Below are 492,892 nucleotides of genomic sequence, written 5' to 3' on the forward strand. Positions count from 1 at the left end.
GGCAATTCCCCCACTTTAACTCCCCACCCCCATAGGTGTGGTTTTTGTACCCAGTACCTTTTATGTGGGATAAGAGAAATAGTCATCAGTGTTCCAGGTGGCCTGTTTTCTAGCTAAGAGACTCAGACTCCGTGTTTTTGCTAAGTGTGTACAGACTGCTTTTTTGTTAAGTGAAGGCCAAGGACTCTGTCTTTGTCCTCTTTTCCTGGAGTCTTGTTGGGATTCAACATTCTGCATTGGATAGGAGCTTCTCTGACATGGCCGAGAATTGTGGGAGCTGGACTAGAGATTTCTAAGGACCTCATGGCAAAACTTTGGCTGGTGGAGTAGAAGAATCTTAGTGGCCTCTTTCCTTTTAGTGGGATTTTGGAGGGGCTGGGAATGGGGTCTGTTGTATAGCAAAGAGTCCCTAGTCATAAATAAGGAAAAAACGATGGAAAGGAAGCTTGACTATAAAATTAATGTAGTAGAAATAAAACTATTAAGTGGGGCTAACATAAGAGAATAATAAAAATTTGTTAAAATGTCAGGAAAGAAAAAAGTCTCAAGTAGTAAAGAGCCAATTAGCAGATTAAACAAATAAAAAATATCAAATTTTTAAATAGAGCTGATTATCAGGTAGAGCTTAAAAGAGTAATATAATTGTCCTTTCTGATAGAAATAATGTAAGCTGCCGAAACCGGTTTGGCTCCGTGGATAGAGCGTCGGCCTGCGGACTCAGGGGTCCCAGGTTCGATTCCGGTCAAGGGCATGTAACTTGGTTGCGGGCACATCCCCGGTGGGAAATGTGCAGGAGGCAGCATATCGATGTTTCTCTCTCATCGATGTTTCTAACTCTCTATCTCTCTCCCTTCCTCTCTGTGAAAAATCAATAAAATATATTAAAAAAAAAAAGAAAAAAGAAATAATGTAAGCTAATAATTTCAGAGTAAATAATGGACATAGATATGGAGAAACTTTTGTTTTTAAAGCATGAAACCCGTACATTGACTGCCTGTGTGTGCAGCCATTCGTTTTGGTCTTGCCTTCTGGAATAACCTAGAACATGGCTGTTTGTTCTTCACATGAAAGTTCTTCATATGTCCCTCTTTCAGTATTAACCGGACCCCCCCCCCCCCCCCCCGCCCCAGTGACTTCTCATAGAAAGAACCTAGCTTCTGTTTACCTTGTGGCCTAGCTTCTTTTTATTTCAGTTCATCTGGTGTTATACATACAATTCACAGACAATAGAAGGAGTTGACTACTGATTCACACAGCAGCGTGGCTGAATCTCAAAAATATGCTGAGTGAAAGAAACCAGTAGAAGCAAAGAAAGTGCATGCTGTATGATTCCATTTACATGAAACTCTAAAGAAGACAAATCTCTAGTGACAAAAGGCAAATCAGTGGTTGCTTGGGGTTGTCTGTGGGTGAGGGTGATTGACTGAAATGAAGCACAAGGAAGTTTTAGGAATGATGTTCTTTATCTTGGTGGTGGTAGTTACATGGTGTATAAACTTGTCAGCTTTTATCAAACTGTACACTTAAGTAGGTACATTTTATTGTGAAAAATCTCAAAAAAGTTGATTAAAAATATAGAGTTCTCAGAAATGAATGTGATACTAGCTGCAGTTTCCCCAGTACAGAATATAATTGAACTATTACTTCTCTCTATCTGGATACCTTACATCCCTATTAATAATTTACTAGTTTTGCCCTGGCTAGTTTGGCTCAGTGGATACAGCATTGGCATGTGGACTGAAGGGTCCCGGGTTCAGTTCCGGTCAAGGGCATGTACCTTGGTTGCATGCTCGATCTCTGGCCCTGGTCAGGGCTTGTGTGGGAGGCAACCACTTGATGTTTCTCTCTCACATATATGTTTCACTCTCTCTTTCTCTCTCCCTCCCTTCCACTCTCTCTAAAAATCAATGGAAAAATATCTTCAGGTAAGGATTAACAAAAACAAAAATAATTTACCAGTTTTAAGGAACTCCTTCATATTGCTGATACACTGTAAATCATACTTCACTGAAACCTCTTTCATATGTATTATTATCAACCCAAGTATAACTCTTCTAACTTTTACAATTGATTCTTTTTCTTTAAGGTTTTATAAATTTAGTGATTTGAGAGAGAGAAGAGGCGGGGGGGGGGGGGGAGATTGATTGACCCACTAATTTATGCATTCATTGGCTGATTCTTGTATGTGCCCTGACCAGGGTTCGAGCCCAAAACCTTAACATATCGGGACAATTCTCTAACCAACTGAACTACCCAGCTAGGGTACTACCATTAATTCTTAAAATATATTCTCTGTGCTCCCAGACCATTTTGTTCAAACACAGCACTGTGATAATAGTATTTGCCTCATTGTGTTGAGGTTTTTCTATTTAAGTATCTGCCTCTCTGATTAGACACTAAGGCCCATGCAGAGCCTTAGTCCTTTTCTTTATCCCTGGATCCCAGTATAGTAATTGGGTATTAAAGGCACTTAATAAATGTTGTTTGGTTAAATACTAATGGATGCAGGAATAAACTCATTTTTCAGAACCTATATCACATATACCTCCTCTCGCAAATGTTTTCTGATCTTTTACTGCTCAAAGCTAGGTTTAGGTGTTTCTCCTGGCTGCATCACTAATACCTTTACTTATCCATCATAATATATATTATATGTCCTGTTTTCATATTTAAGGATACTCACTGTACTATTATTTATAGTAGTATAAAATGGGAAATGGTTAAATTCTGATTCATTGTAACATTGAAATCTGTTATTAAAATAGTATTTTAAAAGAATTTTTAAACATTGGAAAATATTTCTGAAACAATGACAAGAGAAAAGAAGATGCAAAAGACTATATATTTAAATTTCCTGGTTTTAAGTAAAATTATTTGTATACACATAGAACATGGAAAAAAGACCAGTAGATTATAGATGTTAGGAGTGTGGGAAGGGGTAGTATTAGAGATTTTATTCTTTCTTTTTCTTTTTTTATACTTTTCAGAAAACATGTGTTACTATAAACAGGAAAAAAGTTATTAAAAGTGTAATTCAGAGAAGACTGAGACATGACAACTAATGTAATGAGGGATTCTGGAACAGAAAAAGGACATTCATGTAAAAACGGGGGACATCAGATTAAAGTCTATAATTAATGTTTTGTAGCACTGTTAATTTCCTAGTTTCACTGATTGTACCATGGTTACATAAAGTATTAATGTTAGGGAAAGCTGGGTGAAGATGCTATGAGAACTCTCTATAATATCTTTACAACTCTTCCGTACTAAAAATATATCAAAATAAAATGTAAAAATAATACAATTGAGTGTTAATAGGATTATGCACTCATTGAAGATAGAGACTGAGTCTTACTCATCATGGCATACCTTGGTCTATATCAGGCATACTGTAGACGCTTATTAAATATTTACTAAATGAATGCATTGAGGTAAATTGTACATTTTCTCAGTTACTATGATCCTAATTATTTTGACTTGGGCTTCAACCTCTTAAGGTGATATTAAATCCTAGTGTGTCATCATCCATTCATACCCTAAGTTTTTGTTGAGTATTTACAGGTAGTATTTAATATGCTAAGCCTCACAAGCTCTCAAATACAATCCCCTGGCACTTGTGAGGTAATGAGGAGAGAAGATGTGAACAGATATTTATAACAAAGGACAACCGTGATAAGTACTACAAGAGAAGTACTTCCCCCCCCCCCAAAAAAAAAAAATATCTTATGGAGGTGGGAAGAAAACAGAGCATACTCATTTGGGAAATTAAAGAATGCTTATAGAAGGAATGCTTATTTGAATAGGAAGTGAAATTTTGAATTTATGGTCGTAAAATTTTACCATATTTCAGGAAGAAAGGTGAATACTTACATATTTAAAATGTAGCATTTGATTAAGATATTTGGAAAGAGATGTGTCTTTCACTGACTTGAGTCATACAGAGAACCAGTCCTTCACTTTCTGCTTATTTCTGATGGCAGGGATAAGGAGAGAAAAGGAGTGGAAAGGAGAGGTGGGAGAAGCCAAAAGGAATGGCACAATCTTTTCCCCAGGATTGTTACATCCTTCATGTGTGTTTTAGAAGTGTGAGGAGTTGTGGGTTATAGAATTTTAGACATGAATCTATATTGTATAGCTTTAGTGGGGATATTTTACAGTGTTCATTATATTTATAGATGTGTGAAACACTTACTGTGTATGGTATAGTCATTTACTCATTCCACAAATATTTATTGAGTGGTTTACAAAGGAAGATGATCTCATTCAATTCCCACTGCAGGCTCCCTGTGGGAGAGGAGTCTAGGATTATCATGGTTCTCAGTCTACAGATGATCAGGTTGCATTTTAGAGAAGTTAAGTAAGTAAATAGTTTAGTACCACATGGCTATGTGGTAATTTCTAGAACCTATGTCTTCCTTCTCAAATTAAGTGCTCTTCCCAGTCTGCCTATTAGTTACTCAGACATTTTGCTGAACATATGTTTTTGAGAGCTAAGTGAAATACTAAACAGTTTCCATTCCTGACCTTATTGAACCCAATCAGTAGACCAAGGAAATAATTCCTTTCCAGCAGAAAGCTAGATCATTCCTTTCATATCCACCAAAACACTAGAGACTTTCTACTTCCAGTCTGTTAAGAAAGTAACAGTCTGTTGACCTTTATCCTTTTCTTAAAATAACCATTAGAAATTTTCATTTGTGAATCACAAATAGTGTGATTCAGTATTTGGCATTTGCCGGGCTACAAGAGATCTTCATTGCTTTTACTTTGTGTGATTGGAATAGAATGCAGATAACTAAAAAAGAAGTTTTTATTACATGAGTAATAAATAGTTATTGTAGACAATTTTAGAAAACACACATTGCCCTTTATCACTGTAATCCCACTACACTGAGATAATCACTGTTAACATTTTGGTGATGATCATTCATATATATTATACATATACTAGAGGCCCGATGCGCGAAATTCGTGCACAGGGGGGTGGGTCCCCTCAGCCCAGCCTGCACCCTCTCCAATCCAGAACCCCTCGGGGGATGTCTGACTGCCGGTTTAGGCCTGATCCCACAGTCGGACGTCCTTCTCACAATTTGGGACCACTGGCTCCTAACTGCTCACCTGCCTGCCTGCCTGATCACCTCTAACTGCCCCCTGATGGCCTGGTCACCCCTAGCTGCCTGCCAGCCTGGTTGCTCCTCACTGCCCCCCTCTGCCAGCTTGGTTGCCCTTCACTGCCCCCCCCACCCCCCCGCTGGCCTGGTCACCCCTAGCTGCCCCCCCCCCCCCACTGGCCTGATCACCCCACACAGCCTGCTGTTCTGTCGTTCGGTCGCCCCTCACTAACCCCCCTGCCGGCCTGGTCACCCCACACAGCCCACTGCTCAGTCGTTTGATCGTCCCTCCCTAACCCCCCTGCTGGCCTGGTTGCCCCACGCAGCCTGTTTGGTCATCCGTTCGGTTGTTTTGGTTGCGATGGTCGCTTAGGCTTTTATATATATAGAGAGAATGAACTTGCTTAATTAGACCTGCTTTCTGATTTAGCTTTTCCAGCCCAGTGAAGCACCCCAACTTCTCTTTCAGGTAATTGTCAGCAGCACAGCAGTAAATATCAACATGAAGCAGATTATTATTGTAGATCACGCAGGGAGAACAAAGGGTAAAATATTTAACTGCAGCAGTGTTTGACTATATTCTGTGCAGTGAGAAAACCTGAAGTCATTTTCAAGTTCCACCATTTCTTCTTTTCAGTCAGGTCAAATTTCTAAACTTTCTAAATCTCTGTTTTCCGGCTAGTGAGAAGAAAATAGGATTCTACCAAGTCTCCTATCTACCTACCCCAGGACTTCTGTAAGGATCAAATGAGATGGAGCATGTGAAAATGTTTCACAGACATTTGGTTAAAGTGTAAAATGTTTGTACCTGGCTATAAAGCAACTCGTGTTCCTGGGCTGAAAAAACTCCAAGGAGGCTAGTCACTAGGAAGAGGAAGCAGGGCATTGCTATGTGACGTCATTACCTGGCACCCACAGTGACCATTTCTGGGCTGGGCTGGACTGTGGGCCACATTTTGTGCCATGGGGTCTTGGCAGCATTGGCTGCAATTTGGTGAGGGGTCACTCTGGGGTGGTGCAGGAGCCTGTGTCCCACTTGGGTGAAGCTGAGTGTTGGTTTGTGGGCACCAGGTTTGTGGTGCTGGCCAGTGCACGTCACGGCAGCTCCTGTGTTGAGCTCCTGCCCCCTGGTGGTCAGTGTACATCATAAGGACCGGTCGGACAGTCAGAGGGACACTTAGCACATTAGCCTTTTATATGTATACACACATACATACATACATACACACACACACACACACACATACATAACATGATATATATAACATATACTAGAGGCCCGGTGCACAAAAATTTGTGCACTCGGGGGTAGGGGGTCCCTCAGCCCAGCCTGTGCCCTCTCGCAGTCTGGGACCCCTCGGGGGTGACCACTTGCTGGCTTAGGCCTGCTCCCCGGGGGATTGGACATAAGATGGCAATCAGACATCCCTCTGGCAGCCTGGCAGCCCTCGGGGGATGTCCGCTTGCCAGCGGGGAGCAGACCTAAGCTGCAGTCAGACATCCTTAGTGCTGCTGAGGAGGCAGGAGAGGCTCCCACCACCACCGCTGTACTGGCAGCCATCAGCCTGGCTTGTGGCTGAGCAGAGCTCCCCCTGTGGGAGCAGACTGACCACCAGAGGGCAGCTCCTGCATTGATCGTCTGCCCCCTGGTGGTCAGTGTGTGTCATAGTGACCAGTCATTCCCAGTCTTTCTGCTGTTAGGGTCAGTTTGCATATTACCCTTTTACTATATAGGATAGAGGCCTGGTGCACGGGTGGGGGCTGGCTGGTTTGCCCTGAAGGGTGTCCCGGATCAGGGTGGGGGTCCCCACTGGGGTACCTGGCCAGCCTGGGTGAGGGGCTGAGGGCCGTTTTCAGGCTGGCGGGCGACTGAAAAGAGGTCCCAGCCTCTTTTTTTTTTTTTTTTTTTAATTCTGGGATTTATTTACCTTCTATAGCTGTCATTGGAGTTGAGAGCTGGCTTTAGCTCTGAGGCCCGGCTCTAGCTCTGAGACCGTGGCTGGCTGAAAGCAGGTATCTGGGTTTGTTTAGCTTCTATAATTGAAACATTGTTGCTTCCGGAGCTCAGAGCTGGGCCGCAGCAGGCAGGGAACCTTGGCCTCCTCCATCACTGGAGCAAGCAAGCCTCATTTCGCTTCAGCTGCATGGCTGCTGGCTGCCATCTTTGTTGGCAGTTAATTTGCATATCCTGCTGATTAGCCAATGGGAAGCATAGCAGAGGTATGGTTAAATACCATGTTTGTCTATTATTTGGATAAATTTTATGTATAGATTTTTTTCCACAAAAGTGAGCAGTACAATACATAATTGCATCAAGGTCTGCTTTATCTACTCAGTATATATTGTGAACATTTTTCCATATTAATAAATAGGCTTTATTTTTAATGGCTGCCATCTATTTCATTATATGGATATATAATAATTTCCCTTACTGATTCTAGCTTATTTCCAATTTATTATTGACATCAGTGTAATGAGTACATATATCTTTATAAACATCCATAGTTAATTAGCTATCTTTCTATAGGAAGAATTGCTGGGTCACAGGATATATGTGTGTTTTTTAACGCTCTAAAAGTACACATTGTCAAGCAAAAGTTTAGATATAGTAAGTGAAAATTTATCTCATGAAGTTTCCATACTACTTTCCTACATGAAGACTTTTTATTAAAGTACTTCTTCAGTCTCAGTAAAATTACTAATTAATCACTGATTAATGCTACTGAAAATCAATGTGCATTTTTTTAAATGAAGACTTTTATTTTAAAAAGGTCTCTCTTTTAAGCCTCTCCCTATTTCTAGGAGCTCTGGTATGCTTCTAGGGGGATTTACAGAGCTACCCAGGTAGTCCTGACTAGCAGAAAGGTGTTGGGAGTACTGCGTTGGACCTGTGCTTCCTGTTTTTTCAACAGGGTGGACTTGATAATCTTCATGTTGGTACGCAAGCCACATTAGTCTGCCACCAGAACAACATTTCTTTAAAGTCTCCTGTTTTAACTGAAAAATTCCTATAAAATTTATATTCTATTTCATAAAATGTTATTTTATAAATAATTTTATGGCCTTATTATTTATATTTAACTAGAGGCCCAATGCATGAAATTCATGCAAGGGGCTTGGCCCTGGCCACTGCAGTGGCTGCCTCGGCCCCCTCCACGGCTTCGTCCGGAAGATCGTCTGGTCTAATTAGCATATTATACTTTTATTATTATAGAATCCAAATCTTATATAATATGAAGGTGAGGATCTAACTTGATATTTTTTTTTCCAAATGGACAAACAGTTGTTTTTATTTGGCATTCATTAAATGATTTATCCTTTCTCCACTGATCTGAATGCCACTATTATTGTACACCAAATTCCAATGTACATATATAGGTCTGTTTCTAGGTATTGTTGAGTTATATATTCCTTTGTGAGAACCATGCTTTTTAAATAACTGTGGCTTTGAAGCATTTTTGTCAGGCAGTTAATTTTATAGTAAACAATGTTATTGAAGATCACATCTGTACACTTGCTGCCAGCCTCATCTCTTACCACTCACACAAAATAGACTTAGACTCCCTCAAAATCTGGCCATATCTAGCTCTTGTTCCCCAAGTGTTCTTTGCTTTATCAAACAGCCATGCCTTTATGCAAATCACTCCCTTTGCCTACTTTTTCCTTCTAATATGGTTAATTTGTCCTTCAAGATCCATCAAAGGTTCATCCCTTCTGTGAAGCTTTCCCAGATTCCCCTCAGGCTGCAAAAACAAAAATTAAAAACACACACAAATCTTCCTCCTTTATGTCTTCATAGTGCTTCATGTATAATTTTTTCATAGTGTTTCATCTCTTGTCTCATATCCAAAACTCCTAGCACAATGTTATTCATTGCACCCAGTTTTTAAAAATAAAACAGAGAAATTCCTCGAAGTATCCTGGGTATACCATGTTCCTTCAAGTGCCTACATATTTGTTTGCACATACTATTTCCTCAGACTGTATCTCCTAGCAATTTCCTGCTTAAACTTTCAGACTCTGCTCAGGGATCACCTCTAAGGAGACCTTTTACCTTTTTACTCTTCAGATTTCGCTGCTTACTTCCATCATGCCTTACGCATGCCTCTTGTAACGTTTTCCATAGTGCTCCGTTGGGTAGTGCACATCTGGAAGTACAGTGCTATTTAGTCGTTAGCTTTAGAATGAAATATTAAGTTCTATATCTGATTTTACCGCTTTCCAGCTTTGTAACCTGCTACCAAGTATTTAACCTTCATAAGCCTCAGTTTCCTTAGGTGCAAGATGGGTATTATAAATACTTTCTTATAGGGTTGCAGTTGGATTAAGTGAGACAATACCTCTGAAATGCTTAGCCCTATATCCAGAACATAAGTGGCCGTGAATAAATACTACTTCTTCTTATATCGTTCTCCACTCGACTTTGTATAAGACTTTCTCTTATTTATCATTGAAACCCAATGCTTAGCACAGAGCCTGGCAGCGAGTAGACTGATGAATAAATTACCAACTGAGTCCTCAAAACTCTTCCCTCCTTGTTTTGCTTTTCTCAGTTGTGCCATCATCTTTAGAGTAATCTTGAATTTTCCTTCTCATTGAAAACAAAAAATTTGTTGAGTGTTTATCATGAGTACAAGGTCCTGGATGAAGAAGAGAAAAAGATACAGTCTCTATCCATTGGAGCTTCCAGTATAGCAGGGAAAGTAGTTAAAATATAAAAGAAAAATGCTATAGTCTGTGGTCTCATTATACTGTTTGCTTTACTTTTGTTTATGTGCATAAATTTTCAAAATAAGTTTTAAAATAAATATATAAGTAATTATAAAATGTTATATACTATGAAAAAATGAATAAAGGCTGCCTTAGAAATTTTCAAGGAGGACCATCATAGATCAAGTGCTCTGGGGAGTTTAAATTTAAGCTGAGACATGAGATTGAGAAAGAGCCACTATGCCTCACTAAGAAAGAAAGAATGCTGCCAATTAGTTGTAAGATATAAGATGGAATTAACTATAAAACCTGTCTGGATTTCACAGATGTTAACATGTAAAGAAAAAAAATGTACATTTCAGAATTGGTGAAATACAGTATTTTGATAGTAAATACTCATGAATTGCAGGAAAAAATTATCTGAAAATAATAATAAAAACAAACAGTTTGAATGAGAACTTGATGAAATAAATATGCATTACCCATAGCTGGAGAGTTTGTGTATAAAATATTGAAGGTTAAGACAACTGTTTTACTTTTATTTCTTCAGAAGTGAATGTGAACTGCAAGTGAACTGCCCTTGAGAAGGATTAAAATTTTCCCAGTGGCTGTTACTTAAACAAAAAATGTTCTTTAACATCAAATTAGTAGGCACTAGCTGTGGAAAGGACAGTTGTTGAATGTACAACATATTTGATAAAGCAGTAGTTTAATGTGCAGCTAAAATAGTAGCATTCTTCTGCAGGTATTTTTTTTTAAATGTTTTCCATTTTCTTTTCACTCTGGGTTTTGATTACCACGTCCATGTAGTTGAGAGGAGACTATTGCTAATTTCATGTGAACTTGGAGTTGGTCTGTTTTAGTTGGTCTTGTTGCTGATGATACTGCAATCTGTATCAGTGCATATAAGCATCAGTACTCTTTCCAAACATTTTGATTTGGTGAGATCATCTCAAATCATTATGAAGCTTCTAGCTAGAGTGCTGTCATTTAATGATATACAGTCTAGAAATCTTTACAACTATGTTTCCACAAAGAAAAAGAAGACTATACTCAGTTATTAGGATAAATTTTTGTTCTTTGGATTACTACAGTAGCCCCATTCTTCCTCCTACCACTACATATTTTTATCAATTAGGAATAAATTAGACTATGTATAATGGAAAATCAAACTTTAACCAAATAGAGATTAATTTTCTCTTACACAATATAAAATTGAGAAGTGATCCAAAGCTCTGCAGTCACTCCACAGTGGTGTTAATGTCTCACCTTCCTTCTAACCATCCTTGGTCCAGGGGTTCCCAAAGGCGTAGACGGAGTAGGTGAAGAAGGAAGGACACGGAGACAGTGTTCAGTTGATCAGCAGCCTAGCCAGGATCTCCAGCCAGGATCTCCAGCCAAGTTCTGGTCTGGATCTCCAGAGAGGTTCTGCTCTGGATCTCCAGCCAGGTTCTGTGTCCATGTTCTCTTGCTAGGTTCTCCAGGTTCTCCAGCCAGGTTCTGTAGCCATGTTCCCTCGCTAGGTTCTCCAGCCAGGTTCTGTCCAGGTTCTCCAGCCAGGTTCAATCACCAGGTTCTAGTCAGGTTCTCTTGCCAATTTCTATAGTCAGGTTCAGTCCAGGATCTTTTGCCATGTTCTCTCCAGCGAAGTTCTTCTGTCTCTAGAGAATGTTCTGTGTAGGTTCTGTGCCTAGGTTCTGTCTCTCTTGGTTCTGTGTTCTAAGTTCTGTATTCTAAGTTCTGAGTCTTGCTGTCTTGTTACATCTGTATTTATACCAGTTGATTCAATCCTATCAATCTCTATTACAAAGGTTAGGGCGTTTCTTATCTCCATTCCAGGGAGTAAAGATTATGTAGCTTAAGCATGATTATTCATAGTTAAAGTGATTAATTACCCGCCTGGCACTTAGTTAAGAGGTTTTATTCCCTCCCTAACTTCAGGGGAAAATCCCTACCTGGGGAAACAACCTTTCTCAGAGACCTTGGTTAAAACACATAGTGCCAAGAAGGTGAGCAAACATATTAAGAACAGTATGCCATATATGCCAGGTCCCTTGAAACAGCAAGCATGGACCGGCTCCCGGCAGTGTTGATGTGTTTTTTTTGTTGTTGTTGTTAATCCTCACCCGAGGATATTTTTCCATTGATTTTTAGAGAGAGTGGAAAGGAGGAGGAGGAACAGAGAGAAAGAAACATCGATGTGAGAGAGACACATCGATTGATTGCCTTCTTCACACACCCTGACCAGGTTCGGGAATCGAGCCTGCAACTGAGGTACATGCCCTTGACCAGAATCGAACCTGGGACTCTTCATTCTGCAGATTGATACTCTATCCACTGAGCCAAACTGGCTAGGGCTGTCAATGTGTCTCTTGATAGTGACATGGTCATTTCTCTGTGACCCCCAAACCCTCCCTTACCCCGGAAGAAGTGGAAAGGGTGAGATACGAAAGGTGTGCCTCATTTAATGATGTGCATCTTGTTGACCAGAGCTGTGATGTTGGGCCACATCTGTTTATAAGAAATATTGGGGAATCTAGCTGAGCACAGGGTTACCCCCAACCAAATCTGGATTGCAAGAGGAAGTGTAGGCAACTACCAGCTTTTGCCATGAACCCCTTTATTGTGTGATATATAGTTTTCTAAAGCATATGCTTCATTGATTTAGCAAACATTTACCAGGTACCTGCTCTGTGCCAAGCACCATGAATACAAATGTGAGTAAGGTACCTCATTTCTGCTGTAGTTGATAGAGGAAGTGGATATCAAAACAAAAAATTTTAGTTACTATAACTTACAACCTCCATACTCAAGGCAGATGTGATTGAAAATTGCAGTAGTTCATCCATGTCATCAACATAACTGAGCTAAGGACCTACCCTTTCACCTTCCATTCACTCTGACTCCCTTGCACTCCCCTGATCCCCAAACCCAAGTATTTGTATTTTATTGAATTGATTATCTTAGAAACATATAAACATAACTCTACCATACCAACTTCAGAAAGCACTGTCTGTCGTATTGAAAACATTGATGCCCAGAATAGTCAGGGCACTAAGTGCTCTAATCGTGGCCAAAATTTTATGAGACTTTAGATTATAGATCTTTAGACACTGGGTACTGCCGGGACTCCTCACACAGGGCACCACTTTGCCAGGGCTGACCAGCAGCCCCTGAATGACAGATGAACGGATTACTCCCATACAGTTTCACTGTGAAAGAGAGGGCTAAGGTGTTGCCTGGCTCAAGGGACCAAGCAGCCTCGATTGCCTGCCTCACTAGCCTTTTATTGTAGCAGCAGCTTGAGATAAAGTTTATCTTTTAGACACAATCAGTGGGCTAAGTAATCTTGGGAGGACACATGTGTTTACACTGTCCTCTAGGCAAGGGCATCCAGGGATTAAGCATAAGGATTCCAGTAAACAACCGGGGATCTGTACATGCACAGACTTGTTTGGAAAGGTCAAGGAATAATTAGGGGCACCGCCTTCGATACTCCCCTAAGTCGGAATACCCATAAACAGGGCAGGCGGCCTTCCGCACACTTCCCTTTTCTCAGAATGTCCTCCTTACAAACTTTCCAACCAAGTCTCATGTAGTCCCCAACAGGGTACTACTGAAATGGTCAGTTCTTTCTCAGGAGGCCTGTTAGGACAATTATCAGCCACAAGGAGTGGTTTAAAAAAAGCTCAGATATTACCTAGTGAAGCCTAAGAAACTCTTGATGTTATGGATGATCAGAGAAGAGTTTTCTGTTACTCAGGCATAGCATTGTATTTTTTTTTTTTTGAAGCGTTCAGATTTCCTGCAGAGACATGATATTTCCATTAATTGAACACTGGGTCAAACTTGCACTGGCATATAGCTGGTGTGATATTGCTGTACCTTGGCAACTTGAGTGAATTTGGGCTTGTAAGACGAATAGTGCAGCTTGATCAGGATGTTGTATGAGTACTTAATGGAACCCCATTACACCCCCACCAAAACTGGCTCCACCTCTCATGTCTTCTAAGAAATGTTCTCCCAGTCTCCCCCTGCTATTGAACAGTTGTAAGTTTTGTATCCAGGGGTTTCATACGATGCTGGATATATGCCAACAAATGACTATGAAAAACAAGGAAAAAAATTTTTTAAAAATATTTATTATCAAAAAAAAAAAAAAGTTAGATTTTGGTTTTTAGTGGTGGGATTGTATTTGTTAGCCTGTACATTGGCATGTGAACTTATTTTCCCACAAAGCAGTTGAAGAAATCTGTTAATTTATTTGAGCAGCTCTGTTAACATTGTTGTGAAAATAACAAGTTAGAATGGTATTTCAATGTGCTCCATCATGATAAAAGCTTCACTAATGTCAGGAAAGGTTATCAGTGGTCACCAATAGAGACTGGGCTTTAGGAGGGATACAATGAAGAAGGGGAAGAGATATTCCTTCCTAACCGGCTCCATCAGAGACGTCCACCCTGCCGATGGGTGGGGTGTCAGGTGGCATAGCTGGGCCATGCTTCCATCTCACTGAGGAGTTTGGACTGTATTCTCTATGGGCTGGGAAGTTTTAGAACTTTTTGAACAGACATAATTAGATTTACTTTTTATTGTAAGAGTGATTCGTGTTCTTTGTAAAGAACTTGAAGTTTATGAAGGAGAAAATGGAAAATTCCCCCATCCCACTCCTTAGCAGTACCTGTTTGTTTGTTTGTTTGTTTGTTTGTTTTTTGTATCTTCACCCGGCTGCTTGTTCCCCTCCTCTCCTTCCTATAGGTTGCCCTGACTAGAGTCGAACCCCCCAGTGCAGGACCTGGAATCGAATCTGTGGTGCACAGGACAACGCTCCAAACAACTCAGCCACCCAGCTAGAGCAGCAGCACCTGTTTTTAAAGGTTGCTGTATATCTTCCCAGGCTTTCCCCAAAAAACTTTTATTCTAGCATATAGTGTATGTATGTGTGTGTGTGTGTGTGTGTGTGTGTATACACCAAAGTCATGGCCCCCTGATGCTGCTGTTAGGGGGCCCACGCTTTCATTTTAGATTATTCTAATGGTGTCTGGTTTGGCTTCTTTCCCCAGTTTTCCAGCCCTTTAACACCTCTTGACACAAATTAGGATTATATTGGTGAGAGTAGAAGTTGAGAAAAAGGAATAAACCTGAAAGACTTTTCAAAAGAAAGATTAATGGTCTTTGGAGACTGAGTAGATGTGAGGGACAAAGGAGCAGAAAGCAAAAGAGGCATTTTCTAAACATTGCCACCAGATTTACACTTTCGGAAACATTTCTTTCACCTTGTTGTTTCCCTGTTCAGAAATCTGCAGTAAGATAAATCTAAAATGAGTTTTATTTGAATAAAATACAACTGACAGTTGACACCCAACCAATGTGGTTTCTCCTGTTTTGTCTAAGTCAAATCTCATTATGACAAACGACTTTGCAAGTAGATCCCTGCATTACCAAATACTTTCCAAGCCCGAGCCAGTGACCTACTTTAAGCAATATCCAATTTAACAATTTCAGTTCAGCAAACTAATTTGGATAGCATTTTAGGACTTGTAGAATTTAATATGAAGTACATTTGTATAAAGAACTGTCAGTGTCTAAGGGTTAGTTTAAACCCTATTTAGAAATCCTATTTATTGTACATAGGTCATTATTCTTTTATCTCATTATATACTATGCTTTCTGTATTTACCTTTTTTTTATACTTGCTGTTTGCCCATAAAAAGGGAGGGCATCATGCCAAATATCCATGTTTGCAATTATAAATGCAGTTGAAGCCAGTGTATGTTTGTACAGGTGGGATGAAATAAATGACAGTGAAAGCCTGTTTATCAAGGTAATTGTTTGTTGCTCCTAGATTGAAAAATGAGTATAGAGATGGTGCTTTGGGTTTTTTAAGATATTCAGTATGTGCCATTTCTATTTTTTTTATTTTTAAAAGCTGATTTTTATTGCTTTCTTCTTGTATTATTTAATCCCATATGTTATTGAGATTTTAAAGATGTGGGAATTACAGCTGGCTGTAAAAGAGTGCCTAATATTTGTTTTTAAAAAAACAACTTTATTGAGGTATAATTTACATACCATAAAATTCACCCGTTTTAGGTAATAGAATTAAAACATTTTAGTAAATTTACACAGTTATGTAATCATCATCACAACCCAAATTGAGACCATTTCCACCAGCCCAGAGAGACCTTGTTTGCCCATTTGCTGCTGCCAATTCTTGTTCCCACTCCCATTCCTAGGTATTCACTGATTTACTTTCTGTATAGATTTGCCTTTTCTAAAATTTTATGTAAATGGAGTCATACACTATGTGATCTTTGGGGGATGGCTTCTTTCACTGAATGTAATGTTTTTGAGGTTCACCTTTGTTGTAATATGTATCAGTAGTTCATTCCTTTTTATTGCTGAGCAGTTTTCCACTAGGTAGGTGTACCGTACTTTATCAGTTCACTAGTTAATGGACATTTGGGTTGTTTCCACTTTGGGGCTATTATGAATAATGCTGCTGTGAACATTCACACACACAAATGTTTGTTCTGACATTACATAAATGATTAATAACCAAATGAGAAAATCGGGAAATTTCATTGCAAAATATTTTAATCTGAAAATAAAAATCTTATCTTAGACCATATCAGATTACATTTTTACATTATATTAATTTCTTATTATCCCTTAAAGTGCTTTCCAGACTAGCAATATCATAGTAATCCTGTTGTTTTAAGGTAATAAAATCTCATATAGTAGAGATTCACACTTCTAAAATTTTATTTTCATAGTCATTATCATTTGAGCCTCACAATAGCCTTACAAGAGTTAGATAGGACAAGTATTATTACTTGTCTCTCATTTGCTGCTACCAGAGGGTGTCTACGCTCATATTCTGAGGTAATTGCTGTAGGAATCTCATCAAGACTATGCTTCCAGTTTGTAGTGTGCACCAAGGATAGGGTAGCGCCAAAGGACTACTCTTATATGTGGCATAGATCCACGTTTGGAGTCTTTGTAGCTTATTTGTTCCACAGATACTTGTTGAACATCTAGTACCTGCCAAGCACTGTATTAGATAGGGATTGAGACCTGAAAGGTGTAACTCTTAAGAAATTAACTATGGAAACCCAGAGGAAGACTATATCTAATGTGAAGGGGCTTTGTGGATAGGGAGGAGGTTATCAGTGTATTATTGATAATAGTAATAGCTTATACCTAGTTAATAATAATAATAGCTAATGTCTAGTGTTTACTCTCTCCCAGGCATGTTCTAAGTACTTTGCTTATATTTACTCATGTCATCTTCACAGCAACCCAGTTAGGCAGGTCATATTTTTATCTTATTTTACAGATGAGAAAGCTACAACAACTAAGGTTAGTAAGTTGATCAAGGTCACACCACCAGTAAATGGCAGATCTGGAATTTGAACTAGGCAGTGTGCCTCTCTAGAATCTGTGTCTCCTGAAAAGGCCTCTCACAGTAGTTGGCATCCAGGCTGTATCTTGAATGACATTTTGTACTTTGGCAGAAGGATGATTGGGATATGTCTACATGGTTTTCTAGACAGAAATATCACAAGTAAAAGTAAAAAGGCACAGGGTTGAGAGCGAGTATGAGACTACTTTTGAAGAAAGGTGGATGGCAAGAGATGAGACTAGAAAGACAAGGCTGAGTAATGAAGGACTGGAATGCCATCTAAAGAATTTGGGTTCTACACTCCAAGTTTTAAAGTTATACCAAAGATACCGCTTTCCCCTTAGTATTCATTTTGTTCGTTTTTAGGCTTTCATTCTTTTTCTTGTAAAACATATCACACGACTAGAAAAGTGCCTAATATACAAATGTAAAACTTAATGAATTATTTTAAAATAACCACCACTGTGATCAAGAAATAGGATGTTCCTGGGAGCCAGCAGCCCCCCCCTTCTTAGTGATCTTTGCTAGTTATAGTCTGTCCCTTCCCTTTCTGCTTTTACCACCCATATACTTCTAAACATTATAGTTTGGCTGATTTTGAACACAGATTCACATGCTATTTATATAACCTGGTCATTAGGTTTGCAAAATCCATCCCATGTTGTTGTGTGTAGCTGTTGTTTCTTTTTTATTACTGTACTAGAGGCCCGGTGCACGAAATTCATGCACGGGTGGAGTCCCTAGGCCTGGCCGGCAATCAGGGCCTATCGAGGCCATCTTGCTCAGTCCCAATCAAGGCTGGGCCGGCCGCTGGCCACCAGACAGGGCCTGCCGGACGGGGGGAGGGACCATGGAAGGTTTGCCAGCTGGGGGGAGGGACTGGGGGAGGTTGGCTGGCCGTAGGAGTTTGGCTGTGGGAGCGCACTGAACACCAGGGGCAGCTCCTGCATTGAGCATCTGCCCCCTGGTGGTCAGTGCGCATCATAGCGACTGGTGGACCGGTAGTTCGGTCCTAACAGTCACTTAGGCTTTTATATATATAGATGGTATTCCATTTTGTGAATATGCCAGAATGTATTTATCTGTTCTATGAGAATATTTGGGTTATTCCCAGTTAGGGGCTATTTTGAATAATGCTGCTCTGAATATTTTTATATATGTCTTTTTGTGCACATGTGCATGAATTCTGTTGGGTAGATACCTGCTGGGGTCCAACCCCAGCAGGTCCAGGGGTCCCCAAAGGTGTGGAAGGAGTCAGCGAAGAAGGAATGACACGGAGACAGCGTTCAGTTGATCAGCAGCCTAGCCCGGATCTCTAGCCAAGTTCTGGTTAGGATCTCCAGCCAAGTTCTGGTTAGGATCTCCAGCCAGATTCTGTGTCCATGTTCTCTTGCTAGGTTCTCCAGCCAGGTTCTCCAGGTTCTCCAGCTAGGTTCTGTAGCCATGTTCCCTTGCTAGGTCCTCCAGCCAGGTTCTGTCTAGGTTCTCCAGCCAGGTTCAGTCGCCAGGTTCTAGTCAGGTTCTCTTGCCATGTTCTATCCAGATTCTGTCTCCAGTTTCTGTCCAGGTTCTCCTGCCGTGTTCTCTTGCTAGGTTCTGTCTCCAGGTTCTGTGTCCAGTTTCTGTCCAGGATCTTTTGCCATGTTCTCTCCAGAGAAGTTCTTCTGTCTCTAGGTTCTGTGTAGGTTCTGTGTCTAGGTTCTGTATCCTGTTGTCTTGTTACATCTGTATTTATACCAGTTGATTCCAATCCTATCAATCTCTATTCCAAAGGTTAGGGCGTTTCTTATCTCCATTCCAAGGAGTAAAGATTATGTAGCTTAAGCATGATTGTTCATAGTTAAAGTGATTAATTACCCGCCTGGCACTTAGTTAAGAGGTTTTATTCCCTCCCTAACTTCAGGGGAAAATCCCTACCTGGGGAAACAACCTTTCTCAGAGAGGTGACTTGGTTAAAACACATAGTGCCAAGAAGGTAAGCAAACATATTAAGAACAGTATGCCATATATGCCAGGTCCCTTGAAACAGCAAGGATGGACCGGCTCCCGGCAGATACCTGGGGGTGGAATTGCTGGATCATGAAGTATGTCTGTGTTTAACTTTAGAACAGTAAAGCCAGACCGCATTCCAAAATGGATGTAGCAGTTGACATTTTCACACAAGTAGTATATGAGAAGTCTGATTGTTCCATATCCTTGACAATACTTATTCTCAGATCTTAAAGTTTGTAGTCATTCTGGTATATAATGATATATATAATTATGATTGTTTTTTGGTATTTTCCATTATGATTTTCTTTTGTATTTTCCTCACTGTTGAGGCTAGACACCTTTTCATATGTTTATTGACCATTTAGATAATATAATTTTTTGTTTGATGATGATCCTCATTGAACCTCTTGCCCATTTTTCTATTGAGTTACCTGCCTTTTTTTAAAAAAAAAAACTTGTTAGAACTCTTTACTGTTTTGAATATGAGCCCTTGATTGTTTTTATGTGCCCTGCTTTTTTACTTTCTTGAGGATGTCTTTTGATGAACAAAAATTCTGAATTTTTGTGTAATATTTATTTCTTTTTTGATAATAGGTGCTTTTTGTATCCTGTGTAGGAGATCCTTCCCTACCCCTAGGTTATGGAAACATTATTCCATATTATCTTCTAAAAGCTTTATTATTTACTTTTCACATTTGGTGTATAGTTCACCTGGAATTGATTTTTTTGCATGGTAATTCTTAATTAACTTAGTACTCCTCCGCCTTCAAGATATTTTTTACATTTTGCCCAGATTTTCTGGCTGTCCTCAGTATTGATTGGTCTGAATTACATAGTTTACCATTCGCAGAGCAGAAATCTCTTCCAAAGTTTTAGTTTCACTTTGACTTCAAATTGATCTGTTCTCTGAAGAGGCCTTAATAAATGTTTACTACAAAAATAAAATTAAAAAGACTGAAAAATATATAGATTCATAGTTTTTTCTATTTTTTAAAAAAATTTGAGATCAAAAGAGAAGCTTGTTTCATCAGTGTTTCTCTTAACTATAAAATACTGTTCGACAACTTAAAACTTGCTACATAAAATAAACAATTGTACTACTTGCAGGATAATTTTAGAACTTTAATCATGGTAAATTTTCAAATTAAAAAGCATCCACTATTGAACATTGACTTTGTTGATAAAAAACAGTTTAACAATGGTAATAGCTGCCTCCCTTTCTCTGTCTTTCCATATATTTAAACCTCTTTTTTGGCTAGAGATGGACTGTGTGCAAATCACATCCAGAATGCTTTTAGTTTGTGCCACAAAATATGAAGAAAATGTTTTCAGTTTATGGCAACTAGATCCATGACATATGATGCTCCAGGAACTGTTTTTACAGTGCACAAGATGCATGCGAATGGAAGAGCAAACTCACATGATTATTGGCAAGGGAACACTGGCTACGTGGCTGATGTTAACTTTGCTTTTTTAAGACAGCCAGATCAAGAAACGTCTGAAGAATTTGAGACTGTAGCAAGAGATGATTTTCATTTATTAAAACACAGCCTCGGGAAGCCATGGGAAGGCAGTTTCTTGTGAACCATTTACAGCTTCGAGAAGGAGAGCACAGTGTAGGTGCCAGAGAGGAAAACCTGACGTGGCCTCCAGGGAATGTTGCCAGGGGAAGCGCACAACACATGGTGAGGGAGAGGCTCCTTGTCCCACTGTCACCGGAACCCCACCTTGCCCTGCCATTTCTGTTTCTGTGGTTCACAATGGAGGGGAGCTTGGTTATAGCCAAGATATTAGGAATAAGTGTGAGTACATGGAAGTTATGGCTCTCAAGCCACCCACTTCCTTCCTGCCCAGCCCTTGCTTATACCATTCTTTCTCTTTGAAAATTAATGAGCCAAAGTGTGGTCTGAGGACTCCTCCCCACCTGCCATCCAGACCCTTTCAGGGGGTCTATGAGGTCACAACTATTTTATTAATACTAGAGTGATATTTGCCTTTTAAACTCATTTTCTCATGATTGTCGAGTTTTCCAGATGCTACACGACATATGAGACTACAAAAGATTGAATGCAAAAGCAGAAATTAAGATCCAGCTGTTGTCTCTTCAGCTAGATATTTGCAAAAATGTAAAACAATGGCACTTTTCTCAAATTTTTATCTTTTAAAATATTTTTAATTTTAAAATGTTTATTTGTGTTTTTTTAAAATATGTTTTTATTGATTTCAGAGAGAAAGGGAGAGGGAGAGAGAGAGAGAAACATCAATGATGAGAGAGAATCATTGATTGGCTGCCTCCTGCACGCCCCCCACCGGGGATCTAGCCCGTAACCTGGACATGTGCCCTTGACTGGAATCGAACCTGGGACCCTTCAGTCTGCAAGCAGCGAGGCTCTATCCACTGAGCCAAACTGGCTAGGGCTGTATTTTTAAATGAATATTTAGGAATAAATCTTTTAATTTTTTCATAGTTTAATTTTTAATATGGTGAATATTGACAGTTATGAGCTAAATAAACTAAAGCTCTTTAGGGTCCTTAATAATTTTTAAGAATCTAAAGAGACCCTGAGGCCAAAAAGGGTTTGAGCATCACTGTTTAAATCCTGTCAATTCCAGATGAAATCCTGGTTTCCGTGAGGGCTGCATAGATCGTCTAGCCCAGTGGTGGCGAACCTATGACATCTGACACGCAAACTCATTTTTTTGGTTGATTTTTCTTTGTTAAATGGCATTTAAGTATATAAAATAAATAGCAAAAATATAAGTCTTTGTTTTACTATGGTTGCAAATATCAAAAAATTTCTGTATGTGACACAGCACCAGAGTTAAGTTAGGGTTTTTCAAAATGCTGACACGCCGAGCTCAAAAGGTTCGCCATCACTGGTAGCCCATTGTTTTTACTGCATTCCCGAAACTTCTGTGCCACACAATTTAGCGCATAGTTTTTGTGGAATTGCTTCCTGTGCTAGTTTTCTTCTTCTTATCAAGAGTATAAGACTTCTGAGGACAGGGATATCTTAAATGAGAGCTTTTGAGACATCCATGATTCATATTGCTATGCACAGCATAAACAGTTGGTAATGATGATTATTATTATCTTCAGTATCAATATTAAAATTTCCCAAACTCATTGGTTTATTGAAGAACCAATACGCATTTACAATTTTTTGAATAGCCTTAAGAGAAATAGCTACTTGATTAAAAACAACACTACATAAAATCAACATACAATATGGAAAAGGATTAAAAGCTTTTTAATCATAAATTGCCAATAAATTGGCTATAAAAGCTGAGTATGTTAATCTGTTTAATTTTTATGTGACCAGCAATTGCTGTAAAACTGGCCATAGGCCCTTGCTCTGAAAACACCGAGCATAGTGCTGGGCCCTTAGTAAGCATTCAGTAAAGTTGGTTGAGTTGAATCTGCTGTTTCAGTAGCCCGCCTCGCCGGCCGTCTCTGCTGTTCTTGTAGCAGGCAACTGTTATTCCCTGCCCCCACCTCCAGTTGTGTGTAGGTCTTCAGAAGTTAGCCTTATTTTCCAACGTCCTTTCTGTTAAGGAATTGACAAGTTGTCTTGGACTAAGCTAGAGGGCATTAGTTAACTGACCAAACTAGATTAGTAGCTTAGTAGCTGAAGGGGAGGCACATGCCTTTTCTTCATCCCTGCTGCAGATTATGTTTTTTTTAAGCAATGCTCTCTGATTTACAAGATATAAGAATGAATTTAACAGTTTTATGACAAGGTCCTGCTGTTAATCCCAAAATTTCCTTCACAGCTTCTCCCTGGAAGTCTGAGGGTCCCATACAAGTAACATACTGCCTTGAGACCCAAGCATTATTTCACCATGGTGTTCCTAGAATAGAGCATGATACCTAGCAGGTGGCTCATTCACTGAATGAATGAAATGAAGTTTGTACTGTGGTCCTGGATAAAATATTGTAATTTATAAGCAGCATCGTTATTTGAGTAAACTAAGAATATTATATTGAGTTGACTTTATTTTTCCCCTGCAAAGTAACTGTGTTTATTCCATAAAAATTTATTGGGATGTCCTTTGTATTAGTACTGTTTTAAATGATGGTCATGCATTGATAAATCAGACTTAGATCCTGTGTTCAGCAAACTTATAACCTAGTAGTATAAACAACATACACAAGCCTAGTGGAAATATATACCAAGTTCAGTTGCTAACTCAGAGGAAGGATCCATCCACATCACCTATAGGTAGGGGGAAGGGGTAGAGATCAACCAAAGGACTTGTATGCATGCATATAAGTATAACCAATGGGCATAGACACTAGGGGGTGGGGTGAGAGCATGAGCAGGGGGATGGGGGGCAATAGGGGGAGAAGGACACATATGTAATACCTTAATCAATAAAGGGGAAAAAAAGAGGAAAGGATGAACTCCTGAGGAATATACCAGTAATGAAAGGACAAGTAGAGAAAGACTATCCAGTAAAAGAAACTGGTAAGAAATGGTCTAAGAGGTGCAAAAGTAATGCATTTGGCTCCTTCTGTGTGGTAAAGGGGCTAAACATGTTCCATGTCAGTTTGGGCATCAGACCTAGGCTCAATCTTTGAAGCTAGGAATTGAGTTTGGTTCTCTCACCACAATCCCTGTCTCCCCAACTCCCACATACAGAAGCAGCAACTCCTCACCCAGCCCCAGCCTGTCCAAGATGGGAATCTGAAAATCAACAGTATTGACAAAGGCCTTGGGCTGGCTACAAATCCAGTGAGGCAGGAGAACCCAGGCACAGCCAAGAGACCAGGAACTAAAAGAAGGTGCCCCTGGCCCAGTGGCTGGATCTATCTGCATTATCCTTAATTGCCAGATAGGAAAGGAGCTTCCAAAGGACAGAGTTTCAGCTCTCTGATTTTTAAATGCCCAGGTTAAAGCAAAACCAATGAATAATATTCATTGTATTTGGCAACTGGGACTGACAGAGAAAGAAATCAAATTGCAATGATTAATAAGTGAATGAGAGAGAGAAGGACATTGAGACCACAAATAACATTTTCTTTTTATAAAAGCTTGACTGGGAGAGGAAAGGGGGGAGAGAGGACACAAAAGCTCGAGGAGATTACAGATTAAAGGGGCTGATTTTAGGAATGGACAGACTTGTACATTTTTATAGAATTTCCAAAGTGTCAAACTGAAGTAGAAGTGACTTGAAACTGCAAAGCGCATGGAACAATAGTCACTTGTGTATTGGTGGCCGAATAAACCCATTTACCTATAGCAATGCTCCCTCAAGCGTTTGTTATTATTATGTGTGTTACTTAATTAAATAGGCTGCTTCTTGCCCACTTGAGCAGGGTATGCCGTTTACAGAGCTGGACTTGTGGTATCCTCCTGGTCCACGCTCGCCTCCTGGGAACACATCCCCAGCCTCCTTGCTGGTGTTTTGTTCCTCCCGCACATCTGTTGCTTCACTTAACACATCTTTTCCTGACGTCATGCTTGAAGTTAGGCCAGTTGCCAATGACATAGGCAGCCTGGGTTTGCAGTGTTATTAGTGACTCAGTTAAAAGTTTATAGCATATTCTTAACAGTCTGCAACCCCAAGTATTATGCTAGATGTCAAACAGATAAATAGTGGTGAGTCTTGGGAACACTGAGGTTGGGGGAGAGAAGATAGCCTTATCTATGTTGTTTGAGTTTTTTGATATGAGAATCAAAATTAAATTTAAAAGAATTATGTTAAGTAATCAAGTTTGAAAATTAAATCCTACCATATCAGAAGCGATATTAATAAATATAGTTTTTTGAATATGTATTTTTAAACTTGCCATATTCCCTAGGAAAGATGCAGTTTTAATTACATTCTGTGAGTTTAGTTATGTGCTTGGCTGTGGAGGAACTCTTGAAATCTCCTTGCAGTTTAGTTGGTCCCGGGGGTTGATTTAGTCCAAGATCCACTGAGCCTTCCCTACCCCTGTGTAAATTCCAAGGCCAACCTGGTTATTCTGCAAGAGAAGAGAGAGAACTGGAGTGGTTCACATAGTTTACTGCTGCGGCTGTACATGGTCAGATAGTAGGATTACAGTATATAGTCCTGAACATTTCAAACTGATATTTTGAAGGAATTTGCTATTACTCATACCTTAGAAGGAAAGTAGTGCTTTAGATAACTTCAACTGGATCATTTCAAATGTTGATTTTAGAATTAAATTTTATGTTTATATTGAGTATGAGTCCATCTGATACACAGGTTCACAGCCCTGTGGAGAGTAATGAAGCTGGTTTCCAGAGTACTTGGAACACTGCCCAGTTTCCCTTGCCTGCCTCTCCACTGCTTTACCTCCTTTATTCTCACTGAATGTCAGTGTCTGGGACCAGCTGCCAAGCAGGCAAAGGACTGAGCTGGCCACTGTGTCCTAAGCTTGTCTGTTAACAAGATATGTAATTATGAGCTACTTTATGAAGTTGGTATGGAGTTTAGACTACTGATAAGTCTAGAGAAGCAGTCCTGGGCAGAAACTAATCAGAATAGAGAACTGAAAATTAGTCATTGTCATCTTGATGGTTTATAGTTGACAATAAATTAAAGAATCTAGTCTGTCTCTGAGGTACTGGAGGGTCGCACATAACTGCATAGCTCACATTCTCCGTGAGGGCCAAACCCATCTTGGAAGTTGCAGCTGGCTGCTTCCATTTTCCCCAGTGCCTTTTATTTAATGGGGAAGCATCTATGTTGAAGGACTGGGGTATAGGGATCATGTCAGGATTTAGTTCAGTTTATGTTTATTAAACTGCTACCTGATGCCAAATTCAAAGATGTGTAAGACATAGATCTTGTTGTCTTGAGTAAAGGAAATAGACCCATGGATATTACCAATATTATATGGTATACCTCAGAGGAGGAACACTTAGTGGAGCCAGGAAGGGTATAGAAAACTTCAAAACAACACCCGAGGCAGATCTCAAGAGAGCAGTTGAAGGGAATTAGGCAAAAGGTCCTCAGAGACATCAGTGCAAGGAAATCATGTGGGCAAGGAAACCAATAGCAGTCCATGTGAATAGAATGTGAAGTGATGATGCAGTTAAGAGAGATCTTGAATTTTACCCCAAAAGTAATGGGTAGCTCTTGAGTGAATTTTAGCAGTGATTTATTTAGAGATCAAATTTGCTTTTTAGAGATCGCTGGGACAGTGGTGTGTATAGTAGGAAGATAGGGATAATAGTAGTAATTAAAGTATTACTAATACTCATTACACAGCACAATTCCATCTAAGATTTGTTTATTCAAACACTTAAACAAGGTAACATAAGGTGATGGCAGATAAGGGGCAGCAGATGTTTTCAAGTTACACTGAAGTACCACCTCAAACATTGTGACATAATGTGGGACTAAAGCTGTAATTTACAGTCTGTAGCCATGGGGAATGGAATTCACTTTCTTGGACAGAAACATTGATTGTGAAACTAAGGGGCCGACTTCCAAACAGTGACAAGCTGGCACAGTGTGGATGCTCATCGCAGATATATTTCTGCCAGTCTTGTCTGGCATTGTTTTGCCCACCTATACACACACACAGAGGTCCAACCTTGAGCAGAATATCCTTCTGATGTTCGTTTTTGCCGTTGTAAAATGAAGTGACTGGCTTGAGGTCTGTAAATGTCTACTAATAAATGTCTGTCATTTCATATATTTTGATGTATTTGTATATGCGCAGGTATGTAAATATGTATTTCATATATATTAAGAGACATTTCATCTTGAAATGAAAAAACATTTCACAGCATTTGTTAGCATCTTGCTATGATCTGATTTGATTTTTAAGAGGCCATTCCAGCCATTTTTTGGGAATGGATTGGGGAGGAGCAAGAATAGGCTCCAGGAGGCCAGCTAGGAGGCCTTCACAAGTGAGAAATGATGATGGCAATGAAAATGAAGAATTGTGGGTAGATCAGAGATACATATTGTGAAAGCAGAAATGACAGGACTTGCTGGTGGCTATGAGAGGACTGGGGTAGAGTGGGAAATCCAAGATGAATCTGAGGTTCTGACCAGCAGCTGGGTGGAGGGAGGATGGCGTCTTGTTTGAGACAGTGGAGATATGGAGAATGCGGTCTGGGTAGGGAATGAAGAGGGCAATTTGGGATGCAGTATTAAATCCTAAGTGATTTTGAGACATCCTCACATGAAATGGAGAAGTTGAAAAGGTAATTTGCTATTTTTCTGGTAGGACGTAAGGGTAAAATAAATAATAAAAGTATAATACAGGTTTTAATGTTTCTTCAGCAAGTATTTCATATTTCAGTTCATATTCTTAATAACCACTTGCCTTTATTGAGCATGTGGTTGGTGCTGCCCTGTACTAAGTGTTTTACACATATTTTATTTGAACTTCCAAAGAACCCTCTGAGAAAGATGCTGTTACTGTTTCCAGTGTTGAATGAGGAAGCTGAGATTTCAGAGGTTAGGCTATGAGCTGGTAGATCAGTGGTTCCAAACCTCTTTTTGGCCATGCCCCACCTAAGCATCTCTTAAATCCTGATGCCCCCCCGTAACATTTAATTCTTATTATTCAAAAAGCGAACTCGCCCTAACCGGTTTGGCTCAGTGGATAGAGTGTCAGCCTGCGGACTGAAGGGTCCCAGGTTCGATTCCGGTCAAGGACATGTACCTGGGTTGCGGGCACATCCCCAGTAGGGAGTGTGCAGGAGGCAGCTGATCGATGTTTCTCTCTCATCGATGTTTCTGGCTCTCTATCCCTCTCCCTTCCTCTCTGTAAAAGATCAATAAAATATATTAAAAAAAAAAAAAAAAGCGTGAACTCTTATTAACATGGAGGAAGCCTCAAAGGCCATTAACTTGGTCTAAGCATGGCATCCATGAAAGAGAAAAATAAAAGAACAAAAGAACAATTGAAGTACTAAGAAAGAAATCACTAAGAAATTGTTTAGACTTTCTGCAGAGCCTGGGGCGGGGAACCCAGCCGCCCAAGCCCCGGTTCCGGCAGCACAGGGACCGGCCGTGGCCTTAACCCCAAGGCGGCCCCGCTCCCGTTCTCGGCAATAAACGTGGCCTCGTTTTGTAAAAAAAAAAAAAAAAAAAGAAATTGTTTAAAAAATAATATGAAGTGATATGAAAAAATAGCGAATAACATTTTAAAACATAATAGAGAACTGAAATGCTTAAATATGTCACAGTATATATTTACATACTGTATATGAGGCCCCAGAACCATAAGAAATGCAAAAAATTCACTGTTAATAACTCATTCTCGAATTGTCCCCCTTAAAAATCAAATTGTCCCCCTATGGGGCATGTGCCCCACATTGGGAAACCACTGTGGTAGATGGAGAAGCCTGGATTGGTACTAGGCTGCCTGAATTCTGAACTTAGTTCCGCCACTTGCCATGGCATCTTGCTATGAGTGTGTGGCTTATTGTGATTTTTTCTCTCTTTTCAGGGTTTTGGTTTTTGCACTGAATGTAGTCTAGATTCATCTTCACGGGCGTGTGTTGCCCCAGGATACTGTCAAAGGTAAGTTTTTAAAATTTCTTTTTACCCAGTATTACTAGTAGCATTGAATGGGAGAGTCTTCATCTTAATAAGAAGAAAAGTACATTTTGGCATCATTACTTGTTTCCAGAGTTCTTACAGAAGGGTATTTAAAGTGTTCATCACACCAGCCCTTTGCATTTCTCATTGGTAGAGCCCCTTAAAAAGCATTTGTAATTAGGTTGCTACTGATATTTTGTGCCTCGTCGTTTAATAAAGCTGGAATTTGTCACTAGGATTTAGCAATTCTACAGTTTTATGCAAGTGTATTCCTAGCTTCTCTGCCCCTACTCTGTCCCTGCTGCAGTCTGTAGTCCACATTACTACCCGAGTCAGCTTTCTAAATGATAGATTCACTCATGTCGGTCCTTTGCTTAAACAGCTCTCATGGCTCCCAGTTGCTACAGATGTCACCCTACAAACCCCTTTCAAAACTTAGTTGCAATCAACATTTCTGGCTTCTTTCTTACTGAACCCCTATCTATAAGCCTTTTTCTTTTTCCCAGATAGTTAGTTCTTTTTCACAACTTTGTGCCTTGGTTGATACTTTGCTCTTTGCTTAGAGTTTGGAAGAGGGGAGAATGCAACTTCTCTCTTCCTTCTTGTATCTTTTCTACTGTCCCCTCTGGACTCTCTTGGCAGGTTTTCTTTTTCATCCGTGTTCTAGGAGCACCTGTCATTATTGCAGTAACAAAGCATTCATTATTTTACATTAGAGTTGTTTATTTGTATTATGTCTCCTTTACTAGTCTATAAACCCTTTGAAACTTCTTGGAAAGGAACTGTTTTTTTAGTGCCTGTTGGCTGCTCCTAGACACCTTGTTCAGTGGTATGAATATATTATTTAATCCTTATAACACTACCTCCTGACCAGTTTTATAGGTAAAAATAATGAAGATTAAAAAGCTAAGTAACTTGCTCAAGATTACACAGCTAGTACGTGTCAAAGAATAATGATTTTGCCTGTTCAAAACCAGTGCTTATTGTACTACACCACATTAGCCTAGCACCATCTGGCATGTGGTTGGGACCCAGTAAATATTTATTGAATTGCCATCTATTGCAGTTTAAGTGAAAAGGACTTTAGTTGATTAATCCAGTCATTCCTACATGGAAATTTATTGAATTCCCATTAAATACAGGTACACAGTTTTAAGTAAACTGTGACTATAGAGTTTAATGAGATATAGTGTATGGTACTAAAAGGTTAACAGTCTAATAGGAAAGTCATTTATGCAAGCAAATAAATCCAATAAAGTTGCAGATCCTATAACAGGGTTCAAATAAGATCCACTGGGGACACTGAAGAAGAAATCATCAGCTCTACCTAGAGATGGACCAGGAAATCCTTTCTAAAAGCTGTGTCTTCGTGAGGAGTATCGGGAGGAAAGGGCATAGGGAGTAATATGAATAAAGCCGTGGACACCTGAAACAACCTGACATATTTGTGAAGCTATAAGTAGCTCAGTATGGTTGGAACAAAAGGAACAAAAAGGCCTGGTTAGTGACGCTGGAGAGACAGGTGAGGGCTGGATCCTGGAAGACTTTGAAAATATTAGCGTATCTGCCAGCTTTTAGAGGAGGCCTAGCACAGATGCTGTATGACATTACTCATATTTGGTCATTACCATTTGTTGAGTCCTGTCCTGTGTGTGCTGAAGCACTGTGCCAGGTCACAACTATCTGTCACTTACTGTGTATGGCAAATTGATGACAGCTCTGAGGTGAAATGATGTGCTGAAGCAGAAATGAAGTGCTTATGTTGGCACGTCATTTTTGACAGCTTTACCACCACTTGTTCACCCCTCCAGTTAATGTTCACATAAGTGGACTTTGTCATGGCTTTTTCATCACTCTGTTAGCACCGATACACTGGACCCTATGTCACTTCCCACGTGGAACCCCTAGCTTAACCATATACTTCTGCATTGCCTGATTCTCCTTCCATTTTGTCAAAAGGACAGTAAAACTGACCTAGAACCTTAGACACAACTATAAGCTATTCCTTCAAATAAGAATGTCATCAAGACTTTTTCAAGAAACACATTAAAAATATTAACGGTATTTCAAAACAACAAGAGAATGAGAGCAAGCAAATTAAATAAAGGACAAATTAAAAAGATAGGTATCGGTATGAAATATAGTAAGTAGGCAGATTATATGGTGTTAATCAGGAAGGATTTTTAGAAATACAAAATGACTGAATAGAAGGATGGAAATGTATGGAGAGAATGGAAAGACGGTTTGCCTGAGTGAAGGTTCAGCACCATCCCCACAGGCACCAACCATATTCAGCCACCAAGTTAGAATTGAAAGGAACCCACTAACTAATATTCTGCTTCCTGTCTACATTCTAAAACAATGGAAATAGACGACGAGGGAGTAAGACAGGCAGAGAACAAAATTTCACTTTTATTTTAAGTTGACATGAGAGAACTGGCTCATCTTTGAACTCCAGAACTTGGGTTTTCTCACCCAGCAGCACTACTCTGGGATAGACCACCTCCTAGAAGGAAGAAAGGAGCAGAGCACAGTAGGTACCCCCAAGGGAAAGGGGAGAGAAGCGGGGGACTCTGCAAGCTCGGTTTCCCCCTCTAGGCTTACAGCAGGAGTCAAGGATATGATAAGACCGGAAATAGCAAACAAACTGATACTGCCCTATGTGGAGGGAGCATCAAGAGTGAGGACGAAGTTTTTCTCCTCTAACACTCACCAGCTTTTGTCTCTTACACAGTGAATGTCGGTCAGCTGGGGTGTGCGGTCCCCTTTTGGTCAGGGATGGTCTCAGGACCATCCTACTCTCACTTTCATGAGGACACCACCCCACTACCAATCACTGTTCTCTTGGGACCATCAATAGATTCTGTCCCCAGAAGATTCTAAAATGGATCAGAATGGTATACAAATTATGTGAACTCCAAGGCTAAACAAAATCATTTCAGCACTGTCCCCACCACCAGCAAATTAAAAAAGTAAGCCTACCTCCAGCCCAAGAGCAGATAAAGTTACGTTCCCTGAATGCAATACTCAGTCTTGCCAAAGATTGTAGCAGAGACACATTGGTATCTGAGGGAGCGGGGAATGGGCGAGGTTCTCTTGGTTTGAGCCTCACCAAGTACCATTAGTCCATGCCAGCGTCCAGAATATATGACTTGGACACTGCCACCATTTGGAGGAACAATCTGCCAGCAAGAGGTTAAATGTGGAACTGTCTTTATCATATCTGGGGGAAAAAACAACCAATGCACATGTTTTCTCTTTTAAAGATTACTATTTGAAATATCACCTCCTCCTTGCAAAATGTAGATGGCGCCCCAGTTACCAGTTTTCCTCTATTAGTTCCCTCCCTCCCTGTCTGCCTCTGCTCTTCCTCCCTCCCTCTCTTCTTTCCTTCCCTCCTTCTGTGAAGTATTGTGAGAAACCTCTTTGAATTTCCCCCTTTGAATTGCCCATGTAAGCCTAGCACAAACAATTTAAACCTAGAAGTTCACTGGTTTTGTAACCCATGTACTATTTTAAATTTAGTTGCCTTGCAGCTTATATGCATCAAATAATTGTTCTACTCACTAATATATAAAAGGCCTGTATGAAGAAAGTCTTTTTTCCAAAAGTCTAATAATCTTTATCTCAGCCATGTCTACTTAGGAAAAGCTGTGTCTGCATAATTCAAGGTCAGCCTTCTGTGCTTTGAAGCTACCAGGCCTGCTAATGCCCTATTCCCTTTGCTGAGGCCAGCACAGCTGGCATTTGCTTGCTAGGCCAGAGTAGCCAGTGTATGCTGAGACCACTTGTGCATCTGACATTTAGGTGAGCTTTCAGTACTACTGCCATGGCAGAGAGTGGCTTGTTTCTTTGCTGAGGCCAGCAAAGCCCCCAAGCCTTCGCTAAGGCTTTATGTACCGCTACACACAGCCTGTCTCTATAGAAACTGCCACTACCTGAAGACAGAGTTGCCATAACTACAGTCACCACTAAAGTCAGAATACAGTGTGGCCTATGGTTTATAAACTTCTAATTTGGCCTCAGTAATTAAAAGCTAGTGTACAACTGTAAAAGCTCATGTGGCCTAATGTAAAACCTCTTCAGGGTCACAACACTTTGCCCCCCCCTCAGTAAAGACCAAGGCCCTAAGTCATGGCCCCAACAGAAGCCTCAGAAATTCCACATGTATATCACTCCCCAAATTTTACTTCATGTCTGTTTATCAAGACTAATCTCATGCGGTAGGTGTTAGGGTTTGAGAGATACCCAATAAACAGCACTCTCATTTTCCCTTGGCTGAGTTCTGTACCAGCTGAGAAATAAGATCAGAGAAAGGCTTTTGGGAGACCAAAATATCATCTCTATTCTGAATAAAGCTAAATTGGAGAATTCAGCTTAAATCTGCAGGCAAGTGAACTTCTTAACACTGAACCTCAGAATTCTTCAGACTTGCCTATTCGCAGGTAATTGTGAGGGGCCTGCATTGATAGGGACAGGAGAAGAGAATGCGTGCTCCCTGGGGACGCTGGCTTCCAAAAGGAAGAGAGAGATCACATATCTTGTTTCTCCCTCTGAACTCACCTTTCAGATGAGATCCTGTGCCTCCTCTGGGGTAGTGTGTGTGGAGGTGGAGAGGAGCCAGGAGTGAACCTTGGGAGAGGGAAGCAGCATTCCTTTTCCCAGCACATTCAGATGGAAATGGCACTGAGAGAGTCGGGTCCCTTTCTTGGTCAGCTCTGCCTATAATGCCTCATCTGGGAAACACAATCTCTATTTCAGTAAAGTAGCATTCAAACTTAAAGACATTTTGAAGTAATTTGCATACCAAATCTTTCTAGATATGTTAATTGAATTTTTCCAGTGCTATCCATTTAATTTTCATAGAAAGAGCAATTATGTTTTTTGCACAAGTGTCATAAACAGGTGAGGGTCGAAACCAACTAAAGAAATTCTGTTTCACTTGCTGTGAGCATCAGTCATGTTTTACAGAGGGAATGGGCAATGTCAGTTCATCTGGAAGGAATGAATAGGAGGTGACTGAGAGAGCTTCCACTGTACCAGTTTTACGTTTTACATCAGATAAATACGCATTAGTTCCCCAAAATCCTCATTAGGTGAGCATAGTAGATATTTTGATTCCCTTTTCCCACCCAGCTGATGAGGAAACAAGATTCCCAGAACTGTCTTTTTATTTTTTATTTTATTTTTTTATTTCATAGAAGGGAGGGAGAGGGAGAGAGAGATAGAAATATCAGTGATGAGCGAGAATCATTAATTGGCTGCCTCTTGCACACCCCCCACTGGGGATCAAGTTCCCGACCCAAGCATGTGTCCTGACTGGGAATCGTGACCTCCTGGTTCATAGGTCTTCGCTCAAACACGGAGTCATGCCAGCCGGGCAGAACTGTCTTTTTGGCCTCAGGTCTTGTGGCTGGTTAGTGAGAAGCCTGCACCAGAGCCAGATCGCCAGCCCCCCAAGCTGCTACACCCATAAAGAGATTTCTCTGCACACACAAAAAGTACACCATGAAGCATCTTTTTAGCTTTTATATTTTATCGCTATGAGCCTTTTAAAGCATTTGAAACATTTAAAAATATTTGTACCTGCATGTATAATAGAGATTTTTGTGTCAGTTTTGAGTAATGATTACTCAGTACTTACTTATTTAATGAACTAATTTGAATGTTGCATAAAATTATAGTTATTTTGGTATATTTTAATTTATGAAATTTTAATAAACTTTCACTTGACTCATTTTATTCTTGGAGGGGAATTACTTTTTATTGTCATGCCCTATGAATAGCCTGTTCTCTTATAAAAATAAATTAACTGACATTTAGTTTATTAAGCAAATTTCTTAAACTAAAACAAGTAGGATCAATCAGAGTACACCTTAATTTCAGTCATAAAATATCACAAGTGTTGAATGTAAGTTATAAACCCAAGAAACCCAGCCAATTTTAATAGTCTAGCTTAATATCCAGGCAGTACAACTGGCTACCGCATAACAGTTGGTTCAGTGCTTTACTTAGGTAGACATCCTTTCTGACAGGTCAGCATTTGTACTGTATGAGTTACTGAAGATTTTCACTATCACTTCTTCCAAAAGTCAAATAAAAAGAAAATTATCTAGTACTGTTCAATACTCCAATGTCTTAAACTTTTGCTAGCTATCCTCCCTCAAGGTGAGGAAAATTCCCTCTCTACTTCAGATATATGTGTATAGACATACAGATGTACACACACACACACACACACACACACACACACACACACACACGTTAAGGTTGTACTTCACAGTCCACAGTATCAGTAACAGAATTTCAGTCTGATCTTTGAAGAAACAAATGTCTGAACTGAATTCCTTGTGTGTTTTTCTCTTCCTATCTCTTTTAGGCAGTATTTGTGTGTTTCTGCAGAGTTTTGCACAGAGTCTGTTCCCATGCAAACCAATGAGGGAGAAGTATCGGAAGAAAGCGGTTCCAAGGTCAGTGAATTACTAAAGGTGCAAACAATTTGAGTAGAAATGAAAAGCAGAGGCAGTGGATGAGTGGAGTGGATGTTTTAGTTGAATTTAGAAATTAGATTGATTTAAGGTAGACAACCTTAGATTGAGATTTTTTCCCCCTCAATATCCATTTTTGTTATGCTACATGAGAAATTTAAAGGATTTTACTGAACTCCTGGAGAACTTAATGATTAATTTGTAGAATAATTTCCTTTTTTAATATTTTGTTATACAAGTTATATATACTTATTTGAAAAATTAAAACAAATTTCACTTTGCCTTTTAATGTTTTGTTATGCAAGTTATATATATATATATACTTATTTGAAAAATTAAAACAAATCAAAAGTGTGCACAGTAAAAAGTAAAAGCCTGTCTCTTATTCCTGTTGCACAGAGGCATCACTGATTACTTTTTAAACATTTTTTATTATAAAATCTTAAGTAGTAGCTTGTTTTATTAAATTTATTTATTTATTGCCAAAATAAATTATTTTGAAAGTCGTTTGAAAGACACTGAGACTCCACGGGTATAGATTCCAAATTCATATTCTGTCCAACCCTCATCACTGTCTCTGTCATGCCATTGGTTTGGTTTTTCAAGCTAAAGCTTAAGTGACTGTTATCACTGTCAAACCCTGTCTATAGATAGTTATCTGCGTATTTATGTATAACTGTATGATCTGCCTGTGCCCTGAATCTGCTTGGCTCTTTCTCTGTTTGGCCATATGGGACCCTCAGTAGCACCCTCACTTCACCTCCCTCCTCCTCCTTTCAGTGTTGTCTCTAGTCCCTCCTGGAAGTTCCAAGGGTGTCTCACACTGTGTCCAGGCCAGTGCCCAGCACGATAGCATTATCAGCTGCCCTGGGCCCTCCTAAGGGGATTCCTTTTTTTGCCTCCCCTGCTGCTGGTAGTCTCTGTGGAAAGGCTTATTCCTTCACCGGAGTAAAAGTGGAGAGGTGTCGAAATGTCACTGGGAATGGTCAAAACATCATGTTGTGTGGAAGATGCCAGGCACAAAAGGTCATTTTGTGTGGTTCCATTTATATGAAATATGCAGAATAGATAAATACATTGAGATAAAACACAGCCTGATGTTAGTTGGGTTGTTTTGGGGAGATGAGAAAATGAGAAATAAGTACTTACTAGGTACAGGGTTTCTAGTTGGGGTGATGGAAATGTTTTGGAACTTGATAGAGATGGTAGTTGTACAACATTGTGAATATACCAAATGCCACTGAATTGTTCAACTTATAATGGTTAATTTTATGTTATGTGAATTTCACATCAGTAAATTATTGTTTTTTTGTTAATCCTCACTCAAGGATAATTTTCCATTGAATTTTAGAGAGAGTAGAAGGGAGTGGGAGAGACAGGGAGAAACACCAATGTGAGAAAGACACATCGATTGGTTGCCTTCTGCATGCGAACGAGCCTGCAACCGAGGTAGATGCCCTTGACCAGAATCAAACCCGGGATCCTTCAGTCCCAGGCTGACACTCTATCCACTGAGCTAAACTGGTTGGGGCACATCAGTAAATTATTATTTTCGTAAAGACAGGAAAAAAATACAGTCAAACCTTGATTCTTGAATGTCTCCCATCTCAAACAATTCACTTCTCAACCTGACAACCCTTTCATGCTGATACCTGTATGATCAGTCACATGTCTCAGATGACAAACAAAGGAGAGAATGTGCAAGTATGAGTCAATTTATCAGTGTTAAAATCACAGTATATTGTGCTGTGAATATTTTCATGGTTTTTTGCTTTAGTTGCTGCTTATAATTATTAAATTTCCATTTTTTACTGTACATTTCCTTCCCTTTTTGTTAAATTTTCATTTATATTTCATGTCCTTTTTGTTTTTTTTGTTTTAAGTGTTCATTTATAGATTAAATATACATTAAACATGTACTATATAAAAGAAAGGTTAAAACAGGGAATCACTTGGAGGTCTGGAATGGATTAATTCAGTTTAATGGGGAAAAGTGATTCGGTTTCAAACAACCTTCCGGAGTGAATTAAGTTCAAGAAACGAGATTCCACCATATCTGTGAATTCCCATCAGACCAGTCCTGGCTGCCCATTGGCCTCATGCAGGGTTTCACTGAGTTTGGAGAGGCCACCCCCTTCTCTGCCCTGTTGTACTTTGTGGGCTGGGCTTCGCAGAAGTACTGTTTGAGCCCCAAGTTAGGGTCTCTCATGAAAACAGCTCTTTCAGCTTCTTTCTGAATCTCCCTTCTCTACAGTCCATAGGTTAGGGAGAGGAATAGATATCATCCTGTCCTCTTGTTTGTTTTATTCCCATCTCACCAGAAGGAAGATAATTAATTAATTAATTTTTTTAAAAGCAGAAGCCAATAGACTTTCATCAGATTCATCTAGATCCTGAATCTCATTCAGGGTTAGTCAGAATCTGGGATACACACATACTCTAAGGAATGTCCCCCAGACACACAGAGCCACGGACACTCAGGACACTCAAGATACACAGACCTCAGGATTTCTGAAGTTCCTAATTTATTAACTTATAATGAACTATAATGTTAAGAAAGACTGGACTCGTGGATCTTCTGGTTAATACATTCTCTCCCTGAAAAGCTAAGTTGTAATTGGAACTTGGTGAGCATGTAATTAGACCAACATAGAATGTTTTATTGTGTCATAAACTTAGTTTCCACCTTCTTTCTGAGAAAAAAGGAAAAGACTGGCTTTCTTGATTTTTAAATTATTGTAATAGTTTATCAGTTTAGAATCAATTAGACTAAATAATATTCATTCCACCTCATTGAGGGAGTAACCATAAAAGAAAGACAAAGGATCTGGGAAACAGCTGCTCCAATATAGGAAAGAGAGCAGGGAATTCCAGAGGTGAAGGGGAATAGACATCCCTGGCAAGGTGTCAGCTAATTAGCAAACAATCTAGATGGGAATAAGGGAAAACCCCTGAGGATGGTCTCCAGGCCTGGAATGAAATTGATAGATTATTTGAAGTGTTTGAACTGAGATAAAGGTGACTTACAGCTCTGTTGGAAAGTTTGAGGATGAATTGGTGAAAAATACATAATAAATACTAAGTCAGAAATATGGAGAGAAAGTAAAAAAAGAGGAAATAGTAATTGTTAGTTCCAGGGAAAACAAAAAAAATGCACAAAAAAAGAACTTTGATTATACTGTGTCTATCAAGTGAGGCTCTGAAAGGAATCTGAGGAAAAAGAACTATAGACTAGATCAGGGGTGGGCAAATTTTTGACTCGAGGGCCACAATGGGTTCTTAAACTGGAGGGGGGGGGGGTGGCGGAACAAAAGCATGGATGGAGTGTTTGAATGAACTAATATAAATTCAAAGTAAACATCATTACATAAAAGGGTACGGTCTTTTTTTTTTTTTAGTTTTATTCATTTCAAATGGGATCCAGCCCGCGGGCCGTAGTTTGCCCACGGCTGGACTGGATGTTACTATGAGGACTCCTTGCAGGTTCACACGGAGGGAGGGAGTGGAAGAGGCGCTTGTGGTCTGAGACGGATTTCAGAGTTCATAGACCTGGGTGTGCAGCAGTACAGACTGATGGTGAGGCTCAGCCTTGGGTCCTGCCCATTCCCAACTGAAGCAGGAAAGAGATGGTCACCTAAGACAGAGAGGATCAGATTTCTTTAGAGAGTTAAGTGTGCTTCCTGTTGTTTCATTGCTTTCTCACACTGTATTGTAAGTGACTGGCTTTGTTTGTCTTTACCACTAATCTGTAAGGTTTTTTTTTAATGGCAAAAACTGTCTTCTTCACTATTATCTCAGCACAGCACCTAGCATGTAATATGTTGGTGAATTAATAATAGTGGAAGAAAGGTGAGGATATGGTGTAAGTTTTATGAATAAATATACTGAAACTTCTGAAGATGTGGTCAATGGGGAGGAATGGTGGAGGTAATCAAATTAAGTCCAGAAATGTTCAAGAAATTTGTAGAAAGAATAAGTTAGGATGCAGAGAGACTGGGCATGGACTTGAGGAAAGCAGGAAGTGGCAATAAGGAGCAGTGATCTTTTTGAACTGTTTATTGCCTTATGAGATGATGGAGATGAAGAAAAGGTATGAATCCTGGTGAAGGAGATAGTGCCTTCTGGGAAAAATTTAAATTGGCACTTTAAGGAATGAGTGGGAATTTAAAGTATACATGTTGTGGAAGACCAGGGCTTCCAAGCAAGATGGAACATTATATGTAAAGGCAGAGAGGGTGAGGAGTTTGTGTGTGCTTCATGGGTGAATGAAGCAGGGCAGATAAAAAAAGATCACTTAGGCAAATGAATTGAACTATCCCTCAGGATAGGTGATAGAGTGCCATTGAATAATTTCAAGGAGAGTGATGTAATCAGATTTGCAATTTACCAAGTCCACTTCATGAAAGTGGTTTAGAAGATGGATTGAAATGAGATGGGACTCAGAAGCACAAAGACCAGTGAGATTTAGAGAAGCTGGCTTTAACTATGGCAGTGAAAAGGGATTAGAAGGGGTGATGGAGATGAGAGCTATTTAGGAGATAGAAGCCATGGTACTTGGTGATTAATAGGATGTGTGGGGTTAAGGAAGCTTGGAGAATCTTGTATGATTATACGTTTCCTGTTGGGGATCTTAGTGAATGCTGGCACTAGTCACAGAGAAAAGGGATATAAAAAGGAGAGGAAATTTGAGGCAAGATGGTGTTTTGTTATGGCCCTGTTAAACCATCCAAGTGGAGAAGACTTGTATGCAAAAGAAGGCTGGAGTTAAAAATTTGGAAGCCAGTATAGGGAGGTTATTGAAGCTGTAGGCTTTTAAAATTATTTCTTCTCATCATTATTATGCTAATTAGAAATTAAGTATAGATAAGCCTTTTGTTTGTTTGTTTAAACTAATAAGCAGAGGCTAAGGTTCACAATTTAGAGCTCTTTAATTGGAGAGGATTGTTAAAGATGAGGGAGCAAGAAAATTTTATAATACAGTATAATTTGAAAAGTCATTTTTGTCTTTGAGGAAATGATTTAGGTTTCAAGTAATTTAATACATTTAAACAATTTGTCACTTATTTTCTAACTAAAGTCTGACATTCATACAATTCAGTGCATAAAATGCATAGTTCAGTGATTTTTTTTCATGAATGTGTGCATTCTTATAACCAGAACTCAGATCAAGATCATCTCTAGCTTTTCATAAGGTTCTCTTGCAACATTTTAACTCTTTTTCCAGAAGTTTTAGATCACTAAGTAAACTTAGGATAGGAGCAGCCTCCCTCTCCTTGACAAAGCCCCGTAAGGTGCCCAATAAGAAGTTCTTAGAGAAGAATAAAAGTCGAAAGCTGGCTTTCCAACTGGGGTCCAGCATAAGAAGGGTGGTGAGAAGAAGGGCCATTCTATCATCAGCACAGTAGTGACAATGAGGGAGAATACACCATCAACACTCAAGCTCATCCATAGAGTGGGTTTCAAGAAGCGTGCCCCTGGGGCACTCAGAGAGATGCAGGCATTTGCCCTGAAGGAGATGGGGACTTCAGATGTGTGCACTGACATCAGGCTCAACAAAGCTGTCTGGTCCGATGTGGTCTGCAAGGGCAGCTCTGGCACTTCAGAGTGAGTTACACCATAGTGACTGGCTGCTGCTGACCTGTGGTGCTTGCCTTTGCAGGTGGAACAGGAGGATTTTGTAATGGAAGGGCATGGCAAGACTCCACCTCCTGGTGAAGAAAGCAAACAGTGAGTCACACTTTATTTAAAAAGGGTCTTATTACAGATCTTCAAAAGCACTTTGGTTAAACATGCTGAGAGCATGTTTGCAGGCATGTATATGTTGGGCACATTGTGGAACTCACCAGTTGCTTTGGCTGCTGTTAATGCATTGCTTCTATTTATAGACACACTAACTGGAGGGACAAGAAAGTTGGCTTTGTAGTTTTTCATACTTGAGTAATCGGAATTTATGTTACACTTTAGCAAAGGCTTTAAGAGGATGTTCCAAATGGAACTAATTCAGTCGGGTTGATTTCCAAAGAAAGCACAAAATTGTATATCCTTTTCTTAGCAGTGCCTTTATGAAGTGATGAAATTAATAGGCTGTTTTCTTGCATTCCAAGTGTGAATTTATTTGAATAGTACTTCCTGAAATTCTTTTCCATTGAGTTATTTATACTTCTGATCTTTGTTTAAATCACAAATTGTTTCCCTAGGAATAGGATTTATAAATAATGTAGCTTAGCCAAATAATTCTGAATAATTCAGGATCTCTTCCTTCCTGATTTAAAAGTGATTAAGTTTTAAATCTGAAATTGGGAGTCCTCTGGGTAGCTTTTGGTGGTAATGAGTGGGTTTTTTTGCCCTCTGTCACAGACCTTGAAAATTTGTGTTTCAGAGCATACTGGTGTTTCATATGTCCTGTTAAAGAAAAAGATAGTTAAGCCCTGCCGATTTGGCTCAGTGAATAGAGCATCGACCTGTGGACTGAGGGTCTCAGGTTTGATTCTGGTCAGGGGCACATGCCTGGGTTGCAGGCTTGATCCCCAGTTAGGGGCATGCAGGAGGCAGCCGATCAGTGATGCTCTCTCATCATTGATGTTTCTCTCTCTCTCTCCCTCTCCCTTCCTCTCTGAAATAAATAAAAATATATTTTTTAAAAAGATAGTTAATAGGACTGATATCACTACTATTATTTATTCAGACAGTAGTCTCCTAACTTGAATGGTTCAGTGATTCATGGAATTTACTGAAAATCTGTAGAGAAATTGCATTCCTTCGACTTTTTTAGTTTCTAGAAAATAGTTTTTAGTTTTGGTCTGTCTTAGGAAAATTATGTCTTGCAGCCCTTAGGAATGAATTATGCAGAATAGCTATGCTGCCACATGGCCAGGTTCATTAAAGGAGAATGTTCATCTCATATTTGTTGTGAATGGAAACCAGGATATTTTCACAGCTGGCTTAATTTGCTAAGCACGCAGTTTTAAAAATAGCTTACGGTATAAATCCTAACTTAGCTGTATTCTGTCAAATGCACTTATATTCTGCATGGGCTGTTGGAATCTATCTTTAACAAATTAGAATACCAAACATCTAGTCCCAGTGAAATTACAGGAACACTTCAGGTATTTCTTTCTGCCCCTCTGCCCCCTTCCCAAACCCTACACTCTACTCTTGTCAGAGGTCTTTATAAAAAGCATAGCTCTCGTTTGACCGGGGTTTTCTGTGCACAGAATACTTTGCTCATTACAGTGTCTCCATTGAATTCAGAGATCAAGGTAGCTAACTTGCTCATGGTAATGTAGCTTGAAATTGAAGTTAGGATTTGAACCCGGATCTTTCTGACTTTAAAGTGTTTTATAGTATCTCTTAAACACAAATCCTTTGTCCACCTTGGGAGCTATGTTCCTGAAAAATACTATAGTTAGCAAAATGCAGTTGTCAAGATCAAAGTCTCATGGATAAGAGGGAGTTGGGGGAAACAATGAAAATGGCATTAAGCCTATTTTTAAAACACAGATGAAAGTTCTATTCTCTGGAGGGTATCCATTTCTCAAACAAACCAGTCTTTATCTTTAAAAACCTACTGCAGTAACCCCTCTCCTGAATCGGCTTCTTTAGGTATTCAGGAAACATAGCTGGGGCAGATTCTCCCACAAGTTTTATGTTATACAAACTGCACTTCTTTTGGAGAGCGTTTCAAACAGCCACAGTGGACCCGAAACGTCATGTGTTGTAGTCTTACCATTCTCCCTTGTTTTGTATTAACAAGTCTTATACTGCCTTTTCACAGACGAATCCTGTTTTGTTTTTCTGGGCTTGGTCTGCAGTCATACATCGAAATGAGAAAGCAGAACTAAATCTTCTCACGAGGTGTTTTTCCCATAGACCTACTCACCTCTTCTGTGGAAGTAGGGAACAGAGGTGCTGTGTTCTTGTTTTAGGCAACAGAAATAATTTTTTTTTTTTGGTATCTCAGAACTGTAGTCAGCAAAGGATGATTGAATCATAGGATCTACGTTGTAGATCCTATGATTGAATCATAGGATCTACGTTGTAGATCCTGAAAGTGACACATTACTGAATAACTTAATGCAAATTCCCATTCATTCTTTTATTATTTTGTATTCCTCACCCAAGGATATTTTTCCATTGATTTTCAGAGAAAGTGGAAGAGAGAGGGAAAGACAGATAGAAACATCGATGTGAGAGAAACACATTGATTGGTTGCCTCTTGCTTACGTCCTGACCAAGGGTTGGGCTGGGGAGGAGCCTGCAACAGAGGTATGTGCCCTTGACCAGAATTGAACTGGGACTCTTCAGCCAAGGGCTAAAGATCTGTTCACTGAGCCAAACTGGCTAGGGCCATTCTTTTATTTTTTTAATTATAAAAGTAATACATGATTGTCATAAAACATTTAAACAGTAAACGTGGATTTAGAAATAAAAGTGAGATTCTTTTTTTATGCTGTTTCCCCTACTAATCTTCCTATTTTCTGTATATTTTAAAACAACTAGATTTTTTCTGACATAATTCTTCTGAAATGTGCTTTTTAAATTTGACACCTTTTGCAATCTATTTCAAACAAAAATCTTATTTAATAATGTGTTTTATAGACAGTATCCATATTTTAAGAATTGTTGATAAAATTAATTGTATCAGTTCCTATATTTCTACTCCCATGGAATGCCTCCCCTGCCCCTTTTTAAGGGGGAATCTGTTCAGAGCTTTCATAGGAGTCCTCTCGGGAGATCAAAGTGCTGAAGACAGTTTTATATTGATTCAGAGAAGAGAATGTAATTTGTGGAGTAAATACTGATCTTTATTCCCAGTTTGGTGTAATATGGCTTTGTGCTTGAGGTGTTATTTTTTTAAATATCTTAACTCACATATCTTGATTAAATTCTCTTCTTATTACATACATTCTTCCCAACTTAAAAGGTCTAGTTATAAAAAGCCCTTTTGATTTTTCTGAATTATTAATTATACAGATCTTTTGTAAATTCTAACAGTTTGTCCTTACCTTATCTTTATTTCTGTTCCTATTCTAACTCCTTAACTTACAGCTCTATTTTCCTTGAATTCATCTTATATTGGAGTTTATTCTCCCCAAATCTCTATAGTAAGAATTCCTTTTATTAGGATACTAGAGGCCCGCTGCATGAAATTCATGCACAGGTAGGGTCCCTAGGCTTTGCTGGCAATCAAGGCCGATTGGGGCCTTCCAGTTGCCTGCCGGGGCCTTCCTTTGTTCTGTGCCACCCCCTGGTGGTCAGCACACATCATAGCGAGCGAACTCCCGGTCAATCAAACTCCCGAGGCGACAATTTGCATATTAGCCTTTTATTATATAGGATTCTTTGTGTTATATTTGACTACCTAGTTTAACCATTCTTGTGGGTGCTTGTTTAAAAATTGTGTCTGGGTGGCTTAATTTGTTGGAGCGTTGTCCTGTACACCAAAAAGTTTGATTCCCAGTCAGGGCACTTACTGGTTTGCAGGTTTGATCCCAGGTCAGGGAGGCAACTGATCAATGTTTCTCACATTGATATTTCTCTCTCTCTCTCTCCCTCCCTTCCTCTACCCTCTCCCTGCCACTCTCTAGAATCAGTGAGAAAAATTTTCTCCATTGAGGATTAACATACGTACATACATACATACATAAATAAATAAATAAATAAAACATATCCTTGCCCAGCTGGAGTGGCTCAGTGGTTGAGCATTGACCCATGAATCAGGAAGTCATGGTTTGATTCCCAGTCAGGGCACATGCCGAGGTTCAGGCTCCATCACCAGTGGGCAGCCAATCAATGATTTTCTCTTATCATTGACTAGAGGCCTGGTTCACGAATTCGTGCACAGGTGGGGTCCAGCTGGGGAGAGGGGATGCAGGAGGTTGGCCGGCCAACCCCACCCCCGATCAGGGTAGGGGAGGCCAGTTGGGGGTGGGCCCAGCTGGGAGGAGGGGCCACAGGCATTTGGTGGGCCGGCCCCGCCCCACCCCAGTCGGGGTGGCAAGGGCCGATCGGGGGTGGGTCAGGCCAAGGGGAGGGGCTGAAGGGAGGTTGGCCGGCCAGCCCTGCCCCCTGGTCGACCTCCTGGTTGAACTCCCAGTCAAGGGGACAATTTGCATATTAGCCTTTTATTAGATAGACTAGAGGCCTGGTGCACAAAAATTTGTGCACTCGGGGGGTCCCTCAGCCTGGCCTGTGCCCTCTTGCAGTCTGGGACCCCTTGGGGGATGTCCTCCTGCTGGCTTAGGCCCACTCCCCGGGGGATCAGGCCTAAGCTGGCAGTCAGACATCCCTCTGGCAGCCCGGGAACCCTCGGAGGATGTCTACTTGCCAGCAGAGAGCAGGCCTAAGCTGCAGTCGGACATCCTTAGCGCTGCTGAGGAGGCAGGAGAGGCTCCCGCCACTACCACTGTGCTGGCAGCCATCAGCCTGGCTTGTGGCTGAGCAGAGCTCCCCCTGTGGGAGCGCATTGACCACCAGGGGCAGCTCCTGCATTGAGCGTCTGCCCCCTGGTGGTCAACGTGTGTCATAGTGACCAGTCATTCCCAGTCTTTCTGCTGTTAGGGTCAATTTGCATATTACCCTTTTATTATCTACACTAATAAAAGAGAAACATGGTAATTGGCGTACGACCGCTACCCTTTTCATTGGCTAATCAGCAAGATATGCAAATTAACTGCCAGCCAAGATGGCGGCCGGCAGCCAGGCAGCTTGAAACTAACATGAGGCTTGCTTGCCTCAGTGGCGGAGAATCGTTGGAGGAAACCAACGTTCCCCGCCTGCGGCTGCAGGCCTGTGAGCGGGCAGTTTAAGAAACATTGTAACAAATACCGCCGGACTTCAGCCAGCAGATTCGCAACATTGTAAGCAAGGCCAGAAACCTACTTTCAGCCGCGGAGGCCTAAGAGCTGGAGCCAAGCCTCAAGGTAAAGCTGGCCCAGAATAAAAAGAAAAAAAAGAAAAAAAGGAGTGGTTGGGAACTTCAGTCACTCCAAGCCTGAAAACAGCCCTCAGCCCCTCACCCAGACTGGCCAGGCACCCCAGTAGGGACCCCCACCCTGATCCAGGACACCCTTCAGGGCAAACCAGCCGGCCCCACCAATGCACCAGGCCTCTACCCTATATAGTAAAAGGGTAATATGCCTCCCGGCACCGGGATCAGCGTGACAGGGGGCAGCGCCCAAACCTCCTGATCGCCCTGCGGCTCTGTGTGTGACAGGGGGCAGGGCCCCAACCCCCTGAGCAGCCCTGCTCTGTGCCTGATAGGGGGGAGCTCCCCAACCCACCCCCCACGGGCCCTGCTCTGTGTGTGATGGGGTAGAGCCATAACCTCCCCATCAGCCCTGCCCTGAGTGTGAGAGTGGCGGCGCCCCAACCCCCTGATGGGCCCTGCTCTGTGTGTGACAGGGCAGCGCCCCAACCCCCTGATTGGCCCTGCTCTGTGCGTGACAGGGTGTGGCGCCGCAACCTCCCCATCGACCCTGCCTTGAGTGTGACAGGGGACGGTGCCCCAACCCCCCAATGGGCCCTACCCTGAGCGTGACTGAGGGTGGTATCACAACCTCCCAATCTGCCCTGCTCTGTGCATGACAGGGGGCGGCGCCCCAACTCCCCAGTCGGCCCTGCTCTGAGCCCGACCAGGGGCTGCACCTAGGGATTGGGCCTGCCCTCTGCCACCCGGGAGCAGGCCTAAGCCAGCAGGTCGTTATCTCCCGAGGGGTCCCAGACTGTGAGAGGGCACAGGCCGGGCTGAGGGACCCCCCCCCCCCCAATGCACAAATTTTTGTGCACCGGGCCTCTAGTTTATTATATAGATGTTTCTTTCTCTCCCTCTCTCATCTTCTCTGAAATCAATAAAAATATACTTTTTAGAAAACATATCCTCAGGTGAGGATTTAAAAAAAATCTAATATTTCCAAATCACTTATAGATAATTATCATCAAAACACAAGCCATAGGAAAGGTTGTTTTTAAAAAAAATCATTATATTTTCTGCATTCTACCATCAGTTTTCACCACTGTTTTTCCTTTGAACCATTAAAATTTGTACATGTTAAAATAAACTTATAAGAAGTACCTAAGTGAATGATTGAGTAAATTCATTGTTATTACACAGCAATAAGCTGAACCTCAGAAGAATAGTTGGATTTCTATATAATACCAGATTATTTTTGGGAGAAATGAAGTGAGTTTTATTTTCACGTTAATGGGTGTTTTGAAAATGTCGCAAATAGGTTCAATAGATGATAGTTATGCTCATGGAATTTTTGCTGCTGGGAATTTTAGAATAACCATAAACATTTGTACTAGGTCTTTGGGAAACTTTCAGTTGCTAATAAATTTTCTAATTTGCATTTGAAGTTACTTTAAAAAATTAATTCTTTGAAAATGTATTTTTCCCCAGGAGTCTCAGAATCATAATAAATGAGTCTAAATCTATTTTATGAGGTTTTCCTTGGATGTCTGAGATTAATTACAGTAAGAATAACTTCAGGAGATATGTGTCATAATTGAAAATGCTACAAACTGTGTGGGTTGCTACTACTTACAGGGTAAGGCAGTGGTCGGCAAACTGCGGCTCGAGAGCCACATGCGGCTCTTTGGTCCCTTGAGTGTGGCTCTTCCACAAAATACCGACTTCTGTGCATGGGCCACGAAGTTTCGATTGCACTGTACGTGCACGCCCACAGGTGGTATTTTGTGGAAGAGCCACACTCAAGGGGCCAAAGAGCCGCATGTGGCTCGCGAGCCGCAGTTTGCCAACCACTGGGTTAAGGTGATGACTTTAAACAACAATGACTAGGTTAGATCATGAACTCTCAGAAAACTGCAGTTAATTTAATAAAAGTCTTATTTATTTAGCTTATATTTTGCTTATGGACAAATAATATGCCTTTATGAAAAAAACATTACTTGAAAGGCAAGATGTATTTTTCCAGTTCCTTGAAATTGGTGTTTTAAGTCTTCTTTTTTGTTATTGTTATGTATTTGTAAAACGTTTTACGAAATGTATTTGTAACACGTTTTGAAATACATAGCATGTTGTAAATGTAAGTAAATAAATACACGTTCAGCTGCAGTAATCTCCAGTGGTGTAATGTAGAGAAGCTAGTGTTCATTTTCCCCAAAATTTATGACCACTGGAGGCTAAGGACACTTCTGCCCTGAGCATTCTGCCTGAGTTTGGGTTTCCCTTCCCAGGGCAATCTCTGTGAGCTAAAGCTTGGGCTGAAGTAGATTGGGAGAAGAGGTACAATATGATGGTGGGCAGTGAAAAGTCAGGTTAAGGCTTTATGCTAGATCTTCAGCTCTTCAAGGACAGAGACTTTTGTGGCTTGGTCACTACAGAAAGCATCAATAAATATACTGTATATTGGATGAATAAAGATGTCAGTAACTTCCCACTGACTATTAAGAATCCCTGTTCTACATACTCACTTTGAAAATCTGAGGTGGGTTTATTAAAAATCCAAACCCCAGAATATTTTATTTGTTATTGCAGAAGAAAAGTGAATTGAGCCCTAGCCGGTTTGGCTCAGTGGATAAAGCGTCCATCCGAGGACTGAAGGGTCAATTCTGGTCAAGGGCATGTACCTCGATTGCAGGCTCAATCCCCACGCAGGAGGCAACCAGTCGATGTGTCTCTCTCACATCAATGTTTCTCTCTCTTTCCCCCACTCCACTCTCTGAAAAAAAAAAAAAAAATCGCCCTAACCGGTTTGGCTCAGTGGATAGAGCGTCGGCCTGTGGACTGAATGGTCCCAAGTTCGATTCCGGCCAAAGGCATGTGCCTTGGTTGCAGACACATCCCCGGTGGGGGGTGTGCAGGAGACAGCTGATCGTTGTTTCTTTCTCATCGATGTTTCTAACTCTAACTCTCTCTCCCTTCCTCTCTGTTAAAAAATCAATAAAATATATTTTTAAAAAAATCAATGGAAAAATATTCTCAGGTGAGGATTAATAACAACAACAAAAGTGAATTGATAACATGTCACGTTTGACCTTACATTCAGTGCTTTCTAGAATATATTCCAACGGACCCGATTTATCACTGTTCTTCTTTTTAAGAGTTCCTACCTGTAAGCTAGTTGTTAATTATTGTTTATTTTGCAGAAAATACCTTTTTATCCAAGTCTGAACTCTTTCTTTGCTTCTGAGGGCCTCCATAAGATGCCTTTCACCTACCTTTGTGTATTTTCTCTGTTGTTTAAAGGATCTTCCTGCTCCTGCCCAGTGGCTCTCCTTAAGGTCGTCCATGCACATCTGGCTTTTTTCCCCCTGCATGCCTTCGTCAGACCAGGAGACCAGGAGCAAATCTGGGTTTTACATGAATGTTTTTAGGAAAAATAAAATTAATTTCAAATACAAATTAGGTACAAAAATGAATATTTATTTACAACTAGAGGTCTGATGCACGAAATTCGAGCAAGAGTAGGCCTTCCTTCCCCCAGCTGCTGGCACCAGCTTCCCTCTGACACCCAGGACCCGGGCTTCCCTCGCAGCCCTGGCTTTGTCCAGAAGGTCATCCAGCCTAATTAGCATATTACTCTTTTATTATTATAGATGAGGAAAGAAATCACAAAAATGATAACTTTAAAAAAGTTGACAAATACAAAATTCAGAAAAATATCATTATATTTGAATTAATTCACTGTCTAAACACATTGCTGTGAAACTTCTTTCCCTACATTGTTTTGACTGTAGGGAAAATATATTGCCCCTTCATATTATAAAAATGCTGTGATATTTTCTAAAAATAGAATAGAGAGATAATTCAGTATTATCTATAACGTGATTAACCAGAAAACGGTTTTTATTATTGACAAACTAGAAAAGTTCTTTTCAGCTTCACAACTTCTTATTAGTAACATCATATAAATTTGTAAGATTGTTATCACCTTTGGGAAAACTACTACCAAATATCTTTTATATATGAACTACAAGATTTTTATATAAGAGGTATAATTACAAGCCTTCATTTTTCTTGTACATTGACTGTACTCTTTGAATTGATATATTTATGATAATGATATATGATCTGGCCCTGCATATTTCTGTCATGGTACAGAGTGATTTGTTCCAGTAACATCTTTTGTACAAAATGATGGTTAACAATACCTTGACCATACATGGAAGTGGCTGAGAACCACATAAATATATTCTACTAAACCAATTTAGTAAATATATCACCAATTTAACTTTCCCTTTATAGGGATCCCCAAAATGCTTGTAGCTACTCTAACTCTACTGACTTGGGGACTCATCTTGGGAGTATAGTTAAGTGGGTAGAGGCTGCGGTTTTAATATCTGAATTAAGATTATGATGAAAATATCTTGCTTTCATACATTTTATAAAAATAATTGATAATTTGGAACAAAGTTGGAGAACTCACACTTTCTAATTTCAAAATATATTACAAGGCTACAGTTATCAATACAGTGAGGTATAGGCATAAAGACAGTACATAGACTGATGGAATAGAATAGAAAGCCCAGAAGTAAACCTTCACATATAAGGTCATGTGATCTTCAACAAGGGTGCTACAGAGAGTCTTTTGAACAAATGGTGGTGTTGGGAACACTGGATACTCACTTGCAAAAGAATGAAGTTGGACCCTTATCTTACACCATATGAAAAATTAACTCAAAGTGGGTTAAAGACCCAAAACTATAAAACGCCTAGAAGAAAATATAGGAGAAAAACTTCATAACATTGGACTTGGTTATAGTTTTTTGGATATGACACCAAAAGTATAGGCAAAAAGCAAAACTAGATAATGGGACTATTTTAAATTTTAAAAAGTTTTTGTACATCAAAGGACACAATCCATAGAGTGAAAAGGCAGCCTGCAGAATGGGAGAAAATATTTGCAAATCATACATCTGGTAAGAGATTAATATCCAGAATATATAAAGAATTACAGCTCAATAACAAAAAAATCAAGTAACTTAATTAAAAAATGGACAAAAAACTTGAATAGACATTTCTTCAAAGGTAATATATAAATGGCCAACAAGCATATGAAAATATACTCAGCCTCACTAATCATCTAAAGAAAGGCAAGTCAAAACCACATTGAGATAATTTCACACCCATAAGGATGGTTACTATAAAAAGTAACAAGTGTTGCCGAAACCGGTTTGGCTCAGTGGATAGAGCGTCGGCCTGCGGACTGAAGGGTCCCAGGTTCGATTCCGGTCAAGGGCATGTACCTGGGTTGCGGGCACATCCCCAGTGGGAGATGTGCAGGAGGCAGCTGATCGATGTTTCTCTCTCATCGATGTTTCTAACTTTCTATCTCTCTCCCTTCCTCTCTGTAAAAAAATCAATAAAACATATTTAAAAAAAAAAAAGTAACAAGTGTTGACAAGGATGTGAGGAAATTGGAACCTTTGTGCTCTGTTGGTGAGGTTATAAAATAGTGTAACTGCTATGGAAAACAGCATTGAGGTTCCTTAAAACATTAAGAATAGAACTACCTTCTGGGTTTATATCCAAAAGAATTGAAAGCAGGTTCTGGAAGAAATATTTGCATATCCATATTGATGGCAACACAATTCACAAGAGCCAAGAGATCGAAGTAATCCAGATGTCTATCAGCAGATGAATAGATAAACAAAATGTGGTGTATACATATAATGGAATTTTGTTCAGCCATAAAAGAAATCCTGTCACATGCTACAACATGTATGAACCTTGAAAATATTATGCTAAGTGAAGCAAGCCAGTCACAAAAAGACAAATAATGTATGATTTCACTTATATGAAGTATCTAAAGTAGTCAAATTTATATAAATAAAAAGTGGAGTGTTAGTTACTGGGGGCTGGCAGGAGGGGAATAAAAGCAAGTTTTTTAATGGGCATTGAATTGCAGATTTGCAAGATGAAGAAGTTTGGAGATCTGTTTCACAACAATGTGAATATGCTTAGCATTACTGAACTGTACACTTAAAAATGGCTAAGATGAGTCCTGGCCGATGTGGCTCAGTTAGTTGTCCTGTGCACCAAGGGGTTGCCAGTGGGAGGCCTGCACTTAGAGGAGATAGCAATCAATGTTTCTCTCTCGCCCTCTCCATTCCTCTCTCTAAAAAAGTTAATTAGAGATCTTTAAAAAAATGGTTAAGATGAGAAATTTTGTTATGTTTATTTTACCACAATAAAAATAGGGAGATCATTTGCGCTTTGGGAGAGCCCATGAAAGCGAAGAGTCCGACAGCTTACAGTAAGCTTCATTAGTTGCTTATTAAAGCATCTGTTTTGACCAGGCTGATTTTGTCCTTCCTTTGGAGCCCAGCTTAACTGAGCTGTACTGTCTCCATTTTCTAATTCCTGTCTCTCATAGGGTAGAACCAGACAGTTAACAATTTATCTTACACTGTCTTGTGACTGTCCTGTATATATGTTTTATCTTCCAATTACAGGATTTTAAGTGTTGTCTCTTTTTGTACCCTATAAATATCTAGGTTCATAGTATTCATCTTTTTACTTCTTTGCTTATTCATTTGGTTGTTCATTCAACAAACATTAATTTAATTCCTCCTTAATACTAGATCCAGAAATAAAGACTACATACCCTGCCCCACATAGTTCAGAGGGGGAGGCACCAAGTAAATAGGTAGCAATAGTACTAGTGTATGGATGTGCTACCATAAAGATATGTACTGGGTGACAGGAAGCACAGAGGAGGACACTGGAATCAAACTGGGGTGTCGAGGAAGGCTCATTCCAAATGCAAACTTGATTTTTGAGGCCTGGTTCTAATGAATTTAAGAATTTTTAAAATGTTTCCTAAAAAAGTCTGCTAGCATTCTAATTTCTAAATGTAACAAGAGTGTAAATGCTAACATTCTATTTTCCAACTACAGTCCAGAAATTTTGGGTTCTAGTTACATTGGAGATTCGATGTAGTTTTAGCTACTATTTCCACCTCCTGACTTTGTTGGCGGTAAGAACCCTGGAAAAACAGCTCTTATATTTATATTTTTTTCTTGTCAGCCTTCCTCCTCGCCATTGATAGTACTGAAGATGATAAGACTTAGAAAAGCCTTTGCCTTTCTTATATTCTCTACATGACAAACTCCTACTTACTCTTTACGACTTAGTTCAAAATCTCATCTCTCCTGTGGTATCTTTCTTGACTCTCCCAGCAGTTAATCCTTTGTATTCTTATAGTGTAACTGTCTCATATCTCTATTTATACTTTAATTATGGTACTTACCATGCTATATTTTAATTATGGATTTACATGCCTCTGTCCTTCAAGGCGTTAACATTCAGCTCTGTATCCCCCTGGGCCTGGTACTAGTATAGAATATTATTATATAGTTGATGTTCAAAAAATAGTTTTTGACTGCATGAATGAATGGTGAGTCAAGTTCGTAGTCTTTTTTGTATTTTAATTTATTAATTTTAGATAGAGGATGGGAGGGAGGGAGGGAGAAAGAGAGAAACATTGATTTGTTGTTCCCCTTATTTATGCATTCATTGGTTGCTTCTTGTATGTACTGTGACTGGAGATCTATCTGGCAACCTTGGTGTATCAGGACAACACTCTAACCAACTGAACTACCTGGCCAGGGCCTGGAGTCTTATTTTTGCAAGTGTTGATTGACCTTACTATATTTCATGGTCACAGATTGTATTCCTAACAACAACCAATTATCTGATGATAGAATCACTGCTAGCTTCAAAATATGTTATGTACTTCTCTCTATCTCTACCACCTCCACCTGGTTCAGGCTACCCTCCCTCACCCAGATGGTGGCAGTCACCTTTCAACTTGTCTCTCTGCTTCTCCTCTTGGTCCTCTATAATGTATTCTCCACATAGAAGCCATGATGAGCTTTTGAAAACATACAACTGATGTTTCTAAAGTGGTTGTTAGACCTCCATGGGTCTTTGGAATTCTTACTTTGGGAGGTTTTAGAAACTTTGTCCCACTTTATAGGAAATATATTAAAAGGTACCCACATCCCATATTAAATATGTGGTTTCATTTATTTATTTTTGCTATCACACATTAAAATAATTGTACTATTTTGCTTCTGAAATTATTTGGCTACAAATAACTTACTTAAATTATAATTACCTAACATTTCTTAACAGTTAACAAATCTCACTGCAAAGTGAGAATTGTTTTCAAATGTAATGAAGTTTTATAAATGCTAAATTTAATAGTGAATAAAATTGCTGGGTTATATTTTGAGGACATTTAAGCATTTGTTAATTTTTATAGTTATAATTTTCTTTTTGTATTTTGGACTTGCAAATGTATCCTTTCAGGTCCTAAACATTTTCCTAGTCCCTTGAAAAGCTTGTTGATCCTAGTGTTAGGTAGAGGGTGAATAACATAAAATGGCACTGTTCACTCTCCTGCTTTAAAATTCTTCCATGTCTTTCCACTGTCTTTAAAATAAAATCCTTACTGTGGCCTGCAAGATCCAGTATGATTTAGCTCCTCCTACCTTCTAGGGTTCATCTCATCCCTCTCTTCTCTGTTCACATGTCCTAGCCTCCTGATTATCCATCCTTCTTATTCTTTGAACACTCAAGCAGTTGCTTTTCTTTTTTTTTTTTTTTAATATATTTTTTTATTGGTTTTAGAGAAGAAGGGAGAGGGAGAGAGCAATAGAAACATCAATGATGAGAGAGAATCATTGATCAGCTGCCTCCTGCGTATCCCCCACTGGGGATTGAGCCCACAACCCAGGCATGTGCCCTTGACCAGAATCGAACCTGGGACCCTTCAGTCCACAGGCTGATGCTCAATCCACTGAGCCAAATCAGCCAGGGCCAAGCATTTGCTTTTCAACTTGGCTTAAGTGCCCCTCCTGAGAACCCTTCCCTAACCACCTTATCTAAAGGGAGCCTCCCTCAGTTATTCCATATCCCATCAAACTCTTTATTTTCTTCCCAGTGATTTCTTTTTCCCATGAGGATGTTGGCTACATGTGGGCAAGAACCTTTCCTATCTGGTTTATTACTGTGTCCCCAGCACCTACCAGAGTCAGACACATAGAAAGCACTTAGTACATACCTGTTGAACAGATGAAGAGTTACGTTAATAGATTTTGTAATTTAACCATCCTTGAATTTTTGGTAAAAACACTATGTGGTCATAATATGATCTTAAAACTGATAAATTCAATATGCAAATATTTTACTTAAGGTTTTTGTATCTGTCTTCACAAGTGAAGATTGGTCTATAGTTTTATTCTTTTGTACTTAGTCCAGATGTGTATCAGAAATATGTTAGCCTCATAGGAGAAATTAGGAAACTTTCCCTTTTATATCTATAAATTTGAGAACAGGAGGGATAGATAACATGGAAAATTATTTGTTTGATAGAAGTTTGGTAGACTTCATCCAGAAAACCATTTGTGCCTCATGTAGTTTTAATATTTTACAAATTTCTGATATAGGTTTTTGTTATTTTCACAGCTTTTTGTTTTTTAATCCTCATTCAAGGACATGCTTAGAGAGATGAAGGAGAGAGAGACAGAGGGAGAGGGAAAGGGGGAGAGACCAGAGATATGTATGAGAGAAATATCAATCAGTTGCCTTTCATATGCTTCCTGACTGGAGATTGAACCCGCAATCCAGCTATGTGCTGTGACTGGAAAACGAACAGGCAACCTGTCGGGGCACAATACAAAGCTTAACCAACTGAGCTACTCCGGCTGTGCTCATAACTTTTCTTGAGTTGATATGGCACTTTCTATTTTCCGTGACTGTCATCTATTTTATTTAATCTTCGAGTTTATTGACACAAAGTTATGTGTAATTCTCTCACAATTAAAAAAGAATCCTCTTCAAATCTGTAGTTATAAAGCTCCTTTTCTCAGTCCTACTTTTCATTTATGATTTCTCTTTTTTTAAATTGATCATATTTTCCAAAGGATTATTTACTTTTACTTATTTATTTTTAAACAAAAAAGTTTCTGGGATTTTTTTAGCCAGTCTACTCTTTTTTTAAAAAATGATTGTTTATGCTTTTATCATAAATTTCTGTTTTGGGTTTGTTACTTGTTTACTGGGCATTTGAGTTAAACGTTCAGTTTATATTTTTCAATCTGTTTCCTAATAAAAATATTTTAATAGTAGTATATCGTGATCAAAGATACCAAGTTTGAAAAAGGATACTTATGTGAGTGTATAACTTCTGGTCTTTTTGTTTAAAAAAAGTAAATTCATTTTTTTTAAATATATTTTATTGATTTCTTACAGAGAGGAAGGGAGAGAGAGAGAGAGCCAGAAACATCGATGAGAGAGCAACATCAATCAGCTGCCTCCTGCACATCTCCCACTGGGGATGTGCCCGAAACCCAGGCACATGCCCCTGACCGGAATCGAACCCGTGACCCTTCAGTCCGCAGGCCCACGCTCTATCCACTGAGCCAAACCAGTTTCGGCAAATTCATTTTTTATTATTTAGTATCCTCACTTTGTAATAATATAATTTAAAAACAGAATCTAATCAATATGAAAAAAATTACAATAAGTATATCACAGAGTCCAAAAATGTCTGAAAATATAGGGGAAATAGAATATTTACTGCAGTTGTTTCTTTTAGATCAGTGGTTCTCAACCTTCCTAATGCCATGACCCTTTAATACAGTTCTTTATGTTGTGGTGACCCCCAATTTCATTGTTACAAATTGAACATAATTAAAACATAGTGATTCATCACAAAAACAATATGTAATTATATATGTGTTTTCCGAAGGTCTTAGGCGACCCCTGTGTAAGGGTTGTTCGACCCCCAAAGAGGTCGCGACCCACAGGTTGAGAACCGCTGTTTTAGATGAACAATTGGAATAATTGCTTTAAGTTTAGAGGTATCTCACCAATAAATAAAGATGTTAGGATGTTCAAGAAAAAATATCGATCATATTATTTGAAAATAGAACTACTAATATTTTGTTTTAAAATGTGTCTATGTTTCCCAACTTTGTACAGTTTGTTATTTAACACTTACATGGTAAGACATATATGCATTCATACAGTAATATTCTGCACTGGGGAATGGAGACTTAGCAAAATTCAGTTTTATAAAGAGATCGTGTCCATCACAAATTGAAACAAGGCAGCTGTACAGTCTTCATGCATTTTAACATGTTAAGCATGCTCCACGTAAGTAATCTTTCCGTAACTCATCTGGAAGGTATTGGAGGGATAAAAATAGACTAAGTATTCAAAATTTCCATCCTAGGAGTTTCCTGCTTTTGCCTACATCTCAATTGTCAGTCCAACTCCTGGCTCTTACTCCACGCAGAGCTGTGCAAAGACAGTGGGAGAATTTATGCAATAAATATTCAAGCTGCCAGATCATCTAGGCATTGAACTCTGCCTTCCCTGAAACAGCTCCTTTTCTGTTCTATCGGAGTAAAAGGGAAGGTTGGAGACTGTATAAGGGCCCAGAAGCCAGGATGATGAATGTGGGATTTAGAAAGGGCTCATAGGTTCCTTTGTGAGGAATGTCAGGCTTACAGAATCCGTCAGTTCTCTGCTGGCTGGCATGGCAGATTACACTCTGTCAGTCTCAGTGGTCGGCAAACTGCAGCTCGCGAGTCACATGCGGCTCTTTAGCCCCTTGAGTGTGGCTCTTCCACAAAATACCGACTTCTGTGCATGGGCCACGAAGTTTCAATCGTACTGTACATGCACGCCCGCACGTGGTATTTTGTGGAAGAGCCACCCTCAAGGGGCCAGAGAGCAGCATGTGGCTCGCGAGCCACAGTTTGCCGACCACTGGTCTAGTTCATTTGGGAGAATCACACTGGAATCCCACCTGACCCACTCTATCGACGGAGTCTGATAGACACAGGGTACTTTGGCTCACTGGCTTTCATTTAGTTACTTTACTTCCTCAAGCAATCCTTAAATAAATGGAGGCAAGTTGCCCTAATCGGTTTGGCTCAGTGATAGAGCATCAGCCTGCGGACTGAAGGGCCCCAGGTTTGGTTCCAGTCAAGGGCATGTACCTTGGTTGCGGGCACATCCCCAGTAGTGGGTGTGCAGGAGGCAGCTGATCAATGTTTCTCACTCATCGATGTTTCTAACTCTCTATTCCTCTCCCTTCCTCTCTGTAGAAAATCAATAAAATATATTTAAAAAATAAATAAATGGAGGCAAGTTTCTGGAAACTATGTGATTTTCATTCCTTATATTTGGGTGGCACATATCTTCCTGTTCAACCCAGGACTTCCAAATGGAGGTCTAATTCATTTATTTACCTTTTTGGGGCTTGGTGTAGGGCTTCACACAGCCATGAAGTAAGATGTGGTGCTTATTTATCCTTATATATACTGGGGAAGACCAGCAGTAAGCACATTATTTCATAAATAATAAATTGTTGTTATGACCAATGCTATGAGATAGTAAAAGATATTATGGAAGTGTTGAACAGGAAGGCTGGTCTAGACTGGGAAGAACAAGGAAAGTTTTCCCAGGGCAATGACTTACTTTTGAGATGACTAGGATAAGATGAACTGGGGGTGGGTGTGGGGGGAGTCATGTTTTAGAGCTGAAAGGAACCTAAGATACCATCTAGTGATGGCTTATCCTTACATTCTACAAATGAGAAGATCAAGGCCCAGGGATAGAAGCACTTGCCTCACTGAAGTTACACAGCCGGTTAGCCCCAGGGCCAGAGACACAAACAGTGTGGGTTTCTTAGGTGATTAGAACTCTGGAAGCATATAGCAAGAAGGGACCTAGGATGGGGGAAAACAGGCAGGTTTTTAATTCAGTGCTTACTCCATGTCAGCTGCAGAGCTACTTCCTCAGGTGGGGGAGTAGATCAGTAATGACTCAGATCTGGCTTATCCTAGACCTAGAGGAACTCTGTTATGCTGTAGCATAGTTTTTATTTGGGGTGGTGGGAGGAGGGACCCAAAACGATTAATGTGTAGTTCAGTTGGGAAGCCAGTCCCTGCTCTGCAGCTGTCCAGCTGTGTGTGTGATTTGGGATAAGTTACTTAACCTCTCTGAATTGCCATTCTCAATTTTTACTCTGGTATATTTACTTCCCTTCTTTTCCTATTCATTTTAGGAGCTTGCTGGAGATCAGTCGTGTCCTATATTTCACCTTGATCTTTAAAAACTAAAGTCTCATGTTTGGGTAAAGCATTGTTTAAGCCCCCTTTTAAAGAGCAGTTTGCCAGCCTGTGCTTGCCCAGACATCTAGAGAATAACTGTAGCAAGCGAGCCAAGCTCCAGGATCTACAAGAATTGTTAGCAACTGAGCATATTTCTATAAACCAATAAAGGTTTTTATATTTTGTTCATCTGTTACCCCTGTGCTGTTGCCGCTTTCACATGCAGTGTGTGTAGGCGGAGAGTATGAGATAACAGCTTCACAAATGAGTGGAAAAGGGCCACTTTCCCTTTAAGGCAGTTTCATCCCCAGCTCCCTCCCCTTTCCTGATTGACAAATCTACCCGAAGTCACATGATCCGCCTCTATTTGAAGGTCACAAAAAGCTGCTTCCTTTAGAGACAGAGGGGGGAGAGAGAGAGCAAGCGGGAGAGTGAGTGAGAGTTAGTTCAAGCCAAAATGGCCGACAGAGTCTCTGCTGGTTTCTGAATATTTAAAATACAAATACAGATAGACAAAAAGAAATCCTTTTTTGGACCTTTTTTCATTTCCATTTCTACCTTGTATGCCTCAATTTGCTGGATTTAAGCACTGCTGCACTTTATGAGGTTGGTACATATTTTCAATTTTTTAAAACCAATTGATTTATATGGATTTTGTCTAACCGTTTTTCACTAGTGGTGTTGCAAATCGACATTTGTCTAGCATGGAGACTGGCTTCAGACATTTCGTGATTCTGTGTAAATCAGACCCGTGATGTACTTTTGGTTCGGCGTTTTAGAAATGGAAAAGCCTTGGTAAAATATTTAGATTTTGAATTGATTTAATTGCACTTTTAATGTCTGCGACTCTTGTCATCGTTTTTGTCTTGCCAATAAAAGAAGCTGTGAGTAATTGGAAATTTAATATTTGGAAATGGGTTTTTAAAAAACACAGACCTCTCCCTGTCCCCTTAAATCTGCTGCAAAAATTTGCATAAATATAAATGGGTTTGCATTCTTTCGGCTGCTAAGGCCGACAAAGGATCTGGGAGGGCAAGCACTACAACAGGGAAGCCTTTTTTTTTTTTTTTTTTTAAAGGTAGGCCATCCTTCCTAGAGAGATATAAAACCTAAAATAAGACCTGATACATTTTAGACATCAGGCGGGGGGCAAGTGAGCACCGGGAGGTTTGGGGTTTGTAGATTCCCCTGCTTGCAAACCTCCGGAGCAATGTGTGGATCGCCCCTCTGCTCTCTGCGCGCGCTCGTGTGCACTGGGTTTCTCTGTGTTCTCAAATGTGCAGCCAGATGCGCTGTTATTTTGATCGTGGTTTGAACCAAATGGTAAGACTATCTTGTAAACACAATGTTTAAAAGATATAAACAGCTATTCACCCCGATGAAGAATTATTTCTTTATCAGTTTCTCCCTGGGGATTAGCCTTCTCCATTTCTCACGGATTACATTTATTGTTTAATTTTATACAGATGAACTGGGCTTTTCAGCATACATTCAGCATCTGTTTGTGCGGTGGCCTGTTTTGGTCGTTTCCATTGTGAATTGGTCATTGAGGGTCATATAAATAATTAGCTGTGTACGTACATATGTTAGTTACTCCTGAAGCTGTGCAGTGCCCTGAAGTTAAATTCCTTTACTCTAATGCAGGATTCTAGAAAGCCTCGGAGCAGAGAGGGAAGAAAGCTGAAAACTTGCTTTCTCAGAGCCACCTCCCCCTGTCATTGTGAGAGTGTGATGTAATGCTTCTCGGTCTGGTGGGCTGAAAGGATGTAGTTTGTGCTGTGGCGGGTAAATTGCCCCCACCCCTGGGGTAAATTACCCCACTCCTTCAGCACATCCCAGGCTCTGAGAGGCCTTGTTTTCTTTTCTTTTTTTACCCCCCGGCCTAATTTGTATCCTGATTTATGCCTGGGAATATTGGCATGAGAAAGAGACTGTTCTTCTAAATCTGTTACAGAGTATAGTTTAGAAAGGCATTTAAAATATGCATATTGGTTGAGTTGTCATAATCCCCATCATTAAATATGTAGAGTTGGATTAAAGCTAATTAGGCATAAATGGAATAATTTTAATCAGAAGGGAGCATTGGTTATATTTTTTTTGTTGTTCCTTTTTAATTAATCTAATTACAAGATGCTTGCTGGGCCTGAAAGTGTTAAAAAATGGAAAAATTGCTGGACCATTTTGAAAATTTGACAGTCTAGAAGAGGGTGTGTAGTGCTTTCAAAAGCTTTATTCACTGTAAAAATGGATTGGACTCTTGTGCTGAAAATGGCCTGTTTCTTTGGGCAGTTGTGTGTAGATGAAGGGACTTTCACGCTAATTTAACAAAAAGACTTTCCATTTCAATACATAAAGATAATTAAAGCGCTCTGTCTCTAAAGAGCAAGTATTTTATTATTTTTCTAAAACTAATGTTATTAGTAGTAGAAATAAGTAGAGAAGTTAAGTGATGGTTTTAAATTCATTGTAAATTTTTTGGGTAATATAAGTTTAGCTTTTGTGTAAGAAGGGTTGGAAACATTACATTAGAGAGGTAGTCTGGAACGAATTTGTGTCTTTAAAATTTTTTTTTACAGTTTCAGTTTAAAGGAAAAACATAGACTTTACCATAGTGATAGAGTGTTGCTTTGTGGTGGACCTAAGGAAAATTAGAGCTCTGATTTTGCTTGTGTTTATCTGAAAATGAAAGTGCTTATTTGAGGCTTTACTTGTTAGGTGATTCATTTTACATCCATTTCCTAAGTTGTTCTTACAGAAGAGTAAGAAAAACCTAGGCTTTCCATGTTTTGCCATTAGCTTGGTTTTTGTTTTGTTTTTTTGTGGACTGTTAGCTTGTGAATAGCAGGTTAACTCAGTTTGCAGAGCGGAGGAACCAGAAGCAGAGTGCCTGCTCTCTAGGCAAAAAGAGAGTGATGAACATAAACAGATACCATCTAATTCTCTGAAATGTTTTTATAAATATTCTTTTCTCTGAGACATTGAAAAGTGAGATAAATAAGACCTGCTTTCACGTAAGTTAATAAGCATTATGTCTCTGGTGAGTTTCAGAAACTCAGCTGCCATTTTGGATCTAAGTTTCTGCAGAGCCAGTCCTTATGGCACAACAAAACTATGGTAATTCAGAAGCAAGTGAAAATGAGTAATAAATCAAGTGTGCAAATGGGTAGTATCTAATTTGTGCCTTTCATTGAAGTTGTCTTTCTGTCAGTAGTGTGAAATGAAGCTTTAAGAACTTTAGAGATGTGGCTGATGTTATGAAGAACAAAATCCAGGGATATTAGAACTGGCTCTGTTGTGGTTTTTAAAATGAGACGACATATGCAGAGGAAGTTTTTTACTGGAGAAAATGAACATAATCCTTACTAGTTTCCCCCTCCCCCATCCATCTTCTGCTGAGTCTACTTGTGATGTTGTAGTAATATCATTCACAACGCTGCTCTGTCTCACAAAAAAAGTGTCACAGATTCCTTATTAAAATTTTACTGAAACTTCACAAAAATTGGTAGCGCTTAAATCTATCAAAAGTTGTATCTTATTTTTAAACTGTTTTTTAGCCCTTCCATCTGGGTGCCAGAGAGGAAACACTGGCAACTTTGATATATGGTGCAAACTCAACTCTGTTGTTCAGCTTTGAATGGCCGTTTGTTATTCTCTATCACCACTAAGACAGTCCTTTAAAAATAAACCTCTTAAAATTGAAGCAGAAGCTTGTAAGGCTTTTCCAGCTCTTCAACTCTGCTGGAGACATTAAAAGAGTGATGTGATGATGAGACCTTCAGGTTCTGCAGAGCGGGCCTAGCAGATAACAGTAGTAAGGGGTGGATCTCACCCTATCCAACTGCTCCATGACTGAAAGGTTTTGAAGAAATTTAATTTTTATAATTCAGTATAATCATTGACCTTTTGCATTGTAAACTGGACAAGGCCTAAGACAACACAGATGCATGTTCTTTGTCCCTTCCCTTGAGGGGTACCAATCTAGCAAGGGAGATAAGCAGGTAAAGAGGTCAGCAAGGTGCTATGTGTGCAATAGTTAGAATAATACTTGGTACAGAAGTGTCCTCAGTGTCTGCATTAGGTGAATCCTTATTTAAAGAAGCCAAATAATTACCCCTTACTAATTTTTAGTCATCATTTGGATATTAGATTTTCTTTAAATGAAACTTGTGACTTAAAGATGTTTCAGACCGTTGGCAACATAAGCTAATTGTTTCCTAGTTCAGCCTTATTCCTGGATTTACACTAATCCGACTTCCCTCACCTGCTTCTTGTGATTAAGACTGGCGTTAGAGTGAAGTTGAGTGAATTGAAGCCACTTGGCCCGAAAAGGGATTTAACCCACGATAGTGACAGTTTAGCATGTCGTTTTTTCTTCCTTTATATGTTCATTCAGCAGTCATTTAATGATCCCTGGTGTGTGTCACGTGCTATTGTAGGTGCTGGGGAATCCAAGAATTAATTTGATTGTCTATATTGCCTTAAAGAGCCATTTGGTTTATGTGGAAATGTTTGCCATCTGGTAACCATCTAACCTACTGCTTTGGGTTAAGACTAGGATAAGGCTATCGTTCCTTTCACAGGATGGTCACTTTACTAATAATTGGGAAGTGAATGATAATTTTTGCTTTTAGTAGCTTCTAGAGACTTCCATTTAAGGTTTGGCCAGATAGTCACTTTATTTTCTTTAACTCTATATAAGTATCTCCTCAAAATTATCTTTTGAATTATCTCTGAGAACCTCAAAACCTAAGTCACCTCCCTAGTTACTCTATAACATTCCTCAGTTTTACATTTTAATACCCCTTAATTGTATCACCATCTGAAATTACATTATTTGTCTATGGTGCATCAGTCCCCACTAATCCATAAGCTTTCTCAAGAGCAGACTTTTTCTTATTGCTCAATCCCCAGCATATAGAATAGGGCTCAGCAGGAGTAAGTGCTCAGTAAAAATGTATGAGTTAGAACTGAGTTATAAGGTCACCAGGTCTAGCTACGTGACCATAAGCCCCTGTTTCTTTATCAGGAAAATGGGGCTAATACATTGTGAAGCAGAAAGGAAATGCTGAAAGGAAGGGCCAGCACCTAGTCTTATTGCTTAGTAAGTGTTTCCTTCCTCTTTGTTAAATAAACCAGAAAGGCTTTATGGCCCTACAGATACGTCCATTCTTTCTCACGACTCCCAGGATCATGAAGCTTGTGCACTGATTGCACTGAGCTTCAGCCTGGACAAGGACAGGAGCAGTGCTGAGCCTTTTCTTTTTATTATGGTCTGATGTTGTCTCTTCAGGCGCTGCTGCTGTGGTGTATCTGCTTTTGCTTGGCTGCTTTTCATACATTCTGTGTTTTGCATCAGAAGTTTCAAATGAATTGGTCTAAGAGTTTACAAGGCAAAGGAGAACATAAAATACAGTGTCTTTTTCCCCCCATTTTGATTATTCTAAGCCTACTCATGTAAATTCTATTTAACCAAACTATTAATAGTTTTTACTTAAAAGACAGATAAAATAAAAATGTAGATCAATTGCCCACTTTATACAATGCTGTTGAATTATAAATGATACAGAAATGAATTTCATTCATTGACCTTGGAATTTGTGGTGTGTGTTTTTAAACAGAAAATTATTATATATTTACTCATTGATTCAGTAAATAATTCTTGAGTATATTACCTGCCATATTGAGATGAGTGTCGGAGTAGCATGAAGCTTTTCTTTAGGCAATATTGCTGAAGTTAGAAAGAATATGAATGCAAGGTTAGCCAGCACCTGGGTTATTCGGTGGTTATAAAGGAGGGGCACCCAACCCTACCAGCTTGTGCAAGAGCCCTGAGGCAAGCGAGGACATTGGCATATTTGGAAGACTGCATATGGAGTACTTGGACATGGTTCAAGTGTGAGGTGTGTAAGGGCAGGGATGATCTGGGAAATAAGAAGTGAAGCTGAGAAGGTAAACACTGGCCAGATACAGAAGAGTCTACAAGCCATGTTTGGAAATCTTTAACTTGAGAATAATTGAAGGCTTTTCAGCATGAATTTCACCTGTTCAGAATGAATTTTTTTTATATATTTTTTATTGATTTTTCACAGAGAGGAAGGGAGAGAGATAGTCAGAAACATCGATGAGAGAGAAACATCAATCAGCTGCCTCCTGCACATTTCCCACTGGGGATGTGCCCGCAACCCAGGTACATGTCCTTGACCGGAATCGAACCCGGGACCCTTCAGTCCGCAGGCCGACGCTCCATCCACTGAGCCAAACCGGTTTCGGCCAGAATGAATTTTAAAAGATGACGCTAGTTGTACTATAGAAAGTGGTTAGAGGATTGAGTATAAGACCAGTATTGCAGTAATCCCAGGTAATAGTGGCCTGGATTGACAGCGAAGTTGGGAAGAAGAGGATAAGTGCAGAGATCTTTAGGTAGAAGATTTCACAGTACCTGATCATTGAGTTTGAGAAGGTGTGAGTTGGGGAAATTAAAGATTAATACCTCTGTTTCTGGCCTGGGCTATTCATGGTATGGTGGGTGGTACCATTTACTGAGATAAGAGACAGATGCCGGGTTGAGATGAGTTTAATTTTGGAGTTACTGAATCTTGGGACATCTAAATGAAGGTCTGGAGTAATTAGATAACTGGCTAGAGATAAAGATTTATCCATAATCCCACGTTTACCAGGATTTTCCTTTTTTAAGTTGATTTCTGCAATGTGCAGTGCAAGGTGCTATCGGATGCTGTTAAGGGGACACAATTTTATAGAGAAGATAAGGCCACATACTCATTACCACAGTGGTTGCCATGAGAAATACTAAAGGAGTTTTCGGGTAGAGAAACACTAATGTTAGCTGGGTTGATCAGAGAAGGCTACAGCGGTTCTCATCCTCTGGGTCGCGACCCCTGAAAATACATCCTGCATATTAGATATTTACATTACGATTCATAACAGTAGCAAAATTGCAGTTATGAAGTAGCAACAAAAATAATTTTATGGTTGGGGGTCACCACAACATGAGGAATTGTATTAAAGGGTCGCGGCATTAGGAAGGTTGAGAACCACTGCAGCCTTAATGAGGACCTTGTGTTTGAGCTGAGCCTTAAAGTTGGAGCAGAATTGTATAGAGTGGACTTGGAGGGCAGGACATCTGGCTAGAGGATTAGTTGTATTCTAGGAGGTTGAATGTGTGTAAGAGTGCTGGGGCGCCTGCTGAGTAGTTTGGATTGCCATGGCAGACGGTGGGGACCTGTTAAAAGCTTGAGAGCAGCATGATCAAAGTGGTCACTTTGAGATACTAATGTGGCAGTGGGTAAGAGGAGGACTGGGAGGTGAGAAGACAATGGGGAGAATTTAGGGTTAGGCCAGTTAGGAGGCAATGGCAAAAAGGACTCTTATGAAAGGACCTTGGAAGGAAACCTGACGTGTGGTGAGCACACAATATATAGATGATGTATTCATAGAATTGTACAACTGAAACACATATAATTTTATTAACCAGTGTCACCCCAATAAAGTCAATAAAAAGTTTTTAAAAATTAAAATAAAAAAAAATTTAAAAGAAAGAGCCTGCTATAAGACTATGGCAGTAGGCTAGAAAAGGGATCAGACTCCAGGCTTTCAAGGTGAATGATGGGAATCTTCAACAGAAATGAAGATGAGGAATTCCAGGTTAGATATTCCAGAAATGAAGATGAGTTTAAGAAGCTGGTGGGACTTCCAGATGAATCTGTTTAGTAAGCAGCTGGCAATGTGGAGCTGAAGCTTGAGAAAGAGGTCAGAAGTGGAGATAAAAGAATTGGAAGTCATCCACTTCCAAGTGATAGTTGGAGCTGAGAGTGGATGAGGTCACCATGGAAGTGTGGAGAATGAAAAAGAGAATTGAGAACTAGGCCTTGGGGACAGGAAGAGAAAGAGGACCTGGGAAAGGATGACAAGAAAGGTAGTTGTGTAGGACAATCAGTAATAGTCACTGAAAATGAGGAAAGGTCTTCTCAATCTCAGATGTGGTCAGCAGGTTTTCATGCTCCACAGGAAGAACAGTATTTGATTATGGCAACGTTTCTGAACCTGGTGTTAGGACATGTTCCAGTGGGAAAGGTTTGGGAATCATTATTAGGTTACACCAACGCCATCTAATAGAAATAGAATGTGAGCCACATGTGTTATTTTACATTTCCCAGGAATCATACTAAAAAGCTAAAAAGAGCCCGGCCAGTGTGGCTTAGTGACGACTTATGAACCAGGAGGTCACGGTTCGATTCCAGGTCAGAGCACAAGCCTGGGTTGAGGGTTCGATCCCTGTTGGGGAGTGTGCGGGAGGCAGCCAATCAATGATACTCTGTCATTGATGTTTCTATCTCTCTCTCCTCCCTTCCTCTCTGAAATCAACAAAAAAATATTTTTTAAAAAAGGTAAAAAGAAACAGTTGAACTTAATTTTAATACCTATTTTATTTAACCCAGTATGCACAATATTGTCAATTTAATATGTAATTGATTTTTAAATATTAATGAGCTATTTGACATTTTTCCATACCAAGCCTTTGAAATCAGGTGTGTATTTTATGCTTACAACACATTTCAGTTTGAACATGAAGTTTTTATTGGAAATGCTTGATCTATATTTAGAGCTCATAAAATTTACAATTGCAAAAGTGCATTCACATATCAAAGTTTTTCCAAACATACTAATGTTTTCCAGTAATGGAAATAAGTATCAACTTTAAATTTTAAGTTAATTAAACTAAAATAGAATTGAAAATTCAATTACTCAGTCATTCTAACCTCATTTCAAGTGCACATTAGCCATATGTGTCTACCAATTTGGATAGCACAGGATTATGCAAAGTAAAATAGGTTACCTTACAGCTGATGTGTACTTTGAAAATAGCCAAAGCATCACAAAGCATTTCACAGGATTGGTATTTCTTGGAACACCTATTTGCTTATGCTAATGGTATTTTTAGAATTGGAAGGGTCAAATCCTAATTTTGCATATGAGGAGATGAACTTTTTATGAAAGTGCACTGATTGCAGAATTTAAGGCAGGAATTAAAAAATGTTTGACTAAGATCAGCAGGGTGGTACATTGGTAGAAATTCTTAAAACATATCAGTTTGTGTCATAGTTCAGAAATATGCTAGATGCAAATGCTTAGATTTTAAAACAGATTCAGTTGGAGGGGTGGGAGCATTCCCACCCTTTTTTGAACTTGTAGAATCAGTAAGATGGTGCTCCAGGTGGGGAGATAGGAAATTAGAGTTCGAATGTTCAAGAAGCTTTCAGTCAGTGGTCCCAGCCTTTCCCCTTATATATCCACACCCACACTACAAGACCAAAGGGCTAGTTATTTTGTGCTTGAATCTCTCTTCTTTTTGGTGATAAGCAGGCTGCTTGGCCTTAGATTAGTAGACTCATTTTGTATTTCTTGCTATCCTGGGCCAGTACAATATTTACTAAATATGGGTGGTTTATAAAAAGCAGGTTCAGAGATTTTAATTTAATCATCTCATTAGTTTAAACTGCTTTGTAGTTACTAATTAGACCTTCCAAGAACAGGTATACCTTGTTTTATTGTGCTTAAGTTTATTGTGCTGCACAGATGTTTTGTCTTTTTACAAATTGGAGGCAAGACCCTCCACAAACTAAAGGATTACAACTTGCTTTATTGTAAGATTCCCTTTATTGTTGTGGTCTGGAATCGAAACCTGCTATGTCTCCAAGGGATGCCTGTAATAACCAGTAAATCGAGAAATGATCTTGAATTGTGCTTGGATCTAATCCTTGTTCACATTAGAGAGTAAGTGTTGGTTTTGGTTGCTGCATAATTTCATTTTAGCTCAGAGAGGAGCTTATTTTTCTATGAATTGCCCTCTAAGCGTTTGGGGTATCAGCTATTCTGTGAAGTGAAGTTTTGGCTGTTGCTTTTTAAATTCGTATGGAAATTTCTTACACTTTTGCTTTCCTTTAGAAGTACATTTTGATTTGCTCTTTATGCCATTGTTAAAACCAGACTGTATAGTGGTGGGTTTAATACCTTTAATGTTTTAATAAGGAGACCTAGCAGAAGATTCCTCGCCACCTCTCCCAAGAGCCCAGAGTGGCAAGTCTTTTAACTCTTAGTGCCATTGTTTCTTTTACCTCTTTGCTTACAGAAAATAATTGCTGTTCTTTTTATACCAAGAAGTTCCTGTTTATAAGCTGAAGTTAGAAAATAATTGGATAGAACAGTGGCTTTCAAACTTTTTTATTGGATCTACAATAAGATAATATGCATTGAGACCTTGTACATACATGAATACATGAATATACACTGAAGCAAACGTATCTACCTTCTGATATGTAATGTATTCTGATATATTCTGTTCAAGTCCATTTTGTAAAACAAACAAAACAAAAAGAACTGATTATCCTAACGAACTAAATTGATCAGTGATTCATTAATGGTTGTCTGACATGAGTGGTCATATTCCAGGATGCGATTCCCAGTTTTGCTGGTCTTGAAAATCAAATTTATCAGTCTATTCAGTTACCACACCAACCAAATTTATAAGTGATTTTTAAAAAATGTTAATTTATTCAACATGTTGGAGATGGATATATGCATATATTTTTTTAAAATATTTTTATTGATTTCAGAGGGTTAGGGAGAGAGACAGAGAAATATCAGTGATGAGGATCATTGATCAGCTGGGCACCTTCCCCCCACATGTCCCTTACTGGGGATCAAGCCTGCAACCCCAGGCATGTGCTCTGACCAGGAATCAACCGTGACCTCATGGTTCATAGGTCAACCCTCAACTACTAAGTCACACCAGCCCGGTGGAGATGGATATTCTTGATGATCAGAATGTTGTCTTCCCTGCCCAAAGCATCCATGTGGATCAAAAGTAGCTGGTTGTCCATATTGAGGAATGGATTTTCCCTCCTCAGATTTTAGAGAAACTTAGATAGGAAACACTCTTTTACCAGATTATGTATTCTTTCTTGGAATAGCCCAGTAGCAAATACTGCCATACTCTTTTTTAGGAGGGGGATGTGCTTCCCCACCTCTTTTCCAGGTTTCATGAAGATGCGTCTACAGTCTACACTATCAACACATTCTGTTTTCAGACACATCATTTTATTAGTTCCACTTGTTTGATGGGGTAGTAATGGGTTTACCTGCAAAGAGAAAAAAGGGTCTTTTCCTGATTAGGCTGGTCTTTGCTTGCTATAGGACTTACAGTATTTAAGATGCTAATGTGCATTGGAAATCTTAAGCGATGTGTAGATATAAAATCTTAATGTTCCAGGTGTTTGTTCTTTTAGGCACAATTTGGGGGAAATTCGTGGTTAGCTTTCTGTTTCAATTATTCCTTTGTAAAATACCTGCTAGTCAAGCAAGCTGGATTTGGCTATTTCCCAAGTCTCTTCAGACACTTTAACATGTTGCTTCCCAGACTTAGGTTTCAGGGAACGGTAACATTGCAAAAGCAATATTGGGATCCAATATGAGTCACCAGTTTTAAATTTGCCAAGTGAAGGCATTTTTTAAACCCACTGTTTATTATAATAAACAGAAAAATTATAATAAGAGATATTGCAGTAAATTGAATATAGCTTTATGAAAACCATTACATAGGGAATATAGATCAGCACAGGTACTAAAGTTCAGCATTTGGGAAGCACATCTTAATTATAGACTGCCTCTTAGCATGTAATACAGTTAACTATGTGCTTGCTGGTTTTTATTAGTCTCACTCGTAGGAATAAACCTTACTTCATTCATTATTTTCTGACTATAGTGATAGTGGTTTCAATGACTCACTTTTAAAAATATTACTTTGTTCTCTCTGAATATACTGTAAACACATAAATAGTTCTACTTTAGTGTAAGAGAAAAAGATAAAACAAGCCAACTCCCTTATGTGCTGAGTAGTTGTAGAATCTAGCAAAGTTTATCTGATTTAATGAGCTATAGTCAAGGTAATTATGTAAAAGTGGCAAATAGGTCACTAAATAATATTCCTTGCCTGGCCAGTGTGGCTCAGTGTTTAAGCATTGACCCATGAACCCAGTCAGAGCACATGCCCAGGTTGTGGACTCAATGCCCAATAGGGGGCATGCAGGAGACAGCTGATCAATTGATGCTTCTATCTTTCTCTCCCTCTCCCTTCCTCTCTGAAATCAATACAAAAACATTTTAAAATAATAATATTTCTTACGTTTTGCCAGCCTGTTGGCTCTCTATGAGTTATGAATAATGGCCATGGCAGATGTTCTGTTATATTATGTACATATTTATCTTTATGTCTACCATCCCACCCTCACATTTAAGTGACAGAGTCCTTAAATCTGGCAATCCACATCAAATGTCCACTCTGTCTTCATCAAGAGAAAATGCTTCTTAGATATACGCAGCTCACTTACCTGCCCCATCTTTGTTAATGCTGTCAGCAGTTTGTGGTTGTGGCAAGCCCTACAAGGGCTTTGACTCGTGTGAAAAGGCCCTGGGGCAGAGAGGAGGAGAGAGGTTGGCATTAGCAGTGTGTAGGGCGTTTGGAGGTAGTGACATGCTGGGTAGACTTGAGTGTGAGCAGAATATACTCAAAGTCCTGTGTACTTGGAAGTAGTTGTTTATTACATAGGTATTATGTAACAGACACTATATAGTGCTCAGAATACCAACATAAAAAAGACCCGCCTTTTATCTTTGGAACTAATGTAAATGGTCAGTGTGGTTGTCTGTAATAAAGATGGAAGTACGATGCCAAGGGATCCGAGAGGATGGAGAGAGAGGTCTAGGGCACTGGGGAAGTCTCCACCAAAGAGGAAGCCTTTGAGCTGGATCTTAGCAGGTAATTAGCAGTTGCTTGGTGAAGGGATGGTGAGTGAAATACGTAGTGTTAAAAACGGAGGATCTTAAGTCAAGGCAGCTATGTGATTAGGTCAGCCCAGTATTGGGCAAGAAATATCTGTGTGCCTCAGCTTCATCACTAGGAAAATGGGGAATATACAATGTATGGACCTCAAAGAATAGTTGAGAATTAAGTGAGAATTTGTTTAAATTTGTTTAAAGTGTTTAACATATTGTTAGGTGGCTTTCATTAGTTATATTGTTAGCATTTTAGACAGAGGAAATAACATAAAGGCAAGGAGTTAGGGTCTAGGACAGTGATGGCGAACCTTTTGAGCTCGGCGTGTCAGCATTTTGAAAAACCCTAACTTAACTCTGGTGCCGTGTCACATGTAGAAATTTTTTGAGATTTGCAACCATAGTAAAACAAAGACTTATATTTTTGATATTTATTTTATATATTTAAATGCCATTTAACAAAGAAAAATCAACCAAAAAAATGAGTTCGCGTGTCACCTCTGACACGCGTGTCATAGGTTCGCCATCACTGGTCTAGGAGATTCTGAGAAATGGTGAGATACTAGTGGAACACAAGTGTAGACTGTCTGGAGGAGAGTGGATAGGTTGGTTGAGTTTTGTATTTTAAGAAATTTGGAACTTATCAAGTAGGAAGCAGTTTTTAAAAAATCAGTTTGTTGAGGGTTCGATAGAGGGAGAGATATTATGGGCAGACAGTTAAATCAAGAGGAATGATTGGAGAACATCAACTAAGTCAGTGACAGTGAAGATAAAAAACCAGATTTTGGACTTCTGAAGTAAAATCCATTGGATATGATGAGAAAGAGGGAGGAATTGTGGATAAGCCTCAGGCTGCGTGAATGGATGATGCTAAGAGTTAGGGTAGGTATTCAGTGGGTGGAATAGGGGTTTGGAGTATGTAGTAGTGTGAGGATGGGGTCTCTATTTTGCTTGAGATATGTTATAGATGGTTGATGGACATTTACTACAACTTGGCAAGTGGAAATAAGCTTGAGAGAGAGAAATTTTGGAGACATTGATTTACATACAGAGATGGTCATCTAAGCCAGGGAAGTGACAGTGCATCCTGAGGGGAGTGGGATGAAACAGGAAAAGGGGTGGCGCAAGAGAAACCCAGACAGGAAGGAGTTTAGAGAAGTGTGAAGGATAGTCATCAGGGCCCTTGCCTCAGGGGGTTAGCTGAGATAAGCTCTAAATATGGGCAGTTAGGTTTGTCCATGGGTCTTCACTGGGGCCAGCAGCCCCAGCACATTGTTGTTCATCCTGCTTGTCACTGTCACATTGGGGAACCCCCCCATCCCCCCCCCCCCCTCTTGGGTCTGTTGTCACTACAGTGAGCAGCTCTAGAACAGGAACTAGTTGTTCTCACCTCTGTAATCTCAGCACCTGATACATAGAGTGAGTGCTCTGAGCATTTGTTGAATGAATAAATGAATCAAGGGTGACTTGAATTAACTCAAAATTTTTTGAGTACCTATGTGTTCCAGGAGCTATGCTAGTCTCTAGGAATAAAGCAGTGAGCAGGCCTGGCCAGGTGGCTCAGTTGGTTAGAGCATCATCCTGACACATCAAGGTTGCAGGTTCGATCCCCAGTCAGGGCACATACAAGAATTAACCGATGAATGCATAAATAAGTGGAACAACAAATCAATGTCTGTCTATTTCTCACAAATCAATAAATAATTTTTTAAAAGCAGTGAGAAAAATAGATAAAAATCCCTTTTCTTGTAGGACTTACATTCTAAAGCAAGAATCAGAAGGCCAAGGGAAAGGACCAAGTAGAGAGGTAACATTGGGAGTACAAGGATGAGCTCTATATCCTCAACATCCATGAACTGAGCCTAGCTCCCTGCTACAGTTAGTTGACTTGAACATGGGAGAGAGGGTGAAAAAAGAAAACTGAGGTATGGGAAGAGATTTGTTGCATAGATGACAGGTTAGCCTTGGAGAGGGGAAAGAAAATTTGGAAATGGAGAGGTTATTTGAGAGAGTTCCCCCAGGGAGACATTCACCTCTACCAGTAAATAGAAGGCATTCCTCTCTGTAAAACAGAAGATGAAGTCTGAATGAAAAGAGAAAATATTTCAAAAACTAAGCCCTCCCTCCCCCACCTTCAAAGAAGAAAACAACATCTATATAAAGAACTATCTACCAGGTCTAAGGGCTTAGCTGAGAGGGGAGATCCTTTATTTCCCAGCAAGTCAGGGTGAAGAACACAGTTAGTTGGGGTTCATCTAAGGCTGAGTGAGGATTGGCCTCGGTAGATAGTGTGGGATAACCAAAGGGTGAAGCCTTTGGTTCAGGATGCTGGTGAATGTTCAGAAAAGTTCAGGCTGGGCTGGAAATAAGATAAAACCAAGCTCAAGTAAATGACCTAAAAGAACAGGGAAAGGAAGAGTCTGGGTTGGAGGAGGTAAGAACTTACATATGAAAGGAGAAAGGTAATATTTTCTGTGTGCTTTCTATAATGAACACCAGGCACACTCTTCTAACTTAACTGCACTACATACAGTAACTCATTTAATCTTTATGATGAAGACTCTGTAAGCTAACTGCAGAGAGGTTAAGTATCTTGCCCAAGGTTACACAGGTGGGCAATGACCAGACAGACTTGGCTGCTGAGTTTGTGTGCTTGATTACTATACTCTTCTGCCTTAGGAAGAAACCAGACACAAAAGCTTCTCCCAGACCAACTAGGTTTGCTGCTAGGCCTCCCCTCCATTCAAGGAAAAATATTTGGGCTGGCATGGAAGGGAGCTATGGACTGTTTGGTGCCCCCCTTACAATAAGTATTTATATTTAGGCAACAGTGTACTTGGTGTAAACTCTCAGTTTTTCTCACCTCCCCGTGCTCATATCTGAATGACCTTTGATAGAAAAGAACATGGCAGAATTAGAGAAGACTTGAAATGCAAATCATTCTGCATTCTGTGAGCTGCGGCACCTTCTCTGTTCACCTGTTCTTCCACCATTAAACAGAGGAGCTAGAGTGGCGGTCTGATCTACCAGTTGGGGGTTGGAGAGACTGAAGAAAAGCATGGCTGATGTGTGGTACCTAAAAGGAGGGAATCTTTCCCCTTTGCCTGTTGCAGAAATACTGGTAATGTCTGCAGTGGTTGGGGGTTGGTGGTGGTTACAATTCCTAGTTTGACAAACAGGAATGTGTTCTCTTCCTGGGGAGAATCCCCTTGTGTCTTAGGTTACACAGGCTCTTCTGGGTAACTAGTTGACTTCTGTTGGGTGAGGAATTTAGTCCCTGGCTCTGTGCCCTCCACCTGTGTCTGAGGCTTCTGACATATTACTCAGGGTCTAGCCCAGTGATGGCAAACCTTTTGAGCTCGGCATGTCAGCGTTTTGAAAAACCCTAACTTAACTCTGGTGCCGTGTCACATATAGAAATTTTTTGATATTTGCAACCATAGTAAAACAAAGACTTATATTTTTGATATTTATTTTGTAAGTTTAAATGCCATTTAACAAAGAAAAATCAACCAAAAATATGAGTTCACGTGTCACCTCTGAACTTTTAAAATTGCTTATCTCTGATGGATTTCAATAGCATGATCTTCTTTTGTTAGGTATTAAATGCTAATATTTAGCTGCTTAGGCAAAAAAACAGATAACCCACCACTGAGATAGTGCCTTCAGTAGGACCAGTGCTCCCACGCCAGGCTTAATTGAGATCTCAGGACTAGTTGGAGCCTTTACTTTGAGGTCAAAAGTAGAAATTATAGTCTGTTTATTCCTAATTCCCTCCCTAACCCCAGTACTGATACTATTCTCCTGGGTAAGGGCAAAGTTGGTTGCTCAATTTTAGGTTATGGAACTCCTGCTGGTGTTTTTCATATTCCTCTTGTTTTGGTCAGTGGCAGTGATAAAGGCAGACACAGTTTAAGTTGGCATATTCTTCTGTGGGTTCCCTCTGAGGTTCTGCATGACCAAATTTTATATATTTATTTTTTTAATTCTCACCTGAGGACATGATTAGAGAGAAAGATGTGAGAAACATCCATTGTTGCCTTCTGTACCTGACTGGAGGCTGAACCCACAATCCAGACATGTGCCCTGATTGGGAATTGAACCAGCAACCCTTTGATGCACAGGATGATGCTCAACCAACTAAGCCACGCTGGCTGGATGTATGACCAAATTTTAAAATACTGCTCTTAATCACACTGTGTTTTCCCATGGGATGGGGCTAGGGGCAAAGGACAATGAGGCCAGGAGTGATAGAGTGCAGAGCAGGAGGTCTTTGGGGGCAGGCCTGCATGGCCATTGAAAGGCATTTTTCTTTTTGAGCTGCATGACAGATTAACTAAAAAAGAGAAATCACTGAATGATTAACTTTATTTTAGATGATTAATTGATAAGCCAAATTGATTAATACAGTGACATTTTTTAAAGGATCTTAACTACGTTGAGTTTAAGTAGTAATTCTACATTGAGTTTAAGTAGTAATTCTTACAGTATAATCAAATAGAGGGTTATCAAAGCTGTAATGGAAAAAAATAGAAATTATTTGTAATTAGGCAATAATTAAAGGCAAGTACATGCCCAGTGATTTTAAAGTGCTTGAAAACAATTAGTTTTCTTAAGTAGGTTAAACAACTGGGTTGCAAGCTTGTTTACATTATTAATTCACTTAGCAAACCTGTTCTTCATAGGTGATGCAAAAGTGAACTTTGGCTTGCCTGTCTGAGTTATCATCAGTTCTAATTTAATGGGTACTCTTTTTAAAAACTATTTTTTTACATTTAAATTTTAAAAGTATTCTTCTCTTCTTTCTGTGCAACATCCAGCATGGGCAGGTTCGGTGAGTCTGAGGAGGGGTGGTGAAGAATTAAAGAAGAGACAGACAAGAGAATGCAGCTGGGGTGCTACGTTGGATCTCTAGTGCCTTGATGAGAACACAGAGAGACCCAGCCTGCAAGCCAAGCTTTATTTTATAGTCAGAGCACACAAAGCAAAGCAAGGGTAGTAGTCAACATGTTTACAATGTTCTTGTGAGTTTCACCTTGTTTTGGCAGCACTTGTTGCACCTCCCACAGCTACCTGGGAAGGAACTAGGGAGGGCTATAAGGTTAAGCTTAATTATGCTAGGAGTGCTCTGCCCTCCAAGCTGTGACTTGTTTGTGGCCTTGCCACAGGTCAGTCCGAGGCCTGACCCTATAGCCGCTCCCTACACTTTCTGAACAGTTCTGTCCTAAAACCTATTAGGTAGACAGAGAAGGGGCTTAGTCAGGGATATCAGAGACAGAGAAGGCCTTTACATAAAGCAGTGGTTCTCAACCTTGGCTGCATTTTAGAATCACCTGGGAATCTTGTTAAAATTCTGATTTCTGGGCCTCATCATTAGTTACAAACAGAATTTCTGGAGGATGAGGCCCAGAAATCAGGATTTTAACAAGATTCCCAGGTGATTCTAATGTGCAGCCAAGGTTGAGAACCACTGACATAAAGGATGGATTTAATGTGGTTTATCAGAGCTGAAGAAAGGCAAGAAGGGCATCCACGTGGGGCTGAGGTGTCAGCAGCACTAAAAGATTGGTTAAATACAGGAGGATTGATCAAATAAGTACGTGAAGGAAAATGGGAGACAGCACTTCTCACTGTTGGAGCAGGGAGTTACAAATATTGAAAGGTATAAAACTAGAATGAATCCTGTGATGGCAGGTTAAAATCAGAAATATTGTGAACTCATGGATTTTAATAAGTATTGACAAATATAGATATAATATAGATGTAAAATGCACACATAAATGTGTATTTATGTACACACATACATACATGGATATCTTAGCTCTGTCCTCGGAGAGGGTGAGTACCTGGGAACAGCAATAGCAGCAATACCCCAGTGGCAATGAGCACATCTCATGCCTAGATCTTGACTTCTAAATACCATCTTTTTAACTGAAAGGGAACCCTAGCTTCTTGGAGAAATGGCTGATGACAGGATAGAGCAGAAAAGTTTAAGATGAACCTGGAATATCTTGTGCTAGAAAGGAAAGAAGTCTTCAAAGAATGATGGACACATGTCATATGGACATGGAGCCAATTTGAAGGTGTTCCCACTGGCCAGCTCTGGGACAATTTGATCATCAAAATTTAAGAAGTGATAGTCATCGATTAAGACCTGTTGAATAAAAGAAAAAATTGAAGGTTCCCACACAATGTCACCTACTTCGTAATAAAATACATGTGTGGAATCATGAGTAAATTCAGAGTTTGAGGAATGGGTTGTTTAAATTTAAAAGTACCTCCCTGAAAAATACCTATTGAATACAAAGGGAGGAAAAGAGTAGCTTTACGGTGGGGAAGCCTGGCAGACACCACTTAACCAAGTGATCTGAGTGATCACCAGCAGTGGGACAAGTTGAAGTTTTGTCACCTGATAGGATACAATGAGAACACAGCATCACTTCCATGATATACGTGCCAAGGTGCATGGCCTGAATCTAATCATGAGGAAACCACAGATAAATAAACCCAAGTGGAGGGACATTCTACAAATTAAATGGCCTGTGATCAACTTTAAAAGTTTCAAGATCATGGAAGTCAAAGCAAGACTGAGGAACTATTTCAAACTGAAGGAGACTGAAGAGACACATCAACTAAATGCCACAGGTGATTCTGACTTGTGGCCTTTTTTTAAAAATACATATTTTTATTGATTTCAGAGAGGAAGGGAAAGGGCTAGAGAGATAGAAACATAAATGATGAGAGAGAATCATCGATTGGCTGCCTCCTGCAAACCCCATACCTGGTATCGAGCCCATAATCCGGGCATGCGCCCTGACCGGAAATCGAACTGTGACCTCCTGGTTCATAGGTCAGCGTTCAACCACTGAGCCACGCCAGCTGGGCTGACTTGGGGCCTTTTGCTATCAAGACCATTGCTGGCACGTGTGGTGAAACTTGAATGGGGCCTGCGGATTAAAAGTAGTAATGTATCAGTGTTAATGTTTTGATTTTGATAGTTGTATTGTAGTTACATAGGAGATTTTTGTTTGAAGGAATATATACATTAAAGTATTTGAGGTGATGAAGCATCAGATTAACAACTTACTGTCAGTGGTTCTGGGAGGAAGAGTTCTTTGTACCATGCCGGCAACTTTTCTATAAGTTTGAGATTGTCTCAGAATTTAAAAGGAATTTAAAAAGTAATATTCTTGCCTAAAATTTAAATCATGAGAAGTACATAAAATTTAAAAAGCCCCCCATTTCTCATTTTAACTCACCCACATCTAGTTTTGTTTCCTGGAGACATGACTAATAACATCTAAGGCATATTCTTTCAGACATTTTATTTATGTACATCCTAGAGGTGTCCCTCAGCCCAGCCTGCACCCTCTCGCAATCTGGGACCCCTCAGGTAGGGTCCCTAGCCCTGGCCAGCGATCAGGGCCTATGGGGCTTTCCTTCCTCCGGCTGCCAGCAGCTGGCCCTGCCCCCTCCACTGCCACTGCTTGCCATCTTTGGGGAGCTGCCTCCCCCCCGCCACCCCAGGGCGATCGCTTGGCTGGCCTGGACCTCCCTCTGCAGGGTTGATCCATCACAAGGTGTGGGGGGGGGGCCCAGGTGGATTGCCCCGCAAAGGGAGGCCCCGCCCACGCGCTGCCAGCCAGGTAGCCTGGGCCTCCCTCTTTGGGGCGATCCATCGCCCAGCAGAGGGAGGCCCCACTCACCCAGCCAGAGCTCTGGGATTGATTGCGATGCAGAGGGTGGCCTGGGCCACCCCCTGCAGGGCAATCGTGGGGCAATGGCAGGGCCCCTGACCAATCGCATTGCACCTGCGTTGGCTGGCCTGGCACCAGTGCGTGTCATAGTGTGGTCGTCCGACAGTCGTTCTGCTGTTCAGTCATTCGGTCGATTTGCATATTATGCTTTTATTATTATAGATGAATTATATATATTGTAGATTGTATTGAGAATTTATAATGTGCTGGGCACACTGCATTCCTAGGAATCAGAATATTCAGCAATCAAAATGCACAGTGCTTGCCCCCTGTAGTAGCTGCATAGCATTGTGGGTTTTGTTTTTTTTTGAGGTACCATTGTTTCTTTAAGCCCCTTCTCATGAGAGTCAGTAGAATGTAGTGGTGGGAGCTTGAGTTATAAATTCGTATCCCAGCTCTGCCAGCAATATGAAATATTACTCAACTTCATTGTGTCTCAGTTTCCTTATCTGTATACTAGAGGCCCAGTGCACGTATTCGTGCACCGGTGGGCATCCCTCGAGGAGTCCCAGATTGCCAGAGGGCAGTCCTCAGGTGATGCACCCTGGAATCGCTCTCCCTCCTCTCTAGTTCCAGGTGCATCACCCGAGAACCGCAGCTGCCAAGTCACCGCAGCTCCTGCATTGAGTGTCTGCCCCCTGGTAGTTAGTGCGCATCATAGCTACGGATCAGTCCCTTAAGCTTTTATATATATAGATTGGAGATGTTACTAGTCCCCCTCTAACAGAAATATTTTGAAACATGTAGAGTGCTTACTAGTATTACATTTGCATGTAGCACATAGCAAGCACTCAGTAAATGTTAGCTGTTGCCAGTGGGCATTTAAGTTAGTGGTTTTTGCTTTTATAAATAATCTTAAAATTGCCTTGTACACATTTTTCATACTTATGCTGTAGAAACTTTAAAAGACATTTGGTTACCTTCCTATCATGAAGTTTTTCTTTTAGTGGATTTGTTAGCCTATTACATTTGTCTGAAATTCTTTGCCACATACAGCTAGAACTTGAGCGAAGTGGAATATGAAATATTGGCTTAATTCCAGGTTTATCTCTACTCAAGCGTTTATCTACTAACATTGGGGTTTTTATCTGGAAATTTGCCTGTGTTCAAATAATACAACTTTAGAATAGTTAGATGAGTTTTGCCCAAGTGGGAAAGGATCATTTACGTAATGCTGGTCACTAGGAAATGTCAAGTTTCTTTATTTGAAGTAGTTAGTATAAGCCAAGAAAATATTGTATAGAGGGCTTTGAAATCTTTGCCTGATGGATTTTGAAAGTTAGAGAATTCCTATATATTCTAGCTTAAAGTCATTTAATTTGGTGTTTATATTCTTGTATCTACCCTGCTTCAAATGCTGCTTTCAGAGGCTTTTAAACCTCTGAATGGCTTTTGTTTGCCTCTGGCAGATCTATTTTGCAGATGACCAACTTTCTATTATGAATTTTAACAAGAATTTTTCTACTTTTTTACCTTTCACATTTAAAAGAATCAAATGACTTATTTTTAGGGTATTGTGATTGCAAATAGATTGTGATTTTCCTCTACTCTTTGAAGGAATGTAAGTAAACCAGTGCTAGCTATGAGTGTATATTTAAATTCATGTAGGATGGGGGAGATGCTTAAAAACTGTGAAGCAAAAGGGAGGCTATCTTTCAAAAGGAAAGGATCTGTTTCTTAAAGATTAATCTGATTTATGCATTGCCTCAAGGTAGCAAATGACTTGTTTCCCAGTTAGAAGGTACATAGCCTCCAGTGCTGTATAATCATCCTCTAAGCTTTGTGAAGACCAAAATGTTTCCTCTGTCACTGGCCCAATGGATCTCAAGTTCTTGCAGATGTATTGGAGGAGCTTATGTGTAGAATGCCTGCTGGAATAGGAACAGGAGCGGGGGGGAGGAGGGGGGTCATTGCAGGTGGGGGGAAACTCTACTCTTCCAGTTATTGATGTTCGGTCTGAGCGTCTGTACTGCTGTGTATCTCAAAAGTTACAGCCCATCACCATTGTTTCCATCTGTCTTTCTGACCCATTCTTACTGTCTTTTCTTGCTAGCTGCTTCTTGCCCAGTTTTTCACTAACATTTTGATCTAACACTTTTTTTTAGATTCTTTATTGTTTAAAGTATTACATGTAGTATTACATATTTCTCCTTTTTCCTCCATTGACCTCTCCCTGGCCACCCCCACGCCCCAGCACATGCCCTCACTCACGCCCCTAGTGTCTGTGTCCTTTTATTATGCTTATATGCATGCATACAAGTCCTTTGGTTGATCTCTTACTCTTCCCCTCCACGCCCCCTCCCCTGCCTTCCCTCTGAAGTTTGATGGTCTGTTCGATGCTTCTCTTTCTCTGGATCTATTTTTTTTTGTTCATCAGTTTAGGTTCATTATATTCCACAAATGAGTGAAATCATGTGATATTTATCTGTCTCCTACTGGCTTATTTCGCTTAGCACAATGCTCTCCATGTCCATCCATGCTGTTGCGAATGGTAAGGTTTTTTTCTTTTTTTACAGCAGCGTAGTATTCCATTGTGTAGATGTACTGTTGTTTTGTTGTTGTTGTTGTTGTTTTAAATTCTTTATTAGTTAAGGTATTACAAATGTGTCCTTATCTCCCCCATTCTCCCCCCACCCCCCACTCATGCTCTCATCCCCCTGTTGTCCATGTCCATTGGTTTGGCTTATATGCATGCATACAAGTCCTTTGGTTGATCTCTTCCCCCTTACCCCCTTCCTCTCCTACTTTCCCTCTGGGGATTGATAGTCTGATCACTGTTTCTCTGTCTTTGGATCTGTCCCTGTTCATCAGTCTATGTTGTTCTCTATAATCCACAAATGAGTGAGATCATGTGGTATTTATCTTTCTCTGACTGGCTTATTTCACTTAGCATAATGCTCTCCAGTTCCATCCATGCTGTTGCAAAAGGCAAGAGTTTCCTTCTTTTTTACCGCAGCATAGTATTCCATTGTGTAGATTTACCACAGTTTTCTAATCCATTCATCTGCTGATGGGCACTTAGGCTATTTCCAAATCTTAGCTATGGTAAATTGTGCTGCTATGAACATAGGGGTGCATATATCCTTTCTGATTGGTGTTTCTAGTTTCTTGGGATATATTCCTAGAAGTGGGATCACTGGGTCAAATGGGAGTTCCATTTTTATTTTTTTGAGGAAACTCCATACTGTTTTCCATAGTGGCTGCACCAGTGTGCATTCCCACCAGCAGTGCACGAGTGTTCCCTTTTCTCCACATCCTCGTCAGCACTTGTGATTTGTTGATTTGTTGATGATAGCCATTCTGACAGATGTGAGATGGTATCATTGTCGTTTTGATTTGCATCTCTTGGATGATTAGTGACTTTGAGCATGTTTTCATGTCTCTTGACTTTCTGTATGTCCACTTTTGAAAAGTGTCTATTTAGGCCCTTTGCCTATTTTTTGATTGGATTGTTTATCTTCCTTTTGTTAAGATGTATGAGTTGCTTATAAATTTTGGAGATTAGGCCCTTATTGGATATAACATTGTCAAATATGCTCTTCCATGCAGTGGGCTCTCTTGTTGTTTTGTTGATGATTTCTTTTGCTGTGCAGAAGCTTTTTATTTTGATGTAGCTCCATTTGTCTATTTTCTTTTTAGTTTCTATTGCCCTAGGAGCTGTATCGATAAAGAAATTGCTACAACATATGTCTCATATTTTGCTGTCTATGGATTCTTCTAAGATTTTTGTGGTTTCCCATGTTACGTTTAAGTCCTTTATCCATTTTGAGTTTATTTTTTTATATGGTGTAAGTTTGTGGTCTAGTTTCATTTTTTTGCATGTTATCTGTCCAATTTTCCCAACACCATTTATTGAAGAGATTATCTTGACTCCATTGTATGCTTTTGCCTCCTTTGTCAAATATGGCTTGGGTCGACTTCTGGGTTCTCTGTTCTGTTCCATTGATCTATATGTCTGTTCTTATGCCAGTACCAGGCTGTTTTGAGGACAGTGGCTTTATAATATAGTTTGATATCTGGTTTTGTGATCCCTCCAATTTTGTTCTTTTTTCTCAAGATTGCTGTGGCTATTTTGGGGTCTTTTTTTTTTTATTCCAGATGAATTTTTGGAGAGTTTGTTGTAGGTCTGTGAAATATGCCATTGGTATTTTAATGGGGAATGCATTAAATCTATAGATTGCTTTGGGTAGTATGGACATTTTAATGATGTTGATCCTACCAATCCATGAACACAGTATGTTCTTCCATTTGTTTATGTCTTCCTCTATCTCTTTTTCAATGTCTTGTAGTTTTCCGAGTACAGGTCTTTACCTCCTTAGTTAAGTTTATTCTTAGGTATCTTAATTTTTTTTTGTGCAATGGTAAATGGGATTGTTTTGATCTAACGCTTTTGAATTAATTGAGAAAAACATCAGGTCTATTGCCTTAGCCTGTGATGAAGCCAAGGTCTGTGTTGAATGGGCTACAGCATTGCAGGTTGGCATTAGCTTACTAAGTTTCAAAAAATGCTCACCACTGATTACCAACTTATCTTGTTGAGTGCAGTAGAGAGAACAAATTTTTGGTGCTCACAATATTTAATAAACTTAACCAATAGCTCAAAACAAAACACATCTGGTCCTAAACTATTGGCGCTTCCCAACAAGGTGTCAGCACACTAATGCATCACAAAGACCTCACATGTCACAACATGACAGTTTTTCCCTGCTGCCCAGGGTCTGGCTTGCACCCTTAATAGATTCCCATCAGGCTTGCTTCCTCTTTCCATCAGCCCATGTCCCACCACATGCCCTTCCCTAACAGAAATCAGCTTCATGAGAGTACTCTTAGCTTCTACTTTAATCTCTTCCAGGTATGTCATAAAAATGTACAAGTGTGCTGTTAAGTAAACAGGATTGAGAAGATAGCCCAATAGACTCTTTGATAAAGGACACTTATGGAAAATCTTTACAGTAACAATAAGTTCTATATTTAAGATGAAATTTTGAAACCCGATACCTTCCTTTCTTTCTTTCTTTCTTTCTTTCTTTCTTTCTTTCTTTCTTTCTTTCTTTCTTTCTTAATTTCTTTCTTTCTTTCTTTCTTTCAAGATGAAATTTTGAAACCCGATATCTTCTTTCTTTCTTTCTTTCTTTCTTTCTTTCTTTCTTTCTTTCTTTCTTTCTTTCTTTCTTTCAAGATGAAATTTTGAAACCCGATATCTATCTATCTTTCTTTCTTTCTTTCTTTCTTTCTTTCTTTCTTTCTTTCTTTCTTTCTTTCTCTCTTTCTTTCTTTCAGATGAAATTTTGAAATCCAATATCTTCCTTCCTTCCTTCCTTCCTTCCTTCCTTCCTTCCTTCCTTCCTTCCTTCCTTCCTTCCTTCTCTTCTTTCTCTCTCTCTCTCTCTCTCTCTCTCTCTCTCTCTCTCTCTCTCTCTCTAGATTCAATCAGGAGAGCATTCTCACATGCTAAGGCTTTCTGTTTCTGCAATTTTGTTATGTTTTATTTTCATTTCCTGCCACATGGCAGGTGCAGCTGAGAAGTACCTTCAGAAACCACTGAAAATTCTGGCCTGCTCTTTCTTCAGGGTGCAAAAGGACTGTTAGCTGCAGGGTGGGAGGCTAGTGACCTCTATCAGGTCTCTTACTGCCTTTTATTAGGTGCCTCTTACTTTTCCTTCCCTTCCTCAGTTTTCCTTCTGCTTTCTTTCCATCCAAGTAGCCTTGCCTTCTTTAGGCCTCTACATCTTACCCCCACTAGACCCTCATTAATGAAAGGGACTCAGAAAGAAAGAGAAGGGAAAAGAGAAGAAGAAATATTTTATAATGAAAAGTTTTGAGCAAACTGCTTAACTCTGTGTCTTTATGTTGCCACATCTCTTAAATTTTTAGAAGATATGAACGTTGTCTTTTGTATTTCATTAAACTGTCTATACTGGGTTTAGACTCTGGGCTCTTTATTGTTTAATTATAAGAGAAAGGGTTATGGGGAGCAAATTTCTATGCTTGCAAATTTCTGTCAGTCCTGTGAAGCACAAGAGTCTAGTATTTGTTCACAGACCATTAGGATGAACTGGGCAGGCAGGCTCAATTCTCTTCCTCCTTGGGGGGATGCTCTGGCCAGGTCCAGGCCAGTCCTTCCAGATTCCCCTACTGCCACTTTGCTTCTCAGGGACTGTTGTCCTGCCCTTATACTTACTCTGTCCCACTGTATTCAGAAAATGCTAACAAGTGATTAGCTTGAGTAAATTTTACATGTTGCAAAGCAATTTGTGGAGCTTGGGTTTTAGGGCTTGCACCACTCTTTGTAATCAGCATGATGTGTCTGTGAATGGTAACGTGAACTGGGGCTGCCTGGCCTCACTGAGTCTCTTCTGTGAGAATAATGGACTGGTAACTGCAGAGCCGCCTGTGGCTATCAAGAAGCTGTGCTATATTTATGTCACCTGCTATTGTTCTCTCTCAGCCTCCACTGCAGCTGCTTTTTCTATTTTTAATAAGTTGCCAATTACTGGGTTTTTATAGGGTTCCCACAGTTCACACTGATATGGGCATAGAAGAAATGTAGTTGCTTTCTAATATTTATTTTCACTTACCCAGGGAAATTATTGATACTAAAAGACTCTTAACAGTTGTTATTTTGATGCGTTTTTTATCTTACTAAACAGCACTATTTAATTTTATCATTTAAGAACAATGTACAAGCATTTATTAGCAAAGGGTGCTGTGCTCAACATACACTAATTTTCATGATGGTGTTAATTTCAGGCATATTCCACAGATGAAGGCAATGTGGTATATAGATGCAGGGATAGTGATGGATCAGTGGATCATAGTGGAAGTCCTAGACCCAGACAATCAGGCATATGTAGAATCTGTGATAGAACTGGCCTTACCAATCAATCAGTGGGGAGAGATGACAAATGACACTGCAGGTTATTAGTAGGTTAAAGGATGGACTTTTCAACAAATGGTGCTGGGATGCTCCATCTGATTGTATTGGTCTCCTGGGGCTGCCATAACAAAATATCAGAAACTGAGTGACGTAAAACAGGATAAATTTATACTCTCACAGTTCTGGAGTCTAGAAGTCCAAAATCAAGGTGTTGGCAGGTTCGGGCTCCCTCTATAAGCCACTAGGGAGGCATCTTTCCTTGCCTCCTCTAGCTTCCTGTGTTGGCATTCCTTGATGTTCCTTGGCTTGTAGCCATAGCACGCCAATTTCTGCCTTGGACTTTACATGATCATTTTCCCTTTGTATAAGGATCAAGTCAAACACCATATATACCACATACAAAAGTAATACCAAATAGATTCAGATAAATATGAAAAGATTTAATACTTCTAGAAACAAACATATGAGGATATTTATGACCTTGGGAGAGGGGTGTTTTAAACATGATACAAAAAGCACAAATCATGAATAAAAGTTGATACATTCATGTTCATTATAATAAAGAATTTCCATTTATCAGATGACACTAATGAAAGTGAAAAAGAAACTAGGAGACAATATTTTCAGCACATATGATCAACAAAGGATTTGTACTCAAAATACATAAAGAACTACAAATCATGTAAGAAAAATACCTAGTTGAAAAAATAAAGAAATGGAATAAGAATTTCACAGTAGTCCAACTGGAGTGGCTTAGTTGGTTGAGTGTCATCCTGTGCACTGAAAGATTGCTGGTTCGATTCTCGGTCAGGGCACACATCTGGGTTTCTCGGGTTCAGTCCCCAGTTGGAACACGTACAGAAGGCAAATGATCCATGTTTCTCTCTCCATTCCTCTCTCTAAGCATGTCCTTGGGTGAGGATTTAAAAAATTAAAAAAAAATTTTAAAGGAATTTCACAGTAGAGAAAATCCAAATGGCCAATAATTAGAGTGAAAAGACATTCAGTTTAATTAATAATCAAGGAAATGCAAGTTACACCATAATGAGATACAATTTTGCACTTATCAAATTAACAAACATTAAAAGATTTGAAAATACCAAGGATCCGTTGAGGATATGAAAATTTTTTAAAAAAATATATTTTATCGATTTTTTACAGAGAGGAAGGGAGAAGGATAGAGAGCTAGAAACATTGATGAGAGAGAGACATCAATCAGCTGCCTCCTGCACACTTCCTACTGGAGATGTGCCCACAACCAAGGTACTTGCCCTTGACCGGAATTGAACCTGGGGCCTTTTCAGTCCGCAGGCCGACGCTCTATCCACTGAGTCAAACCAGTTAGGGCTGAAAATTTTATATTCAATGAGAATTTGTATACTCCTCTGGTGGGAGGGTGAATTGTAGTAACCACTTTGGGAAGAGAAGCATTATCCAGTACATTTGGAAAACATGTGACCCTGAGATCCAGGTTGAGTTATAGGCACAAACCTACCCCACTAAAGAACTCTGTGTACATGCTTGTATTAGAGACATGTAGTACGGTGTTTCTAATAACATTGCAATATTGTAGTACAAATTGGAAACCTAAATGACCATCAGAAGGCAAATGGAAACATACATTGTGGCATATTAACAATGGAACTTTACAGCATTTACATGAATGATAACACAACATAACAAAAATGAATTTTAGGAACAGTGTTGAGTGAGGAAAGTAAGCCATAGAAAAATAAAATGCAGTTGACCCTTGAACAATATGGTTTTGAATTGGGCAGATCTACTTACATGCACATTTTTTTTCCAATAAAAACTGTAAATGTATTTCCCATTACTTATGATTTTTTTTACATTTTCTTATTTTATTGTAAGAATACAGTATATAATACATATAACATATAATATATTTGTTAATCAACTGTTTATGTTTTCAGTAAGGCTTTCCAGTCAATAGTAGGCTATTAGTAGTTAAATTTTGGGAGAGTAAAAAGTTAAATGCAGATTTTCAACTGTGTATGACTTCAAGGGTCAAATGTAGTATGATTCCATTTATAAAATTCAAAATGTGTAAAATTAAAGATAAATTTACTTAGGTTACAAAGCATTATGTGTTACAAAACAAGAGGACAATAAATATTCATTTGAGGGGTAGTCAACTTGTAGGGTAGGGAAAAATAGGATTACAAAAGGGTACGAGGGGACTCTTGGTACTGGAAATGTTCTATTCTTTTTTCATTAACATATTTTTATTGATTTCAGAGGGGAAGGAAGAGTGAGAGAGATGGAAACCTCAATGATGAGAGAGTATCATTGAACATCTGTCTCCTGCACACCCTCTACTAGGGATAGAGCCTGCAACCAGGCATGTGCCCTGACCAACCGGGAATCAAAGCATAACCTCCTGGTTCATAGGTCAATATTCAACCATTGAGCTACACCGGCGGGGCATATTCTTAAACTGAGTAGTCAGTACATGGGTGTGGGTTTTTTGTATGTACTAAATATTTAATGATAAAAAACTTTTTAAAAAGTATCCCCAGAAGCTTTATTGTTTTTGAGAGTAGAAAAATAACAGAAACATCAAGTCACCATCCAAAAAGTAATTCAAGTGCTCAATACTTATTTTTACATGTGTTTTGAATTCTTTGTAGATGAGGGAGGCTTGAAAAAGGAAGTAGGGAAAGGCAGGCCTTTGTTAGTCCCATGACTTTGGCTTTGAGAAGGCTTCTGCCCCTGCAGACTTGATACTGTGTTTTAGCTGCTTGTGAAAGCATATTCACATTTTCTGTGAAGCAACAATATGCCCATCTCCTGTTCATTTTATTTTTTCTTGGCATCTAAGTAATTGAGCCAGATGGAAAGTATTTCCTACACTAGGTTCTCTTTCACCATGTCAGCCATTTAATTTTACTGTCCCTAATCTCCTGCTGATAAGACTTCAAAATGTGAGTAGTTGACTTAGAGTCCAATTTATTCTCGTCAAAGTCAATAGCAGCCTGTTCTCAGGGCAGCCTTCCTTTAGAACATTTACTTTTCTACTAAGTTCTTTAGTACAGAAGCTTTTCATGATAGCTTATACTTTCCCCCTTATATTTAAATCAGATACTTAATAGAGAGTAAAAACACAATAAATAAAACTGGCTTTCTTTCAGCCTTTCTGGATGGAGTCATCTTGTTAGCAATTAAAAAAGCCCAAACCTTTATCTCATCAAAACAACATGGAAAAGTCAATATTAAGCAAAAGAAAAAGAATAAATTAAGAACCTGGGCATTAGCATCAGACAAACCTAAGGTTCAAGCCTCAGCTCCATCCCTTATTATGTGCAAAAACTGTGTAACTTACTTAAAGTCTCTGAACTTCAGTTTTCTCACTTATAAAAAGGGGATGATAATAGTTTTAACTTCATAATTTAAGGATTAGAGGACTAATATATGTAAAGCACATATTGTAGCCATTGCTGTTATTCTTGGACCAGCCCTAATTTTCATATGGTAAGCAGGGGCAGGTTGGATCCTTTGGATATTCCTCCCACCGCCCCTACACCCCTCGGGTTTCACTAGGCACTTCATCTCTTCCTACTGTTTAACTAGTTGTGTGAGCATTAGCAATCATATAAAATCTTCAAAATAGTTTCTTCAACCATAGAACAGAGGTGGCAGTATAGGTGTCACAATTTTGCTACACAGATCAAATAGTCAAGTGAGATGAGACAGTGAACGTGAAAATGCTCTGTCCTCTGTAACACACTGTGGTAACATAGGCATTGTTGACTGTTCTAACACCCAGCAACCAGCCCCCCTCCCCAGCAGCTCTGTTAATGTTTGTTGAACATACAGAGTTTGATCTTTATAAAATACCTTTGAAGGTATGTGACTTGAATAGTCTTTTCTTAAAATTGGTAAGGGGGTTTATAAATCAACTTGTACTTCCAGATTCATTGAGAACTGTTACTACTTTGGTAAAAATTATTTTCTCTAATATATTTTTTTATGTATTGCTTTCAGTGGTTAAAATGGGTAGATGAGTCTAAAATCTTAACACTTCCTAAGTATCCTCTATTGGCAGTGGAGGCAGTCTTAATGGTGAGGATTGGAAACAGACTGTTGGTAACAAACATCTACACTAATAAAAGAGAAAGATGCAAATTGACTGTACCTTTGTGATGCCCACCAGCCAATCAGGAGTGAGTATGCAAATTAACCCAACAAAGATCGTGTTTAATTTGCATATGCAGCTGCTCCAGGCCTTTGGACAGCATGGGAAGGTGGAAAGGTGGCTCTGGGCCGGAGTGGAGGCAGTGCCGGCAGCCAGGGCAGTCTTCATGCATTGGGCCTCTAGTTCTTTGATGCCTATCTTTCCTAAAACTTAATTAATTAGACAGAAGATAGGATTGGTTTTTTCTGTTGTGGTTTGCTGAGATTTATATTATCCTAGATTTGCCACCCTCTCTTCATGCTACCTGGATAAAGTCATTACTCCCAGGTCTTGGGCTCCCATCTCTGCACTCTAAGACTCCTTCTTCTTGTTACCAGCTCAGCTGTTCTTCTGATAAGTTTCCAAGCCCTTACTCAACATCTTTATCTGAACGCCCAAGGGCAACAAGTTTTACCACATCTAAAACTGAGCTCATTATCTCCCTGGCCTTCTTCAGCCCCAGACCTATATTCTTGCTCCTGTGTGCTCTCTTTTAATTAATAGCACATTCTTTACCAGTCACCCTAGTCTCAGTACCTGGAAATTATCCTGGACCAGAGTTTCTCAGTCTCAGACTGACGTTTGAGGGTGGATAATTCTTTGTTTTGGGGGCTTGTCCTATGTATTTTAGGGCAACGGTTGCCAACCTTTCGGACCTCGTGGACCCCTAGTGGTCCGCGGACCACCAGTTGGCGACCGCTGTTTCAGGGTGTTTAGCAACATTTGTGGCCTCTATCCACGGTGTGCCAGTAGGACCCTGGTCCCCTCAGTAATGATAATTAGATGTCTTCACACATTATCAGATGTCTCCTGGGATGTAGAATCATTCCTGTTGAAAAGGACCGTGTCACGTTTTTTCTTTTTCTCTCACCAAGCCCTTTTGGATGCTGCTTCCTGAATATCTTTCTGATATTTCATCTTCTCTTTTTATTCTAATTGTTCGTATCTCACTTCAGCTTCTCTCCTCTTGCCTGAACTATTCTAGTAGTACTAAGAACACCACCTGTATTGGGTATTTGATGTGCTGAAGACACCATGCTTGTGTTTTACATGTATCATATGTAATCCTTACTTCGCATTTATTGTAGGTCTCTAAACCAAACCTAGCTCAAACCTTTAAACCAAAGAGGAAGTCTTGTTACTAAGAAGCCCAGGACTCCACTCTTCTCTATATTGCTAGGTGGTGCTTTGCTTAGTCTGGCAGGCTCTCCCTGCAGAGCCATCAAAGGAGGGCTGGCAGCTCTAGCCCAGCTTGTCCTTACAGCTCTTCATCTGAGAGCAGGTGGTGTCGTCAGAACTCTGGCAGCTGTCCTCAGAAGAGGCTAGTCTGTCACCTACAACAGAAATGTGCTGGAAAAGCCCTGGCTGGGTGGCTCAGTTGGTTGGAGCATCATCTTGTAAGCCAGAGGTGGCAGGCTCAATTCCCGGCATCTCCCTCCCTCTCGCTCTAAAAATCAGTAAAAGCATATCCTCGAGTGAGGATTAAAAAGAAAACTGCTTAATTAAAAAAACATTTGTGTAGGAAAAGGCCCCCATTTTACTTGTAAGGAAACAGGTTCTGAGGGCAACCTTATGCCCAAGATTATCTTTTGCGTGGAGCTGGGTGGGGTCTGACTCCAAAGCCTAACTCCTTCCCTTGCTGTGTGCTAAGGCCTAACTCATCTATCCTTTTATCTATCTCTCCTCTTGCCAAATAGCTTTCACTTCAAAGGTTCACTTTCTAGAAGGCAAATTTGGTTGCTAATTACTTTGCTTAGTAGATTTATTCAGTGATTCTTCCCCAAGATATTGGCTCTTGCTTATCTTAGACTTATCTTAGGCTTATCTCCTGTCATTTCCCTATCTGTACTTAAGGTTCCAGCCACCACTGCTTCAAATCATCACACTTTTGCAGTTTCATGGGTTTAGTAGAGTGGTTCAAGATCATTGAGAAACAGACAGACCTTGAGACTTGGCACTGCCATCTACCAGCTCTGTGACCTTGGACCCTGCCTGGAATGCCCCGCCCATTTTGTCCCCCTAACTAAAGTCCTTCTTTAAGAGTGTTAACCCTGCCCTTTTTTGTGGCCTCTTAATGCTTCTACCCTCTTAACCATTCCATTCTTAGCCTCTGTACAAACGGCAGTTAACCCTCTTATTAGTATCCTTATTTTCGGTATTTGTTATTTTTCAAAAGTATACCTTTGGGGACAGATAGCTTGGAGTTTTTTTGTGTGTGTTTTTTTTTTTAAATATATTTTATTGATTTTTTACAGAGAGGAAGGGAGAGGGATAGAGAGTTAGAAACATTGATGAGAGAGAAACATCCATCAGCTGCCTCCTGCACACCCCCTACAGGGATGTGCCTGCAACCAAGGTACATGCCCTTGACTGGAATCGAACCCGGGACCCTTCAGTCCACAGTCTGACGCTCTATCCACTGAGCCAAACCGGTCAGGGATGGCTTGGAGTTTTTATGGCCTTTGGGGATGGACCCAGGCCAAGGTTGTGGTTTCTGTGTGCTGGGTTTCTACATGTTTCCAGCATGCATCAGCTTCCCTTATAGCTTCAGCTTTGCTCCCTACCACCTTATGCCTTTCCTCTCACCAGCTGAGTATTTCTTCTTCTTTTTTAAATAGTCCTAAGCAGTGTTATCCGGTAGAACTTTCTGTGATTATAGAAATAGTCTATATCTGTGCTGTCCAATACGGTGGACAGTAGCCACATGTGGCTAATGAACATTTGAAATGTGACTGGTATAACTGAGGGACTAATTTTTAAATTTTACTTAAATTGCCACAGGTGACTAGTGGCCACCATATTGGACAGTCTGGGTCTTAACTGTTAATAATAACCCTTCCTAATAAATGAGACTTTACATCTTTAATTTGTAACATTCGATATTCTTCTTTCTCTCTTACGGAAAACTGTTCTGTACTTCAATACCTGCTGCATCTAGAGTAACAAATGTATTAAAGTTGAATAAAGTACTTAATGCCACTGAACCATATACTTAAAAACAGTTAAAATGGTGAATTTCGCCAAAACCGGTTTGGCTCAGTGGATAGAGCGTCAGCCTGCGGACTGAAAGGTCCCAGGTTCGATTCCGGTCAAGGGCATGTACCTGGGTTGCGGGCACATCCCCAGTGGGGAATGTGCAAGAGGCGGCTGATCGATGTTTCTCTCTCATCGATGTTTCTGACTTTCTATCTCTCTCCCTTCCTCTCTGTAAAAAATCAATAAAATATATTTTAAAAAAATAAAAATAAAATAAAATGGTGAATTTCATGCCATGTGTACTTTACCACAATAAAGAGAGAGAGAGAGAGAGAGGAAGAGAGAGAGAGAGAGGGCCATCAGGGAGGTTTTCTCTTAGGAGGCCGCACCCTGAGTCTGGAAGGTGTGAGCAGCAGCCCAGGAGAATGAGATGAGTGGCTTCCTGACCTGGACCTAGAGAGGCTGGAGAGCAAGTGGGAGGTGCTGTGCCTTGAAGAGCCCTGAATGTCAGGCTAAGAAGATGATGCTTGGTTTGGAAAGAATGGAGGGATTTTAAACAAGCAAATGACCTGTTTGGATTTTATTTTTATAAAGCTCACTCTGGCTGCTTTATGGGAAACATAGCAGAGGGTGACAAAACTGGATCATGGGAGATATAATCAGACTAATAACAATCACCAATAATAATGTCAGCTAACATGATTCAGGAGATGATGAGAAACTGAGAATGCAAGGATGAGGTTAGGAAAGATGCCGTCTCTTATTTGAAAAATAAGATTTCCTTATTTGGAGAGATCTTCACCCATTTTGCAGTACACTGCTGTATAGCAATAGCTAACACAAAGCTAACTGAGATATTTTCTTTAATTACTCTTTTAATGTGGAGAAAAGAACCCTCGTTCAAATAATAATAGAATAATATATAAGCTCTTTTCTTTACAAATAACATTGATAGGTATTGGTGGATGAGAGAGATGGCTGTGGCTAAAAGGGTAGCACAAGGGATCCTTGTAATGGAACTGTTCTGTATCTTGTACAAATTCACACATGACAAGTTGCATAGAACCAAATACACACACACGCACATTAATCAGTGCATTTAACAGATGAAATAGGAGAGTAAGGTTGGTGGATTGTATCACTGTCAATTTCCTGGGTGTGTTGTTATACTGTAGTTATGTAAGATTTACCATTGGAGGAAACTGAGTGAAGAGAATACAGGGCCTCTCTGTGTTATCCTATATAATAAAAGGGTAATATGCAAATTGACCCTAACAGCAGAACCACTGGGAATGACTGGTCACTATGACACACACTGACCACCAGGGGGCAGACGCTCAATGCAGGAGATGGCCCCTGGTGGTCAGTGTGCTCCCACAGGGGGAGCTCTGCTCAGTCACAGCACAGCGGTGATGGCAGGAGCCTCTCCTGCCTCTTCAGCAGCACTAAGGATGTCCGACTGCAGCTCAGGCCTGCTTCCCACTGGCAAGTGGACATCCCCCAAGGGCTCCTGTGATGCCAGAGGGATGTCTGACTGCCAGCTTAGGCCCAATCCCCCAGGGGAGCAGGCCTAAGCCAGCAGGTGGACATCCCCCGAGGGGTCCCAGACTGTGAGAGGTCACAGGCTGGGCTGAGAGACCCCCCCCCCCCTTGAGTGCACAAACTTTTGTGCACTGGGCCTCTAGTTTCTTATAACCACATGTACAGTAATCTCAAAAAGTTTTAAAAAGAAAAAATTGAATAAAGCAAGTCTCCCTTGGAATGCCTGGTTTTCATTATTTTCCTTTTAACTGGATGTTTCTTCAGTAATAATTTTCTACAGTAAATTACTTGTTTTGATTAAATTTGACACATTGCTAAAAAATATTTAGCTGTTTTGTCAATTCTGAGATACACACTTTTCTCTTCACCTTTAATTTAACATCTTTAAAATAAGTATGCATCACCTGGCCAATGTGGCTCAGTGGTTGAGCATCAACCTATGAACCAGGAGGTCACTGTTTGATTCCCAGTCAAGGCATATGCCCCAGTTTGCAGACTCGATCCCCAGTAGAGGGGGAGGAGGCAGCCAATCAATGACTCTCTTATCATTGATGTTTCTCTCTCCCCTCCCTCTCTCTGAAATCAATAAAAACATTTTTTTAAAAAGATGCATCTTAGAATTCATGGGGACTTGGCTATGAGTCAGTTTCATTGGCTGCCATTTTTCTTAATGGCACCTAAAAATATTAGGGTGTCCTACAATCACTGGTGCCCTAGATTTGATACATTTGATTTGTGAGTGGGTCATTCAGTCATGTTGGAAAAGAACAGTGGCTGGTGAAAGTGTGTGTGTGTGTGTGTGTGTGTGTGTGTGTGTGTGTGTGTGTGAGTGTGAGTGTGTGTGAGAGAGAGAGAGAGAGAGAGATTTATTGGTTATTATTTGTTTTTTAGCTCCAAGCCCACTATTCTATACTTTGCCTCCTGGCTGGTTGTTGGGCAGTGCCAACGGAGGTGTGAGACGGTGACTGCAGGTCCAGGGAAGGCAAAAGAACTTCTTCCTGTCTGCTTCCTCTTCCTATGAAAGTCACTTGAGCAATACTTCTTTGCCCCAGATGCAGCAGCAATTCCTTCCTATAGCAGCAGCTGAATCCATTTCCCAATTTTTCCAGTATTTGCAGGACCAGCTTCATTGCACCCCTGAAGCATTGGCACTTGACCAAGCCCCCTGCTCAGTGGCCCATGGCCCCTCCTTGGAGCCTCTTCCCTTTGTTCCCCAGCCCTAGGGCAGCTGCTATCTCTGCAATACATTAGATCGTTCTCTCTCTCTCTCTCTCTCTCCCCCTCTCCCTCCCTCTCTCCACTTTTCAGTGACTTTATGCCTAGTTAAGAATTCTTTATATTAAAATCTCTCTTAAAATAATGAGCGTGCCCTAACCGGTTTGGCTCAGTGGATAGAGCAGGGGTCCTCAAACTACGGCCCGCTGGCCACATGCAAATACAAATATTGTATTTGTTCCCATTTTGTTTTTTTACTTCAAAATAAGATATGTGCAGTGTGCATAGGAATTTGTTCATAGTTTTTTTTAAACTATAGTCCAGCTCTCCAACGGTCTGAGGGACAGTGAACTGGCCCCCTGTTTAAAAAGTTTGAGGACCCCTGGGATAGAGCATCGGCCTGCAGACTGAAAGGTCCCGGGTTCGATTCCTGTCAAGGTCATGTACCTTGGTTGCGGGCACATCCCCAGTGGGGGGTGTGCAGGAGGCAGCTGACTGATGTTTCTCTCTCATTGATGTTTCTGACTCTCTCTCTCCTTTCCTCTCTGTAAAAAATCAATAAAATATTTTTTTTAAAAAAAATGAGCGTGGTCTGTCTCCTGGGTGGACCTTGACTGATAACAGTGAAGTCCACAGAACCAGCAGTATGTGCCTGGACTGCATCTGAGCTTCTCTCACACGTACTCTGTTCTCTGCACTCAGTGACCTTTTTGAAATAGAAATCTGATATTCTTCCTACTTAACCTATGGATGGATGCCCATGTTCTGAGGGATAAAAGAAAATTCTTCATGGGTCCTGCAGGGTCATGGGTAGGCTGGCCCCATCTACTACCCCAGTCTCATCTCTTTACTTCACTTCCCCGTTCACTGTAATCCAGCCACACTGATCTTATTTCAGTTCCTCAACAGTCAGGTTTCTTCCTGCTGCACAGCCTTTGTCCATGGGGTTTCCTCCACTTGGACTGCTTCTGCCACCTCCACTCCTAGTTAGCTCTTTCTTCCTTTAGGCCCAATTTAATTGTGACCTTCTCTGGAACACCCTTCTGCACTCTGGAACATCCCACCGCATTCATTCTCAGTACCTTGTGCCCCTTAGCACTTATCACAGCCTTAGTGGGCATTTACATGAATTTTTCTCTAATGAATGTCTCTTTCCCCAACTATACAGTTACCTTCATAAGGACAGGACTAAGTCAGTGTTTGGGTTTTTCCTTGTTTCTTTTCTTTGTCCTCCGTGCCTGGTATGTGCTAAATAAATATCTGTTGATTGAACAGTAGGAAGGGACCAGTGAGTGATATCTTGATGATATCAATTCTTATTATAAGCTAAAAATTTTGAGAAAGTCTCTCTTGCTATGCATTAAATTACTTCAGTAAAAATACTGACAAAGAACCAAACCATGAGGGGGAAAATTCACTTATTAAAGTGGAAGTCAAAGTATGTTACATTAGCCTTCTGTAATATTTAGATGAAAAGACAGAATATGAAAACCTGTGTACCCTAATGAAGCCTGATTCTTATAGTAGTTTCTGTATAACCAACCCCTCCTTAAATAAAAGTCAAATAAGAAGTTATTCTAGTTTCTTTTCTTGTCTTTGAGTGGCCATTAGTCTCAAATTGGAGATTTTGCTACAACCTCAACCCACAATGTATGGATATTTTTCTTCTAGAACTTTTACTCTTACTCATTGCCTTGTGTTTGATGCAACTGTGCCTTTGCCTTCCTCTCCTCTAAGTCTTCTCAGATTCTTGGTCACATGGGCAAAGCCCAAGCTACGTGTATCCTACATACATGCTCCTGAAGCCCATTACCATACTCCAAAAATTCATTCCGACCTTGGAATCATTTCCTTCATAGCTTTTTGTCTTCCATCACTGTATTATTGGCATCTACTGTTTTGTAATTAACAATAAAAATGTAGAGACTTGGTACATGTCCCACATGGTAATTCCAAAATTAGTCTTTTGTTGAAACTGGATTTTACTAATTTATAAAGCCACCATTGAATGTTAGGGCTAAAAGGAACCTGACATCATCTAACCTAATTCCCGCTTATACATGTGTGAGCCAGGGCAGATGAGTGGCCTGCCCCAGGACTCCAGACACCCTGGCTCGTGTGTTCGGTGAAGTGAGGGCCGCAAACCTACTGTGTAAGGAGGTGTCAGGGAACGATGCACAGTGTGACTGTAAATTTCTTTCTAGGCTGGTTCTCTAGAACTGATATATCCTTTTAGTGTTGCTTTTAAAAAGCAGACTGTGCAGAAACTGAAAAAAGGCCCTCGTACTGGTACATTCTGAAAGAGGAGATTTCGGACTGTGAGCCAAGAAAATGTGACTGGAATAAACACATAACCCTTAAACATAACTGCTTTGAAAGGGACAGAACTTACTTGTCTCAATAAATCCTGGTTTGATTGTTAAAATCTAAGGCTTATTTCTTTATAATATAGTTTATAGTGTTATGGCTACTATTTCCAGCATGCTTATAATTGTCTTAGAGATGATGACCTAATTTTTTAAAAATGAATTTTTATTGATTACAGAGAGGAAGGGAGAGGGAGAGAGAGATGGAAACATCAATGATGAGAAAGAATCATTGATTGGCTGCCTCCTGCACTCCCCCTACTGGGGATTGAGTGCGCAAACTCGGCATGTGCCCTTGACCAGAATTGAACCCGGGACCCTTCTGCTTCAGGCTGATGCTCTATCCATTGAGTCAAACCAACTAGGGCAGATGATGACCTAATTTAATAGAACTAGAAATAAATTTTTTTTATCCTGTTACATAGCACCTTATTGATTATTAAGTGATAATGAGGACTAGGAATTCTGAGGAGGGAGGGGAAAGCTGCCAGGAAAGCTGGTATAATTGGACAGACGTCATCTTTATTTCTTTGTTTTAACAAGCATTTTTGAGTGCCTTTCTTGGACTAAGATTGGGTAGCACAGAGGGACCAGAGAAAAGGCACAAGGTGACAGTGGGTTCTGGTAACAGAAGGTGAAGGTTTGTATATGGAGGTATGGTAGAGGAGATGGGGATATAAGTTGATGCCACATGAATGGTGGACTTGAAGAGCCAGGTTCAGGAGTGGAGGCTTGCTCACGGTGGGTAATGTGAATTCTTTTTCCAAACCAGGACTGCCTTCTGAGCAACAGACTTCCTAGACATTCTGGGAAGAAGGTTCACCTGCCTCTTCAGTTGTTAGGCTAATCTGGGCAGATACCATCATGTACACATACAAAAGAGTTAAGTTGCTATTAGATGCAGTTATCTGATTAAAAGTCAAATGAGCCTTTATTGTTACAGTTACCCCATTGTACAGAGATTATTTACTATTTCCTCTCCCTGGGAGACTAAGCTCAGCCTTGGAGAAGTGGGGCCTATGTCTGTTCACCTCTCTATCCCCAGGACTAGGATAATAACCTCGCTTTAATTTGGTAGGTGGACAATAAACATTTACTTAGAAAAAATGAATACATGCTCTGGGCTTTCAGGAATCCTTCAGCTCTAACTGAACACTGGAGGAGGTGAGATTCCTGTGGGGAAACTTCAGCTGGATGGAAACAATATATATATAAGAAGGAGCAAGGGCCGAAACCGGTTTGGCTCAGTGGATAGAGCGTCGGCCTGCGGACTGAAAGGTCCCAGGTTCGATTCCGGTCAAGGGCATGTACCTGGGTTGTGGGCATATCCCCGGTGGGAGATGTGCAGGAGGCAGCTGATCGATGTTTCTCTCTCATCGATGTTTCTAACTCTCTATCTCTCTCCCTTCCTCTCTGTAAAAAATCAATAAAATATATTTAAAAAAAAAAAAAAAAAAAAAAAAGAAGGAGCAAGGGAGTAATTTCTGGGGCGGTGGGAGGGGGAGAGGGGGTGGAGGGCGATAATCTAAGCAAAGGTCCAGGCTTGGGAATGTGGACAGGAGGAGGTCCAATAGGAGTCAAGAGGTTCTTGGTTCTTTTATTGCTGCGGAAGGAAAGGAAGAGTCCTAGACACGATGGCAGGTGCTGTCCCCCTTTTGTATTGTTCAGGCTTTCTCCATGGACCCCCTTTCCCCACAGCCAGCACCCACTCTTCTGTCATCTACCCTGCACTTTGGCTTACACTCAACAACTTGGTTCCCGCCCTGTGCCTTTCAGATTGGGCCTTTCCTCTGCCTGAATGATTCTTCCCACACGTGGCTTTTTTTCAACATTCAGCACTCAGATGTTAGCTGCTCAGAAGCCTTCCCTACCTTATCCAAAGAAATCATTCTCTGCCCTTTTCACTCTCTGCCCCAATACCCCATCTAGCTTATTTTCTTCATAGTCTGATCACTACTAAAATCATACAGTGTGCTGGTTTAATGCCTGTTTTCCCTTACTAGAAAAATACCTTTTCTTTTTCTCCTCTATCCTGAGTACCAAGAACAAGGTAAGGCCTGTATGGGGCACTGAGTGAATGCATGCTGAGAAATAGATTTTATTACAGAGGGAGATCCCTTTGTTTTAAACAAATAAGTAAACTTAGGAACTTTATTAGGAACAAATGAGCCTTTATGATGCAGCTCATAACTGATCTCATGGAGAACTGTTGCTGTAGTAGATGAAAGGTGGAGCTTTTATCTGGGAGCATTAATTTTTGTATGTTCTAGCTTGAATGCTCTGCCTTTTGAACTCTAAATCTATGCTGGTTGCTTGTGGGTTATGGAATGTGTAGTAGGAAATCCCCTACTCAGTAGCCATGGACAGGCCACAGTGGTCCTGGAGCCAAAGCCAGGATCCTGAGTGTGACCAGGAGCTAGAGTTAGGGCATGGCAGTAGGTATACTCAGGTGCATTTTCCTCTCCCTTTGAGAGGAGTGGAGGTTGAGTCCTCTCTACTCCCCACCTACTGAGGAGCCTTTGTCATTGTCAGTCTTAAAGTGACGTAGAAGAGGGAGAGAGGGAGGCAGGGACTGTTTGACTCTACGTTGCTGGAGGCAGCAGATAGTTTTGTATGTATGTGTGCACACTATTGTTCAAGTGTTTGCTTAAATTATTTTATCTTCTTGGAATTCATTTTACTTTTCTACTAGCAACTTTACGGGTTAGTTTTTGGTGCTCGGTGTTTCATTTCCTGTCTCCTTTTATCTTTTTTTTTTTTTTTTTTTAAAGCAAAAGTTGCATGCATAACTGTGGTAAGCTTAACTGTGGAAACCCTAAGTTGGCCAGAAGAATTGGCAGGCATTATGAATGTGCTTTCTTCACTTTCCTTTCCCTTTTAAAGCCTTTGTTTTAGGGAAAAGGAAATTGGTGTGTTTGGAGAGCAGTTGTTAGCTTTTCAAGACTGGACTCGTTGGTCTAATTTGGTAAGGGCCCCGAGCATGTCAAATAAAATGAGTAAAAAGGTAAAGCTAAAGCAGGCATGTAGGGGAAAGCAAACAACGGTAAATTTTAACCCCAAAGCTGCACCAGATATGCTTAGTGAAAAGGCTTGGCCACTTCTGGGCAGCTAGGTTTCCTGAAGATGGTAGCATCCTTCTAAGGCAGTGGTTCTCAACCTTCCTAATGCCGCGACCCTTTAATACAGTTCCTCATGTTGTGTTACAAATTGAACATAATTAAAGCATAGTGATTAATCACAAAAACAATATGTAATTATATATGTGTTTTCCGATGGTCTTAGGCGACCCCTGTGAAAGGGTCATTCGACCCCCAAAGGGGTCGCGACCCACAGGTTGAGAACCGCTATTCTAAGGTATCCCATCTCCTGTCCTTTCCACCCCCAGACCCCAACCCCCAACCCCCAATTCTGTTAATACCAAAGCATTATTCTATATTGTGTCCAGATGCTCAGGCCAGACCAGCATGTGGAAGATTCCAGTTCTTGCACCGTTCCCGGTGATGCGGTGTAGCGCATAGTTTCCTTTTAATCAGGGCAGTTGTTTCCTTCTTTGAGGTGTATGAATTGTTTGACAGTAGTACTTACCTGTATTCCTAAGACAGGTCTCCAGTGTCTAAGCAATGTTTCAGGAGTCATGTTCCTATACCAATTGACTACTCAGGAAATAGATAAGTGCAAATTTACTTAGCTGTTTGCTTTCTCTTAGAGATAGTACAATTAGGTGAAGACTGTTGGCTACCTTCCGAGTCCCTTTATTGACTTCTGTCTACTTCCTGCTACCCCTTGCTCCAGGTTCCCACTGGACATTCTGCCCTCTCCTGTTCTTATTCTCAGTGCCCTTTGTATTTTAATTGGATGGTTGTTTGGTGAGCATGGAGTCCATATAAGGGGTGATTAAATGGAAAGATTTTAATGGCTAGTGTCCTGAAATTAATGTGTCCTGGCCTATCCATCTCTTTCCATTTTAAGATGTAGCCAGGAGGTAGGATGACTCATACCTAATAATGGGGGCACTTTCCACTCTGGGAGTAGTGGAGATAACATAAGTTCTTCTTACTCTTTGGAGTTTCCCCTGACCATCTCGCTCACGCGGTGTTCTGTCTTCACACCATCTCATAGCTCCCTCATGGAGGTAAAGTAGGGATTCCATGAAACCTTTAGTTGTCCCTTTGAGCTTCTTGCTGAGGAGTGATCCATTCTATCATGGATGATCGGGGCAGCCTGCATGTTCATGGTTGGGAGATGATGAGTTCTGTCTGTGTAACACTGTACAAAATGCTGAGGCTTAAAGGGGGTGGGGAGATGACCAAGGGGAAATTTTTTTTGCCATTTGACAGCCTTGAATGGAACCAAAAGGAGGGGAATTTGGATCTGGTTGTGAGGGATGCCTGGGGCAGAGAGGCAGAGAGAGGAATGGGGCTTGTCTGGGGAATGGAGGGTTCTCACAGAGGAATCGGGGCTCCTGTGGTGAGACCCAGTAGATTTCCTTCTGGATTCTGACCATGCTTTTGACCTCTAGATCCATTTTTATTTTAAAATAATTGTAGATTCATATGCAGCTATAAGAAATAACACACCATACAAGATAGATAGATAGATAGATAGATAGATAGATAGATAGATAGATAGATAGATGATAGATAGATAAAGTAGGCCTTGGCCAGTATGGCTCAGTTGGTTGGTGTGTTGTCCTGAAAACCAAAAGGTTGTGGGTTAGATTCCCTGCCAGGGCACATACTCAGTTTGCAAATTTGATCCCTTGTCAGGGTGCATATGGGAGGCAACCAATTGATGTTACTCACATTAACGTTTCTCCCTCTCCCTCTCCCTCTCCCTCTCCCTCTCCCTCTCCCTCTCCCTCTCCCTCTCCCTCCCCCTCCCCCTCCCCCTCCCCCTCCCCCTCCCCCTCCCCCTCTCCGTTTCTTTCTTCCCCCTTCCTCTCTCTCTCTCTAAAATAAAATAAATTAGGTAGTAAGAAATTATTTTGTATACCCTTTACTGTTTTCCCCAATGGTAACTCTTGCTGTATTATCTTCTTAAAAATTGAATTTGCCGAAACCGGTTTGGCTCAGTGGATAGAGCGTCGGCCTGCAGACTGAAAGGTCCTAGGTTCGATTCCGGTCAAGGGCATGTACCTGGGTTGCGGGCACATCCCCAGTGGGAGATGTGCAAGAGGCAGCTGATCGATGTTTCTCTCTCATCGATGTTTCTCTCTCATCGATGTTTCTAACTCTCTCTCTCCCTTCCTCTCTGTGAAAAATCAATAAAATATATTTTTAAAAAAAATTGAATTTATGTGGAAAAAGGGGTATACATTTTTCTTACAACCACCTAGCTTTTCCATCTCTGACACGGTAGTGTTACTAGTTTATGTTTCCTTCCAGGGAGTCTCTATTAATAAATAAGGAATTACATATAAGCCCCCTTTTTCTTATGGTACCATAAAGTAGACTTTTTGGATTTTACTTTCTAAATTTAACAATATATCTTGAAGATCTATCTTAATTAGTACATAAAGAGCTTCCTTTTATAATTGCATAGCATTCCCTTGTGTTGATAAGCTACAATTTATTTAACCAGTCCCCTAATTGATGTACTGTTTCCAATCTTTTGCCATTGCAAACATGTTGCAATGAATATATACTTTATATACATAATTTCCCACGTGTAATTGTTTTTCTGTGATTTATTCCTAAAAGTGAAATAGCTGGATCAAAGGATACATAACACTTCAATTTTGACAGTTAACTGTCAAATTATCCTCTATAGAAATTGTACCAGTTTATGTTCTCACCAGCAATATATGTGAATGCCTTTTCCCTGACACCTTTATTAGCACTGTTTTGTTTTGTTTTGTTTTACCAGATTTTGTCTTTAACAATTTGGTAAGTGAAAGGTGGTGTCTCAGTATAGTAATCCCTCAGAGGGAATGCAATAGCTCATCTTTTCATATGTTTTAGAACTTTGTTTCCTTCTCTGTGAACTGTCTGTTCATTTCTTTCCTATTGGATTGTTGGTCTTTTCCTTATTGATTTCTAGGCGCTCTTATATGTATTATGGAACCTAGCACTTTGTGATATAAATTGTTAAGATATTTTTCCCAGAAAATACTGATTTTTGTTCCTGGTGGGTTTTATCATAATAACCTTTTAAAGTTCTTATCTGTTTGTACTTTATACAGATACTAGAGGCCCTGTGCATGAAAATTCGTGCACTTGGGGGGGCTTCCTCAGCCCGGCCTGCGCCCTCTTGCAGTCTGGGACCCCTAAGGGGATGTCCATCTGCTGGCTTAGGCCTGCTTCCTGGGGGATCAGGCCTAAGCTGGCTTTCGGACATCCTTAGCACTGCTGAGGGGGCGGGAGAAGCTCCTGCCACCACCGCTGCGCTCACAGCCGTCAACCTGGCTTGTGGCTGAGCAGAGCTCCCCCTGTGGGAGTTCACTGACCACCAGGGGTTAGCTCCTGCATTGAGCATCTGCCCCCTGGTGGTCAGTGCGCATCATAATGACCAGTCATTCCTGGTTGTTCTACCGTTAGGGTCGGTTTGCATATTACCCTTTTATTATCTATACTAATAAAAGGGCAATATGCTAATTAGACCAGGTCAACCGCTATCTTCCGGATGTCCAACTTCCTTCCAGACAAAGCCATGGTGGTGGGGACTGAGGCAGAGGCAGTTAGGGACGATCAGGGTGGCAGGGGAGGGCCGTTAGGGGCGAGATCAGGCCACCAGGGGAGGGCAGTTGGGGGCGAGATCAGGCCGGCAGGGAGGGCCGTTGGGGGCGAGATCAAGTCGGCAAGGGAGGACAGTTAGGGGTGATCAGGCAGGCAGGCAGAGGCAGTTAGGGGCGGTTAGGCAGGCAGGCAGAGAGGTTAGGGGCGATCAGACAGGCAGACAGGCAGAGGCAGTTGGGGGCGACATGAGGCCGGCAGGGACGGCAATTGGGGGCAAGATCAGGCCAGCAGGGGAGGGCAGTTAGGGGCGATCAGGCAGGTAGGCAGAGGCAGTTGGGGTGATCAAGCAGGCAGGCAGAGAGGTTAGGGGCAATCAGGCAGGCAGGCAGAGGCATTTAGGGGTGATCAGGCAGGCAGGTAGATGAGCGGTTAGGAGCCAGCAGTCCCAGATTGCGAGAGGGATGTCCGACTGCCTGTGGGTTTGGGCCTAAGCCGGTGGTTGGACATCCCCCAAGGGGTCCCCGATTGGAGAGGGTTGCAGGCTGGGCTGAGGGAACTCCCTCCCTACCCCCCCCCGCCCCCGTGCACAAATTTCGTGCACCGGGCCACTAGTATAGGATATATAGGATAACAATCATTTGTTTATGGGTTCTGAGTTTCTGTCATAGAAAGTCTTTGCTCACTCTGCAATTATGGAAAGAAAAATTAGCCACAGTTTCTTCAAGTGCTCTAATGGTTTCCTTCCTTCCTTTACCTTTAAATATTTCCTCCATCTGGAGTTTATTTGCTTGTATGTTATATGGATTCAGTTTTTATATAGAGAGTCATGGAGTTTCTTAAGTGCCTTCTCAGGAATGGTGTGTGTCTCATACCTCTTTGTATTATCCATAGCACCTTCCCTGGTACTTTATGCAGCAGCAGTTGTCTTCAATTATCTCTATCTCTAATTATCTCCAGTCAGTTAATCCACACAGCCACTCTTTAAGATAAGTAGTATAACCCCCATTTTGTAGATACAGAAACTGACTTAGAGGCCAAATAATTTGCCCAAGTTCCTACCATTAGTGCAGCCGTGGGCAAACTACGGCCCGCGGGCCGGATCCGGCCCGTTTGGCTGTTCTATCCGGCCCGCGGAGCCGAAAGAGCGGAGGGTTCTCTTGCTCTCCCCTCCGCTCCTTCACCAGCAGCAGTGTTAACATGGCAACGTCGGGAAACACGGCCGCAGCTCCTTCTTCTGAGTCCAGTTTAAGAACCCATTGTGGCCCTCGAGTCAAAAAGTTTGCCCACCCCTGCATTAGTGTCTGGACCTGAGATAAATACAGTTTGATCTTAGAACAGTCAAATTTCAAAACCTGGTGTTTTCTCTTTATCTGGTGACCTGGGTATAGGGCTCTGCTTGTTGTAATTGACCATGTTTGAATATGGGATTGTGGGAGGTAAAACCAAAAGAATTTCGCAGATGTTGGAAACTGAGGGTCCTGTAACACAAAGAAATAACATAAATACAGCAGGCATTCACCCTGGCCTGTGTGGCTTAGTTGATTGAGTGTTGTCCTGTGCGCCAAAGGTTGCTGGTTTGATTCCCGGTCAGGGCCCATGCCCGGGTTGGGGGCTTGATCCCCAGTAGGGATGTGCAGGAGGCACTGATCTATGTTTCTTTCTCTCTCTGTCTCTCTGTCTCTCTCTCTGTCTCTCTCTCTCTCTGTCTCTCTCTCTCTCTCTCTCTCCCTCCCTCCGTCTCTCTTCCTCTCTCTCTAAAAATCAATGTAAAAATCTTTTAAAAAACATACTGCAAATAATATATAGAAAGCATAATTCTTACCAGAAGTGGGGAGAAAAAATCTTCTTGATACCTTGTTTAAGAGAAATTTAAGCCCTAACTGGTTTGGCTCAGTGGATAGAGCGTCGGCCTGCGGACTGAAGGGTCCCAGGTTCGATTCCGGTCAAGGGCATGTACCTTGGTTGCGGGCACATCCCCAGTAGGGAGTGTGCAGGAGGCAGCTGATCGATGTTTCTCACTCATCGATGTTTCTAACTCTCTATCCCTCTCCCTTCCTCTCTGTAAAGAATCAATAAAATACATTTAAAAAAAGAGAAATTTAAGTATTCTCAGAAAAATATATTTACACATAGCTCTTACTGGGATTATTTATTAAAAATTATAATGATAGAGCATTCTCTAAAAATTTTCTTCAGGATACTTAAGTAGAACTTAGGTACAAAACTGTATTATATACTGACTTGAATATCATCTTAAATGGAGGTAGGTACCTTATATCTGATCCTGAAGAGTTAAACACAGGTATGTGTTGGCTTAGCTGTTTACCAGAAGGCTGTATATAAATAATATTTAAAATTTTTAAGTCACATTCCCACTGGTGTATAATTTTAGTTGGAGAATTGAGTCATGTAAGTTCATGAGTTAGCTGTACTCTGTAGTTGGTTACTTATTAACATTAAACATGCTTATTTTTTAGAAATACACATTTTCCTCAAAGTAATTCAGTTATTATCATTGAGGTTACTAAATTTAAATGCTGGCTGCTGGCACACAAGAACACGACTTCCCACTTTTACTATTGTGAAAATAGAGCACAAATTAAATCCATTGAGAAGTAGGGTATGACTGTCACCTGTGGAACTCTGAATTCAGAGTTGATCTCCTTTTCTGCTAATTTTTTCAATACCAGGGTGTCACAAATAACACCCTTTCTCAGAGGGTTTCCAGAATTAAAATAACAGGCACAAACTTAATAAAATAGTAGTGGTGCAGTGAAATCAGGAAGCTTACACACTACCTGTCTTACTATCTGCAGTAGGTACTATGTGACCTCTGAAAGTCCAAATCTTTTCCATTTAATTTCTTACATGGAATGCTGGGTTTTTTTCTTAAGACACAGATGTAGAAAGGTGTGCAAAAATTACTTTTCCTTGATGGGCCACATTTTGACAATACCCTTCTGACCTTACCTGCCTCTTGGTCAACGTGGCATATGCTTCAGCTGCATGGGCAGATGAGAGCCAAATGGGCAGAGGTGATCTAATTACATAGCCCCATTTCTTGTGTGTACAAGTGTAGCCCTGAGAGAGAAAGTGGCTTAATCAGTGAGAGAAAGGATCCAGAGAGTGAGGGTAACAGCTCCCATTTGAGGGAACACACACTACCCAACTCCTTTCCCCTGTGTTGGTGGGCAGTAGACCTCCCAGAACCTTCCATACTTCTCATTGGGAGTGTGCACACAGGGATCTGAATCTCAGACCAAGGCTTCCGAATCAGCCTCTTCAATGATGAGGCCTTGGTGTGGCTTGACATGTTTAAAGCAATTCGAACATATTGATGTCCTAGCCACTGAGTCACTCCTCAGTGCACTTGGATATGTCATGCTTCAGTTGCTTTATTGCCTTTAATGGAGTTTCAGCTTACTGTAATTTTGGTTGAATTGCTAGCAATCTTAATAGATTTCAAATTATTATTTTGAAATCACGTATTATTACTTACTAGAAGTCTGGTGCATGAATTCATGCACCAGTGGGGTCCTTTGGCTTGGCCTGTGGGAACAGGCCGAAACTGGATCATTGACATCCCCTGAGGGATCCCAGATTGCAAGAGGGCGCAGGCCAGGCCAAGGGACCCCACCAGTGCGTGATTGGGGCCAGGGAGGGACTGCGGGAGGACTCCAGAGCATGTCTGGCCCGTCTCACTCAGTCCTGATCAATCAGACCCCAGTAGCAAGATAACCTACCGGTCAGAGTGTCTGCCCCCTGGTGGTCAGTGCACGTCATAGCGAGCAGTTGAGCGGCCTTAGCATATCATTAGCATATTACACATTGATTGGTTGAACAGTCGACTGGACACTTAGCATATTAGGCTTTTATTATATAGGATTCTTATAATATCAAATTTGTGTCATACCATGTGTGGAAGTGGGCAAAGAAGGGGGAGAAGCTACATAAAAATGAAAGCAGCCCCACTATCTACTGTTAATAAGTTGTCAATTCTTCTAAATAACACGTGCTTCACAACTGTGGATTTTGACTGATAAACATTTTCTTTTCTGCTGAGGAACCTTATTTTATCACTATTCTGTAGTGATTTCCAAAGCTCTGGCTTAGACTTCTATACCTTATTTCTTTTCACTTTCTTTGCTGTTGTATGCTAAGGGAAGAGTACTTTTGTGGGTTTGTCTGGCCCTTAAGGTTTAAAAATAGTTTTTAATGGTTCCAAGATAGAAGTATTAGAGTATGTGGTATAGCCCTCATCATGATGTTATTCCTTGGCCTGTTTGGATATTTATAAAACTACTAATTTCAGGCTGTCTTTAGGAGCCTGGCATATTAATTGTAGTGTATGAGAAAGTACTTTCAGAAGGAAGGTGGGAGATGGTGTTAACAAAGATTTATTCACCAAATTTTAGCACAGTAAGACCTAAGAGTTCCTTTGAGCTTACTGGAGCTTAGTGTAAGGTAAGCAAAACAACAAGAATGGTTGCAATACTAGCAGATTTGATTTAGAGTTACAACACACAAACGTCATGTAGGTGTTCCCAATTGAAAGAAACTTCATGAGAAAATCCAGTGAAGATGCCCATGGTTATGGAGATTCAGTGTGTTAGAGCAATGAAAGGGAAAAGGAAAGGTCTAAAAATTCAGATGTTTGACTTAGTAAGCTTTCTTTTACTGGAGGCTCCGTTGCATTTAAAAATGAAATGGTACACTGTAGGAACATTATACATGCAGAAGCTCCGATTTAAAGATTTGCCATCTCAGGGAACAGTGTGCACACCCAGGGTGAAATTTCAACTGATAAAGAGATCTCCCTTGTACTGGTGTATCAGTCAGGGCTCTGTCAGGAAAACAGAGGTCATTCTAGGTATTCCATGTAGGGAATCTTTTCTTCCTCTTTCTTTTCCTTTTTGTTTTTATTTTAGCTCCTTTTGAGGTGTAATAAACTGCTTATATTTAAAGTGTTCGGTAGACACTAAAATTTGAACTATATATACAAAAGTCAATGAGTGTATCCTTTATCCCCCAAAGTCTGTTTGTATCCTTTGGTCAGCCCTCCTTCCCACCTTTTCCTGTCTCTCCCCAACCCTCAGGTAACCACTGACTGGCTTTATGTCCCCATAGAATATTTTGCATTTCCTAGAATTTTATACAAATAGAATGTGCAGTACTTTTGTCTGGCTTCTTTCACTTAGCATAATTATTTTGAGGTTTGTCCATGTTGTGTGTATCAATAATTCATTCCCTGATTGCTGAGCAGCATTTCGTTGTGTTTTGTTTATCCATTCACCTACAGGTGCACATTTGAGTGGTTTCTAGTTTTCAGCTATCCTATCTAATAAAAGAGAAACATGGTAATTAGCGTACAACCGCTACCCTTCCCATTGGCTAATCAGGGTGATATGCAAATTAACTGCCAGCCAAGATGGCGGCCGGCAGCCAGGCAGCTTGAAACTAACATGAGGCTTGCTTGCTTCAGTGACGGAGGAAACCAATGTTCCCCGACTGCCTTGCCGGCCTCTGAACCTGCAGTTTGAAACATTGTAACAAATATAGAAGCGAAACAAAACCCCAGAAACCTGCTTTTAGCGAGCCAGGATCTCAGAGCTAGAGTTATACATTGTTTCGATTATAGAACCGAAACAAACCAGATACCTGCTTTTAGCAGCAGAGGCCTCAGAGCTGGAGCCAGAGCTAAAGCTGGCCCAGAATAAAAAAAGAAAAGAAAAAAAGGAGCAGTTGGGAGCTTCAGCCCTCAGCCTCTCACCAAGACTGGCCAGGCAACCCAGTGGGGACCCCCACCCTGAAGGGTGTGTGACCAGCTGCAAACGGCCATCATCCCCTCACCCAGGCTGGCCAGGCACCCCAGTGGGGACCCCCACCCTGATCCAGGACACCCTTCAGGGCAAACCAGCCAGCCCCACCCATGCACCAGGCCTCTATCCTATATAGTAAAAGGGTAATATGCCTCCCAGCACTGGGATCAGCGTGACGGGGGCAGCGCCCAAATCACCTGATCGCCCTGCGGCTCTGTGTGTGACAAGGGGCAGGGCCACAACCTCCCTATCCTCCTGCTCTGTTCGTGACAGGGGAAGGCGCCCCAACCTCCTGATCAGCCCTGCTCTGTGCCTGATACGGGGGAGCTCCCCAACCCCCTGATCGCCCTGCGGCTCTGTGTGTGACAGGGTGTGGCGCCCCAACCCCCTGATCGGCCCTGCTCTGTGTGTGAAAAGGTGCGGCGCCCCACCCCCACGGGCCCTACTCTGTATGTGACGGGGTAGAGCTATAACCTCCCCATCGGCCCTACCCTGAGTGTGACAGTGGCGGCGCCCCAACCTCCTGATCGGCCCTGCTCTGTGGGTGATAGAGGGCGGCGCCCCAACCCCTTCCCCCACGGGCCCTGCTCTGTGTGTGACGGGGTAGAGCCATAACCTCCCCATCGGCCCTGCCCTGAGTGTGACAGTGGCGGTGCCCCAACCCCCTGATTGGCCCTGCTCTGTGGGTGATAGAGGGCGGCGCCCCAACCCCCTGATCCGCCCTGCTCTGTGTGTGATGGGGCGGTGCCCCAATTCCCCTATCGGCCCTACTCTGTGAGTGACAGGGGGGAGCTCCTCAACCCCCTGATGGGCCTTGCTCTGTGCGTGACACGGGGGAGCTCCCCAACCCCCTGATCGACCCTGCTCTGTGCATGACAGGGCACGGAGCCCCAACCCCCTTGATGGGCCCTGCTCTGTGAGTGACGGGGCAGCGCCCCAACCCCCTCATTGGCCCTGCTCTGTGCGTGACGGGGTGGCGCCGCAACCTCCCTATCGACCCTGCTTTGAGTGTAACAGGGGGCGGTGCCCCAACCCCCCAGTCGGCCTTACCCTGAGCGTGACTAAGGGTGGCATCGCAACCTCCCGATCCGCCCTGCTCTGTGCATGACAGGGGGCGGCGCCCCAACTCCCCAATCGACCCTGCTCTGAGCCTGACAAGGGGCTGCACCTAGGGATTGGGCCTGCCCTCTGCCACCCGGGAGCAGGCCTAAGCCAGCAGGTCGTTATCTCCCGAGGGGTCCCAGACTGCGAGAGGGCACAGGCCAGGCTGAGGGATCCCCCCCCCCCCCCAGTGCACAAATTTTTTGTGCACCGGGCCTCTAGTCCTTTATAATAAAGAGGTAATATGCAAATTGACCCTCAGGCCATAACACCGTCACAAGATGGCAGCACGCACAGCAGGGGCAGGGCCGGCTGCCACTTCGCACAATTTCTGCCAGGGTTTCTGTGGCCCCACGTGCTTGCCACAGGGGCAGGGCCTCGCAGCCACTGCACACAGCCCAGAGGTAGGGCATCATGGCGGCACTCCAGGGCTCGCAGCCATCCTACAGTGTGCCAGCCACACGGGGTGGGACTCCGGGACTCAGGGAGGTCCCATGGCGCGGGGTGTGGAAGAATGGGGGGATAGGGGATAGAGGTCCCAGGTCTCGCATGATTTCGCGCTAATGAGTCACTAGTTATAAATAAGCTGCTTTAATGATCATGTAGAAGTCTTTGTATTGGACATATTCTTTTCTCTAGGGTAAGTACTTAGGCTTGGAATAGATGGGTCATATGGTAGGTGTATGTTTAACTTTATAAAACTGCCAAACATTTCCAAAGTGGTTGTACCATTTTACATTCTTAGCATGAGAGAGTTTCAGTTGCCAAAATTTGGTATGGTCAGTTTTTTTATATTTGGACATTTCAGTAAGTATGTGTATGGTAGCATCTCATACTGGCTGTAATCCGATTTCCTCCTTAACGACTGATATGTGCTTATTTTCTATCTGTATGTCTTCTTTGCTGAAGTGTCTGTTCAAATCTTTTGACCACTTAAAAAATTGGGTTGTTTTCTTACTGAATTTTGAGAGTTCTTTGTACAGTAATTCTTTGACACAAATTTTTATCAGATAATTTGCAAATATTTTCTCTCAGTCTACAGCACTTTTCATTCTCATAATATCTTTTGAAGAGCAGAATTTCTTAATTTTGATGAGTCAAATTTGTCATTTTTTTTTTCTTTTATGGATTACACTTTTTTGGTATCATATCTAAAATATAATTTGCCTGACCCAAGATCATAAAGATTTTCTCCTATAAGAAACATGTGTTATCTTTCCTGTTTTGTTTTGTGTTTTCCTTCTTCTAGTTTTAGAGTTTTTATTTAGGTCTGTGATTCATTTTGAATTAATTTTTGGATAAAGTACAAGATATAGATTGAGGTTTCTTTTCTTTTTTTTTTTTTTAACATATGCTGGCTGTCCAAGTGTTCCAACACTTGTCGAAAAGATTATCTTTTTGCCCTGGCTGGAATAGCTCAGTTGGTTGGAGCATCATCCCAATACAGAAGGCAACTGATCTATGTTTTTCTCTCTCTCTCTCTCTCTCTCTCTCCTGCTTTCATCCTTTACCCTCTCTCCCTAAAATCAATGAAAACAAAAGAAAAAGAAAAAAGACTATTTTTCTCCACTGAATTGCCTTGGCATCCTTTTTGAAAATCATTTGTCTATTCTGTTCAGTCTCTGGAATGTATTCTATCCCATTGAACTTTTTCTCTATCTTGGTGCCAATATCAGACTATCTTAATGATTGCATCATTATAATAAATCTGGGTGTCAGATTGTATGTCAAATTTGTTCTTTTAAAAAACTTATTGGCTATTCTGGATCCTTATGAATTTGAAAAGGCGCTTGTCAGATTCTACCGCAAAGTCATATCGGGATTTTGATAGGGAGTGTTTTGAATGTACAAATCAATTTTGGGAGAATTGACATCGTAACAATATTGAGTCTTCCAATCCATAAGTACAGTCTATCTCTCTACTTCAGCGGTTCTCAACTGTGGGTCGCTACCCCTTTGGGGGTCAAATGACCCTTTCACAGGGGTTGCCTAAATGCATCCTGCATATCAGATATTTACATTACGATTCATAACAGTAGCAACATTACAGTTATGAAGTAGCACCGAAAATGATTTTATGGTTGGGGGTCACCACAATATGAGGAACTGTATTAAAGGGTCACGGCATTAGGAAGGTTGAGAACCACTGCTCTACTTACTTAGGTTTTTAAATTTTTCTGTCAGCAACATTTTATAGTTTCCCATGTGTGGGGATTATACATTTTTTTGTCAGATTTATCGCTAAGTATTTCCTAATTTTGATGTTACTGTAAGATTTTTTAAGAATTTTCCATTTCTGATTGTTGCTAGTACATAGAATTGGTTTTATATATGATCTTGTATCCTACAACCTTGGTGATTCTGGTAGATTTTTTGGTAAAATCTATTGTATTTTTTCAAGAAAGGAAGATTTTTAATATATGGAATTAAAGGCTCACACAACTATTAGAAAGTCTGGGAGGGAGGGGATTCAAGGAAGCAACTGTCATTACTGATGAAATTAGAGTGCTAGGTTCCCAGGAAAGCATTGATCTCAGCTGCCTGCAGCGCCAGCTACTGTAAAAGTGGAAAGTCCTGTGTACTGATGCCCATGTTATCTGCTTACAACTATTTTCAGAGAATATTGGCTTCTTCTCTGCCTTCCAAATAGAAGGTGGGTCCCTCTCACTGGCAGCAGCTAACCTAGAACAAATGGAGAATGGAATTCTGGGAAATGCAGTTCCAGACCTTTCCCTGCAATGCAGGGAAAACCTTAGTAGGTGGTGATCACAGAGAACATTAATAAAGATATATGCAAGATCCTGCACTTGGTCATGAACTGACTTAGCAGTACTGTGAAAAACATTGGGATTGGGAGGTTTTGACTCAATAAGATATGACTTCCAGGAAGGCAAACTTGTTCTTTGACAGTATGGGCAGTGGTATATTACTATCTGGGACAAGGAAGTAGCAGGCCTGCTCTGTGTGGTACTGCTTTGTCAAATAACTGGATGAGTGTAGACAAACTGTTACATGTTTAGGGGATGTGGAATGTTTGACGGAACTGAGAATGCCTCAGAGATGCATGATGGATACCTACAAATATTTAGAAGACTTGTTCTTTGCTGACTGAAAGGGAAGGCTTAGGACCAGCGATTGGAAGCTATAAGGAGACAGTTTCTAAGGCAGCATAAAGAACTTCCTGCACAGCCACATTATGATTGAATAGGTCGGGAGTTTCCTTCGTTACAGATTGCTGGACTGCCAGGCCAGAGTATATAAGATATAAGAATTGTGGTTTCAAATGAGATGTTCCTCGGGCAACATTGTAACCTTGAATTCTTTGCAGGGAAAAATCCTCCAAATTATTGGTTACAACTTTTGCCACATGGGATTTCTGAAAGTGAAAACAAGTTCTTTTAAATATATTATCTTACTTTATTTGGTTTGAGTAATTCCAAATAAGGTTATTTCTTGCATGTGGCTCAAAATATGGAAAGTGGGAAAGAGTCACAAGCTGTGTGTGCAAAAGTCTTATTGCCATATTTCATTGATTCTGAAACTCGCTTCTTTTACATGCTTGATATCTCTGACATCTGCATGCAGTTGATGGCACTCTTCAACTACTGATGCTTTACATTTGCTATCAGTCAGATTTTATTTTACATGCACAGATTTGGTCCTAACTATTCTTAATGTTATTAATTCAATGGAATTCCATGCATATTTTGTACTACCTCAGTTAGTTGCCTTTTAATATACTGTCTTTATAAAGATTACACTAAAATTTGGCACTGAAGCACAGATGAGAATAACAAGGCATAAGCTTGATATTAATGAGGCTATTTGTCTTTGGAGAAATGACTACAATTCCATACTTTCTTGGAAAGAAACAATCCAAGTGCATTATACCTATGAAGTTCAAGGTACGGTCCAGGGATCAATAGCTTATTAGAAATGAAGAGTCCTAGGTCCTAGCCCACACCTACTTAATAAGAATCTGCATTTTAACAAGGTTCCCGTTAAAGTTTGAGAAGCATTGTTTTCTACAATGCTTTCCTTATAGGATGATAACCCATATGTAGAAGGAGATATGTTAAATTTTTCTTCCTGCAAGCCACTCAGTGTTAGAATGATTTTTTTAAAATAAGTTTTTATTGATTTCAGAGAGGAAGGGAGAGGGAGAGATAGAAACATCAATGATGAGAGAGAATCATTGATCGGCTGCCTCCTGCATGCCCCCTACTGGGGATTGAGCCCGCAACCCAGGCATTTGCTCTTGACCTGAATTGAACCCTGGACCCTTCAGTCCGCAGGCCAGCGCTCTATCCACTGAGCCAAACCAGCTAGGGCTTAGAGTGATTTTTATGTCTCAGTGCTGTTTGACCTTGTCCACTAATTTAATATCATGTGCAAATTACATTAGCATCCCATTAAATTCCCTCATTCAGATCCAGCAAATGAAAAAATGTTAAGGACAAAAACAACACATTTATTTGGAGTACCCTACTATGTAATTTCCTCTGCCTAAATGGATATATTCCAACATATTATCTTTTATTGTGTGTGCATTTTTAATTAAAAATACTCCAAATGGATACTTTGAACATTTTATTTAACTCTTTTCATTATATTCCTTTTGTAATTTTCCTCACCCCAAGTATGTGTGCGCTATCATTAATACTTACGATTGTTAATGATTTTGTGTCTTGGTTATTTTCTTATTTTATAAGTTGCAAGATTAACGATTGTCTTTTAAGAAAATAACTATCCATAAAAGTCACATATATCAGATGTGCTTTGGAAACCTTATATGAATCTGTGTTAGACAGAGTTCTTAGTATATAGAAAGTAAGAATTCATTGTCACTTATGCCACGGGTCTATTAAATGGTGATGCTATCTCATAGATCCTTGGGAACCAGACCATGGACAGGGGAAACCACTGTTACGGGTGTCGGCTTTAGGACCATGTCATCTCTACCATGCTCCCTGGGAGGATGGATGCCCTGTACCCTGTCAGTTCCCTGTTAAAGTCACACACAAGTACAACTTACTGGTAGAACATAAATCACATCTCAAGCTCTAGTTACAAAGGAGTCAGGAAACGGACCAGAAGGGACTTGGAATGGAGTTGACTGACCAGATGCACATGTCCTGCAAAAAGTAAATGATAGCTTCTATTACTATTACATCACCAATTAAAGAATTATATTGTGAATTGTGTGGTAGAGGGACATTTTAAATACCCCTGTGGTATCATATTTATCATCTAATGTACTTGAGACAAGGAGCCATGATTGATAAAACTGTAGCAATTTGAACATATTAGGGTAAAGTACATATATTTCCAAAATATTTCTAGAATATTTTTGGAAATGCATTTCTGTGAATGTCAGGAATAAATGATTTCTAAAATTCTTTTGGACTTTTATGTGGCTTTCACAAAGAGCTATTTAAAAATTGTTTAAAGTAGAAGTCCTTGACAAACATTTTAAAAAGTGAGTTAATGTTGGAGGATTTTTTAAAAATTAAAAATTGTATTGAGCCATAACCGGTTTGGCTCAGTGGATAGAGCGTCGGCCTGCAGACTGAAAGGTCCCAGGTTCGATTCCAGTCAAGGGCATGTACCTTGGTTGCGGGCACATCCCCAGTAGGAGGTGTACAGGAGGCAGCTGATTGATGCTTCTCTCTCATTGATGTTTCTAACTCTCTATCTCTCTCCCTTCCTCTCTGTAAAAAATCAATAAAAAAATATATTAAAAAAAATTGTATTGAGATAATTTTGTAGATCCACATGTACTTGTGAGAAATAGCAGAGATTCCATGTGCCTTTTACCCAGTTTCCACCAATGAGTTCTTGAAAAATTGCAGTATAACATCATAAGCTAGATACTAACGTCAAAATAACTCACTGATCTTATTTACGTTTCCTCAGTTTTACTTGTACTTATTTGTGTATGTGTGTTTAGTTCTGTACAATTTTATTACTTGTAGGTTCATATATCCACCACCACTATCAAGACACAATCATTCCACCACCTCAAGAATCAGTAGTGTTGACTTTTTTTTTTTTAATAGTCACACTGCCTCACTCCACCTCACCCCCTGATGACCCCACTTGTCATTTCAGAAATGTCATATAATTGGAATCATACAGTATGCAATCTTTGGGATTGGCTTTTCCACTTACCATAATTATCTTAAGATTCATCCAAGTTGTTGATGTATTAATAGTTTGTTCTTTCACAGTATTTGCTTCTGGCATGTTTCATGTGTTGGATGAGTCGGTTGTATATGTTCAGTTCTATCTACCTCAATTGTGTGGAGTTGGTTATAAACTGGAACCAAAGGTGCCACACTTACTGACCATAGAGCATGAGGGATGGGTTTTGATGCTATGATAACCAGTTACCCACACCTTAAAGAAAAGGAAGTTCTCTTTATAGCTGAAGATATTTTCCTGTCAAGATGAGTCCTGGTTGTTTAGCTGAATTTAGACTCTTATAATCTTTTCACTCTAGTCTGCATATTGGTGAGTACCACTTTCAAGTAATAATTGTCAGCCCTACCTCTACTTGATGTTTAAGGCATGATGGGCTTGGGCACATGAATTCAAGAACCATTGGTCATGGTTTTCTAGTTTGTGGAAAGAAGTTGATTTCTTACCTTGATTATCACAACCCATGAATTCATATATTCAAGATTTGGTACTTTGAAAACAGCAGAGGACAGCAAGCTGTCTTCAGAGCAAGAACAGAGGTCTCTGCTCAGAAGCTGTTGTCCAGGTTGTAAAGCAAGATACAGCCATTTAAGAAGTTAAACTAAGCCCTGGCCAGTGTGGCTCAGTTGGTTAAGTGTTGTCCCATGCACCAAGAGGTCATGGTTTGATTCCAGGTCAGGGCGTATTGGTTGTGGGCTCAGTCCCCAGTAGGGAGCCAGCTGATTGATGTTTCCCTCTTATCGATGTTTCTCTCTCTCTCCCTTCCTCTTTCTCTAAAATCAATAAAAACATTTTATAATCAATCAATTAATTAATTAAACTAAGAGTTTCAGGAAGGTCAGTAGCACTTCATCTTGTTTGCTGCTGAATTCTCAGCCTCCAGCAGAGTGCTTGACATCAAGTAGGCACTGAAATGAGGGAGAGAAGGAAGGAGGGAAGGAGGGAGAAGGGAACCTTTTAAGAAATATGAAGCCCAGTTCTTTGGTTATGAGTGAGGACTATTATTAAGTGCAGAAAACTCTGAAGGGTATGTGTGTCAGGGAGAGGGGGTGCTATTGCTATGGAGGGAGGTGAGAGAAAGAGGGAAAGAGGGAAAGATATTTTCCTGCCCCCCAGAAAAAAATAAAGTTCTGAATTCACACCAAGCACTTTACATTCCAGAGCCTTATACTTACTACTAGAGGCCCATTGCATGAAGAGATTCATGCAATAGGCCTTCCTTCCCCTGGCTGTAGGCACCGATTTTCCTCCGGCATCCAGGACCCAGGCCTTCGCTCTGGCCGCAGTCCAGAAGCCAAGCCTCTTCAGTCTTCAGTTGTCTTCAGTCTTCAGTCTTCAGTCTTCGCTTGGGCAGAGCCTTCAGTCTTCGCTCCACGCCTACATATGCAAATTAAAAGCCATCTTTGTTGGGTTAATTTGTATACTTATCCTGATTGGCTGGTGCGTGTAGCAGAGTGACACCAATTTGCATGTTTCTCTTTTATTAGTGTAGACTAGAGGCCTGTGCCCTCTTGCAGTATGGGCCCCTCGGGGGATGGCCACCTGCTTGCTTAGGCCTGCTCCCCAGCGAATTGGACCTAAGCTGGCAATCAGACATCCCTCTGGCAGCCCGGGAGCCCTTGGGGGATGTCCACTTGCCAGCGGGGAGCAGGCCTAAGCTGCAGTCGGACATCCTTAGCGCTGCTGAGGAGGCGGGAGAGGCTCCCACAACCACCGCTGTGCTGGCAGCCGTCAGCCTGGCTTGTGGCTGAGCAGAGCTCCCCCTGTGGGAGCGCACTGACCACCAGGGGGCAGCTCCTGCATTAAGCGTCTGCCCCCTGGTGGTCAGTGTGTGTCATAGTGACCAGTCATTCCCAGTGGTTCTGCTGTTAGGGTCAATTTGCATATTACCCTTTTATTAATATAGGACTAGAGGCCCGGTGCACAAAAATTTGTGCACTGGGGGGGGGGGGGAGGAGATGTCCCTCAGCCCGGCCTGTGCCCTCTCGCAGTCTGGGACCCCGCGGGAGATAACAACCTGCCGGCTTAGGCCTGCTCCCGGGTGGCATAGGGCAGGCCCAATCCCTAGGTGCAACTCCTGGTCGGGCTCAGAGCAGGGCTGATTGGGGAGTTGGGGCACCGCCCCCTGTCACACTCAAGGCAGGGTCGATGGGGAGGTTGCGGCGCCACCCCCTGTCACGCACAGAGCAGGGCCAATCGGGGTTGGGGTGCTGCCCCCTGTCACTCACAGAGCAGGGCCCATCAGGGGGTTTGGGGCTCCGTACCCTGTCACGCACAGAGCAGGGTCGATCAGGGGGTTGAGGAGCTCCGCCCTGTCACTCACAGAGTAGGGCCGATAGGGGAGTTGGGGCACTGGCCCCTGTCACACACAGAATAGGGCTGATCAGGGGGTTGGGGCACCGCACCCTGTCACACTCAGGGCAGGGCCGATGGGGAGGTTATGGCTCTACCCCGTCACACACAGAGCAGGGCCTGTGTGTGTGGGGGGGGGGGGGGGTTGGGGCGCGGCACCCTGTCACACACAGAGCCGCAGGGCGATCAGGGGATTGGGGAGCTCCCCCCTATCAGGCACAGAGCAGGGCTGATCAGGGGGTTGGGGCGCCTACCCCTGTCACGAACAGAGCAGGGCGGATAGGAAGTTTGTGGCCCTGCCCCCTGTCACACACAGAGCCACAGGGTGATCAGGGGGTTTGGGCGCTGCCCCCGTCACGCTGATCCCAGTGCCGGGAGGCCTCGCGGCTCCGCTGATCCCAGTGCTGGGAGGCATATTACCCTTTTACTATATAGGATAGAGGCCTGGTGCACGGGTGGGTGTCAGCTGGTTTGCCCTGAAGGGTGTCCTGGATCAGGGTGGGGGTCCTGCTTGGGTGCCTGGCCAGCCTGGGTGAGGGCCTGAGGGCTGTTTTCAGGCTGGTGGGTGACTGAAGCTCCCAACCGCTCCTTTTTTTCTTTTCTTTTTTTATTCTGGGCGAGCTTTAGCTCTGAGGCTTGGCTCCAGCTCTGAGGCCTCGGCTGCTGAAAGCAGGTATCTGGTTTGTTTGGGTTCTGTAATCGAAACACTGTTTCAACCCCAGCTCTGAGATCCCAGCTGGCAGAAAGCAGGTTTCTGGGGTTTTGTTTAGCTTCTATATTTGTAACAATGTTTCAAACTGCAAGCTCAGAGGCCGACAGCGGCAGGCGGGAAACGTTAGCTTCCATCGTCACTGAAGCAAGCAAGCCTCATGTTCGCTTCAAGCTGCCTGGCTGTCGGCCGCCATCTTGGCTGGCAGTTAATTTGCATTTCGCCCTGATTAGCCAATGGGAAGGGTAGCGGAGGTACGGCTAATTACCATGTTTCTCTTTTATTAGATAGGATAGAAGCCTGCTGCATGGGTGGGGGCCGGCTGGTTTGCCTTGAAGGGTGTCCCAGATCAGGGTGGGGGTCCCACTGCGGTGCCTGGCCAGCCTGGGTGAGAGGCTGATGGCTGTTTGCAGCTGATCACACCCCCTTCAGGGTGGGAGTCCCCACTGGGTTTCCTGGCCAGCCTGGGTGAGGGGCTGATGGCTGTTTGCAGGCTGGTCATACCCCCTTCAGGGTGTGGGTCCCCACTGGGGTGCCTGGCCAGCCTGGGTGAAGGGCAATGGCTATTTGCAGGCTGGTCAAACCCCCCGCCCCCCCAGTGGGGACCCTCACCCCATGGAGGTTTGGCCAGCCTGGATGAGGGACTGATGGCTGTTTTCAGACTGGCCACACCCCCTTTAGGGTTGGGGGTCCCCACTGGGGTGCCTGGCCAGTCTGGGTGAGGGGCTGAGGGCCGTTGTCAGGCTGGCCAAGCCCCCCGGCAACAGAAGCTCCCAGCCTCTCCTTTTTTTCTTTTTTCTTTTATTCTGGGATTTACCTTATATAATTGAAACTTTGTTGCCTTCAGTGGAGCTCAGAGCCCCGGGGCAGGCGGGAAGCTTGGCTTCCTGCTCGCTCCAGCTCCGTGGCCATGGCCAGCTGAAAGCAGGTATCTGGGGTTTATTTATCTTCTATAATTGAAACTTTGTTGCCTTTAGTGGAGCTCAGAGCTGGCCAGGAAGCTTGGCTTCCTCCATCACTGGAGCAACCAAGCCTCCTGCTCGCTCCAGCTCCGTGGCTGCCGGCCGCCATCTTGTTTGGGCCAGTTTGCATATAGTCGCTCTGATTGGCTGGAGGGCGTGTCTTAAGGTGTAGCAAAGGTACAGTCAATTTGCATGTTTGTCTTTTATTAGATTACATTCCCCCTGCCTGGGCAGATACTCATTTCCCAGATAGTTTTCTCCATTTAGGTCTCTACTCAGATATAAACACCTCAGAGAGGCCGTTGTTGAACATCTTATGTAAAGTATCCCAACCTCTTCCCCGTCCTTTCCCTTTTAGTCACTCTCTGGTCCCTTTCTCAGTTTTATATTCTTCATGGCATTTGTAATGATTTCCTGGCACTGCCTGTTTTCTTTGTCTCCTATCTAGAATGTCACCTTCCTGAGGGCAGGGACTGTCTCTCTCTCACCCAATGTTTCCTCCTCAATGCTTAGGTCAGTGCCTGAAATGCAGTAGTAACTCGGTGTATGTTTGTTAAATGATTTAGTTATTTGCTTTGAGGCTTTTCTTTTGAATACATTTCCCAGGTTTAGCTTATAGGATTCCCCTTCAACTGGCCTTTCTATTACATTTGACCTGTCTCATCATTTTTTGAACATTTTCTTCTTGACAAGCAAGTAGTCCAGGCTCATCTTGTACTTTCCTTGCCCTAACCTCCAGATTAGCTCTTTTCCAGAGAACTCTATTTTTTAGTGAATAATGGTATTTAGAAGCCACAATCTGGATGCTAGGTATGTTCATTGGTATTTGAATGTTTGTTCCTCAAGCCCTCTCAGTAATAGAGCTAGGGTGTGTGTGTGTGTGTGTGTGTGTGTGTGTGTGTGCGCGCGCGTGCGCAGACATATTCCCCACTTACACACAAGGGATATGTTCCAAAATTCCTGAAACCATGGAGAGTGCCAAACCCTATAAATTCTATGTCTTTTCCTAGATACACTTTTTCACTTAACCCATGTACTTTACGGCTTCTCTTTAGCTAACATCACTAACCTGTGATATGGGGCAATTATTAAGTAAAATAAGGGTTACTTGAACCCAAGCACTATGCTACAATGACAGTCGATCTAATTACTGAGGCAGCTACTAAGTGATTATTAACATGCAGGTAGCTCAGAGTATATTAAAAAAATAAACAGGAGTTCATGCCAATAATTAATTCAGACCCAGCTCCACAGGGTGCATTCTCTCTTTTCATTTTGGTAACTCCTTTTGCAATGGTGAGAAACCTAACTTTCACTATCCTTAATATATTTATTTAATTTTTCTTATTTTTTTTTTTTTACAGAGAACATTTTATTTTTTTGCTCTTCACCATTAATTCCCTCTATACCTTCAACTATATTTATTTATTGATCAGACGCCCTTTGTGTAACCAATCCTGCATCACCACCACCTAGATGCCTTCCCTGCATGGATGCCTTCTTCACTCTGCTTGGGCTCTGCCTCAGCATTGGGATATTTTAAAGCTCCCCAAACAATGCTAATGTGCAGCTTAAATAGAGTACAACTCAGAAAAAAGTGAACCCCACACTATGTGATCCTTTATTAAGTGAATGGCAGGTTTTTAATTCAGGTTTGGTTTTAGAAAATAAATTCTTCCGAAGGAAGTGAAATTTAAAGAGAAGATTCAATTCTACCAATATACACAGTAGAAGATCAGAGTGAAAGCACAGCCTGTCTCCTGGGAAGCTTTGTAAAATATTTGTTTTGGAAGTAAATCTGCTTGCATGTGAACATGAATTTCAATTCCTTTCCCTAAATTACCTGTTTATAGGAAAAAATACTTGAAAAGGTTAGTTTTGTAAGAATGTGTCTCATTAAAGACTTACCGCTTCTTTTACATTGCATTTTATAAATGAACTTTCAATTTTAGAGTAGATTTAGAAAAATGCAACTTAATACTTTTTAAAGCATCATTTATTTAAGTAGGAGATATTCATGCTGTGTTTGCTCTTTCTCAGTAATCAGTTGCACTTTAAAATACGAAAACCAAGTTATAGTATCTGAGTCACGAGGAACCCCATCTTCTTCCACTCGCATCTAGAGGAAGCAAGAGGCTCTAGGAACCAAATATAACAGGATCTGTGGTCAAACTGCCTTAGGTGGTCAACATCCATCTTGCCAGTTTTCGTAAATCCATTTTCTTAGCATGGCTGCAAGTGGGCTTCACCAAGTGCTCCACGCTGAGCCTGATGTACACATAATCCGACTCCAAAGAAATCCAGCTCTAAACCTAAGAAGAAAAGTTTTCATGGAAGTTACCTGTAGAGTGTGAATTGTGCACATTAGGCTTTTAGATATTTATGCTCAGATGTTATACAAGGAGAAATGTGGATGTGGGCAGAGCCACCGAACTTGACATGTAGGTAAAACATTTTTTTCCTGTTGTTGTTTGATTTATGTAAGTACAGCATTAATTACATATTCATGAGAGCTCACTTGGGGTTGGTCCTCAGTTCCTTCTGTATGGGTAAAGTGATTCCCACTCCCCAAACTTGAGTCCTTCAGGAACCATCTTTGTGATTTTTGCCGCATATGCAAACTTTTACCTTAACGTTTCTCTTTAATTTATCTGACTTTTAGCTTTTTCCTAGATAATATCTGTGAAACCATGGATTTGATGTGTTGATCCCCTAAAATCACCAGTACTGTTTGGTACTTGGGAACCTGGGAACTACCAGTATATCTCCAACTTGCCTTCAAATTCTGAAATTCAATAAACAAGCACCTGGGGTCTCCTGACTTGAACTTTGAAGTTACAGCAGTGGTTGCTTGCATTTTTCCCAGTTGACACATAACAGTGAAAGTTGGCATATCTATACTAATAATAGGGTAATGTGCTAATTAGACTGGGTGAACCAGACATCTTCCAGTCACCCGGTCCTCCTTTTAGACAAAGCCATGGTGGCAGGGACTGAGGCAGAGGCGGTTAGGGGCTATCATGCCAGCAGGGGAGCAGTTAGAGGTGATCAGGCCAGCAGGGGAGGGCGGTTAGAGGAGATCAGGCTGGCAGGCAGAGACGGTTAGGAGCCAGCAGTCCCGGATTGCAAGAGGATGCAGGCCGGGCTGAAGGACCACCACCAACCCCCCCCCCCTTGCATGCATTTCATGCACTGAGCCTCTAGTATATATATAAAATATTATATTAGAATACATGTTGGGTTATATTCTGTAATATATTAGAATATTAAATTTTAAAGTTACTTTTCAAATATGAGGTATAAATTACATTATCTTAGTTTCTTAAGATTCATCACATTTCTTTAACTGGGATGTTTATTATTATGTATCATTTTTATTTTAATAGAGGAGAGCAAAACCTGATTGTCCTGATTCAGGTGTGCCAGGAAGATGCAACGGTGAACTCACCCAATAAAAAGTACCTGATATATAGGATACTCAGCCTTAAAAACACAAGATATAGGACATAGAGTATTATGTTAATCACTCTGAAAATGTTTTGGGAAACATCTAAATTATAAATACCTTTGTGCCATAATTGAATTAATATAGTCTATGTATAACATAATTTGTGAAGAATATTGCCAGAAGAAGCCAATTGGATATTGTCATATATTCACATCACATTCTTTGATGAGTGGAAATACATTAATCGTGTGTGTGTGTGTGTGTTCTTTTAGGAAGATCTCAAAAAAACTCACTTTAATGGACTTCTTTGAAGCCAAACTTAATGTCATGTTTTGCAAAAGGGGCAACAAATCAAAATTAGGGATAACTAAATGTGGTTTTTTGCATTCTCTCAGTTTAAGTAAAATACAGTGTTCTACTCAGTCACAGAGATGAATTGTTGCATTACATACTATCTACAAGCAGATATTTAACTTTCTGGTCTGACATTTCTTTAACAGAGAGAAGGAGCAAGAAAGGGAAGAACAGTTAATGGAAGACAAGAAAAGGAAGAAAGAGGATAAAAAGAAAAAAGAAGCCACTCAGAAGGTGGGTTTATTTAGTTAAGTTTATTAAATAATGCTGCAGCTGATTTTATCAAAACAGCAGTAAACAATACAGTAAACCATCAATATAATGGGCTAATTTGGACAAGGGTGTGTCCACTAAAGTCAAAAGTCCGTTATTTAATAAAATAGGTTTTCTGAATGCGTATGTTAAAAATTTGACTAGTTTACATGTTTTTACTTATGTAGACACATTTGTGTAATTAAAATTAAGTATGCATGAAAAGTTTAATTTCACAGAAAAGTTTTCTATATGTATTATAGTAATTTTAAATTTTTACTGAATAAGTCTAGTAATGCATGCATTCTTTAGTCACCACAAATAAACAAATGCACACGGCTGGGGCGTGGCCTAGCACAGGTCTGAACATCAGCAGGCTCAAGTTAAACTGCTACAGAGGAAGCCAGCTTATCTCAGATGCCTAAGCCTGGACCAACCAACTGTGCCAGGAAACAAGTTAGAATAAGGCAGCTCTGAACAACACACCTTGAATGAAGCTGCAGCAAAGGGAGGTACAGAGAGTTAGGGGTACTAGACACACAGTCCCGTGAGGGCCCATGATCTTTTCTTTTGTAGTTAATCTTTGATACTGGCTAAAGAGATAATCAAACCAAGAAATTGCAAAGCCTAATTCAAAGTTCTGGCCATTTTAATAAGCTGCTATGTAATCTGACTAATCAATACAGCTATTTGACAATTGAAACAGACCAGATGAGCTCCAAAAACATCACCTCTGTGATGCCAAACTCAGTCTTCCTCCTCCTCTAGATTTGGTTTATAGAGTGAAGCTATGTTCTAAAGTTATTTTTTTTATAATTACACTAGAGGCCCAGTGCACAAAAATTTGTGCACATGGGGGAGGAGGGGTCTCTCAGCCCAGCCTGTGACCTCTCACCGTCTGGGATCCCTCGGGGGATGTCCACCTGCTGGCTTGGGCCCGCTTCCTGGGGGATTGGGCCTAAGCTGGCAGTCAGACATCCCTCTGGCAGCCTGGAAGCCCTCGGGGGATGTCCACTTGCCAGCGGGGAGCAGGCCTAAGCTGCAGTCGGACATCCTTAGCGCTGTTGAGGAGGCGGGAGAGGCTCCCACAACCACCGCTGTGCTGGCAGCTGGCAGCCTGGCTTGTGGCTGAACAGAGCTCCCCCTGTGGGAGCACACTGACCACCAGGAGGCAGCTCCTGCATTGAGCGTCTGCCCCCTGGTGGTCAGTGTGTGTCATAGTGACCAGTCATTCGCAGTGGTTCTGCTGTTAGGGTCAATTTGCATATTACCCTTTTATTATATAGAACCCTGGTGCACGGGGGGGGGGGGGGGGGGTTGGCTGGTTTTCCCTGAACAGTGTCCTGGATCAGGGAGGGGGTCCTGCTGCGGTGCCTGGCCAGCCTGGGTGAGGGGCTGATGGCTGTTTGCAGGCTGGCCAGACACTGAACGGGGACCCTCACCACATGGGTATTTGGCCAGCTTGGGTGAGGGGCTGAGGGCTTCTTTTGAGGCTGGCCACAGCCCCTTCATGGTGGGGGGCCTTACTGGGGTGCCTGGCCAGCCTGGGTGCGGGGCTGAGGGTTATATTCAGGCTGGCCACGGCTGCGGGCTGGAAGCAGGTATTTGGGATTTATTTATCTTCTATAATTGAAACTTTGTAGCCTTGAGCGGAGCTCAGGGCCGGCAGGGCCAGCTGGGCAGGCGGGAAGCTTGGTTTCCTCCATTGCCGGGGGCAACCCAAACCTCCTGCTCACTCCAGCTCCGTCGCCACCGCCATCTTAGTTGGGTTAATTTGCATATTTGCTCCTGATTGGCTGGTGGGCATGTGGGTATAGCGGAGGTATGGTCAATTTGCATGTTTCTCTTTTATTAGATTAGATTGTTCTCTCTAGTGAATTGAATGCTGGATTTTTTATTATGTAATAAACTGGTATATTCTGGATTCATACATATTTTTTAATAAAAGTGGCATTCACACTATTAAAAAAGAACTGCTGCAGAAAGTCACACCCGTTGACAATAAAACCAGTTACCGTGCTCAATATGTGGTGTGATCACATGCTAATCATTCACCAGGCTTTGTTTAAAAGTTGTGACCATTGATTTAAGTATGTAGACCAGTGATGGCGAACCTATGACACGCATGTCAGAGGTGACATGCGAACTCATTTTTTTGGTTGATTTTTCTTTGTTAAATGGCATTTAAATATATAAAATAAATATCAAAAATATAAATCTTTGTTTTACTATGGTTGCATATATCAAAAAATTTCTATATGTGACACAGCACCAGAGTTAAGTTAGGATTTTTCAAAATGCTGACACGCCGAGCTCAAGAGGTTTGCTATCACTGATGTAGACGATAGTTATAGATATGTAATATTTATGTCAGCAAAATTACTGGTATTTTTTTCCAACATATGACCTATTCACTACAATTTGATAAAAATAACAGTGAATTAATAACAACAAATCACCTATTAATTATAAGCAAATCTTGGTTAAAAACATTTTGTAACTAAGAGGTGTTGATTTTCACCTATGGACTGGAAGTTTTGTTCATTAAATCAAGTTCCACAAAATCAAGGGTTTACTATATTGAGAAAGGCAAGACATTTACTAACACTTAAATTCTTCTCATATTTCCTTATTTTTGTCATAATTAATCTCTATTTTCTTAAGCAAGCTTATACCGTAGAATAACTTCAAAGTTACTGCAGTTTGCTCTTCTTCTGGCCACCTCCAGCATTGTCGTTTATATGAGCCTGCCTTTTGATAATCGTATAAAGAAACCTCCCTCCCAGAGGATCTGATGGTCCTGCTCAGTGTTTTGGGGAAGAGAGCATTGCATAGCTTTGAGGGATTTGCTTAGGGAGATTTGAAAGGAGATGCTAAAAGAAAAAAAGGGCAGACAGCTGTCAACTGAAAAGTCTTAGTTGAAGTGTTGGAGTAGAGATGGTTTGAGCCCCTTGCCCGGCTCCCTTTGTTGCTGAGCATGGCCCCCTGCCCTGGACGTTGTCTGAGCTCATTTCCCTCACCTTGCCACTCCTTTAAGCATCACCTGATGTGGGCTTTGGTTTGGCAGGGTTGCTTTCTTCTATTCTTTTTTGGAGGCAAAATTGATTTTCCTCCTGTTCTTGTTACTACTATCTGAAGCACTTGGGAAGCAGGGGCTCCCCGTGAAAGGCAGGTTTAAGGGTCCCTGCTGTGGTCCCAGGTTATTGAAGATAAGTTTAGGGAGGTGAAAACTGTTAAAAGGTTCAGAGGGAGCTGTATATTTAGAACAAACTCAAGGCAAACAAAGCCAGTGCTATATAAGGTAAAAGAGACACTGCAAGTTTTCCCAGCATTGTTGGATATAGCATTTCCCATAATTCAGTTTTCTGAATTATTGAAATTAGTTCACTTATGAATGCCAGCAGTAAAAACAATATTGGAAATATTTTCTGAATTGGAATGCCTATGATCTTGCCATATTAAACCTATGAAACGTATTTTATTTTTTCTTCATTAAAAGGAATATTGCTTATTGTTTGGTGCCGTAATAGATTGTTATGCTCTTTAAGATTTTGTCTGCTTTTAATTGTTTCTGTTTCTATTTATAGTGCTGTGCTTACCATCTCATCTTCCTGCTATTAGGGTACCTGCTTCTAATGTGTTCCTTCTAACCTAAGCTTGTTAGAATTGTCTAAACTGATAGTAAAGAATTTGACTAAAATTGTTAGATAATGACCCGGATGCTTTTTAAATACTTTCTTTTGAATGTGCAGCCACATTCCACAACATCGAGGTTGCAAATAAGCAGTTCCACCCACCAGCCATACAGTGTTAAGGGCATTGCCCCCATGCCCCACACATGCTGACCCTTCAACTGGCGTGATGGGAGAGTGAACCTCAATGAAGGCCTCCTTTCCTTTAGGGCATTCGCATTTCATTTACTAACCTGGTATAAAAATCGTATTTTGCAGCTGTGGAATGGATAGTTAATAGGCTGGACATTAGGGAACTTGACCAAAGGCTCTGAACAAGAAGATGCCAACTAGAGCAGCTGACTAGGATATGTGCAGTTCATTCTCGTCCCTCTGTAGACAATAGTGTTCTCTTAACTTGAAAATGTCAATATCTAGAAACAATTAATACAGAATGCATCTGTAAACTTTCATTGTGGATTCTACTGATGGAAAAATGATCAGAATTAAAGATGGTTTGGATTTATTCAAGAGTGAATTGGGGCCCTGGCCTGGTAGCTCAGTTGGCTAGAGCACTGTCCCAATACACCAAGGTTGCAGGTTCAGTCCCCTGGTCAAGGCACATACAAGATCAAGCAGTGAATGCATAAATAAGGGGAAAGACAAAGCAGTGTTTCTCTCCTCCCCCCCCCCCCTCCATCTCTCTATCTACCTATCTATCAAATCAGTAAATTTAAAAAAAAATTTAAAGAGTGAATTGGGATTATTTATGCAGAGAATGTAGTTTATTCAGCTGGATGGTCTATCTCTGTGTGTTGCATCTGCATCAAAAATTGGTTAAGTTTTGGGAAAATCACCATAAGTAAAATTTCAAATGGTTAATTCAGAACAATAAAAATTCAGTCATTTTGTTCAAAAAATGTTCTAGATTGGCTGACATGGGATCTGGGCCAACATATGGCCTTTGATATTATTTTATCACACTGAACTATTATGAAATTTCAGAATGAAATTGTGATTTAGCAGTTTTAAGGAGAGAACAAAAAGCTTACCATGTGATTGTCTTAGTAATTTTCAACTTTATTATAGAGATGACACCTCAGCTGGGAGGCATAAAATGTGCTGTGATGCAAAGAATTGTGTAGAACGTGCCAGAGGTTCTATTATGTAGTCCTTCAGTCAGTCAATCAGCAAACATTTGTGGTTCTTTTTTACCACTTCCACATCTATTTTGCTGCCTAGCCCATTGCTTTATAATCACTTCTTTGCTTTTGTCTTCCCCATTAGACTATAAGTTTCTCAAGATTTTATTCATATTTACATTTCCAGTAACTAGGACAGTGAGTGCCTGATGCATAAGAGTCACTCACAAAAATATTTGATAAATGAATAGTCAGGAATGAGTGCTGGCAACATAATTTTCTTGGAGAATTGACTTTTAAACCTAAATTAAATTATTTTGACACAGAAATTAAACATGACCGTTTCCCATTGTGTTCAATGTTTGTGGCAGTTTGTTCTTTCTAGAGCTACCACTGAGTAAACTGTTAGATTTCCATTCATGAGAGAGGTGTCAAAGAAGGATTCCATTAACATTCGTTAGGCTGATGCTGCTAAAGGATCATTGTTCAGTGTTGGCAGAACACATGCTTTGATCATCCAGCTTTTCACCATCTGGGGGACATCTCTTTTAACAGAACCCACATCATAAGACACATCGACATTATTTGGGTTTGTCATTTACACTTGGGGAAGACATTGACTTTCTGTATAACTGATCTTCATAATGGCATTCTAAGAAATATTTACAACAGTATAAACCTTAAATTGCTGTAAGAAATTGGTATGTGGATACAAATCTGTTCATTCTTGGATAAATGGGGTTTTACAAAAAGCATACAGTTGAATTAAGCTCTGTAACAATTAGTACTGGGAAACACTGTCTACCAGAAATTCAGTACCATAGAATTAGCTTGTCTTTTAATGCAAGAATGTAAAAAACACTCCAGGAGGTCACAAAAGTAGATTGTTTAATTCAGATTCAATGTCTGACACTGGTGTGCTGGAATCTATTGTGAAATGGGCTGGTTCGCTACAGGACATAATCCTCCAAAGATGAGCATGTTTTTATGAACACCTATGGCAGTAATTTAGTATGATTACTAGTCACAAATAATCAAATCTCTTCTTTTCTATATGAATATTTTTATTGTAAAAGTCAGAGACACAGTATAAAAATGCTATGGAAGATTGACTCTTGGGAAAAGGGTTCAAAATTACCTATGATCTCAATAATGTAAGATAAACACAATTGGAATTCTGGAGCACTTTTTTTGAGTATTTTCTTTTGGATGTTTTTTTATGCATGCCCTTTTGTGGTTTTGTTTTAGTATTATAGGGCATGTATAATTAGGCACCCTTCTTTATTTTCCTCTCTTATTAGCAGAAACAGTTTTTCATATGCCTCCCAATCATAATTTCCAAACTCTCTAATAGCCCATCATTATATTCAGCCTGTCCAACCTTTTAGGTTAATCACTTTCAAAGATATATCAGTGACTGTATAAAAAAATACTTTTAACAAAGGAATCTTTATTTGTTCAAAATTTACATATTTCACTCTTGCTGTATTTCATACTGATTTACATAAACTTTGATAAAAATAGCCAACATTTATTGAACGCTGGCATAGCATATCTGTTTAATCTTTACAACAACCTTTTGCAAGCAGATGCTGTTATTATCTCCAGTCATCAGATAAATAGAAAACTCAGATCGAACAGCCAGGAAGTAGCACAGCTTGATTCTGAATCCTGTTCTCCTACCACGCATGACCTCTGAGGCCTTTGGTGATGGCCTCGGAACTTTTGCTTTCTGGGTTTGAGATCAAGTGTGTGAGCCCATACTCACAGGGGTCTTTTTGGCCCTCTGGCGAATTCAGTTTCTGGGCCACATCCATGTGCTTTTCTCGAGTCATTAAAAACCAAAATGGCAAACAGCATTCCTGGTTCAAGGACTTCATCACTTAATGAGAGTGGGACGCTTTTTGTTCTAACTTTAGTGTCCTTCATAATGATGCCATGTAAGTTATGATGGCCACTGTTTTTAGAAGGATATCTGAACTGACTCGCAGCGTCTTTTTCTGGATTTTTTTTTTTTAAATATATTTTATTGATTTTTCACAGAGAAGAAGGGAGAGAGATAGAAAGTTAGAAACATCGATGAGAGAGAAACATCGATCAGCTGCCTCCTGCACATCTCCCACTGGGATGTGCCCGCAACCCAGGTACATGCCCTTGACCGGAATCGAACCTGGGACCTTTCAGTCCGCAGGCCGACGCTCTATCCACTGAGCCAAACCGGTTTCGGCTTTTTCTGGATTTTTAACTATGTCTGTGTATCTGGTAGCTGGAATTACTTGAGTTACTGGAATTAAAGTTGTCTTATAATATCAAATTAGAAAGCAAATCTCATTGACTTATATCTCTTCATTTATTTTGCAGGTCACGGAACAAAAAACCAAAGGTAAATTGGGTTTTGTTTTTCCTTTTTAAGTCATTAGAATCTTTTATGTTTAGATTTTACACCCTTGCTAATTGAGCCTCCAGTGCACTTGAAAAGTGAAAGTGGGTGTAGAGTAATTAAAGTTGGTTGTTTGAAGTCACTGAAGAGCAGTAGTGACAAATAAAAAGTACTTGTCATGGTGTTTGTGGCCTGTGTAGTAGCCTTACATTTTTTCAGGAAGTAAAAAAGTTTAGTAAAAGTGATACTTGTTTTGAAAGCATATGGGTCATGATTTTGAATTCAACCTTTTCAAAACTCTTCTTCCATCATTTTTTTTTTTAAGTGAAAATTCTAAGAGAACAGGACAGGGATTTCTGTTGCAAGTTATATGAAGGCATGGACTAGAGTTGGTCCTCCTACCCAGGTAACAGATAATAAAAAGCACTTCAGGTAGAAGCTAATATCGCCCGTTTTTGGATATTTAGAATTGAGTTTCTGGGATTGATGCAGTAGATTTAACAGGGGTGAAGGGTAAGGTTAGATATTAAAAGATAGACTACTTAATGGAGGGATTTAGACATAGCAATTTAGCTTTGTTAAAAAAACTATTCAGGTGATGGTTGTCTTGATGAGCATTATCTATGAAATGATTAGTTTATAAAAGCTAACCTGACCTTAGATGCATTAGTAAAAATATGGTATCTAGAAAGGGATGTTCAGTTCCTGTAATAGGCACCACACTGTGGAAAGAACAGAGACAAACCTTTCTGGACGGTTTGGCATCTGGGCCAGATTGGTTAAGAAATCTGAACCTGTGTCACCTCTAGGAAAGTTAAACACCCAGGGATATTTAACCCCCAAGGGAAGGCTTCCCACCTGGGGAAGATCAGTAACTGTCTTCAAGGATTTAAGGGCTCCTCTGGTGCCTAACACTTTGCAGTTCCTTGGTAGATGTCTGCTGGATGTGTTGTTCATTTAGACCCATTCTTATCCCAAAAGTACCAATGATGAGTGAAAGCAACACAGAAAAGCTTCCAGCTCAATATAAATTTAAAAAATTTACATATTGTTGTCCAGAGCAGTAACTCATAACCTTTACCTTCTTGGGACATACCTGCAGGACAGCATCTTTCCATTAGTATACCTGGGGTGATGGACCATTGCAGTGCATTGGTCACAACTCTGTTTTTTGAGCCTATTCTAGAAGGCATATTACAGTGAGTGCATGTTGGCGGTTGGGATAATTTTGAGTTTACTCTAATTTATTGATATTTGAGGTGGGGGTTTTCCCCAAGTAAGTAATTTACAAACTGAATTACTTGCAGTATCCACACCTTGAAGAGACACCTGTGTGTTCTAACACTGTGGTAGGAGCTATTTCTTCAGGGATGGAACTGGCTTTCTCTAGGGAGTGAATGAATGTGAGGTATTATAAGACATGTGGCTCAGGTAGGTGGCCCAGATGAGAAGTAATGAGGATTTGAACCTGTTTAGGAGCAGTGGTGATAGAAAGATGCTTTGGTTCAGTAGAATATAATGGTGATTAGATAATGGACACCTTCCAGGTTTCTGACTTGAGCAGCTGGTTGGATAATGACTCCATTCCTTGAACCAGACGATAATGGGAGGGGAGCAGGGTAACAAGTTTGAGGGTGTCAGGAAGGGTGGAAGAGTTCTGAGTTGGAGATAGTAATTTGGGAAAGATTTTTACATAGTGGTAGTTAAAGCCTAAGCTTGGGATTGTTTGTGGTCAAATAAATATGGGAAGGGTGCAGGCCTAACCTTCACATTAAGATTTTTCTTAAACTTATGACCCAATTCACCTGCCATCCTGCAACTCTTAAGGGTATAGTCAAAAGCAGGAGTTGCCAGCTGTGACCCTTGAGCCGAATCTGACTCACTGCCTGCCTGTTGATGTACAGCCCGTGAGCTAGGAATGTTTTGTACATATTTAAATGGTTGGGAAGGAAATAAAAGCAACAATTTTACAACAATAAAAATGATATGAAAATTGTATTTCAGTGTCATAAAGTTTTATTGGAACACAGCCACACTTATTCATTTTATACATTGTTTGTGGCTGCTTTTGTCCTAAAAGTACAGAAATGAATTGTCAGGACAAAGACCATATGGCTAGCAAAGTCTAAAATACTTGCTCTCTGGCCCTTTACAGAAAAAATTTACTGACCCCTGACCAAAAGTATGAGAAACCACCCTGGCCAGTGTGGCCTTCATTGCTTGGGTGTCATCCTGTGCACTGAAAGGTTGCTGGTTCGATTCCTGGTCGGGGCACATGCCCAGTTTTCGGGCTTGATCCCCAATATAGGGGCGTGCAGGAGGCCGCAGATTGATGTTCCACTGTCACATTAATGTTTCTCTCTTCCTCCTTTCCTCTCTGTCTAAAGCCCAATTAAAAAACAAAATCTTAAAAAAAAAAAGTATGAAAAACCTGCAAAAAGGAAGAGAGAAAATCTGAAGAGTGAGCTGGAGTAAGTCTTACAAAAACAAAGAGGAAGGGAATAGCCAGTAATGTCAAGTTGAAGAAAAGGTCCAGTGAGTGCCCATTAGACCAGCGGGCGCCAACCTTTCAAACCTCATGGACCACCAGTGGTCCACAGACCTCCAGTTGGCAACCGCTGCATTAGACAGCAATGACAGTCACTGTGATTTAATAAGGAGAGAAGCTCCTAGGGCAGTGATGGCGAACCTTTTGAGCTCGGCGTGTCAGCATTTTGAAAAACCCTAACTTAACCCTGGTGCGGTGTCACATATAGGAATTTTTTGATATTTGCAACCATAGTAAAACAAAGACTTATATTTTTGATATTTATTTTATATATTTAAATGCCATTTAACAAAGAAAAATCAACCAAAAAAATGAGTTCGCGTGTCACCTATGACATCACTGTCCTAGGGAGATGTTAGGGCAAAAGCCAGTGTACGTTGAGTTTGGGGAGTGAGTGGAAGGTAAAGAAAGACATGGAGACAGTGCTTAGAGGTTACTGAAAATTGTTCAATGCGCATGGGCCACTCACAGTGTCATTAATCTTTGAGATTTTTTTTTGTACTACATTTTAACTGATTATTCTTCACAAGAAATTTTCAGTCTAAAATAATGTCTTTTCTAGGGCTTGTTTGTATTTACTACTTTTAAACATTTTTTTAGGTTTTTTTATGTAAGTGGTTTTTTTCATGTTTTAAATCCCTTTCAAGGTATTTAAAGAAAATAGTAATTTGTATTGGTTCTGCCTTTTTCAGAATATTCTTAATATTTTTATCTTTTAAAAAGTAGCATTTTACTGAAGTTTTCCAGAAATAGAGGCAATTAGAAGTTCAAACTGAGATGAGAATGGTATAAGATAATTAAGGCAATGGAAAGGGAAAAATATTCAGTCCTTAGAGTAAGTAAATGTTTTTGGAGAGTAAATGAATAATTTATGATCCATTCTATCTCTGATGTGATGGTGGGGAAATGCCCTGAGGTGCTTCAGCAGGGAATGTTGCGCAATGTGTGATACCCACTAGATTTCTTTGGTGGTTCTGTGCGTATTGTAAAGTTAGTTGAACTGGTGTTCAGACCTCAATGCAGTAGGCTTGTCTTAGTGTGTCTTATTCTATCTTAGGGGAATGAGTCAAGGCTGTAACAGACCTCCCTAACTTAAAGACTAGCCCTTTTGTAGAAGAGCAGCCTCATAGGAACCTAGCTCCTTCCATCCTAACAACCACTTGGGAAGAACACACACACCCCCCCCCACCCCCCAGCCTTTGCCAGCTTCTTGTGTATTCTCATGATGGGGAACGGGGATTAAGAATGCCATGTGGTATCGAATCTTCCAGGCACAGATAGAAAATGGATCATTAAATAATTCATCTTTATTCATCAGTTTATCAGTTATTTATCCATTGGCTATTATAGCAGAGGGTGCTGTGTTAAAAATATTAGACAATGACCAGTTTATTTTCTTAGGTCATATGTTTATTCTGCTCGCCATGTTCATTCTGACCTACCTTCCTTACTAGGAGGCCCAGTATAGCCTCCTGATGGGCTCAGGTTAGACCCCTGGGTTGCTTTGACATTACTTCAGGCATCTGCTCCTTTCTCCTATTACTCAGAGGACTCACCAGTGTCCAATGGGTATAAATTGAGCCCCCTGATTTCTGATGATGTATCTCTCTCCTCATAAAGGAGCCAGTTCAACGAGTGACATGCTGGCCCAGCATCACTTCAGCAGTCAGAACGGTACTGCCACCAGAGCTGGCCCTAACGTTACTCTGGATGTCAGGGATTTTGGCCTCAGAATCATCTGAATTATCAGGCTCAGTGATTGTTTCTGTATTACTGCCAGCCACTATTTGCCAGGTAAATTTTCTTGGAAAGGGTGGCAGTCTTTTGGTAGGATGAAGCAAAGAAGGTACACAGATCCAGAAGAACAGCCCCCGTAGGGTTGAGCCGAGGGTCCTGCAGAGTATAGCTTGACAGTCACCCAGCACGTCCCCACACTTCCTTTTGCCATTTTTTAAAGTGAGCAAAAACATTAAATTATTAAAGTCAATAGGGAAAGTATCTACATTTTGAAATTTTTATTTTAAATAAAGAGTTGGAAAAAAACATACATGATACACTTAAAATGGGAGGAGGTGGGGCAAAAGCAAAATGATTATGACATTTCTAATATTTACACACAGTGACAAGCAAGAGTCCGAGTTGACTTTGTGATCCTCTAGATCAGTGGTTCTCAACCTGTGGGTCGCGACCCCTTTGGGGGGTCAAACGACCCTTTCACAGAATTCGCCTAAGATCATTGGAAAACACATATATAATTGCATATTGTTATTGTGATTAATCACTATGCTTTAATTATGTTCAATTTGTAACAATGAAAATACATCCTGCATATCAGGTATTTACATTATGATTCATAACAGTAGCAAAATTACAGTTATGAAGTAGCAATGAAAATATTTTTATGGCCGAAACCGGTTTGGCTCAGTGGATAGAGTGTCGGCCTGCGGACTGAAAGGTCCCAGGTTTGATTCCAGTCAAGGGCATGTACCTGGGTTGCGGGCACATCCCCAATGGGGGATGTGCAGGAGGCAGCTGATCGATGTTTCTCTCTCATCAATGTTTCTAACTTTCTATCTCTCTCCCTTCCTCTCTGTGAAAAATCAATAAAATATATTTAAAAAAAAGAAAAACTGACTGTTTAAAAAAAAAAAAAAAGAAAGAAAATAATTTTATGGTTGGGGGTCACCACAACATGAGGAACTGTATTAAAGGGTTGCGGCATTAGGAAGGTTGAGAACCACTGCTCTAGATTGAGGTTCCCTGTGGCAGACCTTAAGAAAAAAGGATGAAAGATGTATTTCTGGCTTTGTGGGACTTAAGATCTGATGAGGAAGAAGGGTCTATAAAGGGAGAATTTCAAAATAATATGGAAAATTCAGTGGTAAAGAGAGATGGACGTCGTGTTCTAGGAGCACAGTGAAGGGTGCTTAGCCTACCTAGTCCAGGGACTTTGAGAAAAGTTTCTCAGAGGTAGGTCTTTAAGAATGTGGATGACAGAAAGGGCCCCTTGGGCTAAAAGCCTTAAACCTTTACCAAAGACTTTGCCTGGGAACCATAGGTACTGTACCCTCAGAGCTGCTGGGCAGCCCTTCGGGAAATTCCACTATTGCTTCCCTCTCCCTCTTTGTGGAATGGAATTCCATGATATTGGTATCTTTGAATACTTGTCACCTTCACCCTACCTTCAGTAAACTAAAGATGCTGGCAATTTGGAAAGGCCATGAACATAAGGAGTAGGATTATTAGGTTGTCTAATTGTAATTGGTCCCACATAAACACTCTTAAAAATAATCTTTAAAAAATGTATTTGATTTCAAAGGTTGTTTCCCAATCTCTTTCAGTGCCCGAAGTGACGAAACCAAGTTTAAGCCAACCAACGGCCGCCAGCCCAATTGGCAGCTCTCCATCGCCACCAGTCAATGGTGGCAACAATGCCAAAAGGGTGGCAGTGCCGAACGGACAACCGCCAAGCGCCGCCCGCTACATGCCTCGGGAGGTGCCTCCGCGATTCCGTTGCCAGCAGGACCACAAAGTGTTACTAAAACGTGGGCAGCCCCCTCCACCATCCTGCATGCTCCTCGGGGGTGGGGCAGGGCCTCCTCCCTCCACAGCACCTGGAGCAAACCCAAACAACGCACAAGTGACAGGAACGCTGCTGCAGAGTGAGAGTGGGACTGCACCAGGTGAGGAATCGCTGTCGCCGACTTGAATTCATGGCAGCTTTAGAAAGGGAGAGCACTTTTATTGCCTGATGTGAAGTCCACAAAAACATTCATTGTAAAGACTATTGGAGTTATTGAAAAGATGGGGAAGGATCCCAGTATGAAATGTACATCAGCATTTCTGTGCTGAAACTGGGTTTTGGTGTCCAGTGAGTGCGTGCTCTTGGCAGGAGAGGTTAATACAGCTGCTCTTTGTCATCGCTCTGGAGCCTTTTCCTTTCTCAGACAAGAGCGTTACAAATTTAAGCCTCCATTGTTCTATCTGTCACCACAAGTATGTGCTCCAAGTATGATTGCAAGTGGGCTAGTGCAAGGGGGTGTTCAGAAGCTTAAGATGCTCATGTTTATGCTCCCAGAATGCTAGGCAGGTAGAAAGAATGGTCTCTTAGATTACTCTCTAGAATTTGGGGATTTTTAGATTTTTTTAAAGCAGTATTTCTTTAGGGGGGCCCTTGATTTGGAACATTATTAAAAACTGTATGTAGATACAAGGATCTTTAGCTAAAGGGCTCTACTAGAAGTTCTGTGATTTTTTTTTTTTTCTCCCCAGTGTGTGAATACTAAATTAGTTAACAGCTAAGGACTTTCAAATACATATTTTTAGCTCGTTAATAGATTTCAACTTATCTCTTAAAAATTTTTTTGTTTTTGCTATTGTATTAAAACTCAGAACTTGAGCACCATTAAGCATTGGCAAAGGCACTGAATTGTGGTTGTTATTAGGATGCTTTATTCTAACCTAAGTTTGAGTATAGAATTGCCCAGAAAATTCTTTTACTGTCTCATGTGCAGAGTAAGGGTGGAAAGAAACCTAGGATGACATAGGCTTCATGCAGAGATAAGCCCTATGCATGGGTCTTTCCTGTGGTGACCATCAGGCCAGGCCCAAAGCCATTAGAAGGCCTCCTGGCCCTTCCGTCTTGGCCCCTTATAACCAAATACAAAAGGAAGTATGTGAGGGGCAGTGTGTCTGGCATTGATTTCTGCAGCCCGGTCTAGCCAGGCCTTGATGTGGACACGGGTCCAGTGTGAGCCAGAATCTCTTGTTTATATTTTTAAAACCAAGGAGGCCCCTAAATTTTAAGAATTTGAGATTCTGTGCTTCCTGCTTTTATATGGCTTTATGTAATATTTTTTTCAACTTCATATTGATTATAAGCTGCTTGGTTAAAGGAGTTAAATAAGTTTAGAAGAAATTATCAGGCTTAAAACATATCATTTTCCCTCCACCAAATAAGGTAAATTCCACCAAAATATGTGCTAAACCAGACTAATTCATCAGATTAAGTTCCTTGGGCAAACACACTGATTCATGCTTGTCTGCCCTTGGCATCCAGCTGGGTGACATTTATTATTCAGACAGTGCTCACTGAGCAGCAATGGACTGGACACTGTAGAATTCAAATGTTAGCAAGATAGGGTCTAGCAAGAGACAAGATAGGGTCTCTGCCTAAAAAGCACTAACATAGGGGGGGAAATGTGACAAGTTCTCTTGGGGGACAGTTTGAGGTGGAGATGTTAATAGAGCGTGCATATGTATCTGTGATTGATTAGACAATCTCTTTCCCAGAGTCAACCCTTGGAGGTGCTGCTGCTTCAAATTATGAGCAAAATGGCTCTAGACAGGAAAAGACTATTTTTGGTTGATGAGCTCATAAAAAACTTCAGTCAAAAATGTGGCACTTGAACTAGGCCCAGAAAAATGAGCAAATTTCAGTGTATGAATTTAGGAGGAAAAAACAGTAAGTGCTGATGCTAGTTGTGGAATGTCAAGTAGTATGGAATGTAGATGTCTACATAGAAATAGTGGAAGATGAGACTAGAAAAGTCACTTGGTCCCAGGTCATGAGGTATCTTGATCAAACTCCAGACCAAAGAGTTCAGCTTTATTCTTGTGCAATAAAGTGATGTGCTTTAGAAAAGCCCCTCCAGCCAGGAGTGTTTAGAGTAGGTTGGAGATGCAGAGCAAGCAGGGTGTTGTTGCATTGTCTCAATACAAGAAGGCCCTTCTCTGTCAGTAGGAATGGCAAAGGGATAGCTTTGAGAGATGGTGTGGAGTTAGATTTAGCAAGTACACCAACCAGGTAAGACGAAAGAGAAGATGACTAAAATAGGGGTGGTACAGTTCACTAAGACAGGCACCTGGGTGGATAAGTTAGATTGTGGGGAAATGTGACAAGTTCTCTTGGACAGTTTGAGGTGGAGATGTTAATAGAGCGTGCATATGTATCTGTGATTGATTAGACAATCTCTTTCCCAGAGTCAACCCTTGGAGGTGCTGCTGCTTCAAATTATGCAAATTCCACTTGGGGCCCGGGAGCCTCCTCCAACAACGGCACCTCCCCCAACCCAATTCACATCTGGGACAAGGTGATTGTAGACGGGTCTGACATGGAAGAGTGGCCTTGTATTGCCAGCAAAGATACTGAGTCTTCTTCCGAAAACACCACCGATAACAACAGTGCCTCAAACCCTGGCTCTGAGAAGAGCACTCTGCCAGGAAGCACCACTAATAACAAAGGAAAAGGGAGCCAGTGCCAGTCTGCAAGTTCTGGGAACGAATGTAATCTTGGGGTCTGGAAATCTGACCCTAAGTCTAAATCTATTCAATCTTCCAACTCTATTGCAGAGAGCAACAATGGACTAGGAAATTGGAGGAATGTGAGTGGTCAAGATAGAATTGGACCTGGCTCTGGCTTCAGCAACTTTAACCCAAATAGCAACCCATCTGCCTGGCCAGCACTGGTTCAAGAAGGAAATTCTAGGAAAGGGGCATTGGAAACAGATACTAGTAATTCCAGTGCACAGGTTAGCACAGTAGGTCAGGCATCCAGGGAACAGCAGTCAAAGATGGAAAATGCGGGTGTTAATTTTGTTGTCTCTGGCAGAGAACAGGCTCAAATTCATAACACTGATGGACCAAAAAATGGAAACACTAACTCCTTGAACTTAAGTTCACCAAACCCCATGGAGAATAAGGGAATGCCCTTTGGAATGGGCTTGGGGAACGCCTCCAGGAGCACTGATGCCCCTTCACAAAGCACTGGAGATCGAAAGACTGGGAGTGTTGGATCTTGGGGTGCAGCTAGGGGGCCTTCTGGAACTGACACAGCCTCTGGACAAAGCAATTCTGGAAACAATGGGAACAATGGAAAAGAGAGAGAGGACTCCTGGAAAGGAGCTTCTGTTCAGAAGTCAACTGGGTCAAAAAATGATTCTTGGGACAATAACAGGTCTACGGGTGGGTCCTGGAACTTTGGCCCTCAGGACTCTAATGACAGCAAATGGGGTGAAGGGAACAAAATGACATCTGGGGTCTCTCAGGGAGAATGGAAACAGCCGACTGGGTCTGATGAGTTGAAAATTGGAGAATGGAGTGGTCCAAACCAACCAAATTCTAGCACTGGAGCATGGGACAATCAAAAGGGCCACCCCCTCCCTGAAAACCAAGGCAATGCCCAGGCTCCCTGTTGGGGAAGATCTTCCAGCTCCACAGGAAGTGAAGTTGGAGGTCAAAGCACTGGAAGCAACCACAAAGCAGGAAGTAGTGACAGTCATAATTCTGGCCGTCGCTCATATAGGCCCACACATCCTGATTGTCAGGCTGTCTTGCAGACTCTTTTGAGCCGAACTGATTTGGACCCCAGGGTGCTCTCAAACACCGGCTGGGGCCAAACTCAAATTAAGCAGGACACGGTGTGGGATATTGAAGAGGTGCCAAGGCCTGAGGGGAAATCTGACAAAGGAACTGAGGGGTGGGAGAGCGCTGCCACACAGACCAAGAACTCAGGGGGCTGGGGAGATGCACCCAGCCAAAGCAATCAAATGAAGTCTGGATGGGGGGAGCTCTCAGCCTCTACAGAGTGGAAAGACCCCAAGAACACAGGAGGCTGGAATGACTATAAGAACAACAACTCTTCCAATTGGGGAGGGTGTCGACCAGATGAAAAGGCATCTTCCTCTTGGAATGAGAATTCCAGCAAGGATCAGGGGTGGGGAGGTGGGCGCCAGCCCAATCAAGGATGGACTTGTGGAAAGAATGGTTGGGGAGAGGAAATTGATCAAGCAAAAAACAGCAATTGGGAAAGTTCTGCAAGTAAACCTGTGTCTGGGTGGGGCGAAGGAGGGCAGAATGAAATTGGAACTTGGGGGAATGGTGGGAATGCAAGCCTAGTTTCCAAAGGCGGGTGGGAAGATTGCAAAAGATCTCCAGCATGGACCGAGACAGGCAGACAGCCCAATTCCTGGAACAAACAGCACCAACAGCAGCCACAGCAGCCACCGCCACCACAACCAGAGGCTTCTGGTTCATGGGGAGGCCCACCCCCACCACCTCCAGGCAATGGACGACCCTCCAATTGCAACTGGAGCAGCGGGCCGCAGCCAGTAACCCCTAAGGATGAGGAACCCAGTGGTTGGGAAGAGCCATCCCCACAGTCAATTAGTAGAAAAATGGACATTGATGATGGCACTTCAGCATGGGGAGACCCCAACAGTTATAACTACAAGAATGTGAATCTGTGGGATAAGAATGCCCAAGGGGGCCCAGCACCTCGAGAACCAAATCTGCCTACCCCAATGACCGGTAAATCAGCATCAGGTAGGCAGCTGCTTTTCTTGCAGGTTTTAATGAAGAAGATAAATCCTAAACCAAGGCATTTTTATTAAGCTGCATTTATTCAATTTGGCTGTATTCTGGGAATCTTTCCTACATTAACAGAAGCTCTTTTTTTTTTTTTATAAAATGATAGTGATAACAGATGCTAGTAGTACATTTTAATGTTCTTTCTTGGCAAAAGAAAAAGATGATATCCCTGGGTTAGCCTCCCAAAATTATTCTTTTGCAATTGTATTGGTCTGCAGAATCCTAAAGACATACTATCTTGCTAAACAAACTATGCTCTAGATTTAAAAATAAGGAATTAAAATAGTAGCAGAAATAGACCTGATTTCCATTCTGGTTCTGCACATGGCCACATCCTCTGTGTTCTCTTTCCCCATTGAAGGGAAGTGTTGTGTGCTGTTCTTGCAGAGGCCATCATTATGCTGTAGCAAAGCTCGGATCCGGAGGGTTTGGTCACTTTCCAGGTGGTTTTAACGATCACCTTTGAAAGTAGAGTACTTTGTATAAGAGGTTGTTATCTCATGATAATCACGTGTCCACCTTATTCGAATAGGAAATACTATACCTAGGATATGAAAAGTAGTGCTGGTAATATCATTCTTAGTTTGGCATTGTCAACTTGAATGCCCCCATAAAGCATATAGTTCAGCAAACCAGAGGGATGCATTATTCAACTTCTTTTTTCCTCCCACATTTGTTTTTTTGTTTGTTTGTTTTTGTTTTTGTTTTCTTAGTTAGTATTAATCACAGTATTCCATTTTCCACTCACTCCCCAAAGTGTTCAGTGAATTTAATTATGGCCACTTAGAAAATGATTACTTTTAACTAGTTCTTTTTTATTTAAAATCAGAAAAAGAATGAGAAAGGAAATGCAGATTGTTCATTAATTCCTTGTCTAGAATAAAACCTGCTAATATATTAAAAAACAAACAAAAACTTTATCCATATAGTCGGCCCTCTGGACCCACCAGTTCCCCCATTGACAGATTTTATCCAACCACAGATCAGAAATATTTGGGGGGGGGGGGGGGGCGGATCTAGCATTATGTTGTTGTGTACTATGTAGGCCTACAATGGTTGTGTCTGTACTGAACACGTACAAACTTCTTTTCTTGTCATTATCACCTAAACAATGCAGTATAACTATTTACATAGTATTTACATTGTATTGGGTATTAAAACAAATCCAGAGATGATTTAAAGAATGATGGAGAATGTGTGTAGGTTACATGCAAATATTATTCCATTCTACATAAAGGACTAGTACATCTGTGGATTTTGGTTCTGGAACCATCCTCCTCAGATACCAAGGAATGACTATAGTAAAAACCTTCAAACTATACAGAAAAGCAAAGGGTAATAAAAGAATCTTAGTCTCTAGGGCAGCGATTCTCAACCTGTGGGTCGCGACCCCTTTGGGGTTGAACGACCCTTTCACAGGGGTCGCCTAAGACCATCGGAAAACACATATATAATTATAAATTGTTTTTGTGATTAATCACTATGCTTTAACTATGTTCAATTTGTAATCATGAAAAGATATCCTGCATATCAGATATTTGCATTACGATTCATAACAGTAGCAAAATTACAGTTATGAAGTAGCGACGAAAATAATTTTATGGTTGGGGGTCACCACAACATGAGGAACTGTATTAAAGGGTCGCGGCATTAGGAAGGTTGAGAACCACTGCTCTGGGTTCTCTTCCCACAGGTAACCTCTTAGAATTTTGTATCTCATTCAAACATTTTGTTCATATCTATAGCAAAATATGTCTAATCCTTTAATAATTATACACAGAAGGCATTGCATTATGTACACTGTTCTTCACTTTGCTTTTATCATTATACTTAAAAACTTTCCATATTGCCACATACATTTTTGTCTTCTAATTGCTTTGTATATAGTATTCATTTTATGGATGGCCCATGATTGGTGTAACCAGTGCCTTTTTGATAGATATTTGGGCTGCTTCTAAATGATTTCCGACAGTGATGCAGTGGGCATTGTTGTACATGTAATTTCATCTACTTTCATAAGTTTAACTATGGTAAAATTTTCCGACAGTGGAATTATTGCGCCAAAAGTGATAATGCCAAATGCCCTCCATGAACGTGGAACCCACTTGTATTTCTCAGAGTGCCTGTTCCCCACCAATCCACTGGATAGTATACTGTTTAACACATCATTCTTAGAGCCACATTTTCTGTCTTTACAGTCTGGAGCAAAAGCACACCACCTGCTCCAGATAATGGTACTTCAGCTTGGGGTGAGCCAAATGAAAGCAGTCCTGTGTGGGGCGAAATGGATGACACAGGAGCATCGACCACAGGCTGGGGGAATGCACCTTCCAACGCTCCAAATGCCATGAAACCTAGTAAGTATACAGTGTTATTTTTTAGGGATCCTCTGTTAATTTGGGGGGTCAGACATTTTGGGGAGGGCTGTTTAGTGTTTAAACAGTTGTTGCAGTGAGATTCAGAACCTTGAATCTTTAAATGGTTAGCAGCAAATAGTGGTGACTTGAATTGGCATGTGTTAAAATGCGCACAGTGAACTAAAAGTCACAAGTTAATTTTGTTGATTTTGCATTAGGTTTAGTATCTGGACAGAATTGAAATGGTGATGTGGTGCCTTTTCTTTTCCTTGTTTCTTTCATTCTTTCTTTCTTCCTTCCTTCCTTCCTTTCTCCCTCCCTCCCTCCCTCCCTCCCTCCCTCCCTCCCTCCTCTTTCTTTCTTTCTTCTCTCTCTCTCTTTCTTTCTTTCTTTCTTTCTTTCTTTCTTTCTTTCTTTCCTTTCTTTCTTTCCTTCCTTTCTTTCTTTCTTTCTTTCTTTCTTTCTTTCTTTCTTCCTTCCTTTCTTTCTTCCTTTCTTTCCTTTCTTTTCTTTTCTTTCTTTTCTTTCTTTTCTTTTCTTTCTTTTCTTTCTTTTCTTTCTTTCCTTTCTTTTCTTTTCCAGTAACTGAAATACTGCTTTCCACATCTATTTTGCATTTCTACTCTTTTTTTTTAGTATAATTTAAAAAGAGATTCCTGGCTTTTAATGTGGGATATAGTCTCTGCTGCTCAGTGACTTCATTCTTCTGTTCCTATTTTCCCTTTTTCTCTCATACAACATCCACCCACATAGAAACATTTAAGGTTTCTTAAACCTAACAAAGATTTCTTCATTTGAATTTTTTAAACAAAGCATGTCATACTTTGAAAATCTAAGCTATACTTGGTCCAGCTGGCATATGTAGTCACAGTAATTTGCAAAACTTGGTAAACTGATGCTTTGGAATGTCCCAGTGGATGTTCCTCAACTGAAAAATTCAAATGCCTGTTTTCATTTCTTTGTAGTTTTCCTAAAAAGTATTCCAGCATCTCTTTTCTACCATGTTGCAGACTTAAGGAATTGTCTTTTGATTTAAAAGTGTGGTCATCCTGAATGCTCAAAATTTGAACGAGAATAAAAAATTCCATTGTCAGGTTTACTGTATGATATTTAGGACTCATATAGGGCTACATGAAGGATTATGGTTTTAGGTACATTCTATATGTAATTTGACTACATTTTTAAAATTAGGAGTCTCTTCCACTTCATCAAAAGAGCTTTATAAAGACTTTCATTTTCATTGTAAACTGATTGTATTGTCAGGGGAGCTACCATTCTGTAGACTTGAAATACATCAAAAAAGCTGTTGAAAGACATTAAGGGACCCTTAGCACAAGGGGGTACTTTAGCAGTACTTTCAGGATTTTTATGTCTTCCCCAACCTCAGAATCACCTTTCTTTCATCAGAAACCCCTCACTTTTCTCCAGATTTAAAAAATATTTTCTATTCTTTGGGAATATCTGTAGTCATAGCTATAGTTATACTTCCCCTTTCTCTGGGTAATTTGAATATTACTACTCAGAGGAAGGAGCTTAGATCATCACAGCCTATTAATTGATGCTGGTCATTAACCTGTTATCATTGTTTCTAGACTACAAATATATATGACTAAAAATAAGTTCTCTTGCCAAAACCGGTTTGGCTCAGTGGATAGAGCGTCGGCCTGCGGACTGAAAGGTCCCAGGTTCGATTCCGGTCAAGGGCATGTACCTGGGTTGCGGGCATATCCCCAGTGGGGGATGTGCAGGAGGCAGCTGATCGATGTTTCTCTCTCATCGGTGTTTCTGACTCTCTATCTCTCTCCCTTCCTCTCTGTAAAAAATCAATAAAATATATTTTTAAAAAAATAAATAAATAAAAATAAAAATAAGTTCTCTTTTTTATCTTTTTCATAAGAAGACATTCGTTGAAAGTTCAGCTCCTTTCTCTGTAAGAAGGGTTGCATGGATGTCTTTGTTTTTATAAAGGGGTCAGTATGTTATTGTATTGGGCTTTTAATTCCTATTGCTTGTCAGAGGATGGCATAAGGCCTATCCTATATATATAAAAGGCTAATATGCAAATCGACTGAACGGCGGAATGACTGGTCACTATGATGTGCACTGACCACCAGAAGACAGACGCTCAATGCAGGAGCTGCCCCTGGGTGGTCAATGTGCTCCCACAGGGGAAGCGCTGCTCAGCCAGAAGCTGGGCTCACAGCTGGCGAGCGCAGCAGCGGTGGTGGGAGCCTCTCCCGCCTCCGCAGCAGCACTAAGGATGTCCAACTGCCAGCTTAGGACCGCTCCCCGACATCCCCCAAGGGGTCCCGAACTGCAAGAGGGCACAGGCCAGGCTGAGGAAACACACAGACACACACACACACACACACACACACACACACACACACACACCATCCCCCACACCACCCCTCCTCCCTCGAATGCATGAATTTCATGCACTGGGCCTCTAGTGCTTACATAATAAAGAAATATCTCCTGCAGAAGAAACCATCCTGATTTTCAGTGGCATTTTCAGTAGCAGGGAATATAGCCCCCAGTCCCTGCCTCCACTGTCCAGTCAGAAAGCCCTTCATGTAAGGCTGGAGAACCCCATGGAGGGTCCATCAGGTTCACTCAGCCCATGTGGGGGTGGGGGTGCTACATTTAGAAGAAACCAACCTCCTTGTGTCCTGTGTACATCATGGTGCCTTCATGACTGTCTCAGGCCTGGTCCTAGGGGATGGCAACAGTCATTCAAGGAGTGAGCCACTTTTTTGGCTTTAGACTCTTCATATGCAGCTATCTAAATCAAATAACTGCCCCTTCCATAAATGTTCTGTCATTGGTAAAGTGAAGGTATGGATGGAGGCAAGATAGTGAATTTTCCCTTCTTCCATCAATTTATAGAGACTCATTACCACAAAAATGTATCCTTCAGTTCCATACAGTATTTTTAGAGGGAAGTAAAGGATTTATCCCAATCTCCAAATTAAAGATATTTATTTAGAAGGGGATGTTGGTTGAGTATATCATGGATACTGACATTCTACTTCCTCTAACATTAGAGCCCTCATCACTGATTTTCCTCCCTACCTTCCCTCCTTCCATTCCCTCCCTTCCTTCCCTCCTTCCCTTCCCTCCTTCCCTTCCCTCCTTCCCTCCTTTCCTCCTCCTTTCCTTTTCTTCCCTCCCTCTCACCCGCCCTCCCATCCTTCCTCTTTTCCTTCCTTCCTTCCTTCCCTCCTACTTCCCCATTCTCTATCTTCCAATTTTCTCCACTTGTCTTTTAAAAGCCATTGCTTGCACATTGTCTTTGCCTAGGATCTTTATTAGTGTCTAACATATTTCAAGTATATATATTAATAAATCACAAATTTTTATGGTTCTCTGTGAATTTCTCTTTCACCATAATATTGATATTCAAAGTCTTTTTTCTTCCCCTTTTCATGTTCTTTTCTTAACTTCACCCCAAACAAGGTAGACAGGTGTTCTTTATCATACCTCATATTTGAAATGTCCATTATCAGTCACACAATGTATTTTTAGGAGGTAAAACTACAGTAAACTGTGCTCATTAAGGGAAATAGAGATGTGAAGTTTCTTGTAAGTAGTGATGGATTCTTTTCAAGCTTGAATTTTCTAAAACTTTGTATAAGGGAACATCATTAGACCAGAAGCCAGGAGATCTTAATTTTGTGGTTTATTAACTTTGTATCATTAAACCTTTATGGGTTTCCATTTTCTGCTCTCTAAAATATGAACCATGTTTTTCTTGTCATATAGATATAGTAGATAAAATTACAGTATGTATTAACAATGAATGATTTTTGTGGTTTTTGTTACATATATGCTGTATTTACAAGGAATGCTATATTTACAAGGAATGATTATTGTGTCATTTCATATAGCTATCACATACAGTTGATTCCTTCTTTTATTAAAGATTCCAAATCTATGCAAGACGGCTGGGGGGAGAGTGACGGGCCAGTGACAGGAACTCGCCATTCCAGCTGGGAAGAGGAGGAGGATGGAGGAGTCTGGAACACTGCCGGCTCTCAGGGAAGCGCTTCCTCCCACAACTCAGCGAGCTGGGGACAAGGAGGAAAGAAACAAATGAAGGTAGTCTGCTTTAGGAATACTTGAGCTTGCTTATTCATTCTTAGAAGGCAGAGCTGAGAATTTTTTAGTAGAAGAAATAGGGCAGCTGGAGTCCCTGAGGTCCTAAGTAAGAGAGAAAAATATTTTCTTGGGAACAAATAACTGCTTCCTCTTTACCCCTCATGTTCCTTCCCCACGACTTTGAAACCACGGACCACAGAACTGTTGCTATTGGTAAAATGGAATTTTCAAAGATAGATTGTTTTTACTTTTAGTTTCTATATTATAATTATTCTTCGGAAGCTTTCAAGGCATATTCTATAAGTGCTTTATGCTATTGCGTTTTAAAGCCAAGGAAGTCCTTAGAGTAAATCCTCATGAATATGTATAGAAACCAAAGTAAGATAGCTTCTGCAGTGGCAATCAGCATAGCTGGTTTTTATCTAATTCAGGAAATTCCAAGGCCCAGAACCCTTCTCCAACAGTGGCATTAAATACATTACATTGTTGTGCTGCCATCACCACCTATCCACAAAACTCTCTTTATCTTGCAGAACAAACTCTCTGTACCCATTAAACAGTAAGGACCGATTCTCCCCTCCCGCCATTGAGGGGTGTTTTGGTTTTTTTTTACCTTTAAACATGTACCTAAACTTAAGTACCTTATTACTTTCAAGAATAATAAATTGATAAGACAAATATCAGAACACAATTTTTTAATTGTAGAATGTACAAGTGCACAAACCCCCATCACATCACCCCTACCCCCAGCAAGTCCGTATCATAGTTCCACCTGCTTTCTCCATAGAAGTAAAAGTGGAGTTGGTGATTAATGTCTTGTTCAGGGGAGAAACTAATTTGACCCATTAAGAAACAAACAAAAACTCATGTCTGCCTTATTTTGCAATAAGGCGGTGATGGTGTCTTCTGCTAGACTTCTTTCCCATTGGGGACCCATGTCTTTTATACCATGAGCAAACAGATGAACGTACTACATGGATAAATTTTTCATTGTATCCACATAGAGAATAATGACCAGTTTAATATGGCTTCATGCACTAGCATCAAACATTTTTTTTCTGATACCAACTGGCTTGGATTACAAGGAGATACTAAAAGGGAAGGTACACGCATGCAAACATTATAATTTATAATTTATAAAATCTGATATTGACTGTATATTTTTCCAGTTACTTTTAATTCAGTGTGACAGAAATAAAATAACAATGAAAACAGATATATCTAAGCCTTATTACTCTTTTAGACTAATATATGAAATATGAAAACAAACATAATTAAAGAGGAATAATTAGGGTTCAAAAAGGTAAACTCGTGGTTCTGTACTTTCAGTCTGTACTTATGTAATTCAGATATGAAGTTGAAAAAATAAATTATTTGATTTTGAGGTTACATATTTCATTTCTGTAGTGCGCACTGAAAGGAGGAAACAATGATTCATGGATGAATCCTATTGCCAAACAGTTTTCAAATATGGGATTGCTGGTAAGTTTTATTTTTTCCTATGTGTAATGTATCCCAACTTTTAATTTTAGTACAAATTTTAAGACCATTGCCACATATAGTACAAAATTACAGATTTTGAAACTGGTCAGTGTTCCTGGTTTGGAGTAGATTTGTTTTCTGTTCTCTTATTCTTAATGAAATGCTCCAATATTTAAAGGTTAATGTGTATGTTTTTAAGTTGTAGTCCTTGTAATTTTTTTTCTTTTTGCAGGTAGGGAAAAAAGAGACTGGCACTTAAAATTGATATAGTTTTCCCAACTACTGTATCAGTTTTAAAAGACAACAATAGCAAAATAACTAGAGAGATTATTTGTGATTAATTATGTAGGGAATTCTTGTAGAATTTCTAATTTCTTTTATCTCTTGGGAACATTATGGGGACACCCTGGCCCTGGTTGCCAAAAGACAAATAAATGACTTTGACTTGGCTGCACATTTCCAGATTTGATGACTTGACAAGTCACGAGAAGAAGTTGTCATCATTTGGCTGCCACTTATGAAATTTGATCCTGAGCTGACTTGAACTTGAGGACAGGGGTTTATTTCTACAAGCAGCTGTTTAGCTATTGCTCTGTCCATAGATTAACTGAAGCTAATTCTATGTGAAAATTGAATTTAGGAATATAGGCACCAGCAGCAATCAAAAGTATTTTTGTCTTTATTCTAAGTGTTATTGTCCTTGTGTAGTGCCAGTAGTAAAATGGGACTCTTACATGAATAATACCATTTCTTCTCTGATTCAAACATTTAATTCAAACCTTTAATTTTTCCCTCTTGTTCTGTACTTTTCAGAATCAAACTGAAGATAATCCAAGCAGCAAAATGGATTTGTCTGTAGGTGTGTATCACTCCACTAATATGAATGGAATATTTTTCTTAACGACATCCTGTTGGGATCCCCTGCTCAGTTTGAGTTGGGATGGATGCAGTTCAGTAGACACGTATTGAACACTTACTCTGTGGAAGGTACTGTGCCAGACACTAGGTAGGGCTTAAAAATTCAAATGACTGCAAGAGCCAAGAAAGTAATGTAAATGAGTGGTGTGTGCCAAGTATAAGAAATTAGGACTTGGAGGCTACTGGTTAGCTGTGGAGAGTGGATGTACCACCTAAAGGAATCAGCCTTGCTCGGCTCTTAGCAGTTGTTGCCATGGAGGAGCTCAGACTCGGACAATAATACTTTTGCCAGATCTTCTGGTTTTTGAAGAGAGGCCAGAAGAAATTCAGATGTATATTGATATCCTGATTTTTAAATATTGGAAGCTAATTCCAGTTTTTAAAAATGCTGTGTGTGGCCAAACAAAATATGTCTGTGGCCCTGCCAGACTCAGCTCTCAGGTTGCCAGTCCTGTCTGCCCTGGGATGTTTCATCGTTGACTGACTCTCCCCTTACAAGTGGAGCCGATGCAGGGTCAGCCCTTTGTCTGTGGGATCTTCAGAAAGATGCTGCTGCTCACCCTGAGAAACTTAAAAAGAATCAAGCCAAGAAGAAAGCAAAACAGACCTGGATAATAGGGACATAGTCTTTGATCTGTGATATTTTAAATATGAGAATAACTAGGAATAAGCTTCTGGGGCACTGATCATGTCAGTGTATAATAGCAAATTTATAAAGCTGTGAAAGAAAAGTGGAAATAATCATTGCACCTGGGAAGTTACACGGCACAAGTATGTGGCACACCATCTCCTGTGTTCAAGTTCTAAATTTCAGAAGCAACAGTTATGCCTCTTTGATCTTTTTATTCCTAACTAGAGGCCCAATGCACAAAATTCGTGCAAGAGTAGGCCTTCCTTTCCCAGCTGCCGGCACCAGCTTCCCTCTGGCACCTGGGACCCGGGCTTCCCTGTGGCCACCAACAGGCACCCGGGACCCAGACTTCTCTCCGGCCACCAGCAGACACCCAGGACCCAGGACCTGGGATTCCCTCTAGTCACCAGTTTTGTCCAAAGGATGTCCGGTCTAATTAGCTTATTACGCTTTTATTGTTATAGATAACTGTGTTTTACAACTCCAATCATTTGTCTCTAACAGATGCTATAATAGCAGCAAGAAACAAATTCTGTCACTGAGGACATTTGAATGTATGTGCAAGATACTCATCAAACATATCAATAGCCAGAATAAATTTTTTTAAGTCAGATTTTCACCAAGAAAAATCTGACTTAGCTCTAAGGTTGTCTTTCAGTCTTCCATAGAAAACAAACTACAACTGATACATTTTGGGTTTGTTTGTTTGTGGTGGTGTTGTTCTTTTAATTAAACAAAAAGGACCCATGTGTTCCAGGGAGGATCACCAGCAGCCGGAACCATTGAGAGCTCTTTTGGTCTTATACCCAGTACCCCAGGGAGGAGAATGGTGCAGGTCACTCTTGGTCATGAGGGAGGCATTGATTCTTGAATTTTTTACTCTTTCTGTGGTACCTTTCAGGGAGCCTTACAGATAAAAAATTTGATGTGGACAAGCGAGCAATGAATCTCGGGGATTTTAATGATATCATGAGGAAGGATCGATCTGGGTTCCGTCCACCTAATTCCAAAGACATGGGAACCACAGATAGTGGGCCTTATTTTGAGAAGGTGAGTTGAATCCTTTATTTAAGATAATTTATGAGAACCACTTTGGTTTCTATTTGTCCTTTGATAATTCCAGGAGGAAGCATAGAATTACTGAACTAAATTAATGAATAAAACATAAACATCATCTGATTTAAATGGTGACATGAAAACAGTTGATGTTAACTGGTGATTATGCAGGAGCTAGAACCATCAGTCTTTAGGTATTGATATGAGCATTGTGAAGAAGGTCTAAATTTTAAAAAGTTTATGAAGTTTGGAGAAGAGAAATTGTCTAATTATACATAATGGGGGAAATGAAAACATGTAGAAGAAATTTTAGAGACGTTTCTGAATTATTTTTTCTGCTACTTTTTGTGCAGTTGAAAATTAAATTTCAATATCTTATGCAAATACTCTGTGTCTCCGAAAGCCTTGCCTTCTAGCTGTCACGATAACCCAAAACTTTCTCCTTTGCTATTTCTAAGTGTTCTTTGCTGATCTTTTTTCATTTCTTTAGTGATCTATTTAGTTACAGTGGTGTAATTTCAAATTCTTAACTACCTGATTTAAACAAATCATGAATACCTATTTGCTTTGATTTTTAACATTTCTAATGGAGGAGCTTATTCCTGAATTCAGAATACCGGCTTGCAGTGTTCATGGTCTTCAGAAAGCAGTTAAAACCAACATTTTTAGATCTGGCACATTTTTGACACCATTGATCCTGGCCCAGACACCACAATATTCACAAGAAGGTTTACTCTGGCTTCTATTTCTGCCGCTGCAAAGACTAATCAATATTAGATGCATAAAAATAAAGTGTCTGGCAACTTCTGTCTTAGTGCAATGGACAGAATGTGTTACTAACTTAGAGGATAAGAAAAATTTATATCCAAGAAGATGACAGATGGTGTCTGCTGGGCAAAGTGTGATGATTATTATCAGATCCAAATTCTGTCCTTGTTTATTGCTAATACACTCTAACATTGTTTATTCCTAGTGTTTTTTCTCTTTTCCCTTCTTGCATTCTGTTGCTTCACTAACCAACCCTGGTGATTGGCTAACTACTACTTTTCAGCTGACTTTGCCTTTCTCCAATCAAGATGGGTGCCTTGGGGATGAGGCTCCCTGCTCTCCCTTCTCCCCTTCTCCCAGCTACAAGCTGTCTCCCTCTGGTTCCACACTACCCAACGTCAGCCTTGGAGCAATCGGCACAGGGCTCAACCCCCAAAACTTCGCTGCTAGACAAGTAAGGAGGCCTCTCAAATTTATCACTGCTTGACTGTGGCCTCGCCTTGGCCCTGGTCTGAAGTTTATTGCATCATTTGTCTGTCTTGGGAAATTTGTTGATTACTGAATGCACAGAATGATATTAAGTATAGGCTTTAGATCTTTCAGCCCATAGAACCCATCTCTCTTCATGTTTCTCAACATGGATTTTATTTTAAATCTGTTTCTTTTGTCTTCTCATCCCTTGCTCTCTAGTCAACTAATAACTGCCTAAGGAAAATGTTAAAGAGGCTACATAGGTAACTTACATCATCTAATTTAGCAACATATTTGCCATTTTCAACATTAGATTAAATGTCAAGTACTAATACTTTGAAGGTATTTTCAATTTAATAAAACTGCTAATTGAGGGCTTTCGCATCTTAAAATCTAGTATCTTTAAAGTGTGAAATATAATAATTACCCAGAGAAAGTTAACTTTATTAGATAACTAAGCTTTGATAAGATGATGCTGCTCAGGCTTGGCAGTGTTTTCTTCAGCCTGGAGCAGCCCCTTTCCTAGGGTCTGATCTGTGAGTCTCTGGGGAAGGGCATGCCATAGAAACAAGACGGGCAAGGCTGGCATGGTGATGCCCACTTGCTTTCGCAGGACTGAGGGGACGCAGCAGGCCTTTGTCTGTCACCCGCAGGATCTCTGTTGCAGTTTTTGTTGAGAAAACCAGGAATTTGGAGACAATTCCTTTATGACAGTGACTCTACGATGATATTTTCCTAGTCATAGTTCTGTGATTTTCACCTCAGGATGTCAGGAAAGGACATTGAATTTTTAGTTGCATTCATTTTATTTCCACATGACTTTTCACATATAAAGAATGCTATAAAACATCTCTTATACCATAATCCTCACAAAGCATATAGTTCTTTCATATGCTCTTTAGTTATTGCCTTAGCATATTTTAAAAAATGGATAGTATATCCATGTGTTCATATTGGTTATAGCACATTTTTAATGGATTATACTATATCCATGTGTTCAGATTGGTTATCTCTAGATTGGGAGTTACAGGTAATTTTTTTCCTTTATATTTCACTGTTTCTCTTAATGTTTCCACAGAGGATAAGGATATGTATTACTAATATTAACATAGAAGAACAATTATATCAGTGTTTTGGGGGGGGCCCTTTTGTCTCCAGTCGAGGTATAGAAAATATAAAGTAGTCAAAACACTCTTTGTTAATTATAATTATGAACATGCTTCCAGGGTTACATGATAATCAAATGCTGTTATACATAAACATTAGTGTAACAGGCCAGCCAACCCAGCTGTGCCCTGGACTCTGTGAAAAGGTCATTCCTCGTTGTCCTGTTGATCTGTGGAATGCTGCAAAGTCCATCGTGAGCCAGGTCGATACACGCACGCTATCCAAATGTGGTCATGGTTTTTTCATGGTGTTTTTTAAATACAGACTTAAAATGTAAGGGGTTTTTTTGTGTGTTATTTTTCAAATCACATAAGATTTCAATGAGCTTGGTAACTCTTTTTAATGTATGTACCTTTGTATGTTAAACACTGTAGTTGTGGCAAATTTCACCAATACTTATGAGGACTTAGGTCATCATAAAAGCCTTACATATCACAGTAAAGTTTTAGAGAGCCAGATAAATTATCATTAATGTGTACATTTTGGTGACCATTTTCCTAATTTCTAAAAGACTTGACCTGTATGATTGCCACTAAGTACATTGCTGTGCACAATAGCTACTTCTGAGCCAAGAAAATGACTAGCTTGTAAAGCCAACATTTCATATAAAAAATACAGAAGAAAAAAATAGAGAAGGTATATTTTTTTATAGAATACTGTTGACTTCTCTATAATAGTGACCACATCAGATATATCAAACTGCTTGGCATGGCTTTAGAGACACTTGATAATGAAAACCTAAAATCTTTGGTGGAAGTGGGGTAGAATCTGTCTACTAGGCCTAGGAAAGGAGGGCTTGATTTTACAAAAGCTAAAAATAGCAAGTTCCGCAGAAACCGGTTTGGCTCAGTGGATAGAGCGTCAGCCTGTGGACTGAAAGGTCCCAGGTTTGATTCCGGTCAAGGGCATGTACCTTGGTTGCGGGCACATCCCCAGTGGGAGATGTGCAGGAGGCAACTGATCGATGTTTCTCTCTCATCGATGTTTCTAACTCTCTGTCTCCCTTCCCCTCTATAAAAAAATCAATAAAATATATTTTTTAAAAAATAGCAAGTTCCTTTATTTTTAATGTATTTTTATTGATTTCAGAGAGGGAGAGATAGAAACATCAATGATAAGAAAGAATCATTGATCGGCTGCCTCCTGCACACCCCCTACTGGGGATCGAGCCTGCAACCTGTGCATATGCTGTTGACTGGAATCGAACCTGGAACCATTCAGTCCGCAGGTCGACACTCTATCCACTGAGCCAAACCAGCAAGTTCCTTTTAATACTTCTTACCAAAAGAGATTAAAATTAAAAATGATCCTCACAAAGCAGCTTTGGACTTGTTTAAACATGGAATATGGCAAGGACTTTAGCTACCAGACCCCACCATTCAAGGACCAGTCCATATGAATAATTAACATGTAATACAAGATTATTAGTTTGATAGTAAAGTGTCAGTGAGAACAGTCTTAGCAAAATATTCCTTAGACCAGCGGTCGCCAACCTTTCGGACCTCACAGACCACCAGTGGTCCGCGGACCGTCAGTTGGCGACCGCTGCTAGACCACTCGGCACCTTAGATCACTCAGCCATCCTGACCTTGCAGAATATTCTTAGCAAAATAAATGCTTCCTGTTTTTTAGGAATGATTATTAGCTAAGCTGTTGACTACTATCATGGCCACACAAAAGTTAGAGCTGAGTCATTTCACCTTAGGGTGACACTTTGATTAGTAAGACAGGAGAAAAAGAGATACTATTCAAGTTTTTAGAATTAGTATTTTCTTGTTTAAACAATTCTTTGGGAGATTTAAATTTTATGGTGAATCTTTGATTTTCTTTTTAGGTAGACAGATTTTTTTATTGCCATTTCTACTTTATGTTCATAATCATTTTTATTTTCAGTGCTTTCAAGTTTATTAATTTCCCTGCAGCATTCCCTTAATCTTTTTTAAATCATTAAGCCATTAAAATGTCTTTAGTATTCTAGAACTTAATGCCATTACGAAATTTTGTAAAATACCTTATCCCCCTGATTCCAGGGATAAGATGATGGTGGTTCCTTTGGTTCATTGTACACATGCTTGATATAAGCAATGGTATAGCTGTCTTCACTGACAGTGCTCAGTGGGCCGTCTTCAAGTAGACGAAATTGGTGGGTCATGGATGTTTGCAAATGATGTGCTCATCCTACAGACCAGGGCTTTATTGAGCTTTGGGAATACAAAGAAGGACATGTGGTGGGAAGACCAAATGGAAAATAACTAAAATGTAATTTGATGATGGACATTATCAGAGAGTTTTAAAGTGTTTTGAGAACACAGAAGTGGGCTTAGTTCATTTGAATGTGAATGAGGAAGGTTTTGAGGAAAAACTTTCTTAGTGAGGACAACTCCTGAGCTAGGCCTTGAAGAGGCCAAGTGAAGGTGGTGCAGAAAACTGCCTCAGTCAGAGGGAACACAGTATCAGGTATGGTGTGTGATGTCTTTGCTGAAGGACTTTTCTCAAGACGAAAGGGCCATACAGCCCCCCTTTCTGTAGCTTTTTGGAATAGTCTAAAACTGCTCCAGTGAGTTGGTCCTCCAGAAACCAGGCAGTTAAGTTTGTTTATTAACTAGACTAATTGTCGTACATTTGAATGGGAAGTTACAGGTGAGTAATGTTCGTTTTGGTGTCCCTGTAAAGATTTTTCTCTTTTCCCCATTCTTTTCATCTCGCTGATTGATTCAGATCTCCTCATCTAGCAAAGAAGGGACCAAGCAGACCCAAGACAGGGAAGGGTATTCAGATCTGGAGTAGGGTTCTCATGGAGCTGGGCTCATAACTGGTTGGCCCTGACTTTATGATTGAACTAACCAGAGAACTAATATCATGTGTTGTTTCACAGTAATATTATTCATAAGCCTGCATTTTTACTCAGTTGCCTTTCAAAATGGATCTCAGTTAATAAGGCTTGAGAATAAATATGGTAAACCCAATCTTAAGGAAAGTTGAAATAAATCTTACATGGCCTGTGCCTTTCAATACATACATACATACATACATACATACATACATACATACATAAAATGAGTGCCTTTTCTAACATTTGACTAAATTTAACCCTTTTGGTTTATAGAGTTAATCAGATTACAGGGGTGGTAATAATATGGCCATGATTGAATTAGAATAATATTCCTGAGCATTCCAAGATCAGGACTTTTCAGGTATAAAATTCTGTGAGTCAATGGAAAATAAGATGCAATTCTTCTGAGGGATGGAAAATCTGGACTGTTTCTTATTTGCATTTTCTTATGTTAACAAAAAGCCTTACTGTTGCATTATGTTTGCAGGGTGGCAATCATGGTTTGTTTGGAAATAGCACAGCACAATCGAGAGGTATGCACACACCAGTGCAGCCACTAAATTCTTCTCCTAGTCTCCGGGCGCAAGTGCCTCCCCAGTTTATTTCCCCCCAGGTAAGCAATTGTGTGTTTCCACAATTCAAAAGTAAATCCCATTCAGGTGGTTGACTGGTTTTGTGGGCATAAAGGGAATAATAGTAGTCTTAAATTTGAAAAATCCAAATGCCAAAGATCAAGATTTTTAAAACAAAATATCAAATCTTACTTTTTTATTGTATTGTGCATACAAAGTAGATGTTTTTGCATGAAAAGCATTATGGTTATATTCCTTTTACATCATATATTTTTCTAATACTGTATTGGTTTTTAAATTGTATTTGATTAAAACTGCTTTATAAATTCTGTTGTGTCAGTATTCAGAAATTAGTTGCCCTCAAAGATTTACCCACAGATGAACCAGAAAATTGCCAGATTCTGATTTTTCTAAGAAGTTTTGAGGAGCTATTTGCTAAGATACAGACTAGGTACTCTGGGAGTAGTTTTAGAACTAAAGAAGTCGCAGAGACTTGTTCATGGAGCAGCTCTGTAAGACAGTCTCTGGGAACCGTGGGAACTTTTTAGATCCATTTCTTAATAGGAGATATGAAATAAGTTTTGAGGGGGTACAGGTGAGAGATTTGTGCCAATCTACCACATACTGTCCCTCATACCTGTCAGGAGTAAGTAAAAGCTGATAAGCTTGTGTAAGGGTTCAGTGTGTGACCTTAGTCTCCCTAGAATGTTACTTTAATGAACTAAGTTAGAACAAGAGCTTTGAGTCCCATCCTGCAAAAGGGGGTGAGGCAATTACTAGATCCAGCAAACTGGTTGTAAAAGATCGGATTTTGTTTAGTTTTTTGAAACGTCTTTTAAGACAAAAGCTTAAGATGTTTATTTGAAACCATATCTATAGATTTCAAACCCTGTTTTTGACATTAAGTCCATATCTGTCTTAGTAGAAGAAGAAATGAGTGTCTCTCATTCCCTTTGTGCTCTCTAAGTTCCAGTCATACTTCATGTCGCATATAGTGGTGTGTCCTCCAGACAGATCTGTTCCTGACTTCCCCAGTACTTGCAGTGGCAGTGTCTTAATCCTTGGAGCACTTTCTATTAGCATGCCTTAGTGTCGGATCAGCAGTCATTCATGGTTATTGAATATCTGCAGTGTGCTAGGTAGTGTGTTGACAGTGCACATCTCTGCCTCCTGGAGTTGAAGAGTAGGCAGAAAGTGTGATAAATGTTGTATAGAAATGCTTAACAGAGTTTGGGGAGCTGGACAAGGCCTCACACTAGCAGTGACATTTAAGCTGGTTCTTGAAGCATGAGTCACAGTTTGCTGGGCACAGCCAGATTAGTGGAGCCTTCTAGGCAGCAGAAGCAGCTTGTGTAAAAGACAGTAATATCTGGAAGAAAATGGCACGTTCAGGGAAATGCATTTAATTTGAGTGATTAGTTTGAGCTTGTAGAAGCATATAGTTGCTGTCTAGAGTAGAATAGGAAGAAGCTAGTCAGGAAGTTTGGGACCAAATTTGGAAAAACTTTGCTTTGCTAAGTAAGAATTTGGACTTTGTCCTTTGGTCTGCATGGTTTATAACCATTATTTGGGCTATTACTTAAAAAATATTTGAGTTCCTAGGTCTCCCCCAGGATACTGAGACAGAATCTTGGCTGTTGGAGCCTATTTACCTCCAGGTGATTTTGATGTGTACCCTAAGGCTGCTACTGCTATAGATCATATACTATAGGGCAAGATTTTTTTAGCTGAGTGACAGTGTAGGAGAATTTATGTTTTAGAAAGATAACATTGACAGTAACATAGAGGACATGCTTGAATAGCAGAATTATTAGAGCAAAGGAGATCAGTCAAGATGCTAGTCCAGGAGTTCAATGGCAGTGGGAATTCAGACCTTCTTGTGAAGGTCACCAAGGATCTTTGTGTTGTGGAATACAATGGTCTATTCTCTCGCTTCTTCTTACTCAGTGTATCAGCAGCATTTGACACTGTCGGTCACTCCCTCTTTTTTTAAAAAAAAACTGTTAAATTGTTTATTTTTATTATAATTTCTTATTTATCTCTTATTTTCCAAAGTAATAAATGGCAAGTAAACATTTACTCTCTGTCCAGTCACAATAAAAATTGCCTTTATTTCTCATTACCGTCTTTGCTTACTCTTTAACAGAAATAATATTCTGTGCTCTAAATTTAATACAATGTCTTGATGTACCTCACCTGACATCAGGCATGAAATAAGTAGGTAGCAATAGCCAGAGATACTTTTCTCTGTGGAATATTCAGTCATATTAAGAAGGGCATAGCACTTTGTACTAGGGACTCAACCAAGTATGTATTCTAGCAAAAAAAGGGCTTAGGAAGCCATTTTTATTTATATTTTAAAACATTTTTTATTTTTCAATTACAGTTGACATACAATATTATATTAGTTTTAGGTGTACACCCCAGTGATTAGACATTATATAACTTACTGTGATCATCCCAATAGATCTTGTACCCATCTGACACCATACATAGTTATTAGAATATTACTGACTACTAGAGACCCGATGTACAAAATTCGTGCAAGGGGGTTGGCCCCGCCACCATGATGGCTGCTTTGGTCCCCACTCTCTGTGGCAGCTGCCTCTGCCTTTGCTGCCGCCACAGCTTTGTCCAGAAGGTCGTCAGGTTAATTAGCATATTATGCTTTTATTATTATAGATAGATATTCCCTATGCTGTACTTTATATTCCCATGACTGTTCTGTTACTTCCAATTTGTATCGCTTATTTCTTTCACCCTTAACACCCAATTCCCTTTCCTCCCCCAAATCGTTTTCTGTATCTATAAGTCTGTTTCTGCTCTGCTTGTTCGTTTGGTTTTTAGATTCGATTGTTGATAGATATGTACTTATTGCCATTGTATTGTTTATACCTTTATCTTTTTTCTTCTTCTTACAGAAGACCCTTTAACATTTCATGTACTATTGGTTTGGTGGTAATGAACTTCTTTAGCTGTTTTGTTTTGTTTTTGGGGGTGGGGGGAGTTGCCAATCCCTTCTGTCCTGCAAAGTTTCTATTGAAAAATCAACTGACAGTCTAATGGGAGCTCCCTTGTAGGTAACTAACTGCTTTTCTGTCGCTGCTTTTAAGATTCTCTCTTTGTCTTTAACCTATGTATTTTAATTATTATGTGTCTTGGTGTGGGCCTCTTTGGGTTCATCTTGTTCTCTCTAAGTTCATTTACTAAGTTTATTGAGCATCCTTATAACCAGTGTTTTGAACTCTGCATCTAATACATTGCTTGTCTCCATTTTTATTTAGTTCTTTTTCTGGAGTTTTGTTCTGTTCTTTCTTTTGGGACATGTTTCTTTGTCTCCTCATTCTGGCAGCTTCCCTGTGTTTGTTTCTATGTATTCAGTAGAGTTGCTACACTTCCTGGGCTTGCTAAAGTGGCCTAATGTAGTAGGTGTCCTGTAGGGTGCAGTAGCTCAACCTCCCTGTCATCTGAGCTGAGCACTCCCAAGTTCTTCCCCCGACCCCCCACCGTGTGGGCTTTGTACACCCTCCTATTGTAGTTGAGCCTTGATTGCTGTTGGCACATCAATGGGATCATCTGTGCAAGAGCCCACCCCACAGAGCAGGACTTACTTCAGCAGGGCCCTGGTGCCTGCTGAGTTCACCCCTTGAGTGTCGCTGTGGAGGTGTTTGGGTGCTTCATCATGTTCTGAAGCTTTTCCCCAGATACTCTGGATCTGGGGCCTCCCAGAAGGTATAAGCCAAGGTTATCCACCACCTATATTCTGCCAGGGCTACCTGGCATGAGCTACAAAGTGATCTGCAGATGGCTGCCACCTGTGCTTGACTTGAAGGTACCCAGTAAAGACCAAGCTGCAAACGAAGGCTTGCTGCCCTAGTGCCAGGCTTGGGGCCACTTAGAGGTATGGGGCATGCTAAAATGAGATGCTGCTTGTTTGAGAGATTTTAGGAAAGTCTGAAGCATGAGCCAAGACAGGCCATTCAAATGCAAAAGCCACTGGAAATAGCTTGGATGGGCCCAACAAATTGGTGGGGTGGCATCTCAGAGAATCACCAGGGCAGAGCAAACAGTGATAGCCAGGTTGAAGGAGGCTCAGATATGGCACCTACCTACTGGCTCTTTGGGGGAAGGGCTTGGAAAGAGAACAGTGGCCTCTGCCAGCATTTATGTCTGGGAGAAAGCTGCCTCACCAGCCCTCTCCCAATGCCAGACACTTCATTTCCTCCCCGTATATTCCTGGTGCCTTCCAAGTTGCTGCCCCAGCGCTGGAACTCAGAGCACTCCTTCCTTTTTTGAAATACTTAATTCTTTGGCTTTCAGACTCCTTCTATATTGGTTCTCCAGCTACCTCTTCTCCATCTCCTTTATAAGTTTCTTCTAACTCTTTAACCTTTAAATATCAGAGTGCCCCTTTCTCAAACTTCAAACCTCCTTTCCCCATCTACAGTGACTTCTAGGTGATCTCACCCAGTGGAATGGCTTGAAATATTTAGAATTCCAAAATTGTGTCCTCAGCCTAGATCGCTCTTCTTAACTCCACAGACTTCTGGGGATCTCTACTAGGATGCCTTTGGCATCTCAGATTAATATGTCCAAAACAGAGCTGCCTTCATCCTACACTCCCTCAAAAACATACTCTTCCTCCAAGTAAATGGTACTCTCATTCTGCAGGTGTGCAGGTCACAGACCTGAGACCTAATTGTGCATCTTCTCACAGTCCATATCCAGTCTGTCAGCAAATCATTCCTTCACAACTATATCCAGAATCTGACCATTTCTTACCACTTCCTCTAATATGACCCATGGCCAAGCCACCGCCATTTCTTTCCTAGAAATGGCCTCCTGGCTTCTAAAACTGCGCTATGTGATGCAGCCATTAGCCACCTGCGCACTTGAAATGTGACTAAATGCAAGAACTAAATTTTTAATTTTAATTAATTTAAATAGCCACAACTAGTATATGAACAGTACAGATAAAAACATTTATATCAATGTAGAAAGTTAAGGTAAATCAAGTTACTACTTTACTGGGTATCAGTCCTCTTATCACTCTCTCTCACTGAGAACACAAAGCCAACTCTTAACTGGGGTCTTTGAGGCTCTTGGTGATATCCCCACCTCTACCTGCCACTCTCCCATTTGTTCAGGCCTCTCCTGCCAACAAGCCCCAGCACACTGAGCATGTTCCTGGATCGATCTCCCAGATTGCCACATGACTTCATCTTTATTTCCTTTGGATCTACGCTTCAGTGCCCCCTTATCAGAGAGGCTGTGTACAGTACACCACCACCCACTGGTCCTCTCCCTCCTCTGAGCATGGATTTTGAGCTTAGTAAATTTATGTCAAATCATGGGAAGATGCATTTCTAAATGATTTAGAAAATGGAATTGTTAGAAAAGCACAGTTAAATTCATCTAAGAGACTTAGATAAGGCTGCAAATTTCGTTATGACCAAAGTATCTGTTCTACTTGGAAAATAAAAATACCTGTGTTCTCCTACATTTTTGAAATTTGTTTACTTAGCAAAATGTGATTAACATAGGGGAGGTCAGTATTTAATGTACACATAGAAAGAAGACATTGAAACTAATCTTTAAGATTTGTTACTACAAATGTTCCCGGCCTTGGGTTTTTCTACCTTACTCAAATATTCAGAAAGTAACATATTCTAGCAAGCTTTTGTCTTGCTTTTAAATTGCTGTCATTTTGCACCTGCAGTGCTTCGTTAACTGCCATATTGGCTCCAACTAGATCTTCACTTTCTCCAACCCAGCTGGAAATTGATGGCTTTTAAGCCAGAGTAATTAACTCCCTGCTATGGGAATGTGCAAACCTGCACTTTAATTACTCTGCAACCCAGGTACAAATAGCCATTTGCCAGGAGCTAGTCGTGCTTCTCTCTGGTCCTTCTGTATCATCAGAGAAGGACTATACATGTGCAATCTGAAGAAGAGAAAGGTTGAGCAAAGCTAGATAGGAAGTCCTCAAAGTGTAACTGTTATAGTCCTTGTAACTGTCAACTTGTGAAACCTATGAGATGCTGGCATTTAAATTAAATTATAAAATGATCTTGTGTTAGTGTTTCTTTACTTTGTAGTCTTTGTGCATGTTCACCCTTAAACAATCTATTGTTTCATTTTGCCTTTTTTGCACTTTATGTAATGAAACCATACAGTATATAGCTTTCTCTGACTATTTTTACTTCGCAATGTTTCTGAGATTTTCCCATGTTGATTTGGGCAGTTGCAGTTCATATAGTATTTCATTGCATGAATACAGCATCATATATTTACCAATTCTACTACCAGTAGATATTTGGGCTGTTTCCAGATTTTTGCTATTGTGGGCAGTACTGTTATGGATAGTCTTACATTTCTCTCCTAGGATGAATTTCTCTAGGTTACTGCTATGTAACATGGGCATGTTTTATTTGGAATGGTAGTTTCTTTTGCTGATTTTGAGTATTAGGAATAGTAAGGGGAGGAAATAATAGACTCCGGGCAAGGGAAGGCATACATTCTCAAGAGAAATGCGTTTATCAGGAGACTAGCTTGATTTGATCAGTAGAGCTTTTAAAACTGAATGAAGGAGTGGGGAGAAATGAAAGTTCAGACAATGGCTTTTTATTTTGGAGGCCAGTAGATTGGGAAACAAGTGGAGGGGATTTCCCATGAATCATAAAAAAAAGCGTTGGAAAAGAAGTTAGAAACAGTGGTCTAGAATAGCACTGTCCAATAGAAATATAAATGAGCCACATAATGTAATGTGAAGTTTTTAGTAGCCACATTTAAAAAGATGAAAAGAGCCCTGGCCAAGTGGCTCAGTTGGTTGTCACCCATCCCATATACCAAAATGGTTGCGGGTCCCAGTCAGAGCACATACCTCCTACATTGTGGGTTCAAACCCTGGTTGGAGTGCATTTGGGAATCAACCAATTGATGTTTCTCTCCAACGTCAATGTTTCTCTCTCACCACCACCCCCACCTCTCTCTCCCTACCCCTCTCTCCAAAATCAATAAAAACATTTGTTTAAAAAAAGAATCATAGCTTGCTAACAAGTTTTGATTTAACTCATTTCCTTCTTTGATTGGTTAAAAAAAAAAATCTTGGATTATAAGAACGATACAGTTGTATCTCTGTTTTTGACAAGCCAGTTGACAAGCTATCTCTTTGTTTCAGACAAGGTGGGAAAATGTAGGCTAAATGCTGAAACAGTTGTGTGGATTAGTAAATGACTGACTGACACTATTCCCAAGCTGATCAGTTTCAGGTCGGAGAGGAGTTTTTAGTGGCAGTTTTTATTACTAGATTATCCTAAGCTCTGTCAAGTTCAACATTCTCATCGATGATGAGATGGAGAAACAAAAACTGGGGATAAGTAGAATAATAAGGCAGAAAAGAATTTGATGGAGTGACTGTTAATAAGTTAAACTATAGTGTTCTCTTAATAGGTATTTATCAAGCATCTACTATGTGCCATGCACATAAAGATAAATGTAAGGTCCTAAGATCAAAGCATAAATTAATAAAATTTTAAAACCTAGCTGTTTAAATATTATATAGGGGAGCAAAACATTTTAAAATATTGTAAGTTTTATTTTTATTTTTAAATATTGAGATTTTAATTGACAATAAGCTTAGTATCTGAATTGGGAGTTCTGATGCAATCATCAGAGAAACTGAGACCTTAGGCATCAATAACAAAAGCATGGCTTTTAACAGAAGGGTTAGTGGTGGCCAGGTCTACTCAGTACTAGACTATTCTAGGAAATGGCTTTCTGTTCTGGGCTCTGCATTGAGAAATTGAATGAGATTCAGGTGGAAAAAAAACAAACAAAACATACTTAGCCTAAAGATGAGACACAAGAAAACTGTAATCATTGTCTCCAAACATTGAAAAACCATCCTGAGAAATAAGAGCATTTATGGGGTGCATTTTTAAGCATTTGACATGGATTAACTCATAAAATTCTCAAGCAATCACTGAAGTTAACATTATTATTCCAATTTGGGAGGTAAGGAAAATGAAGCTCAGAAAGGTTAAATAAGTAGCTTTCCCTGAGTCACACGCCTAAGAAATGGCAGACCTATGCAGTCTGCCTCCAGAACTAAATAAACTCTTGACCAGTGTGCTTCTTGCCACTCCTGGAAGAGGGATTAAGTTTGTTGTCCTTGGCACCAGCTGATTCAGTGGATTCAGTGAAAGAACATGCAGAGAAACTCAGCTCAGGTCAGATAAAACATCTTAAATGAGCAGTCGGAATACGGAAGGGAGTCCTGCGTCTGCCCCTGGAGCTTCCTGCAGCCTAGCCTAGGTCACTCCTGACAACCATGGAGAAGGAACCAGCTGAGCCAGTGTCTCTTATTTTTTAACAAATACTTTCTTTCTTTTAGGCATTTATTTAGTAGCTTTATATGGCTTGATATATTTTGTTTTCTGGCACATTTTGAGTAATAATTTCTCAGACAATTGTCATATTGTCGTTAAAATTTCCTGATCTTGCCAATGTTTTCCTGATTGTAAAGTTCATCATTTTTGTTGTAAAAAAATTAGAAAATCTAATAAAAGAATTTAAAAGCTCATACACTATCACCACTCAGAGATAACTTATCATTATTAACTCTTTGATGTAATTTTCCCAATCATGTAATGTTTTTCAAGGAAAAAAAATTGACTCTTGTTTTAGATCTATTAAGATTATTTCCACACATGAATAATTTATTTTGATAAATTCTGGCAGTTCATCATTTTTGTTCTTTTTATTTTGTTTTTATTTTTCTGGCTAGGTTTCTGCCTCAGTGCTCAAGCAGTTTCCCAACAGTGGCCTGAATCCAGGTCTTTTCAATGTGGGGCCCCAGTTATCTCCTCAACAAATTGCCATGCTGAGCCAGCTTCCACAGATTCCCCAGTTTCAGTTGGTAAGTAGCAGATTTTCCTCCCGTAACTAAAATGGTTATGTACTTTTTCTTTAACTTGATTTGCTTCATTTTATGTGCGCTCACCTGGGGGTAAAAATGACCCATAGACCAAGAACTTGGTGGCACTTTCCTCGTGGACTCTTGACTCAGGAAGCTTAGGGCCTCTCTCTTTCTTCCCTGTAGGCATGTCAGCTTCTCCTGCAGCAGCAGCAACAGCAGCAGTTGTTACAGAACCAGAGAAAGATTTCTCAAGCTGTGCGCCAGCAGCAAGAGCAGCAGGTACATGGGATTGCAAGGGTCCCTCGCTAGTGCTCTTTGTAAGGAGTGCATTTCTACGAAACCTCCTTGATAGCAAAAACAAACCATATGCAATCTTTTCGTGTGAAGTTCGGGATGTTGCCTTACCGTGTGTCTGTTTTCCCTTGGGCCTCCTTGCTCTGGACTGCCCGCCTCCAGCTGGCTCGAATGGTGAGTGCACTGCAGCAGCAGCAGCAGCAGAGGCAGCCGAGCATGAAGCATTCACCGTCTCATCCTGTCGGGCCCAAGCCACATCTGGACAACATGGTACCCAACACTCTGAATGTGGGGCTCCCAGACCTTCAAACCAAAGGGCCAATCCCTGGATATGGTTCCGGTGAGTTGTTAGTAATGAGAATTAACCTTTTTTTAAGCCTATGGTAAGGACTGAACCTACATTACCCTCTGTTTTCATAACAGCCATACAAAGTGTATATAGTCTTATCCCTGTCTTACAGATGAGAGGTATCTGAGTTATTAACCTCTGGGAGTGTCTATAGGTTTCAGAAGCTTACCATACAATGAGTAAATAGCAAAGACAGGGCTCCAACTTCTGATCAAAAAGCAGTCTTTTTATATGGATGAATGGCAGTCTGCTTCCCAAGAAGTAGGAATTTTTAAAAACTGGTTTAAATGTTTGTATATGCTGTGAGTGCTACAGGTACCTGAGGTTATAACATATTAAAATATATACAAGTTGAGATGTTTAACTTGACTGATAAAATTACCTTCTCTTGAAAAAATGGAGAACTAAAATTAAATTTATAAGGCAAACTGATAAAATTCTTCTGATATTTGTATTTCATCTGATTTAAATAGAATTAGCACAAGTAAGGTTACACCTTTGACATTCATAAAGAATTTCTTGGCAGGCAAATCATAGCTCTTTCAGAACTGAGGAACATGCTGTAAGCAGAATCCAATCAGTGAGGCAATAGTTATTTAAAAATAAATTTTAAAAATTAAAAACGTACCACACCACAGCAGGTTTCTTCTCAGATTCACATTTAGATTTTATTTTGATAAAGAAGGTACCTCTACTGTGCAAACTCAAAGCAAGAAAACCTGAAATCCATGCTCCCAGGTGGCAGAGTGACCCTGGACAATGACCTTGCTCTCTGTGCTCTAGTTCTGTGAGGCACCTACTTATATATGTTTTTATTTCTTTCAGAGAGAGGAAGGGAGAGGGAAAGAGAGATAGAAACATCAGTGATGAGAGAGAATCATCTATTGGCTGCCTCCAGCCTAGGTGTGTGCCCTGACCGGGAATTGAACTGTGACTTCCTGGTTCATGGGTTGACGCTCAACTACTAGCAACACTGGCCAGGCTCAGTTATACTCTTTCTTAAAAATGACCTGAGAACTGACTTAAATTCAGTATATCCCTTCTACCACTTGACACAGAAGGGCTGACTCCCCACTATCCCATATCTTGTTAGGGCATGCTCATCTGTGTATCGAACACAGGGTACCAAGCAAGGAGGAAGCCTCCCATAATAACTAATGAAGGTGTCATTATCTCCTGGGTTTCCAGTCTGCTTGTTCATCATGTTTTCTGTTAAGGATGAAGCTTGACATAAGAACCTGGGTGTTTTGGTATGTGTTGAGTTGTTCTGAATTTAGACACCATATGCCAGGGGTAGGGAACCTTTTTTCTGCCAAGGACCATTTGGATATTTATAACATCATTCACAGGTCATACAAAATTATCAACTTAAAAATTAGCCTGCTGCATTTGGTCAAACGTTTAATTAACTCACCCCTAATGCCTTGGCAGAGCCAGACCAAATGATTCCGCAGGCTGGACATTCCCCACCCCTGCCATATGTTGTAATAAAGCAGGACAACTTTGCTTCTTCCATTTCTTTTTGTCAAAGAATATGTAGTTCTCAAAGTAGAGTCCAGGCAGTTCAAAGCAAAGAGAGCTTTTGCAAAGTTGCAAGTAGCTTTTCCACGTATTTAAGTGCACATGGTTCTTTTCAGCTCTTCTCAGTACTCATCCCTAGAGCATGCCTCAGGTGGAAAGAAAGGCTCCTTCAAACAGCTTGAACATACAGGTTACTGACAGTACTCTTAAGACACGTTTTCAGCCCTGGCCTTTGTGGTTTAATGGGTTGGGCATTGTCTTGTGCATCATCAACAGGTTTCTGATTTGGTTCCGGGTCAGGGCACATGCCCAGGTTGCAGGCTCAACTCTAGGTTGGGGGTGCAGCCAAGCAATATTGCTCTCACACATCAATGTTTCTCTCTCTCTCTTCTAAAATCAGTAAAAATAATTAAAAAACAAAACAAAACACGTTTTCACAATGCATCAGGTAAAGCCTGTGGATAAACTTTATTACGTGATTTTCTTAATCAGGGCATATATTAGTAAGACCTAAAGTCATGGTGTATTTATCTCAGTGACAATCAGTCTTTAGAACAGCTTTAATATTTTCTGCTCCTATTAAAAAGTAAAATTATACCTTGACTGTGAATCTGTTTTTAGCACATGTACCTTTCTTATTTATTAAGAATATAGAAAAATTTTATCATGATGCCTTGTTAGATTAATGGTATTATTTGTGATTATTGTTTTCGTCTTAACTATTCCTAATGGCTAAAGGATCAGAGTTCAGGATACACACACATACTCATTTATGAAAAAAAATTTTTTATATCATATTCCTGTTGCATAATATTCCTGTTTCACAAGTAACTTATACATTTAGCTATGTATTGAAATCCTATTGAAGCAAGGAGAAAGAACATATTGACTTATTAACCTGTTTACGTTTAATAACTTATTAAACAATAGCTAAGTTAATTTTATTAGGACTTTGTCATATTAATTGTAATCTGACCAGTTTTAATCTTCCTTACAAGATACATTTTGTATAATTTTTCTTAATGTATATTACTTTATTTAAATTGAAAAATATATTTTGGGACTCAAAGTAAGTCTGATTTGGCTGCCTGTTTTGAATAAATCTGTAGCTATAAATTTTGATGAAAATATATTTCAAGCTTATACAGATTAAATTTTTTTCAAAAAAGATTATATGGTAAAGATGTAACAAAATGAATAGTATTTTAATCTTTCCAATGCTGAGTGTATCAATCTAAAAAAGATATCCATGGGTTAAAGTAGCAGGAATAATTCAAATTATCTTAAGTCTTGATAAAGTCTCTTTTGTTATATTTTCTCAAAAAGTTAAATGACTTTTAACTGCTTAACTAATTCTTAATTGATTGTTTCTGTAAAATGGATTTTTTTTAATTCTCTGCTTGTAGCAAAATTGAAAAAATAAATTGTCAGATGATAATGACCTATCTAAAAGTTATGTTTTCATATATATGTTATCAAACCCGGGGGGTGGGGGGATACTTTAGAAAGAATTCAAAAAATAAGTGATGTTATTTCTTAAAAAATTTAAAAAGAAGTGATGTTATACCAAGACTCCTGCTTTTCCAATTTGCTTATTCATATAAAATTTATTAGTACTTTATATCTATAAAAATTTGTAAAATAGACATAAAGTAGCATGAATTTGATCTCATTTTAGTAATAAGCCATAGTCATTAGTAGCTGAACTAATCGGTAAAATAGTGACTCATCTTAATAGAAAATGCATTTCCAATAAAATCTTACTTTTTGTTTAAAATGTATCAAAATTTATAATATTTATGTGTGCATACCTAGTGGAAAGTAAAGTTATGAATATTACAGGTTTTTAAAATAGAGTAATTTGTATCTATGAATGTGGCAATATCATGTACATGTGGACATGGATTAGAACTGTTGTGTTAAATGGGCAACTGTGGGTGGTTTGTTTCTCTTGTAATGTGTTCATTATAATTATTACAAAAGCAGTAGTTTGTTTTTTAATCTACAATAAAAGGAGTAGCAGAAAATAGAAAACTACAGACAAAGGGAGTGAAGGGGGAACAATGAGGGGCAAGTTCATTTGAGAGAGTTTCCTTTAGATGCTAAGCACTGAGCCAAGTGGTAGTGAAGAAGTGAAGAACCGATGAAGAAAGGACAGATAAGATACACAAAGGGTTGTTTGAAAGAATGATAAGAGAACTAACAGGGACATCCTGGTGAAAGGAGTCCCTGGGAAGGCAAGGGGCGTTTCTTATCTCTCTGTACCCGTTGCTAACATAGAATCTGGCACAAATGAGGCTCTCCGGAAATATTCATCAGCTGAAGTAAGTGGTCTGTCTGGTTTGAGTTGAAGTGTTGGTGAACCGGAGAATTGCAGGGAGGCCACTTGGTGGGCAGCTTGGTTTTAATGAAACAGCAAGTGTAATAAAGCCAGAGTTGTCCTGGGTGTAGCGGCATGATAGCTCATAGGTAGCCCAGAGATCACAAGTGGTGTGCTCCTCTGCTTCCTGTGAATGCAGCCACAGAACACAGCGCCCCAGAACCCCTCCCTCCAGAGCTGCTGAGTGCATTCTGTGTCCTGATGCCATGCCAACACTGTATGACATCGAGAAAGAACGAGTCATGTACAACCTTGCACTGATTTTTTTTTTTCCTCAATGGTTTTGGGTTTGTAGGGTAAACCCTTCAAGGCAGTTTCATCTTCTGTCCTTCCTGTCACCCCTTTAATTGTTTTCCTTACCAAACCTTGTTATTTAGTTATGGTGCTGATATATTTTGGTGGCATTTGATCCCCAAGTTTCTAATGAGAATGATGCCCACTTTGCTTAAGGTTCAGATGGACTCCTGAAACTCTCCCCTCTCCTATGATTTATAACTCTTACTAATTTTCTACACTTCATGTGTCACAAAAGAACTCTAAACAGCTGAAATTTAATACCTTTAATTCCCTTTGAGTTTTAGAGAAATTTTAGAGCAACGTTAAAGAAAATTAATGTGTAAGGAATGGTTCCTTATCCTCTTACTAATCCCTACATTCTTGTTTTTAATCTTCACCAGAATCCTGAGTTATTTTCAAAAGCTCTTTCTCAATGACTGGAACCAGCTTTCAGATGGCCTGGAATCCAAGCACCTTGGGCTGGTTTTCTCTGTCAAAGGTAGAGGTGTAATTTGCCCAAGGAGCAACACACTTAGGCCATTAAAGCTTATGTCAGAGAAAGCCCTTGTTCCGTTCAACTTCCCTGCCCTCCAGTCTTATTTCAACTCAGCAACATAGGACAAAAGATGAAAATATCTTAAACCCTATTTTTAAAAAATTGTTTAATTTGAAATAATTTCAGCTCATACCAAGGATTTCTACTCTCCACCCTTCAGTTAGACTAGTGAAGTCAGTTACAGTGTGAAAGAACAGAGTTCTGTATATTTATAGCAACATTTTGAACATGTCAAGAGGGTGTTAGAAATGGACTTGAACTTGATTTATTATGCATTTGTAAAACTATATCTGACAAGTAGGAGAAGCACAGGGGAAAAAACATATCCTGGACCCTCAGTGGGATATGGATAAATGGTATTTAGGGACCAATAAGACACCAGCAGATGGTAGGAGAGTAAAATGGATGCAGCATGGAGTCTTGCATGGCCAGAGCTGCACATTCTAGAGTAAGAATAGATTGGCTTTGGCTCTTGTAAGCCACCTGAGCTTCGGCATGGGGAACCTTGATCACCTCTCTGGGTTGCTACACTTACTATAGCTCTTAATCATCTCTCTGGTTATTCATTGTTCTTCCCCTTCTCTGTTTCATTGCTTTATTTTAGTCCTTTATTTTACTTTTATGACAGTGGGTTTAAAAAAATATTAAGTACATTCTGATCCAAAATGGATGGTGGACCTTATGAAACTCCATCAACGAGTCTCTCACTTTGGCTTTCTCCTGTCCAGCCCTCTGCAGTGGGAAAGCATTTCCCACCAAAACTCTTACAAAACGTCTGACACCCGAGGCTTACGTCGGGGCTCATGGCAAAGTCAGCTCTGAACCTCTTACTAATAACCTATTCGAGCTTTGGTATCTGCATCACTGCATAAAAACTTTTTCAAATTGATATCTCAGATTCTATCCTGGCCTTCAACTATCCATTCTCACCTTGCCAGTTCTCTTTCTAAAATACAAACCTAGCTACTGCTCTCTCACTTGCTTAAAATTTTCTTTATCTCCTGTCTTAGAGGAAAAAAGGTCCAAACTCCTTTACCTGATATATAAAGACCCTGCATGACATGACTCTTCATTTCTCCCCGATCTCCTACCATTCTGCCTCACTTCGTCCATAGTTAGCCAGCCAAGCATTGGAATTACACTGTACTCTCATTCCTTAAATATTGTCATGAGTTAGAGCTTTGTACTTGGTTTCCTTGATTTCCTCACATACTTACCTAGGCCCGAAGTCAAATTTCCCTTCTTCTGCAAAGCCTTTCCTCCCCCGGTGCCCTTACCACAACCTCATAGCTGCTCTTATTCTGTATTAGTTTAATGTGTGGACACCTCCACCTCAGTTGGAGAATCACTGGCCCCAACATTCTATTTGGCACAAATGTCAGCTAAATTAATAGGTGAGTGAGATGGTCTTAATTATATGGCAGTCATACACATTTTCATACCTTAACAGAGGAGTCGTTATGTTTTTAGCAAGCAAGACCAAGATCAGTATTTTGAATTAAAATGTCTGTCTCTGAATGAAACTCCTTGAGAATTAGTCTTTAAGTTACAAATGAATCCATTCATGGGTTCTGCCTCAGAACTCTTGTTACTGATACTAGAAATTTATAGAAAGACATAAAATGTGGTTGTCTGTTTTAGGCTTCAGCTCTGGCGGCATGGACTATGGCATGGTTGGCGGGAAAGAGGCTGGAACAGAGTCTCGCTTTAAACAGTGGACCTCCATGATGGAAGGACTGCCCTCTGTAGCCACACAGGAAGCCAATATGCACAAAAATGGTAAGAGCAAAAAAAGCATTATGAGTCGGAGCTCTTCTGACCCTCAGCAGGCCTTGAAGTGTCCTGTAAAATTATTTTAAAGCATGGATTTATTGCTTTTTTTTTTTTTTTTTTAGCAAGCCTCTTAATTTCTCCCCAAAAAATCTTATGGTTGCCTATGAAGGATGATTGTGTGTGCATTTCAAATTATAAGAATGCTAGTTCTAATTAAAGAGAGCCAAACTTCCCACCTGTGGTGGGATGGGATCGAGTATAGTAGAAGCGAATTTAAGCACCCATTTAGGATAAAACCCTAATGAATTGGCTGAGAGAACAAAAACAGGTTATTTTTAGGTGCTTGAGATCACAACAAATATATTGATTTTTGAACCTTTCAACCTCTAAAAGATGACTAATAGATGAATACATGAGATTTGAACTTTCCACAAAGCTTTCTTGCTCTTTATGGATTACAGCAGTTGAGGGCATTCTAGGCTTTGGTTGTAAATGTGGGTCAGCCCTTCATCTCCAAAGTTCTCTGTAAGAGCTTCTCCATTTCCCTGTAAGACAGATAGAAGGTCTTGGAGTCTTCCTTCACCCTTTGTTTCAATGTTAGTTTCAATAGATAGTAATTGGCTTGGACTCCACTCTGTCTATGAGAACCAAGTATAAATAGGAGTGGGACTGCTGCTGCCCTCCCTGGCAGGCCTCGCCCCATCGTTCTGCAGCCTGCCAGGGCCTGTATAAGCCACTCTTAAAAACATGCCCACCCAGCGGCTGCTCAAGTGGCCACTTGGAGCTCTTGCCTGTTATCCCAAATCGTGTCATTTGATTTTGTGCCACAAAATGAAGAAAGATTTGTAGAAACTAAGATCTGTTTCTGAACTCAATAATCCAAGCCCATCATCTATAGCTTCAGGCACTTACATTGCTTCCTTCCCCAAAGACTTGATAGGTGCAGGACAATAGGTACAAAATGGCCGGTGAGGCTATCGCGAAGGTAGAACAGCCGCTTGCCTTTTTAGCGCTAACACATAATATTTTCCCCATTTCCTTAGCAATCTCCAAGGGACTCGAGCTTTTTGTGCTCTACGGCTACCCTGGACTGTGCCCTCGGATCAGATTTCTTTCAGAGGCTCCAGAAAGTCAGTGACTTCTTAGCTGAGCATGGAGATAGTTTTGTTGATACTCCTGCTAGGCCAAACCAAAGAGATTCTTTTAACCAATATTTATATATAGATATTTTAATACATAGCCTTGGAACTAATTTTATCAGTTCATAAATAGGACCCTAAGAATAGATCAAGTGACACAATACAACATGTAAAATTTGTTTGAGAAATCGGTAGAATTGGTATCTCACGGAAGCTAAAAATGTTATTTAAAGTAAAGCTTATTTTTTTTGTTAGTTGAAGGGAATTTTAAGCATTTGATTTTTTCCTGCCTCGTGGCATATAAAATGTATGAAGCGGGCACTGACAAAACCGCTGAAATGCTCTCAGGAAAGTACTTACAAAGGATTTGCTGTTCTTCGTGTGTGGGGCCATGGATCTCAGAGCTGCAGAGTTCACTGCTGGTCTTGTGCTGGCAAAGACCCTAGGCAGGAATTCCATCTCATAGCTTTGGAATTTAAAGCAATTGCAGATGCTTTTCTCTCCAGTGGACTTCCCTACGTTTATATTGCTCCTGCCAGCAAAACTAGGCCTGATCAGCACTGAAGAACTTGGGTGGGTCGGTAATGTCGATACAAATGTAGTTAAAAAGCCTTCTTATGTGCTGCAAGTTGTTTAATGTTCTTATTATTTCTCTTGAGTCATTAGTATAGAAACTGTGGGGATAGTGGTGTGATTTGTAGTTTATGAAAGTTTAGTTAACTTCATAAGAACATGGAATTTTAAAACTGAAAGGAACACTCAAGAATGAAAATAGTGCTTTGTGCATGAGTGAGAAACTGAAAGGCTCAGAAAAGTGAAATGAATTGTTCACGATCATCCCTCTTATTAATTATATGCTGGATCTCAAGTGTGACCCCTCATCCTAGTACTCTTTCTACTATACTACATAAGCTTCAGAATACTGTATTTGTTTGAGTTTCTCTAAATAAAAGATTGATAAGTTCTATTCACAGGAGTCCTTTCCAAATGTGAATTAATTTCCTCTCTCTCTTTTGTCAGGCGCTATAGTAGCCCCTGGTAAGACCCGAGGAGGGTCACCATACAACCAGTTTGATATCATCCCAGGTGACACACTGGGTGGCCATACGGGTCCTGCTGGTGATAGCTGGTTACCTGCCAAATCTCCACCAACCAATAAAATCGGAAGTAAATCCAGCAATGCCAGTTGGCCTCCAGGTATTGTCCAGGAATTCTGAACAAATTGTTTTTGCCACCCACTTTACTAAGGCATCTACTTTCATTTGCTTCATTTAGTAATTATTGCCTGATAAAGCAAAGTATGTGATATGCTGTGGGAAGATAGAAAATTTTCATTAGATACGGTCTCTGCTCTGTAGCGTTCAGTCAGGAAAATAAGGTGTTGACACTGATCGCCTACAAGGTAAGCTACTGAGTGGTAAATACTTTGTGGACTTAGATGCACTGAAGGAAGTCAGGGGAGGGGAATCCGGAGATAAAAGAAGGTGACTTGGAGCCGGGGCTTGGCATGCATTTGTCATAGGATGCTTTGTAACCTGGATTCTTCTGAAATAGCCATTGAATTGATTTATTTTTTAAGCACGTATTTATTGTCAGGTTCACAGCAGTGAGTGAATGAGAATATATGTTGCTTCTCTCTCTCTCTCTCTCTCTCTCTCTCTCTCTCTCTCTCTCTCTCTCTGATGCAAATAACCTATTCATTGTAGAAAAAAATTTTAATGTAGTAAAGCACAAATAAAAAGAACATTTGGTATATGTCCTTCTAAACCTCTCTATATAGTTATATTTGTGATATGAGTATGCTGAGTTTCAGTTTATTAAAGTAGGCTTGTATAATGCCTGTTGCTCATTTATAATGCATATTGCTTTCCTTCATCGTGATTAGAAAAATAAAAGTTTATTAACACATCACATAACTTTAAGTATGATTGAAATTAACCAATGAAAATTGTAAGCACTATTTATAAATATTCCAGGCTTTTTCATGATAAGCCTGATTATTCCTGCCAGTTGTCCCTGCACATTTCGTGTAGTAGTGGTCATTTGTATTGTATTTCCTTCTGTGCATCTGAGCCAATTTGCAGTGAGATAAATGGGAGAAGCCACTGATTCCCAACCTAGATATTCTCTCAGTTCTTGTCCTAGATGCCTGAATAGTTCTCATGAGCACTAGGCCTTAATCCTGCCTCTCTCCCCAAGCCTGAACTTTCCTGGGAGCAGGAGCAGGAAGAGCAGGGAGCAGGACTAGGCACTGATGAGCTCTGGCATTAAGTTCACAGCCATAGAGAGACAGAGGCTGACGTGTTGTGATAACACCAAGGTTGCTGCCAGAGTATATTTTCAGGATGACATTTTTAAAAATTCTGTGATGAAAATCTGAAATAAAATACAGATCTATTTCTTATATCAAAAAATAACTTTATTGTACCATTTTTTGAACAACCTTCTACCTCTTGCCTGGCGGCGTGGCTCAGTGGTTGAGCATTGCCCCATGAACCAGGAGGTCACTGTTCGATTCCTGGTCAGGGCACATGCCTGGATTGTGGGCTTAATCCCCAGTGGGGGGCGTGCAGGAGGTAACTGATCAATGATACTCTCTTATTAATGTTTCTATCTTTCTCTTTCTGAAATTAATAAAAATATATTTAAAAACAAAAACCTCTAATACTTGTTCTTCTTCTCTCAGAATTCCAACCAGGAGTGCCATGGAAAGGTATCCAAAACATTGACCCTGAATCTGATCCCTATGTCACCCCAGGAAGTGTGCTGGGAGGTACAGCCACATCTCCCATTGTAGATACTGACCACCAACTTCTGCGGGATAACACCACAGGTAAATAAGTCAAGCATCCCTTGTGTTGATGATTCAACACCCAATATTTTCAGATGTGTCAATCTGTGGCTTCATTTATACTTGCTACTATCTAATAACCAGAAAACATAAGAACATAAAGCTTTTCCAAGTTTCATTTGTTATACTGACATTTATCTGCAATATTTTTATCTTATTTTTCATCTGTCACTCAAAGGGTCTAATTCTTCCCTCAACACCTCGCTGCCTTCACCTGGTGCCTGGCCCTACAGTGCCTCTGACAACTCCTTTACCAACGTTCATAGCACTTCAGGTATGAGTGTGACCTGTTTGTTTCCTTTTACACAGGAAATTGGCATGTATTTCTTAACGAATACTTTTATAGTAGTTGAATAGCAGCAATATGTCAGCATAGATGGAGGCACAACTCTTGTATTGACCATGTTCTGGAGGACCTTCCAGTGTCAGAGGGGCAGGATGAGATGTACAGCTTTAGGACAAAGCAAACGGTGACATAATCACAGAGAGCTGTCAGTGTGAAAGAGGTCAGAGGTTATATCCTGATGGCACGAGTGCTTTTCTTTTAACCAATCTCCTAAGAGAATCACGGGCCATGGGAAGAACTAGGTAAGGCCAGGTTTTATTCCTAAAGCAGCCAATTGTAGCTGGCTTTTCTCTAAAAATCCTTTCACTTTCAGACAAAGTCTATGGGCAGCCCAGGCTGGGTAGCTCAGTTGGTTAGAGCATTGTCCCGATACGCCAAGGTTGCAGGTTTGATCCCCAGTCAGGGCACATACAAGTATCAACCAATGAATGCATAAATAAGTAGGACAACAAATCTCTCTCTCTTTCTCTCTCCCCCCCCTCCTCTCCCCCCCCCCTTTCCTTTCTCTCTCTAAAATAAATAAATGAATAAATTTTTAAAGGCTAAGGACAGATGGCTAAGGGAAAACAAGAGGACCTTGATTAATTCTACCAACACCTTTGCTGAGTTCCTTTTTTGTTTTTGGGGAATACTAGGGAATGGAAAAGTTAATGGCTATATAATGGATATAATAGAGCCTTTGAAGGCACTCAACACAGTGCCTTACGGATTGGGAGAGAAATCGTGAGTAATTGGCACTTTGGTCTTGGAAAAGTTAGACCTTAAGCCATTCAACTCATTAAGGCTTCTGTTCTTTGTCTAGGCAAAAGTAAATAAAACAAATCCTTAACTACCTACTAAGACTCTGCAGGTTAATGACCTTACAAATTATTTTCTATTTTTCCTTTTTACCTCTGTCATTATCAACAGTGCAACAATGACCTATCGTTTTATTGAGTGCTCCTGTAAACCAGGCAGCATGCTAAGCCTTCAGCATGAATTCCTTTAAAAAAAAAAAAAAGCAGTGACTTATTTCTTTCTAATGACTCAGTGGGTTTGAAGTCTGGGCAGGGCCCTAGTTGGCCAGTTTTTCTGCTGCGATTACGGTCAGCTGGGGTGTCCCATGAAATTGCAGTTGATGGCAGCGGAGCTGAGCTGGAATGTTTCCCTCAGATGTCAGCTGTCCAACTCCCCAGTGTGCCTTCTCTCACTGCATGTGCTGCCTCATCACAGTATTTTATCTCAAGCTTCTTTTTTTAATTGAATTTATTAGGGTGACATGTTCGCAAAACCATATAGGTTTTAAGTGTACAATTCAAGAAAACATTATCTGCATGCTGCATCATGTGCTTATCGCCCCAAGTAAAGTCTCTTTCGTCCCCATTTTACCCCCTTGCCCACCTCCACCTACCCCCCAGCTATCACTACACTGTTGTTAGCATAAATTCTATTTTTTTCTTTTTAGGATCCTTTTTTATTGATTTTTTAAAAATATATATTTTTTAATGATTTCAGAGAGGAAGCGAGAGGGGAGATAGAGAAACATCAATGATGAGAGAGAATCATTGATTGGCTGCCTCCTGCATGCCCCCTACTGGAGATCGAGCCTGCAACCTGGGCATGTGCCCTTGACTGGAATCGAATCTGGGACCCTTTAGTCTGCAGGCCGACGCTCTATCCATTGAACCAAACCAGCAAGCAGTGGTTCTCAACCTGTGGGTCGCGACCCCTTTGGAGTCGAACGACCCTTTCACGGGGGTCACCTAAATACATCCTGAATATCAGATATTTACATTATGATTCATAACAGTAGCAAAATTACAGTTATGAAGTAGCAACGAAAATAATTGTATGGTTGGCGGTCACCACAATATGAGAAACTGTATTAAAGGGTCACGGCATTAGGAAGGTTGAGAACCACTGAGCTAGGGCTTTTTTCTCTCTTTTTTTTTTTTTTTTTTTTTTTTGTATATAAGAGGAAGGGAAAGGGGGAGGGAAAGAAACATTGATGTAATACAAAACATTGATCAGCTGCCTCCTGCATGCCCGCCCCCTACTGGGGATCAAACCTGCAACCTTTCAGTACACAGGACCACACCCAACCAACCAACTGAACCACACCAGCCAGGGCTCAGCATGAATTTTTATCTTACTTTCACTAGAAGTAAGGAGGTTCTGGTGCTATCCCCATTTTATAGATGAAGAAACTGAGGTTCAAAGAGATAATGTAATTTGCCTCAGGTCTGAGTGAGTGTATAAAGGAGCCAACTCAGTATTTCATGTTTTAACTACTACCCTACATTATACTTTTGTAGGACTTCTCCCTTACATGTAAAAACTCATTTTCACTTAACTCTTTTATTCCTATAACTGACCATATCTCAGGTTTTGTTTTTTGTTTTTTGTGTTTTTTTTATTGATTTTTTACAGAGAGGAAGGGAGAGAGATAGAGAGTTAGAAACATCGATGAGAGAGAAACATCGATCAGCTGCCTCCTGCACATCTCCCACTGGGGATGTGCCCGCAACCCAGGTACATGCCCTTGACCGGAATCGAACCTGGGACCTTTCAGTCCGCAGGCCGACGCTCTATCCACTGAGCCAAACCGGTTTCGGCTCTCAGGTTTATCTGATTTATCTTTTGTCTATAATTGGGCATTCACCTGAGAGATGGCCCAATAATTAGCCTAGATATGTCTCCCCACCCAAGGCTCAATCCCACCTCCAAAATTATCTTTCCTTTTTAACTAAACTCTATTTTTCTTAGTGATGCTCCCATGTATCACTAAGTCACAATATGTCAGTATTGTTTTGCTCTTTCATTTCTCCCTTGTTCCCTGGATCCAGGCAGTGATGATGTCCCCAAGTGGTTTAGTCTACCGTCGTACCTCTCCTATCCATGTCTCTGTTCCATTCTGTGTGCTGTCACCCAGGTTTTAGATCCTACTTTAAACACTACATACTGAATCTACTGCAAAATCTCCTCCTGATAGCTCAATCAGTCCCCAGCCTGCCTTCACAGCCTCCTTTACCTCTCTGCCTTACACTGTGGAAAATTGCAGTGAGTGTAAGGCAGAGAGGAATGTTGTTCAGCCAGAATTGGGGGAAAGCATATTTGGTACAGGATGGGTGTAAATTGAACCTTGGTTTATATTTTTCAGTCTCTCTGAGCCCATCTATTTATGTAAATCCTTCAAGACCTGTCTTTGCAAAGCCTTTGCTGACAGTCCAGTCTTGTCTTTCTTCTCTGTGTATTGAGCATATATGATGTTGCCTGGGGTTACCAATTTTGTTGTTCACCTGTTTTGTCTTCCCATCTGACCTTTGAAGTTCTTGAGAATAACTGTTTATATTACCCACACACTGATTTAGCGTCGTAAAGCATAGTAAGCCCTTAGAGAATATTTGTTGATTGTATTTTTTAAAACCTGTTTGAATGTTGATATCAATATTCTGGATATCAAGAAAAATGTAATTTTCTAATGTAATTTCCATTAAGTCAATAAGTATTTGTAGAATGTTTTAGTTCTGCTAGGTTTCATATTCTATATCTAGAAGTCTGATGGGTTCAGGAATACTGTCCTTGAATTTATCTTCCCTTTCGGGCTGTGTTTAGTTAAGAAAGCTGTAGGGAATTAGATAACTTATTAAAGCTTTACTCCATTTGTTAATTTGTCAATTCAGAGTGATAGTCATTGAAAATTTTATATTCATAAGCTCAAAAACTATTATTTTGTATTGCTGCTTTTTAAATGTGCACTTATGCCCTAACTGGTTTGGCTCAGTGGATAGAGCGTCGGCCTGCGGACTGAAGGGTCCCAGGTTCGATTCCGGTCAAGGGCGTGTACCTTGGTTTCAGGCACATCCCCAGTAGGGGGTGTGCAGGAGGCAGCTGATTGATGTTTCTCACTCATTGATGTTTCTAATTCTCTATTTCTCTCCCTTCCTCTCTGTAGAAAATCAATAAAATACATTTTAAAAAATAAGAAATAAAATGAAAATAAATGTGCACTTACTGTTTTTAGAATTTAAATATGTGTGTAGGTGTGCACAAAAGTTACGTGTACTGGGTGACAAAAGTAACCTTACTCCTTCCTCAATTTTCTTACAGCAAAGTTCCCTGATTACAAATCAACATGGTCCCCAGATCCCATAGGACACAACCCCACTCATCTCTCCAACAAGATGTGGAAAAACCATATTTCCTCAAGGAACACTACACCGCTGCCCCGCCCACCGCCTGGTCTGACCAACCCCAAACCATCATCTCCCTGGAGCAGCACAGCACCACGATCAGTCAGGGGGTGGGGGACACAGGACTCACGGCTTGCCTCGGGTGAGAAGGATCTGCATAAAGGAGCATCCTTGTTCAAACACAAAGGTCTCATGTTAACACAAATGGTGAAGATGTGAAGTCTTCACAAGAGAGGAAATGCAGGTTGGCTGGTAGAGGCGAAAGTGTCTCTTGAGTGGAAAATTGCAGTCAGTGTAAGGCAAAGGGACCCAAGAACTCCCAAGGTGCTGATGGAGTAAAGATGACGGATGGCAGAGTGAGAGCACTAGGAGGAAAATGTCTTGAAGAGAAGGCATAAGAATGCATAGGGATCCAGGTCTCGGAGAAGAGAGCTGGCTATTCAGTGCAAGATAAAGGTCAGAGTGAGGTGGAAAAGAGACACTGATTTATACGAGAGAAGCAGCATGTGAAAGGGCTATATGAAAATGTTTATCGCTCGTGCCTTTTTACATTTCTTGATGTTTTTTTCTGATCTTATTTTCTGATTACTTATAGCCTCTACCTGGAGTGATGGTGGTTCAGTTCGTCCTAGTTACTGGCTGGTTCTTCATAATCTCACTCCACAGGTAATCATGCTTTCTTGTGATTTTCTAGATAGAACTTAATTGTGTTAAGTGAGAGAACCTCAGAGATGTGGGCAGATACAAAAACTAATTTATTTCCTGTCACTGCAGAGAGGTCTAGCCTGCAAGGGTGTGTCTCCGCACCCAAGGCTCAAAGCCTACTGCTGAATGGGGGATGTTGACCACTCAGCTTCACGCCTGCCTTCATGGTGATGTTAACACGTGTAGTTTATAAAATGGTGACAGCGGGCATTATTACCTGGTGAATTCTGTTTAGCAGAGATAACTTGCTGTATAGATTTGCCTGACAGAATCTAGAACTAAGTGCGAGATAGCTATTTAAGTGTTTTAACCACATGCAAAAACTTACCTGTTTTTGCTTTAGTTACTGAAGACTTGAGACTTGATATTAACTGTTTTTCTGCTTCATAAATAATTAACCATCTATCTCTGCAGAAGGAATGTGTCTATTTCATGAGGCTTAAATGCCTCCTGGGTACTTCTGATTTTCTCTCTGTTACCCTCTTCAGTGTAGATGGCAGTATTCCTTCCCATCATCAGAACATGCCCTCTGGGTTGTTTGTAGTGTGGTGGGACTTCATTTGTCCCAGAGCACCCTCCCTTCACATTGGTTGCTTTGATGACTGACATATTTGCAGCAGCATTATGTTAATAAGCATTCAAATGAGGTTAAATGAACCCATCAAAACGAGCCCATACCCTTCATTTGGACTTGCCAGCATAACCTTTACAGCATCTTGTTAAAAGAGATCAATTAGCCCAAGACGGTTTGGCTCAGTAGATAGAGTGTCAGCCTGCAGACTGAAGGGTCCCAGGTTAGATTCCGATCAAGGGCACATGCCTGGGTTTCGGGCTCGATTCCCCAGAAGGGGGCGTGCAGGAGGCAGCCAATCAATGATTCTCTCTCATCATTGATGTTTCTATCTCTCTCTCCTTCTCCCTTCCTCTCTGAAAAAAAAGAAAGAAAAAAAAAGATTTATTTTTAAAAAAGGGGAGATCAATTAGGTGCCTGGCTGGTAAGGCTCAGTGGTTGAGCATCGACCTATGTCACGGTTCGATTCCCAGTCAGGGCACATGCCCGGGTTGCGGGTTCAATCCCCAGTGTGGGGTGTGCAGGAGGCAGCCGATCGATGATTTTCTCATCATTAATGTTTCTGTCTCTCTCTGCCTCTCCCTTCCTCTCTAAAATCAATAAAAAAATAATTTTAGCTGAAACCGGTTTGGCTCAGTGGATAGAGAGTCGGCCTGCAGACTGAGGGGTCCCAGGTTCGATTCCGGTCAAGGGCATGTACCTGGGTTGCGGGCATATCCCCAGTGGGAGATGTGCAGGAGGCAGCTGATTGATGTTTCTCTCTCGTCGATGTTTCTAACTCTCTATCTCTCTCCCTTCCTCTCTGTAAAAAATCAATAAAATATATTTTAAAAAATAAATAAATAAATAAAAAATAATTTTAAAAAGGAGAGATCAAATTAGGCCTCCCTGCCTTCCAACACATAGAATGATTTGTCCAACATTGAATTCATAAATGAATTTGTGTACACTTTGCTAAGCTAGCACTTCCAGAGTGGTTCCCATGGGATATTAGTAGGTGTCTGGCCTAATATGTTGGGAATGTATACTTGATTAAACAAAATTAAGCAGGTTTCTTCACTATGAGACTTTAGTTCCTTTAATATGCTAACATATGTTATGATCCACTGTGGGGAAATAGAGCTTCTCCTAAATTGTTTTGCCAGCAAACTTATCTAAGGTTAGATAGGTCACTTTTGTCACCAAATACACATAAATTTGCGTGTAAACCCAGGGCTTGTATTTCATGGTACATGCTGAGAAAGGCAGTTTCCTAAATACAATTGACATGAGGAAGAGTCTGGATTGGCTCTTAATCCCTGTATCTAATAACTCAGCTAAAAGCCCCAGGTTATTTAGCTAATAGTTGACTAAAGCATGAAGATTTTTTATAACCATCCTCAAAACTATATCTGCCTCATTATTTCTAAGTAGTCACACAGTGTGGTGGGTGTAGTGTGGTTAGGATGAGAGAAGGGATACACTGTATTGAAATGAGACTGGGCAAGCCAACCAGCTGTTCACTCCCATTTTATTTCAGTTTTCACTCCCGTTTTATAATATGAAAAATAGTATGTATATATGTGTGTAAAAGGAATATAGGGATTGGCTGTGTTTGTATTAGAAAGAATTCAATAATTTTAAAAATCAACACTTGCTGGTTAGCAGACTAATCTGGGTTATAGTTTAAAAGAAGGTTATAAGGTCAAATCTGTGGTTCCTGGATAAATTTACTTTTTTTTACCTAACATATTTTTGGAAGACATCTATCCTGAAAAGTCACTAGTGGCATATGCTGATATGCTTCTGTAGTCAGTTGTCACTTTAAAAACAATGCTAAGAGCTGTTTCTCCAATCATCTATAATAATAAAAGCGTAATATGCTAATTAGACCAGATTGCCGGACGTCCTCCTGGATGACCTTCCTGACGAAGCTGGGGCTGCGAGGGCTGAGGCAAGCCACTGCAGCTGCGAGGGCCAAGCTCCTTGTACAAATGTCATGCATAGGGCCTCAAGTCTATATATATATAATCTATATATATATATAAGGCTAATATGCTAAGTGTCCAACTAGTCCCTATGACATGCACTGACCACCAGGGGGCAGATGCTTCACACAGGAGCTTCCCTGACGCACATTGGCCATTTACAAAGAAATGGCACAGCGGACCTGGCACCCACAAAGCAACACTCGGCTTCCCCCAAGTGGGACACAGGCCCCACCACCACCCAGGAGTGACAACCCACCAAGTCACAGCTGACACTGCCGAGACCCAGTGGCGCAAAATGCAGACCATAGCCCAGCCCAGCCTGGAAACGGTTGCTGTGGGTGCCAGGTAATGACGTTACATAGCAACGCCCAGCTTCTTCTCCCTCACAGTTAGCCACCTTGGAGTTTCTTCAGTCCAGGAACATGACTTGCTTTATAGCCAGGTGCAAACATTTTACACTTTAACCAAATGTCTGTGAAGCATTTTCCCGTGCCTCATCTCATTTGATCCTCACAGAAGTCCTGGAGTAGGTAGATAGGAGGCTCGGTGGAATCCTATTTTCTTTTCATTAGCCAGTGGAGATTTAGAAAGTAACCCAACTGAAAAGAAGTAAGAAATGGTGGACCTTGAAAATGACTTCAGGTTTTCTCACTGCTCAGAATATAGTCAAACACTGCTACAGTTAAATATTTCACCCTTTGTTCTCCCTGCGTGATCTACAATAATAATCTCTTTCACATTGATATTTACTGCTGTGTTGCTCACAATTACCTGAAAGAGAAGTTGGGGTGCTTCACTGGGCTGGAAAAAGTTTAGCTAAATCAGAAAGCAGGTCTAATTAAGGAAGTTTATATATATAAAGCTCTCACTATGTCCAATCGCATGCGTATGTTTCCATCTGTCATTGTCGATCGTGAATTTAGTTGACACTTCTATTATAGAGAAAGGGCAAATAGGGATATTAAAATATTTCTTCTGATTAAGTTCCTTTCAATGTGCATGAATTTGCGCACTGGGCCACTAGTTTTCTATAAAGAACTGTGGGGAAACTGCCAGTTTCATCCTACAGGGTTTCCATAGTAAAACCACAGAATGTTTCCCACTGCTGCCACCAGTAGTGCAACTTTTGAAGGCTTTTCCAATAGTAATCTGTTTCACTTCCAAGGAAATGAACTGAAATGTTGGACTGAGCAGCTTAAATAAACATAGTTGAGATCTCGATACAAATAAATTAATCAGAGTGAATAAATAGATCTATTCATTTGAGTCATAGGTGAGGGCAATTATCTCCAATCACTGAACATCTTAGTGGTAAGATCCTGGCTAAGGTGAGCAACTACAACCTGTGGTCCCATTGGCAGTGGGCAGCAGAGGACAGAGCAGTAGGTAGAAATAGTTTCACCTTGAGATGGCCAAAGTAGGGGTAAGAGGACATTAGAATAGTCTGAGCTGGGGCGGCTGTCAGTACTTTAAATCATTAGATGGTTAGCAGTGCTTTTTTTGTTAGTGGCTTTATCTCTAGCTCTTCGTGAGGTTGTTAACTGGGAAGGTGGAAGAATACTACATTAGTAATGATGCTGAGAATTTTGTGTTTTCCTAAACTCTTCTTTGGGTAGCATCTTATTTATGCTTTTTAAAGCTTTACAAATTAGCACATGTTCACATCCTAAAGAATATAGACCACAGGTTGAATCATATGCTTTTGTTTTGAGCTGCACTTGTACAAATTTTTTAATTTGCAAAATGGGCACATTAGATCTTTGCCCAGTGTTTTGCATATCTTAAAATGTTTAAGACCTTTGTATTCGATGCACTCTTTTATTTTGAGTTCTTCATTCTTATTTAGTACTAATACTCTTTATGAGCCAGAAGCCCTTCTCATTCTTATGTATAAGAAAGGTCACTTGACTTCCTTTCACACCCACCTTCAGTTTTTATCTCACAAATGTCTTACTCCTTAGATTGATGGGTCAACCTTGAGAACCATCTGCATGCAGCATGGCCCACTGCTGACATTCCATCTGAACCTAACCCAGGGCACCGCCCTGATCCGATACAGCACCAAACAGGAGGCGGCCAAGGCCCAAACTGCACTGCACATGTGAGTACCCATCCTATATGCTCCCAGAGACCAACACGCAGGAAGATGCACACATTAATATTCTGGCACCTGCTTAATTAAACAAAGATGCTCGAGAACACGCTCAAAACGACACCATTGCCTAGCAATTGTTTCGTACTGAGGTGGCTGTTCTTTACCTGCCTAAGTGTGGATTGTCCTGTGTACATCATAGGACGATCATGATAATTCCATAAGTGAAAAATAAGTGAAGTAGTAAATAAATTTTAAGTACCATAAAACAAAGATCAATAGCTATAAAAATATGAACCATGATTACTGTTTCTTTTTATAATCCTATCTAACTGCTTACTTTGGCTTCTTTGTGGGTGATGGAATATTGTGGTCTTGGTGAATAGCAGGGGTTTTGCATCAAGTAGGTGGGACTGGATCAGACTTTGAGCATCCCCCTCCCTGCCACTCTCAAACTGGTAGACAAGAAAGAGCTGGCTCCCTGTGGCTGCATATGCTACAACCAGCAGCTATACACTGAACAAGCAAGTCATGGTGAGGCTCCTGCAGTGAGCCTGCCGCTGAGATGGAGCAGCATTTCCAAGTGTATGGAGCTGGGTCACCCTGATGCTTGCTTGGTGTGTGATCTTTTACCTCCCATGGGGGTGGGGGAGAGGTGACATTATTCTTGACATATAAATTTCACACATCAAAGGATATCGATATAGAGTATCTTCCAGTAGTCTGGATATCTTGAGACTTTGTGATATTTTATTGCTTTAAATCAGTACCTGGTGGCCTGGTAAAAATGCAGTTTCTGACACTGATTCTGCATGTTAAAAAGCATCCAGGAGATGTAGACGCTTCTAGTCAAAGGACTGCACTTTAAATAACAAGGACTCAAAATGCTCAGTCCCTGTGCTTTAGAATTTTCCTCAAACCCATAGTTCTTCTCTTCCTTTTTCTGCAGGTGTGTGTTGGGAAACACTACCATCCTGGCTGAGTTTGCCACCGATGATGAAGTTAGCCGCTTTCTGGCACAAGCTCAGCCCCCTACACCTGCAGCAACCCCAAGCGCACCCGCAGCAGGTTGGCAGTCGCTGGAGACCAGCCAGACCCAGTCAGATCCCGTTGGACCTGCTCTGAATCTTTTCGGTGGGTCCACAGGGCTCGGGCAGTGGAGCAGCAGTGCTGGCGGCAGCAGTGGGGCCGATCTTGCTGGCGCTTCGTTGTGGGGGCCCCCAAACTATTCTTCTAGCTTGTGGGGAGTCCCAACTGTGGAAGATCCCCATAGGATGGGCAGCCCTGCTCCTTTACTACCTGGTGACCTTCTGGGAGGAGGGTCGGATTCAATCTGAACTTTGAACTTTCAACTCTGACCTCGTGACCTTTTTTGGAACAGCAGCAGCACTAACTTGACCTTTTCGTTTTTTTTTTCAACTTGCAATAAATACATTTTTAAAAGGAAAAAAGAAAACGGAGAGAGAAAAAAAAGGTGGGTCATTGACAGACTGTCTGAGCACATAGTTGCCTCCCTTATAACTTCAGTTTTTTCGTTTGGAATATGAATCCAAAAAGAGAACATATCACTCTTGAAATACTTGAATCATGAACGCCAACCTAGAAAGACAATGTGAAGCAAGTACACATACCATTTAAATTTAAACACAAAAAAATTAAAAAAATTAGTTTCTAGTTTTTCACTTTTTTCATGTTATATGGAAGTTGTTGCTAAGAAACATATATACTGAAAAATAGCTTTTTAACTTTGTTTGCACTGGGTGTGTTTCCGTCCTTAGGTCTACCATGTTTGGGAGGGAGGGGAATTCAAAAGAATTGTTGGGGTGGGGGGAGGGAAGACTTGACGGAGCCTCACTTTAAAAACAAAAACAAAAAACCTAAAAAAAAAAAAAAAAAGGAAAAATTTGTGATTGGCTGGTTGATAAATACCAGTGTGTTCTGGCACATGTAACTGCCCAGGCATGCTCGTTCTGGTATGTGTGTGCACGTGTGTTCATGTACATTCGCGTGCATCCTTCTCTCTGTCTCTGTGTGTGTGTGTGTGTGTGTGTGTGCCTGTGTCCTCTTCTGCCTCCTCCTTCCTGACCCTGATTTCTCAGAAAGCTGCGTTGCTGACAGTCCGTAGGCTGGCTGGCCGGCCATCTGCTTTTTACTTTTATTATTATTATTTTTTAACTATGAGAACACACAAGCACGGAGAGCCACTGCTACTAAAGCAACTCCTTTGGGCTGCATTAAAATGAACAGAGTGCTTTTTAATGATGAAAGCAGAGAGCTCCTTTACATCTGCAAATTAGCCTGAGTGTGAGTTTTCTCTAGCTTTTCTTTTGACCTAGCAGTAAAGCGGAGCACTGCCAAGTCCAAAAAATTAGGCGAGCAGGAGGTACCTCTGGGAGCAGCTGTGTGTTTATTTATTTCTGTTTTTTAAAACAAGTGGCCACTGGGCACATCTGAATCTCTGTTAAGTTTTACGCAGGCCTTTACGTGACTTTGAATGGGAACAGACGATAAGTTAGTTTTTAATTATGTGATGTCTGGAAAGCAGAAAAACTGTGTTCCCCTCCTTTCTTGTGTAATCAGGTATGAGAATTTCATCAGAAAGGTAATGCTGAATTCAACATTTCTATTCTCTTTTTCATTTTATGGAAACAGAAAAAAGTAAGTTGTGAGCAGCCTCCTGAAAGCATCCGCAGCTCCTCCCTCTCTGCTCCTTTCTTGCTGAGCGTTACCTGTGCCAGGCCGTGGCGTGTTACAGCACCAGGCCATCACTGACAGAAACGTTTACTTAACGAATGTTCTTAAACCAGTGTGTACTTCAAGCGTTTCCTTTTGTTTCTCTGTGTTGTGTATTTCCTGTGTATGTGGTTTTGCTTAGGCAGGTATAACTTAGCAAAGACTTTTAAGTATTGCACCTTTTTTTTGGTTTTGACCTCTTTTTTTTCCTTATAATGTTGCTTTTTTATTTTGGTATTTAAAGACTTCTTTTTTTAAGCATCCATGTAGTAGTACTCTGGGCCGAATAGGAGGCATCTTTTAATCCACAGTTATCACCAACATGTATGTACTTATGTTGGAATCAAAATGTATCAAACTGCTTTTTGTGAAGTTATAGCAGCCCTGAGGGGGTACCCCTTTATACAAAGCAGGTGGCGGGTGGGGTGGGGGGAGGGGAGTCGTATGCCGGTAATGTGCTAGCACTTGTGTGGACATCCCAATCTGCATTATACTGTTTAACATAAAGTGCCGACATTCTGTACCAGCAAATACCTGCCCATTCCAACCCTTGGTGGGAGCAGACCTCTACTGTCCTCCATAACTTGCTGCTAGTGAGGACAAAGGAGTTTTTCTTTCTTTAGCATCTTCAGTGAAGGATATAACAATGCCTAATGTATTTGACTTTTAGCTTGTGTATTTGTGTAGGTGGGTGGGTGGGTATGTATAGGAAAAGGCAGAAACTCATTCAAGTGGTTTTGTGAGACAATGGGAATTCTGTAGTCCTCTCGGCTTACCCTGTTGGTTATAAACCTAGCCTCTAAAGAGATTGACATGCATAATTCAAGTGAGCATTCGCTCATACAGGTCTTTATGCACCCTTCGTGGGTAGGTGGTCAAACTTGAGTTGCCAGCGTTGGTTTGGTCCCATTGGATGCCTTGTAGAAACTAACCGTGCCCTCCTCCTGCTCTCGGTTTTCATCACCACCATGCCCCTTCCACCTCTGCCCACGTACACAGTGTCTCCTCCCAGCCCCACTGACTGCTCTGTGTGAGGAGCAAAACCCTGCCAGGTGGCGAGCTCCCGGTGAAGAGCAGCTGTGCTCAGACATCTCCAGAAGGCTAACTCTCAGCGGCCCTAGGCCCCCTAGGCAAGGAGCGTGTCCAGGCTCCGGAGAGCCAGTGGCAGAACTGGCTCTCCTGCCGTTCTGGTTTCCTGCCGTGTCCTGCCCCACCCTCCACCCTTCCAGCCTGTTGGTTCCTTGACCTGCACTATGGGTTAGTTGAGTTCCTTACGATACTACGGTGAAAGCCGGGTGCTAGAGCCCCTCTTGTTTACAAGACATACTGAGGGATTTGAAATATGTAAAATTAGCATGAGAAGCTAAAATGTTCTTCCATCATAAGCTTAAAGGGAAAAAATTTAAAACTTTTAAAAAAGACCAAAAAGTGCGTATATATATATATACATATATATATATATACATATAAATATATATTTTAGATGAAGACTAACTCTGGGAGCATTTAACAGTGTTTTTTTGTTTTCGTTTTTAACATTTATTTTCCTGCTTTAAAATTTGCAAGCATTCTCAGGAATTCTAGGGTAGGAAGCCAGTTTTTTGAAGATGGGTTTATTTAACCGTATCTTATCCTAGATAGACAGCTGTTTCTTTCCTGTTAATAAACTTTTACAAGTTCCTGAAACTTCAAAAAGTTTAAAAAATTTTTACGTAAAAAAATGTAAAAAGAAAAGTCTCCAAACGTTATTGTCATACTGGGGAATCATACCTTTTAAAACATGTAGAAATAAATATTTTTTAAAATGATCAATTTAGCAGCAACAGGTAAATTCATTATCTTTAAAAATATGGGAGAAGGATTGAGCTTTATAAGGGCTCTATCACGGACTTATTTGATATTGTGTGTAATTTAATGGGAGAGTGTTTGGTATATATAAATGGAAATTCCATCACTTTGTTCCTTTCCATTTAAGACTGAACTGGAATCTCCCCTACTAATTTTTATTTTTGTTAAAGGAACCCTTCTCCCTTCCCCCAGCCCTACCAAGAAAAGAAAGGAAGAAAGAAAAAAAACAACAACAGCTTAAATAAAAGTAACTCTAATCTGTAAAATAGTACCGTTGGATTGCTGAGAATCTATGTAAAGAGTTAGGAAATATAGGTTAATAACTTTTGGAACAAATTTTAAATATAGGCATTACTAGAGGAAAAATATCTATGGACTGTTCTATTAATGAAGAATGTCTGTCTTACCTCCATTTGTTATGGCAGGAGGAGAAAATAATAGAATCTAATAAGGAACAAGTGATTTTACATTTTTTTTGCTCCCAGCCACTGTTGTGCTCATTTTAAATGCTGTTTTAAAGATCTGCTGCTTAACTATCCCCGTCCCTCAGCCGAAGATGTGGAGTGTTTCCTTTCAGTTTTGGGTGAAGTTGAATTCTCCTTTTGTATTCCCTCCTGGGGCCCGGGGTCGGAATTCCCAAGCATGACCACAGCTTCTTTTAAACATCTAAGCTTCCCAGTGGGAAAGGAACTCCCACTCGACAGGTACAGGGAGTGGGTGGGGTTGCTGCCTGCAATTTCTCTAAAACCACGTTAGTGCCTTCGTACATACACCCAGGCATCCTAAGCAGGGGAACCCGTGTGTATGTGCTTGTGGTCCAGACACTCCACGGACGTTAAGACGCTTGCCCGATAAGGACATTGGAGTGGTTCTGGACAGGCCCCAAAGGCAATGGGCTAAATTTAAAGTAAATAAATAAACAGAAATCAAGGAAGTTAAATATGCTTTATGTCTGGAAAATGTGGAATGCCAAGGTCCTTCCTTGTGTTGATGCCCTCGGTTACTGGGCATTGGCTTCTCCAGGTGTGTCAGTGTGACAGCGAGAATGATTTGGGAAGTCTCTGTGTCAGGCCAGTAGAAAGGGGTTCGTATTGTTCTATTCTTGTCCTTCCTCTCCTCCCTTTCTCTGCCCTTTTTATTTCTTTTCCTTTTTTTTTTTTTATCCACTTGCTGGAAGCTTTGCTTTTTATTGGTTGGCAGTGTCTTAAGAACAGGATATAGTGAGATGTAATGGAAGAGGAAGACTCTGCTTTCCATGGTATTCTTTGGCAAGAGCCATGTCTGCTGAGAGAATATGTGGCTTCAAAACACTTTAGAAAATTCAGTGGGAGTGTCTTCTCCTCCACTACATTCTGGCATGTGTGCAGAGGCTCGCTAGTCACCTCTCATTACATCAATTTGCTTTATAAACATTGTGATCATGTAAATTTGAGCTTTCCAATTTTTTACTAGTTGCCCTTTATTTCTTTAAACGCTTATTACTAGTGGCTAGAGGTGTCCATCTCTCAAACATCACAAACTTGGTTTCTGTCTACCGTATGAGTAGCCAAAACGAAAGAAGCACTAGTAGGGAAAGGGATGTCTTCATCCGACTGGGGACCTCTGCTGGCAATTAAGATCCAGTGCCATTATCTAATTTTAGGTGGTGTTGTTTTTTAAAAAAAATAGCAAAGTTCTTATCTCCAAGACACTGTGAAAAAGTGGATGTGGCATCTCTGATCCCTCAGGCCCTAGCCCTTGGTATTTTTCATTTACGACAGTCACAGGAGTTAACCAGCAGTGCCGCAGTTCAAGCCCCAAACAGAATTCTCTCATCAGTGCCCTCCAGTAAATCAGCATTACCCATAGCCATTCAATTTGTTTTATTTATAGCAGTTTGATTTTCTATTACTATGGCTCCTGTTCTAAGAACTCTCCCACCTCTTCTGACATGAATGTAGCACAAATTAGCAGTTGGTTCTTCCAAGTTCCTGTGGGTTGACTGTGGTGTATAAGATATGCAACAAAAAAGAACAGAAAATAAATTCCTGCCTAAGAATTTGGAAGAGCTTTTACTAATACATCTAGCAGAAACTAAAATTTCACAGGCTATTAACTTGTTGCAAATATTCACTCTCACTTTCACCACTTTTTGGGAGAGAGAGGGGACAGTTTTTGTAGAGTTAACAGCCAGATTCCATATCGACCTCAGATGCTGTGTACTTTTTAATTTTATTTTTTTATATTCTGGCATCTTGACTCTTTAAACAGAATGAATATGTCTGTGTGCTGAGCAAAATGTTTCAGCCAAGCCTGTTTTTTTTGCAGTGCAAACAGGATGTTTTCAGCAGACTTGGCTGTAACAGCCATCTCTAAGATTAGGGAACAATTGAGTCTTTATGTAAAAAAGGTCCTCTTCTCCCCCATCCTCAGCATTCAGATTCAACATATGACACTTTGTAGGTTGTTGTTTTGGAGGGTTTTTTCTTTTGTTTTAATTATCTATAAGATCTTTAGCTAGGAGTAGAGATATATTTTTAACTGTTAAAAAATTATCAAACTTTTCCTTCTCCAGTATTTTTGCCAAGTTTTTGTCAACACTTCCTGTCTATGCATTAACTGCACTTCTTAGTGTTATTGCAAAAAGGAATCTTCTTGTTTTCTTTCTATGAGTGTACAACAACCAGGCCGCATGCGATAGTGCAAATGAACATAGTCTAGCCTGTGTGTATACAGTGAATTGTCAGTCTTTGACCTCGGCATCATTCAAAAAATAGGGTGCCCTTGCCCTTACCCTCTGCTGCACCCCATGTTCCACCCCCTCTGCTTTCTTCTCTGCAAGTACAGGGTGTCCACACAGTCTAGAAACAGACAAATATACCTAATGTTGTCAAGGATATTCTCAACCTGTTAAAAACAAAATATATATAGTTTCACAGTTAGACCATACCCTGTAGTATGGTCAGTAGGTTCATGGCCAGTGCCAAAGGTGTGTGTATTTTCAGAGGTGGTTCCCACTTGTCAACAATAGTGTTGTTTTCTTGACCTTAAATTTGGCAAAGGAGGTGCTGGCATCACATTCTTTAGATTTGAAATAATTATCAACTTCCAAATCTGTGACCATTGTAATAACTTAAAAATTGAACGTTGGCCCTCCCTACCCCACCCACAACGCCTCCTCCTACTCACACCGCCAAAGCAAAGAGGCTATGAGCACCTACAGGATGGTGAAGGGAACACTGATCAGGAAAGAGCTACTCCCCACGGGCATCCATGCTGTCCTGCGGGTGGTCACTCTGACTAGATCTGGAGTAATTACCCAGTGTTCTAACATTTGAGTGATTTTTAAACTGTCAATCTCATGTAGTAACCTGCTACCACCACCAAAAATAGCAAAAGTGACCGAACTGCCAGTGTTTGCCTCACAGAATTTCAATCGTTCCCTTTTCAGTTAGCTATACACCTGAATTTGTTTTTAACAAGAAATTGCACACCAGAAAAAATGGTACTGCCCTGATCAAGGGGCCTCTGCAAGACTCAGTCGGCTGGGTCTTCATTCTGCCAACACTTGTTTTGATCATGGGAAGGGAAAGGTCAGATAAAAGCAAGAAATGTTCTGTTTTAAATTTTAAAAAGAAAGTGTTTCCCTAGTAAATCATTGCTTTGGAAATAAAATCCCATTTGACCCATTTTGAGGCAATATTAAGAAGTTGGGACTGTGTTTTAAAAAAGTAAAATTCCTTTTTACAACTAATAGCAGCAAAAGACGATCGGTGAGGGTAGCTAGCAATATTGTGGCGGCGTTGTGAAGGGCGCTCCTTTCCCTCCTCCTCGCCTGCTCTCTTGGACCGCATGCGGAGGTGGCAGTCCTCCTTGGGCTGCTGAAAGGCGTGCACACTCCTCAGAGGGCGGGGTTGGAAGGGGGAGCCAGAGTGAGGTGGAGCAGCCTTCCTGCAGGACCAGCCTGACAGCAGAGCTTTACGGAGAGCAAGATGGGTGTCCTACATGTGTTCGCCAAAAATTAAAAGGGGAGGTATTTATACGAGACCAAGGAAAAAAACCTTCGGAACCATTAAGTTACATACCTTTTAAAGGTAGTATAGTTTCTCACTAAGTAATGCCTTCAGCATACACTTAATTTCGGGGTAAGTTAGAATAAATGTGTTTAAAACACCACCTCTACCCCCCCTTTTTTTTGTAATTTTGTCCAAGGAATTAATTACTTATGTGTAGTATTTCTGAATGTGCCTTTGTGAGTCCAGCGACCATTGGGATAAAACGGAAACGTGGTCAGCCTAGTCTGTAGGGAAGTCAGCATTTCTCCTGGCAGTCTCCAGGGCAGCTGTTTGAGTGTTCATTAGCATCTGTGTTGCACAGCGTAGGGTGTGGGAGAGGCTCTGGGACCTGGGAGAGGGGCAGTGAGGTGATGGTGCACAGGTGACAGAGACCCCGGTTAGTCCAGGAGTGCAGGTTGAATTTATTATCTGCATTACCTAGTTTTCTTTGTGTATGTGTGTGTGTGTGCACGTCTGGTTGTTTTACTTTTTGTTTTTCTGTAAGCACTGGAGAGCTGAAATATGGTGATGTTTGTGACACATTCATGCATGTCAAGAAGGCGTTTTCCCAGCGTCTGCATGCAGAGCAGGCAGCGCAGTCCCACCCTCTGAGTCTGTGTCCTGAGAAGGCGATTCTTTTCCCAAATGGAAGTCACTTCATGTTGCTGTTTCTGCGAACAGGGTATTACACACAAGGAAAAGGCTTTGGAAAGAGTAAGATTGAAGTGTTTGAGAAAGAAAAGAGAAAAATCTGAAATCATATTTTATTTCTTCAGAACTATTATAGCTAAAACATAGAAACCTGCAGCGTGTCTTCATTTGTTTTTATTTGTTTTAAACGATTCCACCTCTTCTCCCTACTCCCGATCTTCTAAAGAAATATCAAGTGAAAACTAAGGGCCATTTCCATAATTCCTCAGAACTCCCCAAAGAGGAAACCAATCCCTCCCGCAAGATTCCTTCCGCTTCCTTCAGCTTCATTCAGGAAGACAGAGGGAGGAGAGACGCTGCTGCGCTCTGTGCTTCACTCTCATTCCTCTCTAATGGCCTTGAAATGTATTATTATGCAAATGTGAATTTTGATACTGAATTTAAGAAGAGGTTGTTGGTTTTTTTCTTTTTTCAAAAAAAAAAGTCCCGTACTGGTCATCATTGCTTCTTTATTTTGTAACGTGAATTGTAACTATGCATTCTGCAAAAGGGGGGAGGAGAGGGCAGGAAGGGGAAGGAAGTAGCTTTGCATCTTATTCTATGGTTTCTGTGTCCATGGTATCCCACATCCTGGCGGGGAAGGGGAGTGAGCAAGAAGCGGTAAAGGTCTGCACAGCGAAGCGCAGAGACCTCTGGGTCCTGTGGGCGCTGGCAGGCCTGGCGGCCAGCAAAACCAGTATGGTACAGGATTCTCCGTCCTAGCCGTGCAGTGTTAACCCAGGGCCACCGTGGGGTCCCGGAGGCTCCGGTGTTCTCTGGAAAAAAGTACTCATCCTTCTCTGAATTCAGAACCCTTTCAAGCTCAGGAAACCACGTCTCACTCGTGCTGACTTTAAAGTTCATCTTGTGTCAACTTCAAAAACCTCCTCCTCCTCGCTCCTTTTTAATTTTTTGTTCTTCTTAATCATGTTTAAGTGAACTTAATTATAAGGAAACTGTCTTGCTCTAAGGGAACGAGGATGGTTGCTTGGCAGGCAAAAAGGATTCTCTGCCCCATCCACTACCCCTCAGCCAAACGGGATCTCTCTGCTTACCTGGCATGCAGTAAGCTGCGCATAGCTAGCGAGCAGCAAGGTGTTTGCCACGGGAAAGCCAGCAGCCTTCTCTGTCCTAACAGAATTCTTTTGTGGATCTTGCCTGTGGTGAATCGTGGCACCTGCATTGCTCTGGTCTAGGCATTATTTGCAACACACAGTGTCGTACACAGGAGATTGTTTCGCCCGTGTTCAGTGTTCCACGCAGCAGCTCTTGTCCACAGTACTGTAACGAGTCACAGACTTGACCACGGTCTCCTGGTGCCCAGGCGAGGCTGCACGGGCACGATCTTATCAGGGTTCCAATCTGTTAAGATTGCCTTCAGACAAACACACAAAAACAAAACCAACAAAAAAATTAAAATCCTGACGTTTCAACTGTCTAACACAAAATAATACCTCGAGGTACATTTCCCCTGCAGTATAGGCCTTGACTCCCCTCCTTCTCTGACAGCAGTGGGTCATCCTTTTGAAAATATGAACATGTAAATAGCAGGATAACTTTTATAATTTTTTTTGCTGTGAAAGTACCCCTAAAATATGATACTTTTCTTTTTTAAGTCACCAGACGTTTTGGATCTTATTCTTCATATTTAAGAAGAGAAAGCAGAACCGGTCAGGGTGTAGACTTGCATTTGTGGGCTGGTGTTCCCTCCATTGCCCCCCATTCAGTGACAGCAGGCCAGTGTCTGAAGCCTGTTTTGAATAGATGCCATCTATTCCAGCCTTCTCTCTCCAGGTGTGGAGAGCCTGAACTTCTCTCTTCTGGAAGCAGAATGTGTTCCGTGGGAGACCTTGAGCTCTCGACCTTTGTGATTCACACACACACACACACACACACACACACACAGTAACTGAGTAGCATTCTGTAGTTCAGGAAGGGAATTAGTCCCTGGCATTTCGGTTTGGCGCTGTAGAATTTATAGCCTTGTCATCTTGGGATACGCCGGACATGTTTTTATTTGTTACTTACACAGCTCATCTGAGATGTGTAGACAGCCACCCTGCCCTGAAAGGCTTGTGCACCCTCAGACACTGCCCCCTCCATGAGGCTTGGCTGGCATTAGGTAGAGGGACATAAGTTTAACAAATGCTGCTTGTAGGGGTCCGTCAGCTACTGTGCTCTTAGATTTGGCCACTTCCAAGGCAGGGTCGGAACCGCTTCTTCACAAACGCCCCCTTACCTCCATCTTAGAGACAAACCCTGTATCTGTCAATAAGCCCTTTTTAGTTTTAACTTGTATAGTGACGACTTCCTTTGAGAGGAAGAAGCTTGATTATAGATGCATGTATGTTCACCACTCGCCTTCTGATTTTGGCTATGTTGACCTTGGGATTTGATTTCTGTTTGTTTGGAGACCTCTTTTCCATCAGTCTCCTTCCTCTGACCCCTCAAGAGTTCTTCCTGCCCTTATCCCTCTACAATCCTCCCAAAGGGCTTTGCTGATCTCTGCACTTCTTCCCTGGGGCACTCACTCCCCTACCACCACCTTTGCACACACACCCGTGACCAAAGTGTGTCCAGTGATCTCACAGAAGACATCAAACATGGTGCCTGCACCACGAATGTGCTCACAGAGACACGTGCACAAGGATCCTGCACCCTTGGCCTTAACCTCAGTATGACTTACGGTGCAGGAACGTTTTTAACAGGTTTTAAAATAAAACACCCATCTGGGAGGTGGGGGGAGGTGGGGGAGGCAGACACACGAGCTCAGTTGTGCCTACTCCTGACTCTCACTATGTGCTTACAACTTCAAATTCTGTGCCCACCCTACTCCCATGCTTGTTCTGAGTAACCAAAAACAGACAAAAGCAACCTGAGGAGAGATTTCTGGACTATTTTGTCTTTCTCCATGTAGATGGAGATATAAATGCTGCTTTGGGTTCCATAATCTTAGGGGGCTATGTTTACAGAGTAAAATACATCCTACCAAATCAGGAAACTGAATAATGGAACCTCTGCAGTGAGAGTTAGGTCCCTGATGGTGAACAAGAGAATCGAGGGGCTGGGGGGTGCAGAGGACAGACGGAGAAGTCCCATTTCAATGACTTGTGACATAGTGCTCCCTTCCTCCGTTCTCCTCCCTTCACTGCTCTCCTTGCCCCTTTGAACAGAAGGTGCAGAGAAGGGCATCAGAAAGAGGCTAGACTTTTAAGAGGCAGCTTTCCGACTTTGCACACAAACAGGTAACAGGAAGGTACAGTAAAAATCCTCTCATCTGAAACTGTCGGCAGAAACAACCTGTAGCACGACTGAATAGCTGCACAACATTGATGCTCTCTCTGCAGGTTACCTAGAAGTGTTTTGTTTTTCTTATACTTGAAATAGCTTTTACAATATTATTTTGGTGGCTTTCTTTCCTCTCTTCCAGTGGGCAATGGAGAAAGTGGATGATGGGATTTAAGGACGTTTGAGGGGAGAAAAGGAAGGATATGGCATTCTTTTTTTTTTTTTCTCCTTAAACATAGAGGTTTAATCAAACTCCCATATGTTGAAATTGCTCCTCATATTACTGGTTTTACATGGACACAGAAACTAGGCACTTTAGAGGTGCACTTGCATGGCAGGCTGGGCCCCCCTTTTCTACATTTTATTTTACTTCTTTAGTATAGTGGTACTTAAAATCACTGGTTCACTTAAAAAACAATAAAATGTTAAACTCTACTAATGTACAAATAAGCTGAAAAGTTGCATTTTATGTGTATTTTTTGCCATAGCAGGTACTGTATTTCTCATGCTGGATTTCAAAAACAAAAAAAAAAAAATCAAAAACAAAAAACTAAAGGGTGGTGTTTTATTGGATTGTGACAGGTTGAATAATAAGGAATTAAGTCTTCGTCATTTCATTAAAGCTGAGAGATGATGTAATGCATATATAAGAGTTTTCTGAAGGGTTTTTTTGGGCTTTTAAACAGCTTATTTTTGTTTTTGTTTAGTATTTTATTTTATTTTGGAAAGATATGATTGTATTATGTGCAACTCAGTTGCTTACATTATAACTACAAAATATTTTTGGGTTCCTGGAAAAAAAAAAGAAAAAAGACTAATAAATGTGTTTGGCTGCTAAGCATTTATTGAGGTTTCCTGTTTTATTCTGCCAATTTAATTTGCTCGTTTGTTGAATATTTGTATTCTGCTACTCCTCGCTCTCCCTGCTCCACACCTGAAAGCTATCCAAACTTCAGCATCTGAATTGGGCCTCAACTTTGTCTGTCTTGCCTTGGTATGTTTTTGTTGTTGGGGTTGGCCGGTTAGTGGTGGGTTTCTGCTTCTTGCTCTTGCTGCCTGCTGCAGTGCAGATTTCAAATTCTCTAACAGAAATTAATGTTGTCCCCTTTAATCCTTATTTGCATTTGGAGTGAGAGCACTAGAGTAGAGGAGAGAGAAGACTCCTGCCGGGGGCTGGCTGCATCCCCCCTCTGCTGCTCCCATGGAAGAGAACCAACCAGCTTTCCAGGAAACACTCCCGCTGCTCCCTGCCCATAAAGGCGAGGTTTTCTTATTTACCATTAGCTGCTAAAATAGAGAATTGTTGAGACATGGGATTATGAAACACCTCTAGAATGGCCAAGGGGAGGAAGGTAGGGAAGCTAATACTAGCTCCTGGGTACTGTGTTTGACTTAATTCTCAGAATCCTGTGTGAATGGACAGCAAACCACATTTCATGAGGAAACTGTGGCTCAGAATAATTTAATTAGCTGATCATAGGTAGCATTGGTTGATTGCTTACTATCAGCTGGGCACTGCACTAAGCACACTGTGTCTATTCATTTAATTGAAACTTATCACAGTCACTGCTGAACCCATACGAGGAACCCAAATAGGATTCAAAAGTTACCAAACTGCCTGTGCTGCCAAGCTCCTGGGCTTCTGAGGAAATGGTCTTAAAACAAGCCTGTTGTACACAGTGGTAGGCCATATACCACCCAGTTCTTTTATCATAAGTAAACACTGGGAAATCCGAAGTGAGAAGAGGTGAGCGCTTCAAAAACATCTTGAAGGCCGGTCTGTTCACAAGTAAGTGCTTTTTTTTTTTTTTAAGAAAAAGATCGTTGCAAACACTACGAAGAACCTTATCAACAAAGACTTTGGATATTTTAAAAATGCATCAATGGCCCGGCTGGCGTGGCTTAGTGGTTGAGATCGACCTGTGGACTCAAGGGTCCTGGGCTCGATCACCAGTAGGGGGTGTGCAGGAGGCAGCCGATCCATGATTCTCTCTCATGGATGTTTCTCTCTCTCTTTCTCCCTCTCCCATCCTCTTCCTTTAAACAAATCAGTAAAAACAAACAAAAAATATGCATCGACCGCCCCCCCCCTTCCCGCGCGGGAGGAGGGTCGCGGCCGCCAGCATGGGCCGCAGTTTGACTCCCCGCACAGTCCCAGGCCTCTGGCCCCGGCCGCGCCCTCCCTCGGCCCTCCCTCGGCGGGGCCCTGCTGTCCCGCCCCGGGAGCCATAGTCCCTCCCCCGAGGCCGGCAGCCCCTCCTCCAGCTCCAGACAGCGGGTCTACGGATCCCCAGCGTCCATCGCGGGGGCCAAGCCGGACGGTTCAGCGCCCGAGGGGCCCCGCGCCCGCCGCGTCCCCCCTCCTGGCTCTCCTCGCGGCCGCCGCCGCCCGTGAACCCGGCGGTGGACGGGCCGCCGCTGCGCCAGGCCGCGTGGGGCGGGATGGCAGCCGGCTCGTTGCTGGAGGCCGGCCTGGCCCGGGTGCTCTTCTACCCGACGCTGCTGTACACGGTGCTCCGCGGCACCGTGCCGGGCCGGGCGCGCCGCGACTGGTACAACCGCATCGACCGCACGGTGCTGCTGGGCGCGCTGCCGCTGCGGAGCATGACGCGCCGGCTGGTGGAGGACGAGAACGTGCGCGGGGTGATCACCATGAACGAGGAGTATGAGACCAGATTCCTGTGCAACTCCGCCCAGGAGTGGAGGCAAGGAGGAGTTGAGCAGCTGCGACTCAGCACAGTAGACATGACTGGAGTCCCAACCTTGACTAACCTCCAGAAAGGAGTTCAGTTTGCTCTCAAGTACCAGTCCCTGGGCCAGAGTGTCTACGTGCATTGTAAGGCTGGGCGCTCCCGGAGCGCCACCATGGTGGCCGCGTACCTGATCCAGGTGTACAACTGGAGCCCAGAGGAGGCTGTACGGGCCATCGCCAAGATCCGGCCACACATCCGTATCAGACCTGGCCAGTTTGAAATCCTCAAGGAGTTCCACAAGGAGATGACTGCAGAGGCAGCAAAGAAGGAAACTGTATCACCCGTCACAGACGTGAAGCATGTGGATTAGAAAGAACTCCAGACAACCCTGCTGGCAATAGAATGCAAACGCTTAACAGGACCAATGGGGCTTAAGCCCAGGCAACATAACGGAAGTGTGCTAAGTAAGGGGTCATGTTTCTCCCTTTGTCATGGTTTCGGTTTCCTGAAATAACACTGTTGTATGGCTAGAAAAAAAAAAAAAAATGCATTAGTGGCCCTAACTGGTTTGGCTCAGTGGATAGAGTGTTGGCCTGCGAACTGAAGGGTCCCAGGTTCGATTCTGGTAAGGGCATGTACCGTGGTTGCAGGCACATCCCCAGTAGGGGGTGTGCAGGAGGCAGCTCATGGATGTTTCTAACTCTCTCTCTCCCTTCCTCTCTGTAAAAAATCAATAAAATATATATATTTTAAAAATGCATCAATGGCTAACGGGGGATGTGTTGTAGAATTAAAGGTGGTTGTTAAGACTTTAGCATCTTACTCCGCCTTCCTCACTGGTGTGCCCTGCCGTCCTCACCTTAGGTGACCTCGGGGTATACCTGGAAAATCATGCTAGCAGCAGGCTTCTACATGCCTTCCGTCCTCCCCAGCCACACACTCCCATACTCACCCAAAATTGCTTCTCTCCAGAATCACTAATTGCAGCATTCTTGACCTTGACCTTCTGTCCTCCCAGCCAACTGGTTCCCCCTTCTCTTTGGCTGTGTTGTGACCTCATCAGCCACACCAGGACGCTGACCTGTTTCCTTTCTTCCAGTCCATCAGCCTTCTCCTTTTTCTCACTTGATTACTAATCCAACTTAAATTTTATAACCCATAATTTTAATAACATGGTTGCTAATACCTATAAATTCCCTTGCTGCCCCCCCACCCCCTCCCGTTTAATTGACACCTATGTGATAAAATCCCCACTTTGGAAAAACCCTATTTTCTATTTTTGATGTTCCACTAGCACCCAAAAGCAGCATTGCTGGCAGAAAAAAAAGTCACTGGGCAAATAAGGCTCCTATAAATGTACTGTAACCAGCAGCGAGACCTTGACAATGCCCGGCAAGCGCCCTGAGTCCACTAATACATGGAGAGTATTGCAGGGATCAGAAAAATTGACCCAGATTCTGCTTCCCAACCAGGAGCAGAGAGCAGTGCTTCCCCTCCCAGTGCTGGTTCCTCCAATGCTTGGGATCCTTTTCCTTCCTGCCTCCTGAGTACTTTTAACTTGCCGTTATCCATTCTCTCTTCTGTTCAGCCGGGGTTCTTGCCTGTCAACATGCTCAAGTCCATCCCCTGGTAAAACCTCTCCTTTGGGCTCATGTTCTAACTCCTGCCTCACCAGCTACTGCCCCATTTTCCCCTGGAAAAATGTTCTCCCCTCCCTCCCGAGTCTCTTCCCAATCTGTTTTCTGCCTGTCATCCCCACAGAAGAGCTGTCTCTGAGGTCCTGACAACCTCCCCAGTCCAGTGGACATGACCGTTTGCCTCTTGATATCAGAACCCCTGGATTTCCTTTCATTCTCTAACATGTTCCTTTATTTCCTGCATCCCTTACGTACGCTTCTATCTGGTCATGAAATACTGGGTTTCATCAGTGTTCACACCCAGGCCTTCCTTTGTTGACGCTAAAATCCTAGGCCAGTGATGGCGAACCTATGACACGCGTGTCAGAGGTTACACACGAACTCATTTTTTTGGTTGATTTTTTTTGTTAAATGGCATTTAAATATATAAAATAAAAGTCTTTGTTTTACTATGGTTGCAAATATCAAAAAATTTCTATATGTGACACGGCACCAGAGTTAAGTTAGGGTTTTTCAAAATGCTGACACGCCGAGCTCAAAAGGTTCGCCATCACTGTCCTAGGCAGTGTCATCCACCTCACTGGCCTGCTTTCTTGCTCCTTTTCCTCTGAGCTCTAAATTTTGAAGTATCCCTGGGCTCAGGCCTGAATTCTGTTTTCTGTTCACGTTGTGCCCCCTCTTCCCCAGATGAGTTCAGTCAGCCCGGTGTTTTTAAATATAACACGTCTCCTTCCTGCCTAAATTATATCTCCAACCCTGGCCTTTCTGATCTCCTGTCTACCTAACTAACTGCTTATCTATTTCTAAGTCTAATGGGAAAGTCCCTCCACTTTCCCTGTCAAATCTACTTCCCCAATCTTTTCCATCTTAGTAAATGACACCTGTTCACCCATTTGTCCAAATCCATAGCTTCTTCACATCGCTGATTTAGTCCATCACAAAGTCCTGTCAGTTCCGTACTGAACATATGTCCACATCTCACACCTCACCACAACCAACGTGTGGGTCCAATCACCCTATACGCTCCCCTGGACCATTGCAGTAGCTTCCTAGCGGTCTACCATCTTCCCCTTAACCCCACCCCAGACTATTCTCTGTTCTTGTCACTATCCTCCAATGGTTTCTCCTTACAATTAAAATCCAAACTCCATACCATGATCCATAAACTCCTCACAAATCCCACATGTGCTCTTATCCCCTCTGACTCCTGATCTCAGTCTTACAGTAGCCCGATTAGCCTTCCTTTTTCTTAATCCCACCAAGCTCATGTCTACCTCAAGCCATTATATTTATTTTCCCATTGCTTGGAATGCTCTTTCCTCTGCATCTTTGTCTAGTCACTGATGAAATGTGAGGTCTTACTTGAATATCCTATCAAAAATGGTTGTCACCTCCCCCATCCATACCCTAAACTATTCCATGCTCTTAGCCTGTATATTTTCTTCATAGAACTTACCACTTTCTAAAATTATCTTGCTTATTTTTAAATATATATATATATATTTTATCTATTTCAGAGAGGAAGGGAGAGGGAGAGAGAAATAGAAACATCAATGATGAGAGAGAATCATGGATTGGCTGCCTCCTGCATGACCCCCACTGGGGATCGAGACTGCAACCTGGGCATGTGCCCTGACCAGGAATAGAACCATGACCTCTTGGTTCATAGGTCGACACTCAACCACTGAGCCACACCAGCCGGGCTTGCTTATTCTTTATTATCTTAATCACTGGAATGTCAGGACCAAAAAAGACAATTCTCTTCTGTGTTGCTCACCAGCTCTAAAACCTAAAACCCTTATCTATATGCTAATGACTGCTAAATTTGTATTTCCAACCATTACCATTGAGCTCCACACCCATATACATAATTGTCTACTCAACATTTCAAAACATCTGAATATTTTTTTTGCTTGTTTGTTTTTCCTCCTGCCACTGCCACAAGGATACCTTGGGTTCTATTCATTTTATTTTTTTAATATGTTTTTATTCATTTCAGAGAGAGGGAGAAAGAGATGAGAGAGAATCATCCATCAGCTGCCTCCTGCACTCCCCCTATTGGGGATCAAGTCCACAACCCGGGCATGTGCCCTGTCTGGGAATTGAACCATGATCTCTTGTTTCATGGGTGAATGCTCAACCACTGAGCCACTGTGGCCGGGCAAAAACAACTGGATATCTTAATGGCACTGCAAACTCAAGTCCATCCTGCCCGTTTGCCCCTCCTCCCACCCCATGGCAAATGGCATTACCATCTATTCAATGATAAAACCTAGAAACCAAGGAGCATCCTTGATTCCACCCCCTCACTCTCCATAACTAACTCATCATCAAGCTGGACTGATGGTACCTCTTTAATCTCTGTTCTTAATTTCCTCTGCCAGTTGCTTTGTGCAAGCTAGCCCGCCTACACCCCTGGGTCTTTCTTATCTAGTCTACTGCATTAGCCCAACTGACTTCTCACTTGGCATTCATGCCAGTTCCCCTTCCCACACTCCATTCTATATATAATAGCTGGGACGATATTTTTCAAAGCAAATCTGCTGAAGTCATCCTCCAGCCTATGGCTTTTTAGTGGCTTTCCATTGCTTAGAATACAACCACCAAATATCCTTATTTCCAAGTTTCTCATGGTCTGGCTACCATCTGCTCCAAATTTACCTCCCTCCCTCTCTTCCCACCTTTGTCCTCTCCAACCTCATCAGCTGAGCGTTGTATCCCACTGCCTCGTACAATGCCTGGCACACAGTATGCACTATCGTGGAATGAATGATCCTAATGGGTAACTGGATGCTACATTAAGAATTTGTTTAAGAAATTAGGTATTTGTAAAGCCTGAAAAACAAGGATAGATATAAAAGAGAAAAAAATCAGATCTGTTCATGAGGGCACAAGAGATGCAAAAGTAAATTTAGACATGTTGCTCTTGGTAACAGTGACAACCAGCCGGGAGTGTCTAGGTGACCTTTGAAGATCAAGAACAAAACTCTGGAGAGGCTGCAGACTCAGAAGGTAAGCCTGGCAATATGCAAGCTGTCTCCAAGGGGAGGAAAAGTGGGTTAAACCTTGAGGAAACTCCCACTACTTTCCTTTCCAGGAGTGAGAGAAGGAAGGGTCATCAAAGAAAGCGTAGTCAGAGAGGAGAATAATACAGTTTACGGTTTGTGGAGGTTTTTTGTTTGTTTTTTATTGATTTTGAAAGAGAGAGAGGAAGGAAGGGAAGGAGAGAAACACCTATTTGTTGTTCCACTTATTTATGCATTCATTGGTTTTTTTAAAAAATATTTTTTTATTGATTTCAGAGAGGAAGAGATAGAAACATCAATGATGAGAGAGAATCTTCCATCAGCTGCCTCCTGCATACCTCCACTGGGGATCTTGCCCACAACCTGGGCATGTGCCCTGACCGAGAATTGAACCGTGACCTCCTAGGTCAGTGGTTCTCAACCTTCCTAATGCCACGACCCTTTAATACAGTTCCTCATGTTGTGGTGACCCCCAATTTCATTGTTACAAATTGAACATAATTAAAGCATAGTGATTAATCACAAAAACAATATGTAATTATATGTGTTTTCCGATGGTCTTAGGCGACCCCTGTGAAAGGGTCATTCGACCCCCAAAGGGGTTGCGACCCACAGGTTGAGAACCGCTGTCCTAGGTCAACGCTCAACCACTGAGCAATGCCGGCCAGGCTCATTGGTTGCTTCTTGTGTGTGCCCTGGCCAGAGATTGAACCCAAAACCTTGGCATATTGGGATGATGATCTAACCTACTGAGCTACCCGGCCAGGGCAAGACAGTTTAGTTTCAAAGTAGGAGGAAGAGGCTGTCAAAAAATGCTAAATACTGCAATCACACAGGAAGGATGATTTAGTAAAGGGGGGAAAACTATTTGGCTCAAAAATCAAAATTATGTAAGACATGCAGTGGGAATTTTGCTCCTAGTTTGTTCCCTGCCCATCTCATTCCCTGCATGTGCCCCCCGCCCCAACACTTAGACTTTATCATATTCTTTATGCAAACATATATTGTGGAGAAGGAGCTTTTGTTTATTAGAGAAGTTGTCAGTAATCAATGAGAATGTGGTTTGGAGGAAATAAGAGAGGGCAAGGAGTTATAGTGCAGTGCTAAGGAATAAGTCAGGGAGAGGGATGAATTTGTTGAATACAGGAGTCCTGGACACTGAGTTAGGGAGTCAGCATCTATTTTTAAATCAGAGGAGAAGGGAGACAGAACTGGAGAGATGAAAAATCCATGATAAAATAATTAAAAGCAAGATAGTTTCCTGAAGGAAGAGATAGAAGGCTGGAGGCAGAAACTCCTCTATTTTGCGGAGGAAAAGTAACAGCAAAGTGAAGCAGAGGCAGGAGAAAGGGCTGGAAGGCTGAGGAGACCGTTGCATTTGCAATAGTCACAGTGGCAAGTGAGAACAGTAAACTCCATGGGACATCAAAGCTATGAAACACTGCAAAGAGTGAAAAATTGAAGGAAGTAAATTCATCTTTACAGAATTGTCTGCCCTCACCCCCAAAATGAATCCTCTGCAGCTCAAGAGGGGAGATGGAAGAAGACCTGAAGGATGAGCCCAGGTGACGGATGGGTTTCTCTGATTCAAGGTATGCTGGAGGTGGGCAGGGAGGACACTACAGGAGTGATCTATAGGTTTTTGAGTGAATCTGAAATAAATGAAACAGAAATGGAAAGATGGCAGGAAAGTTATTGGTAAAAACAAGATCTTTACTTGCGATCTAATCAGCAATGTTTAATATCCTCGAAATACCGTTACTGGGAAGGGGGAGTTCGCCTCACCAAACAAGCTGGGAGGTCTTACTTTTAGTGAAGGGCTCAGAAGGCAATTTAAAATGTTTGCTTATTGATTGATTCTTGAAAGAGGGGAAGGGCCGGAGGGGGGTTGGTGGGGAGAGAAAGAGAAACTTCAACTTGCTGTTCCACCCACTGGCTGCCTCCAGAATGTGCTCTGACCAGAGATTGACCTCGTAACCCTTATGCCACCTCATCCAACTGAGCTATCCCACTCAGGGCCAGAAACAGGTCATTGTCAAGCAGCTTGGTACCTTTGGAGTGCCAAGGAAAGGGTACATTTGGAATTAAGAACCAAGTGTCTGGAGACTATCCGCCTGCAATTAACTCCTAGTTGTCCCCTTCCTCATGAACAAACTAAAGACACTCAACCTGCCCATGCCTTTGTCTTGTCATCTGCAAAATGAGATCATAATGACTAGCATTTACTGGGTACTTACTCTGTGCATGCACCAAGGGCTTAACCTGTAGTATTTCATTTACTAATACCTGAGCAACTCAGGGACACAAGGACTTAATGAGATCACTTATGTGAAGCAGTGCTACCTCCATAAACCGAGGAGCTTTTATTATTGTTAGCCAACCAGAGGAGAGAGCGGGACCATCAGGGAACGTTCTCTGGACTGGGCCTTAAGTAGTGAGAAAAAAGGTGTTCCAGAACGGGGGAATGCCTTCTCCAATCCGTGGTGTGACCCGGCGTGGTGTGTGCTGGGAACTATACCGCTTCGTGGCTGAGAGTGCATTATCTCAGGTGGGACGGCCCCACTTCGCTGGGTGAGTGACCCTCAGCACGTCTCTCAGCTTCTGAGTCTCAGTTCCAGCTTGTTGAAGTCCAAGGGGACCACCTGTGTCCGAGTAGAGAATATGGGGTGTTATCCAAGGCGTCCCTTGAGATAAACTTAACAGTGCAGGTGTTGGGGCATTAAATAGTTGCTAGGGAAGAGACTACTCTAAGCAAGCAGGACCGAGGCTAGGCATTATCATCTGACCTGACATTAATACAGTTAAGAGTGCGGAGGAATTACGCCACACAAGAATATGCAGTTGCAAATCACACAGCACTTTATTACTCACAAGGTTCCTGGTGCCGTGGGCTCAGGCTTAACGGGGTCCTCAGGGGAGAGTGGCGTCCTCTGTGGGCAGCGGCGGATCCGTCTTTGGGTGGCTGGCCGTCTGGCTGGCCGTCTGGTTGGCCGTCTGGTTGGGTCGGGTCAGCGGGAGGAGGGCGACCCAAGTCTCCGGATCGGAGGTTCGGCCGTTCTTCTGCCGTCCGTGGAGCAAGGCAGCGTGGAGCGTGGATCAAGAGGATGATCATGTCTGAAGTCAGGGCCTGTTTTTAAGCCTGTCCCGGCCCACGGCAGTCCAGGAGGCTATCAGTATCATCTGTCATCACACAAGCGTTAACCAGAGTACAAGCTGGTTATCCGTCACAATGCGTCAATCAGAAGGTGTCTATCAGGTTTACATACACCATTCCTAAGGGTAGCATTCAGCTGTGGTCTTACCTACATGGTGCAGCGAGGGATTGGCCAGAGTGGTCATTCCCTGTGCTCTTTAATATTACTCTTTAATATTTCACACAAGTATTTCTCACCAAAATAATTTTTCTATAAATCAATTTGTTACTAAGACAACTTGCAACTCAATAAATGCCAATTTCCCTTAGGCATCTTCATTCCTCCTCAGAACCAGACAGGCAGTAGGAGGGGGGGGAGGGGAGGCAGAAATAGTAGCAAACACATGGAAGGGCTTTCTACGTGTCCCGGACATGGATCTGATGCTCAAACCTCACAGCAGTCTTAAAGGCGGGTCTCAGTGTACCTCTTTCGGATGAGGAAATGAGGAGCAGCGCGGCTAAGTAACTTACGGAGCGCTAATCACGCTTCTTGTAAAGGAAGAGAGAATGGTTAAGCCTCCAGTGGTTCTCAACCTTCTGGCCCTTTAAATACAGTTCCTCAAGTTGTGACCCAACCATAAAACTATTTTCGTTGCTACTTCATAACTGTCATGTTGCTACTGTTATGAATCATCATGTAAATATCTGATATGCAGGATGGTCTTAGGCGACCCCTGTGAAAGGATCGTTCGACGCCCCCAAAGGGCTCGCGACCCACAGGTTGAGAACCGCCGGTAGAGAGCTAGCAGCCAAAACTCCGCAATCTTGACCTTCCCAGGTTTTCCGCGGCCAGGGAGACGGGACCACGTGGAGGAAGTCCCGCCCCCAGAGGAGGAAGTCCCGCCTCCAGACGGCTGCTTCCGCCCCGGCTGTCCTGTCCAGTCTGGTGGGGTCGCGTGGTCGGCATGGCGGCGCGCGGAGACTGTGGCGGGCCGCCGGCGGCCTGCGGGCACGACAGCTACCGCTCGCCGCTTGCCTCCCGCTACGCCAGCCCGGAGATGTGCTTCGTGTTCAGCGACAAGTACAAGTTCCGGACCTGGCGGCAGCTCTGGCTGTGGCTGGCGGAAGCCGAGCAGGTAACGGGCCGCGGAGCGGAGGGACCGGCGCAGGGAGGCGGGTCCGCCCCAGCTCGTGCGGGCCTCGCGCCCACGTGGGTCTAGCCGCCAGGGCACAGCTGTCCCGCTATTTTCGGCCGGGTGTTCCCTTTCGTGAGGAGCCGGGGCGCCGCCACCTGTTGCCTCACGTCCTTTCAGCCTCGGCGGGTTGGAGACGCGGAGGCGGCGGCGAGAAGCGCAGCCTGTGACTTGGGGCCCTGAACTTTGGCCATTCCGGCAGGCGTGCCCCGCTGGCCCCCGAGCGCCCGCGACGTGCGGTTCTGCCCGTTTTTTTACACATCTTTTCTCATTCAGCCCACAAAGCCCTTGCGAAGTAGGTGATGCTCTTCCCACACGAGAGGGAAGAAAACCAAGCCTCGGTAATAGCCAAACGCGTTGTGCGCGCCAGGCCGCCCAGCTGTTGGAACGGAACTGGGATGTGCACCTGGCTGGGTTCGGTGCCAACCCGAGCGCTTGATTAGCCACTTGGTCTTCCACCGTGTCTCTGCCGTGATATTGCAAAAACCGGGAAAAAAATCAAGCAACGCTTAGAGCAGCGGTTCTCAACCTGCGGGTCGCGACCTCTTTGGGGGTCCAACGACCCTTTCACACGGGTCGCCTAAGACCATCAGAAAACACATATATAATTACATACTGTTTTTGTGATTAATCACTATGCTTTAATGATGTTCAATTCGTAACCATGAAAATACATCCCGCATATCAGATATTTACATTACTATTCATAACAGTAGCAAAATTACAGTTATGAAGTAGCAGCGGAAATAATGTTATGGTTGGGTGTCACCACAACATGAGGAACTGTATGAAAGGGTCGCGGCATGAGGAAGGTTGACAACCACTGGCTTAGAGAGTGTGGAGTGACACTTTAATATACGCCGGTGGTGCTTAGAGAAAAATGAATTCAAATTCTAAGCCGAGCAAACAAGCAGAGTTTTCCTTTTTATTAAAGAGCCAGCCCCGTGTGTGCTTAGTGTTTATCTCCCTGGAAACTGGCCTTGAAAGCAGCACCATTCTATCCGATTAAAAAGCACACCTGGCAGGGCATGAGAGTATGGGCGTATCTGGTCTCTGGCTTACACGGTCAGACAGCCAAGTTTATCTTCCTCATTATTCAAGCAGGCTAGAAGGCAAAGTTACTTTTTCAGAATAAGGGGCTGTCTAAAAATTGCAGAGTTGACTTTACAGAATAAGGGACTATCTAAGTAGAGAATTTCAAACAGTAGTTTTACAAAATAGGGGTTAGCCCTCTCAGGGCCTGGACTGTCACCGCAGATTCCATGTTTCCTAGGCCACTCTTTCCTCTCCACCAGTCTGCGTGCGCCTTGCCTCCGAGGAGGAGTCCAAGCAGAGGTTTATTAGACGGGACTTACGGTTTGTTTGATAAGACCTGTGCATGTAGAGCTCTTGGGGGCAAAGGTTTCAGAAATAGCTCCAGAGGGGCCTTCCCAAAGGAGGGAACGGAAACTGAAGGTGATCCAGAGAGCTGTAAAGTGTCAGAGGAAAATGCCCCAGCGAGCAAGATGGCAGTGCCCTCTGAAGTGGCAGGGGTGGACCCTGAATCCTGACGAGGCGACTAGGACCGTGGTACCGTGGAATTCCCCCAAAGGAAAGTTTCGTCTTAGCTCACCCCCTCCATAGCACTGTGCTCAAGGAAATAAAGTGACATAATAATAGCGGGCATTTCTCTAGTGCCTACTATGTGCCGAGCACTCTTTTAAGACTTTACATATTAATAGCTCATTAATCCTCAGAACAACCCATAAGGTTTTACTGATGATGGAGTGTAGGCACGGAGAGGTTTCATAAACTGTTGGCTCATGTAGCAATAATGGATAGTAAAAAGGACATTGATAGCGTGTTGTGGTTTACTATGTGCCAGCATGTACTTTACTCTGTATCCTTTGGTACTTTACAGGCTAGGGTAGTGGCATTCCAAGACTTTGCAGGGTCATCGTGGCTAGTCAGTGGCTTCAAGCTGGAATTGAACTGTAGAGTTGTCTGAATGTGTGTCCTTTCCTCTGCCCAGTCTGCATATTGCCTGAAAGGCATACAATTTTGATATGACCCCCTAAATTTAGATTACCTATTAGTGAGGGTGTCAGAATTAGCATAAGTTACATAATTTAGTAGTGAAGAGGGGGAAAAATGACAGAGATTAAGGGTGTAAAAAATGAATCTGGAATGAATTTTGAGAAGATACAGTGCTTGGGGGTAGGAAGCAGTTTGGTCACGCTGCCCCCTGCTGCTTTGCTTTGGGAGGAGCCCTGAAATGTCATAGGTACCCGCTAAAGATGCAAAGCAGCGAGCGCGGGCCACTGCTGAGCACTTGAAATGTGGCTAGTGTGACTGAGGCACTGAATTTGTACTTTTTTTTTTTTTTTTAAATATATTTTATTGATTTTTTACAGAGAGGAAGGGAGAGAGATAGAGAGTTAGAAACATCGATGAGAGAGAAACATCTCCCACTGAGAATGTGCCGCAACCCAGGTACATGCCCTTGACCGGAATCGAACCTGGGACCTTCTAGTCCGCAGGCCGACGCTCTATCCACTGAGCCAAACCGGTTTCGGCTGTACTTTTTAAATATTAATCAGTTTAAATGTAAATAGTCTCATCTGACCACTAGTTATCATCTTGGACAAGATAGTTCTAAGATGCAAGATCCTCCCCAGAACCAAGGCTTGGGAGTTTCAAATGAGGTTGGAAAAAATTTCACCAACATACACATTCAGGGTTTTGGGCTGCCTGGGCAGCCAAATGTTTTTTTGCCAGCATGATATTTCCAGTGATGGATGAATGTAAGATGTTGGTGTGCAGCCCTAGCTGGTTTGGCTCAGGGGATAGAGAGCGTCAGCCTGCGGACTGAAGGGTCCTGGGTTCGATTCCAGTCAAGGGCACATGCCAAGTTTCGAACTCAGTCCCCAGTAGGGAGTGTGCAGGAGGCAGCCAGTCAACGAGTCTCTCTCATCACTGATGTTTCTATCTCTCCCTCTCCCTTCCAATCTGAAATCAATAAAAATGTTAAGAAAAAAAAGATGTTGGTGTGTTTATTTTCTCATCAGTATCTCTTGGAATTGCTTTTAGTTGCACTGAATTTCTGTATCTAATTTGTTGGGAAAACAACAGCATTCATAATTTTGGTTTCTCTGAGTAAATCCATCTGGGTCAAATGTAAAGCTGTGGTTTGGATCCCACAGTTTGGGCACTTACATGCCAAGCATTAAGGAGTAAGCAATAAATATGACAACATTGCGCATGGAGTATATATTCTAATGATTAGGATGGACATTTGTGAAAATGTCATGTGATGAGTGCTCTAAGTAAAACCAGGCTAAAAGAGAGAGACAGAACGATGTCTCACATTGAGTCAGGAAAGAGATCTCTCTGAAGAGGTGACATTTGAGCCCAGAAACCAGAATATGTGAGGGAGTGAGCAGAGATATGGGGCCAGAGGGAATAACGATCAGAATTACATTGTCGTACATATTGGAGTTTACTTAGAATACAATTTACCAAGATTCATTGAGAAAGTCATCCCCTCCTAACCATGCACTTTGAGGTACACCAAATTTTAAGAATTGGGGGAGAGAGCATAAATGATATCATGAACCAATTTTTTTCCTCAGTATTATTTCAGTTCAAATAATTGTGACACCTGAAGTTATGTTATTTTATCTGGTGTGTCCTGCAGACATTGGGTTTGCCTATCACAGATGAACAAATCCAGGAGATGAAATCAAACCTAGACAATATCGACTTCAAGATGGCAGCTGAGGAAGAGAAGAAATTACGACATGATGTGATGGCTCATGTGCACACGTTTGGCCACTGCTGTCCCAAAGCCGCCGGCATTATACATCTTGGGGCCACCTCCTGCTATGTTGGAGACAATACAGTAGGAACCCATGTTGTTTTGTTTCCACTTAGGACTCAGTCGTTATTTATAATGCATTTACAAATTGTATTTTACTTTATCCAGTTTGAGAAAGTGATTCCATAGATCTTTAGTTTTAGGGGTATCTTAATGCTCAGGAATTTTCTGCTTTTGATATCCCTTCTGTCTAAACTATAAGCCCCTACTCACCCCATAGACTAAGACCTGCAGGTAATGCTTACTCATTGGCATGCTGGACATAACCCAAGGTCTTAGCATTTTCGTGACCAAGGTAACTTTCCAAAGGAATTTTTCCGAGGTCCATTACAATTCTTTACTGTTACATCAGAAAAGAAAAAAGGGTTGCATTGTAACTCTTAAACAACAAAACCTTTAATTAGAAAAAGCATCAGCATATATTTTTCTAAGAGTTTACTAGGTGCCTGGCACTATTCAGAGCACTTTATGTATATACTAGAGGCCCGATGCACGAAATTGGTGCAAGGGGCTCAGCCCTCGCAGCCACAGCGGCTTGCCTCGGCCTTCGCAGCCCCGACTTCGTCTGGAAGGTCGTCCAGACGGTTGTTCTGCTGTTCTGTGTAATCAGCATATTGGCTCTTTATTATATAGGATTCATTTATTCTTCATGACAGTCATAAGAGTTAGATGCTATTATCTCCATTTTAAAACAGCTTTATTGAGGTATAGTTTACATACCATAAATTTACCCATTTTAACTATACAGTTCAATGAGTTTTAGTAATAATGTTTGGGCAGAGCTGTTTAATATAAGACCATTGCATTTTCCTTTGCAGGACCTGATTATTCTTAGAAATGCATTTGACCTACTTTTGCCAAAGGTAAGGAGTTGGCAGAAATTTCCTACCAGCCCTGGATTCCCTGTGATAGGGGATGGGCACCACTTACGAGTAAATCAACACAATAGTCATCTAAATAAATGTTCATTTACTCAGGTGAATGATCCTATGTCTAATTTCTTGTCAACTCAATTTTCAAATGTTCGTTGCTATGAACTCTTTAAGGCACTTGAGGATACAAAAATGAAAAGATGCCTGTGCCTTCATTGAGCTGGAGGTCTAATTCTTTATTAACTTGTGTAAAAGTCTAGTTCCTGATTATGTAATGAGCTCAACCTGAATTCACCCTCTTTCTACCGCATGGTCTTTCTTATAGCTTGCCAGAGTGATCTCTCGGCTTGCTGACTTTGCTAAGGACCGAGCTGATCTTCCCACCTTAGGTTTCACACATTTCCAGTAAGTGATATGATTGCATCTTGGGAATGGGGCTTGTTTATATGCACCTGGCTTTCATTTAGTGTTCAGTTCTTCTGCAGGGAAACCTTGAGGTGGATAATCTCAAAACAGAGCTTAAGCAGATCCCTGATACCTACGCTAAATGCTGTACTGGCGAGAGAGTAAATGTAATAGTTCATTTGGGAAGCATTGGGAAATAAGTATCAGGAGCCTTAGAAAGTATTCATACCCCTTGATTTCATGCTTCTCTTCTAGGGAATCTAGACCAAGGAAATAATCCAAATTATGGGGAAAGCTTTATGTACAAAGATCTTTGTTAAAATATTATTTATAATAGGAAACAATCTAAATGTCCCACAATAAGGGAATAATTAAATAAGATATATAGTATATCCACAGGTTGGAATAATATGCAGCCATTAATATTATTCAGGTAAGACTAATATGGAAACATGCTTAGGTTAATGTTAGGGGTTAAAGACAGTATATAAATAGCACAAAAATTGGGAGAAATTATACCAAGCTGTAAATATTGATTGCTATGCTTTAGGAGATAGTAGGGTAATTAATCTTTTTCTCTACTGCTTTTTTATTTTTTTATTTTTAAAAAGTGCAAATATTTTTATGATTACTCCAAAAAACCCTGTTTAAAAGCTGATGATATGATTTTTGGAATGGGAGTAGCAGGTTTTGAGTGATGGTAGTTCAGAAGTGGTGAATTAGCATGTGCCTTATGTTTTGGTGGGGTATTGCTATGGTAACAAGTTTATCATCTCCTATATCATCAATTTAGGAAAGCCCAAGTTAATCTTCCTAAAAGTTAGGGCCTGTATTTATTGGTAAAAACCTGAAGAAATTGTCCATGTGAAGGAGTCAGTGCTCAGTGTCTGTGTGTCTTGGCCAAGACAAATGTTCCTCTCTGCTGCCTCCCTACATGCCTAGCATTCCCTGTGTTGCAGCTTCTCTTCCTCTCCTGCATCTGTTGGAGATGCTCAGGGACTTGCAGGCATTCCAGTGTTCGCTGGGGATAGCATAATGAGAGGTATCTGCTGCCACAGTTAGCAGGCATTGGGAACTCAGAAAATGGTGTAGCTGTGTAGGCATCTCCTTGGTATGTGTCAGTGCCTGCAATGAAAAAGAAACAACTTTATTGAGATATAATTCACGTATTATAAAATTCATCCCTTTTAGTGTACAATTGAGTCGTTTTTAGTATATTTACAGTTATACAGTCATCACCAGTATATAATTTGAGAATATTTTCATTACCCCACAAAAAACCTGTATCTATTAGCAGTCGCTCTTATTCCCCCATTCCATAGCCCCTGGCAACCACTAATCTATTACCTGTCTGGATTTGCCTCTTGTGGACATTTTATTTAAGTAGAAATCATACAATATTCATCTCTTTTGACTGTTTTTTGTGTGTGTTTTTTTAAGCTTAGCATAGTGTTTTCGACGTCTACCCACATTTGTCCATTCATCAGTTGGTAGATATTTGGGTCATTTCCATTTGTGGCTATTATGTATAATGCTGCTGTGAACAGATCCATGCAAATTCATTTATTTCTTTGCTTGTACCTGTAATCTATTAGCAGGAGTTAGCAAAGAAAACTACTTCAGATTAATTTGGAGATATATTATAGCATGTGGTCTGCCTGCTAGAGACATTCCCAGTGGTGTTTCTTGATTTCTCCAGCTATCAGTATCATCAGCCTAATAGAGAAATTCCATCTGGAATGGGCTAGGTCATCTATTAGGACTCCTGCATTGTTGCAGTTTATTTGTAATGTTTTATGTTCAGAAACAGACCTGCAGTGGATTGGCTTAGACTTCAGACTGCATACACAGCCATTAGCTGTTATGTTCGAGTCCTTTGTTATGTGTGTTTTGGGGATCTCCACAGTATGGCTGCTCCTCATAAAGTCTTGACTCCTTACAAAGAAAGGCCTTCCTTGATTGCCAATCTAGAGTAGCATTCTCCATTGTCCTCATCCTCATTTTCTTTTTTCGTATTTTTCACAACAAATCAACAGTTGCCTTGTTTGTTTACTCTACAATGTGCACTTCATTGGACAGGGTGCCTGTTTTGTTTGTTGTTTTATTTCCAAAATCAAGAAAACATTAGATGCTTGGCAAACGGTTTTTACATGAGTGTATGTATATTTCTTACCAAAGCCTGGAGATAAACAAAACAGACATTGTCTCTGCCCTTACATTCCCTCTTGCTGATGAAGAGAGAACTGTGTTGGGAGCCCTTTAGCTTTGTAATCTTTGAATATTCATAAGTGGCATAGAATCTCCTTAACTATTATTTGCTCAAAGTTTTTAGCTCCAGTTTTGTCCATCTCTTACTTTAGTTCTTCCCAGAGGTAACAGTGATGACTAGAGGAAGCAAGGAAGCTGTTATGAAAGTCAGTTCTTGGTTTGGTGCCGGGGTCCAACCCCAGCGGGTCCAGGGGTCCCCAAAGGTGTGGATGGAGTCGGCGAAGAAGGAATGACACAGAGACTGCGTTCAGTTGATCAGCAGCCTAGCCAGGATCTCTAGCCAGGATCTCCAGCCAAGTTCTGGTCTGGATCTCCAGCGTAGTTCTGCTTAGGATCTCCAGCCAGGTTCTGTGTCCATGTTCTCTTGCTAGGTTCTCCAGGTTCTCCAGCCAGGTTCTGTAGCCAAGTTCCCTCGCTAGGTTCTCCAGCCAGGTTCAGTTACCAGGTTCTAGTCAGGTTCTCTTGCCAATTTCTGTAGTCAGGTTCAGTCCAGGATCTTTTGCCATGTTCTCTCGCTAGGTTCTGTCTCTAGGTTCTGAGGCCAGTTTCTGTCCAGGATCTTTTGCCATGTTCTCTCCAGCGAAGTTCTTCTGTCTCTAGAGAACGTTCTGTGTAGGTTCTGTGCCTAGGTTCTGTCTCCTGGTTCTGTCTTCTTACATCTGTATTTATACCAGTTGATTCCAATCCTATCAATCTCTATTGCAAAGGTTAGGGCGTTTCTTATCTCCATTCCAGGGAGTAAAGATTATGTAGCTTAAGCATGATTGTTCATAGTTAAAGTGATTAATTACCCGCCTGGCACTTAGTTAAGAGGTTTTATTCCCTCCCTAACTTCAGGGGAAAATCCCTACCTGGGGAAACAACCTTTCTCAGAGACCTTGGTTAAAACACATAGTGCCAAGAAGGTGAGCAAACATATTAAGAACAGTATGCCATACATGCCAGGTCCCTTGAAACAGCAAGGATGGACCGGCTCCCGGCAGTTTGGAACTTGCCTGTGTTCTCTTTGGCTGCCTCCAGGCCTGCTCAGCTGACCACAGTTGGGAAACGTTGCTGTCTTTGGATTCAAGATCTTTGCATGGATCTTCAGAACTTGAAGCGTGTCCGAGATGATCTGCGCTTCCGGGGAGTGAAAGGCACCACTGGCACCCAGGCCAGCTTCCTGCAGCTCTTCGAGGGAGATGACCAGAAGGTACTCTGAAAGCGACCTGGGGACACAGGAACTCAGTGGTGGGGCACAGAGAAAAGCGGACCTCCGGGACTGGAGGGGATCGATCTCGGGATGCGTGGCATCTGGACAGGAAGGGGTACGGGGAGCGCAGTCTGCGCAGGATGAGATATTCTCATCCTAGACACCCCTGGATGACTGTAGGGATGTCTTTTCTTTCCAAGGTAGAGCAGCTTGACAAGTTGGTGACCGAAAAGGCAGGATTTAAGAGGTAGGTAAATGGGGAAAGGGCTGGTCTCCCTAGTAAATGATGAACAAGCCTGTGTTCACTATATCTGTAGATTTGATCCTCACTTTTTTGGCGTTTTCCTTTCCACCCATTTCCTCCCATCACTTGCCTGGGGTTTATTTTCTTATAGCCTGGATTCTATTTTCTTACAATCTGTAAAGAAAAAGGAAACTTACTTCCGAGATGTTTAGAATAATAGCCTTACCCATGTTGCTGTTTTTGTTTATTTACTGAGGCCTCCAGTGCATTAGTTAAACCTGGCCATTTCCATTGAGGGCCACCGGGCTCCACTGTGGCTCCTTCCGGGCACATCCTTCAGGCTGCAGCAGGACATGGGCACATGGACTGTTTTCCTTCTTGGGGCAGGAGCTGACTGGGTATTAGTAAAAAGGGTGGAAGAGCAGTTTGTTCCAGGAACTAGTTATCAGGTCCTCTGGGCCGAATGTGACTTAGTATACCAGTGAGACCAAGCTTTCACTTAGGGTCTGTTTTTGTTCTTTTTTTTTTTTTTTTTTTGACACAGTCACATTTTGAAATATTTCCACTTAAGGCTCTTTTCTATTTATTTCTAGGGCTTTCATCATCACAGGGCAGACCTATACACGAAAAGTGGATATTGAGGTGCTGTCTGTGCTGGCTAGCTTGGGGGCTTCAGTGCATAAGGTGAGTGGTGGCAGCTGGTGGGGTGGGATGAGAGCTTTGGACACCACAGACAGACCAGTCAGCCTCAGACTTACTTACGTCGCTCAAGCGATGTCAGGTGTCATTTTTAACATTTTGGGGCCCTAGTCCCTGCCCCCAGATTCCTGCATTCAAGAGTGTGGGGTAATGCCTCTACCCCTGCTTTTCCTCAGATCTGCACTGACATACGACTCCTGGCAAACCTCAAGGAGCTGGAGGAACCCTTTGAGAAACAACAGATTGGTGAGTGTGTGTGAAGACTGGCACACCGCAGAGGTGCTGCCAGGCTTGTGGGCGTGTGTTAACAGCTCACACGCCAGCATGCGCAGGCTCTCACCCTCCTCTGAAGTCTTTCTGCCTTTGCTTCTTGTCTTTGTACGTGGGCAGGCTCCAGTGCGATGCCATACAAGCGGAACCCAATGCGCTCAGAGCGGTGCTGCAGCCTTGCCCGTCACCTCATGACCCTGATCATGGACCCACTGCAGACGGCATCTGTGCAATGGTTTGAACGCACGCTGGATGATAGTGCCAATCGGTCAGTGGAGTGGGGATGTCACAGAAGCATGTTTTGAGTATCTGCATTTTCTCATTGTCCCCAAGGAGCCTGGAGTCTCACTGGGAGGCAAGAATATAGAAAGAACGGTGTGATAAGTGTTAGAATCAAAGTGTGGACAAGGTACTCTTTGTGAGGAGTCAGGGAAAGCTTTACAGGAAGACTTAAGAAATAAATAGACATTTTAAAAAGACATTTAAGACAAGATCGGGAACATGTATAAAAGCCCAAAGACAGAAGAAGGACATTTTACGGAGTGAGCTGAGTTACTAAGAGGCACTGGGGAATGAAGTCTATGTGGCATGAGATGAGGTGGACCAATAGGGACTGTAGCCAGCTGATAAAGGGTGTGATAGGCCCTGAAAAGGAGTTTAGCTAATGTTCTGAAGGCAGATAGATGTCAGCTGTGGTGCCTGGCACAATGCCATGTTAATGAGGTGTGAAGTGGGTCAGAAGTAATTTCAACATGTATGTGGTTTTCTACTGTATGTATGTACTTATTTAAAGCAGATTCACATTACACTGGTTTGCTTGCATTGTCCTGGGATTTCTTGAGTAGAGGATACATAGTTAAAGCTAGCTTTTTGGGGTCTCTGTGTAACCCAGGGTTTACTTATGGAAATATGACGTGTACTCATTCAGAAATCAGCCGTTGAATACTTTTTAGCAGGGTGTGACCTAGTGAGATATGCCCACTAAAACACCTTGCAACAATTAGGACATTCAGTTATAAGGAGACATTAATCTAGTCAGAACAAGTTAGGAGGCTATTTTATTTTTAAAATTTTTTTTATTGATTTCAGAGAGGGAGGGAGTGAAGGATAGAAACATCAATGATGAGAGAGAAGGATCAGTTGGCTGCCTCCTGCACGCCCTACACTGGGGATCCTGGGGATCTAGCCAACAACCCGGGCATGTGCCCTAACTGGGAATTGAACTGTGACTTTCTCGTTCATAGGTCAAAGCTCAACCACTGAGCCATGCCGGCGGGGCTAAGAGGCTATTTTATTTTATTTTTAAATATATTTTATTGATTTTTTTTTTTACAGAGAGGAAGGGAGAAGGACAGAGAATTAGAAACATCGATGAGAGAGAAACATCGATCAGCCGCCTCCTGCACATCCCCCACTGGGGATGCGCCCGCAACCAAGGCACATGCCCCTAACCGGAATTGAACCTGGGACCCTTCAGTTCACAGGCCAACGCTCTATCCATTGAGCCAAACCAGTTAGGGCGCTAGGAGGCTATTTTAAAAATCCAAGTCCACACTGGCACAGTGGTCACGTGAATGGAGAGGAAGGATGTAGACATAAAACAGTGGCAGATGAGCCAGGGCCAGCCTTGGTGGTTGATGGAGTGAGTGTTAAGATCGGTGATGATGTGCTAGTGCTGTTTACTGAGCCAGGAGCCACAGGGGGAGAGAGAGCAGTTTTGAGAAGGTGAACAGGAGGCAGTGGAAAAGTGGCTGAATTCAGTTTGGGGTTTGAGATACCTATGGATCAACCAGGTGGAGCTCTTCGAGTATATGGTTTGGCGCTTGGGCAGGTGGTCTGGACAAGAGGCAATAGATTTGAGGGTTGTCAGGATATTGAGGTTGTTGAAGTCAGAGAATGAAGGAAATTGTCCAAATAGCACATATGACATGAGAAGTCAATAGGACTGCTTGGGACACACCCTACATTTCACTGAAATTGTTATTTGTTTAAAGAGATAACTGAATTGGCTGTTTGTTTTCTAGACGTATCTGTTTGGCCGAAGCATTTCTCACTGCAGATACTATATTGAATACATTGCAGAACATTTCTGAAGGACTGGTGGTGTACCCCAAAGTAAGAGGCCTCAATTAAAAAGCAAAATATTAGGGAGGGGTTGGAGTGTGGGAAGGGGAGTGTAACCTTTTCCTGCTCTGGAGTGGGTATGTTGGGGGAGCTATAGTGTGATCCAGTAGTTCTTCCCAACAGGAGCTCATTCTTTAGGTTGTGACATGAGCTCTAGGGAACAAACATGTGGAATTTATAGACATGTTTCTAGAAAATGGAGAAAAGTACTTTGAAACAGTCTACCAGCAAGAATCATCAGGTCTGGTGAGACTGGCAGAGTAGACTGTTCCCTTAGCCTGTTTGTTAATCCTCACCTGAGGATTTTTTTTCATTGATTTTTAGAGAGAATGGGGAAGGGGGGCGGGGTGGGCAGACAATCAGTGGCTAGAGTGTCGGCCTGTGGACTGAAGAGTCCCAAGTTCGATTCCGGTCAAGGGCATGTATCTTGGTTGCGGGCACATCCCCTGTAGTGTGTGTGCAGGAGGCAGCTGATGGATGTTTTTCTCTCATGGATGTTTCTAACTCACTATCCCTCTCCCTTCCTCTCTGTAAAAAATCAATAAAATATTAAAAAAGAAAAAGAAAAAGATAAACATCGATTTAAGAGACACACATCGATTGGTTGCCTCCCACATGCGCCCTCGAATCTGTGACCCTTCCGTACACAGGCCAACGCTTTAACCACTTCACCACACTCACCAGGGCATCCCTTTGCCTATTTTTTTGTTGTTTTTGTTTTTACTTTTTAATTGTTATTTTCATAAAGTAACATTTTTTCTCAAAAACAACGTTCAAGCTTCATATAGAAAACATTCTCAATGTGGCCTCTTTACATTGTTGGTTGTGAGGGTTCTCTCCAGCTGGTCTTCAGTGGTTATTCAGGATGATTTTTCTGTCTTAGCTGTAATTCCTGTTTGGTCGTGGGAGAGTGTCAGTGTAGCTTCCATTTAATCCGCCGCCATCTTGGAACCCCCTTTGCCTGTTTTTAAGCGCCTGAGGCAGGTGGGTTCATTCCTGTCAGATACTTGGCTCTTGCAATGGCACTGAAATTTAACAGTTGAGGTTTTAGGAATTGTTTTCAATGAAGCAATTTTTTAAAGTTTTTTAAATCAAATATCTGGATTATTAAGAAAAATTAAGCCCTGGCCTGGGAGCTCAGCTGGTTAGAGTGTTGTTCTGATATGCTAAGGTTGTGGGTTCGATCTCTGGTCAGGCCAACCAGTGAATGCATACATAAGTGGAACAACAAAATCAGTGTTTCTCTCCTCCCCAGAATCAACAAAAAAAAATTTTTTAAGAAAAATTAAACATATGGTGTAGATTTAATTCATGACCCTGATGTGCATTTTGCTGGTCATAGTTGTTATCTTACTGTGTATATGACTTTGCAACTTTGAGGCCTTTCATTCATTCTTCTAGGTAATTGAGCGGCGCATTCGGCAAGAGCTGCCTTTCATGGCCACGGAGAACATCATCATGGCCATGGTGAAAGCCGGGGGTAACCGCCAGGTTTGTAACTCCTTGTGCTGCTGGATAAATTGAGTGCACCCTTCGTCCTGAAGAGGAGTGAGTGAAGGAAGGAGATTCTATCATTACCTTAAGTCATGGTATTGGTACAGAACAGTGACCATATTCTGTCGTAAAATGAGCTTATTCTGGAGGGTGAGTGTGTAGACTCAGTTTATTAAAAGTGAATCAATCCCTTGTAGAAAAGGTCCGCTCTTAGTGACGGGCTTAGGTCTGAATTTCCATAGGAAGTGATGGGAAGTAGGCAGGACACAGAGATGGTTCAGAGCTTTAGAGGAGCCTGCCCTGTCCTAGGTTGTGGTTAGAGTCAAGATCTTGGAGTCAGACTGTGAGGGGAACCACCTCAGCCTGGAGGGGCTTTGTGTGCCAGCCAGAGACAGTGTGGATATGAAGTGTCGGTGACTTATCAAGGCATTCAGATGCCCTGTTAGTGGTGAACCAAGAATGCCTCACTGTCTTCCAGGATTGCCATGAGAAAATTAGAGTGCTCTCCCAGCAGGCAGCTGCTGTGGTCAAGCAGGAAGGAGGCGACAATGACCTCATAGAGCGAATCCTCGCTGATGCCTACTTCAGTCCCATTCACTCCCAGTTGGACCGTTTACTGGATCCTTCCTCTTTCACTGGGCGTGCATCCCAACAGGTAAGCATCATTGGAGCACTTCGGTGGAGCTGCAGTCTTCCCAAATGCCATCTTTTTATACTGCTGGGCTGCAGAACCTGGAATACGGGAATGTTTCCAGTCTGTGGGAGGTGTGATGTGAATGGGGCCAGTTAGAATTCGAAACAGGTTGCTGGCTAGACAGTAAAATTTCGGTGGTTTGAGCTGTCTTAACTATTTTCTATGTGGATTTCTCTGAATTCTCCTTTGGCCTAGAGCCATGGTCGGCAAACTGTGGCTTGCGAGCCACATGCGGCTCTTCGGCCTGTTGAGTGTGGCTCTTCCACAAAATACCACGTGCGGGCACGCATGTACAGTGCGATTGAAACTTTGTGGCCCATGCGCAGAAGTCAGTATTTTGTGGAAGAGGCACACTCAAGGGGCCAAAGAGCCACATATGGCTCGTGAGCCGCAGTTTGCCGACCACTGGTCTAGAGAATGTGGTTTAATGGACAACAATAGGGTTTTATCTGGTAGATCTGAGTTCAGTCCTGATTTCTGGCATTTACTGACTGACAAGATAAAAATATACATCTCATTAAGGGATGTGAGATCGAAAGGTCTAGCTAGCATGATGCTTGGTGCATAGTATGTATTCAGTATGTATTTTGTCATTTTTCTTCTTGGTCTTTTGGGGACCACAAGAGTCTATTCAGAAGCATTTATCAAGTGCAGACCAAGTGCTCAGTATGTGTTTAATGTGGGGGCTTTAAAGATGTGTAGATTCTTCAGGGAGCTCAAAACTTAGTGAAGACTTGTAAATAGTTCATTATAATACCAAGCAGTACACACAGGAATTGAGGGAAGCACATCTTTTGGGGGATCACAAAGGATGACATAACCCTCGAATAGTAGAAGGTGGTGAAGACTTCTTGGACAGTGTGACATCTGAGCTGAATCTTAGGGCCAAGTAAGAGTTAACCTGGGGTCACCAGTTGAGAGGATATGTCCAACATTGGAGAGAGAAATTGCAGTCATTTGATGGCATATCAAGTGCCCCAGAAGTAGTTATAGGATTTAAAGTGGAAGACAAGCAAGAGTTTATCATTTATATTCAAATCACTCTGGGGTTGTAGATTTGAAAGACTTAAACAGGAGGTAGGGAGGCCAACAAGGAGGCTGCTGCATGGGCCAAGCACTGGATAATGAGGGCTTTGAACCAAGGCAGTGGCTGTTACAGGCAAGGGGAGAGATTTGAGGGCTCTTAGAAGGGTAAGCACTTGGCAGCTGGTTGAATGAGGGGCGGGAAGAAGCAGTGATGATTTTAGCTTGGGTAACTGAGTGGAGAATGGTGAGACCCACTGAAAACACATCTTGGAAGGATAGCATATGTGGGCATGGTGGCTAAGCTGCCTGTGTCTAGGGAGAGAATTCTGACAGGCAATTGAGAAAAATAGCTCAATGGTGGAGTAAATTCTTTATCAAATTAGGTCTCAGTGTTATAAACTGACATCTTAATGTTTTGTTTCATATTTGCTTTCCTTTTTGGCAGGTACGGAGATTCTTAGAAGAGGAGGTTTATCCCCTGTTAAAACCATATGAACATGTAATGAAGGTGAAAGCAGAATTATGTCTGTAGAGTTGGAAAGAATTAAACAAAAAGTCATTGTTGGCTGCGTTAACTTTAGTGCCTTATTTTACCTCGAAAATTGTTACCATAAGTTAATATAGCACTGTTTTCTTTCTGTGGCACTTTCACATTTCTCAAGGTTTACAAAGCAGAAATAAACTGCGTTGTAGTTGGACTCTGTTTTTTTTACAGCAAAACAGACTTAACATAATAAATGTAGCTGATAGTTCATCCCCTGTTCTTTCGAGGCGTATTTTCCCTCTAATCTAGTCCTTTTCACACGTTCACTTGATTTCAAGTTAGTAAAGTTCCTGGTCCTCTCTTTTGAAGGTAAATTTGATCTGGGTCTAAGACGCAAAGTAACCTGGATTCAGTGACTCAGTGTGGTTGGATATCTTTATTTCAGTTATGTTTGGCTAAAATAAGTAATGAAATTTGGAGATATAATAAATTCTCAAAGAAACTGATTTGATCATCAGGCTTACTCAGCTCAGATTGTACCTGACTTTACTTCATCTTTTGATAAGGCTTTTATATATCAAGTAAAAGCCAATAGGGAATATTGATTTCATCAAGGCCTTTGACAATCTTTTATCAGTTTGGTTACACAAACTGATAGTTTGTTGAATTGGCTGTAGCTAAAGAAGATAGATTATGGATTATCTCCACTGGAAGGGGGGCACTAGTGTTAGGTCACAGCTCTCTATCACTAGCTGTGCCTCTACATACTTTTTCAGCATAGCTGGGAAGAAGAAATCTTTATCAGATTTGTAAATGACACAAAACTAGGAGAATTAACCAATACATTTATTTGATAAATAACTAAGATTTCATCTAACCTTAAATAGGCTGATTTGATGTGGCCAAAACTAAGAAGAAAAAATTAAGATAAATGTGAATAAGTTGATCTTAGACTCAGTATGAACCAGAAAGGGTTGCCAGTGAGATAAGACCATTTTAGGATGTGTTAATGGTATGTGTCCAAAAAACTCACCAGTCTTACTGTTCCACACTCATGGTATTTTGTTCAATTTTGGACGGCCAGTTTGAGGAACAGATCATTGGAGAGCCAGCTTCCAAAGAAGACCTTGTCATGAGTGGTGAAGGAATGTTAGGGCTCTTTATCCGTGGGCCACTTCAGAAAAAGCAGCTACCATCAGTGTATCTGTAATCAGAGGATTCCTATTACATAGACACACTGGGGATATCTGATACCATGGAGTTTAGTTAATAAATTTCCTCAGAGGAAGTAAGATCTTGACAGCCTTGTTCTGACAATTCTGTTGGATTTCTGAACTTGTGATTGGTGATCCTGGGCTATTTGAATGGGTACATTGTTTTGCTGTGTGTTTCTTCTTTCCTCTTTCATTCTCATTTTTATATATTTGTGATATACTTTTAAGTGCAATTTTGTTATCTTATTTTCCCATTTAGCATTTTGATTAAAGGCATTTGAGAAGAGAGAACATTCATCCCTTCTCAAAATTAGGTTTAATTTAGTTAACCAGTGATGCAAACTAGGATCTGAACTATTCAGAAACCAGGGTCTGGACAAACCCTAAGACAACTGGCTTCTGTTCACCTGCATTCAGAGTCCTGGACACTTTACTGCCCCCCTTTTCCCTGGCAGATGGTAAATTTCATTTAATAACCAGGAGAGAAGGAGTGGTGGAGGGGTAAGGGAGGAGGAAATTTAAAAAAAAAAAATGAGCCGAAGCCTGTTTGGATCAGTGGATGGAGCGTCGGCCTGCGGACTGAAGCGTCCCGGGTTCGGTTCCGGTCAAGGGCATGTACCTGAGTTGAGGGCACTTCCCCAGTGGGGGATGTGCGGGAGGCAGCTGATCAATGTTTCTCTCTCGTCGATGTTTCTAACTCTCTCTCTCCCTTCCTCTCTGTAAAAAATCAATAAAATATATTAAAAAAAAAAAAAAATGACCAGGAGAGCCTGATGACAGGTGGAAGCACAGATTAGGTGCCTCCTGAATGGTGACACAAATCCTGGGTGGATGTGAGGTTCAGTGACTGCAGTGGCATAGCAGAGTGACACAAAGAAGGCATCTGAAAATGTCCTTTTCCTTTCTGAGCCCAGGAGGATTCACCAACTTCTCTGTGGTCAGTCAAGGAGCTGGCCGAGACTTGGTGCTGCTGTTGGTTGGTTTGCCTGCCATGGAAGAGAGTATATCCTGAACTGGAACCAACTAGAGATTGGGGAATGAGTCACAAATTAAATAGAAAAAAAGTTAAAGATGTTGGAAAGCTACATAATGAAATATTAAGTGTGGTTTCTTGGATAATGAGTTCAGGTGGTTTTCATTTTTTTGTGTATTTTTTCAAGTTCTTTTTTTTTTTTTTAAAGTAGTAGATTACTTCATGATTTTATTTATTTTTTAAATATATTTTATTGATTTTTTACAGAGAGGAAGGGAGAGAGAGAGAGAGTTAGAAACATCGATGAGAGAAACATCGATCAGCTGCCTCCTGCATATCTCCTACTGGGGATGTGCCTGCAACCCAGGTACATGCCCTTGACCGGAATCGAACCTGGGACCTTTCAGTCTGCAGGCCAACGCTCTATCCACTGAGCCAAACCGGTTTCGGCTTTTCAAGTTCTTAATGCAATTTTTATTTAAATAAACTTTAAATTTTAGAAGTTTGGATTTACAGAAAAATTGCAAAGATAGTACAATATTCCCATATACCCCATACTTGGTTTCCTCTATTATTAATATGCTAGAGGCCCCGTGCACAGCCCGGCCTGTGCCCTCTCACAGTCTGGGACCCCTCGGGAGATAACGACCTGTTGACTTAGGCCTGCTCCCGGGTGGCAGAGGGCAGGCCCAATCCCTAGGTGCAGCCCCTGGTTGGGCTCAGAGCAGGGCTGATTGGGGAGTTGGGGCGCCACCCCCTGTCATGCACAGAGCAGGGCGGATCGGGAGGTTGCAATGCCACCCTCAGTCACGCTCAGGGTAGGGCCAATTGGGGGGTTGGGGCACCGCCCCCTGTCACACTCAAGGCAGGGTCGATGGGGAGGTTGCAGCACCACCCCCTGTCATGCACAGAGCAGGGCCAATCGGGGTTGGGGAGCTCCCCCCTGTTACTCACAGAGTAGGGCCCATCAGGAGGTTGGGGAGCTCCCCCCATCAGGCACAGAGCAGGGCTGATCAGGGGGTTGGGGCGCCTTCCCCTGTCACGAACAGAGCAGGGTGGATAGGGAGGTTGTGGCCCTGCCCCCTGTCACAAACAGAGCCCCAGGGCGATCAGGGGGTTTGGGTGCTGCCCCCTGTCATGCTGATCCTGGTGCCGGAGGCCTCGCGGCTCTGCTGATCCCGGTGCTGGGAGGCATATTACCCTTTTACTATATAGGATAGAGGCCTGGTGCACGTGTGGGGGCCGGCTGGTTTGCCCTTAAGGGTGTCCTGGATCAGGGTGGGGGTCCCGCTTGGGTGCCTGGCCAGCCTGGGTGAGGAGCTGATGGCTGTTTGCAGCTGGTCACACCCCCTTCAGGGTGGGGGTCCCCACTGGGGTGCCTGGCCAGTCTGGGTGAGGGGCTGAGGACTGTTTTCAGGCTGGCAGGTGACTGAAGCTCTCAACCGCTCCTTTTTTTCTTTTTTTTTTTTATTCTGGGCCAGCTTTAGCTCTGAGGCTTGGCTCCAGCTCTGAGGCCTCGGCTGCTGAAAGCAGGTATCTGGTTGGTTTGGGTTCTATAATCGAAACACTGTTTCAACTCCAGCTCTGAGATCCCGGCTGGCTGAAAGCAGGTTTCTGGGGTTTTGTTTAGCTTCTATATTTGTAACAGTGTTTCAAACTGCAAGCTCAGAGGCCGGCAGCAGCAGGTGGGGAACGTTGGCTTCCTCCATCACTGAAGCAAGCAAGCCTCATGTTCGCTTCAAGCTGCCTGGCTGCCGGCCGCCATCTTGGCTGGCAGTTAATTTGCATATCGCCCTGATTAGCCAATGGGAAGGGTAGCAGAGGTATGGCTAATTACCATGTTTCTCTTTTATTAGATAGGATTTGTATGGTACCAATGTCATAATTAATGAACCAATACTGATACATTATTAAAGTCCTAAGTGTTTAGCTCATGTCCTTTTTCTATTCCAAGATCCCATTTGGAAGAGAAATTACATTCTATCTAACATTTCAAATACAGGAATTCATATATATTAAGGTATGTTCTTTATAAGAGATGTAGTCTAATGAACACAAAATCTAGCTCATAAATTTAGCTAATTCTGAATGTAACTGGAAGTCAAAGCAGAATTTGGTTTTCCATTCTGGATCTGAGTGACCTTGTCCTTAACTTATTAAATGATGTGTACAGTGAAGTTCTTAGAGGCCACATTTCTGGAAAAAAAATGGTAATAAGTGGTGAGTGTGGGTATAAATTTGCCTTCATGAAAAGTCCAAGCTCAAGAAGAAACAGCTGGGTTTCTGGCCCAGCTTTCAAGATGAGCTCGTCAAGAAGACAAGATGATCTGCAGGTGACTACTTGGTCAAAAGGTTAAATGAGAAATGGGTGGGTGGATGAAAATAAGAGGCCCTGTGTATCTTATATGCCAGGGCCCTTTAGCCTTAGAAAAGCGAAGTTTGACCTGCCCTTCCAGATTCTGCCTCTGTACTTGGTTCTGCCAGTTCTCCTATATTTGTGGTGTTATTAGGCCTTCCTCTTCTATAGTGGGTCAGAAATTGTGGTTAGGCAACATCCCAGGATAGCAAGGAAGGAGGGGCTTGAAGATATCTTTGGGAACTTCTGTAGACCCCTGTCCATAATCCCCGTAAGGGGTTTCGTAGGAAATAAGCTCATATTGAATATGATTTTAAGTGGTCACAAGTGAGACTGGGAAGGAGATGAACCATGAAGGCCTCCAATCAGTTTCCATCCATGAGCGATCTAGCCTTTCATTGCTATGGCTCTAGGACAGGGGTGGGCAAACTTTTTGACTCGAGGGCCACAATGGGTTCTTAAACTGGACCGGAGGGCCGGAACAAAAGCATGGATGGAGTGTTTGTGTGAACTAATATAATTCAAAGTAAACATCATTACATAAAAGGGTACGGTCTTTTTTTTTTAGTTTCATTCATTTCAAACTGGCCAGATCCGGCCTGTGGGCTGTAGTTTGTCCACGGCTGCTCTAGGACATAAACATTTAAAACAATGAGAAACTATTAAGCCTCTTCTAAGGTTTTAAACTTTGATAGCTATCTTTAAAAGTTGTGATTAGGATAGTGCCGGTTGTAAGAGTACAAACCAAATTTATTTAAAATACATAATGCAGAGCCCAGTTGTGTGGCTCAGTGTTTGAGTGTCGACCTATGAGCCAGCAAGTCACAGTTCAATTCCAGGTGAGGGCACATGCCCAGGTTGCAGGCTCAATCCCCAGTGTGGGGCATGCAGGAGGCAGCCAATCAATGATTTGCTCTCATCATTGATATATCTATTTCTATTCTTTCCTTTCTGAAATCAATAAAAATTTGTCTTAAAAATAAAGTAATGTAGAAATTCAAATAACATCTCAGAAGGATTCACACTATAGTTCCTTAAATAAATTGTTCATTTCTTTCAAGGAAAAATAGGGGGTAAAATAAAATATACTTTAATCACTTCACGGCCTTTTGGCTAAGATCAAGTATAGTATCTGTTCTTATCAGTTTAATATCTGATACATCCTCTATCCGAGGACATTATATTAAATGTATTTTTGGAGCAGGGAGATGGAATAGGAGCTTGCTCCGTCCACTCCACGCATCGACCCGGTATTGCAGTACCTCCGGGAACAGTGCAAAAAAATAAAATATACTTCACATTTGGAAAGCTTTATTTTAGTGATAACCTGGAAGGAAGTATTTACAAAATAATTTACTTCTGATCCAGGTTTCATGCTTTAACAGGTATTTTTCAGCACCCGACTGTGTACTAGGAATAGTGGTGAGCAAGACAGTCTGGCCTCCTGGAGCTGTGGTTCCAGGGCAGGAAGCTGACTACACAGAGTGATGAATGGCTCCTCAGTAATGGGACATGGAATTCAACATCTGAACACATGTAAAGGTCACGAAGCTCCACTGAGAAAAGGTGCTCCTGAGATGGAACTTCAACAGGAAACCCACACTGCAGGGTTTTAGCAGCTTGTAACTCACTCTTCATGAGGCAGATGCTGCTTTTCCCACTGCTCCCCATCCACCCTTCCTGTGGCATGAATTAATAGGGGCCTTGCCGTGGGTGCTGTCCTAGGAACCCAATAATTCAGCATTTTTCTTTCTCCCTCTTGTTGTCTAATGGAGGCTAAATGTGTATGTCATATTCTTACACAGCATTTATAAATAAGTATGTTTTATAGAATTGGTAGCTAGTCTATTTCCTGCTGGGTATTAATCTCTGATAAATGTTTAATTGGAATGTGGGGTGACAAATCCTTAGTTCCCTATTAAGTCTGTAGGGAAAGTAGGCAAAGACAAAACGCTAATGCTTCATTGCAAAAACCTAAGGGGCCTATGCTGAAACTAGCGTTACTCAGCTGTTGAGTTCTGACACTTCAATTTACCTTACAACTAAAATTGTTTTTCCTATAAAGATATATTTAAGAAATAATAGCCCTTCAAAGTTGTGATATGAGAGAAAAGGAATGTTACCACACGAAAGAGGCTGGAATTCATTCCTCTGGCATTAAAAAAAAATTATTGATTGGTTTTAGAGAGAGGAGGGAAGGGTGGGAAGAAAGAGAGGGGGGAGGAGACATTGATTTATTGTTCTACTTATAATACATTATTGGTTGATTCTTGTATGTGTCCTTACTAGGGATTGAACCTGCAACCTTGGTGTATCAGGAAGGCATTTTTTATTTTTTTTAAGAGCAGAATTTGTAAGAGCTAGTGTGGTTGGGAAGAAAAATGAACTTGGCCACAGAAACGGTTCAGATCCCTACTCTGTCAGTAATTCTCTATATTTTGACCAAGTCCTTTGTAAAATTCAAATGATAAAACTCACTGTGCTTTGAGTGTTGTGAATTGCATGGAAGTGCTTTGTAAAGTGAGCATCAAACCGTAAGATGACTGAGGCTTTGCCTATGGTTCCATTCATTTACCCTGGGCATCACCACCCTGGAACACCATTAGGAATCCATGCTTAGGTTAGTGAGCAGCTCTCAAACGAATCTCTTCAGAATAGGGTGAAATTTCTAGAAACAGTCCCTAATACCATTGTAGCTGTTGGTGACCTTTCTAAAATGTGGCAATCATGTTGTTTTTCCAACCTGGAGCCGGATGTCAGCTAGCACGTGGATATCAGATAGAGATGGGCTTGCCACCCTCTTGGACTATTAGTTTGTACTGTGCATTAACATTTTCTCAAATAGCATGTAGTTCTCACAACCATAAGTTCACATTCCCATGTTGTGGGTGAGCTCCATGTTAGCGTGGTTCAGTGACTCATGCAGGCCTCTGACTACACCCACTGCATTGCGAATACCCGGAGCGTGCATTTGGGCATGACCTCAACCAATTTGTTCCAATTTGGAGCTCCTTCCAAAGCTTGTGACTTGTGTAGCGTGGATCAGGCTGGTCTGATACTAGTTCTGTACACCGTAAAGAAGGCACTTAAATATTTAGAAAATGAGCATCAAGTAAGTGCCCCTACTTCCCAGAGACCGGTCGCGTCTATCCCCCATCCTGACAGCTGGTTCACCCCATTTTGCCCAGAGTTCCTCGGGCTGCAGTGCAGACGGGAGGCCGGTGGACATTGCTAGGCTAAAAATGGGCTTCGAAGGTTGTTGGGCTCTGAAAGGGGGCTCGAAAGGGGGTTTGGGGGCGTGTAAACCTCACCGCTCCCGCCCGTCGGAGCCGGAGGACTTCAGCCCCCAGCATGCCCCGCGGCCGCCCTGCTGGGTCCAGCGCGCGTGCGCGGTGGCGCTGCCGAGCGCTGACTGGATCCGAGGCGCGCAGCAGCGAGCCCGACCCTGTCGGCGCTGAGGTGGCGGGACTCGCGGCGGCGCGGCAGCTGGACGGCTCCTGTGGGGCAGGTGAGGGCGCGGGGAGAGGCTGACGGGGCGGCTGGGTCTGCGGGACCGGGGCCGGGGCCCTCGGGACCGGGGCCGGGGCCCTCGGGTTGGGACGCGGGGGCGGCTGCGGACTGACGGGCCGAGGAGGGGAGATGCACCTCCCGGGCCGCACCTCGCAGGTGCGACGCGTGATTTGGGGCCGGGGCGGTGGCGGGCAGGTGCGGGCTCTCCCGTCCGGGTGCGGGGCCTGCGGGGCGGGGACGATGCTCGGACCCGCGAGCCCCCGCGTCTCTGCTCGGAGCGGGGGCGGCCTCCGGAGGCGGGACCCCCCCCAACCCCGTGGCTCCGCCTGGCCTCGCGGGAGGTGGGGCCGCCGGGTCCCCTGCTGAAGTGCCGGGCGGGAGTGGCGGGGCCTCGAGCCCGACGACGCACATGCCCCTCCGGCCGCTGGGAGCAGTTTTACAGAAACTGCACCAAAATGCGCGGGGGAGGCGGGGGGCTTATTTTTTATTTTTATTTTTTGAAAGAACGGCTGCCTGGAGCACATTCACAGCAGAAACTCTTCCTCAGGTGTAGCTTGTGAACATGCGGGTCGGGTGCCGACACGCCGCGATGTGTTTGTGTTTGAACTTGGGGAACTTGAGGGTGAATGGGTCGGGTCACCCGGGGTGCCTGGGACCGGGTGTGGGGGTGTATTTCACACCCGGTGTGAGGCCCCAGGTGCGTCTGTGCGCGGGTGAGAGGTGAGAGGCCGAGGTTCCCTTCAGCTCCTGGTGCTGCGCGCGAGGGGGCGGCCCCGGCCGCTCCTGCGGGTCCCGGTGGGTTGAAGGTGTCCTGGAGCATTCCCCCTCTGTCTCCTTTTTTTTTTGGTAAATTCAAGTTCCTAATCAGACCGAAAAGAACTGAATTTTCTACTTTGACTTGTTTACTTGTAGCTTTTGTGATCCTGTTTGTGATTCTCTGTGGACACACACATATTTCCTACTTCCTTTCTTCCCCATCGCTTCCTTCCATGGTCAGCTGGTCACGGACTGTAGGTAAAGGTCAGTGTCGCTCCTGCCCTTCGATAGCCCTTGGTGCCCGAAGCCTTTCCGTCGCTGATGGCCGCATTGCCTGGCTTCCGTCCTCGGTCCCGTGTCCCTTTTTAAGCGTGGAGGCGTGTGGTCCCGGAGAGGGGTGGGGGTGTTTCTGTCCATCAGATACAGTCACCGGTGCCTGACCAGAGCATTCGCTTTGAAAGGCTGTGAACAAAAATCGTTTAAATATAAAAGAGCTTACTGATCTTGTGAATTTGGGATCTTGTCAGGTTTACAGAGAAGTCAGTCCGTCAGCTAGAGTAGCACCTCACAGAAATGAACCTGACACCGGGGTGGAATACTGAGAAAGGAACTCAGCCGAGAATCATCGCTTACCCTACAGGCCATCTCTCTGGGCCTGGAGCGGATGCTGGGAACACCTGTTGTCTTATAGACACTTCATGTTCTGTGTTTCTCTCTTCTTAGTTCTCAGTGAGAGTGTTGGCAGGAGCCCCAACTCTTGTACATTTATTTGATGATGTAACATTGGTTTCATCTAGTCAGTCTCCAGATCCTCTCTGCTCCGCAGCTGGGGACATCAGTAATTTTCCATAGCAGCCACTCATGAGCTCATGCAGACTGTCGCAAGGAAGCGGAGTAGCACAGAGGGTGGTACACACAGAAGAAGCAGGAGTCCGGTTTCTTTGCCGTCACACAGTACACACAGACTGAGGCGGGAAATCTGTTGAGTTAGTCTGGGCTTCCGCATACCGTAAAAAGCATGGATAGCATTGGTTGAACATCTTCTGTTAGCTAAGTGCTGTCATTGTCACTGTGAGGTGTAGGCATTATTCAGTGAATTGTCTACAACTTCAAGTCTGACTCTGACACCCCTGCTCTTTCTGATGTGCTTGCTGTACTGCCTTACCAACAAAGATGTTCAAGTCTTTCTCATTCTTAAAAATGTATAAGACTCTACTGTGATCACATTTCTCCTTCAACCTACTGCCATTTCCTGCCCTTCTCTTCCATTTACTCCTTCGTTCAGCAGTTGCCAACCTTTCGGACCTCGCGGACCACCTGTTGGCGACCGCTGCTAGTTCATTGCAGTCTGGCTTCCACCCTCAACTTTTGAAATTGCTCTCATGAGCTCCATTCAACCATTTATTGAACAACTACTGTATGTACCATCTTCTAGATTTACAAAGAGGCCAAACATGGTTCTTGCCCTGTTGAGGGACTAACGAGGAGGAAAAAGAAATTCATACATGTCAGTGTGATGTGTTAACTACCGATGGAGCAATCTTTGCTCTTGGGAGTGGGGGAGGAACACTTCCCTGAGAAAGTGACACTGGACTGACAGCAGAGAGAAACCTACATTGTTTTAGACAGTGGTGCTGGGACTGCATACGTAGGGGTGTGTACTTTTAAGAGAAACTATATCTTGCCAGTGAGAGATGATACACTTGAAATATACAGTATAGGCTTTTGAGTCTGACCTGGGAACTGATCCTTAATTTTTTTCTTCATAATGCCTGCCTACAATGTCAGCTCTATGAAAGTAGAGTCTGTCTTTTTCACCTAAAATACTATCTCACTTCTATCTCCTAAAATAGTAGTAAAAGATCAATAAATATTTGTTGAGCGAACACTTCCTAGAACAGTGATGGCGAACCTTTTGAGCTCGGCGTGTCAGCATTTTGAAAAACCCTAACTTAACTCTGGTGCCGTGTCACATATAGAAATTTTTTCATATTTGCAACCATAGTAAAACAAAGATTTATATTTTTGATATTTATTTTATATATTTAAATGCCATTTAACAAAGAAAAATCAACCAAAAAATGAGTTCGCGTGTCACCTCTGACTCGCCTGTCATAGGTTCGCCATCACTGTCCTAGAAGGTTGTGTTCTGCACGTGGTAGGTACTATCTAGTAATACTATGCGACTGAAAAAGTGAGGCAGGCTTTCAGTGTGGCTTGTGAGCTGATTTTGAAGTCACCATCATTTGAATATTATCACCTCTTCCTCTTTTTGACCAATTAGGCTTGTTACCTATGATCACAATTCATAAATGAGGAGTGAGACATTCAGTACATTTCAATAGGCACTGTTAACTATGTCTTCACTTCTAACATTGTGCCTCTTTTGCTGTTATAAACACATTCATGCTTTTTCTAACTGTGATGTAGGGTTTTTTCTGTGCTAATGATGTGACTTGCTTTGGAAAGTGAACTTCTTTGGCATGATTAAATAGCTTTATCAATAAGAGTAACATCAGGCCTTGGCCGGGGTGTCTCAATTGGTTGGAGCCGGTTCAATTCCTGATCAGGGCACATACCTGGGTTGGGAGTTCGATCCCCAGTTGGGGTGCATACAGGAGGCATCTGATCAGTGTTTCTTTCTCACAATCTCTCTCTCCCTCTCCCCTTCCTCATATATATATATATATACATATATACATATGTATGTGTGTGTGTGTGTGTGTGTGTGTGTATATATATGTATATATATATATATTTCCTCTGGGAGGATTTAAAAATAAAAAAGAGTAACATCAGAAATGAGATTGAACACACTAATCCAGTTACCAGAAGGCTTGTTCTTGAGAAGGGCCTGATTTCCAATTAGGGCTAACTTTTTTATTTTTTTTAACAAAATGATAAGAGCTGAGCCTCTCTAGATATCTAGTTAGCCTTCTAGCAAACATTCTAAAGACATGAAACAACAGATCATTTCCTCTTCTTGTGTTTGAGTTTCATTTGTAAATATTCTTAATTGGTGTGACTTGAGGTTAGGGTTAAAGTCCAAATACCACTGTGTGTTTTTTGCTTTTTTTGTTAACTCTGAACTTAGTAGAATATAGTAATTAGAAGCACCTAACAGTGAAGTTCAAATTCTGGCTCTACCACTTTAAACTTTGATATAACTTCCCAATGCCTCATTTTCCTTTTCTGTAAAATTGGAATAATTACTACTACTGCCATCACCACCACTCATAATAAAAGATAATATTTATTGGGTATTTACTGTATACTAGGCACAGAATTTTATTATATTAACTCAGTCTTTACAACTGCGCTATATATTATTAATATCATGCCCCTTAAAATGAGGAGACAGTCACAGAAATGCTGAGTAACTTGCTTAAGGCCACACAAATAAGTGGTGGAATCAGCATTTGAACCTGGGTAGTCAAACTCCAGAGTTTATACTCATAACCTCCTACTTCATAGGGTTGTTTTGAAGATTAAATAAAATCTATGTAATGTGTCTGACAACTACAGTTGTACTAGTTAGTGTGGTGTAATAGAAGACGGCTTAGGAGTCACTGAGTGTGCGTGAGCAGTGCTTCTCTGAGCCCTGGTTTTCTCAGGTTTCTTAGCTCATTGTAAATGCTCAGTAAATATTTTCCTTGGTACCTCCCTTATAATACCTCAGTCCGTTTACTGCCACAAAGTAAATAGGGTTGGATTACCATACTTTAGGGTTGTTATGTAGTTATTTTCATATCTGCAATTGAAACATCCCCAAGTAATTACAGAGATGGTATGGCCAAATAAATGACTTAAAGATAAGATAGTTTGCAGACCTGTATGGTTTAATTATATGAGGAATAGGGACCTTATCAACTTCATTTATGATCTCATTTTAAGTACTATCTGCTTCTGTGTTAATAAAAAACTTTAAATATAAAGTTCTCAGTGGCCTTTTTTGCCAGTCGGCCCTCAAGGAGCTTTTCCTCAGACATTCTTGCCTGCTGTTTTTCAGAGCTACCTGAATGTTAAGTTGCAGTTAGCTAACCCTTATTTGTTTTACTTTTACTTTTAAGGAGGTAGCTGCCCCCTCACCCCTGGTTGTGGGAATGACAGAAGGTCCATGCAGCACCTTGCTTTTGCTTCCTTGTCACCATCCAGGTACTGCCAGGCTATAAACTTAGGGGAGTGATCCTGGGAGGGACTCAGGGAGGTAACGAGATTACCTTGGATGATTAATTATTTTATAGGAAGACCTAGAGTGGATGAGCATGGTTCAGAAGTCTGCACAGCAGAGTTCCATTTAACTGGTGCTGCTGTGCAGGAAAGGGGGAGCTGTACCCGAGCTTGCGGAATTCTGGGGCGAGGTTCCTGTTTCCATGGTCTGTTCATCCACAGTCTGCTCTGCCTTGCACAATCACCCTCAACTCTTGCCTAAAGGAACACTCTCTATCTCTGGTCACAAAGGAAATATTGACTCAGGGAAGGGAAATCAGTCCTAGCTGTAAACCTGTGGGAGCAGGAGCAGGAGTGGAGCTCAAAATAGAGTCGATTATTGGAGTCATTTTGCTCTTCTGCTGATGCCAGTTTTGGGGGAGTCAGTTGAGAAATTTGGATGATGTAGTGGGTCTTTACTTGATATGTCTTTGACAATAAGGGAGATAAAGGGTGACATGAATAATAAAGATGTTTTCAAAAAGAATGACTGAGGTGACTGGAGCAGGGAACCTGTTCTGGAGGATTAGTGCCACTAGCTGCCTTATCGTGGTGATTGTCGGGGCCCAAGGTTCGAGACTTTCTTTACATACTGTTGTTTCATTTACTTAGCACCATGCTCTGAGAGGAAGTAGGTGTGTTCCAAAGTCTGAAAGAAGTATTCTGTGGCTGGAGCATAGAGCGTGCATGTGTTGAGGGTGAATGAGAGGTAGGTGTTGAGAGATGAAGCTGGAATGGTTAGCAAGGACTACTAGGTCATTCAGGGTCTTATACGCCAAGTTATCAAATTTGGACTTTTTCCTAAGGTCAAAGGGAAGACAAAGGGGTTTAAAGAGAAGGAAATGACTATTTGCATTTTTAAAGGATTTCTCTGGCTGCAGAGTAGACAGTATATGGGGCTTGGGGGGGCCGTGTGGGGCAGGGATCCCAGTTGAGGGATTTGTAATAAGCATGGTGGTGAGAAATGAAAACTAGCAACAAGTTGAAGGGAAAAAAAGGAAATTCAGAAAATATTAGGAAAAGCCTGAGAGTTGAGGGGTGGATGAAGGAGAATCCATTAGCCATGAGGCTGAAGAGAGTGGGTGGGTAGGTGATAATGCCGGTTTCCTGAGATAGGGACCACTGTTTTTGCTCTTTGCCTTTTTCACTTAATGCTGTATCTTTAAGATCATTCCCTATTAATGCATAAATAGCTGACCTATTCTTTTTTTTTTATTTTTTATTTTTTATTTTTTTTTATTTAAATCTTTATTGTTCAGATTATTACATTTGTTCCTCTTTTTTTCCCCCCCCATAACTCCCCTCCTCCCAGTTCCCGCCCCACCCTCCGCCCTCACTCCCCACCCACTGTCCTCATCCATAGGTGCATGATTTTTGTCCAGTCTCTTCCCGCATCTCCCACACCCCTTTCCCCCCCAGGAATAGTCAGTCCATTCCCTTTCTATGTCCCTGATTCTATTATAATCAACAGTTCATTCTGTTCATCAGATTATTTATTCACTTGATTCTTAGATTCACTTGTTGATAGATGCATATTTGTTGTTCATAATTTGTATCTTTACCTTTTTCTTCCTCTTCCTCTTCTTAAAGGATGCCTTTCAGCATTTCATATAATCCTGGTTTGGTGGTGATGAACTCCTTTAGCTTTTCCTTATCTGTGAAGCTCTTTATCTGACCTTCAATTCTGAATGATAGCTTTGCTGGATAAAGTAATCTTGGTTGTAGGTTCTTGGTATTCATCACTTTGAATATTTCTTGCCACTCCCTTCTGGCCTGCAAAGTTTCTGTTGAGAAATCAGCTGACAGTCGTATGGGTATTCCCTTGTAGGTAACTGAGTTTCTTTCTCTTGCTGTTTTTAAGATTCTCTCTTTATCTTTTGCTCTTGGCATTTTAATGATGATGTGTCTTGGTGTGGTCCTCTTTGGATTCCTTTTGTTTGGGGTTCTCCGTGCTTCTTGGACCTGTAAGTCCATTTCTTTCACCAGGTGGGGGAAGTTTTCTGTCATTATTTCTTCAAATAGGTTTTCAATATCTTGCTCTCTCTCATCTTCTGGCACCCCTATAATTCTGATGTTGGTACGCTTGAAGCTGTCCCAGAGGCTCCTTACACTATCCTCGCATTTTTGGATTCTTTTTTCATTTTGCTTTTCCGGTTGGGTGTTTTTTGCTTCCTCGCATTTCAAATCATTGACTTGATTCTTGCGCTCCTCTGGTCTGCTGTCGGGAGTCTGTATAATATTCGTTATTTCAGTCCGTGTATGCTTAATTTCTAGTTGGTTCCCCAATATAAGATCGAGGGTCTCATTAGTTTTCTTGTAGATCTCATTAAGTTTATCGGCGGCTTCTAAACAGTTCTTGAGAGACCTTAAAAGTGTGGTTCTGAACTCTATATCTTCCATTGACAATTTTGTCCTGTTTCTTTGTCTCCGCATTTTGTTATGCTTCCTTGGTGCACCCCCTAGTGGTCTTTGTTCACAGTTTTATAGTTAAATCTTGATTGTTGTAGCTAATTCCAGGGAGGGTTTGACCTCCAGGCCAAGTGGCTATGAGAATCAGCTGTGTCAGCAGTGAGAGAACTTCTGTCCTCTAGGGAGGTGCTAATCTAGCCTTTGCCTGAGGCTATCCGGCAAATGCCTGTGTGCAGGGCTTGGGCGGGGCGGGTCGCACAGGATCAACAGGGTGGGCCGGAGAGAGCAGTTATGGCGGCTCTCAGTCCTGTCCCCAGGGGCTCTGCCTCTCTGAGTGCCAGCTCCCGCTGCAAAGCTCAGAGAGAAAGCTGCACTCGCTCTGACCGAAGCCAGACAGTCCCGCTTCTCCCGTTTGAGTCTGGGTCCCTAGTGACTCGCCTGTATCTGGAGCTCAGAGTCTCTGACTCCCTCCCGATTGAAAACGCCAACCGCGCCCTCCGCCGCCAGCCCGCTCCGCGCACTCCGCACCTCAGAATTTGACTTCAGCACTGCGCCTCCTCTGAGTGTCCGTATGCGTTTCTCTTTCCTCCTAGTTGTAGGACTTCCACTCAGCCAGCGTTCCTGTGGTTCTGGGTGATGTCCCTTCCGTTTTTTGGTTTCACTTTTGAAGTAGTTGTTCAAAGCAGCAAACTCCGGCGTTAACCTATGCCGCCATCTTGGTTCTCCTCTTGACCTATTCTTTTTTGACAGATGCACACTATTCCACTACATAGATGTACTGTCCTTTATTTAACCCCTTTTAATAGGTATTTAGGTTTTCTAATATTTTTGCAATCACAAGCAGTGTTGTAGGGAGTGTCCTTTTTTTTTTTTTAATTGATTTCAGAGAGGAAGGGAGAGGGAGAGAGAGAGCGAAACATCAATGATGAGAGGGAATCATTGACTGGCTGCCTCCTGCACACCCCTTCCTGGGGATGAAGCCCACAACCCAGGCATGTGCCCTTGACCAGAATTGAACCCGGGACCCTTCAGTCTGCAGGCCAATGCTTTATCCATTAAGCCAAATAGGCTAGGGCAGGAGTGTCCTTGTATATGAATCATTTTGCTGAATTGTAGAATAAGTTTCTAGAAATGGAAATTGCTGGACCAAAGGGCCTTGCCGGGGACCAACCCCAGCAGGTCCAGGGGTCCCCAAAGGTGTGGACAGAGTCGGCGAAGAAGGAAGGACGCGGAGACAGTGTTCAGTTGATCAGCAGCCTAGCCAGGATCTCCAGCCAAGTTCTGGTCTGGATCTCCAGAGAGGTTCTGCTTAGGATCTCCAGCCAGGTTCTGTGTCCATGTTCCCTCACTAGGTTCTCCAGCCAGGTTCTGTCCAGGTTCTCCAGCCAGGTTCAGTCACCAGGTTCTAGTCAGGTTCTCTTGCCATGTTCTATCCAGGTTCTGTAGCCAGGTTCTGTCTCTAGGTTCTGTTGCCAGTTTCTGTCCAGGATCTTTTGCCATGTTCTCTCCAGCGAAGTTCTTCTGTCTCTAGGTTCTGTGTCTAGGTTCTGTGTCTCTTGGTTCTGTCTTCTCAGTTCTGTCTTGTTACATCTGTATTTATATCAGTTGATTCCAATCCTATCAATCTCTATTGCAAAGGTTAGGGCGTTTCTTATCTCCATTCCAGGGAGTAAAGATTATGTAGCTTAAGCATGATTGTTCATAGTTAAAGTGATTAATTACCCGCCTGGCACTTAGTTAAGAGGTTTTATTCCCTCCCTAATTTCAGGGGAAAATCCCTACCTGGGGAAACAACCTTTCTCAGAGACCTTGGTTAAAACACATAGTGCCAAGAAGGTGAGCAAACATATTAAGAACAGTATGCCATATATGCCAGGTCCCTTGAAACAGCAAGCATGGACCGGCTCCCGGCAGGGCCTGTAAATGTTTTAATACAGCTTTGCTTATTAGAGTTCCTGGCACTTAGAAAGTCTGCAGTGAATAGTAGTTATTATTAAGACGAATGTGTTATAGATGGGTTGTACGATATGTCATGAGTGAATAGGGGCACCTGACACAACCAGAGTAGGGAGTGTCAGAGAAGGCTTCCGGGAGGAAATGCCTAGGCTTAGCCTTGAAGAATGAGAAGTCAGGTAAAGTGGAGGGCATTACAAGCAGAGGAAGCTCAAGGAGCCAGGCACAGGAACTTCAAAAGGATCTTGTACATGGAGATCTACCAGGAGTTTGGTATTCCCTCCATTCAGCAGTCTACCCCTGTCATGGGTCAAGGCTCTTAAGAGTAAGTCAGGCTTTACTGAAGATAGGGAATGAGAAAGGGGTCTTCCCTTGCAACAACACAGTAATGGAGTTTGGGATTATCCTTTTCTTCAGAAGCATTTATTTGGTCCCTACCCCGAGGCCTCCTCAAACCCAGATGCACAGAGTGTTAATGTCTCATAGGTGATTTTGTTGTACAGGATGCAGCTCCTTATCTTGTCTTTGGATTTCTCTTCCCCTCCCCTCTATACAAGGCCACCTCTATTTTCCGTTCTCCCCTGTCTCCGAATTTCTCTTGATTTCTTTTGCTAGGCCATTGATAAATCTTTCCTTTCTTCTAATCTATGCCTTCCAAGTTTACTCTCCACCTTTAGGGAGTTTATTTTCCCAAACAAAGATAAACTCTTTCTCTGGAAAGCCTTCTGGAGCCAACTATTAAAAAGCAATTTTCCACTCTGCTATAATTATACAATGTTAAGTTCACTTTAGGGGTCATTAGATTTATTGTCTGCTTCAACTGGTATCATATTAAACTCCATTACCAGTCATTTGTTGCTAACCTAATCTTATACTTTGATTTCTATTAACAAAGTTGACACTAAAGTAAAAAAAGCAGACTTTAAAAATCCAAATCCTCTCCCAAATTAGACAGATGTGTTAATGTCATTTAAAAAAATCTTTAGAGGGAGAGTTCCTCACAGCACTGTTTTTATTGCAAAAATTGCTTTTTTACGCCGAAACCGGTTTGGCTCAGTGGATAGAGCGTCGGCCTGTGGACTGAAAGGTCCCGGGTTCGATTCCGGTCAAGGGCATGTACCTGGGTTGCGGGCACATCCCCAGTAGGAGATGTGCAGGAGGCGGCTGATCGATCTTTCTAACTCTCTATCTCTCTCCCTTCCTCTCTGTAAAAAATCAATAAAATATATTTAAAAAAAAAAATTGCTTTTTAGGTGCTTCAATATTGAGTTTTAAAGTGTTGTCAGTTCTTTTTCCAGCGATTGGGAAACTTGTTACAGTCTTTTAAAAAGGTAAAGTAACAGATTTTTACTTTTTAGCTACTTAGGGAGTTCCCGACTTCACAGGTTGCTAAGATGTCAACTTCATGCTGAGTAGTGTAAGTAAAGTGTTAGTTACAAATGAAAGAAAAAGGGATCCTTTTCACAGTTATAAATAAGCTACTGCTAACAGTTTATACCTTTTTATTTTTCACTTTGCTTTCCTTGGTTTTGTATAAACATTAAATCCCCTGAGGAGATGGGTATTTAAGTTGATAAGTAGTAGCTTTGACAGAGCAAGAGCAGGGAAGACAGAGAGGCTCAAGGGTACTGTAAGTTCAGACCTCAGAACACACTCAGGGAGGACACATTCTTATTCCTCAATGTTCTATGATACTTAAATGTAATTTTAAAAATTGAGATATAATTCATGCACCACAAAGTCACCGTTTTAACGTATACAGTTCAGAGGTTTTCAGTGTATTCACTGTGTTGTGCAACCATTACCACTGTCAAATTCCAGAATATTTTTATCATCCCAAAAAGGAACTCCATACCCGTTAAGAGTCATTCCCTATTTTCCCCTTCCCGACAGCCCCTGGCAGCCACTAATCTACTTCCTGTCTCAATCGATTTCTCTATTCCAGGCATTTCATATAAATGGAATCATATAAATGTCACTGGCTTCTTTCATGAGTATGTTTTCAAGGTTCATTCATGTAGTAGCATGTATCTGTACTTCAGTCCTTTTTATGGCTGAATAATAGCCCAGTATATGGATATACACATTTTGTTTTTCCATGTGTCCATTGATGGACATTTGGATTGTTTTCATTTTTAGGCTATTATAAATAACTAGAGTCCCGATGCATGAAATTTGTGCAAGGGGCTCAGCCCTCACAGCCCTGGCCAGCCCTCATAGCCCCTCGCAACTCGGCCGGCCCTTGCAGCCCTGGCTTCGTCCAGAAGGTTGTCCAGACGGTCGTTCTGCTGTTTGGTCTAATTAGTATATTAGCTCTTTATTATCTAGGATGCTGCTGTGAGTATTTGTGTACAGGTTTTATGTGATGTAATTATTTTTAAACACAGAACTTCTGTACTTTGTCCAAAAAAACACACATTAGAAATCAAGACCAGTAAACCCATATTCCTACCACCTAACCCAGCCATATTCATTTTTATATTACCTTCAATATGTATAATATTTCAAATAGTTAAGAAATCATGTGCTTTTTTTTTTTTTTTTTTGATATATTTCATTGACTTTTTACAGAAAGGAAGGGAGAGGGATAGAGAGTTAGAAACATGGATGAGAGAGAAACATCGATCAGCTGCCTCCTGCACACCCCCCACTGGGGATGTGCCCGCAACCAAGGTACATGCCCTTGACCAGAATTGAACCTAGGATCCTTCAGTCCGTAGGCCGACACTCTATCCACTGAGCCAAACCGGAGGGCAATCATGTGCTGTCTTGATGCTGATAACTTCACTCTTCTTTTCCCTCTTCAGCCCACCCCTGTTGGACTTTTCACCCTCATCATTAACAATCAGAGCTCTTGTCCAGATCACCAACCATCTCCAGCTTGCCGAACCAGTGACCTCCAAGTGGCATGTGATGCTGATGATCATCCCTTCCTCTGGAAACACTTTCTTTTCTTGGTTTCTGTAGCACCACACATTATGAGCATTCCTTTTACGTCACTGGCTATGCCTCAAATTATATTTCCTGTTTCTTTTTCTGCCTAACCTCTAAATATTGGAAAGTTCCAAGATTTGGTCCTAGGCCCCTACTCTGCATTGTCTCCTCAGCCCTGACATCTACTCCTAATGATTCCTAAATTCACATCTTCAGTTCTGACTTTGGTGAGCTCTCTTGATATCTTTTTAAAATATATTTTTATTGATTTCAGAGAAGAAGGGAGAGGGAGAGAGAGATAGAAATCAGTGATGAGAGAGCTGCCTTTTGCATGCCCCCTACTAGGGATCAAGCCCATATCCCAGGCATGTGCCCTGACCAGGAATTGAACCATGATCTCCTGGTTCATAGGTTGACGTTCAACCACTGAGCCATGCCAGCTGGGCAGATTTCTCTTCCCTGAGTCGTCCCTCATCTTGGTTGATGGGACATATATAGTTGCTGGGGTCTAAAACTTTAGGAGACACCATTGATTCCTGCTTCCCCTTATCTACCTCTGCACCACCTCCACATTATATCCAGAATCTAGTTAGTTGTCACCATCTCAACTACTGTAGCCCAAGATAGCATCCTCACCTGGACAATTGTAATAGCTTAGAGCCTTAACCCCTCTGCAGTTCACTCTTCACCATAGCGAATGTGATTTCTTTAAAAACCTAAGTCAGAGACCGTGTCATACCCTTCCAATGGCTTCCCATTAAAATAAAAGCCAGAGCCTTTGCCGTGGGAAGAAGGTCCTACATAACCTAGCTCCTGCCTATCTCTCCAATGCTTTCTGCTAATTTGCCCCTCATTGCTCTACCTCAGACACACTAACCTTTTATTTCTCCAGTGCCATAAACTCTGTTGTTTAAGGTTCGCATTTCAGGAGCCATTTCCTCTGCTTGGGCTGCCCTTGGTCTTTGCAGAGCTGGTTCCTTGTCAGAGCTGGCATCAGCTGAAATGTTACCTCCTCAGAGAGGCTTTCCCTGACACTTGTCAGAAATAGTCCTTCTGCCACTACCTGTCACTATGAATTATTATTCCATGTTTTCTTCATAGTATATATTATTACTCTGAAATTATTTATTTACCTATTCTTATTGCAAATTTCTAAAATTGAGGTATAATTGATATGTAACATTATACTAGTTTCAGATTTATAACATAAAGATTCAGTATTTGTATACATTGGGAAATGATCACCATAATAAGACAAGGAAACATCCGTTACATAGTCGCAAAACATGATGAAAAGTTTTACGAGCTTTCTTAGCAACTTTCAAATATGCCATATGGTGTTAGTAACTATAGTCACCACGAATTATTTATTTTAAAACTGGAAGTTTGTACCTTCACCCATATCTCCCCCCACCACTCCCTGCTTTTGGCAACCACTAATCTGTTCTCTGTTCTATGAGCTTGGCTTTTTTGTTTTTGTTTATTTTTATTTTATTTTATTTTATTTTATTTTATTTTATTTATTTATTTATTTTTTAATATATTTTTATTGATTTTTTACAGAGAGGAAGGGAGAGAGATAGAGAGTTAGAAACATCGATGAGAGAGAAACATCGATCAGCTGCCTCCTGCACATCTCCTACTGGGGATATGCCCGCAACCCAGGTACATGCCCTTGACCAGAATCAAACCTGGGACCTTTCAGTCCGCAGGCCGACGCTCTATCCACTGAGCCAAACCGGTTTCGGCTATTTTTATTTTTTAAATATATATTTTATTGATTTTTTTACAGAGAGGGAAGGGATAGAGAGTTAGAAACATCCATGAGAGAGAAACATTGATCAACTGCCTCCTGCACACCCCCCACTGGGGATATGCCTGCAACCAAGGTACATGCCCTTGACTGGAATCGAACCTGGGACCCTTCAGTCCGCAGGCCGACGCTCCATCCACCGAGCCAAACCAGTTAGGGCTGTTTTTTTTTGTTTGTTTGTTTGTTTTTTAACATTCTACATACGAGTGAGATTTTATGGTATTTGTCTTTTTCTACCTAATTTATTTCACTGTTTACTTATTTATTGTCTGTTTCTCATTAATATTAATAGCTGGATTAAGCACATACTGTGTTATAGGTATTTATTTACATTTTATCATCCCCATTTTATAGATGAGGAAACTGAGGTTCACAACAGTAAGAACTTTGTCTATCTTGTTTTACTGCTATATCCTTAGCACATGTAACGGTGTCTGGCACATAGTAATTGCTCAAAAAATACTTGTTGGTTGGGTAGAAGACTGGAAGACTCCCAAATTTATATCTCTAGTACTGCATCTCCCTGAAGATGTACACTTGTGTATCCTATCACCTACTAACATCTTCACTTGGTTTTCTAAGCAACATTGAAATTATCCCACAACTCTTAACTCCCTCTTTGCCTAAACCTGTTTGTTGTTTTTTTCCTCTTCCCCATATTAGTAAGTGGCATCACCATAAATCCAAAAGCTCAGACCTGAAACCTAGGCTTCGCTTTTGGTTGCTCCCTCTCTCCATTCCCCACATCATCCCAGCAGCAAAGCCATTGGTTCTGCCTCTGATTGTATCTTGAATCCATTCATCTCTTCATCTCCATCTCAACTGTCACATTAACCTCACTCCCCATCATCTCTTTTCTGTAGTTTGCACTTTCAAACTTGTCTCTCTGCATCACCTTGTCTCTCTACAAGCCATTTGCCAAGTAGCAACCAAAGTGATTTAAAAAACAAACATATCTTTATTGATTTCAGAGAGGAAGGGAGAGAGAGAAACATCAGTGATGCAAGCGAATCACTGATTGACTGCCTCCTGCATGCCCACCACTGAGGATGGAGCACGCAACCCGGGCACGTGCCCTTGACTGGAATCAAACCCGCTGAGTGGATGCTCTAACCATTGAGCAAAAATGGCGCAGGCCAAAGTGATTTTTTAAAAACGTAGTTCACACCACTGTCATGTTTAGGACCCTTTTGTGGATTCCCATTTGTCGTTAAAATCTGAATCCTTCACTCTGGCCTACAATCTTTTAGTGATCTAGGTGCTTCTGCCTCTTATTTCCCTCTTACTGTTACCCCGCTTATTCATTGTGTTTCAGTTCCTCCAAGATCTTCCCCGCCTCAGAGCTTTTGGACTGGACATTCCTTCTGCCCGTGACTCTCTACCCCTAGATCTTTGCAGGACTGGCTTCTTGTCCTTCAGATTCAACTTAAAAAGCACTTCATAGATTTCTTCCCTGGATTCTATATCACATCAGCCTTTTGTTTTATTCAGAGAACCTACCACACTCTGGAATTTATCCATCTATTTATTTTCTGTTTGATTTCCCACCTCTAGATTATAAATGACTAGAGGCCTGGCGCACAAAATTTGTGCACTGGGTGGTGGTGGTGGGGGGGGCCCTCAGCCCAGCCTGCACCCTCTCTAATCTGGGACCCCTCAGGGGATGTTCCCTGTGGGATCGGGCCTAAACGGGCAGTCGGACATCCCTCTCACAATCCGGGACTGCTGGCTCCTAACCGCTTGCCTGCCTGCCTGATTGCCCCTAACCGCTTCTGCCTGCCAGCCTGATCACCCCCTAACCACTCCCTGGCCAGCCCAATCGCCCCCACTGCCCTCCCCTGCTGGCCATCTTTATGGTGGCCTTCTTGTGACCACATGGGTGCGGCCATCTTGTGTGAGGGCATGATGGTCAATTTGCATATTACCTTTTTATTATATAGGATTGTTGCCCTAGCACATAATATGTTATAGAAATATTTGGGGAGGGAATGACTGAATGATATACACATTCTGGGTGTACATGCTGTATTATAATACCATGTGTTCCCTGTAATGTTAGATCATAAATAAGATCAGTATTTCTTTAGCCCCCATAATTGGGATTCTTTTTATAATCTTGTGACTGGTTTATTTCACTAAGCATAATGTTTCCTCTTTTATGTTATTAAAGTTTACATACAATAAAATTCACCCCTTTTAGTGTGCAGTTCTGCAAGCTCTGACAAATACATACAGTCATGTCATTACCAACACAGCAAGATACAGAACAGTTCTATCATCCTAAAAAAATTAGCCTATGTCACTATATAGTCACTTTTCTATACCCCTTTCTGATAGAAACTACTGGTCTGTCTTTTTGCCAATGCCACCCTGTCCTGTAGCTTTATAGTAAGTATTGAAATCTGATAGTGTGAGTTCTCCAACTTTCTACTTTTTCAAAATTGTTTGGAGTATTCTGGTTCCTTTGCCCATCTATTTAAGTTTTAGATTCAGCCTGTCAGTTTCTCCAGGAAATCATCTGGGTTTTGATTGGAATTATGTTGAATTCTTTCCTGTTCCCAGTCTTAGGGGGAAAGCCATCAGTCGTTCATCATTAAGTGTGATATGAACTGTAGGATTTTTATAAATGCCCTTTATTAGGTTAAGGAAATTTTCATCTATTTCTATTTGAGTTTTTATCATGAATGGATATTGACTTTTGTCAAATGCTTGTTCTATTGAGTTAATTGTATAGTTTTGCTTCTTTAGTCTGTTAGTATGGTTTTTAAATATTGAACAAGTCTTACATTCCCAAGACAAATCCCACTTGGTCATGATGGCATTGTTTTTCTAAGTATTGTAATTTTATATATATTGTGTTTTTTATTTTTTTATTTTAATTTTTTAAATTAAATCTTTATTGTTCAGATTACATTTGTTCCTCCTTCCCCCCCCATAATTCCCCTCCTCCCAGTTCCCACCCCACCCTCTGCCCTCACTCCCCACCCACTGTCCTCATCCATAGGTGCATGATTTTTGTCCAGTCTCTTCCCACATCCCCCATACCCCCCCCCCCGCAAGAATAGTCAGTCCATTCCCCTTCTATGCCCCTGATTCTATTATAATCACCAGTTTGTTCTGTTCATCAGATTATTTATTCACTTAATTCTAGATTCACTTGTTGATAGATGCATATTTGTTGTTCATAATTTGTATCTTTACCTTTTTCTTCCTCTTCCTCTTCTTAAAGGATACCTTTCAGCATTTCATATAATCCTGGTTTGGTGGTGATGAACTCCTTTAGCTTTTCCTTATCTGTGAAGCTCTTTATCTGACCTTCAATTCTGAATGATAGCTTTGCTGGATAAAGTAATCTTGGTTGTAGGTTCTTGGTATTCATCACTTTTAATATTTCTTGCCACTCCCTTCTGGCCTGCAAAGTTTCTGTTGAGAAATCAGCTGACAGTCGTATGGGTATTCCCTTGTAGGTAACTGAGTTTCTTTCTCTTGCTGTTTTTAAGATTCTCTCTTTGTCTTTTGCTCTTGGCATTTTAATGATGATGTGTCTTGGTGTGGTCCTCTTTGGATTCCTTTTGTTTGGGGTTCTCTGCGCGTCCTGGACTTGTAAGTCTATTTCTTTCACCAGGTAGGGGAAGTTTTCTGTCATTATTTCTTCAAATAGGTTTTCAATATCTTGTTCTCGCTCATCTTCTGGCACCCCTATAATTCGGATGTTGGTATGCTTGAAGCTGTCCCAGAGGCTCCTTACACTATCTTTGTATTTTCGGATTCTTTTTTCATTTTGCTTTTCCAGTTGGGTGTTTTTTGCTTCTTCGCATTTCAATCTTTAACTTGATTCTTGCGCTCCTCTGGTCTGCTGTTGGGAGTCTGTATAATATTCTTTATTTCGGTCAGTGTATGCTTAATTTCTAGTTGGTCCTTTATCACAACATCGAGGGTCTCATTAGATTTCTTGAGGATCTCACTATATTTATCGGCGGTCTCACCAGTCTTTTCGAGGGCCTTACTAAATTTATTGGCGGCTTCTAGACAGTTCTTGAGAGACCTTAAAAGTGTGGTTTTGAGCTCTATATCCAGCATTTTGCCTTCCTCCATTTCTGTCCTGTTTCTTTGTCTCCGCATTTTTTATGCTTTCTTGCTGCACCCCCTAGTGGTCTTTGTGTGCCGTCTTGTTGTAGTTAAGCCTTGATTGTTGTGGGTAACACTGGGGGGGATTTGACCTCCAGGCCAACTGGCTGTGAGAATTATATTGTTTTTTTTTTTGTTTTGTTTTTTTTTTCTAAAATTTTTTTTTTTTTTTTAAATATATTTTATTGATTTTTTACAGAGAGGAAGGGAGAGAGATAGAGAGTTAGAAACATCGATGAGAGAGAAACATCGATCAGCTGCCTCCTGCACATCCCCCACTGGGGAAGTGCCTGCAACCCAGGTACATGCCCTTGACCGGAATCGAACCTGGGACCCTTCAGTCCGCAGGCCGACGCTCTATCCGCTGAGCCAAACCGGCTTTGGCGAGAATTATATTGTTTTTTAATGTATTGGCATAAAGTTGTTCATAATGTTCTCTTGTTACATCATTTTTTCTCTATTTTTTGTTTTCTACTTCATTGATTTCTGTTTTTATCTTTGTTTTCTTTTTTCTGCCTATTTTGGATTAAGTCCATCAATAAATTCAACAATTTAGATAATGGACAAATTTCTTAAAAGTACACAAACTACCAAAACAGCTCACTCAAGAAGAAAAAGATGATCGGAATAGCCTTATCTCTGTTAAAGAAATTGTAGTTGGAAACCTTCCTACAAAGAAAACTCCATGCACACATGGCTTCATTGGTGATTTTTACTCAACATTTAAGAAAGAAATAATACCAATTTCTATACAAACTCTTCTTGAAGATTGAAGAGAAGAGACTACTTCCCAAATCATTCTATAAAGCAAACATTATCCTGATACCAAAACAAGAAAAAGGTATTACCAGGAAAGAAAAACACAGATCAGATATCTTCCATGAACATAGCTGCAAGAATTCTAAACAAAATTTTAGTGAATTGCATTACACAAATATATAAAAAGGTTAATTCATCAGGATGATTCTGTGGGGTGAGCTTCAGGTATTATTCCTCTTACAGGTGGTTTTTCCAAGCTTTGGGTAGTTTCCTCACACATACATATGTTGTGACCAGTATTAAGATGAAGAGTTGGGTCCTGGCCGGTGTTATTAGTGGTTAGAACGCCGGCGCATGCACACAAGAATCATGGGCTTGATTCCTGGTCAAGGGCACTTAGCTGGGTTTCAGGTTTAATTCCCAACCCCGGTTGACGCGCATGTAGGAGGCAACCTCTCTCATCTCTCTCTCTCTCCTCCCTCTCCTTTGCCTCTTCCACTCTCTCTAAAAATCAATGGGAAAAATATCCTCAGGTGAGGATTAACAAAAAATAAACAATAGCCTGGCTGGTGCGGCTCACTGGTTGAGCACGGTGCACCAAGAGGTCGCCAGTGCAATTCCGGGTCAAGGCACATGCCTGGGCTGTGGGCTTGATCCCCAGAAAGGGCATGCAGGAGGCAGCCGATCAATATTTATTTTCTGTCGCTCCCTCTACCTTCCTCTCTTTCTAAAATCAATAAAAATTAGATAGATAGATAGATAGATAGATAGATAGATAGATAGATAGATAGATAGATAGATGAAGATTTGGGTTGTACAGATTTGCCTTGTACAGATTTCTGAGTTTTGCCTGTGTCAGTCTCTATTCTTCATTTCTCTGCTCTGCACAGTCAAGCTGCTTTAGCTTCTAACTCTCACCTCAGCTCCTTGGTTGCCCAGCAGTATAGCCTGCAGATTCTCTAGACAGCGACTGAGAAGATGGTTGTTTTTCTCTCTTAGGATTCACTGCCCTGTGCTGCTTGATATCCAGCATCTGAAAATCACTGTTTTGTCTATTTTTCCAGTGTTTTAGTTGTTCAAGTTGGGAGAGTAATATATTTAGTCCTTGTAACTCCATCTTGGCCAGATGCAGAAGTCCAGAGTTGGAATGTGAAATGAGTGAATCAGATTTATTGTGTCAGTATACCAAAATTTTGATGAATTTGCCTAATGTTAGACACTTAAATTATTTCATATTATTGTGTGTAGGTAATGCTGCAGTAAACCTTTTCATGCACATATCTTTTGCTTTAATTGAATTAAGTTTCTAAGAGAATAGCTACTGAATAAAGGATGTGGAAAGATTTATGTATATTCAATTCCTAAAGGAATGACCAGTTTACAGCAGTTCATGAGTGAAGTAGATTTTTTTTTTTTTGTTTGTTTGTGTTTTTTTTGTTGTTTTTTTAATTAAATCTTTATTGTTCAGATTATTACATTTGTTCCTCTTTTTTTTTCCCCCCATAACTCCCCTCCTCCCAGTTCCCGCCCCACCCTCCGCCCTCACTCCCCACCCACTGTCCTCATCCATAGGTGCATGATTTTTGTCCAGTCTCTTCCCGCATCTCCCACACCCCTTTCCCCCCCAGGAATAGTCAGTCCATTCCCTTTCTATGTCCCTGATTCTATTATAATCAACAGTTCATTCTGTTCATCAGATTATTTATTCACTTGATTCTTAGATTCACTTGTTGATAGATGCATATTTGTTGTTCATAATTTGTATCTTTACCTTTTTCTTCCTCTTCCTCTTCTTAAAGGATGCCTTTCAGCATTTCATATAATCCTGGTTTGGTGGTGATGAACTCCTTTAGCTTTTCCTTATCTGTGAAGCTCTTTATCTGACCTTCAATTCTGAATGATAGCTTTGCTGGATAAAGTAATCTTGGTTGTAGGTTCTTGGTATTCATCACTTTGAATATTTCTTGCCACTCCCTTCTGGCCTGCAAAGTTTCTGTTGAGAAATCAGCTGATAGTCGTATGGGTATTCCCTTGTAGGTAACTGAGTTTCTTTCTCTTGCTGTTTTTAAGATTCTCTCTTTATCTTTTGCTCTTGGCATTTTAATTATGATGTGTCTTGGTGTGGTCCTCTTTGGATTCCTTTTGTTTGGGGTTCTCCGTGCTTCTTGGACCTGTAAGTCCATTTCTTTCACCAGGTGGGGGAAGTTTTCTGTCATTATTTCTTCAAATAGGTTTTCAATATCTTGCTCTCTCTCATCTTCTGGCACCCCTATAATTCTGATGTTGGTACGCTTGAAGCTGTCCCAGAGGCTCCTTACACTATCCTCGCATTTTTGGATTCTTTTTTCATTTTGCTTTTCCGGTTGGGTGTTTTTTGCTTCCTCGCATTTCAAATCATTGACTTGATTCTTGCGCTCCTCTGGTCTGCTGTCGGGAGTCTGTATAATATTCGTTATTTCAGTCCGTGTATGCTTAATTTCTAGTTGGTTCCCCAATATAAGATCGAGGGTCTTATTAGTTTTCTTGTAGATCTCATTAAGTTTATCGGCGGCTTCTAAACAGTTCTTGAGAGACCTTAAAAGTGTGGTTCTGAACTCTATATCTTCCATTGACAATTTTGTCCTGTTTCTTTGTCTCCGCATTTTGTTATGCTTCCTTGGTGCACCCCCTAGTGGTCTTTGTTCGCAGTCTTATAGTTAAATCTTGATTGTTGTAGCTAATTCCAGGGAGGGTTTGACCTCCAGGCCAAGTGGCTATGAGAATCAGCTGTGTCAGCAGTGAGAGAACTTCTGTCCTCTAGGGAGGTGCTAATCTAGCCTTTGCCTGAGGCTATCCGGCAAATGCCTGTGTGCAGGGCTTGGGCGGGGCGGGTCGCACAGGATCAACAGGGTGGGCCGGAGAGAGCAGTTATGGCGGCTCTCAGTCCCGTCCCCAGGGGCTCTGCCTCTCTGAGTCCCAGCACCCGCTGCAAAGCTCGGAGAGAAAGCTGCACTCGCTCTGACCGAAGCCAGACAGTCCCGCTTCTCCCGTTTGAGTCTGGGTCCCTAAAGACTCGCCGGGATCTGGAGCTCAGAGTCTGCGACTCCCTCCCGATTGAAAACGCCAACCGCGCCCTCCGCCGCCAGCCCGCTCCGCGCACTCCGCACCTCAGAATTTGACTTCAGCACTGCGCCTCCTCTGAGTGTCCGTATGCGTTTCTCTTTCCTCCTAGTTGTAGGACTTCCACTCAGCCAGCGTTCCTGTGGTTCTGGGTGATGTCCCTTCCGTTTTTTGGTTTCACTTTTGAAGTAGTTGTTCAAAGCAGCAAACTCCGGCGTTAACCTATGCCGCCATCTTGGTTCTCATGAGTGAAGTAGATTTTTATCACAAAACTAGTTTTTGCTGGCATTGAATATTTTATTTAAAAATGTATTTTTAATTTTTAACATGTATATGTAAATATACATATATATGTATACATTTATATATATTTGTATATACATTTTAATAATATGTATATGCATATAATTATACCAACATACATACATTCGTGTGTGTGTGTGTGTGTGTGTGTGTGTGTATAGGATGGGGCAAAATTAGATTTAGTTATTCATATGGAAAATAATGCAATAATAAATAATAATACAAGAATAAACTCTGTTTTACATACTCACAACTGTAAACCTACTTTTGCTCCACCTGTATGTGTGTGCTCCAGCGCTAAAAGGGAGAGACCTCCTAGGCCAGTGATGGCGAACCTTTTGAGCTCGGCGTGTCAGCATTTTGAAAAACCCTAACTGAACTCCGGTGCCGTGTCACATAGAGAAATTTTTTGATATTTGCAACCATAGTTAAACAAAGATTTATATTTTTTATATTTATTTTATATATTTAAATGCCATTTAACAAAGAAAAATCAACCAAAATAATGAGTTCGCGTGTCACCTCTGACACCCATGTAATAGGTTCGCCATCACTGTCCTAGGCTCTTTGGTTCTCAAGTTAAAAATCTCCAAGAAGAGATCTATTCAACCATTTTTGGTCAAGTGCTCACACCTGGTCTGATCACTTTGGCAGTGCTGTTAAGTGTTACTGGCACAGCTCAGGTCTGTGCTCACCTAAAACCAGTGAGCTTGGCTCAGGTACATGAAATAATTTAAATATCAACAACTTCCCAAAACTGTGCTGTGGGAAAGAGTAAAGGAAGCAGTTTCAAAAAGTGTGGCGTCAGTATGGTGGGCAGGTTGCTGTTTTCCAGATACCTCAGAAGAAAGGAAAATATGGAATAAATAAAATGCTAGTTATTTATTACCATGGCATGAAATGTGCCTTTTTGTTTACTTTTTTTAATTGGCTGTTCATTCATTCATTTAATTTATGTAATAAATGTTTATTGAGAGACTTTTGAGAGCCAAGGATGCAGAGAAACAAGATGCAGTCGAGTCTAGTGGAGTCATTTGGCCAAAGAAAGGGAAAGGGATAAAAATGTTATGAGGTAAGTTCTGTGTTGGGTTTTTTCACAGGGCTTTTTAGGAGCACAGAGAACCTCAACTATAGGCAGAGAAGAGTCATGAAGGTATATTAGTTGTGTGCCGGGGTCCAACCCCAGCAGGTCCAGGGGTTCCTAAAGGCGTAGACGGAGTCGGCGAAGAAGGAAGGACACAGAGACAGCGTTCAGTTGATCAGCAGCCTAGCCAGGATCTCTAGCCAGGATCTCCAGCCAAGTTCTGGTCTGGATCTCCAGAGAGGTTCTGCTTAGGATCTCCAGCCAGGTTCAGTGTCCATGTTCTCTTGCTAGGTTCTCCAGCCAGGTTCTGTCCAGGTTCTCCAGCCAGGTTCAGTCACCAGGTTCTAGTCAGGTTCTCTTGCCAATTTCTGTAGTCAGGTTCAGTCCAGGATCTTTTGCCATGTTCTCTCGCTATGTTCTGTCTCTAGGTTCTGAGGCCAGTTTCTGTCCAGGAACTTTTGCCATGTTCTCTCCAGCGAAGTTCTTCTGTCTCTAGAGAACATTCTGTGTAGGTTCTGTGCCTAGGTTCCGTCTCTCTCTTTTCTGTCTTCTTACATCTGTATTTATACCAGTTGATTCCAATCCTATCAATCTCTATTTCAAAGGTTAGGGCGTTTCTTATCTCCATTTCAGGGAGTAAAGATTATGTACCTTAAGCATGATTGTTCGTAGTTAAAGTGATTAATTACCCACCTGGCACTAGTTAAGAGGTTTTATTCCCTCCCTAACTTCAGGGGAAAATCCCTACCTGGGGAAACAACCTTTCTCAGAGACCTTGGTTAAAACGCATAGTGCCAAGAAGGTGAGCAAACATATTAAGAACAGTATGCCATATATGCCAGGTCCCTTGAAACAGCAAGGATGGACCGGCTCCCGGCAGTTGTGTAACAGATCACCCCAAAATATTATGCCCAGAATTCAAGATCCCCAAGAAACCATGCCATGGAGTCAGTCCGATGCAAAAGCAGAAGGTCCTTTATTGAGTTAGCTAACCCGACCCGGGCCTCCAGTCGACGCAGCAACCGGAAACCGAGTGCCACCCGTGAGAATAGTGAGGGGAGGGGAGCCGGCTGTGGGCCCTGCCGATTGGCCAGGCGCAAGTCGGGTCTTGTTAAATCCTGGGCGTGGCCAGCAGGGGCCTGGGCTCGGGAAGAAGGCACTTTTCTGAGCACATGGCCTCTGCCCCATCAAAAACTTAGTGCCTTAAAACAATAACCATGTATTATCTTTACGGTTTCTATGAATTGAATTTGGGAGCATCTCAGGAGATTTTGGATCGTGAGAGAGGAGGGTCTCATAACATTGCAGTCAGACATTGGCTGGGTCTGCAGTCATCTGAAAGTTTGGGACGAGGGGATCTACTTCCAAGGTGGCTCACTCGTGTGGCTGGCAAATTTGTGTTCTCATGACAGGACATGGTGCTGACTTCCCCCAGAGCAAGTGATACAGGAAACCAGGATGGAAGCTGTAAGCCATTTATGGCCTATCCTTGGAAGTTCTCCACGGTCACTGCTGCTGTATTCTCTTGGTCACAGAGGTTAGCTGTGATTCAGTGTGGAGAGGCCCTGCACAGCTAATGCATACCAGGAGGTAGAATCATTTGAGCCATCTTGGAGGCTGGCTACCACAGAAGGCTTCTTTCAGTGACGGTTGTCATTTGAGTTGAGTCTTACAGTATAAATAGACTCTATTTGGCAGATAAGAAGACCATTAGAGACAAAATAATGGACACATTGGGCAGCTGATAATAGGCCACCTTGACTGTGTAAGGTAGTTGTGGGAATGGTAAGAGAGAAAGAGAACCAGATCTTGTAGAACCTCATATTGCTAGAGAATGTGGCCCTTATTTTGGGGATAATGGCAAGCCATTGAAAGAGTACAGCAGGAGATGCAGGTATTTGCATTAGAAGGATAATGTTGTCATTAGGAAGTAGCTGGAAATAGGTGTCTGGAGCTTGCAAGAAAGGTGTCATTGGATGAAGGAATCTGACAGGTGGTTGTGGAAGCTCTGGCAGGTCATGATATTGCCCAGGAATAGCTCCAGTGAGAAGAGCAAGGGCAGAGGGCGGAGCCCACACCCATTTAGAGATTTGCTGAGGAAGAGAAAACAGAAAGAACTTCATTATTTTTCTACTCTACCTTCATAAAAGTACTCATATATTATCCTTCATTTCCAATAAAATGTTCATATCCTATTGAGCATTTATTGTCTGATTTTCCTTTTATAAAAGCATCTCTAGCCCTGGCCAGTTTGGCTCAGTGGATAGAGCGTCGGCCTGCGGACTGAAGGGTCCCAGGTTCGATTCCGGTCAAGGGCATGTACCTTGGTTGCTGGCACATCCCCAGTGGGGGGTGTGCAGGAGGCAGCTGATCGATGTTTCTCTCTCATTGATGTTTCTAACTCTCTTGCCCTCTCCCTTCTCTGTAAAAAATCAATAAAAATCTACTAAAAAAAAGTAACTCTTAAATATTAAAAATAAAATAAAATAAAATAAAAGCATCTCTAGTAGCCACATTATCATCTTTCTCCAGCCTTTCTCGGACTTTCCTGTTTTTGTATTCTCTCCCAGTTTGTTGTTAGAGACAGCTTTCAGTGTCCTGACATTTCCTGGAACAAAAAAAATAGTCTTCAGGATATCAGAGGCCTTTTAGAATACAAGTATTTTTGCTTTTCCTGCTTACAGCTTTTGTGTTCCCTGGAAAATGTGGTACCACCTATGCAGTAGGGGCAACTCTGCTGTTTTGTCAAGAAAACTGGAGACAGAACAGATTAGGCAGTGGTCGGCAAACTCATTAGTCAACAGAGCCAAATATCAACAGTACGATGATTAAAATTTCCTTTGAGAGCCAAATTTTTTAAACTTAAACTATATAGGTAGGTACGTTGTTATTAACTTAATTAGGGTACTCATAAGTTGGCCTTTGCTAAAAACGTCCTCAATCTGATTGAGGTACGTTCGCTGAGGTCGACCCCTTCCAACTCTCCCATCCACACTCTGTTAGGTTAGGTGGCTCAGGAGGCGGCGCAAGAAATAGAGTCCAGTGAATCAGAAAAGAAAGGAAAGGAAAAGGTTTATTCTGCGTCCCCGGGAGACCCACGTACCCCAAGGACGGGCACGTGGATTCACGCCAACGGAGGGGGGCGCTTTTTTTATACTGCGGTTGGGTGAGGGGCGGGGACATGAGCTGAGGGATTCTCTGCTGCAGGGGATAGGCGGGGGTATGTGGATTAAGGGAGAAGAAGCCTGTATCTGTGTCTGGCACCTTGATCTGTGAGAAATTCCAGGGGAAGTCCATTATCTTGTCATGTCTGCATGTATCCGATCCTGGGCTCTCTCCGACCTAACACACTCGTCTTGTATACTTGTTTCAGATAGCCGAGTGTGGATGGGAGAGTTGGAAGGGGTCGACCTCAGCGAATGTACTTCAAAACAATGTACCTCCCCTGCGCTGCGTATCCCGTGGCCCACCTGGGCCATCTCCTGTTGCCTGACCGACCAACACCCCCCACTTCCTCTAATGCCACTTCTTCAAAATAGAGTCGCCCAGGCCGAAACCGATTTCTGTGCATGGGCCACGAAGTTTCAATTGCACTGTACATGCGTGCCCGCACGTGGTATTTTGTGGAAGAGCCACACTCAAGGGGCCAAAGAGCCACATGTGGTTTGCGAGCCGTGGTTTGCTGACCACTGGGTTAGTAGGTCAGGAGTGGATAAAGGACTAGATCTCTTTATATCAAGAGTCCCCTACCCACCCCCTACCTCCCCACACCCCAGGAATTTACAGTGACACCTGTTGATCTTTGTGAACAAAATTTAAAATTTGTCTTGTAGGAAATGTGGGGTCAACAAACGAGGGAGAAAAATATTGGAGGCAGAGTAAAAAGACTGATACCTTTAAGCATTAAATAAAATTTAACTTTTAAAGCTGCTGTTTTAGAGCACCTCGAAGTTGTTTGCATCAATCCTGTTTCTCAAAAGTTTTTGCCTCGCAATAGTTCTGTGACAACAGCAGGGCAGTGAGTGACATGGCTAACTCCTCATTTGCTTCTGCAGGCTCACAGATGGCTGGTTTCCATAGTGACCAGAGGCAGGAAAAACCTGCCTGCCCAGCTTAGCAATATCACATCCGGCTCCTGTTGGGCATTCAGAGACTCAAGGGCAGTTGATGGGAGATATGGGATATATCTACAGTAATAAAAGCATAATATGCTAATTAGACTGGACGACCTTCCGGATGAAGCCAAGGCTGTGAGGGAAGCCCAGGTCCCAGGTGCCAGAGGGAAGCCAGTGCCAGCAGCTGGGAGAATGAAGGCCTACTCTTGCACGAATTTCGTGCAGCAGGCCTCTAGAGCAGCGGTTCTCAACCTGTGGGTCGCCAACCTGTGGGTTGTGACCCCTTTGGGAGTTGAACAATCCTTTCACAGGGGTTGCCTAAGACCATCAGAAAACATATATATAATTACATACTGTTTTTGTGATTAATCACTATGCTTTAATTATGTTCAATTTGTAAATGAAAATACATCCTGCATATCAGATATTTACATTACGATTCATAACAGTAGCAACATTACAGTTATGAAGTAGCAACGGAAATAATTTTATGGTTGGGGGTCACCACAACATGAGGAACTGTATTAAAGGGTCGCGGCATTAGGAAGGTTGAGAACCACTGCTCTAGAGGGGGTGGGGGGAGAGGGAGAGAGAGAGTGTGTGTGTGTGTGTGTGTGTGTGTGTGTGTACACGCACACACATACACACACACAGTGGCCAGATTATTATGACCACCTGACGTTTGTAGGCAAATTAGCTATAATTTTACCCTGAAGTTGCTAGAGGGCCAGACCATTATAAATAGGGAAGCAGGTTGTTACCGCGACAGAAGTGATTTTTTTCTGAAGATATGGATAAACAACGAGATTTAACAGCCTTTGAATGTGCGAGATATATATATATATATATATATATATATATATATTTGCAGAGATTCCTTATATATAATCCAGAATCTGATCATTTCTCACTGTAGTAAAGCCAACATCATTCCAACCCCTTCTGCCTTTCTGTCTCTGCACTACAGCAAGAGAGAGCTTTTATTCTGTTTTATTTTTAATCCTCACCCAAGGATATTTTTTCCATTGATTTTTAGACAGAGTGGAAGGGAGAGGGAGAGACAGAAACACTGATGTGAGAGAGACACATTGATTGGTTGCCTCCCGCATGCCCCCTACTGGGGATTGAGCCTGCAACCCAGCATGTTCCCTGGTCGACGCTCAACCACTGACCACCAGCAGGGCCAGAACACTGTTTTTTAGTCCTCACCTGAGGATATGTTTTCATTGATTTGAGAGAGGGAGGAAAGAAGGGAGATAGGTAGGTAGGTAGGTAGGTAGGTAGATACATACATACATACATACATGATAGGAGATGTGTCCTAGATCTCTCAAAGCTGTGGCCTGGCACTGGAGCTCAGAAGAAGCAGACTTAAAAGAACTGCCTGGGGTTCCAGCAGCCTCCGTGTCACTCAGTCACAATCCTCACTGGTTTTTTTTTTTTAATATATTTTATTGATTTTTTACAGAGAGGAAGGGAGAGAGATAGATAGTCAGAAACATCGATGAGAGAGAAACATCGATCAGCCGCCTCCTGCACATCTCCTACTGGAGATATGCCCGCAACCCAGGTACATGCCCTTGACCGGAATCAAACCTGGGACCTTTCAGTCCGCGGGCCGACGCTCCATCCACTGAGCCAAACCGGTCTCAGCCTCACTGGTTTTTATAGCCCAAAGTTACGAGGACTTCTCTTCCCAGCTCTGGAATCCTGGGCTGGGAATCTAGTGTGGGCTGGGACCCCTTGATAGCCTTCCCAACTGAAAAAAAAAATGCCACACATGGTGTCGGACCAGCCTTTCCACACCCCGCCTCTCCTAGTCTAGATGTACTTTATTTCTCTAATTGCAGAATCGCCAGATTTCAGGCGGTTCTGAATGATGATTGTTAATGTATTTTAGTTATAATTTTGATGTGGTTGTGGGAGGTGGTGGCATTTATCTACGTCACCATCTTGGTGTTCTCTCTCTCTCTCTCTCTGCTTTTGATTTGCATTTCCCTGATGACTAAAGATGTCAAGCATTATTTACCTGCTCATTGGCCATGGAGAAATGTATATTCAGATCTTTTGCCCATTATCTAAATTGAGCTATTTGTCTTTTTATTGTTGAGTCCTTTTTTTTGGTTAACATTTTAAAAATTGATTTTAGAGAGAAGAAGGGGAGAGCGAAAGGAGAAAGAAATATCAGTCTGTTGTTCCCCTTATTTCTGCATTCATTGGTTGATTCTTGTCTGTGCCCTGACCAGGGATAGAATACCTGACCTTGATGTATGAGGACGTCACTCTAACCAACTGAGCTCCCCGGCCAGGCAAGTCTTTTTTTGAAAAAATATATTTTTATTGATTTCAGAGAGGAAGGGAGAGGGGGAGAGAGAGAGAGAAACGTTAACGATGAGAGAGAATCATGGATGCGCTGCCTCCTGTAGGTCCCTACTGGGGATGGAGCTCTCAAACCGGGCATGTGCCCTGACCAGGAATTGAACCGTCACCTCCTGGTTCATAGGTCAGCGCTCAACCACTGAGCCACGCCAGCCAGGCAAATCTTTATTTTTTAAGTGAACAAAAAAGGGAGGGGAGGAAGGCAGGGGTTTAAACAGTGACAGGAGAAATCTGAATTAGATTGCAGTTTCCTAGTTTCCAAGCTATACGCTTAGTGAAAAATGTGGTAGAGCACACTGTTGGGGGAAGTGGAATGTGTCGGTGTTGACTCAGAAGCTGAGTTGTATTCTATCTAAAGGATTCCTCAAAGATTCTGGCTCAGGAAAACCTGTTTACGGAGGTTTTAATGGTGTGGGGTTTTATTTTCTTAATTGAACATTTGTCTGAGCATAGGGCATCAGGAAGTCTGGATGTGTGATTCTCTCCTTCCTTAATATGGGAACTGAACGAACACTCCCCTTGGCTCACAAAGCTGCTGAGAACATTGGTTTCGTACCTTCTTCAGAGTGTATCTTCTCTCAGATGAAATGTTCAGAAAAAGGCCTTTTCAAGTGTGATTTTTCCCTTCCATTGTTGAACAGTGACCAGGACTTCCCTCCCCACCGCCGCTGGGCCAGCAAACTCAGAGTGGTGGGGGGAAGGACTCGGGAGGGGCTGCTTCAGAATGACCTTTCCTTTGCTTTTGCCAGGACCCATGTTTCTGGACCAGATGAAGCCTGAGAAGCCTTCCAGCTGTAAGATATTAGGAAGAAAAAATTTCTAAGTCTGGATCTGTAAAAGACTTGCCTCGTCTCTTCACAATGTCAGGTGGGAAGCAGGGACCTGGGCTTGGAAATGGGGTGAGAAGCTCTGCAGAAGGAAGGAAAGCTCTGATCCAGGAGAACCCACTCAGTGTGGTGAAGCGGGCTTGTTTATTTTTCACATACTTTTGAGGGTCATGACCATCCAGGTAAGAGGTTGAGGAAGGAGGAAGTCCTCTGACGGAGCAGCTGGGAGAGTTACAGCTCTCTTCTCAGCTCAGCTCTCCAATTTTCCTTAAGTCTCTGTCCTCTTCCCCACTTCTAGCTGCAAATCCTCACTCTTAGTGGAGGGAGAGGCAAGGAGGTGGAGTTTGGTGGTGTTTTTAACGTGCTGGTTTTTTTGTTTTTTTCTTTTCCTTCCTCTAGAAATTTGCACATTCCTGAGTTTCTGCCTCTCCCTACCTGTCTCACTTTAGATGGTGCAGTCACTCCCTTTATGCTCTTGGGGTGGGGGGGATATCGCAACTTGAATTTTCCCTGTATGCTCTGCATTGCCTGCATCTCCTATTCCTGGTTTTTCTTCATTTCAGGAAGCTACATACCTTCTGCCTCTGGTCCCTTCTCAGCCCTGACTCCGAGCATATGGCCCCAGGAGATCCTGGCCAAGCACATGCAGGTACAACAGTGACCATTGGCTACACTCCCAATTTGTGGTGCTGAGGGGACCTGCTGCTGCAGGCTCCCAGTGGGTGGCCATGCCATCCTGTTCACACAGGGTCAGAGGCCACCATCAGAGATGGCATCTTAGCTCCACATTCTCTGTGAATGAGTCGTTAGGTTAGAGCAGTGATGGCGAACCTTTTGAGCTCGACGTGTCAGCATTTTGAAAAACCCTAACTTAACTCTGGTGCCATGTCACATATAGAAATTTTTTGATATTTGCAACCATAGTAAAACAAAGACTTATATTTTTCTTTTTTTTCTTTTTTTTTAAGTCAACAGATTTTATTTATTTACAGTTTTTTTTAAAAAAATCAGATATTCATACAATTGTGGATGCTCTCATGCAAACATTTCATTTTTGGCAGCTGAATTACTATGAAAAGGTCTCTTGCTTTTCTTTTTTTTTCTTTTTTTTTTTTTTTTTATTGCTTAAAGTATTACAAAGGGTATTACATATGTGTCCATTTTATCCCCCCGCCCTAGACAGTCCCCTAGCCTCCCCTACCCCCCAATGTCTTATGTCCACTGGTTATGCTTCTATGCATGCATACAAGTCCTTTAGTTGATCTCTTACCCCCCTACCTCCTGCCCCGCAACCCTCCCCGGCCTTCCTGCTGCAGTTTGACAATCTGTTTGAGGCAGCTCTGCCTCTGTATCTATTATTGTTCAAAAGTTTATAATGGTCTCTATTATCCATGAATGAGTGAGATCATGTGGTATTTTTTCCTTCATTGACTGGCTTATTTCACTTAGCATAATGCTCTCCAGTTCCATCCATGACGTTGCAAATGGTAAGAGTTCCTTCCTTTTTAGAGCAGCATAGTATTCCATCGTGTAGATGTACCACAGTTTTCTAATCCATTCATCTACTGATGGGCACTTAGGCTGTTTCCAGATCTTAGCTATGGTGAATTGTGCTGCTATGAACATAGGGGTGCATATATCCTTTCTGATTGGTGTTTCTGGTTTCTTGGGATATATTCCTAGAAGTGGGATCACAGGGTCAAATGGGAGTTCCATTTTCAGTTTTTTAAGGAAACTCCATACTGTCTTCCATAGTGGCTGCACCAGTCTGCATTCCCACCAGCAGTGCAGAAGGGTTCCTTTTTCTCCACATCCTCTCCAGCACTTGTCGTTTGTTGATTTGTTGATGATAGCCAGAAAGACTTATATTTTTGATATTTATTTTATATATTTAGATGCCATTTAACAAAGAAAAATCAACCAAAAAAATGAGTTCCCGTGTCACCTCTGACACGCGTGTCATAGGTTCGCCATCACTGGGTTAGACTATTACGGCATTATGTACTCAGTATTATGAGGACACAAATGCCTTGATCTTAATTTTGTTTGACCTATGGGGAAAACAGAAAATGCCAGGCGAATTCGAGAAGGAAGGGGCCCCTGTAGCTGAGTGATGAACACAGAGGCTTCAGAGGAACACTCAGGTCTTTGATCTAAGTCTTGGCAGCATCATGGGCGGCATATCCAGAACCCGTGGTTTTAGACTGGAGGCTGCATGACTGACTCTTCCTAATCCTGGTTCTAGAAGGAAGAGTCAGTGGAGCAGCCAGAGTTCTACTACGATGAGTTCGGTTTCCGGGTGGACAAGGAAGGTAAGATTGAGCCCCTTGAGTGTCATCTTGCAGGTGTTCTTGGCAAGGACCCCAATTCCAGTGACTCGTTATGCAGCTGACCTACACAGTTTAGTTGACCTGCTGTTCAAGCGCAAGTTGTTTAGGGGTCAGCTGGCGGTTGGCAGTCTGTGTACACAGAGAGCCAGCTGAAGTTATACTCGATCTTTGACTGTGAGGGCAGACGGAGCCCCTAACCCCTGCGTTGTTCAAGGGACCTATGATTTTTTTAAATTAATTTTATTAATCTTTATATGATGATAAAAACAATGTTCCTTGTAGAGAAGTTAAAAATACAGAAAAGTATAAAGATTAAAACAAATTAACCTATGATCCCACAACCTGAAGATAACTGCTCACATTTTAGTGTATCCTTTGTGTTTTAGTGTAGCTTTGTGTTTATATCTATATATACTTTTCATGTATATGTTTTGTTTTACCTTTTAAAAATATTTTTATTGATTTCAGAGAGGAATGGGGGGAGAGAGAGAGAGAGAGAGAGAGAGAGAGAGAGAGAGAGAGAGATCAATGATGACAGTCACTGCCTCCTTCACACCACCCCCACTGGGGATCGAATCTGCAACTCAGGCCTGTATCCTGATTGGGAATGGAACCAGGACCAAAAACAATGTTCCTTGTAGAGAAGTTAAAAATACAGAAAAGTATAAAGATTAAAACAAATTAACCTATGATCCCACAACCTGAAGATAACTGCTGACATTTTAGTGTATCCTTTGTGTTTTAGTGTAGCTTTGTGTTTATATCTATATATACTTTTCATGTATATGTTTTGTTTTACCTTTTAAAAATATTTTTATTGATTTCAGAGAGGAATGGGGGGAGAAAGAGAGAGAGAGAGAGAGAGAGAGAGAGAGAGAGATCAATGATGACAGTCACTGCCTCCTTCACACCACCCCCACTGGGGATCGAATCTGCAACTCAGGCCTGTATCCTGATTGGGAATGGAACCAGGACCAGGAGGTTGACGCTCAACCACTGAGCCACTCCAGCCCAACTGTTTTGTTTTACCTTAATTTTTTTTTCCAATTACAGTTGACATTCAATATTATTTTAGTTTCATGTGTACAGCATAGTGGTTAAACATTTATATAACTTATGCAGTGATCACCTCAATAAGTTTAGTACCCACCTGGCACCATACATAATTATTACAATACTAGAGGCCCGGTGCACGAAATTCGTGCAAGGGAAGCAGGGGTTGTTGTTGTTGGTGGTGTCTCTCAGCCCAGCCTGTGCCCTCTCGGAATCTGGGACCCTTCAGGTAGGGTCCCTAGGCCTGGCCAGTGATCAGGGCCTATCAGGGCTTTCTTTTCCCCCCGGCTGCCGGCAGCTGGCCCTGCCCCTGCTTGCCATCTGTGCGGCGCTGCCCCCTCTGCTGGCGTAGGGTGCAATCGCTTGGCTGGCCTAGGCCTCCCTCTGTGGGGCAATCAATCGCAGAGCTCTGCAATTGATTGCCCAGCAGAGGCAGGCCCCACCCACCTGGCTGAGACTCCGTGATCGATTGCTGCACAGAGGGTGGCCTAGTCCTTCCTCTTTGGGCTTATTGCATACCCCCCCCCACCCCCGATCAATTGCCCTGCCGGCTGGTGGCCTGGGCCTCCCTCTGCGGGGCAATTGTGGGGTGATGGCAGGGCCCCCCGACCAATTGCATTACACCCGTCTTGGCTGGCCTGGCGCCAGTGTGTGTCATAGCGTGGTCGTCTGGACGGTCATTCAGCTGTTAGGTGGTTCAGTTGATTTGCATATTACGCTTTTATTATTATAGGCTAGTGGCCCAGTGCACAGATTAGTGCACATTGAAAGGAAATTAATTAGGAGAAATATTTTAATGTCGCTATTCGTCCTTTCTCTATAATAGAAGTGTCAACCAAATTCATGATCAACAATGACAGATCGAAACACACTTGTGATTGGCGCCAGCAAGAGCTTTATATGTATCGTGCATGTGCAAGTCAACTTAGCCTTTTATATATATAGAATAAACTTCCTTAACTAGACCTGCTTTCTGATTTAGCTAAACTTTTTCCAGCCCAGTGAAGCACCCCAACTTCTCTTTCAGGTAATTGTCAGCAGTACAGCAGTAAATATCAACATGAAGCAGATTATTATTGTAGATCACGCAGGTAGAACAAAGGGTAAAATATTTAACTGCAGCAGTGTTTGGCTATATTCTGCACAGTGAGAAAACCTGAAGTCATTTTCAAGGTCCACCATTTCTTCTTTTCAATTGGGTTCTAAACTTTCTAAATCTCCGTTTTTCGGCTAATGAAAGGAAAATAGGATTCTACTGAGTCTCCTATCTACCTACTCCAGGAGTTCTGTGAGGATCAAATGAGATGAGGCATAGAAAAACGCTTCACAGACATTTGGTTAAAGTGTAAAATGTTTGCACCTGACTATAAAGCAAGTTGGGTCCTTGGGCTGAAGAAACTCCAAGGTGGCTAGTTGTGAGGGAGAAGAAGCCGGGCGTTGCTACGTGACATCATTACCTGGCGCCCACAGCGATTATTTCTGGGCTGGGCTGTGGGCTGCATTTTGCGCCATGGGGTCTCGGCAGTGTAGGCTGCAATTTGGTGGGGTGTCGCTCTGGGATGGTGGCAGGGTCTGTGTCCCACTTGGGGGAAGCTGAGTGTTGCTTTGTGGGCGCCAGGTCCACGGTGCCATTTCTTTGTAAATCGCCAGTGTGCATCACGGCAGCTCCTGCCTTGAGTGTCTGCCCCCTGGTGGTCATAGTGAGTGTCTGCCCCCAGTGTGTGTCATAGTGACTGGTTGGAGGGACACTTAGCATATTAGCCTTTTATATAGATTACTGACTATAGTCCCATGCTGTACTTTACATCTCCATGACTATTCTGTAACTACCAATTTGTACTTCTATTATTTTCTTTTTAAAAAATTAACTTTATTGGGCTGACATTGAAATTTTATAGGTTTTGCCCTGGCCAGTGTTTCTAAGTGGTTAGAGCATTGGTCCATGCACCAAAGGGTCTCAGGTTCAATCCCCAGCCTGTCAGGGTGCACATGGGAGGCAACCAATCGATGTTTCTCTTTCTCACATGGATGTTTCTCTCTCCCTCCTCTCTGTCTCTCCCTCTTTCCTCCTTCCATCCACTCGCTCTCAAAAATCAATGTAAAAAATATCCTCAGGTGAGGATTAACAAAAACTATATTTTATATATTTTATATCGTTATATATTGTATACATGTTTTAAGTGTACATTTCTTTCTTTTTTTAAAATATATTTTATTGATTTTTCACAGAGCGGAAGGGGGAGGGATAGAGAGTTAGAAACATCAATGAGAGAGGAACATCGATCATCTGCCTCCTGCACACCTCCTACTGGGGATGTACCCACAACCAAGGTACATGCCCTTGGCTGGAATCGAACCTGGGACCTTTCAGTCCACAGGCCGACGCTCTACCCATCGAGCCAAACCGGTTAGGGCTCAAGTGTACATTTCTGTGATACATTATCTATATATTGCATTATGTGCCCACCACCCAAAGTCAAATCATCTTCCATTGCCATATATTTTGCCCCTTTTACTCTTTACAACCCCCCCCCCATCCTCATATACATGTCTGTGGAGTTTTTAAAAATATGTTTTTATTGATTTTTTTAGAGAAATGGGGTGGGGGGAGAGGGAGGGAGAGAGACACATCAATCGGCTGCCTCCTGCACACCCTGCACTGGGGGTTGAGCCTGTACTGTAACCCAGGCATGTGCCCTAACCAGGAATCGAACCGGCTACCTCCTGGTGCATGCATCTGCTCAACCAGCTGAGCCACACCAGCCAGGCTACGTGTTTTTATATTGCTCTTAGAGCTCAACATCATATCATGAGCATTTTTTTCTCAGTTAAGACCTCTTTTAAAGCATATTTTTCAGTGGCTGCATAATATCCCATTATAAGGGGTTTAGCATAATATTTTTATAACCATGTTTCTGTGAGTGGGCCTGCAGGCCATTTCCATTGTTTCCTAGTATAAATGCACCTGTTGGTTCCTGAGTGGGCTATGGGGAAAGCCATTTTCCAGAGCCCAGGATGGTCTCTCACCAGGATATAACTGTGACTAGAAGATTTTAATTGGTTGAAACCAGTCATCTTCAGGTCATTTGTATTTACAATTCTGACATAAGTTTTCCTTATTCTCTAGTTTGCAGGCATATATCTGGAAGTCAGAACTCAGGAAACTTTCTAGTATGATGGAAATAGTCTATATCTCCATGGGGACAGTGTTTATACATTTGTTTATTGATACTCACCAAAATGTTCCCTTAACATTTGTGCATTTTACTGTATGAAAATTCACTAAAGGTCGGATCTAGAAAGCTGAGGCTGTGACTTAGGACGAGTGAGGATGAGGCGTTCTGTGGGGCTGACTCACACTGAGACTGCCAGGTGGCTGGCAGGCTCGTCCATGTTGACTGGAGCAGTTCAGGAGGCCAACTGTTGTCCACTCCCCCCTGCTGCATCCCCAGTACCCTGAACAGAACCGAAGGTGGTCTTGGCCTCATGGAGTTCCCCAGCAATAAACAAATCTATCATACTAGAGGCCCAGTGCACAAAAATTTGTGCACTCGGGGGGAAGGGGGGGTCCCTCAGCCCGGCCTGTGCCCTCTCGCAGTCTGGGACCCCTCGGGAGATAACGACCTGCTGGCTTAGGCCTGCTCCCGGGTGGCAGAGGGCAGGGCTCCCGGGTGGCTGACCTAGGTGCAGCCCCTGGTCGGGCTCAGAGCAGGGCTGATTGGGGAGTTGGGGCGCCGCCCCTGTCATGCACAGAGCAGGGCGGATCGGGAGGTTGCAATGCCACCCTCAGTCACGCTCAGGGTAGGGCTGATTTGGGGGTTGGGGCACCGCCCCCTGTCACACTCAAGGCAGGGTCGATGGGGAGGTTGCGGCGCCACCCCCTGTCACACACAGAGCAGGGCCAATAAAGGGGTTGGGGCTCTGCCCCCTGTCACTCACAGAGCAGGGCCTATCAGGGGGCTTGGGGCTCCATATCCTGTCACGCACAGAGCAGGGTCGATCAGGGGGGGTTGGGGAGCTCCCCCCTGTCACGCACAGAGCAGGGCCCATCAGGGGGTTGGGGAGCTCCCCCCGTCACTCACAAAGTAGGGCCGATAGGGGAGTTGGGGCACCGCCCCCTGACACACACAGAGCAGGGCGGATCAGGGGGGTTGGGGTGCCGCACCCTGTCACACTCAGGGCAGGGCCGATGGGGAGGTTATGGCTCTACCCCGTCACATACAGAGCAGGGCCCGTGGGGGGCAGTTGGGGCGTTGCCCTCTATCACCCACAGAGCAGGGCCGATCATGGGGTTGGGGCACCGCCACTGTCACACTCAGGGCAGGGTCGATGGGGAGGTTGCGGCGCCACCCCCTGTCACACACAGAGCAGGGCCAATAAAGGGGTTGGGGCTCTGCCCCCTGTCACTCACAGAGCAGGGCCTATCAGGGGGCTTGGGGCTCCATATCCTGTCACGCACAGAGCAGGGTCGATCAGGGGGGGTTGGGGAGCTCCCCCCTGTCACGCACAGAGCAGGGCCCATCAGGGGGTTGGGGAGCTCCCCCCGTCACTCACAAAGTAGGGCCGATAGGGGAGTTGGGGCACCGCCCCCTGACACACACAGAGCAGGGCGGATCAGGGGGGTTGGGGTGCCGCACCCTGTCACACTCAGGGCAGGGCCGATGGGGAGGTTATGACTCTACCCCGTCACACACAGAGCAGGGCCCGTGGGGAGGGGGGTTGGGGCGCTGCACCCTGTCACACACAGAGCAGGGCCGATCGGGGTTGGGGCGCTGCACCCTGTCACACACACAGCCGCAGGGCGATCAGGGGGTTGGGGAGCTCCCCCCTATCAGGCACAGAGCAGGGCTGATCAGGGGGTTGGGGCGCCTTTCCCTATCACGAACAGAGCAGGGCCGATAGGAAGGTTGTGGCCCCACCCCGTCACACACAGAGCCCCAGGGCAATCAGGGCGCTGCCCCCTGTCACGCTGATCCCGGTGCGGGGAGGCCTCGCGGCTCCGCTGATCCCAGTGCTGGGAGGCATATTGCCCTTTTACTATATAGGATGGAGGCCTGGTGCATGTGTGGGGGCCGGCTGGTTTGCCCTGAATGGTGTCCTGGATCAGGGTGGGGGTCCCCACTGGGGTGCCTGGCCAGCCTGGGTGAGGGGCTGAGGGCTGTTTTCAGGCTGGTGGGTGACGGAAGCTCCCAACCGCTCCTTTTTTTCTTTTTTTTTTTTTATTCTGGGCCAGCTTTAGCTCTGAGGCTCCAGCTCTTAGGCCTCTGCTCCTGAAAGCAGGTATCTGGTTTGTTTTGGTTCTATAATCGAAACAATGTATAACTCCAGCTCTGAGATCCCGGCTCGCTGAAAGCAGGTTTCTGGGGTTTTGTTTAGCTTCTATATTTGTTACAATGTTTCTTAAACTGCAAGCTCAGAGGCCGGCAAGGCAGGCGGGGAAAGTTGGAGTCCTCCGTCACTGAAGCAAGCAAGCCTCATGTTAGTTTCAAGCTGCCTGGCTGCCGGCCGCCATCTTGGCTGGCAGTTAATTTGTGTATCTCGCTGATTAGCCAATGGGAAGGGTAGCGGTTGTACACTAATTACCATGTTTCTCTTTTATTAGATAGGATGCTGAGGGGAAAGAGCTATGAAAGAATTCCAGGAACTAGGGAGGAGGGAGGTGGATTGTTTATAGGAAGGCTTCTCCAAGGTGGACACATTTGATTGGAGACTGGGAGGAAGAGAGGCAGTGAGTATGTGCAGCCAAGGAAGTGGAACAATAAGTGCAAAGGCCCTGGAGCAGGAGTGGATTTGGTGGGGAGTAGCTGGAGTGGAGGAAGCAAGAGAAAGGTAGGAGATGAGGCCAGGGAGAAGATGGGACAGGAGAAGGTGGGTCACAGAGCGTGGTGAGGCGGTAGGTGAGGCGCCCCTGCTGGTGGCAATTGGTAGGAGTGAGCGGGCGGGTGGGTAGTACTAGAGGGCTCTGAGCAGAGTGTCCTGTCTGACTTGCCTCGTCAAGGGCGCTCTGACTGCTGTGGAGGATCGCCCTTAGGGAGGCAGGGGCGGAACAGGGAGGAAGGCTGGTGGGAACCCGCAAGGAAGGTGATGGCTTGGATGGGCAGTGGTCAGAGGTGGTGAGTGGGGAGATTCTGCCTGTGCTCTGAGGGCTTGATCCAGGGGTAGAAGTGGAGGTGGTTCTGAGGTTTAGGCCCGAGCATCTGGAGAGTGGAGGGGGCTCTGTGGGTCTGGGAGATCTTGGAAGGGCAGGTTTGCGGGGAGAGTGAAGTGCTCCTTGGGCCATGGAAACTATGGCTCTGGGTTTCCGTGGTGGATCTGGGCCCTGGACTGGAAGCCCAGACACATTTTCCTTCCTCCTTGCTCACCGCCCTGTCCTGGTGCTCTCCTGGCAGAGGGTGCCGACCCCAGTTCCAGCAGGCTGCCTGCTGTGTCTCTGATGGAGGACCCTCCCCAACGGCTGCGGTGGCAGGCCCACCTGGAGTTCACCCATAACCACGATGTGGGCGATCTCACCTGGGACAAGATTGCTGCCTCCCTGCCCCGCTCAGAGAAGCTCCGCTCCCTGGTGCTGGCCGGCATCCCACACAGCATGAGGCCACAGGTGAGGCCATGGAGGCCAGGCCACAGAGGGCCACAGAGGCTCAGGTGTCTCACCAAAGACTGAATGCTTATTGGCTCCTCCTCTCAGCTGTGGATGCGGCTCTCCGGGGCCCTGCAGAAGAAGAGGAACTCAGAGTTGTCCTACCGGGAGATGGTGAAGAACAGCTCCAACGATGAGACCATTGCTGCCAAACAGGTGAACGGGGTGGTCCTGCAGGCAGGCAGTGGTCTGCCTGGGGTTACAGGAGTCCCCTTGTTGGTCTCGCCTTGGCAGGGTGGCTGGGGAGAGCACAGCAGCTGCATAGCAGGCCTGGGCAGTCCTTTCACCCACAGATGTGTACCTGGGCATTTTGGCTCCCTCCTGGGTTCTCTGTAGGCAGCAGGGGGAATTGTCAAAAAGGTCATCTAACCAGGTGCACATTAGGGTCACCTGGAGACTTAAGCACACATTTCCAGGCCTCGTTCCAGAGATCCTCATTCCATAGTTCTGGCCTGGAGCCCAGGAACCTGCATGTTGTTTGTGAGTTCCCCAAGGGAATCTGGTAGAATCAGCTACACTAGCCGGCTCTACTCCTGAAGAGAGGAGCACAAGGAATCCCCATTCCTGGGAGAGAAGCCCACCTGGGGAGTGCCCTCTCGTGTCAACAGCGTGGAGGGTGTGGGCCCACAGGCGTGCAGCGGTCTCATAGGGTCTTGTTGTGGGTGGGCCGCTGACAGATTGAGAAGGACCTGCTCCGCACCATGCCCAGCAACGCCTGCTTCGCCAATGAGAGCAGCATCGGGGTGCCCCGCCTGCGCAGGGTTCTCCGAGCACTGGCCTGGCTCTACCCTGAGATTGGTTACTGCCAGGGCACAGGCATGGTGAGCACAGTTGGGAAGGGGAGGGGGTGTCCCCAAGAGTGTTCTCCAGGCCCCAGGGACCAATCCAGGGCAGTAGGACCAGAAGCAGGGGTGAAGGTGGGAGTACCCAAGGAGGGCTGTAGCTGCCAAATACGGTGGTTCTATCCTGAGAAAGGCACACAGTCCGTGACATGACCCTCAGAAGGGTGCTGCTTCTCATTTGTGTGGAGACCTGGGTCGAGGCCCCTTGTCCCCCTGCCCTGGCCAGGTGGCCGCCTGCCTCCTGCTGTTCCTGGAGGAGGAGGACACCTTCTGGATGATGTGCGCCATCATCGAGGACCTGCTCCCTGCCTCCTACTTCAGCACCACCCTGCTGGGCGTCCAGACAGACCAGCGGGTCCTGCGCCACCTCATTGTCCAGTACCTGCCCCGCTTGGACAAGCTGCTCCAGGAGCATGACATCGGTAAGGGCCACCCGAACTCTCCAGGGTTGAGGGCTCTTGCCATGCTGACTCAGATACTGTGGATCTGGGGCTTCCTGGCAGAGCCTGCAGGGGGCGCAGCAGCTGGCTGCCTTCGGGGAAGAAAGGAGCTCCTATGAGGATGACTGACCGGGGATGCGGCACATGCAGCCTTTGTTGCTCTTGTTCTCTGATGCTGCACTGTCTCCTCCCTCCCCTTGGAGCAGGATGGGCCTCCTGCTTTTTGGGAGACACTTTTCACCCTTCCCCAGCGCCTGGCGGTGCCCCTTCTCTCAGACTATCTCATGCCAGTGTCCCTGGTTGTGTCCACAGAGCTGTCCCTGATCACGCTGCACTGGTTCCTCACGGCCTTCGCCAGCGTGGTGCACATCAAGCTGCTGCTGCGCCTCTGGGACCTGTTCTTCTATGAGGGCTCCCTGGTGCTCTTCCAGGCCACGCTGGGCATGCTGCGCCTCAAGGTGCGGCTGCAGCCCCGCCCCCCACCCCCGGGCCACGCTGCCCAGCTGCCAATGAGGAGCCCGTGGGCCAGACGCAGCTGGTGCTCCTCTTCTGGGGCATGCAGTGGGGTCCACGCTTCAGCATCCTGTGGCCTCAGCACGAGCCCCTCCTGAGAGCCCCTGCAGGGGGAATCTCCTGGGGCCAGGGACTCCCTTGTGCTCAGCTGATCTTCCAGGAAGTCACACATGGCTGGGTGCTGATTGGGGGCAGCTCATGGGCCTGGTGCCAGGCAGTGACTCCCCCTTTCCCCTCATATGGCCCAGGAGGAGGAGCTGATCCAGTCAGAGAACTCGGCCTCCATCTTCAACACGCTGTCGGACATCCCCTCGCAGATGGAGGACGCGGAGCTGCTGCTGGGGGAGGCCATGCGGCTAGCTGGCTCCCTAACGGACGTGGCTGTGGAGACCCAGCGCCGCAAGCACCTGGCCTACCTGCTTGCAGACCAGGGTCAGCTGCTGGGGACCAGCACCACCACCAACCTCTCTCAGGTGGGCCTGTGAGGGAGGAGCCATGAGGACCCCCGCTGTGCCGTCCCCTCCCCAACCCAGCACCCAGGCTAGGCCTGGCCCAGCAGACCCAGCTGTGGGGTGACATCCAGTTTGGGTGTAGGAAGACCCAGCTTTGAACTGACAGTACATTTCTGACCCCAGCCGGCCTCGGAGGCCATTTCCCACGAGGTAGTCCCTGTGAGAGGCCCGAGCTGCCCCCAGGAAGGCTCTGTGCCCTTCCTCTGGTGCCGAGATTCCCTCTACTCGGCTGGGCCCCGGGAGCCCTCCCGCTGCTGACCCATTCCCGTGCCTGCAGGTGGTTCGTCGCAGGACGCAGCGGAGGAAGTCTGGTTTCACCTCCCTGCTCTTCGGTGAGTCCTGGCCCAGTTCAGCGGTTTCTTCACGGCCAGTCGAGTCTAAGCTCTTGGAGCCTGGGGTTGGAGGGCGGCAAAGACGGGGGGTGTCCATCATCCTCACACTGCGGGGTGGACCCTGAGCTTCCTTGGCGTTGGCAAGGGGACCAGGCGGGAGCCATGGCTGTCATAGCCTTTTGGACCCTCAGGGGAGGACGACCTAGAGGCACTCAAGGCCAAGAACATCAAGCAGACGGAACTGGTGGCTGACCTCCGGGAAGCCATCCTCCGTGTGGCACGCCATTTCCAGTGCACTGACCCCAAAAACTGTAATGTGGTGAGTCACATGCTCCCAGTTGTGTGCCCAATGGGTCGACTTGGGGGGGCTCTCCTTTCCCAGCCCTATCCTGAGGCACCTTCCCCTTGGTGGGCCTTCCCACTTCTCTGGCAGGAGCTGACTCCAGACTACAGCATGGAGAGCCACCAGCGGGACCACGAGAACTATGTGGCCTGCTCACGCAGCCACCGGCGCAGGGCCAAGGCCCTGCTAGACTTCGAGCGACACGATGACGATGAGCTAGGCTTTCGCAAGAATGACATCATCACGGTGCGTGGGGCGAGGCTTGCTTGGGAGGTGGGTGCTCAGAGGCAGGTGGAGCCTGGTTGCTGGGAGCAGGTAGCATTGGTCCTGCCACCTGCCAGCCCAGAGGGTACAGCCAGATTATTCAGCCTCAGCCAGGCCCTCTCCGTGCCGAGTATTTCCACCTGGCTGAGGATGAAACCGGATGGTGTGCGAGGCACTGGGCCCAGGCAACCACAGCTTTGCCTCCTGCTCTTTTTCTCTACAGATCATTTCTCAGAAGGATGAGCACTGCTGGGTCGGGGAGCTGAATGGCCTAAGAGGTGAGGCTGGTCACTCTTTGCTATATCCCTCCTGGCCTCTTCCCCTCACCAGGAACTTGGCTGAGCCTGTCCTCAGCCCCATTGAGGGGGTGGGGGGGTGGAAGTGTGGGGACACCAGGCTCCTCACAGGACCCTGCCTCTCCCACAGGCTGGTTTCCAGCCAAGTTTGTGGAAGTCCTGGATGAACGGAGCAAAGAGGTAAGAAGGGCACAGGGCAGGGCTGCCCCTGGGAGCTGCTGCTGCCTCCACCCTGGCAAGGCCTGCACCCTCCTGGCCAGGGCCTGTGTCCTGAGCGAGTTCTGGCTTGAGGCAGGGGATGTGAGGACAGGGACAGGGTGACTGGCTGCAGGTGCAGGGCTGGGGCCTCTCAGACCCCGTCCCCCACCAACAGTACTCCATCGCGGGGGATGACTCTGTAACGGAGGGCGTCACAGACCTTGTGCGAGGGACCCTCTGCCCAGCCCTCAAGGCCCTGTTTGAACACGGACTGAAGAAGCCGTCTCTGCTCGGGGGCGCCTGCCACCCCTGGCTGTTTATTGAGGAGGTGAGTCCGTAGCTGGACCCATGTCCTCCACCATCCTTTTCCCCAGGTCCCTGGGCTCTGTGGAGCTGGCAGGAGGAGCTCATGGGTTGGTGATGTGCACTGACTTGGACCCTGTAGCTTTAACTTGGAACCTACCCCATTGTCCCTGATGTTCTCTCCCTACAACCCCCAGGCAGCAGGCCGGGAGGTGGAGAGAGACTTCGACTCAGTGTATTCTCGCCTGGTGCTGTGTAAGACGTACAGGTAACTGGGCCCCAGTCCCCCACGTTGGCAGGGGTCCTGGCAGCATCATGGCGGGAGAGAGCAGCCCAAGCCTGCACATCTGGCAACTTTGGGTTCCCCTCTCCCCCAGGTTGGATGAAGATGGCAAAGTTCTGACCCCGGAGGAACTGCTCTATCGGGTAGGCAGGGCCATGGGTGAGGTCTGGCTCCTGGGCTGGCAGCTGGGGCGCCTGTGTGACAGCTGTGTCCTCCCAGGCAGTGCAGTCTGTGAATGTGACCCACGACGCTGCACATGCACAAATGGATGTCAAGCTCCGCTCTCTCATCTGTGTGGGGCTCAAGTGAGTGTCTGTGCCTACCGTGGGCGTGACAGTCCACAGTTGGATGAGTGGCAGCCTGGGCTGTGGCCCTTGGGGGGAGCAGGGGCTGTGAGCTGGGCCTTCTAGGCCCCCAGGAGTTGGACAGACAAATGGAAAGTGGCAAGGGTGACCCCCAATGATCTTTCTCCAGCACGAGACCAGCTGCTGCTTTATGGGGAAGGTGCTTGAGGATTTATGAAGCACAGACTTTAAGCAACATGACCAGTGAAGGGGCTTCCCAGAAATGAGTCTGCTGCAGCAAACTAGGGAGGGGTGCCTGCCTGAGAGGCCTTGGGCATTTGTGAGGCTCAGGTCTGGGTGAAGGAGATGTTCCTGGATTGGCCCTCTGGGGTGGGAGGAGGAGTGGTTTGCAGAGGCACAAATGTCCCCGAGACATGCTCAGAATATGGCTGTGACCCCAGCGGGCTGGTGAGTATGCACTTCACTCCTGGACTGGCCAGCAGGGGTCAGTGATCCCACCTCCTTTACTCTCAGATGCAGAGGAAAGAGCTGATAGGACTGAGGGCCCTGTGTGTCTCCCAGTGTGAGGGAGCTGGAGCCAGGGGCCGAGAGTAAAGGAGTTGGGGGTCACCTGAGGAGGCTGAGAAGTGGAGGAAAGGGGGCTGGGGTTAGAGGAACCCTGAAGTGGCGATAGCCCAGTCCAGCACTGGAGGGGAGAACCCCACTCATGGTCCTCAGAAGGTTCTGTGGATGGCCCACTCCCCCCACCTGTCCCCAGTGAGCAGGTCCTACACCTGTGGTTGGAGGTGCTCTGCTCCAGCCTGCCAACCGTGGAGAAGTGGTACCAGCCCTGGTCCTTCCTGCGAAGCCCCGGCTGGGTCCAGATCAAGTGTGAGCTCCGGTGAGGACCCTGCTCTGGTGGCCCTGGGGTAGGGGGACCGAAGGAGCTGACCTGAGGGTGACTGACAGCTTCCCCTTCCTCCCCTCCAGTGTCCTCTGCTGCTTTGCCTTCAGCCTCTCCCAGGACTGGGAACTTCCTATGAAGAGAGAGGTGGGTGGTGGGGGTTGGTCCTTAGCCCAGCAACCTGCCTTCCTCCTGGAGGGCTGCGGTGGGTGTGGTGGCTGAGGCAGGGCCCCTGCCACCTTGGGCTTCCTCGCTCTGTGCAGGAGGAGAAGAAGCCCCTGAAGGAGGGCGTCCAGGACATGCTGGTGAAGCACCACCTTTTCAGCTGGGATATAGATGGGTGACACACTTCCTCCAATGGCCCTGTCACACCCAGACCTCTCCCAACCCGTCGGCTATCAGAGCAGCTGCTTCCTTAAGAGAAGGGCGTTGGGATGGGGGCTGACGTGGTCCAGGCCTAACCCAAGCTACGGGACCAAGGGAAGACGACACTGGAGTTTGGCCAGGCACCATGGTAGGGAGATTGGAGACACCACCCTGGTGGCAGCCTGGCTCACTCTATCCCTCCCAGTGTCTATGGAGGCTCCAGGCCCCACCCTCACTACTTGTACTGACCAAAAACCTCATGAGGAGGTAGAGAGCCACCTCTGTCCGCTTTTGCTCAGGAAGGGAGTGGGGGTGGCTAAAGGCTCCTTGGCCTGTAAATAAATTGTCTTTGAGAAGCACCTTCTGTCTTCAATCCAATTGGGACCATAGAACCCTATGTCCAAGGTTCTGTCCTTTCTGGAATGGCCTAGAACGGACAGCCTGGCTGGGAAGGTGGGGTTAGGGTGTAGGGCCCAGCCATACCACCCACCTCATCCATAGATTGACCAAGAGGGACTAACAAGCTGGTCTTTTTTCTTTTATTTTAAAAAGTTCACACAGTTTCCCCACCCCTGTCCCAGCACTGGTGACCCCCCCCCTCCCCAAACCCCTAGAATAACAGTGACAGCCAGAAGGGAGGCTGGGCCCCAGGGCAGGAGGAAGCCATAGTTTGACGGCTACATCTGGCCCCACTATGGCGCTAATGCCCCTCCTGTCCCAGGGCCGTGGTGGCTGCAGTGAGGCAGCAGGACGGAATGTGGGCAGGTGGCCAAGATGCACCTCTGCCCTCGTGGCACTGATAACGAGCAGGACAGGTGGGGTACAGGCTGTGATGGGGTGTCTACATGTCAAACACACGTGATGGGTGGAGCAGGGGTCTTCAGACCCTTCTATATGTGCACAGTAGGATGGGAAGGAACTTCATCCACCTCTTACCCCCCAAAAATATATGTATATATGTATGGCGATATATAATATAGAGGTATGTACACCTGTACAGAACATGTTTGCCACCAACCACTAAATGGTTACTCTACAGCAAGACACTAACATGGCAGCGCCTCCCCCAGCCTAGGAAACCTGGGGTTAGGGTCACGGGGAATGGAGAGGTAGAGGCCCAGTTTTTCTTTCCCTTGTAGGGAAGAGAAGGGAAGGAGGGAGTTCATACCTCGCCCACCTGAGCAAACTGTAGCCAGGCAGGTACCTCCAACCTCACAAAAGGAGGTCAAATAGAATGTCCCTGGCCTGCCCAGGTCTCCAAAACCCCTGGGTGACCCTGAGCCAGGGAGGGGAAAGCAGGGCCTGTGATTGTCAGGACTCACGACCACGCAGAGCTGGATCCCGCAGGAGAGAGCTGAGCTCCCTAGAGTTCCTGAGGCTCCCCAGCTTCCAGCCCCTCCAGTTCCCTGGCAAACCTGAGAGCTACAAGCAGGAATCCCAATGCAGCTGCAAGTCATGGCCATCAAGGAAGTCCGTGGAGAAGAGGCTGGGGGCCGTGTTGCTGAGTGGGGCCAGGCTGAGCACGGGGCCACCTGATGACAGCTCCAGCCAGTCCATGCTGTCCAGGTGGCCATCAGCCAGGTCCAGGCCCATGCTGCTGGGCTCAGGGGCAAAGTGCAATTCCGAGGTGTCCATGGGTGAGGGGGGGTGGTCCAGGATGGCAGAGCTGCTCAGCATCTGACTGTGGAGGTCGTCAATGAGGGAGAGGGGCTCTGGCCCCTCATGTCCACCAGTCAGCAGGGGTAGCCCAGTGCTGCTCTCCAGGAAGTCCTCCAGGCGCCCAGGAAGGACAGGTGAGGTCGAGGGCAGGGCAGCCTGGGGAAGCTCAGCAGAGGGTGGGGACTGCGTGGCCAGGGGCGACCCACAGGCTGCTGTTGTGGGGGGCTTCTCTTTCCCTGGCAGGGATGGTGGCTCCTTGAAATCTGCTGAAATTTCTAACAATCAAGAAAGTGAAAGGATGTCAGAAACCAGGCCTCAATAGGACCTAAAGTTGGATTCTACCTTATACCATGTATGTATAAAAGTTAACTCAAAATGGGTCAAAGATCTAAATTCAGGAGCTAAAAATACCAAATTCTTACAAGAAAACTGGACTACAGTAAAATTTAAAATTTGTACATCAAAGGACACTATCAAGAGACTGAAAAGAAAACCCATGGAATTGGGAGGAAATATTTACAAATCATGTATCTGATGAGTGATTCATATCCACAACAAAACCCAACTGAAAATGGCAAAGGACTCAAAATTTCTCCAATAGAAGGTACACAAAGGGCCTATAGGCACATGAAAAAATGCTTGACATCACTAGTCATCAGGAAAATGCAAATCAAAACCACAATGAGGTACCGCTTATCCACTGGGATGGCTATAAAGAATATACTTATTAGTGATATGGAGAAATCTGAACCCTGTCCACTGCTGGTATGCATGAAAGGTGCAGCTGCTATGGAAAAGTTGTGTGGTTCCTCAAAAAGGTAAATATCGAAAACTATGATCCAACAACCCCACTTCTGGGGATACACCCAAAATAAGTGAAAAGCGCGCAGGGACTGAGAGATCTGTACACCCATGTGCACAGCAGCATTATGCAGAGTAACCAAGAGGTGGAAACAACCTGGGTGTCCATCAGCGGAGAATGGATCAACACAATGCGATACACCCATTTGATGAAGTATTCAGCCATAAAAAGGAAATTCTGCACATGCTATGTGTATGAATCTTGAGGGCAGAACCAACGGGGACAAAGACTGCATGATTCCACTTATGTGAGGTGCCTAGGAGAGTCAACATCATGGAGACAGAATAGGACAAAGGTTACCAGGAACTGGGGGGAGGAGGGCAGGTTACTGTGAAATGGGTAAGCGCGTGTCAGTATAGGATGAAGAAGTTCTAAAACAGTGGTGATGGTTGCACAACACTGAATGTACTTAATGCCACTAAATTGTACATTTAAAGTGGTTAAATGGCAAATCTTGTGTATTTTACCATAATAAATCAAAATTATGCAGAAACCAGGCTTGCTCCCTGACCTAGGTCCTATCTTCCCACCCACTCTGCTCCCGTCCCAGCTGGACACACTGCTCTGACCAGATGACCAGCTCCCTCTGAGGTAGCTTGTCAACCTGCCCAAATGCCACCACAGGATGCTGCCACTCTACCCATCTGATTCAAATGCCCTCTTCTCCTGGCATCCTTGCCACCTTTTCTCTGGCCACTTCTCAGCACTCCCCTCCTCTTTCTCTGCCATCTCTCGAGGCTGGAGCTCAAGGCCTGCTCCCTTTCCGCTTCCTGCACAATCTCTCTTCTGTTCTTGGACAGCCTCATCCCTCCAGTTTCAGTTCCTCTGAAGTTCACACCCAGGCCTCTCCAACTGCCCAGGAGCCTCAGTGCTACCTGCCCTGAGGCCCCACTGCAGACCCTGGCATCCAGGGAGTCTCCCTAAGATCAGAATCAGTGACCTTGAAAGTAATGTCAGCTTTTGAGCTTTTTTTTTTTTAAATAAAATGTTGACATAAAATTGACCATTTTAAAGTGTACAATTCCATGGCTGGACTCCCACTTTACCTTCCCATCTTAATCCTCTTCCTATTGACGTAATTAAGCAGCTGAAAGAGAACTTCCACACACTCTGCCTCGTGCCTGCTGCCACCAATGAAATCCCTGTGCTCAGACTCTTCCAGACCTGCTGCTTCCCACACCTTCAACCCACTTAAAAGGCACTTGCCCCCAGTCCCACTGTAACACCCTGGCTGAGGTCCCCGTCTTCCCTGACCGCCCATCAGCAGCCCTTGGCTTCAGAAGCGGCTCACTGCCCAGCCTCATCTGCTTGTGTCCCCAACTCCATCTCATTCTTTCTGTTCACCCAGCCTCCTGACTGCCAATCTAGACACCAACAACTCCCAAATTACTGCCTCCAGCCCAGACCTCACCTGGGCGGTGTCCACATTGATTCCTCCAGTTTTGGGGACATAATCTACGCCCAGCTGAGGCTGCACCTTATATGTCCCCCCCCCACACACCCCACCGGAGCTCCCCCGCAGTCACACAGCTGCATCCTAGTGACTCAGGCTGAAACCCTTGGTGTCATCCTTCCTAATCCATTAGGAAGTCACACTGGCACTCCAAAATACACCCAGGCTCCAGCCTTCTCCGCTTCACCACTGCCTCCTAAGCCTCGTCCCTGGCCTCTGGCCTGGATCACTCCTGGCTCCTGCCCTTACACCTGAACACTCCTCAAAGATGTGTGGTTCTGGCGTCAGAGTCAAAGCTCCTCTACCCTGCACCCAGGAGGCCTTGTGATCTGTCCCTGCCCTGACTTCTGCACCTGTTCACCAACCACCCACCATGCACCTCAGACCTCTCTTCCCTCTTCATAGCACTTCTCTAACATGATATAATTTGTTTTGTCGTTTATCTCTCACAAAAAGGCATTCACTGTTTTGCTCATTGCTATGTCCCAGGGCTGCAGGGACAGTGCCTGCCAGGCAGTGGGTGCTGGGTAAAGCGAACGTGTGTTGCTACACCCCCTCCCCCAGCCCCTGGAGAGCATGCATCTCAGCCCTTGCTGTATCTAAAGTACAAAACCACAATCGATCAACCCACTGAGGGCTGGAGACAACCTATGGAGAAAGGAGGAGGTTGGGGAGGCAGCTTGGGGCCTTACCTCCACTCTGAATAAGAATGTCAAACAGGTCATCCATCTGTTGGCTCGAGGAACCATTTTCCTATGGGAGAAAAATAGGAAGAAAAAAAAGATGAAAATCTACAACAGGAGGCCCCCAGCCAGGCTCAAGGTATAGATAGGCCTTCTTCCCCTCTGCCCCTGAGCCGGCAGCCAGACCAGAATGGCCCCCTCCCTCAGGCCTCTCTGACCTCACAAGACTGGCTCCTGCCTACCCCTATCCTCCAGCTGGACTCGGGGGAATTGCGGGAGCCCAGCAGCCTAGGTACCGCCCAACGTGGCCAGGCCTCAGTCTACCTTCTTCACCTGCTGTCTGGGCTGCTGGTTCACGGCTTCCTCATAGCCAGGCGGCTCCTTCTTTGGCAGAGAAGTGGAGGTCCCAAATGGGGGCTGTGGCAGGTGCTCCAGGTCCATCTGGGCTGCTGGGACAGGGGCTGGAGAACCAGGCTGGGACAAGGGCTGGACAGAATGGGGAGAGGAGCAGTGATTGGCGTGAGGGAAACAGCCCAGGGATCTGCACACTCAAGGAGCACAGGCAGGAGGCGCCTACCGTCTAGGCCAGGCCATCTTGGCCAGCTGCACTGGCTTTCGGGAAGCTTTCATGAAAGCCGTTGGGGAAGAAGGAATAAGGGTTGGGGGAGGTCCTGACCTCTGATCCTGCAGAGGGTGGGGTGAGCATGGAGTTTGGTGCAAGCCACATGAGAGGGAGGGGGCGCTCTGGGCTAATTCCTCCCTTTCTGTCTCAGAGCCCTTGTCTCCCATCCTGAGGTGCCTGGTTCCTGTCACTGTCCCCTCCACCCTGTTCTGCAGGGCTGAGGCCACACAAAGCCTAAAGCAGGCTGGGTGACGGGTCTGGGCTGTGAAGGTGGCAGCAGCAGGGAGTCAGCTGCCAATGGCACCTTGGTGGGACAGCTGGCCTGAGTGGGGAAGAGGAGTGAAGGTCACCGCAGGCCCAGCCCAGCAGCCCCTCCCTGACCCTCACCTGGGGCCCTGTCCCACTCCCATGGAGCAGAGGCAAGAGTGGGCCCTAGCCTGGGTGGGGGCTGCTCAGGGCCCTCTGCCAGGGTGCAGGATGTTCTGGTAGCAATGGCCCGAGGAGATGGGCAGTCACTGATGGTTCTACCCTCATGGGTGTGGGGTCATGGGCAGGTCCCTTAACCATCCCAGATCTTAGTACCTTCTTGGTGACATGGGGATGGAGGGTTGAAGGGAAGATTAAAGGAAGGCAGCCTAACTGCCCCACCATGGGGGCGGCCAGTAAACAGGCTGTCATTAGAAGTACCACACACACTCCTGTGTCCCCTGCCCTCCCACACCCAGGTACCTGCTGAGGGCTCCCACTGGCCAGGCCAGGGCTGTCTGCATTCTTATTGGTCACGGTGAGGACAAGGTGGGTCCCTGCGGAGTCAGTGATGACGGTGGGAGGTGTCACCCCTTTGATGAGGCTGGGGCCCTGTGGGCCCAGAAGCAGCTGGGGTGTGGGGGCCGGCTCCGGCTCAGGCAGCATGGCTTCCTGCTTCACCACCACCGAAGGAGGCACCAGGGCACAAGTGTCTACGTGGTGGGGAGTGGGGGCCGCCAGGCTGGGACTGAAGGGATGAGCAGGGCCCAGGGATGGCTGGCTCAACTGGCAGCTGGAGAAGCTGTTTTCTTGCTTCACTGGGACGCCAAGAGGGGCAGGGGTGGGGGCGGGGGCTGGGGCTGGGGCTGGCGGGGGCTGCTGGGCCCGCTTCTCCTGCTCCAGCTGCAGCCTGAGCCACTCCACCAGCTGCTGCTTCTGCCGGAGCATGCGGGTCAGCTCCTCAATCTGCTTGTCCTTTTCCTGCAGCATCTGGTCCTTGTCACGCCCCTCCAGCTCTGCCCGCACCCCAGGGCTCACGCAGCAGGACCCGGCCCGGGGACCCTCCTCCTTCACAAGGATCTGCAGTGGCGAAGTCTGCAGGGTGAGCTGGGTCAGTGGTGATGTCACCATCTCGCCAAAGGTGTCCCCAGGTGTGGAGTTCTCATCTCCCGTGCTAAGCAGTGAACGCTCTGAGGGAGTGGGAGACACGGGGGGTGTGGAGCCCGTGCTGCCAAATTTCACCACTCCATTGCTGGTCACCGTAGCCACTACCACCTCGGCTGGGGCCAGGCCTGCTGCCACCAGAGCAGGCCCCGTGCTTAGCCGGGCTGCCGGGAAGGCTACCACCACCTCGCCAGCCTTGGGCAGGATAGAGGTGGCAGCAGGGACCTTGGGGGCTCCGGGGGCAGGGCTGACTTGTTCTTGGTAGGCACGCAGGCGCTCAATCAGGTCTGTCTTGGTGCCAGAGACGGGCAGTGACCGCAACTTCAGCTCCTGCTTCAGCTCTGCCACCTGCAAGGGGATGGAGAGTCAGGGCAGCAGGGGATGAAGGGAACTGGGTCCAGGAAAGAGGGCACCAGGGAAGGATGGGAGGGACAAGCTTTTTGTCTGTTAGGCCTCGTCTATTCAGGCCTCATTGGTCAGTAACTATACATCAACCGTCTGACCCTCCCACAGCCCTGAGGGTAAGACACATGCCCCCAGCCTCCTCCCTTTTTCCATCCTCACCATCCCGGGGGCCTGGTTAAAATGCTCCCTATCCCGCGTCTGGGCGGGACGTGCCCTCAGCTATCTCCAGCCCCAGCATGATGCTAGTGCTCAATACATATTTAATGAAGTGACTGGATTTTACAGATGAGAAAACTGAGCTCACAAAAGAAAAACGATTTCTCTGAGATCACAGAGCTAACGAGCGGCAGAGTTAGGAGCTATGGCGAGGTCTGATGGGCGCTGAAGCCTGTGCCCAAATGCCCGCACGAGGCCTGTGACTTGCTGTAAGCAGGCCTGCTCAGGAGGGGCCTGCTTGGTTCAGGGGGCAAACTCTCGGAGGAGAATTCGATCCACCGTATATGCTGATCAGGCATAGAAAACAGGCCAGGCCCCAAACATCACCCGCCCCTCCAAGGTCCCAGGACACGAGGATGGGCCACTCCCTTCCCAGGTGGCTCAGCACTGGCCCAGCAGATAGGAGAGGGGTTAAATGCAGAGTGGAAAGGGTGGAGGTGCTGAAGTGGGCAGCCCCGAGTCTGAATCAGGGCTCTGCCACCAGCCAGACCTCCATCCTGAGCCACCTCCAACAGCTCATCCTCAGTGGGGAATACTCCCCGTTTCCCACACTGCACCAAAGAGGCTGAGGAAGAGGAGAGACACACAAGGGCTGAGTGAGCCCCAGGCCCTGGACAGGTGCTGGCTGATGCCGTTTGTGGTCATGACCCGTGACAAGGCTGGTGTCTCGACCAGAGCCAAGCAGGCCTTGAACAGATTCCAGGTGCCTCTGCCAGAGCAGACCCAAGGCTGGAGCTCTGCTCTGCCTGCCATGAGCGTGGACCCTGGGCTGGCGGCTTTCCCTAACTTTGGGGTGACCACCTACCTTCATGTCGTCCAGGTTGGCGGGCAGGGCTCCCAGCTTGCCAGTCAGAGAGGTGCTGTTTTGACGTGCCAGCCCACTGGGCCCAGGGGTGCCCGAGCTGGAACTGGTATTGGTAGTGGAAAGGCTGCGCATCGGGGGGACCCCACCACTTCCCAGAGCCTCACCTGCCGGCCTGAGGAAAAGATAAGGCAGAAATGAGCACCCACCAAGGCCCTCCACCCCAGGGCTGGGTGGAGATGGTGTGGGGCCATTCCTGCAGGATCCAGACCAAAGGATCCTTGAAGGCTGGGGCTCACCCACCCGAGACCGGGCATCTGCCTATCTTGGGGTGCCCACGGGTGGGATGGGCAGGAGGGGGAGGGGGTTCCTACTTTGGGGGGGCCGGCAAGATGGTCTGGTAGTTATAGTGCTGCTGCTGCTGCTGGTTGAGGATCTGCAGCTGGAGGAACAGCTGCTGCTGCTGCAGGATCTTGGCGTAGGAGGAGTCCATGGGGGGTGCCCCCTTGTCCTGCTTTTGGTCCGGGGGGATGTACTGGTGATACTTGAGCTTCTTCACCTTTGGCTTCAGCTCCTTGGCTTTCTTGCTGCGCTGCGACTTCTCGCTGGCAGACTTGGGTTGGCTTTGCTAAGGGCACAGGAGACAGGGACCGTCAGGGGGCATCCTGGGCTTCCAGAGGGAGGCCCCCAAGTGGGAGGCTGGTGGCCGTCCTATTGTAACGGAGTGGCTTCTGAGGAGGCCTCCTGCCCAGTCCCACTCTCTCCATCCAAAATCAGTGCCCAGATTGTCCCAAGGAGGGGCAAGGGCTGACAGAGGGAGCTGCTTCTAGGCTGGAGGGAAAATCAACCAAAAAATATAGTCACTGTCACCCCCAGCAGAGGGAACATGACAAGAAAGTAGAACAGCTGTTTTTGGAGCGTGTGCCATCCACACCAGGTACTTCACAAAGACCAGGTCGTGCAGACCTGCAAGCATCCTGCCTGGGCAGGAACCAGCAAGTCCACGTGAAGATGAGGAAACAGGCCTGTGAAGTCCCTTCCCATGGTCGCAGTGATCTCGATCTCACCACGCGAAGCTGGGACTCCAAAAACTGTTCCTTCACCAAATGGGCCTCCAAGACCCCAGCAGGTACAGAGCCTCCCACGTGAGTGTCCATGAGGACCCAGCAGACCAGGAAGGGCCAGCAGGTCCTGCTGAAAGCCTGTGATGGGTCAGGAAGGGTGGAGCTGGACAGAGGCGGAGCCAGCAGGGCGTGCAGGCAAGGCTGTGGTGGGCCTAGTCGCCTTTGAGCGGAGAGTGTTAGACAGAAGGGTGGAGACGGTGCGGGATCAGCAGGGGTCTCGACCAGGTGGCAGTGGGAGCCAATAGGAAGGTTTGGGTAGACGGACTAGAGGAAGAGGGGACAAAAGGAGCATGAGGCAGGTAAGCAGTTCAAGGGTTTATGGCTTTGAGCTTTGGCAACTGTGACAATGGTGGTCCCTTCATGGGAGTCAGGTAGAGGTTCTGAGTTTGCTATGGAGCAGCAGTTCTCAACCTTCCTAATGCCGCAACCCTTTAATACAGTTCCTCATGTTGTGGTGACCCCCAATTTCATTGTGACAAATTGAACATAATGAAAGCATAGTGATTAATCACAAAAACAATATGTAATTATATGTGTTTTCCAATGGTCTTAGGCGGCCCCTATGAAAGGGTCGTTCGACCCCCAAAGGGGTCGCGACACACAGGTTGAGAACCGCTGCTATGGAGCATAGAAAGAGAAGACGGCAAAGCTGGCAGAGCAACTGGGTGCGTGAAGATGGGCGGGGGGAGGACGACCCAGAGCGGCTTCAGAAGGGTGGAGCCGAAAGGGACTAAGGATGGAGGCTGGGAGCTGGGCCTGGGGCACCCCACTGAGAGGGAAGAGGAGGAAAAGCCAAGGGAAGAGCAGCCGCAGAGGAAGGGCAGGAAAAGCAAGAGGAGCGAGGAGCACGACCCGTGGGGGGCAGAGGGGGCTGGGGGAATTAGGAAGCCTTCAGGGGGGCTCACTGGCGAGTCTGGGGGCTCACCCCAGAGGAGAGGAAGTGTAGACAAACACATACACATTCTTTCAAATGTGTGGTGGTCAAAGGAAGGCACCGGTCATATGACGAGAAGCAAGTCTGAAGGAGGAATTTTTTGGGGAAAACCTTTGACATCTGTGGCCAATCAGGAATAGAGCACAGAGACAAGAGAAGTGCCTGTGATGAGGGAGCAGCCCAGAGCCGGCAAGCGCTCTGGAGCACCCGTGACCAGGCCCAGGTGCTGGTGCTTCCTCTGGGACTAGGGGAGGCCTCACAGAGACCATGGAAACGGCCTGGGGCACAGCCCGCACAGGAGGGCACCAGGTAGCTCCACCGATGAATAGGCAGCAGGCACAGCAGGAGCTCAGCTAAGGGGAGAGAACGCGCACCTGGTCAGCCCACAGCTGTGAGTGACAGGAGCAGAGGACCAAGGATGACCAGAGATGCCCAGCTGGGCCAGGGCCTGTGTGCCAGGGGGGCTAGAGAATGAGGGAGACAGGGAAGCAAGTAGGGCCGGGAAGGAAGGGCACCTGCCCAGCAGAAGCACAGCCTCTGGTCTCCGAGACTCTAAGGCGGAGGCTCTGAGGGAGGGAGGACTGGGCAGCGGTTCTTGGTGCTCAGCACAGTGTCCCCCACGCAAGGTCCCCAGTAGGTATCTCGTGGGGTTGATGGTAAACCCAACCGCCCCTGCAGGTATTTCAGGTCAGGCCTTGACCGAGAAGAGAAGCGTACGCCTGGCACTGCCAGAGGAGTGACCGAGGGTCCATCTGCACTTCTCAGTTGTGTCGCTTGCAGAACAGGGTTCCTCACCGCCTCTCGAGGCTGTCAGTGACCCAGAGGGGACGGGTGGGCATGTTTCCACGGGGAGGGCAGGGCTACAGGCCTGAAAGCCCAGCCCAGAACCTGGCACACCGTGCTCCGTAAACAGGGGCTGTAACCCTGACAGCCAGCATCCCCGAGAACAGGAAGCACTACCACATTCCTCAGCGCTTTGCTGAGCCCTGACCCCCTGCAGCTGTCCCTACCCTGGGATGAAGTCTCAGCAGGGCTAGGAGGGGCACGGGGTACAAGCTGGAAAATTGTACCTTAATGAGCGTGGGGGTGGGCTTGGCGGTGGGGACCGTGGTTCCGTTGGTGAGGCTGGGAGGCAGAGGAGGCTGCTCTGCCAGGAAAAGCGTTTCTCTGGACTCTGGGCCCACTGGGAGTTGAGACACAACCTGAGAGAGAAGGGGAAGTGAGGATGCCTCCCTTTCTGGCTGCTCCAGAGGGCGGGGCCATCCCAGGTGGCAGTGTATCCCAGCCCTGCCCTGCCCTGCCTGGAGGTGGGTGGCAGCCACTTCCTTGAACACCATTACTGTCAGGGGCAAAGAACTAGAAAAGGGAGAGACAGAGGGTGGTGAAAAGATCACAGAACTGAATGAGTGGACACGGGTGGGCCAGGAAGGCTAACAAACTGCATCCACTGCCGACACCTCCCTTCCCTCAAGCAGCCAGCCCTTGAGCTCCCAGGGAAACACCCCTCCCACTTCCCTGTGTTGCCTAGTCCAAGTGAGGGACCTCGAACTGGGCAGCTCAGCAAGTCTGGGGCCCTGAGGAGCAGGGGAAGCGTGTTGGTCAGGTCAGCTCACCTGAGTGGGGGATATAGAGGTGGCACTGGGCAGTGGCTCGCTGACTCGGGCTTCCAGGGGTGATGGCACTGAGCCCTGGGACTCCTGGCTGGCAGGCTGCTCAGGGGATAAGGCATCGCTGCTGTCCTCATCGAAAGAAGAGCTGTCTGCCACTTTCGGGTAATTCACCTGGCCCACTGAAAGCCAAAGCCCGAATATGACTCCTCTTCCGGCCCCAGGGAAGGGGGAGAGGGGTGCTGCTCACCACCCAGAGGCTGTCCCAGCAAGGTGCCCGCTCCTTAGCCCCCACACCCCTCAGCCTCCTCGCCTCCACTCCCCAGCGAGGCAGACAGGAGAAGGTAGACCAGCGTGCAGGCTGGGAAGTCCTGCTGAGCCAGCAAAGTGCTTCCTGAGAAGGAAAGGCCTGTTCTGCCTCTTGCTTTTCACGCTGTACTGCCGTCAGTCTTAATAGTCAAGTTCTCCACCCCCACCCCAGGGCCCCGCCCATGCAACCTGCTGCCTCCTCTATCTCAGATCCCCTGCTATTAAAGGCGTTTTATTTCCATTCTATGGCTGCACAAAACTCTCCTCTCCTCCCCCGGAGGCTTGTGGGCCCTGCAGTCAGGGCTCTGGGTGTGCGAAGGGGCTCTGGAGTGCAGCTCCTCCCTGGGCTGCCTACACAAGTGGAACGGGCCCACTGTGAGTATGGTGGCCTCCCTTTAGTGACTCGCAGCGTCCCAAGGCCAGCAGAAAACCCATCCTATGGCGATTCCCACCCTCCCACCCTGGGCCGGTGGCCGTGAGCGCAGGTGCTCCTGGGCTGGCTGAAGCCAGGCTGAGAGGGAGAAGTAGGAGGGGCAGGGTCCTGGCATGGAAATCCCAGGATACAGCCAGAAGGAAAGATAGTAAGTAACAGGGGCAAGTAGGATATTTCAAAAGACCCATGTCCCAGCCACGGCCTCGGCGCGGTCGGGGGAGAGGTTCTGCACCTACGGCTGTCCACACAGAGGAACCGAGGCGGTGGCCGTGCCGTGAAGGTGAGCTGTCGGCTGTGGTGGGAAGACCACAGAAAAGGAACAAGAACAAGCCAGTAACTCTCCCCTCCAGGGCCATGACCTGGCTCTCTCCTCCCTGGGACTAAGAAGGAAGTCCCCTAGTTTGTTCCCCCACCAGCTAACTATGAGATGGAGCCAGAATGCCCAGGGCAGGGCTGGCTCGCCCCTCCACCCCGCCTGTCGTAGCAGAGGCACACACAGCACACGGAGGTCAGGTCGCTGGCCACCGTGGACTTCCTGCCAGTCACACACCTACATTTTCTCCCATGATCTACTCCCAGGGAGGGGTCTGCTCTGGAGCAGCAGCCACATGATGGAACCAGGAAGAAGAGCTGCAGCTGCACCCCTGGGCCGTCCAACCCAAGGAAGCTGCTGGCACTGAAGAAGCCCGAGGCCCGGTGCAGGCCAGGGTCCCAGCAGTCCGCTCCTCTCTGCTGTGCCAGCTGTCGGCTGCGTGCAGGGTGTGGAGGGACAGAAATGGGTCCAGGCCTCTGGGAGTTTATGGTGCCATCACCTTGGAGCTCAGTATATGCTCCACTCAAGGGAAAGGACGCTGAGGGGACACTGCAGGGAGGCTCAGGGAACTCTGGAAGAGAGGGCCTTGGCATGACTCACACATCAACCGGGGGTGGCCTGGAGGAAAGGGTGTGAGTGTGAGCAAGCGACTGTGGGGGACAGAAAAGCCCCCCTTGTAGGTTCCAGAACTGTCTCAGCTCCCTCTCCTCCCCTCTCCTCCCTCTTCTCCTCCTCACCCCACTCCTTCCTCAGTCACAGTCTGCTCCACTTCTCCCAGCCTAAACACCCTTCCTACCCACCACACCTCACTTTTCCTTCTCCCCTCACCTTGTGAACAAATGGACCACATTTGCTGTCACCATTTCCTTACCTCCTGCTCATTCCTCAACCAGCATGATCTGCCTTTTGCTGGCAAATGCTTCTCTCCCGTCACCAGTGATTACCTCAGTGACAAACTAAACTACTCCCAGGCCTTAAACGAGCTGCACCCCACCAAGCCTCCAGGCACTGCTCCTACTGTCCCCTCCGCCTGGAATGTCCTCTGTTCTCCACTTGACAATGTGATTCAACCTTCGGGTTGACCCCAAATGGGCCGTATCATTCCCCAGCCCTTGCCACCGCCCCCAGCCCTGAGAGAAGCCTATCTTGGCAGAGCTCCCTCTGTACCTGACACACAGTCCACTAGTCCATGCTGTCCACCATGGACGGCACTGCTAACAGCAGCAGCCCCTCCATGAGCCTCCCCAGGACCAAGGACGTGCTGGGCTCCTTGTCCTACAATCCATGTGACTCAGCTATGTCACAGGGCCCATGCCTTTCTGCTACACAATGCTGGCAACTGCTCAGAGCCAGACTCAGAGATTACTTGTTTATACATCAGTTTATACATCAGACCACATTCTTTGAGGGAAGCATCATTGTTTGTTCCTCTGCAGGCCTTCATAAGGTGCCTGGCACATTGCCAACTCTTGGCCAATATTTATCAGGTCTTGGCTGGCTGAAGAGTCCAGAACTGACCTTGGCTCAAACACTGGCCTGTAAACTAGGAGCTGTTGTGGAATCTGGTGAAGATCTGGGTAGGAAAACACTGAGATGAGGCAGGTGGATGCCAGGGCAAAGCAGTGAATAAAAGGGCTCTTGGGTGCCCAAGGTGTGCCCACCTCCAGCACAGTGGCTCCTCCTACACTGTGGCTCCACCGTTTACAGTGCAGATAAAGCCCTAGAAACTACAGTCCCCTCTGACCCAGGCTCAGAGCACAACTCGCCATGCTTTGGGGTCCACTCCTGTGGTTTTCCTCTCGTACCCTGCCCATGGCGGGAGCAGTTGAGCCTCCTTCCCCTGAAGGCACAGCTACTTCCCAAGGGCAGGAGCAGACAGCCTTGCCCAGGTTCAGGTTTTGGGTCCACGGTTGCAAAGAAGACATATCTGTACCAACAATTCCCAAAATCTAAGGGAATCACGTCTAACCACCTGACTGGGACACATGAAGCCCTGCCCACCTTCCAGCTCCACATCACACTCTGCCTCACTCCCATGCACGCACTTTCCTTTTTACTCCCCTGCAGCCCAGCCCAGCCTCTGACACCACACCCCACTGGCAGGGTCAGGTTGGGAGGCCCTCTCTGTGTGCCCCCTCCAGCACAGAACTTCTTCTGCCTATTTTACCTGCCTGTGTCTGCTACTAGACGTGAGCTCTGTAAGGCCAAGGGCCTTTGGGGCTGTGGTCCTAGCACCTAGCCACTGCTTGGATCAATCAATATTTGAAAAGTGAAATACCTGTGGAAAGTGCCAGCTCCAAAAAGAGATTTCACTGATAAAAAACCCAGTAAGGTACAGATTTCTAATCTCTGGCATTTCCGCATATTTACACACATCGATCCTGACACCCACCTACCCTGTGAGACAGGAATCAGCCTGGGTTTACAGAGATGAAGGTGGACAGGCCTCTTTGTTATGCATCTATGCTGCCATGGCGCTGATCCCTGTGGCCCCGGCACTGTTCCAAGTAACACAACCTGTTTATCAGGCTCTCGCACTCTGTACCTCAGTTCCCCAAGTCAAAGCAAGAAGTTGAAGGGCAAGAAGTCCAGAGCCCGCCCCCACCCTCTGCTTCTGGCCTGCAAGTGCACACAGGGTGTCTGGCTTCCTCACCGATGAGGGCTTCTTTCAAACTGGACTCCACAGGCAGGATGTTCTTCTCCACCAGCTCCATGGGGCCAGGCCTCTGCGCAATCTTCTCGTTGAGGTCATCAGCCAGCCTGGCTCTCTTCAGCTTCAGCTGCTTGGCCTGAAGGGAAGGCTCAGCCGAGGTCTCTGCCCGTGGGAGAGAATGGAGTGCAGGAGGATGTAGAAATGGATCTGGGTTTGCCCTGGCAACTCCAGAGCAGTCTCCTTCCCTCTAGGGAAGGAGCAGAGACCATCAGAATGCAAAGCGCATCCCAGGTGGAAAAGGGTGGCCCAGCTTAAAGTTTCACGAGGACAGAAGGAGCCCCTACTGTGGACTGTGTGGCCACACACAACAATGGCCACCAGGCCAGAGGACTCCCTGAGGTGGAGCTACAGAGCTGAAAAGAGCACTAGACAGCAAAGTGACTTTCTCAAGCTTGCTGTGTTACAGGGCAATTCACCTCCCTGCTCTGGGCCTCAGAGTCTTCATCAGCAAAATGTGTGGTTCACCCTAGGAAAGTTCTCTTCCAACCCCAAAGGTAGCTCAAAACTAAAAAAATGGATAGATTCACACTGCTTTCAGCAGCCACTGCCTTCACTAGAATGTGGGGAGAAGCGTGTGCTGGAGCCAGGTGGAGTGTGTCTGGGATGACCGTACTTTACATCACAAGTGCTCAAGTAAATGCTGAGTGAATGAATGAATCAGTGAATGAAAAAGAGAAAGCAAACGCATTTAAAAACAGATCTTAGAGGGGAAAAATTTGTATCAAGAGATGACCAGCTCCAGGGCCATCTTGTGGCCACAGGAGAAAGGATAAGCCAGCCCAGCAGAATGTGTCGTGCTTCCAGGGGAATTCCCGGCAACCACAGCACTGCTGTTTCAGCGTGCTAAGGCTCGGGCTTACCCACTGCCTACAGAAATGTGAGTGACAAGAAAGGGAAGAAGAAATGTGGGTGGTGAGGCGGTGAACACACAGTGAGAACAGGGTTTAGAAGCATTGCCATTTTAACACACCTTCCAAAATGTGCATCCTGACCAACTCTGACCTCTCCGGCCGGGAACGAATCTTCCGTTTCAGGTAGTCCTCTGTCTATAGGGAAAAAAACATCAAAAAGCTCTCAAATCCAGATCACAAGCTTATGGCATGGACAGGGCCAAAAAGCAGCGGTGGCTGTTGGTCACCTCTGCAGCCCCCACCATCTCAGTTTGGAGACTACAGGGTGCTGAGGCCCAGGGCAGCCAGGGGAGGACGTATCTACTTCCAAGTGCACCAGCCAAGGGCACCATCCGTCAAGAATATTTGTCGGTCTGAGGTTGGACTACTGATATATATTTTTAAAACTCTATTACTTTTACTGTTATAAAATTAGTATTATTTCATCAAGGAAAATGGAAAATTACCAAGCAAAATGACAATAAAACATTTTAATCATCTATTGTTAGTATTTTGGGATATTTATTTCTAATCATTCGTCCATGTGGAAGACAAGTTTGATTTTGCAGAGCTGTAATAATACTGAATATAATTTTATATCTTGTTTCAAAAAATTTGCATGATCTTATAAGCATTTCCCACTCATTTTGAATGACTACCAAATAGAATACTAATTTTGATACATGGTGTCAAAACTCTAGTTCCTTAAAGTCCAATGTAATCATTTCCGCATTTCTGAGACTCCAAGCAAACTAAGCCATTTCTTCAACAGTCCCAAGCCGCCCCACTGCCTGGCGCTTATGTTATAATGTGACCCCAGATCTGTCTGACTCCAGAACTTGGGCTCTTAACCTCTGTACCAGAAATTTTCAAACCATAGGTCAAGACCATTAGTGGTTCAAGATCAGCAGAGAATGGGATAGGATAAGGTACAGTAGGGTAGAGCAGAGGAGAGTAAAAACAGAAAAAGTATCAGAGCACACTGCACGTAGGAAAGCGTGTAAAGACCTGGTTCTGTCCTGCCTGGTCCCTATCAGGTGCCTGGGCTCTGACTGGGCAACCTGTGCCAGCCTGGGTTGGTGCCGAGCTCTCCATGAGATGGTTTAAAGCGGCTGAGGGCACTGGATCTATCACCCCATCTGCAGTGGGCAGAAAAACTGCTCTGGCTGCTGTAGAAGATGCTAGAACAGGTGCCAGACACTGCAGAGCAGACATATTTTCTAAGCCACCTGAAGTTCTGAGCAGTGGCCAAGGCCAAGGCAGAATACAGTACTGCTTAAGAAAATACCTGGAGTCCACAGACCAAGGTCTGAGTCCCAGCTTTGCCACTTGCTAGCTGGAAAAATTACTTAACCTCTCTTAGCTGCAACTATAAATGAAAATGATAATAACACCTAATTCATAAGAGCTGATGTGAGCATAAATAAGAAAATGATATAATTTTACATGAAAAGTACTCAATAAAATAACAGCTGCTCTAATTGGCTCATATTTACTCCCTCCCTGCCTGCTTGAGATGCAGTCAGGAAGTGGTGCCAAGACTTACAAATGGGTTGGGGGCACAGGCAATGCCCTTCCTACCCTCCCCCCTCGCCTACCCCCATATTCTCTAACTCTCCCGGCACTACAACAGTGCAGTTTGTTACTGCTTTGGTTCCCAGTACCCATGACCTCATTCTTCTCGTTCTCTCTAAGAATTAATCATGATTCTCCTTAGAACATTAAAAAAAAATAATTTAAAAAGAGGAGGTAGTAAGGAAAGTCTTGGAGGTAAACATTTTCGTCCCTGAAAGAGCTGTGGGTCTTGGGGTACCTCAGTCTGTGACCCTCCCTTTGGGAGGTTCTCTTCCCTTGTCTTTTACGGGAACGACCAAAGTGAAGGGGGTGCGAGGGGGAAGCGTGTTTTGGCGACTTCCCCATCTCCGCCCACACTGGGCAGAATATCCCCCTGAGGCCCCTGAGGGAACTGAAAGCAAGGGAATAGGCAGCAAGCCAGGTGCAACAGCACGAACCTGGGCTCAGAGGGGGCCTAGCTTCTGCCTCCACAGCCTCTAGTGGACACTGGCTGCTGAGGACACATGAAGACCAGTGCATGCCATCCTGGAGAGGTGTGGGCAGTGCAGCCACTGACATGGAGGGACCACCGATGCTGTTCATGTCCTAATGTCCACAAAAGGTTATGGTGGAGTTTATACATGGGAAAGACTAGTGTCTCCAAAGCAACAGGAGAAAGGCTCGGTGAGCACTACATACTCTTAAAGGCAATAAAGGAGAAAACTTCTGATCACGTTCTGCATCATCGCGCTGGGAGATGGCCGTGTGGAGATGAAGCAGAAAAGGTAGAGCTTGCTAATTAGAACTGTGAGGCATGGGCTGGCCCTGGAGGCACGCTAGACTGGGAGGAACGTGACCGGCAATGCAAGGGGCTCTGGGAATCTCTTCAGAGGCCCTAGAGAAGAATGCGTGCCTTACCCTGGCCCGTTCCAAGCTCCTTCTCTGTTCATGAAACGCAGCTGGACTTTTCAAAGCTGTTGGGAGAGGAATCAGAAAAGAATTCCTTTATTAGTGAAGCATCATGTCTACCGCTACAACTTACCATGGAGAAGGCATCTTGAAGTCAAGTTAATTTTAGCAGTGCTATTAACAGCAGCTGAAACGACGAAGAAAATGGCACCTGAGTAAGCGTACACTTTACGGTTCAGCTGCCCCATTAAAATAATGGTGGTTACTTTTTTCCTAATAGGAGTAGTCACTGGCCTAAGCTTAAGCTCTATAAAGTGCCTCCATCGAATATAACTAAAAAATATCCTGGACCCATTAGCCGCACAATCCTCATTGATCGGCCAACCTCCACCAACAGCGACTGGGCCTCACCTTACTCTCGGGGAGATGGGGACGTGGGAAGGATCAGAGCTGCGTGTCGGGTCCACCTGACTTCTATCTCATGAGGAACCACAAAGTGACCAAACTGAATGGGGCTGTTAAACAAAATGACATGTCTACTTGGGTGCCATTTCCTTCTTCATTTCAGCTGATATTAATAGTGCTGCTAAAATTAAACTTGAATTTCATCTCTAAGGACTAAAGGAACTTCACAGTGGTTGTAGGTTTGACCCTGGTGCACACACACAACCAGCAGCTGACAAAAAGGGCTCTCTGCAGCCCGTCAGGGACTCCGCTCTATTCTGGGGCCGCCGCCGCCACCACCACCACCACCGGGACCACAGCTCTCGACTCAGCAAACAACACTGAGGGTGGGAGACCCAAATAGGACCCTCTACAAATTCGGCACCATGAAGAGAATTCTGTGTCAAAAACTTGGCTAAAGTGACAAATGACGAGTTGGGACACCCTGAGGACAAGAGGGGGAAAGGCCCGACTCACTTCAAGTAGGGAACACTAGCAGTAAGGGAAAAGGCACAGACAGCGGTCAGTTTCACTGCTGCTGCCCTGGAATTTCAGAACAGCTGCGGAACCGTGTGTGAAGATAACTGCTGCTAGGCTGCTGGCTGTGGTAGGAGTGCAGGGTAGGGAGGCGCTAAAAGTAGCCAGAGCATAGATATGACCTATCCTGCCTGGGCCTTGGCGCTTCCTCCCTCCATCCCAACCCTGGGCTTCAGCAACAGCAGTTCCAGAACAAAGCTCCAAATGTCCCAGTAGTACTTATTAAATAATAATAATAATACTAATTAAATCTTGGTGTTAAACACACACACACACACACACACACACACACACACACACACACACACACCTATTTCAAAAGATGAGTTGGGAGACCATCCCATTTTTTAACAGCAGGGGGAGCTATAGGTTTAAAAATGATCTGGAAGGAAACTACAGCACAGGCTGGAGCCCCAACAAACCAGGCAACCCAGCTCTGCTCTGGGAGTTCTTGGGCATCTTAGTGGGTAAGCAGACAGCCCCTGTGCCTGCTTCTACTGCATTAGGCTGACTCAACTGCAAAATCCAAAAGCCCTGATATGCAGGAATCTGTACTAGGCATGATGGGCCCGCAGGGAACGAACGCAGCCTTACTCTCTCCTCGGAGAGCTTATCACATGGATAAGACCATAAGCACAAGGAATCTAAGAGAAAACTCACAGTGTCTGCCTCACCCCACCCCAGCTTTCTTTCTGCCTTGTTTGTCCCCACAGCACTCCTCAGGGCTGGTCCTCTCTACAGTAATACTACCTTTCTCTTACTTGTTTATGGTCAGCCTCCTACCACAGAAGCTTCATCGGGGCATGGCAGGGGTTTTGTCCATGTCTTTCATTTCTGACAGTATCCTCAGTGCCTAGAGTACCCAGCACACACTCATTCAATGAATTAATGAATATTCTGTAAGAAATGGATACCAAGTATACACGTGACAGGAAAACTGGAGGATTCTGTGGTGGAGCACTAAATTTTCATTGGGACAGCCAGAACTATGGCTGTCATCTGGGTTCAAAACCTTACAGAAGTCCTATAGAAAAATCAAGGCATTCCTGTTCCTGTCCTGGGTTCTACCAATGACTACTGGTGTGATACCGGTATGACTGTTTTTTAGGGTCTCATTTTCTTCTCTGTAGAGTGAGAATCTGTCTATGTCCCAGAACTCTTGTAAGAGTCAAACGAGAGTGAGAGCGCTCAGAAGCAAATGGTACACTCTCTGATGCCTCAAAGGTGCTGCTGTCATCAAATGCAGTGCCTGGGTTGAATCATGGGTTCAATTCCCACACAAGCCAGCTATAGTTTCTGTACCACAGCCACACATTATCTGTCTAAAAACCCAGCTGACTTGCTGAATCAACAACCTATGTTGGCTATCCCCAGGGCTAAGGCACAAATCCAACTTTTGAAAAAACAACTCATGAAGCCCAGAATGTGATGGAAGGGAAGTGTATCATCTTCATGTACAAGGAAGATGCAGCACGACGGGATAACTGGCTGTCGTGTATATGACCACATGTAATAGCAAGGAAGACACTGATATTTACTGAGCACCTACTTATGTGGCAGGCACTGTTCTAGATAATTCCTAAAGATGAGGCCTGTTCTAATACTCCAAAAGATCCCTGGTGGTAGATTAACATTCCATTTTACAGATAAGAACAGGAAAAGCTAGCAAATGGCAGAGTTAGGATGACAACCTTAGTTCTTTCCACTCCTCTGGGTTGGTTTCTTAACTTCTTCAAAACAGTAGAGAAGAATGACCCTATTACAAGCATGTCAAAATTGGGGCCCGTTGGCCACATGCCTTGTTTATTTGGCCTGTATTAGCCTTTGAGTTTGACATGCTTGCCCTATTAGATGGGGAGGCAAGGAGGCTTCAATTACACAAACTTAGATGTAGGGCTGAGTGCAGGCAAGGTGGAAAGGTCAGTTCAACCACAGCACTGAGCACAAACCAGTGTAAGGAAGGCTCACAAGAAGGGTTCAAAGTGACCACAGGCACAGAAAGCCAAGGTTCAAAACCCAGGTCTTACTGTGGAACTTGAGGGGCAGCCTTCAGCACTGATACCAGATGAGCTGGGAGGGGAATGAGAAGACTAGAGGAACTGAATTCATTAGTTGCTCAGGGCCTGGTTAAGAGAACCAGAAATGAGGACCAAGAAAATAATTCAAGACAATAATGACCAATCCCAAAAGATAGTTTCATTTTGTACCAATAACGCATTATAATCGCATCCTTTTAACAATCTGGTGGTAGGAACCAACGTTCCAGTTTTATATGCGATAAAACCCACACTGCAGAGAGCTGTGAGGTCATCCATCGAGTGGTGGGCCCAACCCAGGGCTAGTTCTGTCTTCCCTTTCTTTCTTCTCTAAAACTTTTGACAACTGTGCCAGTGTCTCTCAGTCCTTGAATAGCCCACTCACTTTGTGCAGCGCTTTCCGCATTTCTAACTGCTTTCTGATAGCAAGGTCAGCAATTCAATAAATAATTCCCGCACATGAAAGGAGCAATGACCCCTCTTTCTTCAGGACTCTGTCTAGACTCCTGTAAGGCACTTCTCAGGTTCAGCTGGGGACAGACTGGAGCTGGGGCAGCCAGTGACACACTGGGGTGCAGGGTTGAGAGGGCACCCCTATGCATGTCTAGACAGCTTTGTTAAAAGCCACAGCTGTGGAGGGTTAGAAGAGACGGAGGGGTGATAAAAAGGTAAGCCCTGGGCTTTCTTGACATAGGAACAAATGACAGTCACCTCCCGCTTCCATGCTAAGGGAATGAAACATGAGGAAGCCCAGCAGAGCAGAAAATAGGTCATAAACTTTAGGCTTTTGATGGTTGTGGAAAAATCCAAAAGACTTAACGTTAACCCATAAATGTGTCTGACCAGGAGGACTGCATTCATCTTGGACTCCCATCTCCCTCTGCCTTGCTGCCTTACTGGTTTTGTCAGAGGGGCCAGGATATTACTCAAAAATTTCGTTTTCCCAGAAAGCCCTGGAAGGCAGTATCTGAAAGAGAAGTCCCCAAAGACCACTGCAAACCCCAGCGCTGTGCTCACTGTGTGCAGGAATATACATTTTGCTGCTGGAGGGCAGTTCTTGATGCTTTACCCCACTCTGGGAGCTGCTCTGCTGGGACACTTGCAGGGTTTTGTGTGAACAAAGGGAAGTGAGCAGCACATCCTGAAAGCGAACAAACCAAGCTCCCACAGAAGTCAAATGCACAGAAGTGGCTAAGAGGTGTGGCGTTCTTATTCACACTTTCAGTTCTAGATGTAGGTCCCGCCCCTGGCAGGCTAAAACCACCAATTAATATTCTGTTCCCTCCCTCCAGCATCCATTTTCTTTCTCCCCGTACACATTTGCTACATTACTTAAATGAGGTCATTGTGAACTAAAAAGAGAGGAATGGTTTCAACTTTCTTTTTGAAAATACACAGTCAGCCCTAGCTGGTTTGGCACTGTGGATAGAGAGTCAGCCTGCCGACTGAAGGGTCCCAGGTTTGATTCCGGCCAAGGGCACATGCCTGGGTTACGGGCTCAATCTCCCCCAGTAGGGGGCATGAAGGAGGCAGCCGATCAATGATTCTCTATCACTGATGTTTCTATCTCTCTATCCCTCTCCCTTCCTCTCTGAAATCAATAAAAATAAATAAATAATAAAAATACACAATCATCCCTTACCATCTGTGAAAGACTGTTTCCAGGATTCCCCATGGATACCAAACTACCTTTATATAAAACTAGTAGCCCGGTGCACGAAATTCATGCACATTAAAAGGGAATTAATTGCCCTAACCGGTTTGGCTCAGTGGATAGAGCATCGGCCTGCAGACTCAAGGGTCCCAGGTTCGATTCTGGTCAAGGGCATGTACCTTGGTTGCGGGCACATCCCCAGTGGGGAGTGTGCAGAAGGCAGCTAATCGATGTTTCTCTCTCATCGATGTTTCTAACTCTCTATCCCTCTCCCTTCTTCTCTGTAAAAAATAAATATATTTTTTAAAAAAGGGAATTAATTAGCAGAGATATTTTAATATTGCTATTTGCCCTTTCTCTATAATAGAAGTGTGAGAGATGAAAGGAAATTAGTAAAATGTATATGAAAATAATATATAAATTTATTAATAAATAAACAGTAACAAAAGGATATAACAGCAACAGAGGCATGATATAAAAACGACAAAAACATGATATGAAAACAACAAAAACATGATATAAAAACAACAGTGATGCAAACAATGACTGATAAAGTGATTAAACTTATTCTAATATCTCCCTGTACACCACATTAAGAGTGAAAACACTTTCAGAGTGCTCGATTAATTTCCCTTGTGCTGAAGTATTTAGAACTTTAACTTTAACGTCACATGCTCTTTGAACTCGAGAGAAAGCAACATATAACTGACCATGTACAAAAACGGGTTCAGGTAGAAATATGCCTACTCTGTCTAGAGTTTGTCCTTGTGATTTATTAATAGTCATCACAAATGCTGGCATCACGGGAAACTGTCATCGAATTAATTTAAAAATGGGAGGCCAGTGTCAGATGGGAACAAATCAATTCTTGGAATCAGAACAACCTCTCCCTCTGCAGATGCTGTTAATACTTCAGCTTCGATAATGTTAGATCGTAATCTTTTGATAATAAATCTGGTACCATTACAAAGACCCCATTTACTACTGAGATTTCTCAATAGCATGATGATTGCACCCACTTTCAATTTTAATTTATGACACGGCATTCCCGAAGGAGTAATACTATTCAGAAATTCGATGGAGAAATTTTCCTTTGTTTCTTTGTTATAGGATGGGGCCACAACATTAGTAACAAAGAAACAGAATTAAAACTTTATTGTGGGGAGCCGCTACAGTGTTTTGGACAGGTTCAAGCCTTGGACTGATGAGAGAGCACAGGCCTCTCATTGCCACGTGCAAGTCCCAGCTTGGAGGGCAGGGCCCTCCCAGCACAATTATAGCCAACAGCTGTAGTTGTAAGCTTGAACCTGTGGTCGGAACACGTGGCTCCATGTACCTGAGTGATGTGGGCTTGACAGAGCTCAGGTGCATGTAGTTGAGTAGGATTGAAACCCAGGAGGATGTTTATAAACATCTTGGTCACGCCCTTACTTTGCCTCGTAGCATCTGCTATAAACTAAAGGCATGGCTGTGGGCGTGGTCGCTGTCTCTCAGAGAAGCAGCGCCCCACCAAGACCCGGCTTTCATTCTCTTGTCTGTCTTTTCTAATCCTTTCAGCCGCCCCACTCAGGTTCACCCCATGCTGGCATGGCACACTTTAGAAAGATCTGCCTCCATGCTCCCAGGGCGGGTTCCTGCCTCAAACTCCACCCTTACAGGAAACAGCTCCTGGAAACAGCTTGGGGGAGGGCGCAGCTGTTGCCAAGACAACCCCTGTAGGACTTCCTTCCGCTCAGTCACTGTTCATCTGTATGTGATGAACACCACCCATGGTTTTTATATAAGTAGATGGTGTAGTATCTGCATATAACTGAGGCAATCCTTCCTTATTATACTTTAACTAGAGGCCCAGTGCATGAAATTTGTGCACTCAGGGGGAGGGGTGTCCCTCAGTCCAGCCTGCACCCTCTCACATTCTGAGAGCCCTTGGGGGATGTCCATCAGTTGGACATCCTTAGTGCTGCCACGGAGGTGGGAGAGACTCCCACCACCACTGTTGCACTCACAGCGCTCTCCCTGTGGGAGTGCACTGACCACCAGGGGGCAGCTCCTGCATTGAGTGTCTGCCCCCTGGTGGTCAGTGCACATCATAGCAACCCGTCATTCCACTGTTCGGTCAATTTGCATATTAGCCTTTTATTATATAGGATCATCTCTAGATACTTATAATACCCAATACAATACAAATACCATATAAATAGTTACTATACTATATTGTTTAGGGAATGACAAGAGAAAAATGTCTGTACTTATTCTGTACAGATGCAACCATCACAGGCCTAACTATATAGTACCTATCAGCAACCACATAACATTTTTTTCTGAACATTTTCAGCTCGGGGTTAGTTGAACTCATGGATGCAGAAGCTGGAGATATGGAGGACTGACTGCACTGCCATCCACTTCCAAGGGGGAAGCTCAAAGACGTGTTCAGTGTGTCTACAGGCTCTGTAGCTTACGATGCAGGAGCACTGGGATTGACCAGTCTTGGTTTAATCTAGCACTGAGGAGTAAGTATGGGAATCCTTGAAAACCAACCTATCATGTTAATTTAGGACATTAAACAGCACTTTCCCATCACCATCCCCAGATTTATTTACACACGAAGGCAAGTGAAAGTCTAGGATCCAAAAGCAGTTCTAGAAATAAGTCTCAGCAAGGAAGGATAGCAATTAACCATCAAGACTTATTTCCTCATCATTATCATTAAAAAGTACTAGGTGCCTGGGTGTGAATGTCACTTTATTAGTTGGTGACACAATGAAAATAATGGTTCTCATCCTCACTAGACACTATGCCAGAAGCTCTCCACCAATTCTGTATTTAGAAGAACTCAAAGGCCACGAACAGTACAGCTAACAGAGGTCAACAGAGTGCCATGGCCCAAGAAGCCCTTCTCCCAGGCCAGCCTGCTGGATCTTTCCACTGCAGACGCAGTGGGCATACACAGGGCACCAGTGGGGGCTGAACAACCAGGTGGAAAACTAGGAATATATTCACCCACCCATCTATCCAATGGCCAATTCTTAAGTAACTACAGTAAGTCCTCATTTAACATCGCCGATGGGTTCTGCAATTTTAAGCAAACTGAAGTATCATGAAACCAATTTTACCACAGGCTATTAATGTAACAAGAGTTAAGCTCCTAAAGCATCTCATCAACATTATAGCAAAATGATGCTGGATGAAGTGATGTTATTTGAGGGCCCACTGTACTATGCTAGTTACTGAGAACAAAGATACACAGGATCGAGTCCCATCCCTCAAAGGCAGCTCAGGGTCTGCTTAGGGAAAAAGACAATTACAATACAAGATGAAAGTACAATCGTAGAGGTGATTTAAAGTGCCACCTAGCACAGAAGAGGCAATATTCAGCCTGAGAGAAGTGTGTGAAGTGACCAAGTAGATTTTACAGAGAAAATCCAAGTGAATGGAATACAATCTTCACAGGCAGACAAGGAAGAGAGTCAAGAGGTCACCTGCATGCCGAAGCCGGTTTGGCTCAGTGGATAGAGCGTCGGCCTGCGGACTGAAGGGTCCCAGGTTCGATTCCAGTCGAGGGCATGTACCTGGGTTGCGGGCATATCCCCAGTGGGAGATGTGCAGGAGGCAGCTGATCGATGTTTCTCTCATCGATGTTTCTAACTCTCTATCTCTCTCCCTTCCTCTCTGTGAAAAATCAATAAAATATATTTAAAAAAAAAAAAAAAAAAAAAGAGGTCACCTGCGGCAGAGGAAGAGCCAGAGCATGAAGGGGTGAAAGCACACAATTTCAAGTAGTCTGACATGGATGGACCTAGGAGTTCATGGGAGGACGATGAGGCTGGAAGGGGAGGCAGGGGCCAGCCCATGAAGAGCTTCAATGTATTCTGATTCTGGGAAGATGTAGCAGACATACTTTTCTCTATTCCCCCCACCTAAGTACAACGAAAACTCTGCACTTTGTATATAATACAAACATAAGCAAGTTCTGAAAGGTGGAGAGAAGAAGGCAGACTGGCTAGGGGCCTTGGGACCCGAAGAACAACACAGTAGGGAGTTTCCTAGGTTTCCTTTTGCTTCATACATACCAGACCCGGTGCTGTAAAAAGTCAGCAACTTGGAAATGCCAGTGAAGGTGGGCCAAAAAAGCCCTTACGAAACCTACTCCACTAGCCAAAGGACCAGGAAAAGGGCAGCCTAGTAAGATGGAAAACTTTTAGATAACAATTGTTTTATTCCAGCCAGACACCAGAAGAAAAAAAAGAGGGGCCTCAGCCCCACCAGGAAAGGTCAAGTGGGGAGTCCAGCCCACTCCCCTTGCAAGGCTGTAATGAAGCACCCCAATACCCCTGCCCCGGCAATATCAAAGGCCAGAACTACATGGATAGGGTGGGGAAGTTATTTCTAATTTGATATTTTTCATTAAAAATTAAAACGAGCAGAAACACACCTGGTAATTGGCACATATTTGTGTCACCCCCATGCCTGCACTCACATGCTCTCCTTCCCACGCCCTCTTTTAATTTAGAATTTTTTAAACCCCCAAACATCAAAAGAACAAATAATGAACAGCCCTATAACTGGCCTAGATTCACCAATTCTTTTTTAGCGATATTTGTTTTACCTCTTTCTCATTTGCACACAGGCACGCACACCTTTTGTTATTCTTTACCGAATCACTTGAAAGTAAACTGCAGATAATCACATTTCATCCCTAAATTCTTCAGTGTATTTCCTAAGAATAAGGACATACTCTTACATAACTACCATTATCACACCTAAGAAAATTAATAATAATTCAATAATATAATCTAATTTACAGAATCCCCCCTCCCTCCCCACTGAATCCAAGATTAAGTCAAGAGTCCCATATACTACATTTAGCTAGCTGTCTCCTTAGTCACAATCTAGAACAGTATTCCTACCTTTTCCATTTTTAATGGCACTGAATTAAGTATGTAAGCCAGCTGTCTTGCAGAAAGAATGTCCTATATTTTGAGTCTGTTTCCTTATCAGATTTAGGCTAAACATTTTTGGCATGAGGACTACAGAGGTGATGTGTACCTCTTAACATCAAGAGGCACATATATCATGTTGTACGACCACTGATGGTGCTAAAAGTTTGAAAGGTGACACCAGAGCATGTCACCGTTTGTAATTAATATGTTATCTGTGGAGTAACATTTTGAGGACATGTGAAAATCCTGTTCCCTAACCACCATTTACTTAATGTTTTTAGCATCTACTGATGATCCCTGCATGAAATCAATTCTTACAGCAAGAACTGCAAAATAATGAGAATTGCATTTTTACAAGATCACTTAGTAGTGACCAAGAGGCCATTTAGAAGAACAAAATGGAATGACTGGGTGAATGGTGCCATTAACACTCCCAGACAAGGGGCACAGGATGATGAACTTGGGACAGGGTGGGAGAGACTGTGTTCAGTTTGGGGCATTAGTTGATGGTGAGATATCCTATAAAGAGACTAGGGACCCAGTGCACAAATTCGTGCACCTTGAAAGGAACTGTGGGCCATGAGGCTGCGGTGGGCACAGGGGCGGGTCTCGGCCCATCCTCCCTGCCTCCGTCTGGCTTCTCCTGCTGCGGCCCCTGGTCCCCTGTCTGCCGGCAGCCCCGCTGCCTCCACTGCCGCTCCCACGTGCTGATGGCGCTGGCCCGCTTGCAACCGCTGACAGCACAGAGCAATTGGGACCAGCGCCAGGTGCTGGTAGCGGGTGCACGGGAGCAAAGAATTTTCAGTAACCACCAGAGGTTTGCCTCAATGACAGCGACGGGCACCCCGCCTTGGTCTGGCGCCCCCACTTATCTGCTCCACTATCCTGCCGCAGCTGACGCCTGCCATGTTCCTCACTCTGCTGCCTGCTGCCACAACCACCATGTTCCACGCACGACCCTGGTGGTCAGCGCACGTCATAGCGACCAGTTGTTCAGTTATTCCGCTGTTCGGTCTATTTGCATATTATGGTTATATATATATTTAGATGTGCAAGTGGTGTATGTGTGTGTGTGTATACAAAGGGGTGTGTGTGTGTGTGTGTGTGTGTGTGTGTGTGTGTGTGTGTGTGATCATCTATGGATAATGTGACACAATACCTAGGATAGAAGACAATACTTCCCAGGCTGAATCTAAGGGAATCCCAGAATTCCCTTAGGTCATGATGAGAGCCTAGCATAGGAACCTGAGGCTCACAGAAGCAGGAAAGGGCCAGGCAAAGAGTAAGCATAAAGAAAAAGAGTGTGGGTAGAAAAAGAGAGATGCTAATAGTGGGCAGACAGATGAAATAAGGCTTACTAAGTGTCCAGAGGATTACTTATACTAAGGACATGGCTAATGGGCTCAGAACTATGCCAGTGTGTTGGTGGAGGCAGAAATTAACCACCACAGGTTGGGAGTAAGAGGTGAGGAAGTGGAGTCTGGAGGCTTATGTCCCCGAGAGCTTAAATCGTACTAACAGTTAGTTACTCACTCACTCTCCCAATAAGTATTTACTGAGAGCCCATATGTGTCAGACCCTGTTTTGGTGCTGGGACACCCATGCTCTTGTGGAACTTACACTCTAGTGTAAAACAAACATACCACACAGTAGTAGGTGATACATACGATGATGAAATATAAAGCAGGCTATGGCAACAGAGTGGGAGCAGTTCCTATGGAGTGGTTAGGAAAGACTTTCTGATGTGACATTTGAGCAGCGGCCCGGAGGAAGGGAGTGAGTCCTGCAGCCACCTGGGCAAGAGCCGTCCAGACAAGGAAAACAGCAAGGAGGGCCCTGAATGGGAAACTGCCTGAGTGACAGAGGGACATAGAGGCCAGAGTGGCAGAGCACAGGGAACAAAGAAGAGTGGGAGGAGATGAGGGGTAGCCATACAGGGCCCTGTAGGACTCCGCTCCCAAGTAGTACTAGAGGAAGTAAAATTCCAGCCCAAGAAAGTAGGTTTGTGCCCATCAACCTTGCCACTGATAAAAAGGCTGAGGGGAATACAAATAAAAGATATGTGAAATGTTTCTGTGCCCCCGCCCCCATGGCTGCCTAGGGTGCTGGGAATTGCCTTACTTGAGCTGTTATTTTCCACATTATATAATGGAGAACTGATTTGAGATCACATCCTCATCAGCTGTAGGACGAAGACTAGACTCTGGTTCTTCTGATTTCAAAATTCAGATCTTTTTATTTATGTTCATTTCAGCATAAGAGAGTTAGGAGGAAGGGGAGGGTGGTGGTGGGTTGGAAAAGTCATGTCCCTGATTTCCCCCCCACCCCCAAAATGTGATAGTTACTAAAACAAAACAAAACAAAACAAAACAAAAACACCTCCAACTGATTTTAATCTGATCTTTCACATTTTGCTTTCTTTCCCTGTTATTCCTCTGGAAAGAAATGCTGCCTTGTCCTTTTCTCTAATGTTGGCAATGGAACACAAGGGAGGACTTCAGCAAGTCAAGGGGCCCACATTCTCCCACTCCTTTTTCCCTCCAGCCTCTCTTGAAGGACACAGCAAAAAGAGGGAGTCGCTGAATAATCAAACTCCTTCCAAAGTTAACTGAGTCTTTTGCCACATCCCTTGGCCCTAGCTCAGAAGTTTGTCACACTGCTCCAGGCAGTTCGTTAACTCTGCCAAACTGACCACTGACCACTGACGTGGTTTAAGGCCATAAGAAAGGCAGGCTTTTCCTAGCACTGGAGACAGGGGTTCATAAGTTCTCTATACTCAATCCTATATAATAAAGCCCTAATATGCAAATCTACCGAACGGCGGAATGACAGATGGAACGACCGGTCACTATGATGCACACTGACCTCCAGGGGCAGATGCTCAATGCAGGAGCTGCCCCGTGGTGGTCAGTGCGCGCCCACAAGGGGAGTGCCGCTCAGCCAGAAGCCGGGCTCACGCTGGTGAGCACAGCGGCAGTGGCAGGAGCCTCTCCCGCCTCTGCGGAAGTGCTAAGGAGCAGCAAGCCGAGCGGTAAGAAGCAGCAAGCAGGCAGCTGGTAAGGAGCAAGGGGTATCCCAGACTGCGAGAGGGTGCAGGCCGGGCTGAGGGACCCACCCTCCCCAGTGCACGAATTTCATGTACCGGGCCTATAGTCATTTTATATTATGCAGCCTTAAACTGTCTTAGAAATTTGTCATCAACACTTATGTGGACAGGGCCATCCTCTATTTCAGAACCCCTGGGGAGAAGAGAGTAACAGTAGTCTAGCCATCAGTAAAAATGAAAAGAGGAAAGATACCAGCAACCCTTGGTCCAGTGTTTCTCCAAGTGTAGTTCAAGAACCATTTGCACTGGAATGTCTCTGGAATGCTGATTCCTGGGCTTCAAGAATTTTAATCTTGCCCTAGCCAGTTTGGCTCCATGGATAAAGCGTTCAGAAGGCAACCAATCAATGAGTTTCTTTCACATTGAGGTTTCTTTCTCTTTTCCCTCTCCCTTCCACTCTCTAAAAATCAATGGGAAAATACCCTTGAGTGAGGATTAAAAAAAATTTTTTTTAAATCTTTAGTAAGATCTCTGAGGATTCTGATGCCACTACAATTTAAAAAGCCATTGTTTTTCTAGTCCAAAATGCAGAGGAAAGGTGGCACTGCTGATAAGAAAGTAAAGACCTTTATTTGTTCATTCTCTCCCATCAGAAGCAAAGTGACTAAAAGGTACCTTTCTCAACAGCTTAACTCAAAATTTCAACTATGGCCTGCCTAGGTGCTCATAAATTGGCAAACAGTTTAATCTCCTGAGCCCCTTTCAGGATCAATGCTTTGAGTTGCAAAGCATTTGTTTCTAAGAGTCAATGGATCAAAGCTTTTTGCCCTTTTCCTCACAAGCCTTGCAGGGGCCTGATTCAACAGGGATGGATTCCACACGCTGCTGTCAGAATCTAGGGCATGACAGTCACAATCAGTGGAAGGCAGCACAGAAACGTAGTCCTTGGTCTTAGCACGCAGTGAGTGAGGAGCAAAGAGTTCACTGGTGCCAGTACAGGAAGTGGGGAGAGTCACTTACCCGCTGAGCAATGAAGCACAGAGGTCGGCTGTGTCACTGGTGTGTAAGGGTTTTTAGACTATTACCATTATGTAGATGATTTTTCTTAGGATTCCGTAGCCAGGCAGAGCAGAGCCTCTTAACCTGGATGCACTGCACCAGCTTTAGAGTATCTGTGAATCCCTAGAAACTGTGTGTTGAATTTGGGATATTGCTTAGGCAACTGTCTAGTGAGAGGTTGTGTAAAATTTTCCAAGGAGCAATATGGCACAAAAGAAATCAAGAACCTCTGATTTAACTAAGGGTTATTATGACAGATGTGGAAACATGCATGCATGCCTGTAGCCTGTAAGCCTCACAACCAGCAGGTAAGAGCAGCAACTCAGAAGCAATTTTTTTGGAGTACTTAAAAATAACAGGGTTACTCTCACCCCTACTACCAACTTTCACCTTACCTCATCAACTAAGGGTCCTGATTTGATGCTATTTTCAAAGTTGAAATTTTGGTGAAAGTACAGCAGCCTACCATCACAAAATTCCTATGTCAATAAGAACCATTAAACCATGGTCTTCAGTAATTAGCATGGAGTTTGGAGCCAGAAACTTGGATGGGATCTGCCTGTATTTAGTGGCGGTGTGACCCTGGGCAAGTCGCACCACCTCTCTGAGCCTCAGTATTTTCATCCACAAAATGGCAATTATACAAACTACTTTGATGATTTAGCATTAAACAAAGTGAAAATACTTTGCTAGAAGCTCTGTTAAGCTTGAAGCATTGTTACTGTTTTAATTTTTTCCCTCTCTGCCATTCTCCTTTTGAAGAAAACAGTATGTGTAGAGTCGAATGCTGAAAGCTAAGTAGGCTTGACTTCCATTTTTTGTTTTACTGTTTTTAGCTGTCATACCAAAATGCCTACAAAAATATCCTGCAACAAAGACCATTAACCAAAGAGTTCTGTCAACATTTCCAAATACCGGCCATGACAATGAAAACCAGAAGTAAGTTCATGTAAATCAAAGAAAGAGCTTGGGTGGTGGAGTATGGGGAAGGGCACACATTCTGAGACAAGCAAGGATCCAAACAGTCAGAAAACGTGCTTCATACACATCCTGTTTTGGTTCTCAGACTTGCCACCACCCTGTTTTGGCACCAGGACTGTCACCGCCACCCAAATCAGCAGGAAAGCCAAGTACCAACAAGAATGAATATAAAAAGCAGAGACTCAAGGATGCTAAATCTTTACCGACCCAGAAGTGCAAGCTGTTCCAGTCTCGCACCCTTGGCTCACTGACGGTGAAAGAGACTCCAGACTGGGAGAAAAGGTCAGTGCACAATCTTGTATAGCATGAATATCAACAGGTACAGTGAATTCCAAAAGGTTAAAGTATCAGAGCCCAAATATTTTGAATCTGACTTCCAATCTTCTCTTCGACATATATGCCAGCCCTATTTATATCTGGTTTTCAAACCACTGACCAGTCTAATGTTCCGGATCATTTGTGATCCCAGTATACACACACACAAGTTAGAACATGCTGAGAGAGAAGAAAGGAGAGAGAGATAGACAGGAGGGAGGGACGACGGACACACAGACACAGACACAGACACAGACACGGACATCGATGTGAGAAAGAAACACCAATCAGTTGCCTTCCATACATTCCCACATGGGGATCAAACCCCCAACCCAGGTACATGCCCTGACAGGGAACTGAATGACAACCTTTCAGTGCACAGGACGACGCTCAACCAACTGAGCCACTCCAGCCAGGTTCCCCTCTTTTTGAAGCCCTATAATCAATATGCCTAAGTCATCTGTTTAAATACAAGCTCCAAATCACCTTGCTCTTCTGCTAATAACATCCCACTAAACTGGAGAATTTTATTATTATTTTTTTAATGCTCATCTGAGGATATTTTCCCATTGATTTTTAGAGAGAGTGGAAGAAAGAGGGAAAGACAGAGAGAAATATCGATGTGAGAGAAACACATTGATTGGTGGCTTCTTGCATGTGCCCTAACCAGGGCCCAGGCTGGGGAGGAGCCTGCAACGAATGTACGTGCCATTGACCGGAACGGAACTCAGGACCCTTTGGTCCACAAGCCAATGCTCTATCCACTGAGCCAAACCAGGTAGGGCTAAACTGAAGAATTTTAAATTTCCAACCCTGTCATATATCTATCAGGGCTATCCCTTGGGTGTATAATGCTTTAGGATTTATACTGTTTAGGTAAAATTAGTGAGTAGTTTCAACAAGTGACTATAAATCCCTTCATTTACTATCTTGAAAAGAAGTGAGCCTTGGATATCTCAGGCATTTCCAAAACTAATAATTAAGTGAAACTGAATACCTACCATACCTTTTAGACATTCAATTGTATCAAGAACTCCTATCAAGAAGACTACTTTCGAGGGCGTATTCAACAGAGCTCCCTGTGGGACCCTTCTTTGAACTCAACAATGAATATGCTCAGAATGTGAACATACAAACTAACTATAGAGTCCTATTTTAGGATTTGTTAGCAACTGGCCAAGGAGGAGGTTCTATCCTAGTCACTGACCACTGAGGTAGGATACCCTACAACACCAGGAAGAGAGAATGGATGATGACATCTATCAGAAAGGCCTGGGACTGATGTACCCAGCTGGCTGTCTCCTGAGATAAAAGAGAAGATTTCTGAGGTCACATACCTAACACAATTTTCTCTCAGCTTCAAGTCTAGGGAAGCCACAATTCTGAACACATGTTTTACAAATGCCATTTAAACTTGGAGTCAACTCCAGTTAAACAATCACATTCCTGTGCTCATTTACATTATCTATGACGTAGGATTCTTCACTTCTTAAAAAAAGAAAGTTATGGTATACAGCTGAAACCAATATGCTATATGTCAATTAAATTTCAATTAAAACAAAAGCAAAAAAGGAAACTAGCTCTTTCATCCAAAACTACCTGTGTATCTGAAAGAGCCAAATGGATGACACTACCGTGTGAGCGTGAGGCTCTGAGAGAAGCGCGAGCCTGAGGGCACTGACTGGAGGGGAGCGGTGAGCCAATTACAGAGCGTGGGGGACAGCAGTTCAGAGGCTGCCACGCGGCGCTTCTTGCAGCTCCCGGGGGACTGGAGCCAATGGGAAATGACCACAGCCCAGGTGAGGATCTGCTCCCACTCTAGTCCCCACCCAAACTCAGAGTTTACAAAGTCTCCGTTGAGACATACATCTCTTCAATATTATTAACACTTCACTTAAAAGCAAAACAAATGACAGTTCCTTGAAGCCTACAATTTTGTCATCTTAAATCTGTAAATTGTTGTTGTTTTTTAAAGGGCAATTCAGCCTCAAACCAGGCCATCTCATCTGCTCTGGAATCACTACTATGTCCCCACTGGTGAACATTTCTGTCTCTTGGGAAGTTGCCCAGAAACAAACAAGCAAATAAAACCCATTATTTCTAATTCAGACACTTGTTAGTTTTAAGAGACTTTAAAAGAAGCATCCGCTACCACAGAGAGGGCATGCAAATAAAATGAGTCGACTATCTTAACAGAGAACTATATTGAGTCTTGACAATTTTCAGCAATTGTTTTTAAATCCACAAGTAGGGAGAAAAGTAGAATTAAGGAGGATTTTGTTTATTGAAAATAGTTCCTGTTCCCAAACACTGGTTTTGACAGAAATTAGTGATACATGTATATATATTAAAAGCTGTTTTCAGATTCACAAGATGGCAGATCAAAGTTAATGCTCCTCTCCTGGTTTGCCGAGAATAACAATGCCTGTATTTCAAAAGTGTGAACAACATGTCATCTCGCATATCTCCAAACTAATTCTGTGGGGTAGGTAAGACACGCATTATTACCCCCATTTTATAAAAGTTGAAGTAGAGTTCAAAAGAGTTAACTGAGTTGCCCAAAGTCACCTTCTTCCTAAGTGGCAGAGTAAGGTCTAAAACACTACTCTATAATAAAATAGCCACCAACCACCTGTGACTATTTACATTTAAACGAATTAAGATTAAATTAAGTTTAAAAATCCAGCTCCTCACTCAAGCTAATCTCATTTCAAGTGTTCAACAGCACATGTGCCTAATGTTACAGAATATTTCTATCATTTCTGAGAGTGCTATTGGGCAGGGCTGGTCTAGAGCAGTGATGGCGAACCTATGACACGTGTGTCAGAGGTGACACGCGAACTCATTTTTTTGGTTGATTTTTCTTTGTTAAATGGCATTTAAATATATAAAGTAAATATCAAAAATATAAGTTGCCGGGAGCCGGTCCATCCTTGCTGTTTCAAAGGACCTGGCATATATGGCATACTGTTCTTAATATGTTTGCTCACCTTCTTGGCACTATGTGTTTTAACCAAGGTCTCTGAGAAAGGTTGTTTCCCCAGGTAGGGATTTTCCCCTGAAGTTAGGGAGGGAATAAAACCCCTCAACTAAGTGCCAGGCGGATAATTAATCACTTTAACTACGAACAATCATGCTTAAGCTACATAATCTTTACTCCCTGGAATGGAGATAAGAAACGCCCTAACCTTTGTAATAGAGATTGATAGGATTGAATCAACTGGTATAAATACAGATGTAACAAGACAGCAAGAGTCAGAACTTAGAATACAGAGCTTAGAACACAGAACTAAGAAGACAGAACCTACAGACAGAAGAACTTCACTGGAGAGAACATGGCAAAAGATCCTGGACTGAACCTGACTACAGAAATTGGCAAGAGAACCTGACTAGAACCTGGTGACTGAACCTGGCTGGAGAACCTGGACAGAACCTGGCTGGAGAACCTAGCGAGGGAACATGGCTACAGAACCTGGCTGGAGAACCTGGAGAACCTAGCAAGAGAACATGGACACAGAACCTGGCTGGAGATCCGAACCAGAACTTCGCTGGAGATCCAGACCAGAACCTCTCTGGAGATCCAGACCAGAACTTGGCTGGAGATCCTGGCTAGAGATCCTGGCTAGGCTGCTGATCAACTGAACGCTGTCTCCGTGTCATTCCTTCTTCGCCGACTCCATCCACGCCTTTGGGGACCCCTGGACCTGCTGGGGCAGGACCCCAGCATATGGCGCCCGAACAGGGACCCCTAGGTAAGCGCCCCGCACTCGGGACGGATAGGACTCCACCGTAGGAAGAGGGTGGATAGTCTTTGCCCCACAATCGGGACGGATCAGACTCCACCATAGGAAGAGGGTGGAGAGTCTTCGCCGACTCCGTCCACACCTTTGGGAACCCCTGGAACAGGATTCCCCTAGGTAAGCCCCCCCCCATTGAGAACCCCCACATTCGGGACGGATAGGACTCCACCAGGGTATTGCAGACCCCCCTATAGAGGATAAGTAGGGTAAGAAGGTGGATAGTACAGAACTTAGATTGAGAAGATGTACCATACTGAGTCCAAAGAAAGAAGACTCTGTATTGATTCTTAGATTGAGAAGATGTGCCATACTGAGTCCAAAGAAAGAAGACTCTGTATTGATCTTTAGATTAAGAAGATGTGCCATACTGAGTCCAAAGAAAGTAGACTCTGTATTGATCTTTAGATTAAGAAGATGTGCCATACTGAGTCCAAAGAAAGAAGACTCTGTATTGATCTTTACATTAAGAAGACGTGCCATACTGAGCCTAAAGAAAAAAGACTCTGTATTGATCTTTTAACACATATGCTTGCTAGCAGAGGAATTAAGGTTACTCCCAGTCAGACAGAACGTTTTATACAAGAAGTATGTCCATGCTTTTCTGAGGAAGGAAAGGTAAATGTAATGGCATGGGAGAAGGTAGGCCCAAGGAGCCTTATCCTTAACCCCACTGCAGCCTTTCCACCCTGGGAAAGTGCAGGATTGGCAAGCTCTCCCTGAGGTGATAGATCAGGACTCAGGTAATAGCGGAAAGCATCGATCCTACTCTTAAAATGGATACAAGAGAGCATTTGGGGTTTTTTCTTTTTAATGCCTGCTTTTAAAAAATAAAAAAGGGGGAATTTGCCGGGAGCCGGTCCATCCTTGCTGTTTCAAAGGACCTGGCATATATGGCATACTGTTAATATGTTTGCTCACCTTCTTGGCACTATGTGTTTTAACCAAGGTCTCTGAGAAAGGTTGTTTCCCCAGGTAGGGATTTTCCCCTGAAGTTAGGGAGGGAATAAAACCCCTCAACTAAGTGCCAGGCGGATAATTAATCACTTTAACTACGAACAATCATGCTTAAGCTACATAATCTTTACTCCCTGGAATGGAGATAAGAAACGCCCTAACCTTTGTAATAGAGATTGATAGGATTGAATCAACTGGTATAAATACAGATGTAACAAGACAGCAAGAGTCAGAACTCAGAATACAGAGCTTAGAACACAGAACTAAGAAGACAGAACCTACACAGAACCTACAGACAGAAGAACTTCACTGGAGAGAACATGGCAAAAGATCCTGGACTGAACCTGACTACAGAAATTGGCAAGAGAACCTGACTAGAACCTGGTGACTGAACCTGGCTGGAGAACCTAGTGAGGGAACATGGCTACAAAACCTGGCTGGAGAACCTGGAGAACCTAGCAAGAGAACATGGACACAGAACCTGGCTGGAGATCCGAACCAGAACTTCGCTGGAGATCCAGACCAGAACCTCTCTGGAGATCCAGACCAGAACTTGGCTGGAGATCCTGGCTAGAGATCCTGGCTAGGCTGCTGATCAACTGAACGCTGTCTCCGTGTCATTCCTTCTTCGCCGACTCCATCCACGCCTTTGGGGACCCCTGGACCTGCTGGGGCAGGACCCCAGCAATAAGTCTTTGTTTTACTATGGTTGCAAATATCAGAAAGTTTCTATATGTGACACGGAGTTAAGTTAGGGTTTTTCAAAATGCTGATACGCCGAGCTCACTGGTCTAGAGGCTAGTTCTTCTGAATTCATGGAAACCTGGGGACTAAATCACATGGCATCCTAGTGCTTAATAAAAATGGGCTGAAAGTGACAAATCAGTCTCTTTCTCATTACAGGAAACTCTGAAACAAACTGAGGTTGTTTTATCTTCTTAAGGATTATAAAAGCAGAAATTAGTTTTTAAAATTTTTAAACTGATTTTAGAGAAGGAGGAGAGGGAAGGAGGGGGGGGGAGAGAGAGGAAGGGGGGGAAGGAGGGAGGGGAGGGGAGCATCGATGTGAGAGACATACATCAATTGGTTGCCTCCCCTACGCACCCCAATCAGGGATCAAACCAGCAAGCTAGGTTTGTGCCTGACCCAGAATCAAACCTACAAACTTCCAGTGCATGGGACGACACTCCAACTATCTGAGCCACACTGGCCAAGGCAGAAATTAGTTTTAAAAGATATTTACCAAAATGCATTTGATCCATATGTACTCAGGAAGGAAAATCTTGAAACTTAGTTTGTATATTTGGTGAAGAATAAGTAATAATTCCCCCAAGTTACAAATAATAAAAACATTATTAAGAAGAATTTTAGATTCAGAGAAAAAGGGATCAATCATAGTAATCAAACTTGATACTTCCAGCCATTAAATAACCTCTTTCAGGGATTAGAATAAACTTTTTCTTGGTGTAGAGAATACCATAGTTAGATGAACAGGAGACGTTCAGCTAACCCTGAGGTCCAGTAAAATCACAGCTTAAATTGGCTATAAGTGCAACTGGGCCACACTGTCTCTGTGTAGACCACTTAGCTCACAATGATAGCTGAAGTGTGACAAAGAGATCAAACTGTAGAACTGAAGGGTTAGGGAGTGAAGATGTGGCAAAAGTTTATTAAAAAAGAGCTGCAAGAACTCATGACATGAAACCACTCTTTCCAGCTTCAATGTGAGGTGCATTGGGCTGACTTATAGACCTATGAGCCAGTCACAACAAGCTGGCCAATTTGTTCACTTTTCACTTAGCAACTTGTTTGAGCACCTTTCAGGGCAAGGTAGTTTGTGAGGCCTGTGGATTGACAATAACTGGCTGTCCCTTCTGAGTTGTGTTGCCCTCAGACTCTTTGGATTCTCCCAACCATTCAGAGGTAAATGTTACTCATGACACTGGCTGGGTGCACAGAAACACCATGTAAAATAAAAAATAAAAACAAAAACAAGCTCACTCAAGAAATAAAGCAAGTTCCTTAGAGAATCTGTAAGACAAAAATAATAATTTCTTCGTGTGCTTGACAAGGTACCAAGATTTTTCTACATGCACTTCATAAAATAATAAACTGAGGGTTAACTATAGCATCAGGAACATGTTACTTCGTGCTCTTCTCAAAGATTCACAACAGAATAACAAAAGGTAGAGGAGGAAGAGACAAACAAGTGTCTTCTCTCATATCCAGAAGGATTACAGGAGACTTTTTTCTCAGTTGCTGGGTCAGAACTTCCATGTTTTCCTTTAAAAGGTTATTCCTTTGCAGCAGCTTTCATTGCCAGGACATTTTTCTTAATTTTCACCTTAACCTTATGATCTTGTGCACCTTTAAATGTCAAAGAGAAAGGCTGTGGGGGATGCTTTGTTTGAGAACAGAGTGTACCACACAAGACCCATCTCTTCTGAGTCTTCACTCTGAATACAGAAGCATTCCTGATTTTAATCTTTGGATTTAAACACCAGCTTCCTGTCTGTGCCATTTCTCCTCTCCCTCAAGATATGCAGAGCTTCAGACATCATTAAAGAAAGCTTAGGGCCTGGAATATGTAATCCTTTGCTATCTGGCACTCTGTATTTGGTAGGGTTTAAGTGGTGTTAAATGAAACATATGTTTACATGATGAGAATGAAGGATTCTGGGAAATGATCCTGTTTGAAAATACATCAGAAATCAACTTCTCTATCCCATAGTTTGGATGCCATGAACAGAGCTTATCAAGCAGCAGAGAGAAGTGTGTCGGAATTGAGAGATTCTTTAATCCCCTAAACATTATGGAAAGGCCATATCCCAACTTTGAATGATATGCAGAAGCATGGCCAATCCTGAAGGCAAGAGAGCCACTGGAGACATTGTATCCTACAGACATGACGGAATTGAGAGCCAGTCCTACATGGGAACTGTGCACAAGTATTCTGGGAGATGAGGTGGGTGGGTTTTTCTTCCCAGAACTAGAAAAAAAATTGGGATGAAAGAATTTGATAAAAGATATGAACACATAAGTGATTAGGCAGAATATAGCCATGACTACACTGCTCCTTCCCCCAGCTTCCTAATTTGTAAAACCAAGTAAATATAAAGGCACTTTCCAGAAACTCCTCAGGCCAGCAAGATAGGAATGGACATGGGTACTTAAAACCAAATGTTACTTTTTTCAGGGTTCCAAATCTCCAATAATCAACAACAACTTTCTGGTCATTTACAGTTTGCCCCCAGAACTGTTCATATTTTCTTTGAAAGACTAGAGACATTGGTGGAAGATGGCACATGATGGTGTCTGGGAGGTGGAGGATGTTGGAGATTACAATAGGAATTAAGGTAGCGGGTGCAAGGTTGTGGTGAGGAAGCAGGGTTACTCACACTGGGGGAGGGAGGCTAGCAAAAAGTGAGCCTCCTCTTTGGGAACTCAGGACCCATCTTGTATCACCAGGTATGTAGGGTATTTCATACTGGAAGCTATTCCCAGGCCTCAACATTCTCTCTCAATCTAAGTGTTGGCTACCTATTTCCTTCACTAGAAAAGCTGAAAACCAAGACTGTGCCCATAGCTGACGGTAGCTCTTGCTATGAGGGAAGATGCAGTATTCTCACAGAAGCAGGTCATTTCTATTCCTATAGGAAGGACAACTATTCTCACTTCACAGATACAGAGAATAACCCAAAGTATACAATTAGATATTCACAACATTTTCAAACCTAGCCTCCTGACAGAATAGGAGTGTTATTTCAAATTCCATGTCTCCATGTCCAGAAATCCAACAAGTCTGCAACAGAGTGGTATCTGTTCTCTCTCTCTCTCTCTCTCTCTCTCTCTCTCTCTCTCTCTCTCTCTCTCACACACACACACACACACACAAACACAACACACCATACTTTACAACTGTGTGTCTTCACCCATTCATTCATTTGGTGCCAGGCATTGGGTACAGAAATATAAATAAGATACTTTCTCAAGGAGCTCACAGTCTAGTTGGAGAGACAAACACATAAGCAGATAACTGCAATAATTGAAGCATGATTAGTCCTACGCAAAGAGATTGCATTCAATAAATCCTATTAAACAATGATCTCCAGTAGCCCCTGGTATCAAATGAAAGACAGGAAGAAGACTGCAGGGCACCTCTGTATGGGTTTTAGATTGTGAACATATTATAGATTCTGAGAAGTAGCAGTATGCTCTCAGAACTAGTACTGTAATTACAGTACCATGACATATTCTTTAATCTCTATAGTGCGGTTGCCAACCTCTCAGACCTCACGGACCACCAGTGGTCTGCGGACCACTGGTTGGCGACTGCTGCTCTATAGCATCTAGGACTACCCTGGGCACAAAATAGCTGCTAAACACCTGATGTTCTTGGTGAATGGAACAAGTACATGAGACTCTTGGTAACTTGTTCCTCTACAAAGGTTTGTAGATTGGCAGATCTGGAATGTTCTGTAAAGTACAACACTGCCCTACCTCATCACATTACTGATCCACTGCATAAGCCATCTGCTCTATCTGGCACTTCAAGGGTTGGGGTAGGAATCCTTCACTGGAGGGCCAGAAAAGAAGACATTATAATGTGGGAAAATGGCTTGGTAGTTCATTGTAATAAACAAAAAGATGAATTTGACACTTAAGTCCCCTGGCTCATGCTTAGGATAGAAATACAGCTCAGATTCCTTATACTTGTCACACAATTTTAGCTTTCAGAAATGGACCTGCCATTACAATAACATAAATAAAATCCCACCCTCACTTGCTTAAAAGCCTTCAATGGCTTCCCATTGTACTTAAAATAAAATCCACCTCCTCTGTGTGGTTGGTAAGGCTCTCATTCAGGTCTTGTTCACCCTACCAATCTTAACTGGCCCTGCTCTCCTCTTACTTACCAGACCCAGCCACAATAGCTTCCTTGAGGTTTTCAATATGCCAGGCCCTTTCCTGTACTAGGCCCTTACACTTACGTTTCCTTCTCCCGGGGCCCTCTTCCTACTCTTGAATGGCTAACTCCATCTCATCCTTCAGATCTCAGCTCAAATATTTCCTATTCAGAGAGGTCTTTCTTGACCATTTTATCCAAAACGACCCCATCTCATTCCTTTTACTTATTAACATACCAACCAGTTAATTTACTTAATAGCACTTCCCATACTCTGAAATTATCTTGTTTATTTATTTGTCTCCTTGTTAATTAGCAGTATTCTTCTAAATAAAAAACTCCTGAGACCGGGAGCTAGATTTATCTTGCTGTATCAGCAGGCATACACTAGGTACTCAAATATTTTGAGTGAATTAATGAATGAGAATTAGGAAAATACAGTGGCAGTAGGTGAGCAGGCATTGAGTTAATGTGAAAAACATCAGTTTTCCTACTGTGAAGCTAGGAATTGTTGTCCGACATTTTTTTTTAACTTTATTAGGATATATTCAAGTAGCAATAATATACAAAGAAAAGCGAAAGAAGGAGAGTCTACGCCCACTGTTGATGACTTAAAAAAGAAATGTCAAAAAGAGCAAAATCTAAAAAAAAAAAAAGAGCAAAATCTTGCTGATTCCAGCTTCCACCCAATTTGTAATGAATATTATTACTGTTAGAAGCAAATTTTATTATTCTTCTAACAGATTCCAAGGTTGGTTTCATTTCTCCCTGAGTAATGCAGTTCTGCACCCAGCTCTGCAACAACCCATCTAAGTCTCATTCAAGCACATTCACACCCATGCCAGACTAGGGTACCTGAAGATCTCACTCGAAAACAAACAAACAAAAAACTGTTGTTGTTTCAAAACACCAGGCAGAAAAGAGTTTTCTCTTTCCAAAAAAAAACCTGAACACAAGGCAAATCATATGCACGAAGTAGGTTCTTCCTCATAGTACTACAGCTCAAGATCCGCTCCTCCAATAAAGGGAAGTGTAACAGGGCGTGTAAGTGTAACCCTTTTAAAGGTGCAATTCAAAAGCTAATGCTGACACCATCAAACCTACTGCTGTTTGTTCAATGAACTCAATCAATTAGGGCAGTTATCTTGGCTCTTAGAGATGAAGAGTCCTGAACTTGGAAAAACACAAGCAAGAAGAGTGAAAGATGAAACTTGTTGCCCTTGTTTCCTGTTGGATGCCTTCTGTGGCATACTGGGTACACACAATTATATCCTAAAAGCAACTCAATCAAATGCTGAGAGAGAGTGGTACTTACGAGGCATGATCCCTTGGCTCACCAGCTCTTCCCGTGTCCGCCGCTGCTGGAGCTTCAACTGCAGCACTGCATGGCAGCAAAGAGAGAGAAGAGATGAAGGCTCAGTAAGGAATTCCACCACAAAAGACACATTTTCAAATGCAAAGAAAGTCTCAAAACGGAAGGGTGTAGTGTAAAAGAAGGATCCTCTTGAATTGTGACTGTAATTGCAGAAGTGGCCTGATACAGCAGGGTTTCCGTATTCTGCTGTGGGCGGCGAGAGGAAGTTGCAAAGGGTCTTGCAGGGCGATAACAATCCACAAAATACCAAACTCTTGCTCTTGCTCAAAACCTTCTACAACACTGTCCTCTCAAGGTTGAAAAAACACACAAATGCTTAACTCAAAGAAAATATGAGGACCACTACCCAGCAGAAAAAGCTTCCCAGATATTCTACACTTTCTTCCCGGTAGCAAATGTTTACCACCATAAATATAGTGAATGATACAGTTATTCACACAGATCAGGAAGTATTGGTAATATCTTTTCATCGCACCTAAAAATCATACCTATTTTCACCAGAAAATATTTTGCCATTAATATAACTCTTTTCTTCCTATTCACTCTAAGAGCCTTTTCTGTTGAGGTGAAACACCAACCAACTAGATGATTCAAAGCACAGCAGGCTACGGGAGGGTGACAGGTGTTTCTCCTATTTCCACTCTGGCAACACCACTTAATTGGACAACCTATTGAGATTTTTTTTTAACTTAAAACTCAGTAATCTATATTTCAAATGCCAATGAAACCTAAAGGGTATTATCACTGCACACCATGCAGAATGATGATGCATGCCATGGCCTGTATTCAGAGGCTAGGTGAGAAAATGTTCAAAAATTTCACAGAAAGGTCCCATGGGCCAAGGACAGTGCCCTTACATGATAATTCTTTAGTTATAAGGTCCCTGCAAGTCACATCTGAGAGGGACTTGTCTCTATTAGGAACCATATTACCCTAATATCTGTCTTTTCCATCCATAGAGCCATTTTTTTTTTAAAGAAAGGTTTTTTATTTATTTATTTTTATTTTATTTTATTGATTTTTTACAGACAGGAAGGGAGAGAGATAGTTAGAAACATTGATCAGCTGCCTCCTGCACATCTCCCACTGGGGATGTGCCTGCAACCCAGGTACATGCCCTTGACCGGAATCGAACCGGGACCTTTCAGTCCGCAGGCCAACACTCTATCCACTGAGCCAACCGGTTTCGGCCATAGAGCCATTTTTAAGGCCTCCAAGATTCATAACTAGGCTTCCGACTAGATCTCAAATCTAGCAGCCCCAAGTAGATCTTGTCTTTCTCCCAAAGCCCTAATCTACTTCCCATTCTTTTTCTCTTTACTGGTATCACTATCCTTCCCGGTACTAATATTAAAATTTCTGAGCCACTTCATCTCCTCCCTGCCCACCACTGTCCTATTTTATAAAGTTTACTGCACTATGCTTTCCCATGTTGCAGAATTAGCTCACTGGCTTGTGTCCTTCCTTGTTCTGTGTGTCTTCCATTCTAAGTCACCCGAATAAAGGTTGTCCAATTTACTCTTCTTCAAGTACCATGCACTTTTCCAATGCTTTATTCACTTCACCTGAAAATGTCTACCTTCTTCACCTGACCTTCCCAACTCATTCCCCAGCATTCAGAGTTAGCCTAGGCCTTCTGTGAGCTACTTTTTTTATCTGATATAAAAAGTATAGTAATATTTTTCCCTGTGTAATACTTACCCTCTGAATATATTTTCTCTCCTGCCAGTTTACACACTCTTGGGAGGGCAGGAAATATATCTTATTAATGTATGCCTCCCCCATAGCACTTGATACACCGTAGGCATTTAATAATTGTTTCTTGAATTGAACTGAATCTCAAAACGATGATACATACAGTCTAAGAAATCTAATCAGGAGGTTATAACTATAATTATATATTTTATTTTACAAATTAACACTGTTAAAAGCAAAGCTTTGCAGAATAAAATAGGTACAAACAGCAACAGCCACTCCAGTAGCTAAATACTTACAGGCTATGTGCTCTGTGCCACTGTTCAATGTACTTTCATGTTTTAACTCGTTTACTCTTCAAAACCCCCTATGGCAGGAAGGGTATTATTAATCCTATTTTACAGATAAGGAAAATGTGGCCCAGAAAAATTAAGTAATTAACCTAAGGTTATCACACTAATCTGATATAATAAAGATGTAATATGCAAATGGTCGTTACACTATGAAGTGTAACGACTGACAATGTAACAACCAGATCATGGATCAGCAGGAGGGTGGGGCAACAAGCTACAAGTGGGCGGTGGAGAGCTACAGGAGAGGGCAGGGCAGCAAGCTATGGGGGTGGGGGGGGTCTGGGGGAGCGGGCGGAGAGCTACTGGAAGGTGGCAGCGAGCTACTGGCGTACGGATTTGTGTGCAGGGCTACTAGTAAGAAGTATAACAGGATTTGAACCCAAGCATTCTGATTCCAGACCCTGGGCTCCTTACTCTCTGCTTCTCCAGGGTCTTCTGGAACCCCTGAGCTGCTGAGATAACAGGCATGGAATTGATCACCTGGGTTCATTCTCTGGCGAGAAAGACAAAGGGTCTGAGGAAAATAGAGATACTTCAGGCCAGGGTCAAAGGAGTTTGGGTGATCAACTTTAATAAAACAAATTTAAATGAATCTAGGAACTTGATTTCAGAATAAATTATAATCATAGATCAGTAACAATAGTTATAATAAAATACAAATAATAATAGAGTTAGTGTTGCTGAGTCGGCCCTGTTAAGTAACTGGTAGGCTTTAAACTTATTAAAAAAAAAGGGGGGCCCTGTGACTCTAAAAGTGTGGGCACTTAATACTAACTAACCCATATGTCTCCTGATGGAAGAAAGAGAAGTGCCAGGCAAGATAAAGAGGGGAAAAAGGGCAAATATTTGTCATTTTCTATAGTGTTTCTAAGGCCACTGTAAGAGGAGCTATTAGAAAAGTATAAAATACAAGAAATTAATTTGATTTCAGAGAATATGAAAATCTAATGTAATTCAGTAAGTCTGAACACCTCAAAGAAATGCGAACTATGGCTGTTGGCCAAGAATAATTTTGAAATATCAATCAGTAACCCTTCTTAAAAAACCCCCAAACATATACAGATAAGGCCACAAGAATATTTTAAGCAAGCTTCTGGATTAAAAAACTTCTTGCTTCATGAAAGCAAAACTTTGAGTCTATGATTCAAGTTTTTTATGGAGAGCAAAGTAAAAATCTTTTTAATTAAGCTTTATATTTTAAGAACTCTAATGCAAAGAGGAAAGTTTACTGAATAAACCTTTTCCATCTCTAAAACTAAATGAAATTAAAGTTTAGTTATTTGAAAATTCCATCTTGTCTCTCAGTGGTTAACTCCAAATTCCATGCTTATCTGAAATCTGACCAAGTTCCCCGTTCAAATAACAGAAGCTGCCCTGCATCAGTATTATCTTGGGTATCACAACTTGATTGTAGGTATGTTCTGTTTTTTGTTTTTTTAAAAATATATTTTATTGATTTTTAACAGAGAGGAAGGGAGAGGAATAGAGAGTTAGAAACATCCATCAGCTGCCTCCTGCACACCCTCCTACTGGGGATGTGCCCGCAACCAAGGTACATGCCCTTGACTGGAATCGAACCTGGGACCTTTCAGTCTGCAGGCCGATGCTCTATGCACTGAGCCAAACCAGTCAGGGCGTATGTTCTGTTTTATACATTGCATAACCCTCTCCTACTAACTCTAACAATCTTTATACAGAGAGTGAAAAGACCTAAGCAATAAACTCAGTATTATGGTAGTCAACCTATACTTTATTTTATAATTTATCTGATTGCCTCTGTGTGTGTGTTGTGTATATATGCAATGATCCTTCTTCTAAGATTTCAACTACAAAGAAATGAATATTTATATGAATATCCTTTTTCTTTAATCTATCTTACTTTCTCTTAATTCTAAACACTAAATAAAATGCTTTTATGTTTCCAGATCTTAAGGATTATTCTTTTTAGAAGAAATCATTTAGTAACTCACTTTCAGTAAATAACATTTGAAGGCATATGCTCTGTATTTGCTGAAGGTACCCTAATCAGGAGTATATTTCAGAGGCCATACATTTAATGCACATCCACCCTCACCAAGAATTACCTAACACTAGTTCAAATTAATATTCTCACAGACAGTGCTAGACCAAGGAGATTCAAAAAAGTAAGAATTCAATGAACTCTCTCTATTTAACATACATCAAAATTTAGTTTTCTTCTCCACTCCCCAAGTGAATAAAAACTAAACAAAAATACCTATTTGTGTACAAGTCTTTCTATGTTCACTGTTATTGAATTCCACAAATTTAATATATCATCTGTTTCTAAGTGGTTCTGTGAGAGCAGCCTATATATAGATGAACAGATGTCTTTAAAGCTAGTGGATGGTAAATATACTGAGTTGTCTGCCAGAAAAGGATTGGAATGAAAAGAAACGAAACTGGACCATAAAGTGGAAATAATAAAGTTTTCCACCTGTTTCAAACAAAAGCGATCAATTGCTATTTGAATAACTGGCTACTTGAGAAATCAAAGCAAAGGAATGAACATCACATATTTCTGCCCTGTAAGAACATGGAAGTACGTTGATGGTATTCAAGGGGTAATGCCATCAAAACAATTGGGTCAATCAGAACTGGAAAGAAAAAGCAAAAATAAGTGCAGTGTTCTCAAGCCCAGCTCTGTGGCTTCCACTGGGAAGATGGGAGAAGGAACAGTGTGAATTTTAGCCTTAAATCTTATGATGTTAGAATGTTCATCTTTGCAGCAGTGAATTATACCTACTTTACTGGTATATTTTACACCTCAGTTTATCCTACATGCCTGAAAAATCATTTAGTGACACCCAAATTGTAAAACCACATCACCTATTACTCAGATCCCAAGGCTATTATTCTCTGAACACTCAACTAGTTTCATTCTTAGAATGTATGATTAAAAGTAGGTGAAGGGTGCCTCCAGAAGAGGGTACTAGTCTTCCTCATGTTCTACTGCCTGAGTTACTTTATAGCATCACCACCAAAATAGGAACTGGGAATTGGGATGGAGAGAGTTCTCCATTCATTCATCTAACACATATTTACTAGACAACTACTGGTATACCTCGTTTTATTGCACTTGGTTTTATTGTACTTCACAAATGTGTGTGTTTTTTCTCAATCCCTCCCCCTCACCACCCCCACAACCTCCCCTCCATGACAGCTGTCAGCCTGTTTTTTATACACATATGAGTGAAATCATACGGTACTGGTTGTGTTTCTTTTTTTACAAATTGAAGGCAAGACCCTCCACCAGCAAAATAGATTATGACTCACTTTATTGTGATATTTGCTTTATTGCAGTGGTCTGGAAGCGAACCCATAATATTTCTGAGGTATGTCCATGCTATGTGTCAAGCCCTATGCTGGTGCTAGATACACCTGTAGTCTCTGCTCACACAAAGCTTTCAGTTCAATTAGGGTAAAAGACATCAAATCACATATAAATAAGTACAAATTATGATCAATCTTTTATAAGAAAAGAATAAAGGATATTAGAGAGGTCGGACCCTCCTTTAATATTCTGTGATAATTAACTTTTCACATTTCCTCTTTACTACCATACAGTCAATTGTTTAAGATACTAAAACTCCTTGAAAAACAGAGAGCTCAATAAACTAAATGAAAATAAGTAAGAGAAGGCACACAGTTTCATTTATTCTTTACACATATTTGCTTAGTTGCTCTAGGGTTCACATACTAGTTGGTCAGCACATCTATTCACTTCATATTCATCATGCCTTATTCAGATCTCCCTTAGTTCCTTGTCAAAACTTTCCTTAGGCATTCATTCACGAAATACAAGGGTCTACTATACACACCAGACACTGCTTGCTGCTGGGGATATAGTAGTGACCAGACCAATTTAATAGCTGCTTTCAGTGGAATTCATACTTTTGTGGAAGAAACAGCCATCAAATAAGTACTTAAAAGAGTGAAAAGTATTTTCAAAGAAAACATACTCAGACACTACATCCTAACTAAGCAGTTTGTTTCCATGATTCAATTCATACATTCAAGCATCTTTTGTACTCTCAAAACCTAATGGGGGAAACGAGACTCAAATGAGTAATTTACAATGCTATAAGAAAAATACTGTTATCTGTAATATAGAGTTTTACTTAAAAAGTCATTGGAAAATTCCATTTTAGTTAACACACATGCAGTACTACTAAAGGTCCCTGCCAAATTCTAATCATCTGGTCTTATGTGTGATACACATATGTACATAAATAATAAAATGATGTTGATTTCTTAAAGGCAATAAAAATTCAAATAGTTATCTATTTTTTAGGTGCAAAGGTGATACTAACCAACACTGGAAGTCACAAAGAAAGAGAAACAAGATCCTTTCTATGTGGAGTAAGACTAGTGAACATATTAAACAGGGCCTGAAAAAATATTCTATCCTTAGGGTCAGTTTTATTCAGGTTTCAAGTAATTCCCTGATATCATTCCTAAGAAGTAACATAACACTACTCTGGGCCCCTACTTACTATAAACTCCCACATGTCTTTCCTGATACAGCCTAGAAAGATGCTCCCTAGTTCTCAGTCCTTAACCTGTACTAAAGCATCTCTGGATTTTTTTTTTCTTCTATTTCTTATATATAATTTCCTCAAACTTTCTAAACTAAGTTTCTCTGATCCTTTTCATGATTAATTTTCTTCCTTCGACTTGGGAAGCAAGCCTGAATGGGTTAGCACAGTGTACACTACACCAAAAATGTATTTCTGGCTTGTGCTTTTAACATAAACAACAGCATTTTAAAGGCCCTACGTATTCTATAATTAGCCCTACCCTTAAGCAGAAGGATTTACTGTCAACCTAACTGTGATTTCTTGGGAAAGGGGCAAGCATTGTATATTGAAATGATTATATGAATACTTTATAAGTTCCAAGCAAATGCAATATACTTACAGAATCGACCTTTAAGTGGAGACCAAAAAACATCAGAGAAAGAACTGGAAGACAAGAGAAAGGGGGAGGGGAGGGACGAAATGGAAAAGAAGGGAAAGGAGAACTGTTTCCTTTAGGAAGGCAGTTCTGGAACATGCAGTCAGTGAAGACACACTATCTGCTCCCAGACTCTAGGCAAGCTGGTATGTATAAAGCAAGACTTGGAGAAAGGAGAAGAATTGCTACCCATCCTATATAATAAAGAGCTAATATGCTAATTAGACCAAAAAGCTGAATGACCTTCCAGACGAAGTCAGAACTGCAAGGGCTGGTCGAGGCTGTGAGGGGCTGCGAGGGCTGGCCAGGGCTGCGAGGGCTGGCCGGGGCTGCGAGGGCTGGCTGAGGCAACCGAGGCTGTGAAGGCCGAGCCCTTTGCACGAATTTCGTGCATTGAACCTCTAGTTCATTAATAAAATTAAATATACAATGAATATTGAAAAGTATGCTCCTGAAATTCTAAGTTGTCAATATGGAAATAGTGGTTAAAGGATCCAGAAAGGTCCATTCGTTTGTTACCAGAGAAAGAGGGACCTGCTGAAATTCAGATCTATATTTAAAACAAACAAATAAAAAGTGGAACTGAGAGAAAGAAAGTGAATTCTCTCTGGGATCCTACTGATCCAGCATCTAAAAATCATATGGCTAAATGCAATGTGGTATCCTGGATTGGGTCTTGGAACAAAAAAAGGACATCATTGGGAAAACAGATAAAATCCAAATAAAGTTTGGACTTTGCTTAATAGTGTACCAATGTTAATATCTTAGTTTGGACAAATGTACCATGGTTATATAAGATGCTAACATTAGGAGCAACTAGGCAAAGGGTATATGGGAACTCTCTACAACTTTTTGTAAGTCTAAAATTATTCCAAAGGAAAAACTTTACTTAAAAATCCCATAGATTTGATTCTCCTTTCAGAAAGATTTATGAATCAATTACTAAAACATATCAAAGGTCAGGTTTATTCAAATTGTAATGTTACCCTGTCTTGTACAGAAAGATAATACTGATTTCTATAAATGATTAAGAATAAGTAATAATGCACCTTTTAATAAATGCAATTTATAAAATGATTTGTGGCATAAATATATACAATCTATACCAGGGGTGGGCAAACTTTTTGACTCGAGGGCCACAATGGGTTCTTAAACTGGACCAGGGGGCCGGAACAAAAGCATGGATGGAGTGTTTGTGTGAACTAATATAAATTCAAAGTAAACATCATTACATAAAAGGGTACGGTCTTTTTTTTTTTTTAGTTTTATTCATTTCAAACGGGCCGGATCCGGCCCATGGGCCGTAGTTTGCCCACGGCTGATCTATACTAATAAAAGGGTAATATGCTAATTAGACTGGGAGACCTCTGGGAGACCTTCCAGACATCCTTCTGGAAAAAGCCATGGTAATGGGGCCGAGGCAGAGGCAGTTAGGGGAGATCAGGCCAGGAGGGAAGGGCAGTTGGGGGCGATCAGGCCGGCGGGGGGGTAGCAGTTGGGGGAGATCAGGCTGGCGGGGGGGGGGGTGGCAGTTGGGGGCAAGCTGGCCAGCGGGGGTGGGGGGGCAGTTGGAGGCAAGCAGGACGGCGCGGGGGCAATTGGGGGTGAGCAGGTTGGTGGGGGGGCAGTTGGGGGTGAGCAGGCCAGTGGGGGGGGCAGTTGGAGGCAATCAGGCTGGCAAGGGGGGTCAGTTGGGGAAAAGCAGGCTGGTAGGGGGAGCAGCTGGGGTGAGCAGGCCAGCATGCAGAGTGGTTAGGGGTGATCAGGCAGGCAGGCAGGTGAGCGGTTAGGAGCCAGTGGTCCCGGATTGCGAGAGGAATGTCCAACTGCTGGCAGTCGAACATCCCCCAAGGGGTCCCAGATTGGAAAGGGTGCAGGCTGGGCTGAGGGACACCCCCTGTCTCTCCCCTCCCCCCGGAGCATGAATTTCATGCACCAGCTACTAGTCCTATATAATAAAAGCCTAATATGCCAAGTGTCTGTTTGTCCAGTCGGCTGTTCAACCAATCAAAGCATAATATGCTAATGATATGCTAAGGCCGCTCAACCGCTCGCTATGACATGCACTGACCACCAGGGGACAGACAGTCGACTGGTCAACCAGTTGCTATGATGTGCACTGACCACCAGGGGGCAGATGCTCCAACCTGTAGGTTAGTTTGCTGCTGGGGTCCGGTCGAACGGGACTGAGCAAGACGGGCTGGACAGGCCCTAAGGCCCTCCTGCAGTCCCTCCCCAGTGGCCAACCTCCTGTGTCACTTCCCGGCCCCAACCCTGCACCGATGGAGTCCCTCGGCCTGGCCTGCACCCTCTCACAATCCGGGCTGAGGGACCCCACCCCTCCATGAGTGCATGAATTTTGTGCACCGGGCCTCATGTAAACAATAAAGTAACGTTGCAAAGACTTGAAGAGAGGAATTCCTAATTCTGTTTACAATCACAATGTCAATAGCCATCTACAATGAGATTTCAAGTTTAGTTTTATCAATATGCTCAATCATTCATCCCTTTCACGATTTTATAAATTTCTCTTCCATCACTGTATATAGTGTGTAAACATGAGTTAAATTCTCTCTCAAATAATTGGCTTCAGAAATTAGAAATAATACCCCCCAAAATGGTAAATATTTTCAATTTAATCTGAATATCATCAGGAATACAGGCAGAGAGATGAGAAATCTTCCTGGTTTGGTAAACCTGGGCTTATACATCTAACCTGCTAATTTACAAAGAATAAGCTTATGAAAATTGAACATGAGTTACTAAAATATGCGAAATAAAAGCTCTCTATATTGTGTAATAATCTGTAATAATAAAAGTGTAATATGCTAATTAGACCAGACATCCTTCCTTCTGGACAAAGCCGCAGCGGGTGGGGGCCAAGGCAGAGGCAGCAGAGGCCCCTGGCCACCGTGGGTGGGGGCTGGGGCCAAGGCCCTTGCACGAATTTCATGCATTGGGCTTCTAGTTACTTATAAAATGGTAAAAACAACACATGCATCATTTTATTTAATTCTTAAAACAAGGCTTTGTGGAAGACACTATTATTATCCTATTTGTAGATGAGGAAATTGAGCATTAGAGAGATTAAGCAACGTGCCCAAGGTATCTATCTCAATCTACAGCCTGAGCCCTCAACCACTATTATATATGGCACTTCTCCTCTTTCATAAAACACACCAGTTCCCTGTGTTTAAAAATGACACTACACCAATAGTGCTATCTGCATGAAGTGGCTAGAAAAGACCTATATACTTACTAACTAGGGGAAAATCAAGGTGATTTCAGTGAACAGTATCAGACATTTCACAACACTACAATCGAAAAAGAATTCTTATATTTAAACTAGAGGCCTGGTGCACGAAATTCGTGCACAGGGTGGGGGGGGTTTCCCCTCAGTCCAACCTGCACGCTCTCCAATCCGGGAGCCCTCAGGGGATGTCCTACTGACGACTTAGGCCCGCTCCCTGTGGTTCTCTGCTCTCTGTGGGGCCCGCTTGCCTGCTCGCCACCGCGACGTGCAAGCAGGCCCTGCTGTCTACTGACTGGGGGGCCCGCTTGCCTGGTTGCTGCAGTGACCCGCAAGCAGGCCCTACTGTCTGCTGTCTGGGGGGCTCACTTGCCGGCTCACCTGGCGGCGACCCGCAAGCAGGTCCTGCTGTCTGTTGTCTGGGGGGCCGCTTGCTGGCTCGCTGCAGGCGGGACTGAAAGGACTGGAGGACTCCTGGGGGCAGGTCCGGCTGTGCCGCCTGCCTGCCACTCCCCCAGTGGGGCTGAGGGGACTGGGTGCTGCCATCTTGTGGCTATGGGCACCACCATCTTTGTGACAGAGTGACAGTCAATTTGTATATTCCCTCTTTATTAGATAGGAGGATTCCAAAAGGAATAGAAACTCTAACAGGGTAACAATGGTCACAAGTAAAGGTTATTTAGAGGGACTTATCCCAGAGAAAGGAGACAGTCTGGAAGGTTACAAGAGAACTTTACAGACCTACTTGCCACTTGGTTCTCAAAGCAGAAACAACCACACTGAAAAGGCAAAGAGCACCCACTTCCTGGAGTGGTACAACTACCTTTCTGCATTCTGCCAGGGTTCTTCTATGGTACTACAGAAATTCTAGGTTAATTCATTCATTCATTTATTGAACTAATATTTATCATGCACCTATCATATGCTAGGCACTGTGCTAGGTGATGTAGCAATAAAATGGGCAAGAGATGTGGTCCCTGCCCTCACAAGGCACGTTTTAGTGGGAGAAACATAACAAATATATATATTATAATTTTTGGTGGTACATTATGTGAAGAAAAATACAGTGGAATAAGAGAATAGCGAGAGTGACTGAGGATGGTAATTTCAGACAGAGTATACAAGGAAGACCTCTCTGAGTAGATAGATGACTCTTAGGTAGAAACCTAAATAGTATGATAAACCATGACAAGATCTGAAGAAATAGCAAATGCAAAGGCACTGAGGTGAGAAAAGGCTTATATTGAGAAAGAAACTCAAGACATAAAATGAGGAATTTAATATGCTGAATTCCTACATTATGCAGTCACACTGGATTGGGTGTACTACTTCAGTGATTCATTTAAACTCAACAGCTAGTTAAACTATGTATTACCTTGATTTTATGGATGAAGAAACAAAGGTTCAAAGAGATTAAGTAACTGTTTGCACAGCTAATAAGAGGTAGAGTCAGTGTTCAAATACAGATTGGCCTAATACCAAAGTCAATGCTTTTTCTACTATATTACATTTAATGCCAAAATCACAGCAAAAAATATTAATAATCTATATATCTATAATAATAAAAGCATAATATGCTAATTAGACCAGATGTCCTTCATGACGATCTTCCAGATGAAGCCTGGACTGCGAAGGAAGCCTGGGTCCCAGGTGCCAGAAAGAAGCCGGTCCTAGCAGCAGGGTGAAGGAAGGCCTACTTTGCACGAATTTCATACATTGGGCCTCTAGTATATATATAAAAGCCTAAGTGAGCAGCCAACAGGCTAACAGTTCGATCGACTGACCAGTAGCTATGATGCGCACTGACCACCAGGCGGCAGGCGCTCAATGCAGGAGCTGCCCAGCTGTGGTGACTTGGCAGCTGCAGTTCTCGGGTGACACACCCGGAACCACAGAGGAGGGAGCCCGATTCTGGGGTGTATCACCCGAGAACTGCCCTCTCGCAATCCAGGATCCCTTGGGGGATGTCAGAGAGCTAGTTTCGGCCTGATCCCCGCAGGCCAGGCCGAAAGACCCCCCCGCCCCCAGTACATGAATCTGTGCACCAGGCCTCTAGTTATATATAAATATATAAGTAAATAAATCAAACTCTTTCCCACATTCTCAAAAATCTGGGGCTACCATTTCATTTCAGGTAACTGCTCATCTCCACCTTGGGGAAAAGAAGTAATTTCCTTCTCTAACTGCAGCAGACAGATCTCAAACAGCCAGCTGCTTCAATGTCAAGAGTCCCTATTCTGAGGAGGATCAAAAGACAATGCTAAACAACTTCATTGCATGAGATTGAGCATAATGTGTATCTGTGCCAAATGTATGAATGGGGTGAAGATACACTGGGAATGTCATTCCTTTAAACTGGCAGGGACATCTCAGGAATCCCTCCTAAAGTCAAAGGCACCAGGGATAGCACTTTCCCAGCTGCATTCGTTCTGTACGTTTGCCCAGAAAATATGGGAAGCCTCGAATCTCATTTGCTATTCCCTGCTGGTATTACTGGTGATGACTTTATACACAACTTTGTTGAGGGCAGGGGACAGGTTAGCAGATTTAAAACCTGGAAAAGTGTAGTTACTCCACAGGAAGCCAGAAGTGACCAAAAAATTTTCCCTTAAAACTACATTGGAGTACTTACTCTTTCTAGTTTTATAATATGGACTTGAAAAACATATAGCATGGTAGAATAGTCAGTACAGACTCTCCTGATAGGCTTTCTTATCTATCTACCTACCTACCTACCTACCTACCTACCTATCTACCTACCTACCTACCTTCCTACCTACCTACCTATCTACCTTCCTACCTACCTACCTACCTACCTATCTACTTATTTATATTTTCACTCCAGGATATGTTTAATATGTTTATTGATTTTAGAGAGGGAGGGAGGGATGGACAGAGGGAGGAGGGAGAGAGAAACATCGATCAGTTGCCTCTTGCACATGCCTCAACCAGGGATCGAACCCACAATCTACCTACATGCCCTGATCAGGAATCAAACCTGAAACCTTTTGGTGTACAGGATGATGCTCCAGCCAACTGAGCCACCTGGTCAGGGTTAGGCTTTCCTATTTAGTTTCTTGATGTTTTTGAAATGAATTTTAGTGTTTGTATTAATTACAAACATTTCATTTAACTGACATTAAGAAAAATAAAAATATAAATTCTGATTAAAATAATTTTTAAATTAGAAGAAATTTTTCTAGGGAAAGGATTAGGGAGCACAGAGGGTTTTAGAAATTAAAATTTTGGCCAAATGGGTTAAAAATACACACACACAATCTAAAAGTTCTTCAAATGTTCCCCTAACCGGTTTGGCTCAGTGGATAGAGCATCAGCCTGCAGACTCAAGGGTCCCAGGTTCGATTCCAGTCAAGGGCATGTAACTTGGTTGCAGGCACATCCCCAGTAGGGAGTGTGCAGGAGGCAGCTGATTGATGTTTCTCTCTCATTGATGTTTCTAACTCTCTATCCCTCTCCCTTCCTCTCTGTAAAAAATCAATAAAATATATTAAAAAAAAAAGTTCTTCAAATGTTTACGTGTATAGTACTCTATGGGTATGTAAAGAAAAAAAAACAATAATTTCTCACCCTTAAATCCTAGCTGATATAAAATTTTATGTATTTGTCTATAAAATTTTGGTAAAGGCTATAGCAAAGTTTTTCTTCTTTATAGAAGAATGAAATTCATAAAATTAAACTTCACGTAGCATATGAAGTGTGAAAGTCTATTAGCTAAAATTACTGGGTTAAAATTCTCAAGTCCATTATAATACAGCACCCATTTAACTACAGGATTTTCCCACTCCCATCCCCTAGATTAAGTAAAGACATCTTAAAAGTAAATGTATATGTAACTGTAAAGGAGTTCATGTTGTTAGAACTGCAACTTTATATTTCCTGAAGTTTGTGTGGTTGAATTTGCAAGTGGAACATTTCATTACTGCAGGTTTTGCACAAAATTTTACGAAACAAACCTGCATTAAGTTAAAGCAGAACTGAAATCAATGCCTTTTCTGGCCACTTCAGGAATCATTTCCAAATATTTTCCTATCCCAGAATTCTCCTTTTTATTTTGGTGTTTGGCTACTTCAACACACACCATGGGTGGAGGGAACATTCAAGCTCTAAAGCTAAAAAAAAAAAAAAAAAAAGAATGCAAAGTGATCAAACTATTACTCAGTTACCACATACCACATTTTTCTAGCGTAATTTTGAGTGAAACAGACAGTGCCACACCTATCAGCAGAATGCTTATTTTTAAAATGTTCTGATAGTGGCTTGCAGTTTCCCTCTTCCTGCATTTTCAAATTATCCCAGTATTAATTAACATCCCTCCCTAAGAAGCCACAAGTAGTTGTTTCAGAAAAATGCATTAGACTTGTCGGATACCCTGTGTGACACAAGCAAGACCCATCTTTTTGTGGCTTTTCTGCCTCTCCCAGGCATGAAAACAGCCAGAACTAGAGCAACAGCTGGGGATCATTAAACCGACAGAAATAGCTTAGGAGACTCCATTGGTGTGAGAGGGGGGCGGGGGTGGGGAGGAGAGTATCAGATTTTAAAAAATCAAAAGGGCAACAGGAAAGGGGAGGAGAGAAAAGGTGAAGCCTAAGGAGTGTGTCATACCCAATTTTCCTTTTACCCACTGCAAAGGGATTCATTGAAGCAAATGAAGGGACAAGTGACTGCAGTCAACTTGCCTAGCCCCCACCTATTCTTGGATGGAAGGTTTAGTCAAACCTATAAATGTGGGTCAGTGAAGACAGGCTGGGTGGGAGGGGAGCAGAGTTGTGGCATCTCAAAAGCTAACCCTGGGTCATTCCAGTCTGGAGGAATCACTTGGAGGGTGTGAGTCAGATCTGGAGCTATGCTGACAGTAAAAGTCAACTCCAAGATGGGGTAGGGGCAAAGGAATATATGCCAACCCCTAAGTGGACTCAGAGATCAACCCAGACCCAAGGCATTCCCTCCACTGGAGAGGGCCAAACACTAGATGAAATGCAGGCTCTCCGTGTTGTTCGTGCCAGAGAACAGCCATGCCTCCAGTGCCAGCTGTGTAACCTGGCAGGCCTCGGAAGGCCGGTACAGGAATGTGCCATCTTCCTGGCCCACTGCCGGAGTGTGATCAGCACATATCTGGTGCCCCAGAGGAGCTTTAATCAGATCACCCCATGGGAGTGAGATTGCATAGCCTGACCTATGCCTTAAGTCTGGTTAGTCCCAGGATCCTGGGGTACCCTCCTCCTCCCCACACTTGCTAGGTTGTCATTTAGTATCATCAAGCCCTCTCACACCAAAGCATTCTCTTTATAACTAATCTTACAGAACTGCAGTTTCAGACAGCTCTCCACCTGCAAGCCTGAACAGGAAATGATTCGATTGCAGATATTATGACTGCAACTCTCTTTGGCAAGAGTGTTTGGTAACTGTGAGATTGCATCAACTTCAGCTGAATATTTTATTTAATGCATATAATGATTTACTAGAGAAGGCTCCAGGCTGATGGTTGTTCTCAATAAAAAGTAACTACTGCAATACCCTCTTCTAGAATGGCTCGATTTTTTCTAACCCATGAACCTGGCAGGAAAACATGCTCATGAATATTTTCCAATGACACCAGTTTGGCTAAGTATCTGTATTTGAACGTGGTTTTCTATAACAAGTTCAAAAACTTCATAATAATTAGTTCATTCTGAATATTTTAAGTTGCTATTAAGGAAGGCAGATGGCATAAAAAATAAATCCAATAGATAGGAAACTAAAAAAGAGTCTAAACTATATATAATTCACACACACACACATATCAGATACCGTTCATTTTAAGGCTGTGTAACATCAAAAGACAGGATATATGCTAACCAAACTATTGTGACTGTAATCACTTCTCAGTGTATGCAGTCTAGGTGGGAGTAATTATATCAACATAGCTCTCATCAACCTTTAACAAAGTACATTCTTTACTTAAAATGTAAAAAATTAATGTCAAAATATTTAAAATCAATCACTATGTACATGCCTTGGCACTAGGTACAAGGAAGGAACTGAGAAGGAAAATAACCCTATACATTTATATAATACTTTACAAAGCTACTTTCACATATGTAATCTTATTTAACCCTATGAATTAGGATGGCAGACATTACACCCACACATAACATAAGAAACTGGTTTGCCAAGCTTCAAGCAACTTAACCAAGCGCATCATTGGCAAGATCAAACCAAGAACTTCAGGTTCCTGACTATCAGCTCAGTGCTAGAACACTAGCTACTTATCAGAAAAAGGCTTCTGCCCTCAAGGAATTAATCTCTGATACTTAATGCCTTGGCCAGTGTTTCTCAGGTGTACCAAGTTTCTTCTTAGAACGAATCTCACCAATCTCCTGGTTCAACATCATATTCTGAACTGAATTTAAGACAATTATGTGGCAAGGTTATTCATTAACACTAACAATTAAAAGATGTGAGCTCCTTATGAAGATTAGAATTACTAATATGAGACTGAATAAAACTATATTAGGACAGAGTGTTTAAAATATATCTGTCACTTTGGGATAAACATTTTGTTTATGGGCATGATACTGCCCTCTAGTGCCAGGAAACACAGTAACTTCAGTATACTAACTCAGCTAATGCATATTAATCACCTACTACGTATAAACATATTTTGTTAAGCACTTGGGGGTGGGGATGGAGGTGGGGGTGGAGAAAAGGTTAAGCCTACCACACACCTATAATCATAAAAACTATATAGGCCCCTCAAGGAATTTATAAATATCATGGGGAATATAAGAAATGTAAAATAAATCACTGTAATCAAAGACAGTGCTATAAATGCTTTAAGAGTTGGCAGATAATAAATTACTAGAGTACAAAAAGGATTAGGTAAGCTGCATGGGATCAGTAGCATATAAGCCATCTTTGAATGCCTTCATAAACCAGAGATGAACAATATGAACCAAGACCTGGAAGTAGGAAATACTATAAGTTTAAGAAAATAACTAATACGCTCCAATTTAGCTTATAAGGGTACAATAGAAGGTAGCTGAAAAGGCTGGCTAAGGTTAGACTGGGAAGGGTCTGGAACTGCACTATCCAACATTGTAGCCACTTGAAGTATATACCATTTAAATTTAATCAAAATGAAAATTTCAGTTTCTTAGTCATTCCAGTCAGTTTCAAGTCTCAATAGCTACATGTGGCTAGTGGCTACCATACTGGACAGTACAGATATAGTACTGAGCAATGCTGTACCAGCAAGTGGTATTAAACCACAAAATATCAATCTTTCAAGGCTTACTCCTCCTAAAATCTGCATCTCTGATCCTTGTCCAACTCTATTAATAAAGAAACCCATAGGTCCTAATGCCATAAGAGGTAAATTTAAAAGTTTGGTTCCTATTCTTCTGGGCATTTCCAACTGTCAACTAAAACAAAGAGAAAAGTAACACACGTGGCCTCCTAATAACCCTAAACCACCATATTTTAAAAAGTGTACCAGCCTATCAGGTTGGGAATCTAAAACACTGCAATCCCCTCCTCCGAATTACAAAAAAACCAACAGTAACAAACAGCCCAAAGATACAAGCCCTGAGCCATACTACCTGTCTCTGACTCTCAAATAATCTTCCTTCTACTGTAGCTTTTGGTTTTGACATTAGTGCAGTACATATTCAAAGAAAAATCAACTTCTCTCAACCAGTTTTTTATTCTCTTTGCAAATTGGGCACTGATAATCACTCATCTCCTCTTCAGTGGATTCCTTCTTTGCCAATTCCACATGTTCAAATCATCTTGTCAGATGTTCATAAAGTCCCAAGGAGATCTCAAAAATTCAAGAGAATTATCTAAATTTTTAGGAAACTGGCATTTATGTATCAATATTTAAAATTGTATATAAATTCTGATAATGAATAAGAGAGGGTCTCCAAGATAGGAGAGGGAAAATGTCAATAATTATTTTCCATTCACATTTGATAGAATTTGGATAAAGTCCCTATGCCCCCCTTTTTCCATAACCCAAAACTCTTCTGAAAGAATGTGCCTCAAATTTAAAACTGAACTTTTTTTGCAGAATTCAAATGTGTCTGTTCTACTCTCAAATAATATTTTTTTTAGCAGTTTCAGAATACAAAGAGGGACGTTCACAAAGGAAAACTTTATGGGTGTCAACCTAATAAAGAGTTTCCTGCTATCTGTCACACACCTGGATGTAATTCTAATGTAATTCTACAATTACTAAAAAGATTTGCTAAGGCCAGTCCAAACTGTTCACCCAAACCAAAACTAACATGGCATACAAGTGTTATTTTATTTTAAATTATGTTATCTTAGTGTTATAAGATCTTAGAGGTTATCTACCTACTTTTAATATTAGCAGAGAAGAAAGTGAAGTCATTATCATCAATAGCTTCCTGTTTATTTGTAAAATACCTATGGCTAAAGTATGTTTTATTGATAAAACACTGTATTGGACCCACATAAAGGAGAAGAATCCCCCATCACTAAAGAAAAGTTTTTCATTCTTCCATGATCTCAGTTTGGTAATATGAGCTTTGCATGGGTGGAAGGAGAGGAGTAAGAAAGTAAAACATCCTGAACACTGTCTGATCAGGTCATGAAATATGCCCTACAGTACCATGCCCAGTTATCTATCTGTTGAGTGCTCAAAAAGCTTTAATAAAAACTCTGGGACAATACACCACCAAAAGTCAAAGCTTGAAAGACTACAGAAAAATGGGGAGGGGTAAAAGACAGCAGTAAGTTGAGGAGGAAAAAAGCATGCAAATCCCAAAGGGATAAATATGCCAACCTTCCCGCAAACTGTGATAAGGGGCCAGGCACACTGCTGAGTAGCTGTCATTTCCCGGCTTCAGGACAATCCATGAGAGTGGCAGAATCCTGCACGTGGGTTGATGAATCTTGGTCTTCTCCTCCAGCATGCTGGGGGAGATGTGAGACTCCAAAGGCCAGTGTTGCAATAAACTCGTCTTCCTTCCCTCACTCCTTAAAGAGGCCATTTATTATTTGCTAAAGATTTGATTAGCATTGCTCTTTAGGTTAAAGTGGGTACTTCATTTCTGCAGCACTAAGGTCTGCAAGAACAGCTAGATCCCAAGTTTACTTAGGGAGTGGGGCATTAAAAGTAGTGACAGCAGAAGGTCAGAATCAGTAAGTCTCCTGGAAAACATTTCTTCCTGTCAGCACTGGGCCTTGACACAGACACCTCCCTCCTCTACCCAAATGCCAAAAAGCAGGACTGATTTCAATGTGTAGAGCTGGAAGACAAGAGGGTTCCCTCAGAGAAAATGCTCGTAGCAACCAACCAACCTCATTCACCCAAAATAGTAAACAGTTGGTTTCTCTGCTCAGAACCAAAAGACTTCTGCCAGACAAGCAGTATCACATGACCAGGTTCCCTCTTCTCTCCTCTGCCTCCCTCCCTTTTTGTGCAAAGTCTACACCAAAGTGGAACAAAGAGCTAAAACACTGCACTATTTTATTTCACTTGACATTTGTTTTTAAAATGTTTACAGATGAAACATACCAAATTGGGAGGAGGGGGAGGTACCAATGGAAAAACCAGGAAGAATTTGCTTTGAATTAAGCCATACCACAGCACTGAGAAGAGTACCATTAAATAGAATGGTTAATTGGCAATTCAATGAATGAACAAATGAGTCAACAGATGGACACTTAACAATATGCAAATATTTTGCTGATAAAATCTCTAAAAGAAGATATAGCTCAATACATACCTGACTTTTTCATTTAGAAAGAAAATAAAGGCTGTTAAGATGCTGGCTAGCGGCAGAGACAATGGATTGCAACAACAGTGTCAGCCCACCAAAAATGTGAGAGTTATACCCTTATCTTGTCCATTTTACTTAATTTGATTTTATTCCTTATATCATAGGCCCGTCATTCAAATCACTGGGTAGGCAACCAGGGCAGCTACACCAAAAGAATGAATTGAAAAATCTACCCAGCTAATTATGAAAACAGCTGCCACCATGACACTCACTAGCATTTTCACCTAAGGGTGGTAGTGGTGATAGATAATAAGGCTGGCAACACAGCTAGAGCCAGATGTGCCACCAGATTCCTCTCCCTACGAGGTTCCTAGCACTTGAAAGCTGAGCAAGGCATACAGTGTAGAGGCATGGAAGCAAAAACCTCTACGCAGAGCCATTTATTCCAGTAGGAAAATAGTAAAGTATAAGAATCAACTGTGTCACCATTGTCTACCATGGTCCCTACCTACAGGGCCAACCAGGGAGCTTTGAGAATAGAGTCGCTCATCCTTATCCACCCCCTTGCATTATAAGATGCTCAATAAATATTTGTAAAATAGAAAAGAAAAAGGAATATATATATATATGCTAGAGGCCCAGTGCACAAAAATTTGTGCACTCGGGTGAGGGGGGGAGGTCCCTCAGTTGGGCCTGTGCCCTCTCACAGTCTGGGACCCCTCAGGGGATGACCACCTGCTGGTTTAGGCCCGCTCCCCGCGGGATTGGGCCTAAGCTGGCAATCAGACATTCCTCTGGCAGCCAGGCAGCCCTTGGGGGATGTCCACTTGCCAGTGGGGAGCAGGCCTAAACTGCAGTTGGACATCCTTAGCGCTGCTGAGGAGGCGGGAGAGGCTCCCACCACCACCACTGTGCTGGCAGCCGTCAGCCTGGCTTGTGGCTGAGCAGAGCTCCTCCCATGTGAGAGCGCCCTGACCACCAGGTGGCAGCTCCTGCATTGAGCGTCTGCCCCCTGGTGTTCAGTGTGTGTCATAGTGACCAGTCATTCCCAGTCTTTCTGCTGTTAGGGTCAGTTTGCATATTACCCTTTTACTATATAGGATAGAGGCCTGGTGCGTGGGTGGGGGCCGGCTGGTTTGCCCTGAAGGGTGTCCCGGATCAGGGTAAGGGTCCCGCTTGGGTGCCTGGCCAGCCTGGATGAGGGGATGATGGCTGTTTGCAGCTGGTCGCACCCCCTTCAGGCTGGGAGTCCCCACTGGGGTGCCTGGCCAGTCTGGATGAGGGGCTGAGGGCCGTTTTCAGGCTGGTAGGTGACTGAAGCTCCCAACCTCTTCTTTTTTTCTTTTTCTTTTTTATTCTGGGATTTATTTACCTTCTATGGCTGTCACTGGAGCTAAGAGCCAGCTTTAGCTCTGAGGCCGGCTCCAGCTTGAGGCCTCGGCTGCTGAAAGCAGGTATCTGGGTTTGTTTGGCTTCTATAATTGAAACACTGTTGCAGCTCCAGCTCTGAGGCCCAGCTGGCTGAGAGCAGGTTTCTGGGGTTTGTTTAGCTTCTATAATTGCAACATTGTTTCTTAGAGTGCAAGCTCAGAGCCCAGCAGCGACAGGCGGGGAACCTTGGCTTCCTCCTTCACTGGAGCAAGCAAGCCTCCTGTTCACTTCAGCTGCCTGGCCGCCATCTTGGTTAGCAGTTAATTTGCATATCGCCCTGATTAGCCAATGGGAAGCGTGTCGGAGGTATGGTTAATTACCATGTTTGTCTATTATTAGATAGGATATTATATATATCAGAAATCATTAATTTAATCAATACCTTTCCCTAAAAAGACCATGCTGAGATAATTGTTACAGGAGGTCTTCAAGATAACATCTTTTTGTTACAACATTGTTGAGATGCCATAGGAGCTTAACTCTTGTTTCTATCAATTAGTGTATGTAAAACTGGTTTCATTATGCATCATTTAGCATAAAGTCACAGAACCTATCTGTGACATTAGGTGAGGACTTAACTATACTTGGCTAGTATTAGAATACAAATACTTCCAATAAATAATTTGCTGGCCAGGATGAGGAGCAAGTGGAACTCTCAGACATTACTGGGCACAACACAAAATAATAATGCTACTTTGGAAAGCAGTTTGGATGTTTCTTTTTAAAAAAATATTTTTATTGATTTTTAGAGAGAGAGAGAGAGAGAGAGAGAGAGAGAGAGAGAAACACCAATGTGAAAACATTGATCAGCTGCCTCCTGAACACCCCCCAACAGGGATTGAGCCTGCAATCTGGGCATGTGCCCTGACTAGGAATACAACTGGCTACCTTCCGTTGCACAGGATAATGCCCAACCAACTGAGCCACACCAGCCAGGGCAGAAGTTTCTTATAAAGTTAAATTTACACTTACCATACAACTCAGTAAATCACATTCCTTTATATTTAAACAAAGGGAAATTAGAATGTATGTCCACATAAGGAGCTGTACATGAATATTCATAGCCGCTTTATTTTAATAGCTAAACACCAGAAACAACCCCAATGTCCTTCAGCTTGTGAACAGAATAAAAATTGTGGTACATCCATACAATGAAATACTACTTAGTGACTAAATAACCCCCAACTACTGCTACCTACAACATATACAAACCCCAAAAGCATTATGCTAGTGAAAGAAAACAAACACAAAAAGCTACACACAGAATGATTGCATTTACATGAAATTAAGGAAAAGGCAAGACTATAAGGGCAGAAATAACATCAGAGGTTGTCAGGAGTTGGGAATAGGAAGGAGACTGTAAACAGGCATGATGGGACTTTTTGAGGGAAATATTCTATGTCTTTTTTTTATATATATATATATATTTTATTGATTTTTTACAGAGAGGAAGGGAGATAGATAGAGAGTTAGAAACATCGATGAGAGAGAAACATCAATCAGCTGCCTCCTGCACATCTCCTATTGGGGATGTGCCTGCAACCCAGGTACATGCCCTTGACCAGAATTGAACCTGGGACCTTTCAGTCCGCAGGCCGACGCTCTATCCACTGAGCCAAACCGGTTTCGGCCTATGTCTTGATTGTGATAGTGGCTTACCTTTTATCAAAACGCTCTGAACTATATCCCTATAAAGGGTGACCATTATTGATATAAACTAATCTCAATTTTTTAAAAAAGCAGACTATGAAATAGTACGCATAGAGGCAGAATGGAATAGTAGTTAAGAATATAAGCTCTAGAATTAGATTGCATGGGTTTAAATCTTGGCTCTACAATTTACTAGCTGTGTTACCTCTAGAACTTTAACATCTCTATGCCTCCATTTAGTGGGGACAATAGTATTTATCTCAAAGGGTTGCTGTAATAAATGAACTAATCACTTAGAACAGTGCCTATTCTATAAGCATCCAGTGCATGCAAGCTGTTGTCATCACACAATTATTTAACATATACATAAATATGTCTCTGTGCACAGAAGAGAGTAGAAGGATGGTCACTACCTGGTTGGTGGGAAAGGATGATTTTATTTTCTCACTCCCTACTGTTTATCGGTATTTTCTACATTAAACAATACTTGCCTTTATAATAAGCAAAAATAATTTTTTTCTCAAAAAACAATATAAGAAAGGACACTGGGCTGTGATTTAGTAGTCCTGTTTTTCAGCTGTGCTAATAATTTAGTTGTATGACCTAAGGGTGTCTATCACCTTCATCTCTAAAAAGGAAGGGCCGGAGCAGATAGGGTGTCCTCTATCTCTAAAAAGAAATAGTTTTCTAGGACTTATGGTGGGACTAGGTGAGTTATACCCTTTATTTTGTTTCACTTTTCTTTCAATATTTGCCATCTGCCTACCATGTACAAGGCATGGACCACAGATAAAACATCTAAGTCCTTGCCCCTACGGAGCTTATAGTATAAGCTATTCAAAAAAACAAAGACAGACTTAAACCCAATTATTCAGTCAGCATGATAAGTGCTTTGAAGGCAACACAGAAGCAGCCTAGCTGAGTTTGGAGGAGCCAGAGAAGATACCTGAGCCAAGAACTGAATGATTGAAAAAAAAAAAATAGTCAACCAAAGAGATGGGGAAGGAAATTCTAACCAAAGGAGTAGGAATGTACAAAAGCAAAAGATATGCAAATAGCAATTTCTTGGAATGAAGGATAGCAGTATGGAAATGAGGAGGGCCAAGACCAGCAGCAGGGAGGCTGGTTAGAAAGAGGGAGATGAATACTTGTTTATTCAGACCATTGATAATCTCCAGAAATCATATGGGACTTTGTTTTATTATTATTCAAATGTCTCTATATGCCACAAATAAGCCTGATAAATATTAGTCTAAATGTACTTTACTATATTTATAAATATACCATACTAGAGGCTCAGTGCACAAAAATTCCTGCACTCAGGGGGGGTTCCTCAGTCTGGCCTGTGCCCTCTCGCAGTCCGGGACCCCTCAGGAGATGTCCACCTGCTGGTTTAGGCCTGCTCCCTGGGGGATTGGGCCCAAGCTGGCAGTCAGACATCCCTCTGGCAGCCCGAGAGCCCTCGGGGGATGTCCGACTAAGCCGCATCAGACATCCTTAGCATTGCCAAGGAGGCGGGTGAGGCTCCCACCACCACCGCTGCGCTCGCAGCCGTCAGCCCAGCTTGTGGCCAAGCAGAGCTCCCACTGTAGGAGCACACTGACCACCAAGGGGCAGCTCCTGCATTGAGCGTCTGCCCCCTGGTGGTCAGTGCATGTCATAGTGACCGGTCATTCTGCCGTTAGGGTCAATTTGCATATTACCCTTTTATTATATAGGATGGCCAAGTAATATGCCACTGTATATATGTACCACAAATTTTTTTATTCACTTGACTATTGATGGACACTTGGGTTGCTTCCATATTTTGGCTACTGTAAATAATGCTGCAATGAAAATTATATCTTTTAGTGTTTTGGGTTTCTTCGAATATATACCCAGACGTGGAATTGCTGGGTCATAAGCCAATTCCATATTTAATTTTTTAGGAACCTCCATACTATCTACATTAATAAAAGACAAACATGCAAATTGGCCATACCTTCGCTATGCCTTAAGCCATGCCCACCAGCCAATCAGAGCGACTATATGCAAATTAACCCAACCAAGATGGCAGCCAGCAGCCACGGAGCTAGAGCAAGCAGGAGGCTTGGTTGCCCCAATGATGGAGGAAGCCAAGCTTCCCCGCCTGCCGCGGCTGGCTCTGAGCTCCACTCAAAGCAACAAAGTTTCAATTGTAGAAGGTAAATAAACCCCAGATACCTGCTTTCAGCTGGCAGTGGCTGGAGTGAGCAGGAGGCTTTCCTCCCGCCCGCCCTGGCTGGCTCTGAGCTCCTCTCAAGGCTACAAAGTTTCAATTATAGAAGGTAAATAAATCCCAGACTAAAACAAGAAAAAAGAAAAAGAGGAGAGGCTGGGAGCTTCCGTCACCGGGGGGCTTAGCCAGCCTGAAAACGGCCCTCAACCCCTCATCCAGACTGGCCAGGCACCCCAGTGGGGACTCCCAGCCTGAAGGGGGTGCGACCAGCTGCAAACAGCCATCATCCCCTCATCCAGGCTGGCCAGGCACCCAAGCGGGACCCTTACCCTGATCCGGGACACCCTTCAGGGCAAACCAGCCAGCCCCCACCCACGCACCAGGCCTCTATCCTATATAGTAAAAGGGTAATATGCAAACTGACCCTAACAGCAGAAAGACTGGGAATGACTGGTCACTATGACACACACTGAACACCAGAGGGCAGATGCTCAATGCAGGAGCTGCCCCCTGGTGGTCAGTGCGCTCCCACAGGGGTAGCTCTGCTCAGCCACAAGCCAGGCTGATGGTTGCCAGCACAGCGGTGGTTGTGGGAGCCTCTCCCGCCTCCTCAGCAGTGCTAAGGATGTCCAACTGCAGCTTAGGCCTGCTCCCCGCTGTCAAGTGGACATCCCCCGAGGGCTCCCAGGTTGCCAGAGGGATGTCTGACTGCCAGCTTGGGCCCGATCCCCCAGGGAGCAGGCCTAAGCCAGCAGGTGGACATCCTCTGAAGGGTCCCAGACTGTGAGAGGGCACAGGCCGGGCTGAGGGACCCCCCCCCCCCCCGTGAACAAACTTTTGTGCACCAGGCCTCTAGTTTTACATAATGGCTGTACCAATATGCATTCCCACCAACAGTGCATGAAGGTTCCTTTTTCTCCACATCCTAACACTTGTAATTTGTTGATTTATTGATGATAGTCATTTTGGCAGGTGTGGGGTGATATCTTATCATGGCTTTAATTTGCATTTTTCTAATGATTAGTGATGCCGAGCATCTTTTCATTTGTCTATTAGCCATCTCTATGCCCCGTGTCTAATCAGATCCTTTACCCATTTTTTAATTGGACTGTTTGGTTTTTTGGTATTGAGTTGTATGAGTTCTTTATAAATTTTGGATATTAACCCCTTATCAGATATGCCACTGATGAATATCTTCTCCCATTCAGTGGGTTGTCTTTGTTTTGTTGATGATTTCCTATTCCTTTATTGTGCAAAAAGTTTTTACATTGATGTAGTCCGATTTGGGTTTTTTGTTATTATTGTTTCCCCTGCCCCAGGAGATATATCAGAAAAAATAATGCTAAGAAATATGTCAGATTTTACTGCCTATGTTTTCTTCTAGGAGTTTTATAGTTTCAATTCTTACATTTAAGTTTTTAATCCATTTTAAATTTATTCTTGTATATGGTGGGAAAAGGTGGTCTAGTTTCATTTTGTTGCATTTATCTGTCCAATTTTCCCAACACCATTTATTGAATAGGCTGTCTTTACCCCACTGTATATTCTTGCCTCCTTTGTCACTGGTGTGGGTTTACTTCTGGGCTCTCTATTTCTGTTCCACTGATCTGCAGACACAGATCAATACCATGCTGTTTTGATTACTATCACCTTATAGTATAGTTTGATATCAAGTGGCATGACACCTCCAATTTTGTTCTTCTTTCTCAAGACTGCTGTGACTATTCAAGCTCTTCTGTGGTTCCATATACACTTTTGAATTATTTTTTCTAGTTCTGTGAAAAACACCATTGGTATTTTGATAGGGATTGTGAATGCTAACTCTCTGCAAAAAGGATTACATCTTGTTTCTTACAGGGAATTCAATGGATACTCAATAAACATTATCAAATACCCACAGCATCTATTCCACTATCTTTCAACCAGATGCTCACTAATTATTAAACCCTTAGCAATGTTATTTACCATCATTGCCAGATCCTAGACAAAGGAAAGTGGAAAAAGATCATACTCAAATTAGACCCTGGTACTGATCAGACCCAGACTGCAGTGATCTATATTTATGATAATATAAAGTTTTAAAAATTACCAGAGGGAAAGAGAGGTGGGAGGAAATAGAAGAGGGTAATGGGGAGATAAGTGTTGACAAAAGGAATACTGACTTTGGATGGTGAACACGCAATATAATATATAGATGATAGATTTGTATACCTAAAACCTATATAATTTTATTAACCAATGTCACCCCAACAAATTAAATTTTTTAAAAATTATCCATGAATCTTATCCAAGCTCTTTCAACTGATTTAATTAAGATATAGTTTTAATAGGTGCTTTGAAGTCAAAGGTGTGACCCCTAGTTCCAGCAATTATCAGCTAGATTCCAGGTTCTCTCAACGTAAAATTTTACTTAACTTAAAGGACTGCTGTTGAAGTTAAATAAGATGACTATTTAAAGTGCCTACTACCAAGGAAGCAGTCAATAAATACACTGCAGCTATTATTGCTGTTAAAATTATGATTAAGAATAAGCTAAAAATTATTCATAATATAAATTATATTACATTAAAGTACATTATGAAATCAATATTCTGGTAAAATATAGGACATAAAACATAATCCCTTCTTGAACATGATTTGCTTACCACTATGATAAACTTCCCCAGAAAAATTATCTCTGTAGAAAGATAAACTTGTCAAGGATCTGGGGGGAAAGGTTTTGCATAGATACAAAGACTATGCACCAAAACTCAATTTTATGCAACATTTTTATATTTAATAGGTGCCTTAGAATCTGAATGCCCAGCCTTTTATTATTAATGAAATCTTGTACCAGTCCCCTGATTCCTTATAATCCATATCTCACTGTCATTTCAAGATGTGACTGCAATGTCTATAGAGGTTGGGTTGAGATTAAAGTAACAATAAGCTATGTATCACCTTGTTCCTATTAGACCAGTTAAAATTTTAAAGGAGTTGCCCTGGTCAGGTGGCTCAACTGGTTGGAGTGTCATCCCATACACCAAGGTTATGGGTTCCATCCACAGTCAGGGCATATACAAGAATCAACCAATGAATGCATCAATTTGTGGGACAACAAATCCCTCTCTCAATCTCTCTCTCTCTCTCTCTCTCTCTCTCTCTCTCTCTCTCTCTCTCTCCTTTCTCCTCTCTAAAATCAATCAACAAATTTTTTTTAAAAATGAAAGTGGCCGTGTGCATAAATACATCTTACTGGGAACAGACAAACCCCTTTTTTCACACTCCATCATCATTTGTGCTTTATTTTTAAGTTTTGTTACTTTTGTTATTTACTTAATCAAGTGGGAGACTTAATTGTCCTAAATTTCTGCTTTGAAAAACACTTGTTCCCCTAGAAACCACCATATTAATCTTAATAGCATATGTGCTAGGCACTGTTCTATGTGCTTTATCAACCCTTTTATTCCTCACAAAACCAGTGTGGTTCTCAACCCGAGGTGATTTTTGTCTCTCCACCCTAGGGAACATATGGCAATATCTGGAGACATTTTTGCTTATTACAACCGAAGGGTTGCTACTGGCATCTGCAGGCAGCAGCCATGTATACAGCTAAACACCTTAAAACACACAGGACAGCCCCCCACAACACAGAATTATAAAGCCCCAATGTTGATAGTGCTGAGCTGAGAAACCCTGCAATGACCCTACAAGGCAGGTACTACTGTTGTTCCAATTTTTCAGATGAAGAAACTGAGGCACTGAGAAGGTAAGTAAATTGCTTAAGGTCACAGATCTAGCAGATGGCAAAGCCAAGATTTGAGCCTAACAGTCTAGCTCCAGAGTCCATGCTCTTTTTTTTTTTTTTTAAATCCTCACTCAAGGAAATTTTTTCCATTGATTTTTAGAGAGAATGAAAGAGAGGGAAAGGCAGAGAGAAATATCAATGTGAGAGAAACACATCGATTGGTTGCCTCCTGCATGTGCCCCTACCATTGCCCAGGCCAGGAAGGAGCCTGCAACCGATGTGCTCTTGTTCAGAATCGAACCCAGGACCTTTCGGTCCACAGGCTGACGCTCTATCCACTGAGCCAAACTGGCTAGGGCCAGAGTCCATACTCTTAACCTTTCAGAAGGAAGACCTAGTTGAGAAGCTTACCCACAACTTTCTCTTCTTCTTCCTGGATTCCAAGCTTGTTTGGGACAATAACTTATTTCTTTGGTCATTCATTCACAATTCCATCTATCCATCTATCTATTTAACAAGTATTCACTGAGCATCCACTATGTGTCTGATACTGCTCAGTGAACAAGATAAGGCCTCTGTTGTTGTGATATATATGTTCCTCACTCATATTCCCCCACCATATTTACTAGTTCTTGAACATGCTAAGCACGATCGCACCTGTGTCTGGAAAGTTTTTCCCCAGAAGAATATGAGCATGGATCACTCCTTCACTTCATTCCGGTCTCTGCTCAAATGTCACTTTCTTAGAAAGGCTTTTTCCTAGCACCCTTTCTAAATTAGGTACAGACTTTTACCATCTATCCCCTTTCCCAGCTTTATATTTCTTAATAGCATTTCTCATCCCTAATATTACATTACATTGAATTTGCTCATTGTCACTGACTTCATTCTGACCAATAGAACATAAGCTCCATGAGAGTTCTATCTTCAGAACTGAGAAATCTACCTCGCACATAATCAGCATTCAATAAATATTTGTTGAATGACTAGATTAGCAAACATCTTTTTAATATAGCATCTTCTCATGAATACCAGAGTTCACCTGGACTTCTGCAACTACCTCTTATTTGGTCTCTCTGCCACCTTTCTTAGTCCCCTTCAATTAATCTACATTGAAACCAGAATAATCTTTCTAAAATACAAATCTAATGTCATGCCTCTACTCAAAACCCTTCAATGATTCCCCATTGGTCTCAGGATAAAGACCAAACTCCTAAGGCATTTCTAGGCCTCCTTGAATCTCTGTTATTTTTACCATTCATCTTCTCACATTTAATAGCTGTAGTCATAGCACTATTTAGTAATAGCTAACATGTACTGAGCACTTGCTGTGTGCCACGCATTAATCTAAGGACATTATATGTCCTAAATAATTTAGTCCTGATCTGTGAGGTAGGAATTATTGTTATATCTATTTTCAGATGGGGAAACTGAGGCACAAAGAAATAACTGTCCAAGGGCAACTACTAAGTGGTAAATCCAGGATGTAAGCCCAGGCAGTCAGGCTCCAGAGCCCTCACTCATATCCAAATATTCTGCGCTGTCTCTACATCAACTGTAACAAAAGTCCTTCACTTCCTCAAACGTGCTATTTCATTTCACACCCCCAGGTCTTCACACAGTTCTCAATGGTGAAACATACTTCAGATCATAGCTTACACATTCCTTCTTCTGCAAGGCCTTCCTGCCATGTTCCCTAGAATTGTTTGGATCCCCCTGCTCTGTTCTCCCATGTCATCCTGAATTTCCCATTATAACCTCCATTCTATTTTATTATAATTACTTGTCTTCCTTCACCAATAAATTTCAGGCTGCATGACGACAGGAACTATGTTTATCTTGTTCACCACTGTACCCCCAGCACCTACTACCATAGGCCTGGGATATATGCGGGGCTGAGTGAATAATTTCTTATGGTACTGGTACCATGAGGCCTTTCCTAACCACCTCCTAAAAGTAATTCATTGTTTCTCTAAGAACCCTGCTCATATGGCACATATTTTATGCCTCATATTTTGTTACATGTCTATCAAAATAATGTATATACATGTATTCTTTTTCTGTATGCGTGTAAAAATCAGGTACAATATCATATATTTATGAAATTTCTGGAGTGATTTTCACAAACTTAGCACTTAATTACTGTGTATAAGGGATCTATTATTTCTTATAGATGCCTGTAAATCAACTTAACAGTAATTATTGAAAGAAATAGACTGATAATTACTCAAGAATTTAAAATGACTCCTCACTATCTGATAAAGGCCAAGCTCTTCAATTTAACACTCAGGGTGCTCAATAATCCAGTTCCTTATTACCTATGCAACTCAATCTTCTTTTCCAACTATCCCATATCTATAATTCTAATCAAGAAGAAAACCTTATTTTTCCTCGAATACCATGCCTAGTCTAGTTTCCAGATCTTGCCTTAAGGATCCTCTTCCTACCTATACACCTTTGATTTACCCTTATCTTCTCTGACTCCTCCTGCCTATCCAAATCGCGCTTTCTCTCAAAGGTCCAGCTCTACTCTTACCTCCTCTCTGAAGTTTTCCTGACCTTATTTCTCTCTCTTTTCTAAGGAAGTTATAATTCTCTATAACCCCTGTATCTCCAAAAAGAATACGTTTTCTGAATCTCAGAATCACTCCTTCTACTTCTCAGAAATCCCTCAGAGTATCTACCAGAGTGTTAAGTATATAATCAATAATAAATACTTGCTAGTTAAAAGAGAAATCTCACAGTAGCCATACATATTATCAACCCTCAACCACCCACGCTAACAGTAGAAGCCATTGCATAGAATGACAACCTACTGGATGAGTGCAACTACTAGTATCTTTTAGAGTGGGCCGGAATGCCTGTATTTGTATGAAGTACTATGTACTTGTTTCCAATTTTCCAGAAAGTTACAAATCTGCCACAAATGGTCTAACTACACAATTCTTCCATTGTCAGGGCCCAGAGCCTGCTCAGCTTATCATTCCCTAAAGGCAAACAACTGTATAACTTTTCCTCATCTGTGACACAAAGATAAAAATAAGCAGAGGTAGTCATATTCTAAACATCTGCTGGTTCACACCTTCTCCTAATAGGGAGATCATCTATTCTAACTCTTAGTGTTTGTATCAATAAAGTGCTTTTGTAAACAGAATACAGTGACAATAAGAATTTGAAAGAGAGATTTGCCAAAGAAAATCCCTGTGATGATCTACTCTTAGTATAATCCAGAATTGATAAAAAGCCAAGTTTTCCCCATAATCCCTAGAGATTTGCCTCAGCCTACAGCTATTTTCCCTGAGAGTTTCTAAACTCCTAAAACTCTCTCTGGTTAGCTTCTCTTCCTCATCCAAATGGTCAAAGTTTTCTTATAACAACATACCACACAACTGAAAAGCTAAGTTCCTCAGTCTGAATTTTTGTTTATACCTGATAGAAGCTACAGCTTTCTCCCAGAAGGATTTCAAAACGCTGAAGCTTATCTCCAGAAAACTCTTCAAATACTTTTCAGTAACCTAATGGCAACTGCTTTGCTACTAAAAAATTTCCCAACATCTTCCTGTTTTGGCAGGCCCGGCTGGAATCCCCCTCCCCATAAGGGGAATTTGAGTAAAAACACTGCCAGCTTCAAGTTCCCTTAGGCAAATTTCCAGCCTCTGTGCAAGGCCATGAGGTTAAACATTTCTCAATGACGCAGACTCCCTCAGAGGGAGGAACAAGGAAAAAATAAAAATCAAGACTTATTCTTCCCAGTGCAGTAAATCAAGAGACAGCAGCCAACTCCTAAAAAATAAAATGTGGCCGAAACCGGTTTGGCTCAGTGGATAGCGTCGGCCTGTGGACTGAAAGGTCCCAGGTTCGATTCCGGTCAAGGGCATGTACCTGGGTTGCGGGGCACATCCCCAGTGGGAGATGTGCGGGAGGAAGCTGATTGATGTTTCTCTCTCATCGATGTTTCTGGCTCTCTATCTCTCTCCCTTCTTCTCTGTAAAAAATCAGTAAAATATATTAAAAAAATAAAATGTGAGTGAAGCTAAACTATATAATGTTTGATTTGCTAAGGCCCCCAGTAGGAGCACAGAACCAGGATGATAGCTGTGAAATGGGAGAAAAAGTTACTGCAGAACCAGCAGTCCAGCCAAATCGACAGATAAATTTCCAGGTTCTCTAGAGAAATCTCTAGAATATTAATACACATGTTTCCAGCCACTGTATAATTTACAATTAAAGCATAGTGACTGAATCGGTGATTGTGGAAGAAAATGGAGTCACACATGAAGCAAATCATTACTAGGATTAAAATGTGTATGAGGTGGAAGAATGGAAAAACTAAAGGAAAGTATGTTTAATCGACTTGTTGGGAAAAGAGTAGAAGGCTGATCACAGGAAGGTAAACTTATCTGAGGGGCTGGTAGAGCTCTTGAACCTTTGGCCCCAGCAGTTAGAAAAAAAGAATGAACTTTAGAGTTCGAAAGGGCTTATTACTTTTAAGAAAATTCCTATGTTAAAAATACTGTTACATTTGTACAGCACCTTAAATAAAAAGTATTATATACTTGCTATGTACTGGGATCTGGGGAAACAGAAATAGGACACCTCCCCTGCACTGAAGGACCTTATGATGATGAGACCTGCTAGGAACAATAATGTAATTAAACAATTGCTCTGGTGGTTTGTACCAAGTATGGGGTGAGCACAGGAGTACCTAAGTATGTCTGGAATCAATGACAGCATGCATTTCGGAAGAGGCAGCCCTTGCTGGGACTTGAAAGATGAGTAGAAGTTAGTAGTCTGGCAGGCAGAGAGAGAATAGGTCAAAGCAGAGGGAAGATTATATGAAAAGAAACAGAAAATTAAAAGAGCACAGAATGTTTTATAAAAGCAGTTAAGCATTGCCGGGGACTGAAGTTGGAAGTGATAAGAAATGACTGAATAACAGGAGGCCAAATAGACAAATATAATAGTTTAAATTTTACCCCACAAGAAGTTGAATAATTCTGAAAAGAAAAAAAAATAATTAGAACTGACTGTAGGAAAAAGTACGTTGGCAGCTGTATAAATGACAGATTAGAAGAGTCAGGTTATAGGCAGGGAGACCAATAAGAAGGCTACTGAAACCACAGTGAGAAATTATCAAAGTCTGATCTAGGGCAATGAGACAAAATAGAAGTCTAAATAGAGGTACAATCTACAGAACTCAGATACTAAAGAGATGTGAGGAATACAGGCAAAGAAGAATTAAGAATGATTCCTAATTTTTTGGTTAGAAAACTGGTACTGAGTTAGGGAATGAAGGGGTAGTCCTAGAATGGTGACATCAGTTTTAACTATGTAAAAGGCTGAAGTGTATATGAGTCATCTAGATGTCTAGGTGGGAAGAATTCACAGATTAAATGAAGCCAGAGCTCAGGATACAGATACAGATACAGACATCCTGAGAGGTGATAGTTGAAGCCACAAGTTGGGATGAGACTGCTAGAGAGAATGTACAGGCTGAGAAGAAAAAAAAGTCAAGGACTAACCCTGGGAAATACTAGTACTTAGAGCAGGGGTCCTCAAACTACGGCCCGCGGGCCACATGCAAATACAAATATTGTATTTGTTCCCGTTTTGTTTTTTTACTTCAAAATAAGATATGTGCAGTGTGCATAGGAATTTGTTCATAGTTTTTTTTTTAAACTATAGTCCAGCCCTCCAACGGTCTGAGGGACAGTGAACTGGCCCCCTGTTTAAAACGTTTGAGGACCTCTGACCTAGAGGCAGGAAGAGTAGACTGAGAGATAGAAGGCAATCTGGAGAGAGAATGGTGTCTATAGTTTAGTTGCCCAGGATGTGAATGCCTTTCCCATTTGGGGGAAATTCCATGATAGGGGGCAGGCAGGCCCCTCTTATTACTACAGAAGCTGAAGAGGAACAGATAGTCCCTCTCTCAGCATCCTGGCATCTAGCTCACAAACACAGCCCAAGTCTAGCCAATAAGGTTCTCCCATTTAGAACTTTAAAAATTGGGGGAATGACACAAAGTTGGAAAGTATAATCAGAAATTATTCATGGCACTGCCACAAGTGTCTACTGGTGGCAATGCCAACAGCAACCAGAGTTCGTTGGAGACCAGGCCAGCAGCAATGGCAAAGAAGATCCAGTGAGCAGTGCCCGTGAAAGAGTCCTCTGCAGACCAGTTCTGTGACATGGTCATCACTGTTTAAAATGTGCTCATTTCTGTACCTTTTCTTTATTTTTAAATTTTTTATTTAGTGATTTTAGAGAAAGGAAGGGAGAGAGTGGAAGAATTGACTTGTTCCACTTATTTATGCATTCACTGGTTGGTTCTTGTATGTGCCCTGACCAGAGTTTGACATACAGGGACAATGCTCTAAACCAGCGGTTCTCAACCTGTGGGTCACGACCCCTTTGGCGGTCGAACGACCCTTTCACAGGGGTCACCTAAGACCATCCTGCATATCAGATATTTACATTACGATTCATAACAGTAGCAACATGACAGTTATGAAGTAGCAACGAAAATAATTTTATGGTTGGGTCACAACATGAGGAACTGTATTTAAAGGGCTAGAAGGTTGAGAACCACTGCTCTAAACCAACTGAACTACCCAGCCAGGGCCTCTGCTCACTTTCTGACCTTTATCAACCAGCCTTCTTATTAAGCTGTGCATTATCCAATACTTTTCAAAAAAAATTATTTTATGCTTAAGTTAATCAAAGAACCCCAAGTAATATAGAATGAGGAGAGAGCATCAAATAGGGTCAAATGGTAAAGAAAAATCAAGTAAGAGGCCTAAAATGGGCTCACTGAATAGCATGGGTAGGATATCAGTGGTAAATGTCCACGTGTTACCTCATTCCATCCTTACACTTTCTGAGGAAGATAAAACAGGTACTACATCTTTATTTTTAGAAAAATTACTTAATGAAAAATTTGAGGCTAAAGGAGATTAAGAGGATTGCTTAAGGTCATACAGTTCTTTGTACTATCTAAGGTTGCCCTCAAGAAAGTTATTTTATAGATGTTCATTAAAGGATATATTAAATGTCTATACTAATTCTTATACCAAATGTCAACTAACACAGATGATGACCCCATTGGTTCCCAATATAGAACTTTCGGCTTTTTCAATAGGTAATATAAAGAGAATCCAAACAAAAGCACTAGGATCCTGTAGACAACCATCCAGAAACATACCTCAAAGTACAAGAGGTTCCTTGCCACTCATCCTTCTCATAGCTCATTTATTGGTCACTACTTAAAGAATACATCATCAACTATAGGATTCAAGTGGAATAATAAGGAATCTTCTATCCCTGGCCATGAGAACCACTGTGGGAATGAGAGGTTGAGAACTATCAAAAGATGATTATTTCTCAACTTCATTCCTTTGGGATATGTCACAGCCAGGAAGAGAGAAATTGGAAAAAGCAGCTTTCACAAGCTGCCAAATCCATGTCCTAGTCCCAGGGGATAATTAGCCAAGGAGGTTTTGTGGAACTGATGTAATGCTGGCAGAGGCTAAGTTTTATGGCTGAACATGTAGCCTCTTGATATTTAGCTACAGGGCTAAAAGGATGACATCCTGAAAAGCCAAGAAACTCATACCCATAACACCACCACTTAGCAATTTGAATCTTAAATGTAATTTGTAAACTTGAACCAATCCATCTTTATTATGACTAGTTTATGAGAGCATCTGTTAAACTACAAATTTTCTAAATCTTATTTTATGTAACTCTTTTGTTAGGAAAAGAAATGTCTAAGCACCTCCAAAGAACAAAGACAGTTCAGAAAGCTTAAAGTAACAAAAGAAATTAGGAGGGAAGTTTTCCAAGGAATAAAGTCTGTTTGTGGTACTTTAATCCTACTACCAGCACACCAAATTTAAAGCTGTCTGATGTCCTTAAGAAAAGAATTTTTGAAACTGAGTACACTAAGCCAAGAGCTTTCAGAAGCACCACATATCTCATAAAAATTGTCCGTCTTCACCTTAAAAGTGCTCTGAGATGCAGGAAGTAAGAAATCAGCGGGCAGGGAGCAGAAGTACTCAGACACTAATACTCTTGATTTGAGCTTACGTAATTAAATTTCAAAATGAATGCTTGCCATTTTAATAAAATTGTTAAATCACTTGAGTTAAATATGCCATGATGATATCCCAAATCCTGAGGCAAAACTAAGTATATTAAAAAGAAAATAATTAATTTCAACTCAATTACCAGAACAGAGGGCTCTCAAATGTTTTAGTGCCCTACCTGAAACAAGATACAATTTCTGGTTCAACCCTGAACAGAACAGTATCAAGTGATAGCAATACATTCGAATACTCTGTAGGTTTATATATCTTGACCATTTCATCAACACTGAGGACCACCTTTCTCAAAATGAGTAAGGGACAGAGAAAGATGGTACAAAAAACATGACCACTACATCTTATAAAGGAACTAGAGTCATCTTAGCAAGATGGTTTGTACTTGCTTTGTGAGAAATAGTTTGGTTGGGGGACCTGAATACCAAATACTCCAGGAGTGGCTTTCTTCTTCCCAATCTTTCCAATATTTCATGCTCACTTCATCATTCAATAACATGCATTTATTTAGCATCTACTAAGTATCAAGCTATATAGATGCTGAATATAAAATGGTAAAACAAAATGAACAGTAACAGATATAATACCTGCATTCATAGAGCTTATTATCTAGTAAGGGAAATACACATTAAACAATTAAAAAAACCATAAATAAAGTATAATCTCAAAGTATAAATGTGTGAAAAAGAGAAAACGAAAACCACTAGAGGGGAGGGGTATTCTCTAAGACCTGAAGGATGCGTAGGAATAAATAAAACAGGTAGAAAATAGGAAGGAAGAAAAAATGGTGAATGGAATCTATAAATTAAAGGACAAAGAACAGGAAGTGAAGTTGAAGAGGTAGGCAGGGAAAAAAAAAGTAGGACCATGCATATTGGGACACTCACCTATTAGTCCATAAGTACAAATATGACTTCAGGACTAAATATTATCTAAACCAGAATATGATCTCTAAGCAGGTGGGGACCATATGTTTTTCTAGATTCTAAAACACCTTTCATGAAACACCTAGCAAATTCTACGAATACATCAAAAAAATATTTTTTCCTTTAAATTCACCCAGACTTTTCTAAAAAAAAAAAAAAAAAATTATACTAACCACCTTAATTGGAAGCGAATATAAATTTAGTAAAACCAAGTCAGTTGACCAAAAGCCTAACTCCAAGGGGATGATCAGGATAAAGGTAATGAAAGATTTGCAAACATCTCATGGACTGACTGTTAAAATGTTCCTGAAAGCTCAGTACTACAGAGCTCAGAGGAAAAGGGGGAAGGAGGCCAGGACCTTTTTTCTTTCCAGAGCCAGCAAGGACCTTCACGTGGAAAATATTCCTTCGCTATAGATACACAGTTTAAATTTACTTCTTATCCACAGAAACTATTTGCTACATCGGAAAAAATTTCTAATGCACGTTTATGGCAAGACACTCAGGAGGTTTTAGTTAGTTTCAAACATATGATTCTGGTTCTGGCATGGGTATAGAGTTAGAAATCTTACTACCCTGTAACTCAAAACAGCATCCTTTCTGATCATTGTGAACAGGTACAAGAGTCACTGTTAAAACCAGGAAAGCTCGGCAGAGGTTAGAGCTTATAGGAAAGCTTTCTAAATAAGTTAAATGCAGAAAAAAGAGAAAAAAAGTCATTTCTATACAAAGAGGAGGTCTAGAACAACGGAATTTAACATAGGTATTCAAAAAGAGCAAGAGGCTTGAGGTATTTTTTGTTCTTAACTATTATGTCATAGTATTCTAAGGGGAAGAATAAGGCTGGGAAGGAAGGGGGGCAAAAAGACAGGCAGTTTATGTCTTGAGAGAAGGGGACAAAGGAACTTAGACAAATTGGGTAGCCTGTGAAGGGTTACTAATTACTTGGGGATAAAAGGATTTTGAGTTCACATGGAAAACAATAATGTAGTGGTAAAGAACATGGTATCTTAGCTCTATCACTCACCAGGTGTGTAGCATTTCACATATTCCTTATCTACTTTGCACCATCAATTTCATAATCTGTAAAATGGGATAATAAGCCCTGGGCGGTAGCTCAGTGGTTAGAGTGTCAGCCTGTACACCAAAGAGTTACTGTTTCAATTTCTGGTCAAGGGCAAGTACCTAGGTGTCAGGTTTGATCCAGGCCCAGTAGGGATGCATGCGGGAGGCAACCAGTCCATGTGTCACTCTCTCCGTCTCTGTCTCTCTCCCCCGACTCCACCCTCGGTCCTTCCCTTCCACTCTCTCTAAATATCAATGGAAAAAATATCCTCTGGTGAGGATTAACAAAAGAAGCAAAAAGGGATAGAGAATTAACAACAACAAAAGGGGGGGGGGGTAGTAAGAGCATCAATTTCATATCTTTGTTGTAAAGATTAAAAGAGTTAACATATGTAAGTAATTTGGGACACTGCCATATGGTAAACCCTATTTAAGTGTTAGCTACTATTTTATTTTAAATACTAGGGGCCCAATGCACGAATTCGTGCACCTTGAAAGGAACTATGGGCCGTGAGGCTGCAGTAGGCACAGGGGCAGATCTCCGGCCCATCCTCCATGCCCCTGCCCAGCCCCTCCCGTCTCGGCCCCCAATCCTGTCTGCCGGCAGCCCTGCTCCTGCCGCCACCGCTCCCACATGCTGATGGTGCCGGCCCCGCTTGCACCTGCTGATGGCACGGAGTGATTGGGGCCAGCGCCAGCAGCGGGTGCGAGCGGGGCTGGAGCCATCAGCGGATGCAAGCCCCTTAGGAGCAGGGGAAGGTGGAGAAGCCCTCAGGGGCAATCATCAGGGCTGGCAGCCGCTGATGGGGACCAGTGCTGGGCACTGGCAGCGGGTGCGAGCGGCAGCTCCGGCGCCAGCTGCGGATGAGAGCAAGGCCGGCGCGAGCAGTGGGTGTGAGTGCCGGACAGGACCACGGAGCACAGGAGCAAAGAATTTTCAGTAACCACCAGAGGCTTGCCCGGATGACAGTGACTGGTGCCCCACATTGGTCTGGCACCCCGCTCACCTGCTCCACCATCCCACCTCGGCCGAGGCCCACCATGTTCCGGACACATCCCCTAGTGGTCAGCGAACGTCATAGCAACCAGTTGTTCGATTGTTCGGGTTGTTCCGCTGTTTGGTCTATTTGTATATTAGCTTTTTTTTATATAGGATATATTTATATTTTGCTAGAATTCTTACAAAACCCACTTAAAATTCCATAATCTAGGAATGTGTCTCTTGTGTTTGGGGTTTATGTTTTTTTGCACTTTCCTATTTGGTTTCTACTAGTTTTTAATGGTTTGTTTTTAAAATATAAGGCTGCCTCAGCTATGCTTAAGAAAAATAATAAATTATTTGTCCACCTGTGGAGCAGATTTTAAGAGGGAAATACTCAAACCCCTGGTTTGGGGCATGATCAGGCCCCAAAAATGAGTGAGGGCAGAGGAAGAAAACCTCAGGAAGAAAGTTCAGGAGCCACCTACAGAGTTAGTATTTCTAACTTAGCGATCATCTTCCAGAACTGTTCTCAAACCTGGGAGGGTTTTGTGTAATTATAGCACATTTCCTGGCAAGATATCAGGGTTGAGAGACAGAGGTGATGTAGGTGAAAAAGAAGTTCACACAGTTGGTGTTTTCTTAGTTTTGTTTGGTTATCATTGCCTGGCTGTGCTGCCTCCTTTTCGTTTGCTTCCTTCCTTGAAGAGTCACTTTACCTCCAACCCCCTAGAGCCCAAATCAGCTCCAGGCGCTCTACAGCGGAGGTGAAGGGCAATCAGCCTGATGTTTAATACCCAATGAAACTTTTTCTGTTGTACATAAAAGGGAAAAAAGGAAAAGCCAATAGAATGTTCCACAAGTTTAAAAATATTTAGAATTACACCCACTCACAGATTTTGAAAAAGCACAGCAACAGAATTATGCTAGTTCAAAAGCATAAGAGCACAGTCTGACTAAAACTGATTAATCTAATTTCACTTTGCAAAGTGACTAGATGGAAAAAGGAGATAGAAATTAGCAATATAAGTCAGAAACCCTAAGTTAATATGTATAACAGCTGTTAGTTTATATTAATAAAAGACAGTTTTAACTGATGAACAAAAACAGATCCAGAGACAGAGAAGCATCGATCAGACCGTCAAACCTCAGAGGGAAGGTAGGGGAGGGTGAGGGTAAGGGGGAGAGATCAACCAAAGGACTTATATGCAAGCATATAGGCCTAACTAATGGACACAGACAAAAGGGGGGTGAGGCATTAGTGGGGGGATAAGGGGCAATGTGGGGATACGGACACATATGTAATAACTTAATCAATAAAAAAATAAATAAATAAAGGACAGTTTTAACCTAAAGGTCCCTTTAAGTTTACAAGAGTTAGAGATAATTTTTATAAATTTTAAAATCAATTTTATTGAAGTTTAATTTTGATATAATAAACTTTGCCCATTTAAAGCATAAGTTCAATGTGGGTTTTTTTTGTTTTACTTTTATTTTTAAATATATTTTATTGATTTTTTACAGAGAGGAAGGGAGAGGGATAGAGAGTTAGAAACATCGATGAGCGAGAAACATCAATCAGCTGCCTCCTGCACGTCCCCCACTGGGGATGTGCCCGCAGCCAAGCTACATGCCCTTGACCGGAATTGAACCTGGGACCCTTGAGTCTGCAGGCCAACACTCTATCCACTGAGCCAAACCGGTTAGGGCAGTTCAATGTGTTTTGACAAATATATACACCTACCATAACCACTACGACAATTAAGATATACATTTTCATCCCCTAAAGTTCTCTTATGCCCCTTTGTAGTTACCTTCTCTTTCTACTTCCAGTCCCAGGCAACAATTGATCTGCTTGCTGCCTGTCACTCTAGGGCAGTGGTTCTCAACCTTGGCTGCACATTAGAATTACCTGGGAATCTTTTTAAAATCCTGATTTCTGGGCCTCATCATCTGGAAATTCTGTTTCTTTGTTACTAATGTTGTAGCCCCACCCCATAACAAAGAAACAGAATTTCCGGAGGATGAGGCCCAGAAATCAGGATTTTAAAAAGATTCCCAGGTGATTCTAATGTGCAGCCAAGGTTGAGAAACACTGCTCTAGAGGAACCTGCATTTTTTTCTCATACAATTTTTTTTATTGAGATATCATTCACATACCATTTAATTCAGTCACTCAAAACATATAATTCAGTAGTTGTAAGTATATTCCCAAAGTTGTGCAACTACCGCCATTGTCTAATTCCAGAACATTTTCATTACCTACAAATGGAACTCATATCCACTGGCAGTCACTCCTCATCCCATCCTGTCACAAGGCCCTGGCACCAGTAATCTACTTTGTCTCTATGAATTTGCCTATTCTGGACATTTCATATAAATTGAATTGTACAATATGTGCCTATCTTCATTCACACAGCATGTTTTCCAGGTTCATTCCTTTTACAGAATATATAAGTACTTCAGTCCTTTTTATGGCTGAATACTATTCCATTGTAAAGAAATACTATATTTTGTTTATCCATTCATCAGCTGATAGACATTTGGGTTGTTCCCACTTTTGGTTAATGCTGCTATAAATATGCATGTACAAGATTTTGTGTGGACAATTTTTTTTCAATTTTCTTAGGTATATACCTTGGAGTAAAATTGCTGGGTTGAATGGTAACTCTGTTTAGCTTTTTAAAAAGCTGCCAAACTGTCTTCATTTTTTAATTAAACTTATTATTTTGAGACACTTATAGATTAACATGCAGTTTTAAGAAATAATACAGTGAGATCCCATCTCATGTATCCTTTACCCAGCTCCCCCACAATTATAACATCTTGCAAAATTATAGTGCAACATTACAACCAGGACATTATGGATATTGATAGTCAAGATATAGAACATTTCCAACACTACAAGGAGCCCTCATGTTGATCTTTTATAGCCACATCTGCCCTAGCCCTGACAATCATCAATCTGTTCTCCATATCTATAACTTTGTCATTTTAATGATGTTATAATGGTGTATGAATGAATCATATAGTATGTAACCTTTTGTGACTGGCTTTTTCACTCAGCGTAATTCTCTGGAAAACTCGCCCAGGGTATTTTATTTATCAACTAGAGGCCCAGTGGACAAAATTGTACACAAATAGGGTCCCTAGGCCTAGCGTGCAATCAGGGCCATGTCTGACGCTCCGCGACATCCTGTGACACTTGCCACCCCACGAAGCTCCGCGATACTTGCCTCCGCCACCCCGCAACGCTCCGCGACACTTTCTGCTGCTGTCCCGGGCGCTCCCCACCACTGCCCTGCGATGCTCGATGCTCCCTGCCCCGCAACTACTCCACAACGCTCCATGACACTTGCCACCACCTCCCCACAACACTCTGCGAAGCTCCCCACCCCAGGATGCTCCACAATGCTCACCACTGCCACCCTGCGATGCTCACCGCTGCTAGATGCTCACCGCCACTCAATAGTCCTGCCCCACCGCCACACACACCCCCTTCGCGGGGGTTCCCCAATTGCCATGCTGCGATCTGAGCCTGCGAGATGGGGGGGAGGGACCAAGAGGTGGTCAATGCACCTCATGGCAACTGGTCATCTGGTCGTTACTCTTATGGTCCTGGCCTTTTATTATATAGGATAGTAGGATCCTTTTTAAAATTTCTTAATTGCTGAATAGCATTTCTAAGAACATTATATAAATGCACATTCAATGTGCACTCAATTGAGTCTGGCTTCTTACATTCAGCATAATGTTGTTGAAATTCATCCTTTTTTTTTTTAATGAATCAGTATTTTGTTCATTTTTATTGCTAGTAAGTTTCCGCTTTACGGTTGTACCACAATTTATCAATTCACCTGTTGATAGTTTGGGGTCATTAAAAATAAAGCTCCCCTATGAAGCTTCATGTACAAATGTGAATCTATGTTTCCATTTCTCTTAGGTAAAGACCTAGGAAGAGAATTGCTAGACTCATATGGGAAATATGTTTAACTTTTTTTCTTTTCTTTTTTTTAATTTAAATTCTTTATTGTTTAAAGTCTCTCACCCCCCACCCCCCATTGACCTCTCCCCAGCCATTCCCACCCCCCAGAACATGCCCTCAACCCACTATGTCTGTGTCCATTGGTTATACTCATATGCATGCATACAAGTCCTTTGGTTAATCTCTTACCCCTTCCCCTCCCCTGCCTTCCTTCTTAGGTTGGACAGTCTGTTCGATGCTTCTATGACTCTGGCTCTATTTTTGTTCATCTGTTTATATTATTCATTATATTCCACAAATGAGCGGGATCATGTGATATTTATCTTTCTCTGACTGGCTTATTTCACTTAGCATAATGCTCTCCAGGTCCATCCATGCTGTTGCAAATGGTAAGAATTCCTTCTTTTTTACTGAAATGTAGTATTTCATTGTGTAGATGTACTACCATGTTTTAATCCACTCATCTGCTGATGGGCACTTAGGCTGTTTCCAAAACTTAGCTATTGTAAACTGTGCTGCCATGAACATAGAGGTGCAGATATCCTTTCTGACTGGTGTTTCTGATTTCTTGGGATATATTCCTGGAAGTGGGATTACTGGGTCAAACGGGAGTTCCATCTTTAATTTTTTGAGGAAACTCCATACTGTTTTCCACAGTGGCTGAACCTCAACAGTACTTGTTGTTTGTTGATATGTTGATGATAGCCATTCTGACAGGTGTGAGATGGTACCTCATTGTCATTTTGATTTGCATCTCTTGGATGATTAGTGACTACGAGCATGTTTTCAATATGTCTCTTGGCATTCTGTATGTCCTCTTTTGAAAAGTACTTATTTAGTTCCTTTGCCAATTTTTTGATTGGATTGTTTATCTTCCTTTTTTTAAGTTGTATGAGTTCCCTGTAAATGTTGGAGATTAAACCCTGTCGGTGATAACATTGGTAAGTATGTTCTCCCATGCAGTGGGCTTTCTTGTTTTGTTGATGGCTTCTTTTGTTGTGCAGAAGCTTTTTATTTTGATGTAGTCCCATTTATTTTCTCCTTAGTTTCCATTGTCCTAGGAGCTGTATCAGTAAAGATACTGCTACAACATATGTCTAATATTTTGCTGCCTATGGATTCTTCCAAGATTTTTATGATTTCCCATCTTACATTTAGTAAGTCCTTTATCCATTTTGAGTTTACTTTTGTGTATGGTATAAGTTGGTGGTCTAGTTTCTTTCTTTCTTTTTTTTTTTTTTAATGGGGGAGGGAAGGGGGGCCTGGACGCCTCCCTCTGCGTGTGGTCCGTGTGCAGGGCAGGGAGTGGGGGCGAGTGAGGGGAGGCGAAGCTACAGGGGCCACAGGAGTGGGGGTCACACTGCTGGAAGGAGCTCTGACCGGGCAGGAGGCCAGGCGGTCCAGCCGGGGAGGGGCTGCCGAGCTCTGTGGCCAGTGCGGGTTCAGGGCAGTGCCGGCCGCGTGGCCTCGGGAAGGAGCGGGCAGGCCGGCCGCTCCACGCCCCGTCAGGATGGCACTTTGACGCCGAAGTGCTTGCGAAGCTGCTCCAGGAAGACGAACGTGAGCACGGTGTGCGGCATGAGGCGGATGCCGGCAGGCACGAGGCCCTTGTAGAAGGCCAGCGGCCCGAGCTTCGCTGTCTCCATGGTGCAGTGCAGCACGCCCTGGTACTCGCCCTTGGAATTCATCAGGCGGTCTTCAGCACGTCCAGGGGCTGGCACAGGACCGTGGCACACCCACCGGCGATGAAACTGGTGATGAAGTGTGTGAAGATGCCATCTGACAGGTACCCCGTGCCCAGGACCAGCTGCTTGTCCGGATCGTAGCAGGACAGCTGGCCCACAGTGACCAGCATCCCCCGACTGGAGGCCACGGTTGCACCCGAGAACAACTTCCTCAGACCCTCTTCACGGGCCACGCGGTACAGGCCGTCCAGGGCGTGGGCGTAGTTCCGGCGCTGGCTCCGGGGCAGCTTCACGTCGTTCTGCATCCTGACGTTGACCCTGTCGGCGGGAGTCCCCATGAAGCCTCCGACGCAACCGCTGACGGCGCCCAGCAGCACCTTCTTGTAGAAGGGCAGGGGCCCCTCGCTGCCCTTGGCCACTCGGTCCCGCACGGTCTCGTAGATAGCGAACCGAGTCAGGGAGTAGGTCATCTGTCGGCACAGCGAGGCGCTCAGGCCGTTGTAGAGCGCCAGCACTCCGTGGGAGCGCACCACCTGCAGCGCCATGCCCGGCATGCGCATCCTCACCTCCTGCTGCGTCTGCAGGTGCACCTTGAGCAGGTCCAGCGGGTGCGTGCAGCAGGCGGCCCCGGACGAGGCCAGGCCCCCGAACTACCAGCGCGACACGCGCGCCTCGGCCGCCATGCCCGCCGCAGCGCCGGTGGCCCGACCCGACCCCGCCCGGACCCCGAGCCCGGCCCGACCGGCCGCGCCGCCTTCAAAGCGCGTCCACCGCCCGCGCCTAGTTTCGATTTTTTGCATGTGTATGTCCAATTTCCCCAACACCATTTACTGAATATGTTTAATTTTTTAAGAAATAACAAATTGTTTTTCAAAATGATTATACTGTTTTACATTCAACCAGCCGTGTATGAATTCCCATTGCTCCATATTTTTGCCAACACTAGGTATTGTCAGTCTTATTTTTGTTGTATTGTCAGTCTTTTTAATTTTAATTATTCTAGTGGATATGTTGTAATTTTAATTTCCCTAATGTCCAATGATTTTGGAGCATCTTTTCATATGCTTTTTGGCCACTGTATATTTTTTTTGAAGTGTCTGATCAAGTCTTTTCCTATTTTTTAGTTTTAAGAGTTTTTTAAGTATTATAGATACAACCCCTTTGTCAGATACATGTGAATATTTTTCCCCACTCTATGACTTGTCTTTTTATTTTCAGCAATGTACAAAGAGGAAACGATGTGTTTAAACTTCATAAAGTCCAATTTAATAATTTTTCTTTTATAGTTCATGCTCTTTGTGTCCTTTAGATTTTGCATTTAGGTCTGTGAACCATTTCAAGGTAATTTTTATGTATGGTATGAAGTAAGGATTAATGAATTTTTGTTTTGTTTGTTTGTTTTTGGAGTTTGGGGGGACATAGGCAGCCAGTTCTTTCAGCATGGTTTGTTAAAAAGGTTTCCTTTCCTGATGTATCAACTTTTATTTAAAGAAAGAAAAGAAAAAAACACTACTTCTAAATACTCAAAACCACTGCTATTCCCACCTTAGAGGCCTGAACAGCAAGGTCTGTACCTTCCCTCCTTAGAGAGCATAGGCCTGAACAGCAAGCTCCAATGGTTCAGAGAAGCAGCAGCCTAACTTCTAGACAACAAGTAAATGTCTTTTTCTGAAGCTATTACATGAATTCACACAGAAAGGAAAGAAGAGAATAAGCTCCCACATTTTACCAAGATGTTGTGAGGTGTATCTATATTAATCTCACACATTCTGTATGATTTCAACCAATATCAACAAAAGCAACTAACATTATGGCCTTTAGCAACACAGAGGGGTAACCTTGGAGGTACAAAGAGCAGTACTTTGAAAATCAGGACATGGGTAGTCCAAGCTATGTGATCTTAGGTAAGTCACTTAACATTCCTAGTCCCCAGTTTGTTCATCTGAAAAATGAAGGTTTTGCATCAGGTCATTTCGTACGATCCCTTTCCAATTAAACATTCCAGAATGCCAAGAAGAAGCCTATTCTTTCTTCCAAAAGTCAAGAAAAAAATTACCCCCAAAAGATGTCAAAATTGCGAACATTTGTCACATGGTGAATACTGTACTAAGAGCAAGTTTCCTTTTTTCTGTTTCCTATTTTATCCAATGTTTCCATAGTAATTAGACATATAATCTTTCCAACCATTGTAGTTCTGATTTTTATCATTTTGAACAGTGCTCACTATACTCAGGAAATACATCAATATATCATCTTCATTTCACCTGTACACCTCAACAACAAAAAAGTCAATAAAATATCTGTTGGAACAATACTTCTCAGCTTTAATATGTACCTGAGGATCTTGTTGAAGTGAAGATTCTGATTGCACGCCTAAGGTGGAGCCTGAGACAGTGCTCCCAAGTGATACAGATGCTGCTGGTCCTTGAAACACACTATGAGTAAGTAGCAAGGTGGTAGAATACTGAGGTCAGAGTATCTGTTTGGAGAGCCTAATTAATATTAATACTTCAAGTTTCCAATACTCTATACAGCCAAATATTTTATAAATTAGCTTTATGGCACTGATTTGAGGAATATAACCTCATTGATTCTCGAGAGAGCACACTAAATATAACAGCTTAGAAAGTCAAGGTCAATTTAGCTCTTTTGTTGTTAATATTTTTTGCATTGATTTTTAGAGCGAGTAGGAGGAGGGGAGAAAGAAGGGAAGAGGGGTTAGGGGGACAAAAAGAGAAATAGCAATGTGAGAGAGACACATCAATTGGTAGCCTCCCACTCATGCCCTGACCAGGGCCGGGGAATGAAAGGAACCTGCAATCCAGGTATGTGACCTTGACCAGGAATCAAACCAATGGCGCTCAGGCTGATGTTCTACCACTGAGCAACACCAGTCAGGTTGTTTATAAAGCAAAGATGAGGCAATATGAGTTATGGCTTTCTGATAAAGAGTAGATGGGTTGTTATAAAGATTTTCAACCTATCCTCAGGTCAAAGAACAAAATATATTACAGAAATTTACTTTCAAATAATTTTAAAAAATTTATACTAACATCACTATTTTATGCCTAAGAGATCTCAAATTATTCTAATCCATCAGAAACAAACAAAAAAAATAACTTGGTGTGTTTTTACTTTATAAAAACATCTGAAAGGTTCAGCAAATTGAGAGTAAGTTAGTGTGCATAGGAAGGATCTACAGCTCTGCCAAGAACATGGCCTAATACAAACACTGCAAAGATAAATTTCAATAAATCTTACAAAATAGAAACAAAGGGAAAAAATGAAAAAGGGATTTATACAAACTAGACTGTTAGAAGGAACAGCTTAATGGGATGAAGTGCCTCTTTATCACGCATTGTTTGGTCAGTGGAGTGCTTTGACTGCAGAGGTTCCAAACTAACAGTTCTAGCTCCTAATCCAAAATACTATGTTTTCAGCCATTTTCTCTCTCTTTTATCCATACCTACAACACACACACAGACACGCACACACACACGCACACATGTGTGCGTGCTCTTTCTCCTATTTAATATGGGTTTCATTTGAATACAACAGAAATAAATGTTTATGACAGAAAATCATAAAGATGCAGCAAAACTCAAACAAAGAAAAAAATTCCCTAGAAACCCCACTTACCCAGAGGTGGCTGTTAATATTCTAGTGTACAGTATATCCTTACAGTCATTATTTTAGGATTATATAGATAAATGGTAAACATTTTCCTACATCTTTAAATAATATTAGTATCCAAGTATCTGAATGTACCACAAGTTACTTAATCTCCTTGTTAAAATTTAGGTTGTTTCTATGTTTGTTTTTATTATTTATAAATAATAATGCATATATACACACATACATACAAACACATATGTACATATATATAAAATCTTATATACTTTTTATAATTTCCTTGGAACAAATTCCCAGAAGTATTTCATGGTTACATATATATTTTTAATTGTTATGAGTTGCCAAATATCAAGAGAGTTGTGGCAAATTATAAGAATATCCCGGAAAAAATTTTTTTAAAGCGCAACTATCTGCATCTAATTGTATTCAAAATCCTAAAAACAAAACAAAAGAAAAACACCAAAAAACACCACCACCACAACAACAAAAACACCATAAAGCACTTACTATGTGCCAGGAACTGTTACAAACATTTTACATGTATTAACTCACTGAACAACTTCCTGAGTTGGCATTACTACTATTACTACTACTACTACTACTACTACTATTATTATTATTATTACTGTTTTACAGATGAAATAACAGGTACAGAGAGGTTAAGTAATTTACCCAAGGTCACAAAGCTAATTAATGGCAGAGCTAAGAAACCTGGAGTCCAAAGTCCATGCTCTTAAACACTATCCCTACTCTTCTCAAACTTTTTAATGTCAGGAATCCTTTACCCTCTTATAGTTACTGAGAACTTCAAAAAGCTAAGGTATGCCCTGACCCGTTTGGCTCAGTGGATAGAGCGTCAGCCTGCGGACTGGAGGGTTCCCGGTTCGATTCCGGTCAAGGGCATATACCTTGGTTGCGGGCATATACCCAGTAGGGAGTGTGCAGGAGGCAGCTGATCAATGTTTCTCTCCCACCGATGTTTCTAACTCTCTGTCCCTCTCCCTTCCTCTCTGTAAAAATCAATAAAATATATTAAAAATATATATATTACAAAAAGCTAAAGTATAACACACTTGTTTATGTGGGTTATACATGTCAATGTTTTTCATGTAAGAAATTAAAAATAAAAATGAAAAACATTGAAAAGATTTACTCTTCTTTTAAAACTAGCAATAAACCCACTTCATGTTACATATTTTTATGAAAAATACTATTATTTTCCAAAATGAAAAGACAACAGGGAAAAGAGTGCCACTGTTTTATCATTTTTGCTAATCTCTTTTGTGTATAATTTACTAAAAGACAGCTATATTTTCACATGATACTGCATTCCATTTGCTGGGATATGGAACATCATGTACCTCTAGAAAAATACATTGTATACACTCATAAGAGAACTGGAAAAAAGACAAATAAAATTTTATTATAAATATATGAAGTTTTAATCTTGCACCCACTGAAAAGGGCACCCAGAGGGGTCCCCAGACCACACTTTGAGAACCACTACATTAGCTAGTGCAATGCATGTGATACAATGTTGAACTGCATGGTCTCAGGAACATACTTGCCTAAAACATATTCCACATTTTTTGGTAAATAATTTATTCAAGAATTACTATTAAGCACATATTATGTGCCAGGTACCCTTACAGGCACTGGAAACAGCAGAAAATGAGAGAGAAACCCCCTACTTCAATGTATTTATATTCTAGTCGGAAGAGAGCAGTAATCAATAAACAAACAAATAAATAAATCACATATTCTGTCAGATAACTAGCATGAAGAAAAATAAAAGCAGGATTTTAAAAAATAGGGTGGGTCAGGGAAGGCCTGAGAAAGTGACATTTGAACAAAGATCTGAAGAAGGTGAGGGAGCAAGCCATGAGGCTACCAGCAAAAAGTGCTCCAAGTAAAAGAAACAGCAAGTACACAGCCCTGAAACAGAAGCATTCCCTAAGGGGCACAGGGGACAGCAAAGAGGCCACTAGGCTGGGGTAGAATAAACAAGGAAGAGGAGGAGATGCAGGCAGAATTATAGGAGTAGGGGCAGTTCTACATGATCTGGGGGGAATTGAGCTTTTTCTGTGAATGAGAACCACTGGCAGGTTCTGAGTGAGAAGGGATATGATCTGACTTTCATTTTAAATGAACATATGTCAGCAGTGGCTGCCATGAGATGAAGGATGCCCAAGACCCCTGACACCGTGAGCTCAGCCTGAAACTGCCCTTTAGTTTGTTGAGAGCAACACAGAGAAAACTGGTTTTTGTTGTTGATGGCAGAGTGGGGGTTTTTAGTATTTTTCCCTTGTTATTATACAGAAAATCCTTTAAAAAATAATGCATGTGGTAATCATAAAAATGAAGCTCAAAAAACAAACAAAAAAACCCCCACAAGACTAGGAGACTCATCTTTATTTAATTTGGCACTGTTCTAATAAAGCTAAAACTGTGGTTCATGGTCTTGACAGCTTGCCTTATCCAAAAGGAAACAAGAAGGAGGAAAAAAAGATAGAGACAGACAGATGAATTCAGATTCCTTTGATCTGGGTCCTAACTATTAAGGGGATCCCAGATAAATCAATGAGTCAGAGAAAGGGGAATAAGATGTAATCCAGAACACTGATGACAACAGCTGTCTGTCTGCCTACCTGTCTTCTGAGATCATCATCAAGGTATGAGATCATCACCCAGGCCAGAGAATGCAGTGCAAGATGGAAGTCCACCATAGAACTATGGGGCCTGTAGCATCTGACTCCAGTTCTTAGGGGCAGGAAGTGGACACCCAGGTACTGTTTGTATGTTTTTTTAATATGTTTTTATTGATTTCAGAGATGGGGGGGGAGGGGAGAGGGGAGAGGGGAGAGGGGAAAGGGGAGAGGGGAGAGGGGGAGGGAGAGGGAGAGAAATATCAATGATAAGCGAGAATGACTGATCAGCCACCTCCTGCACACCCACACTGGGGATGTGCCCCGACTGAGAACCGAACCATGACCTCCTAGTCCATGGGTCAATGCTCAACCAAAACGGGGGGAGGGGGGATTAACCAAAGAACTTATATGCATATATGTATAACCTATGGACACAGACAATAGTGTGGTGAAGGTCTGGGGAAGGGGGTCAGGGTAGAGGTGGTCAATAGGAAAAAAGGGGGACATATGTAATTCTTTCAACAATAAAGATAAAAAAATGTTTTAAAAGCAAACAAAACTGTTTCTAAGGGATAAATCAAAGAGGGCACTTAGAGATTTCAGTGTATATTGTACTCTCTTTCTTAGGTTGTACTCTCTTTCTTAGGTTGTTGGACTCTATTCTTTCACATTTACAGGGTGTTCCATAATCATAATAAACTTAAAAGAAAACTCAATTGATTTGTGGGACAAAAATGCTCTCCTATTCCAACCCCATGAGGTAGTCACTGTTTCTAGCTTCTTAGGGTCCTTGCAGAGATATCCTATACATAGATAAGCATAGGGTTGGAGGGTAGGGTGTGGGTAGTGTGTGTATCTGGGTGCAGTGCATGAGAGTAGTTGGATGTGTGCATATATGTGCACAAAAGAGACAGAAAAAACAAAATGACTCCCTGCCTGCGCCTCATCAAGATCAGGTGTATGTCAGGGACCAAAGCATACCTAGGGAACTGCTTCAGTACTTTTCTCTACAAGGCAACTCTGTCTCACTACTAGAGTTATCCTATATAATAAAAGGCTAATATGCAAATTGACCGAATGGTGGACCAACCAGTCGCTATGACACACACTGATCACCAGGGGGCAGATGCTCAATGCAGGAGCTGCCCCCTGGTGGTCAGTGCGCTCCCACAGGGGGAGCGCCGCTAAGCCAGAAGCCGGGCTCACAGCTGGCAGGCACAGCAGCAGTGGCGGGAGCCTCTCCCACCTCTGAGGCAGTGCTAAGGAGCAGCAAGCGGCTTCTGGCTGAGCAGTGCTCCCACAGGGGGAGTGTCACTTAGCCAGAAGCTGGGCTCAGGGCTGGTGAGCACAGCGGCGGTGGCAGGAGCCTCTCTCACCTAAACAACAGCGCTAAGGACCCCTCGGGGGTCCCGGATTGTGAGAGGGCGCAGTTCAGGCTGAGGGACCCCTCCCCCCCAGTGCACAAATGTTGTGTACCGGGCCTCTAGTAAATTAATAAGACTGCACTGGAGGAATGCTGGGACAAGGCCTGCCTGGTCAAAGCCTTACATATTAGCTGAGAAGAGCTGAACCCCAGAATTTCTCGTTCTAAAATACATGAGACATAGTACTGTGTCCCAATATTTCCTTAGTGTTAGCTTCAGAAATCCCAAATACCCATCTAAGATCATCAGTTTTCTAATCACAAGGATCTAGATAGGTTTCCAGAATGGTAATAAATGCTTTAATCCTGTAACTGTGGCTTGATCAGAACACTTAGATTTAGCAGTGTGCCCTGTCTTCAAAGGAAGACAGACAGGGCACACTGCACATCCAGAGATGTGGAAGAATCTCAATTTTGAAAGTCCTGCTTTCAACAGCGCCTGCTTTGGACAAGGATTGGCAAAGTACAGGATGGTGGTTAGAAATGGATTTATTTCTTAATACAAAAACAGATCCCAAAACACTTCAATAAATTCCTGATTTAAAAGGCTTATGCCTATTAGGGGAAGTATGCCAAACCATTTTTATTCATTTAAAAAAATTTTTTTTCTAAGGGTCTATGTGTGCCAATGTCAGGAGCCAGTATACAGATTAACATATTGCCTTTGAGAAGTCAATAATTTAATTAGGGAGGCAGGTAAAAAATGATACTCTACATTGTGAAGGTGGTACTAGGGAACAAATAGGAGGAAGGGCTGACTCTATTGAGTGAGGTTTCATAGAAAGGCAGTATCTGAACTGGATCTCAAAAGATCAGTAAGAGACCACTACCAGTAAGCAAGATGAAAGTCTTTACGTGCAAATATGCCTCACCAAAATCCCCAAGCTCCAAATACTAAATGAAAACTGTCAGTGTGTGCACAATGTACCCTGGAACTTTGCTATATAATATTCAGAATTCTAAAGTTTAATGTAGGGTAAAAACTTTTGCATCTTGAATTTTGTCTTAAAGAGGTTTAATTACTTTAAAATCTTATTAAACAGTAGTTTCACCTCAAAAGCATATATTAATGGAGGTCCCAAATATTTTACTGCTAGAAAACCTATGGCTCACACAATCTAAATATTGACTTTAAAAAAAAGTTGGCTTTTAGTTTATTAAAGCTTCATAACAGATGCCTTTTCACTTTCCAACATAAATATAACTGTCAGATTACTATTATATTTCATAACTTCTTCTGAAGGGTAGAGCTTCAGAAGAAAACAGTAACAATTTCACAAAACCAACACATTATTAAAATTTTTGAACATTTAGGAATCACAACTATTATAGAAATAGGTTTCCTATTATTCCTTCCTATACCATTTCTCTACTTTTACACACAGGCAAAAGAAAGAGGTCCACATACATGCTGTTCTCTGCAGATTTTCATTCTACCTGTTTCCAATACCCTTGTCAATTTCATCTATACTTGTCTTACATACTATTATCCTTTGAAAGTTTTATGAAGTAGTTGGGCCAACAGATGGGTGGCTAGCTCTGCCCAACATATGTCATAGGAAAAAGAGCTCTTAGGCAAGACAAGAAAATAAGTAAATCCCTTTCCCTTATCCAGCTGGGAAGAGTGAGGCCCCTTAGAACAGTGGTTCTCAACCTTGACTGCACATTAGAATCACCTGGGAGTCTTTTTAAAATCCTGATTTCTGGGCCTCGTCCTCTGGAAAGTCTGTTTCTTTGTTATGGGGTGAGGCCACAACATTAGTAACAAAGAAACAGAATTTCCGGAGGATGAGGCCCAGAAATCAGGATTTTAAAAAGATTCCCAGGTGATTCTAATGTGCAGCCAAGGTTGAGAACCACTGCCTTAGAAGAAAGCAAACAATCTTTTAACCTTAATTAAGAAAAGTGACTAGACTGAGGTGATCTGTAAGTAAAAGATGATCAAAGAAGGGAGAGAGAGTTCAAATGCTAACATCTACTCCCTAAGATGAACCATGCACTTGCCCGCAGACAGCAGAGAACTAGAATACAGAGAGGAAAAAATAATTCAGTCAGTGTTACTGGGAGCTATTTCATCAAAGACAGATGGGAAACATTCAGATAAGCACATTATCTTGTTTAGAACATAGAGCTCAACAGATTTGGGGGAGGAAAAGGAAAGGCAACGTGGAACACATAGCATATTATAAACAGAAAAACTCAATTAAATGACTCATCATAGTCTTCTTTGTAAAAACCAGAAAAGAAGAGAAAGAATAGCAGTATCTTTTCTCTTTGCCCCTTACCTGTCCATAAGCTTAACCAGACAGCATCTGATCCTATCTTTAGATGGATATCTGTGTCTTTCAACATACTATCTAAACACTCCCCAAGGAAAACAGTGAGACCAATTCTGCCAGAGACAGTATCTTCCAGAACCAAGGAGTCTCATTCTCCTTTGAGTGAAGGCCAGTGGATGGGAAGAGATCCTCAAATGCCACTTGTACGAATCTATCAAGATATGCTATAAAACAGGAAAACACTAGACTACATTTTAGCAGAAGTCTAAAAATAACAAAAGAACATTCCCTATTTTTAGATATCTAACTTACAAGTTTAAAAACACTAAAAGTAAAACAAACCATTAAAAACAAACTGGAATTTAAAATGTTTTAAGATACTTTTGAGTTGGGAAGACTGTTTTTAGAGAATTTCAAAAATTCTTTGTTTTCTGTCTCCTTGCTCAAACTTTCCCATCTCCAAAACTTAAGAGTCTCAATCCTATGTGTTATCACGAGCATTTCCCAAAAGATGAAATAGAAAGGTTATACCACAAGAGAAAAAGAACAGCTAGGAAAAAAATTTTAAATATGCATTCACATAAAGACATAAAAATAGAGTATAGATTATTGCCTAAAGACAATAATTTATAAAACAACAAAAACAAGTTAATTATCTTATATTAAAAGCAGTGCCACAGATGATAATTGATTAAAGGAAAATAGTTATTTTTTCCCCACAGTCTTCTCACTGAACAGTTTTAAGGTCAGTAAACATCTATTTCAAAGTTATGTCTGAATAATCAGAATTTGCAATTTGTTATTGCAATAAGAATCTGAAAACACATACATTTACTGGAACATTAATCTTAACCCCTATCTTCCTCCCCATCTCCATCCAATCCTAGCACACAAATATTCCCAACCTTTTTTAAGAAACCTATGGCAAATAGGATTTGCGGGAAATTACCAGACTGCACAGCCATCATTAACATCTCAGGTTCCAGTAGAGTCATGACAAATTCTTCTCAAAAAACAACAGTCCACAAATATGAAAAAATTCAAAGTCGCAGAAGAAAGATGTTTTGAGAAGCTACCGAAGCTTTCATAAATTCAATCTCATGCCTTATGCTCAAAGCAGACTGTGAGAACTCCCCTTCTCAGTGCAGTTACCAGTTTGTCCACCCTTCAGGCAAGTTAAGATGACACAGAGTTGAATTACTGCCGACAGGAAACCAAGAAAGCTCTCAAGTTAAGACATACGAAGTGTGGTTAGAACAGTGAATGAGCTCCTCCCCTTGCTATTTGTCGCTGGGGGGAGGAGAGAGAAATACAGAAAGAGGTCTTCAGAAAACCAATTAACTGCTTTTTCCCCTCTCTCTTTTTAAAAAGGGAAGTTGAGGTTTTATTCAAAATCTTAGTATAAGAGACTCTGCTTCTATGCAATTTAGAGCCACAGATTAAACAGAATCCCTCAGTTTTGTGAAAGAGACAGCCCAATTACTGACCACTGATAGGAGGTGAGGATGAGGATTAGGTATATAGAAATATATACATACATATAAATACATACATATAAATATTCATGTATGGAGAGTTCGTTTTCTGAAAAATGGTTCCAATGGCTTTTTCATCTGTGATATTTATAGATAACAGGCTAAGGAACTTGAATATTTAACTACAGAAGCTCAACTATTTCTCCACCCCCACTCCAATTAAAATATCTGTTTCAAAAAGTCATCTGAGGGGACATAAGTAATACTTTCAACAATAAAGTTTAAATTTTTTTAAGTCATCTGAATGCATTCCAAAGCTGTAATCTGTCTTTCAGATCTGCCAATCCCACAGAAGAGCCTCTGACTTGTTCCTATGTGAGAAATGTGATCTGTGACTAAACAGCTTACTGATATTATTTGACTTTTCTAAAGTACTTTGTGATCTTGCTGTATATATGGAACACATAAGAAGGCAGTCTTAATACATAAGAATTTCCTTTTCCTGATAAAGAAACTTCAATTCTTTTTCTACTAGCACAGTGGTTCTCAACCTTCTGACCCTTTAAATACAGTTCCTCATGTTGTGACCCAACCATAAAATTATTTTCGTTGCTACTTCATAACTGTAATGTTGCTACTGTTATGAATCGTAATGTAAATATCTGATATGCAGGATGGTCTTAGGCGACCCCTGTGAAAGGGTCGTTCGACCGCCAAAGGGGTCGCAACCTACAGGTTGAGAACCGCTGTACTAGCACAAAGCAGGATCTTCTGAATAAGAACAAACATGGACACTTTACCTTCCATTGCAAAAATACAAACTGAAATCCTTTTAAATTATAGCAATTTTCAGTTATCCAAAATTAAAAGCTCATTCATTCCCTTCATAATACTCTTTACTAATAGATATTCAATAAGAATAGTCAGCTGCTTTTACCATATTTAATTAAGTTTTAATTAGCTCAAAACTAGAAATCCACGTTTAGGCCCTGGCCGGGGAGTTCAGTTGGTTAGAGCGTGGTCCCAATATGCCAACATTGCAAGTTTGATCAGGGCAAATACAACAATCAACCAATGAATGCATAAATAAGTGGAAAAACAAACTGACGTTTTTATTCATTCTCTCTCTCTCTCAGATAAATTTTAAAAATGTGTATAGAAATCCATGTTTAGTATGTTTACCTAGAATTCCTCCATCTTTCTGGTAAAGTATCAGCCTGTATTTTGATAGCCTACTGCTGCAAACTCAGCCCAGTGAATGCCTAAATGCTCACATAGTCAAACAAATGATAAATCAAAGTACCAAGACACTTTAAAAGAGAAAACTTTCAGAATGACTGAAGGCAATATTTTGTTATTAGAAAAGAAAAGCAATGGAGATTCTATGGCGGAGAGAAAAAACTTCCTTTCTTTCTCACTCCAAGAACATCATGTTTAAAAGAAAAGCTCTATATAGAACTGTGGGAATGACTCAACAGGCAACAGAGTGGCAGCCAGTGTGGGCTAAATGCTGCTCTGGAAAGACAGAATCATTCCCTCTGGCCCCTTCTGGCTAACAAGCTAAAAAACTGTCTTACGAAAAATGGGTAAATTTCAACTCTCATACTACATGGATAGTCTGGTCAGAGGTTAGGAACTAAAGGAAAAACATCCCTAAAAGGTTGAGTCATTCCTTTGTCCCTATGTGGGCTGTAAAATCTGCTGTATGAGGGTTTTTCAAATGAAACAAGTTCTTACAGCTCTGTACTTACATGAAAATATATACAAACTAGAGGCCTGGTGCACGAAACTTGTGCATGGGTAGGGTCCCTAGGCCTGGCCAGCGATCAAGGCCGATCAGGTCCCCCTTCCCGCACACTGCCACCATGCAGTTCTCCCCACCTCCCTGCCTCCCCCTTCCCTTACTCCCTCAGTGCCCTGCCTCCACCGCTGGTCACCCGCCATGTTCTGTGCCGCCCCCTGATGGTCAGCATACGTCATAGCGAGTGATTGAACTCCTATTCTCCCGGTTGAACTCCCGAGGGGACACTTTGCATATTAGCCTTTTATATATAGAATATTGTAAGATTATTGCACAGAAGGTGGTTGGAAGGGCAGAGGGCTGTTTCCCTCCTACCAAAACTTCTCCCTTTGCGCTGTTTAAGAGTGTTGGGAAAGCCACATTATTTCAGCCCTAACACAGATACTGATGGTCATATAGTGGGAGTAACAGTAACACCTTACATTCCAACTGACTTATTAACTTCTTCACAGCAATTCCACATCCATTATCTATTTCATCTGCCCTTTGAAATAAAAGGAGCTGCCCTAGCTGGTTTGGCTCAGTGCACAGAGCCTCAGCCCACAGACTGAAGGGTCCTGGGTTTGATTCTGGCATGTACCTCAGTTGCAGGCTCAATCTCAGTCAGGGCATGAGTGGGAGGCAACCAATCTATGTGTCTCTCTCACATTAATGTTTCTCTCTCTCTCCCTCCTCCCCTCCCTTCCACTCTCTCTAAAAAAAAATCAATAGAAAAATATCCTCAGGTGAGGATTAACACCAAAAAAAAGGAGCTAAAGAAAAACAAATTTTAAAACAAAATTCTAAAAAATCAATCTTAAAAAAAAGGGAAACAACAAGCAACATAATCTTTGTCTACTGCTAAGATTGTGTTTGCATTTACCCTGGAGTATCAGCACAACAGGTTTCACAATTACAAAAACCTGAACTATGGCAGCTTCAGTTCCACTATTTTTTGTGCAAATTGACAAAATTTTCATAGATAGAGAAGTAAAGTGTGACAATGCTTCTGCACAAGTGAACATGATTTTCAAGTTAATGGCACCAAGGGAATGAAGGATAATGATCTTAATTGCTAATAAAATAAAAGCTATCTTGCTTTTTTTTTGTTTTTAAGAGAGAAGGAAAGGAAGGGAAGAGAGGGAGATAGAAACATTCAAGCTATGAGTGAAACATTAGGGTTGCCTCCCATATGCCCATATGCACCCCTACTAGGAATGAACCCACAACTTAGGCCTCTGCCTTGACCAGGAATCGAACCCGGCAACCTTCCTGTGCACAAGACAACTGAGCCACACTGGTCAGGACCAAAGCTCTTTTGCTTTTAAATCATAACTCTCTAGCTAATCAACACAAGTTTAATTTGACTTACAGTCTCTATTAATCTACTCTAAAGAGACTTGATAAATGTGGGATATCAATAGTTTCCCCACAGAGCTTTCTCACCACAAACATGCCCCCCCCCCAGCTCCTCAAAGGACTTTAATGTTCATAATCAAGAGGAACTAAACAAGTTCTAATCCTATTTGACCTTCCTACTGGATTTGTCATAGTTTTCATACTCTTCTGAAAATTTATATCCTTGATTTTCTTAAAAATCCTACTTTCCTAACTCTGACCTTTCTTCTCAGAATCCTAAGTGGCCCCTCTTTCTCTGTCCCTCTCAGGGACACTCCTTTTACATATTCTCCCTGGCCAGTTTCATCCTTTCTTAAAGTTACTACCACCTACATACTGATCCATATCTAGCTCTGACTTCACCTAAGCTACCAACTATGCACCTCTATCCAGATTCTTAAAACTCAGTATTTCCAAAAGCAAACTTCCAATATCATCACCCTGTTCCAACCCCTCAAATTACATTGCTTCCATTTTCCTTAGCTTAGATAACAGTACTCAGGTCTGAAGCCATAAACTTAGACTCCTGTCCCTCCAATCCCAAACATCTAAGTATAACTAATTATCACATAACTTACTCCTCAAATCTATCCTTTTTGTTCCATCACTACAACCAGTACTTTTTATTTCAGGTCCTTAATTATTGTCTGGAGTATAGCAACAGCTTTTTAAAAACATAAAAGTTCAAAAATACACAAAGGTAGAAAGAATCGCCCTGACTGGTTTGGCTCAGTGGATAGAGCGTCGGCCTGTGGACTGAAAGGTTCCAGGTTTGATTCCAGTCAAGGGCATGTACCTTGGTTGCGGGCACATTCCCAGTGGGGACTGTGCAGGAGGCAGCTGATCAATGTTTCTCTCTTATCGATGTTTCTAACTCTCTATCTCTCTCCCTTCCTCTCTGTAAAAAGTCAATAAAATATATATTTTTTTAAAAAGGTAGAAAGAATCCTATCTAATAAAGAGGTAATATGCAAATTGACTGCCACTCCAACACACAAGATAGCCACCCCCATGTGGTCAAAGATGCCATCCCCATGTGGACACAAGATAGCCAGCAGGGGAGGGCAGTTGGGAGGGACCAGGCCTGAAAGGGAGGGCAGTTGGGGGGGACCCAGGCCTGCAGGGGAGGGCAGTTGGGGGGACCAGGCCTGCAGGGGCGGGCAGTTGGGGGGGACCCAGGCCTGCAGGGGAGGGCAGTTGGGGGCAACCAGGTGGGCAGGGGAGGGCATTTAGGGGTGACCAGGCTGGCAAGGGAGGGAAGTTAGGGGTGACAGGGCCAGCAGGGGAGAGCAGTTGGGGGCGACCAGGCCAGCAGGGAAGGGCAGTTAGGGGTGAGCAGGCAGGCAGGGGAGCAGTTAGGCATCAATCAAGCTGGCAGGGGAGTGATTAGGGGATGATCAGGCTGGCAGGCAGAAGCTGTTAGGGGCAATCAGACAGGCAGGCAGGCAGGCAGGCAAGTGGTTGGGAGCAAGCAGTCCTGGATTGTGAAAAGGACCCCAGTTTGGAGAGGGTGCAGGCTGGACTGAGGGACACACACTCCCTGCATGAATTTCGTGCGACAGGCCTCTAGTGGTAAAGTAAGTTGTATGTACCCCAGCACCCAGCTTCAAAATGTATCAACAAATAAATGCCTCTCCTCCACACACATAGCACCCAGCTAATACTGGATCTCTCTGAATCCAATTCTAAGCATCATCTCATTTCATCTTTAACACACACACACACACACACACACACACATATATATACACACATACACACACTAGAGGCCCGGTGCATGAAATTTGTGCGGGGGGGCGGGGGTGTCCCTCAGCCCGGCCTGCACCCTCTCTAATATGGGACCCCTCAGGGGATGTCTGACTGGGCCGATTGGGCCTAAACCTACAGACATTCCTCTCGCAATCCAGGACCGCTGGCTCCTAACCGCTCACCTGCCTGCTGGCCTGATCCCCCTAATTGCTCTCCCCTGCCAGCCCGAACACCCTAACTGCTCTCCCCTACAGGCCTGATCACCCCTAACTGCCTCTGCCTTGGCCCCGCCACCATGGCTTTGTCTGAAAGGACGTCTGGTCTAATTAGCATATTACCCTTTTATTAGTATAGATAAAGGCCTGCTGCATTGGTGGGGGCCAGCTGGTCTGCCCTGAAGGGGGTCCCAGATCAGGGTGAGGGTCCCCTTAGGTAAGGGGCTTGGGGCAGTTTGCAGGTCAGCCACGCCCCCATCGGGGTGGGGGTCTCCACTGGGGGCAGTGCCTGCCTGGGTGAGGGGCTGGAGTGGTTTGCAGGCTGGCCACACCTCCATCGGGGTGAGGGTCCCCACTGGGGGGCGTGGCCGGCCTGGGTGAGGGACTGAGGGCCATTTTGGGGCCGTTTGCAGGCCGGCCAGGCCCCTGCCTTTGTCTGGAAGGACGTCCAGAAGGTCTCCCGGTCTAATTAGCATATTAACTCTTTTTTTTTCAAATATATTTTATTGATTTTTTACAGAAAGGAAGGGAGAGGGATAGAGAGTCAGAAACATCAATGGGAAAGAAACATTGATCAGCTGCCTCTTGCACACTCCCTACTGGGGATGTGCCCGCAACCAAGGTACATGCCCTTGACCGGAATCGAACCTGGGACCTTTCAGTCCGCAGGCCGATGCTCTATCCACTGAGCCAAACCAGCTAGGGCAGCATATTAACTCTTAATTAGTATAGATATATGAATTATTTAACAGAAGCACAATACCATTACTACACCTAAGTTTTTTTAAATCCCTTAATATCATAAACTATTCAATCAATGCTCAAGTTTTCCCAACTGTCTCATACATTTCTTAAGGTTAATTTATTCAAATCAGAGTCCAACAGGGAAAACACATTACATATTCATTGATGTGGCTCTTAAGTTTCTCTTAATCTATAGATTTTTTCCCCTTCCTCTCTTCTTTGTTGAAAAAAAAATTGTTTTCTCACATTTTGGATTTTGCTAACTGTATCCCCTTGATGTTATTTAACCACGCTCCATATCCTATATTTGCACAGTAAATTACTAGTTAGATACAGAGGCTTGGTCTAATTCAGGTTAAAAGTTTTTCACAAGAATATTTCATAGGTGGTACTTCAGCAATAAGCTTCTTAACTGTGCTCCTTTCTCTCCACCCTTACCTCAATTAAAACTTATCCTTGTTACCACCCAATTCTTATTCATTCTTCAAAGCCAGTTTAAGTGTTGCCTTCTTCAGAAAGCCTTCCCTGATCCTGGCACTTTCCCCACCCTCCTCACACTCTCCATGAATATGATACATATCCCTCATTTTTGCTCCTCCAGAACCTGTGCCCACCTATATATATTGCTTGTTACCACATAACTTAATGCCTCTGCATTAAAAGATTTAGCACAATGTCTGATGTGAAAACATTCATAAATGTATGCCAAATGAAATGAAAAGCCCTATTTATAGCAGAAAATTCTAACAGCATGGCAAAAATTCATAACAATAAAAGAATCCCTACCTTCTCAGAAAAGACAGGTAGTTTGCTACAGTTTTCATTAGAACACATTCTGAAGGTGTTATTCAAAACTACTTGAGGAAGCCAACTTATCCATAGCAATGAAGCATAGGGTTAACATAAATAGAACATCCACAATAATGCCCTCAGCAATATTAAGTGCTAATGACAATGAAAATGCCCAAATTGTAGGGCAGGAGTAAGAGAAAGCAGAGAAACGGAAGGCCTATCTCATCCACAAAAGAAGCAATCCTTTAACCTTTGAAAGCTGTCAACCTCACTAACAAGTGATATCAATTTCTATGATGGACTGTAGTATAAACAGGTATACACAAAATAACAAATGATCTCTGTGGGATTTCAGAACATTGAAGTGTAACCTTGTTCCTATGTCCATTTCTGATTTGGGTTCTCACAAATACATATATGAATTTACTGATGTTCAGATCTATAAAAATCTAATCATCATATTGAAATTTTACAGGCTCTAACCAATTAAGTCTCTCCCCTAGACACCAAGTGTTGAGCAAAGTTAAAACACCCAAAAGATAACATAACCCAACACCCAGGTGAGTTGCTACAGATTCAAGGCAGCTTCTATTTCCTGTGACCACAACCTACTACTGAGAAACCCTGTCAAGACGAGCAGTCCCGGTTTTGAGTAATTTACTGCAAATATAGGGTATGGAGCATGGTTAAATAACATCAAGGGGATACAGTTAGCAAAATTACTCTAGGTATGCTCTTCCTTGGCCTCAAGATAGATGAAGGCTGTATTTTCAGCTAACTTTTCAAAATATAATAAATGTTAAGGGCTATGATAGCCATAAATATAAACAGCCAACTCATTCATACTGTATGTCCGAAATATTGTCATTATGCACAATGGCAATGCCAATGGGGGCACAAAGACAGATGGAACCAGACTGACACTGTTTCTGCTCTAAAGGGCCTTATTATGAAGTAGGGTAGAAAATCTCTAACCAACAATTTAAAAAAAAGAAAAATGAAGTGCTAAATAAAAGTATAATCAATGAACTAAACAAATATAAAAGCAGCAGCAATTCATTCTGGGGAAGAATGATGTGAGCTGCCTCTTAAAAAAATAAAGGCACCAGAGTTCATCAGTTTCTTTTCAAAATTCCAACTCCATAGACGTGTATACTTGTATACCCAATAACAAAGCCAAAAGAAATCCAGTCTTGACCTAATCCAGCCCCTTATCCAGAGTACTAAGAGTGAAATACATGTAGGAAACTCTTGTACAAATTCCTGACATGTGGTTCCCAGTCTGTTACTAGAGTACTTGTGGAACAACCTTAGAAATAAGATTTTAGTGGGCAAGGAAATGAACTGAATGGTCAGAAACAATGAAACACCCACCAGCTACAAACATTCAGGGTAAAGTTCTTCCTCACTACTAATCAAAGAAATACAAATTGAAATGAAAACATTTCATCTATCACATCAGCAGTCTTTTATAAATGACACTATCAATGTTGGTAAGTGAACCAGGCACTCATACAGGATTGACAGAAATATAAATTGGAAGGCCACTATGGATTGGAACCGGACAATGTATTTCTAAAGAACCTCAATTCTTAATAAGGCCTACAAAGGAGAGTGTGATTTGGCCCCTATATACCTACTTATTTCACATCCCTCTCTCTCAACCCCTCCACTGACATATTGGTATTCTCTTAGTTTTGTTATGCCAAGTTTTCCCCAATAAGTCTTATTTTTCCGTTTCCTTTCCCCCACCCCCTCTTTCCCCTAGTCTTAACATATGCTAGTCCCTCTCTCCTTTGTTTGCCTATCCACTCCTTGTGCTTTGACATCAGCTTAAATGTCTATTCCTTCAAGAGGCCTTTCCTGACCAACACCTCATTACCTAAATTAGAACCATCACTATTAAATCTGTTATAACATCTTATGCCCTGCCCCCCTCCAAGTTTTAACTATAAATTGGCTTGTATAAATCAGTTTAATCTTTCTTTCATTAACTGTAAGTTCTGTGACGATGAAAACCTTATCTGTGTTGTTCCTTACTGTCTCTCCAATACTTAGCACACAGATGATGCCATAAGTCACTGAATAAATTTTCAACGTTAAAATGGTCAAATTCTTTAAGCCAGTATTTCTACTTCTAAAAAAATAATTTAAAATACCAAAAAAGAAAGCTTCAAAAGATGTTCATCAAATCTCTGTAAAGTGTGAAAAACAGAAAATGATTCAGTGAGTGGGGAGGTGGGGGAATTGAATAAATGATGGCACAGAATGGAATGTCATACACCCATTAAAAAGGCTACTTATAAAACTTTCAGTGACATCTGAAAAATCTTAAATTATATAATGCTAAATGAAAAAAAAACACACATAGTATTAGATTAGTTATTTTTAAAACATACATTTGGAAGAAGAGGGAAATAAACCACATACTATAGCAATTTTCTCTGGAAGATGGAATCCATTGGGAGGTTTTTGTTTGTTTGTTTTGTTTTTTAAAGAGGGAGAGTCTATCTGGCATCTGTTCTCTAGGAACCTAGCACATTTGACAAATGCATGAGAATGGAAAATTGATTATCTTTAAGTACTGAAATGAAGTAGGTTATGAAATTCTATCAATCACATCATAAACAGAATCAATGAGCTGACATGTTTAAGATTTGGGCATTTTCACTTTGGCTGGGAGACCTAATCTACAAAATCCCTGACAACCAAGCTTCCTGAGGAGCATAAGTAACAAAGCTCTTTCCTTTCCCAAAGAAAATATTGTAATTTGAATCAGAAACTGCCTACTCAAAATTTTTACTTTTCACAGCAGTTAATTAGTACCTCCTGTGAAACACTAAAGCATGAAAGGATACAGTGCGTACCCTTACAGAAAAAAACTGCATTATCTGCCCTTTCTTCTACAGGCTACACATGTGGAAAACAAATGAGTACTTCCTAAGTTTTACACAAAGAAAAGAAAAGCCTATGAAAGGGGAACAAGCATGCCCTTTTCACTTCCATTTTCTCCTTAATTCTCTTTACATAACTTCTCATCCCAACTAGCAGAGCAGATAACTGTACATTGTTTCAGACAAATATTTGGGATCAAATCAAGAACAGTTATAAAATAATTTTTTAAAGTACACAGCATTAAAATATATGAAACCTTTAAAATAAATCTAATAGATGTATAAGACCACCACAGAAAAAACTATAAAACCTCTTTGGGAGATCTTACTGAAAATATAAATAAATGAAGGAATATACTACATTCACAATACAATATTCTAAAGATGTTAATTCTCCACAACTTGGTTTACAGAGTTAGTGTAATCCCAATCAAAACCCCACAGTAACTTAAAAATCCATATGGAAAGACACTCTTGGAAAATAAATAGGTGGGAAGGAAGATTGACGTCTCCCATGTAAACAGGGCTTATTACAATTATCATTAACTAGTAGCCTGGTGCATGAAATTCATGCATATTGAAAGGAAATTAATTAGAGGAACGTAATTTGGACTCACTATCTCTAATATCAGTAATATGTGAGCGTGAGGCAGTCCGCGTTTCTGAAATTCAATGACATGAATTTTAGCTATTACTTTGCCAAATAAATGGAATTTACAGATATCATTTCCAAGAGCATTCAGCTTCATATTAAAAACTCTGGCTACCAAGTCAGGTCTGTTTTCAACTTTTTGCCAGCGTTGTAAATTGTTTGCAATATCTGCCCATTTGGGGTTGCATGTCATGGTTATGAATAAATCGGGCTTGCCATACCTCGTTACAATTGCCATAGCATCCTGATATCGATGCTGCATATTTCTGGGACTACCCTCAGAAGATGATGGAAGTATTATCATTTTACCAATCGGCACATTGTCATTTTCAGATCTAGATCTGAGATAATCCATCAAACCACTATATTTTTCAACTCTCAACTTAGATTGGTTTGCTTTGATGAAATTTATCTGACTGGCCTCCATTTTTGAATACGAATCCACGATAAACTGTTGAGTTAATTTTCCTGCATTTAAAATAGGATTGAACATGTCCCGCACAGAGAGATGAAATCCATAATACTGCATTTGTGTGACTCGTGTCCTTACATTTTGTCTAGTATTATTGTCGATTACACTGTTGTCTCTGCGACTTAATGCAATATCTGTTCTCCAGCCTTTTCCACCATGTGGAAAAGAATAGGATATGTCATTGCATCTAATGTAGGAAACAGGATATTGATTTGTTTCATTTTAGTGGCATTTGAATTATTGGGATCTGGTTTACAATGAATGAGCAAGTCCCTTTCAAAAGGAGGTTCTCCGTCTTCATTTCTGAATATGACAGCAACCTCGGTTACACAGGGAGAATTATATCTACCCGGGTTACTGTTATGATCGTATTTAGGTGCCACTGTTACTTCTGTGGGAGCAATACCTTTTGCTGCTGCTTCAGATTGGGCTTCCTTTTCTACCTCATGTAGCATCTTGTACAATTTTGTTAAATCATTTATTTCATGCATGAGGTTGTTGAGGTTGATCAGGAGTCTTTCTGAGCAGGCCTGGTTTTCTGGCATTGCTAATCTTTTACTCGTAGCTTCGGCTGTATCCAAAATATAGAATTGAGCAAACTTCTGAGAAACACCATCCGAAGGATGTAAAGTTCCAGTATGGTAATAAACTTGTCCATGTATTCTAAAACAGTATGGCCCATATCCTGATGGCGATGCAATATTTGCACCCATGGAAGCAAAAGCAAAAGAACTATTTATGGAACGAATATTTTCCATGAAATTTTTACTGTCAGAATCTTTGTCATTAATCTTTTTAAATATGCCGGGTAATCTGGAAAATGTGTATCATTTGGACAGACATTCCCTTTGCTACAACATCGAGTAAATTTCCCATCAGATGGTTTTTCATCCGAGAAATTTAGTGATAGGCAAAATTCACATCGAACAGTCATTCCACCACAACTATGTTCGAGGATTGCATCCTCATGTACTCCATTTTCGCTGAGAAGGCAGTTCCTACCGGTATTGGTAGTACTTGTTGATTACTGTTCTCTAGACATATTCTGTCGTCGCCACCGCCTTCTTTCAACTTCAAAGGCACGTTGGTCTTTAGACATTTTCTGTTGATAATGCTGGTGTTTTTTGGCATCAGAGCAACGTTTTTCTAGTAGCTGGTATTCAAATACATCCTGTTGCAGGCACCGCCTTCTTTCAAGATCAGACGCACGCTGCTCTGCAGACACTTACTGTCGATAACGCCGGCATCTTTCAGCTGCAGAGCTATGTTGTATCAACAGTTGTTTTTTAGACAAAGTCCCACCTCTCTACTGTCACGGTCTGAGATGCAGGTGAATGAGAGTCCTGACTATCAGGCTGCTGACAGCTGTCTGACCATGGCTGATTCTGGCTGATTCTGTGGGGGTGGGACTTCCTCCTCCCTGCTGTCAGTTTCCACAGCTGTGATGAAGAAGCTGGGGTGACAGAGGGAGCCACGCCCTCCAAGCCGCCCCCTCTCTCACTCTGCTCTATGTCCAGCGGTGTCCTGCTCTGCCAACTCTTCCAAACCTCCCCCTCTCCGCCTGCAAGGACCCGAGAGCCCTTGGGCATGGCTAGGCGCGGGTGGCCTCGCCTCCCCGACCAGTGAAAGTCCCAGGAGCCCATGGGCGTGGCTACGGCCTTGCCTCCTGGGCCTGCGAAGGTCCCAGGAGCCTGCAGGCATAGCTAGGCATGCCTCCTGGGGCTGGCAAAGGTCCCGGGAGCCCAGAGCCACGGCCACCGTCGCCTCCTGGGGCACTTGATACTTGTGTATGCAAATCAACTGCCATCTTTGTCAGATTAATTTGCATAGTCACTCTGGCTGGTGGGCGTGGCTTGAGCGTAGCGGAGGGATGGCTAATTTGCATGTTTCTCTTTTATTATATAGGATAAGACTGTGAGGTACTGGTGGAGGTGTAGACAAATAAGACCAATGCAAACAAATAGTGAGCTCAGAAACACATCACATGTAGGTAGGTCCTTCATATATGAAAGAGGTAGCTCTGCTGATCAGTGGGGAAAGAACAGTATTTTCAATAATGAGAGTCCATTTGAAAAAAAAATTGAACTGGAGCGTACTTTACCCCCATAAGAAAAATTAAGACACAAAACTCACTAACTATAAAAGACTCAGAAATCAATTACATTAAATTTAGGAATTCTTAATTGAAAGATACCATAAAGAGAATGATAAAGACAAATTACAGAGTGGGAGAAACTATCTATACCAGATTTAAGAACAACAAACTAGTATTCCAAACATATAAAGAACTCCTATTGGTAAGCCAGGCTGATGGAAACTCAAATATGGTGCCTGCCAGTCAGCTCTACAACTGGGGCGGTTTCAGCATAGGAACAATGACCTCTGTGAGTACTTTTGTCTGGGAGAAAGCTGACCCTGAGTTCTTGCCCTGATGCCAATTTAGTTCCTTCCTGTATGTCCCTGGATCCTTTCAAGTTGCTGCCCCAGCACTGGAGCTCAGAGGGAGTGAGTCTCATCATTGATGTTTCTCTCTCTCTCTCTCTCTCTCTCTCTCTCTCTCTCTCTCTCTCTCTCTCTTTCTCCCCCTCTCCCTTCCTCTCTGAAATCAATAAAAATATATACTTAAAAAAAAAAAAAGAACAGCAGCTACTCCTAGGACAGTGATGGCAAACCTATGACACACATGTCAGAGGTGACACTAGAACTCTTTTGGTTGATTTTTCTTTGTTAAATGGCATTTAAATATAAAAAATAAATATCAAAAATGTAAGTCTTTGTTTTACTATGGTTGCAAATATCAAAAAATTTCTATATGTGACACGGCACCAGAGTTAAGTTAGGGTTTTTCGAAATGCTGATACACCGAGCTCAAAAGGCTCGCCATCACTGTCCTAGGAAGAAGAGATGGGGTTGTCATCAAAGAGGAGCACATGGGAGACTTCCTTGGGCTCACAATGAGCAATTGTTGAGCTGAGTAGTGGTTACATAGCTCTTTGTTTTGTGATTATTCTGTAAATTATCATATGATTTATGTACTTTTCTGTATATACTAGAGGCACAGTGCACGAAATTCATACTCTGGTAGGGTCCCTAGAGGCTGGTGGCAACTGGCCGGGTACTCCCTCCCTTCCCCCAGCCAGCCCTGCCCCCTGGTTGAACTCCCGGAAGAACTCCCAGTTGAGGGGACAATTTGCATACTATGCTTTTATTATATAGGATGTTATTATTTCTTCCCCCTGTCCCAAGATAAAAGAAAACAAGACCTGAATAGTAAAATATATATATCACCAATCTAACTTCAAGGAAGGTGTTTAGTACAAGAAGCTTTTTTCAGCATTGCCAACCTTATTGCAAATATTCCTTTCTATTGCTCTGTAAGTATATTCATAAGTGTTGGACCATGAACAAGCTGTTTCAGAAGTTTCCTATACATGTAGATATAAGCAATTTTTAGTGGGTGACATGTCAAGTTTTTATTTATTCAATCACTGGTGGGTTGGAGAAAGGCACTTTCTCAATAATAGGACCGCCCCCTTCAAAATGCAAAAATCCTATATAATAAAAAGGGTAATATACAAATTGACCCTAATGGCAGAACGACCAGAACGCCTGCTCAACCAGCCACTATGAGGCGCACTGACCACCTCTTGGTTCCTTTCCTTGACCGGCAGGCTCTGATCACCTGACGGTGAATGGGGACCCAGGGGTGGGTGGTGGGGGACGTGGGTGGTGCCAGGCCAAGTCCCCTACCCCACCAGTGGCCCCACACACAGAGGGCAACCTGCGGCAGGGGTGGGGCCGGCGAGCAGGCAGGAATGGCCAACCTCTCAGTCCCTTCCCCGGGCCAACAGGCTCTGATTGCCTGATGGTGAATAGGGGACCAGAGCTGGCTGTGGGCAGCCAGGGAAGATGGCCCTGATCGCAGGCCAGGCCTAGGAACCATATCTGCACACAAATTTCGTGTGCCAGGCCTCTAGTCCAAGTCATAGTTTAATATCCAATCAAGGATTTGTTAACCAGAACACAAGAAGTGCAGGGCAGCTATCAAGGGGGACACCTAGGAAGGCGGACTAAGCAGGAAAGAGGAAAGGTAAATCTCACCAGCTTAAAAATGTTGCCTGATATTCAACCTCAATCCATGATCCAAAAAATTATCCCCCATAAACAGATCACTAGTCCCAAATTTAGTTTGTGTTACCTAAAATGGAAAGTAAAAACAAAGAAATTTGGTATTTATTAGATCTGATCAAAGAGCTAATGGTTTGTTCGTTAAAGGAATAGGAGGGAAGGAGGCAAAACTAGTTGCTGTAGTACAACTTTTTGAACCTTTCAATGTCTTCCTCAGTGTCTCATTTACTATAGGTACTTTATAAATATCTGCTGAATACTAATTTCCATAGTGATCACACCAGTAAATAGAACTGCAGGAAGGCACAAATGACTGTCCTAAAATAAAATTTTAAAAGTCAAGGACAAAATAAGAGGTCAAGAATATAACCCCAAAAATGACATTTTTCTCTTGGAAATCTTTATGAACTTGTCATCCATTAATTTATCCAACTTTTGTCTGTAATGCCTTCTGAGTAATGCATTCCATGTAATTACTACTCACTGTGTCACAACTCTATAATTCCCAATCCTAGGCACATCTCTTAGGATATAAGCAAGTCTCCAACTTATAAATGGATTATACTCCAAAAGCTCATTTGTAATATGATCATTTGGAATATAGAATGCACTTTCCCACAAAAGCCATGAAATATGAATTATGGTAAAATTCCCAGACTTTCCTATAAAAGCCTACAGGGTAACTAAAATGCCATATATTTACAATGAGAAAAAAAAGCAAACAGTATTTCAGCTCCCATTCTAGAGTCTCCTGAAATAGCTTTATGCAGTCTCAGCCAGTTCTAAAACTTATTCATACTTAAAAGACTGACCTCAGGTTATTATGAAGAAGGAATAGATATGTAAGGAAAAGACAGCTAAATAGCACTACACCATTAATGGAAGAAGCAAGATGAAACTTAAATTTTCTAGCATGGCACATTCATTAAATGTGTGCCAGAACTCCTTTAGGTGGAGCCAAAGAGGATGGGGTTAGATGATTACTGAGGTCTCCAGGCTTCTCCCAGCTCAGGCTAGACAGAATCCACAGTTGGATCAATTAATCTTTTAGACCTAAGTGCTCAGCTTAGAAGAAGACAGAAAAGTAATATTTGAAAATACACCTTGAAACTTTATCAACTTTTTCCAATTAGACCAAAGGCATCTTCTCTCATTAGGACCCCAACTCCTCTGTTTAGGATAGAGCTATCAAGACCTTGACTGCCTATTACCTGCAAGGACCCTTGCTAACTCACTGAATTTCTATATAACATAAGCTTTTATATAAAAGATAGAAAAACAATAAATTTCTCACTCCACCCTTTCAACACATGGTACACTATCCATAAAAAAGCAGCTCCACTAACTCCAGAAATCATTCTGCTCTAAACTCCCCACTTTCCAATTTTACTATTGTCTCAGGGATTTTCCATTTCTACTCCTACTTTTACCTCCCTACAAATAACCATGCAAAGAAGACTTAGTGTAAAATACAATAATGATTTTCCAGCCTTCTTTCCCTTTTGACAGGAAGAAGCACCATCAAGGTGCACAAACAGCAGACCCAATTATGGCCCAAAAAGCCCTGCAACTAGACAGTAATATTGCCCCTGTCCAGACATTCACCTGATAGTTGCTGAAACAATATGCATGTTTCACCAAGATAATAGCTACTCTGCAACTTCCTATTCTCTTAACTTAATAAACATTTTCTATTTTCTCTATATAACAGAATCTGATTTTTGACAGTTACTTTTTGATTTTTGCTAAGCAATTAGTATTTCTGATCACTGGCCATCAATGAACTGAGTAATTATGAGGAAATTTTTATTTTCTTTTTTTTTTTTTTAAAATATATATTTTATTGATTTTTCATAGAGAGGAAGGGAGAGAGATAGAGAGAGTTAGAAACATCGATGAGAGAGAAACATCGATCAGCTGCCTCCTGCACATCCCCCACGGGGATGTGCCCGCAACCCAGGTACATGCCCTTGACCGGAATCGAACCTGGGACCTCTCAGTCCGCAGGCTGACGCTCTATCCACTGAGCCAAACCGGTTTCGGCTCTTTTTTCTTATACTTTGATTATAACACAAAATATTTCGTTTTCATATAGGAAGAAAACAAAACAACCCTCTGGTTTGAACATCTGGGTGCATGGAGGTATGGTTTCCTACAATGGAGAATTCAGTAGGAACTGCAGGTGAGGTAGTAAGTTTAACTCTGAGAATACTGAGGCCAGTGGAGCATTCAATGGACAGCCAAGAATATGAGTCTGAAATTTAGGGGAGAAACTTGGCCTGGACCTACAAGGTGGGCAAAAATAAGCTTACAGTTATAAATGAAACAGAGTTTATTCTTATATTAGAGGCCCAATGCATGAGATTCGTGCACAGGTAGGGTCCCTAGGCCTGGCCGGCAATCAGGGCCAATCTGTGGGGCGACCTACGGGGCAACTGGGGCCCCCGCTGGCACCCGCCTTGGCTGGCCTAGCGCTGCCTGCTCACCAGCCCCTCCCCACCACCGCTGCTGCCACTGGTCAGGGCCTGTGGGCTGAGGGCAGCTCCTGCGTTGAGTGTCTGGCCCCTGGTGGTCAGTGCACGTCATAGCAACTGGTCATTCAGCTGGTTGTTCTGCCGTTCAGTCAATTTGCATACTAGGCTTTTATTATACAGAAATTATTTATTATATTTATTATTATTATTATTAACCTACTATGCCCACCTCTGTATAAGATGGGAATCAACAGCATATGATGATGGTTAAAGCCAAAGTTTTGGGGGAAATCATTCAAGGTAAAGATATAGAATAAGAAATAAAGAAGCCCTAGAAGTAACAAAATTTAAGGAGATGGGTAGAGAAAGATAGCAAAAGATCTGAGCAGAAAAGAGAGTGACTGGAAAGGCAAAGCTTAAAAACTGCTTAAAAAGCCAGGAAAGAGTAATGTCACAGAAGTCAGTGGAAGAAAAGTTTCAGGTCAGAGGAAGTGGCCACCATATCAAAAGTTGCAGAGAGATCAATAGAATAAAGAGAGCCTATCTGATCTACAATGAAAAGAACACTAATGGCTTTGGCAATGGTAGTTTCTGAAGAGAGGTAGGGACAGAAGCCAGAATGCAGTGAAGTCTCTAGAATGTGGGAAAGTAAACTACTTTTAGGAGCTTGACTCCAAGGGTTAGAGAGTTATTTTTCAAAATGGAGAAAAATTCAGATTTATATACCAAAGAGTTGAGAAAGAAAGGCTGAAGATACACCAACACCTCTGCCCCAACAGCAACAGCTACCTTCTACTCCACTGAGACCAACACATCTGTCGGCACCAATTTTCTCCACTCCATGCCCAAAACATAGGAGTTTGTTGTTTGTTGTCTGTCATCACCTTCACTGCCATTCTCCTATCCCTAAAGAATGCTGGTCTTCACTCTTGCTCAAGACAAAGCCAATACCTTTGGATCCCATTCTCTCCTATCTCCACAAGAACCTTGCTCTATCAGTTATCCTTTCCCTTTTTCCGTGTTCAGCTTTTCCCTCTGGACTAACTCTTTCCCCTTAACATATATAACTAAGTTAAAGCCTATGCAATATGGGGGTAAAAAAGTAGAAATTAGGAATGGGAAAAGAACACACAAAAACTGCTTGAGTATCCACTATTTCCCAAAATAAAAACTGCTTGAGTTTTCATTACTTATCCCACTATGAATGTAAAAATACAAGTAAAGCATTCATTTATTCATTCAATTAATATTTATTTGGTGGCCACTATGAGCTAGGAGTTGAATATACGCCTGTGAGCAAAATAAAGTTTCCGGTCTTCTGAAATTTATCAAAGTGGGGGTGGTATAGATAATAAACAAATACACACATCATAGTAAGTGCTTGGAAGACAAAGCAGGACAGAGAGTAATGGGAGGCACTGTTTTATAAAATAGGCAGGGAAAGCCTCCCTGAGGAAATGACATTTGTGCAGGAACTTCAGTATAGGCACAGCAAGTACCAAGACCCTGCGACAGGAGCATACTTGATATGTTCAAGAAACAGAAAGTGTGCCCTGACTGGTTTGGCTCAGTGGATAGAGCGTCGGCCTGTGGACTCAAGGGTCCCAGGTTCGATTCCAGTCAAGGGCATGTACCTTGGTTGCGGGCACATTCCCAGTGGGGGTATGCAGAAGGCAGCTGATCGATGTTTCTAAGTCTCTATCCCTCTCCCTTCCTCTCTGTAAAAAAATCAATAAAATATATTTTTTTAAAAATACTACACTGTTTAAAAAAAAAAAGAAAGAAAGAATAAAAAGTGTGGCTGGAACAGAGTAGAGTGAGTTAGAGAACAAAGGTAAGAAATCAGGTCAGAGAGGATACCAGTGCCTCATCGTAAGAACTATAATTTCATCATAAGTCTTTAGGAAGATACTAACGGGTTTTGAGAGGAGTGTAACAATGTCTGATTTCAGTTTTCAAAGGGTCACTCATGTTGCTGAGTGGATAATTACCATTATAACATCGGGTGATAAAGTAAGATGATAAAGGGCAACTGAACAAACCAAAAGAGAAACACTTAACAATGAATGTAAGTTAGGACAGGCTTTGCAAAAGGAGTGATGCATGAACAAGCAAGAAAGGAGATGGGGGGTGAGAGTAGGGGGGTGGTCTATGCCAAGTAGCTGGCATAAGTGTAGAAAAGCCACAAGAGTTTTGAAAAGATTTGGTATTTCAATTCCCCAGCACCAAACAGTCCAAAATATTTTATAAAAACATATCTTTTATAATGTCTACAAAAAAAAAAAAAAAGACCTATTAAGGTATTTGCATGGCCTTTATGTAGAAAATTATAAAACTATGGAAAGACATTAAAGGAGCTCTAGCTGGTTTTGCTCAGTGGATGGAGCGTAGGTCCATGGACTGAAGGGTCCCGGTTTCGGTTCTGGTCAAGGGCACGTACCCCGGTGGCAGGCTTGATCCCTAGCCCTGGTCGGGCACAGGCAGGAGGCAACCAATCTATGTGTCTCTCTCATATTGATGTTTTTCTCTCTCTCTGCTTCTCCCCCTCCCTTCCATTCTCTAAAAATTAATGGAAAAAATATCCTCGGGTAAGGATGAACAAAAAAGAATTTTTTTAAAAAGGAAAGATATTAAAGGAGGCCTATTTTATTGAAAGATTCAACTGGTTGGGAATTCCCAATATTTAAAATGTGGCCCCTGGCCGGGTAGCTCCGCTAGTTAGAGTATTGCCCCAATATGCCAAGGTTAAGAGTTCGATCCCTGGTCAGGGCACATACAAGAAACAACCATTGAATGCATAAATAAGTGGAACAACAAATAGATATTTCTCTCTCTCTCTCTAAACTCAATAAATTTAAAAATGTTTTAAGTGTATATTTTCCCCATTAACCTATAAGTGATATATTTCAAATAAAAATCCAAACAAGTATACCAAAAGACATGTACAAAAATTTCATAGGACCATGACTGATAATAGTCCCAAATGAAAACAACCCAAATATCCATCAAAAGTAAAATGAACAAATTACAGTATATTCATAAAATGGATTTATTATAAAGCAATGAAAATAAATTACAGCCACACAACTCACTCCCTAATTTAGCACAGTTTATAATACAGTGATGCTCAATAAATATTTCCTGAATTAATGAATATATGGAAGGAGTGAGGAGGGAGAAGCAGAAAAGTAGGAAGACAAATTAAAAAGCAATTATAATAACCCAGAAAGAAGATGTTGGGTTCACAATGATCACCTAAACTTACTATTTCTCTGTTTTACAAGAAAGAGTATGATTATAAGAAACTTTTAAGAGAAATAAAATAAAATAAGACCCTGAGTCAAACCAGGCAATGCAATAATTCCCTGTCTACTCACCATTCTTCCGCTCACTAAGTGGAGGCAAATTGGGATTCCTGCCAGGGTGGAGGCCAAGGGTCAGCTCGGGCTGCAAGGAGAGCTCCTGCAGCTCATTGGCAACAGCTTCACTCTGGGGGCTGGGGGCCGCGGACAGGGACACCAGCACTGGTTCATCATCATTTTCGCCAGCCCCTCCTCCGTCCAGCCCATTCACAGCAATGACGGAAGGGGGCAGGCACACTACACTGGAGAAATCCACTTTGGCTTTCGTGATGGCAACCTGGAAATGGAAGGAAAAACAAAAAGTTTAGATGTCACTGTAAATAGACTATTTTACTGAGAATAAGCTGAATACTAATATTATTAATTATGTTATTAGTACGCTACCATTATTCTTTAAAACTTTGGGTAAAATAAGATAACAGCATTATTAAATTAACTATACTCACAGAGTGCATAAGATTGAAAGTCTGATACTGTCCTCAATGACATCACTCAGGAGGACAACATACAATTAAAATAAAGGTAGCATGCACACACACACGTACAACGAAATAAAAGGAAATAGTGGCTAAGGAGAAATAGCTGAGATCAGTGTTACCTTCCAATTACTATGGGAAAGTATCCTGAGAAATAACACTTAATGAGCATCCACAAGGTATGAAAGTGTCATATACTACCAACACAATTTGGGGGAGAAAATTTCTTTAACAATTCCCAAGCCATTAGATACCATAAAGAAATATAAATATAGAGATGTCTGTTTGACGATGGGTAGTAGCTTACATGAATATTTAATCATAGTACCCAGGAATAGGATAATAAAAACAAAATACCTGGCAACATGGAAAAGGACAAGATTTTTAAAAATGAAAGAGCCTGGCCTGCACGGCTTCGGGGTTGAGCAGCAGTCTATGAACCAGGAGGTCATGGTTCGATCCCCAGTCATGGCACATGCCCAGGTTTGGGGCTGGATCCCCAGTACGGAGCAAGCAGGAGGCAGCCAATCAATGATTCTCTCTCATCATTGTTGTTACTATCGCTCTCTTCCTCTCTGAAATCAATAAAGATATATATTTTTAATGACAAAGTACTTACAACAGGAAAGTATTTTCAACAATATGGGAATTAATGGTTAAGTGGATTAAGAATGTATTTATACACCAAATCCTATGCAGTTAAGAATAATTTCTATAAAGCATTTAAAATCTACTTATACAAAAACCCTGAGTGTAACATCACGTCCAGAAGCTCTAGCAACCAGAAGGAAGTCAGTCCTGCAGGGGTCGTCTTGGAAAAGGCTGCACCCTTCCCCAGCTGTTTCCCCTGAGGGCGAGGTTTCAGGCAGGAACCCGCCCTCAGAGCGGAGCGTGTAAGTACTGAGTTCCGGCCTTCAAACCAGACCCTGACAGTAGGGAGGAGGCAGCCCCATTCCTCACAGAATCTGCTGTTGGATAGCTTGCTGTCAGTGGCCTGCCAGCCAGGAACCCCATTCACCTGCACCCCAGACCCTGACAGGAGGGAGGAGGGAGCCCCACTCCTCATGGAATCGACAGGTGGCCAGCTTGCTGTCAGCGGCCTGCCAGCTAGGAATCCCATTCACCTGCATATCTGTATAAAGTTTTAATACATTATATTAGAGGTCGTGGTGGGAGCTGTTTCCTGGGAGGGCGAGGTTTGGGCCCTCGGAGCCTGGAGGTATATCTTTAAAAAGTTTTAATACATTATATTATAGGTTGTGGTGGTACTGTTTTACCCACAGCACCTACAGGAATTGCTGTAAATTTAATTCTTGGTGGAAGAACCTTTCATTCCCAATATAAATGACCAATTCCATTAAATGAAACTTCAAGTTCTAGACTCGATATAAACAGTGAGGTTGCTAAAACTATTAAAAAGGCCCAACTTCTCATTATTGATGAATGCACCATGGCATCCAGTCATGCTATAAACGCCATAGACAGATTACTAAGAGAAATTATGAATTTGAATGTTGTATTTGGTGGGAAAGTTCTCCTTCTTGGAGGGGATTTTCGACAATGTCTCAGTATTGTACCGCACGCTATGCGTACTGCATGCTATGCGTACCGCATGCTATGTGATCGGCCACAGTACAAATGAATTTAAAGTACTATAATGTTTGGGGATGTTTCAGAAAGCTGTCTCTTAAAACAAATATGAGATCAGAGGATTCTGCTTATAGTGAATAGTTAGTAAAACTTGGAGATGGCAAACTTGATAGCAGTTTTCATTTAAGAATGGATATTATTGAAATCCCCTGTGAAATGATTTGTAATGGATCTATTATTGAAGCTACCTTTGGAAATAGTATATCTATAGATAATATTAAAAAAACATCTAAATGTGCAATTCTTTGTCCAAAAAAATGAGCACGTTCAAAAATTAAATGAAGGAATTTTGGATATACTCAATGGAGATTTTCACACATATTTGAGTGATGATTCCATTGATTCCACAGATGATGCTGAAAAGGAAAATTTTGCCATCAAATTTCTTAATAGTATTACTCCTTCGGGAATGCCGTGTCATAAGTTAAAATTGAAAGTGGGTGCAATCATCATGCTATTGAGAAATCTCAGTAGTAAATGGGGTCTTTGTAATGGTACCAGATTTATTATCAAAAGATTACGATCTAACATTATCGAAGCTGAAGTATTAACAGCATCTGCAGAGGGAGAGGTTGTTCTGATTCCAAGAATTGATTTGTTCCCATCTGACACTGGCCTCCCATTTAAATTAATTCGATGACAGTTTCCTGTGATGCCAGCATTTGTGATGACTATTAATAAATCACAAGGACAAACTCTAGACAGAGTAGGCATATTCCTACCTGAACCCGTTTTTGCACATGGTCAGTTATATGTTGCTTTCTCTCGAGTTCAAAGAGCATGTGACATTAAAGTTCTAAATACTTCAGCACAAGGGAAATTAGTCAAGCACTCTGAAAGTGTTTTCACTCTTAATGTGGTGTACAGGGAGATATTAGAATAAGTTTAATCACTTTATCAGTCATTGTTTGCATCACTGTTGTTTTTATATATTTTTGTTGTTTTCATATCATGTTTTTGTCGTTTTTATATCATGCCTCTGTTGCTGTTATATCCTTTTGTTACTGTTTGTTTATTAACTAGAGGCCCAGTGCACAAAAATTTGTGCACTCGGGGGGAAGGGGGGGGTCCCTCAGCCCGGCCTGTGCCCTCTTGCAGTCTGGGACCCCTCGGGAGATAACGACCTGCTGGCTTAGGCCTGCTCCCGGGTGGCAGAGAGCAGGCCCAATCCCTAGGCACAGCCCCTGGTCGGGCTCAGAGCAGGGTCGATGGGGAGGTTGCGGTGCCACCCCGTCACTCACAGAGCAGGGCCCATCAGGGGGGTTGGGGCTCTGTACCCTGTCACGCACAGAGCAGGGCCCATCAGGGGGTTGGGGCGCCACCCTCTATCACCCACAGAGCAGGGCCGATCAGGGGGTTGGGGTGCTGCCACTCTCACACTCAGGGCAGGGCCGATAGGGAGGTTATGGCTCTACCCCGTCACACACAGAGCAGGGCCCGTGTGTGTGTGTGTGGGGGAGTTGGGGCGCCGCACCGTCACACACAGAGCAGGGCCGATCAGGGGGTTGGGGTGCCGCACCCTGTCACACACAGAGCTGCAGGGCGATCAGAGGGTTGGGGAGCTCCCCCCTATCAGGCACAGAGCAGGGCTGAACTGGAGGTTGGGGCACCTTCCCCTGTCACGAACAGAGCAGGGTGGATAGGGAGGTTGTGGCCCCGCCCCCTGTCACACACAGAGCTGCAGGGCGATCAGGGGGTTTGGGCACTGCCCCGTCACGCTGATCCCGGTCCCGGGAGGCCTCGTGGCTCCACTGATCCCAGTGCTGGGGGGCATATTACCCTTTTACTATATAGGGTAGAGGCCTGGTACACGGGTGGATGCCAGCTGGTTTGCCCTGAAGGGTGTCCTGGATCAGGGTGGGGGTCCCCACTGGGGTGCCTGGCCAGCCTGGGTGAGGGGATGATGGCTGTTTGCAGCTGGTCACACATCCTTCAGGGTGTGGGTCCCCACTGGGGTGCCTGGCCAGCCTGGGTGAGGGGATGATGGCTGTTTGCAGCTGGTCACACACCCTTCAGGGTGAGGGTCCCCACTGGGGTGCCTGGCCAGCCTGGGTGAGGGGCTGAGGGCTGTTTTCAGGCTGGGGGTGACTGAAGCTCCCAACTGCTCCTTTTTTTCTTTTTTTTTTAAATTCTGGGCCAGCTTTAGCTTTGAGGCTTGGCTCCAGCTCTTAGGCCTCTGCTGCTGAAAGTAGGTTTCTGGCCTTTGCTTACAATGTTGCAATCCTGCTGGCTGAAGCCCGGCAGATTCTGGCCTTTGCTTACAATGTTGCGATCCGGCTGGCTGAAGCCCGGCAGACTAAAACAGGTTTCTGGGGTTTTGTTTAGCTTCTATATTTGTTACATAGTTGCTTAGAGTTGCAGCTCAGAGGCCTGCAGCGGCAGGCGGGGAACGTTGTAGTCCTGTGTCACTGAAGCAAGCAAGCCTCATGTTAGTTTCAAGCTGCCTGGCTGCCGGCCGCCATCTTGGCTGGCAGTTAATTTGCATATTGCCCTGACTAGCCAATGGGAAGGGTAGCGGTCATACGCCAATTACCATGTTTCTCTTTTATTAGATAGGATAAATTTATATATTATTTTCATATACATTTTACTAATTTCCTTTCATCTCTCACACTTCTATTATAGAGAAAGGGCAAATAGCAATATTAAAATATTTCCACAATTAATTCCCTTTTAATGTGCACGAATTTCGTGCACCGGGCTACTGGTGCATAAATTTTTATCTAAAATTAAGTGTAAGAAAAGATATAAAATGCATACTAATATATAAAAATATTATATGGGTTAAAAAGACTATAAGGAAGTATACCAAAACTCAAAACAGATTGTTTCTTTTTACTTTCTTTAGTTTCCAAAGTTTCCCTACGACACTTAAATGCTCTTATAATAAATTATATATTGCTTTTATAATGAAAAAGGTAGAGTTCTTTAGAAAGGAAGATCTAGGAGTCAGCTCCTGTAAATTTAGTAAAGGCTTTAGTCTAATTTGCTTCAGATGGAGAAACCAAGATATTAGAAGTCTTAAAAGGAAGAAAAGCATTAAAAACTAAAAAAGACCATCACATTGCTCTTCATGTAAGGCTTTTGTGTGCCCAAACCTGAGTATAGTTCTGGTTGATAAATTGCATAAAATAGAAAATGAATTGGAAAAGTTCCAGATAAGAGCAATTAAGATGGGGGGAAGTGGCATTAAAAAGAATAAAGATAGTCCTAGCTGGTTTGGTTCAGTGGACAGAGCATCAGCCTGCGGACTGAAGGGTCCCAGATTCAATTCCAGCCAAGGGCACGTGACCAGGTTTTGGGCTTGATCCCAGTGGGGGGCATGTAAGAGGCAGCCAATCAATGATTCTCTCTCACCATTGATGTTTCTATCTCTCCCTCTCCCTTCCTCTCTGGAATCAATAAAAAAATTTTTTTTTAAAGAATAAAGATATTGCCCTAACTGGTTTGGCTCAGTGGATAGAGCGTCGGCCTGTGGACTCAAGGGTCCCAGGTTCGATTCTTGTCAAGGGCATGTACCTTGGTTGCGGGCACATACCCAGTGGGGAGTGTGCAGGAGGCAGCTGATTGATGTTTCTCGCTCATCGATGTTTCTAACTATCTCTCTCCCTTCCTCTCTGTAAAAAATCAATAAAATATATTTTTTTAAAAAAGAATAAAGATATTAAGAAGAACTCTGCTCAAAAAAAAAAAATCTTGAAGAAGACATAAGTGAGGCAAGTTTAAAAGAAAAAATATTTAGGAGCTCAATACTCTTAAGAGGAAGTACACGCAAAATTGGGAAATGGAATTTTTTTAAGGACTTGAACAATTTTAGGAATAAAAAACAACAAACGTTGACTAAGAAAATCCAGACTCTAACCTTCAAAGAATTTTTTTCCATCTTACCTATGACTTACCATCATGTAAGCCATATCTCTGTGTGTACTGAAAAAAAAAACAATTGTTATACATGATTAATCCATCTGGCTCATTATTCTTTGCCAATTACCCTTAAAGAACATGTCTGCTTTCCTTAATAGCAGCCTTGTAAAACTAAACAGATTCAATTTTATGATATTCAAAGGATTCTATGAGACCTGAACTCCTTAGGGCAGTAGTCCTCAATACCCTTCCACACGCTGATTCATATGTGACCACGCGCACGTGTGCACATGGATGACATACTAACATGTTCATTTTAAAAACAACAAAAACTCTTAAGTGAGCTATAGAAGGACAGTATCAAAATTTCAGCCCTAAGACACAGGAAAGGTGGCTTCACATACAGTAACAGGTTTTCAATAAATAGTTATTGATATTCAATGGAATATTATCCATTCATAACAAAGAAGGAAATCCTGCCATTTATGACTACATGGGTGGACCTTGAGGTCATTATGCTAAGTGAAATAAGTCTGACAGAGAAAGACAAATACTGTATTATCTCACTTATCCAGTATATGGAATCTAAAAACAAAAAACAGCCCCCCCTTGAAAAAAAAAAAAGAAACAAACCCAAACTCAAAGAAATCAGATTTGTGGGTACCAGAGGCAGGGAGTGGGAAAATTGGATAAAGGTAGTCAAAAGGTACAAGCTTCCACTTTGTAAGATAAATAAGACCTGGGGATGTAATGCAGAACTTTACATCAGGTTGTATGCTTTTTCTGAAAGTTCTTAAAATAGTAAATCCTAAGAGTTCTCATCACACAAAAAAGATTGTGTTTTTTGTTGTTGCTTTTTTTGGTTTCTACATGAGGTTATGGATGTTAACTAAACTTACTGTGGCACAATATGTATGTTAAGTCATTATGCTGTGTGCCTTATACTTACACACTGCTGTATGTCAATTATATTTCAATAAATTTTGGGGGGGAAAGTTATTCAATCTGGATAATATGAGTTCATTCCTCTCATTAGAAACTGAGACAGTAATCACTGTAGAGAGACCCTGTAGATAGCATTTGCATATTAAGGGGCACTCATAAATACTTGTCTGAACAAAGACAGAAGCAAATGAAAGACACATGAAGATATTCTGGGACCCAAAACAGGCACATCTTGAGGAAAATCTGAAGGAATTGGAAAGACTGCATGAAACATACAGAAACACTTAAAAAAAATGTTTAGTTGAACACCTAGTTATGTAATGTCCAATCACTAGGGTGTACACCTGAAACTAATATAATAATGTATGCCAAGTGTAATTGAAAAATAAAAAATGATTTTTTTAAAAAGTGGGAAAAAAAATGTTTAGAAAAGTCAAAGAAAAGAACCAGTAAACTTCATTCCATGTAAGTACACTAGTTAAACTGTTGAGCTAGAATCATCAATATTATCAAAGGCCTGTGGCCCTAACACCAAAGACCGGCGTGGGTCGGTGGGGCCGCGCAATTTCGCATGCTGGGCTTCTAGTAGTTTATAAAAAGTTCTTATCCAAACAGCAAAACCCCATTATTTCAGACTTACCTGGTATCTCTGGTACTATAACTTAGTCTGAAATTAAGTAAAATGTGCTACAGAGGGAGGAGGGGTCTATCAAGTAAAAGAGTACCAGCAATTTTATGGTGTTTACCAAATTAAGAGAAAAACTAAAATACTGCCACAGAATTCATTTTTTACATGATTATAAGAGAGACTAACATATTCAATGTTAATATGTAAATAAATATTTCTCATTTAAAATGAGCTATTTTTCATTAAAAATGGTCTGGCAATAGTGTTTACTGGGTATAAAGTTTCAGTTTTGCAAGATGAAAAAGTTCTAGAAATATGTTGTACAACAATGAATATACTTAACACTACAGAGCTATATACTTAAAAATAGTTGAGATGGTAAGTTTAATGCTGTATTTTTTTTTTACCACAATAATTTTAAAATGGCCTGGCAAGATTTCTTCTTCTTCTTCTTCTTTTTTTAAATATATTTTATTGATTTTTTACAGAGAGGAAGGGATAGGGTTAGAGAGTTAGAAACATCAATGAGAGAGAAACACTGATCAGCTGCCTCCTGCACACCCCCTACTGGAGATGTGCCCGCAACCAAGGTACATGCCCTTGACCGGAATAGAACCTGGGACCCTTCAGTCCGCAGGCCGATGCTCTATCCACTAAGCCAAACTGGTTAGAGCAAGATTCCTTCTTAAAAAGATAATTTACTTCCCTGGCCGGTGTTGAGCTTCGGCCTGCACACTGAAGTCTCAGGTTCTATTCCCAGTCAAAGGCATGTATGTACCTGGGTGCAAGTTTGTTCCTTATCCCCAGTAGGGGCATGTGTGGGAGGCAACCAGTTAATGTGTCTCTCTCACATCAATGTTTCTCTCTCTCTCTCTCTCTCTCTCTCTCTCTCTCTCTCTCTCTCCCTCCCTCCTTCCCTCCCCCCACCTCCCACTCTGAGGAACAATGGAAAAAATATCCTCATGTGAGGATTAACAACAAAATAATAATTATTATTATTTACTAAGCTAACCCACATTATTCATCAAGCTTGAAATAAGTTTCTTCTCTTTAAAATATTCTTTAATTTACTTTTCACTAATTCAGAACATACTAATTTACTTTTTACTAAGGACCTCTTTTGAATGTGATTATTATTACTACCAGAGGCCCGGTGCACAAAACTTGAATAACTCTCGTAGTCTGGGAGCCCTCAGGGGATGTCTGACTAACAGCTTAGGCCTGTTCCCCATGGGGAGCGGGCCTAAGCCAGCAGTCAGACAGCCTTAGCCCTGCCACGGAGGCAGGAGAGGCTCCGGCCACCACCGCTGCGCTTGCCAACCATGAGCCCGGCTTCTGGCTGAGCAGCACTCTCCCTGTGGGAGCGCACTGACCACCAGGGGGCAGCTCCTGCATTTGAGCGTCTGCCCCCTGGTGGTCAGTGTGCAACATAGCGACTGATCGTTCTGCCGTTGGGTCAATTTGCATATTAGTCTTTTATTATATAGGATTTCTGAGATTCAGAGATTTGACATTCACATTTGTTACTACTCCCAAAGAGACAATAAAGATCCATCACATGATATCATGATTTTTCTAATGAAGCATGAAGTTAAACTGCTAGAGTCTATAATCCTGGTATGCACTTAATGCATATAACCAGTATTCTGGAAAATGATTTTTTAAAAGAAGCTGTGGAAAATGGCCCCCAAAAGAAAGTCAATACAAGCCTAGTGCTAAGCATGAAGAAGTTTAAAAGTAATGTTCTTTAGAACACATACATTTTTAGTAGATTAAAGAAAGGAGTATCAAATTCTGTAGTGACTTGGATCACAATTGTGCCTGTCATTGCCTGTAATGAAAGAAAAAGCAATTCAAAAAACTATTTTAGTGAGTGTTTCATTCAGAATTTATTTTAATAGCTTAGTAACAAATTGGGTTCCATGTTTATAGGATCATTAAGGGCTTGAAGAGACCACTTAAAGATTTTATATATATATGCTACCACATGTTTTTATTGAGTAAATTATATGCTATGGTGATACTTGTTAATTTAGAAATTTCAAAAGTTTCAGGATGTGTCCTTTAAAAATGCTAATATTAAACTGTATTACAATAAAATTCTTTCATAAAAATTGGGAGTAGGGGAAAATGAAAGAAGGGTGGGAAAAACATTGATAAATGTTGACGCTAAGTACTGGGTATAAAAGATTCATTATACTATTATTCTCTCTACATTTGTGTATGTTTGATAACATTCTTATAATTTTGTAAAAAATAAGATTCTCCCACAGAACAAAGTGAAGACTTGGTGAAACATACAGGAAGGTCTCCTTTATCTTGACCTCAGAAAATGAGCCAGCCGAAACTGGTTTGGCTCAGTGGATAGAGCATCGGCCTGCGGACTGAGGGGTCCCAGGTTTGATTCCAGTCAAGGGCATGTACCTGGGTTGCGGGCACATCCCCAGTGGGAGATGTGCAGGAGGCGGCTGATCGATGTTTCTCTCCCATCGATGTTTCTAACTCTCTATCTCTCTCCCTTCCTCTCTGTAAAAAATCAATAAAATATATTTAAAAAAGAAAATGAGCCAAACAAAAGACAAGTACAAGCACTGACAAAAGAGAGAATATTTAGCATAAAATATATATACATTGGGAAGATTTATTTCTCTAGCAAACACACTACTTTCTACTCATTGTTAAATAACGCACAGGAGAAAATCCTAGTAAACTCTGGCAATCTAGAGACAAGATCCAAAAATGTGAGGTACAGCCACCGTGTATTAAGTCTCCTGTACTAATTCCTGAACACTACTAAAATTTTACTTACTGTAAAACTTGCATGAACAAGAAAACCTAAAAGAGTAATATTTATCTCAGAATCTAGGTATCATATTATTTAGAAAAATTAAAGTTTTATCTTGAACAAAATACTTTCTGAAATGTTTCAAAGGAAACATATTTAAAATAACCAAAAGAAAAAAAAATCTGCACCATGTTTTAGTCTAATAAATTTATAATTCTACTGAGTCAAGATCAAACTTTATTTTTCATCTTAGGATCACCAACTCCAATTTCTTGGCTGCTGATTCACATAGATCAGTAGCAGCCAGAACAAAAATGACATGGGGGCAGGGTCATCTCCCACAACCCATCTGCTTCCTCTCTTGGTGGTCTGATTCTACTTCATCTTTTCTCCACCCCACCCCCTTTTGGGGCTGCAAGCCTTCTGCTTGTGCTGAGCGCATATGCAACTAGAAGCAACAGTACAAATTGTTGTTAGAGAAATGGGAGACAGCTGATAACTCAAAGTATATACTAGCAAGATTCTTTATTATGACCCATGACAAAGAGTTAGTTACATACAATCAAATTACATGACTCTTGCGGAAAAAAATTGCCTGTATTAAAATCATTGTTAATCAATTAATGAACTTTAAGATGGACAGATATTTTACTTTTATTTTCCTCAATTTATCTTCAACACAGTAAATAAACTAAAATATTTAAAACTCTTCCTAAGCAGACATATATATAAAACTAGACACAAAGGAATTCGAGAACAAGTATTTTCTGAGAGCTTACTAAATATGTATGTACTAGATATTAGCCAAGACTTGATATTTTCCTCACAGAAGGACTAATTAGCTGCCCTTATCTCCATCACTAACACCCTCATTATCTTCAGATATCTTAAAAACTACTCAGGCTTTGTGACATGGCAAAGAACAGGCCTCCCTCTTTCATCTTAGAAATCATCCAAAACCAAGAATATGAGAAACAGAAAAATATAAAATTGACCACAAAAAAATGGAAAGCAATGAGAGTGGTACGGCAGATTAAAGATGACCACAAATTTGCTAATGCTTCTCTTCTCCCTTTGATAGGTGAGATCTGTTTCCACTCCCTTGAGTCTGAGCTGGCCTGTGAATGCCTTGACCAACGGAGCACAGTGAAAGTGATGCTGTGCCAGTTGCAAGTGTAGACTTTAAGAGAGCTGGCAGTTTTTACCTTGCTTCTCTCATTGCTTACTTTCACTACTACTTTAATGGATTAATCTTCCACTAAATGGTAAGTACATTGAGGAAAGGAATTCCATTCTATTGTCTTTTTGACTCAAGTACCTAGATACAATACTTGACACAGAATAGGAACTCAATAAATATTTGTTAATTTACTGACTCTATTATCCTCACAGCAGCCACAGCATATATGCAATCAAAGTCAGCACTGATTCAGAAAAAAAGAGGGAAGATGGTTCTATCACAGGTAAATATTTATGTTTAAACAGAAATACACAGAAGATCAGAAAAAGCTCCTGAGGTAGGTAACATTAATATTTAAGAACAATAATTAAAAATGGTTAGGATTGACAGGATTCACTTATTTTTCATTCATTCTTTCAATAAATATAGTATATTAAGTAGCTAGTAGATGCCAGATACTGTTTGGGGTGCTGAGGATAATACAGTAATTAAAACAAAGTTCCTGTCTTCAGGAAGTTTATATTCTTCCAGGAGACAGAACATCATGAAGAAAAACATTGATGTGAGAAAGTGCAGAGAATGTTCTAAAAGGGCAATCCAATTTGGTAGGTGACATGACTCAAGTACAAGTTACATGAGATGCACCTAGAATGGCAACCTGAGTTTAGCTCTAGAAAGCAGGGAATGACATGGTCAAACCATGCTTTAGAAAATTAATCTGACAGTGGAGTAAATACAATACTGGGTTGGAAAAAAAGGAATATGAGGTTGGAGAGAAAGTTACAAAGCTACCTCAACAGGCAAAGTATAACATGTTGAGATCCTGAATTTGGGTAGTAAATGTAAAAAGGGAACTGCCACACAACATAACCTGGCACAGAGCAGGAACTCAAATTTTTGTTGAATTAGTGTTGAATGAATGAGACAAAATGTATATGTGATAGGATGGGTCTGTATCTGGATATGGAAGTAAAGGAAAGGGAAGTGTCAAAGATGATACCTACAGTGACTGTCAGAATGATGATTCTGCTAATAGAAACATGGGGAAAAGGAGAAGGAATTTTATCTGAGAAGATGATAAATTTGATTTTGGATGTTGGGTCCAGGAGCCAAAGCCAAATCATTTACCTAATGTCATTTGAGTTTTCATTAGGTACATGAGAAGGAAAAGAGGGAAATGAAGGTACAATGACAGAAACAAACAAAAATACACAAATAGGAAGAGAACAACAGAAAAAAGTTGGAAGAGAAAGAGACAGAGGTATTAATATAAGGGAATAAAAAAAATGCTATCAAACCTGACTGTTCATAACTCAGGAATTCCCAGTCTCAGATTGCCTACTCTGGATCTTAAACCATCCCTCTGACTCCTAAAATTATCATATACAGCTGAGTATCTAATTTCGTATCAGTACTTTCTACTCACATTATTTTAGAAGCTCAATAAAGCTGTAACTTTATAATGCTGAGGGGCAACCAGCTGTCCCCAAACTTAAAGACACAAGAAAGCTCAAGGGCTCATATAAAAGGACATGAACTTAACAGCTGGAAGCAGGCAAAATAAATAAAAACAAAAGAAAAGTAAAATATATACTTTATCTCCAGGCTCAATTCCTTCTCTATTGATTACCTCTACACCATCTTGACAAGCCCCTACCAGATATCCATAACTTAGAACAGCGATTTTCAACCTTTTTCATCTCATGGCATACATAAACTAATTACAAAAATTCTGCAGCACAACAAAAAATATTTTTTTAATCTGACAAAATAAAAGTATTATTTTGATTCACTCACACCAGATGGCTATGGTTGTATTGGCTGTTGCCATTTTTTTATTTGATAATCTAAAGGAAAAGAGTCAGTGCGCCCCTGACTAAACAATTAGGTATTGCATGTTCCAAAAATTCTGCAGCACACCAGTTGAAAATCACTGGCTTAGAACATAACCTAATGGTTTTGGGTACACATGGGAACATCTTCTCTTAACATCTCTTAACTTTCAGTCTTACATCACCTAAGATTTTATGGGGTGGACCTGACTTCCATTAGTTCACTCAATAAATAGATATCTATCAAGCATTGTTCTAGGCACTGGGAGTGCAATAAACAGAAAATACCCCTGCTTTCATGAAGCTTACATGATAGTGGGAGACACATGTAAATAAAAGTAAATAAATATACAGTAAAATAATTTCAGGTAACTATATTATGTGTGTGTGTGTGTGTGGGGAAGGATGGCTAATTTAGATTAAATGGTCAAGAAAGGTCTCATTGAGGATGTGGTATCTGAACTGAGATTGAATAATAGCCAACACTTAATGAACACTTCCTATAAGTGAGGCACTTTATGTGTATGAATTCAATCTTCACAACACTGAAGAGATATATACTTATACAGGGTGTGGCAAAAGTAAGCTTACAGTTGTGAGTATGCAAAACACAAGAGTTTATTATTGTACTAGAGGCCCGGTGCACAAAAATTTGTGCACTCGGGGGTAGGGGTCCCTCAGCCCAGCCTGTGCCCTCTCACAGTCTGGGATCCCTTGGGGGTGACCACTTGCTGGCATAGGCCTACTCCCAGGGGGGATTGGGCCTAAGATGGCAATCAGACATCCCTCTGGCAATCCGGCAGCCCTCGGGGGATGTCCATTTGCCAGCGGGGAGCAGACCTAAGCTGCAGTCAGACATCCTTAGCGCTGCTGAGGAGGCAGGAGAGGCTCCCACCACCACTGCTGTACTGGCAGCCATCAGCCTGGCTTGTGGCTGAGCAGAGCTCCCTGCTGTGAGAGTGCACTGACCACCAGAGGGCAGCTCCTGCATTGAGCGTCGGTCCCCTGGTGGTCAGTGTGTGTCATAGTGACCAGTCATTCCCAGTCTTTCTGCTGTTAGGGTCAGTTTGCATAGTACCCTTTTACTATATAGGATAGAGGCCTGGTGCACAGGTGGGGACCGGCTGGTTTGCCCTGAAGGGTGATCCGGATCAGGGTGGGGGTCCCACTTGGTTGCCTGGCCAGCCTGGATGACGGGCTGATAGCTGTTTGCAGCTGGTCACACCCCCTTCAGGGTGGGGATCTCCACTGGGGTGCCTGACCAGTCTGGGTGAGGGGATGAGGGTCGTTTTCAGGCTGGCGGGCGACTGAAGCTCCCAGCCTCTTTTTTTTCTTTTTTTTATTCTGGGATTTATTTACCTTCTATGGCTGTCACTGGGGCTGAAAGCCGGCTCCAGCTCTGAGGCCCGGCTCCTGCTCTGAGGCCGTGGCTGGCTGGAAGCAGGTATCTGGGTTTGTTTAGCTTCTATAATTGAAACTCTGTTGCCATCACTGGCACTCTAAGCTCTGAGGCCCCAGCTGGCTGAAAGCAGGTATTTGGGGTTTGTTTAGCTTCTATAATTGAAACATTGTTGCTTCCGGAACTCAGAGCTGGTCCGCGGCAGGCGGGGAACCCTGGCTTCCTCCATCACTGGAGCAAGCAAGCCTCATGTTTGCTTCAGCTGCCGGCCGCCATCTTTTGTTGGCAGTTAATTTGCATATCGTGCTGATTAGCCAATGGGAAGCGTAGTGGAGGTATGGTCAATTACCATGTTTGTCTATTATTAGATAGGATTATTATTTTTTAATTATTGTATTATTTCCCCTATAAACAACTGTAACCCTACTTTTGTCCCACCCTGCATTACCCTTTTTTTTTTTTTTTTTTACAATTGAGGAAACAAAGGCATTGTGAAGTTAAGTAACTTAAAAGTGGTTAATCAGGAATATGATTAGAATCCATGTCCATAACACCACATAATCTGACTCTACCAGAGTTTGACAAGAAGCCAGCCATGCAGAGGAAACAGCATGTGCAAATTCAAGGGCCATGAAGTGGGAATGAGTTTGGCATCTTCAATGAAATGAAAGACCAGCACAGCCAGAGAATACAGCAGTGGGGGAGAAATATATAATAAGAAAAACTGGATTCCACTGGGTCAGTGGTCGGCAAACTCATTAGTAAACAGAGCCAATATCAACAGTACAACGATTGAAATTTCTTTTGAGAGCCAAATTTTTTAAACTTAAACTATATAGGTAGGTACATTGTTATTAACTTAATTAGGGTACTCCTAAGGCTTAGGAAGAGCCACACTCAAGGGGCCAAAGAGCCGCATGTGGCTTGCGAGCCACAGTTTGCTGACCACAGCACTGGGAGGTTAGAAGCAATGGAGTGATATAATCTGACATATGTTTTTAAAAACACTTTGGCAGCTGTGGAGAGAAGAGATTGTAGGGGAACTTGTTCACCTCAGTCTTCAGCCTGACTTTGAGTTTGGTGTAATTTACCATTCTGCCTGGCCTTCTAGTAATAACTGCAATAATGTTTTGGAAAAAGTTATGATATGTGACTCATATCTCAATACATCATATAACCAAATTTGGTAAATATGATCTTGAGCAAGTCACTTTGAATAAAATTTGTTGTTACTATCTTAAAGGATCTTATGAAAAGTTACTGTAAAAAGTACACAGAGTTTAACTATAAGGTGGTATTGTGTTACAAACATTTAACAGAAATTTGACAACTTTGCCTTAACCCCCTTCTCCCCAAACTCCCCCCTTCCTAAGAAAAGGCTGCTTGAGCCCTAGCCAGTTTGGCTCAGTGGATAAAGCGTCAACCTGCAGACTGAAGGGTCCTGGGTTCAATTCTGGTCAAGGGCACATGCTCTGGTTGCGGGCTTGATCCCCAATAGGGGGACGTGCAGGAGGCAGCCAATCAATGATTCTCTCTCATCATTGATGTTTCTATCTCTCTCTCCCTCTTCCTTCCTCTCTGAAATCAATAAAAATGTATTTTAAAAAAAGAAGAAAAGGTTGCTTGAAATGTAAAGCATTATTTTGGAAAAATGACTTGGTTACATTCCTTGAATATATTCATACCCACAAACATTACAGACATGCTTTCTTTATGATTTCTAATCCCTCTTCTATGATGTTCAAATGCATTCCAATTTTTAAATGTGGAATTCTGTCTTTTAGAGATGTCTTCTCTAAAGAATGGATGAGGGATATTTAGAAACCCACATGCTATGTATAAAAAACTAAATAAATTTAAATAGGATCTAAACATATTTTGTGTATTCACCTACAAAATTATGTAATCTGTTGTGAGATAATTTTTAATTCTTCTGTCACTTTCACTCTTACACTAAAACCTTACATTCAATAAGCCAGGACAACCTGAAATGTTGACAAGCCACAGTATAGAAATCTGCCATAGTGATCTTGTTCAGGAATGAATAGTATGAAATATTTTGAACATACTAACTTTGGAATGAAAACGTGTTGAGACGAACCTCACCTAGGATGCAGTTAGGGGAAAGGGAAGACATTTACAGTATTGTGCTTTGTTTCCACACTACAATGAAGCATTTGAAGAGAAGCCCTATTTTCCGGTGGCAGAGCCTCATATCCTTAGGTTTCTCAATGAGCTCTCTTTCCATATCTTAAAACTCTGCTCCCTTTTTATAAAAGGAGCCATGAATATTTTCCTAAATTCCTGATCAAATATTTTAAACCACTGGAATGAAATATCTTGCCATAAAAAGAGAAAAAAAGTCCAGAAACTGTTGCAATTTTGTAGAACACCCAAATACAGCAACCCACCCTTGTACATTCAAGACAGAAGAGGCCAGGCAACAATGGGTGCTACAATGAGGGACCCTCAGGGCAACGTACACACCTATGACAGCACTGAAGCATTAGAGCTGAAACACCTCATTATATCACCGTCAAACTCACCAATTATTTTTCTGATTACACTTTAATTACATAAGCTAACTTATTAATTAAAACAATCTACTCAGGCAAGATCAGTTACCATACAAAAGCACTGGCTCTTCACATTACCTTCACAGCATACAGGTATAGAGTCTGTGCTTTAAAATGCATTTTCAGTTTTTTATTGTCATTAAAGGTTTCACTCAACATAGAACCTCTGGAAACATAATGAATCTCAGCAAATTAAATAAAAACAGCTTCTAAGTCATGGCTCATTATTCTCCCCTTCTCATGGCCTCTTGTTTCAAATAATATTACTCTCAGCAAATTAATATTTCTTAAAAAGGTGCTGAAAATTTCTAATAAAGTAAAATGTAAGTAATATCGGTTACATTTTACTTTATTAGAAATAATACAATTTTAACTTTATTACAATTATACTTAAAGCTTCAGAATAAAAAAGGAAGAGAGAGTAGAAGCAAAGAAACCCATTTCTCAAACAAGGCAAATAATACAACAAAGTGTTCTCAACACTGCAGGAGTTTCCACATTACACCTACATTAAGAGCAATTAGTATAGAATTTATAAAATGCTAAGACATAGCTGCAGCACTCAGCAGTCAGTGCAGTGCATATTGAAGTCATCTGTGTAGGCAACAAGTATAATAAGAATAGCAAAAAAAAGGTAAATGCACATCAGCATGAAAATTTTCAAATAGCTTGGTGGCATATCTTAAAGTGAAAAGGTTCTAAATTTAACCAAGGCGAAGGGAAGCACATTTATGATCTATATCTAAAAAAGAAGAAAGCATCTAAAGGTAATAACTCAAAAAGCCTTAGCATGAAGAAAAAGAATACAATGGGAAGAAAATTATGAACAGTTTTAAAAATTAGAGAATATCAATAAGCAGGAAGTAAAAGAACCTCATCTGGATCACATGGCAGGTACTGGAGGTTGTTGCCCAAAGTCCACTTTCCCCTTCTTCCTTAGTAACAGAACACCTGAGCTTTAGCTAATTGCATGCCAGAATGAAGACTGCATTTCCCAGCCTCTCGGGCAGTTAGGTGTGGTCATGCCAGTGGGACATGAATAAAAGTATAAAATGTGATTTCAAAAAAATGTCCGTAAAGGAATTGGGTACATCATTCTTTGGACTTCCCTCCTTCCTGCTGGCTGGAATGTGGATGAGGTGCTGGAGGGCAAGCAGCCATCTTACACTATGAGGAAGAAGCCACATGTTGAGAATGACAGAGTAAGAAAAATAGAAAGAAACTGGTTCCCTGACATTGTGGAGCACCACGCCAGCCTTGGGTTACCCATCTCTGGACTTCTTTAATGTAACAGAAAAATAAATTTATAGCATGTTTAAGTCACTATTTATTTTATATTTTTTTGGTCACAAATTGTTGAATATAATCCTAATACAGAACTTGGTGCCAGGAGTAGGCTGCTTCATGAGAAAGAGCATAACATATGTGGCATTGGCTTAATAAAGTGGGAAGTGGTGAGCACTTACACTTACACACACACACACACACACACACACCCTGCTCTACTATGGAAGTCAGAGTAACTTTGATTCATTTGGGAAAAGACACAATTTGTTCACAAATCAGGATAAGCCTACCTAACAACATGAATACAATTAGCTTCTTTGAGATTACAATTGTACTTGCCCAAAAAATTCATTTTGTTATAGAGACACCCAGTACCCACATCCCTGTTCTTTCTGTTTGAATACAAGGCTGATGGCAATCTGGTTAGGATTACATAGGGTCGAACTGAACACAGTGACCTTAGTTAGGCACCATAATGGTAAGTGCCTCACTGGACTGAAGCAGCTAAGAGATTTTAGGGCACATGTTCTATCTCTTTCACTGAATGAGGTAAAAAGCATTTAACAAATAGTCTGAAGAATCTGAGTGCCACCAAACAACTCTACCTGATTAAAACGTCAAAGCCTTGTTTTACCTATTTTCATAGGACTTCAACAGATATCTACCAATCCTCCCAATAACTTGAAAGCAAATATAGGTACAGGACAGCTCATCAGCATCTCAGAGAAAATGTTTAATGAAAAAGAAAATATATAATAAGGAAACCACAGCTCCCTATGTGACACCAGGGACTCTGCTCACAAACAGGGCAGTCATAACTTTAGTAACCTTATCTTTTCTGGTGTTAAATTCTCCTGCAAAACTGCCTCAAGATGAAAGAGGAGAGAGATTCCAACCCTCAAACCAATGAACTTCCCAGCTTTACCTCTGGGTGAATAACACACATTCAAGGCACAAAACAAAGAATGCTGCAAGAAATTAGCCTTGCAACTCAAGGAAAGTGTAATAAAGCATTGCCCAAAAGGCTTTCTAGGTGGACCATACAATCGTGACCACAGACCAGTTCACAGAAAGTGTACATGAAGTGACTGCCTATATCCATTTTTTACACCCTCCCCCCAGTGGTATATATAATTATTTGCCATCTGCATAGTACTTTATATGTCCAGACTATTTATCATCACAATTCTGTAATTATTCTATCACAATAATTGAGTATGATCAATTAAAATTTACTTTCTTCTAGGCATTCAGATTACAACAGATGAGAGAAAATCAGGATGGCAGAGTAGAAAAATAGACTCTTCCTTTGTCTCAAAACCTCATAAAAAAGATAGCAGAATTGCTGAATTTTAGGGTTTGAAGAAATCTACAGTATCCAATGATTTCAGCAGATTAAGAAACTAAAGCTCAGAAAAGTTATAAGCAATTTGCTCAACGTCACCAAATGAATTAAGTGGCAAAGCCAGGAGGAAAACCCCGACTCCTGACTCTCAACTCAGCATTTCAACATTACCATCTTCCTTTTCTGTAAACAAATAATGAAATAGGTGTGGAGGATTCCAGGCTGTCTGGCTCAGCAAACTAGCTTGTCTTTTTTTTTTCTTTCAAGAAAAACAATTTTAAATATGTTACATGCAGTAAACCTTAATATTTCAAGAAAAACAATCTTAAATATAATGTTACATGCAATAAACATTAATGTCTCAAGAAAAACTATTTTAAATATGATGTTACATGCAATAAACAATTATTCAAGAAAAATGATCTTACATATATTACATAGAATAAACATTAATATTTCAAGAATAAAAGGGTTTTAAGTATAATAATATTACCCAAACTGTACTAACATAGTATGATACCACAAAAATTGTAGGAAATATTAAAAATCTGCAAATAACAGGATTACTTCTATTATATTCTAAAATATTTTCCCCCCTCTGGCTCTATTTTTGTTCATTAGTTTATGTTGTTCATTGTATTCTACAAATGAATGAGATCATATGATATTTATCTTTCTCCAACTGGGTTATTTCGCTTAGCATGATGCTTTTAAAGTCTATTTTGTCAGATATGAATATTGCTACTCCAGCTTTTTTTTCTTTTCCATTTGCATGCAAGATTTTTTCCCATCCCTTTACTTTTATCCTGTGTGTGTCTTTTGTTTTGAGGTGGGTCTCTTGTAGACGGCATTTAGTTGGGTCATGTTTTTGTATCCATTCAGCTACCCTACACCTTTTGATTGGAGCATTTAATCCATTTATACTTAGGGTTATTATTGAGAGGTACTTATGTATAGCCATTTTAATTCTGTACTGCTAGGTTTCTCCCTCTGTTTCTTCTTCTCAGCAATCCCTTACAGCAATCCCTTTAGCTTTTCTTGTAATGCTGGCTTGGTGGTGAGGAACTCCTTTAGCCTTTTTTTGTCTGGGAAGGTCTTTATTTGACCATCTATTTTGAATGATAGCCTTGCTGGATATAGTAATCTTGGTCTCAGATCCTTGCTTTCCACTACTTTGAGTACTTCATGCCATTCCCTTCTGGCCTGTAGAGTTTCTGATGAGAAATCAGGTGGCAGCCTTATGGGAACTCCTTTGTAGGTAACAGTTTTCTTTTCTCTTGCTGCCTTTAAGATTCTCTGTCTTTAATTTTTGGCATTTTAATTATGATGTGTCTGGGCATGGGTCTGTTTGGGTCCTTCTTGTTTGGGTTCTCTGTGCCTCCTGAACTGATGTAACTGTTTCCTTTACCAGGTTAAGGAAGTTTTCTACCATTATTTCTTCAAACACCTTCTTTATTCCTTTCTCCCTTTCTGCCTCTCCTGACATACCTACTATTCTAATATTGTTATATTTCACATTGTCCCACAGCTCCCTTAAGCTGTCCTCCTGTTTTTGTTTTTTCTTTTTGATTCTCTAATTGAGTGATATTTTCAACTGTCTTCTAGTTCACTGATTCAATCCTCAGCTTCCACTAATCTGCTGTGTATTCCTTCCAATGTTCTTTATTTGTGTTATGTCATTCTTTATCTCAGACTGTTCTTTTTTCATAATTACTATATGTTTTTTCATACTGTTGAGCATTTTTAACATCATTACTCAACTCTGTTTCAGATACATTTCTTATCTCTGATTCATTTATTTCTTCTGGAAAATTCTCTAGTTCTTACATTTGGGGGTTGTTTCTTTGTTTCCTCATTTTGGTTGTCTGTTTGGGTTTGCGATCCCCTGTCTATAGACCAGGGGTTCTCAAACTTTTTAAACAGGGGGCCAGTTCACTGTCCCTCAGACCGTTGGAGGGCCTGACTATAGTTTAAAAAAAAACTATGAACAAATTCCTATGCACACTGCACATATCTTATTTTGAAGTAAAAAAACAAAACGGGAACAAATACAATATTTGTATTTGCATGTGGCCTGAGGGCCGTAGTTTGAGGACCCCTGCTATAGACTAATAGGATTCCAACTTGAATTGCCCCCAGGGAATCGTCCTCAGATGTGGCCAGAGTTTTTTCAACAGGGTGGGGCAGTTGCTCCTGCCTGGAGGCTAATCATTACTTTTAATCTCTTAAGTGGCCTCAGGGCAAGGTGCTTTCGAATAAATGTCAACTGTCTTCCCCCCAGGCAAGGCAGATGTCTATGTGGGAAAGATGTCCTGCACTGTGTGAGGGAATGACTCAGCCCAGGAAACTTGGGATATCTGCCTTCTGGGCTCTATTCCCCAAGTCCCCAGTCCTGGGTTCTGCTCTCACCGCTCCAGCAGTCCACTTCACCCTCCCTCTGCCAGAGCACAAGGTGGGTGGCTCCACAGGGAATTTTTGTGCATTGGCCCTTTAAGAGGATGCCTGAACTTTCAGCTGCCACTCCCTGGCAGATAGCACTCCACTGCTTTTCACAGCTAGATGTTATGTGGGTACCCTCCTCAGTTTGGTGCTCTCTGCTGGGGAGCCCAGCTTCGGGATTAAATCCCAGAGTTCTCAGTGGCACCATCCCACAGCTGAGATATCTCTTGGGGACTTCAGTTGCCGTCAGTGGGTGCCCAGCCAGTCCTTTCGCGCCTCCGCCCCTCCTACCAGTCTCTATTCAGTCCTTGGGTATCAGGGTTCTCTCCTATGAGTTTTCCGTTGATTATTCAGGAAGCCTTTTCATATTTCAATTGTAATTCCAGCTTGTTCCTAGGAGCAGGTCCATGCAGCATCCTCCTACTCTGCCGCCATTTTTAAGCTAAACTAGCTTGTCTTTTAAAATGACAAACATCTCACACTGGCTTATAAATAAGAGTTACAATAAAATCCAGCACAGCTATCATTTCTGCCAATCTGAAAGGAAAAGTAGATCAATAAAATGGGCCAAGAAATGCACTGGAATTAAAATGAGTATAGCAGGATTGTGAGGATAACAAACAAGAAAACAGGGATGAGAAGACTGTTTAGGCCTCAATGCTACTGAGTAAGAGGAATCCATGGTATAATTTGTTCTAGATACCTAAGGTCAATAATTACTACTTTAATTTTTAATTCTTTAATTTTTATTAAAACATTACATAAGGTTTTAAAAATTGCATAGGCTAGATTTATAACAAAAAGCAATAATCAGTGAGATATTATGACCCAAAAACCATTTTTTAAATTATTAATTGATTTTAGAGAGAAGAAGGGAGACAGAAACATCTATCAGTTGCTCCCGTAAGCACCCTGACCAGGAATCAAACCCATCACCTTTGGTGCATAGGACAACACTGCATCCAACTGAGCCCCTTCACTCAGGGCTGATTAATATTTTTAAATCATCATTCAGACAGCAGAAAGGAGAAGAGAGCTGGGTGGCGGGAACAGGAAGTACAATCAGGAGGCTATTGGAGAAATTTAAGAGAGATGAAGGTGGCTTAGCCAAGGGCAGTAGTAAAGCAGACAGATTATACCACTTTTGTAGTAAGTATAATTTTATGAAACTTTTGTTTCAGATATCTGTATACTTATGGGTCCTAATATAAAATGTCTCCAATTATAGGTCACAGCAAAATAGTTTGAGAAACCCTGCCCTAGGACAGCAATTTTCCACCAGTGTGCTGCAAGAATTTTTAAACATACAATACCTGACTGTTTAGTCAAGGGCACTGATCTCTTTTCACTTAGACCAGTGGTCGGCTAACTCATTAGTCAACAGAGCCAAATATCAACAGTACGAGGGTTGAAATTTCTTTTGAGAGCCAAATTTTTTAAACTTAAACTATATAGGTAGGTACATTGTTATTAATTAGGGTACTCCTAAGCTGGCCTTTGCTAAAAACACCCTCAATCTGATTGAGGTACGTTCGCTGAGGTCGACCCCTTCCAACTCTCCCATCCACACTCGTCTTGTATACTTGTCTATCTCCTTTCCGAAAACCGACTTCTGCGCATGGGCAACGAAGTTTCAATCACACTGTACGTGCGCGCCTGCACGTGGTATTTTGTGGAAGAGCCACACTCAAGGGGCCAAAGAGCCGCATGTGGCTCAAGAGCCGTGGTTTGCCAACCACTGCCTTAGACTATCAAATTAAAAAAAGACAATAGCCAACACAACAATAGGTTCGGTTCCGGTCAAGGGCATGTACCTTGGTTGCGGGCACATCCCCAGTGGGAGGTGTGTAGGAGGCAGCTGATCGATGTTTCTAGCTCTCTATCCCTCTCCCTTCCTCTCTGTAAAAAAATCAATAAAATATATTTTTTTAAAAAAATGTTGAAAATCACTGCCCTAGGAAGCTGAGAATACTTATGTTCCCTTTGTTGAAGTCCTAAATTAAGTTCAAGTGAAACAAGCTACAACAAGTTATAATTACATACTAAATATAATCTTATTAATCTGCCAAAAGAATACCATTTGGTCTTCAAAAAGAAGAAAAAGAAAGAACAGTACAAGCAGTATTCAAAAATCACTGGAATGCCAGGCACAAATTATGTTACGTCTGCCAACCAGGAGATGCACAAATTACTAAAGAAATATAATACCAATTTTTTTAAACTACTAAACCATTCAACTAATGGTTTAAATCATTCAACTAATACTAATTTTAGAAATTTAACACTACTAACACATATTCATAATGGCAATGTTTTCAGCATTTTCAGGAAAATACCTTACTCTCCCAAATGAGAAAACATGGCTTAATTCTCCTTGAAGAATTCAGAGATTATATACTACAGGTTGAGAACCACTGCTCTAGAAGGACATCAGCTGTGTTGCTGTAACAACCTGTCCTCTGGAGAAGTCCATCTGGTAAGAAACTGAGGCCTCCAGCCAAGAAAGAGTGAGGAATTGAGGCCCTCTGCCAACAGCCATATGAGTGAGCCATCTTGGAAGTAAATCCTCCATCCCCAGTCAAGCCTTCAGATGACCACAGACCCAACAGTCTTTATGAATGCAACCTCATGAGCCAGTATCACTCAGTGAAGATGCTCCCAGATTCTTGAGCCACAGAAACTGTGTGAGATAATGTTCAGTATTATTTTTAAAGCTGCCAAGTTTTAGAATAACTTGTTTTGCTAAAATAGGTAACTCATACACCAATAAAACTTGTAAAAGCTCAAGTGTAGTTCAGAATATCATTTATCTTATTTACTAAGCATCTGTACCGAGCACAATTCTCCAAATTAGCAAATTTCTAATCTACATATATCCACAGGTAAATAACCAGATATATGATTTCTAATGAAGTGAACAGGAAACCAAGAATAATGCAAAAGCTTTTATTGAGAGGCCTGAGGCATTATAGAATAAAGTCTTCCAAGGAAAAAACACACATAACTTTGAATAAAAGCTGAAGCTCTTTTTTTCAAGAAAGGCTGCATTTTTTAAAAAGTGGTGAAAGAATGGAATAAAAATGACAAAAGAGTGATATGTTTGTCTTGTAATAAGAAACTAATATATAAAAATGAGGGGAGCACAGCCGATGTGGCTCAGTGGTTGAGCATCAACGCAGGAACCAAGAGTCGGGGTTCAATTTCTAGTCAGGGCACATGCCCAGGTTGCAGGCTCCATCCCCAGTAGGGGGCATGCAGGAGGCAGCTGATCAATGATATTTCTCTCTCATCAATATTTCTCTCTCTATCCCTTTCCCTTCCTCTCTCTCTAAAAATCAATTTAAAAAAACACATTTTAAAAAATAAAATGAAATCGTTTTTTAAAAAAGAGGGAAAAGAGGACATGCAATAGACAGAGTGGTGGGAATTTTGTAGGAAGATTAAATTTGATGCAGAACTTAACAAAATTTGTGGATGACTTTAAAGAAAGTTAAAAAGTGTTTACAAGGGATCTTTTTGAGGTGCTGAAAATGAAACAGTGGAGTGTGGCAACAGTTCTAAGGGTCCTCAAACTTTTTAAACAGGGGGCCAGTTCACTGTCCCTCAGACCGTTGGAGGGCCGGACTATAGTTTAAAAAAAACCTATGAACAAATTCCTATGCACACTGCACATATCTTATTTTGAAGTAAAAAAACAAAATGGGAACAAATACAATATTTGTATATGCATGTGGCCCGTGGGCCGTAGTTTGAGGAACCCTGGGTTACACAATTCTACTATTTAGTAAAAAGTCACTGAACTTTACACTTCAAGTAGACAAATTTTACAGTACATAAATTATACCTCAGTAAAGCAGTGCTGTGTTTTTTTAAAGTGGTATAGGCATCCCTCAGAGATATTGCATGAAGGATTCCAGATATCACATTAATGCAAGTCGTAATCTTTTTGCTGGTGGAGGGTCTTGCCTTCAATTTATAAAACATGTAACATCTGTAAGGTGCAATAAAGTGAAGCGCAATTAAACAAGGTATGTCTGTGTTTATCTGTTCACTGAAGCAAGACAGAAAAATTACATTAGGTTTCTCTGATTAAAAAAATAAAGCAGCCACCCTGGTTGGTGTGGCTCAATTGGTAGGGTGTCAACCCATGCACTGAAAGGTTGCCAGTTCGATTCCCAGTCAGAGCACATGCCCAGGTTTCAGGCTCAATCCCTTAGAGGGCATGCAGGAGGCAGCTAATCAGTTTCACTCTCACATCAATGTTTCTCTCTCTCTCTCTCTCTCTCTCTCTCCCCCCCCTTCCTCCCTCTCCCTCTCCCTCTCCCTCTCTCTCCCTTCCCTCCCTCTCTCTCTAAAAATCAATTTTAAAATCTTAAAAAATAAAAAAAGCAGCCAAGAGGAAAAGTACAGTAATTTATTCAACAGACAAGAAAAGAAAAGAAAATGGAAGTTTTCACAGGTTAAGAAATAGTAATGTTTCCATTTCAGCCCAATACAGGACAGCATTGTGTCTCTGGGTAACTCTGTATATCTTGCTAAGACCACAAAAGCTTACTATCTTAAGAGTAGAAAGACAATAGATTTGGAAACTTTAACTGTAAAATAAGGAGAAGAAACACTTCAACTTAATTTCCTATTTTAAAATAATGTATGGTAATTTCTTTACAAGCATGATGACAACACCCAAAACATTCAAATGGGGGATTTGGGAGTATTTTTGAAGTAGATTAATTTGCATTGGTTCAGGGACTTTCGCAGTTTCTTAAAAACAACAGTACTGCATTTTATTTACTCCACCTGCACTAGAGATCAAGCAAAACTTCACCTATAAACAACTACAATTCACGTTTGTTTTGAACTATGAAAATATTAACCTACTCTGACCTCCCCTGCACCAACTTCAGCAAACCCTGGGTCAAGAGTCTCAACTTCCCAAAACAGCACAGGTGTCTCTAATTTAAGACCTGCTAGTCTCCTCTCTGCCTTTGGCTAAATCAGTAACAAGCCCAGAAAATAAAAACAAAAACCTCTACTAATTCATGTAGGTATTTTCTTTCTTTCTCCATAAAAGAATGTACTAGCAGACACAAATTAAATAACATATACCAATACATAATTCTATTTTCTCTAACTGGCTATAATAAAGGTCAAAATAGTTTAAGATAGTGATATTCGCTTATTTTCCACCTAGACTCGAAAATTTGTAATATCAATGAACTTTATATATTTCAATAAAACAACATATTGTGAACGTTTACAGTACCATGTCTAACCCTTAGTAGGCATTCAAGAAATGTTAGTTCCCTCTCTGTCCTTTCCATTAATTCTTATAGTATTTCCATGAAATATTTCCTGTTTATTATTACCCCAATATTAAGCAGGAGAACAGACCCCGAAAATTCAGGCTGCCTGGTTGTGATAAAGCAGCGGTTCACAACCTGTGGGTCGCGACCCCTTTGGCGGTCGACCGACCCTTTCACAGGGGTCGCCTAAGACCATCCTGCATATCAGATATTTACATTACGATTCATAACAGTAGCAACATTACAGTTATGAAGTAGCAACGAAAATAATTTTATGGTTGGGTCACAACATGAGGAACTGTATTTAAAGGGCCAGAAGGTTGAGAACCACTGTGATAAAGGGATTCGTTTGCAGAAATTAAAATTTAATCTACCTTCTTTGTCTCCCTTCCTAGGAAGTCAATTCCAAGGACCATGTTCCTTCTGCTATATAAATGGCTCATCTGTTTTTCCTTATACATCTACGATTAGATGTAGCAAGAATCCAAAGATTATCATCAACCCATGGAATCCCATGTACAAGTTCATGGGATTCCAGGTTGGAGGTTTGGGGGGAGTACTGTCATGTTGTTGGGGTATTTTTATTTTTATTTTTTTTGCTATCAAGTTCACTCTCCCAGTAATCCAAGTCTCCTGCACCAATAAGCAATGGTGTCTTCACATATCTACAATCATGGAAAACTAGAACTACATGAACTATCACTAGCCCTTACTTTGACACAAAATGCTCTGACAGAAATAAGTTTGCAGAGCTGGTGAAGCTGCCATCTATAGCTCTTTTTTTGGACATCTGACACAAGATAGATATATGATCCAACGCTATATCCGGTGTAGTTTTGTTCAGGCTCTGATACTTAAGATAGGAACACAAGCATGTTATGTCAAATTAAACTCCAGTGGTTAGAGATGGACAGATTATGTCATCAGTAATAAAATTTATAGTTGTCAGTGATGGCCTGGCTACTGTCAAGATAGGCCCTTTGTTGCATTTAGCCTACCATTCACAGAAGCTACCGAATTTTAGAATGGCCGGAAGAATTAGTTAGCCTGTCACTTCCCACTACCCCATGCTGGTTTATAAACATAATGACTCCAATACAAGAACTATGCTTTCTAAGGTTTAATCATGGTATGTAAGAGTGTGTGTGTGTGTGTGTGTGTGTGTGTGTGTGTGTAAATTTATGGTTCTGTTCTGTGGTCACCAATATTTTATATTGGTCGGGCTATTTCTTTGACATTTAATACATTCTAACAATATACTAGATGTAGTCCACAATATTAGATAAACCATAGGACCATGATGAGTATTTCCCTAAACAATCAAATCTGATCTCTTCTAGTTCAGTGGAATTGAAAATACTAACAAACAACACCTTGGGCAGGAAAGAGTAAATAAACCCAGGACATACCTTATTTACAATTCCCACAGACAGAAGAAATTCAATTCCATGCCAATCACACCCTTCGGTCACTAAAATACAAACAGAAAAATAAATGTTCACACACTATTAAGCAGTTCTTTCAGTTCCTAAAGGGTATTTGGTTTCAAAGGTAATAAGCTGTTTCTTATCTCCTTTCTATGGGTGAGCTCTGTCACTGGCACAAAGGTCCAAAGAGGTAGAGGGAAACAATGGGTAACACTAACTGAGCACTTACTATATGCCAGGCACTGTTCTAAGTGCTTACATGTATTAATTAATTTAATCCTCACAGCAATTCTGTGAGATACTCTTGTAAACTCTTTTTACATCCAAATAACAACTGACCTATACATCTGAAAAGTGTTCTCACTGGTGTTAAAAATGCCTTTTAAATAAACGTAGGCAATTTCAAACATTGTAGCTGGACTGTCCCAATGGTTGATATCTGTGTTCCATATTCATCTACTCATTGTGCATTTCTTGAGCACACACCAGGTGTTAAAGAGGATTCATTCTCTGCCCTTTAGGAATTGAGAAAGCAGTTGTGAAGATCAGACTAAACTACAAGAAATGATTCAAGAAATGAAATGCCCTATTATGAGGCACATTCTCTTTATACAACCATTCAGTTTGAAAAAAAAAAAAATAATCAATGACCTTTGGTAAAAAGGGAGAAAAGCTGCACATAAAAGGTACCATAAACCTAGATCTTTAAAAATAGGTTACATTGCCAAAGTAAGGAGAAAGGCTCTTTAGCTAAGAAAATAAGAACAAAAACATGGTGGAAGGGACGTAGTGTACCTAAGGTCCTTCATAATCTGATCCCACCCAGTTTTACTAGCCTTTGCTGTGGCCACTAATCTCCCTCCCACTTCCCATTAGCCAAACCAAACTTCTTACTTCTAGGACATACAATCTCTAATAGTTCCACTGTTTCTCCTACTATATTACCCCTTTTCCTTGGTAGGTAACTAATCCTAGTATACAGTAGGTACTCAATAAAATATAACTATTGTTGTAAATAACTTTTATTATTTAACTAGAGGCCTGATGCATGAAATTCATGCACTGGGTTGGGGAGGGGGGGGCGGTCCCTCAGCCCAACCTGTGACCTCTCACAGACTGGGAGCCCTCAGGGTATGTCCGACTGACCAGGAGGCGGGAGAGGCTCCCACCACCACCACTGTGCTCACCAGCCATGAGCCCAGCTCAGGGCTTCTGGGTGAGCAGCGCTCCCCCTGCGGGAGCGCACTGACCACCAGGGGGCAGCTCCTGCATTGAATGTCTGCCCCCTGGTGGTCAGTTCGCATCATAGCGACCGGTCATTCTGCCACTCAGTCTATTTGCATATTAGCCTTTTATTATATAGGATATCCACTTGAAACATTTTTCTGAAGCCTTTTCTAATTCCCCAGTTAATCTACTCAGTGCCTCTCCACCACACTCACATGGCATTTGTCCATTTCTCTGTTAGAATGGTAAAACATTTTATTGTCCCCAGGTTTCCTTTTTTCTTTCTCTTCCTTGTCTGAACAGGAAACATCTTTTATACAATTTGATATCCCCTGAAACCGAGCACAGTGTCTGTCTGGCACATAATAGGTACCTGTTATGTACTTGTTCACTGAAGACCCAACTGACTTGAATTTACAAAACGAAAGAATTCTTCTAAATAGTCAATTCCTTTAGTACATTTAAACAATTCAGTGTGTCAAAAATCTAACCCACTTTTACATTTTCATGAATACCAGTATGTCTGCTACATAATTATACCAACAATTCATGCGCAACAAAGTCAAAGTAGATTCGCTAAAAACTACCAGCTGTCTACTTTTTGCTTTACAACAAAACAAGATCCTCATCCAGGCCAACTGAGATAGGAGAAATTAACAGAATTGATCACGTAGGTATTGTGCTGTGACCTTTCTCACTGAAACAGTGCCACAGTTCTGAATGTAATATGCATGTTTAAATAGGTATTTATATTGGCTTTAGTTGAGGTTACAAATTTAGAAGTTCAATCATAAATCCAAAGTTTATTTATAGAAACTTTCCATATGGTAAGAGTTTAAGAAGTAAAACATCAGCCTTTTTCTCTGCCGAAAGCAGAAGGTAGCGGAGTGCCAAAGGAGCAAACCCTCTCTTGACTCTGTTCTTGGCTCTGCTTAAAGCAGAAGAAATAGGCTTGGAAAGCAGGAGCCTCACTAAAAATCACTTACCCATGACAATGGGCATTTTCAATGTTTGTGCTATGCAAGACTTAAGTATTAATTTCATACATGCCCATGTTCATTTGAAGCACAATTTGTGGCTTGGACTTAAACAATGTTCTAATGTGCTAGTTTGTCCACATTATTAATCCAGTCAGCCAGGTTTGAACATGCCAAGCTTAAAATACTCTAGATCATTATGCAAAGGTATGAGCTCAATCCTTTATTCTCAGGAAAAGGAACTTAGGGAAGAATGACTAAAGCAATAGTATTTCAACAGTATTTCTAATACAAAAAATCAACTCTTAAATAGTGATGAGTAAATTTTTTAAAATACCTAAATGGAAATAAGAATCAAGCTAATAACAGATTTCTTATAATTATTAATCTCAAAATGAGATCCTACATTTTTAGGTCAAAGTTGTCATAGAATGTATTTTGAAACTGATTTCAAAAATTTTTTACATGAGACCATCTTATAAAAAGGTTGTTTGTTTTAGCCCAGCCAGTGTGGCTAAGAGGTTGAACATCGACCCATGAACCAAGATGTCACTGTCCAATTCCCAGACAGGGCACATGCCTGGGTTGCAGGCTCGATCCCCAGTAGGGGGCATGCAAGAGGCAGTAGACAGATGATTCTCTCTCATCATTGATGTTTCAATCTCTCTCCTTCTCCTCCCTTCCAAAGAAGTTATATGCATATATGCATAACCATGGACACAGACAATAGTGTGGTAGGCCTGGGGGTGGGGGGGCAAGTGCGGGGTGGAGAGGGTCAATGGGGGGAAATGGGGGACTTCGGTAATACTTTCAACAATAAAGATAAATTTTTAAACATTAGATGTGTGTGCCCTGAAGATTTAGAAATGCTGTCCCTTAAAAACTTGGGTAGCAGGCCCTGGCTGGGTACCTCAGTTGGTTAGAACATTGCCAGATACAGAAAGGTGTGGGTTCGATCCCAGTTTAGGAGAGATGCAAAGAATAAAAGGAAAATAATAAAAAAATGGAATAGAAGGGGGGAAAGGAAGAAAGATAATTAATACAAAGTTTTGACTCTGTTATCGAAAAAAGGAGAAAAAACAATTCTCAAATTGAACTGTGGTTTTTAAGCAATCAACAGCATATGATTACGTATCTCCTCAAACTGAACACCTATGAAAAAAAATCTCAATCTCATTTTGCCTGAATCCTCTACTTGTTCCTTCACTTCCAAAGAGAATAGCATTAAGTGAACTGGGCCCCCTGGAGAAAATAGGGGTCAGAAATGTCAGTCCATGTAGCCTGTCAAAGTACTGGTGCTGGCTGGAGCTATTAGAGAGTCTCAAAAGTAGAGTCAAGAGAGACCACTGTGTTCCCAAACATGTCCCTACCACTTCTAAAAGAGACTGGAAACTTGCAAGGAACAATATACTCTGCTCCCTTTCACATCCACAAAACCTTTCCTTTCTGATTATCAATTTAACTTGTATAGAGATTTTAAAGAACAGTTAACATAACATTGATTAAGATGACAAGGGTTTGAAAAGGGAGGCAATACCATATACTGTATATTATAGATGAAGGAAGGGAATAAGGAAGACATATGTAGTCCTACTGTCAATCCAGCTGCAGCATTCGACTTAACATGCTTGGTAAGGTACTAGAATATACATAATACTTCACAAATCAAACACTAAAATGTTGTGACCCAACCATAAAATTATTTTCATTGCTACTTCATAACTGTAATGTTGCTACTGTTCAATCGTAATGTAAATATCTGATACGCAGAATGGTCTTAGGCGACCCCTGTGAAAGGGTCGGTCGACCGCCAAAGGGGTCACGACCCACAGGTTGAGAACTGCTGCTCTAGTATAAGTGGAGTCCTAGGAGAAGTGGCCCATTTGTCTATCAGTGGTCTAAATAAAAGAGACAGAGAGAAAGAGAGACACATCAATTTGAGAGTGAAACATCAACCAGTTGCCTCCCGCACTCGCCCCAATCTGTGATTAAACCTGCAACCTGGGTATGTGCCTTAACTGGGTATGTGCCTTAACTGGGTATGTGCCTTAACTGAGCCACACCAGCCAGGGCCCACACATTGCCAGTTTAATCAAAACACTCTAATTTCTGGAAGAACCTACTATTCACAGCACTTTGGGCTCTTTTAAATCTTAAGAACTGTCAACAATGCTCAAAAGTTCTTGCTTAACTATCTAAGGCACTTGCTTTTCTTTTTCTTGGTTTTGGGTTCAACATTCTTTAGATGACAGCAAGCTGGTCTCTGGATAACCAAAGTATTAACATAGGCATTTTCATGTCTATGTCTACCTGCATTTAAGCAGAGCTTGCAGATAAAAATAAACACATTAAAGTTTTCACTTCTCAAAAACACAACAAAGATGATAAAATTAAAAATACTTTTTTAGTAGTCCACAATAATTTATTATTCAACTGTGAACAGTGCCTGGAACATGACAGACACTTAATACTTTTTGAAGTAATGGTTTAAGAAGATAATATGGCTCAGTGGTTGAGCGTCAACCCATGAACCAGAAGGTCACAGTTCGATTCCCGTCAGGGCACATACCAGGTTTTAAGCTCAATCCCCAGTAGGGGGCATACAGCAGGTAGCCAATAGATGATTCCCTCTCATCCTTAATGTTTCTATCTCTCTCCCCCTCTCCCTTCCTCTCTTTGAAATCAATAAGAATATATTTTTCAAAAAAGAAGAAGATAATATGGCAGCAGAGAAAAGGTGTTTGTTTTGGAGTCAGATCTGGACTTGTAACTCATTTCCTATCTTTACTAGGTGTACCAGTTAATAATGGCAGATCTTGTAATCAAAGAAAACACAATAATTTCAAGAGAAACATCAAAAGTGCTTTATTTAAAGTAATGTCCATCGCTAGCAACACATTTCCCCCATCTTTCAGGCAATTTGTGGATACCGTCCCAATAGAACTTTTCTTGTTTTGAGGCAAACCATTCAGAGACCCAATTTTCTACTTCTTTGTATGTTTTAACGTGCTGCTAAGAAAGTGCATGTGCCATCGATCGGAACAAGTGGTAATCTGAAGGAGCAAGGTCTGGTGAATACAGTGAGTGGGTTAATACTTCCCAGGCAAGATCTGTTAACGTGTCTTTAATTGGTTTTGAAGTGTGTGATGGTGCGTTATCATGAAGCAAAATTATTTTGCCGTGTCTTCTGGCAAATTCTGGTCGTTTCACGATCAAAGCGTGGTTCAAATTGATTATATGTTGTATGATCAGTATTAACAGTTTCACCTGGTTTTAGAAGCTCATAATACACCACACCTTCCTGATCCCACCAAATGCAGAGCATTGTCTTTCTTTTTTTAAAAAAAATTTTATTGTATTTTTTTTTTGTTTTTTAAGATCTTTTTTTTAATTGTTTTATTGCTTAAAGTATTACAAAGAGTATTACCTATGTCTCCTTTTTTCCCTGCCCTTGACAATACCCTGGCCTCCCCTACCCCCCACCCCCCATGTCTTATGTCCATTGGTTATGCTTATATGCATGCATACAAATCCTTAGGTTGATCTCTTACCCTCCCCTCCTGCCCCTCAACCCTCCTCGGCCTTCCGCTGTAGTTTGACAGTCTGTTCCAGGCTGCTCTGCCTCTGTATCTATTTTTGTTCAAAAGTTTATAATGGTCTTTATTATCCATAAATGAGTGAGATCATGTGGTATTTTTCCTTCATTGACTGGCTTATTTCACTTAGCATACTGCTCTCCAGTTCTATCCATGCTGTTGCAAATGGTAAGAATTCCTTCTTTTTTACAGCAGCATAGTATTCCATCGTGTAGATGTACCACAGTTTTCTAATCCATTCATCTACTGATGGGCACTTAGGCTGTTTCCAGATCTTAGCTATGGTGAATTGTGCTGCTATGAACATAGGGGTGCATATATCCTTTCTGATTGGTGTTTCTGGTTTCTTGGGATATATTCCTAGAAGTGGGATCACAGGGTCAAATGGGAGTTCCATTTTTAGTTTTTTGAGGAAACTCCATACTGTCTTCCATAGTGGCTGCACCAGTCTGCATTCCCACCAGCAGTGCACGAGTGTTCCTTTTTCTCCACATCCTCTCCAGCACTTGTCGTTTGTTGATTTGTTGATGATAGCCATTCTGACAGGTGTGAGATGGTACCTCATTGTTGTTTTGATTTGCATTTCTCGGATGATTAGTGACTTTGAGCATGTTTTCATATGTCTCTTGGCTTTCTGAATGTCCTCTTTTGACAAGTGTCTATTTAGGTCCTTTGCCCATTTTTGATTGGATTATCTTCCTTTTGTTAGGTTGTATGAGTTCCCTATAAATGGTGGGGATTAAACCCTTATCAGTGGTAACATTGGCAAATATGTTCTCCCATGCAGTGGGCTTTCTTGTTGTTTTGTTGATGGTTTCTTTTGCTGTGCAGAGCTTTTTATTTTGATGTAGTCCCATTTGTTTATTTTCTCTTTAGTTTCCAATGCTTTAGGAGCTGTACCGGTGAAGAAATTGCTTCGGCATATGTCTGAGATTTTGTTACCTTTGGATTCTTCTAGTATTTTTATGGTTTCCTGTCATACATTTAAGTCCTTTATCCATTTTGAGTTTATTTTTGTGTATGGTGTAAGTTGGTGGCCTAGTTTCATTTTTTTGCATGTATCTGTCCAATTTTCCCAACACCATTTATTGAAGAAACTATCTGTCCAATTTTCCCAACACCATTTATTGAAGAAACTATCTTGACTCCATTGTATGTTCTTGCCTCCTTTGTCAAATATTAATTGAGCATATTGGTTCGGGTCGATTTCTGGGCTCTCTATTCTATTCCATTGATCTATATGTCTGTTCTTGTGCTAGTACCAGGCAGTTTTGAGAACAGTGGCTTTGTAATACAGCTTGATATCTGGTATTGAGATTCTACCTACTTTATTCTTTCTCAGGATCGCTGCAGCTATTCAGGGTCTTTTTTTATTCCAGATGAATTTTTGGAGAGTTCATTCTAGGTCTGTGAAATATGCCATTGGTATTTTAATGGGAAGTGCATTGAATTTATAGATTGCTTTGGGTAGTATGGACATTTTAATGATGTCGATTCTACCAATCCAAGAACATGGTATGTTCTTCCATCTGTTTATGTCTTCCTCTCTTTTGTCAACGTCCTGTAGTTTTCTGAGTAGAGGTCTTTTACCTCTTTAGTTAAGTTTATTCCTAGGTAGCTTAATTTTTTTGGTGTGATGGGAAATGGGATTGTTTTTTTAGTCTCTTTTTCTGTAAGTTCACTATTGGTGTATAGAAATGCCATAGGTTTCTTGGTGTTAATTTTGTATCCTGCTACATTGCCAAATTCATTTATTGAGTCTAATAGTTTTTTGATGGAGTCTTTAGGGTTTCTTATGTATAATATCATGTCATCTGCAAATAAGGACAGTTTTACTTCTTCTTTTCCAATTTTGATGCCTTTTATTTCTTCTTCTTTTCTAATTGCAATGGCTAATACTTGCAGTACTCTGTCGAACAGGAGTGGTGAGAGTGGGCATCCCTGTCTTGTTCCTGTTATTAGGGGAAATGGTATTAGTTTTTGTCCATTGAGTATGATGTTGGCTGTGGGTTTGTCATATATGGCTTTTATTATGTTGAGGTATGATCCTTCAATTCCCACCTTGCTGAGAGTTTTTATCAAAAATGGGTGTTGAATTTTGTCAAACGCTTTTTCTGCATCAATTGATATGACTATGTGTTTTTTTTCTTTCAATTTGTTTATGTGATGTATCACGTTTATTGATTTGCGGATATTGTACCATCCTTGCATCCCTGGGATAAATCCTACTTGGTCGTGGTGTATGATCTTTCTGATGTACTTCTAGATCCGATTTGCTAAGATTTTGTTGAGGATTTTGGCATCTATGTTCATGAGGGATATTGGCCTGTAATTCTCTTTCATTGTGTTGTTTTTATCTGGTTTTGGTATTAGGGTGATGCTGGCTTCATAGAATGAGCTTGGAAGTGTTCCTTCCTCTTGAATTTTTTGTAGTAGTCTGAGGAGGATAGGTTTTAGTTCTTCCTTGAATGTTTGGTCAAACTCCCCTGTGAAGCCATCCGGTCCTGGGCTTTTGTTCGCTGGAAGCTTTTTGATGACTGCTTCAATTTCTTCCATAGTTATTGGCCTATTGAGATTTTTAGATTCTTCCTGATTGAGTTTTGGAATGTTGTATTTTTCTAGGAATATGTCCATTTCCTCCAGGTTGTCTAGTTTGTTGGAGTAGAGTTGTCCATAGTATTTTTTAACAATCATTTGTATTTCTGTGGGGTCTGTTGTTATTTCGCCTCTATCGTTTCTGATTTTGTTTATTTGGGTCCTCTCTCTTTGCTTCTTGGTGAGCCTGGCTAGAGGTTCATCAATCTTGTTTATCCTTTCAAAGAACCAGCTCTTGGTTTCACTGATTTTATGTATTGTTTTTTGGTCTCTATGTCATTTATTTCTGCTCTAATCTTTATTATCTCCTTCCTTCTGCTCACTCTGGGCTTTTCTTGTTGCTCTCTTTCTAGTTCTTTGAGATGTAGTTAGATGATTTACTACCATTTTTTCTTGTTTTTTGAGATAGGCCTGTAGAGCTATAAACTTCCCTCTCAGGACTGCTTTCATTGTGTCCCATAGGTTTTGGGTTGTTGTGTTTTCATTGTCATTAGTTTCCAGGATGTTTTTAACTTCTTCTTTGATCTCATTGGTAACCCAATCAATATTTAATAACATGCAATTCAGCTTCCAAGTGTTTGAGTATTTTGTGTTGTTTTTATTGTAGTTTATTCCTAATATTATGCCATTGTGGTCTGAGAAGATGCTTGGTATGAGTTCAATCTTCTTGAATTTGGGGAGACTTTGTTTGTGACCCAATACGTGGTCTATTTTTGAAAATGTCCCATGAGCACTTGAGAAGAATGTATATTCCGTGGCTTTGGGGTGAAATGTTCTGAAGATGTCAATTAAGTCCATCTGATCTAGTGAGTCATTTAGGATTGCTGTTTCTTTGCTGATTGTTTGTCTAGAGGATTTATCCAGTGATGTCAGTGGTGTACTATGATTGTATTATTGTCGATCTCTCCTTTGATATATTACAGGAGTTTTTTTATGTATTTGGGTGCTCCTGCATTGGGTGCATATATGTTTATCAGGGTTATATCTTCTTGATGTATTGATCCCTTTAGTATTATGAAGTAACCTTCCTTATCTCTTGTTATGGCCTTCACTTTGAGGTCTATTTTGTCAGATATAAGTATTGCTACCCCAGCTTTTTTTTCATTTCCATCTGCCTGAAAGATATTTTTCTATCCCTTCACTCTCAGTCTGTGTGAGTCCCTTATTCTGAGGTGGGTCTCTTGTAAACAGCAAATATATGGGTCATGTTTTTTTTTTTATCCATTCAGCCACTCGATGTCTTTTCATTGGAGCATTTAGTCCATTTACATTTAAAGTTATTATTGTAAGGTACTTGTTTGTAGCCATTTCTATTTTTTGTGCCTGTTTTCTTTCTGGGCTTTTTATTTCTTCTTTTTACACCAGTCCCTTTAGCATTTCTTGCATTGCCGGCTTGGTGGTGGTAAACTCCCTTAGCCTTTTTTTGTCTGTGAAGCTTCTTATTTCCCCTTCAAGTTTGAATGATAGCCTTGCTGGATAGAGTATTCTTGGATTCAGTCCTTTGCTTTGCATCACTTTGTAAATTTCCGTCCATTCTTTTCTTGCCTGATGTGTTTCTGTTGAGAAATCATTTGATAATCTAATGGGAGATCCCTTGTATGTAACTTTCCGTCTCTCTCTTGCAGCCTTTAAGATTCTCTCTTTGTCCTGAACATTTGCCATGGTAATTATGATGTGTCTTGGTGTGGGTCTTTTCGGGTTCACCTTGTTTGGGACTCTCTGGGCTTGTGTGACTTTTTTCTTCCCCACCTCAGGGAAGTTTTCTGATATTATTTCTTCAAATAGGTTTTCTAACGCTTGTTCCTCTTTCTGTTGTTCTGGCACCCCTATTATTCGTATGTTGTTTCGTTTCATGTTGTCCCATAGCTCCCTTAGGCTCTCCTCCTGTCTTTTAATTTTCTTCTCCAATTGCAGTTCAGTTTGGGCGTGTTTTGCTTCCCTGTCTTCTTATTCACTAATTCGGTCCTCCGCTTCTCCTAGTTTACCGTTGAAACTTTCAATGGTGTTTTTTATTGCAGCTATATCACTCTTCATTTCTTCTTGGTTCTTACCTAAGTTATTGATTTTTTCATCCATTTCTTTTTGATTCTTACATAAGTTGTTGATTTTTTTTTCTCCATCCGTTTTAGGCACTCTAGGACCCTTAATCTGAATTCTTTTTCTGTCATGTTGCATGCCTCTGTTTCACTTAGCTGCTTTTCTGTCAAGTCCTCCTTTTCTTTCCTTTGGGGGTTTATTTGTCTACCCATGTTTGATCTCACCGACATATCTAGATATTGAGTCATTCAGTGGCTGCTCCTTGGGTGGCAGTGGCTCCTCTGGTGGGTGCTGTTCACAGCTGTGTTGGCTCCTCTGGCTGGTGGGGGGAGGCTTCACACACAGCTGCTGTTCCTCAGACCCTTGTCTTCTTTCTGAAGCAATTTGGCCTTGCTGTTGATGTTGATGGTTGACTTGGATCAACCCATGATTTTGTGCATTTGGGATTCTCAAAATAAATCCACTTTTCATTGCCAGTCACAATTCGATGCAAAAAAGACTTTCTTTCATGCCACTGAAGCAACCTTTTACTGATGACTTTTCGGTTTTCCACTTGTCTTTCGTTCAGTTGCTGTGGCACCCATTTTCCTTCCTTTAAAATCTTTCTGATTGCTTGTAAATGATCGGAAATTGTTTGCTGAACGTTTAATCTTTCTGCAAGTTGTTTTTGAGACTGACATGCATATTCATCCACTAATGCTTGTAATTGTTGGTCTTCAAACTTTTTCGGTTGACCTGGACGTTCTTTGTCTTTCACATGGAAATCATCACTTTTAAAGTGTTTAAACCAGCGTTCACAAGTATCTTGAGATGGAGCATGTTCACCATAAGCTTCCTGAAGTAGATGATAAGTTTTTCTTCAAAATAATTAATTAAAACTTCCTGCAAATGCTTTTTTGGCATGAAATTCGACATTTTTAAGCGTAAAAATATCTATGATGTTAACATCTTCAGCAAATTTGACATATGAAGTTTTAAAGCTTGCTGTCAATACAACAAAATAGCGCACATATCAAATCACATATATATCAACATATGTGTAACTCCATCTATTGAAAAAAAAATCCACATTATTAACAGGTACACCTAGTATTAGTCATATGATCTTGAGCTAAATTACTTAGTTTCTCTGAGCCTCTATTTCCTCACCTAAAAAAACAGATAGATATTACCACCTATCTTGCAGAACGACCATGAAAAGATGTTACTGGTGGCATATTCAAACATATAAACTGCTTTGTTGGTCTTGACTCTAGGTACTGTAAAAGCATGGATTTAAGCGAAAGAAACAGTTCAATAGTTCGCAATTCTTTTATTCATTTATTCAACAACTATTTGGTGAAGGCCTAGTATGTGTCAGACACTGTAGTTACAAAAGATAAATCAGTGATCAAGACAGACATCGTTCCCTGCTCTCACGTAGCTTCTCCTTCAGTGTGGGGGAGGGAGATAAAAAATATAGTAAATCTTAAAATATAATGTTTTAGAAAAAAAGAAAAGATAGATCAGAATAAAGGGAATCAGAAGTGTTAGGGACAGAGGAGTTACCATTTTTAAATAAGATGATTAGAGTAGGCTCATTGAGAAAGTGACACTGGAGCAAAGATTTGACAATCATGAGAAAGTTGGCCATGAAGATAGCTAGGGGAGAGCATTCCATACAAAGGCAACAGCCAAGACAGAAGCAAGGCTACCATGTTCAAGAAATAGCAAGAAAGCTAGTGGCTATAGCAGAGTGAGCAAGAGAAATACAGTAGGTGAAGTCAGAGAGGTTAATAGAAGACCAGAAAATATAACATCTCTCGGGCTTTTACTCGAAATGGAAAGGGAAGTCACTGTTTTGAACAGAGAAGTGACATGATCTGACCTAGGCATAAAAAAATGATTCAAGCCCTAGCCAGTTTGGCTCAGTGAATACAGCATCAGCCTGCGGGCTGAAGGGTCCCAGGTTCTATTCCAGACAAGGGCACATGCCCAGGTTTTGGGCTTGACCTCCAAAAGGGGGCGTACAGGAGGAAGCCAATCAATGATTCTCTCTCTCACTGATGTTTCTATCTCTCTCTCCCTCTCCCTTCCTCTCTGAAATCAATAAAAATGTATAAATAAATAAATTTAAAAAGAACGGATCATTCATTAAAGAAAAAAAGGATGATTCAGGCTGCTGTGTTGAGAATAAAAAAAAGGGTAGAAGCTGGGAGATAATCCAGGCAAGAGAGAACAGTGATTTAGACCACAGTGGTAGCAGCAGAGATTGTGAGAAGTAGTTGATTTTGAATATATTTTAAGGAAAGTCCAGTAGATTTTCCTGGCAGACTAGATGTGAGATATGAGAGAAAGATAAGGGTCCAAAGGTTTGACCAGAGCAACTAAAAGAGTAGAGTTGTCATCAAATAAGTTAGGGAAAGCTTCTGGCGGAGGAAACAAGTTTAGAGGAGGAAATGAATAGTTTACTTTTAGTTTTATATATGTTTTTTGAGTCAGTTAGCTTTCCAACTTTCCCAAGAGGTAAATAGGATCAGATTGATGAAATAATGTTTTTTAACATTTCTATTTTATCTTGTAATAGATGATAAACCATAGGTTTTATCTAACATAGGACCTACAGTTTTATAACAAATTAATTTCAATAGTTACAATATACATGGAAAAAGATAGTCATTAGATCATTTGATACTGATTAATTCCCAATGACTGACCATATTTGTAAAGCCTGAAGATCAAGACTGAAATCCATTTCAACTCACAGTTATAGGGTATGGGGTCAAATCTCAATCTAATAAAATAGAATGAGCTCCTGGCATCTGTTACCAACACTGAATTCTTCATCCTGAAAGCAACTGAAGAATTCCAGTGTTTGGTCCTAACATGATCAACTTCAGTCTGACACACTCCTCTTGTCTAAACACAAATTTCTCTCTCCTTGTTTCCTGGAAGATCCCAAAAGAAGAGAATGGCCTAATGCCTGAGAACAAACGCATCTAGGAAGAAAAGCAATAGAGAGAGGAGCCTACCCAGGACCAGCACTATTCCCACACTCAAGGTCATTTGAGAAATCACAAAATCACATTTGAGGGTTGGAAAGGAAGCATCATGTGTCAACAAATATTTTCCAAATAACCATGGCTAAATGCTAAGGGTACACAGATGATTATCATAAAATTCCTATTCAAGGCATTGTGAGTGAAAGTACTTAAGTAGAGAAATTAACTAAGGTTATGGAAGTATAGAGGTGGAAATAAAGGAGATTTTCCAAATAAATTGCAAAGAATTAACTTGAGATCACCACATCCATCACCTCTTACCAATCTGCATTTAGAAGACTCATGTGGTGAATCAGGCTAAGAAGAAAGCAAGGTTGCAGTCTTTGCAGGACTGGGACTTGCAACCTCTTAGAATCAGGTTCTTGTTCTCTTATGTGCTTGGTTAAAGAAAATAGTTAAAGGTGGTCATGATCATTTCCTTCTTTCCTTTTCCACAAGAAAACAAAAAACTGGGATCATAACAAAACTTTGTTTTACTCCAACCATTATTTTCTCAGAGCCAATCTCCAAATTTTGAGATAATACTTAATCCTTGAAAATATTTGCTGGAAGAAAATAGTGCTTTCTCTTCCCATCCTAAAAGGAAGTTTTATTTAACCTAGGCTATTTACAACTTTAACTCTTACAGTAAAACTAACCATAACCATTTCTAATGCCAAGTGACTTTTACTCTGGCTCAAGTTCTAAACTCCCCACCTCCCAAGCTTAGGGGTCTTTCTAGCTTTGAGTCTTCGGCACGCTTGTTTTTCATTGTTACTGCTAATTGTACCCTCAGAAATTCAGCCACAAAGCGCTATGGGTACTTACTCTATTAATTCACAAACTACATTTCATTTTCATTTACCAGACAAAATCTTAAAGGCCTATAATACACAGTATCAAACAGTGTTATCTGTCTTTACACATCTCCAAAAGAAAAAACTTATCTCTGATATGAGTTTTTACTTATTGGTAATCTCGCTAACAGAAACGTACTTCACCAGGGTCACATATTCCAGCAAACTGCTGCTATCTCAGCAATTACAATGGAGTATATGCTTTCAATAGTTAGTCAGGCCTTGGAAGTGGTTTAGCACACTGAAATTCACCAACTGGCGTCTACAATTAGATTCAAGGAGACAAATAAAATTTTTGTATCAGGTTTTTCCAAGACTTAACTAGTTCTTAAATTGGTTATACATTTCTGAAGTATTTACAGATTAAGTGATATAATGCCTGGGATTTGTTTTAAAATACTGAGGAAAAGAGGAGCAAGGTTAATAATCAAGATTGGTTATGTACTGATAATTATTTTTTTAATATATTTTTATTGATTTCAGAGAGGAAGGGAGAGGGAGAGATAGAAACATCATTGATTGGCTGCCTCCTGCATGCCCCCAACTGGGGATCAAGCCCACAACCCGGGCATGTGCCCTGACCAGAATCGAACCTGGGACCTTTCAGTCCGCAGGCCAAAGCTCTATTTACTGAGCCAAACCGGCTAGGGCTGTTGATAATTATTGAAACTGGGTGATAGGTCCATGGTGATGGTTCATTTTATTATTATTATCTTTATTTTTATGTGTTTGAAATAGTCCATAATAAAGATTTAAACTTTTTTTAATTATGTCGTGATCTAGTGAACTTGAGACACAAATAAAGAACAAAGTGATTATTAGGACCAATGAGCTCCATAATCTATCAGAGTAAAAAGTGTTCCTTTCTTTTGCCCTGGACCGTTTGGCTTAGATGGTTAGTAAATAGAGAAATTAACTAAGGGAAATTAACTAAAAGATAGCCTGTTCAATTCCCAGATAGGGCACATGCCTGAGTTGCAGGCTCAATCTCCAGTAGGGGGTAGGAGGGGGTGTGTGCAGGAAGCAGCCAATCAATGTTGTGCTCTTCTCCCTCTCCCTTCCTCCCTAAAAATCAATTTAAAAAAATTTTAAAGACATACCTCGATTCTAACACTTATTTCTCACTGAACAAATATTTATTGATCACAACTACCATGTGCCAGGCACCAACCTTAGTACTAAGGATACAATGATAAACTAAATTCTCTCTCCCTGAAGGAACTGAGTAGGGACTGTCTCATGAAAGAGGCAAATACATGGTGTCATAAACCAAACAAGAGGGAGATCTAATCCAATTCTTGCCAATCAGGAAAAGCTTCTCCAGCACCATCTAAGCTAATTCTGACAGATTCAACCCAAAGAAATGAATTTCTTTTTTTGTCCATGTTGACTTTATCATAATCTCACAGACTGTCAGTTTAATAAGGAAATGCTGGTTTCTTTCTGAAGTATCCATTCCTCTATAAAGCTGAAATTATCAAATTATCATTCATTCAACAAATACTTATTAAATACCTGCCATGCACTAGCATGTGCTAGATAAAAAGAATGAAACATGTTCTCTGCCCTCATGGAGTTTAATCTCAGAGCATAGAAAGGGCAAAAACAAACAAGAAGCTATCAAGCAGAAATATAATTACAAACATCTCCAAGCTATAAAGGAAACGAAGAAGGGACTTTGTGGGCAGAAAGTATCCACTTTTTAGATATGGTGATAAGGAAAGTTGAACAAATACAGACCAAAGGATGATAAAGTAACTGACTGAAGGATAATGGAATTTCAGACCAGGTGGTGAAATCAGCATAGATAAAGCATACTTATAATGTAGGTCATGGGAAGAATCTTGATTTTAAGTGCAATGGGAAACCATTGGAAGTGAAGGTGTTAAGCAGAGAAGTGACATGATTCAGTTTATGTTTTTAAGATCGTTCCTGCTACTCTGGAGAGAATGGATTAAAAGAAAATAATTTTTACCAAGAGGAATTTTAGACGAGTAAAATTGATTTGGGCCAGTTAAAATCATCTCTGCATTCTATTAACAATCCAAGTCTTTTAAATTGCCTATGTAGTCCAGGCTTCAACTAGTTTTGTTTTGTCTTTTGTTTTTAATGCTTACAACCATTAGGCCATGACCTCTGAGAAGCTCTCTGGGAAACTGAAACAAGCCCATATGCCTGAGGGTTAGCATTCTTCTTCTCATTCTCCAATTGCCAAAGTCAGATTAATTTCATTTACTTATCTTCTATTCCACCATCAGCATCTTGACTGAAAGGAAGAGAGAAGGGGACCCCTCGAGTGTTTCATGAGACAATAAACTTTACTGAACATCTGATAAGGAATATGATTGCAAAACCTTTCTTCTCACTGCCAACTGTTTCAGGTGAGAACTCCACTATGAAAGCAATTCTAATATTCCTATCCAAATTATCTCAGAAAGCCATCTAAAAATTTCTTTTAAAAAAAAACTGCCTAAAGCACACCCATTTATTTCTGCTTTTAAACAAGTTTCCTCATTCTAAAGTCAGAACAAGAATAAATTTCTAATAACATTTGTAATTGATATGGAAGGAAAAATATATTCCATTGTCAATCCCTGGGGCATGTAGCTAAGAAATCTTAATAAAGGCACTAACAACACTATGCTCAAGTTTTATTCAGTTATTTGAAAATGAAAGGAGGAACAAGAAACAGTACCAATATCTGTGACATATCCATGAGTTTTACAAACATTATCTCACTTAATCTTGACAACATCCCTACAAGATAAGTATACCCCCATTTTACTGATGAGGACACAGGCCCAGAAGTTGACACTAGCTCAAGGTCAGACAACTATTAAGTGGCTTCTATGGACCAATTAAACAACTATTAAGTGGCTTCTATTAAACAAATGTTTAAATAAAGACCTAGTTTAGAGAAATTCTGCCACATGACCAATGTATTAATAGATAAGAAGTTTATACAAGTATGTGTGTACATGTGTGTTTCATCTGGAGGTCAAATCATCAATTGTAATATTTTTCAGAGGAGGAAATGTTTAAGATCCTACTTGGAGACAGACCACCAGAAATCACCTGTGAAGAGATGAGGGAGTTTAGGGGCAAAATTTATTAGGGTTAAGTTATTTGCTCTTTAATGAAGCCAAAGGAGCTTCTCCTTTAAGTCAGTATATACTTTCTCAGGGCTAGCACCTGTGTCTCCTGACAGAAGGTATGTACAAGGACCATTCTCAAGTCCAGAAATGTCTGTGATGATTTAGGGTGGTGACAATGAGCAACACAAACATGGAAAAACAACTATTCTGTCAACAAATAAAATCAAATAAGACAGCATAAATGAAAGCACCTAATAGCGGCCAGCACATAACAACTACTCAATAAAAACTAGTTTCTTCTAGTCTCTGCTCTGAGTTATCTGTACAAAAAAATAACTGCGCTGGATGAGCCATATCATCTTACTTAGGCAAATTGATGAAAAGCTCTTCCTGTAAAATCCAGTCAGATTGAGTTTGCATATTTGGTCCCACATTTCCTAAGAACAACAGGAGTACAACCAACCACATCTCAGAAGTCAGAAGTCTTCTCTTAAAGGCTTTTTTATTTAAATTCTTTATTGCTTAAAGAATTATGTAAGTTTCCTTTTTTCCCCATTGACCTCTCCCTGGCCACTCCCACCCCCCAAAACATGCCCTCACCCCCCTACTGCCTGTGTCCATTGGTTATGCTCATATGCATGCATACAAGTCCTTTGGTTGATCTCTTACCTCTCTCTTCCCCTGCCTTCCCACTAAGGTTGAACGTCTGTTCAGTGCTTTATATCTCTGACTATTTTTGTTCATCAGTTTATGTTGTCCATTATATTCCACAAATGAGTGAGATCATGTGATACTACTTATCTTTCTCCAATTGGCTTATTTCGTTTAGCATAATGCTCTCCAGGTCCATCCATGCTGTTGCAAATGGTAAGAGTTCCTTCTTTTTTACAGCAGTGTAGTATTTATTCCATTGTGTAGATGTACCACCTTTTTTAATCCACTCATCTGCTAATGGGCACGTAGGCTGTTTCCAAATCTTAGCTATTGTAAATTGTGCTGCTAGAAACATAGAGGTGCAGCTATCCTTTCTGATGGGTGTTTCTGATTTCTTGGGATATAGTCCTAGAAGTGGGATTATTGGGTCAATGGGAGTTCCATTTTTAATTTTTTGAGGAAACTCCATACTGTTTTCCACAGTGGCTGCACCAGTCTGCATTCCCACCAGCAGTGCAAGAGGGTTCCTTTTTCTCCACATCTTTGCCAGCACTTGTCCTTTGTTGATGATAGCCATTCTGACAGTTGTGAGATGGTACCTCATTGTCGTTTTTTGTTTTTTAATATATTTTTGTTGATTTCAGAGAGGAAGGAAGAGGAGAGATAGAAACATCAATGATGAAAGAGAATCATTGATTGGCTGCCTCCTGCACACCCCCTAATGGGGATCGAGCCCACAAACCCAGGCATGTGCCCTTGACTGCAATCGAACCTGGGATCCTTCAGTCCACAGCTAGGGCCCTCATTGTCGTTTTGATTTGCATCTCTCGGATTATTAGTGACTTTTGAGCATGTTTTCATATGTCTCTTGGCATTCTGTATGTACTTTTTCAAAAAGTATCTATTTAGGTCCTTTGCCCATTTTTTTATTGGATTGTTTATCTTCCTTTAAGTTGTATGAGTTCCCTGTAAATTTTGGAGATTAAACCCTTATTGGAGATAACATTAGCAAATATGTTCTCCCATGCAGTGGGCTTTCTTGTTTTATTGATGGTATCTTTTGCTATGCAGAAGCTTTTTATTTTGATGCAGTTCCATTTGTTTATCTTCTCCTTAGTTTCTATTGTCCTAGGACAGTGATGGCGAACCTATGACACGCGTGTCAGAGGTGACACGTGAACTCATTTTTTTGGTTGATTTTTCTTTGTTAAATGGCATTTTATAAATATATAAAATAAATATCAAAAATATAAGTCTTTGTTTTACTATGGTTGCAAATATCAAAAAATGTCTATATGTGACACAGCACCAGAGTTAAGTTAGGGTTTTTCAAAATGCTGACACGCCGAGCTCAAAAGGTTCGCCATCACTGCCCTAACCTCTAAGGCTAGGAGCTGTATCAATAAAGATATAGCTACGACATATGTCTGATATTTTGCTGCTTATGGATTCTTCTGAGATTTTTATGGTTTTCCATCTTACATTTAAGTCCAATCAGCAGCATAGCAAGTAGACAGAAAGGTATTTTTAAAGCAAGGCTCCCTGACTGCTGAGTACAACACAACTCAGCAAAACCACCAAACTATCACTGCAACCTACATTACAACCTACATTCCTTCATTTCTATAATCTCTGTGATCACACACAACCTGGCACATTAATTAAATCATTACCTAACACCTCATACTAGACCAAATTATTCTTCAACTATTTCAATAGTTTAACTTTTGAAATTGTATGATATTTTCTTTAAAAAGTTATTTAAATCAATTCTATCATTTACATGCTTCTGAGATTCAAACTCTGGGATTAACAATCTCCTACTGTAATTAAAGTTGAGATGGTGTGAAGTGGCAATGATTGCTGGAGTGAATATAGTGATAACTGTAAGGATCTAAAGAAAATCATAGGAGGGCCATTAGGAGTCATGTAGCTTAATACTCTTACTTTACAGAGGAAAAAAGTCAGATCGAAGATGTTAGAGAAAACTTGCTCAATACTGTATAGCTTATTAACAACATAATGAGGTTTTTAAAGCCGTAAGCCTACTGATGCCCCGTTGGCCAGCTAATCTCTCTCTAACAATAATAGCTGCTACTTAATCAGTTAATTACAATATCCTAGGTGCTGTACTAAGGATTTTACATATTTATGACCTCATTTAATTTCACCCAATCCACTGAGGAAGGCATTATCAAACCCATTTTATAAATAAAGAAAACTGGATTCAAATCCAAATCTGTCTGATGCCAAAGTCCTTGGTTTCACCCGTTACAATGTATCCCTCTACTTTTCAGTCGTCATTCATTCATCAAATACGTGCTAAGCAGGTACTATCTCAAACATAGGGATATTAGTGATGAAGATGGACAAGATGTCTGCCCTTTTAGAGTTTATGGTAACAAAAAAAAAATAAGCACTTCAGGTATGACCTGTAAGTACTGCAGGAGAGGAAAACAGTCATGTGAAAATAACTACAGAAGCAACATTATGCTACCAATCTTTTTTAAATATGTTTTTACTGATTTCAGAGAGAGGAAGGGAGAGGGGGAGAGAAAAACATCAATGATGGGAATTATTGATCGGCTGCGCCCTGCACGCCCCCTACTGGGGATTGAGCCCACAACCCAAACATGTGCCTTGACTGAGAATCGAACCATGACCTCCTGTCTCATGGGTTGATACTCAACCACTGAACCACACTGGCAGGGCTATGCTACCAACCTTATATGAAAACACTAAAAGTATAAAACACTACCACCTCACACCCATTAGGATGGCTACCATAAAGAAAGAAACAAAACAAAAAGAAACAGAAAATAAGCACTGGTAAAAATGTGGAGGAAATGAAACCCTTATGAACCGTTGGCAGGAATGTAAGATGAAAGTACATACTATAGCCAAAACCGGTTTGGCTCAGTGGATAGAGCGTCGGCCTGCGGACTGAGAGGTCCCGGGTTCGATTCCAGTCGGGGGCATGTGCCTGGGTTGCGGGCACATCCCCGGTGGGGGATGTGCAGGAGGCGGCTGGTCGATGTTTCTCTCTCATCGATGTTTCTGACTCTCTGTCTCTCTCCCTTCCTCTCTGTGAGAAATCAATAAAATATATTTAAAAAAAAAAAAGAAAGTACATACTATAAATTTAAGCTTAAAGATAGTAAAAGTGATTAACCAAGATTTTGAATCCATCAAACATAACAGGTATTTGAAAAAGCATATTCTGAAAGGCAGATAAACGAGTGTCCTCTTTCTTTAGTATAATATTAATACTAATGTGGCCATAAGTAGAAACACTTCTAACCAGAGCAAACTGTCAATGAGGATAATAGATCTTTCCAAATTAAAATAAACTATCAAGATTACACACATATGCAATTCCAATGCCCACTTCTTTTTTCCTCGTTCCCATATTCCTGTTAAATTCTCTGTCAGTTCCTCCGATATCTCAGCAGAGACAAACTCTGACTGCTGTACAGGTAAAGGCACTTCATTAAGCTCTCTTACTAGATTCAGATTGCTGCTGTGGGAAGTGCCTCCTCTTAAATTTCTGGGCTATTATCAGATAGAAGCAGCTCTTAATCTCCCTGGTTTCCTTTTCAGGTGCATGTGCCAAGAAAAGGTGGAGGAGAAAAACACAGGTCCACAGTTATCTAAAGTACTTGCACTTTCATTCATTATGAACTCTGAACTGCGTGTTATTCACCTACAGGCTAGAATGAACCATCCATCTTCTTTCTTTTATTTACTTTACCCTCCTGGTACAGATCATATATTAGATATATGGAGAGAAAATAATATTAAGTGCACCTACTACCTCCCAGAGAACTATGACACTAATGGAAAGAAAAGGTCTTAATGAAAAAAAATGTTAAGTAAAAAAAGGCACTATAGGGAGAGGGCAGTCTGAAAACAAATTTAAGGTTATATTAATCAAGGACAATTCTTCTGTAAAGAAGTTAAGCCTCAAGCTAACTTAAAAACAGGCAAGGACAGAATTTGGAGAATGAGAGGGGGAAGGCTGTTCCGAGAATTCAGAGTAGCCTGATCAAAATCAGGAAAGTAACAACTATCAGTACAAAATGATAACCAGTGCTTTTTAAAGTTCTGGTTGAAAAAAATGTAATAATTCTGCTTGGTGACCTATAAAAGTATCCATTAGCCATTCCCCAGTTTAATGAAGACAGCATATAGCTATAGACTAACTGCAAGACCAAGAAGCAATTTGCTTCTAGCAACCAAATTGAGTCAGTCCACTCATCCCTCATAGACTTTAACTGAAAACGAAGAAATCTGCCATTTCTATAACTATACCAGGTGATATTCTGAAACGTTTGCTTCCTCTCACCTGATAAGTTATTATATACAAAGTCTGTTACTAAGCCTATACTATGCTTCCAGATAGAGTGTAAATGCAGAAGACAAAGAAATGGTAGTTGAAACAGATTCTAAGCTAGAAAAGCTTGCCCAGCCTTTTGTAAATAAAATGTAAATTCCATATATATAATCAACTGTCACTGGTATAATTCCTCACAGCTAGAAAATACTTTATTCAGACAGGGTTTTACACATGATACTCACTAACTACTTGAAAGGAATGACCCAATTTGTACTCAAGACACTACTGCCAGGAGTAAACAAATTAACTCCATAAAATGACTGGAGTTAGAAAACTGCAGGAGGATGAAGGATGGGATATTTTCTTACAATGGAGCTGCAAGAAGGCACATTATACATCCACTCACTCATTCAACAGAAATTTGAAGACTCCAGTAGTGTGTACATGTGGGGGTTTAGATCAGCTGTGAGAAATTAATCTCAACCAAAGTTGGCATGCAAACATGTTTTCTGTAGTCCAGAGTATTGATCTACACAGTATTTCTTGGAGGTATATTTACTTACAATAAAATACATGTAATTTAAGTATACATTTTCAATTACAGTGGGGCCTTGACTTACGAGTTTAATTCGTTCCGAGACCGAGCTCGTTAAGGAGCTCGTTAACTCAAATTACTCTATCAACTCAATGCAAAAAATCGGCAGAGAGACAGCTGGTATCTCCAAAAACTCGTTAATCGGGACACTCGTAAGTCAAGGCCCCATTGTACTTCAATGAATTTTGACAAATGTATATTCTTATGCAGTAACCAAAACTAATCAAGAAAAAAAAATTCCCATTACCCCTCATGCCCTTTTACAGTCAATCTCTATCGCCACCTCCCCACTCCAGCACCAGGCAATCACTGATCTAATTTCTATTACTATTATTATAAATTATTATAGAGCTTTAATATTAATGAAATCATAGAATAAGTTCTCTTGTCTCATTCTTTCACTCAACATGTTTTTGAGATTCGTTCACTTTGTTGCATGTGTCAATAATTGTTTTGTTTATCCACAGTCTGTTTATCTATTCACCTGTTGATGGCATTTGAATTGTTTCTAATTTTTTGGCTATTATGAATAAAGCTATTATGAACATTCATGTGGTCTTTTGTGAATATATGTTTTCATTTCTCATGAATAATAAGTACCAAGGAGCAGGACTGCTGGGATACATAGTAAGTATGTGCTTAATTCCATAAAACTAACCATCATGCGGATACCACACTGGAACAAAGTATGGTGCCTCAGAGTCTGTATGAGACGATGATGAAGTAGAAATAAAGCCTTGACACAATGGCAAAAAAAACACACACACACACAAAAAACCTGACCAATTGTTTTCCAAAGTGGTTGTACCAATGAATTCCAGTTGTTTCACATCCTCACCAATACTTGAAATTGTCCATTTTAAAAAATTTTAGCTATTTTAGTGGAAATGAAAAATATATCATTGTGGTTTTCATTAGTATTTCCCTGGTGACTAATGATGTTGAGCATATTTTCATATGCTTTTGGATATTCAAATATATTTTCTTCTGTGAAGTGTCTATTCAAATCTTTTGCTCATTTTTAACTGGGCCATTGTCATATTATTGAACTTTAACATGTTTTTACATATACTGGATATAAGTCCTTTTATATATATGTATGTATATATACTAGACGCCCAGTGTATGAAATTCGTGCACGGGTAGAGTCCCTAGGTCTGGCTGGCTATCAGGGCCGATCGGGGCCTTCCTTCCCCCAGCTGCCAGCTGCCAGCTGCCAGCTGCCAGCCGGGGCCCTCCTTTATTCCACGCCACCCCCTGGTTGTCAGCGTACGTCATAGTGAGCGGTCAAACTCCCGAGGGGACAATTTGCATATTACCTTTTATTATATTAAGGAGAATATATATATGTACATGCATATGTACATATACATGTACATATACATATACATATATATGTAGTGTGGCTTTACTATTTTCTTAGTGTCTTTTGAAGAATGAAAAATTTTACTTTTGATAAGGTCCAATTTATTAACTTATTTGTCTATTGTTAGTGATTTTTTTTATTATTTTATTGATTTTTTACAGAGAGGAAGGGAGAGGGATAGAGAGTTAGAAATATCAATGAGAGAGAAACATCAATCAGCTGCCTCCTGCACACCATCTATCGGGGATGTCCCCACAACCAAGGTACATGCCCCTGGCCGGAATCGAACCTGGGACCATTCAGTCCGCAGGCTGACACTCTATCCACTGAGCCAAACCAGTTAGGGCTGTTAGTGCTTTTTATGTCCTAAATAGTCTTTGCCCACCCAAAGGTTGAAAAGATTTTCTCTTACAATTTTTCTTCTGCAACTTTTATGGTTTTAGTTTGTATGTTTGGGTCTATAAGCCATTTAAATTAATTTTTGTGTATAGTGAGAGATAAAAATTGACATTCATTTCTCTTTTTAATATATTTTATTGATTTCAGAAAGAAAGGGAGAGGGAAAAAGAGATAGAAACATCAATGATGAGAGAAAAAATCATTGATTGGCTGCCTACTGCACACCTTACACTGGGGATTAAACCAGCAATCCAGGCATGTGCCCCAAATGGAAATCAAACCGTGACCTCCTGGTTCATAGGTCGACGCTCAACCACTGAGCCACACCAGCCAAGCTCATTTCTTGATATACAAATATCCAACCGTCCCAAAAACGTTTATTGAAAAGTCTATCCTTGCCCCTTCTGAATTACATTTGAGACTTCGTTGAAAAATCAATTGGCCATACATGTATCTATTTCTAGTATTCTCTACAGTATTCCAAAGATCCATATCTATTTTTACACCAATATCACACTGCTTTGATTACTCTGGCTTTATACTGTCTTGAAATCAGGAAATTCCTCCAAATTTATTCTTCTGCTTCTAAATTGCTTTGGCAATTCTACTAGTAGGTCCTTTGCATTTCCATGTAAATTTTAGATTCAGCATATCAATTTTGTGATGGAATTTTTATTGTGAACATACTGAATATTTAGATTATTTGGGGAAGATTGAACAGTTTAACATGATTGGGTCTTTCAAAACATGAACATGGTATATCTCTACATATTTAGGTCTTTTTTAACTTCTCCCAGCAATGTATTTTTATTTTCAGTGTAAAGGTCTTATATATCTTTCATTAAATCTACTCCTAAGTATAGAATGGCAGGAGAGATTGTGGGAATGGACAAGATATTAGATGAAAAAACTCAGAATAATGTCATGCCAAGAATATGAAAAGGTTCAAGAAAGAAAGTGACCAATTATGTTAAATATCACATAAGAGATAAAGAGTAAAAAAGTGTCTATTCCTTCAGTAATTAATCCATTCAAATATCTATTAGAAACCTACTATACCCTGGCCAGTATGGCTCAGTTGATTGAAAAGTTGCCCATTCAGCCCAGCCTGCATGGGCTTAGACCTATGAACCAGGAGGTCAAGGTTTGATTCCTGGTCAGGGCACATGCCCAGGCTGCGGGCTCAATCCCCAGTGTGGGAGGTGCAGGAGGCAGCCAATAAATGATTCTTTCATCATTCATATTTCTACCTCTCTCTCCCTCTCCCTTCCTCTCTGAAAACAATAAAACATATATATCTATATATATAAAAGCCTAAGCGACCATTTGACTGGTAGCTACGACGCGCACTGACCACCAGGGGGCAGACGCTCAATGCACAGGCATGGAAACATGGAACAGGGTCGCCTGAGACCATCAGAAAACACATATATAATTACATATTGTTTTTGTGATTAATCACTATGCTTTAATTATGTTCAATTTGTAACAATGAAAATACATCCTTCATATTAGATATTTACATTACGATTCATAACAGTAGCAAAATTACAGTTATGAAGTAGCAATGAAAATAATTTTATGGTTGGGGTCACCACAACATGAGGAATTGTATTAAAGGATCATGGCATTAGGAAGGTTGAGAACCACTGGATTAACCAAAGATCTTATGTGCATACTAGAGGCCCAGTGCACAGATTTGTGTACCTGTGGAGTCCCTCGGCCTGGCCTGCGGGGATCGGGCCAAAACTGGCTCTCCGACATCCCCCGAGGGATCCTGGAATGCAAGAGGGCACAGGCCAGGCCAAGGGACTCCACTGGTCACAAATCCGTGCACAAGGCCTCTAGTATATACATAAAAAAAAGAAAAGTTGCCAGCTCAATTCCCGGTCAGGGAACACACCCAGGTTGTAGGCTTGATCTTCCACATGGGGTGTGCAGGAGGCAGCTGATCGATGTTTCACTCTCACATCTATGTTTCTCTCTCTTCATCTCCTTTCCTCTCTCTCTAAAAATCAGTAAAAATATATTAAAACAAAAAAATAGGAGCAGGCGGGCAGTTCAGTGCAGTTTGCAGGAGAGCCCCCTGTGTAGAAATGGCTGTGGCCCTCCTTGGTAGGTAGCTTCTTTCTCAGGGTCCACAAAATGAAACAATGACTGAAAGTAAAGTACTTAGTACATAGTAGGTGTTCAACAAGCTGCATTAAAATCTTTGTGGAAATGAGGCAGAATAGAACCAGTGAGATAAAAAGAAAGAGAAATGAGATACTACTTCCCAAACTCCGGAAGCGAGGATGGCCCTGCCTCAAGGTTGTGCATGCTTCTATCACAGCACTCGCCCTGTTCCACACCTACATTTCTGTGTCCCACTGGACTCACCTGTGCTTTCAAACACTGTGTCTGGTGCAGGGACACTCACTCGCCATTTGGAGAATGCAGGAAACATGCAGGTGTTTTGTAAAGTGACTGTAGGACAAATCATATAAAAGCTGCAAATGAATGAACCCGTTTGGGCTCTCTAGTTGGGAACCAGACGATTACAGACAAGGACGACGTTTACTGACAGTACTATACTAAAGCAGCTCATTTTCTTGTTGTCATTACAACAGTGATATTAAACATGTTCTAATAAAAAAAAAAAAATACTCCTACATGCCAAGTACTGTTGGTGCTGAGGATACAGCAATAAACCAAGTTTCCTCTCCTGGTAGGGATTATCATCTAGTGGAAGGAGACAGATGACAAATACATGTCAAGTGGTGATAAGTCCTGTGGAGAAAGTGAAGCAGGAAAAAGGGAATGCCTGGGATTGAGGAGTAAGGTGGCTTCTTTATATATGATGGTCTCTCTAATAAGGAGACATCTGAGCAAAGATCTGAAAAAAATGAGGAACTAAACCATATGAAGATCCAGGGAGAGAGTATTTCAGGCAGAGGAAATGTCAAGCGTGAAGACCTGGTATGATCCAGGAATAGGAAGGAATCCAATGGGATTGCAGCAGAGTAGGCAAGGGTGAGAGTGGTAGACCATGAAACTGACTCTGGAAGCAGATCATAAAATCTATAATCTGTGGAGAGCAGATTATAAGAAATCAAGGGCAGAAGCAGGGAGTCCAGTTCAAAGGAAACTACTGCATCATGCAAGCAAGAAATAATAATGATGGTATGTCAGCTATATGTCAACTTGGTTAGGCTATAGTCCCGTTATTCAACACTAAGTGTTGCTGTGAAGGTATTTTGTAGATGTGATTAACATTCATAATCAGCTGACTTTAAGTAAAGGTGATTATTCTAGATGATCTAGGTGGGCCTGATTCAATCAGTTAAAAACACCTGGGCTGTATGGTTCAGTGATTAGAGCATCAGCCCAAGCACTGAGGGTTGCAGGTTCGATTCCCAATCCAGGGCATGTACCTCAGTTGCAGGTTTGATCCCCAGCCCCAACTATGGCTCAATCAATGTGTTTCTCGCACATTACTCACATTAATCTTTCCCTTTCTCTCTCTCTCCCCCTCCCTCTCTCCCTTCCCTTCCACTCTCTCTTAAAAAGAGCAATGGAAAAAATATCCTTGGGTGAGGATTAACAAAAAAATATATGCCCACCCCAGCGTGTTCATTGCAGCATTATTTACAATGGCCAGACTTGGAAACTACCTAAGTGTCCACCATTGCATGAGTGGATAAAGAAAAAGTGACACACACGGAACATTATTCAGCCATATAAAAGAATGAACTCTTGCAACAACATGGATGGACTTTGAGGGCAATAGCTAAGTGAAATAAATCAGACAAAGAAAGGCAAATAATGATCTCATATGTGGAATCTAAAAAAAAACTGAGATCACAGATACAGTAAATGGATTGGTAGTTACCAGGGATGGGAGGTGGTGGGGTAGACAAAATGGGTGAAGAGGGTCAAAATGTACAATTTTCCAAATATAAAATAAATAAGTCATGAGGATGCAATGTACAGCATGGTGTCCATACTTAATAATACTGTATTGCAAATTTAAAAGTTGCTAAGAGAGTAAAACTTGTAAGTTCTCATCATATGATGAAATTTTTGGACTTTTGAACTGATAATATTTAGCTGAGACCTTGGCTTTAGGTGATCCTGCAAGGTGTTGAGACTTTGGAGAATGTTGAGATAGGATGAATGTATTTTGCATGTGGGACAGATGTGAATCTTCAGGGGCCAAAGGGCAGACTGTGGTAGACTGAAAAATGGCACCCTAAAAGATGTTCATATCCTCCATATCCTAATCCCTGAAACCTGTGAACGTTACCATAGATGATAAAGAAAAAAAAGAGGTTGTGGGTCTTTGTCGATGTGAGAGAAACACATTGATTGGTTACACTGGGCTGGGATTGAGCCTGTAATTGAGATTATCCTGGACTGAGTTGGTAAGCCCTAAATGTAATCACATGTCTTTATAAAAAGGAGGTAGAAAAGACTTGTCAAACACAGAGGAGGAGATATGCAGAGAGATTTGAAAATGCTGGCTAGCCTGGAAGACTGAAGTGATACTGCCAGAAGCAAAGGAATGCACAGCCATCAGAAGCTGGAAGATGTGCCCTAGCCCGTTTGGCTCAGTGGCTAGAGCATCAGCCCCAGTGACTGAAGGGTGGCAGGTTCGATTCTGGTCAAGGGCATGTACCTCAGTTACAGGCTCAATCCCAGCCCCGGAGTAACCAACCAATGTGCCTTTCTCACATCAACGTTTCTCTCTCTCTCTATCCCTGGCTCCCTCCCTTCCACTCTCTCTAAAGATCAATGGGGAAATATCTTCGGGTGAGGATTAACAACAACAACAAAAAAAAGCAGCAGCAGCTAGAAAATGCAATAAACAGACTCTCCCCTAATGACTCTGGAAGGACAGCTGTCACCTTGATTTTGGTCCAGTGGATTTCAGATATTTGACCTTCAGAACTGTAAGAGAATACATATGATTGTTTGAGACACCAAATTTGTAGCACTTATTATTATAGTAGCCAAACAAATACAGACTAGCTTAGACAAGGATGATTATAGTAGAGGTTGTAAGAAGTAATCAGATTATGGGTATATTTAGAAGGTATATCTAACAGAGTTTGCAGATGAATTAGATATGAAATAGGAAAGAAAGAGAAGATGAATTCTAAGTTCTTGCTGAATAACTACGAGAGTTACCATTTTACTAAGCTAGGGACAACCCACTGGCTCAGCAACATGAAATCAGTGGTGGCCTCACTGAAATCTGTTTTGTAGAATTTGGGCTCAACACCAGATATAATCTATCTATATATATAAAAGCCTAAACAACCGTTAGACCATTCAACCAGTAGCTATGACACGCACTGACCATGAGGGGCAGACGCTCAATGCACAGGAATGGAAACATGGAAGAGACTGATGAATCTCAGAGGGAAGGGGGTAGAGGGAAGGGTGGGAAGAGATTAACCAAAGATCTTATATGCATACTAGAGGCCCAGTGCACTAATTCATGCACCGGTGGGGTCCCTCAGCCTGGCCTCCGGGGATAGGGCTGAAACCGGCTCTCCAACATCCCCTGAGGGATCCCAGATTGTGAGAGGGCTCAGGCCAGGCCGAGGGACCTCACAGGTGCACGAATCCGTGCATCAGGCCTCTAGTAAGGTTAGAAAGTCCAAAGCACTATGATGTTACCTATATATATATAAAAGCCTAAGCAACCCTTACACTGGTCAACTGAACAACAGCTCAACTGGTTGCTATAACGCACACTGACCACCAGGGGGCAGACTCTCAATGCAGGATCTGCCCCCTAGTGGTCAGTGTGCTCCCACAGCCAACCTCCCAAGGCCGGCCAACCTCCCATGGTCCCTCCCCCCAGCCACCACCTCTGCCCCAATCGTGACTGGGCAAGACAGTCCCGATCAGTCCTGATCACTGGACTGGCCAGGCCAAGGGACCTGACCTGTGCACGAATTCGTGCACCAGGCCTCTAGTAGTATTATAAGTTACTTTGAATATTGCTCTGCTCTCTTTCTGGTTATTATTTACTCATTGTCCTTCCCTTTATCTAGCTCTAATCTTTCTTTTTTCTGGCTCTAATCTTTAATAGACTAAAATTCAAGTAACAAGTTAATTAATTCTCAAGTGGGCCAAAGAAAATAAATTCAGTACACTGTCCTTTAGGCAAGGAAGGAGAGGATAAAGAGAAAGAGTGGGTCACTTTCATTCATTTGACAAGTATTTATTGAACATCTATTATGCCATGGCAACACTATGCTGGACACTGGGAATGTAGCAGTGAAGAAACAGATGTGGTCCTTGGCCTCATGAAACTTATAAGAAGGAAAACATAAAATAATTACACAATTGTTTAGCTGCAATTTAGCTAGAGCTACAAAAGAAAACTTCTGGGGGCTCAGAAAATGAGCATGCAAAGAATGCCTATTATGTGCTAAATACTTTACATGTGATTTTATTTACCTCACCACTATCCTATGAGGAAATAGAGATGCACAAAGATTAATTCCCTTGCCCAAGATCACAGAGCCAGTGAGCAGTAGAGCCAGGACTGAAAACAGGTGCATTCAACTCCAAAACACATCACTATCTCCAAACAGTAGGGAAATCTACCATGCTTTAAATCTACTATGTTTTTGTTTTTATACAAAACAAGTAAGTCTTCAGAAGAGATAAACAGGGTCATGCAGGTAAAATTTTGAGGATCCCTATTCTAGAAAGAGTTTTCTGAACTCACTTGATGAAGGTGAATTTTGGAAGGTATTCAAAATCCCTTAACACTCTCCAAATAGAACAAAAGGTTACACTATAATTAACTCAGTTTTATTTAGGCATCCAACAGGTTATTAAACATGTTGAAAATAAAATGTCATGAATAATTTATCCAAATTGTACAGATCATGTCCAGTTTTCATACAAATCAATTCTGCTGGGTTCATCTTCAGAATCAGCTTTCAGGTAAAAGTAAAAAAGATTTTTTTTTAAATAGTAAGGTCAATTATGTTACAGAGTAACTGACTTAGGAAAATGATTAAATAATCGTTTGACTCAAAGTACACACAGATTTCTGATAGATATCATACAAATGAACCACACCATGATCTTCTACTGGGTAAAAAAAAAAAATACATATATTTAAAATTTATTTAATTTCAAATAATCATTAGCCCATAATCTCATTATATTCTAGATTCCCTATTCCCATTCCAGACTCTCCCAACCTCTTGAAAAAAATCTGAACACAAGGAAACATTAACAAAATGTGAAATGATTCACTGAATCTATAAAATAGAATTTAAAATACCAACATATCTTTGCCTTCAATGCCACGACCTCAGGGCATTCACCTGGAATGTTAGAATTAAAGAGTGAAGACTACCCAGCTGGCATGGCTCAGTGGTTGAGCGCTGACCTATGAACCAGGAAGTCACGATTCAATTCCCAGTCAGGGCACATGCCCACGTTGAAAGCTCTAGGGGGCATTCAGGAGGTAGCCAATCCATGATTCTCTCTCATCATTTATGTTTCTATCTCTCTCTCCCTTCCTCTCTGAAATCAATAAAAAAAATATTTTTAGCCGAAACCGGTTTGGCTCAGTGGATAGAGCGTCGGCCTGCGGACTGAAAGGTCCCAGGTTCGATTCCAGTCAAGGGCATGTACCTGGGTTGCGGGCACATCCCCAGTAGGAGATGTGCAGGAGGCAGCTGATCGATGTTTCTCTCTCATCGATGTTTCTAACTCTCTATCTCTCTCCCTTCCTCTCTGTAAAAAATCAATAAAAATATATTGATAAAAATAAGAGTTAAAGACTCCTGGAGGGAAGCTTTAGTTCAAGTGATTTTTCATTAAAAGTGTATCAAGAAGCCCGGGCTGGTTGGTTCAGTTGGTTGAACGTTAGCCTATGTACCAAAAGGTTGCAGGTTCTATTCCTAGTCAGGGCACATACCTAGGTTTCAGATTCTAGCCCAGGTCGGGGCACTTACAGGAGGCATCTCTCTCCCGCTTCCTGTCCCTTCTCCTCTCTCTAGAAATCAATGAACATGTCCTCAGGTGACAATTTTTTTTAAAAAGTGAAGTGTGTCAAGAGTAAGAAAGAAGCCGAAACCGGTTTGGTTCAGTGGATAGAGCACCGGCCTGCGGACTGAAAGGTCCCAGGTTCGATTCCGGTCAAGGGCATGTACCTGGGTTGCGGGCATATCCCCAGTAGATGTGCAGGAGGCAGCTAATCGATGTTTCTCTCTCATCGATGTTTCTAACTCTCTATCTATCTCCCTTCATCTCTGTAAAAAATCAATAAAATGTATTTAAAAAATAAAAAAAAGTAAAAATAAATAAATAAAAGTAAATAAAAGACTACTTTAAATATATCCATCATATAACAAAATATAAAATCAACAATAAAGCCAGTTTCATAACCATGATAATATCACACTCATATCAAAATGCGATATGGTGTGTCCTAAGGTATAAGGAGAGGACAACTTTCCAAGTTCCTGTAAATTTTGCGGTAGTGAAAATATGTACAAATTCACCACAATTAAGAGACTTTGCCATCACTTACACCATTTACAGATAATGGAACACTGACAAAAAAATTTTAATTTGGACATTATAGTATGCCCTTATTTAGTAAGTATTTATTGAGCAATTCCAGGAATGGCAACAAGATACAAATAAGGAAAGAATATTTTTATTACTACCATAAAGAATTCTCAGTATACTGACATTTTTCACCAACTATGCAAAAGAAAGTGAACAAGAACAGACATTTACTAGTGGCAAAATTAGGCACTTCATATACATTAATGTAGGGAGTCAGTATCTTTTAATTCAAAGACAGACGTGGGTTCAAATCCTCAGTGTGATCTTCCTAAATTAGTTCATCTCTCCAAGCTTCACTTACCTCATCTGCAAAATGATACTACTACATATTTCACAGAGCTGGTGCAGGTTAATAAGGTAGCACCATGATGATGACACTGTTACTTCCCTTTACAGTTCCCCATAATCCTTATAACAACCTCATGCGGTAAGAATTATTAACTCCATTTTACAGATCAGGAAATTGAGTCACCAAATGTTAAGGAGTGAGCCTATGGTTACACAGCTAACAACTGTCAGAACCTAACTCTGTTCGTGCCCTTAAACTTGACATGTTACCTCCCTAGTTTTTTTACTCTATCATACTAGGGAATTTAGAAGTTTTTTCAAATTACACCCATTATAATTTTAAATTTAAAACCAAAGTCACATGTAGTCAACAATATTGTGATAAGTTTGCATGGTGACAGATGATTACTAGAATTACTGGGGTGATCATATTGTAAGGTATAAAAATGTCAAATCGCCGAAACTGGTTTGGCTCAGTAGATAGAGCGTCGGCCTGTGGACTGAGAGGTCCCGGGTTCGATTCCGGTCAAGGGCATGTACCTGAGTTGCGGGCACATCCCCAGTGGGAGATGTGCAGGAGGCAGCTGATCGATGTTTCTCTCTCATCGATGTTTCAAACTCTCTGTCTCTCTCCCTTCCTCTCTGTAAAAGATCAATAAAATATATTTTAAAAAAATAAAATAAAATAATAAAATAAAATAAAATAAAAATGTCAAATCACCATTATTGTACACATAAAACTAACGTAATATTGTATATCAACTATACTTAAATTAAAAAATTTTAAAGAACCAAACTCACCCATAATTCTCACAATTTTAGAGGTCAAAAACCTGTAAATAGCCCACCTGCAAATTCAGTACAAATAGAGGATACACTCCAGATTTCAAAATGAGCTATTCAAATTATTCATTACTAGAGGCTCGATGCACGAAATTTGTTCAAGGGCCTTGGCCCTGGCCCCTGCCTGCCACAGCCATGGCCGGGGGCCTCTGCCTGCTATGGCTTTATCCGTAAGGATGGAAGGATGTCTGGAAGGACGCCCAGTCTAATTAGCATATTACGCTTTAATTATTATAGATCAGCATTCATCTATACAAGGAATGATTTCTAAATTCATATGAACAAGCATGAGTGAGAAAGTAAATTAAACAGATATACCACAAAAATGAAAATATGGTATCTAAAGGAAAGAAAAACTTTTCACAACACTCAGTCTTGGAAAGATTCTGCAGATGTTCTATTATTGCTATGTGAGCCAGCCTTAAATACAGAGTGAAGAGCTAATCCAGACTCAGCCATGAGACTGTTGTGGAATCTCAAACCATTTAATTTCTCAATGCCTTCGTTCAACTAAACAATGACAATTGGACTTGACTCACTGAATCACAGAACTGAAGAAAATGTAAGCAATTAGCTCCACCCAATGCACTCTGGCAAATCACTCAATTTCTGATTCAACACCTCAGTGACATGGAGTTCAATGATCTTTCCTCTTCATAGAAGTGATATAGTATTTTTAAGAATGTCTGAAGATTGTCTTGTGACTTAGTCACAAAAATCCTCCTTCTAGGTATTTTTACTATGGGTCCTAGGTTCCACCCCTAAGCTCTTTTGAAGCATATGCATCTGTAAGTACTGCTAGCTAAATCCATTGAAGCACATGCCTCCGTAAGTACTGCTTCTAGCACAGTGGTTCTCAACCTTGGCTGCACATAAGAATCACCTGGGAATCTTTTTAAAATCCTGATTTCTGGGCCTCATCCTCCGGAAATTCTGTTTCTTTGTTACTAATGTTGTGGCCCCACCCCATAACAAAGAAACAGAATTTCCGGAGGATGGGGCCCAGAAATCAGGATTTTTAAAAGATTCCCAGGTGATTCTAATGTGCAGCCAAGGTTGAGAACCACTGTTCTAGCAGCTAGAGGGCCCAGTAATATAAAGAGGCCCAAGAGGATATGCTATGCCCTCAACAAGCAACTGTGCATTTCCTGAGGTCTTGTTTTAATTATGAAGTTCAGCTAAGTGAAACTATTGTTTCACTCTACTTTGTGAAATAAAAATTATTAGACATAGGTAGGTACTTGAACTGAAAAAACTGATACTGAAGCAGCAATGACTGACATTTAAATGCCTCTTTCTGAATACTCACATCACTCTACATCCATTCATCTCTGAATCCAACTTCATTCACTCATATTCTATGCTACTACCAAAAATTAATAATGATAATAGTGATGCATGTAAGCTGTTCTAAGGATTTGGCATAATTTTAACTTATTTGATTCTCACGGCAGCAATATAAAGCAGGCAGCATTATTATCCCCATTTTACAATTAGTAAGTCACTGAGAAGATAAAAGTAGACCCTTGGCTTGTGTGGCTCAGTTGGTTGAGCGTCATCCCATGCACCAGAAGGTTGTAGGTTTGATTCCAGGTCACGGCACATATGGGATGCAGGCTCAATACCCATTGGGGAGCATGCAGAAGTGGCCCATATATAAAATAAGTAAAAATATATTTTTTTAAAATAGCAAGAGTATCATAGTCACAAACCCAAGGTCACACAACTAGCAAGTGGTGGAGCCACAATTTGAACCCAGGAAGTCTAGTACTTATGCTCTTAACTTCTTGCACTCTACAACTGCTTGTCTATCATTCTGATAAGTTACTGTTCTCTTCAACATTGAAGAAAAATTATTCCACCCTCACCTTATACACAGAGATCAAATATTTGTTCTTAGTGTAAATGCTGACCTAGAATACTTAAAATAAATGACTCTAATTCAGTGTTCACATCCACATATTAGCTGACCATGTGGAAGGCACACAGTAGCACTCAATAAATATTTGTAAATATCTGTTAAAAGAATTAAATCTTTCTCAATTCCCTCATCTCCCCAACAGTAACCTTTCTCTCCTCTGATACCTTCTTTCCCCTCACCTAGCACTTTGTACCTTCTTCCAGCACTTATTTTTCTACTAGTGGGCCGGTGCATGAAATTCATGCTCATTAAAAGGGAATTAATTAGAGGAAATATTTTAATATTGTTATTTGCCCTTTCTCTATAATAGAAGTGTCAGAGATGAAAAAAATTAGTAAAATGTATACTAATCTTCCTCCTGTCAGTGTCTGGGGCACGCCACAGGACCCAGAGTCAAGTCCCCGTCCACCCACATGCACCTCGAAATCACGCGAGACCCAGACCGGCTGGCCCCACCCCCGTCAAGCCCCGCTGGGCAGGGGGGCACAGCCTCAGGTCCCTCAGCCCGGTGCTGGGCAGGGGGCACAGCCTCAGGTCCCCCATCAAGCCCCGCTGGGTAGGCGGCGCACCCTCAGGGCCCCCGTCAAGCCTTGCCGGGCAGGAGGGTGCAGCCTCAGGTCCCCTGTCAAGCCTTGTCGGGTAGGGGGCACAGTCTCAGGGCCCCCATCAAGCCCTGCTGGTTGGGGGGGTGCAGCCTCAGGTCCCCTGACCGGGTGCCGGGTAGGGGGTGCAGCCTCCGGTCCACTGGCGCATCCTCAAGTCCCCCGGCCCAGTGCCAGGGACGCGGCCTCAGGTCCCCCAGCCCGACACCATGTAGCCTCAGGTCCCTGCTGATCGCTTGTTACAGGTCGTTACGGGAACCCTGCCTCCACTGTTAGTGCATCCATCTTGTGATGGAGTGAGAGTCAATTTACATATTACCGCTTTATTATATAGGATTCTACACACTGAAGTAGTCAGCCTCCAAGACAGCCCCTAATGATCCTCACCTCCTGGTATTCACATCCCTGTTTACTCCCTTCCCACATTTGTGACCAACAGAATACTGGAGAAAAGATGGTATGTGACTGCTGCAGCTAAATCATAAAAGACAATGCAACTTGGTCTCTTGGATTATTTGCTCTGTAGGAAATCAGCTGCCCTGCCATGCAGGCATTCAAGTAGCTCTACAAAGAGGCCCACATGGAGAACTGAGACTTCCCACCAACAGCCTATACCAACTTGTCAGCCATGTGAGTAGCCACCTTGGAAAATGATCTGCCAGCCTTAATCAAAACTTCAGATGACTGTAACCCTAGATGAGATATTACTGCAATCTTTTCAGAGACCCTGAGTCTGAACCACTCAGCCAATCTACTCCCAAATTCCTGACTCACAAAAACTGTGAGAGATGTTTACTGTTGTCTTAAATACTAACTTTTGTGGTAAGTTGTTACACAACAATAGATAGCTAGCACACTATTCTGTGAAACTGTAAGATCCTGGAGAGCAGAGACTGCTTCCTTGATTCTTAAAACTCCAATAAGGCCTTACAAATAACCAGTGCTGCCCTGGCCCATTTGGCTCAGTGGTTGGAGCATCCACCCATCGAGGGATCTCAGGTTCGATTCCCAGTCAAAGGCATGTATCTTGGTTGCAGATTTGATCCCCTGGCTCTGGCTCAGAGTGAGTGGGGAAGGCAACCAATAGATATGTCTCTCTCACATCGATGTTTCTCTCTCTCTTCCCCCACCTCATCCCTCCATTCCATTCTTCTGAAAATCAATGAAAAAAATATCCTCAGGTGATGATTAAAAAAAAAAAAAAAAGAAGAAGAAGCACTGCCTATCCTTGTTGAATTATCAGTCATTTGTACAATAATTTGTACAATTATTTGTCACTTTCTGCTTCTCAGTGTCAGTGGGCCATTCCCTTTGTTCAATGTTCCTTTTCTTACCAAATTAATCCATTTGTAAATTACTCCCCATACCTATAATCTTTAATCTATCAATGTCTTCCCTTTTCCCTTTCAAAGACCTCCTGAAATATAATCTATACAAAGTTTTTTCAGCAGACTAAAACATTCCATATTATGTCTATCGATTCTAACTATCAATCCTAGTATTTATACTCATAAACACACTACTCACTGTAAATATACACTTGTTCATGCTCATCTTTTACTCAACAAATATTACTAAGCATCTATTATGTCCCAAGATTTGCTCTGTGGAACTTACAGAGTTAGTATATGTCCTTGCCACAGGGATCTCTCTAAACATCCTACATAATAAACAGGTAATATGCAAATGGTCATTACAATGTGTCACGTAATGACCAAACAGGAGGGCAGGGCAGCGAGCTACGAGCAGCAGAGAACTACAGGAGGGTGGGGCAGCAGGCGGAGAGCTACAGGAGGGCAGGGCAGCAAGCTACCAGCAGCGGTGGGCTGGGCAGCCAGGTGAGGCAAGCAGCAGCGAGCTACTTGTGCATGGATTCGTGTGCAGGGCCACTAGTAATACAATAATCTTTGTTAATATGGCTTCAAAATTCTAATTTCCCCTTTGTAAAAATTAATTATTCAAAACTACTTTACCCCATTCACTGTCTTTTTAATTGGTTATATGTCTGATATACTTTACTTTGTATAGTTAAATATTTAAACTGCAGTCTCAAGGAAAGTCTATATCAGTTTAATAACTGTGTCAAGTGCTCCATATAGAATCTATACGTATCAATCAATGTCTTTCATTTTTATTGAATCTTTCTATAGGTCACACTTTTTAGCAAATGCCACACTTATAAGCATAAGATAAATACCATTTGATAAAGACAGCCTTCATCCTATCCTATCTATATAATAAAAACCCAGTGGCTATAATTCCGTAACAACCAAAGACCGGTAACCAGGAGGCTGCATGTGCAGCAAGGTGTGCGCAGGTGGGCGGGGTGTGTGTGCGGTGAGGCATGCGCGGGTGAGGCTGCATGCACAGCGAGGCGCACGCAGGTAGGCAGGGACTTGACTCTGGGTCTCGCAGCGCCAGCGGGACTCAGAGGAGTCCCACAGTGCAGCGGGGTCCGGGGTCCCAGGTCTCGCACAATTTCCCACGGGTCTGGGTCTTGCACAATTTCGCATGCTGGGTCACTAGTATAAAATAAAAGCCCAGTGACAGAACAGCGGAATGACCAGAACAATGGGTCGACCAGTCGCTATAATATGCACTGACCACCGGGGGTAGACGCTCAACACAGGAGCTGCCCCTGGTGGTCAGTATGCTCCCAGTGGGAGCGCCGTATTGCTGACCGGGATGAGTGGCGTTCCCACAGCGGGAGCAGCCACTCGGCTGACCGGAATGAGCGGCACTCCCACAGCTGGCCAATCCCCGCAGGCCACGCCCCCCCCCCACCAGTGCATGAATTCAGTGCACCGGGCCTCTAGTTTATTATACAAGCTTTATCAATTCTAAATCAAATATTAACATTTCACAGAATGTAATTTGTCATAGATGTAATAAAATGACATATGTAAGCAGAACTTTCTCACCTCATTTGTATTTACTTCTATAAAGCAGAGTGTTAAAAGGGAAAGAGAATACTACGATTTTAAGACAGATTCAAGTTCTTGCTCTGTCACTAACCACAGACAAATTATTTAATTATCCTGAGCCTCAGTTTCCCTATCCTGAAGTGGAGATAAATTCCAACTCATACGGTTGTTGTGAGGATTAAGTAACACACTAAAAATCTAACTTAATGCCTATTACACAGTGGACATCAAGGAATGTCATTTACCTTCCCCTTCCCTAGGACTTACACCTGTGGTCAGAAGAGTATCAGGAAATCTTTCCAAGTTCAGTTACTTCTGTTTGGAATGATCTTCCTATGCTTCATGGAGTTAACATTCAGCTCAAACGCCATCTGCTCTTTGAAATCCAAAGGAAAAACTCCCTTGACTCTCCCATACAATTCTGGGCTTGTACTTACTAGTAGAGTTTATTTCAGTGTCTTACAATTATCTGTCACTTTCTGCTTCTCCCATTAGACTAGTGATGGCAAACCTATGACACTTGTGTCAGAGGTGACACGGGAACTCATTTTTTTGGTTGATTTTTCTTTGTTAAATGGCATTTAAATATATGAAATAAATATCAAAAATATAAATCTTTGTTTTACTATGGTTGCAAATATCAAAAAAATGTGTATATGTGACATGGCACCAGAGTTAAGTTAGGGTTTTTCAAAATGCTGACACGCCGAGCTCAAAAGGTTTGCCATCACTGCATTAGACTGTGAGCTCCTCACCATCAGGGACCATATCTCACTTATCTTGATCTTAGTTTTTAGAAAAACACCTGGCACTTTACAAGCATGGAACAAAAGTTTGTTGAATGAATAAACAAATGAGTGAATGAAGTCATTACTTAAGGAGTGCCCATAATTACTACTGGGTGACCCAAACTTTATATTTTTGCCCTTTATGGACTGAGATGTTTTTTACTTCTTTTGAATCTCTTCCTCATACCACTCAGCAGTGTACTATGGACATGTAAAGTCTGCAATAAATACTTTTGGATTATGGGATTCATATTACTCTTCCATCTTACAATTTTACTCTAAATTTAAAAATTATCCTAACGCATAGGACTTTTGGAAGCCGTGTTAAACAGGGGCTCTTCAACAGTTCTTGCAAATGCTAGAACTAAACTACAGCCACTTTTTCTTTCCATGTGTTTTTGAAAAAAGTAGTAATGGTTTCTTTCTAAATTGTTTCATTAAGAAACTAAGTATCATGAAGCCCTTTGATTCACTATGAAAAATGCAAATGACAACAGGCAAAACAGTTTAATAACTTTCAGCCAAAGGTTCCCCACCCTGCAGTCACAGGGCTGCGGACCAGCTGGCTGTACCACCTCACCCCTGGGAGGTGGCTGCTTTTCAAAAGTAAAACTGGCTAAGTAAGATTTGGAGGGTGGAGTGTTTTTTTTGTGTGTTTTTTTTTGGGGGGGGGGGGTGTCTTTTAAGTGTTTTAAAACGCACAAATGTAACTTCTATTGAAAATAAAGGTTATGTTATAGACTTTGGTTTCAGGTAGAAAAGATCTGGAAAAGATCTCAAAAACTAGCACCTTGGGGAAACTTCAGACAGCTTATGGATTTTAGAGTATGTAAAAACACATGAAGCTAGGTGTAATTTCATATTACATTTAAGTGATGTATTTCACATTCCTGTATGTACACACTTCCTGCCAAGTAGGGGCTGGTAAGCAGTTAACTGTCCACCAACTGCTCTTTACTTACACTACATAATAGTGAAAAAACAGAAAGATATTCTGACAAAGCCAAGTTGGGCTGGTACTTAAATATAAACTGACCTCTCTTTTGGGATCAGGTACAAGGAGGGAGAGGGAGAGAGAAACATGGATGTAAGAGATAAACATCCATCAGTTGCCTCCTGTACTCGCCCCCAACCAGGTATGTGGCCTGACTAGCCGAACCTGCAACCTTTTGGTGCACAGGACGATACTCAACCGAGCCAACCAGCCACGGCTGAAAAAATATCTATTTTTTTGGACTCTGTATGCCACGCCCGGATTGGAACTGGGCACGGGTAAAGCTGAGGGGGTCGCCCAAACCCGCAGCCGGTAGCTCAGGGGTCTGAGCGCCATCTTGGTCCTCAGCGTTCTACCAGTTTCTTGGCCGCCCCCGCCCCCCAGTTCCGGCGGGGAAGCCCCAACCTCCAGGCCCTACAGCTCCCTACAGGGCAGTTGGTGACCGGGTTGGAGACCTTGAATGTAAATCAACATCCTGGTGGTGAGGCCGGAGTAGTCCAGTCCATCCATATCTACCTGAAGTGCTTAGCAACAAAGCAAACGTGGTGTGAAAAATACATACATACATACAAATTGGTCTACCATTCATTCTCAATTTACAACCCCATGTGATAGGCATTATCCCCATTTTTCTAATTAAATATATATATATATATTTTTTACTGATTTCAGAGAGGAAAGGAGAGGGAGAGAGAGAGAAACATCAATAATAAGAGAGTATCGTGGATCAGCTGCCTCCTGCACGCCCCACACTGGGAACCGAGCCCGCCACCAGGGCATGTGCCCTGACCGGGAATCGAACCCTGACCTCCTGGTCCATAGGTCCAGGCGCAACCATGGAGCCACGCCACCCGGGCCCCACTTTTCTAATGAAGAAACTGAGGCCCAAGAGGACACAGGTGGCAAAGGGCAGGTTCAAACCCCTGACTGGAAAGCTCCAGCCCAGACACTCCAGGACCAATGCTTTCTTATGGCACCGGCCAGGGTGGGGGTGTCATCAGTGCCCGGACAGGCAGGCGCTTGGTTAGAGGGTCAAGTTCTCAGCCGGCAAGTTCTCATCTGCCGGAGCCTTGACACCTGGAGGCGCTCGGGTGGCTAAACAGGCACCAACAAGCCCAGGTGAGCCTCCCTCGCCGGGAATCCCGGGTTTGCACATGGGTCCTGAGGGTTTGCACACGGTCTCGGGGAAAGCGCCGGACACCCAGTCCCTGCAGTCACCACGCTCCCGGGGCGCCGCGGGGGCGGGGACCTCGGTGTCTCCCCACCAGCGCTGCCCAGCCGGGCAGCGCACAGGTGCACGACCGCGCCCCGCGCCCCCCGCCCGGGCCTGGAGGGGTGAAGAGAAGCGGCGGGGGCGACAGACCCGGCTGGGGGTAGGGGGCGCGGCCGGCCCGGCGCGAACCCCCGAGGGCGCGCGCGGCGGGGCGCTGAGGAGAAAGGATGCTCCGGCGGGGCGGGGCCGCGGTGGGGGAGGGGTCCCTGGCCGGACTCTCACTCACCGCCTCGCTCTCCTCCCGGCCCGAGCTCCGCGGCGGTCCCCGCTCCGGCTCTCACCGCGCGCGTCTCCTCTCGAGGCTCAACGTCCCGCGAAGACGCGCGGAGCTGCGGAGAAGCCCGCACAAGCGGAGGGTGTGTAGCCAGCGGAGCCTAGGAGATGGGGAAGGTGGGACGGCCGTTCTCGCCGCCACCGCGGACACCACAGACACGGTCGCCGCCGGCTCCTCTCAGCCACGGAAGCTGCAGACCCTCCCACCACACCCGCCTCCCGCCTTCCACGCCGCCCGCTGGAGGAGTGATAGCGGCACTGGCCAATCAGAGGCCGCGTGCAGGCCGGCCGGCGGGCCGAGGGGCGAGCGAGGAAGGGAGGGGCGCGAGGGAGAGGAGGACGGCGGCGGGACTTCCTGTGACTGACGGCCCGGAGCAGCCAATGGGAAGCGGGGAGATGACCTCATCGCCGAGGGAAGTCTGGAACTGGAGGAGCTGGGGCGAGGAGGTGGGAGGAGGTCCGCGCCGAGCCGGGGCGGGACGCTGGGGCCTTAAAGAAGCCGCAGGCCATTGGTCACCCTGTCCAGCGAAGGGCGGCGGACTCGGCTGGACCTCGCAAAGTTGCCAATGGGCCAATGCCACGAGCTCTTCTACCGCATTAATCCTCCCGACCCCGTTCCGACCCTTCTAGAGGGCTGAAAGGTCCCGCCGGGGACTCGTAAGTCGATTACTTCACTTTCACGCTTCCCAAAAGGATACACAATAAATTTCGCTCTGGCCGGGAGCCCTGAATTCCCGTTACCGCTCCCGCCCCACGAGGCCCGTCGTCTGAGTCAGTGTACCCACCCTACGGTAAAAAGCGAGGCTGCTGACACCTCCCTACACATCCCTACCTGCCTGGAATGTTGAGATCATCCACAGCGAAAGTGCTTTGGGCTTCGAGAAGGAAAAGGGGCCGAATGAACCCAGAAGCTCGTCTTAGGAGATTCCAGGAAGAGCATCTGCAAAGGGGTGGGCTGCACCAGATGACTCTGGGCTCTTGCAGTTCTAAAATCCCAAAATGCGGGTGTCCTGCTCTTTCTGGCACCCGCGGGTGCAGCGAAGGTGTGTGTGTGTGCGCGCGCGCGCGTGTGTGTGCGTGTGTGTGTGTGTGTGTGTGTGTGTGCACTGCATTAGGCACAGAGCCCACACATGGACCTGGTTCGTAACTTCAACGAGGAGAAAGAATGCAGGCGAACAGGGAGAGAGAAACAAGTAAAGCAAGGTCCGCCGCGGTAAGTGCCTTGGTGGAGGCGGACGTTTGCTCCCCATGCCCTCCCTCTGGGACGGAGCCCAGAAAAGGAGAAATAACGTCAACTTGGCAGGGTGGAAAAGAGGGGGAAGAGCTTTCCTGAAGCTTCCTGGGGATGGTGTCACCAGGCTGGGTTGGAGAAAGGAGCAACGGTACTAGGGCAGCGGTTCTCAACCTGTGGGTCGCGACCCCTTTGGGGGTCGAACGACCCTTTCACAGGGCTCGCCTAAGACCATCGGAAAACACATATATAATTACATATTGCTTTTGTGATTAATCACTATGCTTCAATTATGTTCAATTTGTAACAATGAAATTGGGGGTCACCACAACATGAGGGACTGTATTAAAGGGTGGCGGTGGTAGGAAGGTGGAGAACCACTGAACTAGAGGAAGAAGAGGCTAGCGCATTCTTCCAGGCTTCAGGAGGAGCAGTGTGAAGGTGCAGAGACTGAAAGGGGGCAACTCATTCTACATTCCAGGGTAAATTCTTACTATAATTCCCTATTCTCCCCCAGTGGTCTCCAGGGACTGCCCATTGGTGCAATTCTCTGAAGAAGGAAGGGGAAGTGTGCCTCCTCACTCCCTCCAACAGCTGCAAAGGCCACGGTGGCCCTGGGTATTCCCAGTTATTCATCTGCTAGAGGCCCAGTGCAGGAAACTCATGCCCGGGTAGGGTCCCTAGGCCTGGCCAGCGATCAGGGCCAATCAGATTCCCTGCCTCCTCGCCTTCTCTTTCCCTCCTCCCTCAGCAACCCCACTGGGCTGCTGGTCGCCCACCATGTTCCTCGCCACCCCCTGGTAGTCTGCGCACGTCAAAGTGAGCGATCAAACTCCCAGTCGAACTCCTGAGGAGACACCTTGCATATACACACACACACACACACACACACACACTAGAGGCCTGGTGCACAGATTCGTGCACTAGTGGGTGGCATGGCCCGCGGGGATCGGCCTGCTGTGGGAGTGCTGCTCATCCTGGTCAGCCAAGCAGCTGTGGACCCACCCTCTGAGCAGCTGCTAAATGAGGAAATTAGTCTGAGCTGATATTCCAGGGTAATGTCTTGGGTAAAGGCGTGCTCTGTGTCCTGGAGGAACCTAGTGGAGAGCTTTACACCCCAAAGCCACTCGGTGAATGTCCTTGATGTGTGACGCCAGGTGGGTGACACCATCGGGGATGTTCAGGACAGCCGTGCTTCAGGATCCTCAGCCATCAGGACAGCCTCCCCAGGGGGTCCACAGTCACATCCCCTCTTGCCATCCACCTATGCCAGCTCCCTGCGCTCTTTCTAGAACACACCTTAGAGGGCCTGCATCAGCTGGTGGGGTCAGGCCAGAGTCTGGATTGTCTCAGGTATTTGATAGGTGCAGAGACTGGGCCTCACCCTGGGCCTGGTAGCAGCTGCTCCCACTGTGGGAGTGCACTGACCACCAGGGGGCAGCTCCTGCGTTGAGGGCGCGTCATAGTGACTGGTCCACCAGTCGTTCTGGTGATTCTGCTGTTCGGCCGCTGGGCTTTTTTTTTTTTTTTTTTTTTTTTTCTGATTTTTTTACAGAGAGAAAGGGAGAGAGATAGAGAGTTAGAAACATCAATGAGAGAGAAACATCGATCAGCCGCCTCCTGCACATCTCCCACTGGGGATGTGCCCACAACCCAGGCACATGCCCTTGACCGGAATCGAACCTTAGACCCTTCAGTCCACAGGCCGACGCTCTATCCACTGAGCCAAACCGGTTTCGGCCCCTGGGCGTTTTTATATATAGATCTGTCAGCTTCAAGTTCAGTACCACGTGGCGGTCAGACTCTGAGTTGAGCAGGATTGTCGTGACTCCTCAGTCACACACCTTCCCCCACGGCAAGAATCCTTCCACAAAAGTCAAGTCCTGATGAAAGTATTTATTCAACATTATTCAGCATTTCTTGAGTAAGATATGTAGGGGGTATGATGAAAAGTCACTGCCCTGATGCTTTCACCAAACTGGGGAAAGTTAAAGAGCATACGGAGGTGACTATAAAGGCAGGCCATATCCCAAGTGTTAGACACTCCTCCCCCCCCCCCCCCCCGCCCCCCCCCCCCCCCAGCAAGGACGATGGGCCAGGTACAGAAACTCACCAGGGCATGCCTAGCAAGGGGCAAAACTGGAAAAACAAGAACCTGGCCTCTGGGGTAACCTATCCGCCCCTAGCATCTCATTGGTCATGCAGTCTGGACCTCCGATCTTCCATATCACTGGTCGGGCAGTTTAGACCCCCTGACCTTTTCCTCCCTGAAGATAACATCCAGGCCTCAGTTGTATTTCAGCTCCAGGCCCAGAAAAGCAGCAAAACCAGACAAGTGACTCCTCGGCTGCCTCAGGACCAGCATTAACTAATGACCCGCTGCCCTGGCACCTGACCAATCAGTGGAGACCAGGACCCTGAAACAGCACACCTGGAGAGCTGATGGATATTCTATTAAGAACCTTCCCTGAGACCTCCCCTAAGATTTCCACCTGCAAGAGAGAGAGATATACTCACGACAAAGAACCCAGTGCACATTTCCCTCCAAGGAGCACACCCATGCCATTCCCTTCCCTTTCACCTTCCCCCGCAGGCACGTATCCCCTAACCCAGTGATGGCAAACCTATGACACGCGTGTCAGAGGTGACACACGAACTCATTTTTTTGGTTGATTTTTCTTTGTTAAATAGCATTTAAATATATAAAATAAATATCAAAAATATAAGTCTTTGTTTTACTATGGTTGCAAATATCAAAAAATGTCTATATGTGACACGGCACCAGAGTTAAGTTAGGGTTTTTCAAAATGCTGACACGCCGAGCTCAAAAGGTTCGCCATCACTGCCCTAACCTCTAAGGCAGGGGTCCTCAAACTTTTTAAACAGGGGGCCAGTTCACTGTCCCTCAGACCGTTGGAGGGCCGGACTATAGTTTAAAAAAACACTATAAACAAATTCCTATGCACACTGCACATATCTTATTTTGAAGTAAAAAAACAAAATGGGAACAAAGACAATATTTGTATTTGCATGTGGCCCGCTGGCCGGAGTTTGAGGACCCCTGCCCTAAGGGACCTCCTGAGACTGCAACCAGTGGAACAATGGGCAGTGGCAGCTCATCCAGAGCTTACCCCCTGCACCTGTCTCCAAGGGTCCTTTCTCTCTGGTATAGCCCTTCCTTTTGGATGTCCCCATCTCCCATCCCCCTTTCCTTAAATACATCCAGTTGTATTTAATCACCATCTGAGATGGCTATTTAGCCTGCCAGAGAACCACTACCTTAACCTTTCACCAAGAGTCATGACTAACAAGAGGGTGCAGAAGTACACCTCAGAAAAAGTACTGCTGGTTGGAATGATTGGGGTAGGGCAGATTTCCCCAAGATAAAACCCAGGTGTACCTTTCCAGATAGAGTGTACCTAGACACAGCCTTCGTGAAAAAGCCCAGGTCAGAAGGAAGCAGACGTGTATTTTATTAGTCATGGGAAGAGGGGTATGCCCATTTACAGCCTCTCAGACATGGCAAACTGACCACTCAAATATGCCTGTTTTTGTTGTTGTTTTTTTAAATATATGTTTATTGAGTTCAAAGAGAGGAAGGGAGAAGGAGAGAGATAGAAATATCAATGATGAGAGAGAATCATCTCTCAGCTGCCTCCTGCACATCCCCTACTGGGGATAAAGCCAGCAACCCAGGCATGTGGGACTGGGAATCAAACTGTGACCTCCTGGTTCATGGGCCGACACTCAACCACTGAACCACACTGGCCAAGCGGCCTGTTCTTTTTGTTTGTTTGTTTTGGACAATTTATGTTGTATAGATTTTGTGTATACATACATGTCTATATTGTATATTTATAAAGTGTTTGTATGTATTTCTTGTGGCTGATTTGCCTTTCTCTTATCTCTGACCCTCGATCCTAATGTTTTCCCCAAAAGCTTCACAGAGCATGTCTAATTCCACATCATCCTGACAACATTCCAAATATTGGAAGCTGACGACTATGCCCTTTCACACCCCCTCTACCCATCTCTCCAATCAATGGGGATAAAGTCCCTTTTTCTTGCCACCGTTCGTTCCGCAGAGGATGGTTTCCATAAGCCTCACTGTCTTGATGACATCTTCCAGTTTGTCAGGTTCTACCAGGGACATGTGTTATTTTTATCCTTCCAGCAAATGTTCCCTTTCTCCTGGTAAGGGGAGCCTGATTTTCTCTGGGGAACCACTCCTCCCCACTCTCTGACTTCACTAATTCATTTTTCCCGTGGGGAGGACGGGCCCCGGTCTTAACCAACCAAAGCATTGTTCTCCCTCCCCATCACCAACATCTACAGTGAGTGATTTGGGGAAAGGTCTGAGACCGAAGGCAATCCAATCAGAATGGTTCCTGGAACCTTTGGTGAAACTACTGGGACAGAGAAATTCCCTTCGCCCTGGGGCTGCTGAGCTGTCTGGCTATGCACCTGGAGCTCACAGAGAGGGCCATGGGAAAGAACCTGCTCAAGGACAAGGCCAATATGAAAACAAACTCTCAGAGCCGAGACACAGATAAAGGCCTAGGGGAGTAATAACTTTGTCTGAGAACCTGAATCCAACCATTTTCTGACTATTTGATTTTGTAGGCCTCTTAGGTCAGGGTTCGTAGAAACACAGAGGTGCCATTTGCCGAGGGAGGAGAGGCCTCTAAGGGAGGAAGTTGAGCAGACAAGGGAAAGTGAAAGAGCCAAGCAAGGCTCGCCTGATCTCACCTCGGCCCGGACCCACAGGGGAGAGTTCTGGAGCGTAAACCACACACACCACAGAGGTATCCCTCCGTGTGTGCCCCAGATCAGTCCGCCATTGGCTATGAGCCACGAAGGGGTTAAGGTCGCCAAAGCTGCTCCCTTCAGCTAAGGGCAAATCTCTGGAATTTCAGGCACTTGGCTGCCAACACTCACAGCAGCTGGGGAATGGGTGCACTGGCCTATGAAAGAGAACTGGGAGGGGCACCGTTTGAGTCTATCAATCAAATGGGCCGATACTTTCCCTTTCCAGTTGAGTTTTTGTTCCTTGAGCCCCAAATGTGACTCCATAAAATACTCAGGTGTGATCTGACCACCACAGAGTACAAAGAGACCGTGGCCAAACAAAAACAAACACACACACACACACACACACACACAAACACACACACACACACAAACACACACACACACACACACACACACGCACAAAAAACCCACAAAGAGACCCTGGCCTTCCTTGGCCTCCCTACATCCATGAGTACCCTAGGTGATGGCATTAGCAAATTTAGCGGCTCCAACTGACTTTATAACCAACCCTTTCCGCCCCTTTCCGCCAGAGCTTTCCCCACACAAACTGATACTAAGCCAAATTCACTCTTTCATGAATGTCAATAGGTTCTTTAACACAAATGTGGGATTTTCAGTTTTAAAAAAACATATTTTATTGATTTTTTTACAGAGAGGAAGGGAGAGAGACAGAGAGCCAGAGACATCGATCAGCTGCCTCCCGCACATCTCCCACTGGGGATGTGCCCGCAACCCAGGTACACGCCCCTGACCGGAATCGAACCCAGGACCTTTCAGTCCGCAGGCTGACGCTCAATCCACTGAGCCAAACCGGCTTCAGCGGGATTTTCAGTTTAACCCTGCTAATAACTAGCTGTCGTTTTGTCCATGTCCATCTTTTGCTGCAACTTGCTATAAACACGTGATGATTTGATTCTGTCACCTAAATGGCTGCCACTTCTAGTTTTGTTGCTGTTGCTGAAAGGGGCAGACCCAATGATGGGAACCTTCAGCAGATCGCTGGGGCCTGATCTCCTCTCCTTCCAACCTGCTAATCCATCCTCCAGAAAAACTTAACTTCTCCTGCTCTTTTCCTCTCTCTTCCTGGGGAATCTCTCCGAAGATCTCTCCCGGGACCGGACCACTGCTGTCCTCAGCAAATCCTGCTCTTCCCTGTTTCCTCTGGTGCCTTTGTTCAGGTTGGTCCCTCTGTCTAAATGTCTTCTCTTTTTGATCTGTTCACATCCCAGCTCACATCCCATTCTGCCATCATTTCTCCAGACCAAATAGGAAAACCTTCTTGGACCATCCCCAGCTCCTACTGTGCCAAGCACAACACGGGCACCCTAAATGCATTTATTATCTTATTTCATCTTTTTAGAAACTCTGAGGTGGATGCTGTTATCATCCCCTTTTTTTTCAGATGAGAAACGGAGACTTAGAGAGGTTGATTCAGTAAATCAGTGCCTAAAAACTAGCAAAGCCAGGGTACAGATACTAAAATCAGCATTGTGGACGTGATCCAATAAGCATTTGTGGGCTGCATGCAAGGAACTGGAGGAAATATAAAAAAGTGAAATAGACAATGCTTGCCCACAATCCAAAACAGGATCCATAAATGACCCTAATGTGAACAATGCTGTAAGGACAGTAGAAATGAAATCATGTCTGGTGGGAAACCCAGGCAGGCCACGTGAAGGAGTTTACATTCGACAGGCAGGAATGAGGGAGGGCACTCGGACTTAGGGAACACGGTGAGTAATAGGGAGGAAGGAAAACACAGGGCATGTTTGAGCAAGGGAGTTGTCTGCTTTGTTTGAGAGATAAGGCTTGAAAGTTTGGTTGAGTCCCTTTTATAAAAAGTAAAGAAAGGCAAAGTTGGCATTGGGCTTTTGAAAACAGGATCCAAACTGTGTCTTAAGAATATTTACCTGGTAGTTAGTTGATTGGACAGGAGACTGAAATGGGAGTGAGGAGATAAGTTAGGATATGTTATCCATACATGGGAAATAAGGACTGTGATAGTGGAAGCAGTAAATGTGGATTTCTTTTTCCCCTATGCTCTATAAACTCTCTCTGTCCCTCCTTGTCCCCTAAAGATCATAACATCCTTGAGAAGTGTCAATCATTTTTTTTTAAATGTGCCCATAACCACAAAAGCACTGATAATCACTCAGCAAATATTTTTGGAATTGAATTGAATGCATGATGGAGGTGATAAATATGCTGGGGCTCTGTTTACTTATTTGTTTATTTTATTTATTTATATTGATTTTAGAGACAGAAAGTAAGGGGCAAAAGAGAGAGAAACATTGATATTTGTTGTTCCACTTATTTCTTCATTTATTGGTTGATTCTTTTTAAAAATATATTTTTATTGATTTCAAAGAGGAAGGAAGAGGGAAAGACAGATAGAAACATCAATGATGAGAGGGAATCATTGATTGGCTGCCTCCCGCAGGTTCCCTACTATGGATCAAGCCTGCAACCCCGACATGTGCCCTTGACTGGGATCGAACCCGGGACCCTACAGTCCACAGGCCAACGCTCTATCCACTGAGCAAAACCGGCCAGGGCTTTTTTTATTGATTGATTTCAAAGAGGAAGAGAGAAATGAAAACATTAATGACAAGAGGGAATCATTGACCGGCCGCCTCCTGCACACCCCACACTGGGGATCAAGCCTGCAACTCCAGGCATGTGCCCTGACCAGGAATTGAACTGTGACCTCCTGGTTCATAGGTCGACACTCAACCACTGAGCCATGCTGGCTGGGCTCACTGGTTAATTCTTGTATGTACCCTGACTGGGGATCAAACCCACAACCTTGGCATATCGGGACAACACTCCAACCAACTAGCCACCGGCCAGGGCGCTGGGCCTCTGTTTAAATTGTTTTATAGGAACTTAATCATGCCTGCAACCATCTACATTATTACTTGATAACAAAACTAAGCTAGTTTTATATTCAGTGCCTACTATGTATATCATCGTCTCACTGAATTCTCCCGATGGTACATACTGACATTATTTCCATTTTACATATCAGAAAAACGGGGGGTCAAGCAAGTAGGGTGACCAGTTGTCCCAGTTTGCAGGGACTTTCTTTCAGCTCTAAAACCAAGACTACCCGTCAAAGAAAGAAGATCGGTCACTTCAGCAATAATATCCCTTGCCCCACATCACGCAGGCCAGGGTATACACACAGGTCTGGGCCCTGGCCAGGTAGCTCAGTTGGTTAGAGTGTGGATCTGCATGCCAAGGTTGCGGGTTTGATCCCCCGCAGTCAGGGCACATATAGAATCAACCAATGAATGCAGAAATAAGTGGAACAACAAGTCAAGTTTCCGTCTCTCTCACACACACTTTCTTTTCCCCTCTTTCTCTAAAATCAATAAGTAAAAATAAACACAAGTCTGACAAAATCAAACCCCGTAAGGTTTTATTTTGGCTTTCTGATCAGCCAACATAAATATCTTACTTGGGTACTTTTGGGATAGAATCCAGGCATATTCTTATATTGAATTTGGCTCATGTATTTGGAGCCTACTTGAGACTGGAGCGGGTAGAGGCATAGAATCACAAAATGGATGTTTTTTTGTCAGAGAAAAGGAATCCAGGCTGGGGAATGTCTTTCCTGGAGGACGCCCTTACCCAGGAGTTTGGCTTCATACGGTGTTCTTTGGCACCCCCTCGTGGTTAAGAGATGTAATCCCCTCTTGACTCCCTACACTAGAGAATAGGCAACACACTGGTAAACCATGAGAGTTCTTAATTCTTGGGGAGCATAGAGATTTTGTTTTAAAAAAAAAACTAGAATAGCCTTTTTTTTTTCTTAAATAAAAACTGGTCATACTGTTATAGTCTAGGGTGAGGACAATCAGATACAAAGTTTAAAAGGATGTCAATCCCCGCCCCCCAATAATCAAGACAAATAAATTTCAAAGAAATATTTCAAAAAACCAAAATATCAAAATTTAAAAGGCAGACGGGATATGACCCTGCACTTGCCTTACCATGCCTCACTTTAATCCCGTGACACAAACACAGGAGCCAGGTGGCCCAGCCCTGTGGCAGAGCTCTCCAGTGGAGGACTCCAGAAGGTGGCACATCAAACCTCACCATGGGGAAACAGAAGTGGGCTTTTCAGACTTTTCCACCAAAGAATCTTCATAGAAGAGAGAGCATTCCCTGTTTGAGTAACTAGAGGCCTGCAATAAGCAAGGCATTTCTTTAAGACTCTTGTTTAGGCATATTTTGAATTTGACTTCATAATACATATATATTTAAATATATTCTTATATATTTCAGAGAGAGGAAGGGGGAGGGGGAGAGAGATAGAAACATCAATGATGAGAGAGAATCATTGATGGACTGCCTCTTGCACGCCCCCCAACTGGGGATGGAGCCTGCAACCCGGGCATGTATCCTGACTGGGAATCAAACCATGACTTCCTGGTTCATAGGTCGATGCTCAACAGCTGAGCCAAACCAACTGGGTCATAATATATTCTTTTTGTTGTTGTTAACCCTCACCAGAAGGGGGAGGAGGGTTGAGAAAGAGACAGAGACACAGAGACAGAAAGAAAGGGAGAGAGAGATTGAGAAAAACATGAATGTGAGACACATCGATTGGTTGCCTCCCAAACTCACCCCAACCAGGGGGCAGAGAGTGAACCTGCAACCCAGGTACATGCCCTTGACTGGGAATCGAACCTGCGACCCTTTGGTGTGAGGGCTGACACTCTGACCACTGAGAAACCCCAGTCATGGCTTATTTTCATTTTTGTTATATTACCCGATATTAAAGTATATATACTTCAGAAGTGTACGGAAAAGTGCATTTACCATAACTGTACAGCTCAAAGAACTTTCACAAATAGAGCACACATTCATCAGCACCTAGAACAAGAAAGAGAATAGCACGAGGTCCCCAAAAGTCCCTCCCATGCCCCTTTCCATTCAGTATCACCCAAGATACCTCCTTATTGATATACTAGTGCCCCGGTGCACAGATTCATGCACACTGAAAGGAGATTAATTAGAAGGTGGCCAGGTGGGTGGGACTGGGTGAGACAGGCCTGACATGCCCTGGAGCCATCCCTCAGTCCCTCCCCAGCCAGCAGCACCTGGGGTGGTGCTGCAGCTCGAAGGGCATCTGCGGAGTGAGCAGCGGTTCCTCCAGCAGGTGGGTGCCCCGGCCTGGCCTGCGGGGATCAGACCAAAACCAGCTCAACAACAGGCCTGAGGGGTCCGGGATTGGGAGAGAGCGGTTCTTGGGTGACACACCCTGGAACCGGGCTCCCTCCCCTCGGGTTCTGGGTTATGTCACCCAAAGCTATAAACCAGTCGCAGCTCCTGCGTTGAGTGTCTGCCCCCTGGTGGTCAGTGTGCGTCATAGCTACTGGTTGGACAGTCGGTCACTTAACCTTTTATATATATAGATAACAGCACAGACTAGTTTTGTCTACTTTTGTTCTTTATATAAATGAAATGATCTGAGTTATTTTGCTCAAAACTGTGTTGGTGAGATTAGACCATTTGTGTGTGTGTGTGTGTGTGTGTGTGTGTGTGTGTGTGTGATTGTTCAGTCTCATTGCATTGTATGAATAAATTACAATAGACTTATCCATTCTGTTGATGTGGGCTGTTTTCCATGTGGGACTGTCACACATTGTGCCGGTATG

At 42.3% G+C, this 492,892-nt stretch overlaps 5 protein-coding genes, 1 non-coding gene and 1 pseudogene across 23 annotated transcripts; 5 read left to right on the forward strand and 2 right to left on the reverse strand.

Annotated features, from left to right (window-relative positions):
• The first annotated feature begins 20,373 nt into the window (after nucleotides 1-20,373).
• Nucleotides 20,374-193,096, forward strand: TNRC6B (trinucleotide repeat containing adaptor 6B). Of its 4 annotated transcripts, XM_036296692.1 has the most exons (27): nucleotides 20,374-20,903; nucleotides 28,643-28,716; nucleotides 35,114-35,204; nucleotides 38,706-38,798; nucleotides 40,882-40,949; nucleotides 126,862-126,949; nucleotides 134,142-134,163; nucleotides 140,050-140,391; nucleotides 142,691-145,030; nucleotides 147,274-147,432; nucleotides 151,358-151,533; nucleotides 152,941-153,015; nucleotides 153,829-153,874; nucleotides 155,466-155,614; nucleotides 156,672-156,842; nucleotides 161,347-161,472; nucleotides 170,220-170,351; nucleotides 170,535-170,630; nucleotides 170,808-170,985; nucleotides 177,369-177,506; nucleotides 179,660-179,836; nucleotides 181,326-181,472; nucleotides 181,669-181,764; nucleotides 185,926-186,150; nucleotides 186,604-186,674; nucleotides 191,216-191,355; nucleotides 192,296-193,096. In XM_036296692.1, exons 1-27 carry the CDS (start codon nucleotides 20,781-20,783, stop codon nucleotides 192,681-192,683), a joined length of 5,931 nt encoding a protein of 1,976 aa, XP_036152585.1. In that variant the 5' UTR covers nucleotides 20,374-20,780; the 3' UTR covers nucleotides 192,684-193,096. The 4 variants fall into 4 exon arrangements, with proteins under 4 accessions (XP_036152585.1, XP_036152587.1, XP_036152588.1 ...); XM_036296694.1 differs by lacking the exon at nucleotides 156,672-156,842 and having other exon boundaries at nucleotides 20,376-20,903; nucleotides 185,926-186,195; XM_036296695.1 differs by lacking the exon at nucleotides 156,672-156,842 and having other exon boundaries at nucleotides 20,383-20,903.
• Nucleotides 193,097-206,063: 12,967 nt separating this feature from the next.
• On the forward strand, nucleotides 206,064-207,178 carry LOC118651883 (annotated as a pseudogene).
• An 8,162-nt stretch (nucleotides 207,179-215,340) lies between these two features.
• ADSL (adenylosuccinate lyase) lies at nucleotides 215,341-231,519 on the forward strand. 2 transcript variants are annotated; one of them, XM_036300040.1, is made up of 13 exons: nucleotides 215,342-215,564; nucleotides 219,298-219,501; nucleotides 220,296-220,340; nucleotides 220,675-220,754; nucleotides 224,043-224,214; nucleotides 224,415-224,461; nucleotides 225,052-225,142; nucleotides 225,334-225,403; nucleotides 225,548-225,695; nucleotides 227,452-227,542; nucleotides 228,953-229,042; nucleotides 229,524-229,700; nucleotides 231,211-231,519. In XM_036300040.1, exons 1-13 carry the CDS (start codon nucleotides 215,394-215,396, stop codon nucleotides 231,295-231,297), a joined length of 1,473 nt encoding a protein of 490 aa, XP_036155933.1. In that variant the 5' UTR covers nucleotides 215,342-215,393; the 3' UTR covers nucleotides 231,298-231,519. The 2 variants fall into 2 exon arrangements, with proteins under 2 accessions (XP_036155934.1, XP_036155933.1); XM_036300041.1 differs by lacking the exon at nucleotides 220,296-220,340 and having other exon boundaries at nucleotides 215,341-215,564.
• A 5,366-nt stretch (nucleotides 231,520-236,885) lies between these two features.
• Nucleotides 236,886-237,076, forward strand: LOC118652405. The gene has a single exon (XR_004966632.1). It is a non-coding gene; the product is annotated as a U2 spliceosomal RNA (small nuclear RNA).
• A 2,107-nt stretch (nucleotides 237,077-239,183) lies between these two features.
• Nucleotides 239,184-286,329, forward strand: SGSM3 (small G protein signaling modulator 3). Of its 6 annotated transcripts, none has more exons than XM_036297949.1 (22): nucleotides 239,184-239,300; nucleotides 269,993-270,252; nucleotides 270,634-270,719; nucleotides 272,316-272,382; nucleotides 279,843-280,051; nucleotides 280,139-280,246; nucleotides 280,768-280,911; nucleotides 281,159-281,354; nucleotides 281,685-281,830; nucleotides 282,134-282,358; nucleotides 282,675-282,729; nucleotides 282,921-283,048; nucleotides 283,163-283,318; nucleotides 283,560-283,614; nucleotides 283,763-283,812; nucleotides 284,006-284,158; nucleotides 284,331-284,401; nucleotides 284,511-284,559; nucleotides 284,636-284,721; nucleotides 285,479-285,601; nucleotides 285,691-285,751; nucleotides 285,868-286,329. In XM_036297949.1, exons 3-22 carry the CDS (start codon nucleotides 270,714-270,716, stop codon nucleotides 285,946-285,948), a joined length of 2,169 nt encoding a protein of 722 aa, XP_036153842.1. In that variant the 5' UTR covers nucleotides 239,184-239,300; nucleotides 269,993-270,252; nucleotides 270,634-270,713; the 3' UTR covers nucleotides 285,949-286,329. The 6 variants fall into 6 exon arrangements, 5 of the variants coding, with proteins under 5 accessions (XP_036153842.1, XP_036153841.1, XP_036153843.1 ...); XM_036297948.1 differs by having other exon boundaries at nucleotides 269,993-270,110; XM_036297950.1 differs by having other exon boundaries at nucleotides 269,993-270,037.
• Nucleotides 286,330-286,567: 238 nt separating this feature from the next.
• On the reverse strand, nucleotides 286,568-482,201 carry MRTFA (myocardin related transcription factor A). Of its 9 annotated transcripts, XM_036297938.1 has the most exons (19): nucleotides 478,123-478,138; nucleotides 467,572-467,614; nucleotides 465,065-465,151; nucleotides 437,914-437,975; nucleotides 418,119-418,189; nucleotides 414,821-414,848; nucleotides 408,811-409,072; nucleotides 330,856-330,921; nucleotides 304,878-304,933; nucleotides 302,486-302,561; nucleotides 301,456-301,617; nucleotides 297,754-297,929; nucleotides 297,211-297,342; nucleotides 294,457-294,710; nucleotides 294,086-294,257; nucleotides 291,979-293,007; nucleotides 290,952-291,113; nucleotides 290,637-290,697; nucleotides 286,568-287,904 (listed from the first exon to the last, which is right to left on the reverse strand). In XM_036297938.1, exons 3-19 carry the CDS (start codon nucleotides 465,129-465,131, stop codon nucleotides 287,393-287,395), a joined length of 3,348 nt encoding a protein of 1,115 aa, XP_036153831.1. In that variant the 5' UTR covers nucleotides 465,132-465,151; nucleotides 467,572-467,614; nucleotides 478,123-478,138; the 3' UTR covers nucleotides 286,568-287,392. The 9 variants fall into 9 exon arrangements, with proteins under 9 accessions (XP_036153831.1, XP_036153832.1, XP_036153839.1 ...); XM_036297939.1 differs by lacking the exons at nucleotides 418,119-418,189; nucleotides 465,065-465,151; nucleotides 467,572-467,614; nucleotides 478,123-478,138 and adding exons at nucleotides 435,046-435,192; nucleotides 481,137-482,201; XM_036297946.1 differs by lacking the exons at nucleotides 465,065-465,151; nucleotides 467,572-467,614; nucleotides 478,123-478,138 and adding an exon at nucleotides 481,137-481,283.
• Nucleotides 376,220-379,350, reverse strand: LOC118650102 (mitochondrial dicarboxylate carrier-like). The gene is given in 2 exon segments (XM_036297953.1): nucleotides 376,220-376,688; nucleotides 376,691-379,350. Coding segments are annotated over 2 exon segments (1,005 nt in total). The 5' UTR covers nucleotides 377,505-379,350; the 3' UTR covers nucleotides 376,220-376,497.
• Nucleotides 482,202-492,892: the final 10,691 nt, after the last annotated feature.

This window comes from Myotis myotis, unplaced genomic scaffold, assembly GCF_014108235.1.
Source record: "Myotis myotis isolate mMyoMyo1 unplaced genomic scaffold, mMyoMyo1.p scaffold_m19_p_3, whole genome shotgun sequence".
Lineage (NCBI taxonomy): Eukaryota > Metazoa > Chordata > Mammalia > Chiroptera > Vespertilionidae > Myotis > Myotis myotis.

Excerpts from the sequence above, each read along its gene's own strand:
- TNRC6B (XM_036296692.1), top strand. The coding sequence starts at position 20,781 with ATGGGAAGGCAGTTTCTTGTGAACCATTTACAGCTTCGAGAAGGAGAG. Across the intron at positions 35,205-38,705 it reads CGGAAGAAAGCGGTTCCAAG|GTTCACACGGAGGGAGGGAG; the intron begins GTCAGTGAATTA and ends GACTCCTTGCAG. Across the intron at positions 126,950-134,141 it reads AAAAAGAAGCCACTCAGAAG|GTCACGGAACAAAAAACCAA; the intron begins GTGGGTTTATTT and ends TTTATTTTGCAG.
- ADSL (XM_036300040.1), top strand. The coding sequence starts at position 215,394 with ATGGCGGCGCGCGGAGACTGTGGCGGGCCGCCGGCGGCCTGCGGGCAC. Across the intron at positions 219,502-220,295 it reads GCTATGTTGGAGACAATACA|GACCTGATTATTCTTAGAAA; the intron begins GTAGGAACCCAT and ends TTTCCTTTGCAG. Across the intron at positions 224,215-224,414 it reads TCGAGGGAGATGACCAGAAG|GTAGAGCAGCTTGACAAGTT; the intron begins GTACTCTGAAAG and ends TTTCTTTCCAAG.
- SGSM3 (XM_036297948.1), top strand. Across the intron at positions 270,720-272,315 it reads TCCTGGCCAAGCACATGCAG|AAGGAAGAGTCAGTGGAGCA; the intron begins GTACAACAGTGA and ends TCCTGGTTCTAG. Across the intron at positions 282,730-282,920 it reads TTTCACCTCCCTGCTCTTCG|GGGAGGACGACCTAGAGGCA; the intron begins GTGAGTCCTGGC and ends TTGGACCCTCAG.
- MRTFA (XM_036297938.1), bottom strand. The coding sequence starts at position 465,131 with ATGTTTCCTGCATTCTCCAAATGGCGAGTGAGTGTCCCTGCACCAGAC. Across the intron at positions 301,618-302,485 it reads CAGGATGCACATTTTGGAAG|AGACCTCGGCTGAGCCTTCC; the intron begins GTGTGTTAAAAT and ends TCCCACGGGCAG. Across the intron at positions 291,114-291,978 it reads CCAGTGGGAGCCCTCAGCAG|CCCTTGTCCCAGCCTGGTTC; the intron begins GTACCTGGGTGT and ends CATTCTGTCCAG.